Source organism: Myxocyprinus asiaticus, chromosome 39 (assembly GCF_019703515.2).
Source record: "Myxocyprinus asiaticus isolate MX2 ecotype Aquarium Trade chromosome 39, UBuf_Myxa_2, whole genome shotgun sequence".
Lineage (NCBI taxonomy): Eukaryota > Metazoa > Chordata > Actinopteri > Cypriniformes > Catostomidae > Myxocyprinus > Myxocyprinus asiaticus.
This window is the reverse complement of record NC_059382.1, coordinates 35,824,413-36,401,128: the sequence shown is the minus strand read 5'-3', so window position 1 is coordinate 36,401,128 and position 576,716 is coordinate 35,824,413. Positions and strand designations below refer to the sequence as shown.

General features: G+C 40.3%; 7 protein-coding genes and 1 pseudogene across 23 annotated transcripts; 4 read left to right on the top strand and 4 right to left on the bottom strand.

Annotated features, from left to right (window-relative positions):
* Nucleotides 1-4,476: 4,476 nt before the first annotated feature.
* Nucleotides 4,477-6,425, top strand: LOC127429984 (uncharacterized; annotated as a pseudogene).
* A 68,754-nt stretch (nt 6,426-75,179) lies between these two features.
* igsf5b (immunoglobulin superfamily, member 5b) lies at nt 75,180-96,594 on the bottom strand. 2 transcript variants are annotated; one of them, XM_051678550.1, is made up of 9 exons: nt 96,498-96,594; nt 95,592-95,674; nt 91,859-92,179; nt 82,147-82,440; nt 80,811-80,927; nt 79,700-79,724; nt 78,736-78,836; nt 78,138-78,199; nt 75,180-76,816 (listed from the first exon to the last, which is right to left on the bottom strand). In XM_051678550.1, the coding sequence occupies exons 2-9, from the start codon at nt 95,638-95,640 to the stop codon at nt 76,712-76,714; spliced, it is 1,074 nt and encodes a 357-aa protein (XP_051534510.1). In that variant the 5' UTR covers nt 95,641-95,674; nt 96,498-96,594; the 3' UTR covers nt 75,180-76,711. The 2 variants fall into 2 exon arrangements, with proteins under 2 accessions (XP_051534510.1, XP_051534511.1); XM_051678551.1 differs by lacking the exon at nt 82,147-82,440.
* A 2,448-nt stretch (nt 96,595-99,042) lies between these two features.
* Nucleotides 99,043-149,199, bottom strand: sh3bgr (SH3 domain binding glutamate-rich protein). Of its 15 annotated transcripts, XM_051678567.1 has the most exons (12): nt 149,038-149,199; nt 144,830-145,015; nt 141,772-141,852; nt 133,424-133,501; nt 123,965-124,108; nt 123,503-123,529; nt 123,276-123,296; nt 122,930-122,956; nt 121,098-121,124; nt 116,562-116,585; nt 99,964-100,019; nt 99,043-99,574 (listed from the first exon to the last, which is right to left on the bottom strand). In XM_051678567.1, exons 1-11 carry the CDS (start codon nt 149,080-149,082, stop codon nt 100,008-100,010), a joined length of 672 nt encoding a protein of 223 aa, XP_051534527.1. In that variant the 5' UTR covers nt 149,083-149,199; the 3' UTR covers nt 99,043-99,574; nt 99,964-100,007. The 15 variants fall into 15 exon arrangements, with proteins under 15 accessions (XP_051534527.1, XP_051534528.1, XP_051534530.1 ...); XM_051678568.1 differs by lacking the exon at nt 116,562-116,585; XM_051678570.1 differs by lacking the exon at nt 122,930-122,956.
* An 11,182-nt stretch (nt 149,200-160,381) lies between these two features.
* Nucleotides 160,382-175,201, bottom strand: get1 (guided entry of tail-anchored proteins factor 1). Its single transcript, XM_051678587.1, has 5 exons — nt 174,782-175,201; nt 169,956-170,121; nt 163,981-164,048; nt 163,774-163,888; nt 160,382-161,130 (listed from the first exon to the last, which is right to left on the bottom strand). Exons 1-5 carry the CDS (start codon nt 174,947-174,949, stop codon nt 161,057-161,059), a joined length of 591 nt encoding a protein of 196 aa, XP_051534547.1. The 5' UTR covers nt 174,950-175,201; the 3' UTR covers nt 160,382-161,056.
* Nucleotides 175,202-175,326: 125 nt separating this feature from the next.
* On the top strand, nt 175,327-178,014 carry si:ch73-281n10.2 (Non-histone chromosomal protein HMG-14A-like). The gene is made up of 6 exons (XM_051679866.1): nt 175,327-175,514; nt 176,788-176,814; nt 176,927-176,956; nt 177,052-177,087; nt 177,596-177,721; nt 177,860-178,014. Exons 1-6 carry the CDS (start codon nt 175,497-175,499, stop codon nt 177,920-177,922), a joined length of 300 nt encoding a protein of 99 aa, XP_051535826.1. The 5' UTR covers nt 175,327-175,496; the 3' UTR covers nt 177,923-178,014.
* Nucleotides 178,015-179,971: 1,957 nt separating this feature from the next.
* On the top strand, nt 179,972-249,334 carry brwd1 (bromodomain and WD repeat domain containing 1). Its single transcript, XM_051678949.1, has 43 exons — nt 179,972-180,181; nt 180,276-180,334; nt 180,438-180,467; nt 180,656-180,715; nt 182,251-182,401; nt 182,500-182,598; nt 182,713-182,873; nt 183,518-183,739; nt 187,250-187,350; nt 187,480-187,550; nt 187,651-187,751; nt 208,320-208,360; nt 208,459-208,560; nt 208,654-208,807; nt 212,076-212,210; nt 212,390-212,518; nt 212,674-212,899; nt 214,839-215,024; nt 216,306-216,489; nt 217,566-217,656; nt 217,741-217,881; nt 217,970-218,043; nt 219,026-219,251; nt 225,106-225,222; nt 225,322-225,429; nt 226,640-226,764; nt 228,145-228,227; nt 228,338-228,449; nt 228,535-228,596; nt 229,368-229,523; nt 229,677-229,797; nt 229,888-230,013; nt 230,532-230,601; nt 230,673-230,726; nt 232,696-232,821; nt 237,873-238,025; nt 238,144-238,310; nt 238,427-238,569; nt 239,081-239,212; nt 243,648-243,977; nt 244,092-244,226; nt 244,744-244,878; nt 246,839-249,334. The coding sequence occupies exons 1-43, from the start codon at nt 180,133-180,135 to the stop codon at nt 248,251-248,253; spliced, it is 6,663 nt and encodes a 2,220-aa protein (XP_051534909.1). The 5' UTR covers nt 179,972-180,132; the 3' UTR covers nt 248,254-249,334.
* Nucleotides 249,335-268,883: 19,549 nt separating this feature from the next.
* Nucleotides 268,884-278,411, top strand: rbp2a (retinol binding protein 2a, cellular). The gene is made up of 4 exons (XM_051679357.1): nt 268,884-269,028; nt 273,364-273,542; nt 273,906-274,007; nt 278,267-278,411. The coding sequence occupies exons 1-4, from the start codon at nt 268,956-268,958 to the stop codon at nt 278,318-278,320; spliced, it is 408 nt and encodes a 135-aa protein (XP_051535317.1). The 5' UTR covers nt 268,884-268,955; the 3' UTR covers nt 278,321-278,411.
* A 10,033-nt stretch (nt 278,412-288,444) lies between these two features.
* On the bottom strand, nt 288,445-483,205 carry dock10 (dedicator of cytokinesis 10). Of its 2 annotated transcripts, XM_051679641.1 has the most exons (57): nt 482,742-483,205; nt 476,352-476,561; nt 430,593-430,712; nt 422,936-423,025; nt 384,129-384,211; nt 373,846-373,918; nt 367,901-368,041; nt 364,244-364,378; nt 363,933-364,119; nt 361,731-361,816; nt 361,131-361,214; nt 360,426-360,578; nt 358,139-358,393; nt 357,888-358,010; nt 357,404-357,486; nt 354,358-354,480; nt 354,200-354,279; nt 353,012-353,199; nt 351,656-351,721; nt 351,473-351,565; nt 351,247-351,370; nt 348,102-348,223; nt 347,340-347,423; nt 347,169-347,261; nt 344,655-344,773; nt 344,457-344,526; nt 336,786-336,899; nt 336,615-336,686; nt 335,204-335,350; nt 334,864-334,947; nt 334,670-334,766; nt 334,509-334,541; nt 333,275-333,453; nt 332,213-332,329; nt 331,497-331,614; nt 331,084-331,205; nt 330,010-330,124; nt 328,761-328,827; nt 324,264-324,311; nt 317,528-317,629; nt 316,123-316,232; nt 315,615-315,730; nt 314,260-314,397; nt 311,361-311,543; nt 311,059-311,169; nt 310,630-310,845; nt 310,174-310,231; nt 308,772-308,870; nt 306,943-307,049; nt 306,742-306,864; nt 306,541-306,654; nt 295,369-295,515; nt 294,869-295,079; nt 293,876-294,066; nt 292,118-292,218; nt 290,813-290,951; nt 288,445-289,538 (listed from the first exon to the last, which is right to left on the bottom strand). In XM_051679641.1, the coding sequence occupies exons 2-57, from the start codon at nt 476,352-476,354 to the stop codon at nt 289,491-289,493; spliced, it is 6,405 nt and encodes a 2,134-aa protein (XP_051535601.1). In that variant the 5' UTR covers nt 476,355-476,561; nt 482,742-483,205; the 3' UTR covers nt 288,445-289,490. The 2 variants fall into 2 exon arrangements, with proteins under 2 accessions (XP_051535601.1, XP_051535600.1); XM_051679640.1 differs by lacking the exons at nt 476,352-476,561; nt 482,742-483,205 and adding an exon at nt 438,771-438,932.
* Between the last annotated feature and the right edge of the window lie 93,511 nt (nt 483,206-576,716).

Here is a 576,716-nt window from a genome sequence, read left to right as displayed (position 1 = left end):
TCAATTATATAAGTACAGTATTCAATTATTTTAGAAATAAAATCACTTAAATTCACCAAAATTATATTTTATCATTCTAAAGGCTGTAGTAACTTCCTAGAGGATAGATGGGTTTACTACAGGTGCGATTATTACAGTATCATCAATTATATAAGTACAGTATTCAATTATTTTATTAAAAAAAATCACAGAAATTCACCTAAATTATATTTTAACATTCTAAAGGGTAACTTCCCAGAAGATAGATGGACTTACTACAGGTGAGATTATTACAGTATGATCAATTATGTAAGTACAGTAATCAATTATTTTGGAAATAAATTAACCACAATTCACCAAAATGATATTTTCTCATTCTAAAGGTTGTAGTAACTTCCTAGAGGATAGATGGATTTACTAAGGGTGTGATTATTACAGTATCATCAATTATATAAGTACAGTATTCAATTATTTTAGAAAAAAATCTGTAAAATTCATTTAAATGATATATTAACATTCTAAAGGGTGTAGTAACTTCCCAGAGGATAGACGGACTTACTACAGATGAGATTATTACAGTATCATCAATTATATAAGTACAGTAATCGATTATTTTAGAAAAAGAAATCACCAAAATTCACCAAAATGATATTTTCACATTCAGAATGTTGTAATAACTTCCCAGAGGATAGACTGACTTACTACAGGTGAGATTATTACAGTATGTTCTATTATATGAATACAGAAATAAATTATTTTAGAAACAATTCTATAAATTTCTGTTAATACTGTATCTGCTTCCTGTTATATAGGCTTAACAGGAGAGATGGCATAATAAAGTTTGATTGCTGATGGCAAGAGAGATCTCCACTATCGCTTCCTAGAGCACGGTGCTCATAAAATTGCTGTTGTGGAGAGGATGCTTTAACATCTGACTTCAGTAAATGTATATCAAGTCTAGTATAGCTGTCCTTTCTGATAATTTCCTTTACATATTTTTGGTCATCTGCTCTGATGTACTGTTGCATCCTGTGCCTCAATGATAGTCAGACTCAGGTTTTCCTTCAAAGTCCACCACCAGCTTTTTTATGTTTGTGTTATTCAGCTGCAGTTGTTTTCTACAATACAAGACAAAGTCATCCACCAGCTTCTTGAAATCGGAGACTTCTCCATTTTCAATGCAACATCCAGTTGAAGTTTCGACTGCAAACTTAATGCAAGGAAACTGTGTTTGTATGAGTATTTCTCCAACTGGATGTTTCATTAGATATTTCATTTTATATGAAGTGAGATAAGACCTGATATAAAAGTAATTGTAACGATGAGACAGGCTGAAGACAGGAACAGATGATGACGAGTGAACCCAAGTGCAGTATTTATTAACATTTCATTAATGTGAAATCCAAAATGAAACAAACATAAGCAAATTGACAACATTACACCAAAACAATACTCGACGAATGACAATGGCAAATATGAGGGCTTAAATACAGGAACATGGGTAACCACATGACAGAGACAACCAATGACGAGACTAAACTAATGAACATGATAAGGCAATGAAACAAGAACAATGATAAAACAGAACTGATAACAAGACTAATAAACATAGACCAATGAAGAGACAGGACTAATAAACTTGGTGGAACAAGAGGGTCACATGACAGTTACATTACAAGGAACCAATAAGAACAAAACGCATGAAACATGGCGGGAACAGGAAATCACATGACAAGAAAGAGGAAACAGGAACAAGGAACTAAATTTTCAAAATAAAAGACATGAACACAAAACATGAACAAAAACACATTAAAACATGAAATATCCCCCCCACAAGGGGCGGCTCCCGATGCCCAAACATAAACTAACAGAGTTCAATAGGGAGCTGGGGGGTTGGGGTCCTTGAGGCATGGCCTGACGAGACAGGGCATGGAGCAGGAGACCAGGGCAGAGCCGGTGGTGGGTTTGGTGGAGGCTCCAGGAAGGGAGCAGGATCCGGCAGTTTGGGGGGTAACCACAGGGCAGGGACAGGAGGCCTGGGAGGCCTGGGAGGCGGCCACAGGACAGGGACAGGGTCAGGAGGCCTGGGAGGTGGCCACGGGGCAGAGGGGACAGAGTTCTGGGCTGTGGCTGCTGGACAGTGTTTGGGAGGGAGCGGCTCAGAGGGCAGAGCCGTGGAAGGCTCGGGCACTGGCCATGACAGGGGAACAGTCTTAGTGGCTGTGAGCACAGACAGTGATGAGGGAACGACCTCCATGGTCATGGGCACTGTCATTGATGGGGGAACAGCCATTGTGGCTGTGAGTACAGGAAGGGACAGGAGAACGAACTCTGTGGTCGTGCAAACTGGCAGGGACAGAGGAACGACCTCCGTGGCTGTGAACACTGGCAGTGACAGGGGAACGACCTCCGTGGTCATGAGCACAGGCAGTGATGGGAACGGTCTCTGTGGCCATGAACACATGCAGTGCCTGGGGAGTAGGAATCCTCCTTCTCCTCTTCCGTTTCCGGATGGCCGTGAGCACAGCTGTGGGAGAATCGGAAGATGGAGCCATGGAAGACTCGATGAAGGAATGTGGAGCCATGGGAGACTCAGGGGACGGAGATGTGGCAAAATGGCAAGGCAGGGCCTCTTGGCTAGGCATAGCAGGCGTGGTAACATGGCATGATGTGGCAGATGTGGCAACATGGCATGACAAGGAAGGAATGGCAGGTGTGGCAACATGGCATGATGAGGCAGACGTGGTGGCTGAGGCTTGCAACACTGGCTCCGGGACGGACGAGGCTTGCAATGCTGGCTCTGGGACGGAAAAGGCTTGCAACGCTGGCTCTTGGAACGTGGCGGCCATGATGGGGACTCTGGCTTGGTGGCAACTTTAGGAGTGCATAGTTCTCTTTCATCATCTCATGTTCGAGATCCACCTATGGGAAGGGCATCCGTACCTGACCTCTGCAGAAGCATCCAATTGCACCAAGTCTGGCTAGACAGACAGAAGCGCGTGACCTAAGCCCGGTAAGGACCTGCCCCCTTACCTAACAGCATATAAGGACCTGCATGCACTGCTGTTCCTCAGTTGACATTCGCTTCTCACGACCTCTCTTTCTCTCAGCTCGGTTGGAATTGGACTTTCACAATTTTGTCTACAGGAGGACATATCATTCAGATCAGCCTCCACCAGACATGACTGTCTTGCTTCAGCCAGGTTAGCTGTTCCTGTTTGCTGCAAGCCGCCCACACTCGCTCAAACTACCAGTCAGGCTGCCCACCCTCATCGCCGCCAGAGACCCTCATCCTTTCTGTGTCATTTGCATGGGTCTCAAACACACAGAGGAGGCTCTAGAATTCACAGACAACTGTAGCCATTGCCTGGCACTGCCCAAAAAACTGACACTACCCAGTGCGCCGACCCCGAACTTTCCGACTTTGATGGGTGAAACGGTGATAACGACGCACCCCTGGGTCCATCCACCAGGCCTCTTACAAAGCCCCAGCCTTGGCTGTCAGGGCCCTCAACATCTCCTCCCTCCTCTCTGCATACCAGGCTGAACTCCTGGTCGACATGGAGCAGCAACTAGAGAAAAGAACCCCCATGACCTCTCTGTGGAAGGAGATTGTCACAGTTAATGACCTTGTCTTCCGTAACGGCCGTCAGGCCGTCCAAGCCTGCGGGCGTTCCATGGCTCTCAGTGGCTAGAGAACATGTGCTCTGGCTTAATCTGTTGGGCCTCCCTGACAGTGAAAAGCAGCGCATCGCTGGTGCCACGGTAGAGCCTGGCCAGGCTCTCTTTGGCCCTGCCGTCGCCTTGATGCCACAACGTTGCGATGACAAGAAAAAGGAGGACAAAGTGCTTAAATTATGCCTTCCTAGGAAAGTGGCACCATGCCAGGTGCCCCCCACGCGGCCACCCAACCCTCCTGCCACAGGGCATCCTTTCCAGCACCCTGGTAAGGCAAAGCCATGCAACAAACCACCTCCTCAGCAGAGTAACCCACCCTCCACTAAGCCCTGGGGGAGAATGTCTTTTGCCGTGGCTGTGGCCAAGAAACCCCCCAACTATACCCCCTCCAACTCTAAATGTAAACGGCCGGCCTGATGCATGGCCTCAGGGGGCTTTGAGTCCATGTTCTCGGGCCGCCAGCCCCCCAGACTCCTATCCTGCCCTCCTAGTTCACTCATTCAAAAAAAGGAGGTTTTCTCTCGGTGGGGTCACAGCAACCCCCCCCCCCCCACCAGTGGGTGCCCACCCTGTGTGTTCAGTGCAGAACAATGTGTGTTCCCCCGTCCAGCTCATTTCGGGGAGCCTCCCCGTGCTGGAGGTGTTTACAGTGAGAAAAAGTACACAAGCAGTGTCACCACACCACCCCTATTACATTTCTCTCACCCATTCAACAAAGGCCTCGGTCCCAGTGTTTCCCAACACACACAAAAAAACACAAAAAATCAAACGAATCAAATGAACTCGTTACAGAGAGAGAATATCTCTCTGCAACCCCACATGTCGCCCCTAAGTTGTCCACTAGATGGCGCCATTGCATCACAAATGATCAAATCGGGCAAAAACGCAGCTATGAGTGCTTCCCCGGTTCATGTGGGGTCACTTGCGAGTCACACAAGAGCTTGGCAGGCTGTGTCAGCTCCCGATTGGGTGATTCGAACCATAATGAACGGGTACACACTCCAGTTTGCCAGAAAACCCCACCTTTTGGTGGCGTTATCTCCTCTCACACAGAGGAGAGTGCTGCTCACATTCTGAAAGAGGAAATCTCCTCCCTCCTCGGGAAGGGGGTGATTCATGTAGTACCCCTAGATCAATGCAATCAGGGGTTTTACTCCTGTTATTTCCTAGTTCCAAAGAAAGATGGCTCTCTCCATCCTATTCTGGATCTCAGAGGATCTCAAACATTTGAGGAAATACAATTTCAGAATGTTAACACACGGCACACTCGCTCGCTCTATTCATCAGAACGACATCAGTCGATCTGAAAGATGCTTTTTTCCACATCAACATTTACCCACCGCACAGGAAATTTCTTCGTTTCGCCTATCAGGGCATATGTTACGAATTCACAGTCCTTTCTTTCGGCCTCTCGCTGAGTCCGAGGGTGTTCTGTCTATGTGCGGAGGCAGGCTTAGAGCCGCTGAGAATAACGGGTCTAAAGATCCTAACATACATAAACAATTGGTTAATCATAGCCAATTCCAAGGAGAAAGTGGTGCAAGACACTTGGCGTGTGCTCGCGCACATTACATCGCTCGGGTTCAGAGTGAATGTGAACAAGAGCAATTTTACACCTGCTCAGAATGTTATATTCCTGGGTCTGGAGCTGAATTCAATCTCCATGCGCGCGCGCCTCTCACAAGAGTGCGTTCTCTCTCTAATGAGTTGTCTATCACAATTCAAGGAGGGGGCGAAAGTGCAATTTCGCACATGTCTCAGATTACAGGGTCTTATGGCATCAGCTATTCAGGTTTTGCCTTTGGGCCTTCTGCGAATGAGGGCATTCATGAAGTAGGTTTTATCCCTCCATTTCAGCCAGTTATGCGATCTCTGTCGCTCTATTACAGTGACGCACTTGTGCACAGCAGCCTTGCACCACTGGAGGAGTGCAGATTTTTACACACATGGGATCCCTCTCGGGGCTGTTATGTTGCGAAAAGTGGTATCAACAGACAGGGTGGGGAGCCACTCAGGAGGGCAGGACGGTGAACAGTTCGTGGCTGAGCGAACATCGTTCAGCCCACATAAATTATTTGGAGCTCATGACTGTATGGAAAGCTCTGAATCATTTTCTGCCCCACTTGCAGGGGCATCATGTGCTTGTTCGCTGTGACAATACCACAGCAGTGGCACATATCAATCGCCAGAGTGGAATGCGCTCGCCCAAGCTTCATGTTCTAGCTCACAGGCTTTTAGTGTGGAGCAGGTGGCACTTCCTGACATTATGCGCGACCCATGTTCCAGGCATTTTGAACAGGGGCGCGGACCTTCTGTCGAGGGGGAACCCGCTCTACAGAGACTGACGCCTCCACCCTCAGATAGTTTGCATGTTGTGGGAGAGATTCGGACAGGCGACCGTAGATCTTTTCGCCTCGCACGAAAACTCCCATTGTTCTATGTTCTTCTCGCTAAAGGACGAGGACGCCCCCCTCGGCGTGGACACCCTAGCCCACCTGTGGCCCAAAGTGCTGCTCTACGCATTCCCTCCCCTGTGCCTGTTAATACCTACCCTGGCCAGGGTGAGAGAGCAGGGCCTGTCCCTTATTTTGATAGCACCCAGGTGGCCCAAATTACCATGGCTGGCAGAGATAATTCCTCTTCTGCATGCCCAGCCGTGGCCCCTCCCTCTACGCACAGACCTGTTGTCTCAAGCGAAAGGGGAGATACTTCACCCCCACCCAGACAGGGTGGCTCTTTGGGCTTGGCACGTGAGAGGACAAACTTAAGCTTGATGGGGCTCCCTCCACATGTGGTTGCCACTAAACAGAATGCTAGGGCCTCCACACAAGGTCCTTATATGACTGTAAGTGGCAAGTGTATGAAGGGTTGTGTGATGGGCGCGGTTCCACATCGTATCAGTGTTCAGTCTCTGATATTTTGTGTTTTTTACAAGACCTTATGGATAAGGGCAGGTCTTTTTCCACCATTAAGGTCTACCTGGCGGCTATTTCTACTTGTCATTTTGGGTTTGATGGCTCAATGGCAGGGCAGCACCCCCTCATTCATAGATTTATGAAGGGCGCCCGCCGTTCTCTCCCAGTTACTAGGAGAACTGCTCTTGAATGGGACCTCTCTATGGTGCTGGAGGCTTTATCTCAGCAGCCTTTTGAGCCCCTGGGAAGCATTTCCCTAAAATTGCTGTCTTTCAAGACATCTTTGCTCTTGGCCTTAGCATCAGCTAAACGTGTCAGTGACTTGCATGCACTCTCTGTTCATTCCTCGTGCACTAAATTCTCTCTTAGTGGAGATAAGGTTTTCCTTAGGCCCAACCTGGCCTTTGTGCCTAAATGCTTCCCAGCGTTCTCATGTGAGGTAATGGAGCTTTCCACTTTTCACCTTCCTCTTTTTTCCTCTGCGGAGGATCAAAGGCTGAATGCTCTGTGTCCTGTCCGTGCCCTGCAGGCGTATTTGGATAGGACTAGTGCTTTTCGGAAGAGTGATCAGCTCTTCATCTCTTGGGCCCCCCCCCCATTTCTAAGCAACGCCTCTCGCATTGGCTTGTGGAAGCTATCATTTTTGCATTTGAATCTAGGGGAGTGCAGCCTCCAGAAGGCCTCAGAGCCCACTCCACGAGGGGCATGGCCGCCTCTTGGGCTCTGTTTAGGGGAGTTTCAATGCAGGACATCTGTTCTGCTGCCAGCTGGGCTTCTCCCCGTACTACTACAGGCTGGATGTTACCAGGACCCTGGTAGCTCATTCTGTCTTGGGGGTGGGTTCTTCATAGCCCTTCCCCTGTTAGCTCCTTTTCTTTCTTTTTATATTTATATATATAAAGAGTAAGAAAAAGGGGTTATGGGTTAGCCATACACATTCATGTCACCAAGCATGCATTTACATTCCTGCCTGGGTGCTATTTTCATTGTATATATGCTGCTGGGCTGATTTTTATGTTTGTGCCACAAACATGTTATTCATGCTCTGCCTGTGCACAGTTCTCACTTGTGTGCTTCAGGGTTGCCAGGTGTGTGACTATGGGACGTGTCAAGCACCGCCTCTTTGAGGTGACCATTCCCTTAACTGGCTTGCAGGGCCTTACTGTAAGTGTAAGTGTCGGGGAGCTGTCAATGTTTCCCATAGGTGGATCTCGAACACGAGATGATGAAAGAGAACAATAGGTTACTAGCCCGCTAGCTGCACGAGAAGCGAATATACTTACTGAGGAACAGCAGCACGTGCAGGTCCTTATATGGTCTTAGGTAAGGGGGCGGGTCCTTACCGGACATAGGTCATGCGCTTCTGTCTGTCTAGCCAGACTTGGTGCAACTGGATGCTTCTGCAGATGTCAGGTACGGATGCCCTTCCCATAGGTGGATCTCTCCACTCGATGTTTCAGAGAACCGGGGTTACGCTAATAACCAATTGTTCCTCATCAGCCACACATACAGTGAAAGATGAACCGCTCAAGTTGCAGGGCAAAATCGATGTATTGAGCCAGATTGAAAGTTATCCGACTGCCAGACATCATGGAGTAGACAGGCTCATTCAAGCCTGCCTGAAAAAATTCCTTGAGGGTGATCTCATTAAAATCCACCTTGCTGGCCAGAGCGCAGAAGTCTTCCAAATATTCCTCTATGGAACGGTTTCCCTGGCGTAAATGCAGTAGCTGAACTGCTGGGTTCATTTTGTGGTCAAGTATTCTGTAACGTTGAGACAGGCTGAAGACCTGAGTGAACCCAAGTGCAGTATTTATTAACAACGTGAAATCCAAAATGAAACAAACATAAATTACTTGACTTGACTTGACTTGACGTTACACCAAAACAATACTTGACAAAAGACAGTGGCAAACATGAGGGTATACATGAACATGTATAACCACATGACAGAGACAACCAATGATGAGACTAAACTAATGTACATGATAACAAGGCAATGAAACAAGAACAAATGATAAAACAGAACTGATAACAAGACTCATAAACATAGACCAATGAAGAGACAGGACTAATTAAAACACATGTTTTAAACACATTAAAACATGACAAAAATATTACTGTGATAATTCCCAGTAACAAATAAGTAGGACATCTGTGGTATTTATTTTTTCAAAAACTCTTTTATAATGATCCCCAAGATGTTATATTAATGCTGTCATAAATTGTTTTCTAAACTTAGGTATATTCACTACATTGCCATTAACAAAATTTATAACAAATTCATAACAAATTTTCCACCAAAAAAGTTTATTACTATTATTCTATATTTTTATTCCTTCTGTAAGACTATTTTACATTTATTTGGGATCTTCTTTAAAGAATGTGACAGGCAAGTCAATTTGCAGTGTTTTTCATTTTATTTCAGTAAATAACTGAATAAGTTGTTGCTAATTAATTGGCTTTGAGTGACACTGGAGGTTTTAAGGGATACAATGGTTTTATTCGATGGTTGTTTCAGTCAGGACCATTTGCATCAAGTGTATCAATTTTACTTTCATTTTAAGTAATAATTTCATTGTATGCTTCTTTTCTAGGCTCTCACTGCCCAGCCATTCATGGGTAGAGCAGGGAGAACAGAACTGAATTTATAGTGAAAGTCCAATCAGAGGGCAAATTCATTAAATTAGGGCAAGAAAAATGTAAAGTAGCATTGGTCGCAACAGGTAGGGAGGCAGAAAACCAGATGAAAAAAGCCTTAATTTAGAGACACACAAGGAACATACAAAACTCCCTGAACAAGTGGCAGGAACAGACAGAAAGCAGATGATCTAATACATGATGATCTAGCAAAAAGCTAAATAACAGTATAAATTCATAGGGGAAAAGAAGACACTAGCACAATAAATATGTGGGTGGAGGTAGAAAAGCACAACTATTTTTTTTTCTAAAATAATTAATTATTGTACTCATATTTTTATAAATACTGTAATAATCGTACCTGTATGAAGTCCGTCTATCCTCTGGGAAGTTACTACAACCTTTAGAATGAGAAAATATAATTTTGGTGAATTGTAGTGAATATTTTTCTAAACTAATTGATTACTGTACTTATGTAATTGATGATACTGTAATAATCTCACCTGTAGTAAATCCATCTATCATCTGAAAAGTTACTACAACATTCCGAATGTGAAAATATCATTTTTAGAATTTATTTTCTTTTTCTAATATAATAGATTACTGTACTTATGTAATTGATGTTACTGTAATAATCTCAATTGTAGTAAGTCAGTCTATCCTCTGGGAAGTTACTACAACATTCTGAATGTGAAAATGTATTTGACGGGTTTTTTTATTTTATTTTATTTTTATTTGTTTATTTTTATTTTTATTTATTTATTTATTTATTTTTCTTCTTCTTCATGTATAACTTGATTGTTGTAATTGAATGAATGGTTGGACATCTCCTATGTTTTAGCGTAGTGGGTGGAGTTTTCAGACGGTCCCTTACATCTGCTAGGCAGTCAAAGCGCATCGGAGCATTTCAGGCATAATTTGCAGCCACACAAAACGTTGACTGTTCTGAATCCAATTTTTATGCCCATATAGTATAGTTGTACTCCCTTTAAACCAAGTGTGCTAATGACATCTTTGTAAGATTGTCGACTGAAGAGAGCGCGGGTAAGAGAAACCGAATATCTAACGAATGTCGAACGTTAAACTAACTTTACCGCGGTTGGAAATTCCTATAGGAATGCTGTTCATATTCTTAGTCAGTGCAAGACAAGAGCGATTTCATCACAATAATTATGAAACCATATTGCTGTTTTGTAGTATAAAAAGCATCATAGACTGAGATCGAGAAAATTGTTTTAATTAGTAATGTACAGTAGATAATGTACATTAGGTTGAGGGGGACGATTCTGTTAAATCGCAGTTCAATTCAATTAAAAAAAAACTTTATTGTCTATCACATGATGACTTAGGTTAGGGGCTCACAAACAATATCCAAACATACACCCATGGAAAGACTCACATAAAATTACATTAAAACTTTTAAACAATACATTACAACAACAACAATACAATTGTTGTACATTAAAACAATTCCATAAATAAATAAGAACAAGTGTGCAAGTCCGCATAAAGAAAAGGAAAAATAATGACAGTCTATTTGGCCTTATTTAAAATGAATATTGCAGTGGGAATGAAAGAGTTTTTGCAAATTCTCTTTTTGGCCAGAGGCGCTCTGAAAGGGCTGCCTGATGGTAGTAGCTGAAAAGAGTGATGAAGGGGATGTGAAGTGTCCGTAGTGATTGAGTCTGCCTTTCTTTTTACTGCATGACTGTGCAGGTCTGAAAGTTGGGTTTGAGTGGCGCCGGTAATTTTGATTGCCTGCTTGATGATTCTTGTGAGTTTTTCCTTACTTTTCACTGTAAGAAAGTTATACAATATGCAATATTAAATGCGATTATTATTATTATTTTTAATGCGTTTAGGTTAATATGCAGACAATGACAATGTGCATATATATTGATAGGACATTTTTTGTCTCTTTAATTCTAAACTCTTAGTAAATGAATACACTGCTGCTATATAGTCTTTAACGCGCCGATTGTTCACAGTCGGACATTTTATGCAATAAGAGATTAGACCATTTCAAGGACGTAAACAATAACAGGAATTAGAACGCTGCTGCGCATGTCTGGTCCTGAAGCATTTCCTGAAGTAAATAAAATAACTAGTGCGTGCTTTTAGAGTCTAGCTAAAACAGAACAAACAAGATATGTACAAAACTGAAAAAAAAAAAAAAAAAAACAACAAACAAAAAAACAACAACAATGAGATGTCAAATAGGGCTGGGAATTGATTCCAAAAAGAATCGATTCTTCAATTCCGAGGCATTGGGAATCGAGAACTGACTCCAAAGCTTGGAATCAACTCCATTCTGGGTATCGACTCCACTCAGGGCATGATATTTTCGGACTGTGCTTATATCGTTGAGTTGACCTCTAAACTACTACACATTCCAGAAGCCTTAACAACACTAATTCAAATTACAGAGTATAAAATGACTGCAGCTAAACTATCATAATTTCTTGACTGATCAACTCTTTTGTAGTCCGTCAGCCATCAGTAAATCTGCTCCATGTTTTCATCTGTATGAAGCAACTGCCCAAGCCCTGCTTTAACACATCAGACAGCTGCTTTCCAGACCGATAGAGTCTGCTGGTATTTTACTTTGGATTAAATAGTAGTAAAGTAATAAAGTAAAATGATGACTTTCTGACTGAATTTAAAATGGAGTACATTATAACTTCCCCGATGTTACCTGTCCACAACCAGGAGATGGCAGAAGAGAATCAGGTAGGTAACAGTGATTTAGTTCTCCAGTTCATATTAATAAATTGGTAGGTTAATGTAACTTGTCATTTTTGGCCCTCTAGCGGTTAAAAAATAAAACAGCATGTGTCTTGCGGAAGAACATTGTTTTGGTAATGACGTAAGTTGTGGTTCGGCTTTGCTCCTCTGCGCGGATGAATGTGGTTCGAGGCACCGGTGTACACATGGATACAGTACATCTTATCAAAGCGAATGGACAAATAAATAACGAAAGAAAGGAAAAGACGGATATCCGAAACGTCATCTGTGCCGGTAAGTGCCATATCTTATGCTGTTGTTTTGACTTATTGGAAACATTGATGTTTTGAAATAAATGACATTACAAAAGTTAGGCAACATTCATTAACATTAGACACAATGATTGCTAGTCTGATAAGGTCAAACATTGTAAAGTTTTTATAACTGCAGGATATTCTGGCCAAATAGACCACGATAGTAACTAATTCATAGATTGCCATTGTTACCAACCAGTGGTCAACATCACTTTAAGACACACATGTCCTTGGCAAGCCGAGGACTAAAGGATTTATTTGTATAAATTATTGCCGTTATAAAGAAAAATACACACGTGTACTAGCAAGTGAAAAGTTCTGCACCGATTACAGTATAATTATTGTATTTTGCAATATTATCGAGGTTTGCCGTTTTGAATGATCCATGGTCAATTTTTCTCGTTCGCTGTGACAACAAACTTTCAGGTCCACACTACTCCCACACACGTGCTACAGTAGCCGGAGCTTATTTTCTCTGTGTATGGATATGACGTCAACACGCACGGGCGTATGATGTTTGTATGCAATTTCCCGTGAAATCTGTCCCGACAGCTCTAAAATATAAATCATTATTATAGGTTTATCAAAGTGTATTTGGGTAAAGACATGGTTTGGAAGATGTAGCAAATGCTACATCCAAAAACACTGGAAAAGCCCACTGATAATATTAGGGCCATGTTGTCACGGACATGATTTTCTAGTTAATTTGTGGGAAACCGCACAATGCAGGGCAGTTCTGCGTGCTGCTCGTGTACCTAAATCCCTGATGCGTCCGTGTGCGTCTCACAACAGCTGCCGCAGAAGATAAAAAAATTATAATAATTAATATTTAATTGAGCTCTTCTTTAACCGCAAAAACATGGAGAATAATAATTTTGAGTCATAAATTTTACAGAATTGTCCTTCAGAATTGTCAGAGATATAGGCTAAATAAAGATGCGCATAAGTTACCCTGTGGTTTACTGTAATGTAGAGTCAGCGGAGTTTGGATCCATGTGCAACTTTATTAACAGTAAATGTAGTAATATAGACAGGCAGGGGTCAATCATCAGCAATAGCAGTATCCAAGGTAAATCAGAGAGATAGTCACAAAACAGGCAAGAGGTCAGGGCAGGCGGCAGGCAATCACAGGTAATATCCAGGTAAACAAAGCAGTAACAGTAGACAGGCAGCAAAGGGTCAAAACAGGGTAAACAGTTCAGGATCATACACAGGTTAGGCAGTAAATACAGATAACGCTCAGAGATGTCAGCCAGGGCAAAAACAAGACTTTGCAATGACAGAGAGTGAGAGTTAGTCTTAAATAGCTGAGTAGATAGGCAACAGGTGAGGAGGTAATCAGTGCCAGGTACGGGGATTATGGGAAATGGAGTCCGGAGAGTTAGAGTCAATACTCAGGTGATGGAGCCCTCTGGTGGTGAGCGGGAGGAACTGCAGAGGCGGGATTCGTGACAGTTTACAATAAAAATAAAATAAAAATGTACCAACAAAACCAACTAAATTCATCTCGTAACATGAAGTTTAGCTTTATACACAAACTCTGTCATTGAATAATACATTTATTTTATAGTCTATCATTAAATTATAAACAAAACATTTCACTGCCCCAAATATCCTAATATTTTATTGTGCATGGTTGAATGTTGTGAATGGTGGACAAATGCTGTAAAAGAATGTATTTTAAATGCTTTGAAAATAGTCAATCAATAATAAATAAGTGCTGTTTATCTGTTTAGATTTGCTGTCTGTTTTAACAATAACGCTTTTTTCCCCGACTATTTAAAAAGATACAGTTAATTCATAAAGCTATTATGGACCAACTGACAACATTGCATGGACCACAAGAGACTACAGATGCCTGCATGTGTAGATACATTGCACCTAAAAAGACTTAACAGCCCAATATTAATACTTTTTTAATACAAAATATATTAATATTTTGATATGCTGTTTTTAGTAAACTGTGAGAGACATGATGTGGGTAACTTGACTCAGTGAGGTTCTTGATTGTAAGTTTTTAACCACGATGAAACCGCAATGTGAGCACTGTCTTGGCTGCACAAACGCCACATGCAATTTTACCAACTGTCAGGTTCCCGTGCCGTGCGAAACTGCCTTGTTTATTTTCTATTACATTGGATACATACCTGTCTTTATGTTTTCGTCGTGCCAGCCACCTCGGTAGTCTATGTTATACAGTAGTCTCTGTAGTAACATTCAAGCGTGTTGGTTGACTGATGAGTGTGCCTGTGCACGTGCGTATGTGTCTGTGTGTGTGTTTGCTTAAACACAGTGAAACAACTCAGGCTACTCTACGACTTCAGGGGCTAATACAGCTGCATGCAGACAGAGCTGTGTTCATTAATTTCTGTTTTGTAATTTATTCATTTTTTTCAATGCATCGCAAATGTCATGGACTCGGCTGGACTCCTGAGTCTCATCCTGAGTCCCAAAGGCTCAAGTCCGAGTCAAGTCCAAGTAAAAATGTATCCGAATCCATGACAAGTCCAAGTACATTAAAATTGGACTCGTGACTCGGACTCTGTCCGAGTCCAAACTCGAGTACCCCAACTCTACTGCAGATATTGTTGAATTTTGTGTGACAAATTGCTTGTTATGTTCCTCATTTGTAAGTCGCTTTGATAAAAGCATCTGCTAAATATGAATGACTTGCGCAGCTTCATTCATTATAATGGGAGCGATCTATAGTCACTTTATAGAGCTTGTAAAGAAATACTCTGAATTAACTAGCCACCTATACTTACTATCAAACTTACTTTTATTTGGTAAAAATATCGTTTAAATACCAGAGATAAGATGTGTGCTACAACTGTTAGTAATGCACATACTATAAAAATAAAAAAGTGACTTATATTCCCCTAATATACAATATTTGATATAATTTTAATAATATTATAAATACAATAGTTCTGCCAAAACACCATATTTTCTATGGTTAGTGTTACTAACTGCAGTGTAATAAGAATGGTGGTGTGTGGATTGAGAAGCCTGTGTTTACTGTTGTGAATGACACAATGTTTTCCAGCTTTTAAGGTTTCCATATCTCATACAAGCACAGAGCACTGCAGGTTCGTCAGCGCTGCACTGGTGGGCCAGTCCCGCTCTGCTCGTGCACTACGACCAACAGATGCGCTGCATGGTTTAACCCATTTAGTCACAACTTGACCGACCAGCCCACTACTCAAACGGCCCAACTGTAGAAGTCCTGGTGCTGCCGATGACCAGTCCATTGCTGTCCGGACCCATGAAAGAAAGCAGCCAAAACTCACGCAGAATTCAACCAAATAAGTGGCACCACCACCCAGAACTCAAACACTGCTTTCCCAGAAACCAGTCGTAATTGGTCCAAAGTTATGCAAGATTCCTCAGATGTCAGCCAGATAAAAGCCTTAACATATCTAATGTAATATATTTCATATTTTTTCAAATTTGTGGCAAAAAGACAGTAAAGAAACAAAACAAAAGTAAAGGTGTAGAAAAAAAAAGGTTTTATTTAAGTTAATGAAAACAGACACTCAGATGTCAGATATTTGTCACAATTGTAGCCCTCATGAAAAAAAATACACATACTCTAAACTCTAAAAATCTTTACAGAAATGTGAAAATATGTAAAAGAAAGCTGCAGAAAGACAGAATAACAACAGCAAGCAAAACATTTTAAAATTGTTAAGCATTAAAAAAATAAGAATAAACACAATAACAAAATATCAACAAAAAAAGTAAAATATCCAAATGTAAAACATGAAATGGGTACATTAATATTACAAAAGCAAGCACTAAACATAAAATTAAATTGTATTTATATGAATTTCCGTACCTGCATTACAATCTACATCTTGATGGAATCCTTCCTCACTATCACGCAACGTGTTTTCATGAGCTGAATGAGAGGCAAAACAAAAAGTTAAAATGTGACGAGACTACAGTATACCCAACAGACTCGTGCAGCGCCTGCAAGCCATTCGCGCATCACAAGCCGGCAGCGCTTCACTTTCGGTTAATTGTGCAAGTAAACGTGCCCGCTTTGCTTCGGTCAGGCTGCGCGGATGACAGCCTACATTCCGTGTTTCATTTGTTTCTTTTTGCTTTCAGAACAGCACATGATGTAATAAGGAAAACACCATTATTAACCCTTAAGATTTCCAACCCAGCATACAGGTACACCCTCCTTAAATCATGGTCACACTCAAAATGACATTAAACGATTAAAAGAGAAAACATAAACCCACATCGTGGGGTTCAAAAATCTTTTCAAGTCTATTCAAAATATAAATTAAACCTGGAAATAAAGTTTTAGGATTTTGCAGGTGCGATTCACCGAAAAGGGCTAAATAGTTGATCGGCTTATGATGCACGAATGGCTTGCACACGCAGCGCGAGGCTCCCATTCAGCTGATGAAAACACGCTGCATGATCATGAGGAAGGATTACATCATGTAGATTGGAATGCAGGTGCGAAAAACTTCATATAAATAAAATAGTCTGCTCCTCTCTCACTGTTGCTTGCATGTTAGTGATTACATGATTACAATGACATAATATAAGAAATGTTTAAGATTCCACACAATTTCGTGATCAGTAATCAAAGAAGACATTTTGTGACATTAACTGTGTTAACTCATTTTGTACAAAAGGACAGGTTTTCTTTCATTAAAGCACTTAAGATGCTCTGTTAAAATTCACATGCAGGATCATGATTATGTCATAATCACCGGGTTTTGCACAAAATTTTCACTCAAACGGTTATGCTGATAATATCATTTGTAATGAAAAATAAATGATTCAATTAGAAAAATGCTAAATAGAAACAAGTGGACTCATTCGAAAAATCACAAACATTTGCATGTTTTTCAGCACAGCCATTGACCAGGAAAATAAAAAAAATGGCACTCCATGTCAAAAAGGTTGCCAACCCCTGCCCTGTACTGTGTGTTAACATTTAATTGGGGGTGTAAATGGTATGTCACTATTTGCACCGGGGTGCAATTAGCATCTATCGATATTTGCACTTAGCCTTTGCCTTAAAAAAATTGCAATACATATAGAATTATCATCTAAATATCATTGTAATATAGACTGGGGAGGTCTGTGGCAATTCCCACCCCTAATGTACAGTCAGCCAGTCGTTATCGCAAAATAAACCCAGATAGGGTGATGAGGTGAAAGGAGGAGTCTTGTATGAATCTGAAGGGGTTTATTTTTCAAAAATTACTGGCAGACATAATCCCGCTATCGTGGCTACCTACCAAATAAATGAATAAATGGACATGAAATATTGATATATAAATTTAAATAATGTTATTATGTGAGAGGAAAGAGAGTTTCCTGAAACAGCTGAATTGGTTTGAGTTCTTTTGATGTTTATTTTGTGAAAATGATGGTCTGACTGTTTATAATCCTCAGCTGTGAGGAACTGTGATTATCACAAGCCTATTTGCCAAATAAATAAATGGATATGATTTATAAGTCGCTTTGGATAAAAGTGTCTGCTAAATGACTAAATGTATATGTTAATATGAAACATTGATTTGAGATGAAAATATCTTTGCAGAGTGATACGATAAGTAGTAAAGATGACTCTCAATACCCAGATGTGCATTCATTATTTATAAATATCAGACAGCTGGATGGTGCGATTGACGAATCAGAAAAGAAGATTCCAGAGAGCCATGTTAAAAGTAAAAACAAAGAACCGTTTGGCATAAAAGGGCTTTTTAGACAATATATATATATATATATATATATATATATATATATATATATATATATATATATATATATATATATGTAATTTAATGGCTTTGGTTATTTCGATTTAGTGATAAAATATACTTTACATTGAAATGAACCAATTAATTCACATTTCCATGAAATGCTGCGGCAATAAAACAGAAACTAAATACATAAACTGTTATGGTCCCAAATTTGTAACCCCAAAAATTGTAAATATAGAACCTTTTCACATGGCTACAACCCTACAGGGTTTCTTTAATAGACCCTTTATATAGGATTCTAAATAGAATCTTTGAGAGGTTCGAAATATGAAGCAACACTTTAAGGTTCTTGATCTCTATACTGTATCTTCAGATCAAAGCCTGACAGGAAAGGATTTAAATAATGCATTAATTAAAAAATGTCTTTATAGGGCATGTCTTTCACAAGTTCTACAGTGTGTTATCTCATCGAGAATTTTAATTTAGCTGATGTCTGTGTCAAATATACAGTATTTATATCACATCTTTTGAGCTCATTTCATATTTTTTTAAAAGCACAAAAGGTGAACTATATATTTGACTGCAACCCACAGATTATGTGCTTTATACAATTCATTGAGGTTACATAACCATTCCACTCGTGTGAAATTCTTAATTCCCTCTCCTATCCATGTATTCCCGCTCAGCCTCTTTAAAAGCCTTGAGATCCCTCCAGAATGCTGCAGCACATGGGCATTTCTGTAGATGTTTACTCTGCGAATGTGCTCCCTGCACATTTGTGTCTACCACAGGCAACACATTCTAATCACATGAGCATCACTGCAGTGGCACATCCAGCTGGGGGTGTACACAGAGAGTGTGTTTTCACTCCTTATGGCACTCACGTGTCCACGGTTGATTCCCTTTGATGCTGGCTGGTGAAAGAAGAGCTTCTTGGGTCTCACAGAGTCCTTCAGGGATTAATTTAGCAGCTCTTAATTGCATTGTGTTATGGAATGTAAAGATAATCAACTTCATACACGTCAAATCCCTGGAAACAGTGCAGGGAGAGCCCTACCTGATGAAATATTGATGAGGGGAAAGCAAACATCCACCAGAAATCAGTTCAATCAAAAGTACTATATGTCGTAATGCAATGAATTTTGTATGAGCATGTTTAAAAATGGTGTGTGACAAATTATGTTGCTCTTTTTTTTTTTTTTTTAAGAAATAGACTGTCATTTACAGCTTGCAACATTTGATAGCTGGTAGGTAGAGCATGGTGCTAGCAGCAGGAATTCATGTCTTCAATTTCCATGGAATAGAGTGTAATTGCGTTGAATGCATTGTAAGTCACTTTGGATAAAAGTGTTTTAAAAAAACACAGATGTAAATGTTGATAAGACATAATAAAACAAATCATAGGTTAATCTCATGAAAAGTATCAAAACATGTACAGGTCACATTTTACAGTTATTTCTAGAAGGTATACCTTCATCTAGGAAAGTCTTGCGAGACTCACATGACTTGCTGCTATAGGTTAGGATTAGGGGTAGGGTTAAGGTTAGGGGTACAGTAGGTGTATGGCTTCTGTGGGACTCCAAATAAAAAATGTCACTGTGGACTCTCACAAGGGTTTGCAATGAACAAGGATTTCCTCTTATTCATGACCACAAAATACCACAAAACCAAAAGAAAGAAAGAAGAATTGTGACAGTATTGTACATTGTGACATTATTTTAATGACAATTAGGCACAAAAGGAAATGTGCCTAAATATCATGACTATAATATCACAATTAAATTATAATAATAATAATTGTCTTAAAAATAGGCTTTTGATTTTTGACATTTTTGTGTGAGCTTTTTTTTTTTTTTTTTTTTTTTTTAACCCTTTTACTTACATAGGCCTACTTACACTAGACCAGAGGTGGAAAGCAACGAATTACAACTACTCTCATTACAGTACTTAAGTGCATTTTATAAATTTGTCTACTTTTTTTTTTTAAGTATAAATAAATATAGTACTTGATTTATATCAACTTGAGTTGATTAAAAATTAAGTATTCAACTTTGCTACAGTTATGTTTCACCACAATTACAAAGAACAAAAAACAAAACAAACAAAACATAATATTTCTGAATTTTGTGGAAGAAGAAAGTTCTATGTGCTAAATCTGTTAATAAACTAAAATGCACTGTGCTCTGCATGACGGAAGCTCTTCTCTAGCTTCTTCAAGACTTTCTGCTCTGTCACAATACAAGAACTGTAATACTGTGATTTTCTGCATATTTCATTTTATTCTGGAAAGGAGCCGTTCATTCAGGTACGAGGAAACCGTCTAAACACGTTTAACCTCTGATCAAACTTCACTTATTTTTAAGGTAGGCAATGTTTTCACTGTGTCAAACATTAACACAATGTAGTTTGACATAAATGTGGGGATATCTTGTTTTCTTGCTACTATATGTCTAAAACAACCTTTTAATACCTTAGAAAGATACAATGCCAATAGTGTCGGAAATTAACGGGAACTCGGGGCAAAAATGCCATTGAAATTAACAAAAATATCCCCAAAATTCAGACTACGCATCTGGGTGCTTCGACAGCACTACTGAGAGAGTATGTATTTCTGCTCAGAGCAACACATTGACGTGAACGTCTTTTTAAAGACACGTCTTTTTAAAGATGCCTTTCTGTCTTTGTGTGATTCCTGGATGCGGTTGTTATCTCTCCGCCTCCGACAGCCACGGGCGCTGCCTCACATGTCTGGGCCACACTCAATCTGAGGCAGCGTTCGCGGATGGTTCGTGTTCTCATTGCGAGAACTTTACCATGGCAACGTTACGGTCGCGGCTTTCCTTCCTCCGAGGGAAAGCCACTCCAGCCACCCCCCACACTGTGCCTTCTATCTACGGGTACGAGGCCAGCCTGGCTGGCGCTAGATGTGATTTGGGGATTTTAATAGGTGCAGTCTCGCCGGGTAATTCCCCGCGGACCTCCTGTTCCCCAGCACGCTCTTCTACTCCCGTCGAGTCCCGAGATGAGACCAGCTCGCCTCATGGCCAGTCTAACATCTCTTTCGGGGCTTGAGAGCAGGATGAGTCCTCGATCGCTGCGTCAGAGAGCGCACTGGCATTGTCGGATGCCGAGGACTCCACTGGGCTGCCACCTTCGGGTCTGCCCGCCCAGTCTGAGACCACCATGCTTACCCTGGGCCACTGCGAGTGTCGGGTTGGATTGGAACCCTCCCCTGAGCCCTCGCGGTTAGATTATTGGTTCCTGGGCTCAGGGTGCTGCTCCCCCTGCAGCTCCAAAAGCCCAGGCGGCTCCGCCACAGCCCGAGCATCAGTTCTCGGCCCCAGCGTAGAGGCCCCCGCAGGAAGCTGACGCCCCCCGCCTCACGACCGAGCGCAAGGACCTGGAAGGCTCCTAAGCACACCTGAGATGGACGACCCAGGGAGGGAGATGTCCGCTGCTACCGTGGAGCTGGTATCCAGACCACTCTGTCACCCATTGGAGGGCCAGGAGGTGACGCTTATGTTCCCCTTTGTCTTGTGTTCGCCGCACCCCGAACGGGCTGCGGTACCCACATTAAAAAAAAAAGAGCAGTTTCCTCACTCCTTGGGGCACACAGTCGGTGTTTACGACCGGCATTATCATGGCGACCGGACACTGAGCACCTGAAACTTGGGCGTCGCGTACGTGGGCCCCCCGCCTTCGCGCGCCCGACCGCACCACACTCACACCCACGGCCAGGTGGTTGTAACGAGCTACGAGGACGGTCAAAAAGTCCCACCTCCCCCGTCACCGTCCCCCACGACGCCGGGTACATGGAGCAAGGTAAGTGCTTCGAGGGCCCCCTCAGCGCAGCCACGAGTTCAAGACGCAGCAAGGCTCTTTGACGTGGCGTTCACTGCTCCCCCCCGCCTCGGCTATGCGATTCGGTTTGCCAGGTGCCCGCCCCGGTTCGGTGGTGTCCGCTTCACCTTGGTGAAGGGCGAGAAGGCCGCCACCCTGCGTGCAGAGATCGTGGCCCTTCTGCAGAAGAACGCGATAGAGCCTGTCCCTCCGGCCGAGATGAGGAAAGGGCTTTACAGCCCTTACTTCATCGTACTGAAGAAAGGCAGTGGGTTGTGGCCAATCTTGGACCTGCGAGTTCTGAACCAGGCCCTGCACAGACTCCCGTTCGAAATGCTGATGCAGAAATGCATTTCAGCATGCGTCCGGCATCAGATTGGTTCGCGGCGGTAGACCTGAAGGACATGTACTTCCACATCTCAGTTCTACCTCGACACAGACCCGTCCTGCGGTTTGCTTTCGAGGGCCAAGCATATCAGTACAAGGTCCTCCCCTTCGGCTTGTCCCTGTCGCCTCTCATCTTCACGAAAGTCGTGGAGGCAGCCCTTGCCCCACTAGGGAAGTGGGCATTCACATCCTCAACTACCTCGATGACTGGCTGATTCTAGCTCACTCTCGAGACCTGTTGTGTGCACACAGGGACCTGGTGCTCAGACACCCCAGCCATTTAGGGCTTCGGGTCAACTGGGAAAAAAGCAAGCTCTCCCCGGTTCAGAGCATCTCTTTTCTCGGGACTCAGTCTCCATGATAGCACACCTCACGAGTGAGTGCACGCAATCGGTGCTGGACTGCCTGAAGTCATTCAGGCGGAGTACAGCAGTCCCACTGAAACAGTTTCAGAGGCTCCTGGGGCATATGACGTCCTCGGCGACAGCCGTGCCACTCGGGTTGATGCATATAAGACCGCTCCAGCACTGGCTTCAGACTCAAGTCAAGAGATGGGCATGGCGTGGCCATCGCGTGGCCATCACGCCAATCTGCCGCTACTTCTTCAGCCCTTGGACAATCCTTACATTTTCACGAGCAGGGGTTCCCTTACAGCAAGTGTCCAGGCACGTTGTGGTTACGACAGATGCCTCCAAGTTAGGCTGGGGCACCATGTACAACGGGCACGCAGCCGCTGGCTCCTGGACAGGATCGCGACTGTGTTGGCATATCAACAGCCTCATGTTGTTGGTGGTACTGCTCACCCTGCGGAGGCTTTTGCCGTTGATCCAGGGCAAGCACGTGTTGGTATATATATATATATATATATATATATATATATATATATATATATATACATATACCACCAAGGCAGCTTACATCTGAGTCGCATGCCACAACTCGTCCACCGTCTCCTCGCTGCGAGAGATCGCTGCGGACCACTCACATCCCAGGCGGGCTGAACCATATCACGGCAGGTGATGCTCAGAGAAGAGTCGAGACTCCACCCCCAGGTGGGCCAGCTGTTTTGGAGTCGATTCGGTGAAGCACAGGTAGACCTGTTTGCTTCCCGGAAATCCTCCCACAGCCTGCTCTGGTATTCTCCAACGGGGGCTCCCCTCGGCACAGACACGCTGGCATACAACTGGCCCTGGGGGCTGCGCAAATGTGCGCCCCCCCCCCCCCAGTGAGCCAGCTTGCACAGACTTTCTGCAAGGTCAGGGAGGATGAGGAACAGGTCACCCTCGTGACGCCGTACTGGCCCACTCAGACTTGGTTCTCGGATCTCACGCTCCTCGCAACAGCCCCTCCCTGGCAGATTCCCCTGAGGCAGGACCTCCTCTCTCAGGGATGGGGCACCATCTGGCACCCGTGCCCAGACCTCTGGAATCTCCATGTCTGGCCCCTGGATGGGACACGGAAGATTTAAGTGGCTTACCACTGGCAGTGATAGACATGGTCACTCAAGCCAAGGCTCCCTCTATGAGGTATCTATTTGCCCTGAAGTGGCGTTCACTCGCAAATTGGTGTTCTTCCTGGAGATGTGCAGTCGGTCAGTGCTTCCCTCCCTTCAAGAGACCTTGAAGGTGTATATTGCTGCTATAGCAGCGCAGGCAGACGGTAAGTCCTTGGGGAAGCACAACCTGATTATCAGGTTCCTGAAAGGCGCCAAGAGGCTGAATCTTCCTAGGCTATGCCTCTTTCCCTCAGAATCTCTCCATGGTCCTTTTGGGCCTTCGGAGAGCCCCGCTTGAGCCACTAGAGTCAGTCGAGCTGAAAGCCCTCTCTTTGAAGACGGCCCTCCTGACAGCACTCACAAAATCCATCAAGAGGGTTCAGGACCTGCAGGCGTCCTCTGGCAGTGACACCTGCCTGGAGTTCGGTCCGGAGTGTTCTCACGTGGTCTTGAGACCCTGACCGTGCTGTATGCCCAAGGTTCCAATGACCCCTTTAGGGGTCAGGTGGTGAGCCTGCAAGTGAAGCTGCCCCGGGAGGAGGCAGACCCAGCCTTATCGTTGCTGTGTCCGATGCATGCTTTGTGCATCTATTTGGATCGCACGCAGAGCTCTAGATGCTCTGAGCAGCTCTTTGTCTGCTTTGGTGGACAGCGGAAAGGGAACGCTGTCTCCAAACAGAGGCTTGCCCACTGGATCATAGATGCCATCGCTCTGGCATACCAGGCCCAGGTTTTGCCCGAAAAAATTGGGAATATGAGCACACTCTACAAGGAGTCTGGCATCCTCGTGGGCACTGGCCAATGGCACCTCTCTAGCAGACATCTGCAGAGCAGTGGGCTGGGCAACACCCTATACCTTTGCGAGATTTTACAATCTCCATGTTGAGCCGGTTTCATCCCGTGTTTTGTCAGGTACGAACAGGTAAGTTTGGTAATACGGAACAGCTGGCTGGGTGTATCGCTTGCATATATAGCGCCTTTCCCCTCTGTGAGGTGAAAACGTGCACTTCTTCTCCCATGCAAGTTCACGAACCATGAACCCTGGATGAGCCCACGTGACGTATTGCCACATGTTACCTCCCCTTCGGGCAGGATATGGTCTCCACGGGGTCTTTTCCCCCTGAAAGAATAGGAAAGGAAAAGAACACCTTCCCTGGCGCGTGTAATAGCGTTAGATGGCCCCAGCCGAATCTAATATTCTGTGGAGAGAAAACATAGAGAGAAAAGGCCGCGGCTGGCGTGGCCTGCTCCCATGCTAGTTATGACGCTTCCCCCCTTCTGGGATGTGGGGAACTACATGATGTCTTGTAGGGCGTTGGGGGAGGTTACGTGCGGACTGATGCACCTGCTATTATGCACGCAGCAGCTTGCTTGCACCTGCAGCGGCAGTTCACGTAACGCGATCAAGCTGTTGTGGCGTTTTTCTATAGGGACCCCTAGTGTCACTACATCGACACAACGTTGAGTGAGTAACAGAAGGGGAATGTCTCGGTTACTGTTGTAACCTCCGTTCCCTGATGGAGGGAATGAGATGTTGTATCCCTCTTGCCACAACGCTGTACTATCTGCAGAAATGGCTGGGACCTTGTCTCGGCTCCTCAGCACAAAACCTGAATGAGTGGTTGCGTGCCAGCTCCTTTTATACCCGTATGTCCGGGGGAGTGGCATGCAAATTCCACTCGCCAATTCTCATTGGCCTTTTCTCAAAGATTAGAGGTGTTTGGGGCTCCCAAGAGCGACCCCTAGTGTCACTACATCGACACAACATCTCGTTCCCTCCATCAGGGAACAGAGGTTACAACAGTAACCGAGACGATTTACTTAATAATAATATCTCAATATGTTAAATAACCATAATGTTAATTAATACTTTATTATTACAACTGTAATACAATAATACATATACAGAACAACCACTTTTAGTGTTTGAATCAATCATATCTCTCACTAAACACTGTGTTTGTTTGTTTGATTTTGAATTATTTTATTTAGTTGGCATGTACAGTAGGAATTGATAACAGTTTGCTTAATAATCTCATTCCATATCTGGATAATTGATGCAATATCATAGAGGATAAATTCCCTCCTCTATGATATTGCATTATATTAGTTTTGTACAGTATGTTAGCTCAATAGCCAAAATACTTGGACATACGTGAATGAGAATAAACCTGAAATAGGAATGTGTTTCAGTCACAATGCACATTATGTGGTTTAGAGACGATTTAGAGACATTTAGAATGTTACAAATGGCTATTTCTATTTAAATAAATGTTGTATTCTTAAAATTTTCTGTTTGTGCAAGAATCCTCTTGCAGCTGTGCAGGTCTTTGGCATTTAGTTTGGCATTGGTTGCTAGTTTAGGACCTGTAAGGAGTCTGTTTCTCAAACTAGAGACAGTGATTTACTTGTCTTTTTGTTGTGCATCAGGCCATCCGCTTCCCTCTCTAACCTGGTTAGAGATTCTTTTTTCAAAACAGTAATGCATGGAATAGCCTTCATCTCTCTAAAACAATAGACTTAGAAAATAGAATTTCAGGAGAAATGTGTTTCTTTTTGCCTATTTTTAAAACCAAAATTTGACTTGCAAGTGTAAAGCAACTTGTAAGAACTCAATACCTCAGCAAATGGGGAAAAAACCCACTGTATTGTGATTTCTGCATGGTAGCGCAACCATTTTCAATTGTTCTAATAATAAGAACATTTTCTTTAGTACCAAATTAGCACTTTAGAATACTTTTGTAAGGAATAGGTGACACAGTATATGTTTGCCATCACGGGTAAAAAAAAAAAAAAAGAATAAATATCACTTAAAACAGTTATTTCAAAACGTAATAATAATTTGCACTTAATTGTTTTGGCAGTATTTTTGATCAATTTAATGCATCGTTGGTGAAAGGAAGCATCAATTTCTCGAACAAAAATGTCTTTGTGTTCTAAAAATAGAAGCGTATGTACTACATATAATATAATTTTCATAAAGTAACTTGTAACGTAATTACTTGAGTAGTTTTTTGGCAAACTAATTATTTACTCTTGTTTGAGTCATAATATTTTGCAGTACTTCTACTTGTACTTGTAAATTATTTCTTCAGTAGCAGTACTTTTACTTAAGTAAAAAAATAAGTACTCTTTCCACTACTGCACTATACACACTAAAAGTATGCACTTTGCTTCTGATGGGAAATTACATACTTTTGTAAGAAGTATGTCAGTATTAGGACGTACTACCACATCATAAAATTGCATCGTGTTACTACAGACTTCACTGTCAGAAACAGTTTGCATTTGCATCAGTGCGGATTCAAAGGAAGCACAGATTGCCCTAAAATATCATAAGAAATGCGGCAAAGACAAAGTTTAATATATGTACAAATAATCTTTAAAAGAATTAGAATCAGAATCCACTTTTTTATACATCAATCTATCCATAAAATTGTGTGGAAACACCGGGCCTTGCGCCTCACAGGGCCCCGCAGAAATTTTTTAGTTTTGTGGCTTTAAGTTCATGTACTGTATATTAGCTGTGAAACCATGTTCAGCTTATGCTTGCATACTACTAAAAGAAATTAACTTTTATCAGATATACACATTTAAAATGTACAGTCTTTGTCTTGCATAATCAAATTACCAATGCATAAATGTAAATGTAAAAGTATGTGACTTTGGCAACATTTTTGCAAAATGAAATTGTGTGGTTCATTACACTTTTTGATGTAGTTCCAGGGAGAAATGTTCACTGTGCAGCACTAAAAGCGAGTTAAATTGTTCTCCTGTACAGATTTTCATACAGGTTTTTAAGGTTAATGCTCTATCGAGTTTTAAACTTACAAAACCTACCTCCCTAATCTATACCTTAAACCTTAACCTATCCAACAGTGTCATAAATGTAAGATGAAAAAGTTTTTTAGTAAAAGATCTAGTAAAAGCGTTTTGATGTCATTAGGTAGCATTTTGTGAGGAACAGAGCGAAAACTCAAAAAACTTTATGTAAAAAACTTTATAATCAGTCGTTTTACCTATGATTTGAGTTCATGTGAATAAAAGTAATTGTTGTTGTAGCACCTCTAGTGTTTATTTCATTCGGAAACTGTCACGATATGTACAACGAGCCACTTAAAACTAATTTTGCAAAATGTATTTTATAGTTACGTGATTCTATGAGAGAAGGTTATTTATTTCTGTTGTATTTTCAGCTGTTGTTGTGGTGCTGTGGTGTTGTGCACTCCTAAGCCATTTGGAACATATTCTAAAAGAATGCCATTGAAATATTAGTGCTTTCTGTACGCACCACAATTGTTTTCTTAAAATATACTTGAAATTTTAGAATGCCCTATGCTATGGGTTTCATAATGCACAGGTTTTCCCTACAGACAGAACACATTTGCTGACATGGGCAAATTATACAAACTAAAAATTGTAATAGAGGTGCAGTCTGCTCAAAATTCTATTAGATGGCAGAGGCTGTCACAGCTAAATTTTATAGCAGCAACTTCAACCTCTCTGCATGCCAAAAATTCACACAGTGCCATTCATCAGGAGAGGGAATTCTAGGGGACATCAAAAGCAGTTGTGAGAATGAGCACTTATTTGCTGTCGTGACAGCCTGTGTTTGGCCTGCCGACTGCATCTGTTTGCCATCTGAGCACAGCTCTGACAGATGGGGTGGAGCAGCACATATGGAAATGCCCCTGCTAATCTGCCCTTGGACAAGCAAGGGGCTGGCACATCTTTTATTTTATTTTATTTTTCTAAATGATTGGCCATTGCATCTAACAACATGGCAAAGAGCTCTGAGTTTTTTTACAGAGATCAGAAGTGGAAAGGAATAATTGGACTGGGGGTGGTGAGTTAAAAAAAATACTGTGGTGGTATCTTGCGATGGTATTAAATTGTAATAACATGGTGCTTTGATGCATAGGCCTGGCATGGTGCTTATAAATTACCATATTCATACATAATTGGTATTTAAATGGTACTCCAAGGTATTTCAAAGAATACTGTGGTATTACCATAGAACTTGTCCAAAAGCAAAAACTAAAATCATGGTATGCAGCAGATAGACTGATCTTACAGAAACAGTTGACTTTTCTTGAGCTAACTTCCGTGATGGGAGAAAGGTCACTCAGGTTGTTCCTGGCAGGGCAGGGTACAGGGGGACATGCCCCCCTTACTTCAAAATATTGTTTTAGAAATTAAACATTATATATATTTTTTTTTTTAGGACATTATGTATTATATTTGTTTGGCAGCCAAATCTACATAGAGGCCTCTGTCAGTAAGTTCGTTAGTAAACTGAACCTATGCACAAGCGGGTAACAGTACCCCAAGGGGGCACAGTCATCACCTTTTGCTTGCCAGGACTACAGGGCAAACAATGTCAGGTTAGTGACTCTAAGTTTACTTGTGTTGCTGATAATGAAAGTAATTATGTTACGTCATAACTAATATAATTAGGGACAGATGAAGGAAGAGAGTGAAGCCACATAGACACATGGTTAGTTAAAAGGAAAATTGACTCGCTGGTTAAAAGGAAAACTGATGCGCATGGTGTTCTTCCTTGTTTTTTAATTTGTCAAATGACCAAATTGGAATTATCTGTTATTGTTTTTAAAAATCAATAAATGATAGAAATTCACTCTCCCTTTTCACTCACTCACGAACCACCTGGAGTTCCCTCACAAACCCCCAGGTGTTCGCAAATCCCTGTTTGGGAAAACCTGGTCTAGGGGGTTCTGGTGTCATGCGCCCTGAGGAGAATTTGTTTAGCAAAAGCTGAACCAAAGCATTCAATTTTGGTGACTGTGAGAGTAGCATGTTTACATTTTCTTGAGTACTCTATTGTGTACCATTACTGTATGGGCTAAGGATCTCTAAAAGACTTACATGATAGCTTTAGTTGAAGTTTCTCATAATTACCTTTCAAAAATGTAGCCTGCTGTGGCAGTTCCATGGTATTGTTAAGAATGTAACCTTTGTTCCCTTTCAAGTCAGTCTTTCAATGCTGTGTCAGCAGCTGAAGTTAGGGGATCTCCTCCTAGGAGTTATAATCTCTGAAGCCGTATAGAATCCTGCCAATGTCAATGGCAGATGGCGCGTGACATTCCACCCCTCATGCGCACATCATTGCGGGCATATAAACCGGAGCACAGTGCAATTTCGTCAGAATTGTTCTTCTTTAGGGTTTCAAATACATCTCCCGTGCTCTGCAAGCCAGGCTCATTGCTTTGCCATTTTGATCAACGCATGAACTGCAAGTGAATTATTTTTATCTCCCTGTTGTGATTCAGACTATTGCGTTCCTTGTTTATTGCGTATTGTGTGTGTCTCTTCCTAGCTAAAGAAACAAAGAGCTGTTTGATTAATGCATCTTTATCAGATCATGTTTTGCAAATGCTTCCCTCCTTGTAAGCAATTTATCCCTCTGTCTGACGGGTATGAGTGCTGTTTAATCTGCATTGACTGTGCCCACCCGGAAGCGGTGCACATTGAGACTGATTGCATTCATTGTGAATGTATGAGACTCAAGGCACTTCGCTCTCGGTGTGCTTTCTTTCAATCCCCTCGACTCATGATATCCGACCTCTGCAGCTTCCGAGTGACTTCAAGAGGAAGGGAAGCATGGACTGGCTTGCGTTTCTCCACTTCTCCATCTCAAGCAGCTTCACGGGGTGTGGAAAACTGGGTCAGAGCGGCCTCTGCTGAGCTGATGGAGGTTCTCATGCAAGTAGTTGAGAAACTTAAGCCCAATTGCGCCTGATGCGCCAGAGCGTTCTCGACTCGAGTAACAGTTTTTATTGAACCCCGCTGCCCAGCACTGTTCTTCCAAAATCTGCCTGAACAGCGAGTTAAGACATTGTGTTCTCCCTTTTCAGCAAGAGTGTATGTCTCTGGTCAATGGCCTCTAGTGCGAACAGAGAGGCTTCTTAGAACTTCCCCCGTTCGAAGAGGCTGTGGTGGCCCACTTGTGCGCCTCCACTTCTGGACTGGTGTGAAAATCTAAGCCGATGCTTCCATCCAAGCCATGTCGGCTTATGTCCTCATTGGTCGGAAAAGCTTGTGCTACCAGGCTGGTTCAGCCATACACACTATAGCGGTCCTGCAGACTTTCCAAACATACCTTTTCAAGGACATTGACGAATGTGGCCTGGACCCCAAGTCCTTTGAAGCGCTGCATCATGCCATGGACTTTGCGTTCCATGCTACCAAGATCAGATGCTGAAGGCTGCCACAACACAGCACAAGTAACATATCTCATTGCGGCTGCACGAGGCCCACCAGCTCTAAGTGACTCAGCCATGCTGGGCAGCTGCACCCTGAGAGTGGGCGTTGTGCCAACGGCAGCAGTCGGAGAAGGCCCCTGTGTCTTTTGGCTCGTAATGCAGATGTATGGCCTAGTCTTCCAGTGGTCTCCAGCTGGGTACTGAGCACAGTCTTGCACGGCTATGTGATTCAGATTAAGAGGCAGTGGTCTCACTTCAATGGCTTTCAGGGTGCAAAGAGAGAGCGTGCTGGCGTGCAATGCACAGAAAGGCTTCTACAACTGTTATTTTCTGGTCACCAAGAAAGACGGAGGGCTGCGGCCATAATTGGACTTGAGGCGCATGAACCAGGCACTCATAAAGTCAACGTTCAAGATGGTTACTCAGAGACAGATTTTGTCTCATGTCCATCTGTTCGACTGGTTCATGTCAGTGGATCTGAACAATGTGTACTAACATATATAAATAGCCCCACATTACAGGCCTTTATTTAGATTTGCCATCAAGGTGGCGGCATATCAGTTCTACGTCCTCCCCTTCGGCTTGTCCCTGGCTTCTCCACATTTATCAAATGTGGCGATGTGGCGATGGCCCCGCTGAGGCTGAGCGTATTTAACTAACTTAACAACTGGCTGCTGTTTCAATCGGATGAGTTGTTGTACAAGCAAAGGGATGTGTTGCTTATACACTAGGAGCTTTTGGGTCTCAGAGACAATAAGGCAAAGAGTGTCTTGGTGCCCAGTCGGCAAGTTTCCTTTTTGGGAGTGAAACTCGACTCAATGACAATGTCGGTGTGTTTGACCGACGCCCACGTTCAGTCTATTCTCCAATGCTTGACGAGGTTCAAGGCGGAGGTAACCTTAGCAATGTGAAAATTACAGCAGATGTTGGGGTTGATGGCCACTGTGGCTGTTGTCACCCCTCTTGGTTTATAACATATGATGCCTTTCTAGTCCTGGGTAAACTCTTGAGTGCCTCGTCATTTGTAGCAACGCAGCTGCTTATGCCTCCTTAACCATAAGACATGGGATACATCATATGCCATTTCCTGAAACTTGGACTTAGGATAGGCCTCACCAAAATGGCTGTTTGAACTGCGATGCACCTCACTGATCTCTGCCTGCATCCCCTTGGTCTAATGATGGACTACACTCTTATAATGGAATACATAGACTATCAATTAATTGCCAACAAAACCCTTCATCAGCCAACTAACAAAGAACAATGCATCTATGTGAACTTCTGCAGTTAATCCAGGATGAACTTCAAAGACATTTGTTATTAATCTTACAGTTCTTACAAAATCTTTGTTTAAACACTAACCCTTAACACTTACTTAGTTTAATAACTTTAAACCATGACTTGCACTATACATAATTAAGCAATATTATATTCGTGCTGTTAGCCAGAGGGGAACTGACCCCACAGTGAGCCTGGTTTCTCCCAAGGTTATTTTTCTCCATTAACCAACATCTTATGGAGTTTTGTGTTCCTTGCCACAGTCGCCTTCGGCTTGCTCACTGGGTTTCTAAATACAATTATTATTTAATTACTTATTTTTAAACACAATTCACAATCGTATTTTATCAAACTACACAATGATGACTCTTAAGACATTATAGATATTACAGTTTCATTTTCTGTTAATGCATGATTTTCTGTAAAGCTGCTTTGAAACGATGTGTGTTGTGAAAGGCGCTATACAAATAAAAATGGTTTGACTTGATGAGCTACCATCGTTCAGTCAGAAGGATGTTGAGCTGGGCAAAGTGGTGAGATGCAAAGTTGTCACAATGGACGTGTCCAATGTGGGCTGGCGTGCCCCATGTGACGTTCATCTGGCTTTCAGCAAATGGACAGGTGCGCGTGTCACGTGGCACATACTGTAAAATGCCTAGAACTGCTTGCAGTCCACTAGCCTTTGGAAGTCTTTCAGGCAGACATGCAGGGATTTCACGTTCTGATCTGTACAGACATGACTGCAGTTGTGGCATACATAAATTGCCAAGGGGGAGTGTGTTCATGACCGATGTTGGATCTGCCATGTCATATTCTCCTCTGTAGTGAGTTTAATCTTCTATCAATATGTGTAATGCACATCCCCAGTTGCTTAAATTGTGTGGCAGACTTGACAGACTTGTTCTCAGGGATTCAGACCAGGGGAGTGGAGACTCCATTATCAGACAGTCAAGAAGATCTGGAAGGTATTTGGGGAAGCCGAGGTAGACATGTTTGCTTCCCCGGAGATAATGCATTGTCGCCTTTGGTTCTCCATGACTCATGCTCCACTGGACGTATTTTTTCTAGTTTATTTGAAACAAAGTTAATGTGGTGCATGACCCTTTGGGTCCCTCATTTGAGCAGTTAAAGGTGGTAAGCTTACACATACTCTTGAGCGTCAGGCTGCTTGCTTTGGCATCATTAAAATGTGGTGACCTTTAGGCCTTGTCAGTCAAAGTCTTTCGCTTAGAGTTTGAACCTGCCTAGTCGAAGGCAGTCCTTACACCTAGGAAAGGGTATGTGCCCAAGGTTTTGGCCACTTCCTTCAGGGCTCGGGTTGTCACCTTGCAGGCATTTTCTCCTCTGTTTGGGTCAGATGAGGCTAAGAGGCTGCACATCCTTTGTCCAATGAGGGCATTGCACACGTATGTTGACCGAATTAGTCAATTCAGGCTGTCACATCAGCTTTTTGTTTGCTTTGGAGGCAGTGCCAAAGGTTTGCCCATCACCAAACAAGACTTTCTTACTGATTTGTTGATACCATTGTGCTTGCTTTCGATACGCAAGGCATGCAGTGCCCCATGGGTGTTAAAAAAACCTTAATAAAAAAGTTTTCGAGCAATGTGGGCAGGTGGGCTTCATTACATTTATCTATGATTGGGAAGGTTAATGTTATTAAAATGAATTGTATTCCAAAATTCAGCTACCTGCTACAATCTCTCCCTGTAGATGTCCCCCTCTCTTATTTCAAGCAATTTGATAGCATAGTGAAGTCCTTCATGTGGAATGGTAAGCATCCCAGATTACATTTCAATAAGTTACATAGGCCGGTTGACAAAGGTGGGCTAGGCTTACCCAAGATTTTGTTTTATTATTATGCATTCGTTCTCAGACATTTGGCTCATTGGTCGCTTCCACCTGAGGGAGCCCCTCCCTGGTTTGGTATTGAACAGGAAGTTCTTGCCCCTATTTTGCCATTGCAAAGCCTTTCTATTAAACTGACCGGAGAAGTTAAGTCGCACCCCGTTATCTCGCATTTGCACGCTGTATGGACAAAAGTGTCCAGAGTGTTTAATTCCGACATTTATTTAAATGTTGCCTCAAGCATATGGCTAAACCCAAAATTACGTATTAATAAATCCCCTTTCTGCTGGTCAGAGTGGATTGTGAGGGAGGTTAATATGCTCGGTGACCTATATGAGAGTGGAGTGTTGAGATTGTTTGAAAATTTGGTCCAACATTTCAGGATTCCCAGATCTCAGTTCTTTAGGCACTTACAGTTGTGCCACCTGCTCTGTACTGTTTTCCCCTAAAGGGGCAGATACTGTAGAAGTGGTGATTACTGCTTTGGAAAAGGTTATGAGGCATCAGTATATTACTCCCTGCTAATTCAGAGTCTGGGGGACGGAGCTTCAACTTCACTAAAGAGATTATGGGAGAGACATTTAAACTTAGTATTGGAGGAGGGAGTGTGGGCTAGGATTCTAAAAAAACATCAAGTCTACATCTAGAGATTCAAGGGTGCATTTGATGCAATTTAAGATTTTACATAGATTATATTGGACACTCTCTAGATTGTATAGACTTGGCCTTTAAGACACACCCACCTGCTGGCGATGCCAATCAGAAGATGGGGACACAACCCATGTTTTTTGGGGATGTGTTAAGATACAAGAATTTTGGTTGAGGATTCAGAGATTTATGTGTGATGTTTTGAACACACAGTTTTCACTGTTCATATGTTCGGGGTGAGGGGTTTAATTTATATAACTGATTCCGTATTTTATGTTGTGTTTATCTGTTTTGTGGATGGAATCATTAAAAAATTTTTAATAACAAACAATAGGGACATAATGAAGCCATCCACAAGTTTTCTTATTAACCTGGCTTCCCTTGTCTTAAATATATATATTTTTTTACATTTTCATTAACACCCCCTATCTCCAGGTTTCTGGTACCACCATGGGAACTAAAATGGCACCTAATTTTGCTTGACTTTTTGATAGTTAATTGGAGGAGAATGCATTGTATTAACAACAAAATAATGATTTTTCTTCCTTATATAATTTCATGGAAACAGTATATTTGTTGTGTTGAGAAGTATACAGTACTTGATGTTCAATTCATAGTAATTGCTTACTATAATACATGTAATGTGGAACTGCACCACTAGGGGCTCTAGTGAGTAAAATTGTGTTGAGGAATGCTGAGAAGAAGAATAAAGAATAAGTTTGCGCTGTACACCGCATGGAGTGTGTTTTGTAAAAGGGCGAAAACACCACAAATTGGCGACGAGGATGAGCACTTCAGTGCCAAGCCCGCCCCAGTTTCTTTCTGTTAGTGGGGAGCCGCCAATTCCATTTGAAACGTGGCGGAAAATCTTTCATAATTACATGATAGTCATCCGGGCAACCGGAGATGCATGGCCGGAGGCACGCAGATGGGCGGTCTTGCTGCATTGTTTGGGGACTGAAGGCCTGTACCTGTTTTATACTCTGCCAGACCAAGGTACTACTTTTGATGAAGCAATGGCTGCACTTCAAAAACACTTTGTGCCCAAAGTTAACGTAGTAACATGCTGTCACACGTTCAGACAACGTGTGCAAAGAGCGGATGAGACTATTATGCAATATGTTGCTACTTTAAGAGCGTTAGCAGCCCCATGTGCGTTCGGGCAAATGGAGAGTGAAATGCTCCCTGATCAGTTGATCGCAAATGCGTCGTTGACTGCAGTAAAGGACAAATTACTGTTGGAGGAGGACTTCACTCTAGAGAAAGCGATTACAATCACATGTCAAGTGGAAGCTGCAGTTAAAAATTCTTCATTACTCTGTAATTCCACTGCTACTGCCATGAAGTCTATAAAAGCCATTAGTATGGATACTAAGTACCGCAGAGGGGGTAAGGGCACACGCTCAACTAAGCTGTCACAGGCTGCTCAGAGAGGATCGGAGGATCGAAAACAAACAGCGACTGGTCAGCAACGTCGACAATGCTTCAGATGTGGATTGGACAAACATCTGGCAAATGATAAAAACTGCCCTGCTGCTAAAGTAACATCCAGACACTGTGGAAAAAAGGGTCACTTTGCTAAAATGTGTAAAGCAGCGGTGAGTGAAGTAAGAGAGGTGGTAGTTCCAGATGTGACTTTGCTCTGCGTGGATAACGTTAAACAGTCTGATACAGTTAATGATAAGATCACCTGTGAAGTGAATATTGAAGCACCAGGAGGTAATAAACATAAGTTACAACTGGTTGTAGATACGGGTGCATCAGTTTCCATACTTCCAGAAGCTGTGTATAAGAAACACTTTTCACAGTTCACACTGAGTAAGCCCAAAATCAAACTTGTCACTTATGTAAAAGAGAACCTACCAGTTATTGGCTGCTTATCAGCATTAGCTGGTGTATCAGCAAATGACAATGTAGTCCCTGCTACTTTTTATGTAGTGACTGCAGGATCTCCCTTGCTAGGGTTAGATTTAATTAGACTGCTGAAGCTGGACACTGTAAGCGGAAAAGTAAAACACATAGACAATGAATGTGAAATCTCATCTGCACTTCTTCATATGACTGAGCATTCCACAAGTCTTGTGTACACAGTGTCACCTGTATCTGCTACTCACCTCGGATGTGTGAAAGGATTCATCCACAAAGTGCAAGTTAATTCAACAGTGACGCCAGTATGCCAAAAATTGAGATGCTTAACTCTCAGCATCTGCAAGGAGGTGTCCACTGAGCTTAATCGTCTCCTTACCGCTTCAGAATGGGTTAGTCCGTTGGTGGTGGTACGTAAGCATGATGGACACATTAGACTTTGTGTAGACCTCCGTGAACCCAATAAGAGTGTGATTATGGATTGCTACCCATTACCTCACATGGAGGATTTGTTTACAGAACTTGCAGGTGCTACACATTACAGTAAAATTGATTGAGTTCCGCTTACCACCAGCTGCCTCTCCATCCTGACAGTCGTAATCTGACTGCTTTCATAACGCACGATGGCCTTTTCCGTTTCACTCAAGTTCCATTTGGACTGGCTTCAGCACCGTCAGCCTTGCAAAAAATGATGTAATCGGTCCTAAGAGAGCTGAAAGGTGTAAAGAATTACTTGGATGACATTAGAGTGTATGGTAATTCTCAGGAGGCCCATGATAAGCACCTCCAAGCTGTTCGTCAAAGGCTAGAGGATGTTGGCTTGCAGATTAACTTTGACAAAAGCTCCTTCAACCAAGCAAGCATTCCGTTCCATGGGCCATGTAATTTCTAAAGAAGGACTACGTCCCAGCCCAGATCATCTGACTGCCATTGCGGAAGCACCTCGACCTACAGACATGATAGCTTTACGTTCTTTCCTGGGACTTACTTCATGGTTCAACAAATTTCTTCCAAACTACACTACTGTGGTTGAGCCGCTGAGGCAGATGCTCAGAGCAGATGCACAAACACCACTACAGTGGAGTAAAGAGACTGTTGATAGCTTTGATACGCTTAAGAGAATGCTGCTGGAGAGCCCTGTTCTCGCTATTTATGATCCTTCCCTGCCCACATTCATTTCTACAGATGCCTCAGATTATGGCCTTGGCGCTGTTCTGACACAGCTACATCCTGATGGTGTCGAATGTTTGATAGCTTTTGCATCCAGGACGCTATCAACGTCTGAGAGGAAATACTCTACCGTGGAGAAGGAGACACTTGCGTGTGTTTGGGCGGTAGAAAAGTTGAGAACGTATGTGTGGGGACATCGTTTCAATTTAAGAACTGATCATCAGGCCCTTACCACTCTTCTCTCCACAAAGGGCATGAATAGAGCAGGCATGAGGGTAGCTCGTTGGTCTGCTAGGCTCCTGTGCTTCAAGTATGATGTACAGTACCGTCCAGTTAGTAAAAACTGTGTGGCTAAACTAAACTGCAAAAGTCTGTCTCCAGTGACTTACTTCCATACTTCCCTATTAGACAGGAACTGGCTGTTGAATCTCCATTGATTTTCAGAGGGATTCATTTGATTGTTCCTACTGCACTTCGGGAGCGCCTCATTCACCTGGCACACAAGGGACATCAGGGGCTGGTGCGCACCAAACAGCATATGAGAGAGTTGTATTGGTGGCCACGAATGGACGATCTTGTTCACAAAATCCTATCTGTGTGTGTGACCTGCCAGGCCAGTGATAAATCGCCAAAACGTTCACAGCTCCAATGCAGCCGGTGGAGTTCCCAAAAGGCCCATTTCAACATGTTGCTATTGATATAGTAGGACCTTTCGAGAAGGGAGCTACTGACTGTAAGTCAGTACTGCACCATCACGACAGACAATGGACCGCAGTTCACTTCATCTGAATTTGCTGATTTTGTGAAAACACAAGGAACAAAGCACATAAAGACAAGTGTTTATCACTCTCAGGCTAATAGGGCCATTGAACGGTTTAACAGGGTGCTTAAAGAATGTCTTCAGGCAGCTGAGATGGCTCGTAAGCCCTGGAAATCTGTAGTCCTGACCATGCTGAAGAGCTATCGAGCAACACCCCATGCTACAACGGGTGAGACCCCTTTTCTGCTCTTGAGGGGCCGACCAATGAGAACAAAGTTGAATGATATTCTGCCTGAGGATAACCCTGATCAATTCACTCAAGTCAGAGCTCATGTGACACAAAGACAGAGCAAAAGTAAACAATATACAGATCGTAAGAGAGGATCTAAATTTCTTAAACTTGCAGTTGGAGATAAAGTGAGAGTGAGGAAGCCTTTTCATGTGAAAAAAGGAGAAGCCCGGTTCACTGATCCATTTTAAGTGATGGGAAAAGATGGAATTCAGCACGTCTTTCGCTATGCCCAGAAAGAGAGGAAAATTCTGCACAAGATGAAATACCTGAAAGAAGCTGTACATTGGAGAACACTGCTTTGAGTCTGAATAAGTACTTAAGACAGAGACACCCACCTGTGTGGACTCAAGACTATGTGATGAAGTAATGTGTCTGAAGAGAAAGAAATAATTCAGACAAGAAGATATGTAAAGGGTGTAGTTGGATCGCTGGCCTATCTTAAAAAAAAATAAATAAATCAAATGTACACTGAATCCTGAAATGTTTGATAAATGTTATTCTGTGTTATGTTAAAAGGATAAAAGTGTGCTAGAAGATTTAATTATGCTCCTTTGAAATGCCTATTTGAAATAGACTGTTGTTTGAATGCATACGAGTTAATTTGAATATGCTTATTTGAGATAAGTTGTTGTTTGAGTAAATAAGACTTGAATAAGATGATAATCTTATAAGAGAAGGAATTCTGTTTGGATAACAGGGGAGATGTTGTGTAGAGAAGTTTACAGTACTTGATGTTCAATTCATAGTAATTGCTTACTATAATACATGTAATGTGGAACTGCAACACTAAGGGCTCTAGTGAGTAAAATTGTGTTGAGTAATGCTGAGAAGAAGAATAAATAAGGTTATGCTGTATACGGCATGGAGTGTGTTTTGTAAAAGGGTGAAGACACCACAATATTGATGATGTATTTTTAATAGAGGGGTTCAGTCACTCTTCATGAATTTTTAAACTTTTTGCCAATTTTGGTAGACAAAAATTTTCTTTGAATTATAGTGCTACTGAAATTAGTTTTCTAGACATTCATTTCATTAAGAAGGGTACAGGACTATCATCTTCTCTATACACCAAACCCACAGACAGAAACAGAGTTTTTATCCAATACATTTGAAGAAAAAAAAAAAAAAAAAAAGTTTGCCTGTCAGTCAACTCATTAGATTAAAAATAATACGTGAGGATAATAAGGATTATAAGTAAAAAAATACAATAAAAAAAACTACAGATAATATCTAAATTTGAATGGCTTTTGAGAGGAATAAATAATTTTACAATTTAAAGCTGCGAAATGTCTTCACATCCTTTTAAAAAATCATCAAAACCAGGCCTATTGCACTACTTACACACCTAAAACTATTGACATTTAAAAAAAAAAAAAGTGGTTAAACACTGGAAAACCCTTTTCTACAAAATATGTTTATATATCCTCCACTAATTACCTACAAGAGAGCAAAGAACAATAGAGATAAAGTGGTAGAAGCTTACCTTCCTAAGGAAACTTCTGTTAGTTCCCTTTGGTAACTTTACAGTAAATGTGGAAACTGTATAAACTGTCAATATACAAAAAATTTGAAAAGTTTTAGCCACACTGTAAATAATAGCATTGTAAATATAAACAGTTTTATCACATGTAGAACAAAAAATGTCATTTATTTGATTCGGTGCCCATGTAGTATGGTCTGTGTTGGGGAAACATCCCGTCCCCTCAAAGGCCATATCACAGAGCATAGAAGTGCCATTAGAAGAGGGGATTTGACTAACCCTGTAGCTAGGCACTTTAGGGAATTTAACCACCCTATATCTTCCTTTTTATTCTTTGGCATTGAAGTGATCAAACCTTCTGCAAAGGTGGTAATATGGATCAGAGGAGAAAAAGAAAAGAAAAAAACAAGACAATTTTGGAATTTTGGATTTTTTATTTCAAAAGTTTGTCTCCTATAGGTTTGAATGAAAAGTTTGTAATAGATTCATTTTTATCAGTTTTACCATTTTAGATGGTTTTTCTTGTATACCACGTTTTGATGTGTATTGTCTTTATATTCGCAGGTCTTTTATAAAGTTGTTTCTTATGAGCTGTCTTAATGATGTGCAATTTGATGGGTGTGGTTTTCTTATTGACCCACAGTACTTTTTGTTTAATTAGACCAGTTGAAATTGGTGTTCCCTGATTAGTGGATGAGATTGTCCTGCCCATATCATTGGCTAGATTTTACTCTTGTATGTATTTAAATAATTGCTTTGTATCTGCTCTGTCTTAACCCCTGATGAAGGCTTTGATGAAGGCTACCATTATATGATGTTCATCTTCAATTATTTTTATTTTTTATTTTTATATATATATATTTTTTTTTTGTTTGTTTGTTTTTTATAATTTTTTTTGTTTGTTTGTTTTGTTTTTTTCTAGAAGATTTAGTGAGGGGTTTGTGTTCGGTAGTTCGAGAAACAGACACAGTCTCTATATGATATCTAGGTGATACAGTCTCTATGTGTTGTATTTTATGTGACTTGTGACGTTTCATGGCAGCATGCAGACAGATGGTTAAGCCATTCTGTCTGCTTCCTGACCTGCACCCCAGTTGGTCAAATTCTATCACTATTAAGACTAAAAGCTGCTAGAGAGGAGAGCAGCACCTTCCCTGGAGGGATGGAGTCAGTCTTTCTTTAGCAGGTCCGGTCTACCCCAAAAACTCTTTCAGTTGTCTATAAATCCTATGGTAATCCCCAGACACCACTCAGACATCCAGCCATTCAGTAACACTAATCTACTATAAACCTCGTCACCACGATAAGAAAAATCTATGCTTAGCATTAGACAGCACTTGTAAAATTAATCTGATATCAGATGCCCAGGCCCTGGGAAAACATTTTACAATGGTGGCTGGAGTCTCTAGTTCCAATTTCCTTACAATAGAATCACCTATAACCAGGGCGCTTTCAACAGGCTTCTCAGTGGGTGCGTCACTGAGTGGGGAGAGTCGTTTGGAAATCCTAACAGGAACTGGAGAGTAGTGTCACTTTGCTGAGCAAGTATGCCACTGAGACGTCACGCAATTGCCCTGCTGCGGGGGCTCTACAGCCGGAACCAAAGTGTGTGTGTTGCTCACTGTACTACCTGCATCCGAAATAGTATCTGGGAGAATGTCAATAAATAAAATGCTGTTCCTGCAGCTCTGGAAAGAACGGCACAAGTGGCGAAATTTAGAGGCACACCAACCCGGTGAACACCATTCATCCATAGTATTAATATTAGTTTTCATGTATAAGTCTCAAGCGTGAACTGGGCAGGTGGAGCTGCTTTTGATAGAGAAGAGGAGAGAAGCAAGTCCTGAGTCTGCAACAAACATTCACAGACTCTCCGTGCTCTCTATACTGTCCTCATACATCTCCATCATGTGGTCCCTCTGGAGCTGCAGAAGAAGTATGGCATGAGGAGATGGGACCGGCTTCGGCTTTTAGAACGAAAGCGAGCCCATTACGAAGCATTTTGAGTTTACATGCACTCATAATAAATGCAATCAAACTCACAGAACGCTGCGTCTTTTATTTAAGGATAGTGATCATATGAAGCCATTTATTATCACATAGTTGTCTGGCTTCTTTTTAAATCATAATGATAACAGAAATCACCCAAATGACCCTGAACAAAAGTTAACATACCCTTGAATGTTTGGCCTTGTTACAGACACACAAGGTGACACACACAGGTTTAAATGGCAATTAAAGGTCAATTTCCCACACCTGTGGCTTTTTAAATTGCAATTAGTGTCTGTGTATAAATAGTCAATGAGTTTGTTAGCTCTCACATGGATGCACTGAGCAGGCTAGATACTGAGCCATGGGGAGCAGAAAAGAACTGTTAAAAGACCTGCGTAATAAGGTAATGGAAATTTATAAAGATGGAAAAGGATATAAAAAGATATCCAAAGCCTTGAAAATGCCAGCACGGGGAATCTTGTGAAAATTTATGGCAAGATGAATGCAGCATGTTATCAGAAAATACTGGCAGACAATTTGCATTCTTCTGCACGAAAGCTGCGCATGGGACGCTCTTGGACTTTCCAGCATGACAATGACCCTAAGCACAAGGCCAAGTTGACTCTCCAATGGTTACAGCAGAAAAAGGTGAAGGTTCTGGAGTGGCCATCACAGTCTCCTGACCTTAATATCGTCGAGCCACTCTGGGGAGATCTCAAACGTGTGGTTCATGCAAGATGACCAAAGACTTTGCATGACCTGGAGGCATTTTGCCAAGACGAATGGGCAGCTATACCACCTGCAAGAATTTGGGGCCTCATAGACAACTATTACAAAAGACTGCACACTGTCATTGATGCTAAAGGGGGCAGTACACAGTATTAAGAACTAAGGGTATGCAGACTTTTGAACAGGGGTCATTTCATTTTTTTCTTTGTTGCCATGTTTTGTTTTATGATTGTGCCATTCTGTTATAACCTACAGTTGAATCTGAATCCCATAAGAAATAAAAGAAATGTGTTTTGCCTGCTCACTCGTGTTTTCTTTAAAAATGGTACATATATTACCAATTCTCCAAGGGTATGCAAACCTTTGAGCACAACTGTACCTTAATAGTCCAATTTGTGTGAAATATTATGTTAATCAAACAATTGCAGTTTACATAAACAGTTATGTGAACAAACATGAAGTGGATGTGTTGCAGTTAGTGTCCATGTTAGGAGTAACATTTTGTACATTCCTGTCTTTCTTTTTGGCTTCTTTGTTCAGCTTTTGCCACATGGCAAGTTAATGTTGCCTTTTGTAGTTTAAGGAATTTTTATAATCCTTCATAGCCTAAATCTTCACTTACTAAAATTAACTGCAGTAATACTGCAGTCTGATTCAATATTACTGTGATCTTTGTAGTAAAAAGTGCAGTTATGTGTAGTACAATGATGTTGTACTGCACAATGACAAACTGCACTGCACTTATAATGCCTTTTAACTGCAGTACTATAGTGCACTGCAGTACAATTGCAGGTCAGTGTAGTACTACTACAGTTCAGTGAAGTATATCTGTATTCCACACTGGTATAACTGCAGTACATTACAAAATAATAGAAGTTCAGTGAAGTACAATTTCAAATCAATGCAGTAGAGCTGTAGTTTGTGTAGTTCATTGTGGCGAGGCGGAGGGCATTGCAGGGCCATTGTGTGAACAGTATGTTAACTGTTCTGCCGGTTCCCGCCTCCTACTTGCCCATCATTACCCGTTACATTGGTGCCGAAACCCAGGAAGGAGGAGGGATGCACTGTTGTGGAGTCCTCACCGCTGCCGTCCGCCAGGAAGCGGAGGAGCCGTGACCGTCCGCAAGGGTCGGAGGACTCGCTGCTGTCTGCCAGGGGAGGAGTGGCTGTCGTCCGCCAGAGCGTGGAGGAGTGGCTGAGGACCAGGCGACGGCGTGTCCGTTGACCAGCAGTCGAGTTTTTCTCTCTCTCTCTCTCTCTCTGTCTCTTCCCCTCGCTCTTTCCCTCTCCCTCCCCTCGTCTCTCCCAGGGCTCTCCTAAGAACTGCCGGCTGCGTGACGGTTGGAAGGGCAACACCTCCCCTCTGGGAAGGGAGGGGAGGAAAGTACGTCATGCCTGAATCGGGCGGTGTGTGATGAGGAGGAGGGTGTGGCCGGGCCGTAACGATGGACACCCGGCGGTGAATCAGCCCAATCAGCCGGGAGATGGATAAAGAGGAGCCGGGGATGCCAGTTCAAGGGAGAGTGGCACACAAAGCCGCTGTGTGTTTGCGTGTCTGTGTGTTTTATGTTATGCTTCAGTTGATATAATTTATGTCATTAAAGTTATATTGACTCTTCTGCCGGTTCCCACCTCTTCCTTGCCCATTTTTAGAACCCCATTACATTCACCTGCAGTTCAGTGCACTTAAACAGCTGCACTGCAGTATAAATGGAGCTGCAGTTGCAAATGCACTTTTCACATTGAACAAAGCTGCAGTTCTAGAGTGTCTGAACTAGGGCTGTCGAAATAAACACGTAATTAATTTACAATGTTTGACGCATTTATTTATTTTTTTAAACGTGATTAACGTAATTACCAGTTTGACAATAGATTTTGGCATTCTATTCAGCTCTGTGTGAGATCTAAACACTGGTTGCAAAAGGATGGAACATTTGCATTGTAACCAGGGGGACCTTATACAGAGATGCACACACCATAAACAAACACACAGCAGCAATTCTGAGTTGGTGATCAAAGTGATGGAGAATTTTTTTTTTTTTTACAAAACTACACAACTCATTGTAGTGAAGCAGCCAGCATTTCCTAGGTGGCTTGTGCTTTAATTTTACCAGACTATTCAGATAAAATCTCATTATGTGGGCAGTATTAGTGCTAAAAGCAAACAAAGGCCTATTCGGACAGTCACTGTTTCTCAGGATGATGTCTGTAAAAGAAAATGCATGCCTTCAGATGACAATTAATTCACATTGAAAAAGTGAGTTCAATCATCTTACGAACCTGGAAATTTGCTTCTCACGTGGTCAGTCGCATGTAATATTTGTATTAGGGGGTGTACAGTTAAGTCGGCTAGTTGGTTAGTTCTGCATCTAAATATAATTCTATCCGCTTTAGTTTCTGATGCGCTGAAATGAAAGCGCATCATTAGTTGCGTGCATGCTCTCTCTCTCTCTCTCCAGCACGCATTCAAACACACGCACAAGTGCATATGGAGAGAGAGAAAAGCCACACATATACCACGTACAGTAAAGAAAATGTGGAAAATTTGGGGAAAAGTTAGGTTAGCGCAACCACTTTTTTTCTATTTTTCTTCTACGTAAGTATTCCCACTCAGTGTGGTGGAGCGGGGACAAAGCTTTATTAATGTGAATCATTTCTACACATGCACATTGCCATATATCTTGACAAATAGTAACCATACAGCCATACAAGGTTTTTCAAAACAACTTTTGGATTGATTCCTGAGATGTGGATTCGGATGGAAAATAAATTACCACACGACCTTGGTGTTTGTCAAAAAAACAGTAGGAAATTCAGCCGGGAATTTTCTCGTGGGTTGTGGGATAAAAACACAGATATGCTGGATTCGGACGGCAATAAAAATCACTGACTAGCCACGGTAAATGCAGGAATTACTTTACATCCCCTTGTAAAACAATTAGCATCCGAATAGGGCTCAAGATGCAGTGCATTTCATGTGGAGTTCAAAGGGGTGCGAATCATGTGTTGGCAAATTTACGATTGCCGTAGCAAAGTGGACAGCCACAGCCTTTCGGACAGTTACTATTGTGGAAGATGAGGGTTTAAGAGATTTAATGTGCACTGCAATGAATGCGCAACAAGTTAACTTTAAATTTGTGTACCTCCCACTTAGACCTTGGGAAAGTTTTATGTTACTTGGTGTTATTTTAGTGCAATTCTGTCTTTATACTGCGAAAGGCTTTGTTTGGAAAATATTAATAAAACATTGTTGCATTTTCTTTTCTTTTCGTTCTTAAGTAGGAACTAAATGTATTTTGACAGAAGTATATTGCATATTTCAGTCATATTTCAGCATTTTCAAAAATCTGTGATAAACTATGAAAAATAATGTAATAATTAATAATTTTCTTTATTTATCACACATTATACATTTGCACATATACAGTGAAATTCTTCTTTTTCACATATCCCAGCTAGGCTGGGGTCAGAGTGCAGGGTCAGCCATGATACGGCGCCCCTGGAGCAGATAGGGTCAAGGGCCTTGCTCAAGGGCCCAACAGTGGCATCTTGGTGGTGCTGGGGCTTAAACCCCCAACCTTCTGATCAGTAACCCAGAGCCTTAACCACTGAGCCACCACTGCCCCTAAAATGTGATTAATTGCTATTAAATAATTTTATTGACTGACAGCGCTAATGTTTATACATTTATACTTTGCCAATTTTTTCATGTTTATTATATACTTTTATATTTGCTAGTGAAAGTTTAATTTGAAATATTGCATTGCTGATGCAAAGGTGTCTTAATGGCCAGTCATGTCTTTAAAAGCTCTTAAATCTTTTTTAAACATTTGAATGTGAATAAATTGCTCATTGCATATAATCTGCATTGTGTTTGCAGTCATTGGTCTAGTTTTGAAGAATGTAGGGTAGTACAGCAAATGTTTTATGTGTAGGATTGCAAAGTGCAATTCTAGAGAACAACAGTAAAACTGCAGTACAAGTGTGGTAGTTTGGACACAGTATTCCTGCAGTTACCAGTACTGCAGTACAAGAGTGGTGATTTGGATGCAGTATTCCTGCAGTTTCCAGTACTGCGGTTCAAGTGTGGTAATTTGGACGCTGTATTCCTGCAGTTTTCAATACTGCAGTACAAGTGTGGTAATTTGGACGCTGTATTCCTGCAGTTTTCAATACTGCAGTACAAGTGTGGTAATTTGGACGCTGTATTCCTGCAGTTTTCAATACTGCAGTACAAGTGTGGTAATTTGGACGCTGTATTCCTGCAGTTTTCAATACTGCAGTACAAGTGTGGTAATTTGGACGCTGTATTCCTGCAGTTTTCAATACTGCAGTACAAGTGTGGTAATTTGGACGCTGTATTCCTGCAGTTTTCAATACTGCAGTAAAAGTGTGGTAATTTGGATGCAGTATTCCTGCAGTTTTCAGGACTGCAGTATTACTGCTTCCAATTTACCACACAAGTACTACAGTTAAAAAACTGCAGTTATTTTTTGTAAGGGTTAGGATGGGGGTTGAGATGTGCCAGAGGATTTTGGTGAAAAGTTACCCTTCCTTTTCCATGTGTTGGAGAATCTGGGGTCTTCTTTGCTGTCCTGTAAGAGATGTCTGGTAGTTGTCCGAACAGCTTATCTGATGGCTGCTTGGCAACTGTTTGTGTCGGTCCAATAAAAATGGGCCACTTTTCTTTCTTTGACAGTCAGAAAGGGGTCCTGCAATAAAATGGCCCAGAAATAAGCTAGCTGCAAAATGCAAATTGCAAATTCACCACATTTGGAAACCTGATCACCTCCACATGAATATTTATCCTCTGCAGTGGATGGAAAAAGCTTTGAAATGGCTTCGCCTTTTTGCTGTCCGTGGTTCAGTAAATTCAATGGAAAACTTGATCATTGGAGCACCACAGGGAAGTAGAAAAATAATACACTCACTTTGAAAGCATCAACGTGAAGTGAAGATTTGGGTGTTCAGATCACGAGAAATGAAATCGCGACCCTGAAGAAGGAAATTCTGGTGCTATGGCGATGCATTCCTACCTAAATGCTCGCAATGAAGCCCACGTAAGGGCCGAGACGCAAAGCGCCATTTGCCAATAAAATTGTATGATTGTAAAGGGCTTCAGGTGTCATCACTCCTGAGAGGAGCTCTTCCAGAGTCAGCTACTGATGCAGCGTCGAAGTGAACGATTTGAAAGGGAACTAAGGTTGCTGCTGGAAGAGGTATTAGTGAGGCCATCAGGGGGTGCTCCACATGCAGTCTGTGTGGGGCCTAATACCCCAGTATAGTGATGGGGACACTATGTCCCTGTCCCAAATGGCACTCTAAGCCCTTACAGTCCTTCTCCGTGTCCAGAGTGTGGTGATATAAAGGAGTGCAGACTGATGGGGTGCTAGTTAACAAGTCCATGAGGGTGCATAAGTTAAAAAAGTGTGCATTTGGGACAGACTTCAAGACTTTTTAAGGCATGATTTTAAATTGGGTTATTCATTTAACCCACACACTGAGGACTTTAAGACATCACACCATCATATTCTATTACAACATAATTTTCTGTAAAGCTGCTTTAAATCAATTTGTGTTGTGAAAAGCTCTATATAAATAAAAATTACTTGACTTCAGTCAGATGATGCATTTATATTCATTGTTTTTTTTATACATTTTTATAAATTACTATTTTTATAAATTGCGCATTTGCGATACTGGATGTGGCCATTATCTCTCCACTCCGGATACCCATGAAATCTGCCTCGAGTGTCTGGGGCGCTAGCACGCCGAGGCGGCTTTCGTGGAAGGGTTATGTTCTCATTGTGAGAACATGCCCATGAGAACGTTGCGGTCGCGGCTCATTTCCTTCTTCATGAAGCAAGGAGCCACCATGGCTGCTCCCCAACCTGGTCCGTCCTGGGCTGATGCTCAGCCGGCCGGGTCGGCAAGCACCGCGGGCGATCTGGATATGGACATGGGAGTGTTTCCGCCGGCTCAGCCCCCACAGACCTCCCATCCCCCAGCACGCTCGTTCTGTCAGGACGAGCTGTCGAGCGATGCAGGCGGTCTGCCTCAGGGCGGGTTTAATATGTCGTTCGCGGCTCGTGACGAGGATGAGCTTTTGGTCGCGGCATCGGAGGGTGGGCTTCTGCTATCGGAAGTGGACGAATCTTCTGAGCTCCCACCCACGGGCGGTAGAGCACAGGATGAGGTGGACACTGAGATGGCAGCCGTGCTTGCCTGGGCGGCTGCGAACATCGGGCTAAAGTGGAACCCTGCACCCTGCCCTGAGTGTTCGCGGCTGGATGATTGGTTTCTGGGCTCGGAGTGCGACTCACGGCCACGCCCTGGTGCCTTTCTTCCCAGAAGTGCACGAGGAGCTAACGAAGTTGTGGAAGGCACCTTTTACTGCCCGTATACGCTTCGCGGTCTCGTCCACTCTGACTACCCTCGACGGCAGAGCAGCTAAGGGATATGTCGAGCTTCCCCAGCTAGAGCACGCCGTAGCAGTGCATTTATGCCCGCAGGGCACAGCCACCTGGCGTGACCGACCAAGGCTCCCTTCCAAGGCCTGTAAGACGGGTTTCAAGGCGGTCCTGACATGGCCCGCCCAGGGATGAGGTGACCGCTCCTGACTGGTCTGGCCCGGGACATCTCTCCAGCCCCACCATCGCCCCTGGGCCAGCGTGTGGTGAGTATGACATCGCCGAGTGCCCTCTGGGCCTCGGCACCCACATGGTCAATAAAAGAGCAATTTCCTCATTCCTTGGGCCAGTGCACTCACAATGGCCAGGCACTGAAAGTCTTTCTGGTCAATCAGGTGAACACGAGTACTTCCCGTTCCCTCATTCTCCGTCGTGAGACAGCCGGCGAACAGGTAAGTGTGCTGGTCTCTGGGGCCGCTCACCCGCCCCAGTCACCGGCCACCGTTGCGGGCTTGCGGAGCAGCACGTGCCCCCTGGGCTGTCTTCCAGGTGGGGCGCCTGCTCTGCCTTGCCGCGAACTACCCTGCCCTCCCCTGTGCAGAGCATCTCTTTTCTCGGTATGAAGACCTTCAGGCAGAAGGTAGCGGTGCCAGTGAAACAATTTCAGAGGCTCCTGGGGCATATGGCATCCTCGGCGGCGGTTCTCCCCCTCGGGTTGATGCATATGAGACCGCTTCAGCACTGGCTACAGACATGTCGCAACTCGCCTGGATGTGGACATGGGATGTATCATATTGTATCATATTTGATACATTAGGCTTTAAAGGTCATTATCCTCCTGAAGCCCAGCAATTCATTTTTGTATAGGATATTTGTTATTTAAGTTCTTCTTAGCCCACATATGCTACAGTGTTAAGTCTTGGGGTATTATCAGAGGACTCCCTGGGCTTTTCAGAGATACCAAATGTTTGAGAGTTTGGCCAAGACAACTTCCTCTCCTTGGTCTATAAATATGGATTGAAATGTATCACAGTTCAATTCAGCACATCAAAAACAATATGAATAAAATATATATCTTTTTTCAATAAACAATTTTTATCATATGCATTTTATGCACCAAACACTATATTGATATTTAAAAAGGGAAACTGTAAAACTTTTTTTGCTGGGTCTCAGGAACTTATGGTAAGATACGTTACATAGCTTGTAATGTAAAATAATGAGATCTTTATAATGACAGAGCAGGCTGCATATATGGAAATACATATAAATATTACATAGATTTTCTTATTTATTTTTATAGTGGGCATTAATGGAATGTAATGGTGATTGAGAGATATACCTCAAATGCATATTGTATCATATTTGATACATGTAAATTCAACATGCTTTTTCAATAAAATAATATAAAAAATTTTAACCAAGAATAAATTGCTTATATTCAGCAAATACTCATTTTAAAATATCAGTAACAATATAATCATTACTGTCCCTTTTACTTTATTAAAATAAGCTGTCATTTATCCCAACATTAGAGTCATTTGTGCGGAAGTCTGCCGCCATATTAAATAGATCGATATAACATTGAAACCAATTGTTTCACAAATAACCACTAGATGGTGCCATAAACATCTGAAACTTAAATACCATAAATTGTTTTGCTTTTCAGCTTGAACAGAGAGTGAGACAGGAGCCGTCAAACATTGTGTATCATATTTGATACATTCGGAATTATAGGGTTAAATATAATTTAAATTAATACACTTACGAAATGCAAGTATTGGCATTTTTGTCTTAATATTTTTAGTTCAGTGTATTTGAATACATTTAGGCTATATTTAGTATGAATTTTTGAATTGTTTAATTACTGTTAATAATAACTTGTAAACAAGAAATACAATATAACTTTACATATAATATATACATATTTGAGTTCATTGAAACCACGTTGTGGATCGTGATATATTTCGGACATTTGGACTTATTATTTTATTTTAAATTAAGTTAAATCATAACACGCTCCATAAATGCAGTAGCCTACATGACATACCATTTCTCTGGTGATGGTGAGATATCAGTTGAATGTGCTTTCCTGGTGATCACTGACGTAATTGTAGGTTAGGATGAAACAAGGGACCAGCAGATCAACTGTGCTTGATTTCTTGTTGTACTTTAACACACTATCATAGTGTATGCAGAAAACAATGTTAATTTATAGAGAAACACTCAACACTGATTACATTGAGACAGATTAATCTTCAAGTCAGCTCAAATTTGTTTGTATAGCACTTTTCACAACAGGTGTTGTTTCAAAGCAGCTGTACATGAAATTATGCTGTAACAGAAAATGAATGAATATAATTCTAATATTAGTTATTTATTTAGATCTATTAGTGGTTAAAATTAGTAAACTAAGTAAATGTTGTGGGTCAATGATTAAATAAAATGATATTGTATGAATAACTTTTAGTGTTAAAGTCCTTGAAGTCATCCCAAATTAACTGAGGAAATACATGTAGATGCATTGTCTTTTGATTTTGACCGATGAAGGCTTTTGTTAGTGGTTAATTCATTTTCTGTGTAGTTTAAAAGAGTGTTGTCCCTCCTTTGACCAAGTTGATATCGGTATCATTCATTGAGGAGCATCGCAGTCTGGCTGGAAGCTTATGGCAGGTAATTTTGGTGAACTCCATCCTGAGCCCATGCTTCAGACAGTGGCTCATGAAAAAATCCCATGTGTTTGAGTTTCCATCAATTCATCATCTGTGAAATCTGGCTGGCACATGCTGCAGTTGGTCATCATCACTCAGCGACACAGTGGGAATCGGACATCAGGCATGACCGGAGATGGATCTGGCACGCTCTGGTAACCTCAGGATATAATCCCAAGGTTTAGACAGGGAAAGAAATAGAATAAAATGAGCGTAGATGCCTGTGGAGGCGGGGGCGCATCGAGCGATCGCCTGAGGGAGAGAGGAAGTGGTAAGGGTATCCACCTGGGGTGAATTGTAGCTAATTACTTGTTCTGTGTTTGCAGTGAGAGACAGGGAGATAAAATCGGCCCAGTCCAGAGAGAGGGGGAGACTGAGGCACACACTCTGAGGCCGCATGTCCGTTTTATAGGGAGTGATTTATGCTGGCTGAAAAGCAGTATTTTGGTTGTGTTTATGCTGAAAAGCAATTTTTATTGTTTACAATAAAACTGACTCACATGGACTGTTGAAACCGGCTCCCACTTCCTCCTTTATCCATCCAACAAAGGGACATTGTTACAATGCAATTCACTTTAAAGCAGGGTTAAAGAATAAGAAAAGTGTTTTTGTTTCCGGCAGGCTTAATTAAAGCAGCATAACTATGAACTGAGGGATAAATTAGGTGTATGCCTGGCTGAATAGATAAGTGTTTAGTCTAGAATTAATCTGAGAATGTGTGTCTGAGTTCCGAACACTGTTAGGAAGACTATTCCATAGTTTAGGAACCAAATATGAAAAAGATCTCCCTCCTTATGGTGTTATATTAACAAAGTTCAGGAGGAGCAAGTTCATTTAATCCAACCAATCACACAGCCAGAGTAAGAGTATATAAACAGCTGCTTACCTCTATGTAGCATTGAGAGTTTCCGGCATTCGGCCCTGCCCATTGCCCATGAACAGACCCATATGACTCGGATCATCTGATTACAACTCCGCTGCAAAGCATTCACCTTCATCAGAACAGCTCTTCCGTCTAAATCATCTCATCTCAACAGAAGCTGCCACAGCAGCCCATTTTCACAGCATCGACTGCTACCACTTTAAGTGCTATTGTTACTGTCTTTCCTCCTAATCTCTATTCGCCAGGGCAGATCATTGCATGAAGCTGCTTCCGCAACTGGCTGTTCCGATGCTGTACACATGTGAAACAGCTCTCTGTGACTGTTCATATGTTCTCATCTAAACTTTCCACCCGGAGTGGTCCGTTTGCATGAAGCTGCTTCTGCAAACCGGCTACTTCGGCACTGTATACATGTGAAACAGCTCTCCACAACTGCTCATATGTTCTCTTATCTAAATTTCCCACCTGGAGCGGCCGACTGCGTGAAGCTGCTTCCGCAAACTGGCTGCTTCAGCTCTGTATACATTGTGAAACAGCTCCCTACAGCTGCTCAAACTTTTATTTACAAGCTTGACCGTACAATTTAAAAGCGTTCAACAATCTGTCATAATTTTACGCTCCACCCAAGTTTGAAGTAACCAGTTTAAATATGTATCTATTAAATCCATCTCTCTAGCACAAACTCCTCCGATTTCATACGTCCTTGTCAAACGAGACGATTTACCCTGTGCCAATAATATAGTTATGAAATGACTCGCATTACGTTGGAAAACAATCTACAAAGCTCCAAACCATACGCTTAAGTCAGTAAACATCAGACTACAGTATTCATCTGGGCACTCAGTTTCAGGTGCCTTCTAATTTCATGACAAACCAACTTTAGATGATGTTGTTCATATGCACACGCAAGCATGTTTCCTGACATTGTCTTACACATGCTCCCGACATTTAATCTAGCAACTATTACGTTCAGGCATCCGCAGATGCTACGTTTACTTCGTTACCATGTTTTGTATAAGCTCAACACATCCCTAAGCAGCACAAATGTGCTGTCCAGGTACCTGTGGTGTCTTTCAGGCCGTGCAACTAAACTGCCCACTACACTGCAAACAGTGCAATGCGCCGTCCAAGCACCGCAACTGTGGCGTCTTTAGGGCCATACGACAAACTCCCATTACACGGCAAACAGTGCAAACACGCCGTCCAAGTGCTGCCACCATTCACGTGCCACAACCGCAGCATGTCTTTCAGACCATGTGTCTCAGCTTCCATGGCTCCGTAACCCATATTATGCCACTTATACCAAATGGACCATCACCCACCTAGCAACTGACAACAATCGGGCTGTTTAGGTCTTCCCTCAACAGTTCATCAAAAGCCTGCATCTCCACATCAATCAATTTCATTTTAACATAGCCAATCAAACCATTCCTACCGCAGAGTGAGTTCTTTCTCATTAGAAGTTAGTAGAAGTTGACATTACAGTATATCCATCAAGAGTCAGATTATATTTTAGCCTTTTATTTTTGGGGGGTTTTGTTCCAATAATTAGTACTTCTATTTTATAATTTCTAGCCATCCACTCTTTGATATCATTTATACAATAAATTGTGAAATTTTGTTGGGTTTCAAAGAAATATAAAGTTGGGTATCGTCGGCATAACCGTGAAAACTAATTCCATGGTTCCTGATAATGTCTCCCAGGGGGAGCATATAAAGGGAGAAAAGCAGAGGCCCTAAAACTGATCCCTGTGGCACTCCATACTTAATTTTAATTTGATCTGACAGTTCCTCAATTACACAGACAAAGTGGTAATTCTCAAGCCTATCCAAGAGAATGTCATGATCTACGGAGTCAAAGGCAGCACTAACATCTAAAAGCACTAGAAGAGAAATGCAGCCGCAATCAGATGATAAAAGCAATTCATTTGTAACTCTGATAAGTGCAGTCTCTGTGCTATGATGGGGCCTAAATCCTGACTGAAATTCTTCATATATACCATTTCTCTGTAAAAATTAACATAGTTGGGAGGACACTACCTTTTCTAGTATTTTCGACATAAATGGGACATTTTAAATCAGTCTATAATTAGCCAATTCTCTTGGATCAAGCTATGGTTTCTTGATAAGCAGTTTGATAACTGCCAGTTGAAAGTTTCTTGGGACATGCTCTAAGGATAATGAGGGGTTAATAATATTAAGAAGAGGTTCTGAGATTACAGGAATCACCTCTTTTAGGAGTTTAGTCGGTATTGGGTCTAACATACACTGACGGCCAAAAGTTTGGAATAATGTACAGATTTTGCTCTTATGGAAAGAAATTGGTACTTTTAAGTGGCATTCAACTGATCACAATGGTCAGGACATTAATAACGTGAAAAATTACTATTACAATTTGAAAAAATTTTTTAGAACTTGAGTGTTCTCATCCAAAAATCCTCCACGTGCAGCAATGAGCTTTGCAGATCTTTGGCATTCTAGTTGTCAGTTTGTCCAGATACTCAGGTGACATTTCACCCCACGCTTCCTGTAGCACTTGCCATAGATGAGGATGTCTTGTTGGGCACTTCTCATGCACAGTCTAGCTGATCCCACAAAAGCTCAATGGGGCTAAGATCCATAACACTCTTTTCCAATTATCTGTTGTCCAATGTCTGTTTCTTTTCCCACTCTAACCTTTTCTTTTTGTTTTTCTGTTTCAAAAGTGGCTTTTTCTTTGCAATTCTTCCCATAAGACCTGCACCCCTGAGTCTTCTCTTTACGGTTGTACATGAAACTGGTGTTGAGCGGGTAGAATTTAGTGAAGCTGAGGACATGTGAGGCATCTATTTATGAAACTAGAGACTCTGATCCTCTGATCCTTATTCTCTTGTTTAGTTGTACATCTGGCCTTCCACATCTCTTTCTGTCCTTGTTAGAGCCAGTTGTCCTTTGTCTTTGAAGACTGTAGTGTACAACTTTGTATGAAATCTTCAGTTTTTGGCAATTTCAAGCATTGTATAGCCTTCATTCCTCAAAACAATGATTGACTGATGAGTTTCTAGAGAAAGTTTCTTTTTTGCCATTTTTGATCTAATATTGACCCTAAGACTTGTTAGTCTATTGCATACTGTGGCAACTCAAAAACAAACACAAAGACAATGTTAAGCTTCATTTGATGAACCAAATAGCTTTCAGCTGTATTTGATATAATGGCAAGTGATTTTCTAGTACCATATTAGCAATTTAGCATGATTACTCAAGGATAAGGTGTTGGAGTGATGGCTGCTGGAAATGGGGCCTGTCTAGATTTGATCAAAAATGACTTTTTTCAAATAGTGATGGTGCTGTTTTTTACATCAGTAATGTCCTGACTATACTTTGTGATCAATTGAATGCCACTTTGGTGAATTAAAGTACCAATTTCCTTCCGAAACAGCAAAATCTGTAAATTATTTCAAACATTTGGCCACCAGTGTATATGTTATTGATTTTTATGTTTTGATCATTTTTTAGCTCTTCCTGACCTATAACAGCAAAAGATTGAAGTTGCTCGTAGGGAATAATTTTAATCTTGTGGGGTGCTGTGGCAGGTGGATTCGTAATTCCAATTTTGTTTCTGATGATTTCGATTTTATCAGTAAAGAAATTCATAAAGTCATTACTACTATGCTGCAATGGAATATCTGTGCAATAGAAGTTTTAATTTCTAACCAGTTTAGCCACACCTAGGACTGTTGTGGTTATTTTCTATGAGTTTGCTCAAATATGCAAACCTGCCAGTTTTTAGAGCCTGTCTGTATTTAGAGACACTATACTTCCATGCACCGCAAAATACTTCTAATTTTGTATTCTTCCACTTACGCTCCATTTTCCGAGCTGCTATCTTGAGAGCATGAGTGTGATTATAGTACCATGGTGTGGGATTTTTCTCTTTAACTTTCTTTAATCGAAGAGGTGCGACACTATCTAGAGTGCTAGAGAAGACTGTATACATATTTTCTGTGACAACGTCAAGTTCTTCTGAACTTTTTGGTGTTCTGAGTATTTGAGACAAGTCTGGAAGATTATTAGTGAAGCTATCTTTAGTAGTTGAAAGAAAAGGTCTACCTGAACGATAATGTTGCATAGATTGAGTTACCTTTGCTAAGTGCAGCATACAAGAGACGAGGTAATGATCTGAGATATCATGGCTCTGTGGCAGAATTTCTATATTATCAACATCAATTCCATATGACAAAACTAGATCAAGCATATGGTTTTGCCGATGAGTTGGACCTGTCACATTTTGTCTAACCCCAATAGAGTTGAGAATATCAATAAATGCTTATCCCAGTGTATAATTTTCATTACCTATGTGGATGTTTAAGTCACCGACGATTAAAGGTCTATCCACAGCAACCACTAGATCTGACAGAAAATCTGAAAATTCTCGAAGGAATTCAGAATATGGCCCTGTTGGTCTAAATACTGTTGCAAGAACAAAAGACAACAAAGATTTTTTGTTTATATCTGACAATGCCACATTAGGCATTATCAGTTCAAAAGAATTAAACTTATATCCAGACCTTTGAGTAACACTGAAAATATCACTGTAAATTGTAGCAACATCTCCTCCTCGACCTTTCAGATGAGGCTCATGTTTATAACAATAACCTGAGGGAGTAGACACATTTAAACTAATACAGTATATTCATCTGTTTTAATCCAGATTTCAGTCAAACAGAGCGAATCCAAACTATGATCTGTAATAATTTCATTTACAATTAGTGATTTGGATGAAAGTGTTCTAATGTTTATTAGCCCTACCTTTATTTGATGTTTATATGATGTTATTTTCAAGTTTGACATTAATAAAAAAAATTCTCAATGACTTAATGACAGTTTTGTGTTTGGTAGTTCGGGGAACAGACACAGTCTCTATATGATATGTAATTGATTTATTCTCTATGTGTTGTAGTTGTGACCTGTGTGATGTCTCAAGGCAGCTAGCAGACGTTCGGATTAGCCAGTTTGTTTGCTTCCTGACTTGGGCCCCAGTTAGTCAAATACTATCACTATTAAGACTATGAGCCATATTACTAGAGTGGAGAGCGGCACCTTCACTGGTGGGATGGAGTCCGTCTCTCTTTAGCAAGTCAGGTCTTCCCCATAAACCCCCATCCCCATCCCCATCCCATGAATTGGCTACTATCTCCTCTCCACCAATAGCTGGTGTGTGGTGAGCGTACTGATGCACCATGGCTGCCGTCGCATCATCCAGGTGGACACTGGCACACTGGTGGTGGTTGAGGAGAACCCCTTTCACTATGTAAAGCGATTTGAGTGTGGTATCAGAAAAGTGTAATCTTCATTAATTTATTCATTCATTTTATGTAGCAATACCTATAAAAAAAATCAGCCAGTTAGTTAAAACTGTGTAAAATGTTATTTACTTGGACACTGATTGTAACAATAATTGGACAAAATGCATTAATTTTGACACATCAGGCATTAAGGGAGAACTTTTGTCCTCCAGCAAAGTCACTCTGGATTTTTTTCTGTTGTTACATATTGTCTGTGATGCAACACTGGGTAACTTGAAGTATATTTGGTCAGACAGGGCTATTTGCTTTGGGGAGTGACAATATAAAGATAAAAAAGATACCTGTAATGCTTATAGCAGGATTTCACATGGTGGCCATTCTGCTGAGTTTATCACATTTCCACTGAGTTTGCACAGTAAGAGAATACTAGATCTCAAATATAAAGCTTTTCTGTTTTTCCAACTCATCTCATCAGATTTTAAGAGGCATTCATCTGCTAATTAAGTGGATCTTAATTATGCTAACAGCACTGTGTGGAGGACTCCTATCACCAATTACCCTTAAAAGCTAGTCACTTAATACACTGCCACCAACTGACTTTGGAAGCAGCTAAATGGCCTGTTGTAAGGATGCACTAAAGAGGATTACATTTCAATCACAGAATAGAGATGCTAAGTTATTCATCAGCTTTGCAGTGAATGTGCAGCATAAAGTAGGCTGCAATTGTTTCAAAGTACCGTGACTGATTCTAAAAGAGTTTATTCAACTGAGGTCAATTACATAAACAGAGGATCCTTGTTTGGAGGTGAAAACCTTTATGTGGTGACTGGGCTCTAATATGCATAAATCAATATTTATGGAGATGCTTTCATTTACATGATTGCAGCTGGTGAATCTCATATTTGAGTTGCCAGATATAACACAAATTATTCTCATTTTAACACTCACTGGACATACTAGATGGAAAAATTATATATATATTTTTATATAAAAATATAGAATATAGAATGTATGTTATATTTTAATATAAAACATAATGAAAATATATTAGGTGGCCTTAACTACTACTGTATGTACTAACATTTAATACATACAAGACTATGTCTTTACTGTGTAACTACATGTTGTTCTGCAAAATTCCCACATTTGCTGCTACTGAGGTTAAGGTATGGGTAGATTTGGGAGTAAGGGTAGGGTTAGGGTAAGGGGTTAGAGGTAGGTTTTGGGGTAAGGGTTGGGTTAGGGTTAGGGGTAAAGTTAACAGTGTAACTACAAATGTAATTAAATGCAAGTACTTTAAATATAATTACAATGCAACAACATGTATGTTCATAATAAGTACATTGTATCAAATGGTTAAGTACATAGTAGTTAAGGCCACCTAATATAAAGTGTGTCCAATATTTTTAAAAGTATAAAAATATTATACATCGTCATTTACTGACACTCATGATGTCCCAGGTGTGTATGACTTTCTTCAGTAGAACACATATGAAGAAAAATAGAAAATATATATCAGCTCTGTAGGTCTGTAGGCAAGTGGATGGTGATTGGACCTTTGAAGCTCCAAAAATCACAGAGAGTCAGCAGTACCATCATCCATAAGACTCCAGCTGTTAAATTAATGGAGTGTCTATTTTTAAGTAGCATCTGCCACACAGTGTAGCTATTTGCACCCAAATAGTCTGGTGGAACCACAGAAATATACGACAAACCAAGCAATAGATGTCACTGTAGTGGCATGAGGAGTAAAGAGGGTGTGTGAATGTGTACTGTTGTTCTAGCGACCTAAAATAATAGATAAAAATGAATATAAATGTTGAGCAGTGATTTGGTCATGGTGAATGTCGAGTACAGTAATATGTTGTTAATATAGTAACCATGGTTAATTTTGTGGTTACTGTAAATTTTGTGGGCATTTATGTAAAATGTAACAACATTTATTTATTTATTTTATATATTTTATAATAAAATGTATTTATTATAAAAGACAAAGATTAACACACAAGTTACTTGCAAAAGTAAAAAGGACAATTATAACCTAAGCTGAACATTTATACCATAATACAAAATTTGTTCTACAACATGTGTCAAATACTGATTGTACATTGCAAGAACATTTTCCCTGCTGAAATAAATGCCAAAACAAGAACACAGAAATGGCAAAGAGAAGGTATAGGACAATGCCAGAGAGACAGAGATGAAGCAGAAATTATGCCACAACACACAAAGGTGCCAAAGTCTTTGAAAGACAGTGGGGAAATAGTCGGCTTGACCCCAACATCAATCCAGTGCTTGTGAAGGGGAAATGAATAGCTCAGTAACACAAGCAGCTCTAGGAAAGACAACACTGGTCTGGAAACCCAAACAAAAACAACAGGGTCATGTTCTCAACCTCTCTTATCAAGACAGCTTTGTGTGACCTACTGAGGGTGAGCCTAATTTATTCATCAGCTGCCATCCCTGATTGACAGGCATGAAAAAAGAAAAAAAAAAGATATCCAGAAATGAGTTGAGGACGAAGAGATGACTGACCAAAATACCTGACAGTTTTTCTGAGTTGGGAATAATGAAAACAACTTTTAAGGAAAGTCAGTCCACTTTCCGGCCATCTTTGGGAATGCTATTTTTTATGAATAAAAGCGACATAAAATTACAGCTCCTATCTACTTGAATAGGGGAAGACTGAAATCTCCAGAACAGCTGGTCAAGATTAGGATCAAATATTGTAAGCAGTAAAATCTGACACCAGTAGAAATATACAGTAAATTGTGCTTCTTTAGCTCAGATCATGCTAAAATAAAATATATTTTTCAAGCTGGTCCAGCTAATGTGTATGCACATTCTCTAGTTAACTGATGTAATTGGCTCTTTTACCTCTATAAGGAGGGACGAAGGAAGGAGGTGTTCCGATTTCTCCCATTAATTTTAATACAAGTGGTCCGTCTCAAAGTCTCTAATGGGGCTTTTCCACTGCACAGTACTGCTCTACTTGACTCAACTCTGCTCGCTTTTTGGGGGTTTTCCACTGTAGATAGTACCTGGTACTTTTTATAGTACCACCTTGGTCGAGGTTCCAAGCGAGCCGAGCCATTCCCTATCTGTCACTCACTCGACGTTGTGTCGATGTAGTGACACTAGGGGTCACTCTTGGGAGCCTGAGACACCTCTGGTCTTTGATAAAAGGCCAATGAAAATTGGCGAGTGGTATTTGCATGCCACTCCCCCGGACATATGGGTATAAAAGGAGCTGGTATGCAACCACTCATTCAGATTTTCTCTTCGGAGCCGAACGGTCATGCTCATTGAGCTGAATTCTACTGTTCATTCACCTCTGCTGGATCTGACGGCACATTTCAGCGGCTTCTCCCTCCTCTGCACTGGTGCACTGCAGAGAACGCCCCTGGGAGCTTCGGCAGAAAACAAGAGAGTATATTTTCTGAAAGAGCTTTTTTCCTCTAAAAGAGTATATATTTCTCTAAAAGAGAGGCACACACACTTTTTTAAAGACGCATCTTTTTAAAGATGGCTTTTCCGATTGTGTGTTATTCCTGGTTGCGGTCGTTATCTCTCAACTTCGGATGGTCATAATCGCTATCTTTCGTGTCTGGGCGCGACCACATGGAGGCAGCGTTTGTGGATTGTTCATATTCTCATTGCGAGTACATGACCATGGCAACGTTGCGGTTGCGGCTTGCTTTTGTAAGAAAGTGAGCCACCCCAGCGGCTCCCCGCCTCGGTCCTTCTACCTACGGGTATGATGCCAGCGCGGCTAGCACTGGGGGCGATTTGGGGACCCCAATGGGATCGTCTCCGCCGGGTATCCCCCGCAGACCTCCCATTCCCCAGCACGCTCGTCTGCCCCAGTCAGGCTTCCGGATGAGTTCTCCGGCTCGTCTCACGGCGAGTCTGGCTTCTTGTTCGGAGCCCGCGAAGATGATGAGCTCTCAAGCGCAGCATCGGAGAGCAGTTCTCAGTGGTGAAGCAGCAGACGGAGGCAATCCAGCACATCCTGCCCCGGCGCGGCTCAAGATCCCTCACCCCGTCTGCTTGTCGCCAAGGGCGTCCCCCTGCGGTGACTGCTCCGGCTCCGCTGCAGCCCGCTCCTTTGGCCCGGCCCCGGCGTGGAGCCCACCACAGGAAGCAGACGCCACCCGTCTCACAGCCGGCGCCTAAGAACCCATGAAGGTCATCAAAGTGCCCCTGAGACGGGCGACCCAGAGACGAGGGAACCCACTCACCTGGAGCTGGTAAAAAGACCACTCCATCCCCCGGTGGAGGGCCGGGCGGAAAATCTTTTGTTGCCTTTTTGTTTAATTTCTCCGCATGTCCAAGTGGCTGCGGTACCCAACAGTTCAGCAAAAGAACAGATTCCTTCCTCCCTGGGTCACATACCCGGTGTGCACGGTCGTCACCACGACTACCGTCCACGGGTTTTTTCTTGCAGGATTGGCGCTCCAGCAGTGGCCTTTCCACCCCTGAGCGCCCAGCTGTGGCACACAGCCGCTCCCTATGTGGCAGTCTCCACAGGTTACGAGGACAGGCCTCTTCCTCCCCCGTCCCAGGCTGTTCCTGGGTTGGTCACAAAGAGCCAGGTAAGTGCTTCGATGTCCCTAGACTCAGCACGGCCACGACGTGGTGTGGCACCTCGAGCTGTCCCATTGGTCCCCCTTGCATGGAACTTGGACGTGTGGCTCGCGCTTTCCAATCCATCACAATGGCTGATCCAGACTGTCCAACTCAGCTACGTGATTCAGTTCACCAGGCACCTGCCCAAGTTCAGCGGTATTCACTTCACCTTGGTCAAGAGAGAAAACGCTGCTACCCTGCATGCGGAGATCGCTACCCTCCTATGGAAGGGCGCGATAGAACCTGTCCCTCCAGCCGAGATGAAGAAGGGGTTTTACAACCCCTAATTCATCGTACCAAAAAAAGGCAGTGGGTTACGGCCAATCTTGGACCTGTGAGTACTGAACCGGGCCTTACACAGACTCCCGTTCAAGATGCTGATGCAAAAACACATTCTGGCGAGCGTCCGGCATCAAGATTGGTTTGTGGCGGTAGATCTGAAGGATGCGTACTTCCACGTCTCGATCCTTCCTCGACGCAGACCCTTCCTGCGGTTTGTATTCGAGGGTCAGCGTATCAGTACAAAGTCCTCCCTTTCGGCCTGTCCCTGTCTCCTCGCGTCTTCACGAAGGTCGCAGAGGCTGCCCTTGCCCCGTTAAGGGAGGTGGGCATTCGCATTCTCAACTATCTTGATGACTGGATAATCCTAGCTCACTCTTGAAACATGTTGTGCGCACACAGGGACCTGCTGCTCTCACACCTCAGCCGACTAGGGCTTCGGGTCAACTGGGAAAAGAGCAAGCTCCTCCCAGTTCAGAGCATCTCTTTTCTCGGTTTGGAGTTGGACTCAGTCTCCTTGACGGCGAGCTTTACGAACGAGCGCGCCCAGTCGGTGCTGGCCTGTTTGAAGGCTTTCAAACAGAAAACAGCGGTTCCACTGAAACTTATGAGGCCGCTTCAGCATTGGCTCAAGACTCGAGTCCCGAGATGGGCATGGCGCCACAGGACACATCGCATGGTCATCACGCCGGCCTGTCACCATCTTTTCAGCCCTTGGACCAACCTCTCATTTCTACAGGCAGGTGTTCCTCAAGAACTGGTCTCCAGGCGTGTCGTGGTCATGACAGACGCCTCCAAAACGGGCTGGGGCGCTGTTTGCAACGGACATGCAGCCGCTGGCCTCTGGACGGGTCCGCGACTGCATTGGCACATCAACTGCCTCGAGTTGTTGGCAATTCTGCTCGCCCTGCAGAGGTTCCGGCCATTGATCCAAGGCAAGCACGTGTTAGTTCGGACAGACAACATGGCAAGGATGGCATATGTCAACCACCAAGGCGGTCTGTGCTCTCATTGTATGTCACAACTCGCCCGCCGTCTCCTCCTCTGGAGTCAGCAGCACTTCAAGTCGCTGTGAGCCACTCACATCCCGGGCAACCTCAACACTACAGCGGACACGCTGTCTTGGCAGGTTACCCTAAGGGGAGAGTGGAGACTCCACCCTCAGGTGGTCCAGCTGATTTGGAGTCGATTCAGACAGGCACAGGTGGACCTGTTCGCCTTCCAAGAATCCTCCCACTGCCCGCTCTGTTACGCCCTCACCGAGGCTCCCCTCGGCATAGATGCGCTGGCACACAGCTGGCTCCCTAGCCTACGCAAATATGCGTTCCCTATCTGTCACTCACTCGACGTTGGTGTCGATGTAGTGACACTAGGGGTCACTCTTGGGAGCTCGAGACACCTCTGGTCGTTGATAAAAGGCCAATGAAAATTGGCGAGTGGTATTTGCATGCCACTCCCCCGAACATACGGGTATAAAAGGAGCTGGTATGCAACCACTCATTCAGATTTTCTCTTCAGAGCCGAACGGTCATGCTCGCTGAGCTGAATACTACTGTTCATTCACCTCTGCTGGATCTGACGGCGCATTTCAGCGGCTTCTCCCTCCTCTGCACTGGTGCACTGCAGAGAACGCCCCTCGGCGCTTCGGCAGAAAAACTAGAGAGTATATTTTCTGAAAGAGCATTTTTCCCCTCTAAAAGAGTATATATTTCTCTAAAAGAGCGCACACACGGAACGTCTTTTTAAAGACGCGTCTTTTTAAAGATGCTTTTCCGATTGTGTGTTATTCCTGGTTGTGCTCGTTCTCTCTCGCCTTCTAACGGTCACGATCACTGTCTTTCGTGTCTGGGCACTGCTCACGCGGAGACAGCATTCGTGGATGGTCACGTTCTCATTGCGAGAATATGTCCATGGCAACGTTGCGGTCGCGGCTCGCCTTCGTAAGAAAGCGAGCCACCCCAGAGGCTCCCGCCTCGGTCCTTTTACCCACGGGTTTGAGGCCAGCGCGGCTAGCACTGGGGGGCGATTTGGGGACCCCAATGGGACCGCCTCTGCCGGGTATCCCCCCGCGGACCTCCCATTCCCCAGCACGCTCGTCTGCCCCGATCGGGCTTCCGGGTGAGTCCGCCGGCTCGTCTCACGGCGAGTTCGACCTCTTATTCGGAGCCCGCGAATGTGATGTGCTTTCGAGCGCAGCATCGGAGAGCGGGCTCGTCCAGTCGGAAGCCTCAGCTGGGCTCCTCCCTTCGGGGTCGATCGCCCAGTCACAGGCTGATGCGGAGATGACGACATGCTTTCCCGGACAGCCGCGAGCGTCGGTTAAAGTGGATTTCACCGCTCTTCCCTGAACCCTCGTGGCTCTGTGATTGGTTCCTCGGCTCGCGGCGCCGCTCAAAGCCACGCCCCACCCCGTTCCTTTCTTCCCGGAAGTGCATGAAGAGCTGACAAGGTCGCGGGAGGCACCTTTTACTGCCCGGTCCCGATCTTTTCAGCTTCCCCGCTCTCACTACCCTCGATGGTGGGGCGGCCAAGGGTTATTCGGCAATTCCCCGGTGGATAAAGGCGCTCGCGGTGCACCTATGCCCGCAGAGCGCCGCCACCTGGCGTGGGTGCCCAAAGCCCCCGTCCAAGGCCTGTAGGTTTACGTCATCTCTGACGGTCAAAGCCTACGGTGCTGCTGGACAAGCCGCCTCCGCCCTGCACGCCATGGCTCTCCTGCAAGTCCGCCAAGGCGCTAAAGGAACTGCACGAGGGTAGTTCCGCCCCGGGATTGATGCAGGAACTGCGCTCGGCGACCGACCTCGCTCTCCAAGCGACGGAGGTCACGGCGCGGTCTCTCGGGCGGTGGTCCAGGAGCGCCACCTTTGGCTCAACCTGGTCGAGATGGGTGAGGCCGACAGGACACGACTCCTTGCTGCCCCCATTTCCCAGGCGGGCCTATTCGGCGACACCGTCGAGGACTTTGCCCAGCAGTTCTCGATGGTAGAGCAGTAGATGGATGCTAGCCGGCTTATCTTGCCCCGGCGTGGCTCAAGATCCTGCACCCCATCTACTCATCGCCAAGGGCGTCCCCCTGCGGTGACTGCACCGGCTCTGCCGCAGCCCGCCCCTCCGGCCTGGCCCCGGCGTGGAGCCCACCGCAGGAAGCCGATGCCACCCGTCTCACAGCCAGCACCGAAGAACCCACGGAGGTCTTCGAAGCGCCCCTGAGACGGGCGACCCAGGGACAACGAAACCCGCTGCTCTGGAGCTGGTAAGCAGATCTTCATCTTTTTGTTACCTTTTGCATTTAATTGCGCTGCATGCCTAAGTGGCTGCAGTACTCAAGAGCTCCGCAAGAGTGGTTTCCTTGTTCCCTGGGTCACATATCCGGTGTGTACGGCTGGCATCACGACCACCGTCCACCACTCCATTTGGCAGGTTGGCGCTCCAGCGGTGGTCTCCCGCCCTGAGCGCCCAGCTGTGGCACAAATCCGCCCCCGATGTGACAGTCTCCACGGGTCATGAGGACAGGCCTCTTCCTCCCCCATCCCAGGCTGTTCCGGGGGTGGTCACAAGGAGCCAGGTAAGTGCTTCGATGTCCTCGGACTCAGCACGGCCACGATGTGGTGTGGCACCTCGAGCTCCACCCCGCTGCGAGGCCCCACCCACCGGTACATCCGATGATATTGTCCCTTTGGTCCCCCTTGCGCGGAACTTGGACGCATGGCTTGCGCTTTCCAGTCCGTCATGAGGGCTGGTCCGGACCGTCCGACTCGGCTGCGCGATTCACTTCGCCGGGCATCCGCCCAGGTCCAGCGGTGTCCACTTCACCTTGGTGAAAGTCGGAAACGCTGCTACCTTGCGTGGAGATCGCTACCCTCCTACAGAAGGACGCGATAGAACCTGTCCCTCCAGCCGAGATGAAGAAGGGGTTTTACAGCCCCTACTTCATTGTACCGAAAAGAGGCGGTGGGTTGCGGCCAATCTTGGACCTGCGAGTACTGAACCGGGCCTTACACAGACTCCCGTTCAAGATGCTGACGCAAAGACGCATTCTAGCGAGCGTCCATCAAGATTGGTTCGCGGCGGTAGACCCGAAGGATGCGTACTTTCACGTTTCGATCCTTCCTCGACACAGACCCTTCCTGCGGTTCGCGTTCGAGGGTCAGGCGTATCAGTACAAAGTCCTCCCTTTCGGCCTGTCCCTGTCTCCTCGCGTCTTCACGAAGATCGCAGAGGCTGCCCTTGCCCCGTTAAGGGAGGTGGGCATTCGCATTCTCAACTATCTCGACGACTGGCTAATCTTAGCTCACTCTCGAGACGGGTTATGCGCACACAGGGACCTGCTCTCACACCTCAGCCGACTAGGGCTTCGGGTCAGCTAGGAAAAGAGCAAGCTCCTCCCGGTTCAGAGCATCTCTTTTCTCGGTTTGGAGTTGGACTCAGTCTCCTTGACGGCGCACCTTACGAACGAGCACGCCCAGTCGGTGCTGGCCTGTTTGAAGGCGTTCAAACAGAAAACGGCAGCTCCACTGAAACTTTTTCAGAGGCTCCTGGGGCATATGGCATCCTCGGCGGTGGCCACCCCGCTCGGGTTGATGCATTTGAGGCCGCTTCAGCACTGGCTCCAGACTCGAGTCCCGAGACGGGCATGGCGCCACGGGACACACCGCGGGCCATTACGTCGGTCTGTCACCGTCTTTTCAGCCCTTGGACCGACCTCTCGTTTCCACGAGCAGGTGTTCCGCTAGAACTGGTCTCCAGGCGCGTCGTGGTCACGACAGACGCCTCCAAAACGGGCTGGGGCGCTGTTGGCAACGGGCACGCAGCCGCCGGCCTCTAGACGGGTCCGCGGCTGCGTTGGCACATCAACTGCCTCGAGTTACTGGCAATTCTGCTCGCCCTGTGGAGGTTCCGGCCGTTGAGCCAAGGCAAGCACGTGCTAGTTCGGACAGACAGCACGGCAGCAGTAGCATATGTCAACCGCCAAGGCAGTCTGCGCTCCCGCTGTATGTCATAACTCGCCCGCCGTCTCCTCCAACGGAGTTAGCAGCACCAAGTCGCTGCAAGCCACTCACATCCCGGGCAACCTCAACACTTCGGCGGACGCGCCGTAACAACAGGTTACCCTCAAGGGAGAGTGGAGACTCCACCTTCAGGTGGTCCAGCTGATTTGGAGTCGATTCGGTTAGGCACAGGTGCACCTGTTCGCCTCCCAAGAATCCTCCCACTGCCCACTCTGTCACGCCCTCACCGAGGCCTTCCTCAGCATAGACGCGCTGGCACACAGCTGGTCCCCTGGCATTCGCAAATATGCATTTTCCCCCAGTGAGCCTGCTCGCACAGACCCTGTGCAAGGTCAGGGAGGACGAGGAGAAGGTCGTCCTGGTAAGCACCCTACTGGCCCGCCCAGACGTGGTGCTCGGACCTCACGCTCCTCGTGACAGCTCCCCCCGGGCAAATTGCCCTGAGGAAGGCCCTTCTTTCTCAGGGAAGGGGCACCATCCGGCACCCGCGCCCAGACCTCTGGAATCTCCATGTCTGGCCCCTGGACGGGACGCGGAAGACCTAAGCTGTCTCCCACCTGTGGTGGTAGACACGTTCACTCAGGCTAGGGCTCCCTCTACGAGGCGCCTGTATGCCTTTTAAGTGGCGTCTGTTCGCTAAGTGGTGTTCTTCCCGTCAGGAAGACCCCCAGAGGTGCGCAGTCAGATCAGTGCTTTCCTTCCTGCAAGAGAGGTTGGAAGGGAGGCTGTCCCCTTCCACCTTGAAGGTGTATGTTGCTGCCATTGCAGCACACCATGACGCAGTCGACGGTAAGTCCTTAGGGAAGCATGATCTGATCATCGAGTTCGGTCCGGGCTATTCTCACGTGATCCTGAGACCCCCAACCAGGCTATGTGCCCACCACTCCTTTTAGGGACCAGGTGGTGAACCTGCAAGCGCTGCCCCAGGAGGAGGCAGACCCAGCCCTGTCATTGCTGTGTCCGGTGCGCACTTTACGCATCTATTTGGATCGCACGCAGAGCTTTAGAATCTCTGAGCAGCTCTTTGTCTGCTTTGGTGCACAGCAGAAAGGAAGCGCTGTCTCCAAGCAGAGAATCGCCCACTGGCTCATTGACGCCATAACTATGGCATGTCTCGCCCAAAACATGCCGCCCCCGGTAGGGCTACGAGCCCATTCTACCCGTGGTGTAGCGGCTTCTTGGGCCCTGGCCAGAGGTGCCTCTCTAACAGACATTTGCAGAGCAGCGGGCTGGGCAACACCCAACACCTTTGCAAGGTTCTACAACCTCCGGGTGGAACCGGTTTCGTCCCAGGTAGTGGCACGCAACACAAGCGGATAAGCCTGGGATAGCCGGCCGGGTGTATCGCTTGCACATAGCGCCTTCCACCTCCTTTTGAGCTGAAGACGTGCGCTGTTAATTCCCAGTAGTGTTCACAAAAGTTGTTCCCTGGTTGACTTCCTCCGAGCCCTGTGGCAGTCGAGTTTTCGGAGAGACTCGCTGCCGGCCCAGTACACGCGCTAACTAAGAGCCCGGCTCTGGGGTAGGTGCTCCGCATGTGGCGGTTCCCTGTAAGGCTAACCCCATGCAATCTATATCTTCCGCTAGTTCGTTTTCCTACTGGCAAACTGCGTCTTCCTTGGGCAGAGCCCCTCAGTCTCCATGTTGTAGTAACTCCTCCCCCATTGGGCAGGATCTACCTTGAAGGCTCTCCACATGGTTGGAAAGACCATGTGATGTATTCTTCCACTTAAATATCCCCCCCTCTCTTGGGGCGAGGTGTGGTCTCCGCGGTGTCCTCCCCTTGGGAGGGACACCCCCCGACTAGACCTTGCGGCCTAGTCAGATAATCCCCTTTCTTTTTTAGGGAGTGGAAAAAGAGAAGGGGAAAGAGGCCACGACTGGGTTAAGCCTGTCTCTATCTCTGGGTAGTCGACTTGTCCCCAAAAAGGGCCGTTCGACACTCATAACTGTGTTGGGGGAGGTTACGTGTCGACCTGGTGCGCTGGCTATGAGGCACACAGCAAGTCAGCCCACCACACACCGCCAGTTCACGTAACACAGTTCAGCCTTGTGGCGCTTTGTATAGGGACCCCTAATGTCACTACATCGACACCAACGTCGAGTGAGTGACAGATAGGGAACGTCATGGTTACTTGTGTAACCTCCGTTCCCTGATGGAGAGAACGAGACGTTGGTCCCTCCTGCCACAACGCTGAACTACCCGCTGAAATGGCCGGACCTTATATCAGCTCCTCAGCGTAAAACCTGAATGAGTGGTTGCATACCAGCTCCTTTTATACCCGTATGTTCGGGGGAGTGGCATGCAAATACCACTCGCCAATTTTCATTGGCCTTTTATCAAAGACCAGAGGTGTCTCGGGCTCCCAAGAGTGACCCCTAGTGTCACTACATCGACACCAACGTCTCGTTCCCTCCATCAGGGAACGGAGGTTACACCAGTAACCATGACGTTTCCCTCAGCGAGCCTACTCGCACAGACCCTGTGCAAGGTCAGGGAGGGCAAGGAGCAGGTCGTCCTGGTAGCACCCTACTGGCCCACCCAGACGTGGTTCTTGAACCTCAAGCTCCTCGCGACAGCTCCCCCCTGGCGAATTCCCCTGAGGAAGGACCTTCTTTCTCAGGGACGGGGCACCCTCTGGCACCCGCGACCAGACCTCTGGAATCTCCATGTCTGGCCCCTGGACGGGACGTGGAAGACCTAAGCAGTGGTAGACACGATCACTCAGGCTAGGGCCCCCTCTATGAGGTGCCTGTATGCCTTTAAGTGGCATATATTCGCTAAGTGGTGTTCTTCCCGACGGGAAGACCCCCAGAGATGCGCAGTCGGATCAGTGCTTTCCTTCCTGCAGGAGAGGTTGGAAGGGAGGCTGTCCCCTTCCACCTTGAAGGTGTACGTTGCTGCCATAGCAGCACACCATGACGCAGTCGACGGTAAGTCCTTAGGGAAGCACGACCTGATCATCAGGTTCCTAAAAGGCGCCAGGAGGCTGAAACCCTCCAGACCGCGCCTCGTTCCCTCATGGGACCGCTCTGAAGTTCTTCAGGGTCTACAGAGAGCCCCCTTTGAGCCTTTGCAGTCAGCTGAGCTTAAGGCACTCTCCTTGAAGACTGCCCTCCTGACTGCGCTCAATTCCATCAAGAGGGTAGGAGACCTGCAAGTGTTTTCTATCAGCGAAACGTGCCTGGAGTTTGGTTTGGTTGCCAAGGTTCCCACCACCCCTTTTAGGAACCAGGTGGTGAACCTGCAAGCACTGCCCCAGGAGGAGGCAGACCCAGCCCTGTCGTTGCTGTGTCCGGTGCGCGCTTTACGCATCTATTTGGATCGCACGCAGAGCTTTAGAATCTCTGAGCAGCTCTTTGTCTGCTTTGGTGCACAGCGGAAAGGAAGCGCTGTCTCCAAGCAAAGGATCGCCCACTGGCTCATTGACGCCATAACTATGGCATATCACGCCCAGGACATGCCGCCCCCGGTAGGGCTATGAGCCCATTCTACCAGGGGTGTAGCAGCTTCCTGGGCCCTGGCCAGGGGTGCCTCTCTAATTGACATTTGCAGAGCAGCAGGCTGGGCAACACCCAACACCTTTGCAAGGTTCTACAACCTCGGGGTGGAACCGGTTTCGTCCCAGGTAGTGGCACGCAACACAAGCGGATAAGCCCGGGATAGCCGGCCGGGTGTATCGCTTGCACATAGCGCCTTCCACCTCCTTTTGAGCTGAAGACGTGCGCCATTAATTCCCAGTAGTGTTCACAAGTTTGTTCCCTGGTTGACTTCCTCCGAGCCCTGTGGCAGTCGAGTTTTTGGAGAGATTCACTGCCGGCCCAGTACACGTGCTAACTAAGAGTCCTGTTCTGGGGTAGGTGCTCCGCGTGTGGTGGTTCACTGTAAGGCTAACCCCATGCGATATGTATCTTCCACTAATTCTTTTCCCTGTTGGCAAACTGCATCTTCCTTGGGCAGAGCCCCTCACCCCAGTCTTCATGTTTGTAGTAACTCCTCCCCCATTGGGCAGGATCTAACTTGAAGACTCTCCACATGGTTGGAAAGACCATGTGACGTATCCTTTCACTTAAATATCCCCCCCCCCCAACTAGGTGTGGTCTCCGCTGTGTCTTCCCCTTGGGAGGGACACCCCCCGACTAGACCTGGTGGCCCAGTCGGATAATCCCCCTTCTTTTTTAGGGAGTGGAAAAAAGAGAAGGGGAAAAGAGGCCATGACTGGGTTAAGCCTGCCTCTATCTCTTGGGTAGTCGACTTGTCCCCAAAAAGGGCCGTTCGACACTCATAACTATGTTGGGGGAGGTTACGTGTCGACCTGGTGTGCTGGCTGTGAGGCACACAGTAGTCTGCCCACCACACACCGCCAGTTCACGTAACACAGTTCAGCCAATTGTGGCGTTTCATATAGGGACCCCTAGTGTCACTACATCGACACAACGTCGAGTGAATGACAGATAGGGAACATCATGGTTTCTTGTGTAACCTCCGTTCCCTGATGGAGGGAACGAGACGTTGTTCCCCTCCTGCCACAAAGCTGAACTACCCGCTGAAATGGCCTTATATCGGCTCCTCAGCATAAAACCTGAATGAGTGGTTGCATACCAGCTCCTTTTATAGCCGTATGTCTGGGGGAGTGGCATGCAAATACCACTCGCCAATTTTCATTGACCTTTTATCAAAGACCAGAGGTGTCTCGGGCTCCCAAGAGTGAACCCTAGTGTCACTACATCGACACAACGTCTCGTTCCCTCCATCAGGGACGGAGGTTACACAAGTAACCATGACAATACTAAATGTGATGTCAAAACCCTGCAGATCACTGAGTGGTCAGAGAGAATCGTCACTGCCAGCGTCACTGGATTTGCGACACAGGACATCAACCCGCTAGTTTTAAAGTCAGCAACAGCAACAACAATATCATTTGTTCACGCGACTTTCGTGAAAAAGAAAATGTAAAAAGTAAAAAGAAACGGCTGTGCGCAAAACCACGCCGTGGTCAATAAACGAGGTGCAGACATTCCTCTCGTTAGCAGTGAATGAAATGACGCGAAACGAAAAAGTCTTTCAGGAAGTGTCTCAGCTATTGGCCGCACACCGCTACCAATGGACCTACCAACAGTGTAGGGAAAAGTTTAAAAAACATAAAAGTGACTACAGAACCATCAAGGACCACAACAGCCGGAGTGGTTCAAACAGAAGAAAGTGGAAGTGGTTTGACCAAATGGACGCTATCTATGGCAATAGACCAGTGAGCAATGGGAGGGAGAGTGCCCTGGACTCGGCATTGTTGGAGTCCACGATGGAGGATGGTACGTTTTGTTACATTAACTCTATATTCTGCTTGAAAGCTTCACTTTATTTAGTTGACCAGCTACTGGAAAGCTTGCTTCTAAAACATCCAGGCAAAATCACCATGCAACAACTGCTTCATGTAGCACAATGAGCTAGTAGCTAACAGCTAGCGGTCATTTTATTTTTTATGGTCAGTAATGTTTGTGTTGCATTTAAGATGATGTCATGGCAGTAGAGGCGGCGCAACTATGACGATCAGCCTATAATCCCACCCACGTTGAGGCGGCACTACACTGCAGTGGAAAAGCAAGGTCAGAAAAGTAAAGCGAGCAGAGTCGAGTCGAATCAAACTGTAACGTGCAGTGGAAAAGTGCCATAACAGTCTCTGGTAATAATGACATGGGAGACACCACTAATTTTCATTTCGATACTATATTAAGTGCCAGGGCCATAGCTAATGGGGTGAAAGGTGGTAACGGTTCTAGGGGTCCACAGGCTCAGGGGGGCCCACAACATATTTTAAACTGTATTTTTTAGGGGATCAGACCAATATACAGTCAGGGGGCCCAGAATTCCTTGCCACGGCCCTGCTAAGTGCTGCCAAAGCCATTATCACATTACTCTTTCATTGCAAAAATAGGTCAATTGTTAACCAGGTTTTAACTTTTAAGAAAGACTGCATTTGGCACTTTCCACAAATAAGGTACACTTTGGTGTCCCACTACTTAAAATAAATAAATAATAATAATTTTTAAAAAAGCATTGCTTGCACAAATTCCATGATTTTTGTAATGAGAATCAGATATGTTAGATAAACTATTCTACTATGTAACTAATATGAAATAAACATAGATGAAAAATTTATCATTTTAACCACCAGATGTCTGCAACCAACCCCCTACAGTGGTTATTGGTGACTTTACTGTATCAAAAAAATAAAATTAATACAACAATGGCTTAATTTTTTTACATTTGTTGAATATACAGTATATTCAATTCATTGCAGTAAAAGAAAAGCAAAGAAATTTTTGTTTCTTGACCTTATGGTTCAAAGGTTATTAGCATAAACATAGGTGCAACTTTGAGCCAACCAACAGGTGTTATGTAATTTCGAACAAAATCTGGCCAAAAAGAGGTGTTTTTGGCTTTGTTGTGGAGGTTTGCCAGCTTGCCAGTGCAAACTCTCATAAAAAATTTGCACCAGCTGTTAAACACCTTCTTACTACCCTGTCCACGTCATCGATGAGTGTGACCCGGTGCTCCACCTACTTTTAATCTGACATCTTTTTTTTGCAGTTCATTTCTACACTCAGTTGAGATCGGTCAACGTGAACACACTGGAGTGCAGAGCTGCTGAGCTGTTGCAAATGTATCTACAGTACAGTACATATGTATATTTACTGTAGCCGCATTGAAATTATATGATACAATTATTTTTAAAAAGAACTTGATCTTACGTGGATTCTTTCACAAAATGTATCATAAAATACAATAACAGATGTTAATTTGTGCATATTATGGCCATGTATAGTGTTTGCAGTAGTATTAGTGCCTTGAATGCAGAATGTATACATGTGAAATTACACATAATCTACTGCATATACATTACTTTCAATCATCATCGAGTGGTTAAAACAGCTTTTACTTTAACTGATCTCATGTGGATTCTATTCATAGAATGAGGCATGTAGTAATTGATAACACATTTTAATGTCACATTGGTTAATGTTTTACATGAAGTCTGTTGACAGAAGAGCATGGATTGAATTTAAATGTTTCTCCAAATGCTGGCCCCAGCGGCATGTGTGGTGTCCGAATGTTCACAAACAGTATAGCTACTGTCTCTCAGCTGTTTCTACCTTCTTTTTAGTTCTGAGCGAAGAATGAAGAAGAACTTTGTGTATTGGAGCCTTGAAGGTTTAATACTTCCTTCGATGACCGATGAAGAAAACAAAATGATTTAATTTGTTATGTAAATGTGTAAAGGGTAATACAAGCAGGGTTGGGAGGGTTACTTTTGAAATGTATTCCACTACAGATTACAGAATACATGCTGTAAAATGTAATCTGTAACATATTCCGTTAGATTACTCATGGTTAGTAACATATTCTAAATACTTTGAATTACTTCTTCAGCACTGGTAGATTTTTTCACTTGTTTTGACTATAAAAACTCTGCCAGTACAGTAAGACAAAATACACATGTTAAAAATACATTCTCTGAAAAACCTAAATATCTTATGCAGTGTTGTTTCTAAAACAAGATCAATCTAATTAAGATTTTTAGATATTTTTACAGGAAAACAATACAAAATGTATTATCAAAAATACGATTTTGCCCTAATATCAAAGGTCTTACTAGAAAAATTGAAATTATGATCTAACGTGAATTTTCTTGATAAAAAAATATGATCGTGCCTGGTAACATGCATGTAAATGGCTAGAAATAGCATTTTAGCTTAGCGTAAAGCTGACAATTTACACAAGGTTTATTTATATTTCTTGTGCTCCAAACTTACTTCAAATTTACTTCTCTGTCTGCTTTTATAAGGAAGTGTTTTACCGCTGTTCAAATGCACTTTGGATCGCATCATATATATGAATAAATGTTTTCCATCTTAAAGGACTAAATATTAAATGAAACAAATGACAATAAAATGCAAAGTAATCTCTTCAGTAATCAAAATACTTTTTGAATGTAACTGTATTCTAATTATCAATTATTTAAATTGTAACTGTAGTGGAATACAGTTACTTATATTTTGTATTTTAAATACGCAATCCCGTTACATGTATTCCGTTACTCCCCAACCCTGAATACAAGTAATTACACAATACATTTTTTTTTTAAAGTGTTAATGCAAAAATGGTAATGATTTACATAAAAATACTGTACATTGATGGTGGTCTTGGTGCATGGATACTTGTGGTATTGACGTGTGACTATAAGCCTGAGTGATTCAGTTGACATGATTACAGGGGCTCACATGATAACGTAACATATTCAGACTCCCTTGACATGCAAGTCATGAACTTCACAGCACACAGTTCACACACAGTTTACACTTTACAGTTTTACAACTCTTTGGCAGAGAAATCTTTTGTAATGATAATATCAGAATGGACTTGGGGTTTCTCTCCTAACAGAAAGCTGGTCCAAAACAGCAGCTTCAACACACTGCATTTAAATAGCATTGCGTTGTTGTGGTGGTGATGATGATGTCAAACAGTGGTGACTTGATGAAATGTCTTCGTTTCCTTACTGTACAGGTTTAAAAAATCTCCCTCGTTGTGATTTTGAGAGGAGAAAATTACGATGTCAGGAACCTGTCAAGAACAAGCCAAATTATATTTTCTAATCACTCAGCAGGGAATGGATGAATCTGGGGACCAAATGTAGTGTGGTTAAATGCACTTGCTCAAACTAAGTGTAAAAACACTTCTCTAAATGTCTAAAAAGGTCAAATCTTCAAATACTGTAAATGTGCAAATCATTCGCTCGGAATCATTCGAACTACACCAGATAATTATTCTCTCTGGAATAAGGATAGTATTTGTACAACATGATATACATGCTGTTTGGCATGTTGTTTAATGTTTTCTGAAAGAAGATGAAGTTTTTCATCAGAATATCAGACAATCTGCATGCAGAAAAAATACTACAAAAATAAGAATTTCATGCTGTCCCTGTATGTGTAGATTTTTTTTTATGCTTTATGCTTTTTCTGACAAAATGCAATATTAGTCTTTGTCCCTTACTTTCTGTTCAACCCTCTTATGCTGTGACATTTCCCCATTTAAAAAAAAAAAACGTAATATTTCTTACATCATACCAAGTCTTTTTGACCACATGGTTAAAACAGAGGTAAGTTTCTATCATGGTCTTTATCAGTGTGTCATTATGTTTACACTTACATATATTGGCCTTGTCAATATCAACACTCTGTTATGGGAAAACAATATTGCAATGACATTTGCTAGCCTGAGGCCATTATTAGACATGTTTAAACTGATCATTAACCCCAAAACATATAACCATGCAACATATTTGTCAGTATTTGGGACTATTCTCTGTCAATAATAAATAACTCTTTGTACTTTGCAATTTAGGACTGGGGGTAATATTTTAAGAATCTGCTATTGAAAAAAAAAAAAAAAAAAGAGGAATCAGATTATTAGCAGTAACCTTTTCAAATGTTTTTTTTTTTTTTTTTTTCAGGCAATAATGGCTTTCCTGAAAATGACCCTGAAGCAATTATGCAAAAAATAAATAAAAATAAAAATTATATATATATATATATATATATATATATATATATATATATATATATATATATATATATATATATATATATAATTAAAATCTTTGTGCAGTAACAGGACAATTTAATTTTAAAAATTAGTATTTTAAATTATTTTAATGTTATTGGTTACAGCTCTATTATGGCGCAATAATATGATTAAAGAAGGTAATAGGCATTCTTTATTAATGTAAAAAAAAAAGAATGCCTCAATGTATCATTATGTAGCCTTTATATCATAGTAATGGAGGGATAAGCTTTTCACCAAGTGTGCAATAGGAGACTTGGTTTGAGGTGTCAGAAATCCCACCACTATGAGTTTTAAATAATGCAGAGGTATTTTTTACCTGTGGAGGGCTGATGTTCATGGTGCTTTGAACTCTGTCCCTGAGTTCACTGTGTCCTGAACCTGTGGGGTGACAAGCAGATGTGAATCTGACTAAATATGTAAATAAATACAATTAAATAGGTAAGCATGGATTCTATAATTGTGTGTGAAATATTGATTAATACAAAATATCTTGTATACAAACCAGGTGTACTTTGTCTTGTTTCATAATGAATTTTTTATTTTTTATTTTATTTTATTTTTTTAATTTTTTTGAACCTGAGAACTTTTTAAGCATAAACCACACTAAAAGTATGATTTTATCTCTCATTAAAGGAACTGTGTTGGTACCATGGTATCAGGTGGTTATTATATGGTTTTACCAAAGCACTATGTTCAAAAAACACGGTAGTACCATTGTGCCTTTTGGTACTTGTTAGGGGTATTGATAACTAATAACAGAAATCCCAAGAGTGAGAAAAAGTTGCTTATAATTATTTTATCATGTGTATTTTGTTATATCAAGGTGACACGTTGAAAATAAACTGTATAAATAGGCACATCTTCATGCAAAGCATAACTTTACTTATTCTGATGTAATAATTTGGTGTTATTACCTCTTATGTCTTCAGCGTGGTATCCTTGATTAACCTTTCCTCTGGTTTCTTCAGTAGCACATGTCCTCTCACCATTCAAGTTGACAGTCCATAGAGAGGAGCTAAAGAGACAAATGCAAACACAGGCAATTAGAACTAGCCTGTACATTATTTGTAAAATAATATACAATCAGTATAAAATCATCTCTTCATTACAAACTATTATTGTTTTGTTTTAGCTTTTGCTTGTCTCAAGCCCTTTTTTGGGCAGACCATTGTAGGAATCAGTAGTTATGTTCAGAGTGAAATACTGGCGTACTGCTTACTACATAATGTGCAATATGACTTGTATGACAATATAAAAATAGTACATGAGACTGTATACATTATAAAGTGATTAACTGTTTGCTGTAGTGCCCCACATTGCTGAACTCATTACATTGCATGTTTAATTCAAAGAGTGTCGTCCAGTTATAATTTTTTTTTTTAAAAATGCATTTTTAATTGTATTTTGTTTAAAAATATATTAAAAGTGCTGTGAGTGATTTCTTATTTTTTATTTTATTTTATTTTTATTTTATTTTTTATGAAATGGCATAGAGAAAATGTCCCTATTACTTGATTTCTCTGTGTCTCTGTGACAGCGCTTATGGAAGTTCAGTGAATGCATGTGGTGACATAATTCAAATGCAATAACAAATGTAAAAAAATGTATTTGTATTTGTTCTTCTTCAGCTTGAACAAATAATGTCTGTCCAAATTAATTTGCAAATTTCTAGTGTTTTGTGTGTGACGATTTCAATATGACTATGTCTCCATTTGTGATTTTGTCTCCTCAGTGTCATGTTCCAGTCCTGCCAAAATTAAAATGGAGTTGCAATCCCTTTTGTAATTGCATTTGCCAGCTATGGACACCTGTTAATCTCTTATTCAGGAGAGAAAAGTCTAAAAACAGGTGTGATATGTAAACATAAACATGTCTTACCTTAGTTTATTTTCAGAGCTGGATTCTGGGAAGAGAAGGGAGAACAACATCCCATTAACCAGACATTACTGGTTCTGGGGAGTAACTGTCATCTGGTAGCACACTTGACTAGCAATCAAATTGTCATACACTGGTGCAATAAGAGGGTCAGAAAGAGACAGCAACAAATTCTTAGGCTATATTTGAAAAGTGAGGTTAAAGGTGAAGTGTGTACTGAGCCATCATTGGCACCAAACAGCATTACAAAAACCTGTTTCCAAATAGGTTTCCCAAATACTCCTACTGCCCCTTATGCCTCCAACGTCCCCGTCTGTCATTGTTCAGATGAATAATACCTGGAGAAATCTATCCCTTATCATTCCCATTCATCTCAATGACAGTTGCTTCGCTGGCACATGACCCCTTTGCTCATGGGCACCCAGATATGTAAGCCAGTTTTTTTTTTCACCTAAGCAATAATTGCAACACAAGTCATCAGAGCTGCAGAAAAAATTACGTCATGATAGGCTGATGGCACCACTAAGTTAGAAGCCCTCCAAAAAATGGGCTACTGATAAAACACTATAATAAAATATTTGTAATTTAAATATTTCTTGAAAAAAAATAAATAAATCTTTGAATGGCTATCAATGTAGAAAGCAGTCAGATGGTGTAGTTACGGCATCTATCAATTAGGGATAAATGCGTTGTGTTGTGACGTGGGAAATATATGGTTGCAATAGGAAGCAAAATATGTGACAACTGCCATTTCCAAATGGCTTTTAATTAATATTTAATATCTGACAATTGCTAGATCAAGCAATTGAGCTGAAATGACATTGTTAAGGCACAGATACTGTGCTGTAATGTATTTTTGAAGAATACCTGTCTAGTTTAAAATGCATGATTTGGCTAAATATTGCAGGTAACAACAAAGTTTTAAAGAAAATTTAAAACATTTAACTTATTAATGTTCATTTAGCCTCTTAAATGAAAATGTGCCCTTGCTGTTGGCCCAATATGTGGCAAGCAGTGCTTTGACTTACCACCAAATTCTCTCTTCATTATTTTAATAACTTGTGATAGAGATTTAAAGGAACTTTTAGGACAGATGTAAAATTAATTTGCTTACTTGTGAGTTTTTTTCTATAGTACAGGAGCAGGATGAGTATTACCAATAGAATGATCACACACACTGCCACCGTTACAGCGATCAAAACTGTATAGTCCTGTGTAGTTCTTGGCGGCACTGCAAAACACATTTGTATGTTTATGACCATATGATTTACGAGCACAAACCTCTGCAAAATGCTTTGAACAATGCATTCAGTCATTAAACTATTTGGTTTTGTAGCTGTCAGGGGAGAAAGAGTATGCAGTGGTATTAAGGTTTTTTTTTTTTTTTTTTTTTGGACATTTAAGTAACATTTAAAAATGTTTGAATTTCACAGAATTACAAAATATCAAGTGGTATCTCTGATAAACAAAGGTAATATGTTTATTTTTCCATTTAAATTAGCATAAAGCCATTATAAAAAATACTACTAGGATGTATAATTACTTCTCAATTTAAATCCTAAAAAATTATTTTTTGTATTGTAATGAGAAAGAGCTTTTTTGCATTACGATAATGTGTAATGGGAAAATGTTCTTTATTTCTTTATTCAAAATGTTATTTCTTATTTCCTTTTTTTATTTTTTATTTTTTATTTTTTATTTGTCCTTAGGTGAAATGTAAACCGGACATCTTCTTGACAGTTTTTATGAGATTATCTGTTCTAATAATAGTAGCACAACAGTCTGGTTCTGAAAGTTAAAATCCCATTAATTTTTTCCATAGGGGAACTGATTATTTACAATAAATTATAAACCTTTTAAAACAGACCTACGGTGAGCTCTGATGTGCTGAAGCTATCAGACTGCATTATTTCAACTTCAGTTTTTACAAATCTGGTTCAATAGTGGAAATCTTTGTGAATAACAACACTATCCATGATCCGGAATAGAAAAGATCGACCAATCAGAGACTGGCCACTCACAAAAGAGCCCAGCAGTGATCACCAACTCCCACGACACACTTTTATTTCACTTAACATCATTCACAGTGCTTCATGGGATTGTAGTTTATTCCCGCTTTAAAGACGTTAAGTACACAGTCTTGTCCTTTGTCTGATTTTCAAATACTTTTTTACTTTCAAATCAAAGTTTGTAATGTTGCGATTCACCTCAGAGCTGGTTGTTGTGGTTCATGGCTTACAACTCTTTTATGAAGTATTTTATGAAATCCCTATGGAACAAAATTAATGGGGAAAATACTTCCTGAAAGTGGGCAGGCATTGTCAGGCTTGATTCTTCTTAAAAATGTGAAGCCTAAAGACATGCTGTTCTCATAATAAACATAATGCTCCCCAATTAGTGCTAATTACTTTAGTTGCCTGAGGGGCTCATTGAAAACCAATCCGTCTTACCTACAGTTAGCTTTACACTGCTGCTTTGGTGTGCTAGTGTGGCAGGCACGGACGCACAGCATTGTACCATGGTGCTTGTCTCTGCTTTTAACTGTAACACACTGTTTGAGTGGAAGAGGTCGTCTGACTCCTGAAGACTGCTGATGTTGTAGTCGCTTCTATCCACAGTTGTGCCATTGACCACCCAGATCACAACAGGGTCTGGATACCAGCCAACCATCTGGCAATGGAAGATGACCAATGTGCCCTCTGAAGCTGACAGGTCACCCTCCAAAATTGTGATATTTCCTTGTTCTAGATTAGGATTTTAAACACATGGGCATTTTGCACGTTATAAAACAAATAGCCTATCTTTGGCAAAAGGGGATATTTAAAGTATGATTATTTCTGTTTCTGTGCACCCCTAGGTATGTACAGTGGCCCAAAAAGTATTGGAAAACTCAAGGCATCCTAAATGTATGAATGCCATTGCATTAGATAAAATATCAAACCAAGCTGCATCTGTATGAAGTCATTTCCCCTCAAGTTCACACAGGTGTCCCAGAAGAGTAACCATGTTGTTTCCAAAAGTTCCAGTACCCTACAATCGGCCATATTATGCCAACTCAATGGTGAGTGCCATCTCCTAAAAGACATTGTTTGCATCGACTCCAGTGTGTTGTTAACCTTCCCTTGTGGTGCAACTGGAAGCGCTAGCAACGAGGAAAAGCCCGGTACGGATCCCGCATTGAAACCAGAAAGTAATCACTTTCACATAATTAGTGACGAGCGTGATTCGGAGCTTGCATTTTCCCCTCTAACTTTACTTTTTAACTCCACTGATGGTTAGGTTTAGTGTTGGGTGTGGGGGTAACGTTTATAGAATATGCATTACTCTTCACTGTGTTACAAGCCTGTACAACTGAAAACAAATTGCTTTTGGCTCACCACAATGGACATTACATCTAGAAAATGGAGCTCACACATGCCCATATGCAGGGTTGGGGAATAACGGAATACATGTAACAAGATTACGTATTTAAAATACAAAATATTAGTAACTGTATTCCACTACAGTTACAGTTTAAATCATTGGTAATCAGAATACAGTTACATTCAAAAAGTATTTTGATTACTGAAGAGATTACTATGCATTTTATTGTCATTTGTTTCATTTAATGTTTAGACTATTCAGTTAGAAAACATTTATCCATATAAACGATGCAATCTGAGGAGCTTTCGAAGAGCAGTGAAACACTTTCTTAAGATGTGTTACATTCATACAAGTTCATACTGTTGTGAGTGAAAAGGTGGATATGACGTTATTGAGGAATTTTCCCTTGGGAGCTTAATAGAGGAGCTACATCAAGTTTCAAAAAGAAACAGTTAGAAACGCTTTGACAGATGAAACATAAATCCAATAAATACACGATTACACGCCTTGTCAATGTTTTTTTTATGAGGTTAGGGTATTTTTACAAGAAATGCTAACCAGTGTAGCCTTTAACATTGTATCGTCTTGGTTACTGTTGTAATCTCCATTCCCTGATGGAGGGAACGAGACGTTGTGTCAATGTAGTGACAATAGGGGTCGCTCTTGGGAGCCCAAACCACCTCTGATCTTTGAGAAAAGGCCAATGGGAATTGGCGAGTGGAATTTGCATGCCACTCCCCCGGACATGCGGGTATAAAAGGAGCTGGTTCGCAACCACTCATTCAGGTTTTGCATGTGTCACATGTGAAAGAAGCCCCATGGTAGGTCCTACCCGGAGGGGAGGAGCTCTACAACACGGTGACCGGAGGCGGGGGGGCCCTGCCGAAGGCAAACCGTACCATGGAAAATACGTCACAAGGGGTTACCACAGGTAACCAGCACATGTGGAGCACCTACCCCAGTACAGGGCATAGTAGCACACGTACTGGGCCCTGTTTCGAATTCCTCTGCCGAATTTGCCTGTCTCAGGGCTAAGTAGTACTTATGGTTTTGGACTGTATACTGACACCTATCATCCTGGATACTGGAAGTTTGTTAACTAAATGCTGCTGCTTCACATCGAAGATGTTTGTTTATCTTCTGTTTTGTTACTTTTAGTCTGTGTTTTCTGTGTTTTCTTCGTATCCTTCTATACACACAATCCTACTATAGACATTCTTGGATCGCGAGCTCTGTTAGGATCCAGTTTAATGTTGCATTTTTGCTGATAACAATGGTAGTCTTTCTGGTCCTGATATTGTAATTTGAAAGCAGAGCCGCTTTTCCCCTGTCAGCTTGGTAATTTTTTTTTCTCAACAGGAGGGTCGGGGCAGGGAAAATTACTTTGTATGAGACAGCATTTAATCTTGAAGAAGCATGGCTCTCCATGCCCCTAATGAAAAGCTTTGTGAGCATTTCTGTGTGCTAACGGCTGACACACGTTTAGCCCTGCATGATTTACATCCTAAGCCTAACTCTGTGACCAGTCTGTAGAGGAAAGCCATTTATAAAGAGACTGGATGTGGATGAGAGGCTGCTTTCCAATTTGCATACAATCTTTTCAAAATTGCATACAAAATTAGAATTAGTGCATCCCAAATAAAAGTACTGGAAAAGTTGTGGCATACTATTCAGTTAATTAATTATGTGATTATGAGGTTACACTACAGTCATCCATTGTTTAAGTGCTTTGTTGTGGGTTCTTGCCTTTTTCTGTTTATTCTGCCATTGCAATGTGAAGAACACAACAGACACTGCCATCTTGCAATCTTGTCACCCGAACAATGAACAATATCCAATTAATTATTACATTTAAAATACATTTGGAATATCTCGTCTCTTTCAAATGATCCTTACTTGGTCACGCCTCTCTCCATTTTACTTGCGTGACACTCACGTGAAGCCAGGCTTTGCTCACGCATTTCAGATGAGAAGCATATTTAGCAAATATATTTTGACACCTTGCGCCGGTAACTTTGATTGGATCTCTATCCAATCACAGTGGAGACACATTTGACTGCAAGGTGTAAATGCAATCCTACTTAAAATATCCAGATACTATCCGAATATGAAATGCATGTTAATGCAAGGAGTAAATGGGGCCTAAGTGTGCCTCCATGCATATTTTTTTGGAAACATGTAAACAGTAATTTAGCTCACATTATTTCCCATGATCCAGTTCTTGTTCCCCCATGTTCTCCTCATAATTTCCTTTTCCTCTCTACTATCCCCTTTTACAAAAAAAGTACTGTGGAAGTATCATGGTACAGTGAAAGTATCAGATAACAATACTTTGATATACCATATTACTGAATTATTGACATAGTATTTCAAGTTACTTCAAAGAATACCACATTGCCATGCAATGTCCATGGCTGCCATTCAGTTTCTACCAGACTAAATATTCCGCTATTTTGAATTTTCCGACAAACCCGTTTTATTTTTTTCTAACTCCTCCTAGGCCATATGTCAGATTTGCACAAAATTTGGCATGTATAATCTAGGGACAATCATGACAAAAAGCTATCAAAAACATTTTGAGAGACCTAACCATTCTCATACAACACTTTAAACAAATTTGTCAAGCACACCAAAGAGGTTGTGAAGCTATATCTTGGCAACGCTTTGGCATATTGAAACTAAACTTGGTCATCATAACCAGGACCTGAGGGTGCCTAAGCAGTTTCAGCACCACACCACCTCAAGAAATATGAAAAATGGCTATTTTTGCTTGGAACTTCTGAATAGTTTGGCCAAAATTCATGAGAATCTCTTTAGATTCCTTGGGGCATACAGAGTCGATTGATACCCAATGTTCCTATGTCGGCCATATTGAGTGTCTGCTATCTTTAATTTTGTCGTAAAATGCTGTATTTTACAAACACATTGTTTGTTGCCATTGCAGCTGTATTTCTCCTTCTTCTTCTTCTTCTTCTTCTTCTTCTTCTACTACTACTACTACTACTACTACTACTACTACTAAAATAAAGATAACATTACAGTGAGAGATTGAGAAAATTGTTTGCATATCTCTGAACACATGCCCACTCACATGTGGGCTTGTATGTTTATCTTGTTGAGAAACAGCATTTAGTCCTGCACATGTAAATGAATGGGAGTCTTTTGTAATGGGAGGAGAGAGGACGATTTGCAATTCCCAGGAGATTTGTGGTCGCCCTCCAACTGTATGTCTGACCCAATATGCCACAAATCACAGCAAGAGATGCTGACTGTTAACTGGAAATTCCAAGTTGCCCAATTAATTCAAAAGCTGTATAAGGCAGAGATTTGCCCCACATCCATGTGGAAGGGCTGTATTAAACATACAATATTGCTAATAGAGTCATAGGTCAAATGTTTGCTATCGGTGATGAATAATCTCACTCCATAATACATTAAAAGTATCAGGTAATTTCTTTGTTTTAGCTGAGTTGAATACTGTAGTAGATGGAACTGTTATTTAAGAGAACAGATATTAGGGCAGGGCAATACATTGAATATCCGTAATATATTTGCAATGATTTTTCTGCTGATATAAAATTATTCAAAATTGTGAATATCACTATTAAGTTTCTTAAAAATAGGTATATATAAAAAAATAAAAAAATAAATAAAAAGAAAGCCAATGCAGGAACAACCATGGTGAAATATCCCTACTGTTACATGAAACTCTTGGGCAGCCAATTTAGTAGGTGCATTGGAATGACTTCTGACTACAGATCTACCAAGGGTTCAATTCTCACACTCAGTTTTGCTTTCAGGAAAGGAAAACAATTCAGACAACTAGTGAATGAAAAATGAATACAAGATGGTATTCAAACAATACACACATACATAAATAAAAAATGTTAAAAAAAAAATCATATACATACTGTATAAACAGTTGACCCAGAACAGACAATTCTGTGTATTTGTGTAGAACCTGACCAACGATACCCAATTTGTGAATGAATCACTCTTTTCTTTTCAATGAATTGGTCTAGGTGCTAGCAAAACAACCAAAACCGGTTGGCAATTCAGTCTGAATCATTTGAACAGTTCACACACAGACTGAATCACTTGGAGCGGTTTCTCACATCATAAAACAGTATCGGGATACTTTAAATACTTCAAAAAGTTGCAAATTAATCCTATCATTTGCCAGCGATGAAGAATGTCATGTGCATGTGCTGCATATACAACGTGTATCACAATACCAACAGTACACAAAAACACATAAAATGTAACACAGATTACCAGTAATTTACCTGTTTTCATTTGATTCAATTTTTTTTATTTATTTTTTTATTTCTTTATTTTTTTATGATGATGAAGATGAACACAGAATTTGGAAAAAATAAAACAGAATTTTAAAAGAAATTTGATTAATTTCATAGGGCTCTACAGAAGATTTAAAGAATATAGTGAATTATTTCAAATCAAATCACTTTTTTGTCACTCAACCATATACACAAGTGCAACAGTGGGTGAAAGACCAATCTACAATAAACATCTAATTTACACATGACACAATATACAATATACACCTAATAATATGCAGTATACAATATACACAATATAAAATTCACAGTATACAATAGAAATACACAGTATCCGCCCCCATTTACACATGTACTCAGTTGGGAATAAATATGCAGTAAGTTGTTGTATAGTGTTGAATTGACATTCGGGCTGTCGGTTTGATAGTCCGGAGCCAGTGTGCTATTAAGAGAAAGTATAAAGTATGAGAGTCCAATTTGAGACAAATAAAGTGCAGTGCTGATGTACTGTATATTGATCGTGAGAGATCAAGAGTTCAAAAGTCTGATCGCTTGGGGGAAGAAGCTGTCACGAAGTCAGCTGGTGCAGATCCTGATGCTGCGATACTACCCGCCTGATGGTAGCAGTGAGAGCACCCCATGGCTCGGGTGGCTGGAGTCTCTGATAATTCTCCAAGCTTTTCTCACACACCACCTAGGAAAGCTCACCTCCGACAATGTGTCTGGCTCCTCCCACCACCCTTTGCAAGGCTTTGCGGTTGAGGGTGGTGCTGTTGCCATACCAGGCATTGATGCAGCCAGTCAGGATGCTCTCTACAGTGCTGGTGTAGAACAGTGTGAGGATGCGGGGGTTCACTCCAAACTTCCTCAGCCATCTCAGGAAGAAGAGGCACTGGTGAGCCTTCTTCACAATGGCCTCTATGTGGACAGAGATCCTTAGTGATGTGGACACCAAGGAACTTGAAACTGCTGACCCTCTCCACCAGTGTTCCATCGATGGAGATGGGGCTGTGTTCCTCTGTCTTGTCTCCTGAAGTTCACCACAAGTCTTGGTCTTGCTGACGTTGAGGGAGGCTGTTTCATCATTGTCGGTGATCAGACCTACCACCAACATATCATCTGCAAACTTGATGATGGCGCTAGAGCTGTGTGTTGCCATGCAGTCATGTGTGTAGAGGGAGTACAGGAGTGGGCTGAGAACACAGCCCTGCGGGGGCGCCAGTGTACAGGGTCAGCAGCGAGGTGACGTTACTGTCCACTCTGACCACCTGACGTCTGCCCGACAGGAAGTCCAAGATCCAGCTGCACAGTGAGCTGTTCAAGCCCAGAACCCGGAGTTTCACATCAAGCTTGGATGGCACTATGGTGTTGAATGCTGAGCTGTGGTCCACAAACAGCATTCTCACATATGTGTTCCTTTTTTCCAAGCGGGAAAGAGCAGTGTGTAGTGTAAATGCAATGGCATCATCAGTGGAGTGGTTGCTTCTGTAAGCAAACTGTAGTGGGTCCAGAGAGGCAGGCAGCACAGAGCACATGTGGTCTCTGATAAGCTTCTCAAAGCACTTGCTGATGATGGGAGTTAGGGCAACAGGAAGCCAGTCATTTAGGCAAGTTATCTTTGACTGTTTTGGTATGGGCACAATGGTGGATGTCTTGAAGCATGTGGGAACCACAGACAGGGAGAGGGAGAGACTGAATATGTCCATAAAAACACCCACTAGTTGATCCGCGCATGCTCAGAGAGTGATCAGGTTGAACTGTGCTTCCACTTTGTTCTTGTATTGGTGTTTGGCTGTAATTTAACTCACTTATAGTGAGTTAAATGAACAATTTTTATGATATATATATATATATATATATATATATATATATATATATATATATATATATATACAGTGCATCTGGAAAGTATTCACAATGCTTCACTTTTTCCACATTTTGTTATGTTACAGCCTTATTCCAAAATGGATTAAATGTATTATTTTCCTCAAAATTCTACAGACAATACCCCATAATGACAACATGAAAGATGTTTGTTTGAAATCTTTGCAAATTTATTAAAAATAAAAAAAGAAAAAAAATCACATGTACATAAGTATTCACAGCCTTTGCCGTGACACTCCAAATTGAGCTCAGGTGCATCCTGTTTCCACTGATCATCCTTGAGATGTTTCTACAACTTGATTGGAGTCCACCTGTGGTAAATTCAGTTGATTGGACATGATTTGGAAAGGCACACACCTGTCTATATAAGGTCCCACAGTTAACAGTGCATGTCAGAGCACAAACCAAGCCATGAAGTCCAAGGAATTGTCTGTAGACCTCCGAGACAGGAATGAATTGATGTACAGATCTGGGGAAGGGTACAGAAAAATGTCTGCAGCATTGAAGGTCCAAATGAGCACAGTGGCCTCCATCATCCATAAATGGAAGAAGTTTGGAACCACCAGGACTCTTCCTAGAGCTGGCCGCCCGGCCAAACTGAGCAATTGGGGGAGAAGGGCCTTAGTCAGGGAGGTGACCAAGAACCTGATGGTCACTCTGACAGAGCTCCAGCGTTTCTCTGTGGAGAGAGGAGAAACTTCCAGAAGAACAACCATCTCTGCAGCACTCCACCAATCAGGCCTGTATGGTAGAGTGGCCAGACGGAAGCCACACCTCAGTAAAAGGCACATGACAGCCCTGCGTGGAGTTTGCCAAAAGGCACCTGAAGGACTCTCAGACCATGAGAAACAAAGATTGAACACTTTGGCCTGAATGGCAAGCGTCATGTCTGGAGGAAACCAGGCACCGCTCATCACCTGGCCAATACCATCCCTACAGTGAAGCATGGTGGTGGCAGCATCATGCTGTGGGGATGTTTTTCAGTGGCAGGAACTGGGAGACTAGTCAGGATTGAGGGAAAGATGAATGCAACAATGTACAGAGACATCCTTGATGAAAACCTGCTCCAGAGCACTCTGGACCTCAGACTGGGGCGAAGGTTCATCTTCCAACAGGACAACGACCCTAAGCACACAGCCAAGATAACAAAGGAGTGGCTACGGGAAAACTCTGTGAATGTCCTTGAGTGGCCCAGCCAGAGCCCAGACTTGAACCCAATTGAACATCTCTGGAGAGATCTGAAAATGGCTGTGCACCGACGCTCCCCATCCAACCTGATGGAGCTTGAGAGGTCCTGCAAAGAAGAATGGGAGAAACTGCCCAAAAATAGGTGTGCCACACTTGTAGCATCATACTCAAAAAGACTTGAGGCTGTAATTGGTGCCAAAGGTGCTTCAACAAAGTATTGAGCAAAGGCTGTGAATACTTATGTACATGTGATTTTTTTTTTTTCCCCGGTTTTTATTTTTAATAAATTTGCAAAGATTTCAAACAAACTTCTTTCATGTTGTCATTATGGGGTATTGTTTGTAGAATTTTGAGGAAAATAATGAATTTAATCCATTTTGGAATAAGGCTGTAACATAACAAAATGTGGAAAAAGTGAAGCGCTGTGAATACTTTCCGGATGCACTGTATATTTTATTTTTTTGTAAGTTGCATGAGTTGCATAAAGATTCTTCATAATGTTTTTGTTCCACAGGAATAAAATAATAATAACAGTAAATGGGTTTGGAAGGACAGAGTGTGAATAAACAATGACAGTAATGTCATTTTTGGGTGAACTATTCCTTTAAAACATGGCTTTATTTTAGTAAATGAGCTTAGCAAGCAGTTCCTAAAGCAGTCAGTGTATGACTGTCATTTTTGGTACCCATAAGAGTGACAGGTTAGGTTGAAAAACTGGCAAATTAGGTTGCCACTGCTGAACCTTAAATCTCAGATTAAAGTTGAGCTAGGCTGTCTGTCTCTTTTTGCAGCCCAGCAAAGAGGCAATCGATTCCCATCCCACAAGCCCTTTCGCTGGCATCGGCAATGTCATATACTCCATCAAAACTGCCAGAGCAACAGTCTTCACTCATGCCAGCAGCAAATTAATTCCCCTCCATGAAAAACAACTTGGTCGATGCTCACACCTAAATCAGACATCTCCTATAAAAACTGACAGCTTCTCAGCATGCATGGAGCTCTGGCTGCACATATCCAATCAATGAACAAGATATCCCCATCATTTCATTATAATTATGGAACACTTTTTGGTGGAGGTTTTTTACTTTCTACTTTTAAAGAGAAGTACTTTAAGCTTGTTGATACCAACATGATCACACAGGAAATTAACACGACAACTTTTGGGGCAATTTTTCACAAAGGTCAAGGTGCGTTCAATGAAATGTATCTTTTTTCCTGGGCAAAAAGTGTGAAAATGTTTAATTGCTTTTTTTTTTCTTTTTTTTTTTTTTTGCTAAAACTTGTGACTGTAGCCATGCAGAAAATGACTTTCAGAAATAAACCTACCCTGAGAAATATTCACTAGGGTAAAAAGTGTGGTAACTAGCCCCGGTCTCCCCTCCCTCAAATCTAATGTGCAAGTAGACAGACTCAACACTTGGACACATACCTTGTACAGACAGGGTTGCCGATGACCTGCTGGGTTTTGTAGGCAGGAGTTCACATATAACCTCCTGAACTGTAGATCTGAATGGAACACTCATCAGGACTAACTCCCACACTGAGAGCTCTGATGTGGAATGATTTACAGTAGAGACAGCCGGATCTCTGCCCACAGTACCTTGCTGCATCGTAATGCTGAGAACTGTCCTTCCATCCACTAACCACGTCATGAGGTCCCAGGTTTCATCAGTGCTGCAGTTGAAGTGCACCACACTGCCCCGTAACACAGTTGCATTATTGGGTTCTAGATGGATAAAAGAGGATACAGCTGCAAAGAAGATACATATAGTTTAAAAACTATAGATAGATGTGATATTTATACATTGGCATTTCACCTATACATCACTGTCTGTAAACCCCTTCAAAATATTTATGGCTCAATGATGTGACACTCATTTTTTGATCTACTGTCTAAATTTATAAAAAAAAAAAAAAAACATTACAAATATATTTGCTGCTGTTTGCCCAGAACCGAGCCATACTGCCAACACTAATATATTGTCATGATTCACTGTTGTGTTGCCTTGTGTTTATCGTCTGTCTTCTGTTTTCCCTGGACTACACTTCCCAAAATGCACTGCCCTCATCTTTGTCAGCTGTTCCCAATCTCACCTGTGTTCCATTCCCTCATTAGTCCTTGTGTATATAATGCCCTGATTTCTGTTCAGTCTTTGTCAGTTGTTGTTTTTTTGCTCCTGTTTGATGTAACATTTGTTTTAGTTCCCAGTTTCCTAGACTTACTGTGTTCCAGTGTTTACCCTATTTTGTACTTTGGATAATTTGTATTAAATATTAGCTGCATCTAGATCCTGCTCTCGTGACTTCATTCAGACATTACAGAACAACTGACTAAATGGTTCTAGCGGCGTATTTCATTCAATTGAGCCAGGCGGATTTACCCATAAGGGAATACTTCCATCTTTTCAGCACCGTTGCCAGATACACAGGTTTTGCTGATTCCCACCTGAAATCTATTTACCAGATCGGACTCACAGCTCACTGTTGGAGGGAATTGCCGGTGACAGGAGACTACACTTGGGAGGAATATGTGAAGCTAACATTAGAAACTCTCGCTTCAGAGGATCCTCCTCTCCCTACCCTGATCCCGGCTTCCAAGCCTTCCACGCCTGAATCTGCTCCACGCCATGTCACAGCCAAGTCTGAGTCTGCTCCACGCCAGGTCACGGCCATGCCTGAGTCTGCTCCACGCCAGGTCACGGCCACGCCTGAGTCTGCTCCACGCCAGGTCACGGCCACGCCTGAGTCTGCTCCACGCCAGGTCACGGCCACGCCTGAGTCTGCTCCACGCCAGGTCACGGCCACGCCTGAGTCTGCTCCACGCCAGGTCACGGCCACGCCTGAGTCTGCTCCACGCCAGGTCACGGCCACGCCTGAGTCTGCTCCACACCAGGTCACGGCCACGCCTGAGTCTGCTCCACGCCAGGTCACAGCCACGCCTGGCCGTCCATCTGATCTGCTCTGGTCTTCTGGGTCTCCTGGCCATCCGCCTGATCTACTCTGGTCTCTAGGGTCTTCTGGCCATCCACCTGATCTGCTCTGGTCTTCTTTGTCTCATGGCCGTCTGCCTGATCTGCTCTGGTCTTCTGGCCATTCGCCTGATCTGCTCTGGTCTCCTGGGTCCCCTGGCCGTCCGCCTTATCTGCTCTGGACTCTTTGGTCTCTGGCTCCATCTTACACATATTGTTTTAAATAGTCTGAGTCAATAAAGTAATTTATTTGATAGACGTGGTCCTGACTGAATTTTCAGTGTGGTGTAACCCAGCTGGTCTCAACATTTTTAACTCCAAGACCCCCTGTAGTCAAGAAAATTATTCATTTAATATAGTACTTCCAGACGTTTCAGGTACTGACAGTTTATAAATTGTAGGCCTCTATCTTGATTTTAGTGTTTTCCAGCATTTTAATTCAGTTAATAATAACAGCCCCCTTGGAAGTTTGCTGAGGACCCTTGGTTGAGAACTTGGTGTAACCAACGTGCGGGAAGACATTTTGTTATAAAGTGACAAGAAAACCATTCAACAGGAAATTATGTCCTGCAGACCCAGGTTGTAGTCTCTCAAAAATATCAGATAATATAACCTTTTTTTTAGACATGCAGTTAGTTAGTTAGTTAGTTAATTCATTCAACTGACCTAATGAATAAATTAACACACTTATCCGGAAATTAACACACTTTATTAATAAATAAATTAACACACTAATTTAATCATGCCCCCTGACCTGTACATAAATTCCATAGCAATTTTCCACTGCAGCAAGCTTGAAGCAGGAGAAGATGGGGTAAGATAACCTCCTTATGTGAATTTACTTATACAAGTTTAGCAGGTAAAGGATGATGACACATCATCCATTATTAGGGGAAAGAAATGAAACGCTTATTAAATGAGATGTTATAACACAAAATATGATGTAAATACTATGCTGTAAAGGGAACATTTTTCCACACTATTGGGGTAAGATGACCCCCCTAATGTAATGTATTTGATTTATATGTGATTGATATGTGACTGTTTGCAATTAGAATAGCATGCAGTTAATTTGATTAAATGTTTTAATCTTGACAGCCCTACCTTGAAAATGATAAAGATGTACACTCACATTCAAATTAAAGACAATATGTTGTTGCTTTATACTTGATGATTACACAGCATTCATTAGTCATTTACTCAAAACGTTTGTTGAAAATGATATATAAGTTGTTTTAAACCAACATATGTAACGATGCTGGAAACAGGCAGATGAAGAGATGATGGTGAAGTGATGAACCCAAGTGCAGTTTATTTCCAAATGTGATATCCAAAAATGTGAACGTGAACAAAACAAAACATAAACATGAACGACTTGACATGACTTGACTATAGATTTGTCATGTTTTGTTTAGGTCTTGACTTAAACTTGACTTGATAACAAAAGATACAACAAAGTTACATACACAATACCCGACACTAGACAATGGCAAACATGAGGGCTTAAATACAAGGACATGGGTAACAGGTAAACAAGACAACCAATCACAAGACTAAACTATAAATAAGATAACAAAACTAAATGAACTTAAACCAGTGAAAAGACAGGACTAATAAAGTAATCAAACAATGAACCAATAAAAACATGACACATGAACAGGGGAAGCACATGACGAGATCACATCAGGGAACAGGAAATCACATGACATGACAGGAACAGGAACTAAACTTGAAAATAAAAGACATGAAAACAAGAACAAAACACATAAACATGACAACATGATTACAGATAAAGTAAAAAAAAAAAAATATATCAAAGAACATTTATACAAAACATTGGTGCATGTGCATTTTTTTAAACACTTTTTTTTTAATGAAAATCCTTTATATATATATATATATATATATATATATATATATATATATATATATATATATATATATACAGTATATATCCTTATTTGTCAGTGACCCATATGATATGCTGTGTAAAATAGTAATAGAACCTCAAGCAAAGGTCCATGCCACATAATGGAAGCCATTTAATACATATTTATTATTTGTACAGTGGAAGCCTATGAAATTCTGTGCAACGTGTACATGCCGTTTTGATCCTAAAGCAAATGTTCTTGATAGCAAAGTCGTGTAGCTGTATAAACACACAAACCTTTAATTAACAGATGACACACTCACCTTGAATTGCACACAGTAAGAGATTTAGCGGGAGGATGTGGCCATGCATATTGCCAGGGAAACAGTCAAGCCATTGTTCTGCACTGCAAGGACACCACAAAGAAAATAATTACAATTGTAACAAAATGTCTGATTTAAATTAATTTTAACCTTGTTTACTAAACTACAGTGTATGGTGCTGTCACACATGTCATCATTTGAATAACAATGTGGTTTTCTTTCAGGTCAGAATTAAAGTATAGGAAATGTCCTCAAAATATAGGTCAGGTTTCTCATACTGTATAAATCAAAGCTACTTCAAAAGCTGAATTTTATATATATATATATATATATATATATATATATATATATATATATATATATATATATATATATATACACCCACATACACACTGTATATACTGTAACTATTCATTACTGTAAATGTTTTAATAGTCATGAAAATAATGTCACAAAGCAAACAATTTAATGGTCCTAAAAATAGGCTTCATTTTCTTCAGCAAAATACACTATCTATTTTTTCTTTTGATTTTATGGTGAAATATGACCCAGACATATCCTTAGCAGGCTTTGTAAGTTTCAACCGAATACAGAATTATAAGTTCAGTGTTGTAAATATAGTTATTTGGCAGAACTAAACTAAACACAAACTAAACATGGTATCTTTAACACAGAGTAGTGCAAGAGGGCACTGCAAATGTCTGTTTTAGTATAAGCTCTAAAACCCATACAAGACAATGCAAAATACCATGCCAGTGGAACAAGACTCTGTGTTTGACCTTAGAAATATGGAAATGTGTCACCATTTACCCCATTTAAAAAAATTAATAAAACATTAAAAAAAAAAGTTTCTATCAAATGATTTGTTGTACAAACAGTTAAAAATCCTGCTGTTGTAGGACTTACCTTAACTATTCCAGGATGGTTATACAGCATTCCAGAGAGGTTTAGCAGTTCAGAGATTATGTTTCCCACAGTCAGTGTTGTAGCTGTTTGTTGGACAATGTGGGATGTGGCCAAAACTAGTCAGTTAAATATTATTGAGAGCAAATCTGTTCTTAGCCTTGAACTGATGAGTGCAAATACTCACCAGTGGCTTGTGGCCTGGGAAAACAGTGCCTGAAATTTTACTTTCCCGTATCGGTTAAAAGAATTGTTCACCCAAAAAATGAAAATTCTGTATATATTAAAATATCCAAATACTTTCTCTCAGTCTTTCAAAAATATATATCATTTTAAATATAAATCCTCCATGCAAAAGAAGGAACTTATAGGAAAATGTTAAAGCTGCTCTTGTATATACAATGAAAGTGATGGGTGACTACAGCCGTCAAGCAAAACTTTCAAGAAAAGAACTTCATGTTTGAATTGTAAACTGTACACTTTAAATTGTAAAAAAAAAAAAAATGTGGCTCCAGAGTGCTGATCCTTAAGAGAGCTGCGATGACGATTGAAAATCCTGTGCATAAACACTTTTCAAGTCTTCATGCTCATTCATAGCATATATCATATAATAAAGCCTGATGACACTACACCATACTGAACTTTATGTACATAGGTTTCTAATATTGGGAACTTCTTCATAAATTCTTCATGTGTCCACTTACATTAAGGTAAATTTTCAAATATTACTAATGTTGAATAAGTGTTGTTAAAGGGATAGTTCAACCAAACATGAAAATTCTCTCATTATTTACTCACCCTCATAATATTGGTGTGTATGACTTTCTTTCTTCAGCAGAACACATTTGAAAAATATCTCAGCTCAGTAGGTCCTTAAAATGCAAGTGGATGTTGATCCAACATTTAAAGCTCCAAAAACCACAGACAGTCAGCACAAACATCATCTTCATGACTCCAGCGGTTAAATTAATGTCTTCTGAAGCGTCACAATTGCTTTTGGTGTGAAAAAGATCAATACTTTTTAACTATAATCCATTGCTTCCGGTAAGCTTCACAAGAGTGTTGAGTTCACGTGGTCTCTCATGCAACGTAATCGCGTTGCCATGTTATGGACGAAATCTCACGTTCTTCTCTCGGTTGAGACATCCACGATAAGCACACAAACGCACCATTGTGAGTAAACAAATAGATAAAAAGACAGATCTAAACCAAAGCCATCTAAGCTTCTCTACAGCGTTCCTCCTACTTAGTTGTAAACAGGGCTGCTTTTCCGAGTGTGTCGCACATGCATCAAATCTCGTGTGTCTCATGTGCCAACGTGATTACGTCACACTTGTATACCACTGCTGACTGGGAGCGATGGATAATAGTTAAATAGAACTTAAATATTGATATTTTTCACACCAAAAGTGATCATGTTGCTTTAGAAGGATGGATAGCTTTTATGCTGACTGTCTGTTCTTTGTGGAGCTTCAAAAGTCAGATCACCGTCCACTTGCATTTCAAGGACCTACTGAGCTAAGATATCTTTTTATTTTTCTTCAAATGTGTTCTGCTGAAGAAAGTAAGTCATACACACCTGGGATATCATGAGGGTGAAAAAATTATGAGAATTTTTATTTTTGGATGAACTGACCCTTTAAACATTTAAAATACACAAGGTAAAATGGTTCTCTATTTTTGTGACAGTATTGCATGGCAGTCACACTTTTTATTCACATTGTTATAACTGCATATCAATGATTTATAATGCATTTGTAAATGAGTTACTGGTCATTAATACATTTTTTTTTATCAACCCTTAACAAAGGGAAGAGTAATGTAAAGTGTTACCACTTTCAGTGAATAACAAACAAAACAAAATAAATAAATAAATAAATGTCTGTTCCTCACACAAAGCTGTCAAATGACTTAAGAAGACTCACTGTCCTATAGAGGCAAAATGCAGTAACTACGGCTACACAGAAACTAAGAAAAATAGGTTCAAAGTTACTTGGTTTTAGTGTGGATTTTGTAGTTACTGCAATTTTCACATTCCATTTTCTCTAAATCTGAACATATTTGAGACAAACTATCTGTAAAACGACAGATCATACTCTTAAGAGACATGAGTTTGATTACAGCAACCACAATTTTGACAAAATGTGTAGTTACTGCATGTTTTCTTAGCATGGCAGTATAGCATATGATTCATACAAAATAAAAATACAATAAAAATCTCCTTTTGTGTTCCATGGAAAAAAAGAATGTCATGCTTATTTGGAACTACATGGTGGTAAGTAAATGATGAGATAATTGATATTTTTGGGTGAACTGTTGCTTTGAGTTTCAACTCAATGTGTTGAATTAAATATGTTCTTGTAAAACACTGTGCTACTACAGCATTTCCAAGTTGCCCCACTCCCTGTCTTCCACTTACGATCTCTAGGGATTCTTTTTAAGGTCACATCCTGTTTATTGAATTGGCACCACCCTCGTTGAACATTGTTGCTCTTTAAATACACAATGTGTCAAAAACAGAACATAATGAACCAGACAGAGCATTTACAACTCACTCTTTTATTTGCAAATATGGGAATTTCCAATTGTTTATGTATGTCTACATACAAAGTACATTTACACTTCCAGCCGACTACAGAGAATGGTTTATAGCAGGTTCTGACATCATATGTTCAGACTAAAATCAGACATGTTAGACTGAAAACAATGATGGAACTGTCACTTCGTCAGAGTTAAGATCTAATTTTAATTTAATCTTCACTAAGATTGTAACTACTTAGAGCAGTAAAAATTCTAAATTCTACAATAAGAAAAAAGGCACCATTCACTCAAAATGCAATGCCATTTTATAAGCAGCAATTCTATGTGTTTGAGCCATAAAAAACAACATAAGGTATATTTTGAAATCACATCAGTGTAAGTAATGTGACAAGATGCAATTTATGGTGGGCTTGTGTGCTAGTGTGTCCAGAGTGCATATTCTGCAGTGCAGTGATGTCACATTTGACTTGGGCGATGCTCCAGAGACGTGAACGCTGATATTTATCAGACAGCTCCAAGGCACTTGGTGTTACTTCCAGCTGAAATACAAAGAGCTCTGTAAGTGTGTATACAGGCAATCTCGCCCTTTAACTACTGTTAACGGCATAAGGTATTCTGGCGAAGAATGTCCTACTTAGACAGTTTGTTTCTTTTTTTGTGTTGTTCAAAGGAGGATTTCTCTAAAATAGGGTTAGGGTTAGACATTAAAGACATCTAAAGTCGTATATTATATAAAAACACATCTAAAAATCATACAATCACAACTAGATAATATAAACCTACAGTAAATGCTTGAAGATTAACCTAATTACTGTATATCATCATGCTGATCAATCATTATATTTTCAAGTTCTGGATGCTGTGCTCTATATATGTTATCCTACAATGCCACCAGGTGGCAGAGAGGTTAAATAAACACAAGTATTACCTGTACGGGGAAATTCCAGGTCTAAAATCCTCTGATTCAGAAAACTAGTCCTCTGCCTGAGAAGTGCACATATTACATATTAGTTTATTAATTTATTTACTTTTAAATAGAATCAACACAGTATCAAAATCTGTCAAATGCGGTCTATCTATAAGTAAATTGGTTTCTGTATAATTTTAAAATACATTTTCTGTTGATTCACAAAAGAAAAAAAATAAATAAATAAAATACAATTTGCTTGTCTCTTAGTTTGTAAAAATACAAATAAATGTGCATTCAGTACTACATGGACAATGGAAGTCTATCGGGTAAGGCATTAGTACTGGTTTAAGGACAGAAATGTGAAGCTCATATTTTGTGCCTTTGTAATTCTTACAAAATTCCATACAAAAATGTCTGCTGTTTGAGCTGTTGTCTAGTTGTTTAAATTGTCCTTTTTGGTTATAAGTTACTGACATAATTCCTTTGGGTGGAGTTAGTTTCATGTAAACAATTTGTATTCTATGACTATGTTCACACAGTCACTATGTGGGAATAACAAACACATAGGTGTGAGTCTTGAAATGTCCTGTTCATACACACCAACTTATAGTTACGGCTTGAACTGTCTGTATGAACGAATAACCAAGGTAAAGCCCATAAACTATTCCTGAGTAACAAATAATGACAGTGATAGTGACAAAAAGATGTCAACTTACATCACACAGTGAAGTTGTATTACAATTGATGCAAATTATTTAATTAACCCAATCTAGGCGCAAGGTGATGTGCAAATCTGATTTTAACTGACAGCAGCTATGTATTAAACCCCGAACATTCCTTTTAGACCTAGTTTGGTTTTTTGTTCTAGCTGCTGCTATACTACTTCATCATCTCTCTCATTTCATCCCCTGGAAAATGCACTGAATGCCGAGCCACTAGGACAACTTGTTACAGCATTTCCTCGTTACTCTACACCAAAACACCATTCACTTCCCATATGAACATAAACCATGCCATCTTTAATGTCAAGAAAAAGCAAAGGAGATTATTTTCTGTTTATCTCAGATATTCACTAATATTCTCTGTCAAACCAACATCTTCTATTTCGACCTCACTCAGACCGTCACCACGGTCTATCCTGAATGATGCCATTCTACTGCCTATCCTCGAGACTTAATTTCAACAAAGTCAGGTGACTGACCTGAAGGGGTTGGCTTACTATATAAACATCTGGATGAGCCGGCCACTTCCTGTTACCTTTCTCGCCTCATCTGAGACCAGGTCAGTAGCTCGTGTTTAAACGCTATCACCGGAGGAATCGCTTTTTCAATCCATCACATTGTGTGCAGGTGCCTCATGCCCCTGAGGATTGCGGCGGATTTCCCCTTATTTAAATTTTTAGCTCTACGCTCCGTTTGGAAGTGCACATGTTGGCGATTTTCTTTTTCATTCTTAATATTAGTTCTTTGTGTTCCTGGCACTTTGTAAACAAAGTGGATGGTTTTTGATTTGTAGTCTTTGTTTGTTTTCATTTAACAGGGACAGTTCTGTTTCCCTATAAATAAACTGCAGTTTGGAGAAGGATTTTGTGTTTTCCTGCTTGTCTGCTGTTCACAGCGGATGGGTGTTACCACTTTTTCACTACGTGTTCGTGCGCAGAATAGGTGGGTAGCTAATTATAGGAGTTTTTTTTCCTGTTTATACACCTCCAAACTAATTGTTTTCTGGTGTTATAATTTCTATTCTAGAAGAGTTCTGTCCGCAGACTCAATTACCAGAGGATAATTTATAGGTAATGATTCATCACAGCCCATTTATCCTGTTACTACATGTGAGTATTTGTTAAAAGTGTTATTATTATCTGTAAAATAACTAGTCTGTGCATTCTGACTGATATCAAAATATTTATTCTGGAGAGTTTGTTTTTGTTCGCAGACTCAGGTTCCAGAAATCAATCAATAAAAAGTGATTCATCACTAGCTGAGCTGAATTGTTTTCAAGCAACCTTTCACTAGCTCATTGTCATGAGCTCACTGCAATGTAGTTTTTGCTGGCCTGGCATGCATCCACGTGATGGCCACCGGGAATGCCCTTCTTGTTTAGGTATGCAATACTTACTGGATGATACTGAAAACGCCTGTGCAGCTTCGACTGGGTTATCTTTGCAAGAAAGGGTGCCGAGAGCCACGCTTGGTAGACACACAACCGGTGGTAAGATTTATCTTCTTCCAGTACCTTGGTTGAAGGGCATTCTCGTAAGCGCAGAAGGGAACACATTCCTGATGATTCTCGTGGGATGTCTACACCATCTGACATACCCCGGAATAGGCAAGGTAGAACCAGAGATGGGCCAAGGACCCAGGGGGGACACCCAACTACAGATTTTGCCAGCTTTGCGTGATCTAGCCTGTAAGTTTGATCCTCGCAGTACTGCGGTAAGTGCACAACCGCCTACAGTACTCTCTGCAGCATCCTCTGGGGATGAAGAACCATCATATCAAGAGGAGAAGGATGATTTGGTGAATACCATCTCATTTCATGGCAATAATTACCTTTATGGTAGCGATGAGCAGACTGAGGAAGACCAGCAGGATGAATCCAGGTCTGGCACCTCAGAAGATGGGAGCTCGCACTCTGACATTGTTACCCACATTCTTAGTGTGGCAAGAATGTGACACGGTGTGTGGGCGGGCATTTCCCACACTCAGCCTTCTGCTTCTAATCTTGTGGCTGAGGATTATTCTCAGATGTTAAGGAAGGCCTGGAATAATCCTAAAGCTGCACCCCAGTAGGTTGTAGACGATTGGCTAAAATGCACTATGCCCCTGAGAGTGGTATGGGGACATGCCCACAGTTGAGCATGAAATTGCGGCTCTAACCACATTGGGTCCAGACCGGTTTACAGATAATCCTCGCTGTCCTGGCAGAGAATGCCAGAAGACTGATCATTTAGTGTGCCAAGCATATAATGCAGCCATTCGGGCAGCCCTATCAGGGAATGCCCTGGCAATAGTTTTAGCCACTTTGAGAAAGGTGGTTAATATGGAAGATTGTGATGTTATGGGCCTAGTTGAAGCAGCCCTCTTCACACATTCACAGCTTACCAGGGACATCGGTGGCTCAATATCCTCAACGATCTTGGCTCAGAGACAGATCTGGTTAGCCCAGACATCTCTGCCTGAAACCATCAGAAGAGAATTGACTAACATGCCAGTCATGCCAGGTTGGGTTTTTCACCCTGATTCCCAAACCATGCTAGATACTGCAGAACAGGTAAGACGCGAGAGGGAATCAGTACAGTGGACATTTGGCCTTACTAGCACTACCAGGTATGGTTATAGAGGTGTTCAACCCCCATCCCCACCCCCCTCACTTCCCCCGTTCGGAACCATGGGGGTACAACAGAAGACAAAATAGGGGCTTCCAGCCACCTGACAGGGGTACCAGACAGTATTATCAGGCTCCACAAAATGGCCAGTCTCACTTTTCAGTTAAGGGAGCACTTCAGAAAAAACGTACTCCCAAGGGTTCTGTACCCCAGGGAGGCCCCGCATGGTGGTATCGGAAAAGTCACCTAAGTATGTTCCCAGCTATGCCTGGACAACTGGGAAAATACTAAATCAGATCCTTGGGTACTTGATACCATCAAGAGAGGATACAGGATACAGTTTCGGTGACATCCTCGCACCTTCTCAGGGGCCCGTATGACTGTGGTCAAGGACCTCGTCCAGGCACAAGTTTTGACCAATAAAATTACAGTTCTGCTACAGAAACAAGCAATCGTACAGGTAAGAGCCAACAAACAGCTGGGTTTTATTCAAGCTATTTCCTTGTGCCAAAGAAAGGCAGCGGGCTTCGGCCCATCCTGGACCTAAGACAACTAAACATGTTCATAAAAGTACTGGCCTTCAAGATGCTGACCACAGCACAAAGTCTGGAATCCATAGAACCAGGCAAGTGGTTCACATCCATAGACCTGAAAGATGTGTATTTCCATGTACCCATCTGCCAAGAGCACAGACAGTTCCTTTGCTTTGCCTTTCAGGGCCAAGCTTACCAATTCAAGGGCCTTCCATTTGGCCTTTCCCTTTCTCCAAAGGTCTTTACCAGAGTAGTGTTGGCAGCCCTTTGTCCTCTTCAGGTTGCAGTCCTGATAATCCTGCCTATCTAGACAATTGGCTGATTTTTGCACCATCTCGCCACCAAGTCATGAAGGACATGGAGACAGTGATCCAACATGTCCATTGTCTCGGTCTCAATATAAAATGACCACATCAATCACCAAGGTGGCACCAGATACGTGCATTGCCTTCAGGTCACAAGAAAGCTTCTCTTTTGGGCCCTTCCGAGACTCTCGTCTCTCAGGGCAGTTTACATACCAGGGGTGGAAAACCAGGAAACCGACCTTCTGTCTCGGACTGGACCTCTTCCGGGAGAGTGGCACCTTCACCCAGAGGTGGTGTGTCTCATATGGGATCAATTCGGCACAGCCAAGATCGATCAATTTGCGACAGCCGAGACAACCCATTGCAGCATGTGAATGGTCAGGGAGGTCCCTTGTGGATAGATGCACTGTCTCAAGAGCGGCCAGGAGGGTTGTTGTATGCTTTCCCTCCCCTGCCATTAATTCCAATTGTACTCAAGAGGGTGGCAATGGGCCATCACAAGGTTTTACTGGTGGCTCCCAGGTGGCCAGAGTCATTGGTTCCCTTCCCTCCAACACCTCATTCAGAGTTGCCCTTGGCCATTACCAACAAGAGCGGACCTTCTCTCCCAAGTGAGAGGTCAAATTTGGCACCCAAGGCCCAATACACTGCAACTTTGGGTATGGCTTCTGCTCAGTCCCTTTCTCAAGACTTAGATGATTTGGTCTTACATTAAGTAGTTCTAAAGCATCTTCTACCTGGAGTAACTACTCTAACAAATGGCAAGTATTTTCAACATGATGCCAAACCAACAGCTGGACCCAGCCATCTGTGGCATCAGTTCTGTCCTTCACTTCCTCCAATCACTATTGGATTAGGGAAGAGCGACTAATACTATAAAGATTTATGTTGCAGCCATCTCCCACTTCCATGCTTTAGTGGACAGTATGAGAATTGGCAAACATTCTTTGGTGTCTGTTTCTTAAGGGGACATACCAATTACGGTCAAAGAGAATTGTGATATCACCCTCATAGGACCTTACCGTAGTTTTGCAGTCACTGACTAAAGCCCCGTTTGAACCTTTGGAACAAGCTGACTACAAGTCGCTGACACTGAAACAGTCTTTCTCCTTGCAATTTGCTCAGCCAAGAGAGTAAGCGAGTTACACTCATTGTCGGTCAGTGAAGACTGCCTGAGGTGGAAGGCTGTAAATGCAGGGGTTTCCCTCTGGCCATATCCAGCTTTTTTACCCAAGATCCTTAAGCCTAGCACTGTGATTTAGGTAATGGAGCTTGAGGCTTTTCATCCTGACCCCCTCTATATTTCATCCTTGTGTCCTGTTAGGGAATTGCGTGCCTATATTAAGCGCACTCAGCCTTTGCGACAATCACACACAAAACTGTTTGTTTGTTTCGACAGAAAGTGTATTTGTCAGCCAATATCTAAACGACAGTTGTCTCATTGGATAGTGGACACAATTGCACATGCGTATTCCAGCCAGAAATTAATCCCAGGTGATCTGGTGGCTCATTAAATGGGTAGCACTCTCAGACATCTGTGCAGCAGCTTCTTGAAGTACTCCATACACTTTCTCAAAGTTTTATAGGATCAATGTGGCAAACCCATGTTCTATGGGGTCTGCAGTTTTATCCGCTGCTAAATGGGGTGATGAGGGAAATGGTACCAGTCCCTCGTGAACCTGATGGTACTAGTCATCCAGGATAGCGTGGTGACGGTCTGAGTGAGGTCGAAATAGATCGTAAGTTATGTCCATAACTATGGATCTATGCGACAAACGATGAGTGTCACCATCTCGTCACTCGGGACAAGTTGAGGCGTTCCAGGCAAGAGGAAGTGGTCAGCTCATCCGGATGTTTATATAGTAAGCCAAACCCTTAAGGTCAGTCACCTGACTTTGTTGATATTAGGACTCGAGGATAAGCATTAGAATGGCTTCATTCAGAATAGACAGTGGTGACGGTCATCGTTCTGTCACACAGATCCATAGTTATGGACATAACTTACGTTCTACATGCTCACGGTCTTGATCACTATTCACAGATCAATTCTTAAAGATGTTCACAATGCATTGACATTAGGGATGCCACAATTTTCAATATAATATTGAACCGTTTGGTACGACATCCACGGTTCAATATGCGCTTGTGAATTGCGGTTTTGTGTTTAAATAATTGCGTTTTATTTCTCTCCGAAATGGCTCTGTTTGTGTGTGCCTGTGAGTCTACGCGCTGAGATGAGGAAACACCTCCCCGCGAGTATTATGGCGCTTAACCATGCTTGCAATGCTGGTGTCAGTTTTCACACTTTAACATGGCGAGCGGTGAAGTGAGGCTGCAGTACGAGGAAGCACCACCGTCTTTCATATCTGTGGTGTGGGGACATTTTGGTTTTGCCGTTGAGTATAATGCTGAGGAAGAAAAACGGTAAACAAAAAAATGACTGTGCAAGCATTGTTTTACACGTGTCGCCTACTCAAATGGAAACACTTCCAACATGACTGCACATCTGCGGTGCCATCACCCAGCGATATCACTGTCTGAAAGCAGGATAGTAGAGCAGGTAATACAGTCATCCAAAAAGCAACAGTCCCTCGCTGATTCCTTCTAGCATACATACCCAACTGGTTCTGAGAGACACAAAAAAATAACAAAGGCAGTGGGGGTGTTCATTGCCAAAGATTTGTAGCCGTTTTCGGTGATTGGAGATGTGGGCTTTCACCACCTTATGAAAGCACTCGATCCACGTTACAGACTACCGTCTCGCACTTTTTTCAGCGCCGAGGTAATTCCCGACCTCTATGAAAAGACACGCAACAGTATCGTAGAAGAATTGGCTAAAGCACAGAGCTTTGATCTGACTACAGATAGTTGGACCTCGCGGGCAACAGACAGTTACCTCACTGTGACTGTTCACTACATATCAAATTGGGAAATGTAGAGCGCAGTACTCCAAACCCGTCCCCTGTATGAAAGTCATACAAGCGCTCATTTGGCAGAAGAGTTGACAAATGCAGTGAATACGTGGAAGTTGGGGAATTTATGGAATTAATATGTACCCCAGTTTGTATATGGGTTACCAGCAGCTGTGAGCTGCCAGCGTTAATTTTTATATATATTTATTTTATATTATACAATACAATAGGAATGTGTACTAGTGGAATTATTATTATTTATTTTTTTGCTTTTAAGTAAAATAAAGAAAGAGTATTGCAATAAAAAAATAAAAACAATTCTCAAAAAAAAAAAAACCTCTTACAGTTCCTATCGCCTAAGCATAGAATAAAAAAAAACATTCTGATGTGCCAAGCCATCAGAACTGATCCCAACCGAAAACCATGGTTAAAAAACTGAGGTATGTATTGAATCGTGGGCTAACTGTATTGTTGCATCCCTAATTGACATTATCTTTTCACTGGTTCATCAAAAATTTTGTGGTGTAGAAAGAACAATGCATTGTTTACAATCCTGTGCATTACATGACGTTATGATATTCAAAAAACAAAAACATGCTTATATTTCATATATATATATATATATATATATATATGTTAAATATATAAAACCATCAAAAACAGTCAACATCATGAAAACAATGTTTGGCCATCTAGAAATATATGATACCGTACTGTTGCAGTTCTTGAATGTCTCGTAAAGGTGAAGGTAATTCCAACCAAAACTGAAAATTCTGTCCTTATTTTTTACCATCATGTTGTTTCAAACCTGTATGACTGTCCTTGAAACACAAAAGGACATTTTAAGCACAATGACAGCCTCAGTCACCATTACTTTTCATTATAATGATAAAAAGATGCATTGAAAGTGAATTATTTCTGAGGGTAACATATTTCCTAACATTGTTGGGGAGTAACTAACTAAAAGTAGCGAAGCTACTAACTTAATGTCTCGGTTACTCTTGTAACTTTGGTTCCCTGAAAGGAGGGAGCGAGACGCTGTGTCAGAAGCTGATGCTATGGGAGCACCCCCTAGGGGGTAGTGACTTTGAAATCCTATACCATCAGGCCAATTTGATTGGCTGGTAACGCGCTCTGCCTATGCTGACGTCATCAAGGGCATATAAGCTGGAGCCCAGCGCCACACCATCAGGATTTTTCTACTAAAGGGAAGGAAAGTTTATCTCATGTCCATTCTTTCTGGGAACCATGGTTACAAGAGTAACCAAGACGTTCCCTTTAAAATAGACAACTTTAACACTGCGTCAGAAGCAGACGCTCTGGGGGTCATATACCATTAACGCCGTAGCTCTGATGTGCAATGCCCACTAACCAGCAGGGTAGTAAAATGGCATTGTTGTAACCTCCCCTACATATAGGAAAATAGGAAGGAAAGTGTGGAACAATAAACCAATGGCTCAAAGCCAAGACAGAGACACTAGCCATGTGGTGGAGCATAGTGGAGCAATGTCTTAACACATTTTCCTAATTAGCAGGAAGGATGGGAGCAGAGTGATTGTCTATCCAAGGGCTTCGATAAAATGACACTAGCCAACAGGGCATTTAAACATTGCATCCATGCTCTTATCCGCAGCAGTGGGAATGGAGAGACCATACTTTTTGATCTAACAACAATATTAACCAATTGGCCAGTGTTCAGCCTTCTTTCTCTGTAAAGACCTGGGAAGAGAGGGAAGATACGTGCAGATTTTAAAACCTTGCCGAGGTATTAGGGGAAGCTCAACCTGCAGCTAGACATATGTATTCTAGTGACACTCCCTTTGCCCATGCCCAGGAGGAGGCCAAACTCCTGGTAGAATTTGCTTTTTTTCCTGTGGAACATTGTATCCCTTGCAAATTGTAAGCGAGCGTAATAGCATACATGACCCAGTGGGAGATGGAGGTTGGAGATGGCCAGCAGCAGATGGCCAGCAGCATTTAAGGCAAACAAAGAATGGTTTACATACTCTAAATTGACTTGTTCAGTCAATGTACATGCTTAATGCCCTATAGGGCAGAGCATGTGCATTCTCTTTGTTGTCCCTTTGTCTCAAGAATGGCCTACAGCAAGGAATATCTACAAATATGCATCTGCAAATTGCTTGACACACACCAGTCCAGTGGACAGACATGGAATAAAACCTGTCTGAGTAACTACCCTGAATGGTCAGTGAGTGACCGCCAGTGGCTGAACGTCATACACCATTGCGGAGCGGTCCCTCAGTGCAACAGAGCTGGATTTTTGCTCAAATTTGTGAACATATTTGTGCCTCATGCAGCCACTATGAGTTCTGTAAGTCATGCTGGGGCATAGCAGACTTCTGGCATACCGCCAACAGCAAAGACTGAAAGTGTTTCCATTCCAGAATATACAATGGCGGGAAAAGCGAGAGTGTTGTCCTGGGAATGCGGATGAAACTGCTCACTGGGTCTATCCAGCATGCATGCATTGCAGTGAGTACCAAGTTCATGTTGTGACATGGCAGTCTTCTGGCATGGTGTCAACACAGTAAAAACAGACATCGATATGTCCTGTGTCATACCACAAACTTGTTCCCGGCTCGCAATAGCGGGGAAACTGAGAGAGCTGCTTAGGTGACACCTAAATCTCTGTTATGACATAGCCATCTTCTGGCATGGCATTAACAAGAGTAAAAACAGGGCTAACCATCCTGTGTTACTGTGGAGGTGTCACACTCAGACTCTCATTCCCAACTCACAGCTGACAATTTTAGCCAGGGGTGTCATTCCCACCCTCGGGGGAAAACGGCATGTAAACGGCCTCACATGAATGCATACATGTTTCACTAATGAGATCCCAGCGATATAGCATGCCCTTCATATCCGCCGAATGTGATTGTAATCTTGCAGATTGCAGTTTGTCATATTAAGGCAAAGCCATTTTGAAATGAAGAAAATGGAGGCACGCAGGGCTTCAGCCAGCGAAAACCCCTCCTATAATCTCAATGTTCTGTATGGTCCTTCGGGAGCCACAGAGGAGCATTAGTGGGAGGAGAGGGAAGAGCGGGATGCTTCGGCTTTCAGGACAGAAGCCAGCCAAGAGAAAAGCGTGATGTGTTTCATGTGTTCACCATGAGCACAATCAATCTCAGCGAGCGCTGTGTCAGTGAGGGTTCTGCCCAGGCTATATACAGCATTCATACTGAAATTAGTATGGAGAAAAAAGAGGTAAGCAAGGCTTGACCCAGCGACAATCTCCTAAAATCTCTGCACTCTATATCCCCTCCTCTCGTGTCTTACTCATACGGTATATTGGGAGCTGCAGAGGAGCAAGCATGAAGAGAGGGGAACGGCTTGGCTTTTAGAATGAAAGAGAGCAACTAGAGCCAAGCGTCATGAGTTTCATGCACTCACATTGAAGATAATCAGTTTCAAAGAGCACTGTAAGAAAACACCGCTCATGCCCATCAGACAGAGGGATGTATCATTCACAGGTGGAAAACACTTGCGAAACATTGCCGTCTTTAAAAAGACGTGCTTTCAGCAAGTGTCTGTTTTGGTTTTCTTCGATATCCTCATTTTAGTAGTGCAATGTAAACACTGTAAACCCAGATGAGTTTTTGAAGAGGTGCTTCTTTTGCTGGAACACAGCGGGGAAAAGAATAGAACTCGTTGACCCCGTTTACACCTGGTATTAAGATGTGTCTCGGGTGGTCCGATCACATGTGGTCAGGTGAGACACATCACTGTTTACACCTGGTCACTCAAGTGCATCTGCGGTCAAATCAAATCTGTATTAATGCATCATATATAATCAACCAATGACTCTAAAAAAATGGGGAAATTAACTTTTACCTCTAATATTTTCTTTGTAAACTCTTGTCATTATTGCCATGATTGAGAAAATTAACTGGGCTGCCGTCACTCACCAATCCAGTTTCAGATAAAAAGCGCATATACGCAAGAACTCCACCATCAAGGGTGTCAAATGACTCTTACACTGGTCATGTGACTGACACCACTGATGTAGAACATGGCACGAACAGTAGATGGGGCTGTTTGGCAGCTGCTATTAGTGGTGGATTGCAGTTTATTGTGCTCTTGGAGACCAAGCTTCAGCAAGCCCAAAAATGCGACTGTCCTCTGGAAACAAGCCCAAAAATACGCTACCCGCGACTTACTATATTTATAAGTGACTTCATGAAAAAACAAGTAGACATGTAACACTAATATAGTAAAACAATATAGTAGTAACCATGTTTTTTCGTGGAAACCATGGTTTTGATGCAATTAACCATGGTTTTCTACAGTAATACTGTGGTATCCATAGTAAACAAGGTTTCAATCCATATATATATATATATGCATATATATATATATATATATATATATACAGTGGTGTGAAAAAGTGTTTGCCCCCTTCCTGATTTCTTATTTTTTTGCATGTTTGTCACACTTAAATGTTTCAGATCATCAAACAAGTTTAAATATTAGTCAAAGATAACACAAGTAAAAACAAAATGCAGTTTTTAAATGAAGGTTGTTATTATTAAGGGAAAACAAAATCTAAACCTACATGGCCCTGTGTGAAAAAGTGTTTGCCCCACCTGTTAAAACATAACTTAACTGTGGTTTATCACACCTGAGTTCAATTTCTCTAGCCACACCCAGGCCTGATTACTGCCACACCTGTTCTCAATCAAGAAATCACTTAAACAGGACCTGCCTGACAAAGTGAAGTAGACCAAAAGATCTTCAAAAGCTAGACATCATGCCGAGATCCAAAGAAATTCAGGAACAAATGAGAAACAAAGTAATTGAGATCTATCAGTTTGGAAAAGGTTATAAGGCCATTTCTAAAGCTTTGGGACTCCAGAGAACCACAGTGAGAGCCATTATCCACAAATGGCAAAAACATGGAACAGTGGTGAACCTTCCCAGGAGTGGCCGGCCGACCAAAATTACCCCAAGAGCGCAGCGACGACTCATCCAAGAGGTCACAAATGACCCCACAACAACATCCAAAGAACTGCAGGCCTCACTTGCCTCAGTTAAGGTCAGTGTTCATGACTCCACCATAAGAAAGAGACTGGGCAAAAATGGCCTGCATGGCAGAGTTCCAAGACGAAAACCACTGCTGAGCAAAAAGAACATTAAGGCTCGTCTCATTTTAGCCAGAAAACATCTTGATGATCCCCAAGACTTTTGGGAAAATACTCTGTGGACTGATGAGACAAAAGTTGAACTTTTTGGAAGGTGTGTGTCCCATTACATCTGGCATAAAAGTAACGCCGCATTTCAGAAAAAGAACATCATACCAACAGTAAAATATGGTGGTGGTAGTGTGATGGTCTGGGGCTGTTTTGCTGCTTCAGGACCTGGAAGACTTGCTGTGATAAATGGAACCATGAATTCTGCTGTCTACCAAAAAATCCTGAAGGAGAATATCTGACCATCTGTTTGTGACCTCAAACTGAAGCGAACTTGGGTTCTGCAGCAGGACAATGATCCAAAACACACCAGCAAGTCCACCTCTGAATGGCTGAAGAAAAACAAAATGAAGACTTTGGAGTGGCCTAGTCAAAGTCCTGATCTGAATCCTATTGAGATGCTGTGGCATGACCTTACAAAGGCAGTTCATGCTCGAAAACCCTCCAATGTGGCTGAATTACAACAATTCTGTAAAGATGAGTTGGCCAAAATTCCTCCACAGCGCTGTAAAAGACTCATTGCAAGTTATCGCAAATGCTTGATTGCAGTTGTTGCTGCTAAGGGTGGCCCAACCAGTTATTAGGTTTAGGGGGCAATCACTTTTTCACACAGGGCCATGTAGGTTTGGATTTTGTTTTCCCTTAATAATAACAACCTTCATTTAAAAACTGCATTTTGTGTTTACTTGTGTTATATTTGACTAATATTTAAACTTGTTTGATGATCTGAAACATTTAAGTGTGACAAACATGCAAAAAAATAAGAAATCAGGAAGGGGGCAAACACTTTTTCACACCACTGTATATATATATATATATATATATATATATATATATATATATATATATATATATATATATATATGCATACTGTATTGTTGCAGGGTGGAGGGTGGGGCCGGGTCGTGATTCCGCACACCTGGCCCCTAATTAGGCTGATTAAGCCCGAGAGGGATAAAGGCGACCGGAGACGGCAGTGCGACAGAGAGAGAGTTACGGGCAGCTGCCCGACACGTACGTGTGTGTGTGTGTGTGGGGGGGGGGGGGGGGTGTCTTTTGGTTCAGTTTCTCATTAAAATATTATTTATATCATCAAGCCGGTTCTCGCCTCTTCCTTTCCATTGAAGTGTGTTACATGTGTATATAGTAACCAAGGTTTTACTTTAGTTATATTGTAGTAACCATGGTTCACTGTTATGTCAGTCTCTCGGAGAGTTTGAGGATGATTTGTCATCGGCTTAGACCTTGCTTTTTTCCTCTTCTCCATCTCAAGCGGCTTCTCCTGTTCAGTAGGCTGGTCATGTTTGGCCATGGAGATGAAGTGAGGGATCCTTTGTCGCTTGGCTTCCAATAATGATACGTGCGCTCTGGTGAAGCGCTTACCATAATTTCCTCCAGCAGGCGGGAAAACGGGACAAAGCAGCCTTTGAGACTGAGTTGCTTGGAGTTCTCGCTCGAGCTTCGACCGTATGAATGGTTTTCACGGCATTGGTGCGCCTCTGGTGCTGTTCTGGCTACACCAAGTGCTGTGCAAGATTCAGGAAGACAGGGAAACCTTCCATGCACAAGGTTTATATTACTGCCATAGCTGCAAATCATGACTCTTCAGGTGGGGTGTCACTGGGCAATCATCCTTTGGTCTGCAAATTCTTTAGGGGAGCTAGATGGCTGAGGCCCTCTCACCCTGCTACTGTCCCAGTCTGGAACTTAGTGCTGGTTTTGGAAACGCTTATGGGCCCCCTGTTTGAGCCGCTAAATGCGGTAAATACGGCTGTTTGTGTTGGCTTCAGTAAAATGTGTCAGGGAACTACATGCATTGTTTCTCAAGGACTTTTGTTTACAGTTTGGACCAGGCTTGTCAAAGGCAGTCCTTAAGCCTAGGGAAAGTTATGTGGAGGTTTTGGCCGATCCCTTCAGAGCTCAGGTCGTCACACTGCAAGCATTCTCTGCTCCATTTGAGTCAGACAAGGCTAAGAGGCTGCACATTCTTTGTCTGGTAGGGCACTGCATACCTTTGTTGACCGTATGAGTCAGTTCAGGCTGTAAGTATAGCTTTTTGTTTCGCTGCCGGTGCCGCTCTTTCCAGAGCTGCACAAGTAGCTTGTTATAAATTGATGCTCTCCTTATTCAGCGAGAGTACAGATCCTTGCCGCTGCCACATTCATGCCGTTGGTTCACATCGTGTCATGAATTTGACACTCCGACCACCAAGATCTCTGCCCAGGAAATCGGCAAGTCTATGGGTGGCTAGGTGTCCATTGAGTGACACCCCTGGCTGAATTCTTCAGCAATTCGCTTCCCGCTTTCCCCACCAATGTGAACAAACAGCGAGAGTGCAACATCTTCCCTGAAACACAGGATAGTCTCAGCCTGGGTTTTACTGTTGTCTGCAGCATGCCAGAAGACTACTATATTGCAACACAGATATTTAAGACATTTCCGGTGGTTTCTTCTGGTCTTCAAGTGGCCATAGGGAAAAACTCCTCAATGTCTGTAAGTAGCCCTCTCCCTTTCCCCACCATTGCGAACCAGGAAAGAGTTTGCAGTGTGACGCAGGTCACTTCATTGCTTTTGTCTCATGTCCATCTGTTTGACTGACCTGTCTCTAGCTCCTCGCATATATACCAAAAGTGTTGATGCAGAGCAGAGTCTGCATATTACACTACCTGGACGATTGGCTGCTGTTAGCGCAATTGGAGGAGTTGTTGTGCAAGCACAGGGATCTGTTTCTTATGCACTTGGAGTATTTGGGCCTCAAAGTCAATTGGGTAAGAGTGTCCTGGTGCCCAGTCGACAGGTTTCCTTCTTTGGAATGAAACTCAACTTTGTAACCATGTCAGCTCGTCTGACCGCAGCCTGCATGAGTCTATCGCTGATGCTTGATGAAGTTTAATCTGGGAGTAGCTCTGTCGATACAAGAGTTTCAGCAGGTGTTGTGGTTGGTGGCCACTGCGTCTGCCATCACCCCTCTGGGATTAATGCACACAAGACTTTCCAGTGCTGGGTCAACTCGAGGGTGCATCATCATATGTCCCAACACAGTCATATATGTCTCGCTGTGAACGATGACCAATCATTATATCAGAAGTGTGTTGTGCTGGGCCAAGTGGCCAGATGCAAAGTTGTCATGTCAGATGTGTCCAGCTCAGGCTGGGGTGCCCTCCCTTCTTTGAAAAATTCTGATGAAATGGTGCTGTGATCCAGTTTAAATGTCCGAAATGACATGCCCGTAAGCGCTTCTGATTGCAAAATAAAATCACATTATCCGACTGTTATATACCTAAAAATATTTTCTTTAATTTTCTTCTACTTAAATAGCTTCAATGTAGTTAGCTACATTTTCGTAGCTTGTAGTGTAGCTCCCTACCTTTTTTTAAAAGATTAGCTTGAATGTAGTTTAACTACTTAAGTTATGAGTAACTTGTAACTTGGAAAGCTACAGTTTCGAAGTAGCTTCCCTAACACTGCTACCTAACATCTCCTTTTATGTTCCACAGAATAAAAAGTCATACAAGTTTGGAACAACATGAGAGTTAAAAAGTGATGACTAAATTTTTATTTTGGGTGAACCATCCCTTTAAAGGTGCACTGAGTGAGTTATGTCAGACACTTTAAAAAAGATGTTTTATTCTACCCGCCTTCTTTTCGGCCCTTCATTGGGGCCACTATGTTGAGATCACACTGTCAAGACATCACAGCCATATATTACTCACTTTATCACGGTAACCCACCTATTATCGGACAATTTTAGTTGTGAAATAAATTAATCATGGGTGAACAGGGTATTTATACAATGACATTGGTAACCAAAAAACTTTTGCATGATGTTGCATCCCTGACAATAGGTGTTAGTATGTCTTAGACCACCTTCGTAACAACCAGTTTAACATAAACCAAAAATTACTTAAGACCTTTAATAGCAATATAATAGCAAAATGAAACTTTATACTGTATGTAACTGCAAAACACTGATATACACATTTGAAACTACACAAACAAAATATTAACGAAATACACACAATCTGATTAAACAAAACTTGCTGAAAAAATACTTTTTAGGTCTTTATTGAACACATTGACCCTGCATTCATCGTGGTTAACATGTTAAAACTAATGTGTTCAATAAAAATATTAAAAAGTATGTTCTGTGACTAAAAAAAATAAAATAAAGCAATCCAGTGCAACAAATACACAACCGGAACCCTGTTCAAAAACATCTAGTCAATCTTGAGATTAACAAACACAACTGATGCATCATGACTGGCATGCACCTCTAGCCTCAAATGACCACTACATGCTGAAAACGAGCTGAAAATACTCTAGTGTACCTCAGAGCCCTGCTCCTCTTCCTCCTGTGATGAAGGAATTTAGTGTTAAAATAGAAGAAAACATTAAAAACAGCCCATGTATTTGAGTCACAGAAACAGATAGAGAGGGAAGAGAAGGTTACGCTAAATCAAACTAAGGGGTGAATTCACTTATGAATTGCACCTGCTGATAGCATTGTTTATTTGCACAAACTGGCACGTGAATGGTAAAATACTGAAAGTACACTTGACTTCTCAGCATGGCTGCATATATGGCCAATTATGATGCTCTTTTCCATCATTTGATGAATTACTGCTGCAATGATCACTACAAAATGTACACAGATATTCTTTTTACCAGCCGTTTTCTGCCACAGGTAACAACGCAACATAACTGCAGCAGGCAAATAGCACAGAGTTTTGTGAATAAAGAACAATCTATAATGAGCCTAATTTACATTAAAAAGAGGTGTGTTTGCACTAAAATGAATAACAATGACTTTATTTAAATACAGTGGCACAATGCTATTTCAGTGCATTTTGCAGGTGGTTAGTGTATAATATATTTGGGGGGGGGGGGTTCGCTAATCATACCACATGCAAAAGTGTCGTAACGCTGTAGAAGTTCACCCCCAAGTATGTCACCGCCGTGGGTTTGGGTGTACAGTATGCATGTGTGTTTCCACAATAAATAGATGTTAATAATCACAGCCTCAAGGAACTACTTCTGTAGTTACTTCTGTCCTGTAATATAAGTGAGGAGTGGAATGAATGGATGAAGAAAAAGGAAAGAAGAGGGAGAAAACTGGGACGAAGAGCAAAGTGTCATGTTTGGTGGAAAGGGTGGGCCAGTGATGATCAAGTAGATCAGGTTTTCTTGATGTTCTCCAGTTTTACAGAATTAATTTCACTTTAATTGAATGTGACCAACAAAATGCTGGTAAAGGTGTTTGTTAAGATGTGTTACAATCATTGTATGTGCTTAAAATCATTCGTTTCATTATATGTTAATATCATGAAATGAATAATATAATAGTTTAAGTAACATATCAAATAGTTTTCACTCTAAAGGTTAAGAAAAGCCTCTAATTCTTAAAGAAAAAAATTAATTACCACATTTTGAAATACAGTAGTTTTGCTTTGCCTCGCAATAGTTTTGCTTTCTCTCGCAATTATTTTGGATTCCCTCGCGATAGCTTTATCCATCCCATATAAAAAATTAACCATAATTTTACTACAAAACATTAGTAGAACTTAGTGGAACAGTGGAACTGACAACTACTGTTGTAGTTAAACCATAGTCAACACAATTTATCATAGTTTTACTAGAGTAACAATATTTTAACCATGATATTTGTGGTAAAACCATTGTAATAATACAGGAAAACCAAAGTATATGGTAGTACAAATCATAGTACAGACAGGGACAGGCCGAAAGGGAGAACTTTGTACTGATACGCCTGACCCTCGAACGCGAACCGCAGGAAGGGTCTGTGTCGAGGAAGGATTGAGACGTGGAAGTACGTATCCTTCAGGTCTACCGCCGCGAACCAATCTTGATGCTGGACGCTCACCAGAATGCGTTTTTGCGTCAGAATCTTGAACGGGAGTCTGTGTAAAGCCCGGTTCAGTACTCGCAGGTCCAAGATTGGCCGCAACCCACCGTCTTTTTTCGGTACGATGAAGTAGGAGCTGTAAAACCCTTTCTTCATCTCGGCTGGAGGGACAGGTTCTATCGCATCCTTCCATAGGAGGGTAGCGATCTCCGTGCGCAGGGTGGCAGCGTTTTCGCCCTTGACCAAGGTGAAGTGAATTCCGCTGAACCTGGGCGGGCGCCTGGCGAACTGAATCGTGTAGCCGAGTTGAACGGTCCGGATCAGCCATCGCGATGGATTGGAAAGCGCGAGCCACACGTCCAAGTTCCGCACGAGGGGGACCAAGGGGACAACGTCGTCGGACGTACCAGCAGGTGGGGCCTCGCGGCGGGGCGCGAGGTGCCACACCACGTCGTGGCTGTGCTGAGTCTAGGGACATCGAAGCACTTACCTGGCTCCTTGTGACCACCCCCGGAACAGCCTGGGACGGGGAGGATGAGGCCTGTCCTCGTAACCCGTGGAGACTGCCACATCGGGGGCGGCTGTGTGCCACAGCTGGGTGCTCAGGGGCAGAAAGGCCACCGCTGGAGCACCAATCCTGCAAGAAAAAGCCAGTGGACGGTAGTCGTGGTGACGACCGTACACACCAGGTATGTGACCCAGGGAGGAAGGAAGCTGCTCTTTTGCTGAACTGTTGGGTATCGCAGCCACTTGGGCATACGGCAAAATCAAACAAAAAGGTAACAAAAAGGCAACAAAAGATTTTCCACCCGGCCCTCCACCGGAGGATGAAGTGGTCTTCTTACCAGCTCCACGTGAGTGGGTTCCCTCATCCCTGGGTTGCCCGTCTTAGGGGCGCTTTGAGGACCTCAGTGGGTTCTTCGGCACCAGCTGTGAGACGTGTGGCGTCGGCTTCCTCACCGCAGGGGGACGCCCTTGGCGATGAGCAGACAGGGTGCGGGATCTTGAGCTGCGCCGGGGCAGGATGTGCCGGATTGCCTCCGTCTGCCCGACAGACCACGCCGTGACCTTCGTCGCTCGGAGAGTGAGGTCAGTCGCCAAGCGCCAAGTTCCTGCATCAAATCTGGGGTGGAACTACCCTCGTGCAGTTCTTTCAGTGCCTTGGCTTGGTGGACCTGCAGGAGAGCCATGGCGTGCAGGGCAGAGGCGGCTTGTCCAGCAGCGCTGTAGGCTTTAGCCGTCAGGGACGACGTGAGCCTACAGGGCTTGGACGGGTGCTTAGGGTGTCCGTGCCAGGTGGCGTCGCTCTGCGGGCATAGGTGCACCGCGAGCGCCTTATCCACCGGGGGAATTGCCGTATAGCCCCTGGCCGCCCCGCCATCGAGGGTAGTGAGAGCGGGGGAACTGCGGAATCGGGGCCGGGCAGTAAAAGGTGCCTCCCACGACTTCGTCAGCTCCTCATGCACTTCCGGGAAGAATGGCATTGGAGCGGGGCGTGGCAGCTTTGAGCGGCGCCGCAAGCCCAGAAACCAATCATCAAGCCGCGAGGGTTCAGGGGAGAGCGGAGGGTTCCACTCTAACCCGACGCTCACAGCCACCCGGGAAAGCATGTCCGTCATTTCGGCATTGGCCTGTGACTGGGCAATCGTCCCCGAAGGGGGAAGCCCAGCTGAGGCTTCTGCGTCCGACTGGACAAGCCCGCTCTCCGATGCTGCGCTCGAGAGCTCATCATCTTCGCGGGCTCCGAACAAGAAGCCAGACTCACCGTGAGACGAGCCGGCGAACTCATCCGGAAGCCTGATTGGGGCAGATGAGCGTGCTGGGGAATGGGAGGTCCGCGGGGGGATACCCGGCGGAGACGATCCCATTGGGGTCCCCAAATCGCCCCCAGTGCTAGCCGTGCTGGCCTCATACCCATAGGTAGAAGGACTGAGGCGGGGAGCTGCTGGGGTGGCTAGCTTTCTTATGAAAGCAAGCCGTGACCGCAACGTTGCCATGGTCATGTTCTCGCAGTGAGAACATGAATCATCCACAAATGCTGCCTCCATGTGGGTCATGCCCAGACACAAAAGACAGCGATCATGACCATCCGAAGTTGAGAGATAATGACCGCAACCAGGAATAACACACAATCGGAAAGGCATCTTTAAAAAGACACGTCTTTAAAAAGACATTCCGTGAGTGTGCTCTTTTAGAGAAATATATACTCTTTTAGAGGGAAAAGCTCTTTCAGAAAATATACTCTCTAGTTTTTCTGCCGAAGCGCCGAGGGGCGTTCTCTGCAGTGCACCAGTGCAGAGGAGGGAGAAGCCGCTGAAATGCACCGTCAGATCCAGCAGAGGTGAATGAACAGTAGTATTCAGCTCAATGAGCATGACCGTTCAGCTCCGAACAGAAAATTTGAATGAGTGGTTGCATACCAGCTCCTTTTATACCCGTATGTCCGGGGAAGTGGCATGCAAATACCACTCGCCAATTTTCATTGGCATTTTATCAAAGACCAGAGGTGTCTCGGGCTCCCAAGAGTGACCCCTAGTGTCACTACATCAACACAACGTCGAGTGAGTGACAGATAGGGAACTGTAGTTTCAATTTACACTGTTGAGAAATTATTGAGGGGGAAAAAAGGTTTGGTTTTTAAAAAAAGTGATTTGGATAAGAAATTAACAAATTGAATACTCTGGGTATTATTACAGTACAATTACAAAACATTCCATTATTAATTTATTTAACTGATGCACTGAATATTCATTCAGGTCAGTGCATTGCAATGCATTAATGCTTTTTACACTTCTGTTTACTAACTCTAACAAACTAAGTTCACTGATGCATCACTTTAGTCTCCTGCATTAACCCATGTCAGATTTGGTCCATGACATGCAAGAGACAATGAAGGAAGATATCATGTGCAGATAGAAGGAAGAAAAACCAGAGCAGGACATGAAAAACATTGAGAGAGGGAAAGAAAAAGAAATCAAATTTAAAGGATGTATGAATCTACCTCAAGCTTTTGTAGTTCTTCTTCCTCCTAGAGGGGAGAACAGACTGAATGAGATGAGAGGAACATGAGAGCTAAAGCTGGAGAGAACAACATGAGACAGAACATGCAACTGGAGAAACGGATGGAGAGAAATGGAGAGATACAGACAGGAGGCAGCTACAGGACTAGAGAGATAAGTGGAGGAAGAAATTAGGTTAAACGATAGAATGAAGGAGAAAAATCCTTTAAGGAATGAGGGTGGAAAATAGCAGAGTAAAAAATTAAAAAATGTTTGGTCTTCACTACTCAACCAGCCTTTGCTGATCACCGCAAACAAACTCACATAGCTGTTCAGATCTATTCACAGAGAAATTCACCGCTCATCAAAACCAAGTTACCTCTGACACCAAATCATCTTCTGCCTGAAAAACACGGGTGGAAAAGGGAAAAGAAAAAGCTTTTAAGAAGCTGAATTTGGAGGAATTAAACAGCACTGATGGATGGTATGAGACATTAAAATGTACTGATTATTGCAAATGGTTGTAATTTGAATGAGATGGAGTATATTGAAAATGTACCTGGGTCATTATAAAACGGATGCCATTTGTGTCCCTCATGCAATGATCAAATTGTGTCACTGTGTTAGATGGATGTGTGGATGGATGGATGGATGGATAGAAAGATAGATAGATAGATAGATAGATAGATAGATAGATAGATAGGTATTTTCTGTCTTGTTTTTCCGAGATCACAATTCATTTAATTACTGTGGTTGGGAGGAGAGCCCTCGAGAGGGATAATGGCGACCGGAGGCGGTAGTTCCAGAGAGAGAGAGTTACGGGCAGCTGCCCGGCATATGTTTGTGTTTGTCTTTTTGTTTAAGTTTATTGTTAAATTATTATTTATATTGTCAAGCCGGTTCTCGCCTCCTCCTTTCCCTAACTGTGTTACACTGGTGCTGCAACCCGGGAAGAAGGAGGGACACGCCATAGTAGTGTAACGAGATAAAAGGGAAAGGAGGAGGTGAGAACCGGCTTGACAATATAAATAATAATTTAATATTATAATATTAAATATTTAATATTAATTCTCACTGGAACTGCTGCCTCCGGTCGCCTTTATCCCTCACAAGGGCTTGATTAGCCTGATTAGGGTCTGGGTGTGCAGCATCATGACCTGGCCCCACCCTTCTCCCTGCCACAATCACCTTTATGGGCCTCTGTAAGTCTGGAAACAATTTTTGCAATTTTGTTTTTGCTGCTAATAGTTCAGAAATTACACACTTCACCTTTAAAGCAACTGAGTGTACTTTCTGTGCAACTAGCGGCACCCCTAAAGAAGCTCACTCCATTGGTTGAGTCACACAAATAAATAGAGTGATGTTTTTAAAGTGCCACAGAGCCACAGTGCTTAAACTCTTCTGGAAGTCAACCTAAGAATGCCTTACTTATAATTATTTCTGCACATTTAACTGGGATAGGAAGTAGCAAAAGTACTTTAACAGAAAGTAAATTGCACTCTTTCCCTTTAAAGACTTTTAAAAATGGAAAATGCATCCATGTCACCTGAAAGGAAATGGGAAAGGGAGGATGAAAGAGGCAAAACCCAACTTGCCAGTGAGTCGACTTCCAATTGTAAATGTTTTAGGCTACCAGGAGAAGGGTAGTGAGTTAGCAGTCAAGGGAGACACTCATAATTCAAAGATTTAAACAGAGAGAATAAAAAGAAAACAATAACGGGAGAAAACTGTTGTCAGTGAAATGAGAAAACCGAGATGTTTGGGACAACATACAAAAGTTTTGTATCACACACTCCAAAGATCTAGAATCAACTAATTCTAGATTAAAAATCACCTCTGACACCAGGTGGTTGTCTTCTCCCTGAAAATGTTAATAGCAATCATTAGCTTTGTAATGATCTTTTCAAAAAGCTTTTTTCCCTTGTGATTTTATACGTGAATAAATAAAGCTGCAGGCATGAATTAACATAAGACCTGCATGTGATACACACATCTGTTTTTCTGCTCACTTTTTGGAAGGTGTTGCTGTCCAATTCATACCAGAAAAAGTCATTTCACAACGTTCAATGAAGTATCATGACATAACATCAATCCGTTAATTGTGGTAAGAGCAGAGCAGCTAATTTTGTTAACATGACAAAATGCCTCTTAACACACTGAGAATGTAGATGTCATCTTACCTTATCAAACTCTCCTTCATCCTGTGAATTAAAGAAGATAAAAGGTTTATTTAGAGTGATGACATAAATTAAAAGGAAATACATGTCATTTTATTCTGTTCTATCCATCCATCCATCCACCTATCCATCTATCTAGGTTAAGTTGTTATACATTAATTAGGCCATTGCAATATTTGTTAGTCTAAAAAATCTAGACATGTAGAATTGTTCCAGCATTTTTCACTTACCTGGTCTTCCTCCTCAGCTGCCTTTCTCTAACAAAAAGAAAGTATTAAAATGAGTACATTTCATGAACTGAACAACTAAGAAGCAGAAGTAAACCAAAGAACATTTGAATCCTTCTAATTTCCTCAAGAGACCTCTTTCAGATAATAAACACTGATTAATCTACAACAACAAGAATCTGGTTTGTAAAATCAACAGAGACCCTGATCAAATGTACAAACAATCACATTTTCATAAGGAATTACTTAAATGTAAAGAGAGGAAAGAACAGCAGGAATGAAACTACAGGAGAGGAGATGGTAAAGCGGGAGGTTAGATGTTAAGTTCAGGGTTGCAAAGAAGAAATGACAGCAAGACCTGCATGAAAAAACAAAACCTTGAGATTATCGGTAAAGCAGAAGATAAGATTAAAAGGAGAAGAAATGAGCAGCTATGGAAGCAGGGGTTAGGTGATGGTCAGTTACACTCTCTTCCTCTTCATCTTTCTCAGCCTCCTCTGTTGGTTCTTCCTCTTGATCAGCAGTCTCTACCTCCTCAGCCACAGCATCTTCTTCCAGCTCTGCTGTGTGTGCGTCTCCATTCTGCTCAACCTCCTTGATTTCCTTTCTCTAGGAGAATAAACAATGCATTCCAAGAAAAGAGATATTGAACTGTTATGATAGTACAGTAGCTGCTAAGACACCAATATGAGGCACCACAATAATGCTTCCACAGCATCCGGGGTAGTTTTAGAACAGGTTCCTCATGATGAGAACAGGCATGAGTTAATGAACTGGGTTTTTGGGGGGGCCTGGGTAGCTCAGCGAGTAAAGACACTGACTACCACCCCTGGAGTCACAAGTTCAAATCCAGGGCATGCTGAGTGATTCCAGCCAGGTTTCCTAAGCAACCAAATTGGCCCGGTTGCTAGGAAGGGTACAGTCACATGGGGTAACCTCCTCATGGTCGCTATAATGTGGTTCTTGCTCTCAGTGGGGCGCGTGGTGAGTTGTGCGTGGATGCCGTGGAGAATAGCATGAAGCCTCCACACACGCTATGTCTCCGCGGTAATGCGCTCAACAAGCCACGTGATAAGATGTGCGGATTGACAGTCTCAGACGCGGAGGCAACTGAGATTCCTCCTCCGCCACCCAGATTTAGGCGAGTCACTACGCCACCACGAGGACTTAGAGCGCATTGGGAATTGGGCATTCCAAATTGGGGAGAAAAGGGTTGAAAAAAAAATTTACTTGTTTTTTTGGATGAACAAGAGAATGCAACAGTGACTGCCCACTTTTTCAGCAGCCTTGGTACCGGAAGTGTTTCATCATTTTCTCCAAAGGGATTTAAAAAAATTCTTCAGTTAAGTGTTCTAAGTCATGAACCAGACCAACCAGCTCAGACAGTGCACTTAAATTATTTTATGAGGGAATGAACAACTCCTCCTATAAAGCATTGCGAATGACATAATTAAATCATCAGCAATGGTAAAATAAAAACTATTGACTTAGTAGTCATTGATTAAGTCAATGAATATAAAAACATTATATATTTTGTATTTATTGCTGCTTAAAGGTGCTGTAAGCGATTTTTTCATGGAAAAGTATGCAAAAAATGTTCCTACTCCCTTAAATGTATTAATTAAATAAGTGTCCTTAGATATCTCACCGGTCTCTGTGACAGCTGTAGACTTTGCAAACAGCAAATAAAAATTTGTCTGCAAACCACGGATATTGATGCTTTTCACCTGTCAAACATTTTGCTTGATCTCAGTGTTGTATTTGAAGCAGATTATTGAGGCTATGATTCATAATGTTTGTCAGTTTGAGGGCACTATTTTGCCACTGTTGAATTTGACAGCCACAGGAACAATGTTGCTCTTTTGCTTGGTTTTGGCCTCAAAATTATCTGTGGAGGGCAGGCTTTTGGAATGAGGGGGTGACGCTAATTCAACGGCTCAGTCATGAGAATGCTTCAGAATGCTAAAATCGCTTCCAGCACCTTTAATTATATCATCAACAGCAGTAAAATAAAAATCTATTGACTTAAAGTCTGTTGACTGTATGAAAACAATATTTAAATATATTGTAAAAAATTCTGATATATAGTACAAACATATAAGTAGTTTGAGAATGTAGGGAGACTTGATTATGTCATTTGCAATGTCTTGTGGGAATAGGCGATCATTGCTGAGATCTTTTTCCACCATTTTACAGGGGGGAAAAATAATCCTTTGTGGGTTGGAAAGTTGGTAAAACAAACAAAAAAATATACTAATCCTTGAAGACAGAAAATTGGGAAGAGACTTATTCACTTTGCCTTTAAAAAAACATAAGGCTTAAAATAAAAATTAGTAAGTAATTTCTATGTAATTATCTTGATTTTAGATTTTACAGACTGCGTAATACACAGTATACTGCCTATTATTATTATTTATTTTTTAATATTATTTAAAAATAGTATGCATAATGCAATGATCGTACATTGTTATCACTGTGGCATCCAGTTATTGTTTGAAATATATATATATATATCACACACACACACACACACTGGCGGCCAAAAGTTTGGAATATGTACAGATTTTGTTCTTATGAAAACAAATTGGTACTTTTATTCACCAAATTGGCATTCAACTGATCACAATGTATAGTCAGGACATTAATAACGTAAAAAATTAATATAACAATTTGAAAAGAAAAGTTCAGAACTTCTAAAACTACTTCAAAGAGTTCTCATCAAAAAATCCTCCACGTGCAGCAATGACAGCTTTGCAGATCCTTGGCATTCTAGCTGTCAGTTTGTCCAGATACTCATATGACATTTCACCCCACGCTTCCTGTAGCATTTACCATAGATGTGGCTGTCTTGTCAGGCACTTCTCACGCACCTTACAGTCTAGATGATCCCACAAAAGCTCAATGGGGTTAAGATCCATAACACTCTTTTCCAATTATCTGCTGTCCAATGTCTGTGTTTGTTTTCCACTCTAACCTTTTCTTTTTGTTTTTCTGTTTCAAAAGTGGCTTTTTTCTTTGCAATTCTTCGCATAAGGCCTGCACCCCTGAGTCTTCTCTTTACTGTTGTAAATTAAACTGGTGTTGAGCGGGTAGAATTCAATGAAGCTGTCAACTGAGGACATATAAGGTGTTTAGTTGTACATCTGGGCTTTCCACATCTCTTTCTGTCCTTGTTAGAGCCAGTTGTCCTTTGTCTTTGAAGACTGTTGTGCACACCTTTGTATGAAATCTTCAGTATTTTGGAAATTTAAAGCATTGTATAGCCTTTATTCCTCAAAACAATGATTAACTGACAGGTTTCTACAGAAAGCTGTTTCTTTTTTGCCATTTTTTACCTATTATTGACCTTAAGACATGCCAGTCTATTGCATACTGTGGCAACTCAAAAACAAACACAAAGACAAAGTTAAGCTTCATTTAACAAACCAAATAGCTTTCAGCTGTGTTTGATATAATGGCAAGTGATTTCCTAGTACCAAATTAGCAATTTAGCATGATTACTTAAGGATAAGGTGTTGGAGTGATGGCTGCTGGAAATGGGGCCTGTCTAGGTTTGATCAAAAATTACTTTTTTCAAATAGTGATGGTGCTGTTTTTTACATCAGTAATGTCCTGACTATACTTTGCGATAAGTTGAATGCCACTTTGGTCAATTAAAGTACCAATTTCCTTCCGAAACAGCAAAATCGTCTTGGTTACTGCTGTAACCTCCATTCCCTGATGGAGGGAACGAGACATTGTGTCGATGTAGTGACACAAGGGGTCGCCCTTGGGAGCCCCAATCACCTCTGATATTTGAGAAAAGGCCAATGAAAATTGGTGAGTGGAATTTGCATGTCACTCCCCCGGACATATGGGTATAAAAGGAGCCGGCTTGCAGCCACTCATTCAGGTTTGTGCTGAGGAGCCGAGACAGAGTCCCGGACATTTTAACAGGTAGTTCAGTGTTGTGGCAAAAGGGACACAACGTCTCGTTCCCTCCATCAGGGAACGGAGGTTCCAACAGTAACCAAGACGTTCCCTATCTGTCACTCACTCGACGATGTGTTGATGTAGTGATACTAGGGATCCCTATACAAAACGCCACAACCAGCTGAACTGTGTTACGTGGACATCATTCAGCTGGAGCCAGATGTATTCGCGTCAGGGAAAGTGTTCTTTTCCCCAAGGGGAAAAGACACCGTGGAGACCACATCCTGCCCGAAGGGGAGGTTAACATGTGGAGAATACATCACATGGACTTACCAACCGATAGTACACATGTGGAAAGAAGCCCCTGTGGTAGGTCCTACCCGGAGGGGAGGAGCTCTACAAACGCAGTGACAGGTGGCAGTGGAGGCTCTGCCCGAGGGAAGACATGGGTTTGCCATCAGGGAAACCATACAGTGGAAAATACATCACATGGGGTTATGACTACCCCAGTGCAGGGCATACCAGCGCAAGTACTGGGCCCGGCATCTAATTTCTACGCTGAACTCACCTGCTGCAGGGCTGAGGAGGAAATACATCCAGGTTCACCGGTCTCGGGAATTCACATGGGGGAAAAAAGTGCACGTCTTCCCCTCGGGGAGGGGAAAGGCGCTGTGTGCAAATGGTACACCTGGCCAGCTGCCCGCCAACTTACCTGTTCGTACCTGCCAACACACGGGACAAAACTGGCTCAACCCGGATATTATAAAATCTGACGGCCAGCCCGCTGCTTTACAGATGTCTGCTAGAGAGGCGCCATTCGCCAAGGCCCAGGAGGATGCTACACTCCTAGTGGAGTGAGCATGTACTCCCAGGGGGGACGGCACGCCCTGGGCCTGATATGCCAAGGCAATGGCATCCATGATCCAGTGGGCCATCCTCTGTTTGGAGACAGCCTTCCTCTTCTGCTGTCCGCAAAAACAGACAAAGAGCTGCTCAGAGCATCTGAAACTCTCCATGCGGTCCAAGTAGATACGCAAAGCACGTATCAGACACAGCAATGACAAGGCTGGGTCTGCCTCCTCTCGGGGCAGTGCTTGCAGGCTCACCACCTGGTCCCTAAAAGGAGTAGGGGGAACCTTGGGCATATAGCCCAGTTGGAGACCACGTCGTGCTTCGCCGACAGAGAACGCCTGCAGGTCCCCAACCCTCTTGATGGAAGTGAGCGCAGTCAGGAGGGCTGTCTTCAGGGAGAGGGCCTTTAGCTCAACTGACTCCAAAGGCTCAAACTGGGCTCTCCGCAGGCCCAGCAGGACCACGGAGAGATCCCACGAGGGCACAAGGCGCGATCTAGGAGGATTCAACCTTCTAGCGCCTCTAAGGAACCTGATGATCAGGTCGTGCTTCCCTAAGTACTTACCGTCCACCGCGTCGTGGTGTGCCACTATAGCGGCCACGTACACCTTCAAGGTGGAGGGGGACAGCCGCCCCTCCAACCTCTCCTGCAGGAAGGAAAGCACCGACCCGACTGCGCATCTCTGGGTGTCTTCACCTCGGGAAGAACACCAATTGGTGAACAGACGCCACTTCAAGGCATATAGCTTCCTCGTAGAGGGAGCCCTGGCCTGAGTGATAGTGTCTACCACCGCCAGTGGTAGTCCGCTTAGGTCTTCCACGTCCCGTCCAGGGATCAGACGTGGAGATTCCAGAGGTCTAGGCGTGGGTGCCAAATCGTGCCCCATCCCTGAGAAAAGAGGTCCTTCCTCAGAGGAACACGCCAGGGAGATGCTGTTGCGAGGAGCGTGAGCTCCAAGAACCAAGTCTGGGTGGGCCAGTACAGGGTCACCAACATGACCTGTTCTCCGTCCTCCCTGACCTTGCACAAAGTCTGTGTCAGCAGGCTCACTGGGGGAAATGCATATTTGCACAGGCCCCAGGGCCAGCTGTGTGCCAGCGCATCTGTGCCGAGGGGGGCCTCAGTAAGAGAGTACCAGAGCAGGCAGTGGGAGGACTCCTGGGAAGCAAACAGGTCTACCTGTGCTTCACCGAATCGACTCTAAATCAGCTGAACAACCTGGGGGTGGAGTCTCTCCCCTGAGCGTCACTTGCCGCGACAGCGCATCCGCTGCGCGGTTGAGATCACCCGGGATGTGAGTGGCCTGCAATGATTTCAGTTCACTGCTGACTCCAAAGGAGAAGATGGCAGGCGAGTTGCGATATGTAACATGAGTGTAAACCGCCTTGGCGGTTATGTATGCTGCTGTCGTCATGTTGTCTGTCCGGACCAACACATGCTTGCCCTGGATCAACGGCCGAAGCCTCTGCAGGGCCAGCAAAACCACCAGCAACTCGAGGCAGTTGATATGCCAACGCAGTCGAGGTCCTGTCCAGAAACCTGAGGCTGCGTGTCCATTGCAAATGGCGCCCCAGCCTAACTCGGAGGTGTCTGTCGTGACGACGAAGCACCTGGACACTTGCTCTAAGGGGACCCCTGCCTGCAGAAATGTCAGGTCCGTCCAAGGGCTGAACATGCGGTGACAGATCGGCGTGATAGTCACGCAATGCGTGCTGCGTCTGAAGCTAGTGCTGAAGCGGTCTCATATGCATCAACCCGAGCAGCGTAACTACCGCAGAGGACGCCATATGCCCCAGGAGCCTCTGAAATTGCTTCAGTGGGACCACTGTTCTTCCCCTGAATGACTTCAGGCAGTTCAGCACCGACTGGGCGCGCTCGTTTGTGAGGCGCGCTATCATAGCGACCGAGTCCAACTCCATCCTGAGAAAAGAGATGTTCTGCACCGGAGAGAGCTTGCTCTTTTCCCAGTTGACCTGAAGCCCCAGTCGGCTGAGGTGTCTGAGCACCAGGTCCCTGTGCGCATACAATAGATCTCGAGAGTGAGCTAAAATCAGCCAGTCATCGAGATAATTGAGGATGCGGACGCAGTCCCTTAGCGGGGCAAGGGTGTCTGGCGAACTGAATCACGTAGCCGAGTCGGATCGTCCTGACCAGCCAACGCAACGGGTTGAAGAGCACTAGCCACGCCTCCAAACTCCGAGCGAGGGGCACCAAGGGGACAATCGTGTTTGACGTATCTGCGGATAGGGCCTCGCAGCGGGGCAGAGCAGGAACTGCCACGTTGAGGAGCCTGGCATCCCGAGCCCGTGGCTGTGCTGAAAGAACTGCTAAAGCACTTACCTTGCTCCGCATGCCCACCATAGGACTGGTCAGCGACAGGGGAGGAGGCTGAGTGTCCTTGTGGCTCGTCACATCCGCCTAAGCGTGGGTGTGTATGTGCCGCAGCTGGGTGCATAAAGGCGGGGAAACCGCATTCGTAGCGCCCTGGCCACGAATGTTCGATGTATGGCGGTCGTAACAACGACGGCCTTAAACACTGAGTACGTGACCCAGGGAGTGAGGAAACCGCTCTTTTTTTGAAAGTGTGGGTGCCGCAGCCCCTCAGGAATGCAGTGAAATGAACACAAAAGGGAACAAAGGATTCTCCTCCCGGCCCTCCACCGGGCATGGAGTGGTCTGTGCACCACTTCCAGACTTACAGCGGGTCTCCTCGCCCCTGGGTCACCAATCTCAGGGGTGCTTTGAAGCCTTCCTGGGGTTCTTGGCAATGGATTGTGGGATGGGGGCGTCAACTTCCTGCGGGGGGCTCTACGCCTGGCTGAGCGGTTGGCTCAAGCTGAGGCGGAGCCGCTGTTGCTGCCGCAGGAGGATGCCCTAGGCAACGAGCAGATGGGGAGCGGGACCTTGAACACGCCGGGGCAGAATATGCTGGATGGCCTCCGTCTGTTTCTTGACCGTAGAGAACTGCTGAGCAAAGTCCTCGACGGTGTCACCGAACAGGCCAGCCTTGGCGATGGGGGCGTCAAGGAAGCGAACTTTGTCAGCGTCCTTCATCTCAACCAGTTTAAGCCACAGGTGGTGCTCCTGGACCACCATGGTGGACATCGCCTGCCCGAGAGCCCATGCCGTGACCTTCGTCATATGCAGGGCGAGGTTAGTCGCCAAACACAGCTCCTGCATCACTCTCGGGTCAAGACTACCCTCATGTAGCTCTCTCAAAGCCTTGGCCTGGTGGACTTGCAGGAGGGCCATGGCATGCAGGGTGGAGGCGGCCTGTCCAGCGGCACTGTAAGCCTTGGCCGTCAGGGATGACATAGACTTACAGGCTTTGGATGGGAGTCTCGGTCGATTCCACCTGGTGGCGGCCTTTTGTGGACATAAGTGCACCACAACCACCTTATCCACCTGAGGAATCTCCGTGTACCCCCTGGCCACCCCACCAATGAGGGTAGTGAGAGCGGGGGAACTATGAAGCCAGGACTGGGTAGTGAAAGGTGCCTGCCATGACTTCATGAGTTCCTCATGCACTTCCGGGAAGAATGGAACTGGGGCAGGGCACGGCTGTGAGCAGCGCTCTGAGCCCAGGAACCAGTCATCAAGCCGCGAGGGCTCAGGGCAGGGTGGAGGGTTCCACTCTAGCCCGACACTCGCAGCGGCCCGGGCAAGCATGGCAGTCAGCTCCGCGTCAGCCTCAGACTGGGTGACCACACCCGAAGGTGGGAACCCAGCCGAGTCTTCCGCGTCCGACCGCACCAGCCCACTCTCCGACGCTGCAATCAAGAGCTCATCCTGCTCTTGAGCCCTGAAAGAGACATTAAACTCGCCCTGGGGCGAGCTGCCTGTCTCATCCCAGAACTCGACCGGGGCAAACGAGCGTACTGGTGAATGGGAGGTCCGTGGGGGTTCACCTGGTGGAACCGCTCCCATTGGGGTCCCCAAATCACCCCCAGCGCTAACCGTCGCAGCCTGATACCCGTAGGTAGAAGGACCGGGGCGGGGAGCAGCTGAGGTGGCTTTTCCTCTGAAGAAGGAAAGCCACGACCGCAACGTTGCCATGGTCATGCTCTCGCAGTGAGAGCATGAACCATCCACGAACGCTTTCTCTGCGAGGCTACGGCCCATACACGTGAGGCAGGGATCGTGGCCGTCAGAGGCAGAGAGATAGTGACCGCATCAAGGAACTACACACAGATGGAAAGGCATCTTTAAAAAGACACTTTCTGTCAGTGCTCACTCTTTTAGAGGAATACTCTTTTAGATATACTCTCTTAGTGTAGCTGCAGAAGCGCCCCAGGGCGTTCTCTGTGCTTATTCGTGCGAGAGGGGGAGAACCCGCTGCAATGCGCCATATATCCAACAGCTTAGAATGCTTTTTTTGCTTTGAGGTGAATGGAACAGCAGTGGAGTACATAGACATCACTCGGCTCTGAAGAACAAATCTGAATGAGTGGTTGCAAGCCGGCTCCTTTTATACCCATATGTCCGGGGGAGTGGTATGCAAATTCCACTCGCCAATTTTCACTGGCCTTTTCTCAAATATCAGAGGTGTTTGGGGCTCCCAAGGGCAACCCCTAGTGTCACTACATCGACACAACGTCGAGTGAGTGACAGATAGGGAACTGTACAATATTTTGGCTGCCAGTGTGTGTGTGTGTGTATATATATATATATATATATATATATATATATATATATATATATATTCTGTATATACCGTATATTGCATTTTCCATCTAAAAATATTTTTTTATATACCACTAAGCAGTCCAATCAAAGCATGGATCAAGAAGGAGATGTTAAAAATCTCAGTTGATATTGCTTCTGGTTCATTCGTCACACTGGAAATGCAAGGCAAGTCAAGAGCATTGCATTAAGGGATACAATATTCCATGCAGTGAACTCCAGAAATTCACATCCTGCACAAAGTGTACAAACTGCATACTGCAGAAATAGTACAAGTATTATGCAATTCCGAACATAGATAGAGTGTTAAGTTAGAAAGTGATAGATGGGTAATAAACTAAATCAAGATTAATCAAAAAGTAGACAAGGAACACACATTCTAGTCCAGTTCTTGTACATGTCTGGAGATGAATGAGAAGTGGATATTCGTTAAAAATGGTGGAAAATAGTGAGAAAAAATATTCAGTGGGTATTACTGTTGTATCATCATTGACATGTTCCTCTGTGGCAGATCCATTATGAAGCTTTTGTGAATTTTCAGCTTGTTTTGCCTCCTGCACCAAGAGAGATATTTATTAAAACAGTAGATAGACAATTTTATTGCTGTCAGTAAGGGAAAATTCCCCAAAAGTGCTAAAAAGGAACGCATATGATTACAAAGGCACAAACCTCTTTAACTCTACAGTGAAAACTCTTAACACTAAAATATCTCTCTACTGATATTTATCTGTGCACCACCAAAACATCCCTCTGGTAACATTTTAACTTCATTTCGCAGGATTCCATGAAGCCTCAGTTATCCTCAGACCTTGTTTCGCAGTATTATGTAAAGCATTTGAATGTATATGCTAAATGCGGCTTTCATGTAATGTGGCTGTGTTTTCTTTAATCCATTTATTTATTAAAGAAGCAAGCCAGTCAAAAATAAAATGTTGTCATTATTTACTCATTCTCATGTCAGAAAGTATTATAAAAGCAGCATAAAAGTAGTCCATACAACTCTTGCAATATACAGTAAATATTCTGAAGCCAAAATTCAAGATGTTATTGTAATATTATTTCTCATTTAAGTTTCTCTGAAATCTTATTTGTGTCCATGTTCAGATTTCTATAGCTACATTTTGTAACCTTTTCGATGTTAAAATAATTTTTTGCAATCCCAGTCTATTATGCGGAGAGAGCTATAAGTAAACCATTCGCAGATTGTTTTCCTCATGTCTGTGTATTTCTGGAACTATAAAAATGACTTAGAAGTGACCTGTCCAGCCCAACACAACAACATTGACCTAATCAATGGCATGAGTTTGGGGTGGGACTGTCTGTTCGTTTGATCAACAGCAGACGGGGAGTGTACAAAAAAGTTATTTAAAAACAAGGTTTATTTTTACAATTCTGTTTGGTGATGCTACGCCACGAAATTACAAACTTCATCGCAAGATTAATTAAAATTACTAAAAATAAGTTAACGCCCTATAACCTCCTGAGACCCCCACGTAACTGCTGTGTGTATTTGTCCATTTCCCTTTTTGACTTGTAACTAGTAAGACCTAATAAACAAGCAAACATTTTAAATAAAAAATTCTAAAGCAAATTGTTTTCCTAAGAATTTGATGTCCACATCAAAAGAGACTACTTAAAGTTGTGAAATTTTAAGTAATACCAAGCTATAGAAAGTCTGATTTTTTTCATCAAATAGTTTATTATATGCCCAGGAGTGTTGGTTATTCATGTTTTTGAGATGTTATAAACATTACTGCTGATTTTCTGTAAAGCAAAATTAATCATTCTTATTGAAAGTAATGGCCAGCATCATCAAATCACTGCCAAACATGTTAAAATAAAATTGTACATTCTGAATCTATGTACTGATTAACATTGTCCCATGTTTGCCAAACATGTTGAGTGGTCCAAACATCATCTGCAGCCTGAAACTGAACTTTTGGTCAGATTGTAGGAGTGAATGCACTTAGCTGCATAGAAAGTTATAGGATGTTCCCTTGCTCCCTATTTAGTGAATCACTTAACCTCCAGTGTGCTGTCTGTCTGCACTGGTCTCAGAACAGTTAGAAATAGTGGAGTGGTGGTGGCATAGTGGACTAAAGCACTGAACTGGTAAGTAGAAGGTTGTTGGTTCAATCCCCACAGCCACCACCATTGTGTCCTTGAGCAAGGCACTTAACTCCAGGTTGCTCCAGGGGGACCATCCCTGTAATAAGGGCACTGTAAGTCACTTTGTATTAAAGCATCTGCCAAATGCATAAATGTAAATACACCTTATTTTCATCCTAACTCCATATAAATCTCTGAAAGCAAAATTTTTCAGCTTTTGCATTAATACATTTATTCTCAATGTGATTCTCAAAATGCACAGTAAACATGCACTATTAATGAATAGAGCTGTACAGAGCCGTACAGTGATAACAAAATAAAGTAAACTGACACACAGATGTGCTAATGTTGAAAAATATTCAAAATAACTAACTTGTTTTTTCAACTTTTGAGGGAACGCTGTCCTAGTTTCAACATATATGGACATCATGTTTATCTGCGCGCTGACGCATGAAAAATGAATGAATTTTTTAAAGCCGCATATCAAACGAAACTAGAGACACTACTCTTTACAACCAAACAGGTTTCAATCAAAAAACTTAAAAAGGTTTCTTACCAGAGGCACTTTTATTGGTGCTGCGCCAGTAGCAGTTCTTCCTGTAAATCAACATCATGCTGTTGTGTCACGTGACGCGGTGGGCCAGAAGTTTAACTCTTAAATGATAGTGTCGAGTCTTGTAAACCGTATTCAGCCAGTTTTAATTCATTTAAATAATGCATTGCGTATAGCGAAGCCAAAATACAACATCATAATAATAATCTAACTTGCTATTATCAAAAAATACAAAAAATGTAGACTGACATCATATTTCTTATTTTAATTCAACAACTCCCTTCAACAACTGTTTTCACTGAAGAGCATACAGGTCTTGAAACTTCTGAAATCACAAGATTAATTGCAGTGAATTATCATATATTTTAAATATATTATTATTATTATTTTACTGAAATATTGACATCCCTAGTTTCTGTTAATAATGTTTGAAAACAAGCATATTATCTTAGACAGTGGTTAATTTAGTCAGATTAAATAACATTGTTGAATAGAATAAAACCAGTTAATTTGGCTTTTACAAAACGAAGCACATTCTAAGTTAATTGTTTTTTACTGTGAACACTGAAAAAAAAATGGTAACAAAAAAGTGCTGCGGTAACAACTAAATGCACTTGTTTTATTCAATACAAAAATATTATTAATTCGTGGCTTGGCTTCACGAATGAATGAAGATTTAGGAAGGGGGTTGTCCACATCTGCTGCAGGCTCGCTGGTGGCTAACGAGGCCAATGCGGGACAGGCAGATCTGGCCGAAGCGACTACAAGGGAAAGTCCGTTCTAGATTTGGTGCTGCAGTGTCACGGTTCTTCCTCCATCTCCTTTTGTCCCCAAGACCAGCCCTGCGTGCGTTCTTGAAGGAGGAGACAGCCTGGTGAATGGTGTGTCTCCAGGCCTTGCGATCAGAGGCTAAAGCAGACCACTGGCAATAGTCAATGTGACAGGCACCAAGGGATTTCTTCAGAGAGTCCTTGTACCTCTTCTTCTGTGCCCCTCTGTCACAGTGGCCAGTGGGGAGTTTGCCATACAGCACGATCTTGGGTAGGCGATGATCCTCCATCCTGGAGAAGTGCCCTGCCCAGCGCTGCTGCATCTTCAACAGCATGGCCTTGATGCTGGAGACCTCCGCCTGTTAGAGGACTTCAGTGTTGGTAGTGAAGTCATTCCAGTGGATGTCGAGATGGTGTGGAGGCAGCACTGGTGGTAGCGCTCAAGGAGTTGCAGGTGGTGACGGTAAGTGACCCACGACCCACAGCCATACAGGAGGGTGGTCAGTACAACGGCTCTGTACACACTGATCTTTGTGCCTTTCTTCAAATGCTTGTTGTTCCAGACTCTTTTGTACAGTCTGCCGAATGCACTATTTGCCTATGCCAGTCTATTTTCAATCTCTTTGTCAACCTTGGCATCCGAGGAGATGATGCACCCCAGGTAGCTGAACTGGTGGACCGTCTTCAGCACTGACTTGCCAATGATGATGCAGGGAGGGTGGTAATCTTCCTGAGGTGCGGGCTGGTGGAGAACTTTTTCAAGCTGACTTTAGTCCGAAGAGTTCGGCAGCCTCTGAGAAGCAGGATTTTATAAGCTGCAGAGCTGTCACCGTATCGTCAGCAAAGAGTGTCTCTCGCATGAGTTGCTCAGCAGTCTTGGTGTGGGCCTTTAGTCGCCTCAGGTTGAAGAGGCTGCCATCAGTGCTGTATCGGATGTAGACACCGTCTTCGTCATCAAGGTCTACTGTGGCCCTTTGGAGCATCATGCTGAAAAAGATTATGAATAGAGTTGGCGTGAGGACGCAGCCTTGTTTTACGCCATTGCCTATTGGGAAGGGCTCTGAGAGGTCGTTGCTGTGACTGACTTGGCCACGCTGGTCTTCGTGTAGCTGGATGATCATGTTGAGGAACTTTGGGGGACATCCTAGTTGTTCCATGATTTGCCAAAGACCTTTTCTGCTCACAGTGTCGAATGCTTTGGTAAGGTCGACAAACATCACATACAATCCCTTGTTCTGTTCCTTACATTTGTCTTGGAGCTGTCTGAAAACAAATGCCATGTCGGAGGTGCTCCTATTAGCTCTGAAGCTACAATGGCTCTCTGGGATGAGTTCTTCTGCAATGGTGGGTACCAGTCTGTTCAAGAGTATTCTTGCAAGGATTTTTCCTGTGACAGAAAGTAGAATTATCCCCGATAGTTGGAGCAGTCTGACTTTTCCCCCTTGTTCTTGTACAGGGTGATGATGACTGCGTCACGGAGGTCGTGTGGTAGTTTGCCTTGTTCCCAACAGCAGACAAAGAACTCATGAAGTTTTGTGTGTTGCACTGGGCTCCCATGCTTCAAAATCTCTGGTGGAATTCCATTGACTCCTGCTGCCTTGCCACTTTTCAGCTGCTGGGATGCAATGGAATGCTGAGTCTTGGACCATGCGGTTGGCACTGAAGAAGATCTGGAAATATTCTGACCGCTGTTTAAGGATGGACGCCCTGTCTGTGAAGAGCATTTGGCCATCTGCGCTACGCAAGGGACTCTGGACCTGGTGCGAAGGGCCGTACATAATCTTCAGGACTTCATAGAACCCTCTGTAGTCACCGATGTCTGTGCAAAGCTAAGCCCTCTCTGCGAGGTTGATCCACCACCCATTCTGAATTTCTCGAAAATTGCACTGGAGGTTGATGCATACAAGGTGGAAGGCTGCTTTCTTATCACTACAGGACGGTTGAGCAATGTGCACTTGGTGGGCGGATCTCTTCTTCGCCAGCAATTTTTGGATCTTCTGACTGTTTTCATCAAACCAGTCTTTGTTCTTCTTTGTGGAAAAGCCTAGGACATCTTCATAGGTCTGCAGGATGGTGGTTTTCAGGTGTTCCCAAAGCACTTCTGAAGGAGAGTCTGTAGGGCAACTGGGATTCTCAAGCCTTGACTGAACACTCGCTTGGAAGTCAGCTTTCACTTCAGCCGATTCACCCAATCCTTCCGACGGGTGAATATCCACAAAGCCGCGGGCCCAGAAGGCATTCCGGGCCGCGTCATCAGAGCGTGCGCGAACCAGCTGGCTGGTGTTTTTACAGACATTTTCAACCTTTCCCTCTCTTTGTCTGTAGTCCCCACATGCTTTAAAACATCCACCATTGTGCCTGTTCCAAAGCAATCAAAAATAACTTGCTTAAATGACTGGCGTCCTGTTGCTCTGATTCCCATCATCAGCAAATGCTTTGAGAGACTAATCAGAGATTACATCTGCTCTGTGCTGCCTCTCTCTCTAGACCCATTGCAGTTTGCTTACCGCAACAACCGCTCCACTGATGATGCCATTGCATCTACAATACACACTGCTCTCTCCCACCTGGAAAAAAAAGAACACTTATGTGAGAATGCTGTTTGTAGACTACAGCTCAGCATTCAACACCATAGTGCCCTCCAAGCTAGATGAGAAACTCCGGGCTCTGGGCTTAAACAGCTCGCTGTGCAGCTGGATCCTGGACTTCCTGTCAAGCAGACGCCAGGTGGTTAGAATAGGCAGCATCATCTCCTCATCACTGACCCTCAACACTGGAGCCCCACAGGGCTGTGTTCTCAGCCCACTCTTGTATTCCTTGTACACACATGACTGTGTGGCAACACATAACTCCAATGCCATCATTAAGTTTGCTGATGACACGACGGTGGTAGGTCTGATCACTGACAATGATGAAACAGCCTACAGAGAGGAGGTGCACACTCTGACACACTGGTGTCAGGAGCACAACCTCTCCCTCAACGTCAGTAAGACAAAGGAGCTTGTGGTGGTCTTCAGAAGAAAAGACAGAGAACACAGTCCCATCACCATCAATGGAGTACCAGTGGAGAGAGTCAGCAGCTTCAAGTTCCTGGGTGTCCACATCACTGAGGAACTCACATGGTCCATCCACACTGAAGTCGTTGTGAAGAAGGCTCATCAGCGCCTCTTCTTCCTGAGACGGCTGAGGAAGTTTGGAATGAACCGCCACATCCTCACACGGTTCTACACCTGCACTGTAGAGAGCATCCTGACTGGCTGCATCTCCGCCTGGTACGGCAATAGCACAGCCCACAACCGCAAAGCACTGCAAAGGGTGGTGCAAACTGCCAGACACATCATCGGAGGTGAGCTTCCCTCCCTCCAGGACATATATACCAGGCGGTGTGTGAAAAAAGCTCGGAGGATCATCAGAGACTCCAGCCACCCGAGCCATGGGCTGTTCTCACTGCTACCTTCAGGCAGGCGGTATCGCAGCATCAGGACCCGCACCAGCCGACTCCATGATAGCTTCTTCCCCCAAGCAATCAGACTTTTGAACTCTTGATCTCCCATGATCAAAATACATCAGCATTGCACTTTATTACTCTTACTCTTAAATCTCACACCGGACTGTCATAAATTATATTATTATATTATATTCTCTCTTAACAACTTACTATCAACCGACAGCCTGAATGTCAATACAGTACAATACAACCTACTGTACATTCTATATATACTACTATATATACTTTTTTTTTATTATTGAATAATGTGTATCTATATTGTGTGTATTGTATACTGTACAGTGTATGTTATTATTTGTATATTGTGTTGTGTGTAATTATGTGTATATTAGACTTTAAATTATGCTGTTAATTTGATGTTATTGTAAATTGGTATATGTCTCATCACTGTCACGACTGCTATGTTGATCGGAACTGCACCCAAGAATTTCACACACCATTGCACTTGTGTATATGGCTGTGTGACAATAAAAGTGATTTGATTTGATTTGATTTTGAGCTGATTGGAGGTTGCCAACCTGAAACTTCTTCCATGGAGTACCTCCCCTCTTTGACTTGGGTTTAAAGTAGAGACAGAGTTTGCAGCACACCAGACGATGGTCCGTAAGACACCCTACGCTGGCCATTACTCGGGTGAGTATGACATCTCGAAGGTCTCTTTAGCGCACCAAGACATGGTCTATGAGGTGCCAGTGTTTAGACCGAGGATGCATCCAGGTTGTCTTCAGACCATCTTTTTTGCTGGAAAATGGTGTTGGTGATGACGAGTTGCTGCTCCGCGCAGAACTCTGACAGAAGGTGCCCGTTTTCATTGCAGTTTCCAACACCATGTTTGCCAAGTACTCCTTTCCAAGCTTCTGAATCTTTGCCTACTCTGGCATTGAAGTCGCCAAGGATAATGACCTTGTTGTCTGCAGGGGCATTCTGTACGAGGTTTCACAGATCAGTGTAAAACTTGTCCTTTTCTGCAGGATCCGCTTGAAGAGCTGGGGCGTACACGCTGAAGAGAGTGGCATGCTGCTTGTTTTGAAGTGAGAGGCGCATGGAGATGATTGGCAGGTTTTCATTTCATTGTTTTATTCAACACAAAAATATTAATTTAACATCACTAAAAATATCACCTGAATACATTAGGTTACACCAACAAAACTCTTTTTAAGGGTTAGATCAGCTAGAAAAAGCCCAAGGTCACTGCAGGTTACCACTTTTAACAGTGTTGCACATGAGTTATATGGACTCCTACAACGTTTTTTGGTGAAAAAATTAAAAGATGGTCTGTCTATTAACAAAGCATTAAGATTAAATTCTCATTTTGGGTTTTTTGGGTGAACTATTTACTTTAAAGCTACTGTAAATTACTGTCCTGTTACATTATATATGAAACGTAAGATTTTTTTCCACATCTGCATGTTTTATTATGTACATTTGTGTGTTGTATCAGCCATGTGGTGAACAGAACAATCACACACATGTAATCAATATGAAAAAATATCTCAACATGTGCTTTTGTCCTTATTTCCATAATCACTGAAGCATATTTTAATGTCTGTAACATTCAAACGTCTGAAGACTGCCAAGATTTTAAGGAATCCTTGAAATCAGAGCGATGATTTGGTGCTACATTATTAAATGATGTTACTACACTAATGTTTCCTTTGTGAGACTGGGCTGAAGCCACACTAGCACATTAAACACTAAATTAGAGGTCTGAGTAAACATTGGAAAACATACAACACAAAACTGTGGCAATATCTGACTTTTCTGCCATGTTGTTATTTCATTATTACTGCTAGCATATAACTGTATTGCATTCTAAGATGTTATCTAACTTTAAGGTCAATAAAAGAAAAGGAAAGACACATAATAAGACAAGACAACTATAACCTTTGATCCTGGTGGAGGTGTCAGGCCCAAAAATTCATAGACTGTGTTGTCCTCCTTGGCATTAAAGAATGTGTCATAATCCTGCAATTTAAAATATTTATTAGCATTTTATTTCAATTAATGTAAGACAAACCTTAAATCGTTTACCCAAAAATGAAAATTCAGCGATAATCTACACAACTGATAGGCTCCAGCACCCCCTTGTGACCCTACATAGGGTAAGCAGGCATAGAAAATGGATGGATCTACACCAGTGTTTCCTAACCATTTTCTCTGGGGTCCCCTTTTATCTTTTTTTTTTTTTTTTTTTTTTTTTAACAAATCACACACTTGACAACTGCCCGGAACACAAAAAACACTTAATTTTAAACATACATCCATTTTATTTTAATTCTTATAAAGTCAAGATTTTCAGCAAATAACTTAAATTTCTCTCTGTTTCCTCTTTTGAAGCTTAAAGGCCTTTTCAGACCAATGAGAGGTGAATTATTGCGAATGGCCCTTTCCCACAGAAAGCGAAGCGAATGACCACCGTTAGCACATTCACGCCTTTACAACTGGTGGCGTTAATCGACAAGCAATTTTACTCCAGTACGATAGGTGGCTCAGCAAACCTTTGAGCTGGTCTGACCTCCACCCATGATGGTCCATGAGAAGAAGAGGTATTTGACAAGCAGATCAAAAAAAGAAAACTGATTTCTCTACAAGCTGCAGAATTGATGAAGAGTTTGTTGTTGAGTTGCTCAGTGAGAAAGAAAACATTCAAGACAATTAACAAACAATTTTAGTTCACCTGCTGGGCAAGTTGACTGGCAGTATTGTCATGTGTACACTGTCTGAGGGGTGATTAGAAAGTATTGAGTGTAAAAAAAAATCATATTAACGGTTAAAACATGTTATAATTTGAAAAGTGATTATATGCCACTGCTTATATGTTAAGTATGTATGTTAAGTACATTTTTTATTCACTGTGTAGTGCACACATATAATGACTGTTGTAACAAATGTTGTCAATTTGAACTACTGATTGTATCTTATTGCATGTGTATCTAAATTTGCTCAAAACTTGTTACTAATTAAACGTGACTGCATTTAAACGGCCAAATAGTCTATACAATGCAAGAAATACAACACCTCACTCAACGAACCATCTTCCGTCTGACCCATTATTAGATACTAGTACTTGCCAATGACAGCTCAATTGCACGACTATTAACAACTGCACAGAAATAACAATTTTGAGGAGACACTGTACATCGTTTTTGGTATACAAAGGCATTTTGATACAAAGACATACAGTGCACCGGCAGTCACAGCATACATTTTTTATTATATGGCGAATAAAAGCACTTAAGATCCGTACAGTTGTTTACTAAAAAGGTGATACAAAGGAAAATATTCTGTGATATATGTTATATTAGAGATATTAGAGAACTCACGTCAGTTTAAATGCAAAGGAAAAAAATACAGCAATATATGAAGACAATCCATGTAAGATCAGAGAGCTTTTTAAAAGGGGATGCAAGGCAGTGATGCAGTAATATCATTTACATGTAAAGAGAACCCATAGGAGAAAAAACTGTTTCTGTTTTTAAGGCATTTGATGCACATTAAACACGTCCTCACTGCTTCAGCGTTTAATGTCGGTGGTCAAAACAGCTTTCTGTGCTTTAGCACCACCTGTTCTGCTGGCTTTGGGAACTGCAGCAGTTCCTGACATGTTTTTGGCCGGGGTGTTTTTTTGCTGTATAAAAAAATTAAAAATTAAAAATAAAAAAGAAAGGTTAGCTTTGTCGATGCGTGATTCGGCGCAATCATTCGTACCAGGTGTGAAGGACTCGTTAGGAATCCATTGTTACCTTAAAAAAATGTTAATTGCGGCAAATCTTCTGTTTGGTGTGAAAAGGCCTTAACAGCCACAGTCCCCATGCGCTTTCGTTGTATGGAAAAGAACAGTCTAGATATTATGCTAAATAACTCCTTTTGTGTTCCATGAAGAAAAGAAAAGAAAACATCTGTTTCAAGCGAAGTGACACTAAGTAGATGATGACAACATTTTTATTTTTGGATGAATAATCCCAATGGACCCACTTTATATTCGTTTTTTTAATAGGGATAGTTCACCCAAAAATGATAACATTCTCATCATTTATTCACCTTCATTTATCACTTTCTTTCTTCTGCAGAACACAAATAAATATATTTTGAAATATGTATGATGTGTTTTTGTCCATACAATGTATATGGGGTCCAAAACTTTTAAACTCCAAAAAAACAACAACATAAAGGCAGCCTAAAAGTAATTCATACCACTCAACTGGTTTAATACATGTACTCGATCACTTTGGATGAGGAACAGACCAAAGTTTAAGTCCTTATTTACTATAAATCTTGACATTCACAGTCTCCTTGGCACATTCATGAAAGAAGTTCTTTCACTCAGTTCCACGAACCTGACACATTGTTGCCAAGTTAGAATAATTGTTGCTTTTAAAATGTGACGCAGTTACTAAAAAGTTCATGGTAAACAGTAGAAAAAAAAATGCAACGTTTTATTGACATATAATGACACTGGGATGGAGGACCTGGCAACCGTGTGCAGCCTCAAAGAATCACTGCCTTGAAGTATGCCCTGAGTTCCTATCCTGTCAAGATTTTTTGGTGACCTCTTCGTTTTAGTACTATGTACTTATATTAAAAAATATCTTTATTAAGCACTAATAAGCATTACAATACTTATTATGTACTTCATGTGATGTTTAGGGTTAGGGGTAAGGTCAACAGTATAATTGCAGTTGACAACTACATGCAGGGACTTTAATGTAAAAGAAAAGAAAAATGTAAATAAAATTTGGTAAAAAAAAAAAAAATATATATATATATATATATATATATATATATATACACACACAAATTAAAATCCATTGAATCTAATGTTTTATTTCAATACAACATGTAGTTATTTGTTTCAATTATAGTGTGGCTTTTGTAGATTTTAAATGGGATTAACCTGGTTAATAAATTTTTCGTAGAAACCTCTGTTGTAGCAAGTTCTTACCCCACAATAATTCTCCTCATTGAAGATCTGTGGAGGAAGAGGAATTCCGTTGGTGGGCTTCATTTCTCCAGGGACATTTTCCCTCATCCACTGGCGATTCTCTTCATTTGAAGCAATGTCAAGCTGTGTGTAATCGATTTTAAGTGCCTCAAGAAATCCAACAACATCTTGCTGTTTCTTTTTGATCTGTGGTATTGGGGATGACAGATTATAAATGTGAATTACATCACAAGACATTTAAAGAATTTTTTAAGTATACTTTTTTTAAAAAGTAAATTACATTTTTCCAGACTAGTCATTCTACGTGGCCTATGGTACTAAATACTATGGTACTACAGTAGGGCTTCACAATTAATCTAAAAAATAATCGTGATTACAATTACAGCTATCGCAATTATATTATCGTAAAAACTGTCAATTACAGCATTCCATTTAGGTGTATTCCCATTGTGCCAAAATTTTCCATTTACAACACATTTTTTGAGCAGTTGTGTGCATGCAAAGGCAAATCATGTGCACTTAAATTAGTCTAAAGGCATATCATTAATGCTCACAATCTAAATTACACTGTGTACATTTTATTCAAAATGTGAATAACACGTTTTATTTTTCATGCAATTCAAATATTAAAGCAATTCAGGAACACTGTTCTCAAGTTTTTTTGATGCATAGCCTACAGAATACAGCATGCAACTGCCCATCGAAAAAAAATATGTATTTTTAATGTAAATTCTTTCAAGCAAAATGAAAATTATTTTATTATTTGCTCATCCTCGTGTCATTCCAAACCCTTAAGACAAACAGCAGACAAAGAACTCTTCTCTTTTCTGTGGAACACAAAAGGTGAATTTTTGAAGAATATCCTGGCCACTCTTTACCATAAAATTAAAATGAACCAGAACTGGGGTAGAAAGAATGTTATAAGTAACATAAGTAACATTATAAGCACTGTTCTACATTACAGAGAAATACTAAACCATAATAATGAGCCTTTAAAATATAAAATTTACAAGCCCATGCACGAGGCAAGCCGCAGCGACACCGGCAAAAGCGGTAATGATTCTGAATGTGTCGGAAAAACCAGCAAGGAAACTGTCTGAACATTTTGTTAATTTATAGAGAGAAATGCACACAATGATCTCGGGGATCGACGATGGTCAGAGTGATCGCCAATAGCTGATGCCTTTGACCATGTCAAGACGATATTTGGCTCGTTTCCCCATTAATGTATAATTGTTATTATTATTATTATTATTATTATGCTATTATTATCAAATTAATATTACAAATAATTTGCCCGTAGACACGCGCTTGAAGAAACACACTTTATTATATTATTAAGAACAGATGACAGAAAAGCCGTCTATGCGCATGTATGACACGCTGTTTGTACGGAGGCGTGCAGTCTCGTGGAATACGTGCATGTAAAAGGTTCTCACTGTTTCTTTGTTTCTGTCTTCTGAATTATTTTTTTTTTTTTTTTGCAAGAACAGTATCGTCTATGAGTGCTGCAAATGACCTCAGATATCTCAGCTCAGGAGGTGTTTTGAGTTCAGTTCACTTTATTTCCACAGAGCAGTTCATTGTGACCACAACTATGGAGCCTATACATCTGTGATTAAAACATAAAATACTACAAAAACACGTTCACCTCAAACCATGATTTATATTTCAGTGAATATTAGCATCATTATAATTATTATTTTTACATTTACAATTGTTTTATGTCTTCATTTGTGTAAGTAATTTTCTGCCATGATGTTAAGATACTTGCCTGATGGTAAATGGAAAGGTATATATATATATATATATATATATATATATATATATATATATATATATATATATTATTCTTTTATCACTTCATTATTTTATTTTATTTTTCATTTCGTTTGGAGTGCAATTTGAATTTAGAAATGTATTTGATTTAAGTTTTTCGTTTTTTAAATAAATTAATTTTCAATGCAAAATCACAAAAGCAAGAATATTCACTGATCCCTCAGCCCAGGGGTTGCTGATGTAATTGGATATCGCAATATATATATATATATATTGTGAAGGAGGGAACAAAATGAATGTATTCACACATATGATGTATTTTCCCAGATAACTAAATACACGACCGGTAGAGAATGCATAGATGAAGTAGTTTCTTTGCCAGAGAGAAGTTGCCCTTCACAAATGTTGTAAAGCCATCTTTCAAAATGTTGAACAACACACATTTTAATTGCACTTATTTTTTTCCAGTTTCATTTGAATTTTTAGTTAAAATAAATAAAAAAATAAAGTTCTAAGTTTGAAATCAAGGTGTCTTGCTTTATTGTGTAGGCTTAACCCTAACCCTGCTTAATGAAAATTACCCCATAGTACCACCTAGCGTCCAACCAGCGCTAATACCGGTGTTCGTCATTTTTATGTGGAGTTTTTTCTGCGACCAACCGACCAATCAAAACTTGGTCGACCAAGACTCTTCTCATCGACTAACCTTTGGTCGACTATCGGGGGCAGCCCTAGTAAGTACAGACTGAGTTAAGCTCAAGAAAAGTCAACCTACTGTTTCCAAGTTCACTGTGAGATCAATCTGCAAAACTACAAAGAAGCTATGCAATAGCACTGTGTCAAAAATGTAAGTCGTTATTCCCTTACAATGGGCTACAAAAAATGGCTAGAGGTAGACCGATATATCGGTTTTACCGATTAATCGGTGCCGATTAATTTTTGGAACTAACTGTTATCAGCAAAAATCTTTGCAGGTAGTTGCCAATAGTTTTAATCTAGTGAATGTAGGCTATAAAAAGCTTAATTTGGTAAATACTTAAATATAGAAAATTGGGACGCCAAGTCTCTGTCATTTCAAAATAAGTAAGTGTATGTCTGGGTTTATAGTTAAAAGTCCCGTGTCATGCACCAAATCTTCATTTTTTTTTTCTTTCTTGTTATTCTTCGGATTTTGGTTGCACAATAAACTGCTAGGATTTTATTCATTTTGGACTCATGTAGCCTCAATTTATGTGTCGGTCACACTAAGGAAAAACATATTTTTAACATTCTATAAATCCATTTTAAAAACTATCGGCCGATTTATGGGTTATCGGCCTTTTCCACCATTTTATCGTATCGGCAAAATCCACTATTGGTCGACCTCTAAAAAAAGCCACTGATGCCAAATGCCAATGGTTCTCGCATGACTTTTCACCAAATGTCACTGACGTCAAAAGCACCATATTTGATTTAGAAGCTACAGTAGAGGGCAACATCTTTCAGTGAATAACAACTTAAATTTTGGTTTGCTCATCACACAAATCTATGTAACGCTTGAGAAGAATTGTAATGTTGTAAACAAGTATGGACTACTTTTATGGTGCTTTTTTGGTCATTGTGTAGCTTGTTGGACCGAGTCATTATTCATTTTCATTATTTGGAACAGAACAGTCAATTCACATTTTGCGTTTCCACAGAAGAAAGCAAATCGGGTTTGGAACGACTGGGTGGGTGAATAGATAATGACATGATTTTCACTTCTGGATGACACAAAAACCTTTAAGAATAATTCATCTGAAATGTAAATGATTATTGAAATTATAATACCAAAATTACAAATAAGTACTGTGTCAATAGTAATACCATGGTAATACAGTGTTATTTAGCTATTTTCCTGAATGATAGAAACCACATTCATGCACTACATGTTTTTTGTTTTTTTTTAAGGTATATATGAAAAGTCAAGAATATCTTGATATTACTATGGTACATATCTTAAAACATGGTAATTCCATGGTACTTTGTGATAAAATAAAAAGAGAGGATAACTGTTAGTTTTAATAAAGTATTAAATCCCTAAAAACACGTAATATACGCAATAAAACACGTTTTATGTCTCCTGATGAATTATTGAAATTAATTCTGGAAGTTTCTTTTTCTAAAGGAAGAGCTGGTGCAGGTTTGGAATGTGATCTCAGAGATATATAAGGAAACTGGTGGGGCCCTGCAACTGTTATTGGTTCACACCGAATTTTTTTAAACAATGTTGAATTAAAACAACTTTACTTACAACTTTGCACAGCTGATTTTTAACAGTACACATTTGGACTATTGAATGATTCAATCGGCAACCTGTATTCAGCAAAATTATGCGTTTCGGCCTGAGTGACCTGTTGAGTGACTGAACATGGACACACCTTCGAATAAATAAACTTGCGATTTCTTACCGCTGTCGATCCTGAAGATGACGCGAGAAAGATTTTAATGACCATTTTGTGGAAGTGCGAAGTTAAATGGGAAACAGTGTTTAAAGTAACAGTGATTCACCCCTTGACTGAAATTCACACAGCGTTGCAGGCTCAACTCCAGCCACTCGGTGTCTATTTTTGTCTCGAGCGCATCATCGTCTGGCGGGATTGGTGCGTTTGGTCTTGGTGGTGTCTGAGTGATTGGCAATCTCAGCTGTCCGTCCACATCAGGGTGTCCTAAAGTTAGTCTATAGCGACGTGCATGCATATTTATACAGATTACAGATGAAAGTTTTGCACTGACAACGTAGAGTGTTTTGTAGTTGCCAGTAAATTGGCTGTTGCTATTTCAAAATTAATACTACGAGGCCTACTAATAATAATGAATTATTAGATTTGAATAATATATATATACAAAAAAAAATATTTTTTTTTTTTTTTTTTTTTTACTGGTGCGACACTGGGAAGTGCTCACAGCCTAAATTACACCTGTGTTGAATCTATGAAAAAATAAGCAGTTTACAGAACATGCATTGGATGATGTAGTCCTATGTTCAAGAACTGTTGTGAAATTTTCAAAATACTTTTTGTTACTTTACTTTTGTATACTTCAATTGGCATTGCAGTAACTCTTTACAATAATGCACTCTTTGTTAAGGGATTAAAGTGGTCCATTATTGACTAATAAGTCATTTACAAATGCTGTGCATACCATTATAACTACATTAATTAAAAAGGGCAACTTTCATGCAATACTTGCAAATAGTGAGTATTTTAACTTACTTGTTCTAAATGCTTAATACATACACTTATACTTACTCATACTAAAAATTGCCCAATTTCATGATTTATGTCACAATGCAGAAAAAAAATGTACTATTATAGTAAGATAACAAGGAGTGAACATGTAATTTTGCAATAGTCCACTTATGTTTATATTAATTATTGTAATGTCTTCACTTACTTGTGATGTCACTTTCCTTGTTGATGTTAAAAAGAATGGTGCTACTCCTGATGGTGTCCCAACTTGTCTTGTCCTAGTTACCTAAAGTCATCTGCAAAAGCACTTTTCAGGTCTTAATGCTCATTTACTATCACAACATACTGTATATCTTATTATAAAGCCTGATGACCATTTAACCATAACAAACTTTATTTGCAAAGGTTTACAATGTTGGCAACTCCTTAATACATTCTTCATATGTGTCTACTTTACATTAAGGTATATTTTCATAGATTACTAATGTTGAATAAGTGTTATTAAGCATTTATAATATTTGAGGTAAAATGTCTCACTATATATATATATATATATATATATATATATATATATATATATATATATATATATAGTATTGTTATGATTAAAATCCCCAGTCTAGGTTGGGGTAAACCATGACAAAAGTAACGGTGTCCTTTATATAAAGGAATCCTGGAGTCCTGTCTCCTGCTCTCAAACACACACTGAAACGGATTTGATTGTTTCAAAACAAATTGTTTATTTACAAAACAAAGAAAAGGGGAGAAGCAGAAACTTCAGGAGGGGGAAAGGCCAAAACAATAAACAAAACAGAACTATCTGGAGAGAAGTCTTACCTGATGTTTAAAAAGAAAATTAAATGAATAACAAAGGCTTGCCTCCCTCACTGGCCACACACAGGAGAAAAAGTAGTTAAAATGAAATGGCACCCACCTCCCTACAAAACCTCCGAATAGTAGCTAACAACTTTAAACGATACAACAATACCAATTAACACCTTTATACAAAGCTTAATTGCTATACAACAAGTCACGAGACACAAATGGTACTTTTCCACTGCACGTTACGGTTCGACTCAACTCGACTCTGTTCGCTTTACTTTTCTGAGCTTGCTTTTCCACTGCAGTTTAGTGCCGCCTCAACGTGGGTGGGATTATAGGCTGATAGTCATAGTTGCGCTGCCTCTACTGCTGTGACATCATCTTAAACGCAACACAAACATTACTGACCATAAACAATAACACGACCGCTAGCTGTTAGCTACTAGCTCATTGTGCTGCATAAAGCAGTTGTTGCATGGTGATTTTACACAAGTGTAACAGTTAAATTGGCATGGTTGTTTTAGAAGCAAACTTTCCAGTAGCTGGTCAACTAAATAAAGTGAAGCTTTCAAGCAGAATATAGAGTTAACGTAACAAAACATACCATCCTCCATTGTGGATTCCAATAACTCCGAGTCCAGGGCACTCTCCCTCCCATTGCTTGCCTGTCTATTACCATAGATAGCGTCCATTTGGTCGAACCATTTCCACTTTTTTCTGTTTGAACCACTCCGGCTGTTGTGGTCCTTGATGGTTCTGTAGTCACTTTTAAGTTTTTTTAACTTTTCCCTACATTGTTGGTAGGTCCGGTGGTAGCCGTGTGCGGCCATGAGCTGAGACACTTCCTGAAAGACTTTTTCATTTCACGTCGTTTCATTCATCGTTAACGAGAGGAACGTCCTGGTTTTGCGCACAGCCATTTCTTTTTACAATTCGAAAGTCACATGAACAAAAGATATTGCTGTGGCTGTTGCTAACTTTAAAACTAGCGGGTTGATGTCCCGTGTCGCAAATCCAGTGACGCTGGTAGTGAAGATTCTCTCTGACCAATCAGTGATCTGCAGGGTTTTGACGTCACATTTAGTATCGGCTTGGCTCGCTTGGAACCTCGACCGAGGTGGTACTAAAAAAGGTATCAGGTACCAGGTACTATCCACAGTGGAAAACCCCCAAAAAGCAAGCAGAATTGAGTCGAGCTGTACCATGCAGTGGAAAAGCCCCAAAAGTAGCTCAGCACATCTGAGACAGGAGAGTGGAGTCAGAAAATGGTGTTTCCCAGCAGCTTTTATCCCCACAGTTCACAGCCAGACCAATCTTGACACCTCTTGTTAGTGGTCTCACCTGGTCGTCATTAGAGTGATAGACCGAGCTAGAGAGGAGACAGAAGACAGGGAAAACACATACACACACAAAAGACATTCCCACCCCAAAATACACAACCAAAACAAATTATATAAAATGCCCACTTGAATACGTCTTAAGACGAAACAGTATATACTTAAAGCTGCGAGTAAGACTAAGGCATCTATTATGGCTCAAGTAGACAGGTAAAGGGGGCCCCCTTGTGGCCCGAGTGGGAAGAGAGCTTGTTATCCAGTGCTCTCTATTTTTGTTTTCTTTTTTCTTTTGCTGTTGGAGCAATCAGGTAAACAAAAATTGTATTTGCTGTGGTCTCCCATTCACCGCCATTCAAGTTAACCCTGCTATGCATCTACTTCCACTCTCCAAACACGGATATGTGAAAAGGGTCCATTGATAATGTTATTGTAACTATTGTACATTTATCAGCACTGAAAGGATGTTAGTGTCACATTTCATTCAACACGGGTAGAGGGGTGCACAGTAATCATGAGAGGGTGCACATCTGACAAAAAAAAAAAAAAGTCTTGTGCGGTGCCCAACTGTCATTTTGGGCCCGGCTCTAGGCAACCGTGACACCTATGCCACGGGCCGACCCTGTGTTCAGGGGATGTCATAACAGCTGGAAGTATAGGGATAGATTTTGAAACAAGATTGCTTCATTCACAAATACAAAAGATCCTACCGTCTCGCTGTGTTGATACTGATATGCCTCTGTGCTCATGAACTCAATATAGTGCAACAGTCTAGTTCAGGAAGTAAAAATCCCCTACATTTTTTCCATAGGGAAAATTATTATTTATATCTGAACATTTTGTAATACATTTTAAATACATTGATTCTATACATATAATAAACAACATCAGCACTTTTATACTTTTTTATAATTTTTTAATCTGATTACATAATTCGCAATGGTTCATGGGATTGTTGTTTATTCCCTCATTAAAGACGTTAAGTACACAGTCTTGAACCTTTGTCTTTTTGTCTGATTTTCAAATACTTTTCTGCTTCAAAACAAAGTTTGTAATGTTGTGATTCACCTAGGAGCTGGTTGGTTTGATTCATGGCTTAGATTTTATGTAATCCCTATGGAAAAAAATGAATGAGAAAATGCTTCCAGTACCAAGACGGTTGAAAAAGTGGCACTGTTACACTCTAAAGTGTACTGTAAATCACTTTAGGTTAAAGCACCTGCTAAGTTTGGCATGACATGGGGGTGAGTAAATAATTACAGAACTTTCATTTTGTGTGAATGTCAACCACATTTAATTATGTGGTTCATTGCATTGGCTAATTCAGCTTAAATGGTTTGCCAGACTTAGAAATTAGGGATATATTTACCAGTGGCGCCTGCAGCTGTATGGCCGTACACACTGTGTGACCTGACTAACCTGACCTGAGAAATATTTACTCAGAATATTTAACCAATCATGAAATGTGTCCCGTATTTCTGTTGGCTGTTTAAAAGAAATAGCAATGCCCAATTGTTTTCAGTAAATTGGCCACACAGGCTTGCAAAACGGTCTGAATCGATTTGTGATTCAGTACAGTTTGTTCAGAACGCTTTCTCACTGAGTCATTTGGAGCAGTTTCTCACACAGTAAAACAGTATCGGGATATTTACGAATACAGAGAACAAACAGCGCTAAACTCAGTCTGTATTTAAATTCAAAGCACTGCCCCCAGTGGCTGAAGCAGGTAGTGTTTAAAATAAATGTACGTAAGGGCATCAGTTTATACCCGTATCATCATTGTAATCATCAGCTCGCAGAGGCGCACCAAAAGTGCGCTGTTTTTTGCTGTAAAGAATGTAATAAAGTGAATGCGAGTGTTTTATGAACTCTTCCCCCGAACCTAAACCTAACTGTCAGTGAAGAAAAATGTAATGTTAGAGGAAAAATGGAACCTCCACATCGTGGACGTCACTCATTATATGAACGCAAATACTTACTGGTTTCAAATGGGACACAAACCCAGGTCTCCCAAGCTGCTGTTGCGACCAACCCGATCTCATGAAAAGTCGTACATCATTTACGAGTTGGCTATTTCGTATGGTCTTGCACAATGTTGTTCACATAAACTCATACGACTTCATCACGTGCAAATTCCCGGATGTCTTACGCGGAAGTAAGCGCGAGTTCCGCACACGAGGCGTTAAGGACATACTTATTAATATTATGCCCTAACCCAAGCCCTTATCTAAACTTAACCAATCAGCAGAGTGTGTAAACATGATAGGAAGCTGTTGTGTGTAACAGAAGCAAGTAATTGTCGCGTGTTAGATGGAAACGATGTCCAGCTACGTCATTGGCTGTAATGAAAGTCATCGGGATTTAAACGAGTGCAGTCGCATGATATCATACGAATTAGCCAAATTTAGAAAAGTGGGAAATAGTGCCTGTCAGTAATTCAGCATGATGGGGCCGATGCCAGGGTTTTGGAACATTCAGAAGCAACATGGTGACTTCCTGTGTGATAATGTGTATGTTTAGGTTTAGAGGTAGGTAGGGTTAAGGTTAGGGTTAGGTAAGGGGTAGGGATAGGTGTACAGTTTCTGTGGGAGTTTTGTTTTTTCTTTTTTTCCTGAAACTATAGCCAAGAAATAGGAAAATAACATTGGTGAGGGTCACAAAGAATATTTTACGGGTCTCCATATTCAATATAAGGGACACACTATTTTGTCTTTTAATTGGAAAATTCTGTATTTTACAGGATGGGTGGCAACCCTGGAGAAAATATAAGTCCATCTCACACATTTAAGAGTCCTCAAAAAAATCTGTCACTGGTAAAACATCTACCATTTTATAATGAAATATTTGTGATTTATATTTTGCTTGCAAAAATGTTATTTTGTCAGAATGAATGGCTATTTTGAATGCCCATCAATAAAAGAAAGAAGATTTTGGGCTTACTAGGTGTGGTTTCAGCATCGACCAGCAGGGGCTAACTGCCTAAACACTGACCTTTTATCTGAATCATACAGTGTTGGGGAGCAGTTAAATAAAAGTGGATACACTACTAACTTAACTACGTTTTTCAGTAGCGTGACACTAGCTCAGCTATTTTCACAGTATAGTGTTGCTTTTCCAGTAACAAGCTACATTTTCCAAGGAGTAGCACTGTTGCATCACAAATCATTTAAGTGATTCAGTTCTTCTGGACAGTTCGTGTAAATCAATCGGTTAAAATAAATGATTTTTAGAGGAATAGGCTATTCCTGGTTCAGTACAAGTTAAACTCAATCGACAGCATTTGTGGCATAATTTTGATTACCACAAAAATAAAAAAAAAAAGCAAAAATCAAGGTTACAGTGAGTCACTTACAATGGAAGTGAATTAGGCCAATTTTTGGAGGGTTTAAAGGCAGAAATATGAAGCTTATAACTTTATTAAAACACTTTTTTATTAATTTTTCTGTTAAAACTCATGTCTTATTTGAGCTGAAAAGTTGCTTAAATGGTCATTTTTACAGTCATTTTAGGGTTTGTTGACTACATTGCATGGCAATGAAGTTGTAAAATTGGCTATGACTTTAAACAGAAAAGGTTACTAAGTTATTTTATCACTCTAAAATTATTTATTTTTACACGCATATTGTTTATGCCTTGTGGCTATACTTTTGAAAAAGTGAGTATTTTAATGTTAAAAATGTTTCCCCTCTTCACTTCCATTGTAAGTGCCTCACTGGAACCCAGATTTTTGCTTTTTTTAAAGAAAAGGAGGGGCAGGTCAAAATAATTTTTTTGTGGTAATCAATATTATGCCACAAATGCTGTCAATTGAGCTTAACTTGTATTGAACCCGAAATATTACTTTAAGAGTTGGGGACTCCAATTCATTTTACAGTTCATGTAATTTAACTAGTTCACATAAATGATTCACTTGAGCGCTGCGCAGCCTTAAAGGTACTTTGCCTATTTTTAAGCTAAATATTTAGTTAATTGCTGCTGTTTATCGCTATATTTCAATTAAGTTACATAAAATATGGTGTTTTCTAGTTTATTTGTTTATATTACATTTACATTTCCCAGATAGCTCACATACATGTCCGAGATATCTGTTAAAGAGTGTTTCATCTGGAAAGCATCACATTCAAATTAAAGGTGCACTCAGTAACTTTTTTGCTCATGTCATCATGGACTTACAGTGACACCTAGTGGTGTGGTTGCAGCATCATTCAAAATCAATAGTTTTCAGTTACAGATACCATTGCAGAAATTCACTATTCACAAACAGCCATGATTAGTTTAATCCAAGAGCGAAAGTGTCCAATAACAAGACGGTTACTGAGATTAAGCGAGTAGTATTCAACTGGTCATGTGATTCTAAAATGGCAGCCCCCATGAGGGCGCTCCGCCCCATGTAGAATAAATCAGCTTTTAATAAGGTTACTGAAACGACTAGAGTCCTCATCTCATGATTTTATACATATGTTTCAAAATCACAATACTTTTTTTTTTTAACGGGGAATGAATTGCTGAGTGCACCTTTAACATCTACTAAACATCAAAGATCAGATTCTTAATCATACATGTTTCAAAAGACATCTGTTGAAAGTCTTATTGACATCTGAAAAGAAACGTCTTATAGACATATAGCAGATGAGCAAATAACCTTAAAAATATGTCTTGCACACACATCAAACAGACATATGGATGATGTCGTTTGCAATCAGGGTTATGTTCAATTTAATATTGTCACCCTATTTGTTTAACTCTTATGAAAATTAACCATGATTTTACAATAGTAATACATGCAGTAACCATGACTGTAGTAACCATGGTTAATTTTGTGTTTACTATGGTTTTACAAGAAATACCATGGTTTAATTATGCTTACTGTGGTAAAACCATGGTTAAGTTTTGTAGGGAATGTAACCAGTGATAGGCAGGACAGATTATGACTAGCAAGGGCCCCAGGGCCAGTTTTCTTTTAGGGCCCCACCGGTCCAATTATCTAGTTGAGATCCACGCAAAATAATTTTTCATTTATTTAATTCCCTTTAAATACCCATACTGCTATTAACAATCAGATTTATTCAAAAACACAGCACGGATGTGGTAAAGAAACCGCTCAACCGAAACATTCGCTGAACTGTTCTTAAAGAGACAGTACCATTTTAACATTTGTTATACATGATGCAAACTACTACAAATTATGCATACAAAAAACAAGAATGTGACAAAACTTTGAACAAAGCCTGAATCATAAGTTAAGTTTTAATGTATTATTACTTTCAGGACATATACAAAACAGTTCCTTTCCTTTCCTTGTAAAACTTAACAAAAAGTACTTTTCATTAAAGAGTAAAATGATCCATCATGGATGGATTGGGACTAAAAGTCAGTCCAGTAGAGGGCAATGGTGACACCAGAATAGAAATATTAATAATTCTGCCCAGCTGAAAAATACATAATTATGTTAAATACATATGCTTGTACACCGTCACTGATGACATGTTTCTAAACTATTCTTTTCAAAACTATGTGTATGTTTATCCAGTAAAATAATATCTGCCATGGTATGAATTTACTGGTGAAATCAGACATTACATTTGGCATTATCAGGAGGACTATCAAATATCAGGACCCTTATAATTATTATACATCATATTTAGCATTAGACACAGTTTAATATACTACAATTATCTGTAAACGCAGTGCAAATTCTCTCGCGCGCTGCTAATAACATCGTTGCTCGTTGTATTATGCGCTCGCACGAGGAGAAACCATCTAAAACACTTTAAAATCCGGCACACTTTAGCCTCTGAGACATCGGTGTGATATGCATGAGAGCTGCACAATTGATTACATTGAATCTGAAATCGAGGTATGATGTTTCACGAGTTTAATTAAAATGATGGCTCTCCCCTTCTCCATTGCGATCGGTTTGATTGACGCGCATGCGCACGCTCCTTTGCTCAGTGCTCAGTCAAGTGTAACGGAGACTCGCATGTGGTAAAAACAAGTTTTTGGAAATACGCGCCTGATGTTGAATTCATAACATGTATACATTATAAAAACAGAGAAAATAGCAGTAAAATGTAAATTACGCGCTGGAGAGAAACAACTCTTTCAACGCACCTGAAGCAGCATCCTCTCCACATTACACTATATCCTTATTATGATCTTTGAAGTGTTTAAGTGCTCTCGTGCGCTGGACAACTTGGGTCATATTTTTTTCTGCTTCAGCTTGGCACCTTTGTTTTTCAAACGAGTTTCACAATGCAACACATTTTCACTGGGCTGTAAATTGACGTCACTGACGGAGCTCTCCGTGCTAGCCACATAAATCCAACTAATCGATAATAAAATTCGTTGTCGATGATTTCATTATCAATAGTTATCGATTAGTTGTTGCAGCCCTACAGCAAAGTTTTGATCATGTTGATGATGTAGAGGATTTAGAAAGTCATGTATCAAATATGATATATGTGGCATTATAGGGTTAAAGATTGGCTCAAAATTTTTATTACAAACTATAAGACAAAAGGGTCCTATAAGAGGGCTAGGGACCCTCATAGTCACATTATAAGCTGTGGGGCCCTCATATTCAAGCGTATATAAACATTTACCTTTTTTATTTATAAAGCAATACCTTCTGGGCCCCTGGGCACTGGCCCCATTGGCCCTGTCACCTATGGTGATAGGTCATATTATTGAATTATGAATGAAATCACAAATAAAATAATATTATCTGATTGTTAACATATTTTCTTCTTTAAATAGCTTCAATGTAGTTTGCTATCTTTTGTTAGTAGCTAGCTAGCTATCTACTGTTTTTATGAAAGAGTAGCTTAACTGTAGTTTAACTACAGTCATGAGTTAAACTACAATCTACTAAATAGGAGTTAGTAGTTTTTAGCTTATAGGAACCTACACTTTCAAAGAAGCTTTCACAGCAATGGTATCACACACATGCAAAGAGCAAGAAAGATTATTATAAAGCATATACTGTATAATTAAAGCTGAAGTATGTAGTTTCTGCACCACCAAACGGAATTGCAAAAATAAACAATGTTTTCAAAACAGTTTCCTGAATATACCCACCTTTTGACATTTCTCAAACAAAGAGATGGTCCCACCCCCAACTTACACAAGTGGTTGAGTAACGTTGTTGGTGTGGGGCTAAGCGGGTCCCTCAAAACAAACTTTTCAAAGCGCCACAGAAAGATAGTACTTAAAGTTTTCAAGAAATTTAACCTATGAATGGCTGGTTGTCTCTGTATATTCAGCTGGAATAGAAGGTCTTTTAACACAGAAAAAGTTACATCAGCTTTAAACTAAAATAAAATAAAATAAAAAAAAAATAAGCATGAGGTTATAATAAAGTTTCAGTCCTTTGCTTCTTTGATACCGTGATGTTCTATTATGGTGGATGCTCATTGGTAGGGGGAAATGCATCCCCCTAAACTACTGAAATCCACTGGGGTTCTTGATTGGCATTTTGTGTTTAATCTATCTTTTAATTCAATTTTTAATTTTACTTAATTCAATATTAATAACATGTTGATCCAACTATGTTACTGTGCTTACAACAATCAGCCAAAACATTAAAATCACCTGCCTAATATTGTGTAGGTCCCCCAAGTGCCACCAAAACAGCGCCAACCCGCATCTCAGAATAGCATTTTGAACATGATATTCTTCTCACCACAATTGTACAGAGCGGTTACCTGAGTTACAATAGACTTTGTTAGTTCGAATCAGTCTGGCCATTCTCTGTTGACCACTCTCCAAGTGTTTCCATCTGCAGAACTGCCACTCACTGGATGTTTTCGGCACCATTCAGAGTAAATTCTAGAGACTGTTGGAGATCAGCAGTTACAGAAATACTCAAACCAGCCCATCTGGCACCAACAACCATGCCACGGTCCAAATAACTGAGATCAAATTTTTTCCCATTCTGATGGTTGATGTGATCATTAACTGAATCTCCTGACCCGTATCTGCATGATTTTATGCACTGCACTGCTGTCACATTATTGGCTGATTAGATAATTGCATGGATGATTGTTGGTGCCAATTGGCTGGTTTGAGTATTTCTGTAACTGCTGATCTCCTGGGATTTTCACGCAAAACATTCTCTAGAATTTACCCTGAATGGTGCCAAAAACAAAAAACATCCAGTGCGGGTTGGCGCTGTTTTGGCAGCACAAGGGGGACCTACACAACATTAGGCAGGTGGTTTTAATGTTATTGCCGATCGGTGTAGATGTAGCTCACAACTTTACAAATATTCATACTAGAAAAATACCTGAAAAGCCAAACACAAACGGTGAGTTGTCTGATTAGGTCCTTTGTCCAAAAACTGACAGTTGGGTTCACAAAAACTACCATGATAGTGTGAAATGACAAGGGTATGACAAGAGTAATTTTTTTATGCAACCTGATTAAATTTAGGGACATTGCAATTATAACTTCTTGAATGAAGAATCATACAAAAAAGCGGTTTTGTAAACAAACTCAGTAGACACCTTTTCATTTTGCACATTTATACTGGTATGCATGCACATAAAACAATCATCAATAAATGTGTAATGCTTTGACATTAAAAATCAAAGTTACAATTATGGTACAATAAGTAGAGAAAAATAAATTAAAAAATAGTAAACTACAAATTGGATTATAACACCAGTGTTTTGCAATTTGCCTGGGAATGTTTACATGTCTGCAGTTCCTAACTAAATGTGTACTTTTAACCTGCGCATAAATTTAATGATGACCATTTTGAGACAGGCAGACTAATATTTATAAATTTTGAAAACTTATATATTTTAAATTAAATTTGAATGAGACATAAGAACAAGGGCTGGTGACAAGCATGATCACATTTGAAATGTCAGTTTTTATATTTTTGTTGTTTGTATGCATTTTAGCACACACCTGTAATTACCAGCACTTGAACACAATTGTCAAACGGCATGTTAAAGGACCATTCATGATGGTCAAAGGAATAGTACACATCACAGACTGTGGCTTTAAGTAAGTAATTTGGAAAACATTGGAAAGGAAAACAGTTACAGCACATTCATGATATAATACTGATAATGAGTTCAACTGACAGCATGTAGACCAATGGCGACCACCTTGTTGCAGACAACTAGCCAGCATGTGATCCCAACACCACCTAAGACAAAAGCAGTAAAAAAAGAAGATTTAGAAATTTAGCATAGTGTGACAATGAGGCCTGTTCACTGCCGCATGCATAAGTGAAGACGTAACTGCAACAGCAAACTCATGTTGTACTTTCACACAGCAGCGTTTCTTCTCTGTAAAAGCTGTGGGTCTGTATAGAAAATAAAGTGACTTTCTTTAGTGTTTATTGCAGTACACTGAGTTTTTCCTTTAATAATAACTATAAATTATGAAATAACCAATGGGTGTGTGTGTGGGGGGGGGGGGGTTCAGGGGAGAATCACCTTTACATCACCTGTACATTTTTTAAGCACTTGCAATGTGCAATTGAAGTAAATCTGGTCAGCGCACGTTAAAAGCATGCACAAACGAAACCGAACTCGGAGCACAGCTGTTCTGAACCTCTGTATAGTACACAATCAGAGCATGAGATAGAACTCATTTCAATCGAGTACAGAACTGCTGTAACACTGTGCTGCATACAAAGTTTATTCAGCTTACTTGCTGACGAATCTTAATGGCTTTTAACTGTCAATGCTTTTGAATGAATGGAACTCTAATGGAAACGGGTCTCAGAACAGTTTGAAAGACACCTGATTTTCATCCTACTTCCGTATACAGTCTCCGAAGTCAGCATTTTCCATCTTTCTGATGCGAACCTTGTGTAATCAAAGTGGCGCACATATGAGACATCCGATACTCAAACTACTGTGGCTCTGCATTTCAGCACGTGCTCAAAAGTGACACTGATTGGTCAGTGGCGAACTTCTGAAGAGAGCGTGATTGGTCAGTTGAGTAAAAAAATTGATTTCAAAAAAGCTTGTGATTTGGTCTGTCATCCATAGACACAGCCTATAATAAAAATGAGTAACAATTTGCAACTTTACCTGGCTAATAATTTATGTTTGCTAGCTCACTAATAATCGCAGATGGTTATGCTTAACCGCAAGAGGCAGAAACCGTGATTGCAGTTAAAATACGATTAATTGTTCATCCCTATATAACGTGCTTTTAAACTTTTTTCTGAAATTTTCTGTGGACCCCCTAGCACCCCCATGCGGACCCCAGTTTGAAAAACCCCTGGTATAATAATGTCTTCTGAAGAGATATGATAGGTGTGGGTGAGAAACAGATACATTTTAAAGTCCTTTTTTTTTTTTTACTATAAATGTTCCTCCCTGCCCAGTTGGAGGTGATATGCACAAAGAATGCGAATCACCAAAAACAAAAGAAGAATGTGAGAGAGGAAATTTATAGGAAGAAAAAAAAAAAAAAAAAGACTTAAAAATTTATCTGTTTCTCTTACCCAAAATGTGGGGACATGGATTAAACCACTCGAGTTGTACTCCTATACTGCCTGGAGCTTGAAGGTTTTGGACCCCATTAATTTACATTGTATGGACAACAGCACATCACACATCCTTTAAATCTTTGTTTGTGTTCCAGAGAAGAAAGTAAGTAATTTGTGGGTGAACAATCCCTTTAATTTGCTTCATAAAAGCCAATATAGCAAATAGAATGTCAATAAACTGATTTACAGTGTATTTTCAACATGTTTTCTGCTGTGATACGTACAGAAAACTAAGATTACGGTATGCAGAGTTGTGCTGCTTATGCACACACTGTAAATGATGTAACCTGTTAATAAAGGCACGAAATACACATGACATTTATTGTGAGCATTCAGACACCAGCCAAGCTGCTGGGGGAGGCTTTCAGAGAAGCATTTCAATCTATAGTAGATTTTAAATGGGATCAGTAAAAGAAGCTGTTTTAACCACACAATGATGATTTAAAGTAGGATATGCAGTAGATAAAGTGTAATTTGTCATGTTTACATTTGGCATTCATGGTGCTAATGTGCTCACACACTAAATGCAGCCATAATATGCACATACTGTATATTTGTTACTGCTATTATACTTTATGATGATGACACTAATACTACTTCAGAAATGGGTGTTAAAAGAGTGTTAATGGGCAGAATACAGACAATAGAATGATGATAAGAGGTAGATGTGTGAATGGCTTTCGGCTGCAGACAGCACATGTTGAAGCAGTATTTCAAACAACAGTGTTAAATTAAAAATTATCTGAGTAGATTTGATTCCTTCTGTAGACTAATTAAACAAACAACACTTTCTTGGAAAATGTCTCTACACGAACAATCGTACAGATGTAGGTCGGCTCGCTAATAACTCTGCAAGCTAGTGTTTTCATGTTAATTGATCTTGACTGACTGAACAACGTACCTGGAATTAGCTGTCAGCTTTAAAGTAGGAGGAGCTCTAGGTCACACCTACCAATGATGTGGACCAATGGCAGTAAGAAGGTGTTTAGTAGCCAGTACAAAGTTTTCCTGAAAGTTTTTGCAGGCGAGTGGTTACGAACTACCAAAAAGAACTAAAAGACACCTGCGTTTTGGCCAGATTTTGTTTGAAATGACAAAACACTGTTTGCTCTTTGATTTTGTATGAAGTTTACCGGGGCCTTTATGCGCTGCTTGTGTGTGTTGTGAAACAGGCCTAACACTTCTAACTTCTTTACATACTATTTATGTAGTATATTTACTACAACATGAAGTATTATTACAACGTCAATAATTTATCCCACTGTTTCTCCAAAGTGGACTTACCTGCGACTCCAGATGGAAAGGCAACTAGTTTCTCCAGTGGAGCAATCCATTTACTGGGCACCACTGTGACCGGCTCAGCATAATACTTCAATATGATAGAGATCATGAGAGCCGCCTATAAACACAGCAAAAACCAGAATAATACACCCTTAATTATAATCTCATGAGAGAAAACTAATAAACAAATGAAAAATATTTCTTACCCACCTGAAGAATGTAAAATACAATTTTCACTGTCCATTTCATTTTTGATTGCTGTGCAGTTCTTGATTTGACTGTAAGAAGAGGAAGAAAAAACAACAAACATGCAAAGTATGTCATCAGATATCACACTTTTATTTTTAAACCTGAAGCTACTTATAACTTTCTCTTGACCTCAGAAAATTTGAGTGTCATTGTATTAAGCTAGATAGCAAAATATCAACCCAAGCAGCATCTCCAAACAAACCTTTCTCAGAACTAACTTAACATTTTGGAGCATTTTTGCAATGGTTTTTAAGCAGCTTGTGGAAGACTTTTAATGGATGTATGAAGTCAGTTCCCCTTAAGTTCACACAGGTCTCCTAGAAGAGTAACCATAGTAATAGTTCATCACATTAAAGGGATAGTTCACCCAAAAATGAAATTCTCTTGTCATTTACTCACCCTTCTGCCAGATATGTATGACTTTCTTTCTTTTGCAGTATACAAATGAAGATTTTCAGAAAAATATTTAAGCTCTGCTGGTCCTCACAATGCAAGTGAATGGTGACCAGAACTCAGAAGGTATAAAAAGACATAAAGGCAGCAAAAAAGTAATCCATATGACTCCAGTGGTTAAATCCATATCCCCTGAAGTAATGTGCCAGGTGTGTGTGAAAGAGATCAATATTTAAGTCCTTTTTTACTATCAATCTCCACCTTTGACCAGCCCCAACCAGTCAGTGGCTGAATGTGTAAGTGAAAGTCACTTTCACACCAGAATGTGTTTCAGTAAAAAGGACTTAAATATTGATCGGTTTCTCACCCACACATCATACAGCTTCAGAAGATATGGCTTTAAACACTGGAGTCATATGGATTGCTTTTACGCTACCTTTGTGTGCTTTTTGGGCCTTCTGAGTTCTGATCACCATTCACTTGCAATGTGAGGACCAACAGAGCTGAAATATTTTTCTAAAAATCTTCATTCATTTGACAAGGGTATACATTTTATTTTTATTTTGAAGCTTATATTTATTAAAACCGATGTCATTCAAACCTTAAAAACTAAATGTTTTGCTTGAAAATTGTGCTTGTGCTATTTTTCTTTAATAAATGGCACTTGGTTTGATACCTCATTACTTAATGCAATGACATTCACACATTGTGTCCAGATTTTTGATGCCACTGTATATTTGTTGACGCCTCAATTCTTAGTTGCATGTATTCAGAGTGCTGTTTCTTAAATAAGCTGCTCATCGATGTGATATCAAATCACCTAAGCCTACTGATTTCACACATACTTACAGAAGACTGCCATAATGGCAGCTAGAACCTTTGTGCAATAAATCTCTGGTACAACGCTTGTCCAGTTTTTAGACAGTGTATATAATTTTTTTCATTCAGCAAATGACTGGACCAGATTACCAGAAAACACAAGTACTTACAGTGCATCCGGAAAGTATTCACGGCGCTTCACTTTTTCCACATTTTGTTATGTTACAGCCTTATTCCAAAATGGATTAAATTCATTATTTTCCTCAAAATTCTACAAACAATACCCCATAATGACAACGTGAAAGTAATTTGTTTGAAATCTTTGCACATTTATTAAAATACAAAAAACACATGTACATAAGTATTTACTGCCTTTGCCATGACACTCAAAATTGAGCTCAGGTGCATCCTGTTTCCACTGATCATCCTTGAGGTGTTTCTACAACTTGACTGGAGTCCACCTGTGGTAAATTCAGTTGATTGGACATGATGACACACCTGTCTATATAAGGTCCCACAGTTAACAGTGCATGTCAGAGCACAAACCAAGCCATGAAGTCCAAGGAATTGTCTGTAGACCTCCGAGACAAGATTGTATCGAGGCACAGATCTGGGGAAGGGTACAGAAAAATTTCTGCAGCACTGAAGGTCCCAATGAGCACAGTGGTCTCCATCCGTAAATGGAAGTTTGGAACTACCAGGACTCTTCCTAGAGCTGGCTGCCTGGCCAAACTGAGCGATCGGGGGAGAAGGGCCTTAGTCAGGGAGGTGACCAAGAACCCAATGGTCACTCTGACAGAACTCCAGCATTTCTCTGTGGAGAGAGGAGAAACTTCCAGAAGAACAACCATCTCTGCAGCACTCCACCAATCAGGCCTGTATGGTAGGGTGGCCAGACGGAAGCCACTCCTCAGTAAAAGGCACATGACAGCCCGCCTGGAGTTTACCAAAAGGTACCTGAAGGACTCTCAGACCATGAGAAACAAAGATTGAACTCTTTGGCCTGAATGGCAAGCGTCATGTCTGGAGGAAACCAGGCACCGCTCATCACCTGGCCAATACCATCCCTACAGTGAAGCATGGTGGTGGCAGCATCATGCTGTGGGGATGTTTTTCAGCGGCAGGGACTGGGAGACTAGTCAGGATTGAGGGAAAGATGAATGCAGCAATGTACAGAGACATCCTTGGTGAAAACCTGCTCCAGAGCGCTCTGGACCTCAGACTGGGGCGAAGGTTCATCTTCCAACAGGACAATGACCCTAAGCACACAGCCAAGATAACAAAGGAGTGGCTACGGGACAACTCTGTGAATGTCCTTGAGTGGCCCAGCCAGAACCCAGACTTGAACCCGATTGAACATCTCTGGAGAGATCTGAAAATGGCTGTGCACCGACGCTCCCCATCCAGCCTGATGGAGCTTGAGAGGTCCTGCAAAGAAGAATGGGAGAAACTGCCCAAAAATAGGTGTGCCAAGCTTGTAGCATCATACTCAAAAAGACTTGAGGCTGTAATTGGTGCCAAAGGTGCTTCAACAAAGTATTGAGCAAAGGCTGTGAATACTTATGTACATGTAATTTTATTTTTTTTTATTTTTTTTATAAATTTGCAAAGATTTCAAACAAACTTCTTTCACGTTGTCATTATGGGGTATTGTTCGTAGAATTGAGGAAAATAATTAATTTAATCCATTTTGGAATAAGGCTGTAACATAACAAAATGTGGAAATAGTGAAGCGCTGTGAATACTTTCCGGATGCGCTGTAAGTGGTGTAATGTTCTTGAAGGTACTGTATATTCCTTAAGTGTTAAAAAAAAGTTATTATTGAGACCACTGTGTTGGAAGAACCATTCAAACTTAATAATTTTGAACTTATAATCAGTAATCACTCAAAAACAGCATCGCTGACTGCCAGTGCACTCAATCACATCATCAGCAGGATATTAAAATCGTAGGTGGAAGTGGCCAAACCAAGCTCCAATAGCAGATTTGTTTAAGAAACACTTCAAATGGTCTATAGACTCAGTAATTGTTGAAAACTCTGTTGTATCTTACTTCTTGCTGTGCTCCATTTGCAATGGAAGTCCAATAACTGTAGCTGGGTTTCCATCGATGTATTTTAATGCACATTTTTAAGATATTGTATAAAAACTGCTGGATGTAAACACTAAGATGTGAATAAAATCTCCAATATGCGCATTAAAACGTATAAGCTTATCAAATACATTTTTTATTTGATAAAAATAAATGTGCATTAACTATGATGGAAACACATTAACAGAATAAACTGCTATTTAATTTATTAGGAATACAAGATGCGCATCAAAAAAGTAATGACTGAATAACTAGTTGATAACTGGACTAACCAGCAGACCAATCATCGCATCTGAAATGTTACTCTGGTTATCCTGAAATAACGGCGTCTCAAAAATCCAAAGCCTGTATACAGGTGCATCTCAATAAATTAGAATGTCGTGGAAAAGTTCATTTATTTCAGTATTTCAACTCAAATTGTGAAACTCGTGTATTAAATAAATTCAATGCACACAGACTGAAGTAGTTTAAGTCTTTGGTTCTTTTAATTGTGATGATTTTGGCTCACATTTAACAAAAACCCACCAATTCACTACCTCAAAAAATTAGAATACATCAGAAGACCAATAAAAAAAAACATTTTTAGTGAATTGTTGGCCTTCTGGAAAGTATGTTCATACACTGTGTATGTACTCAATACTTGGTAGGGGCTCCTTTTGCTTTAATTACTGCCTCAATTCGGCGTGGCATGGAGGTGATCAGTTTGTGGCACTGCTGAGGTGGTATGGAAGCCCAAGTTTCTTTGACAGTGGCCTTCAGCTCATCTGCATTTTTTGGTCTCTTGTTTCTCATTTTCCTCTTGACAATACCCCATAGATTCTCTATGGGGTTCAGGTCTGGTGAGTTTGCTGGCCAGTCAAGCACACCAACACCATGGTCATTTAACCAACTTTTGGTGCTTTTGGCAGTGTGGGCAGGTGCCAAATCCTGCTGGAAAATGAAATCAGCATCTTTAAAAAGCTGGTCAGCAGAAGGAAGCATGAAGTGCTCCAAAATTTCTTGGTAAACGGGTGCAGTGACTTTGGTTTTCAAAAAACACAATGGACCAACACCAGCAGATGACATTGCACCCCAAATCATCACAGACTGTGGAAACTTAACACTGGACTTCAAGCAACTTGGGCTATGAGCTTCTCCACCCTTCCTCCAGACTCTAGGGCCTTGGTTTCCAAATGAAATACAAAACTTGCTCTCATCTGAAAAGAGGACTTTGGACCACTGGGCAACAGTCCAGTTCTTCTTCTCCTTAGCCCAGGTAAGACGCCTCTGACGTTGTCTGTGGTTCAGGAGTGGCTTAACAAGAGGAATACGACAACTGTAGCCAAATTCCTTGACATGTCTGTGTCTTGATGCCTTGACCCCAGCCTCAGTCCATTCCTTGTGAAGTTCACCCAAATTCTTGAATCGATTTTGCTTGACAATCCTCATAAGGCTGCGGTTCTCTCGGTTGGTTGTGCATCTTTTTCTTTCACACTTTTTCCTTCCACTCAACTTTCTGTTAACATGCTTGGATACAGCACTCTGTGAACAGCCAGCTTCTTTGGCAATGAATGTTTGTGGCTTACCCTCCTTGTGAAGGGTGTCAATGATTGTCTTCTGGACAACTGTCAGATCAGCAGTCTTCCCCATGATTGTGTAGCCTAGTGAACCAAACTGAGAGACCATTTTGAAGACTCAGGAAACCTTTGTGTGGTGTTTTGAGTTGATTAGCTGATTGGCATGTCACCATATTCTAATTTTTTGAGATAGTGAATTGGTGGGTTTTTGTTAAATGTGAGCCAAAATCATCACAATTAAAAGAACCAAAGACTTAAACTACTTCAGTCTGTGTGCATTGAATTTATTTAATACACGAGTTTCACAATTTGAGTCGAATTACTGAAATAAATGAACTTTTCCACGACATTCTAATTTATTGAGATGCACCTGTAGAGTTTGTAGAGCAAATAAGTCAAATATAAACTTCAACTGTGCTGAAGAGCAGGTTTATTGACACATTTGAAAAAGATCTAATCAATCAGCATGGTAAAGTCATAAGGATGGAGGTATACACATATTGCTCTTTACAGTGTTTTGTCAGTGTGTTCTAAACAGAGAATTTAGTAATAAAGAAGTCACGGTGGCTACAATTTCTGCTGAAGTGACAATTTTGTTCTTTTGAACACATGGGATGGAAACGCAGCTTTATTCACACATTGTTTGTGCAATATTATGTTTTTTCGTATTAATTAAATTCGCAACTTGGATGGAAAAATATGTGGCTACATTGGCATGAAGGACAGCTGCTGAGACAATTGTCTGTCTTTATGAATACTAAAGCTAACTGAAACCAACCTACCAAAGATGCGTGAAACACACTTGATTATATTTTGAAGAACAGATGAAGGAATAAAGTCATTGATGCTGTATCTGTTTCACTGTGTATTCAGAGGCGCTCTGCTGTCCATTAGCGCAGTGCTTCTCATAGAACACACGCATACAGAGTGCTCACTGTTTCTGCTGTTTCAGTCATCTGGAAATAGTTTGCAACTGCAAGAACAGTGTTGTCCATGACTACATTGGCCAAACTTTTGTGCATGTAGACTTGTAATGCATGTGCCCCCATCTCAGGAAAACTAGCTCACGCATATTACCTAGCGTCTTAAGTTGATCAGTCATCTTGTTGATTTTGCGCTCCAGCCTAGCATATCTGGCGAACTCATCCATCATGCTGATGGTGGACAGCTCCATCCTCATGTTCTGGATCTCTGTCCGCATCTCCATCTCTTGATCAGCATCTTTCTGAAAAATCTTTGACAGCTGTAAAAGCAAAAATACAAGATCTTTATGTAACTAACAGTGCACTGTACTAAGATGAACTGTATATACATACACAGTGCTGGTAAAAGTATTTGCCCCCATCCTGATTTCTTCTGTTTTTGTGTATATCTCATACTAAATTGTTTCAAAAATTCAAACAAAATCTAACATAAAATAAAGGCAATCTGAGTAAACACAAAATACAGTTTTTAAATGATAATGTTATTTATTGAAGCAAAAAAGTTATCCAATACCAACTGGGCCTGTGTGAAAAAGCATTTGCCCCTTAGTTACTAAATCCCCAAATCTATGAAACTGCATTCATAATGGGGTTCAGCTGGACTAGACACACCCAGGCCTGATTGCTGCCAACCCTGTTCAATCAAATCAACACCTAAATAGAACTTTTTCAGAAGCATGAAGTTGGCTAAAAGGTCTCACCCAGTAGCACACTATGCCAAGGTCGAAAGAAAGTCCAGAAATTATAAGGGAAAAGGTGATTGAAATACATCAGTCTGGGAAAGGTTACAAAGCTAATTCAAAGGCTCTGGGACCCCAAAGAACCACAGTGAGAGCCATTATCTCCAAATGGAGAAAACTTGGCACATTAGTGAATCTTCCCAGAAGTGGTCAACCTTCCAAAATTCCTCCTAAAGCACAGCAATGACATATCCAGGAAGTCACAAAAAAGCCAAGGACAACATCCAAGGAACTGCAGGCCTCTCTTGTATTGATAAAGTTCACTGTTCATGACTCCACTATCAGAAAGACACTGGCCAAAAATGCCATCCATGGAATAGTGGTGAGACGAAAACCACTGCTAACCCAGAAGAACATTAAGGCTCATCTGAGTTTTGCCAAAATACACCCTGATGGTCCTCAAACTTTTTGGGAGAACGTTCTGTGGACTGATGAGTCAAAAGTGGAACTGTTTGGAAGACAGGGGTACCCATTACATCTGGTGTAAATCAAACACATCATACCTACGAACAAGCATGGTGGTGGTAGTGTGATGGTGTGTGGATGCTTTGCTGCTTCAGGGCCAGGGTGACTTGCAATAATTGAGGGAAACATGAATTCTGCTCTCCACCAGAAAATCCTAAAGGAGAACGTCCAGTCATCAGTTCGTAAATTGAAGCTCAAACGCAACTGGATTATGCAGCAAGACAATGTTCCAAAGCATAGGAGTAAGTCCACCTCTGAATGGGTCAAAAGAAGCAACTTTTTAATTTATCCCCTTTTTTCCCAATTTGGAATGCCCAATTCCCACTACTTAGTAGGTCCTCGTGGTGGCGCGGTTACTCACCTCAATCCAGGTGGTGGAGGACAAGTCTCAGTTGCCTCCACTTCTGAGACCGTCAATCCACGCATTTTATCACGTGGCTTATTGTGCATGACACTGCGGAGACTCCCAGCATGTGGAGGCTCATGTTACTCTCCACAATCAATGCACAACTTACCATGCGCCCCATTGAGAGCGAGAACCCCTAATCGCGACCACGAGGAGGTTACCCCATGTGACTCTACCCTCCCTAGCAACCGGGCCAATTTGACTGCTTAGGAGACCTGGCTGGTGTCACTCAGCACACCCTGGATTCGAACTCGCGACTCCAGGGGTGGTAGTCAGTGTCAATACATGTTGAGCTACCCAGGCCCCACAAAAGAAGCTAAATTAAAGTTTTGGAGTGGCCTAGTCAAAGTCCTGACTTGAACCCTATTGAGATGCTGTAGCAGGATCTTAAACGGGCAGTTCATACTCAAACCCTCCAATGTGGCTGAACTAATGCAGTTCTGGAAATAAGAGTGAGCCAAAATTCCACCACAGCATTGTGAAAGACTGATCTCCAGTTATCGGAAGCGTTTGTTTGCAGTTGTTGCTGCTAAAAGTGGCACAACCAGCTATTAGTTTAAGGGGGCAGTTAGGGCGTGTTCACACTTGGCAGGTTTGGTTCGATTAAATCAAACTCTGGTGTGACTGCTCTGTTAGTGCGGTTCATTTGAACAAGTGTAAACGCTGCCATCCGAACCTTGGTGCGCACCAAACAAGCGGACCGAGACCGCCTGAATAGCGAGTCTCAGTCCGCTTCCAAATGAACTCTGGTGCGGTTCGATTGATATATGAACGCAATATGGACCAAAGACGTCTAAACGGACCAAAAACAGTAAGTAATTTGCCTAATACTGACCTCAAGCATACCTGGTTCTTCTCATCATAGGAGCTATGTTGCGCACTACAGCTCGGTACAGGCGTTGGAACCGCTGTCAGCCGTCCTTGCAGCATATCTTCATTTGTGTGTGCAATGGAGGAATTCCTGCCGCTGTTTTGACTCCTTTACACATTTGATTAGCTCCTCGTTTGTTCTCAGCTGGTAAAAATACCACCATATATACATATATAAATTTAACAAGCGAATTTCGCCCAGAAGCCAGCATTGTTTTGAATGTTCGGCAAGTTCTGTCGCAAAATATACATCATAAAATCTGTCCAATCAGGTTGTGACTTTTTCCTGATGCCTTCTGTTTTGTAGCTTTAGGTGCGGTGTTAAAAATGCCAATGTGAATGCTAAGCGAACCAGGACTAAATGTATCATTTTCTTTTTTTGGTCCGGACCAAGAGGACCAAGAGAACCGAACTACAAGTGTGAACACACCCTTAGTTTTTCACATGGGTGATGTAGGTAAATAACTTTTTTGCTTCAATAAAAAATAAATAATAATATATATAATAATATAACATTATATATATATATATATATATATATTACACACACTATATTGCCAAAAGTATTCGCTCATCTGCCTTTAGGCGCATATGAATTTAAGTGACATCCCACTCTTAATCCATAGGGTTTAATATGATGTCGGCCCACCCTTTGCAGCTATAACAGCTTCAACTCTTCCGGGAAGGTTTTCCACAAGGTTTAGGAGTGTGTTTATGGGAATTTTTGACCATTCTTCCAGAAGCGCATTTGTGAGGTCAGACACTGATGTTGGACGAGAAGGCCTGGCTCGCAGTCTTCGCTCTAATTCATCCCAAAGGTGCTCTATCGGGTTGAGGTCAGGACTCTGTGCAGGCCAGTCAAGTTCTTCCACACCAAACTCGCTCATCCATATCTTATGGACCTTGCTTTGTGCACTGGTGCGCAGTCATGTTGGAACAGGAAGGGGCCATCCCCAAACTGTTCCCACAAAGTTGGGAGCATGGAATTGTCCAAAATCTCTTGGTATGCTGAAGCATTCAGAGTTCCTTTCACTGCAACTGAGGGGTCAAGCCCAGCTCCTGAAAAACAACACCACACCATAATCCCCCCTCCACCAAATTTCACAGTTGGCACAATGCAGTCAGACAAGTACCGTTCTCCTGGCAACCGCCAAACCCAGACTCCTCCATCTGGCAATCTGATGGACAAGCGTGATTCGTCACTCCAGAGAACGCGTCTCCACTGCTCTAGAGTCCAGTGGCGGCGTGCTTTACACCACTGCATCCGACGCTTTACATTGCACTTGGTGATGTATGGCTTGGATGCAGCTGCTCGGCCATGGAAACCCATTCCATGAAGCTCTCTACGCACTGTTCTTGAGCTAATCTGAAGGCCACATGAACTCTGGAGGTCTGTAGCGATTGACTCTGCAGAAAGTTGGCGACCTCTGCGCACTATGCGCCTCAGCATCCGTTGACCCCGCTCTGTCATTATACGTGGCCTACCACTTCGTGTCTGAGTTGCTGTCATTCCCAATCATTTCCCCTTTTTATAATACCATTGACAGTTGACTGTGGAATATTTAGTAGCGAGGAAATTTCACGACTGGACTTGTTGCACAGGTGGCATCCTATCACAGTACCATGCTGGAATTCACTGAGCTCCTGAGAGCGGCCCATTCTTTCACAAATGTTTGTGGAAGCAGTCTGCATGCCTAGGTGCTTCATTTTATACACCTGTGGCCATGGAAGTGATTGGAACACCTGAATTCAATTATTTGGATGGGTGAGCGAATACTTTTGGCAATATAGTGTGTATATATATATATATATATATATATATATATATATATATATATATATATATATTCTAAACGGTATATTGCATTTACTCAGGTTGCCTTTGTTTTATGTTATATCTCGTTTGAAGATCTAAAAAAAAAATAGTATGAAAAAGACACAAAAATAGAACTAATCAGGAAGGGGGCAAATACATTTTCATAGCACTGTGTATATATATTTAGATACAAACCAAGGTTGTATACCAAGTACCTTGGATTAAAGTACCATGGTATATAATAATCACTCAGTATGGTATACTATAAATCAAAACACCACAGTATTTCCATCTGATACCATCCTTGCAGTACTTTTTGAAAGGAAATGGCATTGTATTTTGTACAGTAAATGTATAAATAGCCCACATTAAACATTTGGTTGGTCTTATTAGATGATGTATATATTGTGAACTACAGTTGGTTGTTGTTTCTGGACTCAGTTTAAGCTGTAAGTGGTTTTCATATCAGCTTTTGTTTGATGTGACTGATGTAAGAAGTTCCATCTGAGGACTAGCACATTTGCTAAATCACATCGCATTATGGCTTTATCGTATTATGGTCATATACGGAAAAACATATGTGTGCACATGCGTTCCTGAGATACTTCTGAATTAATACTTACGAATGAAGAAATAGCCGGCAAGAATGATTTGACCAGATTGCACAGAAACACGGAGCTCAGTACCAGAAACCAGTTAAATCCCGCCGCCATTTTCTGTTCATCAGTGTGATCCACCTTCAGTAATACGAACACACTACAAAATGTTGATTTTAACAGTGTCCTCACCATAACATATCAAATATATACTTAGAATTAAAGGAATTATTTTTCTCTTAACGCATTTAACGTGCATTCTTATGTCAAAGGGACTGTTTATAAGACAAAAGTGTGTTTTTCTTTCTTTGTAAAGAGCCGTGTGTATTCAAATGGTCAGTAAAACATTAGATATGACCATGCAGCGACAACTTAATCATTTACATGCTTAAGGGAAAAACAAATAAGCAGAAAGTGGCGTCTAAAGTATATCAAAGCAAACTTTGATTGACATCCAACCCATCCGCACAGGCAGGTATTTTGCTGTGGTTTGAAACATGGTTGCCAAGACGCTTCAGCCAATCAGTGTCGAGAAGGGGCGGGGCATAGTGTGCCCATCAGGTTAGTGCTACTATGAAAAGAATATAGAAAGGGGAGATCCAATCCGGTTTCAGCTAGTTTCTGTTCCGATAGAACATTTATGCTGGCTTAAGTGTTTCTTTGACCATCAGAATTTTACGCGAAACTTTTATCAGTGCAAGCTATTTTAATTACCCCTTTATTCTAAAAGCGTAAAGCAGCTATGCCGAAAAGAAGCAAAGTAAGTTAAACAATATTTGGTATTTAATTGTATTTTTATACTGTGTTTTTAAGAGCATGCAATAATTGCATTTACATGCCTGTGAGAAACTGTATGTAAAGTTATACGAGTGTTTGCTGCGTTGTTGTATGTGTTCATTCATGATCTAGGGCATGAGAGTCGGGGGAGGGGATTTGGCGCCTTTTTACTTGGAACTGTGCAGTTTTCCGTCGAATGCATGTGGATATTTCAAGAGTGCATGTTGTAAACCGCGTTTGTTTTGCCTAGCATTTTCAGTAAAAACGGGTATATAATACGCAGACAGAGCAATGATCAGACAAAGGGGTGTAACCTCATAACGTTTAGGCATGTTGTTCCTCTTGGAGAGCTTGTTCCTGCAAATGTTTTCGTTTTAACAGAGGTGCATGCTCAGCCTTTGAGTAAATATACAAGCTCAAAGTTTGAAGTTACTGTCTGTAGTTGTAGTCTTTTTTTCTTGTCAGACTACTTTGTATGTTGTTATAAATGCATGTGGATTTAATGTGTTGTGCACGACTCCATATGGTTCTTGGGGTAGGACACATACACTATAGTCTTTGGTGTCATGGCTGTCTTTGCAGTAAACAAATTGGAATCCTTCTACAGCCAGTTATTCTATTATTCCAGTTGGATTATTCCTAAATTCTGTTTATGCGGCTGTAATCCACCTCGAATTTTCACATGACCCTTGAGTTGGACTCTGTGAAGTAGCGTGAAGTTTTCGTCGATTTTGATTTTTGTTGAACTACTGTGTATATTACGCATACACTTTTTCTTGCACCTTTTACATTTAGTCATTTAGCAGACTATCATAAATCTGAATTGTGTATATATATTCACTACGGAATATAGAACTGAATGTATCGACCAATTGCTGATCGATAGTGAGTGAATCCTGCCAGCAGAGGCGGAGCTGTTGTTGCCATCCTCCCTCTGTAACGACTATGGTATGGACGTTTTTCAATAACATGGATAAAAGCTTCAATATAAGTGAAAAAAAAAGGCTGCTGTAAACAATCATCTCTGCACCTTTTATTTATATTTGTCTTTTATTCTTCTAGTTTTTACCTGTAGTTATTTTATTGTTTGTTTGCGTGTAATTTTGCGACAAAAAACGTTGGCCTAGTACCACAAAGGAACTGAATTGAACACACACACATTCACTCTCAGGTTACATAATTGCACATAACTGTAGGGGGTGTCCACTTATATAGCCGACCTACAGATACACTAACAGCTTCTGTTTTCTCTACAGGCTAACAATGGCACTGAAGCAGCTGAGGTGAGTTTTTCACTGGAGTTCAAACTTGTGTAATGTTTTTTTGTTTTTATACAAAGTGTTATTTGTTTGTTGATTTTGTTGCCATTCCCACCTCCATAAAATACACAACTAGCCCAAGAGAAGGTCCGAGAGACTTCAAGCTGTAAGTTCATTTTCAAGAAGTTCATTATGTCTGTCATAATAACATTATTAATGTTTGAAAGATGCACATGACTAACACAGAATGCTGATTTACAGAAACCCGAAACGCCAAAGTCTGAGCCCAAGCCAAAGGTAAATCAATAATTAAAAAACGATTTTATTAATGGGATAGTTCACCCAAAAATTTAAATTCTCTTAATGTTTACTCGCCTTCATGCCATCCCAGATGTGTATGACTTTCTTCAGCAGAACACTAATTAAGATTTTTAGAAGAATATCTCCGCTCTGTAGATACGATCGCTTTAGAATGCATGACCATGAGGGGAATCAGTTCACGGCACGCTGCCTCTTGCGTGACGTAAGCACGCTGCTGGCATGTTCAAATGAAAGCAAAACCAAAGAAGCTTGTGAACAGCATTCTGTTAAAGTGCTGATCACCATCCACTTGCATTGTATTGACTTACAGAGCAGAGATATTCTTCTAAAAATCTTTGTGAGCTGCTGAAGAAAGTAAGTAATACACATCTGGGAAGGCGTGAAGGTGAGTAAATGATGATAAAATTCTCATTTTTGGGTGAATTATCCCTTTAAGAATAATGGAGTAATACAACATTGGCTTAAATGTGTGGTTCCCTTACAGAAGGCACCTGTCAAAGGCAAGAAGGCCAAAGTGGTAGAAAAGGCTAAACTAGAGGAGAAGAAAGAGGATGCGAAGCCAGAGGAAGAGGAGACAACACCTGCAGAAAATGGAGAGGCTGAAGCTGAGGTAAAAAAAAAATGTTTTCCTTTTCCTCCAAGTTGGATATTTATCTGGATATGTAGTCAACGGCGATTACTACTATTTAGTCTATGGCCAAATCTATTAAACCATACTCGTGTGTGTGTGTGTGTGCACATGTTACAGGGAACAAACGCAGATGGAGAGGCAGGAGATGAGGAGGAAAAGTCAGAGGAGGCTGCTAAATAACATTGTGTTTGACCAAACACTATACTACTATTCTTGTACAATACAGAGGAATATTTTTATTGACCGTTTTATAAAAGAAATCAGTTTTTTTTAGAAGATCAATATTAAAAGCTAATTTTATAGATAATGTTCAAGAGAAAAGCCTTATAAGAAGGATTCCATCTTATCCCACTCCAGTTCTCCTGAAGAACTGCAGTCATGAACCAACTGACTTTCTCTTGTTTTGTTCCTTCTCTTTGTTTTAACTGTTTTTCTTTTTGTTTTTTTTAAGAAGGGAGGCAGTGAGACACGTTGTGACAGATAATGTGATTGTGCCATTTTTTTTTTTAAAGACAACAAAAAATCTCAAGTCTTTTGAATTGAAACTGGGATAGTTTGCCTGAGACACTAACATTCCATGGGCAATATGAGGAACATACCTGTACTGTATGGGAAGGGGGTTCTATTGTAAAATGCTTTATAGTTTCTTAAAGGTTGGGATTGATTGTAAGCTGTATTCTATAAATTGAAACCTCTTTACAGTTTTATGAATCAACTGCTTTGGTAAATGATCCTGCTCACTAGTATTGGAATGCTCATCCGTTGTGTGAATTAAAATAAGTTTTGTATTTGTTTGATGGCAGCATTGCAATAACATTGTATAGCTGCCTTTTTTTTTTCTTTTTTTTTCAGTATGTGATGGTACTTTAAGAGGATGAAAATGGAATTGTGTGTTAGCAAAGCTAATGACACAACTGTGTTACAGTGTTAAATATGCAGGTTGTAGCTGACATTGATACAAAAACTGTATTTCATTCATGTGAACATGCCAGCAGTAGCAATATCACAGTGTTTTTGGTAAAAGTACAAATGTACAGTTGTTTTTTTTTTTTTTTTTTTTTTTTTTTTTTATATAAATGTAGCTGTGACTAATGATTGATTTAACATGCAAATAAAACTTGTCATTTCACCTTGAGAGTTTTTTTGTTTCTTAATAAATTTAAACAAAAGTACTTTGGGAAACTGTTGATGTGCGGCATACATACCAACGTTTTCTTAATCCATTTTAATTCAGGTTAGAAAAGAGGCAGCATCATAGCCATTACATATAAATAAATACACTTTTCATAGATGTAGAGCAAATATCTACTAGAATTTTCTTTTTGAGAGTGTTCGCTACAAAATTTACATTTAAAAATCCACATCCTTCTAGTCCTGTGCTGCGTTTCCCAAAAGCATCGCAAGCTTAAATTGATCGATGGTTTCTACGATCTACTTAGGCTTGCGATGCTTTTGGGAAACGCAGCCTTGGAATGAAAGAAAATTCATTTGTCTAAAGATGTGGGGACCATTTATGCTAATCCTTTGATAGGACTTCTGTGCTTAAAATATGAAAAGATCGGTATAACTGTATTTAAACTAAGTTGCTTATTGCCGAAAAAGTGACACTTAAGATTTAAGTTAATTTTTAAGGCCAATACTTTTGGAGACAACAGTAACTGCTGCAGTATTTCAAGGTAAAGACGAGAGCCTTTCAGTTCAAATGTCAGAAAACTATAGTCTTCCAGATCAATTTTCCTTCAAAAAGGAAAATATCTACTACAGTTCTACTATAGGATTTGTGTCACGTTTTTTTTAGGTGGACTGTTTAGTGTAAATTTCGAGCGTCTAGCACATTTAGTAATAATATAAATAACTGCAAATAATCCGACGTGAATAGTGTTTGTCTGCATGTGTTTACATATTCAAACTGTCGAATTCTTGAAGACCGTTCCATAAACAAAAGAGAAACGGTTAGAGCATCTGTCCCCATTTACGATGACGTCATAGACCAGCCGTTAGACATTGTTCAAGCAAGAACGCTCGTTTTTCGCTGTTCGATAATGGTTTCGGTTGGAACGATAACAAATGTGCAGATTTAAACATTGAACGTTTAATCTGTTTAATTTGCGTGGCTTCTGCTTTACTGAAGTCGACGAATAGTTGTTGTCTTGTTGAGCGTTGTTGTGCCTAAGCAGCTCCTCCATATGCTGCCCCTCCCCCTGTTTCCGGTATTCAGGCGGAAGTAGCTGTGAGCTTAGTCCTCATACTTCCAATGGCGACCGAAAACTGGCTGAAAAGAAAGCGGGAGCAATCGTCGAGAGGTACGAAGCGTACAATCGACATTGAATGATTATTTAATTGACAAACTACACATAAAGTTCGCATCCACATATCGTATCAATTGAGATATGGCCAATACTGCAGCCAGAAATGGGAGTATTTCACCCCTTGAATCGGGTAAGGCTCATTTGAGAAATCTTATTATAAGCTACTTTGAGAGTTTATTCATCATAAACCGAATTATAAACAATCTGGTTGTGTCCGTTCGCAGAGTTGTACTACTTGATATCGCGCTTTTTGAGCACGGGGCCGTGTCGGAAAGCGGCCGAGGTAAGTTGTCTTTGGTCTTCGAGACTTTTATATGATGATTTTGCTTAAAATTATGTTCATTTGGATGAAGGCACTGATCAGAAGTCATTCTCATCTGTTGCAGGCACTTGTGTGTGAGCTGGAAGAAAATCAGGTGTGTGCTCGATTTCTTCAGCGTTTGTTTATCAGTCAGACTCACTCTTGGACTGAGACTTGATTTGTCCATATACTACTTTATCACCAAAAATACTTTTTTTATGTATTATTATTATTATTATTAAGGTAATTTAAGCTTAAGTGTCTTTCTATTCGCCATCATTAACCGGGCTTACTTTTTGATAGCTCCTTCCACATCGATTGGATTGGGAAGGAAAGAAGCACCCACGATCTTATAAAGATTTGGTAAGTGTTTTGATATTTCTGGAGCATGTGGAAGGCATGCGTTTTAATTTAATGCACGTGTTTATTTTGTTGACCGATTTAAAATCGATGAATAGCGCAGGCACCTCTGAAATCCTTCCTGTCATTTTATTTTATAGGCTTCATATATTTGACAACTTCGATCATGGTATAAATAGTTGTTATTAATATACACAATGCTTGGCTACTCTGTGTTTTGACTGCTTCCCCATTATTTAGCGCTGTATTGCAGTTAGGGTGGGCCTCTTCGGGTTGGGGCTACGTCAGAATCTTAACCGTCCAATCAGATATCGCGAAACGCTGTCTTTTTTTTTGTTTTTGTTTTTTTGCATTTGACCTGCGCTGCGATTGGCTGATATGCGAACCTGGTTTGCATAAACTCATTGCACTCAGCCACATGAGACAGGCGTTTATGTATGTTTTTTTGAAGGGTCATGACCACTGGTCACCTTATGATTGTAATATGTGTTTGTAAAATGTGTAAAATTAAGCTCTCTATAAGGAAATATGCAATTGTTTTAATTTATTATTTACATTTATACATTTAATTTGGTTAAATAAAGGAGTGTATTCAATAGCATATTACCTTTTTTTTTCGTGGTGTCGAAATTCATATCGATAATCTTGAAATTTTACTGGTTTGGTACATACTACTGAAGATCAGAGATTAACTAACAAAAAATTACTTGTGATGAAAAGTAATTGTTCTATTTTCATTTGTTTTATTGATTCATGTTGGTGTTCGTGACAACCCTACATGGTACTATGCTTTTTTAGACATGTACATTGTTTAAGGAATGTTCTGGGTTCAATACAAGTTCAGCTAAATCGACAGCATTTGTGGCATAATTTTGATTAGTACTAAAAATAATTATGACTTGTCCCTTCTTTTCTTTAAAAATAGCAAATAGTTGGGTTACAGTGTGGCACTTACAATGGAAATGAATGGGGCCAATTTTTGGAGGATTTAAATGCAGAAATGTGAAGCTTATTATTTTATAAATGTACTTTAATTCCTCTGAAACTCATGCATTATTTGAGCTGTAAAGTTGTTTAAATCATCGTTTTTACAGTTGTTTTAGGGTTTGTTGACATTTCATCATCATGGCAATGAAGTTGTAAAATTGGATAAAACTTTACAAAGAAAAAGTTCGTAAGTGATTTTATCACACTAAAATCATGTTAACACACATATTGTTTACGTCTTGTGGCTTTACTTTTGAAACTAAGTATGATAACTTTTGCAGATTGGCCCCCATTCACTTCCATTGTAAGTGCCTCACTGTAACCCAGATTATTTTATTTATTTATTTATTTTTTTATAAGATAAAGGACGAATCGAAATAACTTTTTATGCCATGGTACTGATATATGAAAGTACCATGCTATTACTATTTTCTATCTTATACTCTGTAACCAGATGTGTTACCATGGTAATACCATGCAATTCTTTGAAGAACCAAATTAATACCATGGTATACGAGTATTATTATAATTATCCTTTATTCTTTGTGAAGGTTGCTGCCAACAGACATATTGCCCCAGACCACTTGCTGCAGATATGCAAGCAGATTGGGCCGATCCTAGACCGAGAGGTTCCGTCTGGTGTGCTGGGAGTGCACACTCTACTGGGGGCTGGGAAACACTCTTTATTGCGAACATCAAAAGGTTAGACCATCCTAGAACTTTGAATGTCATTGGCCTAAATGTGAGTCCAGTAATCGGTGCCTAAATGTCAGCATTGTGCCCCCTTTCACAATCTCTAGACTGTGGTAGTAGTAGATGGAAAGCTTCGACTTTCGCAGCCCTTCACAGAGGGAGACCACCAGAGAGCCCTTTAAGCTACAGGGATGCCCCAAGTATAGGTGTGCACCTACATTTATCAACCGTTTAATGTTTCAAATTTGTGTTATAGTCTCAGTGTCTTGAGAGTAAAAGAGGCTTTAGTGTTAAGTGGATTTCTCTCTTTTTTTTTTTAGTGGAGGTGTGCCGAGGCAGAGAGCTCACCGGAGTTCAGAGCTTCAGTTCTGTGAACCCTGTCAGCAATTATCAGCACATGAGGATGCACAGGAGGATTCTGGGCCATCTCTCTGCCGTGTACTGTATCGCCTTTGATCGGACAGGTTCCAGGATATTTACGGTGAGCATCAAAGTCCTTTGTGCAGCTGGGACTCGTTTTCCACTGACGGGGTGCGGGGTTGGTCCCCAATTTTTAATCATTCCACACATTTCATTCTTTGTTGCTTTTTGTTACTGTTAAAATGTTAAGCACCATTTTCTTGTTTTTATTCTATTGCTTGTAATTAGTGTCTTTGTTCTTTATTACTGACTGTTTTTTTTACAAATGTAATTTTTACTTGACTTAGTTCATATTGTATTGTGGTTTTGAAATTGGTTTTGAGAATTGTCAAATTACTTGCATGTGTGAATGGTTGCTATAAATTTTATTCAGTTTAACTTATGACTGTTGCATCAAAAGTAGCATGTAATGGCATAAAAAAACTCAAATTACTTCTTAAAACTCGTAAGACTTGTAAACAAAGACAAGTTTGTTTATGAGCAGGTTATTTATTAAGTTATGTCATTGCTCAGTTTTTTAGTTAGGGGAAATGCAGGCCGGTGCTTAGAACAGTTCATTTGTCCCACATCCGATCACCAGCACAATTTCGGAAAAGGGGTATTGGGTTTTGGTGAGACCCTTTTATGTATGCTAAGGACTCTGCAGTCTTCATGACAGTGAAATAATGAACCATGCTTGATCCTGCTTGCATGCTTAACTCTCAGGGTTCCGATGATGCCTTGGTGAAGATCTGGTCCTCTTTTGATGGAAGGCTTCACTCCACTCTCAGAGGACATCATGCTGAGATTTCAGACCTTGCCGTTAACTTTGAAAATACCCTTATCGCGGCCGGTAGCTGCGACAAAACCATTAGAGTCTGGTGCCTTCGTACCTGTGCCCCAGTGGCAGTCCTGCAGGGCCACAGTGGATCTATTACCTCTTTACAGGTGAGAGTGCTGGATGACTTTAACACACATTTCACTTTAAAGTCAAAATTACTAATGTGGCTTTTTAGTCCATGTGTCTTAACTTTGAGGCCAGTTTACTCCACTCTAACACCGTGTCCTAACCAGACGCACTGCGAGAAGATTCCAATGACAAGCAGTTTGTTTGTCCACACTAAATGCGACATGACTATGCAAAGCTGTGGGGATCTCCTGCACATAAATGACTAAAAAAATCTGAAATGAGAATAGGCAGACAAAACAGTCTGTTTATTAAACAAATCTTTTTCACACTGAAGCTGTGTATGGACATGTTTTTTTACGGCAATCCCCGAAGGTATAAATATGTAGTCGCACACAGGGTAAGGTTACTTCTGAATCGCATCTTAATTCAGTCCATAAACAATAGTTTATATTCCGTGGTGGAACTGACGGTGATAGAAATAATTTTTACATTTTTGAAATAAAATGGCAGGCTCATTTTTCTAGCAAATGCTACTTTTATAGTTAAATTTTTTTTAATCTTAAATACACACAACTGAATAATATTTTCTAGAGCCCGATCGATACCGATACGGTGGCCGATATAGTTATTTTTGAGCTGGAATGAAAACTGACCTTTTCTATGTGGATTGTGCACCAATGTGACTATGCCAAGGTACTCAGGAGGCTGTTTTCTTAAATATTTTAATCAAAGAATATTTGACATTATTATAATACATTTTCAACCAATTCTAGAAATGAACACTGAGAAAATAAAGAATAAATAAAAGTACAATAAATAGCTAAATAAATATCAGTACTGTATGTTCAGTATCAGTCAGTTGCTGACCATTTAAATAAAGAATACATAAAAACAAAATAAAATGATAAATAAACATCAGTAGTACTGTTTAGCATCAGTCAAATGCTGACTATTTTAATATTGCCAGTCAATTATTGGCAGGTTGTAAAACAAGAAGCATTTACACCTGCCGAGTCAAGAGAGAAACAGCGGCAGCCGTGTTACACCGTATTCTGCTATACAAGTTCAGGGGAAACGTTCAACGGTGGAAAACCAGACTTTTAAATATTACATTTTGTAAATGTAATGACTGGAATTGTTCGGTTGAAGGGGGTACCAAACTGCGAATCCTGAACAAAACAGTTTGGCGAACACATGTTTACGCATTAGCTTCCACTCAGCTGACAAGGTATGAAAGTAGCTACGTGGTTAGCTAGTTAGCTATAAGCTCGTTGTCATGGAGTGTAAAAGATGGATGTTGTTTATTTACTTTCCAGCATTGCGTCTCACCAAGTAGGTAACAACGTAGTGTGAAATTAACAGACACAATCCACCACCGCATCGTTGTCTGCTGAGCTGCAAAAAGATGCTCTGTTTACCTTTCAATCTGCTACGTTACTGACTGCACTGACAAACTATAGCTGGCTAACAGCAAACAGATGTGATAAACATGAGTGACATGGTTGTCAGGGACAGGGTTAACGCTATATTAGTTATATTGAAAAGGGTGAAGTGATGGTGTCATGTTTAATACATTTCCAGCTTTATTTCACAAACTAGTTAGCAACTTGCCGTGAAGACACCGCTTAATTCTGCACTGTCTGCAGAACCGCTGCACAGGCACTAATATTTTTACACTTTGTGCGTATTTTGGCAAAATTACTGCTTGTTTTAAAATGACCCCCATCTTTGTGCCATGAATTTTCTTTGTTGTCTTCAAACATTACATGTTTCGTTTTTTTTTTTATGCTAAGCATGTTCTTTTCTGAAATTTTTGTTGACTTAGTAAACAAGTTCACTAACTTCTAGGAGAGGAAAAAATAAAAAAATAAATATATATATATATATATATATATTAAGTGTGGTGGAAATGACGCCACAACAGTGGGAAAGTCACTATTTCTGAATAATTGAATTTAAATGTAAATATTGAAAAGATGTTTTTCTTTTCATATTGAAAGTCAGTATGAAACTTTGCTAAAACAGTAAGATCTATACATAAAAGGCATTTGAAAAGTAACAAAAATAAAGGCCTGGTCATGAGACCTTCATATTACATATTAAACTTTTTTTTTTTTTTTAAATCTGTTCATTTAAATAAAAATCAACCCCTGGGGTATAAAAGTACCCGAAGTTCAACAAACACCCGTAAATGAAATGCCACATCAGAGCATCCTTGTCTATAAGAGTGCATTTCTGTTGCTGTGCACGAGAATGGTCGTCCTTTGAGTGAAAATGCAATCACAAAATATGTCCCCAATTTGTGATTACTGGGTAAATTAAATTGTGCTGTGGCTTTGCTGCATTAAAAACTGTGTTGTGATGTCATGCACGTGTGTATAGGAGCAGATTTCACACATTTGTTGCGCTGCAGCATTTCCTTTAAATATAGAGTTCATTTAACGCTGGTCGCTGTTTCCTTCAAATGTTGTAAAATGGAATGTTCAGCCTTTTTTTGTCCATGGCTGTTTGTTTTTATATTTAGTTTATCCCCTCTCTCCTAATTCATCTGTGGTACATGATTTGTGGTGTTACATTAATTATTGGATTGTATGGGTTTAACAGTTTAGCATGGCACAATACTTCGTGATTAAAAAATGTGACTGAGCATTGTGGAGATTGGATTTGTTTTTTGTTTTTTTCTTCTATTTTTTTGTTTTAGTGTCAGTTCTATCCAATATGCGCATCGTCCTACACCTTTGTAACACGGGCATAAAAATGGAAATCGCTTCATTGCACAAAAGGAGCTCTTAAATACGATTGCACACTAGCAGCCACAGGTTTACTACTGCTATATTCATCAGTAATGATGAATATTGTGTATAATAATGCTATGGGGAAATATAATCCTAATGTCATGTCTGATTTGATTCCTTCAGTAAATTATTATTTAACTGGATAAGCATGCACTTCCATTAAAAATGCATTTTTGAAAAGAATATTTGGATGTAATCAGAGTTATTATTTTAGAAAGATACAGCTTTTACTTTTAAAATGTTCTAATGCATGTAATCAGGGACAGTGTGTAAGAAGAATATCTAAAATAATTCTGTATTTTCAGTAATAGAATTATTAGATAAAATTTAGGTGTCACCATTGCCCTGTTCTGGGCTGATTTTAGTACCCAGTACATCTCTAATCGACCATTTACAACTTATAAATTAACTTTTGAATAAACTATGCTTCAAAAGAGAATGGTTTTAAATGCATGACAGCGTAAGTTAACAATAGTACTTAAACATCAGTTACACACGAGGCAATACAATTCTGTGTTTTTGCTCATTACGACCGGATTACGGAATTAATGATGCAGCCGTTGGGGAGCTTAACATGTGAATAAAAAGCTCATTAAAATCATAGCAATATTCACCATGTTGCCTAATCTTATATTGACAGCAAGGTCACTGTGAATATATTTTATATAAAATTATTGCCCATGCTTAGTGTACAGTAGCATAATTTGCTTGTATAACTGTTTAGGTAATTATACTACTTGTTTCTGTTTGTAGTTCTCTCCATTTCTCAAGGGCTCCAAACGGTACATGGTCTCCACTGGAACTGATGCAACAGTGTGTTTCTGGCAGTGGGATGTGAATAATAACAGTTTCAGGTGTGTTCATCTTGGAATGAAAATATGAGAAACGCTTTTCTTGTGAGAGAACATAATGCTGTATTCATACTCGTAGGCAAAAGACTTGATGTAAACCTTTCTTATATCTTTCCTTATAATATTCATCAGTGATCGTATGCACAAATTCACCGAGAGGCCGAGACCGGGTGTTCAGATGGTCTGCTCGTCCTTTAGCCCTGGTAAGATCATGACTGCTGGAGTCTTTCCGCTTGTTTTCTCTGGATATATGTTTGTGTGTTGAAGGTTTCCCAATGTGTACGTTTGTTTTCCCTCATACAGGTGGCATGTTTCTTGCAACAGGAAGCACTGATGATGTCATAAGGATATACTACCTGGGCAGTGGCAGTCCAGAAAAACTAGCTGAGCTTAACTCTCACACAGTAAGAGCTCCCAGTTTAAAGGGATAGTTCAGCTCAAAATAAATATTTTGACATCATTTACTCGCCCACTTGTCCTTCCAAATCTTTATTACTTTTATTCCATGGTACTCCAAAAGAGAATTATGTTCAGAATGGTCTGTCACGATTGTTCATTATGGTGACACACACATATAAAAACATGACCACCTAAAAGTAGTCCATGCAACTTGTGCTCTATATTTTAGGTTTTCTGAAGCCGTATGATAGCTTTGTCTGAAGAAAATACTGAAATTTAAAGCTGCACTACTAAACTTTGTGCTCTCTACATCTTTGTAAATTGCAAATAACTTGCAGAGGAACAGTTAATGTGAGTTTTTTTATATAGGGCTGCACGATTAACTGAAAAAAAAATTGAAATTGCGATACGACCGTGTGCTATTATTAAACTGCAAAGGGCTGCGATTTAATTAAATAAATAAATGGTGTGCTCGCTTCAGAGTTTATGTGCGCTGATCTGTCCAGTCTCATTACAGTGTTTTCAGAGCGGTCCTGAGCTCCACAACTCTGTAACTTATTAAAATGTAATCTAGGATGCTTACCATTCCAAATGAAGGACTTCGCTATGCTACCAAATTGCTTGAAATAAGAGAGGGGGACATCTACAGGGAGAGATTGTCGCAGGTAGTTAAATTTTGGAATACAATTCATTTTAATAACATTAAACTTCCCAATCGTAGATAAATGTAATGAAGCCCACATCGCTCAAACTTTTTTATTAAGGGGTCAAAATTTACTTTTATCTAAATCAGACAAATTTGCGGGGAATAAAATGCCCAAATACTTAATGTCCTGTTAGGGCCACTGGAAGGTGCCCGGCTGGAAAGCCGTTACTGGGCAGTACACTGTCAGAGCCAAAGCTTCGGATTTAGACCAATTGACTCTGTATCCTGAGAATTTAGAAAATAAATTAATAATTCTGTGGAGGTAAGGCATAAATCTAATGGGGTCAGAGACGAATAATAAAATATCATCTGCGTAGAGCAAAAGCTTATGCGCCATACCTCCCACCACCACCACCCCTGGAAAATCATCTTCCCTTCTTATCGCGGCTGCTAATGGTTCCAGGGCAAGACAGAACAATAATGGGGAAAGAGGGCAACCCTGCCAGGTGCCCCTATCCAGAGTAAAATAATCTGAAATTATTCCATTTGTTTGTACCGCCTCTACCGGGTGTCTATAAAGTAACTTAATCCATCCAATAAAAGTATTCCAGAACCCGTATATTTCCAAAATCTTAAAAAGATACTCCCATTCTATCATATCAAACGCCTCAAGTGAGATGGCAGTGACCGGAGTCTGATCATTCGGCACTGACCACATGATAATGATGAAACGCTTAATGTTATCAGAAGAGCTGCGGCCCCGAATAAACCCTACCTGATCTATGTATAAGTGATGTCATAACTTAATCGGTTAGCCAGAATTTTTGACAAATATTTTTACGTCTAGCTGGATCAGGGAAATTGGATGGTAACTCTGACACTTGCTTGGATCTTTGTCCTCTCCAAGAATCAGACTGATCCGGGCTTGTGTCATGGTTGGCGGAAGCTTTCCATTCTTTAATGATTCCATATAAACCACTAACAAAAGTGAAGCCAGTTCTGTAGAATAAGATCTAAAAAATTTAGTGGCAAAGCCGTCTGGCCCCAGAGACTTGCCCGTAGGCAAGGCCCTAATGACCTCGCCAAGCTCCTCCAAGGCCTTCTCAGAATCAAGAGAATTCCCTTGCTCAGCCATCAGTCCAGGGAGTTCTAATGGTTCCACAAAATTTCTAATATCTTCATCAGTAGACAAAGATATGGAACTATACAGATCAAGATAGAACTCCCCAAAAGCATTATTAATATCAATGGCCGAGGTAAATATTTCACCACTAGCAGATTTCAGTGAGGGAATGGTAGAAAAAGACACTCTCTGCTTTATATATCTAGCCAGAAGTTTTCCTGCTTTGTCCCCTGACTCAAAATATGACTATCTTGCCCTGAATAGCCAAAACTCCACCTTATGCGATAAAATAGCTTTATATCTGTATTTCAGTCAGGCCATCAGACGACATTCGGCGCTTCAGCTCTGCCTCAGCACTTTTAATATTCCCTTCCAACTCCACGAGTTCTTGTGCTTTGGATTTTTTGATGAATAAGGCATACTGTATGATCCGACCCCTAAGGACCGCTTTAAGTGCCTCCCAAGCCACGCCCACAGAGGATACTGAGGACCAGTTGATCTCCATATAAACATTGATTTTGGCCTTTAACATTTGTTGGAATTCAGGATTTTGCAAATGGGATAAAATAAAGAAAATAACCTATAAAACAAACACCAGCCAATAGGCGGAATAAGCCCAAAGAACGATTCATCCACATAACTGTCCTGAAGGTGTGTTCCTCCACAAAACAAGCTCCAGCCGCAGGCGGAACCATAAAAAAAAAAAATTACAAAGAAAGACCATTCAGTTTCCTCGGGCACTCAAACAAATGTTCAGTGAGCCGGCCCATTCGGCTGTTACCTGAGTGTAACAAATGCACTAATCACTCTAATGATTTGCAAGAAATATTCCACAAAACAAACCCATCCAATAGGAGGCATAAGCACAAAGAACATGCAGATTCATCCACAAACTGTCCCAAAGGAGTGTTATTCCACTAATCAAACTCCAGCCGCAAGGCGGAACCAAAACAAAAAGAAACAAAAAAGGCGCTCAGCTTCCTCGGACAGTCAAGAGAATGATCAGTGAGTCAGGCCCACTCGGCTGCAACATGAGAATCACCAAATGACTTGCTCATTCCATTGACTTTATAAAGGACATGGCTTGCTGTGGGCATGTAAATGTTTTATGGCCATCCTTAGCATCTATTCTCAATTTGGCCAGGAACATCAGAGCAAAAGCGATCTTCCGTTGATGTAAGAGTTTCATGCATTCCTTGAATTGATCATGTTTCTCTCTTGTCGAATTCGCAAAGTCTGGGTACAAGAAAGCCAAGAAAGCCTTCCTTTACTCCTCGCCTCGCGTAACACAAGATCTTTATCGGATGATCTCAGAAATTTGGGCAGAATTGATCGGGGCCTGTCTCCCTCAGCGGATCTCTGAGCTGGAACTCTGTGAGCTCGCTCGATTTCCAGCTTATGGCCTGTTATGTCGAGCAGACTCTGGAATTCTGACGTTGTTTCGCTGGTTACGATTCTCAAGGTCTTCCAACTTTTCCCAAACGTGCTCCAAGTCCGTCTTGGTCACTAGCGGGTTTGCAGCTAATTCCCTCTCCGATGACTCCAGATAATCAATCCGTTTCTCAACGTCCCCCACTCTTGTAACCAACTCAGTGAATTTCATCTCCATGGCAGTGATCGATCAACGTATTACAGCAAGATCCTCCAAGTCAGCAACGCCCTTCATCAGCATTGCCGTCATGTTCAACAATTGACGCTGAATCTCTTTCACCTCACTGGCCAAATTGAGTCCCTGGTCTGCGGCCTTGTAAGGGTATCAGCTTGAGCACGCAAGTGTCTTTTAATGTCTCCAGAGCCCAAGGATTTTGTATTCTTTGACATATTGTCTTCATAGAACAGTTATGGAACAGGGTGTATCGAATCTCACCGGTTTGACACAAAAAGTATTAAAACTAACAAAGTGCGCAGAGCTTGACGTTCACACGTCCGAACCTCGCATGGCGCCATGCGACTCTCGGATATATTGTTATTTGATAAAACATTTATAACTGTGATATGACTTGCTTTGAGGAAGATAAACAACACTCTTTGCATACAGTATTTTAATATGGTTATTCAAGTGTTTTATACACCACACATCAATGTTTGTACTCTACTACATGTATCACAAATTTTAGGGATGAAACTCGTGATATGGCTAATACAAGTTCAATGGAAGACACTTAATTATTTTTAAATTACAATCTACAGCCTCGGTGGACAATGCAGGTAAACCATAATACAACAGTAGGTCTAAGCACTGCACACTAAAGTGTAAACTAAAAACACAAAAAGGATTAAACAAATTTTTTTATTTTTTATTATTGTATCAGCTTCTATTCATCTGTGTTAACCAATAAAGAAGAAACCACATTTTTCGTTTTTCATTTTTGGGGTTAAAAATAAAAAATGAATGGACGCAAAAGAACACAGATCGAAAACACTCAAAGCATTAATATTAATAAAGTTTAATATTAACAATTTAAATAAAAACAATGTAGCCTTAAAAGTAAGCGTTGCTTCTAGCTTTTAAAGTTATTAAAATAAGCCACAAAATAAAGAGTAAATAGTGCTTTAGGTATTTCGGTAACAGCAGTGATTAAACATTAACAAAACCTGTAATATAAAAACAAAAAAGTAATCTAATGCAAAATAACAGGGATGCACCGATATGGAAATTTTGGTCGATACGATAACTAATAATTCAGTGTATTTGAAGGCCAATAACCGATATATTTGCAGATAAATCTATATCTGGATATAAATCTACATTTTGTGTCTGATTACAAAAACAACAGGCTCACCTTATAAAGCCACATCCGGAGCACTTCTAATTAAATCAATCATGGAAAGTGGATTATTGTTTTATTATAAAACAACTTCAATTGCAGAAAACAAGGAACCTGCAAGAAACATCTAAAACGTTTAAATCATTTACCAAATGCAGCCTACTTTGAACCAGTTAAATAAAGAAATTTTACATTCCTATGGCCAACTTCCTTTTTTTTTTTAATAAAAAGCATAATGACTGCAATTTAAAATTAATTTGTTGAGTGAGCTTCTTTAATAAATACAGTGCATTGCACTTGATTCAAACTTGTGAAAAGACAAAACTAAGGAATGCAAACAAGTCTCAAACTCACTGTAACCAAAACAATATGCTTTAACATACAAAAATAAAAAATAAACAAAATGCATGTGACATAAATAAATACTGTATAATGGAGTGTTTATTCAGATCCAGTATAATCCTCTAAAGCAAAGCCAGAAGGCACCAATCAAAACCCACACGGTGAGTAGTATGTGCCTGAAAAAGCCATAATTTATCGGCTTTAATATAGCGGCCAAATTTTATTATCTGACCGATAACAAATAGCTTTAAATTTCACATTTATCAGCCGATATATTATGCATCCTAACAAAATAAAGCTACTTAAATTGTTGACAGTTTTTACTGTGTGATTATTAGATACACTGTATATTAATACTGATTAAATACTGTCAGAGTTTGACTGAGAAGCACACCTGCCATTAAAATGTATTGGGCTTACAGCTACTTAAGTTATTCAGCCAAGGACAGTGAGTCAGTCAAGTCTTATCAGTATTGTTGTTTGATTAATATTAAGGTGTATTAAGCTGAATTTACACATCGGAAAGATAAGATTGCATTCACCACGAGACACAAGCACTCTATAGAGCATGCGCAGACATCGGCATGTGAACGTTTGAAAGCAGCTGGTTGTAGTGAAACAGCGCGTGGGTACTGAATTGAGTTTTTGCTTTTGGTACTTTTAACATTGGTGGGAAGTAAAATATTGAACTGAGATTTCGCTGCACCCCTAGCCAGTCGTGGCGGCACCCAGTGTGGGAACCACTGCATATTGAACAACTAGCACCTTGTACCTACAACAATTGGTGCATTTCTGCAACTGGGATAAAAGAAATGAGAAAACGGTGGCCCACACACACTTAAGCCCCGTTCACACCGGGGGCGGCATGTCGCTAGACTTTGCGATCTCTGTCTCTGGTGGGCGTTCCTACTGCTGACGCTGCTCTAACGTTATTGGTGGACTGCACAACTGGCCAAAGTAGCATTTGAAATGCTGATTACAGATGATACTGCCGATAAAACTAAGATATCATACTAATTTGACAAGGAATCAGTTCTTTTGCCTCTAAAAATGTACATTCTGCAGGGGAGAGCATTTTATATAACCTGCAGCGGTGCCTAATGCATCATATTATTAAACAAGATGAACGTTATAATATGAATCAAACTTTCCACACATCATTTTATTAGGCCATATCGATGTATGTGGTTACAGACAAATGATATAGAACCGGGAATTCGCTCACAGAAACTTTTAATTTCTCCTCCATCTTGCCTGCACTCGAGTGGACTCCAGTACCTCACACTCACCCTGCCTGGAGACGGATGACGTAAGCTCTTCACTCTCATTGGTAGTCTCTCTCGAATGTTGCTAGTCATTTGCATAAAATTTTGCAAAAAACTTTTCTCGTCTTGTCGCTCCCCATTACGATCTCTGTCGCCAACGGCCGTGACAGCTTGTGTCGGCGGAAGTCGCTGTGCTCTCACTGAAAATGAATGAGATGAAGTCGCTTTGTCGCTGGAAGTCGCTGCATGTGTGTACGGGGCTTTAGAGCAGTGTTGTAGTACTCTAGATCGGTCTCACCACTTTTTGAAGGCCTCTGTCTCGTCTCGGAATCGACCGCATTTTTACACTGTCTTGTCTCGGTCTCAGACAAAGAGGACTCGGGATTTTATTTCAAGACCGGTCAAGTCCACAACTGCAGGGATATCACTAAATTGCCTGTGCATTGTTCGATTTATTTGTTAACATCATTACTGTGATTGGATGTAAAACTTCCTGCTTCAAATGCAAGCAATAACTTAACTAATTTCTAATTTGAAATTTTTGTTACTGTTAACGGTTGTCACCCCTCCCCGCCCCCCTTCACACGCACTCTAAGGAAATGAATGCGGGAGACAGGAGAAGAAACTGTGGCTGTCTGAGAGATGTCAGCCAAATCTTCTGTAATACAATTTGGCTACATAAACCAGTGTTTCCCAACCACTGTGCCCACTAGTGTGCCGTGAAAGATTGTCAGGTGTGCCATGGACACCTGATCAAATTCCTCAAAATAAATAAATACCGTTTTTTTTTTTTTTTTTTTTTTTTTCGGTATTTTAGTGAAGGCATAGAGAATGTAGAATAGTTTTAAAGAGCCCATATTATGCTAATTTACTGGTTCATAATTTTATTTTGGGGGTCTATTAGAATAAGTTTACATGCTTTAATGTTCAAAAAACACATTATTTTTCTCATACTGTACATTTCTTTTCCCCGCTCTTCATACTCTGGTTGAAATACTCTGATTTACCTCCTGTCTCTTTAAAGCCCCCCTTTCCGAAAAGCACAGTCTGCTCTGATTGGTCAGCTGGCCTAGTCTGTAGTGATTGGTCAACCACGTAGAGCGTGTCGGAAATGTAACGCCCCTTACCATAACTGTGTTTCAGCTCCCGAAGCTTCGTGAGCAGCTCTGTAAACGCTTGTAAATATGGTAACTATGGCGTCGGTTTTGCCGTACCAGCTCTAGCCCGAGTCCGATAATGAATGAAATAATGAAAGTTTGGAAGAACAAGCTGATCGACCCGAACCACCTTCGCAAGCACGACTTGAGTAGGATGTTTCACAGTGGTTAGTTTTAATTCTGTAACTTTCTTACAAGTACACTGTTGATTATTGTGAACCTAACAAAGCTTCAAGTTAAAGACACGTAGTGCATCTTAGTCAGTCATCTTTTGCTGGAATGGGTGTAGCCGAACTTTTTTCGCCTGAGATATGAATGGAGAACAGAGGCTTACTCCCGGTTGGACATTACCGCGGGGTATTAGAGAGTTAGTGAGCAAGTTAGCCGTGGACTACCGTGGATAGCGGCCATAACATTACAACTTGTAATTATATAATTATATAAGACTCTTGAGATCGACCATTTTGTTACACAGTTTTAGGTAAAAGCAGGCCCACAGCTGAATAGTAAATCCTTACCAAAACAATAACATTACATAGCAAGTTAGCCGAGCACTACCATGGATTGCAGACGTAAAATGACCATTTGTAAAAATAAATCGATCTCCACGCTTGATCACTATTCATAGTAAGAACGACAAACAATCTGCATAATTCTACACAATTGTAGGTAAAAGTGGGCCCACAGCTGATTAGCAAAACTCTTTCAACACAATAACAGTAGCTAGCAGCTTAGCAGAGACCTACAGCTGTGCACTGGGTGTACACAGTAGCTACAACACAAAACTTCGTATTTGAACTCTTGGTGGCAGATAAATCCACAAATAATCAAGAATACTTACAGGTTGTGATCCTGAAGCGCCAGATTGTCCCAACAAAGTGGGAAATGCACCGTCTTTCAGGAGTAACCGTCTTGAAAATCCGGCATTTGTTGTGGTTGTACTGCTGAGGAATAGTGGTAAAAATACATTTTAACCACTGATACTTCAATTCGTCTGCCTTTGGAAGTCCAAACAAAGAGGTTTTGCTTTCGCAGTTAAGAAAACAGCGTCTTCTCGACATGGCGACAACACTAACCCAACTCATCCTGACCTCGGCTGTAACTACGTTTGTTTCAGGACGGGCCAAAGTAGCCCTTAGGCGGGCATTATGCAGATGTGCTACACAGTGATTTAGATACTTTATGGAAGAAATGGCTGAACTACAAACAGCCCGTTTCTTGTAGTTCTTGAACAGTGTTGTCTGTGGGAGGGAATAACTCCCTTTTGCGTGGACTTTGTGCTTTGTAACTTTGCAGACCTTTTACATGCACAAAGAGCTGTTACACACTAAAGGAAAGGTAAAATCCCAAAAAGCACAATAGGCCCTCTTTAAAGTTGCCAATTCAGAACATTTTCCATTACAAAGTATTTTATGCAACCAGTTTAAATATTTTGTCAACATTTTTGTAACATTATTGTTCTAACAAACTTTAGTCTGCTGTCAAATGTAACTCCTCACATGCCCACAAAATTATGCTTCATCATCACACTTGTAGTAAAAACATTCAGTCAGTGAACCAAATGAATGAATAGAATACAACAGGTGTATTGTTTTACGCAAAGACTAAAAGTTGTTTATTTGTGCACAGCATAAAGTTATAGATGTTATGAAGAGATGTGGCTGGGTGTACACAGTAGCTATGTGTACACCCACATGTACACGTGCGTTTCTCTCATGAAACACAAAAAGAATATAAGAAACTGTTACATATGATTACTAAAAGCAATTTCTCCTGTTTTAAACAAGTCCAAAAACACAGCGATACGATGTGTACATTCTGTGGCACTGTAATCTTCACTGAGCGCATTTGACATCTGAACCAGTGAAAAGAGGCCGGGTAGCTGGTCCTAGTGCCTGCCGTATCCAACCTTTCTTAGTGCGACTTATGTTTTTTTTTTTTTTTTTCTCTCTATCAACAACGCGATTTTGACCCGGAGCGACTTAGTCAAGTGCAGCTTTATTTCCAGAAAATATAGTAAATAAATAAAAAATGTGTTTGCTGTGCCGTTGCAAGAATTAATTTGCAAGAACAAATCTACAAATTGGAAAAGATACACATTTGTTGGTTTTTCATTATCCAATTAGCGCTCTTGGCGTCTGTGACCTCATTATACAGTGTACCTATGTTACTTGCATTTTTTGCATAGCTGAATTTCAAACATTACATGTTCATGCTACTGACAGATAGAAAACATGGACAATTCTTGAAAAGGAAAACTATCGACGATGGTTATGTGGGATAGTGGTGTGCCATGGGATTTTTTTAATCGTAAAAAGTGTGCTGTGGCAGAAAAAAGGTTGGGAAACACTGACCTAAACCACAATGAGTTAATCTGCAAAAAAGCGTTCAAAAGAAAACTCATAGCAATATGTAAATTCTGTAATGCAATGCTTACCGAGATGGCTGGGACCACGTCAAAATTTTATCGGCACTTAGAAAGGAAGCATAAAGAAAGGTAAGCTAAGTGTAAGTGATGCTAGCAAAGCTAGCTAGCTAACATTAGCAATTTGCCTATTGCTGCATTCCATTCAACTCGGAAAGTCGGATTTTCCAACTTCCTACTGGGAAAAGTGCAATGGAACACCACTTGAAATCGTAATTACAACTTGAAAAGTCGTGCGGAAATGTAAAAACTCAGATTTTGCTGAGATACAGGTGCGTGACTTCACACAATCTCGTCGGCACCCAGGAAGATGTACAAAATAAATGATAAACATTCACTTTTATTAAATAATATTGATAAATTAGAGATCCTACATTACATGATATTAAAGCTTGTTTAACAAACGTTAGCAGAGTAGCAGGTGTTCAAAAAATGGTAAAGTATACTCTCTTTTGATAATCATACACCTGTAAATGCTAGCGTTGCAGATTGTTTATGAATTGGGTTGCTAGGGGGCATCTCTGGTGACAGTCAAACACCTGCTAAGCTATTGGGAGTGTTGCCGTTTTGCATCCGTTTTGCATCTGGCATTGGAATGTCTTTAGTCAGAGATCGGAGATATCAAGTGGAATATCCCACATCTGATTTGAATGGAACGCAGCATCTGTACTTAAACTCATCTTCACCCAAAGCGATTTAGCGAGTATTAGATATACATATTAGCTACCTATGTATTTACTGTTTTTTAGGGCACTAGTTTCAGTTGCTTGGCAGCTATTTGCCACCCAGTGGCAGATCCTTATATAGGCAGGCACCTAGGGCGGCAACGCTCACTAGGGCGGCATGACAGGGTACCTGATCGCAAGTTCATGATGGGAGAAAGGTGCCCCGAATTGTGCCACTGGCTCACGATGGGTGAAAGGTGCCCCAAATCGTGCCACCCTGCACAGTGCTCGCAAGATCGTGATGGGGAAAGTTGCCCTGAGTTGTTCCTGACAGGCTAAAAGGCTCTAAATGAACATTACATTTATATAGCACTTTTCTGACATTACACTCAAAGTGCTTTGCACAGGGGACTCTCCTCAACCACCACCAGTGTGCAGCATCCACCTGGATGATGTGACGGCAGCAGTAGTGTGCTCACCACACACTAGCTATTGGTGAAGAGGAGAGAGTGGAGTGATAGAGCCAATTAATGGATGGGGATTATTAGGAAGCCATGATTGATAAGGGTCAGTTTGGCCAGGACACCAGGATATTCCCTACTGTTTTTGAGAAGTGTCCTGGGATTTTTAATGACCACAGAGAGTCAGGACCTCGGTTTAACGTCACATCCGAAGGACGGTGCCTTTTTACAGTATAGTGTCCCCATCACTATACTGGGGCATTAGGACCTACACAGTCCGCAGGGTGAGAACACCCTGCTGGACTCCCTAATACCTCTTCCAGCAGCAACCTTAGTTTTCCCAGGTGGTCTCCCATCCAGGTACTGACCAGGCTCAGCCCTACTTAGCTTCAGTAGGCAACCAGTCTTGAGCTACAGGGTGATATGGCTGCTGGTCATATCACCCTGATTATAGATGTTCATAATGCATTCTTAAATTCTGAACAAGCAAAAGATAACCATAATCAACAATATAGGTACACTGTGACACAGGATCGACTCGGTGGTCTTGAGAAAATAAGCATCAACCATGTGATTGCTGGGGAGATTTGACAGAGTCATTGATGATTTTGCCTCAATGAAAACTAGGAGGGGAGGGTTAAATTTGAAATTAGGAATTATGTGTAATGGCACAAGCAGCAATCTGTAAGTATTCTGCCATTTTCTTTATTGACTCTATTGATTGTGCAATTTAAGTTCTGTGTATATATAATGTACATGTTAATATAAACCAAAAATATATAGTTACTTCATTTCTATATTCATTGTCTAGTTATACCCAAAAATGAAAATTCTCTCATTTACTCACCCTCATGCCATTCCAGAAACATGGCTTTCTTTCTTTTGCAGAACACAAATGAAGATTTTTAGAAGAATATTTCAGCTCTGTAGGTCTATACAATGCAAGTTAATGTTGGCCAGAACCTTGAAGATACAAAAAAAACACAAAGACAGCATAAAAGTAATCCATAAGACTCCAGTGGTTAAATCTATGTCTTGAGAAGTGATATGATAGGTGTGGGTGAGAAATTGATTGATAATCCCTTTTTACTCTAAATCTCCATTTAAACTTGAAACTAAACAGGCATCACATGTGACTTCAAGATGTGAAAGTGGAGATATAGAGTTAAACAATTACTTAAATATTTATCTGTTTCTCACCCACACGTATTATATTGCTTCTGAAGACATGGATTTAGGGGTTGGGAAGTTAAGGAGGGCACCATGTCAGATCTCGCCTAGGGCATCAAGTAAACCAGAATCGGCACTGTTGCCACCTAGCCTGGTGCGCAAGTTACCTAATTTAGTTAACATATACTGAGGGATGTTTGTGAGAGATTGAGGGGACGGTCATGTGGTGACGTTATTTCCTATGTTACGTTTTGCTTGTAATAAACAATGACGAGACACTTAAAGCTATGTAGCTAATGTATATAAAGTTACGTTACATCAACGTTAGCTAATGTCAGCTCCGACATAAACGCTACATGCCGCGGTAATGCTCCCTCACTTGGGTGAGAGAGCTAGAGATGTGACAGCAGAGAGTGGAGACCGAGTAATGCGCCGCCTCTTATATGAAAAATGTGCATTTTAAATAGGCTGCTTTGCTTATGTTTGGCATTCTTTGTTCTATTTTCTAGATTTAGCTATGTGGTTAGCAAATTGCACACATTTATACAAGGCTTGTTGTTGGTTCAAAAACAACAAAAAACGTACTATATTGTTTAAGAAAAGACAGAGAAAAGTGAAGACTTAAGTATTAAATAATTGTTTGATATATTCTGTACTTAATGATATTTTCTATGGGAAGAGTCATCCAGAAAACCTGATGCGATGATTGCACAAACATTTTATTGTTTTAGGTGGATGGTAAAACTTGGAAAAGGTTCATTTCTTATGGTACACTGACACACACACACACACACACACACACACACACACACACACACACACACACACACACACACATGTATATAAAAAATATATATATGCCATTATTTATATATATATATATATATATATATATATATATATATATATATATATATATATATAAAATGGCAATAAAAGAGGTGAATGAAGAGGAATCTTCATTTGTTTTCTGTGGGTGTTTTTATGGGAATGTGGATCTTTCAGATTAATTTGAGGAGTGCCTATGGTTTGCATGTTCCACATTTTATCGTAAGTGTGTCAATGAGTGTGGGACTCGCACTGGTCTGGTCTTGGTCTTGACTTGGTCTCGATTTAGGTGGTCTTGAATACAACACTGCTTTAGAGAACATCGAAACTACAGCAATGCTGTAAAAGAAGTCCTGAATAGTAGTAAACCTGTTACAGTAACTTCACCAGAAGACATTGCCTATTAAACACATTACAATCGGTAAACATGATATATCCAGAGTAATGTTCGATTCATTAAAGCATGACGACCAGTATAAGCTTCGACAACCCTACCAGAAAACATATCGCTATGGTAACGACAGTAACCCAGGTTCCCGGAAAGCAGGGAACAAGACGCTGCATCAGTAGTGACTATCTCTGAAGCCTTTTAAAATCACTCAACTCTATTGGTAGATAGCACTTGACGCTGCACTCCTCTTGGGCTGCAACTAACGATTACTGTATTTTGATAGTCGATTAATCTTTGGTTATTTCTTCAAATAATAGATTAATTGGTTAACACATTTTATTTCATGTATTTTATTAAAAAAATAAATAAAAATTAAAGATAAGAGGCATACAGATTTAGTTCAATCTACAGTACTGAATTCATGATTCTCTACTCTCACAAAACTTTGAATAAAGCCTGAATCATGAAAGTTAAGTTTGAATTTAGTATTATTGCTTTCAGGACATTTGCAAAACAATTCCTTCAATTGTAAAAATTTACAAAAAGTACTGATTATCCATCATGGATGGAGAGAAAAAATAAATAAAAAATCAGCCCAGCAGAGGGCGATGGTGACGCCAGAATAGAAATATGAATAATTCTGCCCAGCTGAAAAATACATAATTATGTTAGATACAGTTGTGCTCAAAAGTTTGCATACCCTTGGAGAATTGGTAATATATGTACCTTTTTTTTAAAGAAAACACGAGTGAGCAGGCAAAACACATTTCTTTTATTTCATATTCATATTCAACTGTAGGTTATAACAGAATGACACAATCATAAAACAAAACATGGCAACAAAGAAAAAAATGAAATGACCCCTGTTCAAAAGTCTGCATACACTTAGTTCTTAATACTGTGTATTGCCCCCTTTAGCATCAATGACAGCGTGCAGTCTTTTGTAATAGTTGTCTATGAGGCACCAAATTCTTGCAGGTGGTATGGCTGCCCATTCGTCTTTGCAAAATGCCTCCAGGTCATGCAAAGTCTTTGGTCGTCTTGCATGAACCGCACGTTTGAGATCTCCCCAGACTGGCTCGATGATATTAAGGTCAGGAGACTGTGATGGCCACTTCAGGACCATCACCTTTTTCTGCTGTAACCACTGGAGGGTCAACTTGGCCTTGTGCTTAGGGTCATTGTCATGCTGGAAAGTCCAAGTGCGTCCCATGCGCAGCTTTCGTGCAGAAGAATGCAAATTGTCTGCCATTATTTTCTGATAACATGCTGCATTCATCTTGCCATCAATTTTCACAAGATTCCCCGTGCCTTTAGAGCTCACACACCCCCAAAACATCAGTGAGCCACCACCATGCTTCACAGTGGGGATGGTATTCTTTTCACTATAGGCCTTGTTAACCCCTCTCCAAACATAGCGCTTATGGTTGTGACCATAAAGCTCTATTTTGGTCTCGTCACTCCAAATTACAGTGTGCCAGAAGCTGTGAGGCGTGTCAAGGTGTTGTCGGGCATATTGTAACCGGGCTTTTTTGTGGCATTGGCGCAGTAAAGGCTTCTTTCTGGCAACTCGACCATGCAGCTCATTTTTGTTCAAGTATCGTCGTATTGTGCTCCTTGAAACAACCACACCGTCTTTTTCCAGAGCAGCCTGTATTTCTCCTGAGGTTACCTGTGGGTTTTTCTTTGTATCTCGAACAATTCTTCTGGCAGTTGTGGCTGAAATCTTTCTTGGTCTACCTGACCATGGCTTGGTATCAAGAGATCCCTGAATTTTCCACTTAAGTGATTGAACAGTACTGACTGGCATTTTCAAGGCTTTGGTTATCCATTACCTTGTTACGCAGGTCTTTTGACAGTTCTTTTCTGCTCCCCATGGCTCAGTATCTAGCCTGCTCAGTGCATCCACATGAGAGCTAACAAACTCATTGACTATTTATACACAGACACTAATTGCAATTTAAAAAGCCACAAGAGTGGGAAATTAACCTTTTTATTGCCATTTAAACCTGTGTGTGTCACCTTGTGTGTCTGTAACAAGGCCAAACATTCAGGGGTATGTAAACTTTTGATCAGGGCCATTTGGGTGATTTCTGTTATCATTATGACTTAAAAAGGAGCCAAACAACTATGTGATGATAAATGGCTTCATATGATCACTATCCTTAAATAAAAGACAGTTTTTTTTTTTTTTTTTTCTTGCATGATCAGTCCTATTTTCAAAATCAATGCCAAAATGTCTGCCAGGGTATGCAAACTTTTGAGCACAACTGTACATATGCTTGTGCACAGTCACCGATTACATACATTATGTATTTTAAATTAATGTTGTAGGTTTCAAAATAGTATTGTCAAAGATTACATGTTTCTAAACTGTTCTTTTAAAAAAATATGTGTATGTTTATCCTTTAAAATAATGTTTGCCATGGTATAAATTTACTGGTGAGATCAGACATTACATTTGGCATTATCAGGAGGACTATCAAATATCAGGACCCTTAGCATTGTTGTTATACATTTTATATTCAGAATTATACACAGTTTAATACAGCACGCAGCAGATTCACTATCGCGCTGAAAATATCATAGTTGCTAATTATATAACATGCGCTCTTTTGAGGAGTAGAAATAATCTAAAACACTTTAAAAACCGGCACACGTTGACCTCTGAGACATCAGTATTATATCCATGAAAGCTGCATAACTGATTAAATTGAAACTGAAATAGAGTTATGATGTTGCACGAGTTTAATCAAAAAGATGGCGCTACCTTTCTCCATTGCGAGCGGTTTGATTTACGCGGATGTGCACGCTCTTTTGCTCAGTGAAGTTTAACGGAGACTCGCATGTGATAAAAACAAACAGTTTTGTCAAATACACTGAAATATAGAATACGTATACTTGTCATGAATTCATAACATGTATACATTACAAAACATAGAAAATAGCGGTAAAATGTAAGTTATGCACTGGAGAGAAACAACTCTTAAGCGCATCAAACAGCACACACACTCTGTCAACGCACCTGATGTCGCAACCGCTCCACATTAAACTGTATGCTTATTATTATTATCTTTGAAGTGTTTATTAAGTGCTCTCGTGCGCTGGTCAACTTGGATCATGTATTTTCCTGTCTTTGTTGTTTTTCAAACGAGTTTCATCATGCAGCACATTTTCACTGAGCTGTAAAGTGACGTCATGATGGAGCTTCTCTGTGCTCACCACATATTTCCAACTAATCGATAATGGAATTCGTTGTCGATGATTTCCATTACTGATAATGATCAATTTTAGCAATTAGTTGTTGCAACTCCTCGATGTGCACATCATCGCAAGCATCCAAGGCGGAACACCGCACCATTTCATCAGGATTTTCGACTGAAGGGAAAAGAGTGCATCTCTCTTAAAATACAATGCACTAGTTAGCAAGGTAGTAAACGCTGAGAAATCAACCTTCCTTCGCAGTAAGGATCTGGGAAGAGAAATGCAAGTTGTGAAACCTGGCAAAGGTCCAGCCTGCAGCCAGGCAGATGTGCTCCAAGGACACACGCTTAGACCACGCCTAGGAGGAGGCCATAATCCTAGTAGACCAGGGGATGTGTGCTCATCAATAAACCACTCAAGGGGTCATGGCCAGTTGCTTTAGCAGCATCATGGAGTGTGTCATTAAAACGCTCCTGCAAGAGGTGAAGTATTGACTGCACAGTGCAACACTCTGGGTTAACGCCATGGGAGTAATGCTGCATTCCATTCAACTCGGAAAGTTAGATTTTCAAACTTCCTACTGGGAAAGTGCAATGGAATGCCACTTGAAGTCGTAATTCCAACTTGGAAAGTCGTGCGGAAATTTTAACTATTAGACGACCAGGTGGAGGATCGGTGATGATCTGAGGGTGCTTCAGCAAGGCTGAAGGACACATGAATCAAGCCACGAACAAGGTTATCCTGGAAGAAAACTTGCTCTGGAAAAAATTGAGACCACTGCATGTGTTTGAGTAAATTGAACATTTTTGTTTTATTCTTTAAAGTACTGACAACATTTTTCCAAATTCCAAATAAAAATATTGTCATTTAGAGCATTTATTTGCAGAAAATGACAATTGGTCAAAATAACAAAAACCTTGAATAATGCAAAGAAAACAAGTTCATATTAATTTTTAAACAACACAATACTAATGTTTTAACTTCGGAAGTGTTCAGAAATCAATATTTGGTGGAATAACCCTACTTTTTAATCACAGCTTTCATGCATTTTGGCATGCTCTCTACCAGTCTTTCACATTGCTGTTTGGTGACTTTATGCCACTCCTGGCGCAAAAATTCAAGCAGCTCGGATTTCTTTGATGGCTTGTGGCCATCCATCTTCCTCTTGATCACATTCCAGAGGTTTTCAATGGGGTTCAGGTCTGGAGATTGGGCTGACCATGACAGGGTCTTGATCCAGTGGTCCTCCATCCACACCTTGATTGACCTGGCTGTGTGGCATGGAGGATTGTCCTGCTGAAAAAACCAATCCTCAGAGTTGGGGAACATTTTCAGTGCAGAAGGAAGCAAGTGTTCTTCCAGGATTCTCCTTGTACGTGGCTTGATTCATGCATCCTTCACAAAGATGAATCTGCTCAAATTCAGCCTTGCTGAAGCACCCCCAGATCATCACCGATCCTCCACCTGGTCGTCTAATGGTTAGATGGAGACCTGGAGAGGCCTTCAAGCCACAGTGTCTCGCACCCACTGTGATATTTGGTGGAGGATCAGTGAAAATTTATTTTCCCATGTGTTCATTAGGTGGAAAACTGTGAGGAAACATGCCTTTATTATTTTTAAATAGATTTTTTTTTCATTACTTTAAAGTATTGAGTCTACTTGGCATCTTGAAATGATTGGATGACATGAAAAGGCGAGGCCGCTGAAGATGGAGAAGAGGAGAGACACATGCTCAAACCAGTGACAATCACCCTCAAATTCTCAGTGAGGTTACCGGCGTCAGCTTCCCGACAATTAAGCCGAGAGCAAAGCGCTTTGAATGTCATGCATTCACAGTGAACACGGTCAATCTCAACAAGTGCTGCGTGTCGTGCAGGGATAACTTCAGTGACATAGCACACCCCTAATCTCCGCCAAGCATGGTCATATGATGCGGGCCAGCGTGCAGAAAATCATGGCCATACTGGGCAGGCGAAGCTGCTTGAGATGGAGCAGAGGAGAGACACTCTATATCCCGACCTTGCATGCCTCCATCATGCAGTCCCTCGAGAGCCGCAGGAGGAGGGGGGAAGCGGATTCGGCTTCCAGAATGAAAGTGAGCCGATAGCAAAGCGTTTTTAGTGCTGTTCCAGCGTGGCTTTTGTCCAGACAATCACAGCTCTCGTGCTGAACAGGCGAAGCCACTTGAAATGGAGAAGAGGAGGCACGAAAAGCTGGGCTGGTGGCAAATCCCCATCAAATCCCTGTGCTCTATTCCCTCGGGAGCCACAGGAGTACAGCGGGTGGAGAGAGGAACTGCTTTGGCTTTCAGAACAAAAGCGAGCGGAGAGCAAAGCATCGAGTTATTCTCAACGAGCACCACTTATATTAAACAGTGCTTGTGCCCGTCATACAGAGAAATGTATCACTCTGTTTTCATGCTTTTGGAAACATATGTGAAACGCCATCTTGAAAAAAGATTGTACAGTAAAACACACAATCACAAGAGCAATAATTTTTCAAACGCTTATGATAAAGGATTCACTTTCTGTTGATGCGCAACTGGGAAATCAGAAATACACTCGCTGAAGCTGTAGAGTGTCGATGGCGAAGCCAGGCTCGTCCATCTGTGAATCAACTCGCTGATGATGTGCTGTATCAATTGTGAAGCAAAGTCTTGTCCGTTCATTGAAGCACAACAATGAAGTAAAAAACAATCCACTTGCTGTGAAGGTGTTCAGTATCAATGACGAATATAAGATTTTGCCGTTCAGAGTACGAAATATGATATCATGACCCTGAAGGAGAAAATTCTGATGAAATGGCGATGTCAGTGCTCGCGATGACACGCCCATCAGGGAGCTGAGCATCAAGTGGCATTTTTAAAGGGCTTTAGAGAGGTAGTCATTCCTAGGCCGAGTTTTCCATAGCGTCAGCAACTGACGTAGCATCGAAGTGACCAACTTGAAAGGGAAACAAAGCATTATAGCAATTACAGAAATGCACAATCTGTCATTTTTCATTGCCTTTATAGCAGATAGTATGTTTTAATGGATTGCACCATTTAAAATAGCATCTAAAAGTTGCTTTAGGTGCAAGGTAGGTCCCCATGAATGTATGCTCATCTCAGTGTTCTGATTTCATAGCACAGTAATGTACATACTAATTTGTTTAGCATGAACCATTTCTATTATAACCTTCAAAGAAATGATTAATAAAATTGCATGATTGTAATTGTTATTGTGTGTTTCTGCATTTTATTTTCATGAATAATAAAGTATATTTCATCCTCCATTACATGTTTTTAGTTTACAGTTTCATTGTTTGCAGCGCATAAGGCCTACTTTTTAGTATTACAGTTCCCTTGCATTGTCCACTGAGGCTGTATATTGTAATATGAAAATAAAGTGTCTTCAATTGAACTCATATCAGCCATATCAGAATTTTAACCTCTTAAATTGATATGTGTAGTACAATTTTGTAGTGGATAATACACTTGGAGAATCATATTAAAATAGATAAATGTGTTTTTCATCTTCACCAAAGCAAGTAATATCACGGTTATATGTTTCAATGGATAACATACATAATTTAAACATGAATATAGCACGTAATAACTTTGGCTCTCCATGTGATCACAGACAAAGCAGGTAATCTCAAACCATGAGACTCATCTGCGCAGGAATCACAATTCGCATAGTGTTCTTCCACAAATTGCTTGCAATTTTAGTTTTCAACTACAGATGTCCAAGCCTTAAGTTTCATAGTGCAGCTTAAGTTATTAGCTGAAAAACATAAAGCTTCCCCATACACCGTAGCTCAAGTTTCAAATCTATATCAATTCAGATATAGCATGTCAAGATATGTTGCACCAAGTTTGACATCAGTGATTTCAGACGTCATTGCGTCTCTCATCTTATTATTGATGTCAAACCTGCAGTGGCATCTTGACGCATCAAGTATGAATTTATAGATATTTCAGAGCTATGGCCGAGGGGAATATTTTCAGCAAATTATCATATTTGTGGGAACTAACCTTGTAAAGTATTGAAAATTTGCATTGTGTGATTCATTGGGGTAAGTTTTTGTGGGGATATTTCTGTTATCTTTTGTTGGGGTATCATAACTGACTGTTCTTTTTATTTGCAGGACAAGGTGGACAGTATCCAGTTCTGCCATTCAGGAGAGAGGTATTATTGATGGTTTACTGCAAACAAAATGTTTTTACTTTTGTTTATTCTTTGTGTTCTATATATACCTAAAACATTTTTTAATCTCTTACTGTCAGGTTTGTGAGTGGCAGTCGAGATGGCACTGCTCGTATATGGCGTCTGGATCAGAGACATCAGTGGAACAGTATTTTATTGGACATGTCTGCCACTCTTCCAGGGTATGCGCAGCCTCTGGAAATGTCAAATACATTTTTCATTGATGGTGACTTAATCAGCATCTAATGCAGTTGCTTGCTTCATGTTTCCTGTAGATCTGCACCTTTAATAGAGGATGGAAGTTTCTTTAAACCCAAAGTCACCATGGTTTCCTGGGATCGCCATGACAGCACAGTCATTACGGCTGTCAACAATCATCTCCTCAAAGTGTGGAATTCCTTCACAGGGCAGTTGCTACACATTTTAAAAGTAAGATAATTTTCCACTGCTGTGATTGTTTATATAATATAGGTGTGTGTGTGTGTGTGTGTGTGTGTATGTAAGCTTGGCCATTGCACTTTCACCATTTTATCAATGTTATCTTTTTCAAATTCAAAAAAATGGTCGCAAATGCAACAAAAAATAAATGATTGAGACAATAATTTTAAAATCTAGTCGCCATTGGTGACAGTTGGGAACACTTTGTGTGCATTCATATTAGGACTGGGTAAAAAAAAAATATTTTCTGATATTACGTTCTTCATTTGAACGATCTAGATATTGATGATTTAATCACAAGGTCGAACTTTTACTCTATGCGCATCCTTCTACTATGAGAAAAAAATCACTTGTATTTGCAACCAAATTTCCCACTATGCGACTAATATGTCTGATTAACCAATGTATGATAAATGTTCAGATTTCACTCACCAGTGATTGAGTAGTATATTGGTGAGGAATTTTAGCACCATGTTGAAAGTAAAAGTTTGGTTTGACTCATTCTGTGTAATGTGTGTCCAAAGATGAGATCCACACAATCCAGTTGTCATTGAATAATTTCCCTTTTTGTTCTTTACAGTCTGTTGTTGATAGAAAAACAACAAAAGTAGAACAATTTAATTCTAATTCTAATTTAATTCTTTACGCAAATCCGCATAGTATGAATGAGGTAAAGCCATTTGAGTCCTCTCTCGTTAATATGCGCTCATTTACAGATGCTCTTTACAGAACAGACAGTTTTCTTAAATATGCAGCATTATCTGGGAGAGAATTTCTGTCATATGTTAGTGAAATAGACATTATTACTGAAATATACCCATATGAATCCATGTCGAATCAAATTGTATCGGAATCTAATCAAATTGAGAGCTTGTGAATCGGAAGCATATCTGTATCAATACCCAGCCCTAATTAATATGCTGTTTCGTCAGATACCATCTATTATCTATTGAATACAATTTTTGAAGAGCGTGCCAGTGCCTTGTGCTAAAATGGTCTCTTTAAGATAACCGGCAGCTCTGCAAGCAAATGTTTACTGTTGAATGAGTGCTGCGCACATTAACAAGAGGGAAGTTGCACTGTGGTTTTTCCCTCATCCGTGCAATGTATTGCTTTTTACTTTTTGATCACCAACTGACTGTAAATAACAAAGGATATTGAAAGAGACATGAAATGGAAATGGACTGTGTGGATCTTGTCTTTGAACACACAATACACGGAACAAAGAAAAAGGAAACTTTTACTTGTATAATGTGTATTGACCTGCTTGTACAAATATTTATTGTACAAGGTGCATCACTGTAGCCATGCTGTAAAACAGAGAATGTTGTGAAAACAGTCCGTAGAAAAGTTTAACCAAAATTAAAGTTGACATCGTTAAATGCAGTGTAATGTAATTATGACATATTATGGCTCTACTAAAGCGATGGTGACACCGCAATCCACGACACCTTAGGACCCACTGCAGCCAAATATTGTCAGTTTCCTTTAGATTGCACACTCAAGAGGCACAACAAGCAGTAGAAGATGAGGCTGAATCTAACTTCTTAATCGCCAGCATTTTATTCTGTGATCACTTTGCTTAAGTTCTTCTTTGCCACTTCACAACTCAATCTCTGGTAAGTAAAATCTGAATATTTACTAGCCAGTGGCTAATAAAAGACATATTTTAGGTGCATAGCGCAAAATTTTGTAGCATATACGAGTGATTTACTCGCAATGTAGAAAGCTGGTTTAGGAGTCAGTGGCTCCATAGTCTTTTTTTTTTTAAGTCTGGAGCCCTGTTTGGTGTGAACGGTCCTTTGAGCTGCAAGACACTGACAAGAGAGCAAGACGCAACTGCTAAAGACCTCCACCTTTGTCATCGTCAGTGCATTGAATGCACATTTTTAGGATTCCAATTAGCATTTTTATCTTAAATTCAACATATATTTGAATTTCGGTGCACAATACTGTGGCAGCTCATCAAAATTGTAGCGCAGCAGTCTCTGCAGACAGTTGTAAAGACATCATGCAAGAAATTGTGTGAATTTCAACGTGTGAAGTCTTCGTGATCAGAACTTCTGTCTGTCCAAGAGTAATAATTACAGACTATTTCACAGACTCTTTTTCTTTTTTTTTCTTTTTTTTTTTTTTGTGCAAAATTCAACAGTTGGTGTGTTCTGAGTCTAAATCCGCTTTTCCACCATCGGGCTAAATGGTTTTTGTTGACAAGTGAACAAATTCTTATTCCACTGTGGTGCTGTAAAATCAGGATTGGAATGGACTGACTGGTCAAGTTTAAATCTTTATTGTCCTCAGGAGGCAGTTTGTGATGTAGACCGCAGTACACACACATAAACTCACACAATTTAACCTCGAACATAAAAAAACAACAAAAAACCAAACTTCGCCGCCCTTAGTTACGGTTGCTTGCTTTGACAAGCTCTGCAGAACTCCCCATTGGAATGAATGGGAGATTGCCATGAAGGACGCGTTTTTTGGAAAAATATTCTCATAAACGGAGTGGATAGTATTTTTACGTGGGCTGGTATGAAGGGTGACATTGTAACATCTTTGTAACATTACACATCTAATAACATTATCTTAAGTGAACAGAGCATTTTAAAACATCTCATAACACACTAATTTTGATGCGGTGAACTGTTTATTTACAGTCGCTTTTATTATGACTTGAATCAATACATAAACAAATTAATGTTCAGTTATTAGCATTAATTTTCCTTGGAGCAAATGTAGGTGTCGTTGCAGATGTTATATGTTCATTTGGGAATGAGGGCTGACACAGTTTAATCCATAACATACTCTTCTCCAGATTTTTTTTAAAGATAATTAAAAAAGAAAAATACACTGCGGGTATCCTCTCTGGGTAACACGTGTCACTATTACAAATGACCCGGCAACAACTTATTTATTATTTTGATAATATCCCCTTTAAAAGTACTCAAACACAGATTAATTCCATAGGCTGTCATTGGAAAATAGCAAACGCGTTTGAGTAATGGCGGCAGGGCAGCAGTTCCTAAGAGTGGATTGGTCAGAAGCGCTTTTAAGGTGGGGCTTAGCGAAGGGTCAATTGAACCGTGCTTAATTGGAAATGCTATGGTAATTGTTACAGAGCTCAGAAACATTCAGCCTTAAGGTGGAAAAGCTTCTTAAGTCTACACAGTCCTGTTCTCAGACCAGTGGTTAAATAGATGGGTCATATTGAGTTATTTGCACTTTAGAATTAAATGCAATTCTATGCAACCCCCCACAGGGTCATGAGGCGGAGGTGTTTGTTTTGGAGCCACACCCCTATGACCCTCGGGTCATGCTTTCTGCTGGCCATGATGGAAATGTCTTCATATGGGACCTCATTAGAGGCACCAAAACTCTGCACTACTTTAACATGGTACAGCATCCCAAACGTTTTCAATTCTAGCACTAGTACATCCACAAGATATACTAGATGCTGTTTTATTGAGATAAGCTATTAAATAAGATTAAAATTGTATATGATTCCAGTTTAAAAACACTGAAATTTAGCATAAGATATTTTGTCCTGGCTTTAATGGTATATGTGTTGTGTAGATTGAAGGTCAAGGACATGGTGCTGTGTTCGACTGCAAGTTCACGCCTGATGGTCTTCGCTTTGCCTGCACAGACTCTCATGGACATCTGGTTATTTTTGGCTTTGGAAGCTCCAAACCTTATGAAAAGGTTTCTGTTATGAACAACAAAATTGAAGCTGGTCATTTAATATGACCTGATATCTGGCTTGCACAGACAATTGGTATAAAACAGCTCAGAATTCCTAAATATCACCCCCCACCCCACCCCCTTTTTTGTTTTATTCTCTCTGAAATTATCCTTAGCTTCCAGACCAGGTCTTCTTCCACACAGACTACCGGCCGCTGATCCGGGACTCAAACGGGTTTGTTCTGGATGAGCAGACTCAGCAGGCCCCTCATCTCATGCCTTCTCCCTTCCTGGTGGATGTGGACGGCAACCCTCATCCTCCCAGATACCAAAGACTGGTCCCAGGAAGAGAAAACATTGCAGATGAACACCTTGTTCCTCAACTGGGCTATGTTGCTATGAGTAAGATGCCCTGGCATTGTCATAACGTTGTCGTAATTCATCCCTAGTTCACTGTTTACTGTAGGAGCTTACCGAAGTAGACTGAGAACAGTGCACATATCAGGCTTTGGAATAAGGAACTGGTTCTCAGAATATTTGGTTCCATTCATGGCATTCAGTTTTGTTAACTGTTCTTGAACATCTGTGTGCCTCCGCTGATACTGACTGAATGCAATGCTAAAATACAACAGGGGTGTTTACTGCACACCATACAACAAGCAACCATGCTTCCAGGTTCTTCCAATACGTTGATGACTATGAGCAGCAAAGGTTTTAATGATCTTAAACATTATATAATGTAGTAATGTTTCATAATGTTTATTAAAGTTAGTATGAAGTGGTAGCTATAGTATTTTTTGAAGTAATGTACACAGGTCCTTTTGAATTATCATGAAAACCTGTTTTAACTGTATTCAGTATTTTAATTTCTCAGATGTGTTGAATATACACCATCACATCTGTAAGGCATCACCTTTAAAGCCTAAAAAATATGACATATAAAAGTTAAAAATACAAATATAGCCACAAGCGACAAATGTCTGTTTCCAGTGTAGTATGACTCCCAAATAATGATTCATATTAACCAGTTGTTTTTATTGAGAAAAGATCTTCTGAAGTACAGTATCAGTTTGAAACAGTGTGATGATTCACTGACTAAGTCAGTTAGAGCGGTTATTGATTTCTTCACTGAATTGCAAGAAAATTAATCATTAATGAGTGATGCTATTGTTTGAGTCAAAATGAGTGTACTTGTGTGCTTCTACACATTATTATATTAATAACCTGTCAGTGATTATAATGATTTAAAGGGATAGTTCACCCAAAAATGAAAATTCTCTCGTTACCTCATGCCATCCCAGATGTGTATGACTTTCTTTCTTCTGCAGAACACAAATTCTGATTTTTAGAAGAACATTTCAGCTCTGTAGGTCCATACAATGCAAGTGAATTGGTGCAATATTTTGACGCTCCAAAAAGCACACAAAGGCATCATAAAAGTAATCCATACGACTCCATTGTTTTAATCCAAATCTTCAGAAGCGATATGACAGGTGTGGGTGAGAAACCTATCAATATTTAAGTCCTTTTTTGCTTTATAAGTTCAGACTATATCTGATTTAATAGATATGTTGCCCTCTTCTTTTCAATTTGTCTTTGCTTCATGTGCTTTCTGTAATATATATGAGTTCTTACTTGTGATACAATGTTATGTAATGTATATTATTAGTTGATGATAAAGCATTAAAAAAGTTGTACATTTTTTTTTGTTAGTAATTCTTCTCCCTGCCCAGTAGGGGGTGATATGCATGAAGAATGTGCGTCACCAAAAACACAAGAAGAATGTGAAAGTGGAGACTGACTGAGCAGGGAGGAGAATTTAGAGTAAAAAAATGACTTAAATATTGATCTGTTTCACACCCACACCTATCATATCCTTTCTGAAGAAACTGATTTAACCACCAGAGTCCAGAGGATTACTTTTATGCTGATTTATGTTATTTTTAGAGCTTCAAAATTTTGGCACCAATTCTCTTGCATTGAATGGACCTACAAAGCTGAGATATTCAAAAAATCTTAATTTGATTTCAGCAGATGAAAAAGTCTCACATCTGGGATGGCATGAGGGTGAGTAAATGATAAGAGAATTTTTATTTTGGGGTAAACTATCCCTTCAAGACATTCAGAATAGAGTTTTGTCATAATAAATTATTCTTTAATAATAAAAAAATACAAAAACATTTTAATATGTTTAAGAAAGCTGGTATTGTCTTTTAGTACTGTTACTGTCTTGTGTGACCCCCACTCGACAGACAATCATAATAAAGTAGAATAACCACAGATAAGTAATGTGTGGGTCTTTCTTTTCTACACTGATGAAAATGGCTGTGTTTTGCTACAGGTGATGGTGAGGTGGTGGAGCAGGTGATCAGTCAGCAGCCTGTGGAAAGCGAGGAGCCTCGCCACAGCGCCTTGGATTACGCAATCCGCCAGCTTCAGGAACATCAGGAAAGACAGGCTGCAGCTCAGGTGGAGGGTGCTGGTCTTGCCCTTGCCAATGTGCCGGAGCCTGGAACACCACGCAGAGGTGCCTATGGGTTTTTCATTGGCAGAATACCCCAGAAACCACACAGCAGTGTCAGAAACCACTAGGAAAACGGGCAATCAGGCAATCACCACTCTTAAATTGTAAAAGTGTAGTTAAATAATACTATTAATGATAGCAAAAGAGGTATGCAAAATTTAAAAAATTAGCACTTATTTTACTCTTATCAGATAGTGTTGTTAATCTCAATAATTGTATGTTGGGTATTTTTCAGTAGACACATTTTGAAGGACCTATACTTGGAACGCCAGTTAATATCTTTAGCATTTAATTCTGTGTATTCTTAGAGTGTCACCCTTTTAAAGGAATAGTTCACCCAAAAATGAAAATTCTCATGATTTACTCACTCTCATGCCATCCCAGATGTGTATGACTTTCTTCAGAACACAAATGAAGATTTTTAGAAGAATATTTCCAGTGGTCTAATTAATGTCTTCTGAAGTGAAATGATAGGTGTGTGTAAGAAATAGATCAATATTTAAAACCTTTTTTACTAAAAATGTTCGCTTTTGGCCAGCTGTAGTTTGTACGTTGACGAGGGTGGAGTTCAAACTGCCTCTTGTGTGATGTATGCACGTAAGCCTCTTCTGCATAGATAGTCATACATAGATCTCTTATTAGCAACTGTTTCTATGGACCGCGATACTGTTTTGTCCAAAAAGCAGTTTATGCAGTGGTCTGAGCAAGGAGCTTGGTCTGAGGCATCTCCACCACTCACTCACTTGCATTCAAACTGATTCAAACAGCTCTCCTTGTTGACCATTCCAAGATGGCACCACAGTTGACGTATCCAAAACAGCCGACTGAGGCATCTATGTATGAAGTTCTATGCTCCTCTGCTGTAAAAAAAAAAAAAAAAAAAAAAAAAACACTGCTTCCGTTTTTTGTTGTTGCTTTTTTTTCGTATTTCACGTGAGAACTGATGCATTTTAAATATTCATCTATTTCTTACACCTAGTATTTAGCTTCAGAAGATATTAAATAATCCACTGGAGTCCTATGGATTAATTTTATGATGCCTTTGTGTGCTTTTTGGAGCTTCAAAATGTTGGCACCGATTCACTTGCACTTATGGACCCACAGAGCTGAAATATTCTTCTAAAAATCTTCATTTGTGTTCTGAAGAAGAAAGTCATATGATGTGTCACAAATGATGTGAATTTTTTTTTTTTTTTTTTTTTTTTTGGGTAAACTAATCCTTTTAAGACGACTTAGTATTGAAGCTCCTCCCAGTCACTAAAACTGGTGTCTTTGATTATACAGTGTCATTGAACGAGCGCATGGAGGTGCAGTCTCCTCCTAACGTGGGTTTACGGCGAAGTGGACAGGTTGAGGGAGTGCGGCAGATGCATCAGAATGCTCCTCGCAGTCAGATGGCCACAGAAAGAGACCTTCAGGCCTGGAGACGCCGGGTGGTCGTGCCAGAACTTACAGTGAGCGGATACAGGTGAAATTCTCAAATGTGCTCAGTAGCGACTGCCCATGGTTTTAATGACTCTCTTGTTTGTTGTCAGTGTACGTCAACGTACACACAACTTCAGTTGAGGTTGTGCTTTGATTATGCAAGTTTAAGATCTGTTTAAATGCAAATAATTTGTTTTTTTTATATATATAAAGTTTTTTGTTAATCGGTTTTCAATTCAATTTTCTGCTCTACCCAAAAATGGCATAATTTGGTAGGTCTCTGAAGAATAGCACCCAACAACACCATTACACCACTGTGCATGTAACAGGAAATACTGGTGTTCAAATTGAAAGTAACTTGTTGTGATTTATTGTTTGCGTAAATAATTGATCTTTTTACTTAACATACTAGTCATTCATTCTCATCATTTTAAGCTTAACAGTTAGATATAGCCTAAAACAAAGATGAAAGTATGCATAAATATAATGACATATAATGGATATAATAATAATAATAATAATAATAATTCCCACGGTCATGGAAAACCTGGAAATATCAGGGAATTGTACGGTTGTTTTTTACATGCCTGGAAAATCATGGAGATTAATAAAATTTCTGAAGTCATGGAAATTTCTTTAATGAATACATGTATTTTTTGTTGTTCTCTGCTCTAAAATATTTCATGAGCTAGACATTGCTCTTGTTTAGAGTAATAATTCCCTGCAAGCCATAATTATTGTATGTCTGATTTCTCAGTGAATTATTCTTTTGAGACATTTCTTTTCAGTAGTCAAAACAGTTAGTAAATTGGTCTGAATGATTCATCTGCAAATTAGGGTTTTTAAATATCTGTATCACAGTAATCATAAACGCCTGGTAAGGCCATGGAAAAGTCATGGAAATTCATTGGTCATAAAGGGTGGGAACCCTGAATATAAAAATATCTAAATACATTAAAAAAAAATTGACCAGTCATTTCTGCTTATCGGTTATAGGACACTTCAAATAAAAATAACCATTATTATTGTAAAGTATCAGTTGATCTCTAGGTTGGATTGGTTGTGTTATTCCAAAACATAGTGCACAGATTTAACTATACAAATGACTTGTTCATTTAGGGCACAGGAGTCATTCAGATCAGCCAAGGGCGATGAGGAGGTTACCCTTTACAACAAAAAGAAACGGAGAGTGACCCACACAAGCTTCAGGGTAGGCTCTTGTATGATCTGTGTTTTTGGGGTATTTGTCAAAACTGAGTGAACATCACTAATGTTAGATTGTTCTGCCTAATAGGATGATTCGGATGAAGAAGGGCCATGCGTCAAACGTACTCAGTCACGCAAACGGCAGAAAAACTCGGAGCATAAAGAGAGTCTGGCTGAAGAGTACATGGAGTTCTCATGTGAGGAGGGGGAGGAGACAGCATCTTCTGAGGTTCAGTGTTTTCATTTTTTAAAGCACTATGACACCTGTATGTCATTTCAGACATGCCAATAATGATTTGTTTGTGTCATTGGTGTAGGACAGTGAAATGGAGGGAAGTGATGCTGATTTATCAGTTGAGGATGAAGAGGAATGGAACAGTGATGGTTCAAGGTACTGTTGCTGGCACCATTGTTGTTTTACAGTCAACATGAAATCACAGTTGTCCCCATTTACTTTCTTAATACACATTCCTGTACTTAATGGTGCTCGATTCCAATTTCAAAGAATATAAATCTTGTCTCAATGTAATAACTCGACTCAGAAATTGTCACGTAGGCCATTTAGAGGAAATAATTTCAAACAGCAAAGTAGCCATTTATGCTACTGTTGTAGGTACTATAGCCTTTCTAAAGTCTTGCCAATATTTAATGCAGTAATTAAATGTTGGTAAATGTTAATAATATAAAAGTTTCAGCAATAAAAGCAAAAAATTATATTTGAAAAAGAAGCATTACCATTAGGATACGTGGAGATGCTGTTGATTGGTCAACTTTAGAGGTTGACCAATAGTATATTCTGTCGATACCAATATCTAAGGTGGTGTAAGAGTCCGATAACTGATTAATTGGCTGATAGTTTTTTAAACTGATTTATTTAATTTATAGAATGTAATATAAACTCTTTCCTTACTGTGACAGACATTGAGGCTACAAGAGTTCAAAATTAATAAAATCCCAGCAGTTTATTGCACAACCAAAATCCAGATAAACAGAAAAAAATAAGCTTTGGTGCATAGCATGGAACTTTTAACTATAAACAAGCCTGGAATACACTTACTTGTTTTGAAATGATGGAAACTTGGCTTTGTTCCAATCCTCTACATTTCAGTATTACATTTAAATTAAGCTTTATATAGCCTACATTCACTAGATTAAAACTATTGGCAACTATCGGCATAGATGTTTGCCGATAAACGATAGTTCCAGAAAGCAACTATCGGCATCAATTAATCAGTAAAACCGATATATCAGTCTACCTCTAGTTAACTATATTTTCCCAGTAATTGACCACTAATAATTGGCCACCGATATATTGTGCACCCCTACTCTAACAGATTCATAATGGACAATGTTTCTTTTGTTTATAATTGAAGCCACTCCTCCAGTGATTATTCCGACTGGACAGCAGACGCAAGAATCCGTGTGCAGCCGCCGCCGGCGGCGTCTTCCTCCCGAAGGCGTGCTTGCCGCAGGATCAGCAGTTCTGAGGAAGAGGAGGAGGATGTTGAAGATGCAGCTGATGAAGAGCAAACTCTTGATGAAGAGGAGCAGATGTCTTCACCCCGAACGCACAAGAAGTCCAAAAGCAAAACACCAAAGGTGCTGCAAACATGCTGGACAACATACATCACAACCATTACTATAACTATTGCTAATCCTTATGGTAAACAGGACGTTAATGAGACAGTCTTTCTTAGGACGTGACAACTTTGAACTGTTACTCGGGTTGTCATTACACCAAAATGTCTGTAGTTCATTCCAATTCCAGTGAAATTTCACTGTTCTCGATACCACAGCAAAATGTATTATGCTATTAAATGCACTCCGTTTAAAAGTTAAATATTAATGTAAAAAAAATTCAGTTAAAACATTGGCACGTAGCCTTCAAGTAATTCTCACTGAAGAAGTAAACATTGCTTCAGGTTTTTTTAAGTCAGGCAAAGGAATGGCAAAGAAACAAATTACATGCAATAAAACAAATAAAAGCAGTAGATCAAATAGACAAGTGAACAGTGTTAGAAGTTGTCAGACAGCAGTAAATTCTAAGAAATATTGAAAGATCGGTTCATTCCGGACTGTGAGACAACATGAAAACGGTTGCCCCATCTCACCGTTTCTACACTTTAGGTTAGCAGCATGACAAAACAACAGAGCTGTGTATACTGCAAGCGCTCTGGGGTGTAGATAGCACTGACCTTTCTTGTGTCTGATATGACTCAGATGGTTCAGCTAAGCAAGGTTTGTGACAGGACAATATATCGTGGTTCCAGAGCACTTTTAGACTAGAAACCGCCTAATATTTGCTTTAGCGATCAACATGTTTCGATCCTATTGATGATAAACAGATACTGTGTCCGAAATGGCCCCCTATCCAATAAATGGTGCACTATTTTGGGTGTTGGCCATTTTATAGTAGTGTCCGAATTCGTTCCCTACATCTTGTTCCCTACATTTGTTCACTTATTCTTACCCACAGTGCAATCAGACAGTGGATGTACACTCGCCGACACTATTTTGCCAATAGTCCTACACGGCGAGGACTGACGTGCTGGGAGTGTGCGTACGGGAGAGAGAGAGAGCGAGTAGTTGAGCGAGAGACAGAGGAAGCGCGGGAGACACCAGTTCACAGCTTGTAGTGTTTTACTTTTTGACATTTCAAAACTTGATTAAAAGTAACAATAAAATATAGCAATTCAGAATCATACAGATAAATTGAACAGTTTGTTTAGTTATATAGATTAAAGTGATTTCTTCACTAATTCACTGAGGTGATATAATTGTCAAATCAGAAGACCGCGCACAGTGGAAATAATTCAAATATTCAGTTATCACATGTATGTATTCGTCTAATGATCAATGGGTGTTGTTATTAATAACTTTAGTACTGTATTACAGTCGCATGAGGGCACTATGCGCATATGTCATGTCTTCTCGATGCTCAGAAATGCTGCCGATTTTGGATGGGAGAGTGTCAAGATGGTAAAATAATAAAAATTAATACAATAATGTACGCTAGTACAAATGTTTTTATTCTTGTTGGCAGTTTTTAGCAGTATTAATATTTTAATAATTATGGAAATATATATTAACTGGTTAAACATGACAAACAGAATTAAGATTTATTGTATATACAATTTTCTAAGAATAACAAGTATATTATGATTATTATTCTACATTTAAGTAAAACGTACAAATGTGTCGAAGTTGTTTCTGCGTGATCTCCAGCGCTCTTTCCGACGCTCCGTGTTTACGTCAGCATCCTAATTCACTCACTCATTTTGTTCACTCCTTGCCTGATATAGGGCACTCACAGACATCCACTATATAGGAAATAGTGAATGAGTGAACAAGTTAGCGATTTCGGATGCAGTGAGAGATTTTTGTTTACATTTTGTAAAAAAGTAATCAGAGTCAGAGATAACATCATCTCTAGCATGGAAGGCAAGAAAGACAACCAAAACTTTGAAATTACGAGTTCTCTCCTTATAATGAAAAACATTTCCATTATTTGATAGTCAGCCCCTTTATACTGAACTATAGCAAACAGTATTTTTAAACTGCACTATTTAGATGTACTGTACATTGTTTGTATGTGGTAGATTTGCATTTTAAAGAAAATATATAAATGGTTCATTAAGACTTTTACATTACCTAAATTTTCTCTCAGGGGTTACCCCCATACAGTATCTTTCCTTATGTATAATATACACACACAAAAACAATTTTTCCAGAGCAGCCTGTATTTCTCCTGAGGTTATCTGTGGGTTTTTCTTTGTATCCCGAACAATTCTTCTGGCAGTTGTGGCTGAAATCTTTCTTGGTCTACCTGACCTTGGCTTGGTATCAAGAGATCCCCGAATTTTCCACTTCTTAATAAGTGATTGAACAGTACAGACTGGCATTTTCAAGGCTTTGGATATATTTTTATATCCTTTTCCATCTTTATAAAGTTCCATTACCTTGTTACGCAGGTCTTTTGACAGTTCTTTTCTGCTCCCCATGGCTCAGTATCTAGCCTGCTCAGTGCATCCACGTGAGAGCTAACAAACTCAATGACTATTTATACACAGACAATAATTGCAATTTAAAAAGACACAGGTGTGGGAAATTAACCTTTAATTGCCATTTAAACCTGTGTGTGTCACCTTATGTGTCTGTAACAAGGCCAAACATTCAAGGGGAAGTAAACTTTTGATCAGGGCCATTTGGGTGATTTCTTTTATCATTATGATTTAAAAAGGAGCCAAACTACTATGTGATAATAAATGGCTTCATATGATCACTATCCTTAAATAAAAGACATGATTGCATGATCAGTCATATTTGCCAAAATGCCAAATGTTTCCCTGCCAAAATTTCACAATTTCTGCCAGGGTATGCAAACTTTTGAGCACAACTATGTGTGTGTGTGTGTGTGTGTGTGTGTGTGTGTGTATGTGTGTGTATATATATATATATATATATATATATATATATATATATATATATATATATATATATATATAAATGGAAGAAGATCCTCCATAGTCCACTACTTTGGTTGCCTTTGGTTCACAATGTCATCATTGTTGCCTAGTTATTAAGAGACTTTTTGACTAGATTTATTATTGTTTTCTTATTTTACAAAGTAGGCTACTATTGCTGCCAACTTGGAAATGCATAATAACTATTCTAAAAAATTTGCATTTCTAACACATTGACATTAGTCAGAATGGCAACGAAATCAATGATACAAGTTATTATTGTCCGGACCTTTGGTGGGATGGAAATATCGAGACCGGACCTCTTGGAAACTATTGAATATCCCTGATCTAGTGGTCGACCGAAAGTGGATATGATAACGAAGGTGGTGGAAAAGGCTGATAACTGATTAATCGGCTGATAGTTTTTTAAAATCGATCTATCCATCTTATTTTTCAGTGTGACTAGGGCGCTGCCATTATCCACCTTGAATGTGGACCTCTTCCGGTATAAGCCACCTGCAGCCATTTCAGTAATACAAAAATGCTAATTTATACTGCTTTATAATGTGGGCTGGCAATACACATGATCATATTATTATCATTCATTATTATTTTCATGAACGCCTTGGTTTGTAACGCATGTAATTTTACTGCTTATTGCATTTTGGAACTGTTTTACCACATGCTGTAGCACAGGCAGAATGAATGAGAGATCAGGTGCTGAAATGCTCCGCTCCATCTGTAACAGCTACCGCAAACTTTACACAGTCAGGAGAGAGCAGAAAGCAGCTGGGAATATGCTGCCTCAACTTTCTTTGCACCAAAACTGCATTTTTTATCATTTTGGCAAAATAATAAATGCATTATTCTCTCATTTATTGTTAGAGAACATTCCCACTTTCTTTACGGTGTATATAGACACGCAGATCTTGCATTCAGCATGGCTTATGAAACATCGTGTTTGGAAATTAAATAAAGACATCATCGGAAATTTTGCAGATAAAAATTTGAATGGAGGTTTACATGGAGACAAGAAACACGGCATCATCACTCTCGGTAAAGTAAGAAGCAGATTTTATTATTGTTTCTTCAATAACACACAGCAACAAGTGAATGATCTACGTACTCTTTTACTATAAATACTGATGTTAGAAAATTATTCGACATTGGCATATTATTCTGCTGTACATCCTGTGGTTGTGTGATAGTTTAGAAGCCCATATCACTAAATTCTGGTTATTATTAATCTTCTAGTTATTTACATTGCAGTCAATGACATCAGAACTGCTGCATGCTTGCTTCCGTGTTGCAAAATAAGGTGGATGGAATAATATCTTAATCTTTCCTTACTGTGAAGGTCACAGACATTGAGGCTGCAAAATTAATAAAATACTGAAAGTAGTTTATTGTGCAACCATAATCCCAAAAATAACCAGAGAAATTAAGATTTGGTGCATAGCGTGTGATTTCTTACTTTAAACAAGCCTGAAATACACCGCCGACTCTTATTTTGAATTAACAGAGATTTGGCTCCGTTACAATGCTCTGTATGTAAGTATTTACCAAATGAAGCTTTTTATTGCCTATAGATTCAGCAGATGAAGTGTTTTATATTTATATATTTCATCAGATTAGGTTTATTGATGGGGAATAAAACAACGAAATAAAAAAAATAGGGGGAAAAATTGAAACAAAATATTGACAACTATCGGCATATATGTTTTACAGATAACTGATAGTTCCAAAAAGCAACTATCAGTATCGATTAATTGGTAAAACTGTTATATCGGTCTGCATCTACTATCATCAGCTTTTGCCATTGTCAATGATGTAAGTCACCCATGATATTAGGGCTCAGGGCTCTTAGCTGCTTTCTTCTGGGGGCCAGAGTGCCCTGTTTTTTTTAATTTTATATATATATATATATATATATATATATATATATATATATATATAATATAATATATATATATATATATATATATATATATATATATATATATATATATATATATATATATTAGATCCTAGCTAGCACTTTCAATGTAAGTAACATGTTAACATGGAAAAACCAAAAGCTAAACACTCTTAATACTGTTTATTTACCATACATTAATATAGGTATTAAATTAATGTTTATTAAAGTCTGGCCATAAATTCCTTCTAAAGATCTGGATGAAGAACAAACATGTCTTCACACCCTCTACCAACAAATAGGTTTTGATAAACTTTACTACATATTGATCATTTAAACATTTTATGGATTTTGTTTACAATAGGGATGTCCCGATAATGGTATCATACCGCGCTCATGTACTGGTACATTTTTACTGGTAAAAATGCTCAGATACCAAAAACCGATACCATCTGATGTACGAATGTCATTACTTTCATACACAACATTCAGCCCACAAATTGAAATGGACCGGCTTTTCCAGAGTGGGAATCTGCCATCATAATGTCCGAGCTCCTTGGTCAAAACTTCACAGAAACACTTCAAAATAAAAGCTCTGTCAAAATTAAAGGTGAATTTATAGGAAAAAAGTATGACAGAAATATATAAATACAGTAAAATGATGTAATATTAACTGTAATACTACTACTATTAATAATAATAGTTATTATTATTGAATTTATTTAAACACCATTTTAATGATAAAATTGAAATGAACTGTTGATATGGAGTTTAGAAAAACAAAAAACAAACAAACAGGTATCGGACTCTGTATCGGCGAGTACCAAAAATGAAGTATCGGTACTCATACTCGTTCTCAAAAAATTGCATTGGGACTGAGGAAGAAAAATGTAAAAGATCTGCTAAAGCCTATATCTTTAACTATCAACCCACATAAGAAAAAATCACTTATTTTGACATTAACTGCTTAAAGTTTTGTATTATGACAACCCTTATTGCTAGATTCCCCCCCCACCCAACCCCCACACTCTGTAATGTCCTTTTTTTTTTATGTCTGTCATTTTAACAAACTTAGCGCCCAAAACCAAGGCCATCCATTAACAGAGAGATTTCAAATGAGTTCCGTCCCTCAGCGTGGATCACTGATGCCATTCCCAGGAAGTCTCCCTTTGTCCCTCAAATGGGAGACGAGGTATTGAATGCATTTCTCTCATCTCATATTTTGTAATGACGTTATTCTGTATGTGAACAATCCAATGTCCCTTATTTATGTCTCTATCTCTGTTCACAGGTCATCTATTTTCGTCAGGGTCATGAGGCGTATGTGGATGCGGTCTGTAGGAGTAGCCTGTACCCCATTAACCTAGACAAACAGCCATGGAAGAAGATGGAGTTAAGAGTAAGATTAAAACAACGCTGGGAACTGACCTGTGTTTACATTTATGTTCTTTGCAGACACTGTCTTACTAAATTGACTTACAGTATAGTGGGGGAATGACAATTAAGAATAATGGTTTGAACATTAAAAAAAGAGATTTATTTTTTAACGATATGAAAAGGATTATTTGTTTTTTGTTCATTGCTGCTTATACAAATGGAGAATCTAGCAGAGTAAACATGTTTTTCGGTTGTTTTCAATCCGTGGGACTGAGATTCTCTTCAAACTGTTGCTCTGTCATGTCCGTAGTTGATATGAAAGAGAAAACTGGCCATAGAAGATGACTTTACTCTCATTTCTGCAATAGCGCACATTGCAGCAACACGTTTGGACACATTTCGGAATGCTACAATAGCCGCTTTTCAACTATCGGTCCAGTGCAAGACAGGGATATCAACTGGCCAGCCAGGGCCAATAGCCTCGGAACTCGAGCCTCAAGACCAAAATCGATCTGTGTTCCAACCATCGAACCAAAAGCCCCACAGCGTTGCACTAAAACCCACCCTTAATACGCCGCCCTGGTGCCAACGTCACACCCCGCCCATTTCACAAGCAAGAGGGAATCTCAAGCTAAAGAATCATGTTATCTAGAAAATCGAGTTTATATCGTTTGTAAATATTAGCTAGCTAACAAGATAAGTTAGCATTGACAGCTCACCAACTGTAACTGCCATGGTGTCCCAGCATACTGTCCATGATTTCGAACCATAAAAAGTTATTTCTTTGGGCACCGCTTTGTCCATTGTGCTTTTTAATGGATTTGTACTTTTTTTGTGTTGTTTTTATTTTTCCCGAACTTGTATCGTTGCGTGCTGGATACACAACCTAGCAAGTTCGGCGAAACTCCGCCTTTGATATTGACCCTGCCTCAATTCCCAGTTGGTCTTGTTTGGCCCAAGGGTAATCGCTGGGCCAAAGGTTGTTGGCCGTTGGCCTCAAAGCCCCAAAGAGGCAATATGAAGTCCCGGAAGTGACAGTGGGAACGCAACTGGCCCTGGCACGCACTAGCATGCCCTCATTTGGCCCGACAGTGGAAACGCAGCTAATGTGTAAAAACAAGCTTGCTATAAGCATTTGTCTTTCAATAAATATTTTTGACTGTTTACGTTGTATTTGGCTTTAAATTAATTATGTTGTATTTCTTTATCATTTTATTTATTTTTTTAACCAGGACCAAGAGTTTGTGAAAATAACAGGGATCAAGTATGAAGTGTGCCCTCCAACATTGTGTTGTTTGAAACTGACCCAGATCGACCCTGGAACAGGCAAAATAACAGACAGATCCTTCTCAATAAAGTAAGTTCAGACTGAAAAGGTTTTTACTTAGGGCTTTGAATCGATAAAAATATTAATAATTAATCGCAAATTTGTCTGTGATTAAACGTGATTAAATTATGGTACATGATACATTACATCAAACATTAAAAAATGATCATAAATATATTTACTTTATACTTTGTCTCAAAGAACTTGCAAGAAATGGTTTTCTTGTTTGTAAAAATAATTAAAATTTCTATGTACATGTAAAATATAGGTTTTGTATTTATTTAGTTAATATAATATAATAATATTTATATATTATTTTTTATTTTATTTTTTTGCAGTTAGAGTTGATTAGACACATTTACAGGTATTAATCTTTTATACAAGTATATATATAATACACGTATAGATACATGCCATAAAATCAGTGGACATGTAATTACAATTTGGGCAAAATCTTCTGCCGTTTTCCAGTGGACTTATTTAAATAATAGGATCAAATGGGCAGATTCAATTCATATCAAACTTTATTGGCAAGATAAACTTAAGTTTACATTGCAAATGCATTATTAGACACTATACATAATGATATAACAACTATTGAATGCTGAAGTTTCATTTAATGAAGTTTAAAATCACAAAACAATTTTCTCTGGCTTCTGTTCAGTCTCTACAAGTAGAACTGTCTGCAGCTTGCTGAAAGTCCAGGTCCTTCTCGGTCTTCCTCAGGTTTCGCTTTTGAAACGGGTTCAGATGAAAGTCAGTGAGTGTTTTCGCGCAATGTGAAGAGATACAGCAGCTTTCCCGTATCACTCACCCACTTGTGGATGAAGAATCTTCATTTTTTAGTACAGTAAATGCGCTCCTGTGTTTTTTATGCCCGGGACATGAGTCACGCACAATGAATAAGCATGCCCTGCTTCACACAGTCAGTTCCTGTGTTAGGATGTGCAAATGAGCCAAGCATGCAACTTTTGAAAATGTATACATGCCAATGTTAGCCACAGAAAGTGGGGAAAAACATTGAAGTTTTGTCCATTGTACAAAAGTGCCTGGTTTTGTTCCTGGCAGGTAGCAGATGTCCTAACCCCACCCCCACCCCCACCCTAATCCAAGCATGTAAGGCTGAGTAGCCTGCCAGGAACAACTCGGGACACCTTTCTCCTATCGCGTGAAGTTTCAGGAAGTAAAAAAAGAAAAGGATACTGCATTAATTGCGTTTATTTTTTTACACGTTAAAAAATATGAATCACAGAAATTAACGCATTAAATTTCCCAGCCCTAGTATTTACATGCGTTTATGAACATTCTTTGGCAAGATGTGATTCAAAGAAAAATCACCTCTTTATGGAAGCTTCATAAAGACTTCAGAACTGATTGATTCAGAAATGTTCCGGTGCTGTTTTTCATTAGATACCACGATATGCCAGATGTAATTGATTTCCTGGTGCTGCATCAAAGCTACGACGAGGCACGGAACAGAGTGTGGAGGCCAAGTAAGCTAACGACATGACATCTCGCATCAAAATGCAATTCTTCAATGATCTGCACAAGTAGAACACATGTAGATTCATCTGTCCATGTGTTCATCCTTTGGTTACTGTAGATGTCCGCTTTCGCTCTATGATCGATGATGCCTGGTGGTTTGGGACCATAATTTGTCAGGAGCCCTATCAGCCTGAGTATCCTGACAGCCATTTCCAATGCTTCAAAGTCAAGTAAGCCCAAAATTTGTTTGAAATATTGGAGGGTAAGCCATAGCCTTTTGGCAGAGACTGTATTTGTAACTTCTTGTTTCTACAGATGGGACAATGGTGAGACAGAGAAGCTGAGTCCATGGGATGTGGAATCTATTCCTGAAAATGGTAAAAAAAAAAAAAAAAAAAAGTCCTCTTATTTCAGTCATTCTTAGCACCAGTGTTGGGGAGTAGTTAGTTAAAAGTTGCAAAGCTAATAAAATTTCAGTAGCATGACGGTAGCTCAGCTATTTTTGCAATAGTGTAGCTTTTCCAATAAAGAGCTACATTTTCCAACGAGTAGCACTGTAGTGTCACAAAACACCATATTTGTCACACTGTGTTGCGAGTGCAGCAATGGAGTCAAGGGAGTAATTGTACGCGATCACCTTAACAGTGCTCGCTCTCTTGCATAGCACTGGATAAACCAAATAATATAAGAGTTTTTGTTCTTTCTGAGAATTCATGTAAATGAACCAATTAAAATAAACGATTCCCTTATATTTAGCATTGGGAACATTGGTGTCACTTAGTGTGATATGCTCAATAAAGTCTGATTAATTGCCTAAGCAATGAATCTTCAGCGTTCTGTCTGTCAGAAATTCTTTGCCACATTTGTGCACTACGATGGCTCCTACCACAACCATCTAATGAAGAACCAATAGTAGCTGAGTAATTGACATAATGACACAAATGACATAATTATTGCAGCAACTACAGCCAATCTTTGAGAAGTACAGCACTACCCACGATTCTCAAGTTTGATCCAGCAATCAGAGAAATTACTGTTACCCTGACATCCTATTTTTGCATGCCATGACTGCCTCCATCTATTTATTTAGTATTATTACATATCTAACAGAAAGATGTTTTAGGTTTGTTTTGGCTTCTTTGTTGCAGCTCAACAGCCAGAGTCGGAGGGTGCAGGGGTGCCGGCGACGGATGAGGAGATGATTGAAATCCTGTATAAACCTCAGGGGGCTGAATGGGGCGATCGGGGACGAGAGGCAGAGAGTGCACGCATCATTGCAGGCATTGAACAGCTCACCACTGTCGGTCTGTATTTTAGGCTGTTATTGCTCTGGGTTTGATTGTTTGCTTCAACCAGATTTATCTTAAATCCATTTGAATCAAGTTAGTGTTTGAGAGACAGGTTTCTTCATTGGGCCTTCTGCCATATCAAATGTCAGTTTCTGTCCTTTTCTACAGATATCACTGCACCTTTCTCTGGTCCAGTGGACCTTGTTCAGTATCCTACATACTGTACCATCATTGCATATCCTACAGACCTGAACACCATCAAACTGCGGCTAAAGCACAACTTCTACAGGTGCGTCTCTTTAATTCTACCATTCTAATTTGCTATTAGTGTTTGTGTTGCCTGGTTTTAGTTTGTTGTTTAACTTGTGGTTCTTTTTAGGAGGCTGTCTGCGCTGATCTGGGATGTAAAACACATTGAACAAAATGCCAAGACCTTCAATGAGCCCCGCAGCAAGATTGCACAATCTGCCAAAATCATAACAAATGTTCTCTTGAAGTTCATAAGGTTAGTCCTTGACATCTGTGGCATGAATGCATTTGTGATGTATACAGTGGCCCTAAAAAGTATGTCAACTGAAGTCACACTTGTACGAATGTCTCTGCATAATATAACACAATATCAAAGCAAATTGCATCTGCAAACAAATTACTTTTGCTCTTAATTTTTATCCAGCCGAGGTCAAGGTGATTCTTTTCAGTGAATGAATGAAGTGAGATCCCCTCAGGTTCACACAGGTGTTCTTGCAGCATAACCACAAGTGTAGTTCATCACATTTAAAATGGACCACTCTTCTGGTTTCTAGTTTGACAACCAGAAAGTGTACAAATATTTTTTTTGTCTTTTGACCAGTGCATCTATTGTTTTATCATTTAAAACTTAACAAACAAATGTCACTTGCTTTAATAATATGTTAACAAATTCAGTGACATTTGTGCATTTTTAAGTGTGTGTTAAGTACATTTTTGGGAAATTAGTAGATCTTTGTAACTTAAAGAGCGTATTGTGTGTTTCTTTGCTCACAGTAAACCTCACTGTACAGATATTATGGAGATCTACAATGCTGTAGAAAACATGGAGTACTCTGATGATGAGGTGAGTGTTCCGCCTGTATCTGCTCTGTCTATTTCTGGAAAACGTGAGACTGATTCAAATGTGGCTTTCAGGACCTGGATGACATTGATGCACCTGGAACCTCTGCAAGACAAAGACTTCGTCAGGTAGAGTAAGATATACTTAGTACTTGAGTGAATCTCACAAAATAAATGCATATAAAAAAAATGCAACTGCCATTGCATATACAATGGCAGTTTATGGTGACCACCTCTTCAAGCTTCAAAAGGACACAAAAGCATAATTCAGGAGTCTAATAAATTATTGTATGAGACTCGTGCCTTGTTCTGAAGGCATACAATAAGGTTTGGTGAAAAACAAACTGAAATCTAATGTATGATTTATAGGGCTGGGAAATGTTATGTGTTAATTTCTGTTAAATTAACGCAAGTTAATGCAGTATCCGTCTTTTTTTTTTTTTTATTATTATTATTATTTTTTTACTTCACACGATTGGAGATTGGAGAGGTGTCCCAAGTTTTCCCTGACAGGCTACTCAGCCACAGGCTCTATATTGTTAGGATTAGGGTGGGGGCAGGGCAACTGCTGGCTGCCAGGCATCTTTGTGCGATGGGCGAAAGTTCACTAATGTTTTTTCACACTCTCTGTGGCTAAAATTGCCATATATAAATTTAAAGGAGGTGAACGCTCGATTGCGCATCATAGCACAGAAACTAATTGTATGGAGCAGCGCATGCTTATTTAGTGCAATGCATGTCACAAGCATATTAAACAGGGGAGTGGATTTACTGTACGGAGACTGGAGATTTCACCCGCAGGTGGTGAATCAGGCAATCAAGAGATACGGGCAAGCTGCCATATCTCTTCACATCGCCTGAAAACGCTCGCTCATGATAGAGACTGCAGGACCTGTCCGTTCAGCAAGCTACTGCCATGTGTACTTGTAGCGACTGAATGGCAGCCAGAGAAAATAATCGTTTTGAGATTTAAATCTTCAGCAAATTAAACTTCAGCATTCAGTGTGTTTTATCTGTATGTACAGTGTCTAATGCATTGACAATGTACACTTACATTTCTCCTGTCAATAAAGTTTGATTTGAATTGTGTCTGCCCATTTGATCCTATTATTAAAAAAATGTCCACTGGAAAACGGCAGAAGATTTTGCCCTAACTGTAATTACAAAATGTTCACTGATTTTATGGCATGTAAACATATACTTGTATCAAAGATTAAAACTAAAAATGTGTCTGTCAGCAAAAACAAAAATAATAATAATTATGATGATTTTTGTTATAATGTATCATATACCATAATTTAATCATGATTAATCACAGAAAACTGCAATTAATTAAAAAAATTTAATCGATTCACAGCCCACAGAAAATATTCCACGATCGTTGCTCTCTTGTGCACGTACACGAGAGTGCACAAGAACAACAGAATGCACAGCCCCCCGTGGTGAGATGAGGTGTTCAAGCGAGAACTACAGGACACAACCCAGCTATACAAAAACCAGAGAACCAAACTTACAAAACAAGTCTGAAGAGTTTGAAGTCGAAGAGGAGATGCATTTCTATGCCCAGGCTTATTTGGTTGAACCAGAGTACTCGGAATTCAAACTGAGAGAGATGGAAGTGGCTGAATAAGGCATGAGTCGCATACAATAATTTATTAGACTTCTGATTTATACTTTTGTGTCCTTTTGAAGCTTGAAGAAGTGGTCTCCATAAACTGCCATTGTATGACTGAGTACAACATTTAACAATTTCTCCCTTTGTGTTAAGAAAAAGAAAGTCAAATGGGGTTATAACCACACAGGGGTGATTAAACAATGACTGAATTTTCATTTTTGCGTGAACTATTCCTTTGTGATATACTTTTCATGAATTTTTATCCCTAATAGTCCTTATAATCTAATAGTATAGAACATAGGCAAAAGAGGCTTTTTCTTTATTGCTAAATATAATTAGTTCCTTTGGTTTTGGGTTGAAATATGATCTAGAGGTGTTTTTTGATGGGCTTCGTGAGATTCAACCACTTATAAGGAATGAAGCAGTTTGAGCAAATGAAATAATTGCATGTGTTAAAGACACTGCTGCTTCTGGTCTCTGCAGCCCACACTTGAGGTTGTGCATGACAGGGACGCATGGAAGGGCCACTGCAAGCATCTCTTGGACTATATGTTTGAGTGTGAGGACTCTGAGCCTTTCCGGGATGCCGTAGATCAGACCGAATATCCGGTGAGTCTCCCTTGCTTTGACCCATAAGGACAATCAGTGGCAATATGTTAGGTCAATATGCTATTCATCTGTCTTCACCTGATGTATTAGATTTTAGGGACTCTGGAATTTGATTATTTGTCCACCGTTATAGAGTAACTTTGCCTACGATAATTCGCTTGTAAGGCTGGAAGCCTACGCTGCTATTTTGAACCAAAAATTTGAACAAAAAGCAGTTGAAAGATGACGTAATTTAATTACTTTTCTGACTCCATTAAAAAAATCTGACTCCAATAAGATATATCTGACTCCATTTAAAATTGTTGTAAATGTATAATTCTATTGATAGTAAGAACAGTACTTCTGAGAAGTAGATGGAAAGCACAGGATTAAACTTAAATAGTCAAGTAATACTAATGTGTAAAATAGTTAGGGAGAGGATGACCTACCTCAGGTTTAGAACTAAACATACAGGGGTCTAAACGTGTATAGTCTTAACTCACTATCTTCAGTGATTTATGAATGGATAATCAAATTTAGAATAGATTTAGCTTTTAATATTAACAGTGATAAGAGTGATCCTAACACCTTTAGAGCAAGTGAAGTTATTTGAGTTACACTATTATGTATAAACGAACAGTAGAATGGAAAATGATTGGTTAGGAAACTGCATCAATAACCGTTGACACACTGTTCTGAGGGTGAGGCCAAAGACTGTCTGCTCGATCAGCTGCTAAGTTTCCTTCTTATTCCTTCTGAGCTTTGTTACAACTTCAAAGAAAAGGCCTTCACAGTGGAATAAAACTTAAAAGTAACTAACAGGGACTAAAAACTAAATGTTTTTTATTTCGGTTCGTGTTTTTTCATTCCAGTTCAGAAGTTCTGCAGCCTCCTTTCCAAATGGTAACTGGTTTGAACTAAATAAAAGAACGGTTAATAACGTTCTTTTTAAAATGACAGTACTATGCGCTAAGGGGTGGGTGAAAAAACAGTTGCATTTTGCCAAATCTCACGAGAAATATTAATTTTAAAAGCTTAAATTTATTTCAAATATAAAAGCTTTTATATTTATTTGAATTGGAAACTTTATATATCATTCAAAACTATTACAAATAAATATAGGCTACTATTGATTACAAAACGAATAGAGACTATAAAGATGAATATTCTTCCTAAGTTTATTTTTCAAAATCTACCAGCTAGTATATCAAAAAGTGTTTTTAGACAATGGAATAAACTACTTTGTAAATACATGGGATAATAGGAAACCTAGAATTAGTCAAAAAGGCTTGGAGGACTAGAATTCCCAAATTTAATAAATTATTATAAATCTGCCAAAATTCAACCTATATTGATTTGGATGAACAAAGAATCTAAAGTGAAATGGAGGATGATGGAAATGTATCAAATGGGGGAACCTATTAGTATATCCCTGTTCCTACCCAAACAAGGCAACAAATTGAAATCAGTAGATAATATTTGTATTAATAGTACGTTTAGAATTTAGTTAGATAAAAAATAAAATTAAGAAACATATAGTTAATATACAAGAAATTGCTAAAGATCCTGATTTCATGCCAAATAGATTAGATAATACATTTTAAGTTTTGGGCAGATAGAGGTCTGAAAATATATCACCAACTGTTCACTGATAAAGGAATGGATACCTTTTCAAACCTAGCAAAAATGAGCTTCCAAATGTATTTATTTTTAATTATTTACAGGTAAGAAAATATTTATTAACAGAAGTTAAAGTAAAAAATAAAAAAGGAAATTCATCCATTAATAAATTATATAATTGATACATACAATACAACTAATCCAATAAAAATGTTAGGAATTTTAAAGAGTGCACTTGAAAGAGTCAGGACACTCTGTATAAAATGAATTAAAAATAAAAATTAGTCAGCAAGACTGGGAAGAAATATCATATAATACATTCCATATTATTCAATCCAGTGTTTAGAGGCAATATGCTTGGAAGATACAAATGAGATTTTTTATAACACTTGTTATTCAAAGTTAATACAGTAGCATGGTAAAAGGGTATTGTTGGAGAAATTTTGGAGAAAAAAAGGCTCATTACAGTCAAATTCTATATGAGTGCTCTAAATTGACAACTTATTGGAATAAAGTGATTAGGTTAATTTAATATTTAACTGCACAATAGAAATGCATCAAGAAAACCTTATTTTGGGGAAAATGCCATTGTCCTTAAGAAATAAAACTGAACAAAATATATTTAGGGTAATCAGGATAGCAGCTTTGAAACAGATTACAAAAAATTGGCTTAAACCATAACCCCACAGTTTCAAAGATGGAGAGAAATGATTTCGGAAATATACCAAATGGAGAAAGTAACTTTTAAAAGTAATAATAAAAGTCTGGAATGTGAACATAAATGGGATTTGCTTAAAAATATTATAAATTAATTTAGATATGAGGTATGATGTCCTATCTCATTTAATATTTAAAAAATGGAGGTGATGCCTTGACTTTCTTTACACTTTGTTTGAAATAAAATATAACATGTAAATGAAAGAATTACACATGTTATTTATAGAATATGTTGTGACTGGTTATTTGATATGGTTATTCTAAATAACATAGTGTTTTTGTTTTTTTCTTGATTTGTACATTGTCTTTAGTAAAAAAAGAAAAGAAAAAAAGGCAAAAATAAAAAGCATAAAAAAGGCTACTATTGATTAATTAAAAAGTGAGCACTTGGAATACTGTATGCAAACAATTGGTATGCAGTAAGACATATTTGCTCTTTTTATAAAGACATATTTTGTGTACTGCTTATATTGCTTATTGCTTATATTATTATAACTTCAAGTAAAATACTGTATGTTTATCTCGAGTCCATTAAAGAAAGAAGAGGTTTGGGTGACATTCACCCCTTTCCATAGCAATCTTGAGCTTTGAATATTTTAAAAACTGTTGTTTTTTGCAGGTATCATATTGTTTTATAGATAGCCTATATATATTAATGTTATTAATATTATGTTTATATTTTCAAAGTTATTTTTTTACTATGGCTAAAGAGGGTAAATGAAAGCAATACAATTTTTAATAAAATACAACACTCTATGAAAACCTACATTTAGATTCTCATATAAATAATTTATCATGAAGAGTCGATGGATTTGTGGATTTCTAAGATTTTATTTGTAAAGTGTGCTTTAAGAGACATGGGGGAGTGACTTGATTGCATCAGAGATGTCATTTTACTCACAGCTGATTGGTTCAGCATCTGTTAGAGATCTGTAATCCAGAATGAAACCTGCTATGGAGCAGGTTAGCCATGTAGCGTACGTTGCTATGGCGATGAACACTGCTAAAAGCTGACCAACTTTCATTGTACCTAAAACCTGGGGTTGAGGCAAACTAAACTAAAACTTACCTGGCTAGCCACTGAAGCCGGCTTCATGGTACAGGCCTCTAGTCTGGAATAACAAGCCCAAAATGAGCCACTTGCCTCACCAAATTTATTTTTTTTTTTTCCCTAAGTGGCGGATTTATCAGCATAGAAATCATAAGCATACAGGTAATTAACAGTTAAGTATAATTTTTAGTACAGATCTGCTTCTCAGTCAAAACCCAGCAGCATCAAATCTGTATTTGTGCATCATATTTAACAATAATTCTCTGAAGAATTGGAAACAATTGAGAAATTAACTTTTTACCGCTGATGTTTTCCTTGTATCTGGATTAGCTGTGCACGTACAGTATATGTAGTAATTATACATAGTTGTTAAAAAGGTCTTCATTCACAGAATGTGACATCCACAATGGACAATTAGGCAAAGAAATGTGTGATGCAGCAGTTTCCTTCAGGATTAAAGCACGTTTCATTTTTTCGGGCAACATGAAGAGGTGTAGTTTCAAAGATTTACTTTGATAAACCCTTTGACCTTTGGTTTCATGAAAAAATTATCGGAACGAAAATAACCAGTTATAACTGGTTACCAGCATTTAAAAATAACGTTTTCATTCCGGAACAATTGAAAATCACTTTGTTCCCATTTCCGGTTGCGTTCTGCAAAAACTTTCTTGAACCATTTTTAGTCCCTGGCAATTAAATCCAGAGGCTTCTAATAGGGAAAGAAGCACATTAACATATCTCTGTAACCCATGTTTGAACAATGGTCAGGGATTCAAACCACTCACCTTTCAGCTAAAGATACCTTTTGTGAAGCTAATTTGTCCAAATTGTTTGGTACAATTTACTATATTTTCCTTATTAAAACTTCTTGAAAGGGGTACTTTAAGCTTAAACCTAATAAAAAGCTTTAAATACAACAAACAAATCAACTGAAGATAAACATCTGAAACACCTGCTATGACTTTATCACCTTTTTCATCTCTCATGAGTTTGCATGCCTGAAAAATGGATCTTAAACATCTTATACTGGTTAGTTGTTTTACTTGTTTTTATATTTTAACCTGGATTTCACCATGAAAATAGCCATAGAAACTAGCATGGCTTTAAAAAACAAACATCAGAAAATAAGTCAGATGGGCTTGGAACAACGTGAGTTATGCAAATTATGACAGAGTTTTAATTTTTGGGTGAACTATTAATTTAAGGCTCTAACTTACTCTGAAATTACATGGCTGCAGTTGCTCCAAGCTAAGCAAGCTCAATTTTACAGGTTGTTGTGTTCCGAAATGTGTCTGAACGCAATTCATGTCCGAAGTCTCAGTGTTTCCTTAAGGGGCACTACATTGGGCATTTGCATAAACTGTCCTCTACAGTCAGTTTTCTCTTTCATGTCAACTACTGTCATGGTAAAGAAACAGTTTTGTAAATGCAATAGTGCACACATCTCAGCTGTGGACATACCAGACAACATACCAGACATTTAATGGTACATATATTTGAGAGTAACATTTATCACCCTTTTGAGGACTGAGGTTTGTTACTGCCACAGTCTCTCAGGACCATACATTAAGTATGTACAACAGGACTGCAAGCTTGAAGTGTGATTTCCGTTTGCCATGAGGCTAAATAGTTTTGCTACAGTATGTAGGTAATGTTCTTCAAATTGTGTCTTGGTGTCCTCCAGGACTATTTGGATATTATCGATACACCCATGGACCTTGGAACTGTTCAGCAGAAGCTTGAAGACAACCACTACGAAAATCCCACAGACCTTTGCAAGGACACCAGGCTTATTTTTGCCAATGCTAAAGCCTACACACCAAACAAACGGTCAAAGGTAATGCGGCAATGTCTCTCGTAGTTTAGCTTTACAATTAAAAAATAAAAACGTAGTCTTGCTCAGTCCTTGTAGATGCATATCATCGCTGAAACGCTTGTATCATTTGACTTCACAGATTTATAGTATGACTTTGCGACTCTCAGCGTTTTTTGAGGAGAGTATACGAAAAATCATTTCTGACTACAAGACTGCTGTCAAAAGTAGCTCAAAGCTGCGGCGCAGTCAGCGATTCAGGAAGTTGCAGCATCAGGAGTCGGCTTCCTCCAGCCAACAATCCAAGCAGTACGCCTGATCTGATCTCACTGCCTCTGTTCTTTTTTTTTTTTTTTTCTTTTTTTTTTGATAAGTTCGCATACGGAATACGATTAACCTGTTATTTTGTTTCTTTCTGGCCCTAGTCAAAAGAGGGCTACTGTTAAAAATCAGGAAAATACAGAACAGTCTATTACTAAATCTACCTCAGCCAAAGTGTCTGCACCAGAGCGCCGCAGAGGCAATGAATCCAAGAATGGCTTCAGACGGAGCAGCTCATCTTCATCTGGTAAGACAGAGCCACTTGCACTATCACAAAGTTTCACATAATCCTTTAAGAAATAGAACTCTCACCTGGAGTCACAAGTTCGAATCCAGGACATGCTGAGTGACTCCAGTCAGGCTTCCTAAGCAACCAATTCGCCCGGTTGCTAGGGTGGGTAGAGTCACGTTGGATTAACTCCCTCGTGGTCACTATAATGTGGTTCTCGGTGAGGTGCGTAGTGAGTTGTGTGTGGATGCCGCGGAGAATAGCGTGAGCCTCCACACGCGCTACGTCTCCACGGTAACGCGCTCAACAAGCTATGTGATGAGATACGCGGATTGACGGTATCAGATGCGGAGGCAACTGAGATTCGTCCTCCGTCACCCATATAGAGGCGAGTCACTACACCACCACGAGGACTTGGAGCGCATTGGGAATTGGGCATGCCAAATTGGGGAGAAAAAGGAAAAAGAAATAGAACTCTAGCACCAAATGTTTTTCAAAGACAAATTGTGCTTCTTTCATTGTGATACAGGGTCGGATCGTGACAGCAAACAGTCTTTGAGTGAGTCTGAAGAGGACAAGCTGCCCTCGTCTCGTGGTTTCATGCGAGAGACTAGAGCTACAAGAAGAGCTGCACAGAATAAAGGAGCAAAACACAGACACAGTAAGACACTCTGCTGCCTTCAGACTACCAAATCCTTCTGTGTGCCTTTATAGTTACGGGGGGATGGAGTAGCAAAGATGTTCTCCATTCTTATGTTTTGAACTACAACATAAGATTATGAGCTGACTGTTTTGAGTTCCTGCAGATCACGTTCCTGGATTGTTTCACAAATATACTGTAGAACCATAGTTCTACCCTGTTTTGAGACATAGAACCATGGTGGTGTTCGGGTGTACTCTTATTTTTGGCCATATAGTGTACTATCGTACAGTTTATAAAGATGGTAATTTTTTAGTCATTAGGAATTTAACGATTATGGTTCTGATTCCTCTAATGATTCCGGTTCTAGTAACGATTCCAGTAACAATTATTTTTAGTACTTTTGAGGAAGATTTAGTTGTAAATAAGAAATACAATTCTTATTGCATTTACTGCCCTTAGCAGCCTGTTGCCGAATTATGAGATCATTTCAGATTTCTACAGAGCAGATATAACAAATTAGAAATAAATGTATTACAATTCTTGTAAAAGGTAAGTTTGCAGACTTTTTATAGGTATAAATCCAATAAATAATTGATTCTAATATATATATATATATATATATATATATATATATATATATATATAATAAAATCTAAACAGACAAGATGTTATTATTAATATATACATATTGCATTTTGGTTAAATACAATATCACTTATTGCAATAAACATTTGTGTATCTTTTACTACACACTGTCATATGAATAACCAGTCAGGAACTGCAATTAAAGGAATGTTCCAAGTTCAGTACAAGTTAAGATCAATCGACAGCATTTGTGGCATAATGTTGATTACTACACAATTTTGACTCATCCTTCCTTTTCTTTAAAAAAAGCAAAAATCTTACAATGGAATTGAATGGGGCCAATTTTTGAACGTTAAAATACTCACTGTGTCAAAAGTATAGCCACAAGACATAAAGGATATGCGTGTTAACATGATTTTAGTGTGATAAAATCACTTTCTAACCTTTCCTGTGTTAAGTTTTAGCCAGTTTGACAACTTTGTTGTAATGTCAACAAACCCTAAAATGACTAAAAATTACAATTTAAACAACTTTAGAGCTCAAATAATACACAAGTTTTTACAGAAGAATTAATGCAAGTGCTTTTATAAAATTATAAGCTTCACATTTCTGCCTTTAAACCCTCCAACAATTGGCCCCATTCACTTTCATTGTAAGTGCCTCACTGTAACCTCGATTTTTGCTTTTTTTTAAAGAAAGTGAGGGACAAGTCGAAATTAATTTTTGTGGTAATCAACATTATGCCACAAATGCTGTCAATTGAGCATAACTTGTATTGAACCCGGAACATTAAGTAATTAAATTCTCAAATGTCTGAAGTACAACGTTAAATAAACAGTAACAGTTCCAGAGACAGTTTAGACTGTGTTATGTAGTAGGGCTGGGCGATATGTAAAAAGTATTTTATCGATAATCGCCTTAAATATTGCGACATCCGATTACATCGTCAAACTCCCCTGCCAAGGGTCCGTAAATTTTTTTGCTTTATTGATTTTGCTTTAAAAATTCATTTATTGAAACACGAAAAACATTAAAGACATTTCTAAATTCAAATTGCACTTTAAACTAAACAAAAAAAGCAATAAAATAACAGTGATAAAAAAATCTTATTTAACCACCTCCCCAAATCCAAACATTTATTGTCTCCAACGGCTCCATTTGCCATCAATCAAATATCCGTCAACGACAACAAGTGGAAAATTACTAATAGCCTACAGATTAAGAACTAAAGACAATTCTAAATGTAAAGACCATAATAATCAAAATAAGCCTGATAAATTCCCTTGTGTTCCCAAAATAATGCTGACAAATGTGCGTTTTTATCAAATTTGTGTTTGTATTGCATTTTGGTAATAGTTAATGCTGCCTAAAGAAAATAAAATAACTCAATTTTAGGTTCAAGGTGAACGTGTCTTGTATTACTTTGATTTATTCACTTTAGTTCTATACTATAAAGATATATATTACTGAACCTGCATAGTTGCATTCAAAATGCATGCCAACCGCGTGGAAATAAATTGAACTAAACTCACAGTGCCTCCTGAGATGTTCTGCAGCATTCTCATAAACGTCATTATTCTTGCAAACAGTTTTCAGATGTATGAAACAGAGAAAAAAAAGTGAAAACACTTTACATGCGCTTGTTCCACAAAACAGGCTTGCGCTGCACGCCTCAGAACAAACAGTGAATCAGACACAAGCATTGACGGCTTTTCTTTTGTCTGTTCTTAAAAATATAATAAAGTGTGTTTCTTCAAGCGCATGTCTTTGTGACTAACAGCATTTCTTGTCATGTGTCACTCCGAGACGTCTTACAGGTGACCCGCCTGTTGCGGGTAGATGAGCAAAATTACCCGCGCATGAAATACATCTGGACGAGGAGCTTGCGGACTGGATTCAGCCTCATCGCATTTTGTGGGTGGCAGGTGCTAGCTTCACACCCTGTCCACTGTTTAATATACTGTATTTTGCGACTTCCCAGATCCATGATTTGCCATTTCCCGATATTGTCGATTATTGTCTGTTCACAGTTGGCATTGGGATCTTTGTAAGCCATTGTCGATATCCGATTACATCGTCCCATCACCCAGCCCTATTATGTAGCCTAATGTTGTACTTCAGGCTTGTGAGACTTCCACAGTTCTTTTTAATTTCCAGATGGACATTCATACTGTAGCCTGCGCATCATTATGAGATTGTTTCAGTAACCCTTCTGACTGATATACAGTACAAGTGTTTTTGATTCACTAAAATTAACCAGCTAATAAGAGTCATTTGTTTGAGAATCAGACTATACCGGAAGCACCGTATTTTTTGTGCTGCAGATTTGAAAGAGCCGGCTAATACTGAAATAACAACAGGAGTACCACGTGAGCATAAACAATTGTAATTCAGTGATTTAGGGCATTTTTAGACTTGTAGCTTGCTTGATTTTTTTTTACTGAAACAGGCTAAAATAGTTGCAATGTTGCATTTTCTTCATGGTTCCGTTTGCTTTCACAAGGTTATATTTTAAAACGGACTAAAACTGTAGAATTTCTACATATTTTTACCCTGACCCACAGATTTCTTCCCCGTCCATTTGGTCTCGGACCGATTGTTTTGGTGCAGATCTAAGTGTGATTGTCGTGTTCATATATGCCTATACAAACCAAACCAAGGGAGAAAACACACCAGGTTCCGAAACAAATGCTGCAAACGAGCCTGGTTTGAAAACGCCCTTAGGAAGTGATTTATGGGGTAACTTTACCTTGTGAAAGTGTGTGATGGTGTATTTATCCCCTCGAGGCTTGCCGTAGAACTCGTATGTCCATATGCAGCTTTCAGTGAGTAAAGAAATTACGTTCAATAAAAACAGACTCTTGTGGCTCCACTTTCTGATGTCAATTTAATGTTGGGGGAAAAAAAGGTGGGGAAAGCGCTTGGTGGTGTATTACAATCAGTGTTTGTGTTGATATGCAGCTGAGTGTGCTGAAAACATTTAGATCAGCTTGTCTTGTCAGCTCTTCGCTAAAGAAACTCGTTGTTCACTTGACGAGAACACGAGCCCGGCTCAGTGACAGAACAATTTTATCAAGCAAGCCTGATGTGTGTTTTCAGTTTTTGAAACCATTAACTCAGCAGTGAGTCCCGACGGTCAAGTGATTAATGACCTCATGTTGACAGATGCTAATGCCCACTTTATCTCCCTCCACCTGGCCATTGATTGTTATTGAAGCTCACACCTGAAATTCACTGGAGAAATCTGGAAAAAAAATGCAGAGTGGCGCCGGCTTAAGGCTGAGTAGCCTGCCAAGAACAACTCGACACCTTTCTCCCATTGCGGCTAGAAACACTGTCAGAGTATTTTTGTTCCATCAGCTTCAGCGGAAAATTGCACTTAGGGGAACCTTTAATGAAACCGAAAGTCATGAAGATCATACGGTTCTGGTATTTTTTTTTTTAAATGGAACCTGTTCTGAACAAGAAACAATTCTTTGCACCCAAGCCTATTTAGTAACATGGTTTATATCAAAGTACCATTATATTACCACCACTGTACTGCTACAATACTGTATTATAATGATTTGATACTAATTATTGGGGGGAATTATCTATAGGATGACCTTTCATAATGATAACAGACCTTTTTTGTTTGGTAGCTTATAATTGGTGGTTGGACAAAGTGGTTACATGTAGTTTCCTATAAGGCAGGCGCATTACATATCTGCTAGCAGTAAAATGCTCAGAGTACACAAGGATGGCCACCACCTTGTGGACCAATATGTCTTAGTTTTTGGGACTGAACATTATTTTGAAATATTAAGTAACCACTCTTTGAAAAAAGGCTGAAGTTATGCATGGAGTGACTGTCTTATTTGTGTGTTAGAGAGCCATTCTAAGGTTAATGGGCACAGCAGATCGTCAGTCCAAGAGCGTCAGAGAGCACGACCAAGTAGCGACTCGGAGCAGGATCCATCGCAAGGCTCAGAGGCCTCCGAGATAGAGTCATCGTCTTCTGTCAGTCGTCGGCCAAGGGCCCGCAAGACTGCCATGGCAGCAGTCAATAAGATAAAACTCATGGAAACCCTGGAGAATGAGGACATCTCGGATGAGGTGGGCCGTAGAAGCATGGTACAACACGTGACCCGCACTAGCAAACGTACTGCTGTCCTTCAGAGCAGTTCTGAATCTGAGCAACAGAACACTTCACAGGAGGGTATGAGCATTACTTAGGATATTTAGGACTCTGTTTTCAAAATATCTTGTTGAGTGAGAGTAAAACACAAGTTTAGATCGTCTTTCTTTTAACATGGTATTCTTTTGCTCACAGAATCAAATGAAAGTGATGCTTCAGCCAGCGATGAGGAGAAAAGTGATGTCAGCGCTGCCAGTGAATTCTCATCTCATGGCAAAGACCAGATTAAAATAGCTGGCCGTAAATCATGTAGAAGAGCAGAGAAAAAGGGTAAGTTTGGGAGTAGTATTTTCAATGTTGAACTGTTGAGCTTTAAATTTGACCTAAAATTAAATTACTTCTATCATCTTTCCTCAAAATGTAATATTGTGATCCACCTCTGTAGCATCTAGTGATGGTGATTTTGATTCATTTTGGTGACCCGAGTCTTCTGATTCCATTCACCAAAAAGATTTGTTCACTGATTCGTTCATTTACTATTTCTGCAAGTTACCCCTTTGCGCCTGTAGATGGTGCCAAGTGACCGTCTTTTAAGTAATTGCATTGAAACAAAAGCAGTCATTCATGACCAGAACAAGTGTAATTATCCTTTTATTAAAATGTGCGTATATACAATTCTACTAAGAAACTTCAGCAATGCAGTATTTAAGCATCATAAGCATTTTACCAAAGGGTATGAGCATTACTTAGGATAGCTTGGACTCTGTTTCCAAGATATCTTGTTGAATGAGAGTTAAACACATGTTTAGATATTCCTTCTTTAAACATGATATTCCTTTGCTCACAGGAACAAATGAAAGTGATGTTTCAGCCAGTGAAGAAGAGAAAAGTGATGTCAGTGCTGCCAGTGAATTCTCTTCTCATGGCAAAGACAAGACTAAAAGAGCTGGCCGTAAATCATGTAGAAGAGCAGAGATAAAGGGTATGTTTGTTAGTAGTGTTTTGAATGTTGAACTATTGAGCTTTAAATTTTGACTCAAAATTTACTTTATCATCTTTCCTCAAAATGTAATATTGTGATCCACCTCATTTAGTGGTGGTGATTTTGATTCATTTTAGTGACTCGAGTCTTTTGATTCCATTCACCAAAAAGATTTGTTCATTGATTCGTTCATTTACTATTTCTGCAAGTTACACCTTTGCGCCTGTAGATGGCACCAAGTAACCATCTTTTAAGTAATTGCATTGAACCAAAAGCAGTCTTTCATGACCATAACAAGTCTAATTATCTTTTTTTTTTAAATGTGCGTATATACAAATCTACTATGAAACTTCAGCAATGCAGTGTTTAAGCATCAGAAGCATTTCCCCACAAATGACAACAAATCTTATTTATCATACTGTGAACTGCTGAGCGTGACTTCATCAAGCTGTACAAAAAAAGACTACAATACTAGTCTAAAAAAGAATGAATAGTTTCAGTAACGTTTCTATGTCATTGGAATGTGTGGTCATCACTCACTTTTATTCATAATTCATCCAGCCCCTTGTTAAATGAGATTGACGAACTGAATGAATGACATGCAGTTCCTCCTCTCTTTCAGCCAGTCAGCTGATCCTTGTTCATGATAACTGATTCATTCAGGTTTACCTGGATATTCAGTTCGTTCACGAATGAACGAGACCAACTGGTTTAGTGATGGGGTGTATTCGTTCAGTGGGTCAAACCAATGATATGCACCTTCATAGCCAGCACTCAGATGCTATTGGCTTGTGCTAAAGTCAGAATTTAAAAGCAACACAAATGGAATTTGCATATCTACAAATGTACGAAGACACTTAAAAATTAAGAGTTTAAACACCAGAACTGTTTTAACCACAAATGGCAGGTATTATTTTCCTATATTTTGTCAGATGCTGGGCTTAACTTTTATCAAGACATAGTAAAAGTTCAAGAAAAGCCTATATAATAATACTGTATATATATTCTATATTATATTATTCTAATATGAAGGTTTAAAAATAATGTGTATTTATACACAAATTTAAAAAGAAAATAGTCAAGTACCACTTCGTTAGGATGCTAGAGTCATGTTTGAAAGTGTTTTTTGGTTGTCAAACACGTCTTCATCATGTGTTGGTGTAATGATATGAACATGTGTTCCATCTACTGCATCAACTGCCCAGCAATGACCATGAATACCAATAATGGCATAATATCATCATTTCCTACATTTAATAAACAACAACAAAACAATTCCATCAAATTGATTTGAGTTGTCTAAATTTAACAGTTTAAACATAAATATATTTAAGTTCTATTAATTAAATTTAGTTGGAATTTTGTCATGAAATTGAAACAAACAACAGCAGACATGCTTCGGATCATCTGTGATTCACTCTTAGGGATTTAGGAGTCTTCAGGGCTACTTTTAGTGTTAAAATGCTTTTTCGATTGAAAAATGTCTTGCTCCTTAATTTCAAGACCTACTTTAGCCTTAACATTTTTTGTGAATAAGGGCCCTGATATCTGGGACAAATTTTCAGTTAATCTACAATAGACTGTAATCATAGGTTCAGGTCTGACTCCATTCTGTTTTGGAATGCCCATTTTTCATGATCTAGTCATTTCCACCATTTTTTTTTTCATTGAATATTGTTACGCTCAGAAATATGTCGCAATAAAGTAACTTGTCTGTGAATGCTGTTTCACGTTGACTTAATGTCATGCATTTTACATGCCACTGAAAATAAAGAAAGGCTAATTTGTACATTGTGGTGACAGGTAAAGTTGTCAGGACGTATTTATTTGTATAGGGTTTTTCAAAATACACATTGTTTCAAAGCAGCTTTACAGAAAATCATATTGTAATGTCTTAAATGTCTTTCCCTTAAAGTTGTAGACTGTACTTTCTGACATTTTCCTTATTTCCCATTTTTAGAAATTACTTTCATTAATGGACACAGTAACAAATGCCAACGTGAGAAAAGAGAGTACAACTCAGATGATGGGCAGAGTCGAAATGAAAGTTTGGATGAAGAGTCAGAGGAAGACCTCATTGTCAGGCGAAAACCCACCAGGATGACGGCAAAAGCCGCTTTCAGTAAAATAAAAAAACTGAATCACAGTGATGCAGAGGAAGAAAATTGCTCCAGGGAGCAAAATCAGAAACATCAGCCAAGCAAGCAGGATTCCGATAGAAGTTCTGATGAGGATGTTGAGGTGCCAAATGCAAAAAAGCACCCTCATCAAAATGGAAGGAGGATGTATGTCAAAGAACTGAAGAGGAGTAAATTGCCACCAGAAAGCCAAGAACAAGCTTCTGCCTCAAAACTGCAAGTCATCCACAAGAAAACCTTAGCCACAGATGCATTGACGCCAACAACCCAGGAATCTGAGGAACTTGCCGACGTTCCAGTGAAATCTGTTGCACACAGGAAGAGAATGAAATTGAGAGATGATGATGATGAAGAGAATCAAGGAGATAATGCAGAGGAAAGAAGGTCATGCAGAAACAGAAAGTGGGCATCAAACTCTCAGAAAAAGATGCAGGATGCAAGGTCAGATGCTTCAAGTTCAGAGAGCATAGAGAATGTAGACAGAAGTCAGAGGAAAAAGGACGGAACTTCCTCTGATGACCTGCAACAGAGCGATGACACGGAACAACACAAGAAAACATATCCAAGGAGGCGTTGCCTTACAGCTGCATCCAAAAGAGTCTGTCTCAGAGCTCTTCCCAAGAAAAACTACATCATGGAGGACTCAGATGAAGACTTAAATTCAGAAATGGAAATCCAATCAAAGAATGGAATGGGCAAGAAGCGGGCTCGTGAAAGAGAACCATCAAGGGACTCTTCCAAACGAAAACGGATTGGTTCCTCAGATTCTGAAGAAGACAAGAAAAGGACCACTGCTCAAAATGAGTGCATGGAACCTCAACGAAAGAGTTCAAAATCCTTAGAGCGTTTAAAGAATGATTTAACAGACTCTGAGACAGAAACATCAGAGAATGGTCCGTCACGCAGCAGATGGGAGAGATGGTCAGAGGAGAAGCCTCCCAAGGCGACCTACCAACAAGAAGTGCGTTGTGACCCTAAACAGAAGCAAAGCTACAACAGCAACGATGATGGAAGCAGCCCTAAGAGTGAAGAGGAGGCATCAGAAGAGTCTGGATTGGATCGCAGCTCAGATTCACGGAGCAGTTTAAAGAGAAGTCTAAGAGATCGCTCGAGAAAACGTCGGAGAGCTGTTTCTGACGATGATAGCGACACATTGTTTGGGAAACCACCACGGGCCACTCGCATCCGAACCAGAAACCGAGGCAAACGGACAGTTAATTACCAAGACAGTGAATGAAGGAATTGGAAGGTCAAGCCATGCAAGAGACATTAACTGGAGACCTTGAAGACACTTGATTGTCCCAAAATAATAAATGGTAGTAGCACTGGAGTCCTCAATATACTGTGAATCGGTTTCATTCAGGGATATTTATATTTTCTATGAAAAATAAAAACAAACAGAGAAATGATTTATAAATAGATGTACTTGACGTAATGGTTTGGCTGTCCAAACCAGCCCCACTCTTTGATTCGGCCAACAGGAAAGACTACATAGAGAATTGTTTTCTGCTTGGGTGCCATCTTAATATACCTCCTGTTAAATCAAGCATATTTTGCTGGCTTGCACTAAAAGGCACACTGTAATGAGATATTTTATACACTAGTTCTACATTAGAAACTCAGGGGTCAACTTCGTTTACCATATTCTCAGACTTGCTTTTTTTCAGTTGTTGAATTGTAGGTTTCTTGTGAGCATTTAAGTCCAAACACACTTGAGCAAGTTATTTTTGACTTTTACACTTAAATTCTGTATTGTCGATGTTAAAGGGATTCTTGAGCCAAAATGTACAAAGTTTAATTTTTGTCATCCTTTTCTTAGGTTCCCATTCATTAGGTTGTAATTACGTTTTTCATCTTACGTTTGACATCTTTCCAGAGGTTTCTGAGAATCATTTTGTAGCAAAGCATTGCATATTTAAATTTCTCTTTGTCAAGTATTACTTTCTTTTTGTACTCAATTTAAATGCATTGTCATGCCATGTACTATGAATTGATGCCTATTTGCTAATTACAGTAAATCAAATTAGTACTTGATTTCTCATATTGGGAAGATGTTTTAGTGATCTGTGTTGCATACTTTCTGTATTAATTCCTTAACTTATGAACAGCAATTAACTTTTGTACCCAGTTTTTGAATTGTTTATTGCAGTCTATGTAATACAGTTGTTAAATGGCATTTTTGGTTAATGTCATTTTCATAACAGCTCATTATTTAATACAGGTTTTCACTGAAGATGTTAAGCCTGTTGGCCAGTGAAAGAGTTGGCTTAGTGAAGTGAGAGAGGGATGACTTCCTATGAATAAAGTACTGTTGCAAATTGGAATGGGTTTATTAGGGCCCAAGCACTGAAAGTGCTTTTCTGTAAATCGCAGGCTCTGAACTTTTAAATACTCCTCCTAGGGGATTCATGTGACCGGAACCAAATTTGTGCAACATCATGCCAAGACATTTTAGATGCTAAATTGCAAACAGATTTTTTTATATTTTGAACGGTGTCGCCATGGCAAAGCAATAAATGTATGGCAAACAAATGGGAAACAGGAAGTGCCTTATCTTCTGTGTGCACTGTGATTTTGATGAAAATTCAGCAGTATGTTTGGAAATGTGGGCTGATCACATTGATGTGGCTATTATGAGTCATGTTCATAACGTCACTAATTGGCAGCAGGAAGAATGGCACTTTTAACAGACTTTGAAATAGCCCTTTTGTGTTTACATGAATTGCTTCAAAATTCTTTAGAATAATATGAAGACACTGCTGATGTACAATTGCAAAGGAATATTTGATATCTTAATGCATTGCCATGGCAACAGTTTTTAATTGTTATTATTCCTTTCATCCTATATTTGGGTGTTTTTGAGGAACTTGGCATGCTTAACATTTCATGAAATTTTGCACACACATAACGAGTCATCGGCCATTAGGACTGGGCAGACGTTCACACATGGGCATGTAGGGGGGGACTCTGTAGTGCCCCCTTTAAAATGGGCATGTAACGGGGTCTCTGTAGCACCCCCATTTTCAACTAGAGTCACCAAACTTGGTACATATATTGTTCTCATCAAGCCAAACAACTTTCACTTTTAGTCACTAGCTCACCCAACAGGAAGTTGGCCATTTTGGATTTTCTGAAAATCGCAGTCTCTGAACTTTTAAATACTCCTCCTAGGGGATTCATGAGACTGGCACCACATTTAGACAACATTATGCCCAGACATTGAAGATGCTAAATTGTGAACAGATTTTTGATATATCAAACGGTTTTGCCATGGCGAAGCATTAATGGCGAAAAATGGGAAACAGGAAGTGTCTCATGTCTTCTGTGTGCTATGTGTGATTTAGATCAAAATTGAGATGTATATTTAGTCTTGGGCTAATCACATGGATGTGACTATTTTGGGTCATGGTCATAGCACCACCAGCTGGCAGCAGGAAGTGTGGCTCTTACAACAGACTTTAAAATAATCCTCTTATATTTACCCCAATTGCTTAATTTTTTAGAAAAATGTGAAATGCATGTGTCCTCCTTGAATTGTTTTCTGAAAGCCACCGGGTGGAAATGGACCCATGGTGCTTGGGCCCGTCATCGCTGCATGCAGCTTTATTTATGAGGGCCTAAGCACTGACAGTGCAGAGAACCTTTTGTTCTTCTGAGGATTATTATTTTTATTATTATTTTTTTTCCCCCAAGGTTTCGGGGGCTTTTGGGGCACTTAACATGCTCAAAAACTCTTGAAAAACAAATTTTGCACATGCGTCAGAGTTGTCGACTTGGCAAAAGGGCTTGGCAAAAGTTCATATATGGGGGCTCTGTAGCGCAACCTAGAAGATGGGCATGTTAGGGGGGCTCTGTAGCACATCCCATTTGAGCTACAGTCACCAAACTTTGTACATATATAGATCTCATCAAGCCAGACAATGTTCATGCTGACAGTCATAAGCGCCACCTAACAGGAAGTCGGCCATTTTAGATTGTTTGAAAAATGCATGCTTTGGAATTTGAAACTCCTCCTAGGCAGGGTCACTTGACGCCATGCGAGGATTGGACGTGTGAACGGCGAGCTCTGCGCACTTTGCTAGTTTTAACACTTTTAATGATATAAACTGGTGAGATTCGGTACACTATTTCATAACTGTTCTAGGAGGACAATATGTCAAAGAATTCAAAATCCTCGGGCTCTGGAGACATTAAAAGACACTTACGTGCTCAAGCTGATACCCCTGATAGGGCCGTGAGCCAGAGAGTTGATTTGATCAGAGAGATGCGGGAAATGCTGGGCATGACGGCAATGCTGACGAAGGTCATTGCTGACTTGGAGGATCTTGCTGTGATACGTCGATCGATCACTGCCATGGAGGTGAATTGTCTGAGATGGTTACAAGAGTGGGGGATGTCGAGAAATGGATCGATTACCTGGAGTCATCGGAGAGGGAATGATCTTCTAATGCGCTAATAACCTAGGTGGATTTGGAGCATGTCTGGAAGAAGTTGGAGGACATGGAGAACCGTAGCTGGTGGAATAACGTCCATATTGTCGGAATTCCTGAGGCCAAAGAGGGTCGGGATATGGTGAAATTCCTGGATGGGCTCCTTCCGAATCAGCTCCTGTCCTTCATAAAGTCAGTGGAGTAAGTCATTTTGTGATACTCACTTTGCAGCCGAGTGGACCGGCTCACTGATCATTCACTTGACTGAGGAAACTGATAGTTTATTTTAGTGCTGGTTCTACCTAGCGGTTGGAGTTTATTTTGCAGAGTGGCACACCTTCGGGACAGTTTGTGGATGAATCTACATGCTCTTTGAGTTTGTTCCGCCTATTGGCTGGAGTTTGTTTTATAAATTATCTTTTGCTGTATAATTCGGTCTCACAAAATTTGAATAGAAACACTGGACTGGGGGTCCTCGTAGGTGTACATGGACTGTTTGAGTTTGGAGGGATGGACGCCAGTTGGTGCTGTCATGCGTGGGGTTAATGTGCATATTTTTATTTTTTCTGTTTGTTTTGTTCCGGGTATGTTTGAGTTTTAATAGTTGCGCCAGTGTTGGAATGAGGTCTTTATAATCTTGTTTTTGACACTATTTTTTCTTATGTCAAAATGTCAGATGTTAATATGAGTGGATTGTCTCTTCACATGGAATGTGAATGGGTTGGAGCACCCCATAAAAAGAAGGAAGTTTATTTCTCTTCTTAAGTGTAAGAAATATGATCAAGAAACACACCTTTCTCTGCAGGAAGCGGAAAGATATGGGGTGGGCATTTTTTTTTATAGTGCTGGGTCAAGTAAGAGCAGGGGAGTCATTACACTGATAAGTAAACATCTACAATTCAAATGTCTCAAACAGAGTAAAGATAAATTAGGAAGAGTCATTATTGTTTTAGCTGAAATTCAGGGGTAGTGTCTTATTTTGGCTAATATTTATGCACCTAATGTGGATGATCGGGACTTCTTTATAGATCTTGAAGGGATGTTGCAAGCTGCTGGCACTCCTCATGATATAATATTGGGAGGAGACTTTAATCTTTTGATGGACTCAATCCTTGATCATAGTGAAGCAAAAGTATGCAAGCCCCCTAGAGCAACATTGATGCTTCACAGGAAGTCCCTCATTTCATCTGTTGTTGATTGCTCAATTGGAAACATTTTAGTCTCAGATCATGCCCTGGTGTGTTTAGAGGTGTTGCCACATACGGAGAAAATAAATTATCTAGTTGGCATTTTAATGTATCCCTTTTGCAAAATCCTGAATTCCAACAAATGCTAAAGACAGAAATCAGTGTCTATATGGAGACCAACTGGTCCTCAGCAGCCTCTGTGGGCGTGGCTTGGGAGGCAATTAAGGCAGTTCTTAGGAGCCGGATCCTACAATTTGCCTCATTCATCAAAAAATCCAAAGCACAAGAACTTGTGAAATTGGAAGGGAATATTAAAAGTGCTGAGGCAGAGCTGAAGCGCCGAATGTTGTCCAATGGTCTCAGAGAATTGACCCAATTGAAATACAGTTACAATACTATTTTGTCACAGAAGGTGGAGTTTTGGCTATTCAGGGCATACTTTGAGTCGGGGGACAAAGCAGGAAAACTCTGGCTAGATGTATAAAACAGAGAGTCTTTTTCTACCATTCTCTCAGTGAAATCTGCTGGTGGTCAAATATTTACCTCGGCCATTGATATTAATATTGCTTTTAAAGAATTCTATTTTGATCTCTATAGTTCCACGTCTTCATCTACTGATGAAGATATTAAAAACTTTGTGGAACCATTAGAACTTCCTAAACTGATGCCTGAGCAAAATAATTCTCTTGATTCTGAGATAAACTTGGAGGAGCTTGGCAAGGTAATTAAGGCCTTGCCTACAGGCAAGGCTCCGGGGCCAGACGGCTTTGCCGCTGAATTTTTTTAGATCTTATGCTACAGAACTGGCTTCACTTTTGCTAGAAGTTTATATGGAATCATTAAAGAATGGAAAGCTTCCGCCAACCATGACACAAGCCCGGATCAGTCTGATTCTTAAAAGGCAAAGATCCAAGCGAGTGTAAGAGTTACCGTCCAATTTCCCTGATCCAGCTAGACGTTAAAATATTGTCAAAAATGTTGGCTAAATGATTAAGGTATGACATCTCTTATAGATCAGGTGGGGTTTATTCAGGGCCGTAGCTCTTCTGACAACATTCGGCGTTTCATCAATATCATGTGGTCAGTGGTGAATGATCAAACTTCGGTCACTGCCATCTCACTTGATGCTGAAAAGGCATTTTATATGGTAGAATGGGATTATCTTTTTAAGATTTTGGAAATGTACGGTTTCGGGAATACTTTTATTGGATGGATTAAGTTACTTTATAGACACACGGTAGCGGCGGTACAAACAAATTGATTAATTTCAGATTATTTTACTCTGGATAGGGGCACCTGGCAGGTAATGCCTTGCCTAACAGAATTATTAATTCCTTTTCTAAATTCTCAGGATACAGAGTTAATTGGTCTAAATCAGAAGCTTTGGCTCTGACAGCATACTGCCTGGTATACTGCCTGGTAATGGCTTTTCAGCCGGGCGCCTTTCAGTGGCCCAAACAGGGCATTAAGTATTTGGGTATTTTATTCCCAGCAAATTTGTGATTTAGTTAGTTAATTTTGACCCTTTAATAAAAAGGTTTTTGAGCAATGTAGGCAGGTGGGCTTCATTACATTTATCTATGATTTGGAAGGTTAATGTTATTAAAATGAATTGTATTCCAAATTCAACTACCTGCTACAATCTCTCCCTATAGATGTCCCCCTCTCTTATTTAAAGCAATTTGATAGCAAAGTCCTTAATTTGGAATGGTAAACGTCCCAGATTACATTTCAGTAAATTGCATAGGCCGATTGACAAAGGTGGGCTAGGCCTACCCGTGATTGTGTTTTATGCATTCGGTCTCAGATATTTGGCGCATTGGTCACTTCCACCTGAGAGAGCCCCTTCCTGGTTTTGTATTGAACAGGAAGTTCTTTCCCCTATTTCACCATTGTAAAGCCTTTCTATCAAACTAATCGGAGAAGTCAAGTTACACCCCATTATCTTGCATTTGCATTGCAGAGTGTTTAATACAGACATTTATTTAAATGTATCCTCGTGCATATGGCTGAACCCAAAATTATGTATTAATAAAGTCCCCTTTCTGCTGGACAGAGTGGATTGAGAGGGAGGTTAATACGCTTGGTGACCTATATGAGAGTGGAGTGTTGAGATCATTTGAAAATATGGTTCAACATTTTGGGATTCCCAGATCTCAGTTCTTTAGGTATTTACAGCTGTGCCACCTGCTCTGTACTATTATTGGGAGTAGCATACACCCCCCTAAAGCGGCAGATACTCTGGGAGTGGTGATTACTGCTTTTGGAAAAGGTCATGAGGCATCAGTGTATTACTCCCTGCTACTTCAGTGTATGGGGGATGAAGCTTCAACTTCTCTCAAGAGATTATGGGAGAAAGATTTATACTTGGTATTGGAGGAGGGAGTGTGGGCTAGTATTATAAAAAACATCAAGTCTGCATCTAGAGTCTTATGCAATTTAAGATTTGACATTGATTCTATTGGACACTCTCTAGATTGTATAGGCTTGGTCTGAAAGACTCACCCACCTGCTGGTGACGCCAATCAGAAGATGGGTACATAACCCATGTTTTTTGGTGGTGTTAAGATCCAAGAATTTTGGTTGAGGGTTCAGATTATTGTGTTTGACATATTGAGCACTCAAATTTCATTTTGCCCCAGACTCTGTATTTTAGGCGATGGAGCGTTCATTAATATAGGGGATAAACACATAAAAAATTGGGGAGGGGTAATAGTGGGGGTTAAATGTTGATTCTGTGAATATATGTTTTCCTTTTCTTTGACAATTTTGTGAGTCAATAAATAGAGTTAATCAGAAACTCCTCCTAGGGAATTCATGTTACAGGTACCAAATGTGGGCGACATCATGCCAAGACATTGACGATGCTAAATTGCAAACAGATTTTTGATATATCGAACGGAGTTGCCACGGTGACGCGATAAATTAACGTCAAAAAATGGGAAACAGGAAGTGTCACATATCTTCTGCGTGCATTGTGTGATTTACATCCAAATTGAGCTGTATGTTTGGCCTTGCGCGCTGATCACATTAATGTGGCTATTGTGGGTCACGGTCATAGCACCACTGGCTGAAGGAAGTGTGGCACTTTTAACAGACTGAAATATCACTCTTATATTTACCTGAATTGCTTACATTTTTTTAGAATGTCAAGACAGTGCAGATTTAAAATTCTGAAGGGATTCTTGATGGCTTAAATAGTGTTGCCATGGCAACGCATTACATGTCATTATTCCTTTTTATGTATATTCACGTTTTTGAGGAACTTGTCATGCTTGAATTTTCATGATATTTTGCACACACATCAGAGTTGTCGGCCATTAGGCTGGGGAGCTCTGTAGCGCCACCTTTTGACAAAAGTGGTATGGTCAGTTTCTTCTATGGTCACCCAGATTGTTACATATATTGTTCTCAACAAGCTGGACAACTTTCAAAATTACAGTCATTAGCTCTGTCCAACTGGAACTCGGCCATTTTGGATTGAATGTGCATTTTCTTTTTTTTTATTGCAGGCCTGAACTTTTAAATACTCCTAGGGGATTAATGCGATTCTCAACATATTTGGTCAACATGATGCCAAGACATTGTAGACGTTAAATTGTGAACAGATTTTTGATAACTCGAACGGTGTAGCTATGGCGAGGCAATAAACTAATGGCGAATAAAGGGAAATAGGAAGAATCTCATATCTTCTGTGTGCATTGACCAATTAGATCAAACTTGAGCTGTATGTTTGGCCTTGCGGGCTGATCACATTGATGTGGCTATTGTGCGTCACTGTCGTAGCGCCATCAACAGACAACAGGAAATGTGACACTGTGTGACTTTGAAATAGTCCACTTATATTTACCCTCTCCAATGCATGCACCCACCATGCTTTGTTTTCCTAGAGCCACCAGGTGGTGATGGCACCATAGTGCTTGGGCCCGTCAACGCTGCTTGCAGCTGTATTTATTATTATTATTATTATTTGCAAGGTTTTTGGTACTTTTGGGGTACTTAACATGCATGAAAACTCTTCAAATTTTGCTCACACATCAGAGTTGTCAGCCATTAGGACTGGGCAAAAGTTCACACGTGGGCATGTAGGGTGGGTTCTGTAACACCCCCATTTTCACCTCCAGTCACCAAAATTGGTACATATATAGTTCTCATCAAGCCGAACAACTTTCATACAGTCATTTAGCTCCACCCAACAGGAAGTCAGCCATTTTGGATTTTCTGAAAATCGCAGGCTCTGAAATTTTAAATACTCCTAGGGGATTCATGTGACTGGCACCAAATTTGTGGAACATCATGCCAAGACATTGTGGATGCTAAATTGCGAACTGATTTTTTTTTTTCCTCCCCTTTTTCTCCCCAATTTGGAATGCCCAATTCCCAAAGCACTCTAAGTCCTCATGGTGGCATAGTGACTCGCCTCAATCCGGGTGGCGGAGGACGAATCTCAGTTGACCTGCGCATCTTATCACATGGCTTGTTGAGCGTTACCACAGAGACAGCGCGTGTGGAGGCTTCAAGCCATCCACCACAGCATCCACGCACAACTCGCCACGTGCCCCACTGAGAGCAAACCACATTATAGGGACCACGAGGAGGTTACCCCATGTGACTGTACCCTCCCTAGCAAACGGGCCAATTTGGTTGCTTAGGAGACCTGGCTGGAGTCACTCAGCATGGGGTTCGAACTCGCAAACTTCAGGGGTAGTTGTCAGCATCTTTACTCGTTGAGCTACCCAGGCCCCCCGCGAATGGATTTTTGATATTTTGAACAGTGTCTCCATGGCAAAGCAATACATTTATGGTGAAAAATGGGAAACAGGAAGTGCCTTATGAAATTCAGTTGTATGTTTGGTAATGGGGGCTGATCACATGGATGCAGCTATTATGGGTCACGGTCATAGCGACACCAACTGGCAGCAGGAAGTATGGCACTTTACTGACTGAAATAGCCCTCTTATGTTTACTTGAATTGCTTCAAAATTCTTTAGAATTATGTCAAGACACTACCAATGTAAAATTGTCAAGGGATATTTGATATCTTAAATTGTGTTGCCATGAATTAATTGTTATTATTCCTTTTTATATTTTAGTGTTTTTGAGGCACTTGGCCTACTTAAAATTTCATGAAATTTTGCACATACATTGGAGTCATCGGCCATTAGGGCTGGGAAAAAGTTCACGCATGGGCGTGTAGGGGGTAGGGGCGTGTAATACAGCCTCTGTAGCACCCCCATTTTCAACCACAGTCACCAAAATTGGAACATATATAGTTCTCATCAAGCCAGACAACTTTCATATTGATGGTTATTAGCTCCGCCCAACAGGAAGTCAGCCATTTTTGATTTTTTTTAATTTGCAGTCTCTGAACTTTTAAATACTCCTCGAAGGGGATTCATGAGACTTTTACCACATTTAGACAATATTATGCCAAGAAATTGAAGATTCTAAATTGTGAACAGATTTTTGATATATCGAATGGTATTGCTATGGCGAGGCATTAAATGGTGAAAAATGGGAAACAGGAAGTGTGTCATATCTTCCGTGTGCAATGTGTGATTTAGATTAAAATTGAGATGTATGTTAAGTCTTGGGGGCTAATCATATGGATGTGACTATTTTGGGTCACAGTCATAGTGCCACCACCTGGCAGCAGGAAGTGTAGCTTTACTACAGACTTTAAAATAGTCCTCTTATATGTACCCAAATTGCTTCAAAATTGTTTAGAATAATGTAAAATGCATGTGTCCACCTTAAATTGTTTTACAAAAGCCACCGGGTGCAAATGTACCCATGGTACTATGCCCGTCATCACTGCTTGCAGCTATATTTTGTCTTGTAACTCCTTTTCAATCAGCAGTTTTGCTAGAAAAACACCATGTCTGCAAATGGCACTATCCACGGATAGAGTAAAAAAAAAAAAAAAAAAAAAAAGAACCTGAGACTTTTTTTTTCTCCATGAACTAGTCATTGAAAGGAGATCAAGCTAAATAGGTTGTATACTGTTCCATTGTGATTTGTGGTGATTTGCATTTCTGCAACACTGTTACCACAATCTGGGACATTTCTAAATATAATTTAAAGCCCTGATTTGTATGATTTTATTTTCTAGCAATAAATATTATGTATACATCAAAATAGATTTATAAAGTTAAAATGCATACAATAAAAAAAAGACTGCTTGTACGGGTGATAGGGTTGAAAATTTGCTAGTCAGTAGAGGCTAGCTCAGGACCAAATGTTGTAATTTTTGATTAACACATATTTGCCACAGATGTAAGAAGTATTTGCTAAAGCATTTTTATTATTATTACTCTCATATTAATTTCTTTGCAATAACTTTGGTAACAGGGTTGAAGGTTAAGCCTGACGAATGCAGTCAAAACAATTAATGTAAAAAGCAAAATGGAAAGAATTATTTTACTTCCCAACATGCTGTAGAAAGGACCCAAATGAAGATATTTTCTTGGGTGTCACAAAAAGCATGCTGTTGAGAGCAAATTCCAGAAACAGCTAAATATTATGTCTTTAGAGAATACAGACATAATGCATTTATAACTAGCTACTTTTCATGTCTTGGTTAGCTTTATGTAAAATAATAATCAACTAGATTTTAAAATGTGGTATGCCTTATCAGCATTTGAAACAAGATTATAATGCAAAGCAGAAATCAGTAACAGGATCGGTTAGCAGTGTTATTTAATATGGTGAGGCAGATAAAGGTATAAGAAAAAGGCTTGTATGATATGAGGGAAACTGTTCTTTTGCTTACATTAATAGACTTCCATGCAATGGCATCTAACACTGACATTTTGAATATGATCATGATCCTGTCATTCATTGCTTTTACGATTTGTTTTTAAAATGATGTCTTGTCTCTTGCCTCCTTGGAATATGTTCGATAAATTAAGTTGTGCAAAGCGCAATTTGCTATTTTCCTTGAGAAATAGGTAATTACACTTTGACATTTCAAAACCACCTCTGTTTTCAGTGCAAAGTCTTAATTCAGTTCTTACATTTGCAGTTTGGATATTCCACCAGCAGTTGGTAATGAAATTCATGTCCAAACTCTGAAAATTAAGGCACTCTCTTTGTAGTATCATTTGCATGCTCAATTGTCTTTCAATAAACTATAGGGATCATTTTTCAGGCCAACCTGCATTCAGTATGTTTTGTGGTTATAGCACATCGTACTACATGAAATATATAAGTGTGAAAGTAAACACTGTAAAGTAATCTAGTATTTCTCGTGCTTGCAATTGACAATTTTCTTGGCATAAATCTCTAGATTTTTTTCCCCTCTGCAAAGGTCACTTAAGGGGCTCCGTAATAATTATCAAAAAGATTATTTTATTGTCACTCTTAATTGTTAGTTTTGTAGTGTTCATAGTTTATTTTTTATCTAAAATTATGCGTGTTGATTGTCACCATTGTTGAGTTTTGTATTCATCGTGTTATCTGTGTGTGCCAAGCTGACAGCTCTTTAGTTCACTAGAAACAACACTAAGCTCACTAAAATCACCTCGCAAAATTCCCCTTTATGTTATGTACAGTGATGCACTATTGCCACATATAGTGTAGTTGGCAAAGCAACATGATCGCACTGGAAGTCTGCATGTTGCTTCTGAATGTTCCAGTACCTTGACATCAGTCCCATTATGCGGAGTTACCGACAAATGGCAAAATTGCATTTTGGCATCAGCTCAAGCATGTTTACCTTCTCCTGTAGCACGACTGCTAGCACAGTGCATCAGAAGGGTCAAAGTCCTGGGTTCTCACCCTGCATTGAAACCAGAAAATAATCATGCTCGCATAATCGTTGGCAAGTGTGATTTCAAAGATTGCGTTTTCTCTCTAAAATTATATTTTTTATCCAATGATGCTTAAGGTTGTTGTACTAAAACGTTCTGATCACCAAAAACACATTTTAATGCCAGGTGTAAATGGGGCCTGTGAGATCACTCTGTGTCTTATGCCTTAAGCTGAGCTTATTTCTTCCAAGTAACCGAGCATTTAATTGTGTAAGGTCTGAGTACCGTGTATAGGGCTTCTATACTACTGTAACAGCTCACAAACAGAAGGGAAGGAGAACACAGGGAAGCAGGTTCTTCCAGGCTCAGGCAAGACATCTAATCGGCCACTTCAATGCTTTACAACTTCACAAACTTGTCAGCTTCACAGGCACGCAGACGCAAATTCATTAGCTTCACAGGCACATAGTAACTTAAACACACCAGCTTCACAAACACAACAGATCAAACGCAGCAGCCCCAGGAGCACCGTGGCCCTCCCTGTGCCAGACTCTCTCTCCCTCTCTGCTGGTGGCGTGGCTGCTTATATGCCGCTCTCCCCATGCTCACTGGTATTAGAGACAGGTGTTACACAATCTAGCTCAGGCGCAAGTGCCCTTACTGCTTTCTTTCCGGACGGACGCTTGACCACGCCCCCGCTGCCACATATCCCCACCGCCCAACTCAGGCTGGGGAGACATCCGGTCTGTCTACCACTCCCCCCATTTCTGGAAAGAAAGTTGGCGACAGCCATCTGCGCTCTCGGTCTGTGGACCACCTTGAACTTAAATGGCTGAAGAGCCAGATACCAACGAGGGATCTGCGCGTTGGTATCCTTCATGCGGTGGAGCCATTGGAGTGGGGCGTGTTCCAAGCACAGGGTGAAGGCCCACCCCAACAGGTAGTACCGGAGAGTGAGGACCGCCCACTTGATGGTGAGACACTCCTTCTCTGCGGTGCTGTACTTAGTTTCCCTCAGCGTGAGCTTGCGGCTAATGTACAGTTTGCATACCCTGGCAGAAATTGTGAAATTTTGGCACTGATTTTGAAAATATGACTGATCATGCAAAAAAAACTTATTTAAGGATAGTGATCATATGAAGCCATTTATGATCACATAGTTGTTTGGCTCCTTTTTAAATCATAATGATAACAGAAATCACCCAAATGGACCTGATCAAAAGTTTACATCCCCTTGAATGTTTGGCCTTGTTACAGACACACAAGGTGACACACACAGGTTTAAATGGCAATTAAAGTTTAATTTCCCACACCTGTGGCTTTTTAAATTGCAATTAGTGTCTGTGTATAAATAGTCAACGAGTTTGTTAGCTCTCACATGGATGCACTGAGTAGGCTAGATACTGAGCCATGGGGAGCAGAAAAGAACTGTCAAAAGACCTGTGTAACAAGGTAGTGGAACTTTATAAAAATGGAAAAGGATATAAAAAGATATCCAAAGCCTTGAAAATGCCAGTCGGTACTGTTTGATCACTTATTAAGAAGTGGAAAATTTGGGGAACTCTTGATACCAAGCCAAGGTCAGGTAGACCAAGAAAGATTTCAGCCACAACTGCCAGAAGAATTGCTCGGGATACTAAGAAAAACCCACAGGTAACCTCAGGAGAAATACAGGCTGCTCTGGAAAAAGACTGTGTGGTTGTTTCAAGGAGCACAATACTTGTTGACCCCTCTCCAAACATAGCGCTTATGGTTGTGACCATAAAGATCTATTTTAGTCTCATCACTCCAAATTACAGTGTGCCAGAAGCTGTGAGGCATGTCAAGGTGTTGTCGGGCATATTGTAAACGGGCTTTTTTGTGGCATTGGCTTCTTTCTGGCAACTCCACCATGCAGCTCATTTTTGTTCAAGTATCGTCATATTGTGCTCCTTGAAACAACCACCGTCTTTTTCCAGAGCAGCCTGTATTTTTTCTGAGGTTACCTGTGGATTTTTCTTCCTCCATTACCCCCATATCAAGCATTGCATCCAATTCTTCCCAGACAATTTTCTTTTTGTGCTTGGGCAATCGGTAGGGACGGCTACGTACCACCACCCCCGGCTCAGTCTCGATGCGGAGCTGTATGAGGTTCGTACGACCCGGTAGAGGGGAAAACACGTCTGCAAACTCCTTTCTGCAAGTTGATACGGTGAGATGTGGTCTCCGCAAGTGACTGGGGTGAAATGATTGTGTTTTGTATTCACCTCTGGCCCCAGCTCCGCCCTCTCCAGGACTACTATAGCCAATGTTACAGGGACTGCCTCCCTCCACAATTTCAGGAGGTTGAGGTGATATATTTGACATGTGCCCCCTCTATCGGTTCACTTTACCTCATAATCGAGATCCCCTACTTGTTGTGTGACCTCAAAGGGTCCTTGCCACTTGCCGAGTAATTTGGAGCTCAATGTGGGAAGTAATACAAGTACCTTGTCTCCTGGTGCAAATTTCCGCAGCCGAGTTCCCCTGTCATACAGTCGGTGCTGTCGTTCTTGCGCTTGGAGCAAATGCTCCTGTGTTAGCTGCCCCAAAGTGTGGAGTTTTGCTCTAAGATCAAGAACGTATTGAATTTCATTCTTACTGTTTGAAGGTCCCTCCTCCCAAGCTTCGCGTATAACATCAGGCATGCCGCACGGGCACCACCCATACAGCAGCTCGAATGGGGAAAACCCAGTGGAGGCTTGCGGGACCTCTCGTACTGCGAATAACAGGGGATTGAGCCATCTGTACCAATTTCTAGCATCCTCGTGCACGAACTTACGAATCATGTTTTTAAGGGTTTTATTAAATCGCTCCACCAGGCCATCTGTTTGTGGATGGTAAACGCTGGTGCGGATTGATTTAATGCCCAATAATTCGTAAAGCTCGCATAGTGTCCGTGACATAAAAGTTGTGCCCTGATCGGTGAGGATTTCTTTCAGAATACCCACCCGGGAGATTATTTTGAAGAGTGCCTCCGCAACACTGCGTGCTGAGATTGTTGCGCAGAGGCACTGCTTCCGGATATCGTGTTGCATAGTCCAATAAGACCAATACAAAGCGATGTCCACATGCTGACCACTCGGCCCAACGAGGTCCATTCCAATTCACTCGAAGGGGACCTCGATCAGCGGAAGAGGGCGCAATGGCGCTTTTGGGGTGGCCGGTGGATTCACCAGCTGGCATTCGCGACATGCCGCACACCACCTGCGGACATCGCCGCCAATGCCCGGCCAATAAAATAGCTATGATGTTTTGGTATTTTCGTGCAAACATGCGCTAAGTCTAGATGCTAGTGTGTTTGGTGAAATCATGTGAGCAAAGCGCTAATGGGCTGGGTCGAGTGCAATTTATTTCTGAGGTTCTTCTCCGGTTATTGCAGCGACTGCTTCCTATTATATAAGCCTATACCCTCGAGCACCAGTGATGTATATAAACAAAGACAGCAAATTCATAAGTTGGTAGTGTAAATGGACTGTATGCAATGAATTACAAGAATAGATATATGGACTTGCATACTTTTTTGCATTAACTGCTTCCTTGTTGAATGTCTTGCATATTTCTATGACAGTGACATGCTACTTTTATAGGCCTACGCATGGAAAATGTGGTTCAGGATTTGGATGTAGTCTCCGTTAAATTATAGAGAATGCAAGTACTGTTAATCATTTTTATGTGCCGACACAAATTATGGCTAGTAATAACAGTGAATATATCAGCACACACTTCACTTCTACTGGTTGTTTTTTATTTTGAAAAATTAAACATTTTTGAACCACAATTTTTTTTTTTTTTAAATATTTTTAAATTCAAATTACACTTCAAATGAAATGAAAATATAATCAAAATAAGGAAGTGGTCAAAAAAAATAATATACCAAATCCAAACATTTTACCCTCACCTGCTCCTTTTGCAGTGACTTAAAAATCACTCTACGACAACAGGTGAAAAAACAATAACATTGCTATAGATCATAAATTAAATTGTAAATATAGCTGCAAGTGGTGATTATCAGGGTCCAAGCAGTTTTGGCAGGGAAAGAAGTGCAGGAACAACCAAAATTGGCAAATATGAAAGAACAGATCAGTCAGGACAAAGTAATTTCATCACTGCATACTCTACTTCAGTGTTTCCCAACCTTTTGTTGCCAGAAGTACCCCCACTGAGTAGTAGGGGGAATTTACGACCATCCTGTCAAATTTGGTGTCCCTAGGACTTATGATTTTGGCTGGCCAGACACTTTTAATGCAGAAAAATAAATAACCTTTTTAGGGATCTGGAAGTAGGACCCAACCGCAGATGATGATAAATTGGCTTTTATTGAAAAAACAAATAAATAAATAAATAATAATGTTCTGTGTACGTTTTGACCATTTCATTTCCTATTTGGAAAGGAATAACAAGAAACTGCTCGATTCAGCTCAATTTCTCCTATTTTGTTTATTGTTTAAAAATTAGTTTATTGCTTTAATATTTCATTTGCACATGTGGGCAGCACTGAAATGTCCCTTTCATCTGATTGGTCAGACCGCTCCATCTTCTGTACGGCCTTAATTCTGTCAGGCAGAATAAGAGTTGGTACGGCTCTGCCAATGTGTTTACACTGTAATAATATATTGTCATGAACCACAACTCACTATTAACTACGTATGCCATTTGAAACAGAAATGTGTTGCTGGGCACATAATTTGTGCTGTTGCGGCTTGTGAAGCATCTAATGTACGATGGGTGAGAGATTGCAAGCCATAGATTATAGGCTATGCAGACACGGAGTTTGGTGTATTATTAATTATTTATAGTAATAAATTGTATGATTTTGTAGTAGGCCCTACCTGTGTTTCCATGTCCCATTGATAAATGCAATGAAAATAGTTCCATCACTTTGGATAAGTGTAAACTAAATAATGTTTGGGTATTAGTGTAAGAGCAACAAGAGCGACTCCCACTCATGTATGTGCTGGGAGTGGACATAAATATCTAATAAACATTACCATGATAACATGGGGGGGGGCTAAGATAGGGAAAAAACAGGGTGGGCAGCACTACATAACACAGAACAGACAAGAAAAAGAAACATAAATCCAAACAAACAAAACAATAAGATAAGGTCCAGGGCAGAGCCAATCGAAACGGACAAGGATGGCGCAGGCAGGACGGACCAGGGTAGGGCCGGCGGGAAGGACCAAGATGGCGCCAGCAGGACAGACCAGGGTAGCGCTGGCGGGCCGGACCAGTGCGATGCCAGCAGGACCTGGCGGTCAGCATTGGCCTCCTCAGCCTCCTGCAGTGGATAGAGCAAGCTGGTCTTTGGTGGCCGCAGGAGACTGAGTAGACTAGATGGTGACCGCTGGTGACTGGAAAGGATCACCGACTGTCACAGGGGACTGAACAGGTTCATCAATGGTTACAGGAGACTGGACAGGCCTGTTGACAGCCACGGGGAACTGGACAGGCTCGTCGACGGCCTCGGGGAACTTCATGGCTGCTGCCGCCTCCTGGCAGTCGGCAGAGTGCTTCCTCTGGCGATGGTGTCGAGAAGCCCAAGAGGCGACCAAAGAAGCTTCAGTGGAATTGGCCGCCTCAAGGTGGTCAATAGCAGGCCCGGCGGGCCTCTCCAGAGACACTGACAGAGAAGGCTTTTGGGATTAGGTGCTCCACTCCTGCAGCAGACGTTCCATCTCTGCCAACCCATGACAGATGAGTTTGTCCAGACCTGCCAAAAATATAAGCTTGAGGATGGTCTCATCAACACCCCACCCAGAGGCTGCTCCGGCCAACTCCTCAGCAAAAATGTAGATGGGGTGACCGTGCTGAAAGCAGGCCAGGAGTTCGGGCAACCAGGCTTGGCTCTGGAAGACCGATTCCCCAAGGGCTGAAGCAGAGCTCAATAAAATGCCCATCATCCTCTGCTGGGTCCAAAGTTGGCCATATCGTTGTGTCACGTAATTGAGGAAGGACCCAAGATGCAGGATGGCAATGAAAGGGGTTTTATTAAAAAAACAAAACAAAACAAAATACAAACAAAAACTCTCACAAGGGAGAAAACAAGTAAAACAAAACAATGAAACTGAAAACAAGGATATGGCAGGGAAGACGAGACAAAGGAGAGAATATACAGAGGAATAGGAATGAGCCACAATTGCTGCTGATCTACTAATGAGCAGAGCAAATCAGCATTGCCTTTACAATGCTGATTGCACTGCTGAACAGCACCAGTGAGAAACACGAGGGAAAGAGGAAAGCAAAAGCACATGGACGACCTGAGAGATGGGTGGAGGAAACTGTCACAATAACACACAAGACCAAAATGGCAAGATCATGACAGTTGCACACAACTGGAAAAAGCTTTCTTGATCCAAATAAGAGCTGATCTGATTGGATGGTTTGATGCAGTTTCCAAAAGTAAAAGCACACCAGACCTTTTAATCAGTTTGCCTGGAAAATGAAAAAACCTGACAGGATTGCCTCAACTATTCTCACACATTTAGAGAAAAGGTGTAAAATCTTTTTATAATCCACATTTCAATCAAATCAATAAAAAAAAAACTATGAACCATTTTTCATTGTTGGTTTAGTAACTGTATTTTGGCTTTGTAGGGCAGTTTATGTATTTAAGTATGTCACAAAGTATACAGGTTCAAATATTTATTTGATCCTCATATGATCAAATTAGAAATAAAACTGGTAATGCTCCATATCTTTATGTTGATGGGAAAAGCATTGCTTTGTGGTTTCTAAGAACTGAAGAACTTCCTCCAGGGTTTTTTTTTTTTTTTGGTTGGTTGTTTTGTTTTTATTTTTTTTTATCTGTGTAACTGAGGAAGAACTGAGTGGAAAACAAACATGCCCTAAACTCTATTTATTAAGCAATATGCCCTTCTGTCCTGTTTTTGTTTTATAATTTTTCTTTCACTTAGGAGGATTTCTAGGAATGCATATAAAGTTAGCCTTTCTGTTAATTTTCCTCTTAAAAAAAATCAAGAAACATATTTCAACCCAAAATCTCTCTTTAGTCTGGTGAAATCTGAAAAGTGATTGCATTAATGGTGTAATGATTAGTAAAATCATATGATCAAAGACAGCGATATAACACGCCTCTCTGTGTGCTGAGCAGATAATGAGTGCGAATTGTCTCATGGTGACGGAGATCAAATGAAGTAGATAGACATTCTTATCTATTTTGTGTTAAGTTATCATAATGTGCACTATACTGTTACAACTGTTGCACAGTAACACTTGCTTCACACATGATGAAACATTTTCATACTTTGCTCTTTTACTGTGTGCGTACGTAATTGACAAATAAGATTAACTACAGTGGGGTCAAAAAGTCTTAGTGAACATGCTTCTATTTAAAAATTTTCAAATATAATTTTTATTACAAACTATTTTATTTGCATTGCTTTTTGATTGAAAAGTTTAATTGAAAAATTTAGAAGAATTTTACAATTTCTCAGCATTTGTTATGTCCCCTTTTGCTTAAATGACAGCATGCACTCGATCTAGCATGGACTCTTTTGTGCTAAACGTGATGATCCATGTCATCCAGCATTATCTGAGAATGTTCCAAAGAGCATCTAGTGTGCTTCAATGGAAGCAAGAAATCTGGAGCTTCACAAATTTGCTAACATTTGATTAGTGAGGTAGAGATAGTGCAGAATAAGAATACTTCATTTTAAATTTCACTTTTCTTTTAGACTTAAAAAAAAATCCTAAATAATACTCTTTTTTTTTTTTTTTTTTTTGGTTTAAATTTAAATGTTAAATACCAGATTTACAAAGCGGCCACAGACTTTTGGACCATACTGTATGTATAAGGGAAAGTGTATATACAGGTGTGCAAAGCTTGTCGCATCATACCCAAAAAGACTTGAGGCTGTAATCGCTGCCAAAGGTGCTTCAACTAAGTGCTGAGTTAAGGGTCAAAATACTTACGTCAATGTGATATTTCAGGGGTTTTTTTTCTTTTTAATAAATGTGCAAAGTTATCAAAAATCTGGTTTTTGCTTTGTCATTATGGGGTATGGAATGTAGATTGATGTGAAAAAAAATTATTTTAATCATTTTAGCATAATGCTGCAACATAACAAAATGTGAAAAAAATTAAGGGGTCTGAGTAGTTTATGAATGCACTGTATTATATGCTTTTTCTCCATTTTTAATTACCTTTTAGCTTTTTTAATAGTCATTCTGAGTTCCAAATGAATTTTTAAATGTGAAAATAATGTACTCTCTCAATATGACCTTAAAAAAATATAGCATGTCAATGTCACTGCTTGAAATTTCATGTCAGCTACCCATGTGCATATACAGTATTTATCTGTACTGTCTGTCTCTCTCTGACCATATTAATTGCCGACATAAATGTCATCCCCTTTTTAAACCCCACCCCCACTTTTAATGAAGATAAAGGATCTTATCAGAAGAACTATGTCCCTACAGTTTATTCCGTCACACACACACACTCAAAGCTATAAAAGGCTATGGGTCACCTCATCCCCTGTGCACATCCTACCACTCTCACACACTTATACACAACATCCCAGCTTCACCATGCCAGCTGATTACAATGGGACATGGGAGATGGTCAGCAATGACAACTTTGACGATGTCATGAAGGCTTTGGGTAAGTGATCTATTTTACTGCAGACTCTGCATTTCTAAATTATTCATGAACTGATGTTCAGCTTAATGTACTGAGTAAGACCACTCACACACCAGAGCTTTAGACCTGGCCCTTCAGTCTTCATATAGGTTATGTTGTTCTTAGTGGTCCAAGGTCACTGTAATCCTACTTAAATAAAAGTGCAGTTGTTGCAAAATCTCTGGTTAAAGAAGAGGGTGTAGCATAGAGTACTAGAATAAGAAGCATCATGTATGTGCTGGGGGTTGCATAATACTCTTGCATGAGAGATATTAATTTTGGGGAATTTTCAAAAGAAGATTGACTGACTCCACTCATTGCACTCAAAGACTATACAATGTTGTAAAGACTGTATAATTTAAAGACATAAAATAGCATTTAAAAATAGTATTTTAAAGTTGAGTTTATCCAAAAATGAGAGCTCTGTAGTCATTTACTCACCCACACGTCATTCCAAATCCAGATGACTATCTTCTATGGAAAGCAAAAGGTGATGTTAGGGACTAACAGCTTCAGTAACCATTCACTTTCATTGTGCAGAAAACAGATGCAATGAAAGTGAATGGTATCTGAGCCTGCCAGTCTTTTACATTCCGCCAAAATCTCCTTTTGTGTTCCATGGAACAAACAAAGTCATACAGGTTTGGAACAATTTTTGTGTGAACCTTTTAGTCACAATTGTTGTAATTTAGTTAGTTTGAACGCCCAACCAGCGTTCAAACAGGTGCCCTCACTGCATTCGAACGGGGGAGTCCTCCTGGGCTGCGAACTGGAGAGCCCACGATACAAATAAACGTGAATTAGCTCACACTGCGTTCGAACAGGAGAGCCCTTGATGTGATTGCACTGGAGGAGTCTGCTATACCCGACCGCGGGGGCCGCGATGATGAACATGGCTTCTAGTGTTTTTTTAGGTGTTTGGAGAAATGTAGCCCTGGCAGGGAGTGTTTTAGGCATCGAGTTAGCAGATTGATGGTGAGGGGTAGCCTGGTATCGGTTCTGGTGGGTTGGGATTTATGGATACCCTTAATGAGAAGTGAGATCTGGGGGTGGCTTATAGTGGAGGAGTTTTGTCAAATTCATTTATAGAAAAAATGGAAGCTACTTAAGTACCCTTTAATGGTTCCTGGAGTTTGATTAAGGTGTGGGGCGAAGGAGGATCTAAAGAGGAGAAAAAAAATCAGGAAATGGCAGATTGTAAATTGGGTGGACATTTTTTTTTTAAGCATTTCCAAGCTGTCCAGTATGCTTGGAGGGATCAGGGGGAAACGGCTTGAAGAATGGAGTCCAGGGAAGCATGGTGAAGGAGTTTGGGAGGGTGATTTATATAAAAAAAAATTCTGAACTGGGGTTGGTGTCGGGTTCGCTTCTGGCGGCAAGGCTCTGAATCTCTGCTAGAATTTGAGAGCGATGGTGGTTGGAGACTAGCAGAGGTTCTGTAACTGCGACGTTTGAGGGAATAGCAAGAGGTATAGCTGTTTGAAGTGTGAATGTGGGAAGGTGAGCTGAAAGGTCGGGGTTAGCTGAGAAAGAATTTGGAACCGGGTTCGTTTACTGAGGCAGCCTCGCGCAAGCAGCGTTCAGTGGGAGAGCATTCGATTCATGTGAGGATGGTTTATGCTGGATTTAACTGAGCTCGCTCAGTGTTGTGCAAGCATGGGCCTGTATGGCATTTGACGGTAGAACGCTTGATTCTTGAAAAGTGATAAATGCTGTGTTTTAAAAGAACTCCTTATGCGAAACGAACAGGCTGAATCCTCGAGCACGGGACTGCACAGCGTTTAACAGGAAGAGCCCATGTTTCTTGTAAAAATATTGCGCTGCATAAAAACAAGAACTCGCTCTGCGATATGAATGGGTTGAGTTGTCAAGCACGGCGTTCGACGTGAGGGAGATTAGTAGGCTATATTCAAATGAAATTGGTTGATGCGGAGAAGCAGGCTTGTGGTGAATTGTTTAGGGAAGACCTAAAATGCCCGATTGTTGTTAATCACTAGGTGGGTAATGGTTAGTTTGGTATGAGTGGCATAATATGGGTTACGGAGCCATGGACGCTTAGACACATGGCCCAAAGAATTGCGTTGCTTGGACAGCGCACTTGCGCTGTTTTCAGTGTAGTGGGAGGTTTAGTCGCACGGCCGAAAGACGCTGCAGTTGTGGCACCTGAACAGCGCATTTGTGCTGCTTAGGGATGTATTGAATCAATAGCAAACAAGGTAAACATAGTGTCTGCGAATGCCTAAATGTCGGGAACATACAGTATGTGAAGCAATGTCAGGATGCATGCTTGCATGTTTCATGGTTTATCAAGAAATTAGAAGGCACCTGAAAATAAGTACCAGGATAAATACCATAGTTTGATTTTTATTTAACTTAAGTATATTGTTTGGAGCTTTGTAGATTGTTTCCAACTCTGTATTATTGGCATGGGGTGATTCGTCTCATTTTGACAAGGATGTATGAATCATTTGGAGTTTGTGCCTGAGGATTGGATTTATATATACAGTATATAGATACAATATGGGAGCCGTTTGCAGTAGTGAGGTGAATAAAATGACTTGTTTATATTGATGACCTGTAATAAATTCTACAGAAAACTGAAATATTTTGGGTATGAAGCAAAGTGCAAAGCCGAATCATCCGGCGTCGATTTCAACCTGTACTTTAAACTTGGGTGGAGCGTAAGATTATGACAGATTCTTGAATGCATTTTAAGTCATGCAGCAACTAGGTTCTAAGGTCGAGCTTGTTAAGAGTTTGTAATCCAATGATTCGGACAAAAGTAGAGAAGACTTGTCTGTAAAAATACAAATTATGGATTGATTTTACCTGCTTGAAGCATTTGTCCTGGGCAGGAGAGAAGGTCATGATATAGTCTAGAGATGAGTAGAAGTTTGTAGAAACGCTTGCTTCATAGTTATCGGGGCTGTGCTTTGAGGCGAGATCGAATCATGCCTCTTGTGGAGCCGAATTCGGCTAGTTTCTGTTCGGACAGAGGCTGTGTATGGCTGTAGTGAGCTGTGGCGTGGTCAGAGCGGGTGCTGCTGCAGCAGCAAGCTTGCGCTAAAATGTCTGCGTTGATTTGAAAAAGATGATGTAATTAGAGTAGCGGTCGTTTGGAAGGAAGTTCGCTTGTTGCATGATTACCCCTGTATTCTGAATGGAATAAATCATGCTCCGAAGGGTACTTAGAAGGGAGAACGATTGTGATAGTCATGTTGGAAGATGACTTCAAATAGAATCACTGAATGGAGCACGCCCTAAATGAGCTGCACAGTGAGGTAATGGGGCTGACAGGAATCACCTGTGCGGGAGAACTGGATTAAAACGTTGGAGAGTGTTGGAATGATTATTGAATTAAATAGTTAATATTTGTTTTCCTCGTGTACAATTAGAGCTGTAATAGAGTTGAAGTTGCATGAAGCCGGAGCAGCGCCCATTTGTGGAGGCAGGCTCTTGTGACGGACCGCTCCAGGTGGAAAGTTTAGATAAGAGAACATATGAACAGTCATAGGGAGCTGTTTCACATGTATACAGTGCCAAAGCGGTCGGCATGCAGAAACGGCTTCATGCAACGGATTGCTCCGGGTGGGAAGGATAGATAAGAGAACATATGAACAGTCATAGGGAGCTGTTTCACATATATACAGCGCCAAAGTGGTCAGCATGCGGAAGCAGCTTCACGCAACGTACCGCTCCAGGTGGAAAGTTTAAATAAGAGAACATGTGAACAGTCGTAGGGAGCTGTTTTACATGTATACAGTGCCGAAGCAGCCAGTTTGCGGAAGCAGCTTCACGCTATGATCTGCTTCGGTAAATAGAGATTAGGAAGAGAGGTAGAGTAAAAGTAGCACTTAAAGTGGAAGCGGTCAATGCTGCAAGAAACAAATGAGCTGCTGTGGCAGCTTCTGTTGAATAACGAGATGATTTAGATGGAAGAGATGCTCTGATGAGGGCAAGTGCTTTGCAGCGAAGTAGCATCCGACGATCCGAGTCTCTCACATGGGTCTGTTCATGGGCAATGGGTGGGGCCAAATGCCAGAAGGCTTCATGCCATGTAGAGGTAAGCAGCTGTTTATATACGCTTACTCTGGCAGTGTGATTGGTCGGATTAAATTAACTTGATCCTCCCGAACCTTGTTACTGAAACTCCATCAAATATGGCCCTTTTTCTCCAGGATCTTCACTGATTTTAATTATTTCTCTCTATTGTCACAAGCATTTACAAAAATTGTACCCTAATGAATGGGAATACTTCCACTATGTTTTAAATGATGAAGCTTTAATGTTCAACCTCTTTTTAACCCTCCCTTACAGATATTGACTTTGCCACTCGTAAGATTGCAGTGCACCTCAAACAGACTAAGGTCATTGTGCAGAATGGAGACAAATTTGAGACCAAAACACTCAGCACCTTTAGAAACTATGAGGTCAACTTCACTATGGGGCAGGAGTTTGAGGAGCTCACCAAAGGTCTGGACAACAGAGTGGTTAAGGTAAAACTTTAAATACCCAACTAGGGTGACTGTTAGGCTCAATATACCCACCTTTACCATGGTATACTGCCCTGCAAAGGCAAAACAAAGTAACTAGACATTTTCTCAAAACTGAGTTGTGAGTGAAATCAGATTGAGACATTTTTATAATCCACATTTGAATGCACAATTAAAAAAGCTTTCGGTGTTGGTGTAGTTACCTCTTTTTGGATTTATAGGTCAGTATAGTGATAGATCATTTGATAACACCAAAGTACTTTGATACACAGTAATGTACTGAATGATAAATATATTTCTATAAGGTACTCCAAGGCACTTCAAAGAATAATAAAAAATTTTTTTTGTTGCAATGTATGTTTTCAGACCGTGGTGACGTGGGATGGTGATAAAATGGTGTGTGTGCAGAAGGGAGAGAAAGAGAACCGAGGCTGGAAGCAATGGATTGAAGGAGATCTGCTACACCTGGTAATGAACTGCAATCAACACATTTACTTTTAAAATCCCCATAAAGTTCCTTGAAGAGCGCAGTTTTCTTAGGTTCGTTCATGTATTTCATACTGACACAGGAATTTGGCATGGGACTTGTTGAATGGCTCATCCCTTTTTAAAATTAGCCAATAGGTTTTAGTTGACTTTGCAGCCTGGCAAAGCCAGACACACACATGGCCCTTTTTTTACCCCTTTTCAAAATGGTGCTTCTGATGCCAGAGCCGTTGTGGGCGGCAGATGCACTTAGTGGTCTTATGACATAGGAGCGTTTAAATTTTTACTTGTCATTATTATCTTTACTAAAAGAAAAATATTTGGGGACCCCCCCAATGCCTTATGGGGGGTCCCGGATACCCCCAGCCCCCCTCAATTCGAGCACTGTGCTACGCTCATGCACAGGTAAACATCGCAAAACAGAAGAAGCTGCACTTCTCGGCTTCATGCGAAACGGCAGTTCCTTGAACTGTTTTCCAGCAGTGGTGCTCTGCAGAATCCACAGCAAAAGAAAACATATTTTCCCGAGTTGTAAATGTCCATTTGCGAGTCTGAATTGAATGTTGGTGAGATAAAAAAAGAGCATATACCACAAAATAATGGCAAGGAAACAAATCCAGCTTTCATGCATTCCCATTCACACACAAATGACTCTTATGAAGCAAATCTTTTTTTTTATTCTCCCAATTTGGAATGCCCAATTTCCAATGTGCTTTTAAGTCCTTGTGGTCACATAGTGATTCATCTCAGTCTGGGTGGCGGAGGACAAATCCCATTTGCCTCCGCATCTGAGACTGTCAACCTGTGCATCTTATCACGTGGCTTGTTGAGCACGTTGCCACGGAGACATAACACATGTGGAGGCTTCATGCCATCCACCGCAGCAACCACACTCAACTCACCATGCGCCCCACCGAGAACAAACCACATTATAGCGACCACAAGGAGTTTACCCCAGGTGACTCTACCCCCCTAGCAACCAGGCCAATTTGGTTGCTTAGGAGACCTGGCTGGAGTCACTCAGCACGCCCTGGGATTCGAACTAGCGAACTCCAGGGGTGGTAGCCAGCGTATTTTACCACTGAGCTACCCAGGCCCCTATGAAGCAATTCTTTAAATAAATAGTTTGAAAAGACTCACAAACTGACTAATTTTCCATATGCCAAGCAGTAGTTAAAAACATATTTGCAACAAAGTTTTTTGTTTGTTTGTTTGTTTTTTGTAATAAATATTAATTTATAAAAAACTTTTAAAACATCACATTTCTCAGAGATGGACTCGCCATCAACTCGCAACTCGCATAACAAGGTCTTCTACTTCCAGTACAGCATGAACACTTTCACCATCACTTTCGTTGATGTAGAGGCTTTAAATAAGTCATGTATCATATATGATACGCACAGCGTTAGAAGGTTAAAGAGTTGCTTAAAAAATTTAATTAGAAACAGAAAGGCAAAATAAGAGGGTTGGGGGCCCTCATAGTCACAGGGACCTGTTGAGGGGGCCTTGGATAAGCTGTGGAGCCCACTTATTTACAACCTGGTCTCATAGTGAAAACGTGACTCTACTATATACATTTTTGCAAAACTTGTTATACATGTCTCCAGGTACAATTCCCTGCAGTTTCCAGGAGAAATTAACACTAGAGGCGCTACAACAACTGTGTTTTATTCACTTTCAAATCATGACTTAAATGGCTGATAATGACTTTATAAATTATTTTTCTCTCTATTACTCAGACCATGCTATTTTATGATATCGACACACTTTAACTCAAACACATATTTTAAAAAACAACACATTTTAATGCTTTTATTATAGACTCACCCACATATATACACTTATTCCAAAATGGATAGTGTGCATGGTAGCTCACCTGATAGGGTGTTGGGTTTAGAGTTGGAGGACTGTAGTTCAAGACCATTCAAGAACTCTAGCTGACACGAAATGGGGTAGTTGCTTCAGAAAAAGAGTTTTTGATTTCGCTTCTGCATTTTAAAACAATATTGGTTAGATTCAGGCACTGATAAGGTAAGGATGTCTTTTTAACTTCTCATATACTGTATATTTTTAAACACTAATGGTTAAGTTTAGGCATTGATTTGGTAAGGATGTCTTTTTTAAACATCTCATTTGTATTTTAAAACACTATTGGTTAGGTTCAGGCAAAAGCGTTAGGTTAGGGAGGTATGTTTAAAAAAAAAAAAAAGATCTACAATCCACCTTAAAACTACATCTGAATATGACACCATTTTACTTGCTTTTAGTGCCCCCACATGGACATTTCACTGAAAAACTGCAGCTAAACCTGATATACAGTAAAAATGTTGTCATGTTCACGTAAATTTCATGAGACCAGGCTGCATATTTAAACATATATAAACATTTTCAAAGTTGATGGGCCCCGAGAGTTTGCAGTCCAGGGCCCCCCCAGGTCCCTAGTAGTCAAGGGCCCCTGGGCACTGGCCCCACTGGCACGATCTGTAATTCATCTATGTTCTCAGCAAATAATCAGAGTAATGGCAAGTAGCATGTAAACAGGATAGAAGAGGTTTCCCAAATTATGTAAATGTTTTAATCTGATTATTCCTTATACCCTTTTGAGTATTGGTGTACATGTAAACGTAGCCAGTGCTTTGAATCACAATACACGAAACATAAAGAATAAAGAATATTTACTCGTGCTGTACCTCCCAAGAAACCTCAGAAATATGACTGCATTGAAAATATGAATAAACTCCAACCACTTTCCTTGCATCCAACTCCCGTGTTTTATCAAAGTCCCTTTCAAGGCAAGTCAGTCCACCCGGCGGCCTTCTTTGGAACGCTCCTGGGCAGGCTGGGCAGCTATTTTCAATGTAAACAAGCAGCATATAAGTACAGCTCCTATCTACTTGAATAGAGAAAAAGCGAAATCTCCAAAATATTTCAAGATTACGATCAAAGAACATATTTCAAATAAGCAGTAAAATCCGTCAACAAGGGTATCATAAATTGTGCTTCTTTAGTGTGTTTCAGACCACGCTACAAAAATTACTTTTTCTCAGGCTGGTTCAGCTAATGCGCATGCATGTTCTCGAGTTGACTGACAGGTGATGTCTATATCTAAAAGGTGATTGGCTCTTTAACATGTAAGGCAGGACTTCCTTTTCTATATCCATTGGCCATTCCAATTTCTCCCATTAATTTTTAATACCATTGGTTTGTCTCTGCTAAGGTGTCACTGGTTTCATTTAGAAGTTATGATCCCTATGCCCTATTCCCTTCGAAGACAATAACCCTCCACTGTGAGAGCTTCAGAGGGTTGAAAGTTGATAAAGGTCATAGGAAACTCACTTTTTAAGTGATTCTTATTGGAAATTCTGTATGGAATGCTCCTACAGCATGTATTGTGCTCCCTTCAAAATGCTCTGTGAAGGCATCATCTGCACTACCATATGGGGGAGGATACGTTCTCATTCTAGAAAGCATTTGATTGGAAACAAGTTATCAGCAGCTTGCTGACGCTATGAATTTTCCTGGGTGTTTTCAGCTGGAAGAAAGAGACTGCAAAATGTATGTGTGTATATCTGCTGAAAGCAAATTTTGTCAACGTTTTGAAGTACACTATCATATAAATGAACATAAAGCTAATAGCATAGACGAAAAGCTACAAAACTTTCATTTTTATTTCATGGGGTCTTTAAAAATAACAAAACAAAGTGACGCACAGTGCACTCACATTTTATCTGTCCACATATTCCCTGTGAATCAAACCCATGGCATCACTAATGCCATGCTCTACCAGTTGAGCTACTCAACAGACCAAGGGTTGGAAACCACCCAAGAGCCCTGACGCAACAGGGAACTGCAAAAAAGTACTCTTGTTTGTGGTACCATGGTAGAGTGATGCTATCATGGTAATACATATCCATAAACAATACTATTTGTGTGATACTACAAGGTACATTAGAGAATACCATGACATTACTAAGTCCAAAATATAAGGTATTAATGTGGTCTCCAAGGGCATTATAATATCATTTAACTTTTTTACACTTTTTGTGTAAGGATGTAATAATACAAGTACAGTAAGTTGGTATTTGTTCTCCATTGATTGAGTACTGATGTTTTCTTTTTTATTGTTATGGTAAAGTGGTAAAAGTGTGTATTAAATATTAAAAAACAATAAATGTTTTAGTGTGTATGTGTGTGTGTACAGTTATCACACTAATCACTGTCTCTTATCTGTCTTTTATTAGGAGATTCATTGTCAGGACAAAGTCTGCCACCAAGTTTTCAAGAAGAAAAAGTAACGCTCCCTAAATAAGCAGATGTTCATTCCTTGGTTTGACGTTGTGCTGTTTATATTTATTAAAGCGATTTTAATAAACAGCTTCAACCAAACAAATTCATTTGGACTTGTGCACCATTTGGAATGATTTTAAGGCAGAATTACAATGCTCAATAGATGGATTGTTTTATATGCACAGCACTCAATAACCCTCAGCACAAATATTTTTTAAGAATTATAATTTAATTAGGTGAGAAGTCATCAAACCTCACTATACATATTACTATCATGTGTCACGAAGTGTGTGTGTGTGTGTGTGTGTGTGTGTTTAAACTTTCTTACACTATATGCCTGTAAAATTGACACTTCAAATTCTCTTTGACCAGGTAAAGGACCATTTTCACATTATCCTGAATATAAACAAACATAAAAGTAAAAAAAAGAGAGAAATATTTTTAAAGAAATGTTGCTGTATCTAATAAGGATGATGTATATCATGATTTATAATACCTACTTAACCCAGCGTCTTAAAATGCAAATCTCAGAGCGAAACTCTGAAAAAGCAGTGAGATGTGAGAAATAACCAAGGGATGCAAACCCATGAGAGGTTAAAAAAGGTGAGTATCCCCCCTGGTCTGGTCGGATTCTGTATTCAAATGGCGTGCCAAATGAATGCACCTCATCTCTGCATATCGAAGCACGTTTAAAGGTCCATGATCGTAAACTATGTGTGTGTGGCCGCAAATATAAACATTAAACAATAAAAACTGTACAAGTATTGCATATTCATCATTAATACTGTACACTAGGCCTAAACATCATGCCTGGCAAATATAGGAAGCTTAGGATGTCTCCTACCTTAGTCAATAAATAAATAAATAAATTAGGTCCCTGTCTGTGGTATAGACAGGGACCTTCTTCTAGAATATAGTCTTTATTGGTTTATTTTTGGAACATAGCCTTACTTACAGATTGAAATATCCACTTGTTAAATACAATTATAAATTCAAGTGGTTTATTCTCCTTAAGGTGCAATATGTAACAATTTTCATGTAATATTCGCCTTTTCTTTGCCAATGTGTGAACGACTTGTAACGCAACTTAAAAAATGAGCCCTTCCCAGACTTCCTAGGTTGCCTATTATAGCCTGTAGACTGTATTAAAGTTTTCATAGCTTTTGCCAGGAAAATCCAAAGGATGTGACGTTTATGCACGCTCCCGAGAGCCTTGCCTCAGTAATATCTTCTCTTCCGCGTAAACAGACAGTCTGCAACACTAGGTAACGTTATCTTAGAGATGGAATCCAGTAAACAGCCGGCTCCCAGCACAACACTGACTCCTACACAAACTCTGAGTAAGCCAAAATAAAAAAAACATTTATCTACTGAATCATGTCTGGCTAAGCGGGAATGTGATCGTGGTCGAGCGAAAACTAGAGTGAACATCAGCAGGGCATTTGATTCCTAGAGGGACCTTCGTTCAATTTTGGGGATCAAAACCGACCCTGAATTGGCGTTCTTCTTATTGGACAGGTAAGTTTACATAACTGCAAAGTAGTGCCCGACCGATATATCCGACTCCACTGTTTACAGAGCTGACTATGGGGTGATGGTGGCTCTGCAGACAGGGCGGAGTTGAGCTGTGTCTCTTCACGGTAAGTTGCTAACTAGTTTGTGAAATACATACTACAAAGTTAATGAACAATGACCCCATCATTTTCCATTTTCAATATTACTAATATAACGTTAACCCTGTCCCTGACAACTATGTCACCCATGTCTGTTTGCTGTTAGCCAGCTATAGTTTGTCAGTGCAATAAGTAATGTAGCAGATTGAAAGGTAAACATCAGAGCAACTTTTTGCAGCTCAGCAGAAAATGGTGCAGTGGTGGATTGTGTCTGTTGAGTGTTGATTTCACGCTATGTTATTACCTAGTTGGTATTACCTGAACATAAACAAACTTAATTTTCACAAAGTAAAAAAAAAGAAAGAAATATTTGTAAAAAAAATGTTGCTGTATCTAATAAGGATGTATAATATCATGATTTATAATACCAACTTAACCCAGCATCTTAAAATGCAAACCCAGAACGAAACTCTGAAAAAGCAGTGAGATGTGAGAAATAACCAAGGGATGTAAACCCATGAGAGGTTAAAAAAGGTGAGTATCCCCCCTGGTCTGGTCGGATTCTGTATTCAAATGGTGTGCCAAATGAATGCACCTTATCTCTGCATATCGAAGCACGTTTAAAGGTCCATGATCGTAAACTGTGTGTGTGTGGCTGCAAATATAAACATAAAACAATAAAAACTTTACAAGTATTGCATATACAGCATTAATACTGTACACTAGGCCTAAACATCATGCCTGGCAAATATAGGAAGCTTAGGATGTGTCCTACCTTAGTCAATAAATAAATAAATTAGGTCCCTGTCTGTGGTATAGACAGGGACCTTCTTCTAGAATATAGTCTTCATTGGTTTATTTTTGGAACATAGACTTACTTAAAGATTGAAATATCCACTTGTTAAATACAATTATATATTCAAGTGGTTTATTCTCCTTAAGGTGCAATATGTAACAATTTTCATGTAATATTCATTTTTTTTTTTTTTTTTTGCCTGCTAGTTGGTGAGACACAATGCTGCAAAGTCAAATAAATAATGTCCGTCTTTTACTCTCCGTGACAACGAGCTCATAGCTAACTAGCTAATCAAGTAGCTACTTTCAATGTTGTCAGCTGAGTGGAAGCTAATGAGTAAACATGTATTCACCAAATTGTTTTGTTCAGGATTCGCAGTTTGGTACCCCCGTCAACTGAACAATTCCAGTCGTTGCATTTACAAAATGTAATATTTAAAAGTCTGGTTTTCCACCGTTGAAAGTTTCCCCTGAACTTGTATAACAGAATACGGTGTAACACGACTGCCGCTGTTTATCGGCAGTATTAATATAGTCAGCATTTGACTGATACTAAACAGTAATACTGATGTTTATTTAGCTATTTATTTTATTTTTATTTATTCTTTATTTTAATGGTCAGCAATTGACATACTAAACATACATTACTGATGCTTATTAAGCTATTTATTATATTTTTATTAATTCTTTATTTTCTCAGTGTTCATTCCTAGAATTTGCTGAAAATGTATAATAATAATGTCAAATATTTTTTGATAAAAATATTTAAGAAAGCAGCCTTCTGAGTACCTTTGCATAGTCATATCGGTGCAAAATCGGTGCAAAATCCACATAGAAAAGGTCTGTTTTCATTCCAGCTCAAAAATTAAATATATCAGCCACCATATCAGTAATCATTGAATTTTCCCTCTCTAAAATCGGCATCGGTCTCAAAAATCCCATATGGGTCAGGCTCTACTGCAAAGCATGTGAAATATAGTGCCATAAGGATTGATTTGTGTAATTTTAGCTAAACTACAATAACACATTAAATGAATGCTAGACAATGTTTAAGATAATGCAAAAAGACCCATTCATTAGTGTAACGTAACTTGGTTATACAGAAAATATATACATTCTATTATTATAAAACTATAGCACATCGATATATCAAAATGTCAGTTGTGATGGAATCACATCAATACTGAATTGTGTCAACATATTTATAATGTACAGATCTTTATAAACAGCTACTGTCATCATCCACCAAATTTAGCTAACAGCTATTGATAAAGCTAGCTAGCTAACACCGACATAGGCTATCGTATTAATGCAGTCAATGTATCATGCAAAGAAAAGTGATTATTTCAAACTACAGTCTCACATAGTCAGACCTATATCCACACTTTGTTTTAGCCTTGTTCCAGCACTGGAGAATCAAATATAATATACAGTCTCAAAGTTTGTAGTAAAACAATCATAACTGTGTAATTTCAATTATGCTACCTCATCTGTCAGCATGATACCGGTGAATCACATTGTCTCTGTACGTTACGATGCTCGCGTCCCTATGGAGTGTGTGCACGAGCACAAGCAACAGGTAGCTGGCTGCAGATCACTTAACATCCACAGGTGTCATTAATAACCAGGGTTTCTGAATCTTACATACTGCTCCTTTAAAATATCCATTTAGTTTAATCATGTAAGTTAAAATAAACTCATAGCTCTTCTTAAAATGACTTTATATACTGTCCTACTTTATGTATTTGAAACAGTTTACAATGTTCCTCATTATAAATCTGGTGAGACGCTGTTATTTCCTTCTTTTCTGCGAAACTGTGTATTGTTTTTATATATGTATAATAACTTGTTGTGGTCATGCAAGCTCCTGGTATCACGTGCCCTGTGCGTGCACAGAGCAGTGTGTCACCCATTCCATCTTAGGGGCCGTTTACACGACAACATTTTCAACTAAAAACGGAAAACTTCTTATGCGTTTTGGCTGTTCGTTTACACGACAACGGCGTTTTGGGGCCTGAAAACGCAAACTTTTGAAAACAGGTTTCAAAGTGCAAGTTTTTGAAAACGATGCCGTTATTGTCTCCGTGTAAACATACAAAAACGCGAATTTGTCAAAACGATGACGTCGTGCACACGCGTATTACGTGTTATATAAAGAATGATGGATTGATAGGCGTCAATTTGTCATCAATTAATCTTGAAATTAATGTATGGATTCAGATGGGAAAAATGTATTTGTATTTTAAATGTTATTTATTTATTTTATTTTATTTGATGTACCTTTATCCTGCAATTCATTCACCCACCACTTATGTATATAGCCTATAGACAGAGATGTGATGGCATGTACAGTATTCAATGATATGCTTAGAATATGAAAACACAAGGCAGTGAAAATGCATGTTAGATCCAGTGTACACAAGACCTCTCTCTCCGTCAGAAGATATCCATATATCAGAGATCTCTCTGATATCCAAAACCAGTCAATATCAACAGCTTGTTATGTTAACTCACTCTCCTACCAGCCCAAGAGTCAGCAGGGGGAATACAGAAGAAGGCATGATGGTAAAAATTTGCAGAGTTTCTTGCATAATCTTGAGAGTTCAGTCTATAGGCATGTGCGCGAGTACTTCAAAACAACACCCGAGACATTCAAAACTACAATGGCGGACTACAGGACTGTGTTTGTGCTGTTCAAGGTTTTGAGATTATTGACGCTTCTCCAGCAAAGTAATTGTAGTAAGAAAGCAACCTCATCGTCCGTCAAGACAAAATTGCTCGATGCTTTCTCCATCTTCATTGTTTGTTTTCACCGCTCTGTGGAAGAATGCTTATGTGCGCAGGCACGTAGTGTTTCTTTACAAAGTGACATCGCCAACTACTGGCCTGGCATGCATAATACAGCATTTTTAGTCGTTTTCGCGGATCCGTGTGAACGGGGATCGTTTTGACAACGTTGTCATCTGTACGTGAAACTTTTCAAAAACGCAAAGGAAAAACGTTTCCGTTTTTAGTACATCGTTGTCGTGTAAATGTATCCTAAATGTCATAAAGTAGGGCAGCACAATAATAGCAAAAATGTAATTACGATTATTTTGCTCAACTGTAATCACAACTATTAATCATGATTATTTTGTTATTTGAGAATTTATTTCATATATTACAGATCTGCTCGATTAAAAAAAAAAAAGTCACTATTGCCACTGCATAGATTAAAATTATGTAATACTTTTTTTATAATAGAAAAGAAAGAAGAAAAAGTACTGTAGGGTGTTCACACTTTAGTCCTCTATAAAAAAAAGTTATTATTAATTTTATAATTATAATAATTATTATTATTTTTGCAATATACAGTAGTAATATACAGTACTATGCAAAAGTTTTAGGCACTTGTGAAAAATGTTGAATAGTGAAGATGTCTTCAAAAATAATGAAATAAATAGTTTTCATTTATCACTTAATGTCATACAAAGTCCAGTAAACATAAAAAAGATAAATCAATATTCAGCATGACCACCTTTGCCTTTAAAACAGCACCAGTTCTCCTTGGTAAACCTGGACACAGCTTTTCTTGGTTGTTGGCAGATAGGATGTTCCAACTTGGAGAATTCACCACAGTTCTTCTATCTATTTAGGCTATCTGAACTGCTTCTGTATCTATATGTAATCTCAGACTGACACAATGTTTAGTAGGGGGCTTTGTGGGGGCCATGACATCTGTTGCAGGGCTCCCTGTTCTTCCATTCTAAGCTTTTCTATTTGCAAAAGTAATGTTTGGGAGTCTAACATTTATATTTCCTATTGACACACTAAAGCTGAAGATATAAATAACCATCTTAAGACAAATGCTTTTGTGAAATATCTTATGTGCCTAAGACTTTTGCACAGTACTGTATTTCTGTAATAATTTAGCATGCGGCATTGCTGTACCATCTCAAACCTTTATTTTGGTGGAAAACTGAAGGAAGACACTGTGGGTGTTGTTTCTTTTGACACCATACATGGTGAAATGCTTTCATTTCCTCCTCAGTCCCTGGGGCCATAGGGTTACTGTAGATTTGTTTACACACTTGTAATGGCTAAAAATATGTGGAATTACACAAATGTGCAAATAAAGTAAATCTAGAGTGCTTTAAATATAACGCGGTCAACGTACATCAGCTGTTCTGTGTATAACACATAATCAGAGCACAAGATGACATTTGTGTGTATCAAGCACAGAACCACTCTCAGACAGCTGAAACACCACATTATGAGCCTTACGGATAATACACAACAGACCAGATCGTGGCACATACAAGACATACGATATTTGTAAACTTCTGCTGCTCCGTATTTTAGAGTGTGCTTCTGAAGAGAGTATTATAGGTCAGTTGAGGGGAAACTGGACTTTGAAAGGGCTTGAGATTCTGTCATCTGTAAACACAGCCTATAATGAAAATAAACAACAATTTGCAACTTTACCTGACTTATAATTTCTGCTTGCTAGCTTGCTTACTGTATACCAAAAATGAAGTATCGTTACTCGAACTTGTTCTCAAAAAAATGGTATCGGGACATCCCTACTTAATAGGCTGTATAAGTTAAATTAAATATATAATATACATGTTATTATAAAATTGTTTTTTGTTTTCCTATTATGAAATAATGTGTAGTCAGTGGTTTTTGTTTCTTTAAACATAAACAAGTACTCCCAATCAGTTCCACACAGTGCATTATATATAGCAATATCACACAAGCAAGAGTGCTGTATGGCCCTACATCAGCACAGCTGTGATTTTGCCACAGGTAATAACAGCCTTACTGATTTAAGGCCATACAGCACAATTGCAAGTGTGATTTTGCTTTTATACAACAGATCAACAAACAAGTAAAAAAAAAAAAAAAAAAAAAAAAAGAGGAAAAACCAAAAAATGCACTTGTGCATGGAACTACTTTCTTACGCCACAGATCAGGATCCACCGTTGCTAGTTCAAACAATGCGCAAAAGCCTCCATTACTAAATAAAAAACATCACTTTGGGGCTAGAAACAATGGCTTGAGCTGTTTCTAACAAGTCACTGGAGAAACAAGGATGTGTGTTTGTGTGTGTTTGAGAGAGAGAGAGAGAGTGAGTGAGTGAGTGAGTGAGTGAGTGAGTGAGTGCGCGATTACCTGCATCTGTCATGACTCCCAAGCAGTGAACAGTAAAGCTATAGCTGTTTAACTTTATTTCACAGCTGTAACGTGGTGTTATCTTGCTTAAGATAATAGAATTTTGGTAAAATACATCCTATTTTCTCTGTGTAAAAATAGTCGTCTGAGCAGAGGGTCCCCACCATGAGTCGTTAGCCAGTGCATACTCTCCCAGGCCATGTCCAATGTTTATATTTCCCAACGCAGACACTCCAGTATCCAATAGGATCAGGTAAGCTTATGTACAATTACTCGGTCAGTTGTCTCTCTCTTCTGCGATATGCCTTAATGCTGAAGCTGTTAGTTTAACTGTATTCCCTAGCTGTGATGTAGTAGTAATAGTAGTAATCCGAGCGATCATGGAGTTAGAGGAAATGGCGATGACTTCGAAGAAACCGCTTGCTGACTGACATGCGCTGACTCTATGCACGTCAAACTTAACCAAGTAAATATAGCAGCAGGCCGGAGATCTCCAAATGGGGCGTGGTTTCTCCAGAAGGGGGCGGGGTTACTCCAAATGGGGTTGCATCAACTCCAAAAGGGTATGACATCTCCACAGACAGTTAGGGTTAGGGAAGGGGCTCCCTATATCTTTGTGGGCGATTTGGCTAACTTAACTGGCTCATAACAAATTAAAAATGGTCTTTTGTCGCCACCTGCTGGCTAAAATGTCTAAGGGAAAAATGAAAAGAGACATTTAGCTCCTTTACACATCTGCGCTGCTCTGACGCCTTGTCATACTGACATACTGTATATACAGTATATATATTCTGCCCAGGTGGCCGAAGGTTCTGCCCAATAGAAATAGGATTTGTTCAGCAAAATCAAACCTCTATTTAGTCATGTCTGTTGATTCTTCTGTGATGATAATACTTTTCCATCTGCATACAATTCAAAAGATCTCAGCCAACGTGTCCATCTTGGCCCTAGCGTGGCTGGGTCCGAGAAACAGTAAAAGTTCTGAATTCCGCTTTTCTCCATTCTTTAATAGGCTGAAACGCACAAATACACTCCACTTGTTTGATATTCTTGTCGGCAATGTTAAATCTCTGTCTTAGATCGCTTATTTAATTCAGAATTACTGTCTAATTACAAAGACACACACACACACAATTGTTAGCTCGAACTGTGCAGCATGCACACCTTTTTACTAGTGATGTTTTCATTCATCTTACAATATAAAATATCTTAAAGGTGCAGCATGTAAAATTCAGAAACCCTTGTTATTAATGACACCTGTGGCCTTTAAGTGAACTGCAGCAAGCTACATGTTGCTCGTGCTCGCGCTCATGCACACACTCCATAGGGACACGAGCATCGGCCAAAACAATGACGTAATGTACAAAGAGACAACGTGATTCACCGACATCATGCTGACAGATGAGGTAGCATAATTGAAATTACACAGTTATGATTGTTTTACTACAAACTTTGAGACTGTATATTATATTTGTTTCTCCAGTGCTGGAACAGTGCTAAAACAAAGTGTGGATATAGGTCTGACTATGCGAGACTGTAGTTTGAAATAATCACTTTTCTTTGCATGATACATAGGCTATCGTATAAATGCAGTCAATGTCGGCGTTATCTAGCTAGCCAGCTTTATCAATAGCTGTTAGCTAAATTTGGTGGATGATGACAGCAGCTGTTTATAAAGTAAACTGTACATTATAAATATGTTGACACAATTCAGTATTGATGTGATTCCATCACAACTGTCATTTTGATATATCGTTGCACTATTGTTTTATAATAATAGAATGTATATATTTTCTGTATATCCAAGTTATGTTACACTAATGAATGGGTCTTTTTGCATTATCTTGAACATTATCTAGCATTCATTTCATGTGTTTATGTAGTTTACCTGGCTGAATAATTACAGATTAACATTGTTTATGACAGTTACTGTGCAGGTAAATTCAATTTAGCTAAAATTACACAGATCAATCCTTATGGCACTATATTTCACATGCTTTTCAGTTATGTAAGATTACCTGTCCAATAAGAAGAACGCCAATTCAGGGTCGATTTTGATCCCCAAAACCAAACGAAGGTCCCTCCAGGAATCAAATGCCCTGCCAGTGTTCACTCTAGTTTTCGCTCGATCACGATCACGTTCCTGCTTAGCCAGACGGGATTCAGTAGATAATTGTATTTTTTTATTTATTTATTTTTTTTTTTTTGCTTACTCGGAATTTATGTAGGAGTTGGTGTTGTGCTGGGAGCTGGACGTTTGCTGGATTCCACCTCTAAGATAACGTTACCTAGTGTTGCAATTTGTTGTCGCTGTTGAATAGCGGAAGAGAAGCTATTACTGAGGCAAGGCTCTCGGGAGCGAGCATAAACGTCACATCCTTTGGATTTTCCCGGCAAAACCGACCCGCTCCCTTCACATGAAAATCAGTCTACAGGCTTTAATAGGCAACCTAGGAAGTCCGGGAAGGGCTCATTTTTTAAGTTGCGTTACAAGCCGTTCACACATTGGCAAAAAAAAGGCGAATATTACATGAAAATTTTTACATATTGCACCTTTAATACATGACAGGAATGTCATTTGTCCCTTTTGGACATAGACATTTTAGTTCATGTTATACTGTATTTATAAAGGCATTGTTCTTTTATTCACTGTTTTAAAAAATGACACAATCACATATAATTTTTTTAATATTCATACTATATAAAAGAAACATTTTAAATATTAATTATTTTTATTTACAATTTACAGGAAATAACAGTAACACATTGTCAATCATAAAAAATGTTATAAAACAGCACATTTGTGTTTGTAAAATGATTTTCTGAATGTTAGAACACTGAAACAGCTCTACATTCACTCAAGAACTAGAGATGTGTTCAACAAGACTATATGGAATGCAAATAATAAAACATGATAACCATAATGCCATGCAAAGACAAAACACAGTAACTACACATTTTGTCAAAAATGTCAAAAGGTTATGACCGAAAAAGATCTCCGAGACTATGATCCGCTCAGATAGAGAAAATGAAAATTCTAGTTACTACACAAATTATAGTTACTACAAAATCCACACTAAAACCAAAAAACTTTTGAAGTCATTTTTCTCAGTTTCAGTGTTGTACAGTAGTTACTGCATTTTGCCTTTGTGGGACAGCATTGACAATGTCAGTAAAACACTCACTAAGGGATGCAATAAAGTGATAGCCCTCTAAAATATTTGTTACAAGAGATTTGCTTTGTTGAACACACAAAAAGTTAATTAAGGACACTGTTTTTTTAAAAGAATACAATCTAGAAAAGAAGGCATATGTGAATTTGATGCTATTATGCTATTAAAAATGGTATAAGTCAGTTTATGTTGATGTGTATATGTTTGTGTGTGAGTGTGAGGTGCAAAGCAGGCAAGACACAGCCTTCATCCACAGGAATCCAATGTTTCTCAAAAAACACTTTCAGTAACTTGAATCTTCTATTCCCTGTAATTTCAGTTACTCTCTCTATAGCCATAAAAACAGGAAGTCCAACAGCGGTGGCCAGTGGGAGTACTTGGCAGCCAATTTAGATCAAATGTCCATCTGTGTGTGAGCAGTTTCCAAATAATTTTCTGGCAGCTCAGAAGGCATTTTGTCTTTCAGTTCCTGGCAGCCTTGTGTGCAAAATCTTTGGAAGGCAGAAAAAAAATAGAAACACATGCAATTAACACACATTAACTACTAACATGCTGAAAAAGACAGGGTATAAATTATGGGTAGGAATCTTTAAGCACCTCACAATCTGATTTGGATCTTATTTTCTGTGGATGTGCATGAGAATGATCAACTTTCAAGATTTTTTTTTTTTTATAATTATTGTGTAAATACATTTATTACCTTTAAATAATAGAGCTGATGATGCAGAACATTGATTGGTTGCTTTCTGTATGCCATTTGAGGCTCTATTTTTCATGACCGCACTAGGTGCAGGGTTATGGACAACAACCGTGTGCAACATCTCATCCAATTTTTGTGAGAGTGTAAATTTTAAGTGCAATTTCCATACCAGGGCAAAGCGCAAGTGGGCGTGGGTGGGAGTGCTTATGCTATATGTGGGTGTATTCGTGCAACAAGGACGCAGTTAATGCACAAAAGAACGTACATCCATATTTCTTTCCTTCTAATTTATTGCATATAGCACATTTACACTACATTCTTATGCTACTAATTTCTAATGAATGTTATCAATGCTTGACAGGAAGCGAACTATATAATAGGATGCAGATGGTTGGAGCTATAACCAGAGAAGAACCTCAGAATTATATTACACTTGACCCAGCCCATTAGCGCTTTGCGCGCACGATTTCACCTACCTACTTGTGCCTAGACTTAGAGCATGCTTGCACAAAAATACCAAAACTTCATGGCCATACCCACTGACTTTGCGCATATGACATATTGCATAGTGCTGCGCTTAAGACATACAGTAGCACTCTAAAAATAGGGCCCATAGTCTATTGTTCTTGACGGTTAAAATTATTGAAGGCTTCTGCATATGTTTGTTTGCACGGCAAGTGCACATTTTTGTAATGTACATTTGTATATACTTTTCAATAATCATGATACTTTACTAATAATTAATTTACAATTATGAATTTTTGTAAAGCAATCCAGATTCATTTCAGAAAGAATCGTGATGCAACTGTACGTGAAAACTGTTATTTGTTTTTCAGCCATACAAATCAATTTATATCACACCAAATCAGTTCAAAAGAAGTTTATTTTACAGTTCAATACAGGTAACTACTGTATAAACTATCTGATTTGTTTAGTCAGAGATTAAGTTTTTAAATACCTTTTTTTTTTAATTTTTTTTATACCTTTTTTTGTATATTCATTTTTGCATTGTGAAGCAACTTTGGGTTTGTGAAATTATTAGTTTTATTATTATAAAGTGCTGACCTGTTCGTTCATGATGGCGGAGAGCTCAGTGAGCATGTCTCTATGGTGAGCTTTCATCTCTTCCTGATACTCCAGCTGATCTTCTTTTATTAAACGCTCATTTACATTCAGAGCCTGACCACATGCTTCTGCAAACTGCCTGCAGAACAGGAAGCAGAAAGTTACAGTAGCTGTCATTATATTGCATCACTTCTCATGTTATTGCCTCCTTAGGATGAATTGCTTTTGCTGTATTTCTCATTTGTAAGTCACTTTGGATAGAAGAGTATGCTAAACGAATAAATTTAAATGTAGGTTACGCCATCTCCAAACTGCTCAGGTAACCAAAGGACATAATGTCAATGACACATACCAACTTTTATTTAAATTTGACAAAGCATTCAAAAGATACATCATTTTATATTAAAATTCAAAATGGTGGAGAGGCAGTTTGGCTGATAAAATTGGTATTGTCGAAATCCTCAAGATCCAAGGAACCTGATTCAGAAGTTATGGGCCAAAAAATCTTTTTTTGACATTTCTTGACCCATTGGTGGTGCTGTTATCAATCTTTGCATGTTACCTCAGATCATGGCTCTAATGAAGCATACCACGTTTTGTTTCGTTAGGACAAAGCATTGCAGAGATACAGCCTGACTTCCTGTTTTACATTGACATTGTTAACTTTGCGCTAGCGTAACTTTCACCAATGCCAGAAATCAAGATTCTTTAATGTATCTTCTGTGCGGCTTGATCTGAAGATCATCTGGGTAGTTTTTAGTGCAAATCAGATGAAGTTTGCAGTAGGAGTAGCAAAAAGATGATAAACGTCACAATCCAAGATAGCGGCCATTGTAAGGGGTCCTTTACAATCATCATGAGGAGATTAATCAGAGGAAAAATTATTTTGTTTCTAGGTCAAACAGTTTAAAAGTTATGCACAAAAGAAACTTTCATTTTTTAACTAATGGTGGCGCTATAGAGTTTGTCTTAGGACTTGATTGCTTGGACCTAACCAGAGTTCATTTCCTCCCCTCCCCCGCTGGTCTCTTTTCTTATCATATTATTTGGGTCCGAAATGCAGTCTGATTGCGTCACCAACGTGAATACAATTGGCAGCAGTTCACCACTGTAACTAGGTAACAGCTCAAGAAGACATCAGCTTCACTGTGTTATTAAAGTATTCCGCTCTTTGGATATACCACCAAAATTTTACATGCACAGAAAGACACTTGTGTTTGTCTGTCGCAGATACACTGGATGTGCAATGATGTGATGAATGTTAGCATTTGTCTGTCATGAGCCAAATTCTAACAACTTTCTTACCTGAAAATCTCTTTCAGGAGTTTCACTTGGTTGTCAGGGTATTTTTTGGCATTTTTCTCCTCAAGGAATGCTCTGGCGTAGGCCATGGGCCCTGCATTCACCTGAAAAATTTTATGAAATACATTTCATAATCTTAGTTAAGATATAAGTGCATAACTGCTAATGCTATTGCTAATGCTACTGGTTTAAACAAGAAACCCTGCCTAATTCCTAGAAAATAGCACTGCAGTGCAGCTGAGTATGTGTTTTTGAGATATACTGTAATTGACTACTGTTATCCACTTTATCTCAGTAAATATCCTGTTATTGTATAATTCCGCTTGCAGAATTGCCATGGTTAGTGTATCTCTATAGTGGCATCGGTAACTAAACTTAAAAGCAGTGGTTGATTTGAAAAACAAAAAAACAAAAACAAAACAAATTAAGAGGGACTGTGGGATCAAATGTTTCTTTGTTGGGGGAATCATGCAAAGATCACGCAAAGATTGCTGGTGGCCTTGCAAATGGTATTGCTTTCACCTAATGCATGTTATTGCCATGTAATTCTTATGTAGGGTACAAAGAAGGCTAAACGCTCCACAGGGTAAAAGGCTCCATTGATTTTATTTTCTCCTAAAATACTAAATAGCAACAAAAACTACCACAGCACTTTTCTAAACACCTGTTTGTCACTATCCACTGGAAATTTTTTCTGATCCATTAGATCTTTGTGTGTGGTGTCTATAGGATTATTTTGAGGCAGTTTGGTCTAATTTTTATTATTTTTTTTAAAATGTTGCAAATATATCTAATGAAAATTAACACATTTCTTTTGAGACAAAATACTTATCATTTTCAGTTTTATTTAAGGTCATACAACTTAAGGTCATAACCCCCTTAAGTGGGTTCCTCACCACCTTTTTCCTCACCACCTTCCTCACCACCTCATCAAAACTGAATTTTGATCTAAACAGCCTTTCATTATTATTTCTTTTCATACAAATTATGTTGCTTCATCAATTTTCAATAAACAAAATACATATATATTTTTTGACCTTGATACATTTTGTGACCAGAAAAAAAGCTAAATTTCCTTAAGGGGTGCCTTTAGCCCTGTTGTACCCTACTTCTGTTTGTGTGATTTACACATTTTATGAAAATGCGGTTGTCACTACTTGAATTTTACGGGAGTTAATTCAGTAGTAGAATGCGGTTGTCACTCCCGTAAATTCCTTAACTATGCATGCCGTGTACAGAACAGGATTAAGAAATAAAAGGTGAATTGACAACCCTATTTAGCTGCAGTGTGTACGTGGCCTTTATTTCTACTTTGGAGCTTGAAAGATTTGGACCCCATCAACTAACATTCTATGGACAAAAACATCATACGTCCTTCAAAATATCTTTGTTTGTGTTCCTCAAAGAAAGAAAGTCATACAAGTTTGGGATGGCATGAAGATGAGTAAATGATGAGAGCATTATCATTTTTGTGTGAACTATCCCTTTAATGTGCCAAATTGCTTCATTGCTTGGCAACCGCAAACAGCCTGTAGTTACGATAATGAACTAGATTACTTAGCAGAAACTTCTTACTCTGAACATTATAAATAATAAATTGAACTGTTTATTGTTAATTAGTGTCTTTTATTATATTGCTGTTGCCTCTATTTTCAAAAGCAGAAAGCCACTTGATTCAGATTTTTACAGTAATTTTACCAGTAATTCATTGTACTACACAGCCTCTTGTGGCCTATTGCTTTAATATGTGTGCATATTCACCTTCACACTGACGCTGCCTTGTAGTTTGAGTTGGAGGCGGATCATGTCCACCTCATCCATGTTACACAGCTGATTGAGTTCAGACACTTTCCGGCTCATTTCATCTATGGCCACCTCGATAGGGTTCATCTCTGTACTCTGCTGTTCCACCACCTCGATACGCTTCTTCAGGAATGGGAAACTAGAGCTCGCTGCACAAGACAGAGAGACACTCAGGGAGGTGTGGCAATGTGTTTATAAAATATGTTCTATAAAAGTGCAGGAAGTATTTGTTGGATCACTTAATCAAGTAATTTAAGGACGCACGATACATTGGCGATTTCTTTGTTGTCATGACAACAATTTAGATGTAATATTAGATGTAACTTTTCACAGATAAGGTTAGTAAGTGATTTAATAACACTAAAATCATGTTAACATGTATAATGTTCACATATTGTAGCTATCATTTTGAAACAATATGTATTTTAGTGTTTATGGACTGGCCCCATTCACTTCCATTGTAAGTGCCTTTCTGTAGCCATATTTTCTACAGAAAGTAGAAATTATTATTATTATTTATTTATTTTTGGGGGAAATCAACATAGTCACAAATGCTGTTAATTGAGTTTAACTTGCATTGAACCTGAAAAATTCCTTTAAAGTCAACATGACCTCAACCCATTTTACTTCTATGTACTGACATATTTCAGTCTGAAATAGCTATTCAACAAGAATAAATAAATAAAAATAGGGTGGAACTTGATTTTCTCCACATAGAATCTGACTGGATCGTAAGAAATGGGCATTACATAGCAGAATGTAGCCAGTTGGTTGGAGGGAAGGAGTTAAAAAATAACAGGTCTTGGTGATGTCAGCTGAAAAGGAAAGTTATTATATATTGATGAAACATTACGAAGAATAATATGCACTTATGAATCGTACACACTAAGACAAGGAACATGCATAAAGAACAATTTCATTTTGATGTCACGTTGGCTTAAAGAGTCTCACTGGTCAGGATGGTTCTTCTTTTGCATTGCTCCTCCACGTCTCCGTGTTTCTTTCCAGACAGAGTGAAAGGTGTCTCAAAGACAAAGCGGTTGATGTTGTGATGCCGCTCAAAGTCAGTCTTCTTCTCCAGCTGTTCCTTCTCATCAAAATAAGGCACTACATAAGTCACCTGGATGTAGGCAAATCTGGGGTCTAGGTCTTTAGGGTTCACCTGTGAAAAAATAAGTTTAAACCAGATTGTCACAAGTTAAAACTTAAAACCAGATTGTCATCCTAGATTCTATTAAAAAATAAATAAATAAATAAAAACGTCATGGATTAAACATTGATTATTGTTCGTTTACATTGTTATGTAACACTACAACACTCAAGGCTGTGCTATATTGAGAATAAAGTCACTGCAAAAGTAAAGCCTGTAACCCCATCAGCATACAGAATATTCTGTTTTAAAATATATAGGGCAGGATAGGCAGTGGTCTTCAGGAGCATGCAGGACACACCTTATTGGAGTCTTGGATCATCTTGACGTTATCAGCTCCAAACTTGTCAGAGTAGAGTTTAAGGAGCCGCTGAGAGATCTCAGACAGTCCTGTGAGCTTTGGCTCCTTATAGATGAACTCCTTACTCTCCTCTTCCTCAAAGAACCCCTGTCAAACACAATATTGCACATGAGCTTGGACTCGGATTCCCAATGATGCATCTGAGAACACTTGTCACCAGGTGGCAGAAAAGAGTATAAAACAGCTGTCACTAAAGCCTAGGCTCAGGAAAGTGTTAGGCCTACTACACACCACACACATAAGCAGCACATAACTGGCACTGTAGCATAACTGCAACAGCAGTTACTGTATTATGCACAGGGTTGGGAGGGTTACTTTTGAAATGTATTCCACTACAGATTACAGAATACATGCTGTAAAATGTAATTTATAATGTATTCCGTTAGATTACTCAAGGTCAGTAATGTATTCTAAATACTTTGGATTACTTCTTCAGCACTGGTAGATTTTTTCACTTGTTTTGACTATAAAAACTCTGCCAGTACAGTAAGACAAAATACACATGTTAAAAATACATTCTCTGAAAAACCTAAATATCTTATGCAGTGTTGTTTCTAAAACAAGATCAATCAAATTGATCTTGTTTTAAGGATGTTTAGATATTTTTACAGGAAAACAATACAGAAATTATTTTCAAGAATACGATTTTTGCCCTACTATCAAAGGTCTTACTAGAAAAACAGAAATTATGATCTAACTTGATAAAAAAATATGATCGTGCCTGGCAACCTGTGCATGTAAAATGGCTAGAAATAGCATTTTAGCTTAGCGTAAAGCTGACAATTTACACAAGATTTATTTCTATTTCTTCTGCTCCAAACTTACTTCAAACTTACTTCTCTGTCTGCTCGTATGAATGTAACACATCATAAGAAAGTGTTTCACTGCTGTTCAAATGCATTTTGGATCGCATCATTTATTTGGATAAATGTTTTCCATCTGAAAGGACTAAATATTAAATGAAACAAATGACAATAAAATGCAAAGTAATCTCTTCAATAATGAAAATACTTTTTGAATGTAACTGTATTCTAATTACCAGTGATTTAAATTGTAACTGTAGTGGAATACAGTTACTTATATTTTGTATTTTAAATACGTAATCCTGTTACATGTATTCCGTTACTCCCCAACCCTGGTTATGCATAACCAAACTCTGACTCAATAGAGAAAATAAACTGATTTCTAGGTTACATCAAATGTTTCCTTTAAAAACAGCCATAAATTATAACGGTTATCAGAAGTGGGCATTGATAAATATTTTAAACATGATTATCATAAAATCTAAATAAATACATGAATAGGGTGCTCACATTTACATTCAAATGGTAATTCATCTAAACAGAACGGAACCTAAACCCCAACGTGTAGCAATAAACTGCTTAAAAGCATAAATCACTCAAAATGAATATTGTCATAATTCAGAGAGATTTATTGAACAGAAAGAGCTGTTTGTTTGCTTGTGCCTGTACTTGTACAGTACCTATGCTACAGCTGAGTCGTTCCTGTTATGCAGTGCATTTTCAAGTCGCCATTAATGGTGCAAAAACAGGGTATGCAAAAAATACAATGTATAGGGGTGCCACACAAAGGGGCCCCTGGTCTCAATCATAAACTGGACAATATATTAAACTCAGAATTTTTTAAGATTGATTTTATAATAATAATAATATTAATAATAATCACAATTAAGTCAACACAGGGAATTTTAAATAATTGTACTAATTTGGTGTATGGTGCCTTTTTTGCCATGTCCGTGGGTGTTACTAACTTCAACTTCTTCACACACACACACACACACACACTTTATAAATATATGTATATATATATATATATATATATATATATATATACTACCGTTAAGCACTACTGCTTAAATGTTTGAAATTACTTTTGTAGACAAAAATATAATTGTGCCACCATATTAATTTATTTCATTATAAAACTAAAATTTAATTTAAAAAAAGTTTTTTAAATTGATGACTTGGACCAAATAATAAAGAAAAGCAGCCAATAAGTGCCCAACATAGATGGGAACTCCTTCAATACTGTTTAAAAAGCATCCCAGGGTGATACCTCAAGAAGTTGGTTGAGAAAATGTCAAGAGTACATGTCTGCAAATTCTAGGCAAAGAGTGACTACTTTGAAGATGATAAAATATAACACAGTTTTGATTTATTTTGGATTTTGTTTAGTAACAACATAATTCCCATAGTTCCATTTATGTTATTCCATAGTTTTGATGACTTTACTATTATTCTAAAATGTGAAGAAAAAAAATTTTAATAAAGAATGAGTAAGTGTTTCAAAACTTTTGACCGGTAGTATATATATATATATATTTTTTTTTTTTTTTTTTTTAATTATTATTATTATTTATGAAGAAATGCCTCTGGGAATTGTATTCATTTTTGCCTTTCTCTCATTGATGTGTTTCAAACAAAACATGTTTTCTTGGACATATTTTTTATATTTATGTTTTTATTAATATTCTTTATATATATATATATATATATATATATGTGTGTGTGTGTGTGTGTGTGTGTGTGTGTGTGTTTTAATTATAAGTCATTTTATAGGTTTTTCCTTTTCAGCCTGTGTTGTGATAACTTTCTTTGACTTTCTTTATTTTTCTCAACACAAAGGGAGATATAGTGAAACAATTTTGTGCTCAGTGATGTCATACCATGGCAGTTTATGGTGACCACCTCTTCAAGCTTCAAAAGGATGCAAAAGTATAATTCAGAAGTCTAATAAATTATTACATGAGACTCGTGATTGTTATGAAAGCATACGATGAGCTTTGGTGAGAAACAAACCGAAATCTAATGTATTATTTAGTGAAATTGTTGGCCGACCATTACTCTCCTCTGCGAGTTCATGAGACTGCACAAGAGCAAGCAGCCCCCACTCACGACATGCTGCATTCAAGCGAAAACTCATTTTATTTATCTAAAGACAGGTCCACCACAGTGACAGAAACAACAGAACACAACACAGCTGCACACAAACCAGAGAACCGAACTTACTAAATATGTCTGATGAGTATGTAGTCGGAGAATAGATGCATTTTTATGTCCAGCCACATTTATTTGAAACAGAGTACTCAATTAAACAGAGAGATAGAGGAAGCAGGAATGTCTGTCATGTCTTTTCGATTCTGAACTGGTGAGCATTTGTGACAGACCTCCTGAAAAGATTCGATACCTCAGCGAAAACATTTGGTAAGTGTAACATTCTTGGCCAAAATCAAGTAGTTTTTAACTGGCTAGTGAGATGCGGGCTTCAATAAACTGTTATGAGAAAGTTTTTGGACTCACCGCAATGCCGAAAAAATAAACCAAGCGATCGACAGGCACTGTTGCTAGTCATGGCTGGTTAGGACTAAAATTCTGATTAACATAGAAATATATACCTTTATCATGTGTTGCTTGCTGTCAGGTAAGACACAGTGTGACTGTAGCTGCCTTCAGCTTCCTCTGTCTATCTCTCTCAGTTTGATTGAATACTCTGTTTAAAACAAATGAGGCTGAGCAAATAAATGCATCTATTCTCTAACTACAAACTCATCAGACATATTTAGTAAGTTCGGTTCTTTGGTTTGTGTGCAGCTGTGTTGTGTTCTGTTGTTTCTATCACTGTGGTGGACCTGTTTTTAGATAAACAAAACATGTTTTCTCTAGAACGCCTCATTTCCAGAGGGGGCTGCGTGAATTGTTTCTCTCTTGCAGTCTCACCATCAACGCTCAGAGGAGAGTAACAGTTGGTCAACAATTTCACTAAATAATACATTAGATTTCGGTTTGTTTCTCATCAAAGCTCAACGTATGCTTTCATAACAATCATGAGTCTCATGGAATAATTTATCAGACTTCTGAATTATAATTTTGCATCCTTTTGAAGCTTGAAGAGGTGGTCCATAAACTGCCATTGTGTGGCATCACTTTTTCACAATTTCTCCCTTTGGGTTAAGAAAAAGAAAGAAAGTCATATAGGGTTAAAACAACACAGGGGTTAGGGTTAGGTAATTTTAGAGGTAATTTTCATTTCGGGTTGAATTATCCCTTTAATGACATCATCCTCCAGGTAGTGACATAAACTTTGGTGGAAACCAATCAACTCAGTTATCATATAGTATTAGCAATGAATTTGATTAATTTTATTATGTTATTTATTGTAAAAACAATATTTTATTGTATTGGTTTGTTTCACTCCAAAGCTATGCTATTAGAAAAAATAACAGAAATCAGTATGATATTATGTAAATTTCAAAAGAAAGTAGTTTGATAATAGTTTTGGAAATAAAATAAAAAATTAAGTGACACCCTAATTTAAAGGTGTCATGACATGAGGACATATAAGAGGTCATTGTACTACAAAAACATAGAGTAATTCTCAGAACTGAAAACTTCCTCCTTAATAGAAAAAGAGCATTTATTTAAACCAACCACTAGAAACGGCTAATTTGGAATTTGTGGAAATTGTGACGTCACAAGGACCAAATACATCTGCATATGACTGTCTCTTCAGCAAGACATCAATGCCTATTTTTTGTCATTGCACCACTGGCCCCGCCAACTGGTGCTCAGTCACACAGGTGAAGAGTAGAGAGGGCCTGTCATGGGAGATTCATCTACACTTTTAAGGGGACTTACACAGGACACCTTCATGTGCCCATCTGTGCTATTTTTAATAGTTGGTCTTTTATAAACATGCACTAGATGGACGTCTTTGATCTATTCAATGCTTTTCCGGTGATGTGCGGCATGTTTTAAGAGCGGTACAAGCGCAAGTTTTAAAAACGCATCTCATTCTGCTGCTGCATCTGACTGGGAGAAACACATGCCGTTCTGTGTGTAAACAAACATGGAAGATGTGAGATCTGTGAAGACCAGTGTCTCTGCATTGGCCTGTTGAAGCACCCAGCATCACCGTGGATTGTATTACTGTACATCTGTGTATTCAGAACATTTCAGCGTGGGTTGTATGTTTTCGCCTGCTTGTGAACCAGTCAATACATGATTTAGGTTTTGCAAAGGTACTGTTATTGAATGAGCATTATTAAAGATGGAACAGTTAAAAACTCTATTGAACCCAACACAAAACCATAAGTAAGGAGTTTCATTCAGGAATATTTTAAATGTCATGACTGTTTTATATTTAAGGTGGCGCTGTGCTTAATGTATTCGGATGCAATGTATTGGGTCTACGTTATGTGTAAACACTGAAATGTTGTTTAATAATGTTGTGGAGCTTCTTGTTCATTTTCTAACAATGTTAGCTAATCACCACAGTGGACGTTTACACTCTTAAAGGGCCAGAGAGTTTATAAGTTTATGCCCTTATGTGCACATCACCGTCATTGGCAGTCCACCACCACAGTGGGGTGGCTGTAACGGTGATCCTAGCCACCCTATTCCTCACTGAGCAATCTGGTTAATAACTTTAACCAGAGACAGTTTAGCTGAGATGGACTACTTACACTACCATTCAAAAGTTTAGGGTCACTTACTCATTCTTTATTTTATTTTATTTTTCACATTTTAGAATAATAGTAAAGTCATCACAACTATGGAATAATAGAAATGGAATTATAGGAATTATGTTGTGACCAAAAAAATCCAAAATAAATGAAAACTATGTTATATTTTAGCATCTTCAGAGTGGCCATACTTTGCCTAGATTTTGCAGAAATTTACTCTTGGCATTTTCTCAACTAACTTCTTGAGGTATCACCCTGGGATGCTTTTTAAACAGTATTGAAGGAGTTCCCATCTACATGCTGGGCACTTAGTGGCTGCTTTTCTTAATTATTCAGTCCAAGTCATCCATTTCAAAAACTTTTTTTTATTTTTTTTTATAAAGTTTTAGTTTTGTAATTAAATAAATTAATATGTTGGCACATTTATATTTTTGTCTACAAAACAAATTTCAAACATTTAATCATATGCCTTCTGATCAAAAGGTTTTTAAGATCATGAGAAACATTTCAGTCAAGTGACCCCAAACTTTTGTATGGTAGTGTATTCGTATACAAAAATGATTGAGAAATAGAAATGTGTATTATGGTGGGTTTAGAAAAGGAAGTCCCACCTAACAGGTAAAAGAGCCAATCACCTTTTCGATAGAGACATCGCTTGTCAGTTAACTCGAGAATTTGCTGAACAAAGATGGCCATCGAGTGGAGCGACCTGCCTTGAAAGAGACATTGGTTTAACTCCTTATTTCCATTCTATATTTCCACCTGGCATCTTGTTAATGTACTTGATCAGAGCAAATGTCTGAGAGTCTGGTATACCCATTTCATATAAGTTAAGGTTACAGAGTTTAAAAGTAATTACCTAGCTACACTTCTGTGTGTGAGTGTGAATATTGTAACCAGTTAAAATGGGCACAGAAATAAATACAATGCAACACGATACGCTTATGTGTTGCTTATGCATGTGGTTTGAAACAAACCTTAAAGTCAACACAACTGTGAATGCAACACTCTGCATGTGTTCGACAAAGCACAATGAGTTTTATGAAGGTTAACATCACATTTAGATACAGCTTCATTTACCTGAAAATATTCACCTCACTCACTCAGTACCGTAAATGTTGTGCCAATGCTATCACACTGACATGTAATACATCTACTTATATATACGCTCAGGATTAGATGTCAGGAATTGCAGAGGAGAATGATTATGTCCTGGAGAAGTACAGTACATATCATATGAAACAATGTATGAAAGGTCACACATATTATAAGCGCTTGAGGAGAGATTAGGAAAGTTAAACCATTGAAAAGGGAAGAGTAGAACAACTGAAAACAAAGCAAAGATGAGAAAACTTACCAATGCCTGATAAACACAACATACAAGGAAGAAAAGCACAGCAAGGGTTTAAAAAACAAAACAAAAAACCCCCTGATATACTCAAAAGTATTAGTAAAGTAAAATCCAGAATCCAGAGCAAATGCTCTTGTTTTTGTTCCTTGAATGATCCAAATTCTTGGATTAATAAAACTTGACTAGTTGAGTGAACTCTTATAGTTTGTCAAGAAGGAATGGCTCATTTAATTTCCCTCAGTTGTGTTGTTCCAATCCCCTTTTTATATGCTCATTATGACATGACACTGTAAACTAACAGGGTTTGTAATGTGACTATGAAAGGTGCTCTGCTTTAGTAAACATTTACTGAGAGTGAAAGTGTGCCAAAATCCTTACAAGACCACTATTAATAAAGCATAAAACACATACAGTACATTATAGTCAAAATACACTGTAAAAATGTTTGCCTAAATAATTCTCCACATCTATTTCACATCCAAATTAACTGGTTAAAGAAATAATTTAATACTTGAATGAAAGTAATTTAAGGGTCAGATCATGTAGAAATATCTCTAAAGGAATGTTCAATACAAGTTCATCTTTGACGACAGCATTTGTGGCATAATGTTGACTCCTCCCACATTTTTTAACATTTTTTTTTTTTTTTTTTTTAAACAAAGTCAAATTTGTGTTTACATTAAGGCACGTTTAATCAGGGACTAGAAACAGTTCAAGGAACGAAAACCGAGAATGAACAATTATTATTATTATTATTAACAAAGTCCCTTTCAGTTGTTCCAAAGTGAAAAAAATTATGCTGGTACCTTATTAATAATGTTATTATTTTGTTCTGATAACATTTTTCATGAAACCAAAGATTCAAGGGAAAATATTAGAGGGAAAAATTTAATTTCTCAGTTGTTTCCAAGTCTTCACAACCCTCAACGGACAAGTTGGAGAAAGAATGGCCATTGGCTGGTGCATTTTTGTTTTTACTCGCCAGACTTTTGACGACATGTAAGTGTAATGCAACTGAAAACTGAAAAAGATATTAAGCAAACCAAGAAAGAGGCATCTAAACATATTAAAAATATTCATATATAGTTAAGCTTTTTTTTAAAGTACCAATTTCCATTCTATCAATATATATGATGTCATGAAATGTAATAATGATACAAGCTGTTGCTACTGTTTAAAAATTTAATTAACATTTTTTGCCAAAAATTCACAAGGTTGTAACCTAATAATGAAAATAGAATTCCACATATTGTATAACCATAATTTAATAATTGTATTATAAAAATAATAATTTAAGTGCTACTTTATCAAAAGTACCATGTAAAAACAGTAGGTTTTTGAAAACCCCCCGCAAGAGCTGCAAAAGTATATTTGTCAAATTCTTACATATTTAAAGTGTTTAAATGTTACATTGTATGATTGTCCCTTTAAATATTTCATTTACACATTTATTGTACTCACTAATTAACTACATTTTGTTACATATTTGTTTAAATGCACTTGTACAATTTGTACTGAGTTTACATTGACATATATAACAAGCACTAAAATGGTACTGTCTCTTTAAGAGAATTGGCAACAGTTCTGTGCAAGTGTTTAAGGTTGAATGAGCGCAGTGAGAGAGAAGTTGTATGGTGGTTTTTCCCTTATCCGTGCAGTGTATGATTAGAATTAATGTTTTTTGTTTTTTGTTTTTTTTTTACTTTTTGATCACCAACTGACTATAAATAACAGAAAGGATATTAAAAGAGACTTGAAATGAAAATGGTGTGTGTGGATCTCGTCTTTAGACACAAAATACACAGAATGAGCCTGAAGGAAATTTGTTCTTGTGTAATGTGTATTGACTTACATGTACAAATATTTATTGTACAAGTTCTCGAATTCAAATCTACAAGCTCTCAAGTTTTGCAGCACTTTTACCTTCTAACAGACATCTAACAGAAGCTTTACTGGTCTGTATCCTGTTGACATTGTTAAATGCAATGTAAATGTATGGCATATCGTGGCTCAGCTAAAGCGATGGTGACAGCACAATCACGACAGCTCCAGACCCAGACCCGCCAAATAAGGTAAATTTCCTTCAGAGTGCACACTCTTGAGACACAACATGCAGTAAAAGACGGGGCTGAATCTAACATCTTAATCGCCAGCTTTTTATTCAGTAAAAGGATACCTGTGTTTATGTTCTTCACCACTACATAACTCAATCACTGGCGAGTGAAATCGGAACATTTATTAGCCAGTGGCTAATAACAGACATATTTTAGTTGCATAGCACAAAATTTGGTCGCATATGTGAGTAATTTACTTGCAATGAAGAGGGCTGCTTGACTTATTGTTAGATATGACACATTAATACAGATTTGATGCTGCCAGATTTTGACTATGAAGCAGACCCAAGTTTTTTTTTAGGCCTTACTTTGTGAAAAAGTTCAGTTTCATATGGCTAATTTTAGCTAAAGATCCAAGAGAAATTAATGTGTGCAACCTTCTGTTTTACCTCAATGTTGCTTTATAAAAACAGTGTAAAGTTGATTCAGGACTTTATTAGCTCCTGAAGAGCATGTCCTGTGCAAATGCTCTTTGTGGGTACTTATTTTTGGAGATATTTAGGAAGTGCTTAATATTAAGGATACATTTATTGAAAATACATTATAAGCTACTATATACTTTGCTTGTTTTGATTTCTATGCTGATTAATTTTTCTTATTTTGTCACTTATTTTGAGCTTGTTTTTCCAGACCAGGTGAACCGGCTGAACAGCGGAGCCAGAGTGCAAAAAAAAAGGAAAAAAAGGAAAAAAAGAAAAAAAAAAAACCCCGGCTCATGATCCGAAATGAAAAACATTTTGTTTTAAATCCCTGCTTACAATAGAAGTACAGTGGACCAGGCAAAAGCATGAAAATACAAACTGTCTCAAATCCACCCCTCTGGCTTGTCATCGTCGCCCCGCCTCTTAGGGCCGCCCTTCAGCCAGGCTCACAACGGGAGTTGGGCGGGAGAGCGAGAAGAGGTGCAGAATTAATAAGCCTTGTTTGGTCAGCGGTGAATGAAGCACACCTGATGGGGATAATGCTTTATCACCGCTGTCTTTAAAACGCAGTGCGCACCTCTTCTCAGGGAGCCAGCTTCAAATCTCCACGTGTGCACACACTGGCATCCTCGCACGGCCAGGACCAGAGCTGGGAGGGATCGGACGAGTGGACATGCTGCCGGACCTGTTTTTCAGACCCCCGGACGCTGTAATGAGTCGCCAGGGGTGAACTGCTCACGTTGCCGCCGACGGGCTAGATGCCGGGCCGCCTTCCCCTCATGCTTGCCGTGGGCCTGGGAAGACAGGCCGCCAGTGATGCCACCTCCCCATGCGCCGTGGACTTTGGAGGGGAGAGTGAGCGGCCGACTGACCCAGCCCGTGCCTGGGCTTTCCTATGAACTCTACCCCGCCCCTTTCACGGAGCCCCGTTCACCGCGAGGATGCCAGATTCCCCCTTTTATTATGAACACTATTCCCCCTTGGACACTTTATTACCCCTTTTGGAAATTTTTTCGTTTATTATTGTTTCCAATAAATGATGCCACACCCACTGTGTCTGTCTCTTGCTCACCCTACCGCACTGTGGTAGGGTGAGCAAATCATGGAGCCCCGTTCACTGCGAGGATTCCAGATTCCCCCTTTTATTATGAACACTATTCCCCCTTGGACACTTTATTAACCCTTATGGACATTTTTTCATTTATTACTGTTTCCAATAAATGATGCCACACCCACTGTGTCTGTCTCTTGCTCACCCTACCGCACTGTGGTAGGGTGAGCAAATCATGGGGAGCCGGCTTCAAATCTCCACGTGTGCACACACTAGCATCCTCACACGCCCAGGACCAGAGCTGGGAGGGATCGGATGAGTGGACGCTCTGCCGGACCTGTTCTCCGGACCCCCGGACGCCGTAATGAGTCGCTACCCCGCCCCTTTCATGGAGCCCCGTTCACCGCGAGGATTCCAGATTCCCCCTTTTATTATGAACACTATTCCCCCTTGGACACTTTATTAACCCTTATGGACATTTTTTCGTTTATTACTATTTCCAATAAATGCCTCTCCGAGGCTTGACACCACACCCACTGTGTCTGTCTCTTGCTCACCCTGCCACAGTAATCAACATTACGTCACAAATGTTGTCACTCGAGCTCAACTTGTGTTGAACATGGAATGTCCCTTTTTTTTAAACAATGTATGTTTTCTTTTTAAATTAGGTTTTGACTGCATGTGTGTCTCACCTGTCCATAGAAAGCCACACGATAGTATCGACCAAACAGACGTTTCTCAGAGTTCACAACCTCCGTCACCTTCAGGTATGAGCGGTGAATGTCGTAATACAGTTCGGATAGCCGCTAGATGACACACAAACACAAACATGGATGTCAAAAAGATATTCCCTCGTGTTTTTGAGTAGTCCAACAACAAACAGTTTTAAGTACCTTGAAATCTCGTCTCTTCTCAAAGACTGCTATGACAGGTTTGTTGATGTCTGCAATGAGCTCGTATCTCTCAGACTTCCACAGATAATCCACACACATCTCCAACTGTTCCACCAGTGTGTCCTGCACACAGCAGAGAGATTATCCAGTGTGTTTGAGAGTGTGTGTTGTTACTCTGAAGTTAATACAGTGATACTGTACCTCAGTGTAAGGAGTGTCTTGAGTACCAGCGTCTTCTTTCATCGCTCCCTCTTCTTTAACATTAGGAGAGATGTTCATGAAGGCAGCCCATCCCATACTGAATGATGCTGTAGGTTTATACATGAACACAAGACATATTTCATTAGCTGAATATTAAATCCCATCCATCCATCCATGTATCCAACCATCCATCCATCCATCATCCATCCATAATGATTCACATAAATATCTTTCCATCCATAACACTATAACTCCTTTCATTCCAACTAATCTGTGTACCAATAATAGTTAATGAACACTGTACATAATTACACATAATTATCAACAGATGGCATAAAACATTTTTGTCTTTGTGCAGTCTTTACATAAATCATGAAAACATCAAGTGTGCTGGAAACAGGAAGTGCTAAATAAAATGTGATTGTGGACACTTTCACTTTCAGTTCTCACATGCATTGTTCACCACACTATTTTTTGCATACAAGGTGACAAATAACTTGCAAGATAACAAAACTTCAAGAAGACCTCTCTGCGAAAATATAACAACCCTAAACAGAAATCTACTGTGACTTTAACAATACACATTTACTGAATGTATACCTCAGTACCTTTCTAAAAGCATTTGGACATTTAAAATGTATGAATGTCACTGAATTAGATAACAAAGAATCAAACCAAGTGGCAATTCTTTTCAAGAAAGTAGCAAAAAAAAAAAGAAAAAAAAAAAGACAGTAAAAAAGTATTTCACAAAAAGACGATTATAAAAAAACAACATACACATTAAACAAAATCGAACACACACACACACATATTGGTGCAGCTATCATTATGAGGACTCTCCAGAGACATAAGGATTTTTATACTGTACGAACTATAGATTCTGTCCCCTAACCCTACCCCTACCCCTAAACCTAACCCTCACAAACAAATGTCTGAATTCTTACATTTTCAGTAAAACATCATTTAGTATGTTTTTTAAACGATTTGAATTATGGGGACACTAGAAATGTCCTCATAAACCACATTTCTAGCATAATACCCTTGTAATTACCAGTTTGTAACCTAAAAAAAGTCCTCGTAAACCACATAAACCTGCCCACACACACACACAAACACACACATATATATGTATAAATGTATATATGTGTGTGTGTGTTTATACTGTTCAAAATGAATACACAATACTCTGCTAATACTTTGCTAGGACACATGCATGAATTTAAGAGGAGCTGACTTCATGCGTCCACTAAAAATAACCTGGGACTAGTTGGTTAAAAGTAATTGCAAGAGCAGTCCAAAAAATTGAAGTGTGCAGATGCATATTGGTTTGATATTTTGATATCTTTGTAATTAAATTCAAACATTTCTAAGTGTTCAAATACTTTTTGGGGCCACTCAAGCCCCCAGATACCTTACGTAAGAGTAATTGCCCCTATTGAGAACAGCAAGTTCTGAATTATGATGTTTAATTGTCTTGTTAACATATTTCATAACTTAGTAAATAAACATGACAAGTACTTCACATAATATGTTACAAGATCTTCTACCTAAACATCTTAAGGGTTTGTCCTTGCCACATTTGCTCACTGGGTTTTTTTAAGGCACAATGTTCTGTATATCTGCTTTGAAACAGTGTATTGAGGAAAGTGATATACAAGTAAAATTGACTTGATATGTCCTCACTACATAGGTAAATTAACTGCTCCAAGATGCACAGAAGGAGCACTATACTGATCAGTGTTTTAGTTCAAACAGAATAAGACACAGGCTCCTTATAATGGAAGAAAATACAGCAGGTCAGGATAGGTGGTAGGTGGAGGAAGACTCACTTTCTCCATCTTGGGGAGTTAGTAAGGGGCTACAGTTAATTACACAGGCTTCGTCTTTGCTCACACTTGAGATCCGACCCTTCTCAGGCTTCCAGTAACCTGTGATTGCAGAGTGGCATCAGGTTTAACACAGGTTTACATTCAAACTAGGGCTGGGCGGTGTGACCAGGGTTTAACATTCCCACTTTTCATGATACTTCCATGATTTTCCAGTTGTTAGTGGCAATTAGTTAAGGATTTTTAGACAATATTTTACAGAACTTGCACTCACAAAACTGAAAAAAAAAAAAACAAAAAAAACACTTTCTCAATCCAATAAGCACTAATCTGATTGCCTGGTTTGATGTAACTTCGGAATGTAAAAGCACACCAGACCTTTTTTATCAGTCTGCCTGTAAACAAAAGTTGTGTTTATAAAATACTGGTTTAACACAACGAGTGTTTTAGCAAGCAATTTGTATCTGCCCAAGCAGAGCTATATTCTGATTTGTTTTTTCAGTTGTGTCTGTGAAATAGTTTGTACTAATTAATATTAATTTTAATACTTATTTTCTGCATTATATTCTCTACACATTTCCCCCCACTTGTTGCAGAGAGCACTGTGCCATTATTTAAAGCTGAAGCACATAACTTTTTCCAAGTTAAAATACTTTTTCCTATCCCAGCTTAAAAGACAACTATTATTAAGCCATTCATAGGTTAATTTTCTCAAGAACTGTAAGCACTTTCTGTGACCCTTTGAGAATTGCTCTGTTTGTTTTGAGCGATCCGCTTAGACCTGCCCCAACAACGTTAATCAACCAATTGCGTTTTTGTTTTCGGACTATCTTTTTTTGACCAACGTCAGACCCGGGCATATTCAGAAAACTGTTTTGAAACCAAAGTTTATTTTTGCAATTCCGTTTGGTGGTGTTAGTGGCATAGAAGTTACATTCTTCAGCTTTAAATAAATGTTTCCATGTTGGTATATTATCATGGTATAAATTATCTCAAATAACCTCGCAAAGGCATGCATGTACAATACTAAATGTGATACATGTATACTTGTCAGTCAGACCTCTCTTCCTGTCTCAGTGGCCAGTTTGCCATAGTCAAAGGTATGGCTATCATAATTCAAAATAACTATATTGTGATATAATATATACTGCTACCGTGATAGAAAATTACTCATATCGTGATATAAGTTTTTGGTCATACCGCCCACCTATATTTCAGACTTAGAAGGACATACAGGACTACAGTCATGCACCTAATGTAAACACATGCTCAAGACCACATGCACATGCAAAAGCCAGACAATCAGCTACTGCCAGATCAGAGAGAACACAGTTAATGACATCTACCACATTTTGAAATTAGCAGACATTGCTTAAATTCTTGATGTCCACGAGGTGGTGCTCACCTCTCCTCTTCAATGACTCTGCTATAAGGGCTGAGATGTGGCTATAGCACATGGCGGCCTGAAACAGACATTGTAGACAATTTTCAAATTAATTTTCAATTAACATTCAGAAAGTACCCAAAGTCTGTTTTTAAATCTAAAGCACTAGTTCATTTCAGTATATCAAATATGAGACACACTGAAGTTATCACAAAATATTTTAGAAGCCATCTACACCTGTATTTAGCACTGAACACTTGCGATCGGATCACCTGAAATGCACCTTAATACCAGATGTAAACGGGGTCTGTATGTTCTAGCAGTAGCAAGTTTTAGTACCTGCAGCAGCAGCAGCATAACAGGTCTAGTCCACCAAGACCAAATCCTATCAATATGTCATACCTACATTAACATGCTAAATCATTCTGAGAGTTTTCATGACTGAACTTTAATTATTATAAATGATCAAATTTTTACCTCAGATAAGTCTCCATTCCTAACGTGGATCTTGGCCATGCTCTCCAGCCAGGTGCGTCTAAGCTCAGGTGTGCTGGCGTAGGAGTTGGCGAGGCTGTACTGCAGGTCCACCAACATCTCTGGGTCTTTTTCATGTTCTTTCATTTGAGATGTGGCCATAAGCACAGTGCGAATCCTCTTGGTCAGGTCCTTCACCTCAGTGGGGAATGTTGTGTTCTGCAATTCATTACAGCATGTGAGTCATTTTTGGAATGATGCAGTGCTGGGTAAATGGAGGTATGGTCATGTATTTGAGCTGTTTTTATCTTCTTTGACTGAAAATCTTCCCCTTCACCATAGCTTTCAAATCTGGTTTGCATGCAATCAAATATGGCACCTCAAGATGTATCTGGTGTTTACCAAAGTCTAATTTACTTCTACAAAACTCACTTTAAGTGGTGCATCTCCATTGGCAAAGTTGTTGATAATGGCAAGAGATTGCTGGAAGCGTGAGCCACCGATACCTGCATCTGCGATCAGCTGACTTACAGCTTTAATAACCTGGAAGAGAGGAAAGGAAAGAATCCAAATTAATTTCTCTGCCTGTTTCTTACACTACAGTCCAGAACTAGTCAGCAATCTATTAACTATTTCATGTAATCATTAGGAGTACAAGCAGTACATTTTCACATATTTGCATATGTCTGCACAAATCCCCTACAATACACACATAAAACAGCAAAAACACTAACCTGCAGGTGTGAGCGGACGATGGACTTGCCCTTTGTAAACTCAAAGTTCCTCCTCATGAGGAAGTAGAGCAGCGCAGCGGCTTCAGTCTGTGTGGAGCTTGAGCGATGATTACAACACTTCAGAATCTCACAACACAGACTGCCACACAGATCTGCTTTACCCTGGAAAAACGCAGATGGGAACTACAGAGGAAGAAAAAGTGATAAAGACATATTTCAGCTATCTGCAGATTGTTACAGTGGCAAACATGTAGCGCTGGCTATTGATTGACAGATTTCCCATTTCAATTAGATTCCGATTCACAAACTCTTCAATTCCGATTTTGTTTCGATTCAGATACTTTTGGGTATATTTCAGTTCTAATGTCAATTTTGTTTACATATGAAAGGAATTCTCTCCCAGCAAATGCTGTTAATTAAACAGGGGACCTTCTAACTTCAATTACATTACATAAGTACATTACGAAAACATTAATCTTATACATTTTAATTTAATTTATCAGATAGGCTACACTATTATATATATATATATATATATATATATATATATATATATATATATATATATATATATATATATATATATATATAAAGGTTCTGGAGTGGCCATCACAGTCTCCTGACCTTAATATCATCGAGCCACTCTGGGGAGATCTCAAACGTGCGGTTCATGCAAGACGACCAAAGACTTTGCATGACCTGGAGGCATTTTGCAAAGACGAATGGGCAGCTATACCACCTGCAATAATTTGGGGCCTCACAGACAACTCTTACAAAAGACTGCACGCTGTCATTGATGCTAAAGGGGGCAATACACAGTATTAAGAACTAAGGGTATGCAGACTTTTGAACAGGTGGTGGAGCCACAGCGTACGGTATCACAGTTACCGTAGCCTTTTCAGTCAGCTCAAACTAGTCTGGCCATTTTCTGTTGACCTCTCTCATCAGCAAGGCATTTCCATCCACAGAACAGCCGCTTTGAAACTTTTGGTGAGTATTTTAATGTTCAAAAATTGACCACATTCACTTCCATTTGTAAGTGCCTCACTGTAACACAGATTTTTGCTTTTTTTTAAAGAAATGGATGGACGGGTCAAAATACACTTTTGTGGTAATCAATATTATGCCACAAATGCTGTTGATTGAGCTTAACTTGTATTGGACCTGGAATATTCCTTTAACAAGTGCAAAAATGGCACTGTCACTTTAAGAGAGCAACGAGCATCTCACAGACTCACACAGATGTAACGGTTTATTAACGAGAGAGAAGTCTCTCTTTTTTAGCACATCAATGCAATTTGTGATTAAAATAATATTTCTTTTTACTTTTTACTTTGACTGTAATGAACTCATCTTTGATGGACACATTACACGGAAGAAATGCTCTGCTTAATCTCAAGCACTTTTCAACAATAAAAGGTGATTTTGCACAGAAACTGATTGTGTGAAACAGTGCGTGCTTATTCTTTGCACGCAATACATGTCCCAGGCCTTATAAACACAGTAGTGCATTTAATGTATGGACTTCGCGCGCTCACTGACTTTCATCTGAACCCATTTCAAAAGTGAAACCGCCGAGATGTTTCCAATATGTTTTATATCTGTATGTACAGTGCCTAATAATGCATTGGCAATGTACACTTTAGTTTCTCTTTTCAATAAAACTTTATACGAATTTAATCTGCCCATTTGATCCTATTATTAAAAAAAGTCCACTGGACAATGGCAGAAGATTTTGCCCAAATTGCTGATATGTGTTAAATGGAAAATATTTAAATTACTTTTATATTACAGTCTACAGCTTCGGTAGATAATGCAAGTAAACCATAAAACTACAATAGCAGGCCCACAATAAAACTGTAAAAACACTGTGCACTGTGTAAACTGTGCATTCCTGTGATATAAAATCAGTACATTATAAACAACTTGAGGTGAGTAAACATTTGTGGGGATGGGGGTGTGGCCGAGCAACGTCTGTGGAGAGCGAGGCCGAGAGAGTGAGTGCGGTAAGGGTTGGCACCTGTGGGAAATCACCTCTAACAACTATGTTTGCAGTGAGAGCAGAGGGTGATTTAAAGGGCGATCCAGACCGTCGGAGGAGGGGAGAGCTGATCTTCCAGCGAGAGTGTGCGCTGGAGAACATTCCGCTATAAAGCATAAAATGTCTGTGTACAAATAAAAGATTTACGTTGGATTGTTACTCGGCTCCCGCTTCCTCCTATCCTGGGTTTCGGCACCACTGTGCCAAGGTTCTTTGTTTCTTTCTAGGAGGAAGCGGGAGCCGGGTAACAATCCAACGTGAGTCTTTGTACACACACATTTTATGCTTTATAGCGGAATGCTCTCCAACGCACACTCTCACTGGAAGCTCAGCTCTCCCCTCCTCCGGCAGTCTGGATCGCCTTTTTAAATCACAATCCGCTCTCACTGCAAACACAAAACAGCTGTTACAGGTGATTTCCCACAAGTGCCAACCCTTATCGCACTCACTTTCTTGGCCTCGCTCTCCATAGAAGCCACTCGGCCACACCCCCATCACCACAGCATTCATGGTGAACTACCCTACCTTGTACAGTATCTATAGTGGCTTGACTATTTAGCATATTTGTGGCATTGTGACTAATAGAAATGTTGGCAGAGCAAGTAAAAATCTGAGCTACTGGCCCTGGGCCAGCAGAATTTTTTTTTTTTAATTGAGCTCTGCAAACTGTTATTTTGTTTCTGTTATTCGTTTTGGTGCCTCAATGTGAGAAATATTCCAATATGCATTGCCACATGTAGTTTTGGCACAAGCAATTTTTACTCGTTTGGTGAGTGTTGATTTTAGACCATGGTTCATTAATTTATGAAGAATATTCTGAGGTGTGTGAGACAGAAAGAGAGAGAGTGTGTGTTACACCTTCTGGATGAAGAGGCGCAGAGCTGTGAACACATGTCTGAGGGTGCTAGTGGACTGATTGATCTGGAAAAACAGCAGGTATGTGTCAAACACTTTCTTCATCAGAGAGTTTTGCCCTTCATCGTGCTGCAACTGTTTCTGTAGGAGAAGAAAGATAACATTAAAAAAAAAAAAAAGCCCTGGGGCCTGGGTAGCTTAGTGGTAAAATACGCTGGCTACCACCCCTGGAGTTCGCTAGTTCGAATCCCAGGGCGTGCTGAGTGACTCCAGCCAGGTCTCCTAAGCAACCAAATTGGCCCGGTTGCTAGGGAGTCAACATAACACACATAACCTCCTCATGGTCGCTATAATGTGGTTCGTCCTCGGTGGGGCGCGTGGTGAGTTGAGCGTGGTTGCCGCGGTGGATGGTGTGAAGCCTCCACACGCACTATGTCTCCGTGGCAACACGCTCAACAAGCCACATGATAAGATGCACGGGTTAACGGTCTCGGACGCGGAGGCAACTGGGATTCGTCCTCTGCCACCTGGACTGAGGCGAATCACTACGTGACCATGAGGACTTAAAAAAAGCACATTGGGAATTGGGCATTCCAAATTGGGAGAAAAAGGGGAAAATCCCCCCACTCCCCCAAAAATAGCCCCCAAAAAGCAAGCACAAATGTATATTTCATAGATAATGTGATGAACTACATCTGCGGTTACTCTGCTAAGACACCCTTGTGAACCTGAGGGAACTTCAAACATCCACTACAAATCATCTTAGAAACAGTTGCTAATTGCTAATAAGTAATTGCAAAAGTGGTCAGAAAAGCTTTAGCATCATTTGTTTGCAGAGGACAATTGCTTTGACATTACATTTACATTTACATTTATTCATTTGGCAGACGCTTTTATCCAAAGCGACTTACAAAAGAGGAAAACAAGCGAATCATCTTAGGAGACAGTGGTATGAAAAGTGCTGTATTACAAAGTGTCACTAGCATCATAATAGTATTCAAAACAGAATAAAGTTCAACAGGAATTTTTTTTTTTTTAATGACTGGTTAAGTGCTCATGGAAAAGATGTGTTTTTAGTTGTTTTTTGACATTTTGTATCTAATGCAATGACAAATGCACAGGTACATTGCTAAAATACTGTATATAGTTGCACAGGTGCATTGTTCAAATGCAATTTTAAGTGTGTTCAAATTTCAGTTTTAGACATACAATGATTTGGAACGCACAAATCCTAGCATTAGATACTATATAGTTCTGATGGTATGTGAATTAGAATGCTGCCACTGATTAATTTTCCTTAATTCTCTTTACAAGCCGCTACTATACCCAGCAGTCCCAAACTCTGCTCATGTCCTGACCTTGTGATGTTGAACAAACAGACCCAGAATATCCAACACAGTGAGGGCAACTTCAGTAGAGAGATTTGCCTCAATGTCTGTAGGGCTCAAATTTTCTCCCTCAGGAACATTTCCGTCTAACAAACACACAAACAAAGAAACATTACAGTTCACTGTAATAGGATGAATCCAGGTCATATTTCACACCAAAAACAAACAAATGCAAATCGGAATGCTTATTTGTTATGAAAATAATACAATGCAAAAAAAAAAAAAAATTATAATAATAATAATCTTAATGGTCCTAAAATTATGTGTAATTTCCTTTATACATAATGTCATTCGGGGTAAAATGAAAACTGGACATTTTCATAAAATTCACCCACTGAGCAATGTCACCTAAAGTAACAACTAATTATTAACAAAATAACAAAATATGACCATGCATCATACAAAACACTTTACCTATTTAATTATTCTAATAATGACACATTTGTCTAAAATAAAGAAGTTTTTAATGTGTCTTTACCTGTCTCCATCATGTGCAATAGTTTGGGGTTGGTGAGGGCGTTTTTACCCCTGATGATGGGCATGGTCTGCGAGCGGGCATGCCTGTGCCCATCCTGAGCAGAGACCATCCTGTGTACAGGTAGATGAGCATATCATTTAATGTGCCTCCATTAATTTCTTGAATAGAGCTTAGAAAAATACTTTTAGTGTTTATAGACTGCAACACAATGTTTGAAAATTCACATTTATGACCTGAACACTTGGCTTTTAGTGAATATCTGTGCGGTTTTATATGTGCTTTTAATTAATAAATAATAATTTCTTTGTAGAAAACATAAAGGTAAACTACATTAGGAGGTGAATGAGAGGTGCTGGATACAGACAAAATGGTTCCCAGACTATGGATGTCACAGAGTGCTACATTTACATAACAACATGGAAACAACTGTGATAAAAAATTATTAACAATGAACTGCTTTTACACAGGACAAATGTTTTTTTGCATGTGTGTCTATGTGCGTTAGAAGGTTATAATCAGGTTGAAAATTATTTTAGTTCTAAATGTCGGTTGATACCTGGTCTAATGAGAAAAGTATGACTTGTTTATTTTTTCTTGAAAATGTAAAATATGTTACTGTACGAACATTCTGTGTCAGTTTCCAGGTGAAATGATTACTAGTTATGTTAAAAATTACTCCCATTGAGGCAAGTCAAGATTAGAGGGGAAGACATACATTTTGGTCTGACACAAAGCTGTCATAATGCCCCTGTACACAAGTTGCAGGGAAAAGAGCAGCCTGAGGGCGAGTAAATAATGACAGATTGATCTATTCAAATTTTCTATGCTTTGCCTGTAGCTCTACTGGTGGAGCATGGTGCTAGTAATGGCAATGTTTGACCCAAAGAAGGCTTTAACTCCTAGGAAACACACAAACTGATTGATTATACTGTACATTCATTGAATGCACTGCAAGTGCCTTAAATGCATCAGAAAAAGTTGTGGGCTCTTCTGAAGTTGACTTTCCAATCTAAAATTCAATTTAAATGCAAGGGGAGGTTAACCCTCTGCAAGATCTTTAAAAAATATATATATTTTTAACCATTTACAATTACAATGTTATATTTACCTTTGACCAATAACCAAAATTCTGTAGTACTCAATTCTACTGTATATTACCTCTTTCTATGTCATTGTGTTTATTTATAAAAACATAAATGTAACATGGCAAATAAAAGAGGTCCCTCTTTACCATTATTTAGCACCACTTAGAGGACATTTCATCTGGAAACTGCAGTGATTTTTAACCTAAAACAACACACTTCTGAGTCAGAGTCGTGTTTTTCCCATGAGCTCAGGTTGTAAGTACTGCACACAGCATGAACAGTAAATTTGGTTGCTCTGTGTAGACCTGTGAGGTGTTTACCATTGGGGAAGTAGCCCTGAAGACTGCGAGGATGTGTTAGACCCCTTCAGGGTACCATTGTTCTGCGTGGCCTGAGCCAGCTTAACTGCAGCTGCTAACTTCCTGCGCACACAACAACCCAATCAGAGCTGGGTTAATGCCAGCTTTCATCCTGAACTGATCTTCCAAATTCATCAGAAGTAGCCAGGCAGTTAAAGACAGGCAGATGAAAGCCAAGCTAGATCAGTGTTTAAAGGAATAGTTCAACAAAAAATGAATATATTTTGACATCATGTACTCACCTCATGTAGTTTCAAACCCCTGTAAGTTTATTTCTTTCATGGAACACAAAAAAGTAAAGGAAAAGAATAATGTACTTGTCACTCTTTTCCACGCAATTATGATGAATGGGGACTGGAGCTTTCAAGCTTTGAGTACGGAGGCAACATTAAAGTATCCTAAAAGTGGTCCATATAACTTGTGCACCATATTCAAAGTCTTCTGAAGGCATAAGATAGTATTGGGTGAGAACCAGACTGAAATTTAAGTTGTTCTTCTCTGATATTCTTTTTTTCCACGAGCTGTAAACTTGGGAAATGCTGCATTCAGCAATGAGTCAATGAGTTGAACAAAATCGAAAACTTATCAGTCAGGGTTGCGTTTCCCAAAAGCATTGTTAGCCAGCCATGGTCGCAAGTTTCATTGTTACCAACATAGTTCAACGATTTGGTGTTTCCCAAAACAGTAGTTCCAACGACATTCGCAAACAGCATCGCAAAGTTGTGTGGTTAGAACTACAGCTCTTTACCTGTGGTTAGAAGATTAGTTCCATATGAGTTTGCTGTGTGGACATAATTTGACATTGCTGAGGCATCTATATCTTTCATTCCATTATATATATTTCATTTGATATATTCTGGGGTTTTGCAGAAAGCACGTTCTGAAATGTCACACAAACGCGAGTGCAGCCATTAAAGAGATTAAAGGCTTTTAAGAGAAAGCGCTTTATCACACACAGTTTCTGTCAAAGAACACAGTTTGTATGTGTTCCCTATCTGTCACTCACTCGAAGTTGTGTTGATGTAGTGACACCAGGGGTCACTCTTGGGAGCCTGAAACACGTCTGGTCTTTGAAAAAAGGTCAGTGAAAATTGGCGAGTGGTATTTGCATACCACTCTCCTGAACATATGGGTATAAAAGGAGCTGGTATGCAACCACTCATTCAGATTTTCTCTTCGGAGCCGAACGGTCGATGCTCACTGAGCTGAATTCCCACGGGTGTTCATTCACATCTGCTGGATCTGACGGCGCATTTCAGTGGCTTCTCCCCCCTCTGCACTGTTGCACTGCAGAGAACGCCCCTGGGTGCTTCGGCAGAAATAAAAGAGTATATTCTAAAAGAGCATATTTCTCTAAAAGAGCGGCACACACAGAACGTCTTTTTAAAGATGCCCTTCCGTTTGTGTGTTATTCCTGTTGCGGTTGTTATCTCTCACCTTCTGACGGTCACGATCGCTGTCTTTCGTGTCTGGGCGCTACCCACGCGGAGACAGCGTTTGTGGATGGATCATGTACTCGTTGCGAGAACATGACCATGGCAACGTTGCGGTCGCGGCTTGCCTTCATAAGAACGCAAGCCACCCAAGCAGCTCCCTGCCTCGGTCCTTCTACCTACGGGTATGAGGCCAGCGTGGCTAGCACTGGGGGCGATTTGGGGACCCCAATGGGACCACCTCCGCCGGGAATCCCCCACGGACCTCCCATTCCCCAGCACACTCGTCTGCCCCGATCAGGCTTCCGGATGAGTCCGCCGGCTTGTCTCACGGCGAGTTCGACCTCTTGTTTGGAGCCTGCGAAGGTGATGAGCTCTCGAGCGGGTACGGTCACCCAGTCACAGGCTGATGCGGAGATGACGGACATGCTTTCCCGGGAAGCCGCGAGCGTCGGGCTAGAGTGGAACCCTCCGCTCTCCCCTGAACCCTTTTGGCTCGATGATTGGTTCCTGGGCTCGCGGCGATGTCCACCTTGGTGGTCCAGGAGCACCACCTTTGGCTAAACCGGGTCGAGATGGGAGAGGCCGACAAGGCACGGTTTCTTGGCGCCCCCATTTCCCAGGTTGGCCTGTTCGGCGACACCGTCGAGGACTTTGCCCAGCAGTTCTCGGCGGTGAAGCAGCAGACGGAGGCTATCCGGCACATCCTGTCCTGGCGCGGCTCAAGATCCCGCACTCTGTCTGCTCCTCGCCAAGGGCGTCCCCCTGCGGTGACTGCACCGGCATGGAGCCCACCGCAGGAAGCAGACACCACCCGTCTCACAGCCGGCCGCCAAGAACTCGTGAAAAGCTTCGAAGCGCCCCTGAGACGGGCGACCCAGGGATGACGAAACCCACTGCTCTGAAGCTGGTAAGCAGACCACTCCATCCTCCGGAGGAGGGCCGGGAGGAGAATCTTTTCTTACCTTTTCATTTAATTTCGCCGCATGCCCAAGTGGCTGTGGTACCCAAGAGTTCAGCAAAAGAGCGGTTTCCTTGTTCCCTGGGTCACATACCCAGTGCACACAGCCGTCATCACAACCACCATCCACCATTCCATTTTGGTAGGTTTGGCATTCCAGCGGCAGTCTCCCCACCCCTGCGCACCCAGCTGTGGCACAAATCCGCCCCTGATGTGACGATCTCCACGGGTCACGAGGACAGGCCTCTTCCTCCCCCGTCCCAGGCTGTTCCGGGGGTGGTCACAAGAAGCCAGGTAAGTGCTTCAATGTCCCTGAACTCAGCACGGCCACGACACGGCGTGGCACCTCAGGCTCCGCCCCGCCGCGAGGCCCCACCTGCCGGTACGTCCGACGAGATTGTCCCCTTGGTCCCCCTCTTCCGGAGCTTGGACGCGTGGCTTGCTCTTTACAACCCGTCGCGATGGCTGGTCCGGACCGTCCGACTCGGCTACGCGATTCAGTTCGCCAGGTGTCCGCCCAGGTTCAGCGGCGTCCACTTCACCTCAGTGAAGGGCGAGAACGCCGCTACCTTGCACGTGGAAATTGCTACCCTCCCACGGAAGGGTGCGATAGAGCCTGTCCCTCCGGCTGAGATGAAGACGGGGTTTTACAGCCCCTACTTCATTGTACCAAAGAAAGGCGGTGGGTTGCGGCCAATCTTGGACCTGCGAGTACTGAACCGGGCTTTACACAGACTCCCGTTCAAGATGCTGATGCAAAAACGCATTCTAGCGAGCATCCAGCATCAAGATTGGTTCACGGCGATAGACCTGAAAGACGCGTACTTCCACGTCTCAATTCTACGTCGACACAGACCCTTCCTGCGGTTTGCATTCGAGGGTCGGGCGTATCAGTACAAGGTCCTCCCTTTCGGCCTGTCCTTGTCACCTCACGTCTTCACGAAGGTCGCAGAAGCAGCCCTTGCCCCGTTAAGGGAAGTGGGTATTCACATCCTCAACTATCTCGATGACTGGCTAATCCTAGCTCACTCTCGGGATCTGTTGTGTGCACACAGGGACCTGGTGCTCTCGCACCTCAGCTGACTAGGGCTTTGCGTCAACTGGGAATAGAGCAAGCTCCTCCCGGTTCAGAGCATCTTTTTTCTCGGCTTGGAGTTAGACTCAGTCTCGATGATGGCGCACCTCACGAACGAGCACACACAGTCGATGCTGACCTGTTTGAAGGCGTTCAGACAGGAAACAGCAGTTCCACTGAAACTGTTTCAGAGGCCACTGGGGCATATGGCATCCTCAGCGGTGGCCACTCCACTCGGGTTGATGCATACGAGACTGCTTCAGCACTGGCTCCAGACTTGAGTCCTGAGATGGGCATGGCGCCGTGGGACACATCGCGTGGCCATCACGCCGGTCTGTCGCCACCTCTTCAGCCCTTGGACCGACCTCACATTTCTACGGGCAGGCGTTCCCCTAGAGCAGGTCTCCAGGCACGTCGTGGTTACGACAGACGCCTCCAAAACGGGCTGGGGCGCTCTATGCAATGGGCACGCAGCCGCCGGCTCCTGGACGGGCCCGCGGCTACGTTGGCACATCAACTGCCTCGAGTTGTTGGCAATTCTGCTTGCCCTGCGGAGGTTTCGGCCATTGATCCAGGGCAAGCATGTGTTAGTTCAGACAGACAACATGGCAACGGTGGCATACATCAACCGTCAAGGTGGTTTATGCTCCCATTGTATGTCACAACTCGCCCGCCGTCTCCTCCTCTGGAGTCAGCAGCACCTCAAGTTGCTGCAAGCCACTCACATCCCGGGCGACCTCAACACTGCAGCGGATGCGCTGTCACGACAGGGGAGAGTGGAGACTCCACCCTCAGGTTGTCCAGCTGATTTGGAGTCAATTCGAGCAGGCACAGGTAGACCTGTTCGCTTCCCAAGAATCCTCCCACTGCCCGTTCTGGTACGCCCTGACCGAGGCACTTCTCGGTATAGACGCGCTGGCACACAGCTGGCCCCCTGGACTACGCAACTATGCGTTTCCCCCAGTGAGCCTACTTGCAAAAAACCTGTGCAAGGTCAGGGAGGACGAGGAGCAGGTTGTCCTGGTAGCACCCTACTGGCCCACCCAGATATGGTTCTCGGACCTCACGCTCCTCGCGACAGCCTCCCCCGGCGAATTCCCCTGAGGAAGGACCTTCTTTCTCAGGGACGGGGCACCATCTGGCACCCGCGACCAGACCTCTGGAATCTCCATGTCTGGCCTCTGGATGGGACGTGGAAGACTTAAGTTTTTGGGGAGAGCAAAAAAAAGAGAGGATAAGAGGCCACGACTATCTTTTGGGCAGTCGACTTGTCCCCGAAGGGCCGTTCGACACTCATAACAGTTTTGGGGGAGGTTACGTGTCAGCCTGATGCGCTGGATATGAGGCACACAGTGGTCTGCCCGTCACACACCGCCAGTTCACGTAACACAGTTCAGCCAGTTGTGGCGTTTCGTATAGGGACCCCTAGTGTCACTACATCGACACAACGTCAAGTGAGTGACAGATAGGGAACGTCCTGGTTACTTGCGTAACCTCCATTCCCTGATGGGGGGAAAGAGACGTTGTGTCCCTCCTGCCACAACGCTGGACTACCCGCTGAAATGGCCAGGACCTTGTCTCGGCTCCTCAGCACAAAACCTGAATGAGTGGTTGCATACCAGCTCCTATTATACCCGTATGTTCAGGGGAGTGGTATGCAAACACCACTTTTTCAAAGACCAGAGGTGTTTCGGGCTCCCAAGAGTGACCCCTAGTGTCACTACATCGACACAACGTCTCATTCCCTCCATCAGGGAATGGAGGTTACGCAAGTAACCAGGACGTTTTTTAACGCATAAGTGCTGTTTATATGATTGTGAAGAATACGCATGTGTGTATGTATCATATGGCTTCATATGGCTTCATAAGACTTGGGATAGTGATATCAAGTCATGGACAACCTTTATGATCCTTTGTGGTGCTTTTGCATTCTTTTTTAAGCAAAAAAGTTTCAGTCCCCATTTATTGTAATGTAATTGCACCAGTACAGAATGATTTCTCCCTTTGTGTTCACTAGAAGAAAGAAAGTCATATGAATTTTAAACAACATAAGTAAATGATGATAGAATTTTCACTTTTGGTTGAACTATTTCTTTAAGAGCAGGGAAAGTAAAGGTTGAAATAAGTGATTTTAAAGGGTTGCAATGTTAGCTGTGTGCTGCCAATAGTTTCCTGAATGACTCTTTGTGAAGGTCCTACAGTAAGAATGTGTGTATGTTCTGGAAGCCAGGGACAGGTGAAATTGGCAAGTGAGAAAGATAGCGAGCAAGATGAGAGAAAGATATTTGACTAAACATGAGATGAAAATGAGAGACAGCAAAGCTGGGCAAGACAAATGCACGCGCACGCGCGCGCGCACACACACACACACACACACACTTATTTAAATACAATGAAAGTACTTCATTTAAAAAATACAACAGGAATACATTAGAGTTTCATGAGAACAATGCCACCATATCACACAATATTAAATCTCTTATTAAACAAACTATAAAAAAAATTTTTGTCAGGTAGCCTAAAAAATGTGCTTCATGTTGTAACATTTAAATTAACTGGTTTTAGTTAAGTCAAAAATGTTATTTAATCTGACTAAATCAACCTGACAATTTTATGTTACACCAGCGAATGTACTGGAATGTTTATGGGTTAGATCAAGTAGTAGCCAAACAGATCATTGACTTAACAAATGCAGGTTACCACTTTTCATGGTTGTACTGGTTAGAAAAGGCCTATGCAGTGTAGAAAAGTACAAGATACAAAGAGAGGGCAGGCCAACACACTGACTAAAACATACCTGTGGGTGTATGCGCGCAAACTGTGAGTGTATTGTGTGTCAGTGAAGTGGCGCTAAGCGCAATTTGCTATTTTCCTGAGAAATACAGCAGGTCATGCGCTAAGACGTTTCAAAAGCAGGTCTGTTTTCACTGCAAAGTCTAAACTCAGTTCCCACATTTGCTGTTTGGAGATTCCACCAGGAGGTGGTAATAAAGTTAATGTCCAAACTCTGAAAATATAGTGTACGAATGTCTGTGCTTATGACACAAATAATAAACCTGATGCTCCAGACCAGCAGATCTCTCTCTCTCTCTCTCACTCTCTCTCATGAGAAAACATACACAGAAAATCAGGGACAGACAGAAGGAAAAAGAAAATACAACTCTCAGATTCAGTAAGATTTACTACCCATCTAAGTGTGGAATGATCTTACAGATGCATTTACTGTACCTGGCAATGTGACGCTTTCCAAGGAATCTGAAGTGTTGGAGACATAATCTGTTTAAAAATAAATAAATAAATGGAGAAATAGTAAAAACACACATCGGTATTTCAGCACAAAAACCTACATCTTATTCACTTACCACCCGCAATCTATCTTAAGCACTAAAACAGAACATATAAATAGAATATATACAGTGCATCCGGAAAGTATTCACAGCGCTTCACTTTTTCCACATTTTGTTATGTTACAGCCTTATTCCAAAATGGATTATATTCATTATTTTCCTCAAAATTCTACAAACAATACACCATAATGACAATGTGAAATAAGTTTGTTTGAAATCTTTGCAAATTTATTAAAAATAAAAATGAAAAAAATCACATGTACATAAGTATTCACAGCCTTTGCTCAATACTTTGTTGAAGCAACTTTGGCACCAATTACAGCCTCAAGTCTTTTTGAGTATGATGCTACAAGCTTGGCACACCTATTTTTGGGCAGTTTCTCCCATTCTTCTTTGCAGGACCTCTCAAGCTTCATCAGGTTGGTTGGGGAGCGTCCGTGCACAGCCATTTTCAGATCTCTCCAGAGATGTTCAATCGGGTTCAAGTCTGGGCTCTGGCTGGGCCACTCAAGGACATTCACAGAGTTGTCACAGACAACAGAGCCACTCCTTTGTTATCTTGGCTGTGTGCTTAGGGTCGTTGTCCTGTTGGAAGATGAACCTTCACCCCAGTCTGAGGCCCAGAGCGCTGTGGAGCAGGTTTTCATCAAGGATGTCTCTGTACATTGCTGCATTCATCTTTCCCTCAATCCTGACTAGTCTCCCAGTTCCTGCCACTGAAAAACATCCCCACAGCATGATGCTGCCACCACCATGCTTCACTGTAGGGATGGTATTGGCCAGGTGATGAGCGGTGCCTGGTTTCCTCCAGACATGACGCTTGCCATTCAGGCCAAAGAGTTCAATCTTTGTTTCTCATGGTCTGAGAGTCCTTCAGGTGCCTTTTGGCAAACTCCAGGCAGGCTGTCATGTGCCTTTTACTGAGGAGTGGCTTCCGTCTGGCCACTCTACCATACAGGCCTGATTGGTGGAGTGCTGCAGAGATGGTTGTTCTTCTGGAAGGTTCTCCTCTCTCCACAGAGAAATGCTGGAGCTCTGTCAGAGTGACCATCGGGTTCTTGGTCACCTCCCTGACTAAGGCCCTTCTCCCCCGATCGCTCAGTTTGGCCAGGTGGCCAGCTCTAGGAAGAGTCCTGGTGGTTCCAAACTTCTTCCATTTATGGATGATGGAGGCCACTGTGCTCATTGGGACCTTCAATGCTGCAGAAATTTTTCTGTACCTTTCCCCAGATCTGTGCCTCGATACAATCCTGTCTCAGAGGTCTACAGACAATTTCTTGGTCTTCATGGCTTGGTTTGTTCTCTGACATGCACTGTTAACTGTGGGACCTTATATAGACAGGTGTGTGCCTTTCCAAATAGTGTCCAGTCAACTGAATTTACCACAGGTGGACTCCAATCAAGTTGTAGAAACATCTCAAGGATGATTAGTGGAAACAGGATGCACCTGAGCTCAATTTTGAGTGTAATGGCAAAGGCTGTGAATACTTATGTACTTGTGATTTTTTTCGTTTTTTATTTTTAATACATTTGCAAAGATTTCAAACAAACTTCTTTCACATTGTCATTATGGGGTATTGTTTGTAGAATTTTGAGGAAAATAATGAATTTAATCCATTTTGGAATAAGGCTGTAACATAACAAAATGTGGAAAAAGTGAAGCGCTGTGAATACTTTCCGGATGCACTGTATATATGTATATACACACACACACACATATATATATATATATATATATACACACACACACACACTGGTGGCCAAAAGTTTGAAATAATGTACAGATTTTGCTCTTATGGAAAGAAATTGGTACTTTTATTCACCAAAGTGACATTAAACTGATCACAATGTATAGTCAGGACATTAATAACGTGAAAAACTACTATTACAATTAGAATTTTTTTTTCAGAACTTCTTAAACTCTTTGTTCTTAAACAAAGAGTTCTCATCAAAAAATTATCCACGTGCAGCAATGACAGCTTTGCAGATCCTTAGCATTCTAGCTGTCAGATTGTCCAGATGCTCAGGTGACATTTCACCCTATGCTTCCTGTAGCACTTGCCATAGATGTCTTGTTGGGCACTTCTCACGCACCTTACAGTCTAGCTGATCCCACAAAAGCTCAATGGGGTTAAGATCCATAACACTCTTTTCCAATTATCTGTTGTCCAATGTCTGTTTCTTTTCCCACTCTAACCTTTTCTTTTTGTTTTTCTGTTTCAAAAGTGGCTTTTTCTTTGCAATTCTTCCCATAAGGCCTTCACCCCTGAGTCCTTCTCTTTACTGTTGTACATGAAACTGGTGTTGAGCGGGTAGAATTCAGTGAAGCTGTCAGCTAAGGACATGTGAGGCATCAACTTCTCAAACTAGAGACTCTGATGTACTTATCCTCTTGTTTAGTTGTACATCTGGCTGGCTGCATCTCCGCCTGGTATGGCAATAGCACCGCCCACAACCGCAAAGCCCTGCAAAGGGTGGTGCGAACTGCCAGACACATCATTGGAGGTGAGCTTCCCTCCCTCCAGGACATATACACCAGGCGGTGTGTGAAAAAAGCTCGGAGGACCATCAGAGACTCCAGCCACCCGAGCCATGGGCTGCTCTCACTGCTACCATCAGGCAGGCGGTATCGCAGCATCAGGACCCGCACCAGCCGACTTCATGACAGCTTCTTCCCCCAAGCAATCAGACTTTTGAACTCTTGATCTCTCACGATCAATATACATCAGCACTGCACTTTATTAATCTTATTATCTCACACTGGACTGTCATAAATTATATTCTCTTAACAACACACTGGCAACTGACTATCAACCGACAGCCTGAATGTCAATACAGTACAATACAACCTACTGAACATTTTATATATACTATATATACTATTTTTTTTTTATTGTATAATGTGTATTCTATATTGTGTGTATTGTATAATGTACATTGTATGTTATTATTTGTATATTGTGTTGTATGTAATTATGTGTATATTAGATTTTAAATTGTGTTGTGTAAATTTTATGTTTATTGTAGAGTGGTATATGTCTCATCACTGTCACGACTGCTATGTTGCTCGGAACTGCACCCAAGAATTTCACACACTATTGCACTTGTGTATATGGTTGTGTGACAATAATAGTGATTTGATTTGATTTGACATCTGGGCCTTCCACATCTCTTTCTGTCCTTGTTAAAGCCAGTTGTCCTTTGCCTTTGAAGACTGTAGTGTACACCTTTGTATGAAATCTTCAGTTATTTTTGGCAATTTCAAGCATTGTATAGCCTTCATTCCTCAAAACAATGATTGACTGATGAGTTTCTAGAGAACGTTTTGCCATTTTTGACCTAATATTGACCTCAAGACATGCCAGTCTATTGCATAATGTGGCAACTCAAAAACAAACACAAACACAATGTTAAGTTTCATTTAATGAACCAAATAGCTTTCAGTGCCAGTCTATTGCATACTGTGACAACTCAAAAACAAACACAAAGACAATGTTAAGCTTCATTTAACAAACCAAATAGCTTTCAACTGTGTTTGATATAATGGCAAGTGATTTTCTAGAACTAAATTAGCAATTTAGCATGATTACTCAAGGATAAGGAGTGATGGCTGCTGGAAATGGGGCCTGTCTAGATTTGATCAAAAATGAGTTTTTTCAAATAGTGATGGTGCTGTTTTTTTACATCAGTAATGTCCTGACTATACTTTGTGATCAGTTGAATGCCACTTTGGTATATATATATATTAAATTAAATCATTTTCATATTTTTTAGCACAAACTTGCCTCCTTTCTATTTAAATTATATCATCCTACAATTATATTATCTCATTATAGATTGTGCCTTATTCACAAAACTCATATACAAGCTATTTGCTTATGTTCCTCATTTGTAATTCGCTTTGGATCAAAGCATCTGTTAAATGACTAAATTTAAATGTAAATTTGGCTGGCACATTTAATGTTACACTTCATTTCGATTCAGGTGTCTGCATCGCAGTTGTGCAAAAATGCTGTACAATTCCAGTAAAGTATGCCAGATTGTGGTAGTCTGCTGCATCCTTCACAACCTAGCACTCAAAACGCCATGCAAGATGGGAAACTGTGCCATGCAAATTGCGTTCAGCACAGATTTTTTTTGGTGTGTTTGTGCCGTTACCTGATTTGTAAAATTTCTTAATGAATCATGTGTTAAAACAATGCAGACAGTGTGTGCCAGTAATCAATGCTCTCAGTAGGCAAAATTCATTCTTACTGAATTCCCCCCCAAGCTGATTTAAAAAGTGCTGGGTGTGGACAAGTAGGTTTCAAAGTGGACTTCATCGATTTATAGTACAGGTTTTTATAAAGAGGATTAGTGCATGAAAAGAGTCACTTACTCCAGGATGTTGAAGAAATCACTAATCTCCTGGTGAATCGCTCGTTGCCAGTATGAAACCATCACCTCTGCAACATAGAGATCAAATCATCCTCAAATTTTTTTTACAGTCTATGGTAAGTAGGGTGGTAATGATACTCTATAGGCATATGTTCGGTTCAATTATTGTGTAAGATGTTTAAGAAAAATATTTTTTAAATATAAAAAATGGTCTGTTGTAATTAGTAATTAGTCCAATATGTTATCACACACACACACACACACACACACACACACACACACACACACACACACACACACATGTTGGTGCAGCTATCATTATGAGGACTCTCCATAGACATAATGATTTTTGTACAAACTATAGATTCTATCCCCTAACCCTACCCCTAAACCTAACCCTCACAAAAAACTTTCTGCATTTTTACATTTTCAATAAAACATAGTTTAGTATGTTTTTTAAGCGATTTGAATTATGGGGACACTAGAAATGTCCTCATAAACCACATTTCTAGCATAATACCCTTGTAATTACCAGTTTGTAACCTAAAAAAAGTCCTCGTAAACCACCTAAACCCGCACTCCCCCCACCACACACACACACACACACAAAATATAAAATAAATAAATAAATAAAAAAATCTGCACTGCTACCATGTTAAAACACATTTAAATAAAATACATATTTAAATCAAGAGGTTTGATTAAATGTTCTTTTTATTACTATTAAATTGGTAATACTTTAATATGAATAAAAAAATAAATAAACTTATAGATACATAAACTAATGCATAATAATCTGTTGTTTCATGGTACAATGTGTTAATGTGTAGAAGGCTCATGTTAAGTTATATCTTATAACCATGCATAAATATTAATGGCTAATGGTATTTGTTTTAGTTTTTTGCCATAATGTGCTTTGTTATTTGAATTGAACCAGCATCTGCAGAGAGCATCACAATCTAGTACGTGTGAAGCCAACAAAATTTGAAAGCATTAGTTGTATTTAAATGCATAAATATGTTTGCATTTAGCAGCTAAGTTAATTTACAGTGCAAATTATGACTTTTGTGCCATTTGCAGATCATCATTTCACTGTAAACGCAAGAAATGTCCCACCCCCTTCCAAGAAAAAGAGGAAGTTGTTATCAAGGGGTATTTTTTAGACACATTACGAATCAGAGTTTATGTTGTTTATGATTGCTGAGCAATGTTACAATGTTGCAACTGAAAGAAATGGCAAACATTCTCACCCTCTGAAATGGTCTTCATAATGTGCAGGAAACAGATGAGCAGACTTCTGGTCTCTGCCTGGTCCAGTTTGTCAAAGCGAGAGCCAAAACCAATGAGAGACTGAGGCCTGGCAAACTGAACACAGTAATCACAATGAATATGTATATGTAGTGAAAAACATTTTCAGTGTCAACTGTGTGTAAACATACTCAAAAACTGTTATTTTTAACAGATTTTTATTTTATTTTTAGAAATTGTGAATTATTAGACTCTTCATTAAAGGCATAGTTCAGCCAAAAATGAAAATTCCCTCATCATTTCCTCATGCCATCATTAATTTAACCGCTGGAGTCATATGGATGACGTTTGTGCTGACTGTCTGTAATTTTTGGAGCTTCAAGTCTGATCACCATCCACTTGCATTTTAAGGACCTACTGAGCTGAGATATTTTTTATATTTTTCTTCAAATATGTTCTGCTGAAGAAAGAAAGTCATACACACTTGGGATGGCATGAGGGTGAGTAAATGTGAGTAATTTTTTGGGTGAACTACCCCTTTAAATATGGAATATAAGTTTCTGATTCTGCAATCAAATCTCATTTTCATTTTTGACAGTTGTCTGAGAAAACCGATATCCTACAGAGCTGTTTCATACAGTACATAGCTAGCCCACTGTTCTGTCAAAATCGGTCAGCTAGATCTAGAAAACTATTTAATCCTGTGGAGATGGGGGCGTGGTCGAGTGATGTTCTGTGGAGAGCGAGGCCGGGAGAGGAAAGCGGTAAGGACTGACACCTGTGAGAAATTACCTCTAACAGCTGTTTTGTGTTGCAGTGAGAGCTAGAGAGGGATATAAGGGCAGTCCGCCGGAGGGGAGAGAGAGCGACGCATGAAGCCGTATTGTCTGTGTGTTGAATGTGCTGCTGAAAAGCATCAGTTTGTGTGTGTTATGCTGAAAAGTGTTGAAAATAAAATTACTTACGTGGACTATTTACCTGACCCCCACTTCCTCCTTCACGAATAAGCAAGAGATCTATCACAAATCCATAGTAAAATAATTGCATAGAAGTCATAAATATATGTGCTCACTCACCTTTTCACATCCATCCATCTTCTCACTGTTCCGGTCACTATTGCTGGGGTTCGACTCAATACTGATGAGGGAACCTCTGGAGTCTGTATTGTTGGCAGTTGATACAGCCAATGAGGAAAAAGCTTGAAAAGCAGAATAGAGGTCAAAGGAATAGTTATTCAGATAAAGCTATCGTATGGCTTCAGAAGTCTTGACTTTAATGGTGCTTTAATGTTTTTTTTTATCCTTTATTATCCTTTAAATTGTTTTTGTATGAAAAAGGGCTACGTAAAGAGTCTTCAAAATGTATCCATTTGTCTTCCACAGAAAGAAAACAACAGAATACTGATTTTGGAACAACATGAGGATAAGAAAATAATGACATAACTGTCTGTGAAAAACACCCACACACAAGATTACCAACTTCACAGTACCTGTAATGGAGTTGAGAACCTCCTTGGAGAAGGATGCATCCATTGAGTTGCCGTGGCGCAAGGCGTGGGCCATCTGACTTGCTAATACTCCTCCGACACTTACATCCTCTCTGGAACCCTGTGAATTTTATGGCATCAGAATAAACCAAATTGCTACAGGACTACGTATGCAACAAGAGAGAAGTGGATGTAATTTAAAGTCAATATGAAATAGCATTCACAGTCCATTTTACTTGCATAATGTGACATTTCTGAGTGAAAGTTATGTTCAATGAGGAAAAAAATCTAGGGCTTAATTTTATCCATCAAAATTTATTGGATTATGAAAAGTGCTATATTGCTTGTGACTGGAGGGGAGGGGATGAAAAGTAAGAGGGTTTGATGACATAAATCAAACAGTTGTTTTGGACGCAGAACAAGTTACTTAATTTTTATGAAAGATTACCAAGACAAATATTATTTTCTTTGGAAGAGCATGCACTGTGGATCGAGTATTAAGAAGGGTCAATTCTTATTTGATGTTGTTGACTCTAAGTCTGAAATAGTGGAGAAGGTTTTGTTAAGACTTCTCAGATCTTGTTTGACTGATATGAGTTGGTTCCTGGTGAAAATAATAGAATTAGGCTTTTCTATTCTGATTCATTCCAAATGCAGCAAGCATTTAGGGGAAATAAATAGATAAATGAACATTGTGTGAAATTGTTTGTTCTGTGTACCTGATCACTAGCAGTCAGGCAGATTGGAAAGATATCTCTGAGGAAAAAGCGAGGCATGTTGTCGAGTATCAGTCCATACAGAGGAAGGTACAGAGAGGCTATCCGTGCCTGTTTCTCCTACACACACACACACACACACACACACACACACACACACACACACACACACACACACACACACACACTACAGTTAAATACTGGCTACAGCTTACAGACTAACATTATAAATGATGCAGAACAATAATAAACTGTGTTTAACAGGATTTTTATTAAGGATGCCTTTAAAATCCTTATTCATTTTCTGAATTTGAACTAAATTTGAGGTGGCAAACAGGATGTAGAACTGTAGAAAGGTAGAATTTAATAAAGTACAATAAAAATACAATGGAATTAAAAGAAATGCATATACTGTAACTGCTGCAAGTGTGCATTTTAATAATCTGTTTGATTTTCAGTATGAATTACCCATAAACATGCTATAATAAGCATAACATATGGGGTATTTCCAAAAATACTATAATCAATGTCTGAAATGAAACCTATAGCAATTTGTTATTATTATTATTTTTTTTTTTTTTACATATTTCATTATATAAATATATAGTTATACACTATATTATATAATCAATAGATCAAAATTTGTATATCAGTATTTTGTGTACAGTACATTTTATATTCACATTTTCATGTTATTTGAAAACAATGTGGTGGACAAGTTGTGGAAAAAATTTTTGGAGGCTACATTAATGTTTAGATGTTTTTTTTTGTGTGACAGTATTGAGTTCATCAAAATGTCTAATGAGCTGAGAAAAATCTACATATCAGTGAATTAATATGGATAAGTAGTAAAAATTAATAATCAGATTTTTTAGGTTTTGGTCTAATGAAATTCCTCTGTTGTGTGACTGTTGAGTTTCTTTAAATTGCAAATTCCTCTTCATGTCTCAAATTCCAATGTAATGTTCTGCGGGGCATGGCCAATTCTATTAACATTTATAAAATGAAATAATGTCAGTTATTTTGCCCAGCACTGATGGTGTTCAGGTGCTATCTTATGGTTACCTTTACGGCATAGCGGGAGTCTAGTGAGTGTTTGGCCATGAGATTCTTCAAGCAGGCCAGGGCAAAATGTCTCAGGTCCTGTTCGTCTTGCAGAGCAAGTCCCAGCTCTCTCAACAACAACCCTGTGAGAAAATGTTTCCTGCAGAACTCTTCTGTCAGACTGTACTCAGGAATGTCCACTTAAAGAGAGAGAAACCACATCATTTTAGAGGACTGTAGCCATGTTAATAGAACCACATGAGTAAAACAATCAAAGTGTAATCTAAATCTATTGACAGCTATGACATGGTGAGCTGACGCATTATATGATTGACTAGAGACAAGACAGCATGATTCAACTAGTACAGCAGTTCTCAGTTCTACTTCAAAAGATGCCCCTGAAATAGACCAGAACTTCAATTCCAGCTCTAGACCAGTAGTTCTTAAACTGGTGAATCGCCGGTCTGTACTAATAGGGTTGCTGAAACAGGGAAAAATCATATAATCAATAAAAATCATAAAAAATCATAAATGCAAATAATAACATCAAAATAACCATATAATCAGATATGATTAGGACAGCAACTATGCTGATTGCTTTAAATGTTAATATAAAATAGACCGGCTTATCAACTTTTAAACATTTTTATCAACCTTTTTTGGCAGTATGTCCAATCAAAATCTATGATATTCATTTTGTCACTTAGTGTTGTTTATGCATTTAGAAAAAAATGTCAATTTTCCTTTTCAGCCTAGGTCATCATGTTGATAATTGTTTATATTGTTGTTGGGCTTATACAGTTCATGTTAATAGATTTCATGTTTGATTTCAAGGACATTTGCTACTTTCGTACAATAAACAATTTTGGTGCTGTGTTGGATTCCCACTCAATGTCTAAAGTAAAATCTAGGTCCTGGTGATATCTGAGTATTGTAGTTGTTGAATCAGTTGGTTTACAACAGGAATAGAGCACCTGAACAAAGGTTTCTCCAAGGCGGAAATTAGTGCCTGTTATGTCTTACTGGGAATTGTTTTATAGTAATATGGATCACACTCAAAACAAAGATTTTTTAAATAATAACCATTATTTTTTAAATGATTTATTAAAATGAGGGCTGTCGATTCAAATGGTTAGTTCACCCAAAAAATGAATGGGGGGGGGGGGGTTATTCTGAACTGTATATTAAGAATGGTATAATTTTAACATAATATTATAAAATATGGTCCGTCCAATAAAATACATTTCATAATTACCATGAGCACTTCTGGTTTCCAGTGATGCTTTATCTGACACAGGGAGAAATGAGACAGAGACTATGTTAAGGCGGTGCGGTCCATGCTAATGAGGACTTGAGGACACAAGCATGACATTATGTGCATGACACAGAGAGGTGAAGTTTGGAGTGTTTTCTGACCTGTGATTCGTGCAGAGGGGATGGGCAGACTAAGCGGGATGTAGTGCTCATAGTTACACACTTCCCTTATGAATTCAAACTTCAGCTCACACAGCATCTGGAAAAAACAACATTTTGCATCAAAAATGAAAGTTGATAGTGAGTTAAACAACTAGACCATTACACACAGAGAAAAAGTTTAAAAGTGCAGAAACCTTATTGTCACTAGCTGTGATCATGTTAATGTAGTTGCTGATCAGTTTGAAGGTGAAACCTCTGTCCATGAGTGTAAAGCATCGCTGCAGATGACAAATACTGTCAGGCTTACTTTATTTAATACAAACATATGTGTAGACAGTGCGGTTTAAAACAATCTATAAATATGCAATACTCTAATCAAAAACAAGCAATAATACAAAGTAAACAAAAATATTGGGTAAAATAACACATTTTTAATGACACTGACCTATTCTTGGATCTTATTTATTTATTTATTTTTTAACTGAGCTCATCGCAATATATTATACAAAATAATCAAAGACCACTCGTGCTCACCTTCACAAAGGCTGCTATGGCCATATTGGCGCTGCGTGTTTCCTCGGCCAGATCTTTATTCTTCCAGAAGATGTGATCAGACATTGTCATGATCAGAGTCTCCAGTCGACTTTGGAAGGTTCCAGGAAACCACTGTGGCCGAGGGAGCTAAACAAACACACACATTCATGACACATTTCTTAACGTCACAATGCTAGAGTTTATTTGTATCTAAATGGTACTGTATATCCAATGGTGATGTTGCCTTGTGGTTGTGGGGATTTAGGCCTGTGAATTAAAGTTTGTAGTTTTAAACCCCACAAGGGTTGATCTATAAGCTATCATCATTGTTTTGCATCAAGTTTGCTGTGATAAATATGTATTTTATTAAAAACACTGTTTGACTATATAGGCATTGTTTTGAGTTATATAATATGACAGAGCCATGTTATCTAGATGATGAGTAAATTCACCTTGAATATTTGGTTCACCTCTTCCCTACTGCAGAATCAGGGGGAATTCACTAAGAATGAATTGTGCCCGGTAAAAGCGTCGGTTATTTGCACATGCTATCTGTGCTGGATTAGTAGCTGATTCACTTAAGAAATTTTGCATATCAGGAAACAGCGCAAACAAACCCACAGATCTTGCGGGCAGATTCTGAGCTCTTTATTGTGGAGGATGTAGCAGACCACCATGCCCTTGACTACACAGAGCATTTGGATTTATGCCAGGTTATAACGCTCTTCTCCATCATTTGATTTATTATTTGATAAATTATTGCTGGTATGATTGACAGCACTGAAGAAAGCTATGGGTTGAAACGTTTGCTTGCAAACGTTTCTTTCTTCGGTAGTGACTTTTTTAAATCACTGCACGATGCACTTTTTCACTTTAAAATAAAAAAAATATATATATTTTTGCTAGATCTTTTATTCAGTCTGACTGTCATTCAGTGTGCAGACAGCAACTTCTGTGATTTTTTATGTGATATTTGGCTATACATTTGTTTTGTCTCCACACACCTGAAGACACAGAAGTTTTGTTTGAGCGCAATAATTTTCTGTACATGATATGATTGATAGAAAATTTACACAAAAATCTCTTTTAAATAAAATTAATTTACTGCCTGCTTTCATCTGTATAAATGCAGTATAATGTATTCTATTAGTGCAATATAAATTGCACCAGGAAATTTTTGTGAATGAAGCGCAATCAAAAGACTAATCTACATAGAAAGGAGGCGTCTTTGTGCTGAAAGAAATGACAAGTACTTAATATAAATACTAGAGATGCAGCACAAATTCAGCGCTGGTTGCTCCTGCTTAAATTAGTTTGCAGGTGGTTAGTGAATATGATGCAGGTTTTTGTGCTGAAATACCATGTGCAAAAGTCCCACAACTCTGTAGTGAATTTGCCCCTTAGTATTTACCATAAGCTTTGCTGAGTCCATTAGGTGCTGAGCCATAGACTTCACCATGATCTCCAGGAAGAACCAAGAGAACTGCAAATAATAAAACAGATAGTAAATAATAAAACATCAGGCCACAGACTAAAACACGTTTATCACTTTATTCAAAGGGATATGGTCATGTTAGATCACCTTAAGTATGTTCTTGATGACCGACTGTTCGTTACTCTTCAGGTCAGAGGTCATTCCCTTGGCCAGCTCCTCGTGAACAGTTCTGAAGCCGCATGCTTCAGTTTTAAACACAAACTGAATGAAGAAAAGAGAAGCATAAATAAGCCTGACATTTTCATGCATACACAAACACAGTACAAAACAAAAATTGTAATTATTTACAGTAAATTCCATAACAGTCATTTCTCAGCCTTTTTACCAAGCATATTATTAGGGGTGTTTGCTAAGGCAAGCATCGCTATTACTTATTGCTGTTGCAAAAATCAAAAGATCTGGCAAACTTGCTGAAAATTTGCCACTCTTTATAATGCAAATGAGCCTTTGATTTGCTGGAAATTATTGCCAGAAGTTTGCAACTCTTCACAGGTAGTGGTGAACCTGCAGCAAACCTCTGGCAACAATGGACATTTTGCTGCTACTGGCAAACACTTCTATCAGTCCCACCAGGTTTTCAAGGCACTTTTTCTTGATTGTTGCGGCCAAAAATGACTGAATTTGCTGCTGCTCTTTTTTCATAAATTGCTATGTCATTTGCAGCGGTTTTTGTGTTGTTTTGCAGTGAAAACTCACAAATAATCTTAGCATAGCCTATTTGTGTAATTTGTATCAGTGATCATAATTACAAATCCTTATTTCATTTTACTATTCAAATAAGGGAATTTTATCAGCCCAATTTTATCGTCGCTATATTGGCTACCTGTTAAGTTTCTTATTAACTTTAAAATTCTGTTAATTACTTACAAAACTTTGAATGGTCTAGCTCCTCACTACTCCCCTAGCTCCTCTATCACACTATATTACATCACGTTCACTAAGATCGCAAAATTCCAGCCTGTTAATAATACACAAAAGGAGGTAGATCCCTTTCCTATTTAGCTCCTAAACTATGGGATAGACTTCTTAGCCTTGTTCAAGACTCAGACACAATCTCTCAGTTTAAGTCTAGACTTAAGACTCATCTCTTCAGCCAGACATACACCTAATTTATCCCTCAACTCATAGCACTAGTCAGGTCTGCCGGAACCAGAATCACTTCTCATATTCTATAACTATGCTTATAAATTGAATGGCATCTACGCTAATTTTGTTCTATTTGTTTTCCTGTCTCATCCTCGGGATACATATCCAGCCTTAAAGTAGATCTAGCTCCGGTCCAGTCCGATTGTCCACTCCCACTGCTATGGGTCACTGAATGATGACCACTAACTGCAGCCTATACCAACCATACAGTGAAGGACTCTTAAATCATCACTGTCTGCATCACCTCAGTCTACTTCGATGGACTTCACAGAGGATGAACTACTGCCAACTCAACCATAAGACATGGGATACTCTACTGGCTACTGCCTGAACCTTGGAGTTAGGATGGACTTCACCGAAATGAATTGCCACAAGCTTCCTGCCGGACTGCAATGCACCTCACTGACCTTCGCCAGCATCATCTTCATCTTAGGATGAAGTACACTCTCTTAAAATGTAATACACAGACAATAAATGAATGCCCAACTAAAGCCTTGATCAGTCAAATAACAAAAGGACACTGCATTAACGTGCACTTCCACAGTTAATTCAGGATGGTCTTCAAAAACATTTAGTCATTAATCTTACGGTTCATAAAAAAAATAAAAAAAAAACACTTTTGTTTAAACAATGACCAACAACATCTACACAGATTTCTTACATAAAACAAGACTTGTACTACACATACTATAGAAAAATATTATTGGTTTTACATTCATACTGTTTAGCCAGAGGGGAACAGCAACTTTCGCTGAGGTTATTTTTCTCCATTTAGTTTTGTGTTCCTTGTGGCTTATAGAGATCAGCCAGTGCATGGAGCACTGAAGCCATCTACTGGACTTAGTTGTCATTTCATGAATGTAATCATTATTTTTATTCCAGCAGGTGTCATCAGAGACCTCTAAACATTTCTAGTCTAAATTGCATTCTTTTCAAATGAAATTAAAAAAAAACTGTCATTACAAATTTACTATCATCTTAAGGAGTTTTATGTTCCTTGTGGCTTATAGAGATCAGCCAATGCATGGAGCACTGAAGCCATCTACTTGCCTTAGTTGTCATTTCATGAATGTAATCATTATTTTTATTCCAGCAGGTGTCATCAGAGACCTCTAAAAATTTCTAGTCTAAATTGCATTCTTTTCAAATGTAATAAAAAATTGTCATTATAAATGACAAAAATAACAATTTGAGTAAAAAGTTTAATTTAAAATTGTACATGAATTTCTAAGGGTGCATGATATATTGGCAGATTATATATTAATGGAAAATCCAAATATTACTATTGTGTCAGTAGTGGAATTACTGCCAAAATAGTAAGTAGTAAGCAATGTGAAAAAACCCCCCCCCCAAAAAACATATACAGTATGTACTTGTCAGGCCCTCATGCATCTCTGCTCCCTCTCTTCCCCGCTCCAACTATCCTGAACACTAATTACGCTCACCTGATCTCCATTAATCATGTCATCCCGAACACTATAAATACTCACGTCAGGCTCTCATTCTTTGTCTAGTCTTGTTTGGACTTCACATGTTCTCGCCATTCCTTCTTGTGATAGATTTCGAGTAGATATCTCCAGTATTTGTATTGCCTTCGTTGTTTGTTTAGCTTCATCTTTGTTTTTATATCCAGTTAAATTTTTCTGTGAATACCTGTGTTTTCTTTGTGTCCATTAATAAACCTGCATTTGGGTTCTCCACTTCTGTCGTTCTCTTCCTCTGAGTGTAACAGAAGACTAGACCATCTACAACATGAACCTAGCAGAAGCAGCATCTCACATCGAGCGATTATCCGAATTTTAGCATCAGATCCAGTGACACGAGGGGACACTCTATGAAATTCGGATTCTCCTGGATAAACTCCTGAATGCTCAGCCCATCGCCTCATCCTCCGCTGCTCCATCCTCCTCCGACATTAATCAGTCCAGTGGCATCACCTTCAAATTACTCTGGCACTGTAGAGGAGTGCAGCAGTTTTCTCCTCCAGTGTTCCTTGGCTTTTAAGACACAAAACTAGCGATTCCCCAATGACCACTCAAAGATTGCATTCATCATCTCCCTCCTCACCGGACAAGCTCTTCAATGGGGAGACGCGATGTGGAAACTGGGAGGCTCCATTATGCAATCAATTTGGGCTTTCACAGCACACTTCCAGGAGGTTTTCAAATCATCAGCTGGGGATTTCCACGCCGGTGAGCAACTGAGCCATTTCAATCAGGTAAATTTGACGGTCTCTGAGTATTCTCTATGCTTCCGCATGCTAGCCTCAGCCAGCCATTGGAATGAACCAGCACTGATCATCCACTATTGACAGGGTATGAATAAATCTCTTTAAATACATCTCGCTGGGTTTGATGACTCACGTGGTTTGGAAGCCCTTATTCAAAACTTCATCCACGTAGAACAACGGCACAAACAGTGTTCAACTGGAGTCGGTTACACACCTCCACCCATCTCTCTTTCTCGAACTGAGGAGGAACCTAAGTAAGTGAATTCTGCTTGTCTGAATGAAGGAGGATCCCAAACAACCTATGCCTCTATTGCGGAGCTGCGGACCACCGCGTCACCAACTGCCCCATCCATCCTCCAAGGCTGCTGGTAAGCTCCATCTTTTGCTAACCTGTATCCAGAAAACCCTTCTACATTGACATCTTGATAAAAGTTGCTACCTCTTCCCTCATTGTTCATGCTCTTCTTGATTCTGGTAAGGCAGGCAATTTCATCTCGCCCTCACTCATCAACCGGCTCAAATTCCGGATCAAGCCAGTAGAAAGACTCCTACCCATTCGCTCAGTAATAGGGAAACCCATCGGCTCGGGTTATATCACCCACCAAACTGAACCCCTCTCCATCCAGATCTGTGCCCTCCACACAGAATCCTTGCCTTTACTCATTCTCCCCGACTCCAAAACAGACATCATCCTAGGTCTCCCCTGGCACATCCACCATAATCCTGTCATAACTGCCTGGGGCTCATGCTGTTTTTAAGGTGCCTTTCAATGCCTGTCTGTTGTTCTCATCCTGAACCTTTCGTGTGCTGCATCACCACAACTTTATTCGCCATCTGAGATTTCCATTCCTGCCACTTATCTGGACTTCGCTGAGGTGTTCAGCCCACAGAAAATCTCCCAACTTCCTCCGCATCATCCCTGGGATTGCGCCATCGACCTCCTTCCTGGCACCCCTCTCCCTAGAGGTAAAGTCTACCCGTTGTCAATTCCTTAGCAACAAGCTATGGAAAAGTACATAGAAGAGCCCATAGACAGGGCTACATCTGCCCATCCACATCACCAGTCGCATCCAGCTTCTTCTTCGTAGCGAAAAAGGATGGAGGTCTCCGACCTTGCATCGACTACCGTGCACTCAATAATGTCACCGTGAAGTTCCGGTACCCATTGCCTTTAGTTCCTGTGGCCCTGGAACTACTGAGAGGGGCCAACATCTTTACCAAACTTGATCTTCGCAGTGCATATAACTTGATCCGCATCCGAGAAGGCAGAAGTTTAGCTGGACCCATCCAAGGTATGGGCCGTGACTACCTGGACCCCACCATCAACCTTGAAGGAACTGCAGAGGTTCCTCGGCTTCGCAAACTTTTCATCCTGAACTTCAGCATGGTAGTCGCTCCACTCACCAGCCTCCTCAAGGGTAAACCTAGGACCCTCACTTGGTCACCACAAGCTTTCGAGGCCTTCCAGCAATTGAAAGCTTCCTTCACATCGGCACCTATACTCAGGCATCCAAATCCTGATCTTCCCTTCATAGTAGAAGTCGATGCGTCCACCACTGGAGTTGGGGCCATACTTTCTCAGCGTCAGGGCAACCCCCCCAAATTACATCCCTGTGCATTCTATTCAAAGAAGCTGTCTCCAGCAGAAAAAATTACGATGTTGGCAATAGAGAATTGTTAGCCATCAAACTGGCACTTGAAGAGTGGCGCCACTGGCTGGTAGGTGCTTCTCATCCCTTCACTGTCCTCACTGACCACTGGAATTTGGAATATCTACAATCTGCAAAACGTCTCATTCCTAGACAGGCAAGATGGGCTCTGTTCTTCACCCATTTAAATTTTTCTGTCACCTATTGTCCAGGTTAAAAAAATATCAAAGCCGATGCTCTCTCTTGACTACATTCACTTGACCAGCCCACTCCCGTACCAGAACCTATATTCCCTCCATCTATTATCATCAGCCCTATCCAGTGGGATCTAGAACAACACACAGTCCAGGCAAATTCTTCCAAACCTACTCCAGCTGCTTGTCCACCTGACCGTACCTATGTCCCATCTCCCCTTCGCACACCTCTCCTAGAATGGCTCCACTCATCTCCTGGATCTGGACACCCAGGAATCACCAAGACCCTTTCCCTACTCCGGAACAGGTACTGGTGGCCTCAACTCGTCCAGGATGTTATCAACTCCTGCACAGATTGTGCAATAGCCAAAGTGCCTCATCATCTTCCAGCTGGTAAACTGCTGCCTCTTCCAGTCCCTCACTGTCCATGGTCCCACCTTGGAGTAGATTTTATTACAGAACTTCCTCCTTCCCAAGGGTATATCTGCGTGTTGATGGCAGTAGACTGATTTTCAAAGGCTTGCCGACTGATCTCCCTCAAGGGTCTTCTCACGGCCATGGAAATTGCAGAAGCACCAGAAGATCCAGGAGATAAGTCGTTTTCTTCATACCTACTGTCACAACAACCAACATGAGTGAAACCGCTACCTACCCTGGGCTGAGTATTCTCAAAACTCCCTTCGACCTCCATCCACTGGTCTCACCTCTTTCCAATGCATTGGTTACCGACCCCCTGTGTTTCCCTGGTCCGGAGAGCCCTCGGAGGTCCCTGCCATAGATCATTGGTTCCGGAACAGCGAACAGCTCTGGAACGCCACCCACATCCATCTTCAACGTGCGGTCCGGCACCAAAAGATCCAGGCTGACACCAGACATTCTGTCACTCCTCAGTTCCATCCCGGGAGAAGGTGTGGCTATCCACCAGGGACATTCATCTCAAACTCCCATGCAAAAAGCTAAGTCCTCGATTTATTGGCCCCTTCACTATCAATAAACAAATTAATCCTGTCACATACCGTTTAACACTCCCTGCACAATATCATATTTCTCCATCCTTTCATGTGTCCCTCCTCAAACCTCACCTGTCTTCTCTCTCTCTCTCCCTCCTCCATAGAGACTGAGGAGTCAACACCCCCACTGCTCCTAGAGGATGGTCCTGCCTACACTGTCCGGATGATCCTGGATTACTGACATCGTCAGTGTCGGTTAGAGTACCTCATTGACTGGGAGGGGTATGGTCCGGAGGACCCATCCTCACACAGTTCCATCGTCAACACCCAGATCATCCTGCCCATTGGGGATGAAGCCACCCACAATGTTGGTTGTTCTGTTCCTCGGGATCTGCCCATGGGGGGGGGTTTACTGTCAGGCCCTCATCTGTCTCTGCTCCCTCTCTTCCCCACTCCAACTATCCTGATTACTTATTATGCTCAAATGATCTCCATAATCATGTCATCATGAACACTATAAATACTCACCTCAGGCTCTCATTCTTTGTCTAGTCTCGTTTGGACTTCACATGTTTTAGCCATTGCTTCTTGTGATAGATTTCGAGTAGATATCTCCACTATTTGTATTGCCTTCGTTGAAAAGCTTCGTTGTTTAGCTTCATCTTTGTTTTTGTATCCAGTTCAGTTTTTCCGTGAACACCCGTGCTTTCTTTGTGTCTATTAATATACCTGCATTTGGGCTCTCCACTTCTGTCATTCTCTTCCTCTGAGTGTAACAGTACTGTATGTTACTTAGGGGCAACCATTGCCATCTAAGCTCGTTATTCTCTCTCTGTTTAATTTAACGATTCATCAGGATTACCATAAATACTTATTGAAATGACACGATACAATTTATGCAAGTGTAATTTAATTGATTTCTCATTCAAATCAGCATACATTTAATAAACCTTAAATAGCAGCAGTTAAGAATTGGTCAGATTTTGAAGTCCAGATTCTGAGCTTTTTAACGATGTTGTTTGAAGTTTATTAATTAACTCATTTAAAGGGTTAAAACGCAAAAAGTAAAATTACCGCTCTTTGGTATTGGCCACAATGGGCTGTGAATGATCGTATCAGCCCAGAAATTCCATATGCAAACCTGTTAATTTCAGAACTGATTAATTGACTGTTGCCACTTACAGTACATTGCAAGGTCTTTCTTCTTACATAATATAATAATTTAAATTAGCTTCATTGCAAAATAAACTCCTTCAGGGATATTATTTAAGCAATAAATAATTTAAGATTATTTAAGCAATATCACACAAGTGTTGCTGTACTGAATATCAACATGGCTGTAAAGCGGCAAGCACTGTATGCTTTGCTTGTCTGTTTGCCACTACATAAATTTCTTCATCAGCAAGGTCTGCACAGACTGTCCTCAAAATATTAGCACTCTTGGAATGCTGCTTGTTAAATCAGATTAGAGGACCAGAATTAACTGTTGTACCAATTTTGATTAATATTTTTTTATTGTTTTTTTTTTCTTTTTTTTTTTTTTTTTTTTGTGGCAGAGTGATATAGCAGTCAGTTTGTGACATACGTACCTTTATGTAGGAGTGCACATAGTGGTTCAGGTTCGCCTCATGACATTTAGCTAAGATATGGATCAGGACCCTGATGAATAAGATGTTTTCATGTAATATTAATGTAACATTTAGATCTGAAAAAATACAAAATACAAAATACAAAAAATGCTGTGTTTATCTGATGTGTTCAGGAGGGCAAGTGATGGGTTTCTGTACCTGGTGGTGCTGGTAGTCACTTCATCAGTGTCGTTTTGTGTTAGCACTTTGAAGAGCTGGTTGAAGATCACAGGAAGGAATCTAATGATGACATGAATTTTCTCCATATTAAGGAGACCCTGAGAGGACAAAAAATTTCAAAGAGATTAAAATTTTGCAGGGAGGAATTCACAAAGAATTAATTGCACCCACTAATAGAGTGGTTTATTTGCACGCACTGGCCCTTATTATAAAACATACAGTACGCAGAACACATTTGTGTGTAACTCCTTTATTAATCCATTCTCGTTTTCCAAAATAAATTAACTACACAAAATGTAAAAAAATTCTGCTCGTGTTTCATGAATAAGGCCCACTGTTCAAAATGCAGAATTCACTTAAGGAATTTTGCAAAGTAGACAATTGCTCTTTTTCTAAGCAATCAACCAACCCATCATATTTCAGATCCAGGTCAAACACACTTTCATCATGGTTTTGATATCTAGTGATATTTTAAGACAGGGTTTGTCTGTACAGTGTTTCCCATGTTCACAATTATTTATTCACTTCATTTATCATTTTAGTTTACAAATCCTGTCACTTTAAAATCCTCAAGTTTTAAATTAACATGAGGTTTGTCATCTTATGGTTAACTTACTAAATTGGTACTTTAATTCACCAAAGTGGCATTCAACTGATCACAATGTATAGTCAGGACATTAATAATGGGAAAAATTACTATTACAATTAGAATTTTTTTTTAATTACTTCAAAGATTTCTTATCAAAAAATCCTCCATGTGCAGCAATGACAGCTTTGCAGATTCTTGGCATTCTAGCTGTCAGTTTGTCCAGATACTCAGGTGACATTTCACCCCACGCTTCCTGTAGCACTTGCCATAGATGTCTAGCTGATCCCACAAAAGCTCAATGGGGTTAAGATCCATAACACTCTTTTCCAATTATCTGTTGTCCAATGTCTGTGTTTCTTTGCCCACTCTAACCTTTTCTTTTTGTTTTTCTGTTTCAAAAGTGGCTTTTTCTTTGCAATTCTTCCCATAAGGCCTGCACCCCTGAGTCTTCTCTTTACTGTTGTACATGAAACTGGTGTTGAGCGGGTAGAATTCAATGTAGCTGTCAGCTGAGGACATGCGAGGCATCTATTTCTCAAACTACAGACTCTGATGTACTTATCCTCTTGTTTAGTTGTACATCTGACCTTCCACATCTCTTTCTGTCCTTGTTAGAGCCATTTGTCCTTTGTCTTTGAAGACAAAGTAGTGTACACCTTTGTATGAAATCTTCAGTTTTTTGGCAATTTCAAGGATTGTATAGCCTTCATTCCTCAAAACAATGATTGACTGATGAGTTTATAGAGAAAGCTGTTTCTTTTTTTGCCATTTTTGACCTAATATTGACCTTAAGACATGCCAGTCTATTGCGTACTGTGGCAACTCAAAAACAAACACAAAGACAATGTTAAGCTTCATTTAACGAACCAAATAGCTTTCAGCAGTTTTTGATATAATGGCAAGTGATTTTCTAGTACCAAATTAGCAATTTAGCATGATTACTCAAGGACAGGGTGTTGGAGTGATGGCTGCTGGAAATGGGGCCTGTCTAGATTTTATCAAAAATGAGTTTTTTCAAATAGTGATGGTGCTGTTTTTTACATCAGTAATGTCCTGACTATACTTTGTGATCAGTTGAATGCCACTTTGGTGAATTAAAGTACAAATTTTCTTCTGAAACAGCAAAATCAGTACATTATTCCAAACATTTGGCTGCCAGTGTATATATGTATGTATATATATATATATATATATATATATATATATATATATATATATATTTTTTTTTTTTTTTTTTTTTAGTTTATTACTGCCTGATTTCTGTTAACTGCCCCAGACCAGTAGTGCTGACATTGTTAATCCTCATTTGCATAGAAAATACTCTTGGCTTGGCTAAGATGGATTGCTGGTGGTATGTGAATAAATTGCAGAGTGACACAACTGTGTGTTGAGCTGGTAACAGTATTTGACATGGAAATGTGTGGTCTTATTTTGAACTATTCATTTATTCAATTCTAAGCATGACTTCTAAATTGCTTGAAAGCTGTTTAAAACAGTTAATAATTTGACAACATTGCCCTTACAATAACATTTGGGCCCCTTATTTAACACTGTTATGTCTTAAGCATGGTGCTATGCAATACATCATAAGTGCAAAGTCACTGGGCATGGCTAAGAAGATTTGCTATTTTTGTGCAAGTAAGTTGGTGAAATAATCAGACAGCCCATTCATAAGAATTTGGTACCTAGAGTAAATATTAAATGTAGATTTAGCTCTCTCACAAAAATTGGATGAAATGTAGAGCACATTCATAGCACATAGCCCTGCGTCTACATGGGTATGAAAATTGGGCCCTAAATCTTTATAAAGTGTGAATTAAATATAACTAGATTCTATTTCAGTCTAATCAAATGCATCTTCACATCATAGGCCAGATGGAATGGTTCTGGTGATACACACTTACTTTAAGGCAGTTAAGGAAGTCTGAGGTAGGAGGTTGAGAGAGGTCTGCTTCTCGCTTTTGGCACTGCTGGAAGAAGCAGCTCAGATGGGGATCCTGCAAATTATCTCCATTATGATATCTTAAAATCAGGAGATATTAAGAAAATTTGATTTTAATCTGAGACCGTTCTACCTGAGTATAAACTGTAGAAAGCACCGAGGTAGACACTTTGAAGATTGTCTTTCCCCCATCCACCCATTTCACATCTGAGCCATTCTGCACAAAAACATGGAGAAATTATATCTGTACAATTGGAACAAAACAGCAACAACTACTACATATTAGGGATGTGAAAATCTACATATTTTCATAATCTATTTTGTGGGACTAGTTGGTCTTAAGGTCTGCATAAGTAAGCTGATTTAGTGTAACACCCACCACACTCCGATGAAATGCATCTTATGTTCAAAAACAGCTGGATGGTTTGCAACAGAAATCAAAAGAATGCAATGGTTTTTGAATTTGTTTTTAAAAATGTAACTGCTGCAATGTGTTAGATTTAAGTAAGGCATGACCCAACAGTCGAAGACAATTTGTAGATTTTAGGGATGTAGTGGCAGTGTTAAAGGGGAAATATTTTCAGATGCAACTTCTCAATTTTTCCACATCCTGACAATTTCAGAATGGTGAAATACAGCATGTAATGCCTACTTCTCATCCAGCATTAAAATTATCTCCAGAAGTTATGTAAATTCACCCCCTTTAAAGCACTGAATATATCCACCAAATACAAAGCTTAAACTAAAAATAGTAATAAAAAAAATAAAAAAAATCTAGATAAACTAGTCGACCTCACTAATCAACTAGTCCTGACCAGTCCCTACTAGTGATCTTTTTCATTCCCTAAACCTGATTGTTTATATGTTCAGCAGTTTTCTGGACTCCTGTGCTCACTTTGGTGGATGAAGGTTCTTTAGTGAGCAGATATCCACCAGGCAAAGTGCAGGAGACTGGAATATTGAATTCCTGAGAGGAAAGACGTCCATCCTTGAGAAGAGGCAACCAGGCATAGCCCACTATAACACAAAAACACAGACACACACACAAGCAGTCAGAGCACCAGTGTTTTAGCATACACATGATAATGGGGTTTTATGCACTGAACAAAAGCTTTGTCACAAATAGGCTTCTTCTGATACCAACATTTCTGTATTCGTTTCCAATCAGTGTTGGCTAAGTTATGCAAAAAAGTTATTTACTACTCATTAATAAATTACTGCTCTAAAACGGTAATCATTTTACTTTACTGATTACTTCACAGGAAAAGTAATCACATTACTAATTACTTTACTTTTAATTTGCTTTCTAAAACACTTTTAGCAAACATTTTTTTTGTTTTTCTAATCTACAAATTCAAAATTATGTCTATATTTCTCCCTCGTTCATTGTCTCACATCCTACAGCTTTCACAGCAATGCAAACATATATATATATATATATATATATATATATATATATATATATATATATATATATATATATATATATGGACAATTTAATTTATATTTTAAATGATTATACATAAATAATATTAATTTAGAAATATGTGTAACCCAAATAATGTACTTACAAGTAATTACCTTAATTGAAAGTGAGTAACTGTAATCTGATTACCTAAATTTTAAATGTAATGTGTTACACTACTTTTTGACTGAAACAAATAACTATATTACAGGAACTAATTACTTCATAATCAAATTACACCCAACTCTGATTCCAATATTAGTGATATTTCATGATACTGGATACCACAATCTGATACCACATCAATATTCAATAGCAACTAATATGCTATTGAACACACTCCTAAATTTAATTATTAAGGTAAAATTTTTATATACACTGGCGGCCAAAAGTTTGGAATAATGTACAGATTTTGCTGTTTCAAAAGGAAATTGGTACTTTAATTCACCAAAGTGGCATTCAGTTGATCACAAAGTATAGTCAGGACATTACTGATGTAAAAAAACAGCACCATCACTATTTGAAAAAAAATTATTTTTTTTTGATCAAATCTAGACAGGCCCCATTTCCAGCAGCCATCACTCCAACACCTTATCCTTGAGTAATCATGCTAAATTGCTAATTTGGTACTAGAAAATCACTTGCCATTATATCAAACACTGCTGAAAGCTTTTTGGTTCATTAAATAAGCTTAACATTGTCTTTGTGTTTGTTTTTTAGTTGCCACAGTATGCAATAGACTGGCATGTCTTAAGGTCAATATTAGGTCAAAAATGGCAAAAAAGAAACAGCTTTCTCTAGAAACTCATCAGTCAATCATTGTTTTGAGGAATGAAGGCTATACAATCCTTGAAATTGCCAAAAAACTGAAGATTTCATACAAAGTTGTACACTACAGTCCTCAAAGACAAAGGACAACTGGCTCTAACAAGGACAGAAAGAGATGTGGAAGGCAAGATGTACAACTAATATAAGTTGTAATATGATATAATATGTAATTTGAGAAATAGACACCTCACATATCCTCAGCTGACAGCTTCACTGAATTCTACCCACTCAACACCAGTTTCATGTACAACAGTAAAGAGAAGACTCAGGGGTGCAGGCCTTATGGGAAGAATTGCAAAGAAAAAGTGACTTTTGAAACAGAAAAACAAAAAGAAAAGGTTAGAGTGGGCAAAGAAACACAGACATTGGACAACAGATAATTGGAAAAGAGTGTTATGGATCTTAACCCCATTGAGCTTTTGTGGGATCAGCTAGACTGTAAGGTGCGTGAGAAGTGCCCGACAAGACATCATTGGAAACTGCTACAGGAAGCGTGGGGTGAAATGTCACCTGAGCATCTGGACAAACTGACAGCTAGCATGCCAAGGATCTGCAAAGCTGTCATTGCTGCACATGGAGGATTTTTTGATGAGAACACTTTGAAGTAGTTTAAGAAGTTCTGAACATTTCTTTCAAATTGTAATAGTAATTTTTCACCTTATTAATGTCCTGACTATTCATTGTGATCAGTTAAATGCCACTTTGGTGAATAAAAGTACCAATTTCTTTCCATAAGAGCAAAATCTGTACATTATTCCAAACTTTTGGCTGCCAGTGTAAATATTAAATTAATTAAATTAAATGGCATTTAGCCTTCAAGTGTTTCTCAACTGAGTAAAAATTGCTTCTGTAAACACATTTTTTCAAGTAATTAATTGAATAGACAGTAAAAAAGAACAAAGAAATAGAACACTGAGTGTCACAAATCTGACACAAATGGCACCTGTAATTCACTTAAGTTATAACTGACTGTTTACATTAAAGGAATATTTCGGGTTCAATACAAGTTAAGCTCAATCGACAGCATTTGTAGCATAATACTGATTACCACAAAAATTTATTTTGACTTGCCCTTCCTTTTCTTTAAAAAAAGTACAAATCTGGGTTACAGTGAGGCACTAACAATGGATTTTTGAACACTAAAATACTCACTTTTTCAAAAGTATAGCCACAAGGCATAAACAATATGCATGTGAACATGATTTTAGTGTGATAAAATCACCTACTAAGTCAAATTTACAACTTTGTTGCCATGACGATGTAATGTCAACAAACCCTAAAACCCTAAAATGGTTTACTTTACAGCTTTACAGCTCAAATAATACACAAGCTTTATCAGAAGAATTAATGCAAATGCTTTTATAAAATTATAAGCTTCAATTTCTGCCATCAAACCCCCCCAAAATTTGCCACATTCACTTCCATTATAAGTGCCTCACTGTAACCCAAATTTTTGCTTTTCTTAAAGAAAAGGAGGGATGAGTCGAAATAAATTTTTTGGTAATCAACCTTATGCCACAAGTGCTGTCAACTGAGCTCAACTTGTATTGAACCAAGAATATTCCTTTAACACCACGCCAAGACAGATGAGATGCCACATCACAGTGAGATGCAAGCACAGGGTGTGCATACACATACCCATGCAAGCATTTGAAAGCAGCTGACAAACTCTGCATTAACAATACTGTAAAAAGACTTGTTGCATGTTTAAAATTTCATCAAATTGGTACTTTTAGCCCAAATGTACCTGGTGTTTCAAGAGCCTCTTTCTTCTTAGAGCTAGTCTTGGCATTGATGTCACAGGTCACATGATAAAAGGAGAAGAGCAGATGGTGTTTCTCATGCAAATGTGTTGGCAGCTCGATTTTCACCTGATCAAAAAAATCAAGACAAACAATTCATAACCAAGAACTTTCACCTGAACCAAACAGTGTCCACATTTTAAGCACATGCAACCTCAGTTTAAAACCAACCTCATCATAAAAATCTGGATTCTGTGAATGGTGCAGAACAGTGGAACAGGCAGCCGAAGTAAAAACTGGATCTCCTGGCTTTCCATAGATGCGCTGTGGAAATAAACATTTTATTCAAGAGTCAAATTCTAAACAATCTTTGAAGCAGATGTTTATAAGGGGAAAGGTATAGAAACTTATAACCTTCAATGGCCTGGCATGCTCTTCGTCAGAGCTTCGGAACTCAACATAAACTGCAATGTTTCGAGCCTGTCAAATAAAAAAAAAATGTTTTACATAGCATGACTGGACACTGCCAGAGTTCCCACAGCTTTTGGCCAATGTATTTTCATGATTTTTCACTGACTTTTCCACATATTCTTGATTACTGGAAAAGCATCACTCTACAGAGACATCACTCACAAAGAGCAATTTATTGCTGATAAAATAATTTACAACTGAGCAGAACAAGAAAAATGTATATTCACTACAGAAATTTTAGTGACTTTTTAAGACTATTAATTTCCATTTTTGTTTTTCATTTTCCACCCACTCTTTGACCCTTAGACTTAAATAGGTGTTTTTTCGTGCTGCCTTTAAGACTTCTATGTATAGGTGAATGCTCTTTTTGCACGAGAAATGAGCAACAGTGAGCTGTGGGTTTGCTGTCTAGTCTAATATAGTTTTAACTGCCCCATCATTCAACAGCAGCCTCTTTGCAAAAGCTGCATTACACTGTCACAGATCAAATAAAAAATAAAATAAAAACATCTGCACAGTCAGACTGTAATCATCAGGGATCTTGTTAAAATAAACTTCAGCCACCCATTTCTAACAAGTGAATTCAGATATACAAGAACAGTAATACAAGTTTTGACAGACTTTTATCATAAGTTCCTCTGGTTTTTGTAAATAATAGTGTTTATCCTACTTCCTTCTTATTTTCTCAAAGCGATTCGGTGAGCAAATAGTTTGTTTATAAAAAAGTTTAAAAACAGTCTGTTCTATAAACAACAGACTCCAGTGGATAAATCCATGTCTTCAGAAGTGATTTAATAGGTGTGGGTTACAAACAGATCAATATTTAAGCCCTTTTTACTATAAATTCTCCTCCCTGCCCAGTAGGTGGCGATATGCATAAAGAAAGTGAATTGCCAAAAACAAAAGAACAACTCTTAGGAGAGAATAGCGCTTAGGAGGGCTGTTTGAAATTGAAGATTTATGGTAAAAAAAGTACTTAAATATTTATCTGTTTCTCACCCACACCTATCATATTGCTTCTGAAGACATGGATTTATCCACTGGAGTCGTTTGGATTACTTTTATGCGTTTATGTGCTTTTTGAGCTTCAAAGTTTTGGAGGCTGTTCACTTGCATTGAATGGGCCTACAGAGCTAAAATATTCTAAAAATCTTCGTTTGTGTTCAGCAGAAGAAAAAAAGTCATACACATCTGGAATGGGATGAGGGTGAGTAAATGATGAGAGAAATCATTTTTGGGTGTACTGTTCCTTTAATCAAGTTATTAAATGATGAAAATGCCTATTTACTGCTGCCACACCTTTGCAAAGCTTTTCTGGCTGTCATACTTGAGGTGTTTGGGGTACACATAGATGTGATTCTTGTAGACTCTGTAAGGCTGGGCAAACTTAGCTGAATCCTGCAGGAACTCCTCCACCTCTACCGTAGGAGCATGTAGACTGCAGTCCTCAAACGGCTTCAGAGGAACATATGAGGACGTTACACAATCTGAGGAGGAACATGAGAATCATCAGGTGTAGATGTGAGGGTGTGTGTACAGAACAGAAGGCAACCAACAAGAGAAGTGTGCGTGGCATGGGCATCACTTTATTTAAAAAGTGGTAGAGATACTGTATGGGGGGATTGCAATGACCTGAATATGAATTAGGTGATGCCCAAATTGGTCTTGATAAATAGTCTATGTGATGTATAGATCCTTAAATCACTAAGGATCATCAATGGATAAACTTAATCACTAGGGCACTTCAATGGATAAATACATAGATCTGTTACATCAACTATGACTGAGTGGTCGAGCAGTAAACTTTTAACTTTAAAGGAATATTCCTGGTTCAATCCCGGTTAAGCTCAATCAACAGCATTTGTGGCATAATATTGATTACCACAAAATATATTTTCATACATGTTAACATGACTCTAGTGTGAAATAATCTGTTCTACATGATTCTATTGTGATAAAATCACTTATGTTTTACCGGCTTTGCACTGTCATGGCAACAAAGTTGTAATATTGGAAATAACTTTACACTGATATGGTTAGTTAGCGATTTTATCACACTAAAATCATGTTAACAGGTATAATGTTTACATCTTGTGGCTATACCTTTAAATCAATGTGTATTTTGATGTTGATGGACTGTCCCTACTCAATTCCATTGTAAGTGCTTTTCTGTAACATGATTTTTCGTTTTTTAACATGCACAAGGGACGAGTTGATTTTTTTTTGTTTTTGTTTTGTTTAGGTAATCAATATTATGCCACAAATGCTGTCACATAAGCATAACTTATTAAACCTGGAATATTCCTTTAAGTATGAAATGTTCTGGGTTCTAACCTAACATAGCTTTCAATTTATTTCAATAAACAGAATTTACCAGCTGTACGTCAAATGATCAGGAGTAGTGACACATGCGTTGTATTTGGTTAAAAAATAATGCTCTGTTGGATTCACTGTAAGTAAAGATGTTGCAATACTACTAGAACATACTTGGGCACTCCATGGGAACACAGTCCACATTTATTTCAAGGTTTCCTGGGATGGTCTGGAGTTTACTGGTCTTCTCAGCCCTATAAAACCAAATAGATGTATTTACTTAATGTCATTTATGATCATGTGTTATATGTGTGTGATTGAGGAGTTTGTACCTCCTGTACTCTGTGATGAGTTTGATCAGGTCTTCAGTGGAGATCTTGTTGCTCTCCTGTTTGAACAGAGGAGAGAACCGCGATTCCCTGTCCACTGTACCCAGATTATCCTTAAATACTGACCTGGAAAATACAGAGAAAAAGAGTGTGAGAGATATTAACAAATTAAATGAGCTGTTTACAGTGCAAGAGCTGCAGCTGTGCAAGAGTTAAAAATGTTTTCCTGTGCAAAGTATGCAGAAGTTTGTATTACATATATACACTACCGGTCAAAAGTTTTGAAACACTTACTCATTCTTTATTATTTATTTTTTTCTTCACATTTTAGAATAATAGTAAAGTCATTAAAACTATGGAATAACATAAATGGAACTATGGGAATCATGTTGTGACTAAACAAAATCCAAAATAAATCAAAACTGTTATATTTTAGCATCTTCAAAGTAGTCACCCTTTGCCTAGAATTTGCAGACATGTACTCTTGGCATTTTCTCAACCAACTTCTTGAGGTATCACCCTGGGATGATTTTTAAACAGTATTGAAGGGGTTCCCATCTATGTTGGGCACTTATTGGCTGCTTTTCTTTATTATTTGGCCCAAGTAATCAATTTAAAAAAAATAATAATAATTTAATAAAATGTTAGTTTTATAATGAAATAAATTAATATGGTGGCACAATTGTATTTTTGTCTACAAAACTAATTTCAAACATTTAAGCATACACTTTCAGATCAAAAGATTTTTAAGATCATGAGAAACATTTCAGTCAAGTGTTTCAAAACTTTTGACCGGTAGTGTAATATATATATGTGTGTGTGTGTGTGTGTGTGTGTGTGTGTGTGTGTGTGTATGTCCAGATCTATTCGTTTATTAAAAACTTTAATACTGCAATTCAAACAGACAGTAAATTGAACACACATTTTTTAAGATGAACATGTTTTCAGTTTCTGATTTTGATATTTATGTGGGGCTTAAAGTAAAAAACATTTTACAGTGGTTTAACCACCCTGAGATCATAACACAGGTGGAAACCCAAAGGAGGAAACCCCCTGTAGACCCTTATGACCATGTGTCAATAATATGACTGCATAACAAATCATTTTAAAAGCATTTTAAAAGATTAAATGGAATAACGCATAGAAAACTACTGTAAATGATATTCATGATTAAGCATAAAGCCCACTAAATTTTGTCATTTATATAAATTATGTCATTCTGCTTAAGTTTTTTTTCTTTCTTTTTTTTCTTGTTTTAGGGATGTTGCCATTTTTACAGGAAAATAAGACAGTAATTCTGTTTTGCAGTGTTTAAGATAAGATGATAGATTCAGAAACAAATTTAGTCCGGTATAACCCATGCCTGGTCACACACCAGATTTTTAAGTAATAGATGAAATGTTAAGGAATAAAATATTCTAACTGTCAAAACTCATCAAAACATCCCAGAATGAGTCAAAACTACCTATGAATAATACAGAAATGACAATGGTGAGGTGAGATTTTTGAGGCTTATCTGAAATTTCAAGGACATAAATGGTTTTATTGATAAAATATTTGTAAATGTATAAAAATAACACCAATTATGAAATAATTTGACCCCCCTCTAAAATCATGGAATTCTTAAAATTACCCTTCACCTTGAAAAATATGTTTGATTTATTTATTTATTTTTTTAATCCTATAATGATTAATCCTATAATGCTGTGTGTATCAAATATGATACACAGTGTTTGACGGCTCCTGTTTCACTCTCTTTATGTTGGGATAAATGACAGCTTATTTTAATAAAGTAAAAGTGACAGTATTTATAATTAGCATTTGCTCAGTAACTTACAGTATGCTTGATTATTTTTTGATATTATTTTATTGAAAAAGCATGTTGAAATTATATGTATCAAATATGATACAACAGGCTTTTGAGGTATATCTCTCAATCACCATTCCATTCCATTCATGCCCACTATAAAAAATAATTGTAAAAAAAATCACAGAGCTTTGAAAATTCTGACATATACTTTTTATAAGATTTATTTAAAGTGTGAACTAATATTTCTGTGTATTTTCATATGTGCAGCCTGCTCCGCCATTATAAAGATCTCGTTATTTTACATCACAAGCTATGATGTCATCTTACCAGATGTTCCTGAGACCTAGGGAAAAAAGTTTTACAATTTCCCTTTTTTAAATGTTAATATAGTGTTTGGTGCATAAAATACATATGATAAAAATTGTTTATTGAAAAAATTATATTTGATTCATATTGTATTTGATGTGCTAAAATGTTCTGATACATTTCAATGCATTGTTTATAGACCAAGGAGAGGAAATTATCATGGCGAAACTCTCAAACATTTGGTATGTCTGAAAAGCCAAGGGAGTCCTCTGATAATACCCCAAGATTTACCACTGTAGCATTTATGGGCTAACAAAAACGTAAGTAAAAAATCTCCTATACAAAAATGATTTGCTGGGCCTCAGGAAGATAATGACCTTTAAAGCCTAATGTACCAAATATGATACATAAACAAACAAACAAACAAACAAACAACAACAACAAAAAAAACTTTTTTTAATGATTTTTTTAAAATAGTTTGTCTAATGACACTAAAAACAGTTGAATTAAAAAAATTATAATTTTATGAAAATTCTTTCATATGTCAGGCTTTACAGGGATAAGATACTGTATGTACGTCATCATTTTTGAAAAAAAGTTTTCAAACATTGACCCGATTTTATTGATTTTTTATAAATGTAGAAATATTTTACGTACATATACTTACATGTATTCAAAGTGTAAAGAAAATATGGTATACTTTTTTAAAATGTGTCATACTTTGTGGAACTTTGTGGTTACATCACTTGACATTTTTAATATAACATCAAAAGTTTTGTTGAAAATGGTATAAAACACTGTATGAAACCAACATGAATACAAAGATTGCATTTAAGAACTAAAAAAAAAAAAATTTTATACTAGATTTTAAGAAATGCTTCAGCAGTGTTCACTTATTCAGAGAATAGAAGATCCCATTAGATTTTAACTTACCTTACAGACCAGGCAAAAGGCATTCGATACTTTCCAAGTTTGCTACAGAACTGCTTATTGGATTTCAACATCTTTTGGACAGTCTAGAAAAAGCAGATAAAATAAAATATAAGAATATATATTGAAGGATTCAATATGTTTAAATTAATCACCATTTTGTTGTAAATGTGATCGCCCTCTTCATGGAAATCAGATTAATGATCATGTTTGTAATAATTCTCAATGTCTCACTCCTGATAACCATTTTATAATTTATGGCCATTATTAAAAGAAATCCTCAACATGGTAACCCAGAAGTCCCTTTATTTTCTCAATAGAGCTGCAGCTCTCAGAAACACTGTCATTGTGAAAGCACAAAGAAAGCCTGCTGTTGCCGTTACACTGCTGTTACATTTATGTCTTTGAGATACTCTAATATGACCAAATTAAATACATTATATTACATTTAATAATAATTATATAATAATATTTTTTAATGTGATACCTTGCTGGAATCAGTGTTTTTTATGTAGGGTTCTGCACCACTCGTGATATTTCCCATCAGAACCTTCTCCACTCGTGCCACCATCACAATGTCTGTGTGAGGGTTTGTAATAGAAAAAATTGCCTGCAGGACGATCAACCACATAAATCATGTAAACACACGTAAAGAGCTACATAATGTGATACTGGTGAAAAAAAGAGAAAGCAATCAAACTTTCCATACATTACTTCAGCAAACTCTTGCATTGGTACCTGTTTAGGGAAGCGTAGCCAGTTCTCCAGTTCTGTGCTCAGTTGACAGTCATCTGTTTTCTTCTCTGCCGGAGAGCTGAGTCCATTCTCCTGTGGAACACCATTACCTCCAGCCATCCCTTGACCTCTGGGATTACCCGAGCTGTTAAGCATCTGCCGCACGACCTCGTGGTTTAAATCCAAATGAAAGTCAGCGGAAACCTTCCTGCCCTCACGAATGTCCAGCAGAGCGACTGACACAAAAAAAGGCTCAATCTGAAAAAAGACGGTGGGCAGCAATTACATACACAGAAATAGCAGGGCAGTCTCATGATGAAGACGTCAACATAGCGACTTTTTGCCTGCATCATCAAAACATTGTAATTTCATTCTCACCTTAGTCCAGAGGATTCCGTTACAGGCTCGGCAATCTTCATATTTATTGTGTGTATTTTATTACACTTATAAATACATTGGTTTAGTTACATTACACCATCATATTGACATTTAAGATCCCCTAAACCTAACCCTACCCCAACCCTAAACCTAACCATGTATTAACAATATAAAACATGTAACAAGTAGGATCATTTAGTCACAATAATTTTAGTTACACTACACTATAATGTAGATGTTAATTAACACCTAACCCAACACCTATGCTTAAACCCTACAAGTTCTCTGTGAAAGCAGTGAAATCTCATTCAAAGATACATTCACAAGACATGCAGTTCGGGATCTGACTATTACTTTTACAGTGGATGGGAACATTGATCATTAAATACACTTCACACAGTGTCAGAAGATCCAGAATACCGCGCATTAATAGAGGATCACTTTTTTTTTTTTTAACTATTTTATGGTGATTTTCTCATTACTTGAGCCACGGCACGGACATTCAGAAAATTCCACAGACATTCAGAAAACTCCCTTTGTGTCCCACAGTAAACAATTTTTTTTATTTATAAAACAAAATTAAATGATAAAGCAATTGGTAAATGATTACATAATTTTAAATTCATTTCAAAATGTAGCCTTGGGCAAAGTCCCTCTGATGCAAGTATTGAAGGCATCAGAGTGAAATTTAAAATACAGAACAAGGGGGACATTTTTGGGGTGCAGGCAATGTACCAAGGGTGACTTATGGGTGCTGCAGGCAAAAAGTTGCTATAATGACGTATTGTTATGAGAGTGTGTTGCATTTACACATAATTAGAGTAATCATGGCACAACAACAATTACATGAAATGTATATATATATATATATATATATATATATATATATATATATATATATATATATATATATATATATATTATATTTATTTATTTTTTTTTTTTTTTACAGAAACGGTAGGTGTGTTTAACGTGATCTCTTTAGTATTCATTGGTGTTCTTGTGTAAAGCAGGGCTCTAACACACATACTGTATGCTTGTGTTCATTGGGATAGACACTGAAACATACATATTGATAGCATCTAAATGTAAACCCTTTTTATGTATGAACAACATTAGAGACATGCAGATCTTTATGAATCCTTTGAGGTTCACGGAGTATTGAATTCATAGAATTCATACAGTATGTTCATTTTATTGCATTTTTAATAAATGAGATAAAATTATATATGTTTCACACCTTCAGATTTATTTAACGCTCGGGTCTTTAGGGACCCGGAAACTCATTCCACCCCCTTTAGCTCTTCCATTTTTTGCTGTTACGCCCCCATCACGCCCACATTCCTCAACCTTCTTTTTAATAAATATTTTAAAAAATATTTTAAAAATGCCATAATTGCAAAAATTATACAAATATTAGAATTTTTTTAATAGCTTGATTACCACAATAAGTGTATAGGGTCGTTAGTGACCTGAGATATGTAATAGCATCACAATATACTTGACCTTCCATAAATCCATATCAATTTATTTGTTTATTACAAGATAAAGAGTACTATATTCATACAAATCACTATTATAGCATGTAGATTTTCTGCGCAACGATGGTGAACTATAAGTATCCCATGTGGGTGTAAACATCATCTGTTTGATAGATGAAAAATAAACATCAAAACAAAACATTAAAATAGAAATTATTGACATGACATGAGATTTAGCCTATATGTCACTAAAGTTCTACATGCTGTATGTTATGTACTGTAAAGGGTTTACATGTAAGATGTTGACAATATGTTGATATTGTATGTTTCAGTGTCTACCCAGTGTACAAAATTTTATGTGTACACTTTATGTAGAAATGAATACGAATGAGGTCACCATGAAGTGTCAGATAGAGGATATGACATCATACATTAGTGACAGGCTCAGTGTCAGTCTCGTTCACACAGCCCTGCAGTGTAAGGTTCAGTGAGCGACAGCAGATCATCAGTCTCCTCCCCAGCTTCTCCTCAAATGGCCGGACAAAAGCAGATTCGCCAAACTCCATTCTCAAACTCCTCAAAACCTTCAACACATAGCATCCTTCAGTCAGACCAGAGAATCACTTAAAGGTGAACTGTGTCATTTCTGCACCATTACCATCACCAAACAGAAAAAAATTAAAACAAATATCTTATATAGCCAATTTTCGTAGTTTCAGTGTAGGCAAAGTTACTGCATTTTGCCTTAGTAGGGCAGTATAGTTGTCTCTGCATATAAAGATGGCAGTATTTTAACATAAAAACTTTTAACTTTTTCACTGTAATGAAATTCCCTTTCCAAAAACCCCAACATATGTGATGCATTCATAAAAAAGAAAGCATTACAGACTCATGCAGGTGTGAGTCACTCAGGATAAATATATGAGTGCTGTTACAGCATTTTCCACACCTGTAAATGACACACTGTGGGTCATGTGAAGACAAACCGTGTAAAGATCAGTGACTCAGTCCATGTGTACATATAGAAATATGGGGACTTTTTTACCAGCTGACGTGCAGGTGAGATCACACTCTTTCTGCTTATAGTTTCATCACATGTGTATGTGATATTAGTTATAATATGACAAGAGACGTACAGGAATATCAGGGTCCAGGGAGAACAGGTTAAGTCTTCCTTCTCTTCTGGCAGCTCTCGCCCCCTCTTCAGTTTCAGAAATATACTGAATTAAAAATGATAGAATTTTTTTTTTATTAATATTTAACACACAATTTATTACTAATTTATAATACATGTATTTTTTTTACTTTTTTATTTTTATTTTTTACAATTCTCTAAACAATGAGAGAGAAACTTATTCAAGATATCCCTGTACACTTCTGTATAGGGAAACACAGGGCTTGTTTATGGAGTAAGTTTTCATATAGGTAACCTACCATTAAAAGCCTATTCTAGACTTATTAGCAAAATGTAAACAATAAAACAATCATGAAACAAAGTTCATTAAACAACAAACATAATTTTTATTTTTTTTTAACAAAGGCATTTTTGCAATTGGATTTTGGATTTAAAAGCCAACATACTGAGATATAGCCATTTTGACACTTGCTTCAGTCTCCCCTATCTAATTTTTTATAAAGAGACATTAACTCCACCCCCCCCCCTCCCCACCCACACACACGCACAGGAAGAAATGATTGTGTGTTCAGGATGTAACAATATGTTTTAGTGCAGTTACCCTTGCTAGGTCAGGGTGGATTCCATTTTCAGTTGCTTCCTCATTTTCAGGGACAGGAACATGATTCGAAGACAAATCAATGATATCTAACAAATATAACAAAGAAAAATTGTAGTTACAAAAAAAAAAAAAAAAAAAAAAAAAAATTAAGCACAAATGTGTAAAGGTTTACTAAATCTAATAAAGCAATCAAATCCTGTCAAGTACACTGAATAAAACTGAGCCGACAAAGAAACATGTAATGTTATCGTTCATGCAAGGTTAATCAACAAAAAATACTACTACTTTTTTTGAAAAATACTACATTTCAGGAATAGTCTTAGCTGAAGAAAAACCTAGTTTACATGTACATTGATGCATTTGGAAAAAGTTATAACACTTTACATTTGTTACCTTTGTTAAGGTTTTATAAAGGGGTTTATTAATGACTGAACAAATTGCATTATTTACAAATGCATTATAAAATATTGATATGCGGTTATAACAAATTGCATAAAAAGGGTGAGTTTCATGCAAGACCTGCCAAATAGTGAGCCATTTTACCTTACATGTTATAAATGCTTAACTTAGGAGGCCTGGGTATCTCAGCGAGTATTGACGCTGACTACCACCCCTGGAGTTGCGAGTTCAAATCCAGGGTGTGCTGACTGACTCCAGCCAGGTCTCCTAAGCAACCAAATTGGCCCGGTTGCTAGGGAGAGAAGAGTCACATGGGGTAACCTCCTCGTGGTCACGATTAGTGGTTCTCGCTCTCAAAGGGGCGCGTGGTAAGTTGTGCATGGATTGCGGAGAGTAGCATGAGCCTCCACATGCTGTGAGTCTCCGCGGTGTTATGCACAGCGAGCCACGTGATAAGATGCTAGGACTGACTGTCTCAGAAGCGGTGGCAACTGAGACTTGTCCTCCGCCACCCGGATTGAGGTGAGTAACCGCGCCACCACGAGGACCTAGTAAGTAGTGGGAATTGGGCATGCCAAATTGGGAAGAAAAGGGGATAAAATTAGAAATAAAATAAAATAAATAATAATAATAATAATAAATAAATAAATAAATAAATGCTTAACTTATGAAAATGTAACTTAATGTAAAGTGAACACATATGAAGAATTTATAAAGGAGTTCCCAACATTAGAAACCTATGTAAATAAAGTTCAGTATGGTTTAATGGTCATCAAGCTTTATTATCTGATATGCAGTATGCTGTGAATAAGCATAAAGGCCTAAACTGTGTTTTTGCAGAGGACTTTAGGAAACTGAGAATAGTTGGGACATCACTAAAAACACATAGCGGACTGTAGCAAAATGACATAATCCCTCCTTTTAATCACACTATAATAATCTATTTTTGCTGCATTACATAATTCCTCAAGTAGGGCATTTTATGATTTCATTTCATACAACTATCAATAAGTGTTTTTAATAAGCATTTACAACATGCAAGTTAAAATGCTCACTATTTGGCAAATATTGCTTAAAAGTAGCCATTTTTATTTATGTTGTTATAGCTGCATATCAATGATTTATAATGCATCTGTAAATGACTTATTGGTCAATAATGGGCTCCCTTATAAACCCATAACAAAGGGAATATTAATGTAGCCTAAAAAGCTTTTATTTAAAGAATCTGACAGTGCATTCAAAATATAAATGTATATTAACAGTATGTGTGTTCCCTGGGAATCCATGCATCGCTTTGCCTTTCCTCTTGCCTTTGCTTGGCCTTTGCTAATTCCATGCTCTACCAGTTCAGCTAGAGCTCAACTGGAAGAAGAAGATCCATCCAAAAGGAGTGTTAAGTCTTGAGAATAACAAATTACTAAGCAATAGCAACCAGTATTTAAAAACGTGCTGTCTAAGAACCATTTATCCTTGACACTCTCAGACTCTATTAAACTAGAAATTCACATAAACAGGGAGGCTATGAAGAGTCAATTAAAAGTCTAATTGACTTCTAATGAAGGGCATGATGCAGTTGATGATGCAGTTGGCATGGCTCATGATGACGTTATTTTTTTCTAAAGGTGATTAATTTTTTATTTGATAAAATCTTAAAAATATTGTAGGCCTATCTAAGTCTTTGGCTTTTGTTCAATACATTTAAAAGATTTTGGTCTTTCTTTGAGGTAAATTATGTACAACATGAGGATTCATGTCTCTAAAATATCATTATTGCATACTTTATTATGTTTTTTAATCACTCACCATGTTTACTGTCGCTCAAGTCCATACTCTTGCGGTCCAGTACTGGGCCCTCTGGAGGGCTAATCTGGAGGATGCGTGTTAGAGTGTTGATCCAGTCATCCATGTCCTGCTCATTCTCAGCAGCCAGGACAAAATACGTCACCTCATTCATTTTCAACTCAAAGGCATGTTTCCTTAGACGGCTATTCTGTATGAATCACAAATAGATCCAAAAATACAATCACAAGTGTTAGTTGTTACTTATTTCATTGAGGGATTTTGTCTTCTGAGAATGTGTAGTGAACTGCTTTTAGAACTGTTTATGTACCAACCTGAACTACCCCTGTGCATGAGTCCAGAAAAATGCAGCCTTTGGGTTCCTTTGAGATTTTCTCATCTTTGTAGAAGTTCATGATATAAGAGTTGTCAGTTAGCTGTGTCAACTGAAAATATCTCCTCTTAAAGGACTGTAAAAGCACAACAAACAAACAACAAATAAAAAACAGGCATGTAGAAGATTGTTCCTTATAGTTCTTTTTCAAGATATGACTGCATTGGAGTTGAAGGGAAATAGCAGATGAACTCACAACAGAGAGTTTACATTTCAAGAACAAGTGATTTAACATTTTGTGATATAATGGAAGCATTAGTTAACTGAGTGAAATGAAGTATGACTTTATTCAGTAACACTTTATAATAACTACATGGTATAAAGTATTTGTAAAGCATTAGTTTATATTCAATTGATCATTCATAAACTATTGTTCCTACATTAATAAGCTACATACAAATAGTTTGTTATTTGTTTATATTCACTGTAGCAAATGATGTATTATTGTTTAATAAGATCATTTATAGGCAGTTTGATGATGTTTTGTAACATGAAAAAGGCATTAATTCATAGTAAATAAAGAAATTATCTATGTAATTAATTGGAATTACATTTAAACGTAATTAATGTATTTGTTACTGTTTTAGTAACACTTACTATTAAAGAAATGATTACTTAATATATAGGTCATAATAAAACATTGACTAATTGCTAACTAAGCATTTTGCATGACCTAATCTAAAGTGAGAACTGTATATGTCTAATTATACATTTATTAATGATCCATTAATCCATTACCATAAACTTGGCCCTGAAATAACCATCTCCACAGCATCTCAATCACAAAGGCTCAAAACAGACACTAAAGCTTAAAAAAACAAAAAAAAAAATAGACAACACAAAAGTACAGGAATAATAGTGAGAGAGGAAAATCCACAATTTATTAAAAGAGATCCTCTTATTGCTCAAACGCCACTTTAGCATTTTCCATCCTATTAAGCTTTATGAGCAGACTTGTTCTCATTATTGCCAATTAAAACTACTGTTTAATTCATTTTCACCAGTGGACCACCTATAAATATTTCATTAAATTTAATCTGATTCCAGAAGGAATTTCCAAAAATCCCATTAAAGTCTGTGTGCGTGCTCTGGAAACAACCAGCACGTCACCACGGTCACATGACAGTGATGAAATGGCAAAAAAAAAAAAAAAAAAAAATAAAATAAATAAAAACAGAAATAGGCATGTAACATTATATTATTGACTTTAAATGATATTTTGCCAACATTCAGTGCCTATTAAACTTCATTAGTGAAAATGTCCTTACTATGCTGTGTACAAGCGATGTTGTCACGCCGTACATGTTACTTTTCTCAGCACTGGCCCGGATGGAACATTATAAGTAGTTTGTGGTTACTGAATAGGGCATTTTATGTAATAATTTTCCAAAGATTGCAGGGGCGGATTTGTATCTCAGGTACCAATCCTTGTAGTAAAAAGATACAAGCACAGTATTTAATGTACAAATGTCTGCAGTATGACAAAAACGTCCTAAGATTTGAATGCTGATCAACGAAGAATTCAGCTTTCAGGATTCAGTCCGGGAGGTGCCCCTTTCGGGAACATTTGTCTCTCACAGAAAACAATTATAGCCAAAGTTTCAATGAGCAAAATTAGATATTCAATACATCAACAACTTTTATTACTTCAAAGAAAATGCAAATGTTACCCGATGAAATATTTTCTTTCCTTATTCTGCTTTGTTTTCCCAAAATCTGTTTTCTATTTTATTTTTCTAAATTCCATGTTTAAAAGATTATTTAAATAAATAAATAAATAAATAAATATGACTAATCAAATTAATTCATAAAGAGTTCATCAAATTAACTATTTTATCAAATAAAGTGCTTCAATAACATCTTTACAGCTGAATCTAAAACAGTTATTTTTTGTCAAATAATGTGAGCATAACAGAGAATCACTGTATAAATTAAAATCTTACAGTACATTCACTACAACAGCACACTTGATTGTGAAATTTTCTAAAATATAATTATTCTTGATATAATAGTAATAATAATTATATTTATTATAATAATAATAATAACGCCTTCACACATCACTTTGAAGCATGCAACACAAGAGAACTGGATATTTCTTAAATGAAATTGCAGGCTGCTGTAATAATCAGACTAGTCCACATGTACAACACATTTACAAGATCAACGGAAGATTTAGTGACAACGCAGTACTGGCCAGTAAGGGCGAAACTCTCACACTGGCCCCAGGTCAGCTGGACATACTTAGTGTTGAACCATGTAAGTAAATGTTTAATTAGGCATATATAGTTCTCATTTTAGATTAGGTCACGCAAAATGCTTAGCTAGCCATTAGTAATTGCTTTATTATGACCTATATTTAGTATTAATTGATTCAATAGTAAGTGTTCCATAAACATTGATATACACATTAATTAAGCAAAAATGTGTATCCAAGTCATTACATATTTAATATCTTTATTAACTATGAATTTATGCTTTCATAATGTTCTCATAAACACCACTGGTTTGCATCAACAAAAATACATCAGTTAGGTATGATTAACAAGTTGTTTACTAAGGATAAAAAAGAAATAAATGCTCAAACTGCCTATATATGAACTAATTAAACAATAATAAATAATTTGCTAAAGTGAATAGAAACAAATAACATACTATTTATATGTAGCTTATTAATTTTCTAATAATGTAGGAACAATAATTTATAAATGATCAATTAACTACAAACTAATGCTTTTCAAATACTTTATAACAATGTAGTTATTATAAAGTGTTACCCTTTATTCTAACTTTACACCACACATCTCACTGATTGTATCATTCATATATGCATAAAAACCTCAAAAATTCACTTACTGTGGTGTGAAAATATATATGCATGTATATGAGAGCATTTCCTCAGAATGTAAGTGGTAAAATTCTGAATTTGAACTTGTGAGTTTTGATCTTAGCCGAGAGCATTTTGTATGTATGTGTGCATTAAGTAAAAATGTGAGCATGTTGTGTAAGTAAGAGGTGAAGTTTAAATAATGGCCTGGACCAACAGTACTAAAGACACGACCCAATCCGGCCCGCAGTGTGATTTAAAAATAATAATAAAATTCTGTCACTTTAAAAAGTGTATCAGTATCAGAATGATATATTAACAATACTCTATTTTTAGCTACTGGAATACAGATAAAGATGCTGCTATCTCTTGCAGGGATAGGTGGAAGAATCTTTCTTTTAATTATGCATGGCATTCGGAACTTTGAATTCACTCTTTTAAGCCACAGTGTGGGTCCCAATAGTTTATCCCTAACATTGACCAAGATTCGATCCAATACTCCACTTAATTATTACTAGATATAATACATTTTTACTGTAATTCAATTTATTCTGTATTATACTGTAATTAAACAGGCCTGTAATTAAAATCAGCTGTACAGTTTCAAATTTTATTACTAACTTTGTGTTAAGGTTCACTTTAGGTGCCTTTTTAAAGCTTAACCCAATAGTGGTTATTAAAGCAGCATAAAGCTGATTCTTATAAAGGTACCTGATAAATGTGGACATCTGGAGATATAGTCAATGAGAAAGCAGTATCATGCGCTCTTACCCGAACAGTGATACTGTTGTTAACAGTGCTGTTAAAGTTTCCTTTATACAGCCAGCCGGACTTAAAGACACCAATTCCCCCTCCACCACCACTACCTCCACCTCCTCCTCCTCCTTTAGACGATGACAAAGAAGTGGTATCCTACAAAAAATACATGCTTCAAATCATCTGTTATGGAGATCTGCCTCATCAGCAAACACTATTAAGAAAAGTTTACATACAGTATATGCCAAGATAGAATCTTTTGTCTGGTTACTTACACTGCCAGTTAGAAGTTTGGACAGACTAACTCATTCTTCATATCATTACTCATGATATGAAGACTCCAATCTAATACTGACCTAAAACGAGCTGTTTTATTTGAGATGGATTGGGTCACGGACTGCAGGGGCCAGACTCACGAAAATCTTCTTAAGAAAAATAATAAAAGAAATCATTTACCCAAAAATGATAATTCTCTCATCATTTATTTACCCTTATGCCATCTCAAACTAGTATGACTTTCTTTCTTCTGTGGAACACAAACAAAGATTTGTTTTGATGGATTTATGATGTCTGTTCGTCCATACAATGCAATTCAAGGTACAAGGTACAGAACTTTCAAAACTTTCAATCTCCAAAAAACGACATATGGCAGCATAAATATACAGTAATCCATATGACTTAAGTGGTTTAATCCATGTGTTCTGATGCAGTACGATTGATTTTGGGTAAGAAAAAGGCAGAAATGTAACTCCTTTTTCACTATAAATCTATAAAAAAAATTAAAAAAAAGATTCAAAACTTAATTAAATTGAGGACAACTTTTCCATGCAATTACATTTTCCAATAAAAAAAGAACTGGTTGGAACTGACTAGATCTAGTTGTACAAACATAAGTCATTTTTGTCAGACCACCTAGTTAAGATCCAATTAATTGTCTTAAGTTAATCCAACTAAATACATTACAATAACCATTAGTATATGCCAGGTGAGCTACAGTGATACTGTTGCACTGTCAGTTTGATAGCAGCTGCTTAGAGAGCTAAGCAGCACTCAAATCAAACTCCACTGGAAGTGGGAGTGAGAGTCCATCCTAAGAACAAGCACCAATCTTCACCACAATGGTAACTCCAAAAACTCCAGCCTAGCAAACAATCCTTTTAATGCCAATATAACACAACATTAAACATGAACAAATCTCCTCTTATTCTTTTCTTACTCAAAAATGCATAAAATAATACTTAGTTTCAACATTTGTTCACCCCATCCAGTCCTCTGCAAAGCATGCTGGGAAATGGAAATTCCCTGCCCAGTTTCATCAATGCTACAAAAGTATTCATGTAGTCCTAACACAAACTGATTAGGTAAACTTCAATTTTACAATTCCAGCTTATTGGAATGTAATGAAATCAAGTTAAGACAAAATGTTATAGAATTATGTTGCTTTATTTCATTTTAATTTAGCAAAAAAATCATTTTTTTTGGCTTATTAACTGGAGGCCAAAGACAATAATTTTTAGGGCATGGTTTTAAATTACGTTATTCATTTAAACCACACAATGAGGATTTGAAGACATTGCAGCATCATTTTCTGTAAAGCTGCATTGAAACAATGTGTGTTGTGAAAAGGGCTATACAAATACTTGACATTAGCAGCCTCCTTTGGCTATCACCATTGAAGCTCGATTACACTTCCTGGTGCTTAATACATGTGCAGAGCATTGTACACTCTTTGCACATATACATACACTGAACAAACACTTTGAGCATGCCTTAAGTACGAGGAAGTATAATCGAAGACTGAAGATGTCAAGATTTTTAGTGAAACATTTTGGTTTGTTTCTCGCTCAAAACCGATCATCAGCATATGGGTGAGTAAATGATGAGAGAATGATCATTTTTGTCATAACTTTATCATTACTTTTCCTTTCAGAAAGCTTTTAGGATAAATTATAAGAAGTTTGTTAGAAGGTATCTAGCTATACGTAGATGTTTACGATTTAAGAAAAAAGGTAAGAACATTCTTAAAAAAGTCTTTTCAGGAATACAAACTATTCTTAACTTTATTTTTAAGTTAGAAAATAGTAGTTAAGAAGAATTTCATTCTTTTCTTTTCTCCCCAATTTGGAATGCCCAATTCCCAATGCGCTCTATGTCCTCGTGGTGGTGTAGTGACTCGAATCAAGCCGTGTTGCGGAGGACGAATCTCAGTTGCCTCCGCGTCTGAGACCATCAATCCACGCATCTTATCACGTGGCTTGTTGAGTGCGTTACCGCGGAGACATAGCGCGTGTGGAGGCTTCACGCTATTCTCTGCGGCATCCACGCACAACTCACCACACGCCCAACCGAGAATGAGAACCACATTATAGTGACCACGAGGAGGTTACACTGTTACTCTACCCTCCCTAGCAACCGGGCCAATTTGGTTGCTTAGTAGACCTGGCTGGAGTCACTCAGCACATCCTGGATTCTAACTCATGACTCGAGGGGTGGTAGACAGCGTCTTCATTCGTTGAGCTACCCAGGCCCCAGAAGAATTTTATTCTTAAGAATGTTTCACGAATCTGGCCCCAGGTCAGAAAACTTTTGCTTTGGTTTCATGAGAGTTTAGTTTTAAGTCGTAGCATGTCCAAAGGTCAAATGTATCCAAGCCATTTGAAATATTCCTGTTAAGGCTGGGCGATATGATGATATATATTGTGGCGAAGATATAAAGTGTCAATCGATAGAGACTTTGATATACTGCGATATGTAAATATCCATGTGCATGGTGTGGGCATATCCATTAATGGGCAGGGCTTCACGTAAGAAAAACTGAGAAGTGAAGAAACAAAAGACATCTCCATAGAACACAAAGAACGGGACAACTGCCAAACAAGTCAAAAAATTAAGAGGATGCCACATCTGTAGTGTAGGTTCACAAAAGCCAACACTGAGCAGAAAATTTTTATCTGCCATAAGAATGTGTTGCGTGACGATAATCACTCATGGTAATTAAAGCAGTCTGTTTTATCACCTTAAAATGAAGCATGCAAAAGAATATTATGAAAGCCAAAAGATGCGCTCTGCATTAATTCGGTCCAAAAAACTAAACAAAAAAGTGTTTATATTTACTTGATCTTTATTCTCAGCAAGAAATTATTTTATATATATATATATATATATATATATATATATATATATATATATATATATATATATATATATATATATATATTTTCATTTGCATTACTTTCTTTGTTGCATTGATTGGAGAACATCTTGAGTTTCTTGAGGAAAGTTTATAATAATAATTTAATTGGTCAACATCAGACTGAAATGTGGCATAATGAGAAATTTAGCATTATGGTAAGGTTGATTTTAAACAATTCATATGTAGTCACAATTTATACATGTCTACAAAATTAATTTTAGGCATATAAAGCTGCACTATGGAACTTTGTGCTCTCTAGTAGAATTTGTGGTTGAAACCTAAAATGGCAAGCAGCTTGCGGAAGAACATTATGTGAGTTTTGTTTCGGCACTGCTATTCTGCGTGGATGAATCCCATGGTTTGAGGTTACCTGCTTTGCCTGTGACTCAGAGAACCTCTGACTCATGATTATGTTATTTGATTAAGCATTTATAACCGAAATATTACTTGCTTTGAGGAAGATAAACAACACTCTTATTTACATATTTTGAATTAATACATTTTACACTTAAATAGTGCTTTTCTGACACTACACTCCAAGCACTTTTACATTGAGAACAGGGGACTCTCTTCAATCACCAGAAGTTACCAGTATATTTTAACATGATTATTCAAGTGATTTATCTACTATTAACGTTTGTATTGTACTACAATCAATTTAAGTGGTGAAACTCACGAGCTAATAAGAGTTCAGTGGAAGACTTTTTATTTATTTTATATTATATTGTACAGCCTCAGTTGATAATGCAAGTAAACCGTAATACTACAATATACGTCTATGCACTGAACACAATAACACTGTAAACTAAAAACTTAAAATGAGGATTTAATAATGATGGGGATGAAATATACTTTATTACATGAAAATAATATGAAAAAATTTGCAATATAACAATTAAAATAATGCATTTCCTTAAATATTAATTTAGCAGTAAAGTTATAATAGAGAGATCAGGGACTAAAAAATAAATGTTTTTCATTTTGGTTTGTTCTGAGCAGAAATAGAATATTTTTGTTCCGGTTACAGCATTCCACAGCCTCCTTTCCAAATGGTAACCAGTTAAAACAAAATAAAAGAACAGTTCATAACATTCTTTTTAAAATGCCAGTTCCCTGTCTGTCAATCACTCGACGTTGTGTCGATGTAGTGACACTAGGGGTTCGATCTTGAAAGCCCCAATCACCTTTGCTTAAAATAGAAAAGGCCAAAAATTGGTGAGTGGAATTTGCATACCACTCTCCACCCCGGACATACGGGTATAAAAGGAGATGGCGTGCATCACTCATTCAGATTTTTTCTTTGGAGCCGAATGCTTGTGTGTTCGTCCTCTCACCTCTTGCTACGCTGCTGAATTTTTGACGGCGCATATCAGCGGTCACCCTCACACGGTCGAGTGTGGTGCTTCCCGTGGGCACTTCGGCAGCCTGAGTCTGCGGCTGCTAAAACAGTATATTCAAAAGAGTATATTTTCTCTAAAAGAGCTCGCGCAAATGCTTGGCGTCTTTTTAAAGATGTCCTTCCACGTTTGCGCTACTGGATGTGGCTGTTATCTCTCCCCTCCGGATACCCATGAAATTTGCCTCGAGCGTCTGGGGCGCCAGCACGCCGAGGCGGCTTTCGTGGAAGGGTTGTGTTCTCATTGCGAGAACATGCCCATGAGAACGTTGCGGTCGCGGCTCACTTCCTTCTTCATGAAGCAAGGAGCCACCGTGGCTGCTACCCAACCTGGTCCGTCCTGGGCTGACGCTCAGCCGGCCGGGTCGGCAAGCACCGTGGGCGATCTGGATGTGGACATAGGAGCGCTTCTGCCGGCTCAGCCCCCGTAGACCTCCCATCCCCCAGCACACTCGTTCTGTCTAGACGAGCTGTCGAGCGATGCAGGCAGTCTGCCTCAGGGTGGGTTTAATGTGTCGTTCGCGGCTCGCGACAAGGATGAGCTTTCGGTCGTTGCATCGGAGGGTGGGCTTCTGCTATCGGAAGCGGACGAATCTTCTGAGCTCCCGCCCTCGGGTGGTAGAGCACAGGATGAGGTGGACGCTGAGATGACAGCCATGCTTGCCCGGGTGGCTGCGAACATCGGGCTAACATCGGGCTGAGCGTTCGCGTGATGAGGATGATGAGAATGATGAGAATGTTGAGCGTGCTTCTCCTCGGGATGCCGGTTTCTATCTCCTTGTGTGCACACACTGGCGTCTTCGCAGGTCCAGGAGCACAACGGACAGGGTACAGGCCGAATTATATGCATTGCCAGACCCGCACCCCGGACCCCCAGCAAGACTTAGATGCGATACCAGGATTTGAGCATGTGTCGCGTCCAACGGGCTAGGAACCGGGCTGCTTTCCCCACACATTCATCATGGACCCTGGGAAGACAGGCTGCCACAGAGGCAACCGCCCCTCGTGCCCCGACCACAGAGGGGAGCACATCGCGGATGCTGGACCCCGCCCACATCCTGGACCAATTCTTTTGGACACTCCCCTTCTTACACATAGCCCAATTCACCGCGAGGGCACCAGATCCCCATTTATTTTGGACACTTATCTCCATGGACACTTTATTCCCCAATTTCAACATTTTATGTTTATTATTATTTCTAATAAATGCCTCTCAGAGGCCTGACACCACACCCGCAGTGTCTGTCTCTTGCTCACCCCACCACAGTTACATTTGTTAAAGTATTTCAGGGTCTTGTGTTACATGGATTGGAGATGTTTTGGCCACACACTCATTGAAACACCACTGAACATGGGAAGCGCCGTACTGACCTCATCCTTGTCCATATCTTCATGATCAATCTCAAATGAGTGGGAAGGCAATTTCTCAGCTTTACACAGCTTCCTGTGGGGAAAGAATTACAGACAGAGAAGAGAATTATACTGTCATTCATCATGATTAGTGGACATTGGATATGAAGAGCTATTCCCAATTCTACCAGCATCTCTCTGTCCTCCATGATGAAACTGAGTGTGCTGTTAGGTAGAATACACATTAATTTTCTTGATTCAATTTCTCCAAATCTTCTTAAATTTTCTTGTATTTCACAAACAGCCTGAAATGAAAAGTAATGGCCTGAAACTATACCTATATAGTTCACACCAAATTGCACCAGTTGTATAGCACCATACAATTAGATGTTGACACAATAGTGCTTTTGGAACTACCGGCAAAGCATAGACATTATTTAAAGTGAATATAACCTTTATTGATTGTTGAGTTTATTTAGATTTTGACTGATGGTGTGTCCATAGAAATGGAAAAAAACCTGTTTTATGACAAGTGATTACTAATGATCTACAGTATGCTGTTGATGAATGATGATCTTCTATAGCAGCCGGTGCCAGTCAAACATCACTTCAGTCTATTAAGATGGACTTCAGAGGATGAACTGATGCCAACTCCAACCATAAGACATGGGATACATCATATGCCATTGCCTGAACCTTGGATTTATGATAGACCTCACCGAAATTACCGGCCGGTTGAACTGCGATGCACCTCACTGATCTCTGCCTGCATCACCTCAGTCTAATGATGGACTACACTCTTATAATGGAATACATAGACTATCAATTAATTGCCAACAAAACCCTCATCAGCCAACTAACAAGGACAATGCATCTATGTGAACTTCTGCAGCTAATCCAGGATGGACCTCAAAGACATTAGTCATTAATCTTACAGTTCATACAAAATCTTTGTTTAGATAGAACACTGACCCTTAACACTTACTTAGTTTACTAATTTTAAACCATGACTTACACTATACATACTGTAAAAAATAATGGCATTATATTCAACATCTTATGGAGTTTTGTGTTCGCTGCCACAGTTGCCTTCGGCTTGCTCACTGGGGTTCTAAATACAATTATTATTTAATTATTTCACACAATTCACAATCGTATTTTATCAAACTACACAATGATGACTCTAAGACATTATAGATATTACAGTTTCATTTTCTGTTAATGCATGATCTTCTGTATTGTGCAGAGAAAGGCGCTATACAAATAAAAATGACTTAACTTGACTATTGATGAACTATGGCCTTATTAGCCTATATGGTAATGTTTACTTTGGAGTGTTTATATTCTATGACATTGTTGATGATTGTAAGAGTGTATTTTATGTTTCCCTTATGTGTTTGTGTGAGCTGGGAGCACAGACATTTCAAAATAAGTATTTCAGGCTTGTCGACCTCCACAAGTGATTTTTTAATTTATTTTTTCCCCAATTTGGAATGCCCAATTCCCAATGCACTCTAAATCCTCATGGTGGCATAGTGACTCGCCTCAATCCGGGTGGTGGAGGACAAATCTCAGTTGCCTCCACGTCTGAGACCGTCAAGCCGCGCATCTTATCACGTGGCTTGTTGAACACGTTTCCGCGGAGACATAGCGCGTGTGGAGGCTTCACACATCCAACTCACCATGCGCCCCACCGAGATCGAACCACATTATAGCGACCACAAGGAGGTTACCCCAGGTGACTCTACCCTTCATAGCAACAAGGTTCCAATTTGGTTGCTTAGGAGACCTGGCTGGAGTCACTCAGCACACCCTGGGATTCAAACTCGCGAACTCCAGGGGTGGTAGTCAGCATCTTTACTCGCTGAGCTACCCTTAAAGTGAATTTAATCAAATAGCAAAGTAAAACGCACCACCTTTTTTGTAATATCACAAATTTCAATTCTTGGCAAGTATTTGTTTTTAATTGTAAAAATAAACATGCAAGTAATATTAATATTAATATAAAAGTTAAGGATAAAAGTATTTTATACAATATGCTTTGGGCTTCTCCCACAATGTCTTTTAAAACCAGACCTCCATGGACACCAAGCCACCATGCGGCCTCAAGCATCTATACACCAATGAATAGCTCATTTCAGACAGATTCATAGAGATGGTATTTTCCACATCATTTGTTTTTTTTCACCCATCTCAGCATCCTTCATTCTGACAGGAACGTGCTGACAGTAGTGCTCTCTTAAACAAGAGCTCTTTGTGTGTGTGTGTGTGTGTGTGTGTGTGTGTGTGTGCCCTGGACAGTACAGACAGTATGGAAGTTTATCCAGACCACAGCACAAACACACAAAACACATTTAAACACACATTTAAACTTTTCAACCTACATTACTGACCTTTAACAATATGCCTAAACTGCTATAAATGTTACAAAACAGGCTCTAAAAACACAACAAAAGATCTGTCTCAAAGAACCCGCCCACTCACAAATCATCACGGCCGGGCCCCATTTCTGCTCATGTCCAGGCTCATAACCAGTGCTGGGTGTAATCTGTTCCCTATCTGTCACTCACTCGACGCTGTGTCGATGTAGTGACACTAGGCGTCACTCTTGGGAGCCCCAAACACCTCTGTTTTTTTTAAAAAGGCCAATGAGAATTGGCGAGTGGAATTTGCATGCCACTCCCCCTGACATACGGGTATAAAAGGAGCTGGTATGCAACCACTAATTCAGATTTTCTTTTCGGAGCCGAGCGGTTCTATTCATTGAAGCTGAATTCATCCACGAAGTTCATTCACCTCATCTGCTGGATTCTATGGCGCATTTCAGCGGCTTCTCCCCCTCTGCACCCGTGGAGTGCAGAGAATGCCCCTGGGAGCTTCGGCAGAACAACAAAAAGAGTATATTCTAAAAGAGTATAAAAGAGTTTATTTTCTTTCTAAAAGATGCCTTTCCGTTTGTATGTTATTCCTGGTTGCAGTCGTTATCTCTCCACTTCTGACGGCCACGATTGCTGTCTCATGTTTCTGGGCGCTGCCCATGCGGAGACATCGTTCATGGATGGGTCTTGTCCTCATTGCGAGAACATGACCATGGCAACGTTGCGGTTGCGGCTTGCATTCGTAAGAAAGCAAGCCACCCCAGCAGCTCCCCGCCTCAGTCCTTCTACCTACGGTTATGAGGCCATGCCAGTTAGCACTGGGGGCGATTTGGGGACCTCAATGGGACCACCTCTGCTGGGTATCCCCCCACGGACCTCCCATTCCCCAGCATGCTCACTTGCCTCGTTCGGACGCTCGGACGTGATCGCCGGCTCATCTCAGGGCGAGTTCGACCTCTTGTTCGGAGCCTGGGAAGAAGACAAGTTATTGAGCACAGCATTGGAGAGTGGGCTTGTCTAGTCGGACGCAGAGGCTTCGACTGGGCTTCCTCCTTCGGGAATGGTCGCCCAGTCCCAGGCCAACGCGGAAATGATGGACATGCTTTCCCAGGTGGCCGCGAGCGTCGGGCTAGAGTGGAACCCTCCACACTCCCGTGAACCCTCACGGCTCAACGATTGGTTCCTGGGCTCAGGGCGCTGCCCACGGCCACACCCCGCCCCCGTTCCTTTCTTCCCGGAAGTGCATGAGGAGCTGACAAGATCGTGGGAGGCACCTTTTACTGCCCGTTCCCGGTCTTTCAGCTCCCCAGCTCTCGCTACCCTCGATGGTGGAGCGGCCAGGGGGTATTCGGTGATCCCCCAGGTGGATAAGGCGCTTGCGGTGCACTTAAAAGCGCCTGAAGCTCCCGTCCAGGGCCTGTAGGTTTATGTTGTCCCTGACAGCTAAGGCCTTTGTAGCTGGATAAGCCACCTCCACCCTGCACCCCATGGCTCTCCTGCAAGTACACCAAGCCAAGGCGCTAAAAGAACTGCACGAGGGTAGTTCTGACCCAGGATTGATGCAGGAACTGCGCTTGGCGACCGACCTTGCTCTCCGGGCGACGTAGGTCATGGCGCGGTCTCTCGGGCAGGCGATGTCCACCCTGGTGGTCCAGGAGTGCCACCTTTGGCTCAACTTGTTTGAAATACGAGAGGCTGACAAGGCACAGTTCCTTGACGCCCCCATCTCCCAGGTAGGCCTATTGGGTGACACCGTCGAGGACTTTACCCAGCAGTTCTCGGCGGTGAAACAGCAGACGGAGACCATACAACACATCCTGCCCCAGCACGGCTCAAAATGCAGCACCCCGTCTGCTCGTCGCCAAGGGCGTCCTCCTGCAGCAACAACACCGGCTCCACCGCAGCCCACCCCCATGGCCCGGCCCTGGTGTGGAGCCCAATGCAGGAAGCAGACGCCACCCGTCTCACAGCCGGCCGCTAAGAACCCGAGGAAGGCTTCGAAGCGCCCCTGAGACCCAGGGGCGAGGAGACCTGCTTCTCCGGAGTTGGTGAGCAGACCACTCCATCCCCTGGAGGAGGGCCGGGAGGAGAATCTTTTGTTTTGTTTTCATTTAATTTTGCCGCATGTCCAAGAGGCTGCGGTACCCAAAAATTCAACAAAAGAGCGGTTTTCTTGTTCCCTGGGTCACATGTCCGGTGCGCACGGCTGTCATTATGACCACCGTCCACCGTCCAATCTTCGTAAGTATGGCGCTACAGCGGCGGACCGCCCGCCCCTGTGCACCCAGCTGTGGCACAAACACGCCCACACGGGATTGGTTCCGGTGGACTACGGGGACGAGACTCCTCCTCCCCCCTCCTCGGCCAATCTTATAGTGGGTGGCAGGAGCCAGGTAAGTGCTTCGATGTCCCTGGACTCAGCACGGCCACGGGGCTCGAATCCCCTCGACATGGCACCTCGAGCTCTGCCCCGCCGCGAGGACCCACCCACCAGTACGTCCGACGTGATCATTCCCTTGGTCCCCCTTGCCCGGAGTTTGGGCGCATGGCTCGCGCTTTCCAACCCATCGTGATGGCTGACCCGGACCGTCCGACTCGGCTATGCCATTCAGTTCACCAGGCGCCCGCCCAGGTTCAGCGGCGTCCGCTTCAACTCGGTGAAGGGCGAGAACGCCACTACCTTGCGTGCGGAGATCACTACCCTTCTGCGCAAGGGCGTGATAGAGCCTGTCCCTCCAGCCGAAATGAAGAAAGGGTTCTACAGCCCTTACTTCATTGTACCGAAGAAAGGCGGTGGGTTGTGACCAATCCTGAACCTGCGAGTACTGAACCGGGCTTTGCACAGACTCCCGTTCAAGATGCTGACGCAAAAATTCTAAAGCGAGCGTCCGGCATCAAGATTGGTTCGCGGCGGTAGACCTGAAGGATGCGTACTTCCACAACTCGGTCTTACCTCGACACAGTCTGCCTTCGAAGGCCAGGTGTACCAGTACAAGGTCCTCCCCTTCGGCCTGTCCTTGTCCCCTTCACAAAGGTCGCAGAGACAGCCAATGCCCCGCTAAAGGAGGTGGGCATCCGCATCCTCAACTATCTCGACGACTGGCTAATCCTAGCTAACTCTCGAGAGTTGCTGTGCGCACACAGGGACCTCGTGCTCCAGCACCTCAGCCGACTGGGGCTTTGGGTCAACTGGGAAAAGAGCAAGCTCTCCCCGGTTCAGAGCATTTCTTTCCTCGGTTTGGAGTTGGACTCAGTCTCGATGACAGCGCGCCTCACGAACGAGCGCGTGCAGTCGGTGCTGAACTGTCTGAAGGCATTCAGACGGAGGACAGCGGTTCCAATGAAACTTCCTGGGGCATATGGCATCCTCAGCGGCGGCCACACCACTCAGGTTGATGCTTATGAGACCGCTTCAGCACTGGCTTCAGACTCGAGTCCCAAGATGGTATGGCACTGTGGGACATATCGCGTGGCCATCATGCCGATCTGTCGCCGCCTCTTCAGTCCTTGGACCGACCTTGCATTTCTATGGGCAGGGGTTCCCCTAGAGCAGGTCTCCAGGCAAATCATGGTTACAACAGACGCCTCAAAGACGGGCGGGGGCACCGTATGCAACGGGCACACAGCCGCCGGCTCCTGGACTGGCCCTTGGCTGCGTTGGCACATCAACTGCCTAGAGTTGTTGGCAGTACTGCTCACCCTGCGGAGGTTCCGGCCGTTGATACAGGGCAAGCACATGTTGGTCCGGATGGACAATACAGCGATGGAAGCGTACATCAACAGTCAAGGCAGTCTACACTCCCATTGCATGTCACAACTTGTCTGCCGTCTCCTCCTCTGGAGTCAGCAGCACCTCAAGTCGCTACGAGCCACTCACATCCCGGGCGACCTCGGCACCACAGCGTATGCGCTGTCACATCAGGTTACCCTCAGGGGAGAGTGGAGACTCCACCCTCAGGTGGTCCAGCTGATTTGGAGTCGATTCGGTCGAGCACAGGTAGAACTGTTTGCTTCCCAGGAATCCTCCCACTGCCCGCTTTGGTATGCCCTGACCGAGACACCTCTCAGTATAGATGTGCTGGCATGTCCGGGGGAGTGGCATGCAAATTCCATTTGCCAATTCTCATTGGCCTTTATTCAAAAAAGCAGAGGTGTTTGGGGCTGTCAAGAGTGACCCCTAGTGTCACTACATCGACACAACGTCTCGTTCCCTCCATCAGGGAACGGAGGTTACGAAAGTAACCAGGACGATACTAATTAGTTACTGTAATCCAATCTTTTTAAGTAAAAAATGTTACATTACATATTATATTCTTGTTAATCAGATTGCAGTTACTGACCTTTACCTTAATCTTAAGTAACTGTAATTACTTTGGTTTATCATATTGTTTAGCATTTGTCCTGTTTGAAGTTGCGCCTACTAACAAGGTATTTAAAGGAGAAACGTGTGTTGCTGAGTGAATGGCATGCAAAAAATACCGTAATCATAATCGATGTGGCTGGAACATCATCCTGAAATACTCTGACAGTGTTTCCAGCAGCACATCCTCTACTGACTCTATAGCGTAAAACATACAGCTCTACCAGTGTATTTGATTCCCAATCGAACGACTATTGAGGTGGCTCTTATGAATCTACAGCGTGAAACATATGGATTGTAATTATGTCTCTAAAAAGTCTCTGTGTCTTGTTCCATTAGCTCAACTGTGTCTAATTTGTTGTTGTATGTTTTTTGTGAATCGCTTCGTATGAGATGTTTTTTAAAGAGTGAGATATGAAAAATGGAAAACCACTGATCTACTTCAAGTCCTTTTATGGAAGGATAGTGTCTCAGCAACAGACAGGCTCTAAAAGCTGCCAGATCTGCATATTTTAGCAAACGCATAGAAAATAACCACAACAATCCAAGATGTTTATTCAGTACTGTGGCTAAATTGACAAGGAACAAAGCTTTGAATGAACCAGACATTCACTCGCAGCTCAGTAGTAATGACTTTATGAATTTATCTGCTGATAAAATTAAAACCATAAGAATTATGCAACCGTCTGCCACAGCAACTCAGAAGACAGTGTATCACAGTATCTCCTACGAGCAACTTAATTCCTTGGCTGTTACAGGTCAAGAAGAGCTAGCTAAACTTAATAAATCATCAAAATCAACAACATGTAAGCTAGATCCTATACCTACTAAGGACCTGAAGGAGGTGTTTCCTGTAATCTCAGAAAATATTCTCAATATTATTGCTATCTTTAGGGCATGTAACAAGAAACTTTAAGCTGGAAGTTATCAGACCCCTTATCAAGAAACCACAGCGTCATCCTGGAGAGCTGGCTAATTATCGACAAATCTCAAATCTCCCATTTATGTCTAAAATACTAGAAAAAGTAGTGTCCTCCCAACTATGTTCATTTTACATACAGTAGAAATGGTATCCATGTAGAATTCCAATCAGGATTTAGGCCCCATCATAGTAAAGAGACTGCATTTATCAGAGATATAAATTACTTGCTCTTATCATCTGACCGAAGTTGCATCTCTCTTCTAGTGCTTTTAGATCTTAGTGCTGCCTCTGACACCATAGATCATAACATTCTCTTGGAAAGGCTTAATAATTATGTTGGCATTTATGGACAGGCATTAGCTTGGTTTAGGTCCTATTTATCTGAACGCTACCACTTTGTCTGTGTAAATGAGAAATTGTCAGATCAAGCTAAAGTTATATATGGAATGCCATAGGGAGCAGTTTTAGGGCCTCTGCTTTTCTCCTTATATATGCTTCCCTTTGGAGACATTATCAGGAACCATGAAATTAGTTTTCACTGTTACACCACTGTACCCAACTTTATATTTCCTCGAAACCCAACAAAATTTCCAGTTTTTCCAAGTTAGCAGAGTGTATCAATAATATCAAAGATTGGGGGGCTAGAAATGTCCTTGTACTCAATTCTGACAAAACTGAGGTATTAATTATTGAACCAAAAACCTCTAAAAATAAAATACTTGATTTGACTAGATAGACTTGACTCTCAATGGATGTACTGTTACGTCGTCTTCTACAATAAATAACTTGGGTGTTATATTTGATTGCAGACTGTCCTTTCAAAATTACATTTCCAATGTTTTTAGAACAGCATTCATCCACCTCAGAAACACTGCTAAGTTACATGCTTTCTGTTTCAGATGCCGAAAAAATAATTCATGTGCTCATGACCTCAAGAATAGATTATTTTGACTTCACCAAAATGATTTTCAGTCGGACTGCGATGCACCTCACTGACCTCTGCCCGCTTCATCTTGGTCATAGGATGGACTACATGAAATACATAGATAGAAAATTAATGCCATCTAAAGCCTTAATCAGCCAAATAACAAAGTACAATGCATCTATGAGCACTTCTGCAATTACTTCAGGATGGACTTCAAGACACTTACTCATTAATCCTACAGTTCATACACAATTCCTTAGTTTAAACATTGGCCACCAACATCTACTCAGTCTACTAATTTAAACCATTACTTGTATTACACACAGATAACTAATATTGGAATTATATTCATGTTGTTTAGCCACAGGGAAACTGGTTTCCCCAATGACTCATGCGCTCGAATGTTATATTTGTGATAAAACGTTGCTGGCTGCATTGATTCTGGTGCACAGCTGACAACGTGCTGATTGTTAAGACAATGTTTGTGATGTTGTTGCCAGATATGTAATACATTCAATTTCTAAGATGATGTAGTTTCATTATCTAGTGAATGTGTTTCCAAATAAGAAAAATGCACGGACCTGGCAACATGGCACATGCACTGCGGGCGCTCTGTTGAAGAGAGAGTGAGAGGACAAGTGTGCAACGTGTGCTTGTGGGGTGTTTAGAAAAACACTGTTTCTCACTTGATTGACAGGCCTTTTCTATTTCACATCTAGCTTATTTTGTGGTCATTATGAGAGAAGTCTTCTAAAAGTATTCAAACAAAAGTTTATAAAGTAACTGCATTCTGAATACAGGTGCTTACATATGTAATGAAGGCTAAATAGTTACTTAATTTTTGTATTCTAAGAATGTTCTCTGCAATTATATAACACAGCACTCTAGGTTTTTGTAGGCCTATTCATTGCGCCCTGCAAAAATTAGAATTTATTTTCTGAGTTTGACAGCCCTAATGTGTTAATGTCATTAAATTGGCAGGTCATTTTACAGCTTGGTTTGCTGTCATAAAATGACTTACCTTTAGTTCAGCTGTCCTCAAAACAGGAATATAAAGGTTCTTATAAGTTCAAACCACATGAGAATCGCAACTGAGATTCACATCTAGATATATTCATTCTGAGAGGTCTGAGAGTCATTGGTTGTAGAATAAACATGCATTCGGGCAATAATTAAATTACCAAACAGACTGGGAAAGTGGATAAAGTACTAAAATTGCCAAATTTGAAAGAACAGATCTGTCAAGGGCAAATTAATTTAATAACTAAGTACTAAATTCTAGATTTAACTAAATGTTGCACCATCTAGAGACCCTAATGACAAAAAGTTGTCCAAAGAAATTTGATTCATCAAGTCATCTAGAAGATGTGATAAGCCATTTTGTTTTTGGCCCAATAAATTGTCAACCTATACAGTATGTTATAAAAGATTCGATTAATAAAAAATGTGTGCAAATCGGACCAGCAGTCTAGGAGGAGTTTGAAAAAGGAGGCTTTTATAGACCTACGTTTACATATGGAAATGAAATTGGATACATGTTTTGTTTTGCATGACTCAGGGAATAAGACTTTGATTCTAGCCCAAATGAATAAGATATCATCCAAAAGAGCATATTATACAATTAACTACAAAGAAAGCATTCAATAAAACAAAACCAACAACAACCACAACAGCTGGTAGTCATGTTGTAGATCCAGGAAGGCAGTAATCGACTCGTACCTGGGAAGCATGCGGTAGTCACCTGCGTACTCTTCATATTTATACTGGACCACATGCAGATGGGAGTTGAAGTATTGACAGGCCTGTAGAGTGAAAAAAAAAAAAAAATTAGACAGAATCAGCCATAATATAAATAATAATAGCATCACCTTCTCAGAATATTTTAGTGTACCATTTAAATCTAAACCAAAAATGGGTCACAGATCTGCTATGATAGGTTTGTGGACAGCATGGAAAGACAAGGCGACAACGATAAATGCAAAGATTAAAAAGTAACTTACCATATATGTCATCATGCATTGTTAGGATTGCAAAATAAATAGGTTTACTAACTTTTAAAAAGGAAGAAAACATTTCTTATATGTTTTGTTTCTTGACAATAAAGGCCAATGGTCCAATTAAACTATTGTATTTTGACACAAATTCATCTGTCACTAGATAACTGCCAAGGCACCTGCTGCCTCGACACCTGCTGCATAAACCTAGTTACCTGAACCTTGCTACTGTCTACACCATCCACCATGGCACAACCACCACTCCAGGAGGCACAAACAACCAGGGAGCCCACTACAGCCTTCCAGCCTTGTGTGCCTGATGCGTGTCTGATCTTTCTGCACCTTTGATGTCGCTCGCTGTTGTCTATAGGACGGACAACATCGTTCGAAAGGGGGATGTATGTAGCATCTGATCCAATCAGACACACAATTATTCATTATTTAATGAATAATCCAACAGACGTCTCAAGACCGTAACAAGCAAAGGTCCAAGTAGGCCTAAGCAGACTCCGAGATGTCTGTCCTCCCACTGATCATTATAAGCTTTTACTCCCTCTTGCTGACACCTGTCCAGCAACTAGTGGACATCAGAGACATTCCAGGTGGGGGAAGGTAGCCACATGCAAAAGCAAAGGAATGTGGGGAGAGTAACTCACTCCATTCCCCCTTAGGAAAGACACATTAAGCCCATAAAACAGACTTTCTTCATTAATTTATAGACAAACTGTTCTATAAATGAACATGCATATCCCCAGGACATGGTGTGTATTATTATTACTGTCTCGTATAGTGTCTTTTGTACTGTATACCGTTTTATGCATGCTTTATGACAGAACCACTAGATAATGTAAAATTATTGGTATCATGCTTCCTATCAAATAAATCCTTGTGTGACGCCCTGCACATTGGTGTATATCACCGCCTTATAGCATGCATTGTATGCTTGTTATATTAATCAGAGCATAAAGAGGCACAAACTGCCAGCTTACTCCAATCATGCAAATGAGTCAGCTCCAAACAAAGGAACTTTTCCCACTGCAAAATTGCACCTTTCTCATTGGTCAAGCCAAACTCGAGAGGAGTGACCTCCCTCAGGAGTTAAAGGGCACTGTCGGAGTGACCTCCCTCCCTTTCTCTCTCCCTTCATCTCCTGGTTGCTGTTCGTGTGGGACCAGAAACACACGGTCCGACCGCGAGGTCGCGGGCCGGCAGGCCTCAAACACATCAAGCCATGTGTTACTTCCTTGATCATAACGGAGTCAAACTAACACCGCAAGTTCATCATCATTTCTTCATTCAGCGCGGAAGAAATTGATTGCAACTTCAACACCATCGACTCAAGGAACCATCAAGACTTTCTCCTGAGAATGCATCTGGGCGCTCTCTCAACAGCCAAAGCATTGCAAGTATCGTATAATTAACTAACTAAACAGAGGTTTAGTATTAGCTGTGAACCGCTTTGTTAACAAAGGTGCTTTGAAGTAAGAAACTGATGGTTCTTTCAGATGGTTAAATGACTCTTTTCATAGCTTCATTCCCCTGTTCTGTTCCGGTTTCATTCACTTTCACTTTTCCATTTCCCATGTATTTGTGATTTGTGTGTATGTGTATGTTTAGATTAGTTATATGTGTTCGTGATTTAGTTAAAAAAGCTTTTGTGTACATTCTTGCGAGTTGATTCTGGTCTGCTTGTAAATCAATGTCAATTTAACGATTTGATCACAGCTACATGCTAAGAAAGAGTTATTTTTCTGTGGCCACGAAAAATATCCTTTCTGAGAGTTAATAAATGATCAATATTGAGTGTTCGCTGGACGAACAGATTAACTGATCGTAATATTAATTCAGCTACATCAAGTTCATTCTATTAACTGATCCAAATATTTATAATTAATTATAACAAGTTATGATTAATTATTCATATCAGTATTTTGAGCTAATTTGCTACATTACCAAACAACGAGAAGCTGGCAACTGCTCGACTCCAGCATCTAAAGAAAAGTCTGAAGTCAAACAAACAGTATTACGACGACTATAAGGCCTTCATGGAGGAGATTATTGATAAAGGTGATGCAGAACCAGCCCCAGTAACACCTGAAGGAGTAACTGTGTGGTACATTCCCCATCACAGTGTGTACCACCCCCAGCAGCTGGATAAGCTAAGGGTTGTGTTTGATTGCTCAGCAAAGTTCTGCAGTATCTCGATGACACTCTTCTGACTGAGACTGATCTGATCAACACTTTGGTGGGAGTGCTGGGCCACTTCAGAAAGGAAGTTGTCACTGTGACCTGCAACATCGAAAGGATGTTTCACCAGTTCCTTGTTTCTCCTGAAGAATGGAATCATTTGAGTTTCCTATGGTGGCAGGGCAGAGATTTGGAAAAACAGCCTCAAGAATATTGAATGGCGGTCCACCTCTTCAGCACTGCATCATCTCCTAGGTGCGCCAACTTCAGTCTGAAGTACTTGGCAAAGCAGTACAAACTTGACTATCCATCAATCTCAGCATTCATTGAGAAGAACTTCTACACAGATGATGGGTTGACCAGTGTTCCTTCAATCAATGAAGTCAAAGAACTGATCGTTAAAGCTCAAGTGCTGTGTAAACGTGGTGGTTTACGGCTTCACAAATTCAACTGAAACAAGAAAGATTTTCTCTGCTGTGTAGACCCTTTAGATAGGGCAACCACGTCTAAACCTCTTGACTTTAATTTGAAAGCAACACCAGCGGGACGTATACTAGTCATACAGTGGTCAACAAAGAATGACACTTTTGGCTTCAACATTGACCTTAAAGTCCAGCCATCAACTCGACAAGGTATCCTGTAAATCATCGCCTCTCTGTATGACCAGCTTGGGTTTGTTGCACCATTCATTCTACAGGGGAAATATATCCTGCAAGAACTGTGCCATAGAAGCATCGGATGGGATGATCAACTTCCTGATGACTTATGCCCGCGGTGGGAGGAGTGGAAAAATGGCCTTCAAAAGCTGAAGGAAATAACCATACCAAGATGTTACCATCCACAAACCTTCAGTAACATTGTCAGAACTGAGCTGCACCACTTCTCAGATGCAAGTAATATAAGATATGGTGCCTGTTCATATCTCCAGTTCAAAAATGAATGAAGTCCACTGCAGTCTTGTGATGGCTAAGGCAAGAGTTACACCAACCAAGATCACAAGCATTCCACGTTTAGAACTCTCAGCAGCTGTTGTATCTGCCAGAATGAGTGTCATGTTGAAAACTGAGCTTGATCAAGAATTCTTCTGCACAGTTTCACAGGTTGTTCTGGCATACATTAACAATGAAGCAAGAATGTTTCATGTATTCGTTGCAAATCATGTCCAGCTCATAAGAGAAACCACAGATCCTAGCCAGTGGTATTATGTTGACAGAACAGAAAACCCAGCATCAAACATCCCTTCAGCAATCTTGTTATCAGGACCCAAATTTCTGTGGGAACAAGAAATACATCCAACAATATGCTCCTCTGTTGATCTACTCATTGGTGATCCTGAAGTTAAATCAGACAAGGCATTTGTGACCAGAGTCAGTGATGGCATTGATATTCTCAGCCTTCTCAGTCAGTTCTCTTTTTGGTCTCTGCTTCTAAAAGTGGTTGCAAGAACAAAGTGGCTGGGGTCAAAGCAGAAATATCACAGTGACAAATGTAACAGTTGAGGAAAGTGAGAGGGCTGCTGAAGAGGTGATCAAGCTTTCTCAGCAGGAAGTGTTCTCCCAAGAGATAAAGATGATACAAAGAGGAGACAGTCTACAGAGTTCTAGTCTGCTGTTTCACCTTGATCCCATCCTAGAGAGAGGTCTTATTCATGTGTGTGGAAGACTGATACAGTCATCTCTCAGTCAGGAATTAAAACACTCAGTAATTCTCCCGATGGACCACCACATCACCAGACTGATTCTGTCTCACTATCATGCCAAGGTTTGTCATCAGGGATGATATCAAACTCAAATGGAGCTTAGAACCAATGGGTTTCGGATCATTGGAGGCAGCAAGCCTGTCGCCAAGCTGATACATAAGTGTGTGCAATGCAGGAAACTCAGATAACCAAAGGAGGAACAACGAATGGCCGAGCTTCCCAAAGAGCGTGTTGAAGCTTCTGCTCCTTTTACAAACTGCAGTATGGACTATTTTGGGCTATTTGTCATTAATAGGGTTCACAAGGAATGTAAGAGATATGGTCTGATCTTTACTTGGCTGTATTCTCACATTGTCCATCTTTAAATGCTTGAAGACTTATCAACAGATGCCTTCATCAATGCTTTGAGTTGCTTTATCAGCCTTAGAGGAGCTGTTTGTAAACTCCTAATGTGGCCGTGGCTCAAACTTTGTGGGAGCAAGAAATTAGTTCAGAGAATCATAGAAACAGACACCAAAGCCCTGGAAATCTTTCTTGCTGAGAAGCACTGTGAATTTGTCTTCAATGCTCCATTGGCAAGCCATGCTGGAGGTGTCTGGGAACAGCAAATTCGAACCGTGCGTAATGTGCTCAATGCTACACTTGCTCAGTGCCGAGGCAGGCTTGATGATGCCTCACTTAGAACTCTTTTTTATGAAGCGATGGCCATTGTTAATAGCTGCCCATTAACAGTAGATGGTATCAATGACCCTAATTCACTTGAACCCTTGACACCGAACAATCTAATACTGATGAAATCTGAAGTTGCACTTCCACGTCCTGGAAAGTTTGTAAAATAAGACATGTATGCTACTAAAAGATGGCACAGATTTCAATATTTGATCAAACAATTCTGGAGTCATTGGAAGAAAGAATATCTTCTCAACATTTCTACACTGCAAAAGTGGCATACTCCCCACCACAACCTCAAGGTCAATGACGTGGTAATCGTCAAAGAGGACATGCTCCCAAGAAATCAGTGGCAGTTAGGTAGAGCCATTAAAGATATCAAAGAGAGTGACAGACTTGTTAGGCGAGTCGAAGTACAAGTAGGAGAACGGAAACCTACAAGCAAGCAAGAGCAACACTCCAAGCCATCAATCACTGAAAGGCCCATTCAGAAGTTGGTGGTGCTTCTTGAGAGTGAGTAACTGTTATTGGCATGAGTGATACTCTTGCATCAGACCTCTTAATTATCTCTTAAATGAGTGACTTTTCTATACATTATGTACATTTATTCAATTTAAAAGTGGTCATATATTTGGGTTTAGGAATCATGTTTTGATTCATTCTGTTTTTCTTTTCATTCATCATAACATGATTGGTGGGAGTTTAAATGACCGCCCAAATAGTTGTTGGTCACTTTAAATATATTTTACGTACCTTATGTACCTACGCTAAAAAAAGGGGAAAAACGCAAATTAGTGATGCCATAGCAGAGCGAGAGTAATGTGTGCTGCTCCAAATGTTCCTGATTTCAAGATCAAAGAATCCTCAGGAAAATGGTTCAAATATCTATAATTGAATTTAGCACCCTTTGGCAAGCGGAGCGAGGTATGTTTTCTCAATTTTTGATGTGTTTTTTGTTTATTTCAGCGTGGTTTAAAGTTTGTGTGTGTTAATGATCTGTGCACATTTTTTGAAATTGTCTAAATCATCTATTGTGATAAATTATTTACATTCTGTGAAACTGTGAATATGTATCAATTTGATTTAATCACTTTTTATGTATATTTTCATTTGCGTCTACTTACTTTATCATTCCGAGAAGCCTGGCCCCCCCATGTGCCCCCAGACAGACAATATAACACTCACACTACCACCCAGGTCGGACAACACTCCACTCGCACCCCCAAATTCCAGTATCTGTCATGGTATAAGGGTATATTAGTGGGAAACTTGCACATCTGTGAGCCACCATTAATACAGAAAGAAATGTACAAATTTTGGAGCAACATTTACAGTCTTTCCCAGGGATGTCCCTTCATTTTCCAGCAGGACAACGCCAAACCACAATCTGCCAAGTTTACAAGTGCATGGCTGCGTAAGTAGAGATTGCGGGTGCTAGACTGGCCTGCCTGCAGTCCTGACCTGTCTCCAATTAAGAATGTTTGGCACATTATAATGTGCACAATATTGCAATGAAGATTTGTACAATTGCGCATCTGAAGACCTGCATAATGGATGAATGAGTGAAAATTCAGCTTGCTAAACTTAAAGGTGATGTAAGCGATTTTTTTTAATGGAAAATATGCGGAAAAAAGTTCCTACACCCTAAAAGATATTAATGAAATAAGTGTCCTGAGATATCTCACCGGTCTCTGGGACAGCTGTAGACTTTGTAAACAGAAAACAAAAATGTGTCCGTGGGCCGCAGACATTGACACTTTTCACCTGTCAATCATTTTGCTCATTCTCATAGAGTTATATTTGAAGCAGATCATTGAGGCTATGATTAAAAATGTTTGTCAGTTGAGGGCGCTATTGTGCCACTGTTGAATTTGACAAAAATAGTTTGGATCAGTCATAGATTAAACCACTGGAGTCTTTTGGATTACTTTTATGCTCCTTTATGTGCTTTTTAGAGCTTCAAAGTTTTGGTCACCATTTGGTCACCACTTGCATTGTATGGACCTACAGAGCTGAAAAAAATATCTCTAAATATCTTTGTTTGTTTTATGCAAAAGAAAGAAAGTCATAAACATATGGGATGGCATGAGGGTGAATAAATGATAAGAAAACTTTCATTTTTGGGTGAACTATTCCTTAAACTTGTCTTCAGTGTCCAAATGCTTAATTAGTGTTATTAGAAGAAATTGTAATGTTACACAGTGGTAAACACTTGACTGTTCCAACTTTTTTTTGGAGCATGTTGCAATCATCTAATTTGAAATGAGAGTATACTTTCATAATAATAATAATAATTAAATTCACAAGTTAAAACATCAACAAAAGTGTTCTAGTGCTTTCAATTTACAAATCACTCATTTTTGTTTTATTAGCATTTTCCATACTCTCCAAACTTTTTCGTAATTGGGGTTGTAATTACACAAACTCCAACATTAATTAAATAATATTCTATTTAACAGATCACAAAACACACACACAAAGAAGAGTTTTCTGAACTGTGAGGCATCTGTCTGGTGGATTTCCGTGTTCACTGGAGCTCTATACAAGTACATGAATCTATTAGGGCCATTTTTAAACACACTGACAAAAACAAGATTTCACTCCAGCGTAGCTCAGATTGTGTCAAGACACACACGCACAGTTAAAGGTATACTCAGTTTTACTTTTTATTACCCCCATTTCTGGAATATAAGTCGCTATTTGTTTCATCACCTGAAAGATCCTGAGACTTATAGTCTGAAGCGACTTATTTACATAATTTATACCTAACTGACATTGGGTGGTCAAACACAGCACACCAAATCACATATGCTTACAAACATTTTAAAACATCAGTCATAGAGACGGTAGTTGCTTTTTAAAGTAGCTTATACCGAGTATTTCGCCTTTACAACTTACTTTGCAACCAGTTTAATCTTAACTGTCCAGTCATAACAGTATTGCTCTGACAAACTCTAGAACGCTGTCAAATTCAACGCCTCTCATGCCCACAAAATACATTTTCATCACCCTTGTAGTAAAAACATTCCGTCAGTAAACTTGATTATTAGTGCAAAGCAAAGAGGGTTGCAAATACTGTATCAGAAATATCCATAGATAGACTGTCGCTAATGTTAATAAATGAAAAGAATAAAGCAGGCATATTATTTTACTCACGGACTAAAAGCTGATTATTTGTATAAAGCATAGAGTTACATATGGAATGAACAGATGTGGCAAATTATTTTAAATTTTTTTTATGAAACTTAAACAGAATATGAAAAAATGTTACACACGATTTCTTAAAGCAAATGCTCCAATTAAAACAAGGCCAAATACTGTGTGATACTATGCATACATCCTGAGAATCTGTAGGTTACTTGCCTAACCCTGGTTCTATGATAGCATTAGTGAGGTATCCAGGGGCAGACTGGGACTAAAAAGTGGCCCTGGACTTTCTGGTCCAGAGCGGCCCACCACACCATAACACACCAGCTCACTGATGTGCAGAACATTTTTGAACACCACTTACTAGCATAAAAAATGTAAAACAATACAGAAACATGAATGTTATTTAAACATTTAATTGAAATAAAACTGAACATAGTCAGCAATTTTAACAATTGTAAATAATTAGTGCATCCAGACATTTAATCTACTTGTGCAATTCCACAAATATAACTGTAAAATCTACCCAAAAGCCATGGACAAAAATGTGCAAACTTCTTATGTGAGATGTTCTGGCCCAGTCTGTAACGATCATAGCTACAAAATCGACAAAAGTTGCTAGCAAATTGAAATTTCTCTCATAAACACACTGTAGTTTTAATTATAATTAGTTACATTGAGTTTCATTTTTATATAATCACTGAAAGTGAGCAAATTAACATAATTGAAAATGGTTGAGGTCCCTTTTTTTTATAGTAAAGGTGCTGAATGCAATAACTTTTTGAATAAAGCCTCTAAATGTTATAAAATGTTATAAAATGTAATAATTTTTGGTTTTCAAATATACACTGTATATACAGTAATATATACACTCTAATATATAGAAAATCATATGATAGTCTGAATATATAATATGTCAAGAACTAAGACATGTGTATATTATAATAGAAAAATAAATTAGATAGTAAAAGGGATAATTCACCTAAAAATGACAATTCTTTCATCATTTACTCACCCTCATGCCATCCCAGATGTTTATAACTTTCTTTCTTTTGAACATAAATATTTTTAGAAGAATACTTAAACTCTGTTGGTCCTCACAATGTAAATGAATCGGTACCAAAATTTTGAAGCTCCAAAATCAGTTGCGTAGCCAAAGGTGGGCCGGTGTTGACATGGGCCCACCCAAATTAGACCTAGGACTACCCCTAATATTGGAGATTATTCTTTAACTTCAAATATATATTTATAAATAGTTTGATGAGATGTGGGCAGTGTAGTTAGGTTGGTAATTGACCACTCCTAGAGTTTTCCTGTACGCAGCTTCGCCCAAAACACGAAAAGCTGATCACCTTTCCAGATGTCTTAAGTTCTCTCTGTATAAATGCGCAGGGCATGTATTCAATCTATGCTGCTCTGCTGAAGCAATAGGTGGTGGATGAAAAGCCCTCAGTTCAAGGAGAATGCAGGACTGCATAACCTTAGATGTGAAAGCAGGGTTTGGTCGTAATAATACTCCTGTGTCCTCTGATACAAATTGCATGTGCATGTATTTCACTGACGCACTTCGCTGAAGCCAGGGCCAACAACAACGATGTCTTGGATGATAGCCTCTTAAAATCAACCTTGTCTAATAGCTCGAAGGGTGGAACGGAGATAACATCAAGCACTAGCGACAAATCCCATGAGGGAGAAAGCGGCTTAGAGACTGGAAGCACATATCATGCACCCTTCAAAAAATGGCAAACTAAGGGGTGCTGCCATTCTGGTTTTCCTCAGAAACTTACATGCCATGCCGATATAGTAGCCAGCAACACTTTAACAGCTAAAACTGCCTTCCCTTTGTCTATCAAATCATTCAGATATGATAGCTCAAACTCATTTGTAACCATAAATGGATATAGTAGATGATGCCCTAGAGCATGTGATTGTATCCGAAACGTGAAAACTTGTGAAAATGTTTCATTTTGCTATTTGCTATTTATATAATTTAATCATTTATTTTTCATAACAAATTATATTAAAAGCATAACAGTTTGAGTAAAAATTGTGCAAAACCCATTGAATATGATATAATCATGATCAAGCATGTGAATTTTCACAGAGCATCTTGTGAAAGTGCTTTACTGAAAGAAAACCTGTCCTTTTGTATAAAATGAGTTAACACAGTTAATGTCACAAATTTGCTTATTAGATTACTGATCACGAAATTATGTGGAATCTTAAATATTTCTTATATTATATCATAATTTTTTTTTTTTTTTTTTTTTATCAAGCAGAGAGGTAATCACTAGCATGCAAGCAAAAGCGAGAGAGGAGCGGGCTATTTTATTTATCTGAAGTTTTTCGCACCTGCATGCCAGTCTACATATTGATGTAATCCTTCCTCATGTTCACACAGCGTGTTTTCATCAGCTGAATGGGAGGCTCAACACTATTAAAGTGTGATGAGACTCACGCTGTGTGTGCAAGCCATTCATGCATCACAAGCCAATCAACTATTTAGCCCTTTTCGGTGAATCGCACCTCCAAAATCCTAAAACTTTATTTCCAGGTTAAATTTATATTTTGAATAGACCTGTAAAAAATGTTTAACCCCACGATGTGGGTTTATGTTTTCTCTTTTAATCGTTTAATGTAATTTTGAGTGTGACCATGAATTAAGGAGGGTGTACCTGAATGCTGGGTTGGAAAACTCAAGGATTAATAGTGGTGTTTTACTTATTACATCATGTGCTGTTCTGAAAGCAAAAAGAAACAAATGAAACACGGAATGTAGACTGTCATCCGTGTAGTCTGACCAAAGCAAAGCAGGTGCGTTTACTTGCGTGATTAACCGAAAGTGAAGCACTGCCCGCTCGTTATGCGCGAATGGCTTGCACGCACTGCACGAGTCTGTTGGGTATACTGCAGTCTCTTCACATTTTAACTTTTTGTTTAGCCTCCCATTCAGCTTATGAAAACACGTTGCTGGGTGATAATGAGGAAGGATTACATCAAGATGTAGATTGGAATGCAGATGCAGAGTTTCATATAAATAAAATAGTCTACTCCTCTCTTGCCGTTACTGGCATGCCAGTGATTACCCCTCCATAGTTTGCCGACCCCTGCCCTAGAGTTTTTTATAGTCCGAATTACACAGGCTGGCTGTCCAGTTGTCCAGCGGTGCATTCTGATCATTTAGAGAAAAGAACAGAGGGCACTGCGCATTCTCCAATGTTTAAGTTGTGCTTTGTGCACCGGTCCCCCAGCGTGGCATACTGGTGTGATGGTGACCCTACCAGACTATTTAATTAGCTAAACCAGCTTCACCTGAAAGACCATGCTGGTCAACCAACTTCACCAGCTGTGTTTTGCTTGACAGCACCATGAATCAGAATGCCCAGTTCATGAGTCTCCCTCAGGGGTTGAAAGTGGGCATTGCCCCACAGAATCAGTTTGCATGCCAACATGTGCAGAGGGAGCGACCTGAGTCTTCCTTGCCGATTGATGAATGCCATCAACGTAGTGTTTTCTATCCTCATGAGAACATGATGACCTTTCAGAAAAGGGTGAAAATGCTTCAGGGTTAGGAATACCACCATAATATCTAAATAGTTTATGTGGAAATTGGTGAAATGCAAATCCCTTTTTCCATTTATTATTCTGCCCTCCCCCATCCGGACAGTGACACATCTGTTATTACAACTTTCCTGGCCTCAACAGTACGCATGGACACACCTTGCACAACAAAGGATTGATGTTTCCAATGACACAGCGTTAACACAGCTGTTGACGTCACCCTCACTCTCCTCCATGGGGTGTAATTTCAGAGGGGCTACTGAGCACTGAAACTCTCTCATGAACAAACAGCCCAGGTGAATAACTATCAAGGCTTAGGCCATCAGTCCTGACAGTCAAGCATGAAAGGGAACAGTTTTTCCTCACTGAAACATGGTCAGACATTGAGTGAATCTCTTCACTATCTCCTCCGAGAGTCGCGGTCTGAATTCCACCGAGTTTAGTGACAGCCCTGGATATGTGATGGACTGTGTGGTGATTAACACACTCTTTCCTGTGTTTAATCTGAACCCCAGTCTCTCTACAGGCTGTATGAGTACCACTGTGTGCTCTCTCACTGTGCACACCGAATGAGCTGTAACCAGCCAGTCATCTAAGTAAGTGGCAAGGCGAATACCCTTTTCTCTGAGCGGAGAAAAAGCTGCTTCTGTACATTTGAAAAATACTCACGGACTGAGAGAGAGACCAAATGGAAGTACCAAATATTTTGTACATCACACACTGGAATGCAAACCTCAGAATTTACCTGTGGGCTGGATATATGCTTATGTGAAAATATGTGTCCTTCAGGTCTATGGATGTAAACCAATCGCCTGGCCACACCAATTTCAGGGGTGTTGCATGAGTGAGCATTCTGAACCTATACTTTCTTGTGTATTTGTTCAGTGCATGAAGATCTAATATGGGATGGAGGGCCTGATTCCCTTTCTTTGGGACAAGGAAGTATATTGAGGAAAAGCCACTTAGGCTCTGCTCAGGTGGAACAACTCTTATGGCTTTCTTGCTCAGTAATGAGGATATATCCTCTTGAAGAAAACAAGATGATTCCCCCCACTTGAGAGTGTATTATCCCTCTGAACGGAAAGGGATGATTACTGAATTGCAGCCTGTATTCGTGCTGTATCATAGAGACTAGCCAAATTAAGCCATCGCTGTCTTCTCTGATTGACCAAGGTAGCCATGGCACTTTCTGCAGCTTGAACAGCACATCACTTGTGTCAAAGAGAAAGAACGGTGATAACACAAATCTCATCCCACTGTGTTTGAGCTGGCATGGCAGACACCTCTTCCTGTAGCTCTGCCTAGTAAGCTGTGAGCAGTCAGATGGAATTCAGGGCCCTTACAGAGAGCACAACTGCCTTGTAAATCTCATTCCATCATGTTCGACAAAAAAACAGTTTGCTTTCAATGGCAGTATAGGATTCATGGCTGGTGCATGCCTAGGATGCAGGTGTGCTGGCACTAAAGGCCCGATGGGGGGTATTCGGAGAAGACCCTCTTTCTCCATCCCTTCCACGTGAAGCACAGATCCCTCTTGCATGGACGTTTTGCTAGGGAAAGTCTTATCCTTCCAAGTGACAGCAACCACTTTCAAAAATAGAAAGGAGCTGTCTTGCCGGTCTCTTTTATCTTGGCAATCTTTCCTCTCATAGTGAGTCTTTGAAATCTCAGCCAGGACAATCGGCAGAGGAATATTGATCTTCTCTGCAGCGTATTGGCACATCTAGCAGATCAACCATCAGGAGCCATCCTTGGTCTTACCCGTGATTATGGCATTACAAATGCCACTGTTCAACAATGGAAGAACTATGGTAAACATAAGGGCAGTTACAGTTTAGAATAAAAGTCTGGACCTTTTCAAATTACGAACAAATTCATGTGTAATATTGCAATATATTTCTTGTTCTAATGATGTTTGTTATATGGAAACAAACTAACCTGGTTTGCCTTCAGATATTCCTAGAATCAATATGATTCCTAAATTATTAAGAGTTCAATCAAAGGAAAACAATATCTATTATGGTATAGGAAACACACATTTTTACTATAGAAGCACAGTCCCAAATCAGTAAAATGGTTTACATATGAATATAATAACTAGCCCTATTGAAATAAGGAGTAAAGTATGTTTAATTTTCCACAGTACATTGAAGTACAAAAAAACTGTTAAAAGAAGTTTCAGAAGTTTCTAGATGCTCAAATGATTAAAAAACCTACACAATTTGAACTACATATCTTAAATATGAACTAATTGCAATAATGTAAAAAAAAAAAAAAAACTGCATCAGGTATGTGGATGACAATGTACATCAGACACCACCAAAGACCATTTTTAACCCAGAAAAAATCTACATATAGCCATCCTGGACCAGACACAGATAGTTGTGGTTTTAGTTATAAGCTAGGGATCGATTCATTCTAAATTAATAATTGAAAACGATTTAATACTGAGAGTGTATTGATAAAAAAAAATAAAAAATTGAAGGACAAGATGCATCGTGATGCAATCGAGAATTGTTACCCTTTGAATCATAATCGAAAAGCATCATGATGCCAGAAAAGATTCCCACCTCTAGTGGTGACCAGTAATCCGGTTGTTGTTTTGTTGGGCAAGCAGCCAGCAGCCAGTGTGGAAGCTACTCGGTGGCATATCCAAGCAGTAGTCCAGGCTTCTGGAGTGAAGCGAGAAGAGGTTTTTGAATACCTTTATGACACTTTCATCCCTTTTATATGGGAAGGATGGGACCACTCTCGGGCACAAGCGTTATCTCTGCCAGCCAATAAGGCCTGGCGTAATGGAACAGGGCTCCTGTAGAAAACGCAGAAGGGGTGTATCCCATAGTGAGAGACCAGAAGGAATGCTTGAAAGTAGGGATGCACCGATCGATCCGCCACCTATCCAATTCAGATAATTAATCTTTGTCTTAGCTCTGTGATCGGCTGATCATGCTTAGATTCAGCACCAGTCTATTTTTAATCACAGCCCAAACAAAATCACACATACGCGGCTACCCTAATAAATTAGCATTTGCTCAGCCCTCGAAGCATGACATTGCGGCCACTGGAGGGTGAGTTATTGGCAATATTGGTGAATTTACACTTTCAGACATGCTACAATTCAGATGAATATGCCTTTTTTTTACATTTGAATGCATTGCATGTGTATGCGTATTAAGGTGCCAATTTTCAAGAGCCATTACGGGAGTAATTCTGACTTGCTGTAAAAAGTTAGACTCAGACAGGACAAAGATGCTGCAAATGTATGTAAAAATGAATTAAACAACAAATAAAGATGTGAAGACAAATCTGAGTATGCGTGATGTAATCCCAGATAGCACACGTACATCTCTGAGATGCTTTCATCTGAAAAGCATTGCAATCTAATTAACATCTACTAAACATCTTTAAAGGATCAGATTTACAAACATTCTAAATCATAAACATCTCAAAGACATCTGCTGAATGTCTTATTGACATTCATGAGGTAATGTCTAATAGACGTAATGCACATGAGCAAACTATGTAAAAAATACGTCTTCCAGATGTAAACACACACATCAAATAGACGTCTGGGTGATGTTTGTGTGTTATCAGGGATGTGAGTCTTGACAATCAGAAGGTGTGTGGATGGATAGGGACAGAGTTTTAGCGTTTATGCACACTTTTGGTTTCACGTTCCAACATGTGCGCTCTCCACACCATGTGCTTTCAATCTCTCATCAGTCTCTCATTTCAATTAGAGATATATGTTTGTCACAATACCACTAACTTAACCCTAACAGAAATAAAAGTTTAATCTTTAATAACGGCACAGCAATTTCAAGCATTTGCTAAATAAATAATGATTTGTGTCACAAAAAAACTCCAAAGGCTGTAAACAAATCATAAATACTATTGATTTCGGATTGGAGCAATTTTGGAGCTTGTAATGGATATCTCTATTATTTTTTAATGTATCTCTCTCATGGTGTTTACCAGTTGCCAGTATGTCACAATGATCTTTGATAGTGACAACAAAACTTTTCATAACTATTTTTAATTCAAATAAAGGTTAGCAATTCACAATTAATGTAAACTGAATGTAATTTTACAATGTGGAACACAGTCATATAACTACAGCATATACAGTAACTTAAAGGTGGCAGGGGGCACTTTAAAAATAAATATCAGTGATCGGTATTGGCTGATCATAATGTTAAAATATCTGTGATCTGTATCTGCTTCAAATTTTCTGATCGGTGTGCCACTACTTGAAAGAGAACTTCACGGTGACGTTGACATATGCCTTGAGTCAAGTGGCTGCTCCCGGGTCTTGGTTCCTGCCATATATAACCTCTGTGAGTGCAGCTTATACACAGATGCAATTTATTTGTGTTCAACAACGTGATTTTGAACAGGTGAGACTTCCGAAAATTCCGGAATTCTGGAAAAGACGGTATTTGCTAAACTTTTAAACAGAAAGAAATTAAAAATATTAACTATTATGATGTACACTCACATAAGATGAAGACTGTATAATCTAATCATGGCTTACTGTTAAAGGGTTATTTCACCCAAAAATGAAAATTCTCTCATTTACTCACCCTCATGCAATTCTAGATGAGTGACTTTTTTTCATCTGCTGTCCTCAAATGAAGATTTTTAGGAGAATTTCTCATCTCTTTTTGGTCTATACAATGCAAGTGAATGGGTGCTAAAATTTTGAAGCTCCAAAAATTACATAAGTCAGCATTAAAGTAATCCATAAGACTCCAGTGGTTAAATCAACATCTTCAGAAGCGATATGATAGGTATGGGTGAGAAACAGATCAATATTTAAGTCCTTTTTACTATAAATTCTCCTCCCTGCTCAGTCAGTCTCCAAATTTACTTTCACATTCTTCTTCTTGTGTTTTTGGTGATTCACATTCTTCATGTATATCGCCCCCTACTGGGCAGGGAGAAGAATTTCTAGCAAAAAGGACTTAATATTGATCTGTTTCTCACTCACACCTATCATATCACTTCTGAAGATATGGATTAAAACATTGGAGTCGTATGGATTACTTTTATGATGCCTTTATGTGATTTTTGGAGAGTACAAATGTTGCCACCCATTCATTTGCAGTTTATGGAGCTACAGAGTTGAACTATTCTTATAAAAATCATAATTTGTGTTCTGCAGAAGAAAGTCATACACACCTGGGATGGCATGAGGTGAAAAATGAAAGAATTTTCATTTTTGGGTGAACTATCCCTTTAGCGCATTTTTACAAAGGCCTCAGAAACTGAGAACTTTTGCTCTTACGTGATGCAGAAACTATTCTGCTAGGTTTAATAATAAATGCCCACTGATGATACACACAAATACACATGAATCAGCAGTTCCACAGATCTTTGTTAGCAGGCGTGCAAAAGTTATCATACTCACATGAACATATTAACAATTTTCCATTACTGACATCCAATTAATGTTGAAAGGAATAGTTCATTACTCACCATCAAGTTGTTTCAAACACACTACTTTTTTCATCTGTGTACCCCAAAGGAGAAAGTTTCAAGAATGTACTGGCTACTCTATTCTATGCATTTAAAAAAGCTTTAAAGCTTTAAAATGGGCACAAAAGCACAATAAGGTATCATAAAAATTAGTCTATCCAAATTGTGTGAAATATTGCCAGTCTTCTGAAGTCAAACGATAGCTTTTGTGAGGAATAGCCCGAGGGTTAAGTTATTCACTGAAAATCTTGCCTGCCATTGTCCGTGTTCATTCAAATATAGTGCTGTCAGATGCATTGCATCAGGTTTGATGCAAGACTGGCCAAGATTTGCCATGAACAACAAAGATTCTGGTCTGTTCCTCACAAAATTGTATTATATGTCTTCAAAAGACTTATTATATAGAATATAGCAATTGAATCATATGGACCACTTTTATGTTACTTTTATGATACTTCTGCTTTTCATTTTGGAGTTCAATAGCCCAAGACTATTGAGACATATGCAAAAAAACAGACATTCTTCAACATTTGTGATTCTGTGGTCCATGGAAGAAGAAAAAATAATTGTGGGTTTTAAATGACATGAGGGTCAGTGAATGATGTCAATTTTTATATTTAGTTGAACTATTCCTTTAATAAACTTTAATACTTTAACTGTGTGCAGTTTAGAGTCTACAACAGAAACATTGTGGTAAAATGTATAACCACACCCTCGGCTTCGCTTGGCTCAGACAACATGAATGAACTAACTGGATGTGTGTGTTTGTTTGTGTGTATTAAAAGTCTGAACATATTTAGCTTCGCCTGGAATACCTGCAGCTGCAATCGGTTCCCTGTCCTCTTGCAGCCTCTTATTTGGATGGTTTCTTACGACTTGGGATCTAGTGTGCAGACTCCAACTTTAAGCGCTTTTCTAACTGTTTCTGAATCGCAGTGGCATCAGTTCACCAAAAGCCAATGTATGGCAATCCCAAATATTTTAATTAATTCCTGACAATATCAATACGTGTTGCAGCAGCCATCCTCAAATATCAAATTGAAATGCCTGTTTACACACTAAATACTCTATTGAAAAGCAAGCACAGGTAGAGCGACAGTAGAGAGAAAAACAACAAAAATGTTATCAGCACCAGCCTTAAAATACGACACACATGCATCTTAAAATAAATCACATAATTTTGTTCATAACCCAGAAAATTAGAAAGTTGCTATTATAAGAATGAACAAAAATATAAAAAATAAAGCCAAGTCTTATTATTTATTGGCTCCTTTATTTAAAATAGTTTAATATTGATGTAAATATTAACAAATTAATTTAAACAATGTAGCCTTCAAGTGTTTCTCCTAAACATTACTTAAAGTTTTTAAAGTATTTATTCAAGAGCCAAATATAAATCAGAGAAATAAAATAAAGAACAGAGGTAACAGTGCTTTAAGTTTTTCAGTAAAAGCAGCAAATACCTATTTAAAAAAAAGTAATATAAAACAAAGTAATCTAATGAAAAATAGAACTACTTAAAATAATGACATAATCTTTACAGTGTGATTAGTTTTAGACTACACTAATACAGAACCAATGCATTTACAGTTTGAATGATAAGCAGACCTGTCACTGAAATGTATTAGGCTTAATGCTACTAAAGTTTTCCAGCCAACGATGGTGAGTGATTTTCTCTTTTTCTTGTCATTATTGTTGCTTGATTAATATTAACGATATGCTTTTAACAGCCGCAGCAGGTATTTAAGGTACAAATCGGATATTTTGAAAAAGGATATAAGATTTTTGTCCTGTCTGGATCACGTAATACATTAATGGCTGTATTTAAATTAATATCGTGTCAAAACGCCACCGATTTTTGTCCCGTCTGTTTACACACTCGTAATACATTAATGGCAGTGTCTTTTTTATCCTTTCGCGTCAAGAGGTGCATTTTGAAGCTCATTTAAATGTTCAGGAGTGTTCGCAGACTATGCACATAAAGCGGCTGTAGACAACAAACAGCGCACGGGTGTGGAATTGAGTCAGAATTCATTCGTGACACAAAAATTATTTAAAACTCTGTTAATCCTGCAATTAAAATATATTCATTTGCATTGAGCAGGCAGCCAAGGTATGGCAGCTGCCTCCTGTTTGTTGTGATGCTGAGTTTGCCGACTGTCAGATGTACGTAAACACATGGACAAATCCCTTTTCGACCCTGTGTGTTGTGGAAAGGTAAACACTAATTGTTTCAAGCTAACATTAGCGAACATAAGATGGACATTCAGTGGGCTCAAAAGTGCCAGCAGTTCACTCGCATTTGCTAGTGAAAGAAATTAAATGCAAATACGAAAAATAACTGGTCGCATTTGTGCGAGTGTGATATACATTTAATTCTGCGTCCCATTAGTTGTATTTTCCACATTATTTCATGCAACCTGATAGACTGTAACTGTAATTATGATCCACATCACAAAAAGCATTACATAAGTATAATCAAAAATAAATAGAAGCACCTTGGCATTAAATGGAGTCGGGAGTTGAGAAGACTGCGCGATGAAGAATGAATGAGTGTCCGGTATTAGCTATAGAGGCAATGCTTCTAAAATGCCTTTGCACTAGATTTGAGATTATATCAATTTTGAAAATATGAAATTATTTATGCGCTGCAAAGAAATACAATAGGCACCTTTACATAGGCTGAAACACCGGACTCTTCAAGCGAACAGTGTTCAGATTCCCTTTGTGGTAGCCTACTTAAGCTCCGTGTAGCCAGTTTCATGCGATCATTTGTTTTTGTTTTTATGTTTTCAAAATGATTTTGCTCTTAGTGTTGATTAGGAACCGTGTCTAAAAAGCCAATACTTGTGAGCTGGCCCTAGTGATTGGCCCTGTTTGAAAGGTGACAATCGTTCCTCTACTACAGAGACTAAACTTGGGGGCATGTGCTAAGAAAAACGTTATAGATAATTATCTCCATTCTACACTGTACATGTAATGGAATAAACATACAGACTGTGCTAATTCCACAAAAAATAGATTTATTTTATATACTTATCAGTATGAATCTTTTATTTATGTTTTGTAAATACCTTTTCAGAGGACTGAATTGAACCAGGTGTGATCCATAATGTTTGTCTAAGCACATGTGCTCATAAAAAAAAGTAAGCGTAGGTCCCATGCAATAACAAAATTAGCAGCTAATTTAGCAAATTATTGTTATTGCAACCAGTCAGTAAAGCTATGTCAGACAATGAGCGTGAGCAGACAAAGAGAAACAGACAGAGCAGCAGCAGCAGTAACCCCAAACCCAAAAAAAGCAGAGTACATGCGCCTCAGAAGTTCCTTCCTCGATATCAGGAGAAGTGGTCCTGCTTGACGCAATCCAAGCTACCATATCATGCATTTTGAACTTTGTGCAAGTATGATGTTGACATAAGTCATCAAGAAAGCTCAATGCTTACATATAAGGATGCTAAATTATTTGATCCTAAGATATATTGCATAATATTACTAAGTGGCCTTTTTTATTACAAAGTGGCCTTTAAGTGACCCATATCATTTAATGACTTGAATAAATGGATTATGAAATTTGAAAAAAATAATACAGCCATAGCAATGTACAATGTGGTCCCTCTTTCACTTTTAGATTGTAAACATCATGTGGATGGGAAAAAGCATCAGAATCTACTGGCAGCTACAGCATCAACCCCAGCTATAGTAACCTTTTTCCACCAAGCCAGTGATCTGAAACCCATTCGGGCTGAAACTCTCTTTACTACATATATTGTTGAACAAAACCTGCCATTGGCTGTGGCAGACCATGCAGGGCCACTTTTTCAAAAGATGTTTCCCAACAGTGACACTGCAAATCAGTACAGCTGTGCCAGGACGAAGACTGCAAACATCATCAAAACACTGGCCCTTGATGATGAGCAAGGAATCACAGAGGCAATGAAGAGGTGTCTTTCAGCCTGGGTACCAATGGCAGTACCAACATGGAGGATGTCAAAATGTATCCGATTGTAGTACGGCTCTTCGATGCAAGTATCTGAAAGGTAGTAGTGTTATTGCTTAAGCTATGTGAATCGAGAGAGTCTACAGGAAGAGCTATATTTGACATAATTGACACTGAAATGAAGAAGAGGAGCATTCCGTGGTCCAGTTGTGTGAGTTTTGCAGCGGATAATGCTGCTGTCATGCAAGGTCTGGGAAAAGGGGTGGCAGCATTTCTGAAGTCCCGAAATGAAAATGTGTACTTGGTTGGTTGTGCCACAAAGGAAGCCAACGCAAGCTGGATCTGAAGAGTTCTATGCAGATGTCCGAAACTTATTTTCTTCTGTAGTAGACTACATGTTGCTGAAATTTCCATTTGCAGATGTGCTCCTCCAGCATGCAGTGGTCGCTGACATAGCCAACAGGCACACTGCCAAGTTCTCTTCCCTCAACTTTTTCATGGCATGCTTTCCCTGCATTATTCCTGAGGGAGCCTCTGTTGATCTGGTGGCAGAGGAGTTTAGACTCTATCAGGCAACAACCTTTGAGCAGAGTCTGGTCATCATGCGCACGGATCAGGCCTGGAGAGAAATCGGCACAATGAAAGGGGGGGTGGGGGGGTTTTAGCCTGGTCTACTCCCACCTTTTGGCTGTGATGCTGGGGATCGCTGCGATCGAATATTCAGTCTCGTTTCCAAGAACAAAACCCAGTACAGAGCCTCCCTCAGTACAGACATGCTGAGTGCCCTCGTTACCAAGAAGGTTTCAGTGATTGCCAGAGGAACTGTTTGCCACAGAGAAGTCTACCCTGATGCTCTGCTGTGTAAGGTTAAATCTGCTAGCTACCAGGCAAATCTGTCTAGGAAATGATTTCCTGAACATTTGAAGGTCTCCAGAAGATTTGTACTCACCCACTGTTTCCTATCATAGATTTTTCATTTTTATTATGGATAACATGTTTATTTGATACTGATGCTCTGCTTCAAACATTTGTTCTTATCATATCAGAGTTAAATTTTTTTTTTAATCATGGATAAGACGTTTGTACATTTTGTACCTAAAAAAATAACTTGTTATTATTTGTTTAATAAAAGAAAAAAAAACTCCAAGAATAAAAGCCCTTTGCGTGTTCTTTCTAATTAGATCTTGTTAGTGACTTTTACCATATGTGTAAATGGAATGCGGTCAACAAAGAAAGTATTCCAACATTTTATAGACTTGATTTGGTACAATTCTATAATTGTGATCAAACTCACAAACAGCGTGCGCACGAGCGTGCGGGGGGAAGAAATCCGCAATTCGGCGCGTGCTACGCGTGCAAGTTGAATCTCCAATTTGCCGCGTGTGTCTGGTACTCTAAAAAGTTGGACAGGGTTGGCAGGTCTGGAATGTGCCTCAGCTGGGTGCGGTTTCAATCTCTCCCCCTTAGATCGGGACACTTCACGCAACTCATAGAAGAGACGCTGACCACACAGAGAAATGCCAGTTTCGGAGTTTGTAGTTATTTACACGATCTGCTTGCATATTATTTGAACTTTAATAAAGCTATAACGCATTAAAAATAACTGCATTTAAGATGTAACGCCGGGGTGTTTCCTTTAAAGACGCTCGACATGCAAGTTTTGCTCCAGCTCCACTTACTCCACAACAAGAGTGCTTCTGTATTTACTTATTTTGTATTTTTGCATTATAATTCCCTCATACTTTGTGATCTACATCACCTGAAGCTGTTTGGTAAGTTTAGAGTGCATCTGGACTGTGAGCTGTGTAATTCTTCCTCTCCTCAGTCAGGCGTGAACTGCAGTGCTGCTCTCACCATCATCAGAGTTTAATGTGATCTCAAATGACTAAATGACATCAACTGACTATTCGACAATGAAAATCTTTTTCGACAATTTGTTATTGTTGACGCTGTCGATAACGTTGACTAATCGTTTCAGCCCAAATATGAAGCAATACAATTAACATGGATACTCACACTTGTCTGTTGTGACATTACTGTCAGGTCAAATATAGTTGCCACTGCATCAACTTTTAATTTAAGTCTCTCTGCAAAGCCTGCGTTGAACTGGGTCTTGTTTGAAAAAGAATCCACAGTAAAATGAAGTGAACAAACAAACACTGTACTGACGTGATCCAGGACTTCATTAAAAATAAACATCAGCCACACTTTCCTAATGTTAGGATCATTATGAATCAAACGCAAAGAATCTGTTTTTCCACAACCTGGCACTGCACAATGTTTTGTAAACTTTGCAGGCATCTCGAACCTCTTGTTGCTCCAATAATCCCTGTGTCTCTCCCTGCCGAGCTGACTCTTATCACTGCTCTAACCGCGAACCTGTGGGAAGGCCAAAGAGGACAGAGAGGTGATGGAACATGCTTATACATCAATGAAAGTTGGTGTACAGATGTAACAACGTTAAAGAAGATGTGCTGTCCTAATTTGGAAGTGCTCTTTATTAACTGTAAGCCTTTCTACTTGCCACAGGAGTTTTCCTCGTTTATTCTGGTGAGTGTTTATATCCCGCCACATGCGTGCATGAACGCAGTGCTGCACCAGCTGGCTGATCAAATCACAGACACGGAACAACAATACCAGTTATAACTCAGTTATTATAATTCTTGGGGATTTTAACAAAGCAAACCTCACACGTGAACTGCCTAAATACAAACAGCACATTACATACCCAACCAGAGACAGAAATACACTGGATCATTGCTACACAAAAATAAAGGATGCATATCGCTCTGTCCCTAGAGCAGCTTTGGGACTCTCTGATCACTGTCTGGTTCATCTTCTTCCAACCTACAGGCAGAAACTAAAATCAGCTAAACCTGTAGTAAAGACTGTAAAGTGATGGACCAATGAAGCAGAGCTGGAACTACAAGCCTGCTTTGACTGCACTGATTGGAGTATTTTTGAGGCTGCAGACACCAATCTGGATGAGCTCACAGATACTGTGACATCATATATCAGTTTCTGTGAGGATATGTGCATTCCTTCTAGGACTTATTTAACATACAACAATGACAAACCGTGGTTTACAGCAGAACACATGCAACTTTGTCAGGCAAAAGAGGATGCTTACAGAGGTGGGGATAAAATCTTGTACAATCAGGCCAGGAACACACTGAGAAAGGAAATCAGAGTGGCTAAAAGATGCTATTCTGATAAGCTGAAAAACAAGTTTTCAGCTAATGACTTAGCATCAGTGTGCAGTGGCCTGAAACAGTTTACTAATTACAGGACTCCTACCCCCAACACTGCAGTGGACCAACAACTGGCTGACGACCTGAATGTGTTCTGCTGTAGATTTGAAAGGCCCAATCTCACACCCCACATCTGCTCTGACCTTCACTTCACACAAACATCAACACCTCCTTCTACCCCTCTCCTTCCCCTTCCTGCTACTCAACCTGCACTTAAGATCTGTGAAGAGGAGGTGTGCTGTGTCTTCTGAAAACAAAAGATAAGGAAAGCACAGGGCCCAGATGGTGTTTCACCCACTTGTCTAAAATCCTGTGCTAACCAGCTGGCCCCCATCTTCACACTGATCTTCAATAGATCACTGGAGCAGTGTGAAGTCCCATGCTGCTTCAAATGCTCAATCATCATTCCTGTCCCAAAGAAACCCAAAATCAAAGGACTTAATGACTACAGACCCGTCACTCTGACATCTGTGGTCATGAAATCATTTGAGAGAGTGGTGTTGGCCCACCTGAAGGACATCACTGGACACTTTCTAGATCCCCTTCAATTTGCTTATTGAGCAAACAGGTCTGTGGATGATGCAGTCAACATTGGATTGCATCATATCCTGCAACATCTGGACAGACCAGGGACATATGCAAGGATCCTTTTTGTGGATTTCTGTTATCCCAGCTATTCTCCAGACTAAATTACACCAACTCTCTGTTCCCACGTCTATCTGTCAGTGGATCACCAGCTTTCTGACGGACAGGCAGCAGCTAGTGAGATGGGGGAAATTCACTTCCAACACATGTACAATCATCACTGGTGCCCCCCAGGGATGTGTGCTCTCCCCACTAATCTTCTCCCTGTATACAAATGACTGCACCACCAAGTACCCCTCTGTCAAGCTCCTGATGTTTGCAGACAACACTACTGTCATCGACCTCATCCAAGATGACGATGAGTCTGCATACAGAAGGGAGTTTGAACGGCTGATTCACTGGTGTAGTCAAAACAACCTGGAGCTGTACACGCTCAAAACGGTGGAGATGATTGTGGACTTTAGGAGGAGCACCCCAACACTGACCCCCCTCACCATTCTAAACAGCACTGTGGCAGCAGTGGAGTCATTCAGATTCCTGGGCACTACCATCTGACAGGACCTGAAGTGGGAGACCCACATTGACTCCATTGTGAAAAAGGCCCAGCAGAGGTTGTACTTCATTCGCCAGTTGAGGAAGTTCAACCTGCCACAGGCGCTGCTGATACAGTTCTAGTCAGTAGTCATTAAGTCTGTCTTCTGCACTTCAGTGTCTGGTTTGGTGCAGCTATGGAATTGGATATCAGAAGACTACAAAGGACAGTTCGGACTGCTGAGAGGATTATTGGTTGCCCCCTTCCCTCCCTTCAAGAACTGTATGCTTCCAGAGTGAGGAAAAGGGCTGGAAAAATCACTCTGGACCCCACTCACCCAGCCCACTACCTTTTTGAACTGTTGTCTTCTGGCAGGCGCTACAGAGCACTGAGCACCAGAACCATCAGGCACAGGAACATATATATATATATATATATATATATATTGACCTATTGTGTATAGTTCTATAAATACTTTATTTTCTATTCACTTTTTATTATTTTTTTTTAATTATTTTTATGATCTCTGTCTTGTTGCTGTATTGTTTGTGCACTGGAAGCTTCTGTCACAAAGGCAAATTCCTTGTATGTGTAAGCATACTTGGCAATAAAGCTCATTCTGATTCTGATTCTGGTTCTGATCAAGGACAATTTTTTTTTCTCAATGCATGACACCTTTAACAGAAATGGCTGGGGAAAAGATCAAAGACAACCAACCCACGTTTTCTGTCATATTTTAGTTAGAAGTGTACTGTATTTGGAATTTAGTTAATGGTACTTATACACTATTTTTTGTTGCCATCTAGTGGTTATCTAGAGAGCAGCAACAGTGGATATCCGGTGTGTTATATCCAGTTGGGATGTAAGGGGGTGTGTATCTAAATAAAAAATGTGTAAAAAGTACAGCCTTTGTGGAATGCATGTCTTCATCTGTTTATTTCACATCAATATATTACAATTTGACGATGGTAAATGGTAAAGCAGAAAAATAAAGAACAGTTTGTAGTGCTTTAAAGAAAGTTTTTGACGAACTGGAAAGCAAATACTTGACTGGTGGACATGGCAACATTCCAAATTGTCAACATCTCTCAACTGTCAAAAAATTGACATGCAGCTAGACACAGCAGCTGTTGTTAGCTTAGTGTCAGAGATGACCTACCAGAAATTGCTCTCTCATTTACCACTGCAGAATTGCAAACTACCTCTTTCCATGTTTCTGGAGAACCGATCCCAGTGTTAGGAAAGATAGTGGTGGGTGTGGAATATGAGAATCAGACAGCAAAACTACCATTAGTGATCAGCAAGGGTGACTGCACTGCACTGCTATGCAGAAACTGGCTTCACACAATAAGACTGAATTGGAAGTCCATTTTCTCAGTGACAAAAGCATTAAGCACGGACAGTACAGACTTGGAGAATGTTTTAAGGAAACACAGTACTGTTTTTGAGGAGGGGCCCAGCACCATTAAAGATTTCAAGGCTTCCATCAGAATGAAGCCAGACACACAGCCCATTTTTAAGAAAGCAAAACCGATGCTATATGCATTAAAAGAAGCTGTTAAAAGGGAACTAGACAGACTAGAATCCATGGGCACCATCTCCAAAACTGAGAGATGTGAATGAGCTGCTCCAATTGTAAATGTGCCAAAGGCAGACATAACAATCAGGATATGTTGAAATTACAAAGTGAATGTAAACCAGTGCATTGAAGAAGAAACATATCCACTGCCTAATGCCGAGGACCTTTTCGAGCCAGTGCTGAAGCAGTCTCATATGCATCAACCCGAGTGGAGTGACCACCCCTGAGGATGCCATATGTCCCAGGAGCCTCTGAAACAGTTTCAGTGGAACCGCTGTCTTCTGTCTGAACGCCTTCAAACAGGTCATCACCGACTGTGCGCGCTCGTTCATGAGGCGAGCCATCATCGAGACTGTGTCTAACTCCAAGCCGAGAAAAGAGATGCTCTGAACCGGGAGGAGCTTGCTCTTTTCCCAGTTGACCCGAAGCCCTAGTCGGCTGAGGTGCGAGAGCACCAGGTCCCTGTGCGCACACAACAGATCCCGAGAGTGAGCTAGGATTAGCCAGTCATCGAGATAGTTGAGGATGCGAATGCCCGCTTCCCTTAACGGGGCAAGGGCTGCCTCTGCGACCTTCGTGAAGATGCGAGGGGACAAGGACAGGCCGAAAGGGAGGACCTTGTAATGATACGCCCGACCCTCGAATGCAAACCGCAGGAAGAGTCTGTGTCGAGGTAGAATCGAGACGTGGAAGTACGCGTACTTCAGGTCTACCACCGCGAACCAATCTTGATGCCGGACACTTGCTAGAATGCGTTTTTCACCGCAGGAGGACGCCCTTGGCAGTGAGCAGACGGGGTGCGGTATCTTGAGCTGCGCCAGGGCAGGATGTGCTGGATAGCTTCCGTCTGCTGCTTCACCGCCGAGAACTGCTGAGCAAAGTCCACGGTGTCGCCGATCTTGTCAGCTCCTCGTGCACTTCTGGGAAGAAAGGAACTGGGGCGGGCCGTGGCTGTGAGCGGCGCCGCGAGCCCAGGAACCAATCATCGAGCCGCGAGGGTTCAGGGGAGAGCGGAGGGTTCCACTCTAGCCCCGACACTCAAGGCTGCCCGGGAAAGCATATCTGTCATCTCCGTGTCAGCCTTGGACTGGGCGACCGTGCCCGAGGGGGGAAGCCCAGCTGAGGCTTCCACGTCCGACTGGACGAGCCTGCTCTCGAGAGCTCATCACCATCGCGGGCTCAGAACAAGAGGTCGAACTCGCCGTGAGACGAGCCGGTGGACTCATCCGGAAGCCCGATCGGGGCAGACGAGCGTGCTGGGGAATGGGAGGTCCGTGGGGGGATACCCGGTGGAGGTGGTCCCATTGGGGTCCCCAAATCACCCCCAGTGCTAGCCGCGCTGGCCTCATACCCGTAGGTAGAAGGCAAGCCGCGACCGCATCGTTGCCATGGACATGTTCTTGCAATGATTACATGACCCATCCATGAACGCTGTCTCCGTGTGGGCAGTGCCCAAGCACGAAAGACAGCGATCGTGACTGTCAGAAGGCGAGAGATAACGACCGCAACCAGGAATAACACACAAATGGTAGGGCATCTTTAAAAAGACGTCCCGTATGTGCTGCCCTTTTAGAGAAATATACTCTTTTTTAGAATATATTCTTTTATTTCTGCCGAAGCGCCCAGGGGTGTTCTCTGCAGTGCACCAGTGCAGAGGGGAGAGAAGCCACTGAAATGCACCGTCAGATCCAGCAGAGGTGAATGAACAGCCGTGGGAATTCAGCTCAGTGAGCATCGACCGTTCGGCTCCGAAGAGAAAATCTGAATGAGCGGTTGCATACCAGCTCCTTTTATACCTGTATGTTCAGGGGAGTGGTATGCAAATACCACTCGTCAATTTTCATTGGCCTTTTTTCAAAGACCAGAGGTGTTTCGGGATCCCAAGAGTGACCCCTAGTATCACTTCATCGACACAACGTCGAGTGAGTGACAAGTAGGGAACTAGTGGTTATCTAGAGAGCTGCAACACCGGATATACTGTATGTTATATCCGGTTGGGCTGGGCGATAGGACGATGTAATCGGATATCGATGATGTCTTACAAAGATGCTGATGCCGACTGTGAACAGACGATGATCGACAATATTAGGAAATGGCAAAACTATGGATCTGGGATGTCGCCAAATATATTAAACAATGGCCAGGGTGTGAAGCTAGCACCCGCCAACCGAAAATGCGACGAGGCTGAATCCAGTCCGCAAGCTCCTTGTCCAAATGACTTTCATGCACGGTTAATTTTGCTCATCTACCCGCAACAGGCGGGTGACCTGTAAGACGTCTCAGAGTGACACATGACAAGAAATGCTGTTAGTCACAAAGACATGCGCTTGAAGAAACATACTTTATTATATTTTTAAGAACAGACAAAAGAAAAACTGTCAATGCTTGTGTCTGATTCACTGTTTGTTCAGAGGTGTGCAGCACGAGCCTGTCATATGGAACACACACATACCGGCGTGCAACGTGAGCCTGTCTCGTGGAACAAGCACATGTAAAGAGTTTTCATCTGTTTCATTTGTCTGAAAACTGTTTGCAAGAATAGTCTCGTCTATGAGAATGCTGCAAATTATCTCTGATCATCGCATGCATTGTGAACATAACACTGCAGGTTCAGTAATATATCTTTGTAATAAAGAAACAAAGACAAAAGTGATTAAATCATAAAGTAATACAAGACACTTTCATCTTGAACCTAAAATTTTATTTTATTTTATTTTCTTCAGGCCACATTAACTGTATTACCAAAATGCAATACAAACATATTGCAATTCGATAAGAACACACATTTGGCAGCATTATTTTGGGAACAAAAGGGAATTTATTAAGCTTATTTATTTTGATTATTATTGTCTTTACATTTATAATGGCCTTTAGTTCTTAATCTGTAGGTTATTAGTAATTTTCCACCTGTTCTCGTTGACGGATGCTTGCGTGATGGCAAATGGAGCTATTGGAGATGGTAAATGCTTGGATTTGGGGAGGTGCTAAATAAGATTTTTTGATCACTTTGTTATTTTATTGCTTTTTTCGTTAAAGTGCAATTTGAAGTTAGAAATGTCTTTTGTTTATGTTTTTCATGTTTCAATAAATGTAATACATTTTTTAAAGCCAAATCAATGAAGCAAAAAAATTCCCTGACCCTTGGCAGGGGGGTTGATAATGTAATCGGATATCGCAATATTTTTAAGCCGATTATCGCAAAAATATTTTTTACATATTGCCCAGCCCTGATGTAAGGGGGTATCTAAGTAAAAAACGGAGTAAAAGTACTTTGTGGAATGCACGTCTCCGTCTGTTTATTTCACATCAATATATTACAAGAAGCAGAATATTTTTGTCAAAGATATAGCTTTCTAGTGCATGATTATTGTATATAGCCATTGTGATTCCAAAACACCAGTAAAGGCACCTATTCATAATTTGACATTACATTGCATATGCCATTGCTCATTCTGGTTGAGATACTCCGCTAAATAATGGTTGGAAAAACAACAGCACCTTTAGTACAAAAGTATAGTACAGGTTTAGTTAAAAACATTTTGTCATTTTCTTACATTTCCCTTGTGATAAACACTATTTACTGCCAAAACATCAACACTGTAATCCAAGGAGAAATACACTATTTTCATGTTCAGCGTTTTGTCTCCAATAAAAATATAATGTATGGTTGTTTAAAACAGTACTAAGACTTGTACAAATGCAATTTTGTTTATTAATATATATTATTCTTTAACATAATAACACATTGACTCCAATTTTAAATGGAAAGCCGATTTGTTGAGCTTTAAAAAAAACGGGGAAGAATGGGGAAGAAAACACTTGAATTAAAGCGTTTTTTATTTTATTTTTTGCTTATTAGGGGCTGTTCACATCAAATGCATTTTGCATCCATCTATGCTGTTTTTTTCGTTGTTTTTCTATGTAAACAAGCTCTAGGTGGACTTATTTAACCGTTAAACAGCGTCTCATGCAGGAGCCAGCTAAAAAAATTTTTTTTAATTCCCGTATTTGGACCTGGAATGTCCCGTATTTGGCTGGTAGAAATTTGGCAACCCTATGTGTGTGTGTCTTCTTTGGATTAAAGCTCCCTGACACCCCAACAATAAACACATTTCCCCACAGAAATAAAACCAGAGCCAGGTCAACTACAGATTAACACCAATAACCACACATACACAGGCACACAAACTTAAATCAGGTCAAACTTCACAAACCTGTGGCCCAGCAGCAGGAAGGGGAGTTCTCACATGAGAGGTCAAACTCAACTCTGGGTTGACATTAATGTTGGGCGATACAGCTAAAAAAATACCAGCCTTTTGAAAATGTTTAACATACAGTATATCTCAGTATTTATGTTCAGAAATGGCTTAAAATGTTTTGAGTGATGACGAAAAACTAATAGTTAAATTATAGTGTGATTCCTTTGCATGAATCAGTTAATCTGTCAAACTGATCAACTCTAACAATATTTTTGCTCCTGAGCGCTAATAAAGTATCTTTATTATCAGTACTTTCTGCAAATATATCATGAATACTCAATATATCTCCCAGCCCTTGGCAAACCACATCCTGAGCAGAGATACACAACAAACTGAAAGTAAAAAGTACACACACTTTCAGATAAACCCCTTGTCTATTTGTCAGTCTCCTCTTTGAATCATACAGTTCACCGCTCAATTCAAACACACACAGAGCTGTTCTCCAGGGACCTGTACCATGAAGCCGGTTTCGGTGGCTAGCCAAGTTTATTTTGTGCCAACCCTTGGTTCTAGGTACCATAAAAGTAGGTCGGCCTTTACCGGTGTTCATCGCCATAGTAATTTACGCTCCACGGCTAACCTGCTCCATAGCAGGTTTTTCTCTGCATAACAAATCACTAACAGATATTGAACCAATCAGCTGTGAGTAAAGTGACATCTCTGATGCAATGGAGTCCCTTCCCTGTGTCTCTTAAAGCACTATTTACAGAAAACAAAATCGACTTCATGGTAAATTATTTATTTGAGAATCTACATATAAATTTGTGGCAAATGAAGTCTTGTATTTTATTTAAATATACTTTAACTGTTTTTCATTTACAAACTCAAGCCATAAAATATAAAATATCTATGAAAATACTGTATAAACATACGAACATGCATAATATAATATGAAGCTATCTATAAAACAGCTAGTAAGATGGATTAATACCTGCCAATAGTGATCAATTTTAAAATATTAAAAGCTTAATCACTCCAAATGATGGCTACAGAAAAAGATTAATGCCTCTCAAACCGCTTCTTTCATGGACTGGAGATGAACATACAGTATTACACATGATGTTCAATATAAGCGGTACACAAAATATAGTAAAAAAAAAAAAAAAAAAAAGACTTGTTATTGCATACAGTTGGCTATTCCGAATGCTTTTTAATTGAGTGCTTTTTGTTTTTAATTATTCAATAGTAGCCTATTTTAATTTGTAATAGTATTAAATGATATTAAACTTTCAATTTAAATCAATATAAAATCTTTTATATTTTAAAAAAGTTTTTTTTTTCACTATTAAAATTAATAAGCCTGTGTGTTCTTGTTGCAGAAATGAATAACATATGCACTGATATATCAGCTGTTTTCTATTTTTAATCACATTCAGAATTAGCAGACCTCTTGAGCTCTCACAGCAGCCGAAGTGTGTATTCTTGCTGTGTAAATGTGCTTTAATTCTTCATGATTTCATGGTAATCTCTTGTGCAGTATAAAATACATTTACGTGTACAAAATACTGTATATATAAAAAATATATATATATATTGTTGTGCTGTTTAAAAACATAACGCGGAGAGGTAAATCTCACAAGAAGCGAAACTGAATCATGCTCTCTCTCTCTCTCTAGCTATCTCTCTCTCTCTACTCTCTCTCTCTCTCTCTCTCTCTCTCTCTCTCTCTCTCTGTGTTTCAAGCGTTTGGCTGTTCATTGCAAACGTCACTCATTCATGTTGACAGAGAAAGTTGATGAGCCGCATCCGCGATGGGAGAAAGGTGCCTGAGGTTGTTCCTGGCAGGGTACTCAGCCTTACAGTCTCCATATGGTTAGAATTAGGGATGGGTCGGGGTTAGGGCATCTGCTGACAAACCGAGGCCCCTTTGTACAATGTGCAGATGCATCATGGTATCAGTTAAGCCTGATTTGATTGGTTTGGTTTTGTCAACTCAAAACCAATCCTGTAACCCTAAGTTTGTTCAGTGAGTGTCATGGTATAGGCCCCTGATCTCTCTGTCTGTGTGTTTCATATGCAAACACAAACAAGGCCTTAAGGTTTGGCTTGGCAAGCATCGTTCCTTAATGTGCATGTATGAAGTATATAAACTCTTTTTCTGAAAGGCAAAATATCGATTTCCCTCTGTAGCGTGGAGGAGGGCGGGGCCGGGCAGGGCCGGAATGACGCACGCACGGACCCCAATCAGCCTGATGAGGCGAGCGAGGGATAAAGGCGAACGGAGACGGCAGTTCGAGAGAGAGAGAGAACTACAGCAGCTGACCTGTATGTGTTTATGTTTGTGTGTTTTTGTTTAAGTTTATCATTAAACTATTATTTATATTGTCAAGCCGGTTCTCGCCTCCTCCTTTCCCCCTTTACACCCTCATTCAGTTTTCTACAAGTGGTCAATCTCCACCCCTACTGTTGCTGCTTTGACTTCACAGCATATGCACCAGCAGGGTAGTCGATAGTAAAGTGTTTGGGAATGCACATTTTCTTGTGGTGCCATCTGCTGATCAATGTTCTCAGGATATAATTTTCCTGCAGATCCAAAAAATAGTCCAACCTGGTCTCATCGAATCACATTACTATACCTAAATTTTTGTAAAATGAGTTTCACATGGCTCGTTGTATGTATTGCATCAGTTTCCTGGTGAAATAAACATTAGGGGCACAACAACAACACTGACCACATTTACATGCACTTAAGAATACGGTTTATTATAGGGTTTTAGCGGAAAGTGGCGTTCTGAAATGTCATGTAAACAAGAATGCTGATTTCCTTATGCCATTTAAGGGAATAAGAGAAAGCAGTTTAACACACCAAGGTTTCTCTCTGAGAACTTGGCTTAATGTATCCATTTAAACACATAAGCCGCATTCTGTGATGGGTGTTTGAAGAGTGCGCTTGCGTGGAACAGACTGGCATAACAAACGTCATAGGATAAAGCCCAAACAACATGTCAACACAGCGGAAAGAATTCAACATTTCTGGGAGTACAGTGGGAAAATCACATATACTATAAACTATACCCATTTATACACACAAATGTAAAATATTGACGGTTTGGGGAAATCCCAGAGTTTTGTGTAAGAAGGAAACCCTCTCTACTGTGTCACAATACAGCTGCAGGTCGTGATAGTAAGTTAAGGAAACAAACACAGCAACAACTCTGGAATATCTGAAAATAAAGCGAATCAACAGAGAATAAAATAGTGAAGTCTTCCTCTTCCCATGTTTCGCAGGAAAATTACGTTGCTGTCGAGAAAGCTGCTTACTGACGGAGCCGCATGTATACGGGAGTAAAGAGTATGCCGCTTATACTGTGCATGTAAACGGGAATGCTGTTTTCTCGCAATAACCTGCTTTCTCGCAATAAGCCGCTTTCTGGTGTCCATGTAAACGTAGTCAATTACTTTTATACACTTTCACAAAAAACACAAGGAAAACATCAGATTATCACTTCATAAACACTTACTTTACACCCTGTTTCTCACACAATGCTATCTTTTGACATATAAACACTTTTACTATAGCACATGACTTGTAAGGTGATAAAATGTTTAATTTGCATTACATAACCAACTGCATTTACAAGCTTAGTGCAACTTGCTGATTGACATTTACACAGTGTGCAAAATGTAATTAAAAAAATAAATAAACATTTATACTATTTATTATAGTTGATTTGTTGTATATATATATATTTATGGAAAAAAAAAACAAGTATTTCTTACTAACCATGAAACTGAATTTTGCATTATTTTAATGTAAATTTTGTCCCTATGACCGTGGAATCATGAAGCTGTTGTTCCCTTGCATTTCACTGACAAATAAGACAGATTCGTTGTTCATTGTGTCAGTGAAGTGAAACTGCACCTCCCAGAAAAAGATTTTGTTCCTCACATATTCTTTTGGTCAGGGATGTGTACAGACATTTTTAAGGGGCAGTCGCTTTAAAATTGTCCATCAGACTGGGTGGGTATGCAAGCGCGACCCCAATTTATTTTTCGCTATAATAATTTTTTTTAAGCCATGTATTACGTTTTAATGCTAAACAAATGAGTAGGTAGGCTTGTTAATGTATACAAATTTTAGGCTTAATAATTAGTCATAAAATTTTATTAAACTATTTTGTTTTCATAATTATTTTCCAAAATATGCTGAAGACGAAAAACATAAATGGTGGGATAATTTGCACTATACAGGAAAACTGAAACAACAACAACAACAACAACAACAACAAAAACAGCTGGGTTTAGGTTACATTCACTGGTTCAAAAATTTAACTGTGGATAAGAAATAAATGCGTAACGCATTGTGTTGAACAGAAGAATGCACATCTGTAAGTGTAACTGGATTCAAAATCTTTTCTGACCATTCTTTGTATTCATAGAGTACAGGGAGGTTTGGTTAATAATAATAATAATAATAATAATAATAATAATAATAATAATAATAAAATACTGTTGTTAATTAATGTGCCGATATGTATAAAGAATAATATCATGTCTGACTTTATGCAAACTAACACAAACAGACTGTAGACTGCTGACACTTAAAAGATTTGCATATCACCATGGGAACATTTACTGAACCAATAATTGAAATGTACTGTAAATGAAATATGTCTTCTACACAGGCTGTTAAGTCTGAACTTTAAAACAAGCAGGCTCACAAAATAAAAACTTAATGGTGTTTAATATGTTAAGGACAAATAATAAGTGAGGAAGGGCGCAGTACAGTATCGCTTTCCAAGTGTATTCTTCAAATACTGTATTCCACAATATTCATAATATATTGTAAATGAGGAAGAAAAGAACAACAATTAATTTATTTTGCTGATATACTGTAGACACACGCAATTATGTACAAAGATGCAGAAATCCGTACACATTTGTTTCCTCAGTCATGCGTTTTTACACCACTACATACTATTATTAAGTGTAAAAAAAAAAAAAAAAACATTTGTAAATTTAATTTCACTGGGGCAACATCACTGTTGCATCAGAGGGTCACCTCTGTAAAAGGGCATGAGCTCCAACCCCTAGAGCCACCCCCTCACATGTTCCCCTCACTTGTTACCATGAATTGTCCCTCGCACTTTTTCATGGAGCAAATGTGTTTCATTATGTGTTTCATACAGGAAATGTGTATATACGTATGTAAATACAAACATTAAAATTCAATACCTTAAGAGATGATAGCTGCTCACCCATGTACTACATGAGCTTGTCATTGTAGCAGAAGTTCATATTTGGAATGCAGAAGTGGCCCACCACAAAGTGCAGCTTTTACCTGCGTGAAAGCTTGTTTGCATGGCTCCGTCCATTGGACCGGGTCTGGGGCTCCCTTTTTATTGAGATCAGTCAGCGGGCTGGTGACATTGGAAAAATTAGCCACAAACCTTCGATAGTAGCCGGCTAGCCCCAGAAACTGTCTCACATCCTTTTTGGTCTTGGGTCTCGGGCAGGTGGCGATCGCTGCGGTTTTATCAATCTGGGGTCGCACTTGCCGGGGGATTGTTCCACCATTTCCGGGGGAACGGGATAGGTCGGAAGAAGCGGAGGGGGAGGACCGCAAAGAACGCCTGGTATGCCTCTAAATGGACCTCCACCAACTGCACGGCTTCATCCAGTGATGACGGTCTGTGGCACTGGACCCACTCTGCAGTTCCTTTCAGTAGTTTGGAGACAAATTGTACCAGTACCGTGAGATTGATGACACCCCCGACATCGCTGGGCTCCTCGGCCAGCACCCACCACCGGCAGGAGTCGTGGAGCTGTTGAGCGAAGGCAAACGGGCGGCCGACTTCACTCAGCATCAGGCATCGGAACCGCTGGTGATGCTCTTCTGGGCTGCGGCCGACCCACTGCAGGATGGCTTTCTTCGGCTCAGGGTACTTCAAGAGGTTGTTGACCAGGAGTTGTTGGGCCACGAGTTGGGCCTCCCTGGTCAGCAGCGGTAGGAGGTGGACTGCCCATTGCACCCACGGCCATTCCATAGCTTGGGCCACACGCTCGAAGAGCTCTAGAAAGGCCTCTGGTTCATCTTATGCCCCCATCTTCGCCAGCGCCACATGGGGGTTCGCTGCTGCCGGGGTTGCGACATGCGCCCCCCACGAGGTACAAAGCTCCACAACACCCGTCGGTCCTCTTCTTGGCCTTGAAGGAGTGCCTCGAAGCACTGTTGCTGCTCCACCCGCAGATCCATGAGGGCCTGGTGTTGAGCCTGGTGGATGCTGGCAATGGATCAGAACACTTCCTCCAGTGGCGAAGATGACTCCATAGCAGTGTACCTTCCGCTTTATCTCGGGTTTTGGCACCAGTGTAGCAGAAGTTCGTATTTGGGTCAAAAGGAGGAAGTGGGACACGGAGATTCCAACTCAGGAATGTCACTTTTTATTAACAGAAAACAAACACGTTCGCTTAAAGTGCAACGGTGAAGCTTCAATTCAAACACACAAACAGCTTCTCAGCCGGGCTCTCTCTGCCTTTCGGTGGACTGGGCCTTCTTTCATCTCACCCTACTCTCATTGTGAACATGGAAATGGTAATTAGTCACAATTCATCTCAGGTGGATGTCCTTACCGCTCTCCCTCTCCCCAGATGGACGCTTGACCATGCCCTCACCTCCACAGTCATGTCACTCACCCAAGCTGGATCAAAGGCACAACTCAATGTGACAAAATACTTTCCACTTATGTTTTCTGTGAGATCAAGCAATGTAAGCTGTCAAGTGGCATCTGTTGATGATTTTGATGATGGTCTATGACAGGGGTGTCAAACTCAGTTCCTGGAGGGCCACAGCCCTGCAGAGTTTAGTTCCAGCCCTGCTCCCAAATGCCTCCTTGTAATTTTCAAGCACTCCTGAAGACCTTGATTAGCTGCTTCAGGTGTGTTTAATTAGGGTTGGAGCTAAACTCTGCTGGACTGTGGCCCTCCAGGAACTGAGTTTGACACCACTGGTCTATGACATTATTGTGGTTTTATAGCTTATATCTGAAAGCAGAAGAAGCCTTCTTTTAATTACTTGCGCTTTGGGCACTCACGCTTCAAATCAAATTAATTCGCATTTTATCAAACACTGGTTCACATTGTGTGACAAAACTGTGCCAGAGCGTACCGGTTCATTTGCCTACTTGATGATTGAGTCCCTCACGGCAATAATGCTTTTTAAACATTATCTGTTTTTCATCTCACATTTGCTTTTATGATAATATTGGCTAGGTTTAGGTTTAAGGTTTAGGTTAGGGAGGTAGTCTTTGTTAATTGAAAAACTCAACAGAACATTAAACACCTTAAAAACCTGTTTGGGAGACCATTTAACTCACTTTTAGCAACACACAGTAGACATTTCACTTCGGAACTGCCGTGATATGTGTAATGAACCATGTAATTTTGTTTTGCAAAAATGTTGCTGAAATCACATAATTTTCATAAGCCTATCTAGATTATTCACATGGCATTTAGGGTTTAGGTGATTGGCTCAAAAAAACAAAAACACTGCTGATCAGCGATTTTAAATCGCAAACTTCTGGCTGGACATGCACCAGCCAAGCAACTGCTTTTGAAATGAATGGGAATGCTAACAGATATTTCTCTGCAGGTGTTATGGACCTACTTGATTCCTCAGATTACAACTATGCACACACCCCCCTACCTGTCTGACAAGCAAACATTCAGCATGTTCATCAGCTCCCTCTGGCACAGTGGACTTAACCGTTCTCCTCTCCACTGAAAGAGTAGACACCTGCAATAAAACACACAGACAGAGAGAAAAATGTATTAAAATAATATAAAGAAAAAAAAACATATTCTTTACTACTTATTCTTTTTATTTACAGTATTCTTATTCAAGTATTTCAGTTTCTTTTTATTTTTTTTTTAGAATGACTATTTGCACTAGGTGTAAATAGCACCTGTCGCACAGCGTGGCTGTTTGCACTCCAATTGTCTGGTGGAAGTACAGAAATTGAAGGTAAACTGCGCCGCTAGTGTTCCTGCATTGGCATGGGGTGTAACGACATTGTTGATTTACTTTTCTCGTGCTGATGACCCAGGTTTGATTCCACCTTTTGCCCCACTTTTTTCCATCCTGTTTCTTGTCTCCACTCTTAATTTTTCCTTTAATACTAAAGTTAATATAAAGGTCTATTTCCTCACAGTAATTTGGTCATAGTGAATGTCAGGGAGTTGAGCGAAAGGTTTGAACCAGGTCAAATTAAATATGGTTTTACTGTAGTAATATTGACAGTTTTAATGCAATTAACCATGCTGTTACTACAATAATGTGGTTTTAATATAGTAACCATGTTTAACTTTGTGGTTACTATGATTTTACTACAAAATACCATGGTGATACTATGGTTATTGGAGTAAAACCATGGTTAGAATATATATATATATATATATATATATATATATATATATATATATATATATATATATATATATATTTTTTTTATTTTTTATTTTTTGTAAGGGAAGATTAGGGTTAGGTTTAGGGTTGGGGTAGGTGTACGGTGTCCGTGGGACTCTAAATAAACACAATAGGCATGCTGCAGTGATGCCCTACTGTACGTTAGTATTTAATCATGCAAATAGTACCTATTACTATTTTAACTTAGTGCAAATAACCTCTGCCTTTAAATCAGAAATTGTCGAATCATATAAGTATATTCAAGTCATTATCTGAATGAATTGCATTTTAATGTATTGTTTAATAAAGTAATTATTAAATTACCATCACTGCAAAAAAAATTATTTTCTCAATTAAAAATTTTGTCTTGTTTTCCAGTTAAAATATCTAAACATATTTTTCATTAAATGTTTTTTTTTTCTTACCCCATTGGCAAACACTTTTTTTATTTTTATTTTTTTGTTTTGTTTTAGTTTGCTTTTTGTTAAACCTCACTACATTTTGTTATATTTCTCTGAAAACAAGATTCTTGTTATAAGAATTCTTGTTTTTGTATCTTAAGGATGTTTAGCCTAGATTATTTTTTCTGGAAAACAAGACAAAACTACTTAGTTTTAAGCATTTTGCTAAGTGCATATCATTGACCACAAAACAAACAAAATTGCATTTATACGGTAATGCACTTTATGGGGCAAGGCGATGCAATGGAATAAACATGGTTTGAGCACATTTATAATCCAATATGTCACCTCATGTAAAGTGAAAAATGACCATGTAAAGACGGTAACATTGAGCAAGAAGGTGGTTTACATGGAGCAACCTACTCTCTCAGGAATTACTTCTGTAATGCATAAAGTGAAGTTCATACAGAACAATAGTCTCACTGCTAATAGGATAATTTAGACAACTTTACATCTCAAATAACTCACATTTTTTGTACAGAACAATTGATATAAGTGCTTTAACTGAAAAATACAAGCTACATATTTCTGATTTTAAACTCTCTAGAATGCCTTGCCCAGTAGACTTAATTTATAAGTGAATTACTGTAAACATCGCTTTTATTTGTTTTACATACCGAGGGATGAATTTTTTTGTTTGTTTTCTGTGGTAACTGACAACATGCTACAGATGCTGCCGATAGACCTTAACATGTATTTAACCTGGAACATTCCTAATTACCCATAAAGATCAAGAAGACAACCAAAAGTATATCCTAACACAGTAACCGTGCTACAGATGTTACATGTTACTGGAGGTATAACAGAAGTGCAAACATATTTGAGCGTGTTCCTGAAGGAGATCAAACACAGATGAAGACCTATGCTCTATATTTAAGATAACATTCTAACTAGTCTGCTTCCTGAGGGACAGATAATTAACCTCCACTTTGACAGCACACTTAAATTCTGTATGCAGTTACTGCTGCAGTTAGTTTAATGAAGTGGAGAGTATTATGGCTAAATCTCTTTGCATGAAGATGACTGTGGATTGTGAGTGATTGGAAAGACTGTGCTGTACAATGTGCTGTGTGTGCGCATTAGAATCAGAAGTACATTTGTAAATAAGCAAGCTATTCATAGGTTGACTTCCTGAAGAGTGTGTGGTTTTGCAATGCTTTTAAAACATTGCTTTGCCATGTGACATGTCAACTTCTGGCTCAATCAATGGCATGAGTTTGGGGCGGGACTTCCTATTTACCGAACAATGGAAAATTGGGGGATTATTGATCATTAACAGTGATTATTTTGACAATTTTATTGGGTGCCACAGACATTATGTACTCCAAATTTAATATGGAGGTATATACTAACCTAAACAGTAATCTAGCTAAGTATATTAACAAATATGAGCTGCAATTACATTTACTCATTGCAAGATTTCTGAGAAAGTAGGGATGCACCGATATAATTTTTTTCTGTCCCGATCCGATTACGATACCTAAACTCTCAGTATCGGCCGATACTGACCCCGATACCAGTGTTGTTTTTTTTTCTTAATCAGTTTCTAATATCTACCTCACTGCGTGGAACTGATTGGGGGACTCTTTTATATGTAAAGAAACACAAACATCTAACTATTATTTCATTATTAAATAGAGGGGGAAAAAATGATTAGGCCTACATAAAAAAATGTGCCGCCTATTTAAATTTTTTTTTTTTTAAATAGTCTACTGGATAATGCAGCAACAACATCAACAGTAATTCCAGTTAAAGTCATCAGTAGAAAAGAAGCCAGTTATCTTTACAATTTTTTCAGACCTCTTTTTTATTCACTTCAGTTGTAATAGGATATCAGTCTTTTTAATCACATAGTAATTTTTCTAGAACCTAGTCAAGTTAAATATTATTCTAATTTAATATAATATAATAATAATAATAATAATAATAATAATACAATAAAAATGTATTATCATTAATGTTTTATTATTATTTATAATAACAACAACAATCAAAATAAATCTCAGAATTGATGACCGCATATTCCAGGACTGCTTTTTTCCCTGGTTTTGCTTTGCTAACAAACAGCAAAGACACAGACCATGTCACAAGAAGGAAAAGAAAGAGGAAAAAGGCGCGAGGTTTACCATAATTTGCTGAGAGCTTGTGTTTACCACCAGACACGAACATGCAGAAAAGTAAAAGTTTCCAGACTAGCTAAAAAGGATATTTATTGACAAAATATTCTATAAGTATTGTATGAAAATAGTATATAAGAATATATTGATATATTTTGAGTTTAAATTAGCTAGTAATCTACTTCCTTGATGCTAAAGGCATGTAGAAAAATAAATAATAGTTCAAAATAAAATCATGAAGATACACTAAACTAGTCGGCGCGTACTAAAGCCATTCTACCAGCACAGTAGAGCACGGCTGAGTACTGTTAGCTAACCATGGCAAGAATTCTGGGCCGTGAACTGTTTATAATAGTGCCGTGCCGAACCATGCTCAAGTGGAAATGCTACTGTAACCGTTCCATAACGTGCTCAGAACCGTTCGGCCCGATGGTGGAAAAGCGGCTACAGAGTGTCTGTGGGCAAATTCACAGTAGTTTAATATGTTTTCATTCAAAATCTGGTGAAATGCTCCTCCGATATTGATCTCAATGCATGTTATAAGCTAACCGAATGATTGAGCATCTACGTCTGAGATGTTGTTCGTATGTATAAACGCAGGCTTTTGAGATTCACAAAGCTATCTTGTGTCTACAAGAGACTTTAAATAAAATGCAAAAGCCTTTTGAACTACTTTAATTGTGCTTTAATGGTAATAGGTTTTATTTTAGAGCTTGACGGTAATAACCATGACTAACACATAGTATCGGATTTGTATCAGGCTCGTTGGACTGATACCCAATCTGGTTAAAAACGTCCGTATCTGAGCAGATCGGTGCATCCCTAGGAGAAAGAGGGAATTTAATGTTCTCTTTGATGCTTCATCACAGATGCTACTTGACATACTAAACATGCAATTAGTACAGATTAATCTAAACAGCACATTAGCACACTTGTCAGAAAATACACAGAGGATTTACTTTTAGCATAATGAAGGGATGAATGTGAGAAATTTGTATTAGGCTTTTTATAGACCATTTTAAGGACTGTTCGTTGGTGACGTCAAGTGATGTCACTGTTCCGTCAAGTGATGTCACTGTTCCATGAACATTTCCTGCTTGTCAAAACAGAGACTATTTACAAGAGACAGGCCACTTCTATTAAAATGACTGGAAGAAATTGGAAAGCCCAACAGCAGCCAAAGGTCAACGGAAAAAATACAGCCTCATCTCCGCTACCTTTACTCTCCTCGGGAGACTGGTCTCTACCTGCTGGTGTCTTTGCGGGTCCATATGTTCTCATTGTGAGAATATGCCCATCAGAACGCTGCAGTCGCGGCTCACTTCTTCCTGAAGCAAGGAGCCAACTCGGCTGCTCCCTGACCCGCTCCGTCCTGGGCTGATGCTCAGCTGGCTGGGTTGGCAAGCACCGCGGGCGATCTGGATGTGGATATGGGAGCGTTTTTGCCGGCTCAACCCCCACGGACCTCCCATCCCCAAGCATGCTCATTCTATCTGGAAGAGCTGTCGAGCGATACAGGCAGTCCGCCTCATGGCAGATTTAATGTGTCGTTCGTGGCTCACGACAAGGATGAGCTTTCGGTCGCAGCATCGGAGGTTGGGCTTCTGCTGTCGGAAGTGGACGAATCTTCTGAGCTCCCGCCCACAGGCAGTTGAGCACAGGATGAGGCGGATGCTGAGATGGCAGCCGTGCTTGCCCGGGCGGCTGCGAACATCGGGCTGAAGTGGAACCCTCCACCCTGCCCTGAGCGTTTGCAGCTGGATGATTGGTTTCTGGGCTCAGAGTGCAACTCACGGCCGCGTCCCACCCCGGGGCCTTTCTTCCCGGAAGTGCACGAGGAGCTAACAAAGTCGTGGAAGGCACCTTTTTCTGCCCATACACGCTTCGCGGGCTCGTCCATCCTAACTACCCTCGACGGTGGAGCGGCTAAGGGATATGTCAAGCTTCCCCAGGTAGAGCGCGCTGTAGCGGTGCATTTATGCCCGCAGGGTGCAGCCACCTGGCGCAACTAACCAAGGCTCCCTTCCAAGGTCTGTAAGTTCTCTTCCTCATTAATGATGAAGACTTACAAGGCTGCGGGTCAAGCCGCTTCCACCCTGCACGCCATGACCATCCTGCAGGTCCACCAGGCCAAGGTGCTGAAAGATCTGCACGGGGCAGAACCGACCCAGGGCTGATGCAGGAACTGCGTGCTGCGACCGACCTCACCTTATGGGCGATGTAAGTCACGGTGTGTGCCCTTGGCCGGACGATGTCCACTCTTGTGGTCCAAGAGTGCTCAACCTTGCGGAGACGCATGATGCCGAGAAAGTCAGCTTTCTCGATGCACCCATTTCCCAAGGGGGGCTTTCTGGCAACACCATCGAGGATTTCGCCCATCAGTTCTCGACGGTGAGGAAGCAGACCAAGGCAATTAAGCACATCTTGCCTCGGCGCGACTCGGCCGCCTTCAGGCCTCCGAAGTCCCGTGCCCCGTCTGCTTCTCGCCAGAGCCGTTCCTCTGCTGTGCCGGCCCCGGCTCCCGTACCATTGGAGCCCGTATGCTGGCCTCAGAGAAGAAGATCCTCCTGCGGGAAGTCGGCTCCAGAACACCGGACGGGCTTCGAGACGGCCATGGCACGGGCAACCCGGGTGATGAGGTGACGTGATTTTTTTTTTATTGTTTCTTAGTCTACAAAAGGAATCAAATCTACCCAAATACTCTTAAATGCCCATTCAGTCTGTTGTTTGAAATGCTGCTTCACTCATGTGCCAACTGCAGTCAAAGGAGATTCACACATTTGTTACAACATGTATATTACTTTAAATCATCATAGATTAATTAAAACAGCTTTTTTTTTTTACTGATCTCATGTGAATTTTACTCACAGAATAAGGCATGAAGTCATTGATAACACATTTTAATGTCATATTAGTTGATGTTTTACATTTAGTCTTGAACTTCCTCATTTTTAAATATACATCTAAACACCTCCCCCAGCTGCATGGTGGGTGCCTGAATGTTCGCAAACAGTTTGTCATTGCTCAGCTGTTTTGAACTTCTCTTTGGCTCTGAGCAAGAACGAAGAGGCACTTCACTGTGAGTATGCCAGGGCCTTAAGAGTGCATGTTTTGTTTCCCTTATGTATTTGTGTGAGACGGAAGCACAGACATTTCAAAATAAGAGTGATCGGTATGTTTCTGCCTTGTATATAGTTAAAAGTCCTTTTTACCACCTTGTTATCAGCATTTCCAAATTCACTATTGGTTGATCTCTAACTGAGATCCACTTAAAATGGGTCTGAGTTGGCTCTTTTAAAGATGACTAATGAGTGGAAACACACTAAATGTTCAAATGTTCATCATTCAATGTGCTGTGCCAAGATTCCTGCTGAAGATTAATTTTTCATAATTTTTAATGCCATTGGTTTCTTAAAATAGTGAATTGATTTACACAGTAAATTAGTGACAGGACAAAGCGTTGCGTGTGCACTGAGAAAATGTGTGCAAACAGTGTTTATATTTGTGCCATGTAAAGTCAGATCTGTGCGTGAAAGAGGATGTGGTCTGTTCAGGCCTGCTCTCAGCTCTTCTTAGCATCACACAGGGAGAAGTTTCAACACACACACACACACTCATGCATACACATGCAAACAGACACACACACACACAAACACACACACATACACACACACAATACATATTTTGTGTCTTGTACTACTGCACCAGAAAAACAGCACAAATCCCAAAATACAGCATTTTAGCTTCAAACGTTGTTGTGTAATTATGTCCCTGAACAAGTGACATGATGTTGACATGTTTTTACAACCATTTTATTCTGGAGGATTTGCTTACATAAAATGCACATAGCAAAACTGTCCAGTGAGAGCTGGGTGTGACACTGGGTGTTCCCATTATTCAATCTTGACAAAAAATAAAAATAAAAACACACACACCTGTCGAGTGTTTCTTTTATGTTTTTATGTCTTTTATGTCCAAGGGGTTGAGTTTTTCTTTTTTTAATATGAAGGTCACATTAAAAGTGTCTTGGAAACTTAATTTATTTTTTCTACTTTTCAAATGCCTTTTATGTATATTGTAAATATTTCTGTTTTACCTTTGTCCCAGATCCAAACTTTCAATCTTACCGTAAATTATGACAATCTATAATATTAATTATTACATAAAAAACTTTGTTCATACAAAGTATGAAATAATAAGAAACAAATTAGTTATTTATTGAGTGAAAATAATATGTATCAAAATGTTAGACATTATTAAAATGTCATAAACACACACCACAGACAAATACACAAACACACAAAACAGCAGTGAACTCACAGTTAAGTCATGTTCTGGAAATAGCAACAGGTCTTGAAGGGGGTCTTCCCTCAGCTCGGGTTCAAGCTCTGAGATCACAGCCTCATAGTCCAGAGGGTCAATCAGTTTGGGCTTCTCCTGCTACAGGACACAAATAAAAACACACATCATCATCACCATCATCAACACCACCATCATCATCATCATCACCATTATCATCACCACTGATTTATTAAATGTATTGTAATATAAAATAAAATACAACAAAATTCTGTAAAATTAAATAAATAAATAAATAAAAAAGATGCCATAAAAAAATTATACATTTTATACTACTACAATTCACACTTTTCAGTCCTCTTGCTGTGCCTCCTGTACTTCCCTGAAGATCACATTTTTAAGACAAACTCACCTTTGGCTGATGTTTTGTGCTTGTCACATCATATTTAGTATGGATAGTATGTGAATAGATTTGCAGGGCTTGTTTCTCCCCTCACATGACCTAAGCTGTGTTCTCGATCATTGTATTTTGTGACTTTTTTTTTTGCCATTGACACATGGCCTATTCTTATCTCTAGTATTAGTTTAAAATTCCTTGTTATGTAGTATTTTTTATGTTGTCTCGATATAGTCAATATTGTCCTTTAAAAATGACAATGCGTTGTAAGTGTGAGTCTGATGAAACAGATGTTCTATTTACTAATTTGCAGAGTTGGGAAAGTACTTTCAAAGTGTACTTATGTTATCAGTTTTTCTGGTTAAGAGTGGCAGAGCACCCTGGCGATCTCTCTTGTGCACACGTACAGAGAGCGCGAACAGGCAGGCGAGGGAAAGAGTGAATGTAAAAAAATAAAGTACTTTGAAAAAGTGGGCGCTTTGCCGCGCTCAGCCAGAATAATCACATTAGTACATGTAAAAAAAAAATTATAAATATAAAAAAATAAATTAAATATATATATATATATATATATATATATATATATATATATATACTACCGTTCAAAAGTTTAGGGTCACTTACTCATTCTTTATTTAAAATTTATTTTTTTTTTTTTCACATTTTAGAATAATAGTAAAGTCATCACAACTATGGAATAATAGAAATGGAAATATGGGAATTATGTTGTGACTAAAAAAAATCCAAAATAAATCAAAACTATGTTATATTTTAGCATCTTCAAAGTGGCCACACTTTGCCTAGATTTTGCAGAAATTTACTCTTGGCATTTTCTCAACCAACTTCTTGAGGTATCACCCTGGGATGCTTTTTAAACAGTATTGAAGGAGTTCCCATCTATATGCTGGGCACTTAGTGGCTGCTTTTCTTAATTATTCGGTCCAAGTCATCCCTTTCAAAAAAGTTTTTTATTTATTTATTATTTATAAAATTTTAGTTTTGTAATTAAATAAATTAATATGTTGACACAATTATATTTTTGTCTACAAAACTAATTTCAAACATTTAAGCATATGCCTTCAGATCAAAAGGTTTTTAAGATCATGAGAAACATTTCAGGCAAGTGACCCCAAACTTTTGAATGGTAGTGTATATATATACATACACACACCGATCAGCCACAACATTAAAACCACCTAATATTGTGTAGGTCCCCCTCGTGCAGCCTAAACAGCGCCAAACCCGCATCTCAGAATGCTATTCTTCTCACCACAATTGTACAGAGCTGTTATCTGAGTTACCGTAGACTTTGTCAGTTCGAACCAGTCTGGCCATTCTCTGTTGACTTCTGTCATCAACAAGGCGTTTCCGTCCACAGAACTGCTGCTCTCTGGATGTTTTTTGTTTTTGGCACCATTCTGTGTAAATTCTAGAGACTGTTGTGTGTGAAAATCCCAGGAGATCAGCAGTTATAGAAATACTCAAACCAGCCCATCTGGCACCAGCAATCATCCATGCGATTATCTAATCAGTTAATCGTGTGGCAGCAGTGCATAAAATCATACAGATACGGGTCAGTTAATGTTCACATCAACCAACAGAAATGGGGAAAAAATGTGATCTCAGTGATTTGGAGTGTGGCATGATTGTTGTTGCCAGATGGACTGGTTTGAATGGTAATATAATAGCCAAATAGCTATTTAAGTTTTCTTACAGGCTACTATTGAAGGCAATGCAGCCTTGTCAATAATTAACACTGTAATTTAATGCTGGTTAAGACAAATAATGATAGCAGCGCTAGCATTGAGATATGTCAAGATGCTCTATAAAATGAACAATCATTCAGGTCTGGCTCCATTCTGTTATGGAATGAGTCAGTCACTTCCTGATTCTGGCCTACCATTTATTTTCTCTTTAAAGGATTAGTTAATTCCAAAAATAACACATTTATGACAGCATCATTCTGTTCTGTCATCATTCTGTAAAAGCCACATGTCGTTTCAAACCTGTATGATTTTGTTCTGTGGAACACAAAAGAAGATATTTTGAAACATCCAGCACAAAGAGACCACGACCAGTTCAGCTCCAAAAAAAGACTGAAAAAAAAAAAAAAAAAAAACAATGTCTGTAGTCATATGACCAAAATGTAAGACTTTATTCACTGAAAACCTTTTCATTCAAAAGATTAGAACAACCTGAAGACTGTCCTTTTGTGTTCCACAGAGAAAAGAAAGTAAAATGAGTTTGGAACCTGTGAGGGTGAGTAAATGATGACAGAATTTTCTATTTTGGGCTACCTATTCCATTCACTAATAATAATAATAATAAAAAACATTTTTAAAAAAAAGAGCCAGAAATTGATACAAAAAAGTTAAAGTAATCAAAATGAATGCAAAATGTATGTTTATTGTAATAACATGAACAATCTATTTTCAGCACGCTTTATCTAAAGGTTTTATATAACACACTCTACTGTCAGTTATTAATTGCATATTAACAGCAGATCCACAGATGGCTTAATCTGCTGAGTTTAGTTAAGAACAAACAGCAGCTCTGTCTCCATCTGCTTGAATCTGTGTTCTCTCTCTCTCTCTCTCTCTCTCTCTCTCTCTCTCCCTCCCTCCCTCTCCCTCTGTGTGTGTGTGTGTGTGTGTGTGTACTTAGCTACAGTTTGGGGACAAATTTGCAGAGAAAACCTCCCCTTGAGGACATTACATTGGGATGTCATCATTTGATAAATTAAGCAATAGAAGTCTATGGTATGTCCCTATTTAGATAGCTGAGCAAACGTGTGTGTGTGTGTGTGTGTGTGTGTGTGTGTGTGTGTGAATAGGGTGGTGCTGTAATTTGAACTGAGCCACTGATGAAGGTAAATAACACAGAACCGTGGGAAAAGACAGGGACAACATGTCTATCACGTAATAACAAACCCATAACTAAACCCAACACTAAGACATTAGTAATTTTCCTTAATAAACCAGCTACCACACGGCAGACACTGGCAACAGTGACCTCACACTAATCTCAATACAATCAGCAACTAAATAAGCTTTCAATTTGAGAAATCTGAACATGCTGCCACTGACAGTGTTAATCTGCCAAATGTGCAATAAATCCACAAATGAGAGTGCACACACACTTTTGGATTTGGCATATAATCACAAAGTACTGTCAATCTGTTCACTTTAAGTAGTTATACTTCTTTGATATAACCTTTCCATTTGACTTAATACATAATTATAAAAATTAATGTAGAAATAGACATTGTTCTAAAACTTCCCCAGGTGACATCACACAAATTTCTGCAAACACAAAGATCATGATCTGAGTTGCCATTGCTCAACCAAAAAAAGAACATGGATTATCATGATGACAACAACAAATCTTGTAATATTCAAATGGAAAATGGTTTATTAGGTAGTTTACAGTACTTATAGTACGCAACTTTAAAATCAATTAATGCTTATTAATAAAACATTTTGGGCACCAAACTTTCCAAATCCCACCCTCTATTCAGACAAGAGCACAGATACCCACCCAAATCTAGATGGTGCTATAATAAACTAATTCATGTTTTCACTAATAACTTGTACGAAAATTATTTTTTCCTCTCAATCCACAAATTATACCAGAAAATATTGGTCACATCTTTAAATCGTTTTCTGTCATTTTCAAATGTTTGTAAAACCTACACTTTCAAACTCATCCTAGGCCATTTGTCTCGCATGATTCTCACGAATTTGGCAGGTCTCATCTAGGGACCCTCAGAAAAAGTAAAAAATTAGGGCTGTCAGTAGATACATTTTTTTAATCACAATTAATCTCATAATTTTTCTTTGTTAATTGCGATTAATCTCAGATTTTAAAAGTAGTAAAATGTTACTCTATATACAGTACAGTATACTTATTTCCTGTCATAATGCATTTATTTGTTCTTTGGAAAGAACAACACAATAGAACAAAACAATACAGTATGTAACAAAAATGCTTTATTAACATTTCCAAACTCCACAGTACAAAGACAGAAATTCACTAAAATACCTCCAATTCGAGAAGAAGCGGTTCTAGCTTGTATGGTGCCGTAGGCAAAACCCGCTTCAGCACGAGTAACATTAAACATTTCCCAAAGTCTAACTGGGATGTTGACTGATTGAAAGAACTACTATTCATTGCAATGCTCATTAAACCCTCATTTAATATTAATCAGTCGGCAGACTGTCTTTTCACTTTAGATATAGAATGCACATGATTTGTGTCAGGGCATCAAGTGCTGCGTTGAACTCCATATGAAAAGCGCTTCTTGTTCTGCTTTTAGCGATGGCACTTCCAATATAAAGATAATTCATCCGAACTGTCCGGTGATAATTAGCTGACACTTCAAAAGCTCGGAGGCAATGGGTACAATGTTGAAATTTGAGCGGAGTGTCAACAGGAGAAAAACTAGCTGCACAGCGGGCTTGTAAAAATTGATATGCTTATCTGGTAAAATGCTGACTTATAAAAGGCATGTGAAGGACTTCAGTGAAGTCCCGCGAAGGCCATTTCAACATTAGTTTTATAATAGGTTCTCCAGCACTTGATCATTGGTACGGACTCGCTGTTGTGTGTTTGTTTTTAGTGAGTATATGAGTGTAATGTCCCCACTAAACACTTTGCAAAGTCCCCGCCCAGTGTCTAACAGTGTTCACATGGAGCTGAATAAAATATCAGAATCTAATGTCAAATCGGTACCTGCCTTAATCGCGATTAAGAAAAATTAACGTGTTAAACATTTTAAATTAATTTCATGCATTAATGCATTAATGCTGACAGCACTAAAACAAAGTATATAATGAATAAATCTTGTGACTGCAATATCCAAAGTTCACAGAACTTGGTACACATGGACACCAGGACAATGAATGGACACTTTCATCCATTTTCAGTGATGGGGGGTGCTGTAACATAATATTATGAGACAATCTTCAGAACTGTGCAGATGTGATTTAGGAGGTTGAAATTTTAGGTTGAAATTTGCCACTGAAACAACTGTATCAACAGCATCCATAGGATTCATTCTTTCAAATTTCAAAATTGTGGTCATGTTCCCCTTTTCCCATGTGCTCGAACCCTGATAATAGCTGACTGCTCTTTTGAAAGAAATTTTGCATTCCACTGCGAATAGAAGTTCAAGTTTGGTGACATCTGACCTGCAAATCAGTTTTTTGTTATATGTAATTTATTCTTTATTGAAACCAGAAGCCCTTGTGTGTGACATCATATCCTGGTCCGTTGCAATATCAGAAGTAATTTTGCATGCTCAAAGTGTAGTGTGACTGCCCCTTTAGGCCCCATCCACACTACTACTCTGTTTTCAGTTTTCTAACGTTATAGTTTTGAAAGTATGAGGTTATGTGAAGCGCTTTCGAAAGTCTCAGTTTTTAGTGCTGTTCCAGTGTGGATGAGAGCCATAAACATAGCATTAATTCATCTTCACCAGTAGTGGTAAACTTGAAGCAAACCTCTGGCAACAATGGACAATTTGCAGCTAATGGCAAACACTTCTGGGGCAAACTGTGGGGGTTGCCAGAATTCTAGATTTTTGTAAGGGTCATTGTTGTTCCGCTTCTAGTGTTTAGAGAGACATACAAAGTAAGTAAAAAACATTTACTTTTACTTAGTAATATCAATAATTGTCTCAAAGTTCCTACATTACATGATATTTAAGCTTGTTTAACAAACGCCTGTAGAAACAGGTGTATAAAACTTGGTAAATTATACTCTATTTTGATAATCGTACACCTGTAGAACAAATGCTAGCGTTGCAGCATTATTTATCAATTGAGTTGCTAGGAGACATCTCTGATAACAGTCAAACACCTGCTAAGCTAAAGGGAGTTTTGCAGATTTGTTTCCTTACACGTCATCTTCCAAGCATCTGGCAATGGAATGTCTTGATATGCGGAGATATCAAGTAGGAGTATCCCACAACTGACTTGAATGGAATACAGCATAAGAATGAGGTACTCATTTTACAAACATGCAGTTATAGTTATGTGATTTTATGAGACCAACTTGCCCACACAGTCAAGGTATAGATAATAATAAACCATAACATCTAGTGACAATGTCAGGAAGGAGTTTCTCCATGGCAACAAATACTGTCATTCACCAGCCAGGGGTTTTAATCATTTATTCACTGTTGGTGAAACAATCAGGCTGTGTGCGACAAAACATGCCAATGGTATCCAGCACATGGTCTACCGCAATATTAATTTGAACTTTACAATATACAGGTCAATTTAAACTCCTAAAAGAAGAACCAACAGTCTCCACATGTTTAATGAAAGCAACAAAGGGAACAGCCAGAGGACAGTTGGTCATTGTTCTAAAACAAACACACAACAATTCAAAAACCAGAGCGCAGTTCTCTTTTGGGCTGTTTTCACACTTGGTTGGATTGTTTTTTTATTTTTATTTTTTAACTCGAGTTTGATTCCACCCTCCTCCCCCGGCCCTTTAGGTTTCTGTTCACATTGTATTATTTTTTTCCGAACTATGGTACATTTGTGTCATCAAAGTACGTTAACACTGAGAGTACTAGCAGTATCTGTTTACCACTGTATCTAGGCAACATGATCACATGGGAAGTCGACATGTTGCTTCAGAATTTTCTAGTACCCCGACATCTGTCCCATTATGCCAAGTTACTGACAAGCGCCAATATCCCATCAGACATTTTTGCATCATTTCAAATGTGTATGTCTTCTATCACATGACTGGAAGCATGTTGCATCAGCAGTGTAGAAAACCTGGGTTCTCATTCTGCAATAAAACCAGGAAGTAATCGTGTTTGAGTTAATATAAGCATTCCTTTTCACTGTATTACATAATTTACCGTTAAAAACAACTCGCATTACAACTCGCTTTTGGCACCCCTCTGTGGAAATTTCACCCAGAAACTGGAGCACACACACGTGTCCATACGTTCAACAACACTTCCCACTTCGCCTACTGGGGGCAGCTTAATTTCGGTAAACACATACCAAGATTAGCTCAAGAAAAGTCAACCTACTGTTTCCAAAGTAACTGTGAGATCAGTCTGAACTAGATAACACCTCAGGATGAGAAGATCATTGCTTCACAGCATTATTAGTATTTGTTCCTTTGGACTGACCAAGAAAATTTACAGGCACAGAATGTAACATGCGTTTTCTGCATTGCAAGAGGTGCAAAGCATGTGAGTTGCTCTCGAAAGGTAATTTATTTAAAGGCAGGTAGCTATAATAAATGCATTATACTGTAATTATTGCAAACACAAACATGCAAATATGCAAATTCTTGTTGGAGCAGTGGCCTTGTGGTCATTGCAAGTGCTCCGACATATTGAGCTGTGGTGCACATAGGCCACCTGGGTTTGTGTACAGCCCAGGTCATGTTCCCATCTCTACCCTTGATTTCCTCTCTCTCTACTGCTAAAAAAAAATCATATGTCCTGGCTGAATTTTTTTTTTTTTCAAATGGACTTGCATGCAGTTCATAAAACCACTTTCACACCAACCAAAACAAACCAAACTCTCAAACAGACTTGGGTCCAAACCAAAAGCTAGTGTGAAAGCAAAGCACCCTTAATGTAATCAATGGACTAATGTAACAAAAATAAGGGATGGTACAGAACCATTAGTACAGCATCACATTCTGACTTAAGTACTGCAGTTAAGTTGAAAAATAATACAGAATTCACTGTTATCATTTTACATAACAAAATGTGTGAAACACAAGGCAATAGTTGAAATATAAATTCAGAAAGATGAAATACATACACAGCTCACTCGAGTGCAGTCTGCTCGCACCCGTCGACTTTTCATCTTCTTTCGAAATGTGATTTTACTCCTAAAACTCATAATTACACACGTTTACGTAGATTCACATGCACGCACGCTGATATGCTGAGCATATGAAGAGGATGCAGAGTGACTTTGAGGTTAGAAGCAGAACTTTCCTGTGAGCAAGTGAAACCTGTCATACAGCGAGCACGTGGTCAGAGGGAAGTAGATCTACAGTGACGTGTGACTTCACCACCAAAAGATAGATGGAGAAAAGGAGAGACAGAATATGACAGACAGATTGGATAGAGAAAGCTTCCATCATACCTTTAAACCACATGCATCATGGTGTATACATGATCATACATGTATACATACAACACATACATGCATTTAGGCCTATTTACTATCAGGCTTATTTATTTCAGGGTTAACTTAAAATGGAACTTTAAATGGGTCAGTAGCAGACTTTTTTATATCAAGATTTTTGGTTAAATTTATATTACGGGAAAGTGTTTTTTTTTTATCCCCTTTTCTCCCAATTTGGAATGCCCAATTCCCACTACTTAGTAGGTCCTCGTGGTGGCACGGTTACTCACTTTAATCCGGGTGGCAGAGGACAAGTCTCAGTTGCCTCCGCTTCTGAGACCGTCAATCTGTGCATCTTATCACATGGCTCGTTGTGCATGGAAAAGTGTATGTTTTTAAATGTCTGGTCATCATTTCAAGTTTTTCACCACAAAAATTGCCTTTCGCTAATTCTCAATGGTCCTGCAGTGTGACAAATGAAATGATAAAAGTTCATAACCATCATTCTCTCATCATTTACTCACCCGTATGCCATCCCAAATGTGTATGACTTTCTTTCATCTGCTTAACTCAAATTAAGATTTTTAGAATAATTTCTCAGCTCTTTTGGTCCATACAATGGAAGTGAATGGGTGCCAAAATTTTGAAGCTCCAAAAATTCAAGCAAAAAAAAAAAAAAAACAAACAAAAAAAAAACATTTAAAAAAGTCAGCATAAATGTAATCCATAAGACTCCAGTGGTAAATCAATGTCTTTAGAAGTGATATGATAAGTGTGGGTATTCAGATTAATATTTAAATCTTTTTATTATAAAATCTCCTCTCTGCTCAGCCAATCTCCAATTTAACTTTCATTTTCACATTATTCAGGGATATCACCCCCTACTGGGCATGGAGAAGAATTTCTAGCAAAAAAAAAAAAAAAAAGACTTAGCTCAGCCTAAAATGAAAATTCTCTCATCATTTACTCACCCTCATGCCATCCCAGATGTGTACGACTTCCTTTCTTCTGCAGAACACAAATTATGATTTTGAGAAGAATATCTCAGCTCTGTAGGTCCATAAAATGCAAGTGAATTGGTGCCAATATTTTGACGCTGCAAAAGCACATAAAGGCATCATTAAAGTAATCCATATGACTCCAGTGTTTTTTTTATCCATTCCTTCAGAAGTGATATGAAAGGTGTGGGTTAGAAACAGATCAATATTTAAGTCCTTTTTTGGTAGAAATTATTTTCCCTGCCAAGTAGGGGGCGATATGAATGCAGAATGCAAATCACCAAAAACACAAGAAGAAGAATGTGAAAATAAAAGTTTACAGTGGAGATTGTCTGAAGATCACTTCTGAAGACATTGATTTAAACACTGGAGTTTTATGGATTACTTATATGCTGACTTATGTGATTTTTGGAGCTTCAAAATTTTGACACCCGTTCACTTCCATTGTATGGACCAAAAGAGCTGAGAAATTCTTCTAAAAATCTTCATTTATGTTCTGCAGATGAAAGAAAGGCACACATCTGGCATGGCACAAGGGTAAGTACATGATGAGAGAATTTTCATTTTTGGGTGAACTATCCCTTTAACTTACAAGCATGAAAATGTGTCATTTACTTTTGCTGGGGTCTGGATAACCCCCCCCCCCCCCTTTTTTTTTTCACTATATGTCAGGGGTTCTCAAACTACCTCAGATAAGAAATAAAAAAATGTTTATATATATATAAAACAACATGCAAAATGGTGTATTTGCCACATCTGATTAATTTATGTGTTTTTTATTAATTAAACAATTGTGAAATAGACTAATGGTATAATAATAATAATAATTATTATTCTTTCAAAGACTTTTAAAACATTTGAACTGAAATAACATGCTCTAACATGCAAACAAACACTCTCAAATTGTAGATATATAAAAAATCATTGAAAATAATTTAAAAAATCATTCAAACACTGAAGCTGATAAAATCAGTCACATCCAGACTGAACTAGAGTAAAATATCAAATCTGATGCTTCCTCAAAGCTTCATATTTTGTCACTCCTATAAACGTGTACCATGGAAACCATATTTTCTGCCAAAAATCCATAGTTATTACAGATATTGTTATTTTAATAAAACTGTGGTAACTTGGTATTTGTCAGGAAAAGACTAAAAGTTGACAAAGTTTGAAAGGGATACCGTATGAATAAAAGGAATAGTTAACCGAAACTTTATAATTTTCTCTTCCTTTTCCTCACCCTTATGCCTCAATCTGAATGACTGTCTTTCTTCTGCGGAACACAAACAAAGATATTTTGAGGGATTTATGATGTATGTTTGCCACTGCAAGTCAATAGGGACCAAAACTTCCAAGCTCCAAAAAGGACATAAAGGCAACATAAATGTAATCCATCTGACTCAAGTGGTTTAATCCATGTCTTCTGAAAAAATATGATCGTTTTGGGTGAGAACAGTCCAAAATGTAACTCCTTTTTCACTATAAATCTTTATATCTGCAGTGTCATTGGTGAAATCATTATTTGAAGCTCGATTACATTTCCTCGCTTGACGCATACGCAGAGTGCTGTACACATGCTCTGTGCATGTACACACACTGTATATGAGCTCTGCGCATGTGTCAAGCATGCTGCCTTGCTTTTGGAGCTTAGACGTTTTGGATTCCATTGACTTGCATAGTTTGGAAATAACAACATCATACATCTATAAAAACAATATCTTCTGCTCTGCAGAAGAAAGAAAGTTGTATGAATTTGAGAAGGCATAAGGGTGAGTAAATAATGAGAGAATTATAATTTTTGCGTGAACTATTCCTTTAACCTCATGCGACCCCACATCCTTATGCACGTAATTGTGTTTTATATCCGCTATATGCTATGCATATTTAATTTAAACTGACTGTTCTCAGTTCAAGACACTCTGGGCTGTCATTAAAGGGTTAAGCTTTCAACACACGTAGTCATGTGACAAAACAACATTGCACCAATCTCAGTGAAGACTGTCTTTGGGAGAAACTGCAACAAAACTATATCTGGTAGGAAACCTAATGGAGCTTTAGCGACTGAAATGGAGCTTAAGTGTAGTTCAGGCTGACCACGGAGTGCCAGCTGGCTCATCAGCTGACACTCAGCTGACCTGTCAACTCCACCTCCTACCAGTTAGGCACTGCATATAAACACACCATTCAGAAAACACACCTGTTCTAGTCTGTCACACAGACGTTCGCTCACCCACCCCGATCCCCATCTCCCCCTCATGCTCAAGCCAATCTGAGCCTTTATGCATGCATCTACTGTCCATATGGAGAATACCTCATCTTTCAGTGCCATAGGTTGTTATCATTGTCTTCCTGATTCCTTGTTCTAAACTCAACCATTGTACTAAATCACTATTTGTACTGATTTAATACCATATATTGTATCAGTCATCAATCAGCTGTAAATTTGCTTGTAAATTATTAGTAGGCGCTGTAAGTGATTTTTTCATAGAAAAGTATCCAAAAAAATTTCCTATTCCCTGAAAAATATTTTTGAAATAAGTGTCCTGAGATATCTCACCGGTCCTGTGACAGCTGTAGACTTTGTAAACAGCAAACAAAAATGTGTCCATGAACCGCCGACATTGACGCTTTTCACCTGTCAATCATTTTGCTCGTTCTTATTTGAAATGGATCATTGAGGCTATGTCTCATAATGTTTGTCAGTTGAGGGCGCTATTGTGCCACTGTTGAATTTGACAGCCACAGGAATGGAGGGTTATACAGGTAACCCAGGTTCTATGAAAAAGGTCAACACACCACAGTATGGGTCAGCCTCGTTGAGGTTAAGCTGTCAGGAGACGTATATCAAATTAATCACGCCTCTGTGTGCAATCAACTGTGTGCAAGCCGGCCGGCACTTTCTCTTTTGCCGACTGGCACCACGCATTTCCCCAAGTGACAACACTGTGTGGCTTCTTGATCTTATTCATAGAACCTGTGTTATCTGTGTAAACCTCTGTTCTATTTCACCTCAGTCAACACGCCACAGTATGGGTCAACCGTGTAGCAGATAAGGTCAGGAGGGGGAAAATAGTGGGGCAGTAAGACCAGAATCACAATTCCCTGGTAAACATACAGTTTTATTAGTTTCCATTTTAATTGCACAAATAAACAACCAGGTGTTGGGCACCTTGAAGCAAATTATCAAAACATGGCAAGGACTGTTTATGTGTACTCCACTGCCTGCAAGACAGAAGATGACAATGTTAATGCGACGTCCACACGATAGAACCTGGCGAACATCAAAGAGGAAGACCAACCAGCTGCTGTACACACTTCCTCTAGTGAAGCACCCCTGAATAGTGCCCAAGAGGCAGCCATCTCTCTAGTAGAGTGGGCCGCCACCCCCGTGGGAGGAGGAACCCCCGCATTACGGTAGGCTAACTTGATCGACCTGACCACCCAGTTGGCCAGTTGCTGTTTGGACACAGCCTGGCCTTGCACTGATTCCCCATAGCAGACAAAATTTGATCCATTTTTCATATAACTTGCGTGTAAGAAATATACCTCCTCAGTGCACTGACTAGGCAGATTAGATGCAATCTAGCTGCTTCCACAGAGTCATGAGGAGGTGGATGAAAAGAAGCTAGGACCAAGGGCCTGGATACATATGAGTACTTTTGTCAGGAATGCCGGGTTTGGAAGGAGAGAAATAGCTGAGCCCTCTTCTCCTAATCTTAAGCATTTTGGATGCACAGACAGGGCATGTAACTCAATCACCCTTTTTGCTGAGGTAATACCAGAAGAAAAGCTGTCTTAAATGAGAGAAGATCTATCTCTAAATTGTCCAAGGGTTCAAAGAGGGGCTCTGTCAGAGCATCCAAGACAATGCGCAAATCCTATGAGGGGATCATTCGAGATGGTGATGGGCACAATCTATGGGCCCTTTTTAGAAAGCGTCTGATGAGAGGCTGGGAACCAGCTAAAGAGCCATCAAAACATGCATGGCGATCAGATATGGCTGCTACATACCCCCTCAATGTTGACTCTGCCAGACCATGCTCCAACAGGGACTGGAGAAAAGACAAGATTGACTCAACATCACAAGACTGACACCACTGAGAAAACCTTCCCCAACAGTTAGCATAGAGCATTCTTGTAGACAGGGCTCTAGCCACCTGTAAGGTTGATAGAACTCCTAGTCCAAGACCTCTGAATGGCTCCCATCCATGGGCCAAACTTGCAGTCTATACTGCCCTGGGTTTGGGTGCCAGGATTGGCCCCAGGCCTGTGACGGCAAATTTTGCCTAACTGGGAAACAACACGGTGACCCCACCAGAAAAGTGACCAGATCTGGCATCCATGGCTGCTGGGGCCAGTCCGGTGCCACCAACAGAACCCTCGCCTGCAAACTCCTCACTCTGGCCAGGACCACAAACAGAAGCGGAAAAGGAGGAAATGCATACAGGAGAAATTGAGGCCACTCGTTCGCCAGAGCGTCCACCCCTAAGGTTCCTCTGGGCCCCACCATTGAATACCACAGGGGACAATGTGTGGTTTCCTGTGAGGAAAAAAGGTCCACCTGGGCTTCCATGAAGCGAGCCCAGATGGCCTGAACAATGGCCTGGTGAAGCCGCCATTCTCCTGGCCTGGGACCTCCCCTGGACAAGAGATCGGCTGCTACATTGTCCTCTCCTGGAAGTGACAACCTCCGAGCAAATGCCCATTGGGGAAGCTCTTGATAATGCTAAAGAGGTTTGTGAACTTGCAAAAATTATGACAGACACTGTAATATGCTCTGGCCCCCTCCCTGCTCATCGTGGTGATGAGGTTTATAGTAGATTAGTGTCACTGAATGGTAAATGTCTGAGTGGTGTCCGGAGAATAGCATAGCATTTATAGACAAATGGAAGAGTTTTTGGGGTAGATCTGACCTGCTAAAGAGAGACGGACTCCATCCCTGCAGGGAAGGTGCCGCTCTCCTCTCTATTAATTTGGCTCATAGTTTTAATAGTGATAGTATTTGACTAATTGGGGCCCAGGTCAGGAAGCAGAAAAACTGGCAAATCTGAACATCTGCTGAGATGTCACACAGGTCACATAAACTACAACTCATAGACTGTATCACCTAGTTATCACATAGAGACTTTGTCTGTTCCCTGAACTACCAAACACAAACCCCTCAATAAATAATTTAGAAAAAATGTGATTAAGGTAAAACTTGAAAAAAAAAAAATAATAATAATAATCATAATAAATAAATAAATAAATAAAGATAAACATCATATAAAGGTAGGGCTACTAAACATTAGATCTCGTTCAACCAAAGCACTAATTGAAAATGAAATTATTATAGATCATAGTTTGGATGCACTCTGTTTGACTGAAACCTGGCTTAAACTGGATGAATATATTAGTTTAAATGAATCTACTCCCCCAGGTTATTGTTATAAACATGAGCCTCGTTTGAAGGGTCGAGGAGGAGGTGTTGCTGCAATTTACAGTGAAGTTTTTGGTGTTACTCAGAGGACAGGGTAAAAGTCATTTGAACTAATAATGCTTAATGTGACACCATCAGATACAAATAAACAAACTCTGTTGTCTTTTGCCCTTGCTACAGTATATAGATCACCTGGGCTGTATTTTGATTTCCTTGGTGAATTTGCAAATTTTTATTTAATTGGTGGTGACTTAAACAGTCACATAGATAATGAAAATGACACACTGGGATTAGCATTTATCAATATTCTCAACTCTCTTGGAGTCATACAAAATGTGACAGGACCAATTCATCACCATAATAATATTCTAGATTTAATTCTGTCATATGGAGTTGATGTTGATACTATAGAAATTGTGCCGCAGAGCGCTGACATCTCAGATCATTACCTCGTCTCTTGTATGCTGCGATCAGCTAATGTTACTCAATCTACACCATGCTATCATTCATGTAGAGCTATTCTTTCAACCACTTTTCACTATCACTAATAATCTTCCAGATTTATCTCATATACACAGTAAGCCAAATATTCTAGAAGAACTTGATGTAATAACAGAAAATATGCTGTAAATACAGTCTTCTCTAGCACTCTTGATAGTATTGTCCCCCTTCGATTAAAGAAAATTAAAGAAAAAAAGCCCTGCACCATGGTACAATGATCACACTCATACTCTCAAGAAAGCAGCTCGGAAAATCGAGTGCAAGTGGAAGAATACAAAACTAGAGGTATTTCGCGGCGCATGGAAGGATAGTGTCTGTAGCTACAGACAGGCACCAGCAAATTTAGCAAACTCATAGAAAATAACCACAAAAATCCTAGGTGTTTATTCAGTACTGTGGCTAAACTGGTTTGGAATAAAGCCTCGACTGAACTAGATATTCCGCCGCAGCACAGTAGTAATGACTTCATGAATTTCTTTATGGATAAAATTGAAATCATCAGAAATAAAATTGGAATTATCATCTGTTAAAGTACCTCAGAAAACAGTGTCTCATAATTTTCTTCCCGAGCAACTTCAGTTCTTCACTGTCATAGGTCATGAAGAGCTAACAAAACTTAACGAAACATCAAAAGCCACAACACTTATGTTAGATCCAATACCAACTAAGCTCTTAAAAGAGGTATTCCCTGTAATCTCAGAACCTCTTCTTAATATTATTTACTCATCGCTATCCTTACGACATGAAACTTTAAAATGGCAGTTATCAAACCGCTTAAGAAGCCACATCTTGATCCTGGAGAATTGGCTAATTATAGACAGATTTCAAATATCCTGTTTATGTCAAAAATACTAGAAAAGCTAGTGTCCTCCCAACTATGTTCATTTCTACAGAAAAATAGTATATATGAACAATTTCAGTCAGGATTTAGGCCCCCACAGTACAGAGATTGCACATATTAGTTACAAATGACTTGCTCTTATCATCTGATTGTGGCTGCATTTCTCTTCTTGTGCTTTTAGATCTTAGTGCTGCCTTCGACAGCATAGATCACAGCATTCTCTTGAATAGGATTGAGAATTATGTTGGCATTGTGGACTTGCATTAGCATGGTTTAGGTCCTATTTCGCAGACCGCTACCGCTTTGTCTGTGTAAATGAGGAATTGTCAAATCAAACAAAAGTTAAGTATTGAGTAGGGTTGCCACGGTGTACAGTGTTACCTGTTTTACTCGGTACAAGGGACAACACCGGTGTGAAATTTTATACCAGGAAAAAGCGGAAAACATTATGAATGGAACTTCCAATATCAATACAATAGCCTAACGAATAGAATAGCCTTAAATAAAGAATAGTTGCCTAATGAAGAGTTTGCGTCCCATGATAAATGAACCTAAATGATGCATTGAAAGCCAGATGTTCTTTACTAACGTATCAAATTACACAAGCAGCAAAGCATGCGCACTGACAAAAGACATTTAATTGCAGGTAGCGAATATAATGTGCATGGTGGGTAACTGTAAGTTCCCTATCTGTCACTCACTCGACGTTGGTGTCGATGTAGTGACACTAGGGGTCACTCTTGGGAGCCCGAGACACCTCTGGTCTTTGATATAAGGCCAATGAAAATTGGCGAGTGGTATTTGCATGCCACTCCCCTGAACATACGGGTTTAAAAGGAGCTGGTATGCAACCACTCATTCAGATTTTCTCTTCGGAGCCTAATGGTCATGCTCATTGAGCTGAATAGCACTGTTCATTCACCTCTGCTGGATCTGACGGCGCATTTCAGCGGCTTCTCCCTCCTCTGCACTGGTGCACTGCAGAGAACGCCCCTGGGCGCTTCGGCAGAAAAACTAGAGAATATATTTTCTAAAAGAGCGTTTTTCCCCTCTAAAAGAGTATATTTTTCTAAAAGAGCGCACACACGGAACGGAACGTCTTTTTAAAGACGCGTCTTTCTAAAGATGCCTTTCTGTTCGTGTGTTATTCCTGGTTGCGGTCGTTTTCTCTCAACTTCGGATGGTCATGATCGCTGTCTTTCGTGTCTGGGCGCGACCCACATGGAGGCAGCGTTTATGAATGGTTCATGTTCTCACTGCGAGAACATGACCATGGCAACGTTGCGGTTGCGGCTTGCTTTCGTAAGGAAGCAAGCCACCCCAGCGGCTCCCCGCCTTGGTCCTCCTACCTACGGGTATGAGGTCAGCGCGGCTAGCGCTGGGGGCAATTTGGGGACCTCAATGGGATCGCCTCCGCCGGGTATCCCCCCGCAGACCTCCCATTCCCCAGCACGCTCGTCTGCCCCAATCGGGCTTCCAGATGAGTTCGCCGGCTCGTTGCACGGTGAGTCTGGCTTCTTGTTCGAGGCCCGCGAAGATGATGAGCTCTCGAGCGCAGCATCGGAGAGCGGGCTTGTCCAGTCGGACGCAGAAGTCTCAGCTGGACTTCCCCCTTCGGGGACGGTCGCCCAGTTACAGGCCAATGCCGAAATGACGGACATGCTTTCCCGGGCGGCCGCGAGCGTCGGGCTAGAATGGAACCCTCTGCTCTCCCCTGAACCCTCGCGGCTTGATGATTGGTTTCTGGGCTCGCGGCGCCGCTCAAAACAGCCGCGCCCCGCTCCAGTGCCATTCTTCCCGGAGGTGCATGAGGAGCTGACGAAGTCGTGGGAGGCACCTTTTACTGCCCGACCCCGACTCCGCAGTTCCCCCGCTCTCACTACCCTCGATGGCGGGGCGGCCAGGGGCTATACGGCGATTCCCCCGGTGGATAAGGCGCTCGCGGTGCACTTATGCCCGAAGAGCGCCGCCACCTAGCGTGGACGCCCTAAGCACCCGTCCAAGCCCTGTAGGCTCACGTCGTCCCTGACAGCCAAGGCCTACAGCGCTGCTGGACAAGCCGCCTCTGCCCTGCACGCCATGGCTCTCCTGCCGGTCCACCAAGCCAAGGCACTGAAAGAACTGCACGAGGGTAGTTCCGCCCCAGATTTGATGCAGGAACTGCGCTCGGCGACTGACCTCGCCCTCCAGGCGACGAAGGTCATGGCGCGGTCTCTCGGGCAGACGATGGCTACACTAGTGGTCCAGGAGCGCCACCTGAGGCTCAACCTGGTCGAGATGGGCGAGGCCGACAAGACACGGTTCCTTGCTGCCCCCATTTCCCAGGCGGGCCTATTCGGCGACACCGTTGAGGACTTTGCCCAGCAGTTCTCGACTGTAAAGCAGCAGATGGAAGCAATCCGGCACATCCTGCCCCGGCGCGGCTCAAGACCCCGCACCCCGTCTGCTCGTCGCCAAGGGCGTCCCCCTGCGGTGACTGCACCGGCTCCGCCGCAGCCCGCCCCTCCGGCCTGGCCCCGGCGTGGAGCCCACCGCAGGAAGCTGACGCCACCCGTCTCACAGCCGGCACCGAAGAACCCACGGAGGTCTTCGAAGCGCCCCTGAGACGGGCAACCAAGGGACGAGGGAACCCACTCACGTGGAGCTGGTAGAAAGACCACTCCATCCCCCGGTGGAGGGCCGGTTGGAAAATCTTTTGTTGCCTTTTTGTTTGATTTCGCCGCACGCCCAAGTGGCTGCGGTACCCAACAGTTCAGCAAAAGAGCGGCTTCCTTCCTCCCTGGGTCACATACCCGCTGTGTACGGTCGTCACCACGACTACCGTCCACGGGCTTTATCTTGCAGGATTGGCGCTCCAGCGGTGCCCTTTCCGCCCCTGAGCACCCAGCTGTGGCACAAATCCACCCCCAATGTGACAGCCTCCACGGGTCGCGAGGACAGACCTCTTCCTCCACCGTCCCAGGCTGTTCTGGGGGTGGTCACAAGGAGCCAGGTAAGTGCTTCGATGTCCCTAGACTCAGCACGGCCACGACGTGCTGTGGCACCTCGCGCTCCGCCCCGCCGCGAGGCCCCACCTGCCGGTACGTCCGACGACGTTGTCCCCTTGGTCCCCCTCGCACGGAATTTGGATGCATGGCTTACGCTTCCCAATCCATCGCGGTGGTTGATCCAGACCGTCCGACTCAGCTACACGATTCAGTTCGCCAGGCACCCGCCCAGGTTCAGCGGTATTCACTTCACCTTCATCAAGGGTGAAAACGCTGTTACCCTGCACGCGGAAATCGCTACCCTCCTACAGAAGGGCGTGATAGAACCTGTCCCTCCAGCCGAGATGAAGATAGGGTTTTACAGCCCCTACTTCATCGTACCAAAGAAAGGCGGTGGGTTGCGGCCAATCTTGGACCTGCAAGTACTGAACCGGGCTTTACACAGACTCCCGTTCAAGATGCTGACGCAAAGACGCATTTTAGTGAGCATCCGGCATCAAGATTGGTTCGCGGCGGTAGACCAGAAGGACGCGTACTTTCACGTCTCGATCCTTCCTCAACACAGACCCTTCCTGCGGTTTGCGTTCGAGGGTCAGGCATATCAGTACAAAGTCCTCCCTTTCGGCCTGTCCCTGTCTCCTCGTATCTTTACGAAGATCGCAGAGGCTGCCCTTGCCCCGTTAAGGGAGGTGGGCATTCGCATTCTCAACTATCTCAACGACTGGCTAATCTTAGCTCACTCTCGTGATGTGTTATGCGCACACAGGGACCTGGTGCTCTTGCACCTCAGCCGACTAGGGCTTCGGGTCAACTGGGAAAAGAGCAAACTCCTCCCGGTTCAGAGCATCTCTTTTCTCGGTTTGGAGTTGGACTCAGTCTCCCTGACGGCGCGCCTTACGAACGAGCGCGCCCAGTCGGTGCTGGCCTGTTTGAAGGCGTTCAAACAGAAAACAGCGGTTCCACTGAAACTTTTTCATAGGCTCCTGGGGCATATGGCATCCTCGGCAGTGGCCACCCCGCTTGGGTTGATGCATATGAGGCCGCTTCAGCACTGGCTCCAGACTCGAGTCCCAAGACAGGCATGGCGCCACAGGACACACCGCGTGGCCATTACGTCGGTCTGTCACCGTCTTTTCAGCCCTTGGACGACCTCTCATTTCTACGAGCAGGTGTTCCCCTAGAACTGGTCTCCAGGTGCGTCGTGGTCACGAAAGACGCCTCCAAAACGGGCTGGGGCGCTGTTTGCAATGGGCACGCAGCCACCGGCCTCTGGACGGGTCCGCGGCTGCGTTGGCACATCAACTGCCTCGAGTTACTGGCAATTCTGCTCGCCCTGCGGAGGTTCCGGCCGTTGATCCAGGGCAAGCACGTGCTAGTTCGGACAGACAGCACGGCAGCAGTAGCATATGTCAACCACCAAGGTGGTCTGCGCTCCCGCTGTATGTCACAACTCGCCCGCCGTCTCCTCCTCCGGAGTCAGCAGCATCTCAAGTCGCTGCGAGCCACTCATATCCCGGGCAACCTCAACGCTACAGCGGACGCGCTGTCACGGCAGGTTTCCCGCAGGGGAGAGTGGAGACTCCACCCTCTGGTGGTCCAGCTGATTTGGAGTCGATTCGGTCAGGCACAGGTGGACCTGTTCGCCTCTCAAGAATCCTCCCACTGCCCGCTCTGGTACGCCCTCAACGAGGCTCCCCTCAGCATAGACGCGCTGGCACACAGCTGGCCCCCTGGCATTCGCAAATATGCGTTTCCCCCAGTGAGCCTACTTGCACAGACTCTGTGCAAGGTCAGGGAGGACGAGGAGCAGGTCATCCTGATAGCACCCTACTGGCCCACCCAGACATGGTTCTCGGACCTCACGCTCCTCACGACAGCTCCCCCCTGGCAAATTCCCCTGAGGAAGGACCTTCTTTCTCAGGGACGGGGCACCCTCTGGCACCCGCGCCCAGACCTCTGGAATCTCCATGTCTGGTCCCTGGACAGGACACGGAAGACCTAGGTGGCCTACCACCCGCGGTGGTAGACACGATCACTGAGGCTAGGGCCCCCTCTACGAGGCGCCTGTATGCCTTGAAGTGGCGTCTGTTCGCTAAGTGGTGTTCTTCTCAACACGAAGACCCCAGAGATGCGCAGTCGGATCAGTGCTTTCCTTCCTGCAGGAGAGGTTGGAAGGGAGGCTGTCCCTTTCCACCTTGAAGGTGTACGTTGCTGCCATAGCAGCACACAATGACGCAGTTGACGGTAAGTCCTTAGGGAAGCACGACCTGATCATCAGGTTCCTAAGAGGTGCCAGGAGGCTGAATCCCTCCAGACCGCCCCTCATTCCCTCATGGGATCTCTCCGTAGTTCTTCAGGGCCTACAGAGAGCCCCCTTTGAGCCTTTGCAGTCAGTCGAGCTTAAGGCACTCTCCCTGAAGACTGCCCTCCTGACTGCACTCAATTCCATCAAGAGGGTAGGTGACCTGCAAGCGTTCTCTGTCAGCGAAATGTGCCTGGAGTTCGGTCCGGGCTATTCTCACGTGATCCTGAGACCCCGACTGGGCTATGTGCCCAAGGTGCTCACCACTCCTTTTAGGGACCAGGTGGTGAACCTGCAAGCGCTGCCCCAGGAGGAGGCAGACCCAGCCCTGGCGTTGCTGTGTCCGGTGCGCGCTTTGCGCATCTATTTGGACCGCACGCAGAGCTTTAGACTCTCTGAGCAGCTCTTTGTCTGCTTTGGTGCACAGCGGAAAGGAAGCGCTGTCTCCAAGCAGAGGATCGCCCACTGGCTTGTTGATGCCATATCTATGGCATATCTCGCCCAAGACATGACGCCCCCGGTAGGGCTACGAGCCCATTCTACCCGTGGTGTAGCGGCTTCTTGGGCCCTGGCCAGAGGTGCCTCTCTAACAGACATTTGTAGAGCAGCGGGCTGGGCAACACCCAACACCTATGCAAGGTTCTACAACCTCTGGGTGGAACCGGTTTTGTCCCAGGTAGTGGCACGCAACTTAAGCGGATAAGCCCAGGATAGCCAGCCGGGTGTATCGCTTGCACATAGCGCCTTCCACCTCCTTTTGAGCTGAAGACGTGCGCTGTTAATTCCCAGTAGTGTTCACAAAACTTGTTCCTGGTTGACTTCCTCCGAGCCCTGTGGCAGTCGAGTTTTCGGAGAGACTCACTGCCGGCCTAGTACACGTGCTGACTAAGAGCCCGGTTCTGGGGTAGGTGCTCCGCATGTGGCGGTTCCCTGTAAGGCTAACCCCATGCGATCTATATCTTCCGCTAATTCGTTTCCCTGCTGGCAAACTGCGTCTTCCTTGGGCAGAGCCCCTCTGCCCCAGTCTCCACGTTGTAGTACCTCCTCCCCCATTGGGCAGGATCTACCTTGAAGGCTCTCCACATGGTTGGAAAGACCATGTGACGTATTTTTCCACTTAAATATCCCCCCCCTCTCTGGGGCGAGGTGTGGTCTCCGCGGTGTCCTCCCCTTGGGAGGGACACCCCCCGGCTAGACCTGGCGGCCCAGTCGGATAATCCCCCTTCTTTTTTAGGGAGTGGAAAAAGAGAAGGGGAAAAGAGGCCACGACTGGGTTAAGCCCGTCTCTATCTTTGGGTAGTCGACTTGTCCCCATCTCAGCTCTGAGTTCAGTTCACTTTATTTCCACAGAGCAGTTCATGTGAGCGCAACTCTGCAGGGTCACTTTATATACAGCCTATACATCTGTGATTAAATCATAAAATAATACAAAAACACATTCACCTCAAACCACGATTTATATTTCAGTGATTATTACCAAAATTATAATTATTATGTTTACATTTATAATTGTTTTTAGATCTTAATTAGTATTAGTAATTTTCAGCCTGTTGTCATAGACGGATACTTGCATGATGGTAAATGGAAAGGTAGTTCTATATGATTTTTTTTTTTTACCACTTATTTTACTTGCATTTTCATTTGATTTGAAGAGCAATTTGAATTTAGAAATGTCTTTGGTTTAAGTTTTTAATTTTTAAAATAAATGAATTACATTTTCAATGCAAAATCACTAAAACAAGAATATTCACGATCCCTCAGCCAGGGGGTTGACGATGTAACTGGATATTGTGATATTTTTTTAAAATATAAAAATATCTTGAACATATTTCTTGCATATTTCCCAGCCCTAGGAGGGAACAAAACAAATTTATTCAAACACATTCAAAGTCATTACCATTCTGAAGTAGATAAACTGGGTGCTGGGATGAAAGGTAAGAAAACACCAACATTAAACCTGCAACAACCCACAATAAGTGATGCATTCGCCCAGACAACGAAATACTCGACCAATAGCCCATGATGGAGAGAATGCACGGATTAAGTAGGTTTGTTGCCAAAGAGATGTTGCCCTTCACAACCGTTGAAAAGCCATCTTTCAAAAAGTGGAACAACACACATTTTAATTGCACTTAATTTTTTTCAGTTTCAATTAAAATAAATTAAAATAAAAGTTCAAAGTTTGAAATCAAGCTTCCTTGCGTTATTGTGTAGGCTAGTGCTTAATGAAAATTACCCCATAATACCATTTAGCATCCAACCAGCGGTTGGGGGTTTTGAACGTGAACACCGCACCGGTGTGAAAATTATGATATTGTGGCAAGTCTAGTATGGAGTGCCACAGGGATCAGTTTAAGGCCTCTGCATTTCTCCTTATATATGCTTCCCCTGGGAGATATTATCAGGAATCGCGGAATAAGTTTCCACTGTTTTGCCGACAATTCCCAACTTTATATTTCTTCGAAGCACAACAAAATTTCACAATTCCCCAAATTGGAGTGTATCAATTAAATAAAAGATTGGATGTCCAATTATTGGACCAAAAACCTCTAAAAATAAGCTGCTAAAATATAATTTGACTCTCGAAGTATGTACTGTTACATCATCTTCTACAGCAAAGAGCTTAGGTGTTATATTTGATACCAATCTGTCCTTTGATAATCAAATTTCCAGTGTTTGTAGAACAGCATTCTTCCACCTCAGAAATATTGCCAGTTATAACACATGCTCTCTGTTGCTGATGCAGAAAATCTAATTCATGTGTTCATGACCTCAAGACTAGATTATTGTAATGCATTACTGGGAGGATGTCCTGCAAGTTCAATAAATAAACTTCAATTGGTTCAAGATGCAGAGTGCTGACTAGAACCAAGAGATATGATCATATTAGCCCCATTTTATTGTCGTTACACTGGCTACCTGTTAAATTTCATATTAATTTTACAATTTTGTTAACTACGTACAAAGCTTTGAATGGTCTAGCTCCGCAGTACTTAAGTGACCTTCTACCACACTATATTCCATTACGTTCATTACGATCGCAAAATTCTGGCCTGTTAATAGTTCCTAGATTATTAAAATCCACAAAAGGAGGTAGATCCTTTTCCTATTTGGCTCAACTAACAAAGGAGAATGCATCTATGTGAACTTCTGCAGTTAATCCAGGATGGACTTCAAAGACATTAGTCATTAATCTTACAGTTTATACAAAATCTTTGTTTAAACACTGGCCCTTAACACTTACTTAGTTTACTAATTTTAAACCATGACTTGCACTGCACATAAATAACTAATATTGGCATTATATTCATGCTGTTTAGCCAGAGGGGAACTGGTCCTCACAGTGAGCCTGGTTTCTCCCAAGGTTATTTTTCCCCATTAACCAACCTCTTATGGAATTGTGTGTTCCTTGACACAGTCACTGGGGTTCTAAATACAATTATTATTTAATTATTATTTTTAGACACAATTTACAATCATATTTAATCAAACTACACAATGATGACTCTAAGACTTTGAAGGCTGCTTTGAAACAATGTGTGTTGTGAAAAGCGCAATACAAATAAAAATGACTTGACTCGAGCCTTCCTGTGTAAAGTTAGTGAGTGCACCCCACTTTGGTGATTGATGTATGAGACCACCTCCTGAAACTGTGGCAGGAAATGGGTCAATGCCTGAAACTCTGCCTCTAGTTCCAGGAGGTTTATGTGCGCTTTCTGCCAAGAGGATTCCCAATGACCTCGTACTGGGTTGCCTCGCCAGACAGCTCCCCAGTCTGTCTCTGAGGCATCCTTTGTTATGGTTACCCTCGAGCACACTGGGCCAAACGTGATCCCCTTCTTCAGACCTGGGGTCGAGAGCCACCACTGTACTGTACTGGAGACAATCTTGGTCCCGCAGAATCAGCTGCTGGCTATCCTCGAATGGATCCACTCTTTGCCTCGCAAACCACAGCTGTAGCTGGCGCATATGGACTGGCTCAAGATGGCGCTGAGTATGGCTGCTGCATTGCGAGCTCCGACACAACATAGTAGTGTTTTATTTGTTTTGTTCACAATTCTTATGTTTTTTGTCTTGGATGTTGTCTGCCTTATTGTCTACGACAGACAAACACTTTTGGACATTGGTTCAGCAATTTCACACCGTAAACCGGACTTCAAATTTCTCAATGCCGACCCGTTGTTTACAAACACGCAAGCGGAGCCCTTTGTCTGGGCAGCACGGCTGCGGAAACGCAAAAGGAAAAGGGGAAACAGAGCCGGCATTCTCATCAGAGTAAGACGCCGCGCAAATCGACCCCCGCTACCCACTATTTTACTGGCAAATGTTCAGTCTCTGGATAACAAGCTCTGCAAGCTGAAAGCGCAGATCTCTTTCCAATGAGATACAAGGGACTGCTGCATTATCTGCCTTATGGAAACTTGGACGTCTGCGGAGATTCCAGACTGAGCCATTGAACCCGCGGGGTTCTCTGTGCACCGAGTGGACAGAGCCAAAGACCTCTCAGGTAAAAGCAGAGGAGGTGGTGTATGTTTTATGATCAACAAATCCTGGTGTGATCAGAGGAATGTACATTCTGTCAAGTCTTTCTGCTCTCCTGATCTGGAATTTCTTACGCTTCTGTGTCGACCATTCTGGCTACAGAGGGAATTCACAGCGGTCATTATCACAGCTGTGTACATTCCCCCACAAGCCGACATAGACCGGGCACTCAAGGAGCTGTATGGGAGTATAAGTGAGCAGGAAACCGCGCACCCTGAGGCTGCATTCATTGTGACCGGGGACTTTAATAAAGCCAGTTTAAAATCAGTCGCACCAAAATACCACCAGCACATTAGTTTCAACACACGAGGGGACCGGGTTTTGGACCATTGCTACTCTCTCTTCCAGGATGGCTACAAATCCCTCCCCCACCCACCATTTGGCAAATCGGACCACTCTTCCATTCTGCTTCTGCCCGCTTACAGGCAGAAACTGAAACAGGAAGCACCCACCCTCGGAACGATCCAGTGCTGGTCGGACCAATCAGATTCCATGCTACAAGACTGTTTTGATCACACAGACTGGGAGATGTTCCGGTCCGCCTCTGATGACAACATCGAGCTTTACGCTGATAGCGTAATGTGTTTCATCATAAAGTGTGTGGAGGACGTGGTTCCGACCAGAACAATACGGATCTATCCGAATCAGAAACCATGGATAAATAACGATGTTCGCACGGCACTTAATGTGCGGACCTCCGCTTTTAATTCCGGGAACACGGAGGAGCATAAACAAGCCAGTTATGCCCTCCGAAAATCAGAATCAGAACCGCAAAATGCCAGTACAGGAGCAAGATTGAAGGACAGTTTAACACCACCAACTCTAGAAGCATGTGGCAGGGAATTAACATCATCACGGACTTTAAAGGGAATAAAAACTCCGCCATGAACACCGCTGCCTCTCTCCCAGATGAGCTAAATAATTTTTATGCTCATTTTGAGGGAAATAACACCGCCCTCGTGGAGAGAGCTCTCGCGGCTGAAGCTACAGAGGTTAGTTCACTCTCCATCTCTGTAGCGGATGTAACCCAATCCTTCCGATGGGTGAATATCCGCAAAGCCGCGGGCCCAGACGGCATTCCGGGCCGCGTCATCAGAGCGTGCGCGAACCAGCTAGCTGGTGTTTTTACGGACATTTTCAACCTTTCCCTCTCTTTGTCTGTAGTCCCCACATGCTTTAAAACATCCACCATTGTGCCTGTTCCAAAGCAATCAAAAATAACTTGCTTAAATGACTGGCGTCCTGTTGCTCTGACCCCCATCATCAGCAAATGCTTTGAGAGACTAATCAGAGATTACATCTGCTCTGTGCTGCCTCTCTCTCTTGACCCGTTGCAGTTTGCTTACTGCAACAACCGCTCCACTGATGATGCCATTGCATCTACAATACACACTGCTCTCTCCCACCTGGAAAAAAAGAACACTTATGTGAGAATGCTGTTTGTAGACTACAGCTCAGCATTCAACACCATAGTGCCTCCAAGCTAGATGAGAAACTCCGGGCTCTGGGCTTAAACAGCTCGCTGTGCAGCTGGATCCTGGACCTCCTGTCAAGCAGACGCCAGGTGGTTAGAATAGGCAGCAACATCTCCTCATCACTGACCCTCAACACTGGAGCCCCGCAGGGCTGTGTTCTCAGCCCACTCCTGTATTCCTTGTACACACATGACTGTGTGGCAACACATAGCTCCAACGCCATCAAGTTTGCTGATGACACGACGGTGGTAGGTCTGATCACTGACAATGATGAAACAGCCTACAGAGAGGAGGTGCACACTCTGACACACTGGTGTCAGGAGCACAACCTCTCCCTCAACGTCAGTAAGACAAAGGAACTTGTGGTGGACTTCAGAAGAAAAGACAGAGAACACAGTCCCATCACCATCAATGGAGCACCAGTGGAGAGAGTCAGCAGCTTCAAGTTCCTGGGTGTCCACATCACTGAGGAACTCACATGGTCCATCCACACTGAAGTCGTTGTGAAGAAGGCTCATCAGGGCCTCTTCTTCCTGAGATGGCTGAGGAAGTTTGGAATGAACCGCCACATCCTCACACGGTTCTACACCTGCACTGTAGAGAGCATCCTGACTGGCTGCATCTCCGCCTGGTACGGCAATAGCACTGTCCACAACCGCAAAGTACTGCAAAGGGTGGTGCGAACTGCCAGACACATCATCGGAGGTGCGCTTCCCTCCCTCCAGGAAATATATACAAGGCGGTGTGTGAAAAAAGCTCGAAGGATCATCAGAGACTCCAGCCACCCGAGCCATGGGCTGTTCTCACTGCTACCATCAGGTAGGCGGTATCGCAGCATCAGGACCCGCACCAGCCGACTCCATGACAGCTTCTTCCCCCAAGCAATCAGACTTCTGAACTCTTGATCTCCCACAATCAAAATACATCAGCACTGCACTTTATTACCCTTACTCTTATATCTCACACCGGACTGTCATAAATTATATTATTATTATATTATATTCTCTCTTAACAACTATCAACCAACAGCCTGAATGTCAATACAGTACAATACTGTACATTCTATATATACTATATATACTTTTTTATATATTTTTATTTTTTATTTTTATTGAATAATGTGTATCTATATAGTGCGTATTGTATACTGTACAGTGTATGTTATTATTTGTATATTGTTGAGTGTAATTATGTGTATATCAGATGTTTAAATTGTGCTGTGTTAATTTGATGTTACTGTAAATTGGTACTGTCTCATCACTGTCACGACTGCTATGTTGATCGGAACTGCACCCAAGAATTTCACACACCATTGCACTTGTGTATATGGCTGTGTGACAATAAAGTGATTTGATTTGATTTTGACATATGAAGTAGCCCCAAAGGCACAACCTGCTATGCAGTTCCCTTGACTTATGAAGGCGTCAAGCATAAGGCAGAGCATACGATAAGGCAGTCGCTTTAGATGATGATTGAACCTCTTGAGATTTAGGATGGGGCAAAGACCCCCATCCTTTTTTGGAATCAAGAAATAGGTGGAATAAAACCCCTGCCCTGTCAGTTCTGAGGGCAGAAGTGTTACTGCTCTCTTTCCTAAAGGCACTGCTACTTCCACTGTAAGGGACTGGATTTCTGTCTTGTTCCTCAGGACAGAAAATGTGGTGGCTTGGTTCTGAATTGGAGCTTGTAGCCAAACTCCAGAGTGCTGAGCACCCACAGACACTGGGTACACTGGAGCCAATGAAGATGTTGGTGAGTGAAGTGTGAGGCTGGAGGTTGACAACCATCTACTATGAAAGGAATGCTGGCCCCTCTGACCTGAGCCCGTTGATGAGCCTTGGGCAGCAGTCCTACACGGCCCTGGGTGGGACTGACCTGACGACCCTGCCCGAGCCCAGCTACCACCAGCTGATGGCTAAGGCACGTGGACAGCTGGTATCCGACACACAGAGCGTGTCAGCTCCCTTGTCCTTCGTGACTGCTCCAGGGCTGCTTCCGATGGTGGCACAAAAACCTCCCCTGGAATCACTGGAGCTGCAAGGACTGCTATGCAGTCTTGGTCCACTAAATTGGATTGGGATAGCCATACCTTGTTCCCCGGATCAGCATGTCTACTACACGTAGAGAATCTGGAATCTCTTCGCTGGACACAGTGGAGGACAAATCCTGCAGCAAACCCTCTAGATACACTAGCAGGAGAGAGTTGGTGCATGCAAGCCTTGCTGACAAAGCAAAGGCATGATAAGCTTTCTGCAACTTATTATCAACTACTCTGGAATGCCTGTTTGGATGTGTTTAATTTCGACCAGCCCTGGTTGTTGCCCCTGCCAGCATTGCAAATGTGGGCCCTACCTGAGGAACCGTGGCAAGCCCATAGACTGCAGCCCCAGCCAAGTTGCCTAGCTGTGTCCTAGGTAGGGCACTAGAGCTAGGGGCCTTCCAGGAGGGCTGTAACACTGTCATAAAATCTGGGAGTACAGGTAGCCTCTCCACACTGCGGCACTGAGGGCCTCTGTCGAACACGGAAGTCATCAGTGTTGCAGCTTGGGGAGGCAGCTGTGCATGTTCTGCTGCTTTAGAAATCACAGCTTTGTCTGAAGGTCCAGTGGAATAGGATCAGATGCCAGAGAGCGACTGTCACCAAGCTCAGAATCCGAGAGATTCTCTGGGTTCGACCGCAGAGGGTTCTCTTCACTTCCAAATACTCCAGAGGCTGCCACTGACTGTTCATCTGAGTGGTGGCATTGATATTTTGCTGCTGGCTGTCCAGAGCCTGGGAGCCCTGCAGGCCAATGCTGGACCTGCAAAAAACCATGCAAGGTCTCTTGCATTTCTGCATCTGCCTCTGGAGGTGCTCTATATCCACCTCTGTGTGCTTACGTTTGCACGTTTGCTTCCTTCCACTGTGTTTTTGCCTGTTATCCTCCTCCTGTGGCTCTTGCTCTTGCTGTTGCAATGCTTGGCCTGGCAGAACCTCAGAGGAAAAGACACTGCTGTCTTCTTCCTGCAGCATTGCTCAACAATATACAGAAAGTGGATCTAATCCAGGTAGCTTTCACCCTCTTGTTTATTTATTTATACCTTCCTTACTAAATGAATATTACTATTCATGACAGTGATAACAATAGCCAAATCAAAATATTATTTATACTAAATAATAATAAATATGTGTAAATATAATTAACCAAACATATAGTATATATTTATATCTATATCTATCTATCTATCTATCTATATATATATATATATATATATATATATATATATATATATATATATATATATATATATATATATATAATTAACATGTATATATCCAGCTCAGAAAACCAACAAGCCTAAAATGAGGCTACTGCTAAATTAAATAATGTTGGTTGAATACTCACTTGCAAATTGCAATGCAAATTCCAACAGCCAAAGCTGACGAGGTAGCGTTCACCCTCACGGGTGAAGAGGCTCCGCTCAGCACATGAAGAATGAATGAACTTCCACACACACGGGGGTTCTCTTCACTTCCAAATTTCGCTCTTTGTTCACACCTATAGTTGCTTTCGTTGGATGTATTTTAATTTCCAATAACAACGGCTCACAGTTCCAAACAGCTCGTTCCTCAGGGGGCAAAAAGAGAAAGTGCCGGCCGGCTCGCACCTGTATTTGTAGAGGTTGATTGCATGCAGGGGTGTTATTAATTTGCTATACGTCTCCTGACAGCTCAACCTCAGCGAGGCTTACCCATACTATGGCGTGTTGACCGAGGTGAAATAGAACAAACGATGCTGCTCTTTTGCTCGGGTTTGGTCTCAAAATTAACTTTGGAGGGCGGGTTTTGGAATGAGGGGGCATGGCTATTTCAACGGCTCAGTCATGTGAAAGCTTCAGAACACTAAAATCGCTTACAGCACAGTTTTACAGTTTAATTGTTATAGGCTTCGTTGGGGGGAGGTTCGAGCCTCAGCGAGGTATACCATATGTTCAGCATGGAAGCTGAACCCCTCAGAGCGAAGCCTTCCAGCCAAAACTATTTCCAAGAGCTTGTACAAATAAATTTCAATCAAACAGAGTGGTCCTGACTGAAATTGAAACCTGTTTGTATCAAAAGAGTAACATCTCTAGTTTCATCTGATATGCCATTTTGAAAATTTCAGGGAATTTCAGAACGAAACAGCACACTGTAAAACACAATGATCTCCTGCAAGGACAATGAGCCTTACTTATCTTAGTAATCCTATATCCACTGTGTACTATTACATTGAGAATCAATGGGTGCATCCAAAGTGGAAAATGTTGCTTTCAGAGGCAGTATACGAAGTTAGGACATTTCAAACTTTTCTGTGACCAGTGTAGTCAGACAACACACTGGAGGTGAAGTCATAAATTAGGGAGCAAGGGAGCATCCTAAATCTTTCCTTTGCAGCTAAGTGCATTTACTCCTAACCTTTTTCACGTGAGTTTCTCCTGTACTTACAGATCTCCTAGCGTGAGCTCTTTAAATGCAGTTAAAATAAATCTTACCTTACACTTCACAGCAGATGCACTGGAGGACAGAGTATATCACAGTGGGTGCACTGAAGATTATATATTATCAAACATATAATGTGGTTTTTAGATGTTTATAATGATTGATTATGATAGATAAGATGCGATCGCAAATGCACTTGCCGGCAATGTGTGCTGCCATGTTTGCGTTGCAATGCTAGATGGGATTCTGAGTTTGTATCGTCAAAGAAGCATACAAAAGGAGGAGAATAGAAGGTTCTAAAAACCTAGCCCTTCCACTCTCCCATCCCCAGAAGTGGTTGTGACAGACAGAATGGGAGAAGGCTCGAGTGGACTGACTAGTTTGTATATTCTTAGTTGTCAGACAACATGGACGCAGCGCTGCATCTAAACAGTGCACTCCGATGGTAAACAGCTTCATACTTTTATTTAGTGATTGTTTTAAAGTTTGTAACATATAAAAATAAAGATATCATGATGTTGAAAAGACTATTTGAGCAGACAACCACTTTTGCTGGTAAACAGCAGCATGAATGCAGATCACACCGGTTTGATCGTACGCGTCTGAGCACAGCCTAGTGTAATCACACCGGTTTGATCATACGTGCGAAAGGGCTAACATTTGTTCAAAAGTTTAGTTTCAGTCTGCAGATGATGTTTCACCACTCAACCTGATTGGTAGACATGGGACAATGGTAATCAGTACATAGATTCAGAATTTATAATGCTAAATTTTATTTTAACTTGGTTGGCAGTGACTGGACAGTGCTAGTCATTACTTAAATCAGAATGAATTATGCTCATTTCTGATTGGTAAAATGATTCAGTACTGGCTGTCACTTGTTTGTTTGACAGTGCAAAGAGAGAACACTGAGATTTTGAAACATAAAAGTCAAATCAAGTCAATTCATTTTTATTTCTCTAGTTTTTTATTTGTGCTTTTCCCAATACACATTGTTCCAAAGCAGCTTTAAAGAAAATCAGCTGTAATGTCTGTAACATCTCAAAAACATTAATAACCAACACTCCTGGAAACATAATAAACAATTCGAATTTAAAAAAGCTGACTTTCTATAGCTTGGTATTATTTAAAATGGGCCTGCCGTCCCCATTTGAGGACATACATTTTTAGGAAAACTATTTGCTCTTTCATTTTGATTTTTTTTTTTTTTTTTTTTTGCATGTTTATTAGGTGCTACTAGTTACAAATCAAAAAGGGAAAAAAAAATGCACACAGCAGCTGCGCTCTGGACACAGGAGGTTAATAGTTTAAAGAAGACCTAGTATCAATAATTGCATTAACTATAGAATTTTGGAAGACTATGTTACCATAGTTAATAGTCAAGTAAAGTCAAATAATTTTTATTTGAATAGTGCCTTTCACAACACTCATCGTTTCAAAGCAGCTTTACAGAAAATAATGCATTAACAGAAAATGAAACCGTAATAACTATAAAGTCTTAGAGTCATCATTGTTTGATTAAATACGATTATGAAGTGTGTAGAAAAATAAGTAATTAAATAATAATTGTATTTAGAAATCCAATGAGCAAGCCGAGGGTGACTGTGGCAAGGAACACAAAACTCCATAAGATGTTAGCTAATGGAGAAAAATAGCCTTGGGAGAAGCCAGGCTCACTGTGGGAGCCAGTTCCCCTCTGGCTAACAGCATGAATATAATGCCAATATTACTTATTTATGTGCAGTGCAAGTCATGTTTTAAAATTATTAAACTAAGTAAGTGTTAAGGGCCAGTGTTTAAACAAAGATTTTGTAAGAACTGTAAGATTAATGACTAATGTCTTTGAAATTCATCCTGGATTCCCAGCAGAAGTTCATATAGATGCATTGACCTTTGTTAGTTGGCTGATGAAGGCTTTTGTTGGTAATTTATTGATAGTCTATGTATTCCATTTTAAGAGTGTAGTCCATCATTAGACCAAGGTGAATCAGGCCAAGATCAGTGAGGTGCTTCACAGTTCAACCGGCCGGTAATTTCGATGAGGTCTATCCTAAGTCCAAGGTTCAGGCAATGGCATATGAAGTATCCCATGTCTTATGGCTGGAGTTGGCATCAGTTCATCCTCTGAGGTCCATCATAATAGACTAAATGATATCTGGCTGGCACTGGCTGCATTTTGTCGACATTACTCAGAGACACATAGCAGTGGAGTCTGATACCAAGCAGGAAATGGAGCTGGATCCGTCCGGTTCTGGTGACCTCGGGTTAGGAGTCTCGAGGTTGAGACATGGAAACAAATAGAATAATATTAGCGTAGATGCCATTCAAATTTTGGCAGAGTTATAGATCATGATCAATGTTTCATGTTCCACCTAACTAAAGCAGCCTAATTGTGTGGTGAAGAATAAATTAGGTGTATGCCTGGTTAAATAGATGAGTCTTTAGTCTAGACTTAAACTCAGTGAGTGTGTCTGCATCCCGAAGAGTGTCAGGGAGACTATTCCATAGTTTAGGAGTCAAATAGGAAAAGGATCTACCTCCTATTGTGGATTATGATATTCTAGGAATTGTTAACACGCCAGAGTTTTGCGATCGTAATGAACGTGATGGAATATAGCGTGGTAGAAGGTCACTTAAGTACTGTGGAGCTAGACCGTTCAAAGCTTTGTATGTAGTTAACAGAATTTTAAAATTAATACGAAATTTAACAGGTAGCCAATGTAATGACGATAAAATGGGGCTATAATGATCATATTTCTTGTTTCTAGTCAGCACTCTGGTTGCTGCATTTTGAACCAATTGAAGTTTATTTATTGAACTTGCCGGACATCCTTCCAGTAATGCATTACAATAATCTAGTCTTGAGGTCATGAACGCATGAATTAGTTTTTCGGCATCAGCAACAGAGAGCATGTGCCGTAACTTAGCAATATTTCTTAGGTGGAAGAATGCTGTTCTACAAACATTGGAAATTTGATTTTCAAATGATAAATTGGTATAAAATATAACACATAAGTTCTTCGCTGTTAAAGACGATGTAACAGTACATCCATTGAGTCAAATTATATTTTAGCGGCTTATTTTTAGAGGTTTTTGGTCCAATAACTAGTACCTCTGTTTTGTTGGAAAGAAGATTTCTGGCCATCCATTCTTGGATTTCATTGATACACTCTGCTAATTGTGAAATTTTGTCGGGTTTCGAAGAAATATAAAGTTGGGTATCATCTGAGTGTGGTTCTTTAAAAAATAAAAACTGTGATATACTGTGATCATACAGTATAGTCTATATGTTTTTTAAATGTTTGTTTTAAAAGATCCACACTTTACAAGTAGGACATATGCTACAGCATAATGAACACTTTTAAAATGTACAATGGACAATTAAAATGTATATTTTGAGAAATGTCAAACATTTTTGCCATAGAAAGATACAGACGGGATCATCACAGACGTTTTTTAATACTGTGACAAAATCTGACCAAAACACAACACAAAACATATTTGTAATTTCTGAATGAGGGATGCAAATATCTTTAAATGTCCACAAAAGTTCAATTTGCCAATATCTGTGCTGTCTTCAGACCTGTATGAACCTTTCCTGGGACTGGGCATGGACCAAAAGCCATTTTTGATGTTTTTCTTGTTATTGTTTCCTCCCGCTGATAGTCACAAATATGGTGGCTGTGGTGAAAAGTGACATCACTGAAACTAGCTCAAAAAGTGCTTCAGTGAGACATCACATCATTATCTATAACCCTCTTTTCAGAGTTATTTTTTAGGTAACTAACGCAAATCACTAAAAATTAAGCAGAAGATGGAAGAAGAACTCCGTTATTGCAGGATTTTTTCCCCCCTGTTATTACTGTTTGCAACGAGCATATATCTCTGTTGAGCTCGTTTGTCACACTGTGGCAGTGATGAGCAGGTGTGGAAGAGAGATTCACCGTGTGTATGTTTAAAATGACTGAGAGCACGCACAAACTGTTTCTATCAACGCGCGTGCAGACTGATGCCACACTTATGTTATATAGTGGCTTATATTCAGATTTATATTTGCAAATGTGTAGTTTAATTCATTATTTTTATCTGTTTGCCGTTTCTTTTCCTTTATAACGGTCCAGCAGTTTATCAGTACTGATCACTGACATAAATGCTCTAGAAAATCGACACGGCCCATAAATTGAGTACCATCTAAATGTCACTAAGAAACACATCTTATTGGGTAACATGGACATTTAATGCAGCCTAATTATACATGGCTTCCTTATCACTGACTTGTCAACTAATAGCTCAAACAATGCACCGACTAGTCGACTGGTTTTGCACACTCCTACCTTTTACCTGCAAATTCTATTTTACAGAGTGAAACAATTGTCATTTCAGCCATAACTGTTCTTCAACAGACATTTCTTTCTGAAAAAAAAAAAAAAAAAAAAAGTTTACACAGCTTAAAGGGTTAATATACAACATACAAAGCATTAAAAAGGATTATGATTTACAGTGACTTCACAAAAGATGAAAAGCTTGCATTTCAGTAGTATCAATATGGACCATTTGTGTCTAACTTTCTTTTGTGCACGAACTACGTCCTTACTGAATGCTCGTCTTGTACCATCGTATCCATGGCAATCATGTCACTCACACCCGAGCTGCATGTCAGCAGAGACGGACCACTGGTATTAAAATGAATGGGAGAAATAGGAACGGCCACTGGATGTAGAAAAGGAAGTCCCGCCTTACAGGTAAAAAAGCCAATCACCTTTAAGATACATACATCGCCTGTCAGTCAACTCGAGAACACGCATGTGCATTAGTTGACCCAGCCTGAAAAAAAACCCCAAGGGGGTTGGGTGCGTGGTCTGAACTAAAGACGCACAGTTTATGATACCATTATTGTCAGATATTACTGCTGATTTGAAATATGTCCTTTGATCGTAATCTTGACCAACCGTTTTGGAGATTTTGGTCTTTCCACATTCAAGTAGAAAGGACCTGAACTTGTATGCTGCTTGTATCCATAGAAAATAGCTGCCCGGGAGCATTCCAAAAGATGGTCGATGAATGGACTGACTTGCCTTGAAAAGGCAAATGCAGTAACTAGGCCTAAGCCAACATTGAAACTGAGAAAAATGGCTTCAAAATATTTTCAATGTCCAACCAAATAAAGTTTTCACACTCCATTTTCATTGAATCTGAGTTGAGTCAAATCAACCTGTTACAGGACAAACAGAGACACGATTCCGGTCATACTGAATTAACCTGGTAAAATTACATTACACAAATGAACCAACAAAGTATTTTTAAGGTTTTTAAGATCCTCAAAGTAAAGATCACTCTTTACTTTTTTTTCATTGGCTCATGGCTATCCGTATGGCTATATGTAAAGCCTTAAAGTAAATACAATTAGTAAATTCCATGTGCTCCCTTTGTTCTACCCCAATATTGGTTATTAAGCAGAACGAAACCTGACACCAGTTATGTTACTGACGCCGGTTGGAATCCCGCTCGGAGTGGGTTGAGCACGACCAGTTACAAATGTAGTAACCAGAGGTAGGTAGTAACATGCTACATTTACTCGTTACATTTACTTGAGGTACTTTTTGGAAAAAAAAATACTTTTATGAGTATGTTTTATGGTGGGTACTTTTCACTCTTACTCAAGGAAATTTCTGATGAAAAAAAGTACTTTTACTTCGCTACAATGGGTTGTGTTCCTGTCGTTACATTACTGGTTTTAATTTAATAAGTGTTAATAAATGTGTAATTTATTGAGATTTTTGTATGGGACTCTTACGACAGTGGAACTTCACAGCTGCACGCTGTCACTCGAGTCGCGTTCAACACAACAGTAGCAAGCACGCAAAACAAACATTTCTTTACTCCACACAACGCCTTCATTTTACACCAAGACAAGGATATATTTAAAGATTAAAATTGCAGCTTCAACTTAAGAAAACATGGTGAGGTAAGTTTTAGAGATTTTGACAATGTGGGCTTGTCTGTGTCATGATGATACTCATTGATTTTCAGCATGAATCTGTTACTGTGAGCTCTTATGACCTCAGTTTCTAAGTTTGCATTTTTATATCAGCGCTGCAATATATCAGTGCCTACTGTATTAATCCTTGTAAACATCCACGTTAAGTGCAAATGATTTGCCCTGCCTATTGCGATTGTGAGCATTTCTGCACGTGCAAGGTTGGCATGTGCACAGCGTTTGACAGATGTGGGTGCCTTTTTCTTATGGAAAACAAGCTTCCAAATACAGAGATAAGGTGCAATTTACCCTTAGTGTACAGAATGTCTTGGTTACTGCTGTAACCTCTGTTCCCTGATGGAGGGAACGAGACGTTGTGTCGATGTAGTGACATTAGGGGTCACTCTTGGGAGCCTCAAACACTTCTGATTTTTGAGAAAAGGCCAATAAGAATTGGCAAGTAGAATTAGCATGCCACTCCCCCGGACATACGGGCATAAAAGGAGCCGGCTTGCAACCACTCATTCAGCTTTGTGCTGAGGAGCCGAGACTTGGCCATTTCAGCGGGTAGTTCAGTGTTGTGGCAGGAGGGACACAACGTCTCGTTCCCTCCATCAGGGAACGGAGGTTACAACACTAACCAAGACGTTCCCTATCTGTCACTCACTCGACATGGTGTCGATGTAGTGACACTAAGGGTCCCTATACAAAATGGCACAACCAGCTGAACTGTGTTACGTGGATCAGTGATGCAGATGCAGGCAGGCCACTTTGTGCCTAGTAACAAGTGCACCTGGCCCCATATAAGTTGCATAGTCCCTCGTACCCCAAGGGGGGGACAATACGTACTTACAATGGGAACAGGCTGCACCAGCTGCTTCAACCTTTTCTCTTGAATGAAAAAAAAAATGAAAACTCAATTATCTGGGGCCAGATGTATTCGCATCGGGGAAGGTGTTCTTTTTCCCATGTGGAAAAGACACCGCGGAGACCACATCCTGCCCGAAGGGGAGGTTAACATGTGGAGAATACGTCCTAGTGGAGTGTGGTCATACTCCCAAGGGGGATGGCAAGCCCTGGGCCTGGTATGCCAAAGCGATGGCATCCACGATCCAGTGGGAAATCCTCTTTGGAGACAGCCTTCCCCTTCTGCTGTCCCCAAAAACAGATAAAGAGCTGCTCAGAGCATCTAAAGCTCTCTATGCGGTCCAAGAAAACACGCAAAGCACATACCGGACACAGCAAAGACAAGGCTGGGTCTGCCTCATGGCAGGTTCACCACTTGATTCCTAAAAGGAGTAGTGGGAACCTTGGGCACATAGCCCGGCTGGGGTCTCAGGATCTCGTGAGAGTATGCCGGACTGAACTCTAGGCACGTATCACTGACAGAGAACGCCTGCAGGTTCCTAACCCTCTTGATGGAAGTGAGCGCAGTCAGGAGGGCCGTCTTCAATGAGGGGGCCTTTACCTTGACTGACTCCAGGGGCTCAAACGGGGCTCTCTGTAGGCACAGCAGGACCACAGAGAGATCCCACGAGGGAACGAGGCGTGGCCTTGGAGGATTCAACCTCCTGGTGCCTCTAAGGAAACTGACAATCAGGTTGTGCTTCCCCAAGGACTTATCATCCACTGCATCATGGTGTGCCGCTATAGCGGCCACATACACCTTAAAGGTGGAGGGGGACAGTCGCCCCTCCAACCTCTCCTGCAGGAAGGAAAGCACCGACCTGACTGCGCATCTCCGTGGGTCTTCACCTCGGGAAGAACACCAATTCGTGAACAGATGCCACTTCAAGGCATACAGCTGCCTCGTAGAGGGAGCCCTGGCCTGAGTGATAGTGTCTCAAACCGCCGGTGGTAGCCCACTTAGGTCTTCCGCATCCCATCCAGGGGCCAAACATGGAGGTTCCAAAGGTCTGGGTGTGGGTGCCAAATCGTGCCCCGTCCCTGAGAAAGGAGGTCCTTCCTCAGGGGAATTCGTCAGGGAGAGGCTGTCCCGAGGATGTGAGCTCCGAGAACCAAGTCTGGGTGGGCCAGTACGCCGCTACCAACACGACTTGTTCTTCGTCCTCCCTGACCTTGCACAAAGTCTGTGCAAGCAGGCTCACTGGGGGAAACGCATACTTGCACAAACCCCAGGGCCAGCTGTGTGCCAGTGTGTCCATGCTGAGTGGGGCATTGGCCAGGGAGTACCATAGCGGGCAATGGCAGAATTCCTGGGAAGCAAACAGGTCTACCTGCACTTCACCGAATCAACTCCATATCAGCTGGACCACCTGGGGGTGGATTCTCCACTCTCCCCTGAGAGTCACTTGTCATGACAGCGCGTCCACTGCGTGACTGAGTTCGCCCAGGATGTGAGTGGCCCGCAACGACTTCAGTCGCTGCTGACTCCAAAGGAGGAGATGGCGGGCGAGTTGTGACATGTGACGTGAGCGTAAACCGCCTTGGCGATTTATATATGCTACCATCACTGTGTTGTCCATCCGGACTAACACATCAGAGCACCAGGTCCCTGTGTGCACACAATAGATCTCAAGAGTGAGCAAGAATCAGCCAGTCGTCGAGATAATTGAGGATGCGGACGCCCACTTCCCTTAGCGGGGCAAGGGCTGCCTCTGCGAATTTCGTAAAGATGCGAGGCAACAGGGACAGACCGAAGGGGAGGACCTTGTACTGATATACCCGGCCCTCGAAGGCAAACCGAAGGAAAGGTTTGTGTCGAGGCAAAATCGAGACATGAAAATACGCGTCCCTCAGGTCTACCGCCGCGAACCAATATTGATGCCGGACGCATGACAGAATGTGTTTCTGCATCAGCATTTTGAACGGGAGCCTGTGCAGGGCCTGATTCAGTGCTCACAGGTCCAAGATTGGCCCCAACCCACTGCCTTTCTTCGGTACGATGAAGTAGAACCTCTTCTTCATCTCAGCTGGAGGGACAGGCTCTTGCACGCAGAACAGCGGCGTCCTCACCTCCTACCAAGATGAAATGGATGCCACTGAACCTGGGTGGGTGCCTGGTGAACTGAATCGCGTAGCCGAGTCGGACTGTCCTGGCCAGCCAGCACGACGGGCTGGATAGTGCTAACCACACCTCCAAACTCTGAGCAAGTGGCACCAAGGGGACAATCGTCTTTGATGTACCTGCGGATGGGGCCTCGTAGCAGGGTGGAGCAGGAGCTGCCACGTCGAGAGGCCTCGCGTTCCGAACTCGTGGCTGTGCTGAGAGAAATTTTAGAGCACTTACCTTGCTCTGCATACCCACCATAGCGACGGGAGAGGAGGCTGAGCATCCTCGTGGCACGTCACAACTGCCTGAGCGTGGGTGTGTGTGTGCCGCAGCTGGGTGCACGAAGGCAGAGAGCCCGCGCCTGCAGCGCCCCTGCTGCGAGTGTTTGATGTAGGGGTGTTGTGACAATGATGGCCGTAAACATTTTTTTGAAAATGGGGGTTCAAATCAAAACAAAAGGGAACAAAAGATTCTCCTCCCGGTCCTCCACCAGGGGATGGAGTAGTCTGTGTACCACTCCTGACTTAAAGCGGGTTTCCTCACCCCTGGGTCGCCTGTCTCAGGGACATTTTGAAGCCTTCTTGGGGTTCTTGGTGCCAGACCATGGGACGGGGGCGTCAGCTTCCTGCGGGGGGCTCTACACCAGGGCCGAACGGTTGGCTCGGGCTGAGGCGGAGCCGGTGTTGCTGCCGCAGGAGGACGCCATCGCCATGTGCTGAATGGCCTCCATCTGCTTCTTGACCATCGAGAACTTCTAGGAAAAGTCACCCAATGGGCCACCCTGGGAGATGCGGGCGTCAAGAAAGCGAACCTTGCTGGTATCCCTCATCTCCACAAGGTTAAGCCACCGATGGTGCTCCTGGACCACCATGCTGGACATCGCCTGCCTGAGAGCCCACACCATGACCTTCGTCACCCGTAGGGCGAGGTCGGTCACCGAGCGCAGCTCCTGCATCACTCCCAGGTCAGGACTACCCTTGTGCAGCTCTTTCAGTGCCTTGGCCTGGTGAACTTTCAGGAGGGCCATAGCATGCAGGGCAGAGGCGGCCTGTCCAGCGGGACTGTAAGCCTTGGCCGTCAGGGACGATGTGAACTTACAGGCCTTGGACGGGAGCCTAGGACGTTTCCGCCAGGTGGCGTCGTTTTGCGGGCACAGGTGCACCGCAATCGCCTGCTCCACCTGAGGAACTTCTGTGTACCCCCTGGCCGCCCCACCATTGAGGGTAGTGAGAGCAGAGGAACTCAGAAGCCGGGTCCAGGCAGTAAAAGTTGCCCGCCACGACTTCGTGAGTTCTTCTTGCATCTCCGGGAAAAACAGAACTGGGGCAGAGTGCTGCTGTGAGCGGCGCTCTGAGCCCAGGAACCAGTCATCCAGCCGTGAGGGCTCAGGGCAGGGTGGAGGGTTCCACTCAAGCCCGATGCTCGCGGCAGCCCGAGCAAGCATGGCCGCCAGCTCCGCGTCGGCCTCAGACTGTGTGACCACACCCGATGGTGGGAGCCCAGCCGAGTCCTCCACATCCGACTGTAACAGCCCACTCTCCGATGCTGCGATCGAGACCACATCCTCCTCCCGAGCCCTGAATGAGACATTAAACTCGCCCTGGGGTGAGCCGCCTGACTCATCCATGAACTCGACTGGGGCAAATGAGCGTACTTGGGAATGGGAGGTCCATGGGGATTCATCCGGTGGAACCACTCCCATTGAAGTCCCCAAATCGCCCCCAGCACTAACCGTCACGGCCTTGTGCCCGTAGGCAGAAGGACTGGGGCGGGGAGCGGCTGGAGTGGCTTTCCCTCTGAAGAAAGAAAGCCATGACCACAAAGTTGCCATGGTCATGCTCTCGCAATGAGAACATGAACCATCCACGAACGCTGCCTCAGTGTGCCTACGGCCCATACACGTGAGACAGCGATCATGGCCATCAGAGGCGGAGAGATAACGACTGCATCCAGAAACTGCACATAAGCGGAAAGGCATCTTTAAAAAGACGCTCTCCATCAGTGCTACTCTTTTAGAGAAAATGTACTCTTTTAATATGCTCAAGTGTGGTTGCTGAAGCGCCCAGGGGTGTTCTCTGCACTTATCTGTGCGAGATGGGGAGAACCCGCTGTAATGTGCCGTATATCCAACAGCCGTCTTAACACTCTCGCTTTCACTCTCATAGTTAGAGGTGAATGGAACGGCAGTGGATTCCTCAACACCGCTCGGCTCCAAAGAAAAAATCTGAATGAGGGGTTGCAAGCCGGCTCCTTTTATACCCGTATGTCCGGGGGAGTGGCATGCAAATTCCACTCGCCAATTCTCATTGGCCTTTTCTCAAATATCAGAGGTGTCTGGGGCTCCCAAGTACGACCCCTTGTGTCACTACATCGACACAACATCGAGTGAGTGACAGATAGGGAACTAATTATCTAAATTCTTTCGACACTGACAATGCTGGACCATCACTGAGCTAAATTCACGCAGGATGTAAAAAGCTGTGAAATAATGACAGAAGGCATGAATAAATCATGATCTTGCTTCAGTGTATAATTAAACATTATATATAACTTGGGACTGTGTGACACAGTTCACGTTTTTCACCATAATAATCTTCGAACTTCCTTTCTAACTGACAGATTCGTCCAAATCTGCGAAGCATCCTTAAAGTGATAGTTCAGCCTTTAATTTTAGCCATTAATATTATATCATCATTTCCACGCTCTCATGTTCTTCCAACCCTGTGAAACTTACTGTATTCTGTGGAACCCAAAAATGTTAGACAGAATGTTAGGATCTGACAGTCTCAGTCACCATTCGCTTTCAAAATATGGAGGGGGGGAATAAACATGCAGTGAAAGTAATTGATGATTAAGGTTAGCATTCTGTCTAACATCTACTTTATAGGAATAATTTTTCCAAAATTGAAAATTCTCGCATCATTTACTCACCCTCATGCCATCCCAGATGTGTTTTTTTTTTCTTCTGCTGAATACAAAGATTTTTAGAAGAATATCTCACCTCTGTTAGTTTATACTAGAATGCAAGTGAATGGGTACTAAAACTTTGAAGCTCAGAAAGCACATAAAGGCAGCATTAAAGGAATTCAAAAGTTCAATCTGTCTTCAGAAGGGATATGATAAGTGTGGGTGAGAAACAGATCAATATTTAAATCCTTTTTTACTAATACATCTCCACTTTCACATTCTTCTTGTATTTTTGGTGATTCAGTTCTTTGTGCATATCGCCATCTACTGGGCAGGGAGGAAAATTAATAGTAAAAAAAGGACTTTATATATTATATAGTTATAGATATTTATCTGTTTCTCACCCACACCTATCATATTGCTTCTGAAAAAAATTATATTAATTACTTTTATGCTGCCTCTATATGCTTTTTGGAGCTTCAAAGTTCTGGTCACCATTCACTTGTATTGTATGGACCAACAGAGCTGAGATATTCTTCTAAAAATCTTCATTTGTGTTCTACAGAAGAAAGAAAGTCATACACATCTGGGATGGCATGTGGGTGAGAAAATGAGAGCATTTAAATTTTTTTTGGGTGAACTAACCCTTTAATTTGATGCATGGAAGAAAGAAGTCATATGGGTTTGGAACAACATGGTGGTGAATGATGACAATTTCCATTATTTCCATTAATATTAATAGTATTATTATTATTATTATTAATCATTCTGTAATGCATGTTAAATGTGTATCATGTACTGGAATATAGGAGAGTAAACATCCATTACGTTATATGTGAAAGTAACTAGTTACTCACTACTTGAGTATTCTTTTTATTGGATATTTTCTTACTCAAGTAATTTTTAACATTATTACTGTTATAATAATGAGTTTAGACTTTGTGCCAAGAACAGATGTAGGCTAGTTCTCAAATGTCTTAAAAGGTGGTCACACTACACTTTGCGCTTTATTCACTCCCATTCAAACGCATCAGAACGCGGGAGACAGGAAATGCAAGCTCATGCGAACAAATTTTGTACTACGCTGCGTATTGAAAGTTCAAGTTTGGTGAACTCAGAACCGCAAAGCCAAGTGTGACCTCCTCTTTAGCTGCACTTCATTAATATACAATACACCAACAGTTTGCACACAAACAGCCACAGATAGCGCAAAAAACATTCCCGCCACACCCACTTGTGCGTTGTGCGCACTAATTGCTCTAAGAATAAGGGCTTTCACGAAAATTGACACAGCGCACTGTCGATGACGTAATTCTGTAAATCTTAAAACCCTAAAAGGACTGTAAAAACAACACTTTAAACAACTTTAAAGCTCAAATAATAAACAAGTTTAAAGTACAATTAATTTAAGTGGTTTTATATATTATAAGCTTCACATTTCTGCCTTTAAATCCTCCAATAAATTGCCCCATTCACTTCTATTGTAAGTGTCTCACTGTAACCTCAGTTTTTGCCCTTTTTTTTCCAAAGAAAAGGAAGGACAATTCTAAATTAATTTTGGTAGTAATCAACATTATGCCACAAATGATGTTGATTGAGCTTAACTTGTACTGAAACCTGGAATATGTCTTTAACCAAGATTAATACGTGCTGGAAAAGTATCATTCATTGTTTGTTCATGCTAAATTATGTAGTTAACTAACATTGTTTACCAAGTAATAGGTGGTAAACAGTGTATACTGTGCAGTATTCGGTAAGTAGTAAGCAAGTTTTCCAATCCGAATATAGCCTATGACAGGCTCACAAGTGACAAAATTTTAGCAACAACAGTTGGTTGGTGTAACATACCATTGCCAAGTTGTTTCGAGTTGGTATGTTGGCAGCTAGTTTTAGATGTCAGACTCCTACTGTTCCCTGATCACTGTTCAAAAGTCACAGTTCAGAGTAAAGAAAGCTGTCAAACTGATCATCATGGCAAGTCCAGGGACCGTAGTCTTCAAATCAAACAATCTGTTGCAATTCACTGATATTCTGTGGCTGAAGTTCACATGGCTTTTTCTAAAGAGGAAAGAGAATCAAAGAATTAAATGAATAAAGGATCATAAGTGAGTCCAGATACAGTTATTTTCAAGTTTTCTTCTCTCTCTCTCTTTCTGTCTTTTGTAGGTGACCTACTTGGAAAAGCTAACGTTCTTAGAATGAGCCATTTCAACTTAAATATAGGAACTGAACACAGCCCGAGTCACAGATTTCAGATCAGATTTCAGATCAGCCTCCAGGTCACTGCAGCTCACATGTAAAAATGCTGCATATTCTGTTCCATGCTCCCAGATTATTCAACTTTTTATGTTTGTTGAACAGTTCAACTATCAATTAAAAAAGACATAATTTCTTGGTTACTGTTGTAACCTCCGTTCCCTGATGGAGGGAACGAGAAGTTATGTTGATGTAGTGACACTAGGGGTTGCTCTTGGGAGCCCCAAACACCTCTGATCTTTGAGAAAAGGCCAGTGGGAATTGGCGAGTGGAATTTGCATGCCACTCCCCTGGACATAAGGGTAGTACAGCATTGGCTCGTAACCACTCATTCAGGTTTTGCGCTGAGGAGCTGAGACAGAGTCCCATTTCAGCGGGTAGTACAGCATTGTGGCAAGAGGGACACAATGTCTCATTCCCTCCATCAGGGTAGGGGAGCCCCAAGAACGTCGCACAGTCCCTCGGGACAAGACATATCTACAATGGGAACGGGCCGCACCAGCCACAGCCTTTTCTCTCTTTTTTTACTTCTCCTCATAGAGTGAAAACTTTTTCCGGCTGGGGCCATATGTATTCGTGTCGGGGAAGGAGTTCTTCCCCAGGAGGGAAAGATACTGCAGAGACGACATCCTACCCGAAGGGTAGGTTAACATAGCAAATACGACACATGGGCTTGCCAGCCGCACGTGGAAGAGGCACTGTGGTAGTCCTACCCGGAGGGGAGGAGCTCTACAAACACGGCAAGAGGGAGCTCTGCCCAAGGGAGATGCGGATTTACCAACAGGGAAACCGTACTGCAGAAAATACATCACAAGGGGTTACCAGCGTTAACCAGTACATGTGGAGCACCTACCCCAGTACAGGGCATCCTAGCACACGTACTGGGCCCAGCTACGAATTCCTCCGCCGAACTCGTTAGCCACAGGGCTAGGGAGGAAGGACATCCAGGGTCCAAAAAAGCACACATCTTCCCCTCCCGGAGGAGCAAGACACTGTACGCAAGCGGTACACCTGGCCAGCTGTCCCACAACTTACCTGTTTGTACCTGACAACACACGGGACGAAACCAGCTCAACCCGGAGATTGTAAAATCTCGTGAAGGTATTGGGTGTTGCCCAGCCCGCTGCTCTGCAGATGTCTGCTAAAGAGGCACTGTTGGCTAGTGCCCAGGAGGACGCCACACTCCTCGTGGAGTGTGCTCGTAATCTGAAGGGGTGGTGGGAGGTGCACGACCTGGGTCTGGTATGCTAACGCAATGGCATCCACGATCCAGAGGGCAAGCCTCTGTTTGGAGACAGCGTTCCCTTTCCGCTGTCCGCCAAAGCAGACAAAGAGCTGCTCAGAGTGTCTAAAGTTCTGTGTTTGATCCAAGTAGATGCGCAAAGCACGCACCGGACACAGCAATGACAAGGCTGGGTCTGCCTCCTCCTGGGGCAGCGCTTGCAGGCTCACCATCTGATCTCTAAAAGGAGTCGTGGGAACCTTGGGCACATAGCCCGGTCGGGGTCTCAAGCCTTGGGAAGAGCACCAATTTGCGAACAAACAGCACTTCAAGGCATACAGCTGCCTCATAGTGGGAGCCCTGGCCTGAGTGATCGTGTCTACCACCACCGGTTGTGTCTACCTCGTCCTCCATGTCCTTGCACAGGGTCTGTGCAAGCAGCCTCACTGGGGGGGAACGCATACTTGCGCAGACCCTGGGGCCAGCTGTGCACCAGCGCATCTGTGCCGAGGGGAGCCTCGGTCAGAGAATACCAGATCGGGCAGTGGGAGGATTCCTGGGAAGCAAACAGGTCTACCTGTGCTTCGCCGAACTGACTCCAGATCAGCTGGACCACCTGGGGGTGGAGTCTCCACTCTCCCCTGAGAGTCACCTGTCATGACAGCGCATCCGCTGTACGGTTGAGGTTGCCTGGGATATGAGTGGCCCGCAGCAACCTCAGTTGCTGACTCCAGAGGAGAAGACGGTGGGCGAGTTGCGACATGCGACGCGAGCGCCTTGGCGGTTTATATGCGCCAACACGTGCTTGCCCTAGATCAACGGCCGGAGCCTCCGCAGGGCGAGCAATACTGCCAGCAACTCGAGGCTGTTGATATGCCCATTGCACATGGCGCCCCGGCCTAACTTGGAGGCGTCTGTCATAACCACGACGCACCTGGACACTTGCTGTAATGGGACCCCTACCCGCAAAAATGCAAGGTCTGTCCGAGGGCTGAACGTGCGACGGCAGATCGGCATGATGGCCACGCGATGCGCGCTGCGGCACCATGCCTATCTCGGGACTCGAGTCTGAAGCCAGTGCTGGAGCGGTCTCATATGCATCAACCCGAGCGGCGTGACCGCCGCCGAGGACGCCATATGCCCCAGGAGCCTCTGAAAGTATTTCAGTGGGACCGCTGTCCTCCGCCTGAACAACTTCAAGCAGTTCAGCACCGACTGCGCACGCTCGTCCAAGAGGCGCACCTGCATGAAGACCGAGTCCAACTCCATCCCAAGAAAAGAGATGCTCTGAACCGGGGAGAGCTTGCTCTTTTCCCAGTTGACCCGAAGCCACAACTGGCTGAGGTGCCTGAGCACCAGGCCCCTGTGTGCACACAACAGGTCTCGAGAGCGGGCTAGAATCAGTCAGTCGTCGAGATAATTGAGGATGCGGATGCCCACTTCCCTTAGAGGGGCAATGGCTGCCTCTGCGACTTTCGTGAAGACGTGAGGCAATAGGGACAGACTGAAAGGGAGGACCTTGTACTGATATGCATGGCCCTTGAAAGTGAATCACAGGAAGGGTCTGTGCCAAGGTAAAACCGAGACATGGAAGTACGCGTCCTTCAGGTCTACCGCCGTGAACCAATCTTGATGCCGAACGCATGACAGAATGCGTTTCTGAGTCAGTATCTTGAATGGGAGTCTGTGCAGGGCCCGGTTCAGTACTCACAGGTCCAAGATTGGCCGCAACCCACCGTCTTTCTTTGGCATGATCAAGTAGAGGCTGTAGAACCCCTTCTTCATCTCGGCTGGAGGGACCGGCTCTATCACGTCCTTCCGCAGAAGGTTCGCGATCTCCGCACGGAGGGCAGCGGCGTTCTCACCCCTCACTGAGGTGAAGCGGACACCGCTGAACGTGGGCGGGCGCTGGGTTGCGAGCCAGCTCCTTTTATACCCGTATGTCCAGGGGAGTGGCATGCAAATTCCACTCGCCAATTCCCATTGGCCTTTTCTCAAAGATCAGAGGTGTTTGGGGCTCCCAAGAGCGACCCCTAGTGTCACTACCTTGACACAACATCGAGTGAGTGACAGATAGGGAACGATAACCGCACTGTAAAGTTGTAATCCACAACTGAACACATAGAAACAGCTGATGTCAAAGGATATGTTCAATCAATACAAAAATTACAGTATATCTATAAAAAAATAAATAAAAAATAAAAAACATTAATAAATCATTAGATATTGTAAAACTCAGCTAACCTAGGGTAGGTTATGTTCCCAATCAGAGATTTCATCCAGATTCTGGACAAATCAGCTGTGAGCAAAGTGACAGTCACTCCCCCAGTATCTCTCACTCCAATTTAAAGTGCACTTCAACAAGACAATTTTAGAACTTTACAAAATAAACTATTTATGATCATTATTTATTGCAAGAAATAGATTTTTGGGAGTCTTGCATTTGTTTAAAGACACTTTAATTTTTTCCCGATCATTTTCTCACACTGGCCATAAAATATGTATGATTAAATAAACCTAAAATAATTATATAATTTAAAGTAAGATATTAATACAATATCAATAATGATTGAATGACTTTAAAATATAAAAACTTAATCACTCCACAATATACTGTAGATATATCAGAAAAGTGTGAATGCCACCTAAATCCCTTCTTATTAGGATTTGCTGGCAGAGATGCCATGAACATACAGTAGCCTATTTCACTTGAAGTTCAATAAAAGCACACTAGCTCACCAAATATGTCTTTATTGTGTCTTATGCTGCTAGACAGAAAGAACACATACGTCTTTACTTCTGCATACCATCTACTCATTTTCCAATTGCTCACATTTTTATTATTCAATAGTGTATTAATGTCTAATAGTATTATAGTACTAATTATAGTACTAATTTAAATGAATACTAAAGCTTTTAATTTAATTTTTTTTAATTTCATATCAAGATATTAAACTTTTAAAATTACAAGCCTGAATGTTCTTGTTGTGGACCTATATAAAGTTTCTTTCACATCGATATATTATCTATTTTAATATTTTCATCACATTCCGATTTGTTTTCGTGCTCTAGCAGCAGCAACAGCAGCAGCAATGTTTCATCTTGCTGTGTAAATGCCTTTAAATTCTTTATCATTTACTAGTGATCCTCTGTGCTGTGTAAATGTACTGTATTATAATTATTCATGATTTCAGAGTCATCTTTCGTGTTGTGTAAATGTGATTTGATTGATCATATATATATATATATTTTTTTTTTTTACGTGCTCTTGTGCTGTGTTATAACTGTGTTTAAATTCATATAATTTATTATAATTTTCATAAACATCTTCAGCGGAGAAGTAAATCTTGCTGACTCTCTCGCGAGATGTGACTCGCTCTGTCTTACGTGCTTCATTCATGTGAATGCGCATGTGAACTGATCAAAACCTCAGGATCAAACTCTGCATTGATAGAGAAAGTTGGTAACGAGAGTGCTGATACCACTTAACCCTACTGAAGCCTGATTGGATTTTATGAGTTTTGTCAAACTAAAACCAATCCTGGAATCCAGAATTTGTTCAGCTTTTTTTGTGATACATAGCACTGATGTCTTGATATGATATAGACAAAATATAAATAATCAATAATGAATAATTACTTTTCAAAGAAGTAACAAAGCCAGGGGCGTAGCAACAGTTATAACCTGGGGTGATGGGACATGTTCCCTCACTTCTAGAAATGTGTAGGACATGAATCACTATATTTATATTTTTAGAAAATTATCTGTGGTTCACTTTCACTTATTTATAAAATATATTTGATAAATTTCCGAAACTTAGGACGACAAGGGGAAGAGTTATTTACATTCATGAGGACAGCAATACCTGATTAGCTGAAGAACCCAACCCTAACCCTACCCCTAAATCTTACCAAACAAATCAGGAAATGCTTTCAGATTTACCTGAACAGTCTATCAGATCAAAAAACGGACTTGCTTGTTTTAAGCAGTGGTCTTTCTTGTTTTTTATTTGCAACATAATGGATAACATATGGATGATCTGTCAATGTTTTTAAAATTCGATGACAGAAATATATAACTTGGCAGACAATTAAATGCACTCACAAAAATAGTTTTGCCTATTTTTAAGATTTACACATTTCAAATTCATAACACATTTCCATCAAATTGAATTGTGTAATAATTTAACAAAATTAAATAAAACGTATTATTATTATTATTATTATTATTATAAAAAATGACTCAATTCAATTTGATGGAAATTTGTTATGAAATTGAAATGTGTAAATCTTAATTATTTAAAGAAGGGACAAGTGCCATATCTAGAGACCAGAATACCTTAGAGACTTGGGCCTCCACCTAGCAACCATCAATAACTTCTTAGCAACTGCACAGCAACACGCTAGAGACACCTTAGCAACCACACATAAATGCCTTAGCAATCACCTACAACACCCTAGCATTGTCAGTGAATTTTGCACAGTCAAGAACCACTCACATTTCCTTCAGAAAATGTACAAATCTAGTTGACTTCGAGGTATTTTTAATACCACCACAATAAATTACATAAAATCAGTGAGTGTAATTCAGTGACTATTTCATATCAGAGGCAGAGTAACAGAAAAAACAAAATGAGGGGCTGAGCACACTACCATTTTTATACAAAACTCTGCATTCCTGAAATGTTTTAACATGCTGGAAGGTTCCAGCTATCTCAGAGCACTTTGATCAAAGTGTGGGAGGAAAGAATCTCTGGTTACCATGATGACAATGGTTTGGGCTTCACTGTTGACCGTCCCCTCTTCAAGTGTGTATGTGATGGAAAGTTGTTCTTGCTGGCGAGAACAGATTCGTGAATTGTTTCTTCTCAGTATGGAGCGCAAAGCCTGCAGTAGAAAAACACTGGCTGTGCAGCCCATGCCTGAACACCCCAAACTGGCTCAGGATTTTAAGGATTCCCACATGAAGCCCAATCCCAGAAGGATTTTTTCTTTGAGGAAACACCAGCAAAAGAGTCCGTAAGAGTCCAGACGCCGAAGCTTTCCTGAAGTCTTTTAAAGTTCAACAAGATCTGGGGTCCGCAATATTCTTTTTAAGGACTAATATCAGGTTTATATTAAAGTCTCAAACCATCTTGATTAAATCCACCCGGCCTGTGCCACCCCATCTTCTTCTCTTGGCATATACAGTATATGACAGTATATGTCTGTCTGCTCGGGTCTGCCTCTGCAGATCCACTAACATCCTGTGAGTGTGTGTGTGTGTGTCTTCCTAAAGCATGCACACACATACAATCTCCCCTCTCTCTTTCTGGAGGAGTGGAAACCAGGAAACACTGACAACATTGTCTCACACAAACTAGGCTTCTCTGCAGCTGTGCACAGTTGGACGCACCAATCAGCGCCCGCCCTCCACATCAACTGACTGGGACAAAGAGCCAAAACTCATGCAGGCAGTATACAAACTCTCACACTGTATCCAAGACTCTGCCTCACATATGACCAATTGTCTTCAGATGTGTTCTCCCAGACAATGATACATGTAATCGGCTATCGGCTGCCAAGCTCCAAAAGGACAAAAACAACCATGAAAGTAGCCCACACAACACTGTATTTCAAGTCTTCTGAAGACATAAAATAGCTTTATGTGAGGAACAGAACAAACTTTAAGTCTTTATTCATAATCTCAAATCAAATAAGGCACCTCTGGTGCAAGTTTTATAGTGCTTTTTGTGTTAAAGCTTGATAGACATGGTCACTTTGACCAGTCATTGTATAGAAAAGATCTAAGAGGATTCTTCAAGATTTCTCCTTCCCACATAGGGACCTCAGGGCCAGGCTGTCTCACGATCAGTATTGGGGCACATGGACTCAAGATGGCGCCGAGTATGGCTGCTGCGTTGCGAGCTCCGACACAACATTGTAGTGTTTTGTTTGTTTTGTTTACAATTCTTATGTTTTTTGTCTTGGATGTTGTCTGCCTTATTGTCTACGACAGACAAACACTTTTGGACAATGGTTTTGCAATTACACACCGTAAACCGGACTTTAAATTCCTCAATGCCAACCAGCTGTTTACAAACACACCAGCGGAGCCCTTTGTCTGGGCAGCCCGGCCGTGAAAACGCAAAAGAAAAAGGGGAAACAGAGCCGGCGTTCTCATCAGAGTAAGACGTCGTGCAAATCGACCCCCGCTACCCAGTATTCTACTGGCAAATGTTCAGTCTCTGGACAACAAGGTCTACGAGCTGAGAGCGCGGATCTCTTTCCAATGAGAGACGAGGGACTGCTGCATTATCTGCCTTACAGAAACTTGGATGTCTGCGGAGATTCCAGATTCAGCCACTGAACCCACGGGGTTCTCCGTGCACCGAGCGGACAGAGCGAAAGACCTCTCAGGTAAAAGCAGAGGTGGTGGTGTATGTTTTATGATCAACAAATCCTGGTGTGATCAGAGGAACGTACATTCTATCAAGTCTTTCTGCTCTCCTGATCTGGAATTTCTCACGCTTCTGTGTCGACCATTCTGGCTACCAAGGTAATTCACAGCGGTCATTATCACTGCTGTGTACATCCCGCCACAAGCCGACACAGACCAGGCACTCAAGGAACTGTATGGGATTATAAGCAAGCAGGAAACCGCGCACCCTGAGGCCGTGTTTATTGTGACTGGGGACTTTAATAAAGCCAGTTTAAAATCAGTCGCACCAAAATACCACCAACACATTAGTTTTAACACACGAGGGGACTGGATTTTGGACCATTGCTACTCTCCTTTCCTGATGGCTACAAATCCCTCCCCCACCCACCATTTGGCAAATCGGACCACTCTTCCATTCTGCTTCTGCCCGCTTACAGGCAGAAACTGAAACAGGAAGCACCCACCCTCGGAACGATCCAGTGCTGGTCGGACCAATCAGATTCCATGCTACAAGACTGTTTTGATCACGTGGACTGGGAGATGTTCCGGTCCGCCTCTGATGATGACATCGAGCTTTATGCTGATAGCGTAACATGTTTCATCAGAAAGTGCGTAGAGGACGTCGTTCCGACCAGAACAATATGGATCTACCCGAACCAGAAACCTTGGATTAATAGCGATGTTTGGGTGGCACTTGATGCGCGGACCTCCGCTTTTAATTCCGGGAACGCGGAGGAGCATAAACAAGCCAGTTATGCCCTCCGAAAAACAGAACAGCAAAACGTCAGTACAGGAACAAGATTGAAGGACAGTTCAACACCACCAACTCTAGAAGCATGTGGCAGGGAATTAATATCATCACGGACTTTAAAGGGAATAAAAACTCAGTCGTGAACACCGCTGCCTCCCTCCCGGATGAGCTAAATACATTTTATGCTCGTTTCAAGGGAAATAACACCACCCTCGCGGAGATAGCTCTCACGGCCGAAGCTACAGAGGTTAGTTCACTCTCCGTCTCTGTAGCGGATGTAACCCGATACTTCTGACGGGTGAATATCCGCAAAGCCGTGGGTCCAGATGGCATTCCGGGCTGCGTCATCAGAGCGTGCGCGAACCAACTGGCTGGTATTTTTACGGACATTTTTGTAGTCCCCACATGCTTTAAAACGTCCACCATTGTGCCTGTTCCAAAGCAATCCAAAATCACTTGCTTAAATGACTGGTGTCCTATTGCTCTGACCCCCATCATCAGCAAATTCTTTGAGAGACTAATCAGAGATTACAATACAGAGATCTGCTCTGTGCTGCCTCCATCACTGGACCCATTGCAGTTTGCTTACCACAACAACCGCTCCACTGATGATGCCATTGCATCTACAATACACACTGCTCTCTCCCACCTGGAAAAAAAGAACATTTATGTGAGAATGTTGTTTGTAGACTACAGCTCAGCATTCAACACCATAATGCACTCCAAGCTTGATGAGAAAATCCGGGCTCTGGGCTTAAACAGCTCGCTGTGCAGCTAGATCCTGGACTTCCTGTCAAGCAGACGCCAGGTGGTTAGAATGGGCAGCAACATCTCCTCATCACTGACCCTCAACACTGGAGCGCCACAGGGCTGTGTTCTCAGCCCACTCCTGTATTCCCTGTACACACATGACTGTGTGGCAACACATAGCTCCAACGCCATCATTAAGTTTGCTGATGACACGACGGTGGTAGGTCTGATCACTGACAATGATGAAACAGCCTACAGAGAGGAGGTGCACACTCTGACACACTGGTGTCAGGAGCACAACCTCTCCCTCAATGTCAGTAAGACAAAGGAGCTTGTGGTGGACTTCAGAAGAAAAGACAGAGAACACAGTCCCATCACCATCAATGGAGCACCAGTGGAGAGAGTCAGCAGCTTCAAGTTCCTGGGTGTCCACATCACTGAGGAACTCACATGGTCCATCCACACTGAAGTCGTTGTGAAGAAGGCTCATCAGCGCCTCTTCTTCCTGAGACGGCTGAGGAAGTTTGGAATGAACCGCCACATCCTCACACGGTTCTACACCTGCACTGTAGAGAGCATCCTGACTGGCTGCATCTCCGCCTGGTACGGCAATAGCACCGCCCACAACCGCAAAGCACTGCAAAGGGTGGTGCGAACTGCCAGACACATCATCGGAGGTGAGCTTCCCTCCCTCCAGGAAATATATACAAGGCGGTGTGTGAAAAAAGCTCGGAGGATCATCAGAGACTCCAGCCACCCGAGCCATGGGCTGTTCTCACTGCTACCATCAGGTAGGCGGTATCGCAGCATCAGGACCCGCACCAGCCGACTCCATGATAGCTTCTTCCCCCAAGCAATCAGACTTCTGAACTCTTGATCTCCCACGATCAAATACATCAGCACTGCACTTTATTACCCTTACTCTTATATCTCACACCGGACTGTCATAAATTATATTATTATTATATTATATTCTCTCTTAACAACTGACTATCAACCGACAGCCTGAATGTCAATACAGTACAATACTGTACATTCTATATATACTTTTTTATACATTTTTATTTTTTATTTTTATTGAATAATGTGTATCTATATAGTGCGTATTGTATACTGTACAGTGTATGTTATTATTTGTATATTGTTGTGTGTAATTGTGTATATTAGACTTTAAATTGTGTTGTGTTAATTTGATGTTATTGTAAATTGGTATATGTCTCATCACTGTCACGACTGCTATGTTGATCGGAACTGCACCCAAGAATTTCACACACCATTGCACTCATGTATATGGCTGTGTGACAATAAAGTGATTTGATTTGATTTGATTGACACTGCATTATCCCTAGCAGGCTTTAATGAACAATTAAAATTAGTCCACAAGTGTGCACATATACAGAAATATTGATGGATTCTCATGTTTACTTCATAAAGAATTATTCTGCATGTCTAACATCAAACATCATTTAAACAGAACATATTTTACACAGGAGGAAAACCTTGTCCATAATTTGTCCACAAGTCTAAGAGGTCTAGCCATTAAAGACCTTTATGTATTTGTTCTTATGTTTATAGTACAATGATGCCATAAGATTAGGTAAGATCATGGATGGCCACTCTTTTCTGTGGTTAAGTCAATGTAGCTATTCTTTAAAAAAAAAAAAAAAAGTAAAATATATTTTTTATAAATAAAATAGTAGTCTAATCAAATTTAGAAACTTTAACTACAACTGCCACAGTTGTAAATAAAATTGAATGCAATTTTTTACTCTGGCCTGAATAATTCCCTCACGTGATTCTGAATCAATTATAAAAAATAAATTTAGCAGTTTAAAACTACTGTTATGCTACGTAGGCAATGCATCTGATTAAGTAATAAATAGAGAGTTACCTCACTAACCATTTGTGACTGTTTAGGCCAGTTTTTGAGATTCGGAAACCTGAGTTCAAATCTCGACATGACATTCGTTTTTTAACATGGCATCAAAAAGTTGTACAGAGAAAATGCTACCAATGCAGAAACAGAAATACAAATATTCCTCTAAAGTCAGTGAACTTTCAACAATCACATAGTTTATCAAGTATTTTCTATCAGCTGTTTAGAATCAGAACTGGAGTTGTCCAAATTATTGGATTTGAAGTAGATTATTTTCAATCAACTGGTTAAACGGGTTACTGAAACAGTCTGAATCAGATCTTTCACATTTTGATTCAATCATTCAGACAGCTGACTCACACCCTAAATAGCCTGGAGCAGTTTCTCGCTCAGTAAAACAGAAACGGGATGATAGGCTACTTTAAAGAACAAAAATAGTGCTGGATAAAGTGGAATATTTACCTTCAAACATCTTATGCCCGGGGCATGCGACGCCTCAATGAATAAGCGTGTATTGCTTCACACAATCAGTTTCTGTACAAGGATGTGGAGTTGAGTCAAGTGAGTACCTCCTGAAAATGTATATATGCCAATGTTAGCCACAGAATGTGGGGAACAACATTGGTGAAGTTTTGCCCATTGTACAAAAGTGCCTGGGTTTGTTCCTGGCAGGCATCAGAGCCTGTAAGGCTGAGTAACCTGACAGGAACAACTTGGAACACCTTTTCCCTATTGTGTGAAGTTTCAGGAAGTAAAAAAAAAAAAAAAAAAAGGATACTGCATTAATTGCGTTAATATTACTCCAACGCATTAAACAAAAAATATTAATCACAGAAATGAACACGTTAAATTTCCTAGCCCTAATTAAAACTTTGAGTTTTACTGTTTTATTCCCAACATGATGCAACTATAACTATAAACACACACACACATATACAGTACACACACTTCACTGTGCCTCCCCATTTTTTGTCACTAATCTTTACAGTTTAGAACTGGGCCTGCTGTCAGGGTTCCAGGGTAGTCTGCCGGTGAGTCTGTTCTAAGTCTTTGTGTTTCCCAGTTTCCTCACGTCATTTGTGTTTGTTTACAGCTGCCATGTGCTCAACGGAAATGCAGGGTTTCCCCGCAGGGGTGTCACACACCTGTTCCCCATCGCAGATAATCACCTCTTGCCCTATTTAATCCCCTTTTGTCTGCTGTCTTGTACAAGATTGTTTTGTGTTGTAGTGCCAAGCAGTCAAGCCTTTCTGAGCTTTCTCTCAGTCCTGTCTGTGTGTTTTGTTCCCTGACAACTTCTCTCCCATATCAGTGTGACCTTTGGCCTCCCTTTCTTCATGGTTTTCCTTCCTGGCTTCCAGTCCCACTGCCATCCACACCTGCAGCATTTTTCATCCTCAGCCAGCCTTCTGGTTTGGGCACCTGGTTCTACCTCACGGACCTCTGGCCAGTTCTCTCCTTGGCCTCCACCAGTCACCCACAACATGGGGCAGCCAACTGTCCTCCTGGCTTCCCCTCCTGGGTCTCGCCACTTCAACTCTCAGTCTTCACCCACTCCAGCCCCCATTGGGTGCTCAGCTGCCTGGATCTGATGTGAGCCGCTACCCACCAGGGAGCTCTTGCCATCTCATGGAATTCACCAAACAACACGTGATACAGTAGCATAGAGCAGAGCAGACTGGCCCTCACCGGCGCAAGAGGTGACAAACAGACCTTTTTTGGGTTGCAACCCACCAGTTGAGAAACACTTAACTATTCCTTTAATATCTCAATTGTTTCTCCTTCACAGCAATGAGATTACATTGAAAGTACAATGAGACAATTGCTTTTGTCTCCTACTCTTGTATTTCTTTTTCTTGTGAGAAAGAGACCCTCGAAATTTCAGAAGAGATCACAACAATGTCTCAAAAGGTGCTCAACTCTGCTATCAAAACTGAGAGATCTCTATAAGAACTCAAACAGCACAGCCATTGACCAGGAAAATAAAAAAATGGCACTCGATGCCAAAAGGGTTGCCGACCCCTGATGTAGGAGAATAAGGCCTTGACATCTCAAGCCCTGTACACACATGCCTTATCACTTTCTGTCACTAGTCTCTGTACTATGAAGTCGTTAGTGGGCATTCCTACTGCTGTCGCTCCAATGTTATTGGTGGACTGCAAGTCTTGCCATACTGTATCTCTTGAAAATATGATCACAGATGAGGCATTTAGAGATATCACTCTAATTTGACATTTTTCTTGACCCTAAAAATGCACATTCAGCAGCAGAGAGTGTCTTTATATGAATTGCATTAGTGGTCAATGCATCATGTCATTAATAAGATGAATGATCTATCAGCGTACGAATCAAACTAACTTAGATTGATGACAATTTTTTTTTCCATGTCAAATTTTTATTATATCCATGTTTGTGGTTACAGACACATCATATAGAACAGAAAATTCACTCACAGAAACTTGTCTTGCCTGCCCTCTTCACTCCTATTGGTTGTCAATCCTGGAAGTTGCTCCTCATTTGCATAAAGTTTAACTATTTTTGTCAGAGATTTCATACAGAGACCCCAAGCACAGACAGTAACCAACCAACTCAATGAGGAAACATTACACAACATGACACAACAGGCCAGGGGGGTATTCAAGAAAGCACGGTTAACTTACCATGACTCTTGGTTGATTAACCAAGCATTGCTTACTCACGGTTATTGGTTCCAGAATACCAGTTCTGGGTTAGTTCACTCAACCGTGAGTCTGAAACAGAGTTAGTGCGCGATCAAAATAAACTCAGAAAGACATTCTCAACAAAGTGCTGAATCCACAAGTCACAATAGAAACAGACGCTAAGAAGAATTGCGCGCCATATTTCAGTAACATAGAACATGACATTTTAATGACTGTAAACGAACATTATTTCGTCTTCACTTGTAATAGCAATGGGAGCAGCATCGGTTTAGGACTGAGAGTTTGACGGAAAGTATACTGAATTTATGTGTGAATTTCTAAATTAATTTAAAAAAAAAAAACGTTTAACTGTACTGTAAAAGCTTAATTCAACATTAATATTTGAACTCTCTCACACACACTAACTTTAATAGGTCGACCGTTATATTATTTGTTTACACTGAACTTCATAATAGGTATTAACATTCATATTCTATTAATATAATAATATAGGTTTTATAGCTATATTGCTATAGGTTTACTGTTTTAATTTAAAGGTTAATTTTACATGTATTTACCATGTGCTGTGCATGCTAACTTTATTTTACTGTATGTCATGTGAAATGTATGTACTTTCATTTTTAATACCATTTGATTTACACAGTTTAACATTGGGGTTTCTGAAAAATGTCTTTGAATTAGCATCATATCATTTTCCATTTCCCACAGTTGTTGATGGTTTCATTGTATTCATGAACTCTCTTTCAATTGGATCTCCCACAGTTTTCATCATTTTACATAGATTTAATATAACATGATTATTCATGTGCATTATAAGATGAAGATCTGCTGTAACAGAGGTGAAGAATGATGGGAGGCACACAGAGTTATATATCCATTTTGTCCTTTTATTATTTGTTGTGGCATTAAAACTTGCTTGTTGTCTTGTTCCCTAAAAGGCCATAGCTGGGCATTCAAATGTACAGAAGGGTCCAGCAACTTAAAACTGAATGAAATGATGTTGTTTTAACTGAAAATCATGTGTCTGATTATACAGTACATTAAAGATGTTCATGATCTCAACATTAGTAGCATAAAGTAACTCATCTTTTCCTAGTTGTAAAGGAAGCCCTATTGAAATAGGTCAAAGGTAAAAGGTCCCTACCTCTGATAGCACATGTCTATTTGATGTGTTTTTACATCTGGAAGACATATTTCCTCTCGGATGTCAAAAAAAACATTCAGCAGATGTCTTTGAGACGCTTATGATTTAGAATGTTTGTAAATCTGATCTTTTTAAGATGTTTAGCAGATGTTAATTAGATTATGATGCTTTCCAGATGAAAAGATCTAAAACAGACATCTCAAAGACATACAGTACTGTGCAAAAGTGTTAGGCACAAAAACATTTGTCTTAAGATGGTTATTTATATCTTCAGCTATAGTGTGTCAATAGGAAATGTACTTTATTATACTATATATATTTTAGACTCCCAAACATTCCTTTTGCAAATATAATAGAACAGAAAAGAAGAACAGGGAACCCTGCAACAGATATTATGACCCCAACAGAGCCCCCCCCACTGAACATCGAGTCAGTCTGGGATTACATGAAGAGACAGAAGCAACTGAGACAGCCTAAATAGATAGAACTGTGGCGAATTCTCCAAGATACTTGGAACATCCTATCTGCCACCAACCAAGAAAAACTGTGTCCATCTGGGTACCCTGATAGCACATGTACATCTCCCAGACGTCTATGTGTTTAGATCTGGAAAATGTCTATTTTACGTTGTTTGCTCATCTGCAATATGTCTATTAGACGTATTATATCCGTTTCCTTTCAGATGTCTATTAGACATTCAGCAGATGTCTTCGAGACATTATGATTTGGAATGTTCATTAATCTAATCTTTTTTAAGATGTTTAGCATATGTTTGTTAGATTGTGATGCTTACCAGATCAAAAGATCTAAAACAAACATCTTGGGGACATATGTATGGTATCTGGGTATTGAAAGGCAGAATAAAAATTTAATTTATAAAGCTTCTAATGAAGTAGAGCAGACTGAACATCTGAAAGATCATCTCAATTTTATTTTCAGATAATAAAGAGATTACAATGAACAAGTCTGGAAATGTGTGCATTCCCTATCTGTCACTAACTCGACGTTGTGTCGATGTAGTGACACTAGGGGTCATTCTTGGGAGCCCGAGACACCTCTGGTCTTTGATAAAAGGCCAGTGAAAATTGGCGAGTGGTATTTGCATGCCACTCCCCCGGACATACGGGTATAAAAGGAGCTGGTATGCAACCACTCATTCAGATTTTCTCTTCGGAGCCGATCGGTCATGCTCATTGAGCTGAATATTACTGTTCATTCACCTCTGCTGGATCTGATGGCGCATTTCAGCAGCTTCTCCCTCCTCTGCACTGGTGTACTGCAGAGAATGCCCCTGGGCGCTTCGGCAGAAAAGAGAGTATATGTTCTGAAAGAGCTTTTCCTCCTCTAAAAGAGTATATATTTCTCTAAAATGCTGCCACCTTGCGCGCGGAGACTGCTACCCTCCTACGGAAGGGCGCGATAGAACTTGTCCCTCCAGCCGAGATGAAGAAAGGGTTTTACAGCCCCTACTTCATCGTACCAAAAAAAGGCGGTGGGTTGCGTCCAATCTTGGACCTGCGAGTACTGAACCGAGCTTTACACAGACTCCCGTTCAAGATGCTGATGCAAAAACGCATTCTGGCGAGCGTCCAACATCAAGATTGGTTTGCGGCAGTAGACCAGAAGGATGCGTACTTCCACGTCTCGATCCTTCCTTGACACAGACCCTTCCTGCAGTTTGCATTCGAGGGTCAGGTATATCAGTACAAAGTCCTCCCTTTCGGCCTGTCCCTATCTCCTCTTGTCTTTACGAAGATCGCAGAGGCTGCCCTTGCCCCGTTAAGGGAGGTGGGCATTCGCATTCTCGACGACTAGCTAATCCTACCTCACTCTCGAGACATGTTGTGCGCACACAAGGACCTGGTGCTATCACACCTCAGCCGACTAGGGCTTCGGGTCAACTGGGAAAAGAGCAAGCTCCTCCCAGTTCAGAGCATCTCTTTTCTCGGTTTGGAGTTGGACACAGTCTCCTTGATGGCGCGCCTTACAAACGAGCGTGCCCAGTCGGTGCTGGCCTGTTTGAAGGCGTTCAAACAGAAAACAGCGGTTCCACTGAAACTTTTTCAGAGGCTCCTGGGGCATATGGCTTCCTCGGCTGTGGCCACCCCGCTCGGGTTGATGCATACGAGACCGCTTAAGCACTGGCTCCAGACTCGAGTCCCGAGATGGGCATGGCACCACGGGACACATCACGTGGCCATCACGCCGGTCTGTCACCGTCTTTTCAGCCCTTGGACTGACCTCTCGTTTCTATGGGCAGGTGATCCTTTAGAACTGATGCCTCCAAAACGGGCTGGGGTGCTGTTTGCAACGGGCACACAGCCGCCGGCCTCTGGAAGGGCCCATGACTGCATTGGCACATCAACTGCCTCGAGTTGTTGGCAATTCTGCTCACCCTGCGGAGGTTCTGGCTGTTGATCCAGGGCAAGCACGTGTTGGTTCGGACAGACAACACAGCAATGGTAGCATATGTCAACCGCCTAGGCAGTCTGCGCTCTCATTGTATGTCACAACTTGCCCGCCGTCTCCTCCTCTGGAGTCAGCAGCACTTCAAGATGCGAGCCACTCACATCCCGGGCAACCTCAACACTACAGCGGACACGCTGTCACGGCAGGTTACCCTCAGGGGAGAGTTGAGACTCCACCCTCAGGTGGTCCAGCTGATTTGGAGTCGATTCGGACTGGCACAGGTGGACCTGTTCGCCTCCCACGAATCCTCCCACTGCCCGCTCTGGTACGCCCTCACCAAGGCTCCCCTCGGCATAGACGCGCTGGCACACAGCTGGCCCCCTGGCCTATGCAAATATGTGCTTCCCCCAGTGAACCTGCTTGCATAGACCCTGTGCAAGGTCAGGGAGGATGAGGAGCAGGTCGTCTTGGTAGCACCCTACTGGCCTACCCAGACATGGTTCTCAGACCTCACGCTCCTCGCATCAGCTCCCCCCTGGCAAATTCCCCAGAGGAAGGACCTTCTTTCTCAGGGACAGGGCACCCTCTGGCACCCGTGCCCAGACCTCTGGAATCTCCATGTCTGGCCCCTGGATCGTGTCTACCACCGCAGGTTGGCCCCCTGGCTACTCAGGCTAGGGCCCCCTCTACAAGGTGCCTGTATGCCTTTAAGTGGTGTCTGTTCGCTAAGTGGTGTTTTTCCCGACGCGAAGACCCCCAGAGACGCGCAGTCGGATCAGTGCTTTCCTTCCTGCAGGAGAGGTTGGAAGGGAGGCTGTCCCCTTCCACCTTGAAGGTGTACGTTGCCACCATAGCAGCACACCACGACGCAGTCGATGGTAAGTCCTTAGGGAAGCACGACCTGATCATCAGGTTCCTAAGAGGCGCCAGGAGGCTGAACCCTTCCAGACCGTGCCTCGTTCCCTCATGGGACCTCTCTGTAGTTCTTCAGGGTCTACAGAGAGTCCCCTTTGAGCCTTTGCAGTCAGCCGATCTTAAGGCACTCTCCTTGAAGACTGCCCTCCTGATAGCACTCACTTCCATCAAGAGGGTAGGTGACCTGCAAGCGTTCTCTGTCAGCGAAACGTTCCTGGAGTTCGGTCTGGGTTACTCTCACGTGACCCTGAGACCCTGACCGGGCTATGTGCCCAAGGTTCCCACCACCCCTTTTAGGGACCAGGTGGTGAACCTGCAAGCACTGCCCCAGGAGGAGGCAGACCCAGCCCTGTCATCACTGTGTCCGGTGCGCGCTTTATGCATCTATTTGGATCGCACGCAGAGCTTTAGAACCTCTGAGCAGCTCTTTGTCTGCTTTGGTGCACAGTGGAAAGGAAGCGCTGTCTCCAAGCAGAGGATCGCCCACTGGCTCATTGACGCCATAACTATGGCATATGTCGCCCAGGACATGCCGCCCCCGGTAGGGCTACGAGCCCATTCTACCAGGGGTGTAGCGGCTTCCTGGGCCCTGGCTAGGGGTGCCTCTTTAACAGACAAGAGGGCTGGGCAACACCCAACACACAAAGTTCTACAACCTCCGGGTGGAACCGGTTTTGTCCCAGGTAGTGGCACGCAACACAAGCGGATAAGCCCAGGATAGCCGGCCGGGTGTATCGCTTGCACATAGCGCCTTCCACCTCCTTTTGAGCTGAAGACGTGCGCCATTAATTCCCAGTAGTGTTCACAAGTTTGTTCCCTGGTTGACTTCCTCCGAGCCCTGTGGCAGTCGGGTTTTCGGAGAGATTCGCTGCCGGCCCAGTACACACGCTAACTAAGAGTCCTGTTCTGGGGTAGGTGCTCCGCATGTGGCGGTTCCCTGTAAGGCTAACCCCATACGATATATATCTTCCGCTAATTCATTTCCCTGTTGGCAAACTGCGTCTTCCTTGGGCAGAGCCCCTCTGCCCCAGTCTCCATATTTGTAGTAACTCCTCCCCCATTGGGCAGGATCTACCTTGAAAACTATCCACATGGTTGGAAATACCATGTGACGTATCCTTCCACTTAAATACCCCCCCCTTTGGGCGAGGTGTGGTCTCCGCTGTGTCTTCCCCTTGGGAGGGACACCCCCCGACTAGACCTGGCGGCCCAGGCGGATAATCCCCCTTCTTTTTTAGGGAGTGGAAAAAGAGAAGGAGAAAAGAGGCCACGACTGGGTTAAGCCTGTCTCTATCTCTTGGGTAGTCGACTTGTCCCCAAAGGGCCGTTCGACACTCATAACTATGTTGGGGGAGGTTATGTGTCGACCTGGTGTGCTGGCTTTGAGGCACACAGTAGTCTACCCACCACACACTGTCAGTTCACGTAACACAGTTCAGCCAATAGTGGCGTTTCGTATAGGGACCCCTAGTGTCACTACATCGACACAAGTCGAGTGAGTGACAGATAGGGAACGTCATGGTTACTTGTGTAACCTCCGTTCCCTGATGGAGGGAATGAGATGTTGTGTCCCTCCTGCCACAATGCTGAACTACCCGCTGAAATGGCCGGACCTTATATCGGCTCCTCAGCATGAAACCTGAACATCAACACAACGTCTCATTCCCTCCATCAGGGAACGGAGGTTACACAAGTAACCATGACGTTTATATGTACAGTACATGAATTTAAGTGATAAGAAGTCAAATTTCTAACCTCTATGCTATCTTTATTTGTGGTTCATGAAATGATCACATATTATCTAGTTAGTGAAGAAAAATAAGGAGTGATTAATTGCTTAAGATTTGAATTGGCAGAAATTACCTGCATATTGGTACTGTGGAATGTAATTTTATAAATAACATTAATTTTCATTGAATGAAGTAATTGTAAAAAGAATGTGGATGCTATAATCATTTTATTCTATGATATTTATAGACACAGTATATTAATAATAATAATAATAATAATAATAATAACATTATTTTTTAGAAGGGCTAAAGCTACAGTAAATACATAAAGCCCTCTCTTTACAGTTAAAATTGTGGAGGCCTGTCCAATGTGTTCTACGGAAAAAATATTACAGTATTAAAAATTTTCGACTAAAAGAAAAAGCACAATGTACACAATTTGTTCACTTCCAAATGCAAATCTGTGGTGTGTAAGATTGGAAACACCAGAGTAAAGAAGATTTGTGAGGTATGGTAAAGATTGCTGTATATCATAACAATGCTTTAAAAGTATAATATTGTGTGTAATCTAAGCTTCCACGCCCACTGTGTTGCTATCAAAAGGGCACACATGCTCTGACAACCTCTGAAACTTTCTGAAATCTACCTGATATAAACTAACTAACTAACTAGCACTGTTTCAACTGTCAGTGAGAATGACCCAGCCACAAAAAACAAAAAATAAAAATACCCAACACTGAGAAAATAATCTAATAAAATGACCCAACAGGCTAAACCCAGTTTTTGGGTTGAAAAAATCGCCCAGCATTTTTTAGAGTGAATACTGTATGTCAATAATTATCGTATTCATTTCTATATATTTTTTTTATTCTCCTAAGGAATTTAAAGAGAAACATCTCAGACAAAGTCGATACTTACTGAGTTTCAACTGAGACCTTCATTAAGCCTTACTTTATCTTCAGCTTGTTTTGTCTTTACCATGTGTCATAAATGTTCTAAAAATGCAAAATACTGCAATCCAAAATACTGTCATCAGTCTAAATAGAGACTTCTTTCTGATGCAAGACACCACAATACATCAAAACTGTGCTGAAAAACATTGCGAAAGAGGTAGAATTTACAGAATGAGGCCAATAAGTAAAGGAAAGTAATAGTTGGATGGGTGTAGCCAGATCATTAAAGGAATAGTTTACCTTAAAAATTATAATTCTCTCATCATTTACTCACCTTCTTGTTGTTCCAAATCCATATGACTTTCTCTCTTCTGCATAAAACAAACAAGCATATTTTGGAGAATGTCTGAGCTGTTTTATTTCCATAAAATGCAAGTAAATGGCGATCAAACTTTCAAGTTTCAAAAAGGACCTAAAGATAGCATAAAAGTAATACATATGATTCAAGTGGTATATTCCAAGTCTACTGAGGTGATACAAAAGGTATGAGTAAGAAGCAGACCACTATGTAAGTCCTTAATCACTATAAAATCTTGACATCTGCCCTAGCTCTCAGTGGTGCTCCATGTGTCTGGAATGGAGCATGCATTCATTAAGAATTATATTTTTCTGAGACAAACAACTATGAGAAATGTATTATACTATAATAAATGTGACAGAGAGTGTGCAAATATGTAAATTTTACATTTTCAATGGTGCCTATGTCGATAACATTAAACCTCGTTGGTTCTCATCGCAGACCCAAGTCTTATTTCCAAGAGATAGGACAGATTGCTTTTCAGACATATTGCATTAGTATAGTTAATTACAGAACTATATCCCAGACCATATTTTCAAGCGTACTCGAGTGCATTTTGCTGATGCACTCCCGGGTATGGATAACCGCTTTCACTCAAACCAAATTAACCAAATTCTTATGCAAAATAAACTTGGGTCTGCAATGAGAACCAATGTGGTTTGATGTCAACAACATAGCTCCCATATCTGATCTAAGCACTTAACTTTTTTAGCCTGATTTGATTTGAGAGTAAATAACGACAAAAATTGCATTCAGTTCATCACACTTCAGAACACCTGGGATATAAAGCATGAGTCGAATCGATGACATTTTAATTGCGGGCATGTTTTTACTGTATATTCTTCTGTGCTATGGGCACTGCCATTAATACAAACTGCAGCAAAAGCTGTTTTACTGGCGACTTCTTGTATGATACCTTTTTGTATGATACCCTCCTGTTTTTGAGATTCGCGTTCGAGGGAACAGCTTATCAGTTCAAAGTTCTTCCCTTCAGTTTGTTCCTGGCTCCCCGCACGTTCATGAAGTGTATCGATGTGGCACTCGCTCCGTTGAAACTGAGCAGCGTGCACATTTTTAACTACCTCAATGATTGGCTATTACTAGCCCAATCAGAGGCTCTGCTGTGTGAGCACAGGGACTTACTACTTTGCCATTTGAACAGTCTAGGCCTCAATGTCAACTGGGCGAAAAGCACACTTTCTCCCAGCCAACAGATCTCCTTTTTGGGGGTCGACTTGACTCTGTGAGCATGCGTGCTCATCTCATGAGCAAGCATGTCCAGACCATTCTTCAGTATCTATCTCAGTGTCAGTGTCATTTCTACTGGAGTTATTTCAAAAAGTGCTGGGTTTTATGGCGGCAGCATCAGCCATCACATCATTAGGTCTTTTACACATGAGACCTCTTCAGTGCTGGCTCAAACATTGTGTACCATGGCACGCCTTTCACTAGGGGCACATGCACATTTGCATAACTCACCTTTGCTTGGCTGCTCTAGCACCATGGATGGCTCCAGCCTTTTACCAGCAGGGTGTCATGCTGGGGCAGGTTTTCACAACGTGGTGACCACGGATGTGTCCAGCTCAGGCTGGGGAACACTGTGCGATGGAGGCCCAGCATTCGGCACCTGGGCAGGCGCAAAGTGGACATGGCACATCAACCGCCTGGAACTACTAGCTGTCTTCTTAGCCTGGCTTTTCATCCCGAAGTAGTGAATCACGATGTTCTGATTTGTTCGGACAACATGACAGTAGTAGCTTACATAAATCACCAGGGCGGAATACGATTTCAATGATGAGCCTGGCTCGGTGCCTCCTCCTGTGGAGCAAGCACCATCTCCTCTAAATATGTGCAATATATGTCCCAGGCTGCCTGAATTGAGGGGCGGACTTGTTGTCACGCCAAGGAGCAATGCCAGGGAATGGAGGCTTCATCCTCAGACTGTCCTGAGGATTTGGCAAATTTTTGGCAAAGCAGAAGTGGACCTGTTTGCCTCCGTGGAGACCCCCCACTGTCCTGGTACTCTGGTACTCCATGTCCCAAGCCCCAACAGGGGTGGATGCCATGGCCCACAACATGCAAGTATGCATTTCAGAATCAGAGTCAGAGAGGACAGGGAAGCGATTTTACTTGTTGCGCTAAAATGGCCCAATCAGTCCTGGTTTCTGGAGATGATGGAGCTACTGGACGGCCCTCCATGGGAAATACCGCTGAGGAGGGACCTCCTTTCTCAAGCGCAGGGTGTGATCTGGCATCCCAGCCAGCCAGAGCTTTGGATCCTGCACGTTTGGCCCCTGAACAGAGCTCGTTGAATGTGCCAGAATTAGCACTGTTGGTAATGAACACCATCCTACAAACTAGAGCACCATCCATGAGAGGCCTCTATGCACTAAAATGCCATTTGTTTGCAAATCAGTGCTCTTCACGTGGTTAAAACCCAGTGAATTGCTTCATTGCTGAGATCCTCACATTCCTCCAAGAGCGGCTGGATGGAGATCTTACCCCATCAATGCTTAAGGTCTATGTAGCGACTGTCTCTTCATATCATGCCCTAGAGGCTGGCTCCTCTAATGGCAAGCATGATCTAATCATACCTTTCCTTAAGGGAGTGAGGTGCTTAAACCCCCTTGCCTTGCTACAGCCGCAACATGGGACTTGAACCTGGTACTGAAGGCGCTCACGGGCCCCCCGTTTGAGCCTTTGAAATCTACTGAGTTATGTGTGCTCTATTTAAAGACCACACTCCTGCTAGCTCTAGTCTCAGATAAATGGGTGGGTGATATGCAAGTGCTTTGTTCGACAGCTCATGTCTAGAAATCGGGCCGGGTCTCTCAAAGGCCACCCTCAAACCCAGAAATGGCGACGTGCCTAAGGTTTTATCCTCACCCTTCAGGGCCCAAGTCATCCGCCTACAAGCCTTCTTTCCCCCACCGTTTAATTCAGATGAGGAGCAGATGCTGCACTTGTTATGCCCGGTGTGGCATTGCATATTTATGTGGAGCGTACCCATCAGTTCAGGATGTCAGATCAGCTCTCTGTTTGCTTTGAAGGATGCATGAAAGGCATGTCCATCTCCAAACAAAGGCTCTTTCATTGGATCGTCAATGCAATCGCCCCTGCTTATGAATCACAGGGTGCACAATGCCCCATAGATGTGAAAGCGCACTCAACCAGGGGCATGGCCTCTTCATGGGCATGGGTAAATGGTGTGTCCTTCTAGGACATATGTTTAGCAGCAGGTTGGTCTTTGCCAAGCACATTCGTCAGGTTTTTTAACCTAGATGTGGCCTCTCTCTCTTCGCAGATCTTCACTGTCTAAGAGAGAAAATTGTTCCAACATTAAGCAGGCGACCCCAGGCTCCTTTATAATGAGCGAGCTATCTGCTACAATTTTGATACAACTGCCGGTTTTCAGGCCATTGTCAAAATGTAAGGGGATTAATCATTACTTATACACCTTGAGGCATGTCTCTATGCTATCACCTTCCTGTGTGGTCTGTGACTTCCTATATATATATATATATATATATATATATATATATATATATATATATATATATATATAGGAAGTCACAGCTTCACCACCAAAGAGGGGCCTTGCCAGAGGCACATGTCAATTATTTCGACGACTGGCTGATTCTAGCTGACTCTTGAGATCTATTGTGTGCACACAGGAACCTGGTGCTCAGACACCTCAGCCGATTGGGGCTTCAGGTCAACTGGGGAAAGAGCAAGCTCTCCACGGTGCAGAGCATGTCTTTTCTTGGGATGGAGTTGGACTCAGTCGCTATGATAGTGCACCTCACAAACGAGCACGCTCAGTCGTGCTCAACTGCCTGAAGTCATTCAGGGGAAGAACAGCGGTTCCACTGGAACAATTTCAGAGGCTGCTGGGGCAGCCGACTTCATGACAGCTTCTTCCCCCAAGCAATCAGACTTTTGAACTCTTGATCGCTCACAATACATACACTATATTGCCAAAAGTATTCGCTCACCCATCCAAATAATTGAATTCAGGTGTTCCAATCACTTCCATGGCCACAGGTGTATAAAATGAAGCACCTAGGCATGCAGACTGCTTCTACAAACATTTGTGAATGAATGGGCTGCTCTCAGGAGCTCAGTGAATTCCAGCGTGGTACTGTGATAGGATGCCACCTGTGCAACAAGTCCAGTCGTGAAATTTCCTCGCTACTAAATATTCCACAGTCAACTGTCAGTGGTATTATAACAAAGTGGAAACGATTGGGAATGACAGCAACTCAGCCACGAAGTGGTAGGCCACGTAAAACGACAGAGCGGGGTCAGCGGATGCTGAGGCGCATAGTGCGCAGAGGTCGGCAACTTTCTGCAGAGTCAATCGCTACAGATCTCCAAAGTTCATGTGGCCTTCAGATTAGCTCAAGAACAGTGCGTAGAGAGCTTCATGGAATGGGTTTCCATGGCCGAGCAGCTGCATCCAAGCCATACATCACCAAGTGCAATGCAAAGCGTCGGATGCAGTGGTGTAAAGCACGCCGCCACTGGACTCTAGAGCAGTGGAGACGCATTCTCTGGAGTGACGAATCACGCTTCTCCATCTGGCAATCTGATGGACGAGTCTGGGTTTGGCGGTTGCCAGGAGAACGGTACTTGTCTGACTGCATTGTGCCAACTGTGAAGTTTGGTGGAGGGGGGATTATGGTGTGGGGTTGTTTTTCAGGAGCTGGGCTTGGCCCCTTAGTTCCAGTGAAAGGAACTCTGAATGCTTCAGCATACCAAGAGATTTTGGACAAGTCCATGCTCCCAACTTTGTGGGAACAGTTTGGGAACGGCCCCTTCCTGTTCCAACATGACTGCACACCAGTGCACAAAGCAAGGTCCATAAAGACATGGATGAGCGATTTGGTGTGGAAGAACTTGACTGGCCTGCACAGAGTCCTGACCTCAACCCGATAGAGCACCTTTGGGATGAATTAGAGCGAAGACTGCGAGCCAGGCCTTCTCGTCCAACATCAGTGTCTGACCTCACAAATGCGCTTCTGGAAGAATGGTCAAAAATTCCCATAAACACACTCCTAAACCTTGTGGAAAGCCTTCCCAGAAGAGTTGAAGCTGTTATAGCTGCAAAGGGTGGGCCGACGTCATATTAAACCCTATGGATTAAGAATGGGATGTCACTTAAGTTCATATGCGTCTAAAGGCAGATGAGCGAATACTTTTGGCAATATAGTGTATATCAGCACTGCACTTTATTAGCCTCAGATTAGACTGACTATCAACCGACAGTTGACACAACACTACATATTTATTTCCACTGGTTACATGGGGGGGGTACAGTTATTGTGTACAGTCTTCTTATTTTGTGTATACTGTATATTGTATATTATTTTTATTGTATACAGTCTTCTTATTTTGTGTATACTATATATTGTATAAGGTGTATATTGTATATTGTGTTGTGTAACAAGATGTGTAAACTGTGTTATGTGTAAATCAGATGTTTATTGTAACTGTCATACTGCTGTGTTGCTTGAAACTGCACCCAAGACTTTCACCCACTGTTGTACTTGTGTATATGGTTCAGTGACAATAAAGGGATTTGATTTGATTTGATTTGAACTGTCTTCCATAATGAAAAGCATTAGTGTCCAACTCCACAACTAATTTAAAGAAACAAGCTATTCAGATTCACTTAGATTAGATAAAAGTGGAGGTTTAGTGGTTCAGATAAGATTATAATGATATATTACACTTAATTCCTCAAATTGTGCCTTGCCTTTATAAATATGTGTGGCAGGGCGGAGGGTGGGGCCGGGTCATGATTCTACACAACCGGCCCCTAATAAGGCTGATTAAGCCTGAGAGGGATTAAGGCCGACCTGAGACGGCGGTGCGACAGAGAGAGAGAGTTACAGTGTGTTTGTCTTTTTGGTTCATTTAATCATTAAATCTTTATTTGTATTATCAAGCCAGTTCTCGCCTCCTCCTTTCCATTTACCTTGTTACAATATGCATTCTAAAAGTGTTCTTGTATTCTGAATACTTTACTTTTTTGATTTGATGTATACTGAATATATTTAAGAGAGACTATTCAGTATTCAGCCCAGAATACTTTCTTAAAGTAATCTGCCCAACCCTGGGCTCAACTAATGGCATGAGTTTGGGGCAGGGCTATCAGTTTGCCCGACTATTGGAATATGAAGGTTATGTTTAGGAAATCTGTGTAAAAATAAAGTCCTTATTTTTGCAATGCCGTTTGGCAATGCTAGAGGTGCAGAAATTACACTTCACCTTTAAGAGCACTACATCTTTCCAGCATGTTTGTTGTCTTTATCTTCAAACTGCACATATGAAACAACTGTGATGGAACTTAACGTAATTTTAAATGTAGTTTATTATTGAAAATAAACTCATGTGGATATGACACATATACACCTCTACACACAACTGCATCAACAGAGCACACATGTGCAGTGTGTTTGGAAATTGTGTGTGTGTGTGTGTGTGTGTGTGTGTGTGTGTGTGTGATAAGGTTACTTCTCAGTAAAACCTCAACACACAGGATATTACTCACCTAGTGAAACTTCTGAGAAACAGAGAGTGTTAACAAACATGAGGCCTGTTGTGGATGTGCGATAAAATATGGGAATATGGGGTTTTGGGGTTTGAAGATTATGTTTTGTCTTGCTCACTGGGGACATCCAGGCATGATTTTCTGTAAAGCTGCTTTGAAATTGTATGTGTATTGTAAAAAGTACTATAAAAATTAAGATTTTGTCAAGGGTCCTGAAAACCATGTGGCCAGTTTGAACACACTGCAAAGGCCCAAGAACGCACAGTGTACTGCTGTTATGCCATCTGGTGTCTGTCCAACCACACCACAGAAATCAACCTCTCAGCGGCTCTTAGACAGCAGTGTATGAGTCTGTGAGGGTGTGTGTGACAAGGTTGCCAGGTCTTTGTGCCAGCCCCAATGACCAAGAAAACCAGCCAATACCAAAAATCAAGCATAGAGTCAGTTCAGGCAGGTCAGGTTAGTCAAGCTGCAATCAGCTGATTTTTAGCTGATCTACCAATACAAATCAGAAATGTTTCAAAGTGGTCCAAAGTCCTCCATTTATTCATTGCCTTAGCTGCCTTTCAATTTTGCATTTTGTGTTTGCTGTAACTTTTTCTATTAGGCCCTATGTGCATTGTATTATGCATCATCACATCTCATACAGTGAAGCCTTACGCCATTAAGTCAGGTCAGGCAGTCAGTTCTTTTAGATGCTTGGATTCATCCATCGGCAGCATGTCTGTCATCTAACCATCTGTGTTGAGACTGCATCAACAAACAAGGCAATAGGTTTCCAAAAACACTCCAATTCAATTTGTTGTTTTAATTATCTTGTGGACTGTCAATTAAAATGTTTTTTTTTTTTTTTTTATTATTATTTTTGATCTGGAATTTATTATATTTCATTTTGATGCATTTATGTGACCTCAAATTGTCAGAATCTCCTTTGATCATTTATGGTAGACTAAATGTCTTTGGGTAGATGAAATGTATTGTTGACTAAATGTGTGTTGCTCTAACTAATACTGATTTTTGTGTTTTGGTTCCATGTTCTGATATGAAATTTCAAACATATGCATGCCCTGATGATACTCATCATGGAGGAGATAAGCCAGAGTTCTGGATGCTGGTTTGCTGCCCCTCTCCACTGTTTGCCAGTACTGATATCTAAGTTTATGACCTCATGCATGCTCACTCTGTCGCAACGGATCAGCGACAACAGTAGCAACTGCTGTTACAACACCTTCAAGCTCTTGGCTGATATTCTTCTGTTGCATACCAACAATGTTAAGTTCTTTCCAGAATTAAAGACATTTAGATGCTCAAGCAGTGGGATCTGCTAAGGCATGGCTAATCATCCCTTAGGATATTATTTGTTTGATGGCTCTGTTTTATTTCTGTCTTAAAACTCTGTGGACATTGGCTTGGCTCTAATGAGCACATTTGAATGAGCTAATCAAGATTCAAGCTTCAAGATTACTTTAATTGGACTCTGAAAACTGAGAACTCTGGACCTAAAAAAGTCTGGACACTGAGACACTCTGGACTTTGAAGGTTGGTGACTCTCCAGGAGCAGATTGGTTAGCTCTAAATGCTCTATAGTATGCTCAATACTGATTTTTAAACTCAAGTTTTAACTGCTTGGCTCCTTGCTGCAAGGGTGTATGCTTCCCTGATCAGAATCCATTTTATCAGTGCTCTTCAGCAAAATGCTTGTTGCCTACAGACACAGCTGTCTGTACTTGTAATGCAAAGGTGGCATGCTTTCCAAATTCGGTCTCAATTTACTCAATGGTCACTTGTACTCCTTTAATATTTAAGGTTTTTGGCTAAGCTAAATTGGTAGTCACTAACATCATCTGGGGCTACACCATTAATCAAATTGAGTTTACAGCTGCAAAGGTTTCTACACTGTATGTGTCAATTAAGTATTTCATTTCGGTCTACTCGTGACATGCCGCAATTATATGTATTTGGTTACATAAATTTATCGCATAACCACATTAAGTAATAATCTGCATTACGGTTGGTCTGCCCTACTGAGTAATAGGACATGCTGATTTGTTTTATTTGTTCAGGTAATGGCGACATTCTTGATGCCTTAGGCTCCTATCCGGATGAGTTTTCATTGATACGTTTAATGCCGTAAGCTCCTCACACGCTTGTTGCTTTTAAGATCATTGTAGCTCTGTTCGCTCTTATCCGCTGCAGTCCCTGCTCTGTCCATTTGGGCGGAGAGTTTGCCCAGAACAGAACCATACCGTGAACATCAACAGATTCCCTCAATTGTCTATAAGTGAATAAAATTAATCATTCAAATATTCAAGTCAAGTATTCATTTGAAGAAAGTGGTCCTGACTGAACTCAAAATATTGCCACAGATTTCCCTGTTGTGCATTTTCAGATTTGCTTTCATTTGTAGGCCTAAAAATCTCTACTCTGTGGTAAACATTACTTGAATATACTTGAACGTTTTGTTCTAGAACATAAATTACCCTTAGTCATACCTCAAAAGTGAATATTTTAAGAAATGTATGTTGCAGTGTGTTTGAAAATAAATAAATAAATAAAAGTTATATATATATATATGTTGCTAACAAGTTGCTAAATAAGGACTACCAGTACCAAAAGCATGTGCCTGATGAAATGGACAACCATTTTAGTCCTTATTTAGCAACCTGTTAGCAACATTTTTAAAACACACGGTGGCTTCAACATTCACGTTTGGGGTATGATTGTGTGTACTTTATGTTGTAGAACAAAACATTTTCAGGTCATGTTTACCACAGACGTTATTGTACTCATAAATCCAACACTGCCGTTATAAAAACCCATAGGAAATCCCAGAGCGAATTCATAGCTCGAAAATGCTATTTGTTTAATAGATAGGCTAATGTCTTTGTGCTCTGGAGATTTATATATTTTTTTAATTATTTTCAAAGTTATGTTATGTAAAAAAAAAAAAAATCATTACAATTCTTTTCATGTTAGCAAAACCTCTGGCCTCTGTAAGAAATTACAGTATTCTGCCCTAAAATATGAGTTCCACTTGACCTGATCTCAGAATGGCTGCATCACCTAAAAGGCTTGATTACAACTTGGTGCTGTCACACCACAGGGGATCCCAATCTGACCAAATGGTCATCATCAATTGTAGAATGGGTGCGGGATTGGGCCATGGAGAACCATCTCAGACAATGGGGTGCCTGAGCTTAACTAATATATAGACCATATCTTTTAGGGATTTTAATTTACATGAAAAGCACAACTTCATTTACATTGTGGGCGGTAAAGTATTTCACAAACTGGTTAAAATGTTTGAGTTTACAATGTTTGTTCTTCAATCTGACTCTACTGAATCCAAGGTGCTACATGTACCTTGTCACTGCTACACTGGAATAAAGACTTAAGCATCTTCATCTCAAGATCGATGCCTGTTCCTGGTCCTGTGTGCATTTTATTTTTCTTACACCTCTCTGTGGAAATGCAACTCAATCGCAAATTTATGGGCATTTGTAATTTTACAGTGACTAAATTAAACGAACTAGCCTTTGCAATAAAGCTTGGTCTCCTAAACCAGAAGAACTGTGCATGGGCACTTACTTTGGTGTTGCCACCCCTCATAGTCCTCATGCTACCCCCTATAAAGTAATCATAAATGTAATTTTTTTCTGCCTTTTACTTCTGTCAGTGTTTCCTTTTCTATATCAAGTAGGCAAACAAATTCACTATGCAAAACACAGATAAGCACATTATAGTACACAAACTAAACAAATAACCTTCATTTTAGTACACTTAATTTTAGTAACTTTAATACATTCCATACTAAATTAGCTATTCAATTACCTTTTTTCTAGTAATAAAAAAAGACAATTTAATCAAGCGTATTCATTTAAGTAGATATATCAAGCTACCATACCATGGTTTTTAGAACTGTACTGTACTCCATTCAAGGCAGAAATTCTTACCCTGACATTTATTTTCAGTGTTTATATAGGACTGTGATTACAGCAGCAGATTATAAATTTTTTAATAAAAAATATACATGTCTTACACATTTTACATATATATATCTATGACTTTTAGAAACCGGGTGTGTACGTGTTTGAGTATGCCCACCTCATCAGTCACTTCACCACTGCCTACTGTATAATGCAAGTAACAGCAGCATTAAACATAGACCTTTTCATAGTAGTGCCATCTTTTATTTTTGGTGGGAATGAAAACGAGACGTATAGTCTCTTCAATGGCATGCACTGTATAAAGCTATCAGAGAGCTCCTACATCACATCAAATTGTTTGCAACACTTGTTGTCTGGAGTTTTTTGTCTACTGAAATTTCTTGGAAAGATATTTTTTTCAATATTTCGTAACCAGAGCAACCCAAAAACACTTTAAACAACTGTACAACCTATTGAAGAGACTGTGAGTCTATCCATCACAGCCTAGTTGTCATTCCCGTCAAAAATCAAAGATGCCGCTGCTGTGAATGAGGTCTAATGAAAAGTTTAAAAAACATTCACAAGTACACAAACAAAAACTGAGCCTGACAAAGGCAACATTCTCATTGAAAGATGTTCTATTATTTTATTTACAAAGTAACAAAATGTCTTGCATTTCAACTGAGGCAGGACAGACTTTAGGGGGTTGCTTGGATAAACTGCATACAGTACTCAAAAAGCCAATTAAAAAGCAATTATTAAAAGTAAGTCATATTGCCCATATGCATTGTAAAGTCCAGCTTTTAAGCTTTAAAATTACCCCTAATTTTGTGTTGTTTAAGCTAAACTATTCAATGTGTTTTTTAGCATGGAGGGTCAAAATATGGCAAAAAAAATATATATATATATATATATATATATATATATATATATATATATATATATATATATATATATAATTATTTAAATGATTTAAGAGCACACATATATGCATGATTTATTTTTCTCTCTCTCCATGGCAGGCAACATATATAATTAATATGTAATAAATTAAGTAATAAAGTAATACAATTTATAAAAATGTCTCTACATATACATGCAGCAATACACTATTATGTATTTGTGTATTAGTGTTTTTGTTGTGTACTTCCAGAACTAAGCAGGCATACCAACGCAGAGCCATAAGCTTACAACCGTGTAGGCTACCCCATAGTTTCAGCATTTAACAATAATGGGCTCTTTAGCTATCAGAAACAGCCATAGAAATCAAGCTAGACTTGTGTAACTGTCAGTAGAAAGCCAGATAGAGTCCTGCAGATGGCAGTCTCAGCCCTATATGATTATGAGCACAGAGAGGGTGCTGAGAATTTGTTGGAGAAGGAAACTATTAAAGTGTCCTTAGGGAAGAATTAATAGCCCTAAGACATGAAGGAACAGAGGAAGATAAACATTGAAAGGATGTGAAGAGTTTGCCCTCTCTTTCACGTTCTCCCTCTCTCTCACAACACTACAAGGTACTATTAAAAAGTAACTGACTAAACTGAAGCTATTATTAAAATATTTTTGCATTATATTCTCTCAGTACACGTATCTGATTCTTTAATCAGTTGTAACCAACTGAAGTCAATTTTAATCTTTAATTAGTTGCTGCATGCATCCGTGGAAAAAATCTAGTATATTATATAGATACACATATACATATACATATATATATATAATTTTACATAGTAAAAGTGTTGGTTAATAATGGATTACATGTTATCTGTACTGTGTACTCAGATTAGAAAATTGACTACTTGTACTGTAACTACATCACAATACATTTAAAAATTGTATAATCAGATTACAGTTACTTTTTATGGATTATATCATTACAATTTTTATTAAAAAAATATTATTATGGCCTTGCAAATCTGAATGAGGTAAATTGTTACTTCAATGAAAACAGTGGGCAGTTATGTGCATTTGTTTATATTTATCAGCAAACTTGGTCGTGATCAGTTAATGTTGTAAAGCCCATACTACATCCCTATATAAACAGGCAAAAGCAATGCAGTTTATTTATTAATTCTTTTATTTAGTTCATTAGTGTTTGTTTGTATGCAGATTGTAGTGTATTGTAGGTTCGGCTTAAATATTTTTTATTTAAGCATTTGCTTTTGGTTATTTTCTATAATCTCCTGATTAACTATCCGCTTGCTGCCGCATCTGGGATGCGTCACCTCGTGACTCACACTTGCAATGTGAAGGGTGTAATCTGTTAATATGGGCGCTGAATCGAAAACATGCTACTCACGTCTCGCTCACGCCTGGCACACAGAGGATATGTGAAATCGGCATTAGGCACTTGCAATGGAAGTGAATGGGGGACAATTTTTGAATGTCAAAATACTCACTGTTTCAAAAGTTTAGCCACAAGACATAAAGAATATGCCTGCAAACATGATTTTAGTATGATGAAATCGCTTACTAACCTTATCTGTGTAAAGTTATAGCCCATTTTACAACTTTGTCACCATGACGATGTAATGTCAACAAACCCTAAAACCCTAAAATGACAATTTAAAAAAAAAAATCAGCTCAAATAATACACAAATTTTAAAAGAAGAATTAATGCAAGTGCAAGCTTCACATTTCTGTGTTCAAACCCTCCAAAAATTGGCCATATTCAACTTTAATTGTCCCCATTCACTTCCATTGTAAGTGCCTCACTGTAACCTCGATTTTTGCTTTTTTTTAAAGAAAAGCAGGGACGAGAATAAATACATTTTCGTGGTAATCAACATTATGCCACAAATGCTGACGATTTAGCTTAATTTGTATTAAACCTGGGACATTCCTCACTGTAAAAAAAGTCCGTAATTTTAACAGTAAAAGACTGTAAAAATGCTACATTAAAAAAAAAGTAAATTGGTTAACGGGTGGTTACCGTAAAATAAATGTAAATAATTTGTGATATATTTAAAAAGACAATACATGTAGTTTTATGGTAAAATGCTGTAAAAAAATGTAAGATGTAAAAAGTATAATTTTCCCATATAATTAACGATAACAATTTCTATTATGTTTAACAAGAGAGTACTTATACTTTTTACGGTAAAAAACAGTAATCAGGCATTACCAGAATTCCCTGCATGATCCATTACATTTCATTATATTTTACAGGAATAGTTATGTTTCTGTAACGTATGCTGGAACTGCTGACAATGATGACGAGGACATGAAGATGAAGAACCCAAGTGCAGTTTATTTTATAAGTGAACTCCAAAAACCCTAACCATAACGTGATCTAACAAGAACATGAACTTGACATAAACTAGACTTGACAAACACATACCATCACATACAATACTCCACTAATAGACAATGCAAACATGAGGGCTTAAATACAAGACATGGGAGAACATAAACCAATGAACAAACAGAACTGATAACAAGATAATTAAACAATAAACCAATGAAAACATGACACATGAACATGGAGGGAAAACAGAAATCACATGACTAGGGAAACAGGAACACATGACATGAAACAGGAACTAGAATTTCAAAATAAAAGACATGAATCAACAGAATACACCTGACATATCCCCCCCACTAAGGGGTGGCTCCTGACACCCCAACACATAAACAAAACACGTAATACATGACATAATTCAAAGTTCTGTAGGGAGCAGGGGGGGGGGGGTGTCTTGAGGCGTGGGTCGTGGCGTGGCGAGAAAGGGAGAGGGGCATGGGACCAGGGCAAAGTCCGTGGAAGGTGGAGCCATGAGAGGCTTGAGGGGCGGAGCCTTGGAACGTGGTGCCCGGAGAGTAGCCGAAGACACGAAGGGCCAGGGTGGAGCCGATGGCAGGGAAGACCAAGGCGGTGCTAGAGGCTCGAAGGAGCAAGGCGGAGCTGAGGGATTGTAGAGCCAAAGCGGAGCCAGGTGACCGACAGACCAAGGAGGAGCCAGAGGGACGAGGGACCCCGGCACAGCCGACAAGCTGAAGGACCGTAGTGGAGCAGAGGGAACGCCGAGCTGAGGCAATGTCGAGGGACCGACAGGCCAAAGCGAAGTCCAGGGCTCAGAGGGTCCAGGTGGGATCGGAGGGCCGAAAGTTCCCCTTGCCTGCTCAGGAGAACTAAAGGTGGGTGTAAGGGTGGGAACCATCTCCAGGTCCCACTGCTCAGGTGTGGCTGTGACGTGGCATGGAGCAGGCTGAGGCGTCGCTGTGACGTGGCATGGAGCAGGCTGAGGCGTCGCCGTGACGTGGGACTCTGGCTCGGCGGCGGCCATGTCGTGGGACTCTGGCTCGGCGGCGGCCATGTCGTGGGACTCTGGCTCGGCGGAGGCCATGTCGTGGGACTCTGGCTCGGCGGAGGCCATGTCGTGGGACTCTGGCTCGGCGGAGGCCATGTCGTGGGACTCTGGCTCGGCGGAGGCCATGTCGTGGGACTCTGGCTCGGGATCCGCCTCCCCCACAGTGAACGGGGAACCGATGAATCGAAGGGCGAGGTTGATATATTGAGCCAGGCTGAGGGAACTGCGATCGCCAGGCATCAAAAAAGAAATGGACTCATTTAGTCCAAATCTAAAACAACCCTTGAGGGCAACCTCATTGAAGTCTACCTGGCTGGCTAGACCGCAGAAGTCCTCAACATAGTCCTCCAGAGGACGATTCCCCTGACGTAAGCGCAGAAGCAAAACCGCTGGGTCCATGGGAGGTGGAGTATTCTGTAACGTATGCTGGAAATGCTGACAATGATGACGATGACGAGGACGTGAAGATGAAGAACCCAAGTGCAGTTTATTTTATAAGTGAACTCCAAAAACCCTAACCATAAATGTGATCTAACATGGACTGGACTGGACTGGACTGGACTGGACTGGACTGGACTGGACTGGACACATACCATCACATACAATACCCCACCAATAGACAATGCAAACATGAGGGCTTAAATACAAGACATGGGAGAACATAAACCAATGAACAAACAGAACTGATAACAAGATAATTAAACAATAAACCAATGAAAACATGACACTTGAACATGGAGGGAAAACAGAAATCACATGACTAGGGAAACAGGAACACATGACATGAAACAGGAACTAGAATTTCAAAATAAAAGACATGAATCAACAGAATACACCTGACAGTTTCTTCTTATTTTTAATATCTGTTGTGTACTTTGGGATGTTCTGTGTTATATTTGATGTAGTTTAGTTAATGTTTATTGCATAATTTAATTTCACATGTATTACCCTGATGGTGTTAAGTGTTTGTGTGAGTGACACTGAGCACTGTCTCTACATGTTTGTTGGTCATTGCTCATGGAAGAGCCACTGTTGATGAACTTCATGTCATCATGTGCCCTTCTGTAATTACTACGGTGAGTAACAATACATTATAAAGTGAAAAGCAGAATTTGACAGTTTCAGAAGTTTAATATATTAAGTTTATCATTTAATAATACAGTATAAATGACGGTACTGCACCGTAAAATATACCGTAAAAACAACAGTTTTAAACTATACAATTTACAGGTTGTTCTGTAAAGTAGTTTACATTTTTACTGTATTTACTGTGTTACATAATTACTCTGGCAACCACAGTTGGCAGTTTTTGTGTGTGTGTGTGTGTAAAAACAATGGGATTTTATTTTTATTTATTTTTTACAGTGTAGCATTTTGCAATTGTTAGTGGATTTTTACTGATCCGGTTAAACAAAATACACTTTCTTGCTAGGAACAAGAGTTTTATACAACAACTTCATGCTATAAAGAGTCCAGTTATTTTCTGCATAGTTTACAAGCTTAAAAGATAAATCTCTGCAGTTTTAGTGGGGAAGTGGTGTGATGGTTCTGCGTGTGATCTGGGTTCAAATCCATCTTTTCTCGATCCCATTCTTCTGGCCAAATATCACCCGTTGGTCCTTCTCAGTCATGGCCACCTAATAACCCCCATTCATTTATTGGCTATATCTCTCTACTCTCTCTTCTCCACCAACAGCTAGTGTGTGGTGAGCGTGCTGGTGCACTATGCCTTCTGCTGCATCATCCAGGCAGATGCTGCACACTGGTGGTGGTTGAGGAGAGTCCCCTGGTCACTATGTAAATTGCTTTGAGAGTAGTGTCAGAAAAGAACTATATAAGTGTAACATTCGTTTGTTATTTGATTAGTTTGTTCAAAATCCTGTCCTTGTCTTACTCCGATTCACTACGGTAAGTCTACAATAAAGATTTTTATTTAGCTGTCAGGTTGGATTTGGCGCAAAATCACAGGCATACATCCTTGCGTGTTTACGTCATGTCCATAAGCTCAGAAAGAAGGTCCGGCTGTCGCGAGAAGCGAGTGCGACTGTAGTTCAGTCAGTTCAGTTGCAATTTCAGGAGGACAGCAGAGGAGTGAAATCACTCTCCAATTGATTTAACTGTTTTTAACCATTTAGCGAAGTTGTTTACCTGCTATAATGCTTAGATATGTTTTCTGGTAGGGTTGTTGAAGCTTATATTGGTTGTCATGCTTTAATGAATTGAACACTACTCATGTGTACTGATTGCGATTGTACCGTACAGGCAGGCTGGTTGAAGACAGGATGAGATGAAGATGTATGAGAACCCAAGTGCAGTTTTATTTTCAGTGCTGGTATCCAAATGTGAATTCAAAACAAAACAGAATATAACCAGAACATAAACTAAACTAGACTTCACTAAACTTGACTATGAACAGTGCCTATACAATAATCATGAACAAAGACGTTACACCAAAAATACTCGACCAGAGACGATTGCTAACATGAGGGCTTAAAAACAAACAAAAGGGTAACAACATAACAAGGCATCCAATGACAAGAGAGAACTAATAACATTCGGACCAATAACAGAACTGATAACAAGATAACAAGACTAACGAGGGGTCCCCCTGTCACAGGGGGACGTAGGGCCCTCGAAAATTTAGCCAGAGCAAACTGGCAAATGTTTGAGATGTGTCCTGAGCAGGAGTAATGCTCTCAATCTACTTAGGTCTCTGAACTCCAAACAAAAAATATTTTCTATCAAGTAAGACAGTGGTGCTTAGAGTAAGTTAGAGGTAAAAAGCCAGAGCCTTTCCATGTATTTGTTACTGGAGATGTAGGAACAGGAAAGTCACATTTAATCAGAGCTATTCATTATGAAGCGACCAGATTATTATCCCAAATTGCAACTGCAAAGACAAAGTTTCTGTTCTATTGACAGCACCTACTGGAATTGCTGTTTTCAACTTGGATGCCAAGACCATCCATAGTACATTTTCAATTGCGACAGATGTAAAATTGCCTTACACACCTTTAGGAGAAGAAAAATAAATACAATGCGTGTGGTATTTAGTGACTTGCATATACTGATTATAGATGACATTTCTATGGTAAACCACAGCCTACTAGCCTATGTCCATTGTAGGCTTAGACAAATAAAGCAGACAGGTGACTACTCTCCATTTGGTAAAGTTAGTATAATTGCTATGGGAGATTTTTTCCAATTGCCACCTGTGAGAGGAAAACCACTGTATTTGCAAAATGCTCCATTGGATTTGTGGAACAGCACATTTGCACTGTCAGAATTAACAGTCATTGTTAGACAAAAAGACTCAGCTTTTGCGGAAATACTGAATAGATTGTGTACACGTAGCAAGAGTTCCCCACTATCACTTAATGACTTAAGTTCCAGGGAGGAGTGGCGGGAGTATTTAAGGAGAGAAGACAGCAGCAGATGGGGAGAGACAGACACACAGAGCTGTGTGTGACTGTGCCACAGTGACTGCTGAAAAGCAAGGCTGTTGAGTGTTGTTGAATATATAATGGTATATACACTACCGTTCAAAAGTTTAGGGTCACTTACTCATTCTTTTTTTTTTCACATTTTAGAATAATAGTAAAGTCATCACAACTATGGAATAATAGAAATGGAAATATGGGAATTATTTTGTGACTAAAAAAATCCAAAATAAATCAAAACTATGTTATATTTTTGCATCTTCAGTGTGGCCACACTTTGCCTAGATTTTGCAGAAATGTACTCTTGGCATTTTCTCAACCAGCTTCTTGAGGTATCACCCTGGGATGCTTTTTAAACAGTATTGAAGGAGTTCCTATCTATATGCTGGGCACTTAGTGGCTGCTTTTCTTAATTATTTGGTCCAAGTCATCCATTTCAAAAACCTTTTTTATTTTTATGAAATTTTAGTTTTGTAATTAAATAAATTAACATGTTGGCACAATTATATTTTTGTCTACAAAACTAATTTCAAACATTTAAGCATACACTTTCAGATCAAAAGATTTTTAAGATCATGAGACACATTTCAGGCAAGTGACCCCAAACTTTTGAACAGTAGTGTATGTATGTGTATATATATATATATATATATATATATATATATATATATATATATATATATATATACACACACACACACACACACACACACAGTATTTTTTGTTTTATTGCTAACTGATTAATTTTACATTTTTGCTATAATTTAATATAATTATTTATTGAAAAAAATATGTAGATCTGAAGATTATATTGTAATGAAGTCATTTACCATTTTTATATATCCCTAAAATTGCTTTAAATTAAATTAGCAAATGTAATTCAATGCATTAGGTGTTAAGCTGGTCTAGGAAGACTTTAATATGAGCAAAAGTCATTTAGCCTTGTAATTTTGTTGCAATTATGAGGCAATAGGTCTCAGTTTCTTTTATTGTTGCATTTTTTTCTCTGCTCTCTTTCAAAATAAATGAAGTACATTAACTTTTAGTCTGCATCCGTTATTCATACGCAACTGTTTAAATAGCCTTCTGTGGTGAGCAGGGCGGAGCCGAGGGGCATCTGGGCAGAGCGAGGCCGGGAAGATAAGTGGCGAATGACTTCCACCTGCGCACCACACCTGACTCTTTCCAGCGAGGGGCGGCGGGAGTATTTAAGGAGAAGAGACAGCGGCAGATGGGAGAGAGGTGTATGATCTTGTCTGCGTGTCTTTAGGATTTGACGCTGCTGCTGAAAAGCAGTGCGTGTTTTTGTTTCTTTGGACGCTAAAAAGTGTAATTAAATGTCTATATGTTTGTCAAGACGGTCTCTGCTTCCTCCTTTCTCATCTTTAAGTGTTACATCTTTAAATTATGTTAGGACATAAATTAGGTTATACTACTGCATGTCCGCCCATAGAATAATCATTAAAAGCAAAAATTATCAACTGGTAACCAACAAACAACTACTGTTCCTCGATGTTGCAACAATGTCGTAATGACGGACTGGCACCGGTCCAAAGTTACTTTGTGGCTACGAATATAGGAAATTCACTTTTCCGGTTGTCATAACGTAATCAAATACATTACTACAACAAAAGTTTGGTCATCAAATTACGGTGCAGTTAGGTAATGCAAGAAAACGTATCTAAGGTTAAAATAGATGTACAATAAATCTGTAAACTAAAAAGACAAATGAGAATGAAATAATTAGGACTGCTGCAATATTTACATTTTCTGATATTTAAATCTGGTATATGGCTATATACAAAAAAATACAATTAGAGTTTGTACTATGTACTATATACTATGAGGGTTGGCAACACCAAAAAGCAAGCGCCCACAAATACAACTGCATTTCCACAGGAATCACTTAGTAACAATTTTGCTACTGATTTGCCAACATAAAAATAAATAAAAAATAAATAAAATAAAAATCTCCAGAGTACCAATACATTTGTCTATTAAACACATCAACAAATTCTAAATGTTCCTTAGCTTGACATAAAACTGGCAATCTGGAATAACCTTCACATTATGCAGGACAATTTGTTTTAAGTGTACACATGGATGGAGAGTGCATGCATAGCCAATGTTATCCTGCTAATAAAATCCTGTAGGCTTATCAACTTTTTAACAGCTGGAATAAGACATTTGAAAGGGAGCATAAAGTTAGTTTTAAATAAAAAATAAACTCTAGGAAAACTGTACCTTGGGTGGCAGTGCTGCAAAAGTCATGAATATTAATTATTTTATGCACAATAAGAGATTATTTTGAATCACCTATTTTGATAAACAGTCGTTCTTAATGACCTATTCAATCACTCAAATAGATATTTCACATAATATGGTAATTTTCTCTCTACATCTGCCACTATCAGTCTTGGGATTTTGTTAGTCAGTAGATGAACACAATGATCAGCAATTTAAACAAGAACACGACTGATTGGTCTAGTGCAGTGTTTCTCAACTGGTGGGTCGTGGCCCAAAAGTGGGTCACATGTCTATTCGGACTGGGTCGCAGACAGCAGGGAAAGAACAATGCCATGGTTCTCCCATTGAAGATTTTTAGGGCGACTGTCCAAGTGATAGCCCATTTAGGACTACTGAGGCAAATTTAATGAAAATCTCGCATTCAGCTAAAGGCTTCTCATCCGCACTGCAATATTTTTCGTGGTCCGATTAAAGCTTTCACGTGAGTGTAATGGAACCAGCTCGTGATCTGCTCTGCTCTCTGTCGCACGTGCTCAACAACCTGGCTTCCCTTGATATTGTGGTGCACACTGCGCAGACCTCAAAACTGATGAGACCCATTTCAATTCTAGTGAGAATTTTCTAGTTTAAAGCATTACGGAGGAAGTCAAGTCAAACCTTTCAAGCAGTAGGCAGCCCAGACATGCCAAACAGCACTGAGGAGGAAAGAGCAACACTGTGCTATGTGTTAAAAATAAAAAATAAAATAAAAAAAGAATTAAACCTCATCACCTTTACATAATTTTTTCACGATTTTACCGGAGTAAAAGTTACTGTTATATTTTGACAAAATGTTATAGTTTCATATTAAATAATCTATAGGTAGAATCTATTAGACCTCATTTTTATTTCAACAGTGGCAGTTGTAGTTAAAGTTTCAAAATGTGTTTTGGCTAGTACTTCATAAATACTATCATTTATTATTATTATTACTATAAGGCTAGCTACATTGACCTAACCATGGTAATGAGGAGCTTTTTCTTCTGTGAAAAAAAGTATGTTCTATTTGAATGATGTTTGAAATTAGGAAACAAACTGGATAATAATAGGCTCATATAAATAAATATGCACTGTCTGCACTGTTTTATATATGATTTCAATGTAAACGTGCGCTAGATAGACATCTTTGACGGCTTGTTTGTTTTTTTAGATGACATGTCATGTTAAAAGAGCTTAAACTGTTAAATGTCTCACGTTGAGACACATAAGTTTTGCTCTTTTGTGGTGCTGCGTGTAATTTTAGTGCAACAACAAACGCATTCAAGCATGTGAACAGCACGTTGCATAAGAGGTTAAAGGTTCTAATCCATCCATATAAAACTATATGTTTTAATTTACAAAGATTGCATCCGCACCTCAGTTGATGTATATAATGAGTGGGGACACATTTGTTTGCATTTTTCTATGGGATTCGACTGGAAACGAGCTCACACGCAGGGTTAGTTGTCACACACGTGGTTTAAACGTTTCCACACACGCTGGTAAGACGAAACTTCATTTGTTTACTTATTGCCATATCAACACTTCGTAGATTAAAAAAAAAAAAAATTTCACATTCCAGCACCAGATCGGCAATCAAAACATACAAAGATCAAATGAATCAAACTCCATCTCAAGAACTGGAGATGTTTAACACAAGAAATGAGAAATATAATTAACTGAAGAACGTAGTTACACGTACTTCATATTCATACGGTATGAAACAGGGATCCCTTCTAGACAGGACACCAAATATCTGTTATTTTGGGAATCATTCATGGAGCTTGGATTCCCTCTATTGGACATTTCTTGTAATTGCCACTCATTACATATACACATTATGACATAGTTTTCTATTATTTTTACATTTCAGTTGATATTATTATTATATTTTATTTATATAAAAATTAAAGACATATGTTTATTAACAATACATTTTAAAAACCAAGCATGCCAAATACCTCAAAACATGTGAATATGCACAAAAAAGAATGATGACATTTAATGCACTGCCATGGCAACAGTATTTAAGATATCAATAAACCCTAAATTTATTTGAAGCAATTCAGGTTGACATAATAGGGATATTTCAAAGTCTGTTAAAAGTGACACACTTCCTTCCGCCAGTTGTTGGCGCTATGACAGTGACCCACAATAGCCACATCAATGTGATCAGCCTGCAAGGACAAACATTTGGCTCAATTTTGATGTTTTTAATTTTCTGCACGCAGAAGATTTGAGACATTTCCTTATTCCATTTTTTTGACGTTATTTTATCGCTTTGCCATGGCAACACCATTCGATATATCAAAAATCCCTTCGCAATTTAGCATCGTCAATGTCTTGGCTTGATGTCGCCCACATTTGGTACCTGTAACATGAAATCCCTGGGAGGAGTATATCAAATTCCAGAGCATGCATTTTTCCAACAATCCAAAATGGCCAACTTCCTTTTGGGCAGAGCTTATGACTGTCAGCGCAAAGTTGTCCAGCTTGATGAGATCTACATGTGTACAAAGTTTGGTGACTGTAGCTCAAAAGGGATGTGCTACATAGCCCCCCAAACATGCCCATGTTCTAGGTGGCACCGCAGAGCCCGCCCTGCACCCCTCCACCTGTAATTTTGCCAAGCCCTAATGGCCAGCGACTCTGATGTGTGTGTAAACTTTCAAGAGTTTTCACGCATGTACCTCAAAAGTACTGAAAAGAATTTAAAATAATAATAATAATAATCCTTAGAAGAACAATAGGGTCTCACACTTTCAGTGCTTGGGCCCTAATAATAATAATAATCCTTAGAAGAACAATAGAACTCTGCACTTTCAGTGCTTGAGCCCTAATAATAATAATAATTGTGAAAAAACATTCCAAAAACAATAGGGCTTTAGCACCTCTGGTGCAGGCCTCTCAGCCTGCACCTCCGGTGCTCCAGCCCTAATAAACCAAAGACCAATAAGAACAAGACACATGACCAGACAAAGAAGTAAACTCATTTCAAAATAAAAGACATGAAGTCAAAAACATTATTCAAAACATGAACAAAACACACATAAACATGACAGCGATGTGTTTATCCTTTTTTTCCTTATAAGTTACTGTTACATGTTTACTTCTATTAATGACTTCTTAGGATTTTATAACATTGCAGTTTCGAGATTGCCAAACTGTGTGCCTTTAAATGTGTTTGTTGTTGTTGTTTTTTTGTTGTTGTTGTTTTTTTTGTTTTTTTTTGTTTTGGCCTGACGAAGACCTAATGGTCTAAATGTTGCAAGCAAGTCTAAGCCAATATTTTTGTTATTCTTGGCCAGTATTTTTGGAGCAATAAATCAGCGTACATACAATTGCCATTTTTTTTCCTTTTATCAGATGACCTGTTTAAACAGATCTAAAAGCCACTATAGGTACAAGGTGGTTCCCCATGAATGTATGCTCATCTCAGGTTGTTTATAATGTACCGATTTCATAGCATAGTAATGTATATTAATTTGTTTAGTGCGTAACCATCTCTCTGTTGTAACTTTCCTTCCAAATAAACTTTTACACATTTGTTATATTGCATATTTCTGTGAATTATTTTCATGTTTAATTAAGAATTTCATCATTATTAAATCCTCGTTTTGCTTATTGTTTGCAGTGCATAGACCTACTATTGTAGTATTACGGCTCACTTGCATTGTCCACTTTAGAATGTAATATAAAAATGTAGTGTCTTCAGTTGAACTCATATCAGCCGTTTCACAAGTTGCACCTCTTAAATTGATATGTATAGCACAATACAAACATTAATATGTATTGTGTAGTGGATAAAGCACTTTAATAATCATATTAAAATATAATGTGTTGTTTATTTCCCTCAAAGTAAGTAATATATTGGTTATAAATGTTTAAGCAAATAACATAATATCAACATGAAAATAGCTTGTTATGACTCTACTCAACAGGTAATCTATAAATCCTCAAACCATAAAATTAATCCATGCAGAAGAGCAGTGCCGAATCACAACTGACATTAAGTGTTCCTCCGCAAGAATCTTGCAGTTTTATGCTTTAACTGCTACAGGGCCAAAAGTTACATAGTGTAGCTTTTACAAACATTAGCATGAAATATTTTAATGGGTTTTGTGAAGACATGTGTGAAACTTGTTAAAACACATGCAAATACATGACCAAATACCAAAAAGAAGACCAAATGGCCAATAATAATCTTAAAGGACACAGTGTTAGCATCAGCTAGGTTTTTGTGAAAGGTTATGCAAATAAAAATGTCGTAATGAACTTTTAAGTCATCTATATCAAATATTAATATTTTTTTGTGATTTATTGTGTATATATGTAATAATGGCATGTTGCTCATCTGCTGGGTACAATTTACTTTTCCACTTGTATCCAAAAAAAAAACAAAAACAAACAAACAAAAAAAACCCAAAAAAAACAGTTAAGTTAAAGATAAAATTTGAACCCAGGTTCCCTAATGACAAGGACTGATGATAAATAAATACCTTATGATAAATTAGGGCTATTATCTACTATTGGTCGCACTCTTCAAACCATCCTCTGCATGAAGACAGACAGTTTATTTTAATAAACATTAATATATATATATATATATATATATATATATATATATATATATATATATATATATATATATATATATATAAATAATTATTATTATTTTTATTTTATTATTTTTTTGGAGACACATGCTAAACATGTGAAACATGTGAAACAAGTTCCTGTAACACATTTGAATGCATTATTTATGACTTTATTAAAATACCTTTTTTTTTTTTTTTAACAGACAAGTTTTAAACACCCAGATAGCCTCACATTTTCAGGGTTCACAACTTACTATTTGCCTTTACTAACCCAAGAGAATGGAGGGAGCTGTTTAGATCTTCATTTGAGGTGAAAAATGGTGCTGTGTGGGGGTTGTGAGTGACACTCCATTTCTAAACGATTGTAGGGTATTTGGACTTGTTTATACTATTACCTAGATCTTTGGATCAGGACAAACCTGGAATTTCACACAAATTAAATGACTGAAATGACCGTAGGCCCAATGGGTGATGGAAAAAGTCTGAAGGGAACACCCCCTTCACCCCCACCCCGGAAGCCGACCAAAGCGGGACTTTTTATTTGAACTGGTCCATTTATATGAACTGTCCAAATGAATTACCAGAACACATCAATTTAAAATATCAACTACTGTCCCTCTTGACTTTTCAATGTGTTCTGGCTGGTAATAGAGTGTATACAAACAAGTATGGATGTGCTCGAAGCTGAATACCTAATTCGCAAAGGAATGAATAATGATGTCAAAGCGAATAACGTCATGGTTACTGGTGTAACCTCCGTTCCCTGATGGAGGGAACGAGACGTTGGTGTCGATGTACTGACAATAAGGGTCACTCTTGGGAGCCCGAGACACCTCTGGTCTTTGATAAAAGGCCAATGAAAATTGGCGAGTGGTATTTACATGCCACTGCCCCGTACATACGGGTATAAAAGGAGCTGGTATGCAACCACTCATTCAGGTTTTACGCTGAGGAGCCGATATAAGGTCCGGCCATTTCAGCGGGTAGTTCAGCGTTATTGCAGGAGGGACCAACGTCTCGTTCCCTCCATCAGTTAACGGAGGTTACACCAGTAACCATGACGTTCCCTATCTGTCACTCACTTGAAGTTGGTGTCGATGTAGTGACACTAGGGGTCCCTATACAAAACGCCACAAGGCTGAACTGTGTTACGTGAACTGGCGGTGTGTGGTGGGCAGACTTGCTGTGTGCCTCATAGCCAGCACACCAGGTCGACACGTAACCTCCCCCAACACAGTTATGAGTGTCGAACGGCCCTTTTTGGGGACAAGTCGACTACCCAAAGATAGAGACAGGCTTAACCCAGTCGTGGCCTCTTTTCCCCTTCTCTTTTTCCACTCCCTAAAAAAGAAAAGTTATCCGACTAGGCCGCCAGGTCTAGTCGGGGTGTGTCCCTCCCAAGGGGAGGACACCGCGGAGACCACACCTCACCCCAAGAGAGGGGGGGATATTTAAGTGGAAGAATACGTCACATGGTCTTTCTAACCATGTGGAGAGCCTTCAAGGTAGATCCTGCCCAATGGGGGAGGAGTTACTACAAACATGGAGACTGGGGCAGAGGGGCTCTGCCCAAGGAAGACGCAGTTTGACAGCAGGGAAACGAATTAGCGGAAGATATAGATCACATGGGGTTAGCCTTACAGAGAACCGCTACATGCGGAGCACCTACCTTAGAACAGGGCTCTTAGTTAGCGCGTGTACTGGGCCGGCAGCGAGTCTCTCCGAACACTCGACTGCCACAGGGCTCGGAGGAAGTCAACCAGGGAACAACTTTTGTGAACACTACTTGGAATTAACGGCGCACGTCTTCAGCTCAAAAGGAGGTGGAAGGAGCTATGTGCAAGCGATACACCCGGCCGGCTATCCTGGGCTTATCCGTTTGTGTTGCGTGCCACTACCTGGGACGAAACCGGTTCCACCCGGAGGTTGTAGAACCTTACAAAGGTGTTAGGTGTTGCCCAGCCCGCTGCTCTGCAAATGTCTGTTAGACAGGCACCTCTGGCCAAGGCCCAAGAAGCCGCTACACCACGGGTAGAATGGGCTCGTAACTCTACCAGGGGCGGCATGTTTTGGGCGAGATATGCCATAGTTATGGCGTCAATGAGCCAGTGGGTGATCCTCTGCTTGGAGACAGCGCTTCCTTTCCGCTGTGCACCAACAGCAGACAAAGAGCTGCTCAGAGGTTCTAAAGCTCTGCGTGCGATCCAAATAGATGCGTAAAGCACGCACCGGACACAGCGACGACAGGGCTGGGTCTGCCTCCTCCTGGGGCAGCACTTGCAGGTTCACCACCTAGTCCCTAAAGGGGTGGTGGGAACCTTGGGCACATAGCCCGGTCAGGGTCTCAGGATCACATGAGAGTAACCTGGACCGAATTCCCAGCACGTTTCGCTGACAGAGAACGCTTGCAGGTCACCTACCCTCTTGATGGAAGTGAGCGCAGTCAGGAGGGCAGTCTTCAAGGAGAGTGCCTTAAGCTCGACTGACTGCAAAGGCTCAAAGGGGGCTCTCTGTAGACCCTGAAGAACTACAGAGGTCCGATGAGTGAACGAGGCGCGGCCTGGAGGGATTCAGCCTCCTGACGCCTCTTAGGAACCTGATGATCAGGTCATGCTTCCCTAAGGACTTATCGTCGACTGCGTTGTGGTGTGCTGCTATGGTAGCAACGTACACCTTGAAGGTGGAAGGGAACAGCCTCCCTTCCAACCTCTCTTGCAGGAGGGAAAGCACTGATCTAACTGCACATCTCTGGGGGTCTTCCTGACAGGAAGAACACCACTTAGCGAACAGACACCACTTAAAGGCATACAGGTGCCTCGTAGAGGGAGCCCTAGCCTGAGTGATCGTGTCTACCATCGCAGGTGGGAGACAGCTTAGGTCTTCCGCGTCCCGTCCAGGGACCAGACATGGAGATTCCAGAGGTCTGGGTGTGGGTGACGGATGGTGCCCCTTCCCTGAGAAAGAAGGTCGTTCCTCAGGGGAATTTGCCAGGGGGAAGCTGTCGCGAGGAGCGTGAAGTCCGAGCACCACGTCTGGGTGGGCCAGTAGGGTGCTACCAGGATGACCTGCTCCTTGTCCTCCCTGACCTTGCACAGGGTCTGTGCAAGCAGGTTCACTGGGGGAAATGCATATTTGCAAATGCCAGGGGGCCAGCTGTGTGCCAGCACGTCTATGCCGAGGGGGGCCTCGGTCAGGGCGTACCAGAGCAGGCAGTGGGAGGATTCTTGGGAGGCGAACAGGTGCACCCGTGCCTGTCGAATCGACTCCAAACCAGCTGGACCACCTGAAGGTGGAGTCTCCACTCTCCCCTGAGGGTAACCTGTTGTGACAGCGTGTCCGCTGTAGTGTTGAGGTTGCCCGGGATGTGAGTGGCTTGCAGCGACTTGAAGTGCTGCTGTCTCCAGAGGAGGAGACGGTGGGCAATTTGTGACATACAATGAGAGCGCAAACCACCTTGGCAGTTGACATATGCTACCGTTATCGTGTTGTCTGTCTGAACTAACACGTGATTGCCCTGGATCAACAGCCGAAACCTCCACAGGGCGAACAGAATTGCCAACAACTCGAGGCAGTTGATGTGCCAATGCAGTCGCGGACCCGTCCAGAGGCCGGCGGCTGCATGCCTGTTGCAAACAGTGCCCCAGCCCATTTTGTAGGCGTCTGTCATGACCATGACGCGCCTGGGGACCAGTTCTAGAGGAACACCTGCCCGTAGGAACGAGAGGTCGGTCCAAGGGTTGAAAAGATGGTGAGAGACCTACGTAATGGCCACGCGGTGTTTCCCGTGGTGCCATGGCCGTCTCGGGACTCGAGTCTGGAGCCAGTGCTGAAGCGGCCTCATATGCATCAACCCACGCGGGGTGGCCACCGCCGAGGGTGCCATATGCCCCAGGAGCCTCTGAAAAAGTTTCAGTAGAACCGCTGTTCCCTGTTTGAACGCCTTCATACAGGCCAGCACCGACTGGGTGCGCTCGATTGTAAGGCGCGCCGTCAAGGAGACTGAGTCCAACTCCAAACCGAGAAAAGAGATGCTCTGAACCGGGAGGAGCTTGCTCTTTTCCCAGTTGACCCGAAGCCCTAGTCGGCTGAGGTGTGAGAGCACCAGGTTCTGTGCCACAGCTGGGCGCTCAGGGGTGGGAGACCGCCGCTGGAGCGCAAAACCTGCCAAATAGAGTGGTGGATGGTGGTCGTGATGACGGCCGTACACACCGAATACGTGACCCAGGGAACAAGGAAACCGCTCTTGCTGAGCTCTTGAGTACTGCAGCCACTTGGGCATGCAGCGCAATTAAATGCAAAAGGTAACAAAAAGACAGAGATCTGCTTACCAGCTCCAGAGCAGCGGGTTTCGTTGTCCCTGGGTCGCCCGTCTCAAGGGCATGTTGAAGCCTTTCACGGGTTCTGGGCGGCTGCGAGACGGGTGGCGTCTGCTTCCTGCGGTGGGCTCCACGCTGGGGCCGGGCCGAAGGGGCGGGCTGCGGCGTAGCCGGTGCAGTCACCGCAGGGGGACGCCCTTGGCGATGAGTAGACGGGGTGCGGGATCTTGAGCCGCGCCGGGGCAGGATATGCCGGCTAGCATCCATCTACTGCTCTACCATTGAAAACTGCTGGGCAAAATCTTCGACAGTGTCGCCGAATAGGCCCGCCTGGGAAATGGGGGCAGCAAGGAATCGTGTCTTGTCGGCCTCACCCATCTCGACCAGGTTGAGCCAAAGGTGGCGCTCCTGGACCACTAGTATGGCCATCGTCCGCCCGAGAGGCCACGCCGTGACCTCCGTCGCTCGGAGAGCGAGGTCGGTCGCTGAGCGCAGTTCCTGAATCAATCCCGGGGCGGAACTACCCTCGTGCAGTTCCTTTAGCACCTTGGCAGACTTGCAGGAGAGCCATGGCGTGCAGGGCGGAGGTGGCTTGTCCAGCGGCACCGTAGGCCTTGGCCGTCAGAGACAACGTAAACCTACAGGCCTTGGATGGGGGCTTTGGGCACCCGCGTCAGGTGGTGGCGCTCTGCGGGCATAGGTGCACCGCGAGCGCCTTTATCCACCGGGGGATTGCCGAATAGCCCTTGGCCGCCCCACCATCGAGGGTAGTGAGGGCGGGGAAGCTGAAAAGATCGGGACCGGGCAGTAAAAAGTGCCTCCCGTGACCTTGTCAGCTCTTCATGCACTTCCAGGAAGAAAGGAACGGGGGCAGGGCGTGGCTTTGAGCGGCATGAGGAAAGCATGTCGTCATCTCCGCGTCAGCCTGTGACTGGGCAATCGACCCCGAAGGGAGGAGCCCAGTTGAGGCTTCCGACTGGACGAGCCCGCTCTCCGATGATGCGCTCGAGAGCTCATCACTTTCGCGGGCTCCGAATAAGAGGTCGAACTCACCGTGAGATGAGCCGGCGGACTCACCTGGAAGCCCGATCGGGGCAGACGAGCATGCTGGGGAATGGGAGGTCCGCGGGGGGATACCCGGCGGAGGCGGTCCCATTGGGGTAGCTAGCCGCGCTGGCCTCATACCCGTGGGTAAAAGGACCGAGGCGGGAGCCTCTGGGGTTGCCCGCTTTCTTACGAAGGCGAGCCGCGACCGCAATGTTGCCATGGACATATTCTCGCAATGAGAACATGACCATCCACGAACGCTGTCTCCGCGTGAGCAGTGCCCAGACACGAAAGACAGTGATCGTGACCGTTAGAAGGCAAGAGATAACGAGCACAACCAGGAATAACACACAATCGGAAAAGCATCTTTAAAAAGACGTGTCTTTAAAAAGACGTTCTGTGTGTGCGCTCTTTTAGAGAAATATATACTCTTTTAGAGGGGAAAAATGCTCTTTCAGAAAATATACTCTCTAGTTTTTCTGCCGAAGTGCCCAGGGGCGTTCTCTGCAGTGCACCAGTGCAAAGGGGGGAGAAGCCGCTGAAATGCGCCGTCAGATCCAGCAGAGGTGAATGAACAGTAGTATTCAGCACAATAAGCATGACCGTTCGGCTCCGAAGAGAAAATCTGAATGAGTGGTTGCATACCAGCTCCTTTTATACCCCTTATGTCCGGGGGAGTGGCATGCAAATACCACTCGCCAATTTTCATTGGCCTTTTATCAAAGACCAGAGGTGTCTTGGGCTCCCAAGAGTGACCCCTAGTGTCACTACATCGACACCAACATCGAGTGAGTGACAGATAGGGAACAAATTATAGAAAATGTATTCATTAGACTGATTATCCAACAAGCACAAGGGTAAAACAGTATTTTAAATAAACATATCTTAATTAACAATGCAATGATGAGTCTGTGAAGGTAATATGACTAAAGTCTAAACTTTAAGAATGAAAAAAATATATATATTTGTCACCCCACATTTTTAAAAAGCTTAAATGTGCTAAAAATAGTTGTAAATGGACTATAAAATAAAACATACACTTTAACATGTACAGTATACAGTATGTGTGTGTATGTGTGTGTGTATAAATAGTGGCACACCTTCCCGGTTTAACAATAAAAAATCTGCTCACCTTAACTATAACACGATGGGTGAACGATATTAGAAGATGGCCAGAGGTGTCGTACAGAGATATTTTTTTTATGACTTTGTGTTGTCTTTTGGAGTTCCATGTACACAGAGACATATAAATACGTCCACAGTGTGAAGGTAGGGTCTTGTTGTATTAAGTAGTCTTGTTTTAAAATCTCCCCCCTCTGCTTTTCTAGTTTTTATGACATACCCTGAACACTTTAAAATTGTCATGATACATTTTGGCAACTCTAAATCCTGTAAATCCACTTCACTAGCTAATATCACTTTGATGTCAACACCATAGATATCTATATAGCAACTGGAAGTTTCAAGACAAAATTTGAAAAATGGCTGTGCGCTAGTTTCTGTGGTGCTTAAGGTGAATAAGGCTATGTAGGGCTGGAAAATCATTGCAATGACTTCGCTGGCGATAAAATAAAGTAATATAGTAAATATTGCAGTGATTCTAATGCACTTTTTATTTGGTGACTTGATTTCCTAAAGAGTGTTAGACTAATTACAGGATCCTTCAGGGCTGCACAATTGTTCAAAATAACATCAAAATCGTGAACAAGTCATATGTGATTATTAAACTGCAAAAGGCTGTAATTAAATTAAATTAACAGATTTCACGGTCTGTGTGCTTCAGAATCAAGGCAAACAGGTGAGGCACTGTTCAGGTGCAAAATAATACAAATAATAATAATAAAAGTGATAAACATAGCCACAAGCGGCAATCATCAGGGTCCAAGCACATGTGAAGAAATAACCAAAATAATCAGAATTGACATAAATGATCCAGTGGATGCCAAATAATACGAATTGACAGACTAGATCGTGCCTAAACTAAATTTGTTGAAAATTGGGTACCAAAATTTGAAGCTGTAAAAAGCACATAAAGGCATCATAAAATTCATCCATACGACTCCGTTGGTTGAATCCATATCTTTTGAAGTAAAATTATTCAAGGGTTATTGCCTAAAATTTTGTTTATGTTTGATTTGTCTGAGTCAAATGAACGAAACTGGAAGTGTCTACATTGTTCTGGTGCAGAGATATGTGATTTGTTACTTGGTTGCTAGAGTAACCCCATTTGGTTGCTAGGCAGTTACCAAGGTAATACTCAAAAGGCTCCTTGCTATCCTGAGTCAAATGAAAGAAACCAGAAATATCTACAATGTTCTGGTGCAGAGATATGTGATTTGTTACTTGGTTGCTAGTGTAACCACATATGATTGCTAGGCAGTTACCAAGGTGATACTCAGAAGGCTCCTTGCTACCCTGAGACAAATGAATGAAACTGGAAGTCGCTACGATGTTCTGGTGCAGAGATATGTGATTTGCTACTTGGTTGCTAGGGTAACCCCATCTGGTTTCTAGGCAGTTACTAAGGTGATACTCAAAAGGCTCTTTGCTACCTTGAGTCCAATGAACAATACCAGAAGTCTCTACAACATTCTGATCCTTAGATCCCCATCTAAGCATTTTGAATGGAAGTCAATAGGGCTGGTTGCTAGGGTGCTCTAAATGGTTGCTAGGGCATGTCTAGTCAGTGACCAGAGAGATTCTTATTGGCTGATTACTAACCTGACTCAAAAGATCCAATCCCCAAGTGTCTACAAAATTCTGTTCTGAAGATATCCTTCTGAAACTTTTTGAATGGAAGTCTATGGGGGTGGTTGCTAGGGTGCCTTAAATGGTTGCTAGGGCGTGGCTAAGTAGTTTGCATGATGATACTTGAAGAATGATTGCTCACCCAAGTAAAACAAGCCAACTGTAATTTCTCTAGGACATTCTGATCTAAAGATATCACTCTTAGCCATTTTGAATGGAAGTCAATGGGGTTTGGTTGCTAGGGTGCTCTAAATGGTTTCTAGGGCGTGGCTAAGTAGTTTCTATGATGATACCTGAAGTCTGATTGCTCACCTAAGTAAAACAAGCCAACTGCCATTTCTCTAGGACATTTTGATCCAAAGATATCACTCTCAGACATTTTGAATGGAAGTCAATGGGGTTTGGTTGCTAGGGTGCTCTAAAAGGTTGCTAGGGCGTGACTAAATAGTTTTACTTAATGATGATACCTGAAGTCTAGTTGCTCACCCAATTAAAACAAGCCAACTCTCATGTCTCTAGTAAATCCTGTTCCAAAGATATACATTTTTAATGGAAGTCAATAGGGCTTGTTGCTAGGGTGCTCTAAATGGTTGCTAGGGTGTGGCTAGCCAGTGACCAGAGAGATTCTTGTTGGCTGATTACTAACCTGACTCAAAAAATCCAATCCCCAAGTGTCTACAAAATTTTGTTCTGAAGGTATCCTTCTGAGCCATTTTGAATGGAAGTCTATGTGGGCGGTTGCTAGGGTGCCATAAATGGTTGCTAGGGCGTGGGTATGCCATTTCCAAGATGATACTTAAAGACTGATTGGTAGCCCGAGTGAAATGAGCCTGTCCCTATGTCTTTACGACATTCTGATTGGGAGATATGATCCCACAAATTTCATTGTCTTGCATAGTAGGAAAAAACAAGACAAGCGAGACCCTTGCCATAGTATGCCTATGGGGCATTTGTGGGCCGGTTTTACCCCCCAGGGGTACATCTTACCCCCAATCTCATGCAATGCTCCAAAACTGCTTGCTACGCCATATGAAATGAGTCCACCCACATTTCTCTATGAAACTCTGATCCGGAGATGTGATCCGTCAAAATTAGTCACAATGCAATGCTATAGGATTTTTTGGGATTTTTTTTGCCCCCCAGGGGTGCACCGTACCCCCCATCCCTTAGAAAAGTCATAATTCGTGGGTCTACGCCAAACAGTGTGGGACGAGTCAAGCCAACCTAATTAGATAGTCTGAAAACATCTAAAACAATGATAAAGTGCCTTAATTTTGAGAAACATCAGGTGCGGTATCACACAGATTTGGTATTTTTTACATTCCTGACTGTTATAGCGCCACCAAGAGGCAAAGGTATGCAATTTTTATGTCCTCCGAATGACCCCATACATAAGTGTCTCAAATTTTGTGGAAATATCTCATTCCATTCAAGAGTTATAACTGTTTAAGTAAAAGTGGCAATGCACACAGCTTATGTTTTGGTGTAGCTTTGCAACATTGAATCGAAGGTTAAAACTTTTTTTATAATTATTAATAATGGGACTCCAGAGAATCTTTCTGCACTGGTTTGATTCCGATTGGGTGAACGGACTAGGACTAGATCTAGATCAAATAGCTGCTAAAATATGATTTTGTTGATGGCAGCCATGTTTTTCTAGGTATATGACTGTCCTTATAGACCTTGATGGCACCTTTGACACAAACACTGCATGCAAAATTTCAAGTCAATCAGCCCAGCCATTCCATAGTTAGATCAATTTTTTTTTTTTTACTTTTATAGCGCCACCAAGATGTTGTTTGTTGAATTGTTGTTGTGTATCCTTAGAATTACTCCATACTTATGTGTACCAAATTTGGTGACAATATCTGATTCTGTTCAAGAGTTATAACCATTTTTGGAAAAGTGGCCACGGCCATTACAAACGTTACGGATGATAAATAAAAATGTCAAAATTCCTTTGCTAACTTTTTTGGGACTTTTAGGTATACTAAGTTTAGTTCCGATCAGCCTTATTTAACCCTATATAAAAGCTGCTGAAAGCTGATTGGTCGATGGCGGCCATGTTTTTAAAGATATGCAACTGTCCTCATAGACCTTGATGGCACATTAGACAAAGACAGTGCATGCAAAATCTCAAGTTGATCGGACCAACGTTTCCATAGTTAGAACCATTTTTAGTTTTTTTATTATTATAGCGCCACCAAGAGGCAAAGGTGTGCAATACTTTTTGTGTGTCCTCACAATGAGCCCATACATACGTGTACCAAATCTACAGTATGGTATGAATAACATGTTTATTTTTTAAACAGCGGTATATACAACAATTTACATGCATGTAAAATGCTATAGCGCCTCCAGGTGGCCAATTTTTGTCAAATTTTGCACAGACCTCTTGGGCCAAGAGACAAATAGGCATACCAAGTTTAGTTCCGATTGGCCTTATTTAACCCTATATTAAAAGCTGCTGAAAGCTGATTGGTCGATGGCACCTTGGACAAAGACAGTGCATGCAAAATTTCAGGTCGATTGGACCAATGGTTCCATAGCTAGAGCCATTTTTAGTTTTTTAATTATTATAGTGCCACCAAGAGGCAAAGGTGTGCAATATTTTTTGTGTGACCTCAGCATTAGCCCATACATAAATTTACCAAATTTGGTGATAATACCTAAATCTATTCAAAAGTTATAACTGTTTTAGTAAAATGGACATGCCTACTACGAACATTTTGGTGTACCGTTTGATGATAAATCAGAATTTCAAAATTCGTTTGATAACTTTTCATATTGGGACTATGCTGAATCATTCTGCACTGGTTTGGTTCCGATCGGGCAAACGGCCTAGGACGAGTTTTTTGTATTTTTTAATTTTTTTCAAACAATTCAAAATAGCGGGAAAACGAAGGGGCGGAGCAAAATTCTGTCAGGGTGTACAAATATTTGGCATGACGCAAGAAATCAGAGGAAAAAATAATTTTGCTTCTAGCCCTTACGGTTCAAGATTTATGGCCCAAAATGTGATTTTTGTTTGTTTTATTTGCAATAGTGCCACCTAGTGTCTGACGGATGTGTGTCTGTACGCCTGAGTAGTGGGGGTGATTTGGAACCATCCTGCCAAGTTTGGCATCTCTACGTCTTACGGTCTCTGACGCCCAGACACTTTTAGGGCAGAAAAAAAAAAAAAAGAATAATAATAAGAAGAAAATATTAAGAAAATCAGAACAAATATAATAGGGTTCCTGCACTTTTGGTGCTTGGACCCCTAATAAGAAAATCGGAACAGATACAATAGGGTTCCTGCACCTTCGGTGCTTGGACCCCTAATAAGAAAAATAATAAGAAAATTGGAAAAAATACAATAGGGTTCCTGCACCTTCAGTGCTTGGACCCCTAATAAGAAAATCAGAACAAATACAATAGGGTTCTTGCACCTTCGGTGCTTGGACCCCTAATAAGAAGAAAAACAATACGAAAATCGGAACAAATACAATAGGGTTCCTGCACCTTCGGTGCTTGGACCCCTAATAAGAAAAATAATAAGAAAATCGGAACAAATACAATAGGGTTCCTGCACCTTCGGTACTTGGACCCCTAATAAGAAAATCAGAACAAATACAATAGGGTTCCTGCACCTTCAGTGCTAGGACCCCTAATAAGAAAATCAGAACAAATACAATAGGGTTCCTGCACCTTCGGTGCTTGGACCCCTAATAAGAAAATCGGAACAAATACAATAGGGTTCCTTTACCTTCGGTGCTTGGACCCCTAATAAGAAAGATAATAAGAAAATCGGAACAAATACAACAGGGTTCCTGCACCTTCGGTGCTTGGACCCCTAATAAGAAAGATAATAAGAAAATCGGAACAAATACAATAGGGTTCCTGCACCTTCGGTGCTTGTACCCCTAATAAGAAAATCGGAACAAATACAATAGGGTTCCTGCACCTTTAGTGCTTGGACCCCTAATAAGAAAATCAGAACAAATACAATAGAGTTCCTGCACCTTCGGTCCTTGGACCCCTAATAAGGAAAATAAGGGTTCCTGCACCTTCGGTGCTTGTACCCCTAATAAGAAAATCGGAACAAATACAATAGGGTTCCTGCACCTTCATTGCTTGGACCCCTAATAAGAAAATCAGAACAAATACAATAGGGTTCCTGCACCTTCAGTGCTTGGACCCCTAATAAGAAAATCAGAACAAACACAATAGGGTTCCTGCACCTTCGGTGCTTGGACCCCTACTAAGGAAAATAATAAGAAAATCGGAACAAATACAATAGAGTTCCTGCACCTTCGGTGCTTGGAACCCTAATAAGTAAAGAAATAGTGTTATGAATTATACAGGGCAGATATAAAATATTACACAAAATTTCTCTCCCTGATGAGCCTGTTTGCTTTTTTTTACTTGTGCCTGCATAACTCCTCACCCTTGAGACCCACCTCATAACTTCCTTTTCCCCCTTAACCTCTTCCCCTTTCCACTATGTCACGTTGTGTAGAAAAATTATGGTGTTATGGGGCATTGCAGCATTAAATAAATTTTATTCTTTCTTTTGCTCACCAGAAAATAAACTCATCTGGAACTAAGTATCATTAATTCAGCACCCACAAAGACAACACAGACTACACAGGTTACATAAACAAACATTTATATAAAATTTGTATTTTGTTTGGTCCAGTATCACAAATTATGCTGCATTTATAAAGTATTCTTTACTCTTCCCGGGTCAAAAATGACACTAGGACAATTGGAGGCTTAAACAGTATTCAAAACCATTTACACTAAATAATATTTGTAAAGTATGCCTGTTTTATTGAGTTATGAGCTGTGTTGGAAGCCAAGTGCTTCAAAAGAGGGACGAAACTGCAATACTCAAGTGAACCATGCAATATCCCCGTGAGCCCACTGAGCAGCCAATCCCTTAACAGTACTTGTGCGATTCACTGACTGTGCAGCTCAGATTAATTTGAACTATTAATGTAAAAAAAAAAATAATTTACTGTATATCTGAAGTTATTAAAAAAATAAAAAATAAAAAAACAGATAAGAAAAAAAAACAGATGTGTCAAAATATTAGATCTGTGCATTAGGCCTTACAAATACAGTAATATTTTGACATCTATTTTAGTGGAATAGATCAGGCCAAGCTCTCCAGCATCATCTTTATTTTGTCCTATATATTATGTTTACTGTGCACAGTATGCAGGTTTTCTATATGAATGGAAAACCCGTTAACCTACTACATCTTCAAAAAACTAGGCAGCATACAACAGACAGTACTGCACTTGGCACCGTTTCCCCCAATGCAATGTCCTCAACTTGACCTTGCATTTCCAGCAGATTTCCAGTATGATGAATAAATCAAAAGTAATCAAAGATGCCATTTTTAACAACTCTATTTGACTTACTATTTGATCAGAGAGCAAATTCATTTTTTATACAAAATGTAAATGCTAAGTAATTGTAATGATTTCCAAGATGATAAATTGATGCCACTCATGTGCAATGTATATCATTTGACAACAATATTCACATATATATATATATATATTCCCACAATAATTTGTCTTAAGATGGTTATTTTATACAGTATGTTTTCTTTAGTGTGTCAATAGAAAATAACTTTTTTTTTTTTTATTTCCAAACATTCCTTTTACAAATAGGTTACAAGAAGAACAAAGAGTCCTGCAACAGATGGTATGGATCTCAATCATCAAGTCACCCTGGGATTACGTGAAGAGGCTAAAGCAATTAAGACTAAATGCGTAGAATTGTGGCAAGATCTCCAAGATTCTTAGGGCAACCTGTCTGACAATAACCTTGAAAAACTGTGCTCAAGTGTAGCTCTGAGAATTGTTGCTGTTTTAAAGTCAGGGTGGTCACAACAAATATTGATTTAGTTATTTTATTTATAACTGCACTTTGTATAAAGTTAATTAACAAATAAAAATATACAGACCATTTCAAGCATGTAAACAATAACAAAGGAATTAGAACGCATCTATTCCTGAAGCACTTCTGGTTTCATTAACAGATCCTTTAATTAAGGTTTAGCATTAACATATTTTCCTCAAATAACGTTAAACCTTTACCTGAGGTGACTTATCCTGATGTGGTGTTAATACTAAGCATCTATGCAAGAGAGGCGATGAAACTGTATCGTAGTTTAGATGCTCAAAGTTATTTTCTCAGTGGAGAGATCGGGAATATTGGATCATAAATATTTTGCTCTAAAACACATTTGCCACAATTACTGGCACCCCTAGAAATTTTTATGATTAAAATATAACTGAAGTATATTCCTGTTCATATTTTAAAAAATTTAGTACACCTGGGTGACTAGGAACATTAAATTATTCAGCCATAACTTCCTGTTTCACAGGGGTGTAAACATGAGGTTACACAGGCCAAATTCCCTTAGTCATCTATCACAATGGGTATATCCAAAGAATATAGTTATGATGTGCAGCAAAAGGTTATTGAGCTTCACAAAATGGGAAGTGGAAATGAGAAAATAGCTAAAGCATTGAAAATGCCTATTTCCACCATCAAAGATCACAGCTGGAGAATTGCAGAATTTAGTTGGGTCTTAGGGCCAGAAAGTCTCCAAAACTACAATCAGATGTCACCTACATCACCACAAGTTGTTTGGGAGGGTTATAAGAAAAAAGCCTCTGCTCTCATCCAACAACAATCTCAAGCGTCTTCAGTTTGCCAGATACTACTGGAACTTAAAATGGGACTGGGTTCTATGGTCAGATGAAACAAAAATAGAGCTCTTTGGCAGCAAACACCAGAGATGGATTTGGCGCACACAGAGAGGTAGCAATATGGAAAGTACCTTATGCCCATGGTTAAATATGGCGGTGAATCTTTAATGTTGTGGGGCTGTTTTTCAGCCAGAGCTCCAGGACATCTTGTTTGGATACATGACATCATGGACTCTATCAAATACCAACAGATACTAAATCAAAACCTGACTGCTTCTGCCAGAAAGCTTAAAATTGGCTGTGGGTGGATCTTCCAGCAGGACAATGATCCAAAACACACATCAATATCAACACAAAATCATCAAAACAGTTCACTGACCACAAAATCAAGGTTCTGCCATGGCCATCCCAGTCCCCTGACCTGAACCCCATAGAAAACCTGTGGGGTGAACTAAAGAGGAGAGTCCACCAATGTGAACCTCGGAATTGAAGGATGTGGAAAGATTCTGAATGAAGGAATGTCTCAGATCCCTTGCCATGTGTTCTCTAAACTCATTAGGCATTTTAGGAGAAGACTCAGCACTGTATTCTTGGCAAAGGGAGGTTGCACAAAGTTTTTAATAAAAGGGTGCCAATAATTGTGCCACACATATATTTTACACAAATATATACATTTTTTTTTTAAACTTGTGTTGTGTTTGCAATTGTTTGATATCCATTAGAGGATAGATTTTTGTGAAATATTTTTTTTTTTCCCACAGCCTTCTTTGCTGATATTTACCAAGGGTGCCAATGCAAGTGGAGGGCACTGTGTACTGTATATTATATATATATATATATATATATATATATATATATATATAAGGTGCAAAAGTCTTAGGCACATAAGATGTTTCACAAATACATTTGTGTTAAGATGGTTATTTATATCTTCAGCTTTAGTGTGTCAAAAGGAAACATACATTTTAGACTCCCAAACATTTCTTTTGCAAATAGAAAAGATTAGAATAGAAGAACAGGGCAAGAGATGCCATTGCCCCCACAGAGCCCCCCACTGAACATCGAGTCAGTCTGAGATTACATAAAGAGACAGAAGCAATTGAAACAGAATAGATACCTAAATAGATAGAACTATGGCAAATTCTCCAAGAAGCTTGGAACATCCTATCTGCCAACAACCAAAAAAAAAAAAAAACTGTGTCCAGGTGTACCTAGGAGAATTGGCAAAGGTGGCCACACCAAGTATTGATTTAGCTTTTTTATGTTTACTGCACTTTGTATGATGCTAATTGCTAAATGAAAACTATTTATGGCATTATTTTTGAAAGCGTCCTCACTATGCAACATTTTTCACAAGTGGCTAAAACTTTTGCACAGTACTGTATATATATATATATACACACACACACACACACACACACACACACACACACACATACACTACCGGTCAAAAGTTTTGAAACACGACTGAAATGTTTTTCATAAGCTTAAAAATCTTTTGATCTGAAGGTGTATGCTTAAATGTTTGAAATTAGTTTTGTAGACAAAAATATAATTGTGCCACCATATTAATTTATTTCATTATAAAACTAAAATTTAATTTAAAAAAAAAAGTTTTTGAAATTGATGACTTGGACCAAATAATAAAGAAAAGCAGCCAATAAGTGCCCAACATAGATGGGAACTCCTTCAGTACTGTTTAAAAAAACATCCCAGGGTGATACCTCAAGAAGTTGGTTGAGAAAATGTCAAGAGTACATGCCTGCAAATTCTAGGCAAAGGGTGACTACTTTGAAGATGCTAAAATATAACACAGTTTTGATTTATTTTGGAGTTTTTTAGTCACAACATAATTCCCATAGTTCCATTTATGTTATTCCATAGTTTTGATGACTTTACTATTATTCTAAAATGTGAAAAAAATTATGATAAAGAATGAGTAAGTGTTTCAAAACTTTTGACCGGTAGTGTGTGTATATATATATATATATATATATATATATACATATATATGAATGATGAGGAGGAGCCTAGCCTACAGCCTCAGAAGGACTTGTCTAGGAAGGACACAGCCTTCCGACTGAGAAGCACCCAGGGGTTAAACTGGAATTTCGGAGGTGAGGGAACCCTAAAATCAGGTGATGTCCATCATACATTATATAAGAATGATAATTTTTTTATAACACCTCAAACACAGTTTCCAGCATCTCTACTCTTGTGTATATCACTGGATCTACATACAAAACAGATGTGTAATATACAGTTCTGAAAAAACATTCAAATATTTGTGAAACATTTGTCATATTAAGGACCAATTCTCATTTAATATATAGCAATACAATATAAAATTGTCTTAGCCCAAAGTACCAGTGTTAATTTTCAGATAAATGTGGACAAAAGGCTTGTGTCCAAGTGCATTGCTTTACATCTATTACTACATATCCAACACCATGAAAATATGTTGAAAACTGAGGAAGAAAGCATAATCTTTGCCTTCCCCAGTCGTGGTTATGGCAATGTTAATGTGAACAATGAGTATGGCCCCCTCTCTTGGCAAGGGCATCAAAATCTGGTGTAATGTTTAATGCAGATATCCTCAGAACAGCTGACAAGTGGCTATTTGTTCAATTTGATCTGTGACAGTATGTGTTGTAGTTCATGTCTAAGAAAGTTTGTTCACACACATAAGTAGACCCAAATAAAACAAGCATCATTTGGGCATACTTTTTAATGTTTGGAAACTTATTTTTATCAAGTGAGGCATAAAACAGATCAATTGTTGCTGTTTTGTACTTCTCCTTTAAAGCATTGTCACATTGGATGTCGATGACGGGAAAGTTCGTCATGCAGGTTGATCAAAGTGCTACTGTATGTGTCAGTGTGACACTGTGGTATTGGTGAGCTTAGTACGGCCAGTGTCAGAAAACGAGAGATCGGCTGCTTATTTGTTTGGAGAACAACACAAGTTTGGCTTTGAACGCTTTCACGTTGGAATACAATTCATGCACAAAAATGTCCTTTCCCTGAAATTTCAGGTTTAGATTGTTCAAATGCCCCAATATGTCCACACCGAACGCAAAGTCGGCCAGCCAGTCTGTCTGTGTCTTGTTACTTGGAGAAGTCATCAGCTTTACCAGCTGTTTTAAGGAATGTAACTATCTCACTTCTCAATTCCCAGACACGGTGAAACACTTTCCCCAGGCTTAGCCAGTGCACATTTGAATGGTACAACAAGTCATGGTGCTCCATCTCTGTGATAGTGAGGAACTGAATGAAATGTTGATGGTTAAGCCCTCTTGCCCTTTTAAAGTTGAAAAGTTTTACAACCACTTTGGCAACATTTACTAGCTTCAACACACTTTTACACAGAGCTTCCTGATGAATAATACAGTGAAGAAATATGAATTCCTCTGAGTTTGGGCTTTCTTTTTTTACTTTGTTTTGTAATATTTTTAGCAGGCCAATGTTTTTACCGGTAAGATTTGGCGATCCATCCATTGTGACGCTTGTCAGTTTTCTCCACAGTAGGTTATTTTTTTTCAAAGCAGGCGGACACCATGTCATACAAGTCCGTGCCCCTTGTGGTTCCCATAATTGATTCCATTGCAAGAAGTTCCTCTGTTATTTCGAAGTTTTGATTTATTCCTCTGACAAAAATTGAAAGTTGAGCTGTGTCTCTGATGTCAGTACTCTCATATAGTGCTATAGAAAAAAAGATCGAAGCCATCAGCTTTTTTTTTTTTTTTAGTTCGGAGATTAGCTCCTCAGATATCACTTCCACACACCTGGTTATGTTTCTGTGTGATAAGCTAATTTTCTCAAATTGGCTTTTAGTACCGGGACAAAGTATATCAGCAGTCTCCACCATACAGTCCTTCACAAACTCCCCATCCACAAAAGTCTTGCTATGCTTTGCGATTTTATGTGCCACTACGTAACTAGACTTCATTACCGAGTCTTGAGGAGAGCACTGTTTAGTGAATGTATTTTGTTGGGCTTTTAATTTCGTGGCAAGTTTTAAGGCCTTGTTTGCCTTTTCTGTAGATGACAGGTTGACATAATTTGCATGCTTACTTGAAAAATTACGACTGAGGTTGTAGTCTTTAAAAACGGCAAGACTTTCTTGGCATATCAGACATATTGCCTTCTGTCCAACACTGGTGAACAAGTATTTTGCTGTCCATTCTTCTTTAAACACGCGACATTCAGAGTCAACTTTTCTTACTTTCTCCGCACTTATTTTTCTCTCAGTCATCTCAAGGCAGCAGTGAATTGGATATAACTTAGTTCATTCTAATTCTGGCAGAATGTTTGTGGTTTAATATACCGTATTGCAGGCTACTGCGCCATCTATTGGACTTTATAGCACCAAATTACTAATTTTGGACCAAAATCCTAACTCAAATGTAATGATATTTAACACATTTAAAAAATGCCGCGCAGCCCGATGAAAGTGCCCGGCAGGCCGTGTATGGCCCTTGGGCCGTACTTTGCCCCCCTCTGGTTTAAAGGCAGAAATGTGAAGCTTATAATTTTATAAAAGCACTTACATTAATTCTTCTGTTAAAACTCATGTATTATTTGAGCTGTAAAGTTGTTGAAATGGTTATTTTTGCAGTCATTTTAGGGTTTCAGGGCAACAAAGTTGTAAAATTGGTTATAACTTTACACAGAAAAGGTTAGTAAGTGATTTTATCACACGAAAATCATGTTTACACACATATTGTTAATGTCTTGTGGCTATACTTTTGAAAAAGTGAGTATTTTAACATTCAAAAATTGGCCCCCATTCACTTCATTGTAAGTGTCGCACTGTAACCCAGACATTTGCTTTTTTTAAAGAAAAGGAGGGGCAAGTAAAATTTTTGGTGGTTATCAGTACTGTGCCAAAAATACTGTCGATTGAGCTTAACTTGTATTGAACCCGGAGTATTCCTTTAAAGAGCTTTCATACTAATAAAATTAATTTTATATATCTCCCTCTTTAATTCATTACTAATGCTCAGTGAATGTAAAGTAAGTGTGTAGCTGAGGCTCTTTGTTAAAGCCAAGCCAGACATTTAGGCCACAAACAAATTTGGTCTGTTTTTTGGGGGGGATGGGGTGAGCGAAGGCCATCAGCACAGTGTATTAATAGTCTTCAGTTCTGCGCTGCTGTTTGAATGAATTCCTGCTGCGTTCTCTAGGGGCTTTCTGCATACTTGAGTGGGAAGCTAGTATGCAGTTACTGCACTCCACCTTCATCTGTAGCCAGTGCCGGCTGAGAATGAAAAGGTCCTCACACATAACACATGCACCCATGAATAAAGGGTTGGCCATTTCTCTCTCATGTACAATTAAAGCTCCATATTATGCTTGACCACTCTCTGGGTGAATTCACTAATAATTTGTATCACTTTGGCAGGCAATTCAGCTTAATCAGGGACTATATGCACTGGTTTAGTGCTTTGCCATTGTAGTTTTAGCACAGACACCCCTTTCTATGCAAATGTGACTCATTATGGATTACTCCTTATTCACATTAAAGCCTGTCATTTGCTATAACTTTTAACATTATATAAACAGAATTTTGTTCAAAAGAGATGATTGTGTACATTTCACGACTTCACTGCTTCATACATTCTTAGCATATTAAAGTAAATTGATTTGATGTGCTATCCATAATGAGTGAGTTAGGGAGCTGTATATTTCCTTGTCAGTGTTGGGTAAGTTACTCAAAAAAGTAATCCACTACAAATGACTAATTACTTCTATAAAATGGTAATCAATTTATTTTACGGATTGTTTAAGTGAAAAAGTTAATCACACTACTAATTACTTTACTTTTAGGTTACATTCTAGAACCCTTCTCACATAAAATATTTTTTTGCACTTGTGTTTAGAACTTCACTTTGTAGTGACTGTAGCAATAATTCATCAAATTATGATCAAATGATAGAGAACAGCATTATGAATAGGCATACTGTATATCCAGATGTGTGGTGTAGTCAAGAGCACTTTTAGCATTTTTAACAATTTAAAAACTATCATTGATAGTTCAGAGTAGGGCCTAAAATCACCAAATTCTTAAGTTATTGGTCAATTTTATATAACAATAATGGTGTATATCCTAATTAGAGCCCGACCGATATGGGATTTTTGAGACCGATACCGATTTAAGAGGGGGAAAATTCACTGATTACCGATATGGTGGCCGATATAGTTAATTTTTGAGCTGGAATGAAAACAGACCTTTTCTATGTGGATTGTTCACCGATTTTGCACCGATGTGACTATGCAAAGGTACTCAGAAGGCTGCTTTCTTAAACAAATATTTTTATCAAAGAATATTTGACATTATCATTATACATTGTTAACAAATTCTAGAAATGAACACTGAGAAAATAAAGAATAAATAAAAATACGATAAATAGCTTAATAAACGTCAGTACTGTATGTTTAGTATAAGTCAATCTCTGACCATTAAAATAAAGAATAAATAAAAATAAAATAAATAGCTAAATAAACATCAGTACTGTTTAGTATCAGTCAAATGCTGACCATTAAAATAAAGAATAAATTAAATTTAAATAAATAGCTAAATAAACATCAGCATTACTGTTTAGTATCAGTCAAATGCTGACTATATTAATACTGCTGAGTCAAGATAAACAGCAGCAGCCGTGTTACAATGTATTCTGCTATGCAAGTTCAAGGGAAACTTTCAACGGTGGAAAACCAGACTTTTAAATATTACATTTTGTAAATGCAACGACTAGAATTGTTCGGTTGAAGGGGGTACCAAACTGTGAATCCTGAACAAAACAGTTTGGTGAATACATGTTTACACATTAGCTCCCACTCAGCTGCAAGCAATGAAAGTAGCTACGTAATTAGCTAGTTAGCTATAAGCTCGTTGTCATGGAGAGTAAAAGACGGTCATTGTTTATTTTACTTTCCAGCATTGCGTCTCACCATCTAGGTAACAGCGTAGCATGAAATCAACACTCAACAGACACAATCCACCACCGCAACGTTGATTGCTGAGTGACATGGTTGTCAGGGACAGGGTTAACGTTATATTAGTAAATTGAAAAGGGAAAATTATGGGGTCATTGTTTATTAACTTTCCAGTATGTATTTCACAAACTAGTTTGCAACTTACCGACACACAGCTCAACTCTGCACCGCTTAACTCCGCCCTGTATGCAGAGCCACCGTCAGCTCAGCTCTGTAAACAATGGAGTCGGAGCACACTCTGCTGGACAAACTACATAATGACACCAATTCTAAAGCATTGTTTTCTGCATTATATGTTCTGAAAAAAAAGTTTTCATATAGGCACATATCGGTAAAATATATATGGCGATACCGACATATCTAAAAAGGCTAATATCGGCCGATAATATTGGTCAACCGATTTATCGGTCAGGCACTAATCATAATATAGTTATTTTTGGTGAAAATTGATTGAAATATTATTAATACATTAAATAACCATGTGGCAAGGCCGTAACCATGTCTTGATAATTGGGGAGGACCAAAGCATTTTGGGGGTGGGGAGTTGCAGGTGTTGAGATCGCAAATATAATGCTCATCTTTTGTGTTTTAAAATAGTAAAGGTGCTGAATGCAATAATTTTCTGAATAAAGGCCCAAAATTTGATAATGTTTGGTTTAAAAATATGTTTTTTTTAAAAAGTTCACACAGTACAAGACAAACACTGTGTCTGCATCGCTAGCAATTTGCCTGTTTCAGTCATCTTTTCTTTGTTTTTTGACAAATGTAATTTGAATTACATCACTGATGTATCTGTAAAATGACTTGACTGTCAGCTGGCTAGCAAAAAGAAAATACACAAAATTTACTATATTTACTGCCCTCAAAATTGTCCTTCATTGAGTTTTTCCCCCCAGCAGAATCTTAACACAAACTTTTCTTCAAGAATCCTAATGCTGGGAGTTGCGTGACGCCATGTGGGTGTTGGAACAGAGAGCTCTGAGAACTTTGCTAGTTTTTAATTATTTTTGTGTCATAAACCGGTGAGATTTGATACACCTGTTTCATAACTGTTCTGTGAGGTCAATATGTCAAAGAATTCAAAATCATCGGGCTCTGGAGACATTAAAAGACACTTATGTGCTCAAGCTGATACTCCTGACAGGGCCGCAGACCAGGGAATTTGGCGGGAGAGATTCAGCGTCAGCTGCTGAGCATGTCGGCAATGCTGGCGAAGTTCGTTGCGGACTTGGAGGATCTTGCTGTAATACATCGATCGATCACTTCCATGGAGACAACATTCACTGAGTTGGTTACAAGAATGGGGGACGTCAAGAAATGGATCGATTATCTAGAGTCATCGGAGAGGGAATTAGCTGCTAATCCGCTAGCAACCAAAGTAGATTTGGAACGCGTTTGGGAAAAACTGGAAGACCTTGAGAATTGTAACCAGCGAAACAATGTCCAAATTGTTGGAATTCCTGAGAACGAAGAAGGCTGAGATATGGTGAAATTCCTAGATGAGCTCTTCCTGAGTCTGCTCGACATAACAGGCCATAAACTGGAAATCGAGCGAGCTCATAGAGGTCCGGCTCGGAGATTCGATGAGGGAGACAGGCCATGATCAATTCTGGCCAAATTTCTGAGATCGTCTGATAAAGATCTCATGTTATGTGAGGCAAGGAGTAAAGGAAGGCTTTCTTGGAAGAACCACAGCATTTTCTTGTTCCCAGACTTTGTGAATTCGACGAGAGAGAAACATGATTGATTCTAGGAATGCAAGAAACTCTTACATCAACGGAAGGTCGCTTTTGCACTGATGTTCCCGGCCAAATTGAAAATAGATACTAAGGATGGCCGCAAAATATTTACATGCCCACAACAAGCGAAGTCTTTCATAAAATCAATGGACTGAGGAAGTCATGGTGTGTTTCTCACATAGCAGCCAAGTGAGCTTGACTCACTGAACATTCACTTGACTGTCAGAGGAAGCTAGGCACCTTTTTTGTTTCTTTTTGTGTTGGTTCTGCCTAGTGGCTGGAGTCTGTTTTGTGGAATAAAACTCCAAGAAACTTTTGCATCGATAAAGGGTCACTCTGCACTGAAGTTCCCGGCCAGGTTGAGAATAGATGCTAAGGATGGCCGTAGAGTGTTTACTTGTCCCCAACATGCAATATCCTTCATAAAGTCTATGGAATGAGTGAGTCATTGTGTGGTGCTTGCTTTACAGCCTAGTGGACCTGAATCACTGAATATTCACTTGACCGTCCGAGGAAACTGGGCGCCTGTTTTTTTTTTTTTTGTTTTTTTTTGAATTTGCACGTTCCTTGTGTTTATGCCTCCTATTGGCTGGAGTTTGTTTTGTGGAGTATTTTTTTGCAGGGCAATGGAAGGATTAGGTCATCTGCTGCACTCATGAACAGCCCGCTCACTGTGCATTCGTTTGACTGTCCAAGGAAACTGAACAGCTTTTTTTTTCTTTTTCTTTTTCTTTTTTTTTTTTTTTGCTGGTTCCGCTAGTGGCTGGAGCTTGTTTTGTGGAGGAACACACCTTCGGGACAGTTTTGTGAATTAATCTACATGTTCTTTGTGTTTATTCTGCCTATTGGCTGGAGTTTTATATCTATATTGGCTGGATTTTCCTCTGTTATGTAATTCTGTCTCACAAAATTTGTATAGAGACACGGGACTTGAGCGATCTGACTGCAAAGTTGTCGCAGGGGCTCTCGTAGGCATACATGCACTGTTTGAGTTTAGAGGTGTGGACGCCAGTTGGCACTGTCATACTGGTTAATGCGCACGCTTTTCTTTTTCTGTTTGTTTGGTTCGGGGGGAAGTTCAGGGTTTGACTGTTGGACTAATGTTGGAATGTGGTCTTTATAATTTTATTTTTGACACAATCTATTTTTTCTCATGTGTTAAAATGTCAGGTGTTGATGTGAGTGGATTGTCTCTCTCCACATGGAATGTGAATGGGTTGGGGCACCCCATAAAAATAGGGAAGGTTATTTCTTTCTTAAACAAAAGAAATTTGATATAGTGTTTCTTCAAGAAACGCATCTTTCCCCGCAGGAAGCTGAAAAAATTTGGGAAGATATGGGGTGGACATGTTTTAGTGCTGGCTAAAGTAAGAGCAGGGGAGTCATTACATTGATAAGTAAACATCTACAATTCAAATGTCTCAAACAGATTAAAGATAAATTAGGATTAAATTATTAAATTATTAATTATTAAAACAATTAAATTATTGTTTTAGCAAGAATTCAGGGGCAAAGGTTGATTTTGGCTAATATTTACGCACCTAATGCTGATGATCAGGGCTTTTTAATAGATCTTGAAGGGATGTTGCAAGCCGCTGGCACCCCTCATTATATAATATTGGGAGGAGACTTCAATCTATTGATGGATTCATTCCTTGATCATAGTGAAGCAAAAGTAGACCCCTAGAGCACCACTGATGCTTCACAGGATGTGTAAATATCTTGGTCTTACAGATATTTGGAGACTTTAAAACCCATCTGGTAGGGGCTGTACATTTTTTTCATCAGTCCATAAGATTTATTCTAGAATATATATATATATATATATATATATATATATATATATATATATATATATATATCTAAGTCCCTCATTTCATCTGTTGTTGATTGATCAATTGGGAACATCTTAGTCTCAGATAACACCCTGGTGAGTTTAGAGGTCTTGCCACATATGGAGAAAAATAAATCATATAGTTGGCGCTTTAATGTATCCCTTTTGCAAAATCCTGATTTCCAACAAACGCTAAAGGCTGAAATCGATGTTTATGTGGAGACCAACTGGTCCTCAGTATCATCTGTGGGCATGGCTTGGAAGGCACTTAAGGCTGTTCTTAGGGGTCGGATCAAACAGTATGCCTCATTAATCAAATAATCTAAAGCATGAGAACTCGTGGAGTTGGAAGGGAATATTAAAAGTGCAGAGGCAGAGCTGAAGTGCCAAATGTCATCTGATGGCCTCAGAGAATTGACCCGATTGAAATACAGATATGATACCATTTTGTCGTGGAAGGTGGAGTTTTGGTTATTCAGGGCAAGACAGTCATACTTTGAGTCAGGGGACAAAGCAGGGAAGATTTTGGCTAGATATTACCAATGTTTGAATCCTGACACTAGGGTTCAAGCCCCACTCAGACCACTTTATATAACTGATGGATATAATAAGAAGAGTGAATAGTACAATTCCTAGATATGTTTTAATGTCTTTTCTAGTTTAATGATTTAACATAGTTTACTTATTGCTATTCTCTATTATTATTATTGTTATTAAGTATTGTTACTTATAATACCTCTATATTTGTCTTTGTAGAACCGCACAACTACAACAATTCAAACATGTTAACAATCCAAGGAAGGAGAAAACAAATTCTGAAAAAAAGAAACCAACATCTCCATTACATTCGAGTCAAGGAATGTCCATACCTTGTAAGAAGGACCATCCTCCAGGAGCAGTGGCGGAGGAGGGGTACTCAACTCACCAGTCTCTAGGGAAGAAAAAGAAGGGACAAAAGGTTTGAGTAAGGAGACATGGAAGGAAGGTGAGTTTCTGTAGTGAGGGGGGATCAGCATGATGTTAGGTGCATCTCACAGCCCTCTGGAGATGGAGATGGGCGGCATTCCATGTTCTCTCACTCTCCCTGAACCAGTGATTGACGGCGGGAACTTCGGATGGTTCAATGGATCATGGAAAAAGTGGGGCTGAAAGCACTGGAAGAAGGTGAGTCTGGTGGAGGCATGGTGCAGGGAATTTTGGGCATACTCTACCCATGGAAGGAACCGACTCTACTCAGTCTGGTTCTTGTGGCAGTAGGTCCGCAGGAAACGGGAGATTTCCTGGATGGTGTGTTCTGTTTGCCCATTAGTTTGGAGGTGATGGCCTGAGGATAGGCTGATGGAGACCCCCAAGAGACGGAAGACTGAATTCCACACCCTGGAGATAAACTGAGGTCCTCGATCAGAAACGATGTCTTCTGGCAGGCTGAAATTTCTGAACAGATGGTGGAACAGGGCCTCTGCAGTCTCAAGAGCTGTGGGGAGCTTCTTGAGAGGAATTAACCTGGCAGGCCTTGGAGAACCAATCTACTGCCACAAGGATGCTGGTATTATGGTCAGATGGAGGAGATCGGTCACAAAGTCCATGCCGATATGGGACCAGGGACGGTGAGGAACAGGGAGAAGTTGGAGCATTCCATACGGGAGACAATATGGAACCTTGGAGGCCACGCACTCAGGGCAGGACCTCACATAGTGGGTCACTTCTGTTACCGTGTTGGGCCACCAGTATTTTGGCCAGACCAAACCAGTGTTTGGGTGATCCCTGGGTAACCAGAACCAGGAGTATAATGTAGCCATTTCAGCAAGGGTGGTTGGAGTGTTTCAGTGACATAGGTGTGGCCTGAAGGGCAAGCCGGAGAAGTGGGTTCTTGTGTGTTGACCAACGCAATTTCCCAGTCAATATTCCACAGAATAGGAGTAAGGAAGACAGAGGATGGGAGGATGGTTTTGGGATCACAGGCAGGTGGTTTCGGAGTGTGGAGACGAGCGTTGGCTTTGGTGTTCTTAGAGCCCAGATGATAGGTGACGGTGAAATAAAATCTGATGAAGAAGAGGGCCTATCTTGCTTGGCGGGGATTGAGGTGCTTGGAAGAGCAGAGGTACTCCAGGTTGCGATGAACGGTGATAACTTGGAAGGGGAACTGGGACCCTCCAACCAATGCCTCCACTCCTCCAAGGCCATTTTGATGGCCAAGAGCTCACGGTTACCAATGTCATAGTTCTGTTGTGTGGTCTTGAGCTTCTTGGAGAAGAATGCACAGGGATGAAGTTTCTGGGGGTTGCTGTGGTGTTGGGACAGCACTGCCCCTACCGCCCCTACAGCTTCTTACTGTGGAATGTCACTCAACAATGAACTTTTAAAATATGCTGATCTGGCCACCGAGTGCAGGGAAAATGGATGGAGGGCTGTCACTTACCATGTGGAGGTCAGGAGTCGAGGGTTTATTGGAACATCAGTGCAGCACCTGTTGAAAAACATTGGTATCTTTGGATTAGCGTTGAAGAAGTCTCTGACAGAAATGGCAGAGGAAGCAGAAAAAAGGAGTTTCTGCCTATGGTTAAGAAGAAAGGATGAAAAGTGGGGTGTGCAGACGTGAAAAAGTATGAATAGGGAAACATTGCGATATGTGGTGAGGTAGCATGTAGAAGAGGTAAGGGATTTATTTCCGCTGACCCACTGGGTCCTTATCAGGGGGTCTCTGGAGGGGGATTGAGTGGGGGAGCAAAACCAGACCAAGCTAAGCATTGGAGGGGTGGCTAACACACAGTCTCGTGGCTCACCTCTCATGTTTGCTCTCATACTTAATTTGTTGGAGGATTGGTTTTAGGCACTGGATGGGTGGTAGGTAGAGATAGCTTGTGTTTTTCTAACAGAGAAGAGGCCTTGGACGTAGGGTAGGTCTGCTTATGGGGTGTATTGAATCCTGGTTGTATGGTATGTCTCGACGTGAAAGGAGGAATGTCTAGATGGAAAAGCACAAATGAGAGGCAATTGAAAGGATCCGGTGTCCAGCTGTGGGGGGTGGCAGGGAGACATCCCTGACCCCTGTTACACCACCAGATGATGTTCCAGGATTAATGGGGCAAAACATCCGTGATAGGTGGCTCCAGGCTGATGACCCCGTAGTTGGACAACTGAAGGCACTGGTGGAGTTGCAGCAGGTAGTAATGCCCAGCTGGTTGAGACATTTACATGTGCAAAAAACATAAAGGATGTAACGTTTAGTGACTTGAGACTCGATTCGGACTCGTGATGAAAGACTCTAAACTTGACTTGGACTCCAGTGTTGAAGTGTTAAAGACTCCAGACTTGACTCGTACTCCAGCTTAAAGACTTCAGACTTGACTCGGACTGCAAATGAAAGACTCGTGAACATCCCTGGTTTAAACAAAATTATCTTGTATGAACTATAAGTTTGGGGATAAAGTCTTTGAAGTCATCCCGAATTAACTGTGGAAATACACGTAGATGTAAATAGTAATTTGATATTTGGCTGATGAATGCTTTTGTTGGCAGTAAATTCATTGTCTGTGTATTAAATTTTAAGAGTGCTGTCCATCCTTTGACCAAGATGATACAGGCATCAGTCAGTGAGGGGCATTACATTCTGGTTGGAAGCTAAAGGCAGGTAATTTTGGTGAACTCAGTGGCACATTAAGAATCCCATTTCTTGGAGTTTGCATCAATTCATCCTTTGTGAAGTCCGCCGTAGTAGACTGAAGTGAAGTCTGGCTGGCACAGGCTGCAGTTGTTCATCACTTAGCGACACGTAGCAATGGGAGTCAGACATCAGGCAGGACCGGAGCTGGATCTGGCAGGCTCTGGTAACCTTGGGTTATATATATACACTGATCAGCCACAACATTAAAACCACCTGCCTAATATTGTGTAGGTCCCCCTTGTGCTGCCAAAACAGCGCCATGCTGCATCTCATAATAGCATTCTGAGATGCTGTTCTTCTCACCACAATTTTACAGAGCGGTTATCTGAGTTACCGTAGACTTTGTCATTCAAACTAGTCTGGCCATTCTCTGCTGACCTCTCTCATCAACAAGGCATTTCTGTCCGCAGAACTGCCGCTCACTGGATGTTTTTTGTTTTTGACACCATTCTGTGTAAATTCTAGAGATCAGCAGTTACAGAAATACTCAAACCAGCCCATCAGAGTTTTGGCCATTTCAAGCTTTGTATAACCTTCATTCTTCAAAACAATGACTGAATGATGAATTTCTAGAGAAAGCTGTTTCTTTTTTTGCCATTTTTGACCTAATATTGACATTAAGACATGCCAGTCTATTGCATAATGTGGCAACTCAAAAACAAACACAAAGACAATGTTAAGCTTCATTTAATGAACCAAATAGCTTTCAACTGTGTTTGATATAATGTCAAGTGATTTTCAAGTACCAAATTAGCAATTTAGCATGATTACTCAAGGATAAGGTTTTGGAGTGATGGCTGCTGGCCTGTCTAGATTTGATCAAAAATGACTTTTTTCAAATAGTAATGTTGCTGTTTTTTACATCAATAATGTCCTGACTATACTTTGTGATTAGTTCAGTGCCAGTTTGGTGAATTAAAGAGCCCATATTATGCTAATTTACACATTCATAATTTTATTTTGGGGGTCTATTACAATAGGTTTACATGCTTTAATGTTAAATTTTCAATTTATTTTTATATAGCACATTTAAAAACAACTTTGTTGACCAAAGTGCTTCACAATCAAGAATCTAGAAACAGTTAAGAGATTAAGAATGATGGAAACATCACCACACATAACATACATATAAACAATATAAATTCAATAGGAAAGACTATATATTAAAAAGGACAGTGTATGTGTATATAACTCCAGTCTAATATTCCCTAGATTCAAATGCAAGAGAAAAGAGATACGTTTTCAATTGAGACTTGAAGACCTCGACAGATGGGGCCAAACAAATATGAAGGGGAAGATTATTCCATAGTTTAGGGGCAACTACCGAAAAAGCTCGATCCCTCTTAGATTTTTGCTTGGACCGAGGGACAGCCAACAGCATGTGGTTTGAAGATCTCAGCAGCCTACAAGATTTGTGGTGGCTTAGGAGATCACTAATATACTGAGGAGACTTGTGTAGTGCTTTAAAAACCAGTAATAAAATCTTAAAATCAATTATGTAGCACACCGGAAGCCAGTGAAGAGAGGGTAGCACAAAGTAATATGCTCCCTTTTTTAGTGCCAGTCAGTAGCCTGGCTGCAGCATTCTGCACAAGTTGCAGACAGAACAGTTGTCCCTGTGTAGAGAGAGTTACAATAGTCTAGTCTTGAGGTAATAAAAGCATGAACAACTGTCTCTAAATCTTTTAAACTAAACAAGGGTTTTAGCCAAGAAATCATTCTGAGCTGGCAAAAGCTGTTTTTAACAACAGAATTTATCTGATTCTCAAAGCTAAGTGCCGAATCAATTATGACACCGAGATTTCTCACCTTATCTTTCACAGTTATCGCCAAGGGAGCAAGAATACTGGCTATCCTCTCAGTATATTTAGGAGGCACAAATATAATAATCTCTGAATTGTTTTCATTTAGTTGGAGAAAATTATTAGACAGCCAGCTTTTAACCTCTTCCAGACAAACCATCAGGGACTTGAGGGACTGATCATTCACAATTTTCAGAGGTAGGTACAGCTGTGTGTTGTCTGCATAAATATGATAAGAAATGGCATGTCGGCGGCAAATGCGGTCCAAGAGAATCGAGTGATCGACAGTGTCGAATGCTGCATTGAGGTCTAACATAATTAACACTACAGCCATCCCAGAGTCAATAGCTACTAATAAATCATTTGTAACTTTTAACATGGCAGTCTCTGTGTTGTGACCGGCTCTAAATCCAGACTGGAATATGTCTAGGATGTCATTTTCTGATAAAAAAAAAGGGGTGATTTGAGATAAAACAACCTTCTCTAACACTTTTGATAAAAAAGGTAATTTTGAGATTGGATGAAAATTTTCCAGCACTGTGGGTTCAAGACCTGTTTTTTTTTTATTAAAGGATGAACCGCTGCTTTTTTAAAACAGGACGGGACAATACCATTAATCAAAGAGCTGTTTACAATGGACTGAACACTAGGGCCTATAATGTCTTTCACAAATCGAGGAGGGATCCAAAGTCAGTTTCATATGTTTAATTATGTCCGCTAAGGTTGGAAGAGAGACAGGATCAAAATAGTTAAATATCCAAGAACTTGAGATGGGAGAATATATTTCAATATTAGAGGAAGTAATGTGTGATCTGATAAGATCACTCTTATTTACAAAAAAGTTTAAGAAGTCTTCACAGGCATTTGGAGTTGAATGTAAGGTTGTGATAGCCGGGTTTAGCACCTTGTTTATGGTGCTAAACAGAACATTTGGGCAGTGAGCATTTCTATTTATTAAGTCTGAGAAGTATTTTGTTCTTGCAGCTTTGGTTGCATGCTGATAATTATTAAGTGAGTCTCTTAACATTTCATAAGAAATCTGAAGCTTGTCTCTCTTCCACCGGCGTTCAACTTTCCTACAGATCTGCCTAAGAGCACGTGTCTCATTATTGAACCATGGTTGAGGTTGAGATTTGTGACGTTATTTCTAAGTGGGGTGCCAACATTCATAATGTAAAAAATTACAAATTAAAAAAACATGTAGAATTAAACAGTACAGTCAGCTCCTCTGTACCCAGAGAGGGCTCTGGTGTCTCAATAATAGTAGAAACTGGACATGCTGCATAAGCCTCTGCAAATTTTTTTGCTGTAGACTCATTAACAGATCAAAATTGACAGTCAACCAATCGACTCTTAGATGTAAAAGAAGGAAGTTTGACATTTAAAAAGACAGGTTTATGGTCAGACAGATGACTGTCCTCTATGACCACATTATTGATGGATAAACCCATGGATAAAACCAGGTCAAGTGTGTGACCATGCCTATGAGTAGCATCACAAACTGACTGAGTCAAATTAAAAGAGTCCATAAGTTCAGAGAACTGCCTTGCCAGTGGTTTAGATGGACAACACACATGGATACTGAAGTCCCCAATGATCAGGAGATTGTCAGTGCTGGGAACAATGAAAGAAAGAAGTCTTGTATAAAATCCTTGTCATATTTGGGTGGGCGGTAGATCAAAGCATAATACACTATGTGAGTCAGATCCAGTTTAAGCAGTTGTAGCTCAAAACTTGAATATTTTTCCACTGGGAATACACTGCATTTAAAACAGTCTTTAAGAACTGTGGCTACACTCCCACCCCAACCAGTGGTTCTAGGGGTATTAAACGCATTGTAGTTCCTAGGCATCAGTTCAGAAAGAAGGCAGGTATCAGCGGGATCAAGCCATGTCTCAGTTAAAAACAGAAAGTCCAGTTCATGTGATGCAATAAAATCATGCAGTAGAAATGTTTTATTTACTACTGATCTCACATTCAGTAGTGCAGCTTTAACTGTGGTAAAGACTGAAGGCTGTGTTTGTGTTGGTGCTGAGAACTCCAGTTCCTTTAGATAGCGATAATCCAATCGTCCATACTGTCTGTGTGCTTTTTTCGGAAAACGCAGAAATACTGGTGCAGGCTGAACAGGGTATACAGGTAAATGCCATGTTTGCTGAAGCGAAGAGTAGATACCCCAGTCAGAGCCGATGGAGCGTCCATTTCTCACCTTCCTCGCCAAACAGCCTCCGTGCTTTCCTTATCTTTTATGGCGCTTCTTTTTAAAACAGGAGCATCAGTGCAGACGACATAATTCCAAAGGTAAAGACGAAAGTAGTTTAGAGTGGGTGAAATGTTGATCACCAGTGTTATGGCGATGTACCGAGTTAATGGAGGTTTGAATGTCCAAGAGTGTTTGGCGATCATATGCCAACACTGATGAAACAGTCCGAGTCAACAAGCAAATGATTTACATAAAAACACAGACGATAACTGACACACATGGAGTGCGACGGCTTGCCTTGCAACATGCTGGTGCCATATAATGAGTTAATTGTGACTCTGGTTTGTCAAGCTGTTAAAAGCTTTTCCCATCTCTTCATCCTCTGGCTCAAATGCTCTGATTTAACTCCTGTCTCTTTAAAGCCCCTTTTTCCGAAAAGCCCAGACTGCCGTGATTGGTCAACTGGCCTAGTCTGTTTTGACTGGTTAACCATGTAGAGTGCGTGTCGGAAATGTAACGCCCCTTACTATAACCGAGTTTCATCTCCCGAGTCTTCCTGAGCAGCTCTGTAAACACTATTGTAACTATGTTAACAGTGGCGTCGGTTTTTGCCGTACCAGTTCAAGCCCGATAATGAAAGTTTGGAAGAACAAGCTGATCGACCCCAACCACCTTCGCAAGCACGACTTGAGCAGGAAGTTTCACAGTGGTAAGTTTTAATTTTGTAGCTTTCTTACAAGTACACTGTTGATTATTGTAAACCTAACAAAGCTTCAAGTAAAAGACACATAGTGCATCTAAGTTAGTCATCTTTTGCTGGAATGGGTGTAGCCGAACTTTTTTTTTGCCCGAGATATGAACGGAGAACAGAGGCGTACTCCCTCATTACAGGGTGTATTAGAGAGTTAGTGAGAAAGCGAGCCATGACCTACCGATAGCGGCCATAATATTACAGCTTGTAATTATATAATTATAACGTGCCATAAATATACGTTTGTTTGAGGGTGGGCCCTTAGGCGGGCATTATGCAAATCAGAATCAGAATCAGCTTTATTGCCAAGTATGCTTACACATACAAGGAATTTGTCTTGGTGACAGGAGCTTCCAGTGCACAACAAAACAAAACAGCAACAATAGATAATAATAAAAAATAATAAAAATAAATAAAATAAAAAAATGAATAGAAAATAAAGTATATATAGAATACACAATAAGAAAATATATATAGAGTATATATACACACACATACATACATACACATATACACATACGTAGTGCAAAACTAAATACAAATCTGTTATATACAGTGCAATGGCAGAAGAGGCTGGATGTGTTGGATAAATATAAAAAGACTAGACTGTGAATTGCACATAATTATTGCTCAATGGGGCAGTTTTAACTATTCATGAGATGGATAGCCTGAGGGAAAAAACTGTTCCTGAGCCTGGCGGTTCAGATGCTCAGAGCTCTGAAGCGTCGCACAGAAGGCAACAGTTCAAAAGGTAGTGGGCAGGGTGAGTGGGGTCCAGAGTGATTTTTCCAGCCTTTATCCTCACTCTGGAAGTGTATAGTTCTTGAAGGGAGGGCAGGGGGCAACCAATAATCCTCTCAGCAGTCCGAACTGTCCTTTGTAGTCTTCTGATATCCAATTTCATAGCTGAACCAAACCAGATAGTTATTGAAGTGCAGAGGACAGACTCAATGACTGCTGAGTAGAACTGTATCTGCAGCACCTGAGGCAGGTTGAACTTCCTCAACTGGTGAAGAAAGTACAACCTCTGCTGGGCCTTTTTCACAATGGAGTCAATGTGGGTCTCCCACTTCAGGTCCTGTGAGATGGTAGTGCCCAGGAACCTGAATGACTCCACTGCTGCTGCAGTGCTGTTTAGAATGGTGAGGAGGGTCAGTGTTGGGGTGTTCCTCATAAAGTCATCTCCACCGTTTTGAGCGTGTTCAGCTCCAGGTTGTTTTGACTGCACCAGACAGCCAGCTGTTTAACCTCCCTTCTGTATGCAGTCTCATCATCATCTTGGATGAGGCCGATGACAGTGGTGTCGTCTGCAAACTTCAGGAGCTTGACAGAGGGGTCCTTGGCGATGCAGTTGTTGGTGTAGAGGGAGAAGAGTAGTGGGGAGAGCACACATCCCTGGGGGGCACCAGTGCTGATTGTACAGGTGCTGGAAGTGAATTTCCCCTGTCTCACAAGCTGCTGCATGTCTGTCAGAAAGCTGGTAATCCACTGACAGATAGATGTGGGAACAGAGAGCTGGTGTAGTTTAGTCTGGAGCATAGCTGTGATGATGGTGTTGAAAGCTGAACTGAAGTCCACAAAAAGGATCCTTGCATGTCCCTGGTCTGTCCAGATGTTGCAGGATATGATGCAATCCCATGTTGACTGCATCCTCCACAGACCTGTTTGCTCGATAAGCAAATTGAAGGATATCTAGAATGGGTCCAGTGACGTCCTTCAGGTGGGCCAACACCAGTCTCTCAAATGATTTCTTGACCACAGACGTCAGGGTGACAGGTATGTAGTCATTAAGTTCTGTGATTTTTGGTTTCTTTGGGACAAGAATGATGATTGAGTGTTTGAAGCAGCATGAGACTTCACACTGCTTCAGTGATCTATTGAAAATCAGTGTGAAGATGGGGGACAGCTGGTTAGCACAGGATCTAAGACACGCGGGTGAAACACGATCTGGGTCCTGTACTTTCCTTGTCTTTTGTTTTCGGAAGCCATGGCACACCTCCTCTTCACAGATCTTAAGTGCAGTTTGAGTAGCGGGGGGGGGGGGGGTTGCAGGACATGTTGGTGTTTGTGTGAAGTTAAGGTCAGAGCTGGTGTGGGGTGTGAGATTGGGCCTTTCAAATCTACAGTAGAACACATTCAGGTCATCAGCCAGTTGTTGGTCCACCACAGGGTTGGGGGCAGGAGTCCTGTAATTCATAAGTTGTTTCATGCCACTCCACACTGATGCAGGGTCGTTAGCTGAAAACTTGTTTTTCAGCTTCTCAGAATATCTTTTAGCAATTCTGATTTCCTTATTCAATGTGTTCCTGGCCTGATTGTACAATACTTTATCCCCACCTATGTAAGCATCCTCTTTGGCCTGATGAAGCTGCCTGAGTTCTGCTGTAAGCCATGGTTTGTCAGTGTTGAATGTTAAATAAATTCTAGTAGGGATGCATATATCCTCATATAAACTGATATATGATGTCACAGTATCTGTGAGCTCATCTAGGTCGGTGGCTGCAGCCTCAAAAACACTCCAATCAGTGCAGTCAAAGCAGGCTTGTAGTTCCAGTTCTGCTTCATTGGTCCATCTCTTTACAATCTTTACAGGCTTAGCTGATTTTAGTTTCTGTCTGTAGGTTGGAAGAAGATGAACCAGACAGTGATCAGAGAGTCCCAAAGCTGCTCTAGGAACAGAGCGATATGCATCCTTTATTGTTGTGTAGCAATGATCCAGTATAGTTCTGTTCTGGTGGGGCATGTAATGTGCTGTTTGTATTTGGGCAGTTCATGTGTGAGGTTTTCTTTGTTAAAATCTCCAAGAATAATGATAACTGAGTCTGGGTATTGTTGTTCCATGTCTGTGATCTGATCAGCCAGCTGTTGCAGCACTGCATTCATGCACGCATTTGGCGCAATATAAACACTCACCAGAATAAACAAGGAAAACTCCCACGGTACGTAGACAGGCTTACAGTTAATAAAGAGCGCTTCCAAATTAGGACATCACATCATCTTTAATGTCTTTATATCTGTACACCAACTTTTATCGATGTAAAAGCATGTTCCACCGCCTCTCATTTTCCCCATTAAATCCACGATGCAAACTGCTCTGAACAGCTGAAAGCTCGGCAGATGTAATGCGCTGTCCGGAATGGCTTCACTCAGCCAGGTTTCTGTGAAGCACAAGGCAGCAGAGGTTGAAAAGTCCTTGTTTGTACGGGTGAGGAGATGTAGTTTGTCCATTTTGTTAGGAAGAGAGCGGAGATTCGCTAGATGAATGCTCGGCAGCGCTGTTCGAAAGCCGCGCCGACGGAGCTTGACCAGCGCGCCTGCTCATCTCCCTCACCTGCGTCTCTTGAACAGCAAAGCTGCGCCTCCGACTAAAATGTCCAGCAAAGCGTCCAAATATTCAAAAACCGGGAAAAGATTGTCTGGTATATGCTGCCGAATGTTCAGCAGTTCGTCCCTGGTAAAACTGACTGGAAAAAGATTACTAAACACAGGACAAACAAACAAAAACAACAAAAGAATAGGAGCACTCCACACCGAGGCGGCCATCCGCAGCGCCATCATGATGTATAACCCAATGTGTTAACACAAATGTGTTACATAGTGACGTAGATAATTTACAGAAGAAATGACTGGACTACACACCAGCCATTTGTTGTAGTCCTTGAGCAGTGTTGTCTGTGGGAGAGAATAACTCCCTTTTGCATGGACTTTGTGCTTTGTAACTTTGCAGAACTATTACATGCACAAAGAGCTATGTTACACACTAAAGGAAAGGTAAAATCCCAAAAAGCATAATAGGGCCTCTTTAAAGTACCAATTTCCTTCCGAAACAGCAAAATCTGTACATTATTCCAAACTTTTGTCCACCAGTGTATATGTATGTATATATATATATATATATATATATTTCGAGGTTGAGACAGGAAAATAAATAGAATAATTTTGCGTAGATGCCATTCCCTTTAAAGCAGAGTTATAGAGTAAGAGAAGTTTTTCCGGCTCATATTCCAGCTATGTCGCATATATAGGGTGGAGCACCAAACATCACCAGTCAACTGAACTGCCGTGATCGTATAGGGTTTTAAGGTTAGCACCCCTGAGAGAAGCTCCAACAGCATCAGCTACTGACACAGCCTTGAAGTTACAGTCTTAAAAGGGAACCATGGTCAATTTATTCTGACAGAACACAAAACCAAAGTAACTTCAACACTGCCATGGTTTCACACTAGTTCAACTATGTCAACTGTGGTAAAACCATAACCCCAAAATTTACCATAGTTTAACTACAGTAACCATATTTTAACCATGATATTCATAGTGAGACCATAGTAATAATACAGGAAAACAAAAAACTATGGTGATAAAAATCATAATTTTGTAGTTACTATGGTGTACTACAAATACCATAGTTCAAGTAAGGTTACTGTAAAAAAAAAAAAAAAAAAAAACATGGTTACTAAAATATTACCATAGTAAAACCATAGTTTCCGACAAAAACTATGGTTACTATAGTCTACAATATTACAATAGTAAAACCATGCTTTCTGCCAAAAAAATAAAATATGGTTACTAATTTATGGTTCCTACTATATTGCTATTCTAAAACATATCAGTTACCTGCCTAACCTTGGTTCCCTGAAAGAAGGAAACAAGACACTGCTTCAGCTGACACTATGGGAGAACCCAAAAAGGGGGCAGGACTTTGAAACCCTATACCATCACGGCAATTTGATTGGCTAGTGAAGCTTAGCGTTCTGCCTATTAATACGTCATCATGAGGCCCAGCTTCACATTGTCAGGATTTTCAGACTGAAGGGAAGTCTGAGTGCAACTTCGATGCAGCATCAGAAGCTGATTCTATGGGAGCCATGTGCCATAATGTTATACAATGCCTACTAGCCAAAATTATATTTACTGATGTTAACTCTGTTTTGTGAACAGTTTATAAAATATTTAAGTGTAATTGGTATTATTGATGAACAATCCACAATTAGTTTGCTTTAAATGGAAAGATTTGTTATCAAATTCACGATGGTAAAATCGCACCATCATGCTGTTTACATAAGAGCCATCTGTGCAGTACCAGTGACACTACGGCCATGGGTTCAAGCCCCGCTCAGACCAACGTTACATAACTGATGGATATAATAAGAAGAGTGAATAGTACAATTCCTAGATATGTTTTAATGTCTTTTCTAGTTTAATGATTTAACATAGTTTATTTATTGCTATTCTCTATTATTATTATTGTTAAGTATTGGTACTTATAATACCTTTATATTTGTCTTTGTAGAATCGCACAGATACAACAATTCAAGCATGTTAACAATCCCAGGAAGGAGAAAACAAATTCTGAAACCATTCAAAACACCTTCATTACATTCAAACCGGATGTGTCACAGTGGTTAAATTAACATGAACCACATATAGTTCTTCAGTACAGTACCAATCAGCAAAGAGTTGCCACTTTAAGGCATACAGCTGGTGTTTTACACCATTTGCGACAACACTACTATGCCAGACAAACCTTGTTCAGAGGCCAGACATGATCTGAGATGCCATCGCTCTGCGGTAGAATTTCTATAGCAGGGGTATTCAATTGGCGGACTCCGGTCCGGATCCGGACTGAAGGACAATTAAATCTGGACCGAGCTCTGGCTATTTGTCCATTTGTCAAACTAGTATCACTGTTTCCTTGTCCTCCCCTATCTTGCACAGTACTTGACGTAGCAAGCTGACTGGGGAAATGCATCTTCACGCTTCACAGGCCATCTGTGAGCTAAGGCATCCAAGCCTCATGAAGCTTGCTGTCATTTCATACCAGAGGCAATGAAGCATGGTCTCCAGGGAGGCAAACAGGTTTGGCTTCCCAAATACATCTTAATTCCTCTGAACTGATTGAGGGTGGAGTCTATGTTCCCCCATCCTGGCACCCTGACATTACAGTAAACCTGCTCTGCTGCTCAGGTGGCCGGGGACGTGCATCGCACGTAAAAGACATGATTCCAGATGAGAATTTGGCTGACTAGGTTCAACATTGGGTGCTTTGACCGTACTCTTCATTGGCGGTTTATATATACAACTGCAGTGCTGTCTGTATGAGTCAAGATGTGAAACTTTGACACCTGACCGAAAGGCTCTCAGAGCCAAGCGGACTACAAGCAGTTCCAAGTGATTTATGAGCCACGCAGTTTGTGCACCTTTCCAGGTGTTAAACAGCAGATGTCTGTTGCACAGGGCTCCCTGGCCCATGTTGGATGTATGTGGAAGACAGAACGACATTAAGAAAATGCGGTCACCTTACAAAGCCATGTTCAACTGTGCTCAGTATGTGGCCGCCAGTGGCTGAACGCCACTTCGCATCCGAAGGGAACTCAATTGACCTCTCACTGAATAGGAAGAATCAAGTCAAAAGATGCAATTCTGGTAGGGGCAGCATCGGCAGTGAAGCTGGAAAGTGCACCAACACAGTGAACACCAGCACTGTTACAGCGCTCAAGCCCATCAGCCAGAAGGATATATTGCTCACAGGTGGAAAATACTTGAGACATTTCTGTCTTTAAAAAGACATACTTTCCAGAAAGTGACTCTTTAAATTTGTTTTAATATACTCTTTTAGGAGTGCAATGTAAACACACTACAAACCTGGAAGAGTTTTTAAAGAGGTGCTTCTTCGCCGGTGCATGCAGTGAGAAAAGTAGAACTTGTTCCCGCGGACCAGTTGCAAGAAGCTCAGCAAAGGGTTGGTTAAGGGTTCCAGTAGCATGAGAGATGTCTATGCAGTCCTGAAAAAGGAAAAATTGTGATGATATGAAACTTGGCTTCCGCTTATATGCTTATGATAATGTCAGCATAGGCGGAACGCTAAAGTTTATATATTTGGTAAGTGGCTGGTAAATGTTTACATTTCACTCACCAGTAATTGTGTAGTTTACAATTGAAGTGTCGTGACTTAGCGAGATCCTTTCACCGCGTGTTGAGAGTAAAAGTTGTTCCATGTAATGTGTGTCCAAGACGAAATCTACCATTTGTCATTGAATACTGTCTTTGTAATAGCCTACCCTTTCTGTTCTTTACAGTCAGTTGTTGATAAAAAAAAAAAACATTTAATTCTAATCATGCATCGCACAGATGAGGTAAAGCCATTCGAGTCCTCTCTAGTTAACGTGCTCATTTAAAGGCACTATTTACAGAAATGCTGTTTTTAATACCCAGCCCTAATTGCAAGGAAATGCAAAAAAAATATTTCAGACAGCAAAAATATTTAAAATTTGTCAAAAAAGTTTGAGGTTTGAAGGTTTAACCGACCGGCCGACTGACCAAGTTCAAAATGACATAGTACCATACTTCTACTATTTCTGCCATGGAGAGACTTGCCAAAAGTACACTGGGTACTCAACTAAACTAATCCCCTTAACAGCGGCAAGTACTACAGTGCAGAAACTTAAAAAATTCACACATGAGACTAGTTCGCAAAATCACCGCCAGGAGGCGCAAAGGGACACTTTTGACACCATCGTTTAATCGCGTGAAGTGAGAGTTTTAATGATTAACATTGTTAATATTATTATTTGTATTTGCGATCTAACAATGCAGAATTAATGGCAGCATTAAAGTTATGGCTCAGTTAGCTCATGAATTGGTATATAGAAATTCTTTTTAGAATGTCTATCTTTTTCAATAAATAAAAAAACTGTTGCTTCATAAGTTATCTAATTATCTTCCTGAAAATCAAAATGAAAATACATTGTGAACATTCATAATTTTATTTGTAAGCCATTCTGAAAAAAATAACAATGCATAATTAATGGAGTTAACATGAGTTATAATTGACCTGGCTTGTTGGTAGTGATAGACTAAAATAGAGTGGTTCAAATAAAACCCTGCTGATAAGCATAATTAAATATATATGTGCTCATTATTTTGATATTATATATGATATGATTTTATATGATATGATTTAAAGTTACAGAGGATGGTGTGGAGTAGAGAAAAGCTCAAGTTCTTGAAATCATCTCATGTGGACTGATAGACTGGTGGTTGTGAGCTCGGTACGACAGTACAACATATACGACAGGCTGCAGGTTCGAGATCTGTTTTTCTTATCTTATTGTTTGTTTGGATACATGTGGTAGGTAAAATATATCCAGCAGATTCATATACAAATATTTTGCAATGTGGCTGACACTAGCTGGGTTTCCTTCCAACTATTTTTATGTGCATTTTGAGCTTTAATTGTTGGTGACTTCAACATTCACATAGATAATGAAAATGACACATTGGGATTAGCATTTTTCGATATTCTCAACTCACTTGGAGTCAGACAAAATGTGACAGGACCAACTCATCACCATAATCATATGCTAGATTTAATTCTGTCATATGGAGTTCATGTTAATACTACAGAACAGTGGTACTCAATAAAAAAAAATAAAATAAAAAAAATCCTGATGGGGGCCCAAAGACAGCTAGTGGGGTCTGAGAGATCTTTTCTACCAAAAGATTAAAATATTTCATCAAGACTTCATCAGTCGAGGGCACTTGGATGTGAATATTAAAAGATAAGATCAACAGTTTGTTTTGAAGCTGAATGACAGCAGTCCAGTTTTGTTGAAATTACATTCAGAATCTATACCTATGTATGGGACATAGGAGGCCTTTTGACAGATAAAATACTGTGGGTTCAGGGGTGTCCCCTGAGAGAAAATGTATAAAAATGTAAACAACAAACAAACAATTTACATAACAGTGAAGCATTAAATATTTGTTTGATTCATCTGTAGGCTTTCCTTGCCATGATGACGTCTGTGCTTAATTTTCACAAAATTAGAACAAAAATCTGTTTATTATGAAAGGCTCATACAATGCTGATTAATGAAGCTAAATTTAGATGTAAAAAATGTTATAGTCTTAAGGCGGCACATTAACTTGTCCTGACACAAACCTGGCTTAGCTGAACCGGCTGAATCACATATCAGATGAAGATAGTTTCACTTTACTTTATTTTTGTTTTCTGCAGTGTGTTTAAGCGAAAGATGCCAGTATCTGTAGCGGTGTCTCTGCTACTGTTGTTAAAATAACCACACCTGCAACTCGTACGTACAGTAAATTAGGCTTTATGTGGTGCCTCATGTCTATAGCGGGGAGAGAGGCGCAGAGCGGGAATAAAGTGAGTAGCGCTGAACTTGCTTTATTCCCACTCTAGAGAGAAATATTTATCTCTAGCGCTGAACGCTATTTATTCCCGCTCCGTGGGCGAATACACGTATGCTTACATAATCACATAGCCAGGTGTCAGATAAATAGCACAAAGCTTCAGAGCTCGGTCCGGATATAATTGTCCTTCGGTCTGAATCCGGACCGGAGTCTGCCAATTGAGTACCCCTTCTATAGAAATTCTACCGCAGAGCGATGGCATCTCAGATCATTACCTCGCCTCTTGTACGCTGTGATCAGCTAATGTTACTCAATCTACACCACGCTATCATTCAGGTAGAACAATTCTTTTGACCACTAAAGATAGCTTCACTAATAATCTTCCAGATCTATCTCACATACTCAGTAAGCCCCAAAGTCTAGAAGAACTTGATAAAATAAAAGAAAATATAAATACAGTTTTCTCTAGCACTCTTGATAGTGTTGCCTCCTTTCGATGAAAGAAAATTAAAGAAAAAAGCCCCGCACCATGGTACAATGATCACATTCATGCTCTCAAGAGAGCAGCTTGTAAAATGTGGCGGAAGTGGAAGAATACAAAATTAGAGGTACAAAATTTAGCAAACTCATAGAAAATAACCACAACAATCCTAGGTGTTTATTCAGTACTGTGGCAATATTAGTTAGGAATAAAGCCTTGACTGAACCAGATTTTCTGTCACAGCACAATAGTAATGACTTCATGAATTTCTTTACTGAAAAATTGAAATAATCAGAAATAAAATTGGAATTATGCAATCATCTGTCACAGTACCTCAGAAAACAGTGTTTCATAATTTTCCTCATGTGAAACTTCAATCCTTCGCTGTCATAGGTCAAGAAGTGCTAACAAACTTATCAAAACATCAAAAGCCACAACATACATGTTAGATCCAATACCAACTAAGCTCTTAAAAGAGGTATTCCCTGTAATCTCAGAACCTTTGCTTAATATTATTAACTCCTCGCTATCCTTAGGACATGTCCCAAGAAACTTTAAAATGGCAGTTATCAAACCGCTTATTAAGAAGCCACAACTTGATCCTGGAGAATTGGCTAATTAAAGACCGATTTCAAATCTCCCGTTTATGTCAAAAATACTAGAAATGTTTGTGTCCTCCCAATTATGTTCATTCTACAGAGAAATAGTATATATTAACAATTTCAGTCAGGATTTAGGCCACATCACAGTACAGAGACTTCACTTATCATAGTTACTAATGACTTGCTCTTATCATCTGATTGCAGCTGCATTTCTCTTCTAGTGCTTTTAGACCTTAGTGCTGCCTTCGACATGGTAGATCACGATATTCTCTTGAATAGGCTAGAGAATTATGTTGGCATTTGTGGACTTGCATTAGCATGGTTTAGGTCCTATTTTGCAGACCGCTAACACTTTGTCTGTGTAAACAAGGAATGTCAAATCAAACAAAAGTTAAGTATGGAGAGCCACAGGGATCAGTTTTAGTTTTAGGGCCTCTGCTTTTCTCCTATCTCCTTAGCAGCTCCATTCCTGCTTGGTATCGGACTCCACTGCTACGAGTCTCTAATGGCACTTTTCCACTGCACGTTACGGTTCGACTCGACTCGACTCTGCTCGCTTTACTTTTCTGAGCTTGCTTTTCCACTGCTGTTATTACCGCCTCAACGTGGGTGGGATTTTAGGCTGATCTGCCGTGACATCATCTTAAACGCAACACAAACATTACAAAAAATCTTTGTTTAAACACTGACCCTTAGCACTTACTTAGTTTACTCATTTTAAACCATGACTTGCACTGCACATAAATAAGAAATATTGGCATTATATTCATGCTGTTAGCCAGAGGGGAACTGGCCCCCACATTGAGCATGGTTTCTCCCAAGGTTATTTTTCTCCATTAACCAACATCTTATGGAGTTTTGTGTTCCTTGCCACAGTCACCTTCGGCTTGCTCACTGGGTTTCTAAATACAATTATTATTTAATTACTTATTTTTATACACACTTCATAAATCGTATTTAATCAAACTACACAATGACTCTAAGACTTTATAGATATTATGGTTTCATTTTCTTTTAATACATGATTTTCTGTAAAGCTGCTTTGAAACGATGTGTATTGTGAAAGGCGCTATACAAATAAAAATTACTTGAATTGACTTGACTTGTTACATGATTAAGATTATGATTTAACTTAATTACATTAATACAGAACAATAGTGTGAGAGCATTTCACTTGTATTTTTCTAAAGATCTGCTTGATGTTAATGTTTATCAAAGGAAGAGTCTGTCTTCCCTGCTGACATGACATGGGAAGAAAAGTGGTTTATGAAAAGCTGAATTCGAACCTGCCTCACAATCAGAATTAGCACTATAAAACGACACTCTACTGATCACGCAATGTCTAAGATATTTGTTACGTTTAACCAAGACGCTGAGATCCTGAGCCAGAGAAAATGTCTGCCGCACTCTCAGCCTCATCGCGAGATCAACAGCTCATTCCCTTCAGACATTTTACTTCAATGTTTAATAAAATAAAGTATGGTTCTACGATGGCATGGATGAAACACAGATCTGTCCTAACGTCCTCTACAAATACAGTAACCATAGTATCACCATGGTATTTTGTAGTAAAATAATTGTAACCCCAAAATTAAACATGGAAAATAGCTATATTAAAACCATATTACTATAGTAACACCATTGTTAATTGCATCAGATCTGTAACGTCAGCTGGCAATGACAGGCAGATGAAGACAATGATGAAGGACCCAAGTGCAGTTTATTCATAAACGTGAAAACCAAAAACCGTGAACAGAAACATAAACATGAACTAGACTGGACTAGACTTGACTTGACTTGACTTGACATGGCTTAACTTGACTTGACTTGACTTGACTTGACTTGACTTGACTTGACTACCAACCAATGATACATTAACAATACCTGACCAAGGACCATGGCAAACATGAGGGTATAAATACATGGACAAGGGTAACAAGACAACCAATGAACAGACAGAACTATAAACAAGATAACAAGACTAATAAGCTAAAACTAATGAAAAGACAAGACTGATAATGAGTAACTCAAACAATGAACCAATGAAAACAAGACATCACATGACCAGGAAACACATGACTATAAAACAGAAAATCACATGACATGAAACACATGACTATAGAACAGGAAATCACATGACATGAGACACAAAACAGGAACAAAAACACATTAAACGTGACAAGATCTAAGTTTTTTGCCCAAAAACATGGTTAAACAATATTACTATAGTAAAACTACCTTTATATTCATAAGTAGTATTAAAAAAAAATTAAGAGTGGAGACAGAATGGGAAAAATAATGTGACAAACGCGGACTCGAATATGCATGACTAGGGATTGATGAACCAGCGTTACACCCTGAGCTACTGCAGCAACATACTAAATGCACTGTTTGCAGGTATTATTTAGACCTGGGTGCAAATAGCTACTCTGAAAAATAACATTGAGCTTTTGGGCAAGATCGAATAGTAAATATTAACTACTAATAAAATACAAGACAGATAATAAAGTACAGTTTTTATTTTTGTCTTTTGTGACAAGAACATACAGTTTTGAATTGTATAGCTTTTCTGGTTATTACATGTAGCGTAAAACTCAAACGCATATTGAGACAAATATTATACAAATAATGTGGTCGCAATACTTTCGGCCTTATTCGTGTAATGGCAAATTTCGATTTTTATTAAAATATTTTACAATACTTCATTTGATCCTTCCATAAATAATAATTAGGTTCACTTTTTCTTATGTTTTTATTGCCAGGAGAATATGACATATGATACAATGATATACATAAAAATGTATTTATTCACATTTGATAATCCTGTTTAAAAACAGAAAATATGGGCTAGCCTATTGGCACATTAAATTAAAGTACAGGCTCAGCGTCTCTGTTTTTGGAATTACAATTGTTTGAATATGCTGCCTAATGATGCCTGCTCATCATGTCAGTGTATTTGTATCAAAATACTCACAAATGGTAATTCTCCTTAATGAAATATGAATGGAAACAAATAAGTTCCGATGTGTGTGCATCCTCATGAAGGCTAAATGTTGCAGAAAAGTGTTTATCAAGGTCTTCATTGCTGCGTCCCCCCAGCAAATCAGTGTTTGTTCTTCTTGTTTCTTCTTCTTCTATTTTATGTCAGTTGGCAAAACAAGCATTACTGCCTCAAACTGAATGGATGTGACATTGCGAGAAACAGCTTTGAGGCATTCAGCTCTGGCCTGTTGAAATTCTATGATTATAGCACCCCTTAGTGGATGGGCATATGTTGGGCAATTCCACAGAAATGTCAACCACATCATGGAAAAATAAAATGTTATAACCAAAGGAACAAAATGCCCCTTTTAAATTCTAGTGTGGTGTAGATAATGGATCTTGCCATCCAGAACGATAGAGGGCGTCAATTGCTCACACAGTGCTGATTGAAGCACTGAAATGCAAACTATATTTTAAAGCTGCTAATGACTCTTTAATGTGGTGATCGCGGTGGCAAAAAGCTTACTCTGGATGGATACCACCTGTAGTATGAGTAGTATGACATTCCGAACTCAGCCCTTGTATGGCTACTTTTCCATATTTGATTCTAAAACTGTAAAAGGCTGTGATTAAAGACGGATTAACATGGTCTGTGTGCTCTTCAAAATAAACCAGTGATGTGCTGTTCTGTAAATGAGCGGGGCTTATGGGCTAGTGTTTTAGCGCTTTTAGAGCAGTTCACATGCATTGTGAAAGAAAAATACTGCATGTTCAAACATTCACGCAAATCCAAACATTGATAACCACTACAAGTTATTATACAGATCTACAGTTCTGGCACAGTATAACAGAAAAGGAGGAGATGACATAAAAGCTCCAGGTGAAATAAATAGGACATATAAATTGCTCTTATATAAAACAAATCTAATCCTCAAAATAATAATGAAAATTCAATATTATACTGTATTATAATAATAAACTTTACTGGGTCCCACAGTAATAATTTCGCATTATGCAATATTCAACTGGGTTCCAAAAAAAAAGTGGAGTAGTTTTGCACACCTTGTTCATTCACAGGTAAATAGTGCTTTTTATCAAGCTACTGTGTATCTTTATATATTAAATATAAATATAAAAGTGAGATCTCATTCTCCCTTGTGTTCATTTAGTAAAAAAAAACTGTGGGGAAACATGCGATTATTATTTTTAAATATATGTTTATTCAGTGCCTTTAAAATATTGAATTTGTTTTAAAAGCAGGTTGTTTGGATAAAATAATGGTTCCTCTGATAAAAAACACACACTTTTGAGCCATTTCAGATTAAATACATATGTATCAAGATATACAGTATAATGAATATCGTCAATAGGCTGAAAAGGCTAAAACAAATTTAGATATTATTTTTGTAGCCATATCACTGTACCACTACTGTACATACACACAGACTATGAGAACATAGAGCCTGAGACAGAGCACAGCACCAGGCTCCACGCTGAGATCAAACACAGTTCAAAAACTGGAGCAAGTCAGACCCTCTTACACAAACACACACACACACACACACACACTGTGGTAGAATGACCCGCCCCTCCCTCTCGTCATCGTCGCCTCGCATCTTAAGGCCATACTTCATCCAGGCTTACAACGGGAGTTGGCAGGAGAGAGCAGAGGTGCAACTTAATGAGCCTCGTTTGGGCAGCGGATGATGAGGCACACCTGATGTAAGTAAAGCCTGATCACCGCTGCCATTAAAACACAGGCTGTGTCTTGTTTGGAAGGATACGTCCTCCGGAGGTCGCATTTGTCGGTCGCAGACATCATCAAGGCTGTCTCATTTCATTTGTTTTTATTTTTGTGTTTATATTGGGAATGCAAAAAAGGTTAACAATTGTATAAATGTAAGTGCATATACATAAAAGACATTGACAATAGATAAAAAAAATAAGAAAAATAAAGACAAAAATAAAATAAAAAATGAAACGAGACAGCCTCGATGACGTATGCGGCCGACAAATGCGACCTCCAGAGGACGCAGCCTTCCAAATGAGACACAGCCACAGAGCATGCCCCTCCTCGGAAAGCCAGCCTTTATCTCCTCGTTTTCACACACTGGCATCCCCGAAGGTCCAGTAGCAGAGCGGGGAGGGTAACGGTCAAGTTTGATCCACCCCCGGACCCCCAGCGTGAGTTACAGTAGATGAGACTCTGTGGGATTTTAGTACGCGTCGTGGCCGATGGTCATGGATGCTGGGCCACCCTTCCCCTCTCATACTGCGGCCCAGTTGCGTGGTGCATGGTTGGGTGATTGGAGATGTGGCGGAACGATCAAAGATCAAAACAAAACAATGTATACATGCTCCAACATGCTCATTTACTAACATCAGTGTATCCTCAACAAGTGGATGCTGAGCTCACAGCTGTCATGTCAGTTTAAAGGGCGAGCTTAAATTACGTGCTGCTGTTTTTAGCATCACATACAAACTCTTAATGACAATAAAACACAAACCAAAAAAATAAATAAAAAAAAAAGTATCTTGCTTTTTTATCTGATTATGATAAGATCTAATGCTGCCATGGGATTTTACAAAGTGTTTCACACAATCTTTGAAATGATGCCTTGAAATTAACTTTCAACAGACAATTAAAAAATACACTGGATTTGAAGACACAGCCAATATAAACAATCCTCTACAGACATATTGGAGAAAGGATTTCCAATGGCTAGTACATTTTTGTTTTTACTTGCCAGACTTTTGACGACATGTAAACGTAATGTAACTGAAAAATATATTAAATAAACCGAGAAGGGGGCATCTTCACACACACATATACATATACAGTATATATGTACTATATATATATATATATATATATATATATATATATATATATATATATATATATATATATATATATACAGTTGTGCTCAAAAGTTTACGTACCCTTGGAGAATTGGTAATATATGTGCCATTTTTAAAGAAAACATGAGTGAGCAGGCAAAACACATTTCTTTTATTTCTTATGGGATTCAGATTCAACTGTAGGTTATAACAGAATGGCACAATCATAAAACAAAACATAGCAACAAAGAAAAAAATGAAATGACCCGTTCAAAAGTCTGTATACCCTTAGTTCTTAATACTGTGTATTGCCCCCTTTAGCATCAATGACAGCATGCAGTCTTTTGTAATAGTTGTCTATGAGGCCCCAAATTCTTGCAGGTGGTATAGCTGCCCATTCGTCTTGGCAAAATGCCTCCAGGTCATGCAAAGTCTTTGGTCGTCTTGCATGAACCGCACGTTTGAGATCTCCCCAGAGTGGCTCAATGATATTAAGGTCAGGAGACTGTGATTGCTACTCCAGAACCTTCACCTTTTTCTGCTGTAACCACTGGAGTGTCAACTTGGCCTTGTGCTTAGGGTCATTGTCGTGCTGGAAAGTCCAAGAGCGTCCCATGCGCACCTTTCGTGCAGAAGAATGCAAATTGTCTGCCAGTATTTTCTGATAACATGCTGCATTCATCTTGCCATCAATTTTCACAAGATTCCCCATGCCTTTAGAGCTCACACCCCCAAAACATCAGTGAGCCACCACCATGCTTCACAGTAGGGATGGTATTCTTTTCACTATAGGCCTTGTTGACCCCCCTCCAAACATAGCGCTTATGGTTGTGACCATAAAGCTCTATTTTGGTCTCGTCACTCCAAATAACAGTGTGCCAGAAGCTGTGAGGCATGTCAAGGTGTTGTCGGGCATATTGTAACCGGGCTTTTTTGTGGCATTGGTGCAGTAAAGGCATCTTTCTGGCAACTCGACCATGCAGCTCATTTTTGTTCAAGTATCGTCATATTGTGCTCCTTGAAACAACCACACCGTCTTTTTCCAGAGCAGCTTGTATTTCTCCAGTTGTGGCTGAAATCTTTCTTGGTCTACCTGATCTTGGCTTGGCCTGAATTTTCCACTTCTTAATAAGTGATTGAACAGTACTGACTGGCATTTCAAGGCTTTGGATATCCTTTTATATCCTTTTCCATCTTTATAAAGTTCCATTACCTTGTTACGCAGGTCTTTTGACAGTTCTTTTCTGCTCCCTGTGACTCAGTATCTAGCCTGCTAAGTGCATCCACATGAGAGCTAACAAACTCATTGACTATTTATACACAGATACTAATTGTAATTTAAAAAGTCACAGGTGTGGGAAATTAACCTTTAATTGCCATTTTAAACCTGTGTGTGTCACCTTGTGTGTCTGTAACAAGGCCAAACATTCAAGGGTATGTAAACTTTTGATCAGGGCCATTTGGGTGATTTCTGTTATCATTATGATTTAAAAAGGAGCCAAACAACTATGTGATAATAAATGGCTTCATATGATCACTATCCTTAAATAAAAGACAGTTTTTTTGCATGATCAGTCATATTTTCAAAATCAATGCCAATATTTCACAATTTCTGCCAGGGTATGCAAACTTTTGAGCACAACTGTATATATATATATATATATATATATATACACACACACACACTGAACAAAATTATAAATGCAACACTTTTGTTTTTGCCCCCATTGTTCATGAGCTGAACTCTTTCTGACTTTTTCTATCTACACAAAAGGCCTATTTCTCTCAAATATTGTTCACAAATCTGTCTAAATCTGTGTTAGTGAGTACTTCTCCTTTGCCGAGATACTCCATCCACCTCCATCCATATCAAGATGCTGATTAGACAGCATGATTATTGCACAGGTGTGCCTTAGGCTGGCCACAATAAAAGGCCACTCTAAAATGTGCAGTTTTACTGTATTGGGGGGGTCCGGGGGGTCCGAAAACCAGTCAGTATCTGGTGTGACCACCATTTGCCTCACGCAGTGCAACACATCTCCTTCGCATAGAGTTGATCAGGTTGTTGATTGTGGCCTGTGGAATGTTGGTCCACTCCTCTTCAATGGCTGTGCGAAGTTGCTGGATATTGGCAGGAACTGGAACACGCTGTCGTATACGCCGATCCAGAGCATCCCAAACATGCTCAATGGGTGACATGTCCGGTGAGTATGCTGGCCATGCAAGAACTGGGATGTTTTCAGCTTCCAGGAATTGTGTACAGATCCTTGCAACTGGGGCCGTGCATTATCATGCTAAAACATGAGGTGATGGTCATGGATGAATGGCACAACAATGGGCCTCAGGATCTCATCACGGTATCTCTGAGCATTCAAAATGCCATCAATAAAATGCACCTGTGTTCGTTGTCCATAACATATGCCTGCCCATATCATAACCCCACCGCCACCATGGGCCACTCGATCCACAACGTTGACATCAGCAAACCGCTCACCCACACGACGCCATACACGCTGTCTGCCATCTGCCCTGTACAGTGAAAACCGGGATTCATCCGTGAAAAGAACACCTCTCCAAAGTGCCAGATGCCATCGAATGTGAGCATTTGCCCACTCAAGTCGGTTATGACGACGAACTGCAGTCAGGTCGAGACCCCGATGAGGACGACGAGCATGCAGATGAGCTTCCCTGAGACGGTTTCTTACAGTTTGTGCAGAAATTCTTTGGTTATGCAAACCGAATGTTGCAGCAGCTGTCCGGGTGGCTGGTCTCAGACGATCTTGGAGGTGAAGATGCTGGATGTGGAGGTCCTGGGCTGGTGTGGTTACACGTGGTCTGCGGTTGTGAGGCCGGTTGGATGTACTGCCAAATTCTCTGAAACGCCTTTGGAGATGGCTTTTAGTAGAGAAATGAACATTCAATTCATGGGCAACAGCTCTGGTGGACATTCCTGCAGTCAGCATGCCAATTGCACGCTCCCTCAAAACTTGCGACATCTGTGGCATTGTGCTGTGTGATAAAACTGCACATTTTAGAGTGGCCTTTTATTGTGGCCAGCCTAAGGCACACCTGTGCGATAATCATGCTGTCTAATCAGCATCTTGATATGCCACACCTGTGAGGTGGATGGAGTATCTCAGCAAAGGAGAAGTGCTCACTATCACAGATTTAGACAGATTTGTGAACAATATTTAAGAGAAATAGGCCTTTTGTGTAGATAGAAAAAGTCTTAGATCTTTGAGTTCAGCTCATGAAAAATGGGGGCAAAAACAAAAGTGTTGCATTTATAATTTTGTTCAGTGTATATATATGACTTCACACAATATAGTATGCAGGATTGTACATTTTATTTTGTATTGAACTTTATCATTTTAATCACATTTTAGCTTTTTATTTAATTTAAAAATTTCACATTCTGTCAATTCATATGCTGTCATGAAATTGCAATTTTAATTATGATACAATCTGCTGCCTCTATTTGAAATTTCATACAGATTTTTTGGAACCTAGGTTGGAACCTAATAATTTACATAGAATTACACACAATTAGGCTATAATTGTATAATTACAATTTATAATTGCATTATAAGAATTATAATTTAAGTGCTACTACATCAAAACTACTATGCAAAAAAAAAGAATTTATATTTCATAATGTATGATTGTGCCTTTAAATATTTATGTATTTACAATTTTTTTACACTTACTACATTACTAATTTTTTTAATGTTTTTATATGCACTTGTGCGATTTACATTTGAGTTTAGACTGACATGAATAACAAGCACTAAATTGGTACTGTTTCTTTTAGACAATGGCTGCTCCTCAAGGAAGTGTTTACGGT

Excerpts from the sequence above, each read along its gene's own strand:
- dock10 (XM_051679640.1), bottom strand. The coding sequence starts at position 438,851 with ATGAGTTTTAGGAGTAAAATCACATTTCGAAAGAAGATGAAAAGTCGA. Across the intron at positions 336,900-344,456 it reads ATGTGCACTCCTACATAAAG|TTTGTGTTTAAAACTGAAGC; the intron begins GTACGTATGTCA and ends TTCTTCATTCAG. Across the intron at positions 292,219-293,875 it reads AAGGCAGCGTCAGTGTGAAG|GTGAATGCAGGGCCCATGGC; the intron begins GTGAATATGCAC and ends AAAATTTTTCAG.
- si:ch73-281n10.2 (XM_051679866.1), top strand. Across the intron at positions 176,815-176,926 it reads ATGGCACTGAAGCAGCTGAG|CCCAAGAGAAGGTCCGAGAG; the intron begins GTGAGTTTTTCA and ends ATACACAACTAG. Across the intron at positions 176,957-177,051 it reads GGTCCGAGAGACTTCAAGCT|AAACCCGAAACGCCAAAGTC; the intron begins GTAAGTTCATTT and ends GCTGATTTACAG.
- get1 (XM_051678587.1), bottom strand. The coding sequence starts at position 174,949 with ATGGTGAGGACACTGTTAAAATCAACATTTTGTAGTGTGTTCGTATTA. Across the intron at positions 170,122-174,781 it reads TGCCGGCTATTTCTTCATTC|CTGTCAAAGATTTTTCAGAA; the intron begins GTAAGTATTAAT and ends TTGCTTTTACAG. Across the intron at positions 163,889-163,980 it reads TTGTATTTTACATTCTTCAG|GCGGCTCTCATGATCTCTAT; the intron begins GTGGGTAAGAAA and ends CTGTGTTTATAG.
- sh3bgr (XM_051678567.1), bottom strand. The coding sequence starts at position 149,082 with ATGGTCATTAAAATCTTTCTCGCGTCATCTTCAGGATCGACAGCG. Across the intron at positions 141,853-144,829 it reads ATGAGGAGAATTATTGTGGG|GATTATGACACATTCTTTAA; the intron begins GTAAGAACTTGC and ends TTTAAATTGCAG. Across the intron at positions 124,109-133,423 it reads ATGTCAATGATGATACAACA|AGAAAGGAAATCAAGGAGGT; the intron begins GTAATACCCACT and ends TTATTCTCCTAG.
- brwd1 (XM_051678949.1), top strand. The coding sequence starts at position 180,133 with ATGGCCAATACTGCAGCCAGAAATGGGAGTATTTCACCCCTTGAATCG. Across the intron at positions 180,716-182,250 it reads CACGATCTTATAAAGATTTG|GTTGCTGCCAACAGACATAT; the intron begins GTAAGTGTTTTG and ends TTCTTTGTGAAG. Across the intron at positions 218,044-219,025 it reads TGGAACAGTGATGGTTCAAG|CCACTCCTCCAGTGATTATT; the intron begins GTACTGTTGCTG and ends TTATAATTGAAG.
- igsf5b (XM_051678550.1), bottom strand. The coding sequence starts at position 95,640 with ATGCATGGCCACATCCTCCCGCTAAATCTCTTACTGTGTGCAATTCAA. Across the intron at positions 80,928-82,146 it reads CAGTGTAAAGCTAACTGTAG|TGCCGCCAAGAACTACACAG; the intron begins GTAAGACGGATT and ends TGTGTTTTGCAG. Across the intron at positions 76,817-78,137 it reads TGAACATCAGCCCTCCACAG|GTTCCTGACATCGTAATTTT; the intron begins GTAAAAAATACC and ends TGTTCTTGACAG.
- rbp2a (XM_051679357.1), top strand. The coding sequence starts at position 268,956 with ATGCCAGCTGATTACAATGGGACATGGGAGATGGTCAGCAATGACAAC. Across the intron at positions 273,543-273,905 it reads TGGACAACAGAGTGGTTAAG|ACCGTGGTGACGTGGGATGG; the intron begins GTAAAACTTTAA and ends GTATGTTTTCAG. Across the intron at positions 274,008-278,266 it reads AAGGAGATCTGCTACACCTG|GAGATTCATTGTCAGGACAA; the intron begins GTAATGAACTGC and ends GTCTTTTATTAG.